This window comes from Dendrobates tinctorius, unplaced genomic scaffold, assembly GCF_039654945.1.
Source record: "Dendrobates tinctorius isolate UK_male_01 unplaced genomic scaffold, ASM3965494v1 ptg000084l, whole genome shotgun sequence".
Taxonomy (NCBI): domain Eukaryota; kingdom Metazoa; phylum Chordata; class Amphibia; order Anura; family Dendrobatidae; genus Dendrobates; species Dendrobates tinctorius.
In genome coordinates, this window is record NW_027361752.1 from 15,417,368 (window position 1) to 15,994,083 (window position 576,716).

The window sequence follows — 576,716 nt, forward strand, 5'->3', positions numbered from 1 at the left end:
AGACCCCTCGATCACAGCCGGAGAGATACATAGGCCTAAAGAAGGAAAGGGGAAATCTAACTGCCCCAGAGCAGACCCCAAAACAATAGGCAGCCCCCCACATATAATGACGGTGAAGCAAGATGAAAACACTTACACAGACAGAAAGACAGGCTGAGCAAAGACGGGGCCCAAAAACTACCTAGATAGGAACAGATAGGAAGGCTGCTGTCTGCAATCTGCCAAAACCCTATCAGAGACAAAAGCCAACAAGCTGATAAAAAAATGGCCCTGAAGCAACTAAGCTTCAAAAACTAAATCAGCACTCAGGTACTTTCAGAAGACAGAGCTCACGGAACACTGCACACTCCAGCAGGGAGTGGCAGAATCCAAAAAGCAAGAAAAACAAAAACAAAATCTTAGATGCAAAAAGGCAAAACAGAAAACTTAGCTTTAGGAGAGCAGGAATCAGACTGGAGTCCAAGAGTCCACAGAGAAATCACCCGCAGGGCAGAAAGGGCGTAGGCTGCCTTAAATCCAGTCAGTGACTCCACTCAGCCAATCGTCCTCATCAGTCCCAGGTGTCTGATAATCAGGCTCACTACCTTCCTTCACTAGAATAGGGAGTTCACCAGGCCTCAGTGACGGAGGGGAAAATGAACTCACAACAAGTGACGTTTTGGAATGCAGACTTTGATGGATTGGTCTGCGGGTGTCATGTGCGTTTGGAGAGCCCCTGATGTACCTAAACTATTGAAACTCCTCACAAGTGACCCCATTTTGGAAACAAGACCCCCCACGGAACTTATCTAGATGTGTGGTGAGCACTTTGAACCCCCAAGTGCTTCACAGAAGTTTATAACGCCTGGGCTTGAAAATAAAAAAATCATTTTTTTCCACAAAAATGATATTTTTGCCCCCAATTTTTTATTTTCCTAAGGGTTACAGGAGAAATTGGACCCCAAAAGTTGTTTTGCACTTTGTCCTGAGTATGCTGATACCCTATATGTGGGGGTAAAACACTGTTTGGGCACATGGCAGAGCTTGGAAGGGAATGAGCACCATTTGACTTTTTCAATGCAGAATTGGCTGGAATTGAGATCAGACGCCATGTTGCATTTGGAGAGCCCCTGATGTGCCCAAACAGTGGAAACCCCCCAATTCTAACTCCAACCCTAACCCCAACACACCCCTAACCCTAATCTCAGCCCTAACCCTAGCCCTAACCCTAACCCTAATGGGAAAATGGAAATAAATACATTTTTTTTATTTTATTATTTTTCCCAAACTAAGGGGGTGATAACGGGGGATTTGATTTACTATTTATGGCGGTTTTTATGTTTGGCAGCTGTCGCACGCTAAAAGACGCTTTTTATTGTAAAAATAGTTTTTGCATCACCACATATTGAGAGCTATAATTTTTCCGTATTTTGACCCAATGAGTCATGTGAGGTCTTATTTTTTGCGGGACGAGTTGACGTTTGTATTGGTACCATTTTCGGGCACATGACATGTTTTGATCGCTTTTTATTCCGATTTTTGGGACGCAGAATGAACTAAAACCAGCGTTTCATGAATTTCTTTTTGGGGGTGCATTTACACCGTTCCGCGTGCGGTTAAATTGATAAAGCGGTTTTATTCTTCGGGTCAGTACGGTTACAGCGATACCTCACTTAGGTCTTTTTTTATGTTTTGTCAGTTTTATGCAATGAAAACTATTGTATATAAAAAATAATTATTTTTGCATCGCTTTATTCTGCGAGCTATAACTTTTTTATTTTTTTGCGGATGACGCTGTATGGTGGCTCGTTTTTTGCGGGACAAGCTGACATTTTCAGCAGTACCATGGATATTTATATTTATCTTTATGTTATTAAAGTTCTTTGTCTGCTTAAATGGCTCTCTTTTGTCTTTTACTTATGTTGTCTGCAATTCATCTTTTTTCAATGATCATTAGGGTCTCTTCTATAACCATTGCTGTGGGACTATCTTCTGCTTCTTGCTTATTGTTTTACTGGCTTTTTCAGTAATAATAGTCTTCATACAGTTGTGGCCAAAAGTATTGACACCCTTGAAATTCTGTCAGATAATACTCAGTTTCTTCCTGAAAATGATTGCAAACACAAATTCTTTGGTATTATTATCTTCATTTAATTTGTCTCAAATGAAAAAACACAAAAAGAATTGTCCTAAAGCCAAATTGGATATAATTCCACACCGAACATAAAAAAGAGGGTGGACAAAAGTATTGGCACTGTTCGAAAAATCATGTGATGCTTCTCTAATTTGTGTAATTAACAGCACCTGTAACTTACCTGTGGCACCTAACAGGTGTTGGCAATAAGTAAATCACACTTGCAGCCAGTTGACATGGATTAAAGTTGACTCAACCTCTGTCCTGTGTCCTTGTGTGTACCACATTGAGCAAGGAGAAAAGAAAGAAGACCAAAGAACTGTCTGAGGACTTGAGAAACCAAATTGTGAGGAAGCATGAGCAATCTCAAGGCTACAAGTCCATCTCCAAAGACCTGAATGTTCCTGTGTCTACCGTGCGCAGTGCCATCAAGAAGTTTAAAGCCCATGGCACTGTGGCTAACCTCCCTAGATGTGGACGGAAAAGAAAAATTGACAAGAGATTTCAACGCAAGATTGTGCGGATGTTGAATAAAGAACCTCGACTAACATCCAAACAAGTTCAAGCTGCCCTGCAGTCCGAGGGTACAACAGTGTCAACCCGTACTATCCGTCGGCGTCTGAATGAAAAGGGACTGTATGGCAGGAGACCCAGGAAGACCCCTCTTCTTACCCCGAGACATAAAAAAGCCAGGCTGGAGTTTGCCAAAACTTACCTGAAAAAGCCTAAAACGTTTTGGAAGAATGTTCTCTGGTCAGATGAGACAAAAGTAGAGCTTTTTGGGCAAAGGCATCAACATAGAGTTTACAGGAGAAAAAAAGAGGCATTCAAAGAAAAAAACACGGTCCCTACAGTCAAACATGGCAGAGGTTCCCTGATGTTTTGGGGTTGCTTTGCTGCCTCTGGCACTGGACTGTTTGACCGTGTGCATGGCATTATGAAGTTTGAAGACTACCAACAAATTTTGCAGTATAATGTAGGGCCCAGTGTGAGAAAGCTGGGTCTCCCTCAGAGGTCATGGGTCTTCCAGCAGGACAATGACCCAAAACACACTTCAAAAAGCACTAGAAAATGGTTTGAGAGAAAGCACTGCAGACATCTAAGGTGGCCAGCAATGAGTTCAGACCTGAATCCCATAGAACACCTGTGGAGAGATCTAAAAATGGCAGTTTGGAGAAGGCACCCTTCAAATATCAGGGACCTGGAGCAGTTTGCCAAAGAAGAATGGTCTAAAATTCCAGCAGAGCATTGTAAGAAACTCATTGATGGTTACCGGAAGCGGTTGGTCGCAGTTATTTTGGCTAAAGGTTGTGCAACCAAGTATTAGGCTGAGGGTGCCAATACTTTTGTCTGGCCCATTTTTGGAGTTTTGTGTGAAATGATCAATGTTTTGCTTTTTCCTTCATTCTCTTTTGTGTTTTTTCATTTAAGACAAATTAAATGAAGATAATAATACCAAAGAATTTGTGTTTGCAATCATTTTCAGGAAGAAACTGAGTATTATCTGACAGAATTGCATGGGTGTCAATACTTTTGGCCACAACTGTATGTCTCCATATAATTCCTCAGGCTTTTTTTCATCCAGGGCCAGTGATGTAAATCAGCTGTGCAGACCATTACAAAAAACTTTAGATATGTTGATCATGTGAGTAATCAGTAATCAGTGAGTAATCAGTAATCCCCCGTCCTAGTAAGGAACTAGTCATTTCCCCCTCCATCCTTCCCAGCCATCTCTCCTCTTCGTCAGAACTGTTCCTCCACATACAATCCATTTTCTCCAGACACACCTGGTCACATCATGCCCTATGTGACGGACTCAGCTTCTGCTGAGCCCATTTTCCTTTTTAGAGTGGACCCTCTGGGCCGTGGCACCCACCCACCTAGGGCGAGCTGACCTAGTGAGAACCCACCCCCTGTACAGGGAATGTCAGGGGCAAGACCAAGGGGGTGAGCCACCACGACTGCTGGGACCAGACGGCCGGCTCAGGGGGACACTATGGAAGTATCTGACGACCAGGAACAAGCAGGAAACAAGACAAGACAAGAGGTAAGTGCAAGGTATCTTCATTAAGAACTTCAGGATCACATTCAGTGCAAACATGAAAACAAGCAAAACGTGCAAGGTGCGTGCGTGGGCACGCCAAGGTCCATAGCATAGTATGTGCCAGGTGGCACACCTAGGTACAGGTAAAGGCACAATGGCATCAGACTCCAGACCGCTGGCAACGATCGACATGATCAAGGCATCAGGCTGCGGACATCAGCTCCGGATATCAGGCCGCAGTCATCCAGCTTACGATCTCTGGCAGCGATCGGCTGGTTCCGGGCATCAGGCAGGCAAACCAGGGTTCAGGCAAGCAGGCACGTCAGATATCCAGGCATGGTGCGTGTTAGGGAACACGCCAAGGTCCAAGGGTAGGTGCAAGGCTAGGTGCGTGTGTAGGGGACACGCCAGGGTTCACAAAACGAGACAGGGTGCGTGTGTAGAGACACGCCAAAGCACAAGGTAAGACAGAGTGTGTGTGTGTGTAGAGACACGCCAAGGCACAAGGTAACAAAGCAGAGTCCTGCGCGTGTAGAGAGGCACGCCAGGGTCAGGCGAGGCAGAGTCCTGCGCGTGCAGAGAGGCCCGCTAGGGTCAGGCGAGGCAGAGTCCTGCGCGTGCAGAGAGGCACGCCAGGGTCAGGCGAGGCAGAGTTCTGTGCGTGCAGAGAGGCACGCCAGGGTCAGGGTTCCAGGACAGGGTTAGGGCCTGTGCGTGCAAGAGGGCACGACAGGGGACATGGCAAAGCCTGCGCGCACTTTTAAAGAAGCACGGGGAGGTATGCCATGGGCAGGCGAGGCCTGCGTGTGCTATAGAGAGCACGTAGAGCACAGTGCAGAAACAGCGTGAGGTGCAAGGGAGCACAGAGAGCATGGCTGGGGCACTGGCTAGCTGATCGGGCTGCGGCACTGACAGAAGGCAAGACTCCAGCAAACCCGACTGAGGCATGGCAGGCGACACAGCTGTCACTGACTGACGAGCACGGCTGAGGCACAAACAGGCGGGCACGGCTGAGGCACAAACAGGAGGCTAGGAAGGCCAGGCGCATGCAAAGAGCACACGAAGCAGAAAGGGAACACAAGACAAGAAACCAGGCAGAGCTTAGGCAGAGTACGGAACCAGGAACGGAAGCATAGGCAGAAACACTGAACAAGAACAGAGCAAGAACAGAGCTAGCAGTGGAGCGTAGGCCGGAGCCCAGAGCCGGGCAAAGGCAGAGCCTTGGGACTAGCCTGGAAATGTGCAAGAGAGCACAATAGGAATGAGTCTAGCAGCGGAGCGTAGGCCGAAGCCCAGAGCCGGGCCAAGGAGAGCCTTGGGACTAGACATGGAAAAGAGCACAAAAGGAAAGAGAGGAGGAATGGTGCGTGTGCCAGGGAGCACTACAGAGCACCATAGGAGAGAGCGAGGCAGAGCAAGCAAAGACTGAGACCATAGGGAGGAACAAGGCAAGGCATCTTGCAGCTCAGCAGACATGAGGTGAGTGTGCACACTGCTCTAGGGAACAAGCAGGATAGCAGACACGAGATGCGTATGCACACCGCTCCAGGGTCATGAGGCAAAACAGACATGGCGGACATAACAGACATGGCGAGCATGACACCCTATCCTGCTCCCACCTTCTAATTCTCTGTCTACTACTCCTCATTGCTGGCCACGTATCCCCAAATCCTGGCCTTCCTCAACACATCCCTACACTCACTTTCAACACCCTGCCACGATCCTCTACATTTCTTCGCAACCATGATAACCTCATACCCATTCATCCAGCCCCCACTCCCCCAACCCCTTTACCTGGAGCTCTATGGAATGCACGTGTTACACCGCTCCGACATACTCACCCGGTCTCCACTCCCACGCCGTCTTTGCATACTCACCCGGCCTCCGCTCTCACGCCGCAGCCTCTCGCCACCTGACGGCCACGGCGGTCACCTCTGACAGGCTTGCGGCCGACGCCATCTCTGCATGCAATGCGCATGCGCCATAGGCCGAGGCCGCGCCTCCCTTCTGCTTCTTGTGCTCTGGCTGTGCCCTGACCCGGAAGCACCTTCGGACCAATGGCAGACCAGACGGGGCCATATCAGGCCGCTTCCCCCTGAGGGAGGCGCCTGATCGTTGTGTTACCTTGCACTCTGGGCCCTGCTTCCTCCTGTGCTCTCTGCAGCCTCTCGGTTCCGTCCGCGGTGTTTCTTGCAGAAACCTCGCAGCCCTGTCTCCCGTGTTCCCTGCAGTATTCTCTGTCCCACTCCAGTCCTGCTCCAGTGTTCCTGTTCCTTCCTACTCCAGTCCTGTTCCTGTGTTCCAGTTCCATCCTACTCCAGTCCTGCTCCTGTGTTCCTGTTCCATCCTACTCCAGTCCTGTTCCTGTGTTCCTGTTCCATCCTACTCCAGTCCTGTTCCTGTGTTCCAGTTCCATCCTACTCCAGTCCTGTTCCTGTGTTCCTGTTCCTGTGTCCCAGTTCCGTTCTACTCCAGTTCTGCTCCAGCGTTCCTGTTCCATCCTACTCCAGTCCTGCCTTTGGTGTTCCTGCTCCATCCAGCTATCCACACTCCTACAGTCCTACTCCTGTCCTGTCTCCTGTGTTCCGCTCCAGCTGGGTCGCCCTCCCAGGGCTGTGGGGTACTCGGTACCGGGCCGGTCTCTCAGAGGGGATTGTCACAGCAGTGGTGACCCGGTCCGTGGCCCTGGGTGCCCAAGTAAAAGGGAGATTGAATGTTGTTTTGTAATGGAAATGAATAGTTCGTGACGCCACCTGTGGTGTTCGGCAAGGGAGGTGTTAAGCCGACGCTGCATACAGATCCTCTGGGACTGATGGTGTGGTGCAGCAGTGATGTTGTAGCCCTCCACAGGCAGGGCTGTAGTCCCAGGGCAGAGTAAGTGAGGTGACACGTAGTTGGTGTGGTGTCAGGCACAAGGGATGCAGCAGTGCTGGACAGGTTGGCGCAGGAATAAGTGGAGGACACCAGGGCATGTAGTTCCAAAGCTTTACTCACAGTCTGTTGTACAAACAGGTGCCTGACTCCGTGCCGTGTCCTCCGGGTCAGGGACTCGGTCAACCCCCAGGCCAGATGGAATACTCCTTTCCAACACTCTGCCAACATGTGACTTTCTGAACGACTCCTCTTATAGCGCCTTTAGATTAAGTACTACTAGTACTGGGTTACACTGGAGTTCCTCTTGTCTGATGTTCCTATGAACTCTACTTGTATGGCAGACAGCTGTAGCCTGCTTCGGGGACTCCTTGCTACTAAGTCCCGGCTCACTATCCAGTTGCTGTTGTGCCCCCAAGTCTTGTGTGGGAATAGAGTGGTCACTACTTCGGCCCGGCCTTGCGCTTAGAACTTCTAGGAAGGGTTCTCTTCTCACCCACGTCCTCTGTTCTCTTTTACTCCTCACGTTCCGTACTAATCCTTCCTTTCTATGGAGAATCATGCTTTCAGTCTATGTTGCTTTCTCTCTCTCTTTCCCATGCCAGCAGACCCAGGTCACTGGGATCTGCTGCAGCACTTCCATCCATCTATCCCTCTCTCTGGGGATCTTCTTCTCTCTAGCTCTCCAACCAACTGACCTGTCATCCTAAACTCCTCCCGCTCCTTGTAATGTAATCTAACTCCACCCACCTCCCAGCACGTTTCGTGTTCCAAGCAGGGAGCCACCAATGGGTGCTTTGCTATACTCCAAGCAGGGAGCCGCCGAAGGTGCTTTGCTACACTACTTTGTGGTGTGGGGTGCAGGTGTTGGAGTGTGGTCAGGAGTCTCCACCTTACCTGGATGGTGGGATACCACACCTCAGGAGGAGGTGCAGTACCTCTGTGGTGACTGAGCCTCAGGGGCACCACATACCCACCCCGTTAAACACAGCACGTCCGCGGGCTGCGAGGCAACCAAAGTTGACAATATAGGAACATACAAAATTTTTATATTGCATAATAAACATGTCTTATACTAAACTTCCCAATGTGGGAGGCACCGTTTCTTGAACGTTACAAACAAGTTAACTGTCAATCTATATTTAAAGTTATGCTACCTAATTCAAAGGGCTATAGGAACAGATTCACGATCACTCGAGCAACACATTTGCTAGTGACACTTTTCTTCTCCATTTATCCTTCACATTTTTATTTAACTCTCACATTTTGATTCAAACTCTGTAACACAGTCACTGTATTTCTTTCTCAATTATACCCTATAAAATCTGTCATTAATACTTTCACTACACACAATCATTGTCTAGCTTCTTATTCCAAAAATATTAAGCATTATCAATAAGTGCAAAGAGTGGACACTGGTCCAGCCGTTATGTCTTGAAATGTTCTTATAACGAGGTAGTCCTTGTTCAAGGGAAGGTTCCTATGTAAAAACCAAGAGAGAGCACCTAAAGAGGTGCAAACTATTTACATTTACAGTTCAGGATCACTCAGCGTCCATGATCTCCACAGTTCAAGTGCAAAGGCTGCCAATGGAACTAGGCAACAACTGGATCAACAAATAACATAATCAAAAATAGAAAGATATTAGGAAAAACTGAAAAAACAGGCACAATGGTGCAAATACCCTCCTGGGCAACAGTTAGTTTACTGTACATTACTGGTGGTGATCCCCTCCTGGGGTTCTGGAAGCTGATTGCTTGGGCTGCTTCCAGGGGAGATGCTTTGGGTGTCCTGATGGGTTGAGGAATTGCTGATTCTCATCTGGCATGGCTGCTGCCTGAGGTACAGCAGGGGTGGTGATATCAACGGTGGCTAATGATGCCTCTGCCACCGGGAGTTCAGTAGAAGTAGCAGCTGGTACTAATGGATATGGCTCCTCCCGTGCGGGCGGTACTGCTGCTCTGGGGGGAGACCTGACATCTTGGGACGCCCGGCCTGTTGGCGTTGGTAGGCAGCCACATGGGGGCTTTGTGGCCAATCTATTTCGATATCCCCAAGCAGCCTGGATTCCTCTCAGCCCCGAAGGAGTCGAATCGTGCGCGCCTGCTCCAGCCGGACCCTTCTCAGTAGGGACATCTTCCACCTCCCCATTTCCGACAGCCTGCTGCCCCTGGATGGCTCGTCCAACATCCCCATTTCAAGCTCCCGCAGGTCAGCCTCTGACAATGTATATTCAGGGGGTAACCCGTTAGGAGGGCCCGGATTTATACCTGGTGCCTCCCGGCGGCGTTGTCTCGGGTCCGGTACAGGTGCGATGGGGTTCCCGGTGGCAGTGGCGATGGTCATGGCGGCCCGGAAAAATATTGGAGGCGGCGATGGGACAACTGGCGGCTCCCGGTCTATGGGGGTCTCCGGTGGGCTCTGCGCAGCCGCGTCAGGTCCATTTCGCTTCCTGCCTCAGTCACAGCTGGCACGTCAGCTGAGTTATCTCATCCTCCAGCTGTTGGCGGTTCATCCTGGAGACGGGGTTGAGGCCGTCAGCCATGGCGCCGGGGAGATCCAACTCAACCTCCGCGTGCTCCACAGGCCTCCTCCCTTCTCCTTCCAAGATGGCGTTCTGGCATTCTTCTTCCTGCCTGAGCCCTTTTCCCGCCACTGGCCCTCGCCCCTCCTTCTGAGGGCGGCGTCTTCTTCCAACTCCTCCATACCAAGCCAGTATACGAACCCCTCGGGGGGTGGGCCATATTGCTGTCGCATAGAAGTTCAGACAGGGGAGGCCCAGGACAGTCCGCGGTCTTTTCTTAGGACCACCCATGTTGTCACGCCCTTCTTCACCGCGCCAGCGGCCATTTTTAGCGCTCATTTTACAGTCTATTAAATTCCATCCATCCATCTATCCCTCTCTCCGGGGATCTTCTTCTCTCTAACTCTCCAACCAACTGACCTGTCATCCTAAACTCTTCCCGCTCCTTGTAATGTAATCTAACTCCACCCACCTCCCAGCACGTTTCATGTTCCAAGCAGGGAGCCACCAATGGGTGTTTTGCTATACTCCAAGCAGGGAGCCGCCGAAGGTGCTTTACTACACTACTTTGTGGTGTGGGGTGCAGGTGTTGGAGTGTGGTCAGGAGTCTCCACCTTACCTGGTGGTGGGATACCACACCTCAGGAGGAGGTGCAGTACCTCTGTGGCGACTGAGCCTCAGGGGCACCACACAGCCATCGCTCCATATTCCAGCCTTACAGTCTACGCTTCAGTCCCGCACTCCTACTCCAGTCCATTCTGAGCCGCCCCTCTCGGTACCGGCTACCGTGGTACTTGAACCCCTAGGCCTGCTCCTAATAGTCCCTGTATAGGGGTCGGTTCCACCTGGCAGCTCGCCCGGGGCCCCTTGGTGCCACGGTCCAGAGGGTCCACTCCTGGAGATTCCTGACCACCCACGCTAACAGCACGCTCTGTCTGCAACAAGCTGTCGTTTATCCATGACCTCTTTTTCACCAACAAACTCTCCTTCCTTGCCATCACTGAAACCTGGCTCACTCCCTGTGACACAGCCTTTCCAGCTGCGCTTTCCTATGGCGGATTCCATCTCTCTCACACCCCTCGCCCCAGCAACAAACATGGTGGAGGAGTTGGCTTGCTCCTGTCTGATACCTGCTCTTTTACCCCAATTCCTCTGCCACACTCTGCTACTCTTCCCTCCTTCGAGATGCACTCCGTCCGCATCAATTCCCCCTCCAACCTCCAACTGGCTGTCATCTACCACCCCCCAGAACTAGCCATCTCCACCTTTCTCGACCACTTCACCACCTGGCTACTCCATTTCCTTTCTGCTGACATCCCCACCATCATCATGGGCGATTTCAACATCCCCGTTGACACTTCCACCTCAGCTGCCTCTAAACTTCTGTCGCTCACGGCTTCCCTCGGCCTCACTCTATGGTCCTCTGCGGCCACTCACAAAGATGGTCACACACTGGACCTTATCTTCACCCATCTCTGCTCCCTCACTAATCTCAATAACTCACCCCTCCCCCTGTCTGACCACAACCTACTGACATTCTCTTCCCTCTCCTCTCCTACTGCGCAAACCCTGCTCCACAAACTCGCTCACCCTCACAGGAATCTCAAACACCTCAATTTGCAATCACTCTCTGAGTCCCTTCTCCCTCTTACAGACATAGCTTCCCTTCATGACACAGATGCTGCTGCCACTTTTTATAACACCACAATAACAGCAACACTTGATTCGGCTGCCCCCCTCACGCAGAGCCAAACTCGAACAATCAACAGGCAGCCCTGGCTGACCAGCCTGATCAAAGAACTGCGACGGGTTTCCAGGGCTGCTGAGTGGAGATGGAAGAGAACCCACTCTACTGAGCACTTCAACGGATACAAGCAGTCCCTTGCCAGCTTTAAGTCCACGCTCTCTACCGCAAAACAAACTTATTTCTCATCTCTCATATCCTCCCTGTCTCACAACCCTAAACAGCTCTTCAATGCATTCAATTCTCTACTCTGTCCCACAGCACCTCCTCCCTCTCCTCTCATTTCTGCTGAAGACTTTGCCTCCATCTTTAAGCAGAAGATCGATATGATCAGACAAAGCTTTGGCCCGCAGGCCCCATTGCCCCTTTAAGCCGCTCAGCCTTGTCCTGCAAAAGCCAGCTTCTCCACCATGACAGAAGATCAGCTCTCCACCCTTCTGTCAAGATCACACCTCACCACTTGTGCCCTCGACCCGCTCTCGTCCCACCTCATCCCTAACTTGGCCACAGTCTTCATCCCATCTCTAACACACCTCTTCAACCTTTCACTTACAAATGGTGTCTTGACCCATCAACTGTGTCTAACTATCGCCCGATATCTCTTCTCCCTTACGCCTCAAAACTACTGGAACAGCATGTATATCCTGAACTGTCCTCCCACCTCTCCTCCTGTTCCCTCTTTGACCGGTTACAATCTGGCTTCCGACCGCATCACTCAACTGAAACTGCCCTAACTAAAGTCACTAACGACTTACTAACCGCCAAGAGCAAGAGACACTACTCTGTACTCCTTCTCCTGGACCTGTCCTCTGCCTTCGACACCGTGGACTATTCCCTCCTGCCACAGATTCTCTCATCTCTTGGCATCACAGACTTGGCCCTATCTTGGATCTCATCATACCTAACAGACCAAACATTTAGTGTCTCCCTCTCACACCCCACCTCCTCACCTCGCCCCCTGTCTGTCGGTGTTCCTCAAGGTTCAGTCCTAGGACCCCTACTATTCTCAATCTACACCTTCGGCTTGGGACAGCTCATAAAATCCCACGGTTGGAAGTATCACCTCTACGCCGATGACACGCAGATCTACCTATCTGGGCCCGACCTCACCTCCTTACTGACCAAATCCCACAATGTCTGTCTGCTATCTCGGCCTTTTTCTCTGCTCACTTTCTCAAACTGAACATGGACAAAACAGAATTCATCATCTTTCCCTCATCTCACTCTTCCCCTCCACCAGATCTATCCATCAATGTCAATGGCTGCTCGCTTTCTCCACTCCCGCACTCTCGGTGCCTTGGGGTGATCCTCGACTCTGCGCTCTCTTTCAAACCACATATCCAAGCCCTCACCTCCTCCTGCCACCTCAAACTCAAAAATATTTCCCGGATCCGCTCATTCCTCAACCACGTAACCACAAAAACACTAGTGCATGCTCTTATCTCCCATCTCGACTACTGCAAGCTCCTTCTCTCTGGCCTCCCCTCTAGCACTCTGGCACCACTCCAGTCCACCCTACACTCTGCTGCCTGACTAATCCACCTGTCTCCCCGCTATTCCCCAGCCTCCCCCCTATGCCAGGCCCTTCACTGGCTTCCTATTGCCCAGAGGCTCCAATTCATAAACCTAACCATGACATACAAAGCCATCCACAACCTGTCTCCTCCATACATCTGTGATATGGTCTCCAGGTACCTACCCGCACACAACCTTCGATCCTCTCAAGATCTCCTTCTTTACTCTCCCCTTATCTCTTCTTCCCACAACCGGATACAAGACTTCTCCCGTGCTTCCCCCATACTCTGGAACTCTCTGCCGCAACACATCAGACTCTCACCATCAACGGAAACCTTCAAGAAGAACCTGAAGACCCACCTGTTCAGACAAGCCTACAGCCTGCAATGACCCTCGGTCTACTGAACCACCGCCCGACCTGCTCTACCCTATCCTACTGTATCCCCACCCATCCCTGTAGACTGTGATCCCTCGCAGGCAGGGTCCCCTCTCCTAATGTACTTGTGTGTCCCTTGTCTTACACATGTTTATTATACTTGTCTATATTTCCCCTTTTCACATGTAAAGCGCCATGGAATAAATGGCGCTATATAAATGAATAATAATAATAATTATAATAAAATCAAAGTTGGGAACAAAGCTTGACTCTAATCTTTGCTGCCAAAAGGTCAGGATCAGTTTCAGAGTCAGTTCCTGGCCTTGTATTCAAAGTAATGATCGATGACCTCCATCTTTGGCAAACACATATGTAGTTAATCTGATTCTTAGAGGCCCAGATCTGTGTTGTCCATGTGTAGAATTTCTGTCTGTGATTTTGGAACAAGGTGTTCATGGTGGACAGTTGATTTATTTTTACAAAGGTCAATTTATCTTCCTCCAGGCTCGTTTTGCTCACCAAGTCCACAGTTTTCAATAACGGTTCCATGTTTGCTGTGGCCTACTTTCGTATTCAAGTCTCCCATGATGAGAGAGTCTTATTTTGGCGTCTTATTAATTTCCTCATGAACTTAATCATAGAAAAGTTCACCGTCCTCCTCCTCCTTGGCACAATAACCCCTTCAAACCTGGGTCATTCTACATTTTTTGTTTTTGCTTTTTCCTCCCCTTCTTCCAAGAGCCATAACTTTTTCAAAAATTCCATCAATACAGCCATATGAGTGTTTCTTTTTTGTCGGACCACTTGTATTTTTGAATGGCTCTATTGATTTTACCATAAAATGTACTGGAAAATGGGAAAAAATTCCAAGTGCTGTAATTACAAAAAAAAGTGTAATTCCACAATGTTGTTTGGGGTTTTTATTTACTATATGGTAAAACTGACTTGGTAACATGATTCTCCAGGTCAGTATAAGTACAAAGATACCAAACATAAAAAAAAAACTAAGTGGTGAAAAAAATTCCGATTTTCCGAGACCCTTAGCATTTTTCATGTTTCTGAATCTGGGTGTGTTTTTGAGCCCAAAGCGGATGTTTTTACTGATACCATTTTAGGTTAGATTATTAGATACAATGTTGGGGCGTGGCCTGCTAGCAAGTGTTGCAGCTGCATACATACAGAGCTCCTGCAGCCCAGGACTTTTAGCAGCTCATCCCGGCTCAACTCAGCAGCCAGCTTCCTCCAACTACTTGCCTGCAGCTAGTGCAAACACCCAGGCACATGATGACACGCGGCAGATCACAGAAGACGGGATCCCCGCCGAGATTGCCCGACTTCTTTGCAAGGGGGAAGTCCACCAAAGCAACAGGTAAAATGGTGCCTGCATCCCCTTCAGGCTCCCCATGCTCCTCTGGGGGCCCTGGAAGAGGTGCAGGCACAGAGGGGATTCATCAACAACACTCTGCTCCGCTCACTAGGAAGGATATGCAAGATTTTCTTTCCTTTCCTCTTTGAGGGCTTCTTTAAAAGAGAACATGCATGATAACTATGTTACTACTATGTTATATGCTTAGAGAGCTGAAAGGAGAAATCTCAGCTCTGGGAGAGCGCACCTCTCATTTAGAGAATAAAATGGCTGAATATGCCACTTCTTTCAATGCACTAGTTGATGAAAATGAATGAAGCCTTAAAGGAAGAATTGGCTCGTGTCAGTGATAAAACATACGACTTGGAGGATAGATCGCGCAAGAATAACGTTCGGGTGAGAGGGATCCCTGAGGAGGTCTTGGATAAGGATTTGCCTGCTTTCCTGCATAACTTTTTAAAGGCTGTTCTCCCTGAAATGTCCAATAAAGACTTAATGGTTGATAGGGGCCATAGAACCACCCAAACCAAAACACATGGATCAAGATCTGTCTAGAGACACGCTGGCAAGAATACACTTTTTTACCACCAAGGATGTATTCATGCAAAGAATGAGGAAAAATCTAACTCTGCCCCGAGATGCAATCACTACAAGTTTTCCCGGACTTATCTGCAGTGACTCTGGCCAAGAGGCGTGAATACGCACATGTATGTAAAGCTCTGCGTGATGTGGGCACCAAATATAGATGGGGCTTTAACCCAGTGAAACTGTTGATTATGCATGAGGGGAGAATAATTGCTTGTCATACCCCTAAACAAGCTGAAGACAAACTTAAGTATTGGAATATTCCTTTTGCACAGCAACAAGCGCCTAGGGGGAAAAAGTTAAACCCAAAATGGTCTCAAATATAAGGTGGAAGCCTGCAAAGGTCCATCTGCTGGAGCTGGTGGAAGATTGCTCAGACTTTTATTCTGTTCTCACTGTTCCTAGCAACCTGTGACTGTGGGCAACTCTGCTGAGGATCTCTGTAGAGTTAGAAGAGCTCACCAACCCCATTGCAGTCATTTTTCTGCATTCTTTGGATGGTACTTGAGGATGTGCATATATCTTTTTGTGCATCGAGTTGTTTGGATTATGTTTTGAGTACTGCTGTTTTTTCTATCCTTTCCTTTTTTATGACTCTTTTTTTTGACTATTGTGCATTCTAATGTGATAATTGACACTTGCATCTCTGTTCAGTTCATAAGGATATATAACTTATGGTTTTATATTTATGCTGGGGACCTAATTAGCTGTCATGGTGGGGGGGCTTGGTGTGTTGGGGCCTGCTGCATCCATAGGAAGTTTGTTATTTAGACACGAGTATACAGTTTATGTCCTTGAATGTTCGAGGCCTCAATTCATCTATGAAACGTTCCATATTATGGAGGGAAGTTAAAATATCACGTGCTGACGTCATATGTTTGCAAGAAACACATTTATTGGAAGCTGATAATAGTAGACTGTACGCAGATCCTATGGGCAGATTTTTAATCCTAGTCTGCTCCTTCAATGGTGAACTACATACGCTGGTGGTGGTGTATGCCCCTAATGAATTCCAATGCACGTTTGCTCGCAAGGTGTTTCAGAAAATGACTGAATTGTCTAAAGGAGAAAAGATTATATGTGGAGACTTCAATGCCCCTATAGATAGAGAGATGGACTGCTCTAGTAAATTAACCCATTCTAGGAGGGACCTGAAAGTAGTAGTGAAGGAATATCGTCTCCATGATTATTGGAGATATTCCCATGCTACGGAACGTGACTATGCATTTTACTCCTCCCGTCACCGGACATATAGTAGAATAGATTATTTCTTGGTTGACAATACGACTCTAAATAGATGCAGATCAGCGGATATTGGATTGATTACGTGGTCAGACCACGCCCCAATATTCCTGAGACTAAAGCCTCCGTTACACATAACGATGTCCCAGCGATCCCACCAACGATCCGACATGATGGGATCGCTGGGACATCGTTAGGCTGATCGCCGGTGACCTGTCACATAGACAGCCCCAGCGATTGGGACCAATGATGCTGGACGCTGGTTTCTAATGTAAACGTTGGGTATCCAGGAGCCGCGTCTCCTGGATACCCGCTGTTTACCTTGGAAACCTGTGTACACGCTGGTTTCCAAGGTAAACATCGGGTGTCTAAGAGCCGCGCGACTCCTGGATACCCGCTGTTTACCTTGGAAACCAGCATGTACGCCGGTTTCCAAGGTAAACAGTGGGTATCCAGGAGCCGCGGCTCCTGGATACCCGATGTTTACATTAGAAACCAGCGTCCAGCGTCGCTGATCGCTGGTCTCCCGCCTGCCACATGCAGCGATACGCGCTGGCCAGCGGGAGACCAGCGATCGAAAAACGGCCCTGGCCAATGCTGCATGATAAGCGATAACCGGCAGGGGGGCCGGTCGCTGATCCCCGTCACACACAGCGATCTCGCTGGTGAGATCGCTGATGTGTCACAAAATCAGCGATCTCGCTAGTAATATCGCTGTGTGTGATGGGGCCTTAACTCTACATCATCAGTCTAATCCTTCTGCTAGGTGGCAGTTAAACACATCCTTATTGCTACAAAGCAAGGTGGTAGAGAAAGTACAGACTGAGCTCCAACATTACTTCCAGTCGAACGACAATGGAGAAGTCACAGACGAGTCCTTGTGGTCGGCTCATAAAGCCGTAATTAGAGGCATCTTTCTGCAACAAGCTTCCTATCTGAAGCGTAAAATGGAATCCAGCAGGGTTACTTTGTTAGCCCGGCTTCAACAATTAGAGTCTTTAAACAAAACAGCGATCACACCAGCTCTGTCTGATAAAATCTATAATATCCGATTCAAACTACGAGAAAACCTATTGTCGCTATATGAATATAATCTTAAGAAACTTAAAAGTAATTATTATGCAACAGGAGATAGAGCTGGGGCGCTGTTAGCCCATAGAGTTAAAAAAGAGAGGGATGAGCTATAAATTACCATTTGGTAGATCAACAAGGGAAATGTATCAGAAATCCATTAGAAATAGTAAAGGTTTTTGCTAATTACTATAAACATCTCTATAATCTAGTGACTGATCCCACCACTCCGCAGCCCTCCCAAACTAATATTGATAGGTATCTACAATCTATAAACTTACCCCAAAATTTATCACAGGAACAACTGAACATACTAAATGCCCCATTTACAGAGCAGGAAATTCGGAACACCATCAAACTTACATAATGTCATAAAGCCCCTGGCCCAGATGGGTTATCAAATGAGTACTATCGCCAAATTCATCAATATTTGACTCCCTACCTCCTTCGTATATTTAATTCATGGCAAAATTCAGAATCTGTATCTGTCACAAATCTAGAGGCCACTATTACTCCTCTGCCTAAACCGGGGAAACCTTCAATATGGTCCAGTAGTTTTATGCCCATTGCACTCTTAAACTGCGATGTTAAAATTTTTTCTAAAATGCTTGCAATTAGATTATATCATGTGATGCCCTCCTTGGTTTCGACTGATCAAGTAGGATTTGTAGCAGGTCGGGAAGCGAAGGACGGAACACGCAGGATGATAAATTTAATCCGGATAGCGGAATTGAGTGGGGTCCCAAGTGCATTCCTGTCCCTAGATGCTGAAAAAGTGTTTGACAGGGTGCACTGGGGGTATATCAAAAGTGTTCTATGAAAATTTGGTCTGACGGGCCCCATTTACTCGGTGATATGTGCTATGTACTCGAATCCCTCTGCCAAAGTTTTATCATCAGGGTTCCTTTCAGAGTCGTTTTGTATATCGAATGGTACACGTCAAGGCTGCCTATTGTCTCCTGTTATTTTTGTCTGGTGCATGGAACCTTTGGCGGAAAAAATAAGGAGTGCCCAGGATATAGCATGTATTAGAGTTGGACAGGTGTCTCACAAAATTGGATTATATGCAGATGATGTGATTATCTCTTGTACTAATGTAGAGTCCTCCTTCCGTGCTATTATCCTTGCTTTGGAGGAGTTTGCTAATGTCTCATACTATAAACTAAATGCTGCAAAGTCTTTGGTCTTTCCTGTATTGGTTCCACCCACTATTCAGGAATGTTTTTAGCGGGAGTATCCCTTTAAGTGGGTGAGTGATGAACTCCCATATTTAGGCATAGTCCTCACTAATTCTACACAATTGGTGGAAAGGAATTTCTCAAAATTGATATAAGAATCTAGGAGGAGTCTGGACGAATTACGTACAGCTACTATGTCATGGATAGCAAGGATTAACATTTAAAAGATGTTGGTACTTCCCAAGGTTTTATATTATTTTCGTTGCATCCCTGTCCAGATTCCTCTTAGGATACTTAAATCCCTTCAAAAAATATCTAATGACTTCATTTGGGCATATGAAAAACCAAGAGTGGCTGGCAGGTTACTATATTATCCTTATGAATTTGGAGGGATGGGTGCCCCTAACTTACATGCTTATCATAAAGCGGTGGTATTAACGGATATTAGAGACTGGTGGTTATTGGATAAGACACATAAGTGGCTTCAGATTGAGTCATTTTATTCTAAATTGAACTCGACGCGGCTTACGTTGGAAATGGAAGCTATTAAATTTAGCAACTACACTCCGTGTCTACCTACCGCATCAACAGCAATACCTTATTGGAGGAAATTTGCTTCAAGCCTTCTAAATATTCCTTTAACAAATATTTCCTTAAAAGCTTTGGAAATGCATATCCCCTTTATTAACTTACAACGCTGGTCCACTGCAGGAGTTGAATCTCTCCAGGACCTGATAGATGGCTCTCTTGTCAACCCATTCGATCAACTCTGTTCCAAATTCCCTAGTATTTTTTACCAATACCTACAGATCAGACATCTGCTCCAAACTATGCCAGACTCCCTCTTCCTTAAACCCCCTGTGAATCACAAAGCCATGGGATTCCTCCTAGGACCTGAATCAGGCCCCAAAAGTGTTTTAATCCTCTATAGTGTATTAAATGATCCAGAGGTGGATGCTAAATTATCATATATGCTAAAATGGGAGGAGGAATTGGGAACAACGTGGGATCCAGAGGAATGGAGGTATAGTTAAAGAGAAATAAGTAGAGTGTCATCTTGTATTAGTCACCTAGAACAGTTAAAGAAGATGCATCTTAGGTGGTATAGGTGTCCAAGACAACTGGTACATTATGGGCCAAACCAGACTTCGGCTTGCTGGAGAGGTTGCGGTGGTTTGGGATCGTTGAGCCACATGTGGTGGTCCTGTCCGGTGGCAATCGGTTTTTGGAATACTATAAATACGTTGTTAAAGGAGGTGACAGGGATTCAGGTTAACTTGACACCATCAATGGGACTGTTGCATACAGGCACAACTGATTTTCCTTTAAATATCAGGGGTATAGTGTCACATATTCTGATTGCGGCTAGGTTCACCTTTGCTGCTAAATGGAAGGGGATGTCTCTTCCCACCATGAGAAAAGTGGTGGACAAAATTAATATACATTGTCAATATGAACAAACTCTGGCGCACTCGTCAGTTACCAAGAAAAAGGTTGATCGAACATGGGAACCGTGGTTACTTAGTCAGAGGTCTGCCCCATTGCATTGAAGATATATATCTTTTCATATGATTTTTTTTATGCAAGTGTCGATATGTTTTCTGTTTTATACATTATGTCAATCTATGAGTATGCATATTTATGCTTATGTTTCCCTTGTTTAAACCCCTACGTTGGGGGTGTTGTTACTTATATGTTTTCTTTTTCGAAAATATGCAATAAAAATTTATTGAAGTAATTAGATACAATGTTTGTATAACATTTCAGTGCAATGTTGCACTGGCCCCCAAAAAATTATTTTAGCATTTTTGTTTTTTTCTCGCTACGCAGCTTACCAATTCAATTAATTAATTTTATACTTTGATAATCAAACATTTTTTAATGCAGCAATACCAAATTTGAGTATTTTGTTGAATTGTTTTATTTTCAATGGCCAAAAGAGAGATGATTTGAACTTGTTTTTTATTTTTTTTTTCATATTTTTTTTAAAAAAATTTTAAATTTTGACTTTTATTTAATAGTCTTCTTAGGAGATGTGAAGCTGTGATCGTCCAATCTCTTGTGCTCTACATAGCAGGGCTTCACCACTGCTATGTAAAGTATAGAAGATATCACAATCCTCTATGAACGCCGGCCATGAGCCGGCGTTCACAGGAGGATCCTAATGACAGGCATGGGGGTCATTAGCAGATCTCTAGATGACTTGGCAACCCACTGATGTCCAGCGTTCATGTCATAGGGCCCCATCACACATAGCAACTCACCAGCGATCCCGACAACGATATCAACGTGTCAGGATCGCTGGTGAGTCGCTACATGATTGCTGGTGAGCTGTCAAACAGACAGCTTCACCAGCAATCAGGACCAGCGACGCCCAGCGTGCGGCGTTGCTGTGTACTTAGTTACCAGCGCGCTGATGCAGGGAGCTGGTAACTAAGGTACACATCGGGTATCTAAGGGACATGCATCCCTTAGATACCCGATGTGTACCTTTGTTATCAGCTCCCGAGCGTCAGCGCGCTGGTAACTAAGGTACACATCGGGTTTCTAAGAGACGCACGTCCCTTAGACACCCGATGTGTACCTTAGTTACAAGCTGATCGCTGGTCTCCCGCCTGTCACACGCAGCGATGCGTGCTGGCCAGCAGGAGACCAGCGATCAAAGAAATGTCCAGGGCTTTCCTACAGCGATCAGCGATACCGGCAGGGGGGCGGTCACTGATCACTGTCACACACAGCGATCTCGCTGGTGAGATCGCTGTTGTGTCACAAAACTTGTGACTCAGCAGCAATCTCGCTAGCGATATCGCTATGTGTGATGGGGCCCATAGGCTCACTGATGGGAGTGTGTAATGACGTTGCCCATGTCAGAGCTTGTTAAATCCTGCTGTCAGTAATTGACAGAGGGATTTAACAAGTTAACAGCCGTGGCAGGAGGGGATAAAGATTTATTTCCATAATCATAGTGTGGTCTTAGAATAATGTGTGCATACAATATTTATTCATTTTTGCCAATATGATTATTTTTTTAAATCTGCCCCATTTTTCATATATCACCCTCAAAGGATAAGAATGACCATCCAGGCTCTATTTACCCTACAGTTACCATTGTAACCACTCTGCTGTTGTTCTAGTGCTCTTGGTCAATCATGCACAGTACAGTCTCTCATAGCTGGTGGGGTGCAGCACTAAGCGGTCACAACTGTTCTCCAATCTTTTCCAATGTTCAGCTGATTGACATCCCTCTATGGACATTCACAGGCTAAAGAGATATCAATCAATTGAACACTGGGAATGTTTGGAGAAAAACCATGACTTCTCAGTGCTTTGTCCTGCCCCAATGACTGGAAAGGAACAGTGTGCAGAGACGTCATAACAATGTTTTCATGTTTCATCGTTGATGGCTGCCTGTGACAAACACATGCTCTGGATGCTAATTATGACCTACAACATGCTCTGCTTTTAATTACATATGGAATTGAGACCGGACAGGTTCCCTTTAAGGCTGCCTTCCATTTGCATTTTCTATACATATTTCTAGCACTGAAGGAGCACACTTAATGGAAATTCTATACTGTACAAAGTTCTTAGAACTTGCTGCTGTTAAAACTTTTTTATTATGTGATTTATGTCAGCAAAATGAGGGAAAAAAAATAAAAATCATTTGCAAATCACATTCAACCACCGCAGATCAGAAGTAACTGGTAAAACTGGCACAGCTGTTTAAAACGTATAAATGTTACTTGTCATTTTCGCTAATTCATCTATATGTCAGGATGTCAGTTGAAATGCTGCTTATGTGATATATTACAAGCGACCTCGTTCTCTGCTGAAGCCTGCCATTATCAAACTTCTAGATTCTACTCAGACTGCTTTCGGATTGTGCAAATTTCATCCAGTTTTTCAGGGATATTTTTATCGCCAGTACTGGTCAGAAGACAGTTGTGTTTTAATTGGGTATCTACTTTCTATTCTTTGAAATCCTCCATGGCCAGCTTTCTCTTTGTAGATAAGTACACTGACATTTCTGATCAAGATGTCTGACCTGTAAAGAAATTGTACCTTATGTTAATCTGCATCAATCAGCAAGTCTTGCAGTACTAGAGTTGGATGTACAAACATGGAATGCTAATCGTTCTCCTTCCAGATCTGCCGCTTCCAATCATCCTGTTGTGTCAGGCGGTAATTGTATGGTGCCAACAAATGAGGAATTCACATCACTTCATCTGATGAGCTGGAATTACATCTCTGATGATAAATGTGCATAGTAGATGTTCAACATTAGTATCTGGATTGTTTTATGCCTTACCATCATTGTTTTGCTTAAGCATTTGCTTTGTCATCTTGTTAACCCATCGGTTGTTTTGTGACATCTACAAGGTTTATGTTACTCTGTATATGCTGGTGGAATTGTAGATGCTTGTGGCGATTATCAATAGTGTGATACAACCTATAGCATACTTGAGCCAATGAGTAGAAAACGGGATCCTCGGAAACACAAAGTTCGCTTACTCAAAAAAGAACAAAGAAAGAACAAAACACTCCAACAGTACTATATAAAAAAAATAGTATATACCTATATATATTTGTGCACCACGGCATTTACTATGTATGTCCTTGGTGCTTATTAATATTAATATCTTTTATTTTAGCTATATTTCACCTACTGTATATCGTGCTGAAAATATTAGGCTCTACATAAAATTATATACACCAAAGTAACCAGATACATTTATTCTATTTATTCATGTAATCACAATCTTTTTTGATAATTGCCCTCTTTTAGTTGAAGTATAGCAACTATACCACTGCATCATATCGGGCTACCATATACTGCACCTATACAGGTAGTTATCAGCTCACATTTATCATTTTAACTTTTGCGCTATTGCTCACTAGTATTAACTTCTACCACAGCCATTGGTGTACATATACGATAACTCTGGACCAAGATAAATTTACTTCGTGGTCCTACAGGTAGCTATTATTCACCCATAACTCTCTATTTTAGCACCTCATATTACAAATAGGGGTAATTTAAACTTCTTTTCATTTAGGAACCTATTCCTATCTTGCATAAATCCTCCGATTTTCCTCTGTCTCAAGCAGTCGGGTAGGTATCCTATTCCTCCACCCTTCCACCACTCCCTCACTTTAGTGGTGTTTACCGAATTATTATGTATTATTTATGATACTGTTGTATATTGTTATTATTCCTTGATTATATGAGGGTCTATATGAGACCGAAACGTTTTGGTAAACTGCTACAATAAAAAGGATAATCATAAGTTGAGTGCCAAGTCTTCTATTTTTGCTCAATTGGTTTGGGTGACCTACTTGAGCACCTTACGGTGGTGCCACGCTATATTACACCTTTCATATTCAGACTGGAACAGGGTCGGCAGAGGCCAACTACCTTGCATTTGTGCAGGCCTAGATAAGTAATGATAATGACACAATAGACACAGATAACGTTCTCTATGAAGTTTTTTGGAGATCCACTATCCTAAAGCACTATGATGTCAATTTACTTGAGCAACCAGTTTACATTGATGTAATGATGTGTCAACGGGTTGGCATGTCAGCCAGTCCTCTGCTCTGTCCAGCTCTTTTTCCAGCGTGTGATGTCATCTTTGGGCTCCTTCAGTCTGAGTAGGCCTCAGATGGCCCAACTCTCATCGTGTTGACACAGCATTTATCACCAATGACCTACTCATCCCCTGATGAATCGCAACATCAAAGGCCTACTTGGGGGCAAAAGCCGCAGCACAGAGTGAAGTTGGCAAAAGAGGATGTTGCGTGTTGTAGGAATGAAGAGGTTGGATAGAGAAAACGACAAAGAGCTGCACAGGCGGTGGGAAAAGTGAGTGGCAAGGAAACAATTCATTTTTTGTATTTTTTTTTACTTGTTTAACCACTGCATTTATTTCCTTTCCAAATTTGAGATATTTGCTCAATTGAAATTTCATCGAATTCATTCATCACTACATGCAAAAAATGCTACAATATTCCTGAAAGAATTCACTTGGCCAATATCACTAGTGATCCATATAGCAGAGAAATTACAATGTAAGAAATATTTCAGCCCAACTTTTTACCTCCTCCTCATCAGATACCATGTCTAAAATTCAAGCATGTGAATTTATACTCGCATTATGGAGTCAAGACTTGAACTAGGCTTTTGCACCAAATGACTGACAAGTGAAACCAACTTTTATCTTGCTTTATTTGCCATCACACTGGTCTGTGGAGGTTTGGTATAAATCTCAGATATGTTTTATGAAGCCTATAATATTAAGTCAAGATGTTAACCTTTACCTTTACCTTGAATTATTGTTCCCTTAATAATGTATAAAGTGAAAGATCCTTAAGCTGTCTTGGCAAAAGTGCTTATGTTTTCAGTGCAATTGCACAGAATAAAATGACATTCCACATAAAGATTACATTCATTTTACCTTTCAAGAAGCTTCTTGAACTTTAGAAATGCCCTTAGTTTTATGCCATCGATGATTGCTGTCACTCAGTCTATAGCTTTCATTTTGGAGGCTGCAATAAAATACCAAAGTAATGGGTAAACAATAAGGAGACCTGGATGTACTTTGGTGAGATGTATAGTGTGCTTACTCACTACACGTAAAAGGGTTTGTCAACACTATTATACTGATAGGAAAGATCATCAATATCAGATCAGTAAAGGTCTGACACCTGGCACACCTGACACCTTTCTACCATAGCTTTTAGCAATTTGTGCTAAATTAGCCTTTCTGTGGGTTCATACTAAAACGGTTAAGTCCCCCCAACATTTATTAAAACTTGGCTAAACCACCGCTTTCTTAAGGATCAGCTGACCATCTCATGCATATATATAACAACAATAGTCCAATTAAGATAAATAGGGCACTTCAACCAATGATACACAACAAACCCCACATATCACATAGTAGGGAAAAGAAGAGATCCCACAGTATAATGTAATAAACAAGGTATATACTTTATTGAAAAAATCACTAAAACCAGCGTGAAATAGCAGCAAGATTGCCATGAAGAGGACACATCGCAAGGGCCTTTATCAGGACTATATATGCATGCGGCATGGCATATAAACATGTAATAAACATGTGGTTACATGAAAAGAGATATACATATACAAAATATGCAGTGCTATGTTATAGTAAATGCCTAAATATGAGCTCTACAATAGAGTAATCCCCTGACACAATGGCTATAGCAAACACCATAAACAGCCCATACTGCAAAGAGAGATATACCATACCAAATGAAGTCCTAATGATGCCCAGGAAATCAGCTCCATAATAGCCACCTAACAAAACCGGTATATAATAAACCGGGTAAAGGAGCAGAGAAAATAAATATATCTACCTGTGGCAGAGCGGTGTCCCCACACCCCGACGCGTGTTTCGCCGCCTGCTTCTTCCGGGGGCGAAATGCGCGTTTCGCCGCCCCCGGAAGAAGCAGGCGGCGAAACGCGCGTCGGGGTGTGGGGACACCGCTCTGCCACAGGTAGATATATTTATTTTCTCTGCTCCTTTACCCTTTACCCGGTTTATTATATACCGGTTTTGTTAGGTGGCTATTATGGAGCTGATTTCCTGGGCATCATTAGGACTTCATTTGGTATGGTATATCTCTCTTTGCAGTATGGGCTGTTTATGGTGTTTGCTATAGCCATTGTGTCAGGGGATTACTATACTGTAGAGCTCATATTTAGGCATTTATTATAACATAGCACTGCATATTTTGTATATGTATATCTCTTTTCATGTAACCACATGTTTATTACATGTTTATATGCCATGCCGCATGCATATATAGTCCTGATAAAGGCCCTTGCGATGTGTCCTCTTCATGGCAATCTTGCTGCTATTTCACGCTGGTTTTAGTGATTTTTTCAATAAAGTATATACCTTGTTTATTACATTATACTGTGGGATCTCTTCTTTTCCCTACTATGTGATATGTGGGGTTTGTTGTGTATCATCTCATGCATATGTATAGCTTATGTTGCGGGACATAAGAATCAGGAAGTTGGATTGTGGCTCTATCATTGAGAACAAAGCTTGAGATGAGCGTGGCTGTGTTTTGGGGGGAGCTCTTTGCTGACAGACCGCTATTGTGATTTTTAGCATTTTCTTCTCACACAAATCAGTAAACATTGACTCAAGCTGCTTGCAGCTGCCAGGGATAGCGTATCTGCTCTGTTTCAGCGCTGGCTTGGACTAGCTGTTGGCTCGTCCAAGATGAGCATGACAGCATATATTTTTATGCAGCTGTCAGGAGAACCGATGGCCAGTCTGAACACTGCGCTGTGATCTTTGATTGAGTTATATGGCCATCTAACTCTCCCCTTTTCCTGATTCTAGCCCGGTACACCAAACATTCACCATCGACCAGTAGAGGACTTCATGACCACAGCCCAAGGGCTCCTGTGTAAGTCCAGATCTCTGTACACGGTGTGGAGACACGCGTAGTCAACGGGTGTCCAAGGTCCTCTATCCAGAACCACATGGACCAGGGATCATCTCGCTGAGCTCCTGCTCTCCCTTTAATGTGGGCGTAATGCTACTCAGACAGCACAGGGTGAGGGTAAAACAATGTGGCAATGCTTTATTAAACCACAAAAGAGACAGCTAACACATAGAACAGTCATAGAACAGTACCCAAGATGGTGCACATTACAGAGTCTCACCAAAGACATTCTGATGGTGAATTTAGATTGTGAGACCCATCGGGGACAGTGCCAATATAATGTCTGTAAAGCACTGTGGAATTAATGGCACTATATAAATGAGTAAAATAAATAAATTCTGTATTCTTCCAACCAGGGCCGAAAACCCCTAGGTTGTTTCCTGTAGAATGATAGATCCGTGTCCCTTCTGATGGAGCCATGATGAATTGGCTGCTGTCCTGTCTCTAGTCCTTTGGATGTATGGATGTCTTGGCAGAATCTCTGGCTGTGTCTCTCTCTGAGTCTCTTTATACAGAGGCATGTAACCTATTTTTAGATGTAATGTGTCCTTCAGTCCAGCATCACAGATAAGCGGAAGAATAGTGATGAGATCAAGTAGCATTCATTGATTATTTAATCTATTTGCATAGTTTTTCCCTCTCTGCTTTCAAAGTCAACAAACTGGCTCCATAAAACAATGCATAATTAGCATATCAGCAAACATCACTAGTGATCAAGGATAAGCGCACAATACAAGTCAATATTACAGGCTTACACAAACAAAAGTCTGTTTTCTTGACCAACCAGTAATCAACACTTAAATTCGAGAAGCCAACATTCGAAAAGCCATGGGCAGCACGGTGGCTCAGTGGATGCAGCCTTGCAGCGCTGGGGTCCTGGGTTCGAATCCCACCAAGGACAACATCTGCAAGGAGTTTGTATGTTCTCCCTGTGTTTGCGTGGGTTTCCTCCCACATTCCAAAAGACATACATTTAGGGAATTTAGATTGTGAGCCCCATCGGGGACAGTGATGATATTGTGTGCAAACAGTAAAGCGCTGCGGAATATGTTAGCGCTATATAAAAATAAAGATTATTGTTATACAGATAACATTCTATTATTCTTGGTTTGCTAAAAACAGTTGTCTGGTTAATTAAGATACAATGCTGTGTTTTCACACAAGGGTTAAAGGGTGAAGGCCAGGACAACCTCAGGATCTAGTAATTGGAGTTGCTTGCATTAACACTGTAGCCATTTAATAGTATTTACAAGTTACGTTCACTTAAGCTTTGAATGGGTGCTTTCTTGGTTACTATTTTTTTTTTGCAGTCAATATTTTGACTGTTATCCTTTCAATCTCATAGAAACAGCTCTGTTCTGTTTTTTCTAAGCCTGCATGACCTGTTTCAATAACATATCATCCTAGTAACCAACCGCAGGATATGTTTGTCAGCAAGACATCCCATTCCATCTGTTATCAACTAACATATTTCAAAGTGAATAGATGGTGGATCGACAAGTACAGCTGTGTCATCTCCACAACCGTATGCGGAGTAGTGGAATAGAGATGAGATGCTCTGCCTGTCCTCATATCAAAATATATTATGTAACTATGTATTTTCTATTTACAAATATAATATTGAGTGCCAAGACCAAGTTCTAATAAAACATTGTGCTTGTTATTTTGTATTTTCTATTCTCATGTCATCTTTGTTTATTCAAGGTGTAGCATTACAGGAGAAATAGATTTTGTCATTAGACAAAGGGTTAAGATCTGAAAATTCCCAACCAGAGACAGTATTGCAATGTTATAATCATATAAAATTCTCCAAACCACATAAACAAAGTTCGGCACAGGCTAGACTAAGGTACAGACTAAAGCTGCATTCACAGAATCCTGACTTCTTGTGTTTTTTTTCTTCATTGAAATGTTTTCAGCAGTTGCAGCAAAAACTGCAATGTGGATGTAAAGTATAAACACAGTCTTAAAGGGAGTTCTTTAGTTTAAAAATTACACCCTATCTATGGAACATGGGATAACTTTTTGATCTCTGGGGCTCTGACTGCTGTGGCCTCCACTGATCCTGAGGGCTCGGCTGAATGGAGCTAAGGTAGAACATGTGCACTACCGCTCCATTCACTTTTAATGGAGATTGCCAAGAACATAGCACTCAGCTGATCTTCAGTACTCCCATTAAGTATCATATTTTATGTGATGATCTCCTCCTGCTATGCACAAGGATATACATCACCCTGTACTGTAAGGTGTGCACATAGAATACCACTCCATTCACAATGTAAAAGACAGGATCCGCCACTCATACCGTATGATGCATGAAAAACATGTAGTTAATTTTGGGAATCATAATCTAATATAGTAATGTTTCGGTCTGTAACTCAGACCTTCATCAGACGGATTACTTTAGGTAGGAAGATATGTATAGGTGGCACTATATAGAGAAGGGTAGCAGCCAAATACGTTTGTGCACCTAACCCTAACCCGACTTCATACACATCCATGTTTTTAACATGTATGCATTTTAAGGAATTACAGTTAAGATTGCTACTTCCAGTAGGTGGCACTAGATTTCTCGTCCTCTTCCTCTTTGAAGGGGCAAGTTGCATATTTAATTTCCCAGAGGAGCATTGCATGGTGTATAAGTCTCCTCACTCTGAAATGCCAGATCTGACTTGTCACACTCCACAAGGAGAAATGTTACCTCTTAGATCCCAGTCTTAACCCCTTCCCGACCTTTGACGTACCCCGTACATCATAATAGGGAATGACTTTGCGACCTTGGACGTACGGGTATGTCATGGCAATTTTGCGCACATAGGAGTTCTGCGTGTGCGATCGCAACTGGATTTTCAGCTAACATGATAGCTGACCCTTGGCTTTCACTGAGAGAGGAGAGGTGCCTGCACTGCTCCAGGCAATTTAACCCTCATTTAGAACTTAGGGAGAAGGAGGGTGCTCCCCCTCCAACCGGCGCTCTGCGATGTCATCGCAAGGGCTCGGTCGTTGCCATGGTGACCCGAGGTCATTATGATGACCCCCGGGTCACAAGACTAGCAAGCTTGTTAGACCATGCTCAGAGCATGGTCTAACAAGCATGTGTGTCACTGCAGAACTGATTGTTATAAAGCATTGCAACCCTGGTGCATTGCAATGCTTATGACAGCGATCAGAGTAATAAAAGTGAAAGTCCCATAGACCGACCAAGTAAAAAAACAAAGTTATGACAATTTTTTCAAAAAACTAAAAACACAATAAAAAAACAATATATTATACCCATAAATGTGTATTTTCATGTAAAAAAATAAATATAAGCCACCAAATATAACAGAAACCACTGAAAATGTATTATTGAAACAAATAGACAAAGCAGCAAATCACAATCAGGTGATTATTATTGGGGACTTCAACTACCCTGATATAGACTGGGAACCTGCAACCTGCGTATCTCAGAAAGGAAACCAATTTCTGTCCGTAACCAAGGATAATTATCTGTCACAACTTGTGCAGGGCCCAACAAGAGGGACAGCCCTGCTGGACTTAATTTTAAGCAACAGGCCAGATAGAATAACAGAAGTCCGAGTCGATGGGCACCTAGGGAATAGTGACCACAATATTATATAATTCCACTTGTCCTTCAGTAAGGTGCCCTGGAAGGGGGTTAGAAAAACGCTGAATTTCAGGAAAGCAAAGTTTGATCAGCTTAGAGAGGACCTTTGCCGAATTGATTGGGACAATGTCCTCAAAAATAGGAGCACAGAAAATAAATGGGAAATATTTAAATCAGTTTTACACTCCCACTGCGAGCTAGCCATACTGTACAGAAATAAAAGGGCTAGGAACAGGAGAACACCAATGTGGCTAAATAAGGATGTACAGTTGTGGCCAAAAGTATTGACACCCCTGCAATTCTGTCAGATAATACTCAGTTTCTTCCTGAAAATGATTGCAAACACAAATTCTTTGGTATTATTATCTTCATTTAATTTATCTTAAATGAAAAAACACAAAAGAGAATGAAGCAAAAAGCAGAACATTGATCATTTCACACAAAACTCCAAAAATGGGCCAGACAAAAGTATTGGCACCTTCAGCCTAATACTTGGTTGCACAACCTTTAGCCAAAATAACTGCGACCGCTTCCGGTAACCATCAATGAGTTTCTTTCAATGCTCTGCTGGAATTTTAGACCATTCTTCTTTGGCAAACTGCTCCAGGTCCCTGATATTTGAAGGGTGCCTTCTCCAAACTGCCACTTTTAGATCTCTCCACAGGTGTTCTATTGGATTCAGGTCTGGAATCATTGCTGGCCACCTTAGAAGTCTCCAGTGCTTTCTCTCAAACCATATTCTAGTGCTTTTTGAAGTGTGTTTTGGGTCATTGTCCTGCTGGAAGACCCATGACCTCTGAGGGAGACCCAGCTTTCTCATACTGGGCCCTACATTATGCTGCAAAATTTGTTGGTAGTCTTCAGACTTCATAATGCCATGCACACGGTCAAGCAGTCCAGTGCCAGAGGCAGCAAAGTAACCCCAAAACATCAGGGAACCTCCGCCATGTTTGACTGTAGGGACCATGTTCTTTTCTTTGAATGCATCTTTTTTTCTCCTGTAAACTCTATGTTGATGCCTTTGCCCAAAAAGCTCTACTTTTGTCTCATCTGACCAGAGAACATTCTTCCAAAATGTTTTAGGCTTTTTCAGGTAAGTTTTGGCAAACTCCAGCCTGGCTTTTTTATGTCTCGGGGTAAGAAGTGGGGTCTTCCTGGGTCTCCTACCATACAGTCCCTTTTCATTCAGATGCCGATGGATAGTACGGGTTGACACTGTTGTACCCTCGGACTGCAGGGCAGCTTGAACTTGTTTGGATGTTAGTCGAGGTTCTTTATCCAACATCCGCACAATCTTGCATTGAAATCTCTTGTCAATTTTTCTTTTCCGTCCACATCTAGGGAGGTTAGCCACAGTGCCATGGGCTTTAAACGTCTTGATGACACTGTGCACGGTAGACACAGGAACATTCAGGTCTTTGGAGATGGACTTGTAGCCTTGAGAATGCTCATGTTTCCTCACAATTTGGTTTCTCAAGTCCTCAGACAGTTCTTTGGTCTTCTTTCTTTTCTCCATGCTCAATGTGGTACACACAAGGACACAGGACAGAGGTTGAGTCAACTTTAATCCATGTCAACTGGCTGCAAAAGTGATTTAGTTATTGCCAACACCTGTTAGGTGCCACAGGTAAGTTACAGGTGCTGTTAATTACACAAATTAGAGAAGCATCACATGATTTTTCGAACAGTGTCAATACTTTTGTCCACCCTCTTTGTTATGTTTGGTGTGGAATTATATCCAATTTGGCTTTAGGACAATTCTTTTTGTGTTTTTTCATTTAAGACAAATTAAATGAAGATAATAATACCAAAGAATTTGTGTTTGCAATCATTTTCAGGAAGAAACTGAGTATTATCTTACAGAATTTCAGAGGTGTTAATACTTTTGGCCACAACTGTAAAAAGGGCAAAAAATAACAAGAACAAGGCATTTAAGAAGCTAAAACAAGAAAGCAATGAAGAAGCATTAAAAAGTTATAGAGAAAAAAATAAAATGTATAAAAAACAAATACATTTAGCAAAAGTGGAAACTGAGAGACTCATTGCTGAGGAAAGTAAAACAAACCCCAAACTATTCTTTAATTATATAAACAGTAAAAAGATTCAAATTGATGGTGTCGGCCCTTTAAAGAACAATGAGGGTGAAATCATAGAGAGCGATGTGGGAAAAGCAAATGTTTTAAATACTTTTTTCTCAACAGTGTTCACACAGGAAAAGGATTTGCCATGGGGAAATGCAGAGTGATAATGTAAACTCCCCATTAAGTATTACCTGCCTAACCCAGGAAGAAGTGCAGAACCGCCTTAGTAAGATTAAAACTGACAAATCACCAGGCCCTGATGGCATTCACTCTCGAGTATTAAGGGAGTTAAGTAATGTGATAGACAGGCCTCTATTCCTTATATTTAAAGACTCTATAGAAACAGGGTCTGTTCCTTTTGATTGGCGGCAAGCAAATGTGGTACCAATATTCAAAAAGGGGTGTAAAAGGAAACCTGGAAACTATAGGCCGGTAAGCTTAATATCTGTTGTGGGTAAAATTTTTGAAGGGTTTCTAAAGGATACCATTATGGAATATCTCAATGTTAATAAATGTTTAACTCCATATCAACATGGATTTATGAAGGATCGCTCCTGTCAAACTAACCTGATCAGTTTCTATGAGGATGTAAGCTCTCAAATGGACCAAGGAGAATCATTGCATGTCATTTATCTCGACTTCTCTAAAGCATTTGACACTGTCCCACATAAAAGATTGGTAAGTAAGATGAGAAAGCTTGGGCTAGGGGAAAATGTGTGTAGATGGGTAGGTAGCTGGCTTAGTGATAGAAAACAAAGAGTGGTTATTAATGGTGCATACTCAGATTGGGCCAGGGTTACTAGTGGGGGACCACAGGGATCTGTATTGGGCCCCCTACTATTTAATGTATTTATTAATGATCTAGTGGATGGCTTACACAGTAAAATATCAGTATTTGCAGATGATACAAAACTATGTAAGGTAGTTAACACAAAGGAGGATAGTTTGCAACTACAGACAGATTTGAGTAAATTGGAGAATTGGGCTGAAAAATGGCAAATGAGGTTTAACACAGATAAGTGTAAGGTTATGCACATGGGAAGGAGAAACAGATGCTATAATTACTTACTAAATGGGAAACTGCTGGGGAAATCAGACATGGAAAAAGACTTAGGCATCTTAGTCAATAAGAAGATAAATTGGAGTGCCCAGAGTCAGGCAGCTGCCACCAAAGCAAATAGGGTCAGGGGATGCATTAGAAGAGGTCTGGGGACACGAGATGAAAACATAATTCTGCTTCTGTACAAATCACTCGTCAGACCACACTTGGAGTATTGTGTGCAATTTTGGACGCCGGTGCTCAAGAAAGACATTACTGAACTTGAAAGGGTTCAAAGGCGGGCTACTAAAATGATAAATGGAGTTGGTTCACTACAATACCCAGAAAGGTTATCAAAATTAGGTCTATTTACTCTAGAAAAGAGAAGACTTAGGGGAGACCTAATATATATGTACAAGTATATCAGAGGGCAATACAGAGATCTCTCCAATGAACTGTTTGTACCAAGGACTGTGACAAGAACAAGGGGGCATTCTCTTCGTTTGGAGGAAAGACAATTTCTGCACCAGCATAGAAGAGGGTTCTTCATGGTAAGAGCAGTGAGGCTCTGGAATTCTCTTCCTGAGGAAGTGGTGATGGCCAACTCACTGAAAGAATTTAAGAAAGGAATGGATGCTTTTCTTGTGAGTAACAGTATAGAAGGTTACGAATAACATAATATTATAGGTAGATGGTTGACCCAGCTTAGGGGAAGGAATTTTTTTCCCTATGGAGAAAATTGGCTTCTACTCTGTGGGTTTTTTGCCTTCCCCAGGATCAACAATGCAGAACAGCTGCACTAAAAATAGGCTGAACTAGATGGACATAAGGTCTTCATTCAGCCTTCAAAACTATGTTACTATAAAAGTACAGGTGCATCTCACTAAATTAAAATATCATCAAAAAGTCAATTTATTTCAGTTCTTCAATACAAAAAGTGAAACTCGTATATAGAGTCACTACACACGGTGATCTGTTTCATGTGTTTATTTCTGTTAATGTTGATGATTATGGCTTACAGCCAATGAAAACCCAAAAGTCATTATCTCAGTAAATTAGAATACTTTATAACACCATCTTGAAAAATGATTTTAAAATCCGAAATGTTGGCCTACTGAAATGCATATTCAGTAAATCCACTCAATACTTGGTCGGGGCTCCTTTGATATCAATTACTGCATCAATGGGGCGTGGAATGGAAACGATCATTCTGTGGCACTGCTGAGGTGTTATGGAAGCCCAGGTTGCTTTGATAGCAGCCTTCAGGTTGTCTGCATTGTTGGGTCTGAGGTCTCTCATCTCCTCTTTACATTACCTCATAGATTCTCTATGGGGTTAAGGTCAGGCGAGATTGCTGGCCAATCAAGCAGAGTGATACTGTTGTTTTTAAACCAGGTATTGGTACTTTTCGCAGTGTGGACAGGTGCCAAGTCCTGCTGGAGAATGAAATGTCCATCTCCATAAAGCTTGTCGGCAGAGGGAAGCATGAAGTGCCCTAAAATTTCCTGGTAGACGGCAGCGTTGACTTTGGTCTTGTTAAAAAATAGTGGACCTTCACCAGCTGATGACATGGCTCCTGAAACAATCATTGATTGTGGAAATTTAACACTAGACCTTGGAAATCATGGTCCCAGAGTCAGGAGCAAGAGTGAAGAGTCCACAATCCAAGCTGCTGGAGGTCTAGTGTGAAGTTTCCACAATTAGTGATGGTTTGGGGAGCCATTTCATCTGCTGGTATAGGTCCACTGTGTTTTACCAAGAACAAAGTCAGCACAGCCGTCTACCAGGAAATTTTAGAGCACTTCATGCTTCCCTCTGCCAACAAGATTTTTGGAGATGGATATTTCATTCTCTAGTAGGATTGGGCACCTGACAGTATAGCTTAGAACCTGGTCTGCAAGGTCCACACCTCCATGTATTTGTTGAAATCAACATGTTACATAGATTTTTGCTTTGGAGTAGTGGATCACAGTTCTGCAGTGGCTGTTATGGCATCTGTGTGGATTGAGCTGAGGAAAAATGATGTAGTTACTTACCTGTAAAGGGATTTCTCAGAGTCCATGACAGCACCATGGAGAGAAGGTATCCGCCTTTCAAGGACAGGAAATCTACAGAACCTACAGAACATGAGAGGACCTCCAGGTTAATAACATAATATTCAACATTACTATTAAGCTTAACAGGAACACCACATATAACTACCAACTACCGTATATATTCGCGTATAAGCCGAGATTTTCAGCCCATTTTTTTTGGCTGAAAGTCCCCCCTCTCAGCTTATACGCGAGTCATATACCGGGGGTTAGCGGGGGAGGGGGAGCGGGGGTGTCAGAGACCATACTCACCCCTTCCTGGCACGTCTCTGCAGCCCCCCCTCTTCTCCGTAGGTCTCCTGCACCTGTGTTCAGCGGTCACGTGGTACCGCTCATTAAACTCATGAATATGCGCATATTCATGAGTTTAATGAGCGGTACCACGTGACCGCTGAAAGCAGGAAGACGACGACTGAGGGAGAAGCAGGGACTGCAGAGGAGACCGTGCGCCAGGAGGGGGTGAATATGACAGGGGGCAGAGCAATATTCACCTGTCCCCGTTCCATCGCCGTGCACCGCTGTGTCTCCGGGTACTCCTGCTGTGACGTTCAGCAGAGGGCGCGATGACATAGTCAGTGCGCACCCTCTGCTGAACGTCACTACAAAGACCCGGGAGACAGAGCGGTGGACGGCTAAGGAACGGGGACCGGTAAATATCGCCAGTGCCAGGGGCCTGAGCCAGCGGTGACATCAGAACCTGTCACTGCCTGCTCAGAACACCGGCACCTGGCCCCCAGTGACAGAGAGGTTAGCCTATGCCTTGATGAATCTGGACATCCCTCGATTCCCAGCCAGGTCGCAATTGTATAGGGCCTCTAATGCTGCGATTTGAACCTTCAAAGCGCTTGTAGCTAGGCCCTGTTCCAACTCGTTCTGCAGAAATTCTAAGATGGCTGTTAGTGGAACCCCTAACCTGGAACCTGAAAGGAACTTTCTCCATGTTTTCACATAAAGTTTGGTGGTTACAGGTTTCCTACTTTGTAACAACGTGGAGAATAAATTCAGTAAAAACCCTTTACCCCTCAGGAGAACCCTCTCAAATTCCAGGCTGTCAAGTTCTAATTTGTTACCTGAGGATGAAGAACTGGTCCCTTGGGAAATAAGGTCCGGAAGCTCTGGAAGAACCCAGGCATCGGGGATGGACATCATCCTCAGTCAAGAAAACCACGTCCTCTTTGACCAGAAGGGGGCTATTAAGATCACTTTTGCCCTGATATCCAGGATATTCCTCAGAACCACCAGAATAAGGACAATTGGAGGAAAAGCATAGGCTAGGTGGTGGTCCCATGGATTCATGAAGGCATATAACGCTATGAGCAGAATGTGTCTACTTTCCTGTTTTGACTCTTGGCGAATAGATCTATGGAAGGATGTCCCCACATTTCTGTGATCTGATCGAATACTGACTGATTTAGTTCCCATTCGCCCTGTCTCAGCTGGGTGTATCAAGGAAAAGGAACAGAAGCGCAAAAACCAGTGCACACACAGCGCAAATGTACAATACAAAAAAGCTTTTATTGAACATATATGCCCAACAGACAGAAAGACATACACTATAAAAGCAAAGTTAAAATCACAACATGCATAGGCAGATCAGACCTGACATGATGAGTAGATATTAAACTATATAGGCATTTTTTTATATTTATTATTTAAGGTACAGTCACACTAAGGCCTCTTTCACACATCAGGTTTTCGCCGTCAGGCGCGATCTGGCGCTTTTGACAGAAACCGGATCCGGCGAAATGCAATGCCGGATCCGGTTTCCCCCCCATTGACTTGCATTTGCGCCGGATCGCGCCGGATGGCCATGCGTTTCATCCGGTTTTCGCCGGATCCGGCAATGTGTCGCGATCCGGCGTCTGGAAAAAACGTCTACTGTAACGTTTTTTGTCTCCGGCGAAAAAGCCGGACACGCTGGATCCGGCGCATCCGGCTTTTTCACACAATGAAAGCCTATGAGCGCCGCAATGCGCCGGATCCGGCGAAAGCCGGATCCGGTGGCCGGATCCGTTTTTTTTGGTCTGAGCATGCTCAGTAGCTCTGCCCACAAGACATATATAAAAGCAAGACAGTGGGACCCACAGCCACACCCAACATGCCACCCAAGCCAAGAACCAGGAGAAGGCAGCAGACATCTGCAGCACCATCAGCACCACCACCACCCCAAATGGAGCAGCAAATGGAACATGCTGAGGAGGGGAGTCCAGAAGCAGATGAGAGACGGTAATTATCAAATCCCCCATTCCTCCAAACTAGGGCCATGGAATATCAAGATATTCATTGGCCCTTTGTTTCTCTTTATTCAACAGCCGCCAAAGAGATGCAGCAGCAGCAGCAGAAATGGCATCACTGGCAGCAGCAACAGCAGCAGCAATACCCACAGCCATGGAGTCTGGCCATCAACAGGACAGCACATCTTCTTCTGGGAGCCCTCCCTCGCATCGTCAGCGTTTGACGGTAAGTTTTTATTTCCAAAATCCATCATCTCTGTAATATATGTCTATTCATTGACTTTTATTTCAAAACAGGAATCACAAGATGAAGAGGAGCTCCCAGAAGAAGAAGGAAGGGGTGGACAGACACCTGGAGTGGGCTCACAATTGGTAAGTTTTTTGCATCAAACGCAGAAACACAACATCATAGAAAACAATGTTCTGCAGACCACACACAGCAAACAAATGCCTACATCCAAAGACATAACATTTTTTGTTTTCTTCTCTAGTCTTCCCAATCTGGTGCTCGGCCAAGAGGTCCTCGCAGTGCCTCCCAGGGTCGTCGGCGACAGCAACGCGGCGGTCACCAGCGTGTAAGTATAAATATTTTTGCTTTGTTTTTTTGCACTTTTCATTTCATTTCTTTTGTGGAGGCTAATTATGTTATTTTTGTCTTTTTCTTTAACAGCCTTCACAGCGTGCTCCCGACTCTGACGGTGAGGATGGAGGGATTGATGTGGACCGCCTCATCGATCTCGTCAGAGAAAGGGAGCCGCTCTGGAATATGGCTGACCGCCGCCACGCTGACCTGATCGTTACCCGACGACTCTGGGAGGAAATCTGTTCTCTCCTTGTGGGCCGCTGGGAGGACCTCGAAGCTCGGGCCCAGATTAAAGAGCGTAAGTATATACAGTACCGGTTGCTTGATGTAAACCAGTGTTTCCCGAACTCCAGTCCTCGTGGTCCCCACGGATCATGTGTTCAGGATTTCTATTTACTATGGAAATCCTGAAAACATGACCCCTGGGGACCATGAGGACTGGAGTTTGTGAAACACTGATGTTGTATACTAACCACTCCTTTCTCGTTTCAGGGAACAGAATTGTGAATCGGTGGCGGTCTGTGAGGGATCGTTTCAAGAAGGAGTTCAATAAAGAGATGCGGGCCCCGAGTGGATCTGGAGGACGCAGGAGCAAGTACAAGTACGCACAAGCCCTGTCATTCCTCCGGGAAACAATGCTCACCAGAAGGTAAATATTACACACCACATGTGAAAAAAATGTTAGATGTAACTTTTTTTTTTCAGCCAGGGCCATACCATGTCAGTATTTTAATTGTTTTTTTTTCTCTTTATTACACAGCATGGTGAGCAGCACTCGGGAGCCTGCACGATTGGACCCTTCTGAGGCGATCCCTGAGGAGACCGGCATCGAGGGACACTTCGACCGCCCCGGTACATCTGCACCTTCCCAGCCTTCCCACACATTTGACCCATCTGTCCCATCCACCAGCACAGGAGCATCGTGGCCGCCTACATTACATGAAGCTGCTGGTGAGGAGATCGCTTTCCCTTTACCCCACCCTTCTGCCCCTGCCACCTCTAGTACACCTGCGGGTACTGGGCGGCAGCGGCAGAGGGGTCAGGAAAAGAGTTATGCGCAAGAGTTCTTGCATCTGAATGCATCTTTCCAGAACTGTCTCAAAGTCTTGTCAGAGCAAATCTCCGCAGGCTTTCAGCAGATCAACTCCAGCATTCTGGAGGTGAAGACACTTCTGCAAACCATGCATTCAGAAGCAAGATCTTTGCCAAACCACACCTTTTTCAGGTCTGTTGTGGAGCGCATGGAAACGCTATCTCCTACCCAGCAGATGCATGTAATGCATTCGTGCCACGGTGCTCTACAGCAGGTTACCTCCCAACCTCCACCTCCCACCACTGTAGTTCCTCCACCTGCACCCCCTCCAGCCACTTTCCATCCTCCCCCTCCTATTACATCTGCACCCCCTCCAGCCACTTTCCATCCTCCCCCTCCTATTACATCTGCACCCCCTCCAGCCACTTTCCATCCTCCCCCTCCTATTACATACCAGCAACCTCACCAGTACAAGCAACCTCCCCAATACCAGACATCTCCCCACTTCCAGCAACCTGCCCCGTACCAAACTCCTTCCCCGTACCAAACTCCTTCCCCATACAACTTTCCATCAACATCATCTGCTCCTACAGTCCCTGCCCAACCCTCCACTCCACCGCCCACCACCTCTTCTGCCTCCCACATGTCCACCCATTCTGTATCTTTTTCCACACCTTCACCTCTAACTGTTCCTTCCCCACCACGATCCCAGTCCTCTCTCCACGCACCCAGTGTCGAAGTGTCCCGCAGCCCCTCCAGCAGTATTTCCACCCCACAGTACACAGATTTGTAATGTGTGTTTTTTGTAATAAAAATGCCCATTGGGTTTAAAACCTTTATTAAAAAAGTTTTTTGCACTTTAAATACATTTTACAAAAAAAAAAAAAAATGTAAATAAAAGTTAAATTATCGTTTCACAATGGTTGTCTGTCATTTCTTTCTGAGGCGAACTATGTTTTAAAAAAAGGTTAAATACAGGGTATTTCAAAGGTAAAAAGGTATTCAAAACCAGGTATATAACTGTGGGTAAATTTTAGCTTTTTGCCACAGTTGTGTTCCTGGTTGTATTTGAAGCAAAGTATTTCACCTAAAAAGTTGTGTTTATTGTTGGTGATTTCCTACCAATGTGCACAACTTTTGTTAAAAGGTGAAATACTTTGCATAAAACACAACCAGGTACACACCTGTGGCCTAAAGGTAAAAATAGTAAGACCATGACAAGATAGCCAACTTTGGTTGGCAAAGGTATATACTGTTGGTCCAGAAGGTACACAAGTTTGGTTAGGGCACAAATCTTTCACACTCTGTCATCCTGCCAGTGTACTCTGCCTTGAGGTGACATAAAGTATAGTGCAAAATTGTCCCTCATTACTGAAACCGTCACAGAACTTCTAGTGGTAATATTTCCAATGACAACATCCATCTTCGCCAGTAACTTGCTCTTCTCTCCAACCTGCACTTTCTTCTCTACAACCTGTCAAAGAAGGGCTGTAGGAACATGCTATATCTAGTTTTCCAGTAGCCAATCCCGTTCGGAAGGCCACAAGGGTCAATTTTAAAAACCGGATCCGGCGTAATCCGTCGAAAAACGGATAGAAAAACGGATAGAAAAACGGATGAACCGGATGAGACGGATCCGGTTTTGTCTGTCAAGAACAAGACGGATCCGGCAGAAAACCAGCGATCTTGACCGCGTCATATATTAATGTCTTAAAAATAGTCCTCACAATTGGGTGGGCTGGTGTTATTAAATCTAATCTATGGTCTAATGCCCAGTATCATTATCTAAAAGATAGGACTAATGAGCCATGGCTACTATACAGTTAAATAAAATGCAAAATACCTAATGACATGCCTTCTAGTTAAGTGCACGTATCCACTCTATAATAGGCCAAATAAATCACATGCAATTTCCCACTATATGAGCCCATAGAATCAGTACTACATGAACACATAGGGAAAAAAAATGTGCACCATACACGCTATCACATGAGCCCCATCAGTATATCATACCCTCAGGTCCGTCTGGTCAGCTAGCCAGGTGATGGACTATATTTCCAGAACCATATGTGATGATGGGGAGGAGGCATGTTGCCGTAGTTTAGCCCAACATCTTTGGCAAATCCCCTCGGAACTAAGGCTAAACACAAAAACAGCCATATTACACCTCATTCATGCTACATCCCTTCAAATAACCCCCAACATATTTACACATATATAGAAAAAAGCCACCGAACACAGATTCAGTGTCACCAATGTGAGGTAGTGACTGGTGTCACATGTGAGGGTCGCTATGTGTCCCCCAGGATGTGCTCTGAAATGTATTAGAGTGCCTTGTGATCACAGAAATGTGCCTGTGATTCGCAGGGCAGAATAAAAGTAAATTCGAACCTGGTCAAGCTATTTGGACCAAGGAGTTTGTTTAGGAAAACCCAGTATGGGCTTTTATTTTTGAAACGGACTGCAGGAAGGTAGTGGGGATCCGGTCCGTTTCCTCCAGCCGAGGTCTTATGAGTGGCCTATGGCCACATGTTGGGAAAAAGGAAAAAAAAAACCCTAGTGAGTTTTGTTGGACATTAAAAACCTTTCTGTTTTGAACTTTCTGGGTCACTGCCTCATAACTGCACAGCGTGGACACCGTTGCTTTACATATGGTTGGAGAATGCGGGCAGTGTGAATTGAGGCATACCCAAAGCATGCTGCATGTTGTATATTAGGCCTGCAAAGCTGCAGCTTTAGCCAACTGATAAGATGGAGGAAATACTGAGACAGTTTGCCGCCTCGCAGGTGCGACTGCAGAAGCTGCAAGAGGAACAGCAGCAGCAGCTACAGGAGCAGCGGCAAATCAACAATTTAATTCTGCAGCAATTTGCAGCTCTGCAAGAGGCAGGATCCCCAGCCACCACATACCGATTGGAAACCCGGTACAAGGTCCCTTTAGCGCTGAGGAAAATGGCACCTGAGTACGACATGGAGGCTTTTCTCACCGTCTTTGAACGCACTGCAGAGCGGGAGAACTTGCCGGTGGCTCACAAAAGGCCTACCTGGACCTCATTCGGGACAATGCCCTGGACTATGGGAAGCTGAAAGGTGAGATCTTTGCTCGATCGGGGGTTAATACATATGTGTGGGCCCAACGGGTGTTCCAATGGTCCTTTTCTGAGACTCACCCAGCCCGGTCTCAAGCTTATGACTTACTGCAACTGGTAAAAAAATGGCTAAAGCCTGAGACTTTAACCCTGATCCAGATGGTAGAGAGGGTGGTGGTTGACCGACTGGTAAGGGCCCTGCCAGCCACCATACAGCGATGGGTGGGGCAAGGGGATCCGGGCACTCTGGACCAGGTGGTAGGACTGGTTGAGTGGTATACAGCCACTCAAGACTTTATACGGGACACTGCCCCACTTCGGCTGTCACGTAAGGCCCCGTCAGCTCAGGAGCATGGGAAAAATCCACAACCCTCCACCAAGGCCCATACGGATCGTGCCCGAACTGAAGGGATATCTTGGAAGGAGAGTGTCAACCGCCCTGTGCCCCCTAACGTGGCCCCCACGGTTCCTTCATGCCCCAGTTCTTAAGTGTTGGCGATGCTAAGAGCCTGGACATGTGGTTGCTAACTGCCCCCTAACGACTGAACCCATGGACTGCGGGTATACCCGCCGGGTATCTGTGTATGCCCAGCCAGTCTGCACTGCCTCTACAAACCCTGCTGGTACTGAACGTCATCTGTACTAGGTACTCGTTAATGGGTACCAGACGGACGCGCTCTTGGACTCGGAGAGTTTGGTAACTATGGTGCATGGGTCCCTGGTTGCTGGGGACAGTCCTGATGGGCGTAAGGTGGGGGTGGTGTGCATACATGGGGACCATCGAGAGTACTCGACCACGGGTCCCCATGTGGGGAAGTAAAACATGTGGTGGGAGTAGTAAAGACTCTTCCATATGGGACTGCATTGGGAAGAGACTTGCCCCTGTTCTGGTCCCTGTGGGAGACCAGAGTTAACCCTCTCAGGGACAATGGTATTCTGTGCGCTGAACCTGAAGACGCCAAGTCAGGGATACCTGCCATAGGGGTCACCAACCTAGGGACAGGATGTAACCCTGATAGGTTTCCCTTAGAGGTATTGGCAGGAGAGGTCGAGGAGACCCCACCGATCACTGAACTAGAGTTGTCCTCTGGTAGGTTCAAGACAACTCAGCTCCAGGATCCCACTTTGGCACAGGCACGGGAGAGAGTAATTGAGATAAATGGGGTGGCTCAGCAACCGGGTGCGGAGATGGAGTTCCCATGGATGGTAATCAACCAGGAGCTACTATAGAGGGTGGATAAAATCAGGGGTGAGGTGGTAGAACAGCTGGTAGTGCCCCAGCCCTACCGCAGAGTGGTGCTCGACATGGCTCACACTCACATGCTGGGAGGGCATTTGGGAGCCAAAAAGACTCAGGAGCACATACTGCAGCGGTTCTGGCCAGGTGTCTACGCTGAGGACCAAAGGTATTGTGAGACGTGTCCGGAGTGCCAGCTGACCTCACCCACCACGAACTACAGGAGCCCATTGGTGCCTCTGCCCATTATAGAGGTACCTTTTGAGCGGATTGCGATGGATCAGGTAGGGCCAGTAGTAAAATTCGCCCGGGGTCACCAACACATATTGGTAGTCGTAGACTACGCTACCCGGTATCCAGAGGCGATACCGCTCCGCCACACCTCAGCTAAATTAATAGCCAGGGAACTGTTTGCCTTGTTTTGTCACCTTGGGCTACCCAAGGAGATCTTGACAGATCAGGGAACCTCTTTTATGTCTAAGATGACCAAGGAGCTGTGCAAGTTACTCCAAATTAAACAGCTACGTACATCGGTGTATCATCCACAAACCGACGGGTTGGTGGAGAGGTTTAATAAGACCCTCAAAGCCATGCTAAAAAAGGTGGACGCCAAGGATGGAAGGGATTGGGACATGTTACTGCCCTATCTCATGTTCGCCATCCGCGAGGTACCACACGCATCCACGGGGTTCTCCCCATTTGAGCTACTGTATGGCAGGCACCCAAATGGACTGCGGGATGTAGCCAAAGAGACGTGGGAACAGGAGCCCACTCCCCATAAGAGTGTCATCGAATATGTGGCAAAAATGCAGGATCGGATTGCGGTTATGCGGCCCATAGTAAAGGAGCATCTGCTGGATGCGAAGGCCGCTCAGAGCCGTATGTATAATAAAAGGGCCACGGTCAGGACCTTTAAAGAAGGGGACCGGGTGTTGGTACTAGTACCCACCCCAGAGAGTAAACTCATGGCCAAGTGGCAAGGGCCTTATGAGATACGGGGGAAAGTGAACTATAAAGTTTACCAACCCGGAAAAAGGAAACCCAAGCAGCTGTACCATGTAAACCTGCTAAAGGCCTGGTGTGACGGACTCAGCTTCTGCTGAGCCGATTTTTTGAGTGGACTCTCTGGGTCGTGGCACCCACCCACCGAGGGCGAGCTGACCTTGTGAGAAACCACCCCCTGTCGGGGTCGTAAACGACAATGAATCCTCATTCACCAGTCATTCCAAATCATTGTGCGAGCGCAAAACATCTGGTACCGATTAAGAATGACTCAGACACGCAGCTGATTCAGTCTTAGCTAATGTCCTGCATCCACACCTGTCAGGAGCAGTACAACAACTGGCTTTTATTTACAAATACACAATACTATATTGAGTGTTAGGGGAAGGCGTGCATTAGGCGGGGTTTATGCAGTATACATCTAGTGTCCAGTCTCTCTCTGATTCGTCAAAACGTCTCCCGATGGTTACTCCTTCTTCACATTCCTGAGTTATCTTTTTTAGGAGAAATGAAACTTAACTTAACTCTTTAGACACTGAATTTAAGTGAAAGTGAACACTGGCAGCCATCTTTAATACAGTTACATTTGCATTAGCAAGCAATTAGGAAAAACTTATTGTTTCACAGTATAAAAATATAAAAGTTATATAAGAAAATATATTTTCACCTTGACAATCCCCCCTAAACACTAAGTTTTTCCCTTAATGAAAGATCCTTCGAGACTGTCCATGTGATGGGAAAAGGGGAGGTGGATTTCTTCATCCAGACACCTCAGAAGCTCTCCCCTAGCGAGAGGCCTCCAGGCAGCTGAACCCTTCACTAACCTCACATGGAGTTCTCCCGCTGTCCCTAAACTAAGTCTCTTAACATCATCTGAGAATGGGGGTTTTGTCTACTCTCTTGAGGGGAATATACTTAGGGATCTTCCCTAGATCAGTACCATCGTACTCTGGTGGGTCTACTTCTTGATTGAGGAAGGTGCCAGTCGGAGTTGCTTTGGCAATAACCTTTTTATACAAGGGAATAACACAACAAAGAGTTATTGATCCAATTACAAGGAGGGCAATCAGTACTATACAAGCTTGTTGAAGGAATCCCTTGAGTCCACCCAACCAGCCGGAAAAGAAAGATGTGTCTACTCCAGCATTAGTTTTCAATTCTGCTGCTAACCCAGTTATCTTTTTAAGGGCTATCATGGTTTTTCCATTCACTCCAGAGTTCTGAGGGATATAGGTACAACACTCCTCTCCCACCATCCCACAAACTCCTCCTTTCTCAGCTAATATCATATCAAGGGCTAGTCAATTTTGGAGTGTCATTCTAGTGTTAGGGCCCAATTCTTCAACTATACCTTGGAAGGCATCTTGGCTGAAATTGACAAACCTTTGTTCACTGTAATATATGTAATTGATCCATTCAACATTTTTATTAATCTGCACCTGTGGGATTATAGAAGCAAAGCCAGCATAGATCTGGTTCTGGGCTTTAAATTGGTCAGGCACCCCCCTTGGCACTCCAATAGCATCAATATATACTAGTGGATCTTCTTCATAACTCATATGGAGCTGATCGAGGCTTCTCCTTTTCCTGGTAGGTTCATCAGGTATCTTTGGATCCCAGGGTAGAATCTTGAACTGCATAGCTAGTTTAACAAGGGTGCATTGGCCTGTCCAGGCATTTGGCAACCTAGGACGGAGCTTACCATCTCCACATAACCAATAAATGTCATACATATATTGTGTATGTTTGATTAACAAGTCAGTATCTAGAGAACTATTCTCTTTGCAGAAACCTGTCTCGAAGATCCCTACTGGTGTACCTGTGGTGTCGTGGGAATTATAGCAGGTGTAATTGTCAGCTAATACAGTTACTTCTCCTGGGACCTTTAGTTTGGGTTCCTTATGAATTAGTGGGACGTAATCTGGGCAATCAGTGGGCTTCAAACCTTTCAACAAATTCATGACACAGGCAGTGGTGTTTAGGTATGCTCTGAGTATTCAACTGGTCATTCGGAATAACAAAGGTAGCTGGAGTCAAACGACCCAGAGTACAAGCACCTTTTACCCCTACTGGCAACCATTTATATGCATTGTCTCCACATACCCAGAACATGTCACTAGGTAGGTCCCATAGGGCTGAATGTTGTAATACCAGTCTATGAACTAAATCTATGAACGCAGATACATTCTGAAGCATACACCAATTTGGAAGTTGTCCTAAAGGGCTACAATACCCTACATCGGGATTTCTACAGGTGGGAGTTCCTTTCTCATATCCAGATGACTCGTTGCAAGGTATATTACCTGAAATATTAAAACAAGTTTCATTATTGCCCTGGGGAAATAAATTGGAATACTTCCAGGACGTGTTATGCAACCTTCTTTCTAGCAGTATTGGTTTGAAGGCATCAGTAGAGTGGGAAGTTACATTAAAACTAACTTGTAGGCCATACATTGGAATTTGCCCCAGGTAGGTTAATCGAGTTCTATTCCTGGGTACCCAAGCCCCCCCTTTATATGCCAGATATTGAAGGTATGTATTACTTCCTGAAAGATTACCCTGCCACCAAGGGTATCCTACCCATCCCACAATAGGTATACCAACAGTTGTGTTCCATAACTTCACATTATTTGTGGCATTATTAGCAAGTGTATCAGAACAACTGGTCCAGGCAAATAATTCCTCGGGTGGCACAGGAATAACAAGGAACGGAATACTAGTGGCCGATATTGGTGAATGTGTGCAGATCCAGCAATCTGCTGGAGACTGAGTGTCTTTTGACCAATCATTTAGTAATTTTTCATGATGTTGTATAAACTTATTATTCAAGGACATTGGAGAATTTAGATTGTCCCACGCAGCTACCATTATTACAGATAATGCAACAAAACCAAACCAAAACATTATGCACTCTTATGCTTTGTTAACTCCTGTGGCTAGTTTGCAATGCGATGCGTGGATCCAGGTTGGTCGTCCTTCCAACTTAACAGAAGTAGGCGTTGTTAGGAGTACTTGGTAAGGTCCTTGATATCAGGGTTCAAGGGTCTTTCTGGAGTGTTTCTTGACATATACGCAATCACCAGGTTGTAGACAGTGAGTTCCTTCCACACTATCTGGATCTGGAATGGAAGAGAAAACTAGAGAATGCATTTGAGTTAAATGCTTTTGCAACTGGATTACATAACTTGTCAAATTATCCACATTGAGTGTTAAGACCTGTGGGTAGTACAACCCTGTGTTCGGTGGTCTTCCAAACAGTATCTCGAAGGGTGACAGTTTAGTTTTCCCCGTGGGTGTGTACCTTACTGAGAATAATGCTAATGGGAGACACTCTGGCCATGGTTTATGGGTTTGCTCCATGGTTTTCTGTATTTTCAATTTTAGTGTCCCGTTCATTCTCTCTACCTTCCCTGAACTCTGTGGGTGGTAGGGTGTATGAAATGCTTGTTCTACACCTATCATTTGCATTACATTTTGCATTACCTCAGCAGTAAAGTGTGTACCTCTGTCTGATTCAATTGTTTCAGGGACACCGAATCGTGGTACTAGTTCCATCACCAGTTTCTTTGCAGTAGCTCGAGCTGTAGCCGTTTTCACCGGGTAGGCCTCTGGCCATCCAGAGAAGAGATCTACACATACTAGGATATTTGCATACACTCCTACCTTGGTAGCTGTATGTCGTCAATCTGCCGTCTCTGAAACGGGTAGAGAGGCCTAGGTGTCGCTTTCTTAGGGACTTTTACTGTTTTACCTGGGTTGTGCTGTGCACAGATGAGGCATGATTGTACAAGTTTCGCGGCTGCGCAACTGAAGCCAGGAGCGATCCAGAAGGCATCTACCATGGCACACATGTGACTTTTTGAGGTGTGATTGGGGCCATGTGCTGCTTGCGCCATGATTGGGAACAGGGACTTTGGTGGGCACATTTTATCCTTATTCTCCCATACTCCATTTGAGTTCAGCTCAGCTCCCAGTCTCCCCCGGTGTACCTTCTCTGTTTGGGCAGCCTTTTGCTGGAGGGATTTCAGGACATCTAGACCCAATGTGGCTGGAATACGCTGACTCCCCGCCACCGTCCACTGCTCTCTCTAGGCCGCCTTGTGCTATTTTAGCAGCCTCGTTCGCCCTTCTATTGCCCTCTACCTCCACGGAGTCACCTTTGTGTGTGCTTTTACCTTGACAATGCCAACCTGGACTGGTAACATCAATGCCTCCATCAATTGTTTCACCAGCTCTGCATTTTTAATGGGCTTCGAATCTGTGAAAATATTAGCGACTTTACCTGCAGCGGCTCTACACGCCTCAGTGAGTGCCTTCAACTCTGCCTCCTGCGCCGACATGTGAGGAGAGAGTGGTTCCGCTCGGATTACCTCATGTGAGGATACTACTGCATATCCAGTGTAGAATCGTCCATCCTGGTGGTATCTGGGGCCATCTACAAAAAAGAAACTCAAAGTCTGCATTAGGAACAGGTTTTTCATGAATGTGTGCAAACCCAACTGTCTCCTGACTCATCAGTTCTATGCAGACATGTTCATGCGTCATGTCAAAGTATCCTTCCTCACTCGCTAATACGGTCACCAATTCCCCCTTTTCTGAATCCACAGGCAGGAGGGTGGCTGGATTCAGAACGTTACATCTTTTGAGGAGTGACATACTCAGGAATTAGTAGAGCACACTCAAGTCGGAGCTGTCTGGCCATAGACAGATGTTTTGGTTGAACTTGTAGGAGTATGGCATGGATGTCATGTGGGGAATAGATTGTCAAAAGAAATGTCAGTGTCATCTCACATGCCTTCCCTATTACGTCTCCACTTTTTTCCTTGTGCTCCAGCATACATGACAGGTCGTTTTATTGTCCTTGTTTGCTCAATTTCTTTAGCTACCTTAAGGAGGTCTTTTGGATCTACATGTCTCCATTCAGGTCTGGCTGTCTGTACTGCGTCTCGTAAGTCTTTGTTCATACCGTCAATGAATGCATCCACCAGTATTCTAACATCAAGTGGATTTATGCAAATGTACCCCATGTCTGCCCATTTCAGCTGTAACCGTCCAAGGTATATCTCTACTCTCTCTCCTCTTTGCTGTGTCACATTAGTCAGGAGTACAGACTGCTCTGATTGTTCCACTGCAGCCCATTGTCTTAGTGACTCACAGTACGTCTCCCCAGATCGTGCAGATTTATCATCCATGCCCCAAGCCTGATTCTTTGTCACATCTGTGTGTCTGTAAAACGGGAATGGTTGGTCTTCAGGGGCAGGCAGCTGCTTCAGCAAAGCTAGCTGGTCAGAGGGGCTCCAGGGATAATACACCTGTATCTTTCTTATTCTAGTCACACTTCTAGGTCCTGATGGGGTTGGCCGTCTGATGTCTACTGTCAGCTTACTCCTCAAGGGCCAATGTCCCCACTACCCACTATCCACACTATTATGTCAGCTTCTTATGATCTTGTCTGGATAGGATTTAGTGCAATTCTCTTAGGTCAGTAGCACAGGTCACACAAGTAGCTATTCAGTCTGGATTTGTCTGAGTCTGACCACAGTGTTTACAAGTCCATCTGTTTTGTCTGGGTCTCTGGTTACACTTTGTCAATCAAACATTCATAATACACCTTCCACACTGCTGCACATTCTCAAGCATCATTTATTCACTTGCTATTTTCTTCCCTTGTCTGTGCCTTTTTGTACATCCAAACATTCACACTCTGGTATTTTTGCCTTTTTCAATGTTTGTCCCACTTGTTTTACTGCTTCCTTCCTTCTCTGTCTCTTGTAATTTGACACAATTTGCTATACAAATCAATCACACAACTAGAAGCAGGTTCAAACACATTAATGACCAAGCAATCACTTACAATTCCCTTCTAAATTAGGCACCATATCTTACTTTTAACTTCCAATCTTCAATTAAGTACTGTTGCTTTAAAATGCACAAATCTTTCAGCGTGTACCTTACGGATAGAATTACAGAGAATTTTGAGCACAGCTCACACTCAGCAGAGATAAGAGCGAAGGGAGAAGAAAAACTACGCAGCGCCATCCTTCACCCCTCCCGTCAGAATGCAGCGTCGTCCTTCACAGAATTCTGTAGTTCTTTAGGCTTATCAAAATCAATTTCTACAAAGAAACTCAAAATCACGGGATTTCACTGTAAGGGCAGATAACTGTATAATGAGATTAACCATGCCTTGCCCTTTTTCTGGCCAAATGCATTCAGGAAACTTTACAATGTAATGCCACATATAACACGAACTATATCATTACTCAATTCATTCAGTCTCAGATGTAGATTTGAAATATCTATAACGCATCTGTCCGGGATTCCACCACAACTAGAAAGGTCACAAATCTCTTGACACAAAAATGATGTGTGATGATTCATTCATACGTGCTCATTCACTGATTTTTTTTTTTTTTTACTCATCTCTCATCTTATTCAGAGGTTCTCATAGACATATATACAAGGATTCACACAGCCTGCCTATCTTGCACTTTGGATTTGATTAATACTTTTTCCAGGTTCTTTGCTGCACTACTTCCATATCTATCCTCAATTATATCACATAACCGGTCTCCTTCTTCAGGTATCTTTCCCTGACTGTTCCCCATCAATCTCTTTCCATCCTTCATTCTTCAAGCCTCGCGCAACTCGCAGATGAGCTTGTGCTTGTTCTAACAATCCTTTATCTTTCAACATGCCTCGTTTGTTCTCTATGAGATTATGCCACATAGCCGGCTGTAATCTCCCTGACGAGGGCAATCCTACATGCTTATACAATCTCTCAACATTCTTGACTGCCTTCTTGCCTTCCCGTGATGCTACTATTGCCTTGACCTCCACAGCATCCTCATCTAACTTGTGGGGCACAGACTTCTTCTGCTTTAAGATACGCAGCATGACTCTTACAGAATACTATGGTTCTCTGCAGAAAAACCACTGGTAGCGATATCAACACTGATGTTCCACAGTACGGAGCCTCACGTTCGACGTACTAGGAAAAGAGCCTCGCGCTCAATATTTCCTTTCCCTAACCTTGAACAGCAGTGATTAACAGATTATCCTGCCACGATATTCCAACAGGGAGTGTCAGGGGCAATACCAAGGGGGTGAGCCACCACGACTAGAGTTGAGCGAAACGGGTCGAAAAATTTCAAAAGTCGCCGACTTTTGGGAAAGTCGGGTTTCATGAAAAGAAACCCGACCCTAGGATGAGGTCGGCCACGCCAAAGTCGCGTTTCAAAAGTTTGTTTTGCGCTCTTTTTCAGCCAATCAGGATCCACGGACACTGTGGGCAACGTGATGACATAGGCACGGGTCACCACCATCTTTCAGAAGGGCATGCAAGTGATTGGCTTGCTTTGGTGGGCGTCACAGGGGGTATAAAAGGGCGTGCACGCCGACCGCCATCTTACTTCTGCCGATCTTAGCATAGGGAGAGGTTGCTGCTGATTCTGTAGGGAGAGTGTTAGGCAGGGAAGAAGAAAAAAAAACTGCTTCTGCTGCTAGCGATTGTGCCTGTACAACACACCAGTCACTGTGTGTGCAGTGCAAGGGGAGGCTATATTGTGGTGTATCAGTGGTGTTGGTTGTTGGGCTGCCTTCTAAGGCTTCCTGACAGCTGCATTGCTGTTTACCCACTGCTCTGCAAACTGCTTTTTTAAAAGCAATCCCAATTTTTTTTTTTGTCCTGCTGAGGTACTGAGCTGCAAACTGCTTTTTTAAAAGCAATCCCAATTTTTTTTTTTGTCCTGCTGAGGTACTGAGCGTGCATGTTTTCACACCATACAGCGGTGTACGCTCCTCACACAGTACCGTGTAACGGCTGTTATCACAGCCACAGTGAAGCTATCTGTGTCACTCTGTGAGAATAAGTCGAGGACATGTTCCGTTCTTACAGACCTGCACTCTAGGGAGATTCCTACTCTGCCCAATTCTACATAAACCTTGTAGTTTGTGATACACTAGCCAATTTCTGCCTGTGACATAGCGCTGTGATATTCAGTGGGCCTCACACAATCCAAAAGTGTCCAGTGTCCACAAGTGTCTGCAGAAATTCAAAATCTCCCTTATCCTCTAGTCACTTTGGTCACAGCTGTGCCATCGAGCCTGTGACATAGCGCTCAGATATTCAGTGGGCCTCACACAATCCAAAAGTGTCCAGTGTCCACAAGTGTCTGCAGAAATTCAAAATCTCACTTATCCTCTAGTCACTTTGGTCACAGCTGTGCCATCGAGCCTGTGACATAGCGCTCAGATATTCAGTGGGCCTCACACAATCCAAAAGTGTCCAGTGTCCACTAGTGTGAGCAGAAATTCAAAATCTCACTTATCCTCTAGTCACTTTGGTCACAGCTGTGCCATCGAGCCTGTGACATAGCGCTCAGATAATCAGTGGGCCTCACACAATCCAAAAGTGTCCAGTGTCCACAAGTGTCTGCTGAAATTCAAAATCTCACTTATCCTCTAGTCACTTTGGTCACAGCTGTGCCATCGAGCCTGTGACATAGCGCTCAGATATTCAGTGGGCTTCACACAATCCAAAAGTGTCCAGTGTCCACAAGTGTCTGCAGAAATTCAAAATCTCACTTATCCTCTAGTCACTTTGGTCACAGCTGTGCCATCGAGCCTGTGACATAGCGCTCAGATATTCATTGGGCCTCACACAATCCAAAAGTGTCCAGTGTCCACTAGTGTGAGCAGAAATTCAAAATCTCACTTATCCTCTAGTCACTTTGGTCACAGCTGTGCCATCGAGCCTGTGACATAGCGCTCAGATATTCAGTGGGCCTCACACAATCCAAAAGTGTCCAGTGTCCACAAGTGTCTGCAGAAATTCAAAATCTCACTTATCCTCTAGTCACTTTGGTCACAGCTGTGCCATCGAGCCTGTGACATAGTGCTCAGATATTCAGTGGGCCTCACACAATCCAAAAGTGTCCAGTGTCCACTAGTGTGAGCAGAAATTCAAAATCTCACTTATCCTCTAGTCACTTTGGTCACAGCTGCGCCATCGAGCCTGTGACATAGCGCTCAGATATTCAGTGGGCCTCACACAATCCAAAAGTGTCCAGTGTCCACTAGTGTGAGCAGAAATTCAAAATCTCCCGTCCTATAGACACCTTGTACCTTGTTTTACATTACTATATAGTTTGTTGGATTTTGTCTACATTTCTACCAAAAATGAGGAAGGCTGGTGGAAGAGGCCGTGGAATTGGGCGGGGGTTGGCAGCTGGTAATGATGGTGTTGGTGGTGGATCTGATGGTAGTGGCAAGAGCAAAATAGGACCGAATGCAGGAGGTGTTGAGCCTGCGTCATCGTCTGGCTCCATAAGGCTTCGAAGGCTTAGTTCTCTAGGAGTTGGCAAACCGCTTTTAAAGCCAGAGCATCAGGAAAAAGTTTTGTCTTACATTGCTGACTCAGCCTCCAGCTCTGTCGCCTCCTCTTCTTCAGTTGTAAAAAGTAAAAGCACTGAGTCGTCATTGGAGGCTCATGTTCATGAACCACACCTTTCCTTGTGTCCTTCACCCCAACCAAGATTGAAGGATGACGCAGGCCATACTACTGATTACTCCATGGAGCTGTTTTCACATACCATGCCTGGATTATCAAGTCAAATGGTGAATTACCCAGGCCAAGATGAATCTGACATGGAGTGCACTGATGCACAGCCGCTGATGGATGATTCTGCTGGTACATTCACTCAGAGCACTACATTGTCCTCGCAGTGTACAGAGCCAGATTCTGACCCTGATGAGACTCAGGTGCCCCTTCCCGCACACTATACCACCATACACGGTGACACAGAGGAAGGTGCACATGACATTGAAGAGGAGGTGATGGATGACCTAGTTGTTGACCCAGATTGGCATCCATTGGGGGAAGAGGGTGCTGCTTCCAATAGCTCAGATGAGGAGCATCCACAGCAGACATCGACATCGCAACAGCTGTTATCTGGCAGGCCCGGAGCACTCCAAAGACAGGTTCCAAACATCAAAAGAGTTGCTGGACAGCTTGTCCAGAGGGTCAAAAGATCACAGCGCGCTAGGCTGCAAAATGTCTGCCAAAGTAGGAAGAGTGCAGTGTGGCACTTTTTTGAACAAAATCCTCATGATCAGGCCAAGGTTATCTGTAAGAAGTGCGCAAAGACCTTTAGCCGAGGGAAAAATCTGAAAAATTTGAATACCAGTTGCATGCTTAGACATTTAAACACCCTGCACTTGCAAGCGTGGACACAACACCAAACCTCAAGTGCCACATGTGCAACTGATCACAACGAAGGTAGTCAGCAACGCTACATTGTTTCCCCCACTGTAAGCCCACCGGTTAGCACAGCAGCAAATGTTGAGGTGTCATTGCAAGGCCACAGCAGTCAGGGAATCCCACTGTTATATCAACGAAAGACTGATTCTAGGCCATCAGAAAGAACACCAACTCCATCACCATCATCAACCCTCTCTCAGTCCACCCTGTCCACCGCTACTTCCACCATATGCAGCTCTCAAGTCCAGCTCACCCTCCCAGACACTATGAGTAGGTCAAGAAAGTACTCAGTCTCTCATCCGCGTACACTGGGTTTGAACGCCCACATTGCCAAACTAATCTCGTTTGAGATGATGCCCTTTCGGTTGGTGGAAAGCGCAGCGTTCCGCGAACTCATGGCCTATGCAGTACCACGCTATGACCTACCCAGTCGCCACTTCTTCTCTCGCAAAGCCATCCCAGCCCTCCACCATCATGTGAAAGACCGCATTGTCCATGCACTCAAGCAGTCAGTGAGCGGAAAGGTGCACCTCACAACTGATGCATGGTCCAGTCGGCATGGCCAGGGCCGTTACGTGTCCATCACTGCGCACTGGGTTAATGTGGTGGATGCAGGGTCCACAGGGGACAGCGGTGGTGGGACAGTGCTGCCTAGCCCACGGTATAGGAAACAGTTGGCTGTAGGCGTTCGACCCTCCTCCTCCTCCTCCTCCAGAAGCGAAAGCTCGTCCACAGAGCGCAGTCGTACGAGCACTCCATCTGCAGCTGCCACTGTTGCACACGAGGTGTCCCCCTATCGAGCAGCTAGTGGAAAGCGTCAGCAGGCTGTGTTGCAGATGATGTGTTTGGGCGACAGACACACCGCCGAGGTGCTGGACGAGTACTTGAAGCGACAAACTGAGTCATGGCTGGGCAGTGTACATCTTGAGGCAGGCAAGGTAGTTAGTGATAACGGCTGTAATTTTGTGGCAGCCATAGCCCTTTCAAAACTCAGCCACATACCTTGCTTGGCTCACACCTTGAACCTGGTGGTGCAGTGCTTCCTCAAAAATTATCCGGAGTTAACAGCCCTGCTCCAGAAGGTGCGAAGACTGTGCGCGCACATCCGCCGGTCGCCTGTACACTCCGTTCGTATGCAGAAGCTGCAGCGATTGCTCCACCTTCCCAACCACCGCCTCATTATCGACATTGCAACAAGGTGGAACTCCACCCTGCACATGGTGGAGCGGCTGTGCGAGCAGAGGCAGGCCATAATGCATTTGTGGGAGGATACACGGCCAGGCACTTTGAGAGCAGACATGGAGTTGACAGGTGTGCAGTGGTCGAAGCTGAAAGACCTCTGTAAAGTCCTTCAGTGTTTTGAGGAATGCACACGGCTGGTAAGCGCAGACGACGCCATCCTAAGCATGAGCATCCCACTTATGCGTCTGCTCATGCAAACTTTGACGCACCTTAAGGAGCAGGCTTCTGCAGCCAATGTTGATGAGGAGGAAGAGGAGGAGGGAATCCTTGATGACATTCAGCCATTGTCTGCTCAGGGACCTCTCCTGGACGAGGTGGAGGAAGAAGAGGAGGAGGAGGAGGAGGAGGATGATGGGGATGATTACTTAGGGGGGCAAGTGAAAATGTTGGCGTGGCAAGGTCTGGTACAGGGTTTGTGCGTGACTGGAGGGATGTGGATTTGCCAGAAAGTGCTCCTCCAACCAGCACTCGCAGTGCATCATTGACACCGGGAACATTGGCCCACATGTCAGATTATGCCTTGCAGATCCTAAAAAGGGACCCCCGCATTGCCAAAATGATGAACAATGACGACTACTGGTTGGCCAGCATCCTGGATCCACGCTATAAAGGCAAATTACAAAACATCATGCCACAGGAGAACCTTGACCTAATATTGGCTAATAAACAAGCAACTCTGGTAAATCGGTTGCTTGAGGCATTCCCAGCACATAGCAGCAGTGATGGTTCTCACACGAGCCGTACGGGCCGGGGTCAGCTTGGCAGAGGTGTTCGTGGTGCACACAGCAGAAGTGGCGTTGGAGACAGGGGTTTCATGACAATGTTGTGGACTGATTTTTCAAGTACCGCTCACACAACTGGTAATACTGCATCGATGGAAAGTGACAGGAGACAGCAGTTGTCAACTATGGTTACAAACTACTTTTCCTCCCATATCGATGTTCTCCCACACAGGTCATTCCCCTTTGACTATTGGGCTGCTAAACTGGACACCTGGCCTGAATTGGCCCAATATGCCTTACAGGAGCTCGCTTGCCCAGCTGCAAGTGTGCTATCGGAAAGAGTCTTCAGTGCAGCTGGATCAATCCTGACAGAAAAAAGGACCCGTCTGTCAACCCAAAATGTGGATGATCTAACCTTCATTAAAATGAACCACGCATGGGTTTCCAAGGATTTTGTCCCACCTTCCCCTGATGACACATAGGGTGACAGAAAAATGGCTTGCTTTGGTCCACCTCTTCCTGGGACTTGACCTATTTCACCTTTTGCATCAGCTGAATGTCCAACATCAACATATGCCACTTTCTAAAACTCCCTAATTGTGCTGCCTCCCCCCCCATGGCCGGGGTCACCACCTAGCGCACGACACCGTGCGAGTGCCGTTGCCCTGGACAGGTGGGTAGGCCGACTCTTGGGCGCGGGCACTGGCACAGGGTCCCTCATAGTGCAATCAAGTGTCTCTGACGGTGGTGGTGCACACCCGCCGTCAGACACACCGCCGTACTATGAGGGGCCCAGTGCCAGTACCGACGCCCACGAGTGGGCCCCCCTTGCTTGGGCAGGGCCCCAGCATTTGCAATCTTTACCTCTCCCTGCTCCTCCGCTGTGTAGTCTGGGCCGTCAAATCCATACTGTGCCTGACACCGTTTGAGCCTGCCTCCTGATGTATAGACATATATTTTGAATGTGTACGCTATCCATACATGTTATCTGGGGATACGTTACCCTTTCTCACCTTTGTGCAATCACGTGCAATCCATACTGGGCCTAACACCGTCTGAGCCTGCCTCCTGATGTATAGACATATATTTTGAATGTGTACGCTATCCATACATGTTATCTGGGGATACGGTACCCTTTCTAACCTTTGTGCAATCACGTGCAATCCATACTGGGCCTAACACCGTCTGAGCCTGCCTCCTGATGTATAGACATATATTTTGAATGTGTACGCTATCCATACATGTTATCTGGGGATACGGTACCCTTTCTAACCTTTGTGCAATCACGTGCAATCCATACTGGGCCTAACACTGTCTGAGCCTGCCTCCTGATGTATAGACATATATTTTTAATGTGTACGCTATCCATACATGTTATCTGGGGATACGGTACCCTTTCTCACCTTTGTGCAATCACGTGTAATCCATACTGGGCGTGAGAACGGCTGGCGAGCTGTTAAGCAAGCTACAGCACCTGTGGTTTGCATACGTAACTTTTTCATTTTTTCAGGAATGACGGTTAGGCCTAATTCCGGAACTGCGGTTGACCTGCACTTACTGGGAAATCATTGTTCGCGGGTAATAATTGTAATCAGTGATCCCCATCACTAACGTTGTTCAGCGGGTTATCTGCACCTGTAAGCGACAAATGCTGGCCTTTTCAGTGTAGCGCACATGCAGCCACGGACATGTAAGGGCATGACACACCAGTTATTGGCCAATCTCATGTGCCAGAGCCTCACGTGTCCCTCTAGTAAGCCGGACTCGGACCGCGGGGCATGACGGAGTCTCGTTCGTTAACGGAATTAAGCTTGCAATGTGTGCATCTGTTCTGTAGCTGGCATGGTTGAGGTTTCCCAGGTGGAGTCGAATTTAACCATAGGCTCCACTCCTGGTGGTGCCCTTCTGGACATTCCTTTAAGGTTCAGCTTTGCAACCATACTGCCCACGTAAAACAAACAGTTTGCCTTCATGAACGCTGTTTGGAGGGTCATGACTCGTGGGAATAACGCCGCCCAATCAGTTAACCTGCTAGAGAGATCGTTCATTGCTCCCAAGCATGACATCACACTCCCTAGGAAGAAGGTAATGCCACTGTGTCGACCGTACTCCTGGGGCGACACAAGTGCACTGATGCCCAGCCACTGCTCGATGAATCTGCTGGTACATTGACCCAGACCACTACATTCCCCTCGCACGCTACACGGCCTGAATCTGACCCTGATGAAACTCAGGTTACCCTTCCCATATACAGTTCCATCTTACACGGTGACAAAGAGGAAGCTGCAGATGAAAGTGCAGGTTCGGCCCACCTGCCATCAGACACACCACCGTACTATCAGGGGCCCTGTGCCAGTGCCGTCGCCAACGAGTGGTCCCCCCCTGCTTGCTCAGGATCACAGCACTTGCAAAGTTGAAATACTGTGCAGTGAGATGGAAGATGGGGACGACGAGGAGTCCAGACTAGTACAGGGATTCCCTAGCGAGGAGACTTATTTGATTGTTTTCAATGTTGGGACAGCAATTTTTGGGGAGCACTATACTCTGGAGAATGATAGATGGGGCCCACCATACACTGGAACATTCCAAAGGTGGACATCAGACACTAGAGCAGCATTTACAGGGCCCATTATACACTAGAGCATTAGAAATGGGGCCCATTATGTTTGGAGCATTATTTGGGCCCATAAGACAGTGGAGCTTCATCCATGGGGAACAACATATACTGTAGCATTATGTGGAGCTCATCATATACTGTTTCAAACATTATATGGGACCAATGATTCTGTATGGTGAAATAGATGGGCCTCGTCATGAGATGTAAAAAGTGAAGTATTTTTCATTGTACTATACCGCTATTTCTCTGCCGTATCGGAGCATGATGAGTTGTGGTATGTGTTAAAGGGGCGCTCTTTCGCCCAGGGCACATGAAAACCTGGAACCAGCCCTCCCCCCCCACAACTGTAGCCAAATAACCCCCATTTTTCAGTGCGTAACTTGTATTATGAAGTTAATTAAGGTTGACAAGCTTAAGTAAGAAGAATTGATGCTTTTGGCATTCAAATGGGCACTGTTGGTGTGTTTCCTGTCCTCCTCTCACTCCCAACTTTTATTCCCCATTGACTTACATTGGGTTTCGTGTTTCGGTACGACCCCGACTTTTCCCTATAATCGGACGATCTTGCTCGACCCGACTTTTGGAAAAGTCGGGTTTCACGAAACGAAACGCGACCCTAAAAAACCAAAAGTCGCTCAACTCTAACCAAGACTGCTGGGACCAGATGGCCAGCTCAGGGGGACACTAGTGAGTGTGTCAGTATCTAGTCCTGGAATCTGTTTCTCTTGCCCTTAGACTTGCCCTTAGTTAACATGGATCTTGATGTTTCCACGTCGGCCATCTTGCTTCCTGCCAAAGCTGTATATAAAGCCAGCACCTGCTCTGATTCATTGCTTGTGTATTATGTATTGGACTTTGTGTCTCTGCAGTCCCAAGCCTGGACCTACTATCCCTGTTGGTCCTCTCTTAACGGCGGAGTCCTCTGCCAACCTGCACGTCTGGATCCCTGCCTGCTGACCGAGTGATTGCTGAACACTTGACTTCAGGAACCTCTGCCTGACTACACCTGCGGTGAAGTAAGAACTCCAGCCAGCTAGTGTGTTCCTCCGCTCTGCAAGAGTCTGTGTCTTGTGCCCGCATTGCTCAGTGACTTTGCATGCTGTGTCGCAGAGTATCAGCTCTGCTAGTACCTTTTATCATATTGACTGAACATTTATCTGGACTTATATGCTATATTGCATTTAGATCATTAATACAATATTGCTTGCACAACCCACTGTGTCTGTAGTCTCTTTGACCTAGCCACTGGTGTCCAGTTGTATCCACTAGTATCGTGACAGGATACACAAGCCTTAAAAATGGATGCCGCTGGGTCAGAGACTTTAGAAGTGCGTGTTAAGAAGCTAAATAATATCACTGCCACTGTACACGCTGAAGTGCAGACATGGAAGAGCAGAATAGAAGGCCTAGAGGGGCAGACTAAATATGATATGCAAGTGCTCAGTCAGACCCTTCAGGAATTGCGTGGCCGAGTTGCGGCTCTGGAGGCACAATCTCAGGCTTCTGTTCCTACCATCCCCAAACTACCACCATTTAGGTTTGGTGGCGACCGAGACAAGTACCGTGGGTTTCTGAACCAGTGTCGTTTATACTTTGCTGCACATGTCACACAGTTTCCTACAGACCGATCCAAAGTATTGACTATCATCATGTTGCTGACTAATAAGGCCCTTGCCTGGGCAAACCCTCTGATAGAATCACAGGATGCATGTCTGAATGACTTCAATATGTTTATCGCTGCCATGGGGCAGATGTTTGACGATCCGAACCGTGGCCTTACAGCTGAGACGGCCCTGCTGAATTTGCGTCAAGGTAAACGCCCAGTGACTGAGTATGCTATGGATTTTAGAAGGTGGGCTCAGGACACCACCTGGAATAGTGCAGCGAAGTACTCTATATTTAAGAAGGGGTTGTCCAGTTCTATCAAGGACGAGCTTGCACGTGCGGAGGCTCCCACTGCTCTAGGTGATTTCATCAATCACTGTATTCGCCTATACGCTCGCATCTCTGAACGAAAACTAGAAAGGTGGTCTGAGATGAACCGCAGCAATAAATCGCTTCTTCCTTTCCTTCCTAAGGAGATTCCGGACCCAAGTCCTCAGGAGTCCACACCTGAGCCGATGCAGGTAAATTCCCTGCGAAGTCGAGTAAGTGACGAACGGAAGGAATTTCGCTTCAAGGAGAATTTATGTTTTTACTGTGGGAAGTCAGGACATTTTATTATCAACTGCCCCAATCGTTCTCGCAGAACAACCGCAGCCGTGGTAGAACGCGACTTCTCTGAATCATACTCCATGACTTCCGAATCAGGGCCACCCGAAATTGCAGCAACCACTCCTGATTATGACTTTTCAGATATGAACTCTGTTACATCCGAAACGATACTACCCATTAATGCTGTTATTCTATCTTCTGCAGTTTCATACCCTTGCAATAAGAAAAAAGATTCACATTGTTACCTTCCTATTAAGATCTGGATTGTCTCCTGTTGGGTGAACAGTTCCGCCATGATAGACTCTGGGGCTAGCGGTAACTTCATGGACACTTCTTTTGCTAAGGAATATGGAATCCGATCACAGAGAAGAGTGTCTTCAATTCTGATGGAGACTGTGGATGGGTCCCCTTTGACCTCGGGGCCCGTAGACCAGCAGACTGAACCACTGAAGGTCCTCATGGGAGATGATCACCAGGAGAAATTGCCCTTCCTTCTGATTTCCTCTCCACATTTCCCTATTATCTTGGGTTTACCCTGGTTGCAGGCTCAAAATCCCATCATTGACTGGGAGACTAAGAGATTGCACTTCCCAGCTATAGAGGTAACTTCTGAGAAATCGACTGATCCATCTGCGGCCAACCCATCATCGGACCTAGAGTTACCGGCAGTTTATAAAGAATTTTTGGACGTGTGCGATAAAAAGAATGCAGATAAATTACCACCACACCGCTCTTATGACTGCCCAATCGAGCTTCTGCCTGCTGCTACCATTCCTTTTGGTAATATTTATCCATTGTCCGGTCCTGAGCTCAAGACTCTCAAAGAATATATCGACGAGAACCTGTCTAAGGGGTTTATACGCCCCTCATCCTCTCCAGCCGGTGCACCCATCTTTTTCGTTAAAAAGAAGGATGGATCCCTCAGACCCTGTGTTGATTACCGGGAAATTAACAAGGTAACCATCAAGAACCGCTACCCCCTGCCATTAATTCCGGAGCTTCTCGAGAGAGTTCGTCAGGCCAAGGTCTTTTCAAAATTGGACCTACGCGGGGCATACAATCTAGTCCGTATAAGACCTGGAGACGAATGGAAAACAGCATTTATGTCTCGATATGGACACTTTGAGTATTTGGTCATGCCATTTGGACTTTGCAATGCCCCAGCAACGTTCCAACATCTCGTAAATGATATTTTCAGAGACATTCTTGATATTTTTGTCGTAATCTATTTGGATGACATTCTGATTTTTTTCTAGCTCCATGGAGGAACATCAGCAACATGTCAAGACTGTCTTACAGCGGTTGAGGGAACACCAGCTGTACATCAAGCTGGGGAAATGCGAATTTCACCAGTCAGAGATTCAATTCTTAGGTTATGTAATTTCTCCACAGGGTCTGAGTATGGATAACAGCAAGATCAAGGCGATTCAGGAGTGGCCAATCCCCAAGAACGTCAAGGAGGTCCAACGTTTCATCGGGTTTGCTAACTAGAGTTGAGCGACTTTTGTTTTTTTAGGGTCGCGTTTCGTTTCGTGAAACCCGACTTTTCCAAAAGTCGGGTCGAGCAAGATCGTCCGATTATAGGGAAAAGTCGGGGTCGTCCCGAAACACGAAACCCAATGTAAGTCAATGGGGAATAAAAGTCGGCAGTGAGAGGAGGACAGGAAACAAACCTACAGTGCCCATTTGAATGCCAAAAGCATCAATTCTTCTTACTTAAGCTTGTCAACCTTAATTAACTTCATAATACAAGTTAAGCACTGAAAAATGGGGGTTATTTGGCTAAAGTTGTGGGGGGGGGAGGGCTGGCTGCAGGTTTTCATGTGCCCTGGGCGAAAGAGCGCCCCTTTAACACATACCACAACTCATCATGCTCCGATACGGCAGATAAATAGCGGTATAGTACAATGAAAAATACCTCACTTTTTACATCTCATGACGAGGCCCATCTATTTCTCCATACAGAATCATTGGTCCCATATAATGTTTGAAACAGTATATGATGAGCTCCACATAATGCTACAGTATATGTTGGTCCCCATGGATGAAGCTCCACTGTCTTATGGGCCCAAATAATGCTCCAAACATAATGGGCCCCATTTCTAATGCTCTAGTGTATAATGGGCCCTGTAAATGCTGCTCCAGTGTCTGATGTCCACCTTTGGAATGTTCCAGTGTATGGTGGGCCCCATCTATCATTCTCCAGAGTATAGTGCTCCCCAAAAATTGCTGTCCCAACATTGAAAACAATCAAATAAGTCTCCTCGCTAGGGAATCCCTGTACTTGTCTGGACAGGTGCTGTAGCTTGCTTAACAGCTCGCCAGCCGTTCTCACGCCCAGTATGGATTGCACGTGATTGCACAAAGGTTAGAAAGGGTAGCGTATCCCTGGATAACATGTATGGATAGCGTACACATTCAAAATATATGTCTCAGGAGGCAGGCTCAGACGGTGTCAGGCCCAGTATGGATTGCACGTGATTGCACAAAGGTTAGAAAGGGTACCGTATCCCTGGATAACATGTATGGATAGCGTACACATTCAAAATATATGTCTCAGGAGGCAGGCTCAGACGGTGTCAGGCACAGTATGGATTGCACATGATTGCACAAAGGTTAGAAAGGGTACCGTATCCCCGGATAACATGTATGGATAGCGTACACATTCAAAATATATGTCTCAGGAGGCAGGCTCAGACGGTGTTAGGCCCAGTATGGATTGCACGTGATTGCACAAAGGTTAGAAAGGGTACCGTATCCCCGGATAACATGTATGGATAGCGTACACATTCAAAATATATGTCTCAGGAGGCAGGCTCAGACGGTGTTAGGCCCAGTATGGATTGCACGTGATTGCACAAAGGTTAGAAAGGGTACCGTATCCCTGGATAACATGTATGGATAGCATACACATTCAAAATATATGTCTCAGGAGGCAGGCTCAGACGGTGTCAGGCACAGTATGGATTGCACGTGATTGCACAAAGGTTAGAAAGGGTACCGTATCCCCGGATAACATGTATGGATAGCGTACACATTCAAAATATATGTATCAGGAGGCAGGCTCAGACGGTGTTAGGCCCAGTATGGATTGCACGTGATTGCACAAAGGTTAGAAAGGGTACCATATCCCCGGATAACATGTATGGATAGCGTACACATTCAAAATATATGTCTCAGGAGGCAGGCTCAGACGGTGTTAGGCCCAGTATGGATTGCACGTGATTGCACAAAGGTTAGAAAGGGTACCGTATCCCTGGATAACATGAATGGATAGCGTACACATTCAAAATATATGTCTCAGGAGGCAGGCTCAGACGGTGTCAGGCCCAGTATGGATTGCACGTGATTGCACAAAGGTTAGAAAGGGTACCGTATCCCTGGATAACATGTATGGATAGCGTACACATTCAAAATATATGTCTCAGGAGGCAGGCTCAGACGGTGTCAGGCCCAGTATGGATTGCACGTGATTGCACAAAGGTTAGAAAGGGTACCGTATCCCTGGATAACATGTATGGATAGCGTACACATTCAAAATACATGTCTCAGGAGGCAGGCTCAGACGGTGTCAGGCACAGTATGGATTGCACGTGATTGCACAAAGGTTAGAAAGGGTACCGTATCCCCGGATAACATGTATGGATAGCGTACACATTCAAAATATATGTCTCAGGAGGCAGGCTCAGACGGTGTTAGGCCCAGTATGGATTGCACGTGATTGCACAAAGGTTAGAAAGGGTACCATATCCCCGGATAACATGTATGGATAGCGTACACATTCAAAATATATGTCTCAGGAGGCAGGCTCAGACGGTGTCAGGCCCAGTATGGATTGCACGTGATTGCACAAAGGTTAGAAAGGGTACCGTATCCCTGGATAACATGTATGGATAGCGTACACATTCAAAATATATGTCTCAGGAGGCAGGCTCAGACGGTGTCAGGCACAGTATGGATTGCACGTGATTGCACAAAGGTTAGAAAGGGTACCGTATCCCCGGATAACATGTATGGATAGCGTACACATTCAAAATATATGTCTCAGGAGGCAGGCTCAGACGGTGTTAGGCCCAGTATGGATTGCACGTGATTGCACAAAGGTTAGAAAGGGTACCGTATCCCCGGATAACATGTATGGATAGCGTACACATTCAAAATATATGTCTCAGGAGGCAGGCTCAGACGGTGTTAGGCCCAGTATGGATTGCACGTGATTGCACAAAGGTTAGAAAGGGTACCGCATCACTGGATAACATGTATGGATAGCGTACACATTCAAAATATATGTCTCAGGAGGCAGGCTCAGACGGTGTCAGGCACAGTATGGATTGCACAAAGGTTAGAAAGGGTACCGTATCCCCGGATAACATGTATGGATAGCGTACACATTCAAAATATATGTCTCAGGAGGCAGGCTCAGACGGTGTCAGGCACAGTATGGATTTGACGGCCCAGATTACACAGCGGAGGAGCAGGGAGAGGTAAAGATTGCAAATGCTGGGGCCCTGCCCAAGCAAGGGGGGCCCACTCGTGGGCGTCGGTACTGGCACTGGGCCCCTCATAGTACAGCGGGGTGTCTGACGGCGGGTGTGCACCACCACCATCAGAGACACTTGATTCCACTATGAGGGACCCTGTGCCAGTGCCCGCGCCCAAGAGTCGGCCTACCCACCTGTCCAGGGCAACGGCACTCGCACGGTGTCGTGCGGTAGGTGGTGACCCCGGCCATGGGGGGGGAGGCAGCACAGTTAATAGGTGAAGTACCAGGAAGAGGTGGACCAAAGCAAGCCATTTTTCTGTCACCCTATGTGTCATCAGGGGAAGGTGGGACAAAATCCTTGGAAACCCATGCGTGGTTCATTTTAATGAAGGTTAGATCATCCACATTTTGGGTTGACAGACGGGTCCTTTTTTCTGTCAGGATTGATCCAGCTGCACTGAAGACTCTTTCCGATAGCACACTTGCAGCTGGGCAAGCGAGCTCCTGTAAGGCATATTGGGCCAATTCAGGCCAGGTGTCCAGTTTAGCGGCCCAATAGTCAAAGGGGAATGACCTGTGTGGGAGAACATCGATATGGGAGGAAAAGTAGTTTGTAACCATAGTTGACAACTGCTGTCTCCTGTCACTTTCCATCGATGCAGTATTACCAGTTGTGTGAGCGGTATTTGAAAAATCAGTCCACAACATTGTCATGAAACCCCTGTCTCCAACGCCACTTCTGCTGTGTGCACCACGAACACCTCTGCCAAGCTGCCCCCGGCCCGTACGGCTCGTGTGAGAACCATCACCGCTGCTGTGTGCTGGGAATGCCTCAAGCAACCGATTTATGAAAGTTGCTTGTTTATTAGCCAATATTAGGTCAAGGTTCTCCTGTGGCATGATGTTTTGTAATTTGCCTTTATAGCGTGGATCCAGGATGCTGGCCAACCAGTAGTCGTCATCGTTCATCATTTTGGCAATGCGGGGGTCCCTTTTTAGGATCCGCAAGGCATAATCTGACATGTGGGCCAATGTTCCCGGTGTCAATGATGCACTGCGAGTGCTGGGTGGAGGAGCACTTTCTGGCAAATCCACATCCCTCCAGTCACGCACAAACCCTGTACCAGACCTTGCCACGCCAACATTTTCACTTGCCCCACGAGATGCATCCTCCTCCCCTAAGTAATCATCCCCATCATCCTCCTCCTCCTCCTCTTCTTCCTCCACCTCGTCCAGGAGAGGTCCCTGAGCAGACAATGGCTGAATGTCATCAAGTATTCCCTCCTCCTCTTCCTCCTCATCAACATTGGCTGCAGACGCCTGCTCCTTAAGGTGCGTCAAAGTTTGCATGAGCAGACGCATAAGTGGGATGCTCATGCTTAGGATGGCGTCGTCTGCGCTTACCAGCCATGTGCATTCCTCAAAACACTGAAGGACTTTACAAAGGTCTTTCAGCTTCGACCACTGCACGCCTGTCAACTCCATGTCTGCTCTCAAAGTGCCTGGCCGTGTATCCTCCCACAAATGCATTATGGCCTGCCTGTGCTCGCACAGCCGCTCCACCATGTGCAGGGTGGAGTTCCACCTTGTTGCAATGTCGATAATGAGGCGGTGGTTGGGAAGGTGGAGCAATCGCTGCAGCTTCTGCATACGAACGGAGTGTACAGGCGACCGGCGGATGTGCGCGCACAGTCTTCGCACCTTCTGGAGCAGGGCTGTTAACTCCGGATAATTTTTGAGGAAGCACTGCACCACCAGGTTCAAGGTGTGAGCCAAGCAAGGTATGTGGCTGAGTTTTGAAAGGGCTATGGCTGCCACAAAATTACGGCCGTTATCACTAACTACCTTGCCTGCCTCAAGATGTACACTGCCCAGCCATGACTCAGTTTGTCGCTTCAAGTACTCGTCCAGCACCTCGGCGTTGTGTCTGTCGCCCAAACACATCATCTGCAACACAGCCTGCTGACGCTTTCCACTAGCTGCTCGATAGGGGGACACATCGTGTGCAACAGTGGCAGCTGCAGATGGAGTGCTCGTACGACTGCGCTCTGTGGACGAGCTTTCGCTTCTGGAGGAGGAGTAGGAGGAGGAGGAGGAGGAGGGTCGAACGCCTACAGCCAACTGTTTCCTATACCGTGGGCTAGGCAGCACTGTCCCACCACTGCTGTCCCCTGTGGACCCTGCATCCACCACATTAACCCAGTGCGCAGTGATGGACACGTAACGGCCCTGGCCATGCCGACTGGACCATGCATCAGTTGTGAGGTGCACCTTTCCGCTCACTGACTGCTTGAGTGCATGGACAATGCGGTCTTTCACATGATGGTGGAGGGCTGGGATGGCTTTGCGAGAGAAGAAGTGGTGACTGGGTAGGTCATAGCGTGGTACTGCATAGGCCATGAGTTCGCGGAAAGCTGTGCTTTCCACCAACCGAAAGGGCATCATCTCAAACGAGATTAGTTTGGCAATGTGGGCGTTCAAACCCAGTGTACGCGGATGAGAGACTGAGTACTTTCTTGACCTACTCATAGTGTCTGGGAGGGTGAGCTGGACTTGAGAGCTGCATATGGTGGAAGTAGCGGTGGACAGGGCGGACTGAGAGAGGGTTGATGATGGTGATGGAGTTGGTGTTCTTTCTGATGGCCTAGAATCAGTCTTTCGTTGATATAACAGTGGGATTCCCTGACTGCTGTGGTCTTGCAACGACACCTCAACATTTGCTGCTGTGCTAACCGGTGGGCTTACAGTGGGGGAAACAATGTAGCGTTGCTGACTACCTTCGTTGTGATCAGTTGCACATGTGGCACTTGAGGTTTGGTGTTGTGTCCACGCTTGCAAGTGCATGTTGGTTAAATGTCTAAGCATGCAACTGGTATTCAAATTTTTCAGATTTTTCCCTCGGCTAAAGGTCTTTTCGCACTTCTTACAGATAACCTTGGCCTGATCATGAGGATTTTGTTCAAAAAAGTGCCACACTGCACTCTTCCTACTTTGGCAGACATTTTGCGGCCTAGCACGCTGTGATCTTTTGACCCTCTGGACAAGCTGTCCAGCAACTCTTTTGATGTTTGGAACCTGTCTTTGGAGTGCTCCGGGCCTGCCAGATAACAGCTGTTGCGATGTCGGTCTGCTGTGGATACTCCTCATCTGAGCTATTGGAAGCAGCACCCTCTTCCCCCAATGGATGCCAATCTGGGTCAACAACTGGGTCATCCATCACCTCCTCTTCTATGTCATGTGCACCTTTCTCTGTGTCACCGTGTATGGTGGTATAGTGTGCGGGAAGGGGCACCTGAGTCTCATCAGGGTCAAAATCTGGCTCTTTACACTGCGAGGACAATGTAGTGCTCTGAGTGAATGTACCAGCAGAATCATCCATCAGCGGCTGTGCATCAGTGCACTCCATGTCAGATTCATCTTGGCCTGGGTAATTCACCATTTCACTTGATAATCCAGGCATGGTATGTGAAAACAGCTCCATGGAGTAATCAGTAGTATGGCCTGCGTCATCCTTCAATCTTGGTTGGGGTGAAGGACACAAGGAAAGGTGTGGTTCATGAACATGAGCCTCCAATGACGACTCAGTGCTTTTACTTTTTACAACTGAAGAAGAGGAGGCGATAGAGCTGGAGGCTGAGTCAGCAATGTAAGACAAAACTTTTTCCTGATGCTCTGCCTTTAAAAGCGGTTTGCCAACTCCTAGAAAACTAAGCGTTCGAGGCCTTATGTAGCCAGACGATGACGCAGGGTCAGCACCTCCTGCATTCGGTCCTATTTTGCTCTTGCCACTACCATCAGATCCACCACCAACACCATCATTACCAGCTGCCAACCCCCACGCAATTCCACGGCCTCTTCCACCAGCCTTCCTCATTTTTGGTAGAAATGTAGACAAAATCCAACAAACTATATAGTAATGTAAAACAAGGTGCAAGGTGTCTATAGGACAGGGGAGATTTAGAATTTCTGCACACACTTGTGGACAGTGGACACTTTTGGATTGTGTGAGGCCCACTGATATCTGAGCGTTATGTGACAGGCTCGATGGCACAGCTGCCTGTGACCAAAGTGACGAGAGGATAATGAAGATTTTGAACCTCTGCGCACACTTTTGGACACTTGTGGATTGTGTGAGGCCCACTGATATCTGAGCGCTATGTGACACGCTCGATGGCACAGCTGCCTGTGACCAAAGTGACGAGAGGATAATGGAGATTTTGAATCTCTGCGCACACTTTTGGACACTGGACACTTGTGGATTGTGTGAGGCCCACTGATATCTGAGCGCTATGTGACACGCTCGATGGCACAGCTGCCTGTGACCAAAGTGACGAGAGGATAATGGAGATTTTGAATCTCTGCGCACACTTTTGGACACTGGACACTTGTGGATTGTGTGAGGCCCACTTATATCTGAGCGCTATGTGACACGCTCGATGGCACAGCTGCCTGTGACCAAAGTGATGAGAGGATAATGAAGATTTTGAATCTCTGCGCACACTTTTGGACACTGGACACTTGTGGATTGTGTGAGGCCCACTGATATCTGAGCGCTATGTGACACGCTCGATGGCACAGCTGCCTGTGACCAAAGTGACGAGAGGATAATGGAGATTTTGAATCTCTGCGCACACTTTTGGACACTGGACACTTGTGGATTGTGTGAGGCCCACTGATATCTGAGCGCTATGTGACAGGCTCGATGGCACAGCTGTGACCAAAGTGACGAGAGGATAATGGAGATTTTGAATCTCTGTGCACACTTTTGGACACTGGACACTTGTGGATTGTGTGAGGCCCACTGATATCTGAGCGCTATGTGACACGCTCGATGGCACAGCTGCCTGTGACCAAAGTGACAAGAGGATAATGGAGATTTTGAATCTCTGCGCACACTTTTGGACACTGGACACTTGTGGATTGTGAGGCCCACTGATATCTGAGCGCTATGTGACACGCTCGATGGCACAGCTGCCTGTGACCAAAGTGACGAGAGGATAATGGAGATTTTGAATCTCTGCGCACACTTTTGGACACTGGACACTTGTGGATTGTGTGAGGCCCACTGATATCTGAGCGCTATGTGACAGGCTCGATGGCACAGCTGTGACCAAAGTGACGAGAGGATAATGGAGATTTTGAATCTCTGCGCACACTTTTGGACACTGGACACTTGTGGATTGTGTGAGGCCCACTGATATCTGAGCGCTATGTGACACGCTCGATGGCACAGCTGCCTGTGACCAAAGTGACGAGAGGATAATGGAGATTTTGAATCTCTGCGCACACTTTTGGACACTGGACACTTGTGGATTGTGTGAGGCCCACTGATATCTGAGCGCTATGTGACACGCTCGATGGCACAGCTGCCTGTGACCAAAGTGACGAGAGGATAATGGAGATTTTGAATCTCTGCACACACTTTTGGACACTGGACACTTGTGGATTGTGTGAGGCCCACTGATATCTGAGCGCTATGTGACACGCTCGATGGCACAGCTGCCTGTGACCAAAGTGACGAGAGGATAATGGAGATTTTGAATCTCTGCGCACACTTTTGGACACTGGACACTTGTGGATTGTGTGAGGCCCACTGATATCTGAGCGCTATGTGACACGCTCGATGGCACAGCTGCCTGTGACCAAAGTGACGAGAGGATAATGGAGATTTTGAATCTCTGCGCACACTTTTGGACACTGGACACTTGTGGATTGTGTGAGGCCCACTGATATCTGAGCACTATGTGACAGGCTCGATGGCACAGCTGTGACCAAAGTGACGAGAGGATAATGGAGATTTTGAATCTCTGCGCACACTTTTGGACACTGGACACTTGTGGATTGTGTGAGGCCCACTGATATCTGAGCGCTATGTGACACGCTCGATGGCACAGCTGCCTGTGACCAAAGTGACGAGAGGATAATGGAGATTTTGAATCTCTGCGCACACTTTTGGACACTGGACACTTGTGGATTGTGTGAGGCCCACTGATATCTGAGCGCTATGTGACACGCTCGATGGCACAGCTGCCTGTGACCAAAGTGACGAGAGGATAATGGAGATTTTGAATCTCTGCGCACACTTTTGGACACTGGACACTTGTGGATTGTGTGAGGCCCACTGATATCTGAGCGCTATGTGACAGGCTCGATGGCACTGCTGTGACCAAAGTGACGAGAGGATAATGGAGATTTTGAATCTCTGCGCACACTTTTGGACACTGGACACTTGTGGATTGTGTGAGGCCCACTGATATCTGAGCGCTATGTGACAGGCTCGATGGCACAGCTGCCTGTGACAAAAGTGACGAGAGGATAATGGAGATTTTGAATCTCTGCGCACACTTTTGGACACTGGACACTTGTGGATTGTGTGAGGCCCACTGATATCTGAGCGCTATGTGACACGTTCGATGGCACAGCTGCCTGTGACCAAAGTGACGAGAGGATAATGGAGATTTTGAATCTCTGCGCACACTTTTGGACACTGGACACTTGTGGATTGTGTGAGGCCCACTGATATCTGAGTGCTATGTGACACGCTCGATGGCACAGCTGCCTGTGACCAAAGTGACGAGAGGATAATGGAGATTTTGAATCTCTGCGCACACTTTTGGACACTGGACACTTGTGGATTGTGTGAGGCCCACTGATATCTGAGCGCTATGTGACAGGCTCGATGGCCCAGCTGCCTGTGACCAAAGTGACGAGAGGATAATGGAGATTTTGAATCTCTGCGCACACTTTTGGACACTGGACACTTGTGGATTGTGTGAGGCCCACTGATATCTGAGCGCTATGTGACACGCTCGATGGCACAGCTGCCTGTGACCAAAGTGACGAGAGGATAATGGAGATTTTGAATCTCTGCGCACACTTTTGGACACTGGACACTTGTGGATTGTGTGAGGCCCACTGATATCTGAGCGCTATGTGACAGGCTCGATGGCACAGCTGTGACCAAAGTGACGAGAGGATAATGGAGATTTTGAATCTCTGCGCACACTTTTGGACACTGGACACTTGTGGATTGTGTGAGGCCCACTGATATCTGAGCGCTATGTGACAGGCTCGATGGCACAGCTGCCTGTCACCAAAGTGACGAGAGGATAATGGAGATTTTGAATCTCTGCGCACACTTTTGGACACTGGACACTTGTGGATTGTGTGAGGCCCACTGATATCTGAGCGCTATGTGGCACGCTCGATGGCACAGCTGCCTGTGACCAAAGTGACGAGAGGATAATGGAGATTTTGAATCTCTGCGCACACTTTTGGACACTGGACACTTGTGGATTGTGTGAGGCCCACTGATATCTGAGCGCTATGTGACACGCTCGATGGCACAGCTGCCTGTGACCAAAGTGACGAGAGGATAATGGAGATTTTGAATCTCTGCGCACACTTTTGGACACTGGACACTTGTGGATTGTGTGAGGCCCACTGATATCTGAGCGCTATGTGACACGCTCGATGGCACAGCTGCCTGTGACCAAAGTGACGAGAGGATAATGGAGATTTTGAATCTCTGCGCACACTTTTGGACACTGGACACTTGTGGATTGTGTGAGGCCCACTGATATCTGAGCGCTATGTGACACGCTCGATGGCACAGCTGCCTGTGACCAAAGTGACGAGAGGATAATGGAGATTTTGAATCTCTGCGCACACTTTTGGACACTGGACACTTGTGGATTGTGTGAGGCCCACTGATATCTGAGCGCTATGTGACAGGCTTGATGGCACAGCTGTGACCAAAGTGACGAGAGGATAATGGAGATTTTGAATCTCTGTGCACACTTTTGGACACTGGACACTTGTGGTTTGTGTGAGGCCCACTGATATCTGAGCGCTATGTGACAGGCTCGATGGCACAGCTGCCTGTGACAAAAGTGACGAGAGGATAATGGAGATTTTGAATCTCTGCGCACACTTTTGGACACTGGACACTTGTGGATTGTGTGAGGCCCACTGATATCTGAGCGCTATGTGACACGCTCGATGGCACAGCTGCCTGTGACCAAAGTGACGAGAGGATAATGGAGATTTTGAATCTCTGCGCACACTTTTGGACACTGGACACTTGTGGATTGTGTGAGGCCCACTGATATCTGAGCGCTATGTGACACGCTCGATGGCACAGCTGCCTGTGACCAAAGTGACGAGAGGATAATGGAGATTTTGAATCTCTGCGCACACTTTTGGACACTGGACACTTGTGGATTGTGTGAGGCCCACTGATATCTGAGCGCTATGTGACAGGCTCGATGGCACTGCTGTGACCAAAGTGACGAGAGGATAATGGAGATTTTGAATCTCTGCGCTCACTTTTGGACACTGGACACTTGTGGATTGTGTGAGGCCCACTGATATCTGAGCGCTATGTGACAGGCTCGATGGCACAGCTGCCTGTGACAAAAGTGACGAGAGGATAATGGAGATTTTGAATCTCTGCGCACACTTTTGGACACTGGACACTTGTGGATTGTGTGAGGCCCACTGATATCTGAGCGCTATGTGACACGTTCGATGGCACAGCTGCCTGTGACCAAAGTGACGAGAGGATAATGGAGATTTTGAATCTCTGCGCACACTTTTGGACACTGGACACTTGTGGATTGTGTGAGGCCCACTGATATCTGAGCGCTATGTGACACGCTCGATGGCACAGCTGCCTGTGACCAAAGTGACGAGAGGATAATGGAGATTTTGAATCTCTGTGCACACTTTTGGACACTGGACACTTGTGGATTGTGTGAGGCCCACTGATATCTGAGCGCTATGTGACACGCTCGATGGCACAGCTGCCTGTGACCAAAGTGACGAGAGCATAATGGAGATTTTGAATCTCTGTGCACACTTTTGGACACTGGACACTTGTGGATTGTGTGAGGCCCACTGATATCTGAGCGCTATGTGACACGCTCGATGGCACAGCTGCCTGTGACCAAAGTGACGAGAGGATAATGGAGATTTTGAATCTCTGCGCACACTTTTGGACACTGGACACTTGTGGATTGTGTGAGGCCCACTGATATCTGAGCGCTATGTGACAGGCTCGATGGCACAGCTGTGACCAAAGTGACGAGAGGATAATGGAGATTTTGAATCTCTGCGCACACTTTTGGACACTGGACACTTGTGGATTGTGTGAGGCCCACTGATATCTGAGCGCTATGTGACAGGCTCGATGGCACAGCTGCCTGTCACCAAAGTGACGAGAGGATAATGGAGATTTTGAATCTCTGCGCACACTTTTGGACACTGGACACTTGTGGATTGTGTGAGGCCCACTGATATCTGAGCGCTATGTGGCACGCTCGATGGCACAGCTGCCTGTGACCAAAGTGACGAGAGGATAATGGAGATTTTGAATCTCTGCGCACACTTTTGGACACTGGACACTTGTGGATTGTGTGAGGCCCACTGATATCTGAGCGCTATGTGACACGCTCGATGGCACAGCTGCCTGTGACCAAAGTGACGAGAGGATAATGGAGATTTTGAATCTCTGCGCACACTTTTGGACACTGGACACTTGTGGATTGTGTGAGGCCCACTGATATCTGAGCGCTATGTGACACGCTCGATGGCACAGCTGCCTGTGACCAAAGTGACGAGAGGATAATGGAGATTTTGAATCTCTGCGCACACTTTTGGACACTGGACACTTGTGGATTGTGTGAGGCCCACTGATATCTGAGCGCTATGTGACACGCTCGATGGCACAGCTGCCTGTGACCAAAGTGACGAGAGGATAATGGAGATTTTGAATCTCTGCGCACACTTTTGGACACTGGACACTTGTGGATTGTGTGAGGCCCACTGATATCTGAGCGCTATGTGACAGGCTCGATGGCACAGCTGTGACCAAAGTGACGAGAGGATAATGGAGATTTTGAATCTCTGTGCACACTTTTGGACACTGGACACTTGTGGATTGTGTGAGGCCCACTGATATCTGAGCGCTATGTGACAGGCTCGATGGCACAGCTGCCTGTGACAAAAGTGACGAGAGGATAATGGAGATTTTGAATCTCTGCGCACAGTTTTGGACACTGGACACTTGTGGATTGTGTGTTGCCCACTGATATCTGAGCGCTATGTGACAGGCTCGATGGCACAGCTGTGACCAAAGTGACGAGAGGATAATGGAGATTTTGAATCTCTGCGCACACTTTTGGACACTGGCCACTTGTGGATTGTGTGAGGCCTACTGATATCTGAGCGCTATGTGACACGCTCGATGGCACAGCTGCCTGTGACCAAAGTGACGAGAGGATAATGGAGATTTTGAATCTCTGCGCACACTTTTGGACACTGGACACTTGTGGATTGTGTGAGGCCCACTGATATCTGAGCGCTATGTGACACGCTCGATGGCACAGCTGCCTGTGACAAAAGTGACGAGAGGATAATGGAGATTTTGAATCTCTGCGCACACTTTTGGACACTGGACACTTGTGGATTGTGTGAGGCCCACTGATATCTGAGCGCTATGTGACAGGCTCGATGGCCCAGCTGCCTGTGACCAAAGTGACGAGAGGATAATGGAGATTTTGAATCTCTGCGCACACTTTTGGACACTGGACACTTGTGGATTGTGTGAGGCCCACTGATATCTGAGCGCTATGTGACACGCTCGATGGCACAGCTGCCTGTGACCAAAGTGACGAGAGGATAATGGAGATTTTGAATCTCTGCGCACACTTTTGGACACTGGACACTTGTGGATTGTGTGAGGCCCACTGATATCTGAGCGCTATGTGACAGGCTCGATGGCACAGCTGTGACAAAAGTGACTAGAGGATAAGGGAGATTGGATTGCTTTTAAAAAAGCAGTTTGCGGAGCAGTGGGTAAACAGCAATGCCAGCGTGTCAGGAAGCCTTAAAAGGCAGCCCAACAACCAACACCACTGATAGACCACAATATAGCCTCCCCTTGCACTGCACACACAGTGACTTGTGTGTTGTGCAGGCCAAATCGCTAGCAGCAGAAGCAGTTTTTTTGTCTTCTTCCCTGCCTAACGCTCTCCCTACAGAATCAGCAGCAACCTCTCCCTATACTAAGATCGGCAGAAGTAAGATGGCGGTCGGCGTGCACGCCCTTTTATACCCCCTGTGACGCCCACCAAAGCAAGCCAATCACTTGCATGCCCTTCTGAAAGATGGTGGTGACCCGTGCCTAGGTCATCACGTTGCCCACAGTGTCCGTGGATCTTGATTGGCTGAAAAAGAGCGCAAAACAAACTTTTGAAACGCGACTTTGGCGCGTAAGTCGCCGACCTCGTGGCCGACCTCATCCTAGGGTCGGGTTTCGTTTCATGAAACCCGACTTTGCCAAAAGTCGGCGACTTTTGAATTTTTTCGACCCGTTTCGCTCAACTCTATTGCTAACTTCTACAGACGTTTCATCAAGAACTTCTCTGACATCGTCTCGCCCATCACCCGGTTGACACAGAAGAAGACAGCATTTATTTGGTCCCTTCAAGCCCAAGAAGCATTCTCTCGGCTCAAGACCAAGTTCACGTCAGCACCAGTACTGATCCACCCTGACCCGGAACTCGCCTTCATTATTGAAGTGGATGCCTCAAACTGTGCCACCGGGGCTATACTGTCCCAAAGAACAGGTGAGAAGAATTTACTTCATCCTTGTGCTTTTCTTTCCAAGCGACTGTCTCCTGCCGAAAAGAACTACGATGTAGGAAATAAAGAATTACTGGCTATCATCGCCACCTTCAAGGAGTGGAGACATCTTCTGCAAGGAGCCTCACAGCCGATCGTGGTCCTCACGGCTCACCGCAACCTTGAGTTCATCAGGTCAGCAAGTTGCCTGACCCCACGGCAGGCCCGCTGGAGTCTTTTCCTTAATCAATTCAATTTTACAATCTCTTATAGACCAGGTTCTCGCAATGGAAAAGCAGATGCTCTATCCCGGATGTTCTCCACTGACGCTGTTCCAGATGCTCCACCTAAGACCATACTTTCTGATTGCAATTTTGTAGGAGTCATTCAGAATCAAGATTTGCTGCAGGTCATCAAAGAAGCTTACAACTCTGATCTTTTCCTGTCTCAGCCATCTGATGAGGTAAGCCTTCTTTTTAGGAATGGAGTTTGGACCCGGGAACGGTGCCTCTACATTCCTGAAGCCGTGAGGTTAAGAGTGTTGAGATTGGTTCATGATTCCAAGGTTGCAGGGCACAGAGAAATTCAGAAGACTCAAGAATTCTTATCTCGCTTCTTCTGGTGGCCAGGTTTTCGGAAGGATGTCCAGAAGTACGTTTCATCTTGTGAGGTATGTGCCAAATTCAAGGTTCCACGTGCCTCCCCTACTGGTCTGTTACAGCCTTTGCCGGTGCCGTCTCGCCCGTGGGGATCCATTTCTATGGACTTTATTGTAGAACTGCCCCTTTCTGAGGGAAAGAGTACGATTTTGGTGGTGGTCGATCGCCTGACCAAGGCGGCCCATTTCATCCATTGTTCCGGTTTACCCTCTGCGAAGGACACTGCTGACCTAATTATCCAGAACATCTTTCGCCTGCACGGGGTTCCGGATGAAGTTGTTTCTGACCGTGGAGTTCAATTTACTTCAAAGTTTTGGCGAAGCTTTAGTTCAGCATTAGGCATAGAAGTTAACTTATCTTCTGCTTTCCACCCACAGTCCAACGGGCAGACAGAACGTACCAACCAAACACTAGAGCAATACCTTCGCTGCTATGTTTGCCATTTGCAAGATGATTGGGTTAGGTTACTCCCCTTGGCCGAATTCTCTTATAACAACTCCCAGAGTGCCTCCACCAAACAGTCTCCATTCTACGCTAACCTGGGATATCACCCTAGCATTCTTCCCAGATTACCGGTAGATACATCTTTACCAGCAGTTGCCGACAGGATCTCTTCACTTCAACAGAACCTTGAACTTCTGAAAGAGACTTTGGGTTCCGCACAAGAGAGGTACAAGAATGCAGCTGACAGATTTCGCAAACCAACACCAACATTTAAGGTAGATTTAGTCTGGTTATCTACGAAGAATTTAAAGATGAAGATCCCTTCCCCTAAGTTGGGACAGAAGTACATTGGTCCTTATAGGATCAGTGGTCTGGTAGGTGCTGTTGCATGTCGCTTAAAACTCCCAAGAACACTGAAGATACATCCTGTCTTTCATACTTCCCTACTAAAGACTGTAGTACCAAATCCTTTTCCAGGACGTTCATCTCCTCCTCCCGATCCCGTTCTTGTGGATGGTCAAGAGCAGTTCATCGTTGAGAGGATTCTGGATTCAAGAATCTACAGAAATCGACTGCAGTATTTGATTAAATGGCAAGGCTATTCCTCAGAGGAGAATTCCTGGGAACCCGTGGATAATATTAACGCCTCCCGACTGATTGAGCAGTTCCATCAAAGGTACCCTGGCAAGCCTGGTTTAGGGTCGTCCGGAGGCCGTTCTTGAGGTGGGAGTAATGTCAGTATCTAGTCCTGGAATCTGTTTCTCTTGCCCTTAGACTTGCCCTTAGTTAACATGGATCTTGATGTTTCCACGTCGGCCATCTTGCTTCCTGCCAAAGCTGTATATAAAGCCAGCACCTGCTCTGATTCATTGCTTGTGTATTATGTATTGGACTTTGTGCCTCTGCAGTCCCAAGCCTGGACCTACTATCCCTGTTGGTCCTCTCTTAACAGCGGAGTCCTCTGCCAACCTGCACGTCTGGATCCCTGCCTGCTGACCGAGTGATTGCTGAACACTTGACTTCAGGAACCTCTGCCTGACTACACCTGCGGTGAAGTAAGAACTCCAGCCAGCTAGTGTGTTCCTCCGCTCTGCAAGAGTCTGTGTCTTGTGCCCGCATTGCTCAGTGACTTTGCATGCTGTGTCGCAGAGCATCAGCTCTGCTATTACCTTTTATCATATTGACTGAACATTTATCTGGACTTATATGCTATATTGCATTCAGATCATTAATACAATATTGCTTGCACAACCCACTGTGTCTGTAGTCTCTTTGACCTAGCCACTGGTGTCCAGTTGTATCCACTAGTATCGTGACAGGGTGTCTAACAACAGGAACGAGCAGAATGCAAAACAAAAAGCGAGGTCACTGGGTTTCTTCAATAAACGTGGTTTCAAGCTTTAATCAGGTGCAAGACATAAACAGTGAAACACAGCAAAGTGCGTGCAGGGGCACGCCAAATGTTCAAGGCATAACACGTGCTAGAAAACATACCGGGGTCCAAGGCAGGGTACGTGCTAGGAGACACACCAGGGTTTCAAGGCAGGAGGCCTGCTAGGAGACACGCCAGAGTTCAAGAGAGGATGCGTGCTAGGAGACACGCCAGAGTTCAAGAGAAGATGCGTCCTAGGGGACACGCCAGATTTCAAGAGAGGATGCATGTTAGGAGACATGCCAGAGTCCAAGACAGGGTGCGTGCTAGGAGACACGCCAGGGTCCAAGGCAGGGTGCGTGCTAGAAGACACGCCAGGGTCCAAGGCAGAGTGCGATGGCATCGGACTCCGGACTACTGGCAACAACCGACAGAATCCAGGCATCAGGCTGCGGAAATCAGCTCTGGACATCAGGCCACAGTCATCTGGTTCCGGACCTCTGGCAGCGGTCGGCAGGTTTCGGGAATCCGGCAGGCAAGCCAGGGTTCAAGGCAGGGTGCGTGCCAGGAGCCACGCCAGGGTTCGATGCAGGGTGCGTGCTAGGAGCCACGCCAGGTTTCAAGGCAGGGTGCGTGCTAGGAGCCACGCCAGGGTTCGAGGCAGAGTGCGTGCTAGGAGCCACACCAGGGTTCAAGGCAGGGTGCGTGCTAGGAGCCACGCCAGGGTTCAAGGCAGGGTGTGTGCTAGGAGCCACACCAGGGTTCAAGGCAGGAGAAACGCTTCACTGGCCAGTGCACACGGCTGACACACAAGCAAGCGGCAAGACTAAGGCACAGGAGGCGGGCAAGGGGCAATCTGTCATGTATGCCTGTCCTGTGTGACACGACCCAAAGGCCGGTAACTAAAACAACAAGACTGACACGTGACACTGTCCTGTATGACGCAACCAACAGGTCGGTACTGAAACAACAAGACAAGGGGAAGGGAAAACCAGACAGGGCAAGGAAAAGACAAAGTAAGGAGCAGAACCTAGGCAGAAGCACAGAGCTGGGTCAGAGAGAGTACAGGAAAAGAGAGTGGGCCAGGAGGCACCACAAAGCAAGGCAGAATACAGAGCTAGCAGCGGATCGTAGGCTGAAGCCCAGAGCCGGGTTAAGGAAGAACCTTGAGACAAGCCTGGAAATGTGCTGGAGAAGCACCATAGCTCAGAGAGTAGAAATGGTGCATGTGCCAGGAGGCACAACAGAGCACCAGGCAGAGAACAGGGCTAGCAGCGGAGCGTAGGCCGAAGCCCAGAACCGGGTCAAGGAAGAACCTTGAGACTAGACTGGAAATGTGCTTGAGAAGCACCATAGGTCAGAGAGCAGAAATGGTGCGTGTGCCAGGAGGCACAACAGAGCACCAGGCAGAGAACAGGGCTAGCAGTGGAGCATAGGCCGAAGCCCAGAGCCGAGTCAAGGAAGAACCTTGAGACTAGACTGGAAATCTGCTTGAGAAGCACCATAGGTCAGAGAGCAGAAATGGTGCGGGTGCCAGGAGGCACAACAGAGCACCAGGCAGAGAACAGGGCTAGCAGCGGAGCGTAGGCCGAAGCCCAGAGCCGGGTCAAGGAAGAACCTTGGGACTAGCCTGGAAATGTGCTTGAGAGGCACCATAGGTCAGAGAGTAGAAATGATGCGTGTGCCAGGAGGCACCACAGAGCACCAAGCAGAGCAAAGGCAAGACATGGCAAAGCAGGCAAAGGAAGAGAACACAGGAAGGACTATAAGTTAAAACATAGCAAAGGCAAGACAGGGCAAAGCAGGCAAAGGCAGAGAACACAGGAAGGACTACAAGTCAAAGCATGGCAGAGACAAAACATGGCACAAAGGACAAACACAAGAGATGGCACAGGACAAGAGGCAGAATACAAGCACAGAGCGTGTGTAGAGACGCACAACAGGGCAGAGTGCAGGGGCACAGAATAGAGGGAGCAACCGAGCAGACCAAGAAGCCATGCAGGGAAGCAACACAATACTCAGGCGCCGACCATAGGAAGGGGTGGTCTGATATAGGGCATTAGCACCTGCACTTCCAGGTCAGGACCAGGAGGGGACTTCCGGTTCAGATCCTCCAGGATCATAGAGAGCATTGCTAGATCAGACTGGGCTGGACCATAGAGGTCACATGATCAGGGGCTCCAGAAACACTGAGGTTAGCTGGGTCAGACAGTGCTGGAACATAGCAAAGGTCACATGATCAGGGGCTCCAGAAACACAGAGAGGATTGCTGCATCAGACAGTGCTGGAAAGGTCACATGATCAGCCACGGCATGCAGCCACGAGGTGAGGTACGCATGCACACTGCTCCAGGCATCTTGCAGCACAACAGTCATGAGGTGCATGTGCACACTGCTCCAGGGATCTTGTAGCATAAGACATGAGAGACCTCCGGGGCGCCCGCAGGGACCCGGCACTGGGGACAAAGCGGCATGACAGGCATGGCAGGCGTGACACCTGGAATGACCGGGAATGTTTGGTCATGGAGGAGACTCTGGTCGTACCATCAGAGGGCCTTCTGGCACTAGCCAAGTACACAGCCGAGGGACAGGTTAAAATAAATGACTCTCTCACCAAACAGCAGCGGCGGGAGGCTCGGCCCCTCGTGCAGAGGAATACGGACGTATTCTCAGAGCTGCCAGGCCGGACCTCGGTGATACAACATGACATTATCACTGAGTACCAGAAGCCTGAAGGCAAGCAATCGCAGCTGAGGTGAAGCAAATGCTCCAGTTGGGAGTCAATGAGGAGTCCCAGAGTGAGTGGGCCAGCCCCATTGTCCTGATACCGAAACCCGATGGGTCTTTATGCTTCTGTAATGATTTCAGGAGGTTAAATGAAGTGTCAAAATTTGACCTCTATCCCATGCCACGGGTGGAATAGCTAATTGAGAGATTAGGGAAGGCCCAGTACTTCACCACGCTGGATCTCAAAAAAGGCTACTGGCAGGTCCCCTTAACTGAGTCTGCGAAAGAAAAGACCGCTTTTATAACACCAGAGGGCCTCTATCAATATGTTGTCTTGCCTTTTGTATTACATGAGGATCCGGCCACATTCCAGAGGCTGAAGGACATTGTGTTGGCGCCTCACCGGGGTTTCACGTCAGCCTATTTGGACGACATAGTCATTTTTAGTACCAACTTGGATACTCATCTGTCCCAGGTACAAGCAGTGCTGGAGTGTCTTAGAATCGCGGGGTTAACAGCCAACCCAAAAAAAGTGTGCGATAGGTCTCACCGAGGCCCGGTACTTAGGATACGTGATTGGCCGAGCGGTTATCAAACCCTAAGTTAACAAAATTGAGGCCGTTCAAAACTGGCTCAAGCTCTTAAGTACCAAACAAGTGAGGGCATTCCTTGGGATCATTGGGTATTACCGCCGGTTTATACCCAATTTTGCTGGAAATCAGCACCCCTAACAGATCTGCTGAAGGTGAAGAAGACAGTGATGGTCCGGTGGAATCCTCAAGCGGAGGAAGTGTTCCACTCGCTGAAGTCGGCATTGTGTGGACAGCCAGTCCTTGTCAGCCCCGACTTCAAGAAATCCTTTATTGTCCAAACTGATGCCTCAGAGGTAGGCGTGGGAGCGGTGCTGTCGCAACAGGTGAACGAGGATGAGCATCCAGTCACCTACTTGAGCAGGAAGCTGACCCCGGCAGAGAAAAATTATAGCGTAGTGGAGGAGTGCCTGGCGATTAAATGGGACTTGGAGTCCCTGCGCTACTATTTGCTAGGGCATCAGTTTCAGTTGGTAACGGACCATTCACCCCTCGTCTGGATGAGAAATGCAAAAGAGAGGAATGCCCGAGTCACCAGATGGTTCCTGTCCTTAGAAAAGTTCAGCTTCTCAGTGGAACATCGGGCGGGTAAAGAAAAGGGAAATGTGGGCCCCCTGTATGGTGAGAAATGTTCAACCCCACAAGTTTGAACAGGAAGGGGGGTTAGTGACAGGTGTCATATGTGAGGGTCGCTATGTGTCCCCCAGGATGTGCTCTGAAATGTATTAGATCCGCTGGAGTACCTTGTGATCACAGAAAAGTGCCTGTGACTCGCAGGGCAGAATAAAAGTAAGTTCGAACCTGGTCAAGCTATTTGGACCAAGGAGTTTGTTTAGGAAAATCCGGTATGGGCTTTTACTTTTGAAACGGACTGCAGGAAGGTAGTGGGGTCCGGTCCGTATCCTCCAGCCCAGGTCTTATGAGTGGCCTATGGCCACAGGTTGGGAAAAAGGAAAAAAAAACCCTACATTGAGGGTTGATTTGTTCAGTGTTGCTCTGGTGAGGAAACAGAACAGGTGATCTGCAGAGCACACCCTGTGTGAGTTAACACAGGGCCAGCAGAGTCAAAGGTACTGGCCACCCTCCTTGCATACCTGGCAGTACGTAGCTCACGACAACTGCCCTGGACTGGCGTTTTGTTTACCAGGCTGTGATCCGGAAGATACAGCGTGCTGTGCACTGAGTAAGTTTTGTTGGACATTAAATACCTTTCTGTTTTGAACTTGCTGGGTCACTGCCTCATAACTGCACAGCGTGGACATCACTGCTTTACACCAAGCATCCAACAATGTGTCTGCTCAGGGTTCATCCACTTCTGACACAGGCCATCCTCCTTCCACAGCCCCTCTTACTGACTCAAGACACTCTCCTTCCACTGTTCCTCCTAGTGGCTAAGGGCATCCTCATACGTGTGTACCAGCATCATACATACGACAACATACTACCACTGGTTTTCCGCCATCAACAAGACCTCCGTTAGTAGTCACCAAACCTCCTCCAGACCACACCCATACACAGCAACCCAGCCAGCATCTGGTCCAGCTCAAATACATTATGGGCAGCATTACTACTATATGCCACATTCCAACCAACTACAGTTTGCTCGCCAAGGTGAAGGCTGGCAACATGGCCCTCACAAGCAACCCTACAATATTGGCCATCGCATTCAAATATCCTCCTGCCAACTCCACAGGATTCTAGTTGGTATTATTCTGCTCCAGTTGATTATGTCCCCAGTCATCAACCACAATACCCACCCCCTGGCAAACATTGTGCCATATCAACCAAGCCATCTGAAAACCAACCAATCACAAGCATTCTCCAGTCCATCCTCCCCATCCTCATCACATCATTCCTTTTTCCAGTTGTAATGTTTTGTGTGGGTTACTGTTAAATCATTGTCCAAATTAAAAAATTGACATATGTGCCTAAATTAAGACTATTTTTATTTTCATTTTGTGAAATAATAAAAAAAGGTTTTGAGAATCAGCAAAATAAGTGTCACGTTTCATAATAAGTGCTGTTTGCATTTTGCACACAAAAGTGAAAATAATGCTTACATATAGGCAACACAAGACAGAATTTAAACATCATAGCCCCACATTTTCTTGCCAGGGTATGGATCCCTCAGGCATCAGAAAATAATCCACAAATACTTTGGGGACTCTGAAACCTGAATGATCCCTGCATCTGGGCAAAACCTGTGCAATTCGACCACAATTATTAGCCAATCCTCCCTCCGCATCCACAGACACAGGCGAATCGTGGATATACAGTGGGTATGGAGAGTATTCAGACCCCTTTAAATTTTTCACTCTTTGTTTCATTGCATCCATTTGGTAAGTTCAAAAAAGTTCATTTTTTTTCATTAATGTACACTCTGCACCCCATCTTGACTGAAAATAACAGAAATGTCAAAATTTTTGCAAATTTATTAAAAAAGAAAAACTGAAATATCACATAAGTTTTCAGACCCTTTAAGTCACATGCTGTCCATTACCTTGTGATCCTCCTTGAGATGGTTCTACTCCTTCAATGGAGTACAGCAGTGTTTAATTAAACTGATAGGACCTGATTTGTAAAGGCACACACCTGTCTATATAAGACCTCACAGCTCACAGTGCATATCAGACCAAATGAGAATCATGAGGTCAAAGGAACTGACCAAGGAGCTCAGAGACAGAATTGTGGCAAGGCACAGATCTGGCCAAGGTTACAAAAGAATTTCTGCAGTACTCAAGGTTCCTAAGAACACAGTGGCCTCCATAATCCTTAAATGGAAGAAGTTTGGGACTTCCTAGACCTGGCCGTCCAGCCAAACTGTCGTCCAGCCAAACTGAGCAATCGTGGGAGAAGAGCTTTGGTGAGAGAGGTAAAGAAGAACCTCAAGATCACTGTGGCTGAGCTCCACAGATGCAGTAGGGAGATGGGAGAAAGTTCCACAAAGTCAACTATCACTGCAGCCCTCCACCAATCGGGCCTTTATGGCAGAGTGGCCCGACGGAAGCCTCTCTTCAGGGCTAGACATACGACAGCCCGCATAGAGTTTGCTAAAAACACATGAAGGATTCCCAGACTATGAGAAATAAAATTCTCTGATCTGATGAGACTAAGATAGAACTTTTTGGTGATAATTCTAAGCGGTATGTATGGAGAAAACAGGCACTGTCCATCACCTGCCCAATACAATCCCAACAGTGAAACATGGTGGTGGCAGCTTCATGCTATGGGGGTGTTATTCAGCTGCAGGGACAGGATGACTGGTTGCAATTGAAGGAAACATGAATGCGGCCAAGTACAGAGATATCCTGGATGAAAACCTCTTCCAGAATGCTCTGGACCTCAAACTTGGCCAAAGGTTAACCTTCCAACAAGACAATGACCCTAAAGCACATAGCTAAAATAACAAAGGAGTGGCTTCAAAACAACTCTGTGACCATTCTTTACTGGCCCAGCCAGAGCCCTGACCTAAACCCAATTGAGCATCTATGGAGAGACCTGAAAATGGCTGTCCACCAATGTTCACCATCCAACCTGATGGAATTGGAGAGGATCTGCAAGGAAAAATGGCAGAGGATCCCCAAATCCAGGTGTGAAAAACTTGTTGCAAAACTTGTTCCGAAGAAGACTCAAGGCTGTACTAGCTCAAAAGGGTGCTTCTACTCAATACTGAGCAAAGGGTCTGAATACTTATGAGCATGTGATATTTCAGTTTTTGTTTTTTAATAAATTTGCAAAAATTTCGACATTTCTGGTTATTTTTCAGTCAAAATGGGGTACAGAGTGTACATCAATGAGAAAAAGATGAACTTTTTTGAATTTACCAAATGGCTGCAATGAAACAAAGAGTGAAAAATTGAAAGGGGTCTGAATACTTTCCGTACCCACTGTAGGTAAAATTGTGCAGTATTGCACAGGCCTTAATGACACCATTGACATTTTGCTCACTTAATTGGAGGACAGTAAGCAAAACCCTCCATTTAGCAGTCAAAATGCCAAAGGCACAAACAACCAGACAGGGTCGGACTGGGGTGTCTAGGGCCCATACAGGGGAATGGACTCTCGGGGCCCACCCTAGTTAAATGCAAATATCTGTCAGTTGTTATCCCCATTATAGTGGAGCATTGGCTGTAAAACACAGGCGGCTCCTGCACATCTACTGTGCGCCCCCATAACTGGGATGTATAATTACAATAGCTTACATTAATGGGGTTCTTTGGTTAAAACAAGTTATCACCGATTCATGGGCTCCACAGAATAGGTGATTACTTAGGTCCGACCATTAGAAACTGCACCGATTGGAAGAATGAGGAAGTTTTATCCCTGATAGGACACTTATCCCCATTTTAAAATGGAGCGGCAGGAGGGATATCTGACCAAAGCTCCATTCATTCTCTTTGGGGCTTCTATAAAAAAACAAGTGCAGCCACTGAGGGAATGAATGGATCAGTGATCAAGTCAGACATGCCACTCCAGTCTAATGGGGATAAAAGCTCCACATTCTGCCGATTGGGTCAACATAGTCCGCCATACAATATTATGGGCAACCACATAGTCCACCATACAATATTATGGGCACCACATAGTCCGCCATACAGTATTATGGGCAACCACATAGTCCTCCATACAGTATTATGGGAAACCACATAGTCCGCCATACAGTATTATGAGCACCCACATAATCCACCATACAGTATTATAGGCACCTCATAGTCCACCATACAGTATTATGGGCAACCACATAGTCCACAATACAGTATTATGAGCACCCACATAGTCCACCATACAGTACTATGGGCAACCACATAGTTTGCCATACAATATTATGGGCAACCACATTGTCCGCCATCGAGTATTATGTGCAACCACATAGTCCGCCATACAGTATTATGGGCACCATATAATGCTCCTCCATACAGTATTATGGGCCCCCTGCTCCTCCATGCAGCACATTATGGCCCCCCCTGCTCCTCCATGCAGCACATTATGGCCTCCCCTGCTCCTCCATGCAGCACATTATGGCTCCGCTGCTCCTCCATTCAGTATATTATGGGCCCCATGCATCTCCATACAGTATATTATGGCCCCCATGCACCTCCATACAGTATATTATGGGCCCCCTCCTCCTCCATACAGTATATTTTGGCCCCCATGCATCTCCATACAGTATATTATGGCCCCCATGTACCTCCATACAGTATATTATGGGCCCCCTGCTCCTCCATACAGTATATTATGGCCCCCATGCACCTCCATACAGTATATTATGGGCCCCCATGCACCTCCATACAGTATATTATGGGCCCCCATGCACCTCCATACAGTATATTATGGGCCCCTGCTCCTCCATACAGTATATTATGGGCCCCCATGCACCTCCATACAGTATATTATGGCCCCCATGCACCTCCATCTAATATATAAAGCTCAAGTGTGTGTATGTATGTATGTATGTCCGGGATTGGCATCCGCACCGTCGCAGCTACAGCCACAAAATTTGGCAAAGTCAAATGTCTGGACCCCAAGAGTGTCCTAGGCTATGTTGTGAGGCGAAATTTTAACCCCGCGCATTCCAATTCACCAAACAATTTTGCCCCTATCTACATTATGGGGAAAAAGTGTGTGTGTATCAAGCCCAACCCCTCATTATGTCATAATGGTTGCCATGGCGACGCTGATGTCATCATAGGTTGCAAGCCCCGCCGCTCATTATGATGTCATAATGGTTGACTATGGGATGGAGGATATATGATGGGTATATTGGCACGGGACTATGGGATGGAGGATATGTATGATGGGTATATGGGCATGGGGCTATGAGATGAAGGATGTGTGATGGGTATATGGGCACTCGACTATGGTATGGCGAATATGTATGATGGGTATATGGACATGGAACTATGGGATGGAGGATGTGTGATGGGTATATGGGCATGGGACTATGGGATGGAAGATGTGTGATGGGTATATGGGCACTCGACTATGGGATGGAGGATATGTATGATGGGTATATGGGCACGGGTGTTATGATTGAGTCACCGAGGAGGAAAAAACAAAAATGCAAGCTCAGCCCAGAAAATCAGAGAGGTTGGAAACTAGCGGATTGCAGACCCCTAATCCTATCACACAACTAGCAGTAGCCGTGGAGTGTTCCTACGGTGATCCTAGACACCTCGTCATAGCCGGAGATCTAAATAAGCCTAAAGAGAGAAAAGGGAAAAACTGACTGTCCCAGAGCAGACCCCAAAGCAATAGGCAGCCCCCAACATATAATGACGGTGAAGCAAGATGAAAACACTAACACAGATAGAAAGATAGGATGAGCAAACGATGGGGCCCAAGCTAACTAAAAAGGACAGGACAGGAAAGCTGCTGTCTGCAATCCGAGAAAACTTTGCTAAAAATATTACCAACACAACTGATAAACAAAAAGGACCCTGAAGTCACTAGACTTCAAACCCTATATCAGCACTCAGAATATTCTGAAAGCAGAGCAAAAGAGAACACTGATCAAGGATTAAGAATCCAGCACACCCCCAGCCGGGGATGGCTGAACTCCAAAACAAGGTAAACAAAACCAAAACTAATAAGTTCAATAGCAGAGCAAAAACGTATCTTTGGGAAGCAGGAATCAGACTGGTCTCCAAGAATCCAGCAGAGAAATCACCAGCCACTCAGAAGGGCGTCGGCTGCCTTAAATCCAGTCTGAAGTTCCTGTTACCCAGTCACAATCCACCTGATCAGGTGTTTGGTTTCTTTCATCCAAATCAGCCTCACTACCTTCCTTCACCAGAAGAGGGAGATCCTCGGACACAAAAGGTGAATGAACAGATGAGCTCACAACACACGGGCCTATGGGATCGTGGATATGTATGTTGGGTAAATGGGCTCGGGACTATGGGATGGAGGATATTTATAATTTGCTATAACTAACCAGTTAGTTACTATGCCCGGGCAGCGCCGGGCTCTTCAGCTAGTCTATTATATAAAGCTCAAGTGTGTGTATGTATGTATGTATGTCCGGGATTGGCATCCGCACCATCGCAGCTACAGCAACAAAATTTGGCACAGTCACACGTCTGGACCCCGAAAGTGTCCTAGGCTATGTTGTGAGGCAAAATTTTAACCCTGCGCATTCCAATTCACCAAACAATTTTGCCTCTATCTACATAATGGGGAAAAAATGTGTGTGCATCAAGCCCCGCCCTTCATTATGTCACAATGGTTGCCATGGCGACGCTGATTCATTATAGGTTGCAATGGTGACGGTTATGTCATAACAGTTGCCATGGTGATGATGATGTCATAATAGGTATATGGGCACGGGACTATGGGATGGAGGATGTGTGAGGAGTATATGGGCACTAGACTATGGGATGGGGATATGTATGATGGGTATATGGGCACAGGACTATGGGATGAAGGATATGTATGATGGGTATATGGGCACGGGACTATGGGATGGAGGATATGTATGATGGGTATATGGGCATGGGACTGTGAGATGAAGGATGTGTGATGGGTATATGGGCACTCGACTATGGGATGGCGAATGTATGATGGGTATATGGGCATGGGACTATGAGATGGAGGATGTGATGGGTATATGGGCACTCGACTATGGGATGGAGGATATGTATGATGGGTATATGGGCACGGGCCTATGGGATCGTGGATATGTATGATGGGTATGTGGGCACTGGACTATGGGATGGAGGATAATTATAATTTGCTATAACTAACCAGTTAGTTACTATGCCCGGGCAGCGCCGGGCTCTTCAGCTAGTACAGTATATTATGGGCCCCATGTGCCTCCATACAGTATAATATGGCCCCCATGTGCCTTCATACAGTATATTATGGCCCCCATGCACCTCCATACAGTATATTATGGGCCCCCTGCTCCTCCATACAGTATATTATGGGCCCCTGCTCCTCCATACAGTATATTATGGGCCCCCTGCTCCTCCATACAGTATATTATGGCCCACCTGCTCCTCCATACAGTACATTATGGGCCCCACTACAACTACACAGCCGAGGACACTGGATGCGGCACAGACCCTGACTCTCCCCTTCCCCTACTATTTTCTACTCACCGGACCGGAGGGCTGTGTACACACTGAGGCGCAGAGGGAGCGGGAGCAGTAGGGTGAGCACTGCAGAACACGGCGTGCCGGCGGCATCCTCTTGTCTGTGTGCTGGTGCTGCTTTTAGCCAGGCAGCAGCCAGCTACAGAAGAGGAAATAAGAGCGTGGGGCGGTTGTCACCGCCTATCAAGAACAGGCCACGCCGCTTTTGTGAACCAACTGTCTGCAGCAAGGTCACGCGGCGGCCAGGGTGAGAGGAGTGGTGAGTGACTCATCATCAGTCTCATCACAGACACAGACTGTCAGGAGCCAGAGCCAGCCAGGGGGTCGCCGCCCGACCGTGCGTGGCGGCCGCGCTAAGGTATGTGCACGCGTGTGGCGCATCCCTGCAGCTCTTAAAGGGCCAAAACATTTAAAGGCGCAGCAAATTTAAAGGGCCCCCCACGACCCTTGGGGCCCACTGGGCATTTACCCGGTATCCTGCCAGGCCAGACCAAGGCTGCAACTAGAGTCTGTGCCCGAGTAAGCCTGTAATTAAAAATCCGGCAATGACGGTCAAGACTACCCGAGGATAAGGCCTCACAAACGGCGTGTGACCTGAAAAGCCTCATATAATAAATAGAACTGGTTCCCCACTTGGGCCTGAGAGTATCCTTGGGGGTGACACACCCATCTGATTGGCTTCAAGCTGCCGACCCATTAAGGAGTAATTGAAAATTATAGAATCTCCAGTTCTCCCATAGGCCCCAATATCCACTATTACAAATTGGGAGTTGCTGTCAACTAATGCCAACGGAATCACCGAAAAATATTGCTTCTAATTGTAGAATTGGGACCCTGAGTTCGTCAACTTCTTGACCCAGATGTGTTTGCCATCTAAAGCACCCAAGCAAATAGGAAACTGACACCTAATATACATCCCTCTTGAGATGAGCTCCCAGTCTTCAGTGGTTGACTCTGGCATCACTTTCTCATTTAGAGGATCCCATATTTGTGAACAGATGTGCTTCACTATATTGGAGATCGTTGTTCTTCCAAGTAGGAATTCTAAATGGAGGGCAGCATATCACTCTCATGTGGCAAGGAGAATAAAAAGTAAACAAAGTGGAAATTAAGGCAAAGTGAAGATTGTTTTAAATTGGCCAACATTACATGAAGCCAGTAGATTCTGTCTTTTGAGGTCAAAATTAGTGATCAAAAACAGACATATGCTATTTGTATCATTTTAGAAAATAAATGTTAAGTATATTTTAATAAAACAAACAAAAAATGCTAAAAAAAGGTTACCTCAGGGTAAGCAGCAGGCGTTCTTCAGCAGAAATGCATTGGCGAAAGCTGGTATTTTGAAAAGTCAATCCTGGCCAAATCTCCAGTAGGTCAAAGGTAGGCAGCGACAATCGCGATTAGGCCATAAATTTGTCTGGATGCCTCCGTAGGTGACCATACAGTCGAGCAAAATCATCTCTCTTGTAGGATGTTGGGTGAAGACTGGATGCACCCAATATCTGCAACACCTCCTTGGAGCAACAATGGGGGAATAGCCAACCTCATACTCATGGGATAACATCCAGCGAAAAATGAGCTGCTCCGTAGGATAAAAAGATAAATTTCTACCTGTCATAGCTACAAGTTGCTGTTGGCAACACCAAAACTATACGATTCTGTGGAGTATACTCTCAAGAATATATGGATGTGCTCAGCATTACACATTATGCAAAAGGAGATTATATAGGGCTAGCAACGTAAAATGCCCTACAACAATAGAATGATATTGAATTTAAAACTTATGAGAAAAATGCATTGAATACACATGTAATATGGATGTCATACGGATGCTCTGTGGAAAAAAAAAAAAATCGCATTGTACTGGCATGAAAAATTGCATGACACTCGTCCCACTTTTCTGGACTGATACCAGATCATTTTTTTTTTCGGGCATGGGTATGAGCCCTTATCGTTATTCTTGAGAGCAAGCAGGTCTCCATTGCGTACAGCCTCTGACTGCCCTTTTTGGAACTTTTCATTGACCAATAATTGTGGAAACCCCTGACTGTTTTTATGAATGTTCACACGAGTGTTCAGCCGGACTTTTAAATAGGAGTATACTGGTGTAGTAATTGTCTACATACAGGTTATAGCCTTTTTGTAAAAACTGACTTATCAGCTACCAAATGATCTTTACAAAAAATCAGGGCTTTTTGATGGGTTTAGTTGGCTCTGTTTCCTCACATAAATGCGAAAAGCTGATGTACTGTATATCCTGATGAACTCTCGCACATTTTATTGAGTTTTATTCCGAACCTTGCACTCTTAGAGGGAATAAATTGCTTGAGGTCCAGTCAGTTTTCCTTTGCATTTTACAAAGGACTCAGCAATAGAAATGTTTTGTGTTGTGGTGTAGAACCTTAAAAACATTTATTGGCAGTCTTCGATGATGGGTATGATTTTATATAGTCTGTCATATTTTGGGCAGACATTGACTACTGTAGTTCAAATGCCCAAATCTCATGAACATTTCATAGGGTATCGTAGGAAAACGACATAAAACATACTGGTGGCTTGAACAGGGTGGTTGGACCAGTAAGACCTAATGCTTTTTTTTAACACGCACCATGGCAAATGTAAGTCCTAAAAAAGTTTATAATTTCAGGAATATTGGCTCGCATTTATAGATTTGACCTAGCATTTTACGATAGTGGATTCTGACTGATAAATTGGGAAATGTATATATTTGTTTGCAGGACAATCTTCTCTACAAGCTGTCTGTCATAAACAAATTAAAAAAAAATAATTGGTCCAAAATCTTTCAACTCCACATTTCTACCAGGAACGGCATTAAAATCAGGGGCAAAATGGAGTAGCCGAATCCAAAGCCTCCCATCTGGGAGATGCTGCATCAAGTGGCAAAGCCCTTAGGACATTGGTATGCGCCAATTCACCAGCACTAGGGACAGCGCTTGTACTAGGTATTAGTCTCTGATTTTGGAGACATTTGACAGGTTATGAATGAGTCACCGTAGGAGGCAAAAGCAGAAATACAAGCTAAGTCCAGAAAACCAGAGAAGTTGGCAATTATCAGATTGCAGACCCCTGAACCTATCAACACAACTAGCAGTAGCCGTGGGGGGTTCCTACGATGCCCTAGACCCCTCGATCACAGCCGGAGAAATACATAGGCCTAAAGAAAGAAAGGGGAAATCTAAACTGCCCCAGAGCAGACCCCAAAGCAATAGGCAGCCCCCAACATATAATGACGGTGAAGCAAGATGAAAATACTAACACAGACAGAAAGATATACTGAGCAAAGACGGGTCCCCAAAACTACCTGGATACGAAAGGAAAGGAAGGCTGCTGTCTGCAATCTGCCAAAACCCTATCAAAGACATAAGCCAACCAGCTGATATGAAAAAGGCCCTGAAGCAGCTAGGCTTCAAAAACTGAATCAGCACTCAGGTATTTTCAGAAGACAGAGCTAAATGAATTCAGCACACCCAGCAGGGAATGGCAGAAATCCAGAAAAACAAAGCAAAAACAAAGTCAAAGCACAAAAGCAAAAGGCCGAGTAGCAAACTTAGCTTTGGAGGAGCAGGAATTCAGACTGGTCTCCAAGGATCCCACAGAGAAATCACCCGCAGGGCAGAAGGGCGTCGGCAGCATTATATCCAGTCCGTAACTCCACTCAGCCAGTCACAATCATCAGCCTCAGGTGTTTGACAATCAGGCTCACTACCTTTCTTTACCAGAAGAGGGAGTTCCTCGGGCCTCAGTAATGAAGGGGAAAATGAACTCACAACATTTGACCCTCTTGTACTGGTCCTTGTGTTTGAGGATGGACCAGAATTACTGCTCATTTCTTAGCTATAACTGTCGCTGTAACTAAAGCCCTTGAAATCTTCATCGGCATCTAACATTAGACTTTCTTCTATGTCGGAACATAAAATGGCATACGCCTCCTCTGCAGTATAAGTCTGGTGTGCCTTTATATATTTCTTATCAATGTGTATAAACCTATATAACGTCTGAAGTAAAATGGAATACTCAACATTAAAGTTGAGCGAAACAGGTCGGTCAGATTCAAAAATCGCCGACTTTCACCAAAGTCTGGTTTCGCATAGCGAAACTCGACCATAGCGTGAAGTCGGCCATGTGGTCGTCGACCCGAGCGTCAAAGTCGCATTTCCCATAATGCTTGCAGGTGCCTTTTCTCAGCCAATGAGCAACGACGCACACTGTGGGCAACGTGATGACATGGGCAGCGGCCACCAACATCTTAGAGAAGGGCATTGCAGTGATTGGCTTGCTTTGTGTGGCGTCACAGTGGCTATAAAAGCCCTGACCACCGACCGCCATTTTACTTCTGCCGATCTTAGTGTAGGGAGAGGTTGCTGCCGCTATATCTCAGTAGGGAGAGTGTTAGGCAGGAAAGAAAAGTGATTCTATGCTTGTGCTGATAGCAATTGTGCTGTACAGTTAGTGTACAGTGACAGGGGAAGATTTTCTTGTGTGCAGCAGCGCTGGATATTAGGCTGCCTGATAGCTGCCTTGCTGTGTGTACACTGCTGTGCAGACTGCTTTTTACATATCACTAATACTTTTATTCTTTTTTTCTGCACAGTTACCGGCCGCTTATTTTTTCCCACACCGTGTAGAACTGTACGCTCCTCACACACTATCGTGTACCGGCTGGAATCACGGGCAAATACATGCTGACTATCTGTGTGTGACTCCGGAAATAAATATGGAGATTTAAATTTTTCCCTACAGCGTATACAGCTATACGTTTCTGATGCAGTAATGTATATCTGCTGTTTGTATGCGGTCAAATCCATACTGGGAGAGCATCTGTGTGTGACTAAGGAAATATATACCGAGATTTAAATTTTTCTCTACACCTTATACAGCTGTACGCTCCTCATACAGTATATATATACACCATTTATCTGCTGGTAATTTTGGTACATTTTCTCAAACATGAGGAAGTATGAAGAGGCTGCGGACGTGGGCGGAGGGGGCAGCTGTTACTGATGGTGGAGGTGCATCTGCTGGTTATGCCAAAAGCGCAATAGCAGCTAAGGCAAGAGGTGTTGAGCCTGTGTCATCATCTGGCTCAACAAGGCTTGGAAGGTTCCCTTTTCTGGGAGTAGGTAAACCGCTTTTAAAGCCGGAACATCAGGAACAGGTTTTGGCTTACAATGCCGAAACAGCCTCCAGCTCTATCGCCTCCTCTTCTGAAGTTTCAAAACTGCAAGCACTGAGTCATCAGTGCAGGCTTCTGGTCAGGAACAACATCTTTCCTTGTGTCCTTCACCCCACCAAAAGTGAAGGATGCGGAAGGCCACACTTCAGATTACTCCATGGAGCTCTTTTCACATACCATGCCTGGGTTATCAAGTCAAATCCTGAATTCCCCAGTCCAAGATTAATCTGACATGTAGTGCACTGATGCACAGCCATTGCTAGATGATTCTGCTGGTACATTGACCCAGAGCACTACATTGCCCTCGCAGTCTCTTGAGCCAGAATCTGACCCTGATGTAACTCAGGTGCCCCTTCCCGCATACTATTCCACCTTACACGGTGACAGAGGAAGGTGCAGATGAAAGTGAGGAGGAGGTGATGGATAACCCAGTTGTTGACCCAGATTGGCATCCATTGGGAGAAGAGGGGGCCGCTAGCAATAGCTCAGAAGAGAAGGATCCGCAGCAGGCATTGACATCGCAGCAGCGGTTATCTGGCAGGCCCGTAGCTGTCCATAAACGTGGTAAAAAAACAAAAAGATGCAGGACACCTTGGCCAGATGGTCAAATTAGCACAGCGTGCAAGCCCTGAAAATTTATACCATAGTAGGAAGAGTGCAGTGTGGCACTTTTTTGACCAAAATCCTATTGATGAGGCCAAGGTAATCTGAAGTGAGGAAGGACCATTAACCGAGGGAACAATCTCCGAAATTTGAATACCAGTTGCATGCTTAGACATTTAATCACCATGCACTTGCAAGCGTGGACGGACTACAAAACCTCAGGTAGCACATGTGCACCTGCTCCGACTGAAGGTAGCCACCATCACTTCCCCCACTGTCAGCCCACCGGTAAGCACACCACCAGCAAGAAATGTTGAGGTGTTGTCACAAGGCCAAAGCAGTCAGGGAATCACAATGTTTTTGCAACGAAAGACTGAATCTAGGCCATCACCACCACCACCAACCTCCTCTCAGTCCGTCAGGTCCACCTCTAGTTCCCCCATATGCAGCTCTCAAATCCAGCTCACCCTACCAGACACTCTGAGTAGGACATGAAAGTACTCATCCTCTCATCCGCGTACACTGGCTTTGAACGCCTACATTGCCAAACTGATCTCATTAGAGATGATGCCCTTCCGTTTGGTTGAAAAGCGTTCCGAGAGCTCATGGCCTACGCTGTCCCACACTATGACCTACCCAGTCGGCACTTCTTTTCTAGAAAAGCCATCCCTGCCCTCCACCTGCATGTGAAAGACTGCATTGTCCATGCAGTCAAACAATCAGTGAACGGAAAGTTGCACCTCACAACAGATGCATGGGCCAGTAGGCATGCGCCAGGGCCGTTACGTGTCCATCACTGGGTTAATGTGGTGGATGCAGGCTCCACAGGAGACAGCAGCGGTCGAACAGTGCTGCCTAGCCCACGCTATAGGAAACAGTTGGCTGTAGGCGTTCGACCCTCCTCCAGAACTGAAAGCTCGTCGACAGAGCGCAGTCGCATTAGCACTCCATCTGCAGCTGCCAGTGTTGCACACGAGGTGTCCTACTATTGAACAGCTAGTGATAAGCATCAATAGGCTGTTTTAAAGATGATGTCTTTATGCGACAAGACACACCGCGGAGGTACTGGCCGAGTACTTGCAGCGAGAAATTGAGTCATGGCTGGGCAGTCTACATCTTGAGCCAGCAAGGTAGTCAGTGATAATGGCTGTAATTTTGTGGCGGCCATAGCCCTTGCAAAACTCAGACACATACCTTGCCTGGCTCACACCTTTAACCTGGTGGTGCAGTGCTTCCTAAATAATTATCCGGAGTTAACAGCCCTGCTCCATAAGGTGCGAAGACTGTGCTCGCACATCCGTCACTCGCCCGTAGACTCCAGTTGTATGCAGAGGCTGCAGCGATCGCTCCACCTCCCCAAGCACCGCCTAATTATAGACGTTGCAACAAGGTGGAACTCCACCATGCACATGGTTCAGAGGCTGTGCGAACAGAGGCAGGCTGTAATGCATTTGTGGGAAGATAAACGGGCAGGCAGTTTGCAGGCAGACATGGAGTTGTCGGGTATGCAGTTGTCAAAGACCTCTGTAAAGTCCTTCAGTGTTTTGAGGAATGCACACGGCTGGTAAGCGCAGACGACGCCATCATAAGCATGAGCATCCCACTTATGCATCTGCTTATGCAAACTTTGACGCACATTAAGGCGCAGGCGTCTGCAGCAGAGGAGGAAGAGGGAAGCCTTGATGACAGTCAGCCATTGTCTGCTCAAGGAACTGTCCTGGATGAGGTGGAGGAAGAAGAGGATGATTATTTTGGGGGAGGAGGATGCTTCTTCGGGGGCAAGAGAAAATGTTGGCTTGCCAAGGTCAGGTACAGGGTTTGTGCGTGACTGGAGGGATGTGGATTTGGCAGAAAGTGCTCCTCCACCCACCACTGTCAATGCATCATTGACACCTGGAACATTGGCCCACATGTGTGATTATCTGTTGTGGATCCTAAATAGGGACCCCCGCATTGTCAAAATTATGAAGGATGACGACTACTGGTTGGCCAGCATCCTCGATCCATGCTATAAAGGCAAATTACAGAACATCATGCCACAGCAGAACCTAGAGCTAATATTGGTGAACAAACAAGCAACTCTGGTAAACCGTTTGTTAGATGCATTCCCAGCACACAGCAGCGGTGCAGGTTCTACCATGAGCCGTACTGGGCCAAATGGAATAGGTGTTTGCGGTGCACACAGCCGAACTGGCGTTGGAGACAGGGGTTTCATGACCATGTTGTGGACTAATTTCTGGAGGACCGCTCACACGACTGTTAATACTGAATCGATTGCAACAGACAGGAGACAGCAGTTGTCAACTATGGTTCAAAATTACCTCTCCTCCCCTATCGATGTTCTCCCTCACAGTTCATTCCCCTTTGACTACTGGGCCTCTAAACTGGACACCTGGCCTGAATTGGCACAATATGCCTTACAGGAGCTCGCTTGCCCTCCTGGTAGTGTGCTATCACAAAGTCTTCAGTGCTGCTAGATTAATCCTGACAGAAAGAAGGACCCGGCTGTCAACCCAAAATGTTGGTGATCTCACCTTCATTAAAATGAGCCATGCCTGGGTTTCAAAGGATTTTGTACCACCTTCCCCTGATGACACATAGGTTGCCAGCAAAATGGCTCGCATTGTCCTCCTCTTCCTCCGACTTCTGCAATTCCTCCATTTGCAGCTGCTGAACGTCCAGCCTACACCTCAACATATGCCAGTTTTTCCACCTCCCTAACTGGGCTGTACCCCCCCAGGGCTGGCGTCAGCACCTGGCGCAAGTGCCAGGGCCCTGAGCAGGTGGGCGGGCCCACACGTGGGCGATGGCACTGGCACAGTGCCCCTCACAGTACGACAGGGTCTCTGACGGTGTGGGGGCCCACTCGCCATCAGAGACACCGTCGTACTATGAGGGGCCCTGTGCCAGGGCCGTCTCCCACGAGTGGGTCCCCCCTGCTTGCTCAGGGCACCATCACTTGCAATACTTACCTGTCCCTGCTCCACCGCTTCCGCATTTCCTGACAGTGACATTCAGGTCAGAGAGCGCTATGACGTCATGTCTATATGCCCTCTGCCTGAACAGTCCAAGTGCAGAGAGCTGGAAGATGGCGACACTGAGGAGTCTAGAGTAGAGCAGTGCCCAGCGAGGAGAGGTATTTCATTTTTTTAATGTTTGGAGCAATATATGGGGAGCATTATACACTGGAGCATCATATGGGGCCTATTATATATGGAGCATCATATGGGCCCATCATACACTGGAGCATTATAAATGGGGTCCATCATACACTGGAGCATCATCCACCTGCGCATTATAAATGGGGCCCATCATACACTGGAGCATTATAAATTGGGCCCATCATACACTGGAGCATCATATATGGGGCCCATTATACACTGGAGCATTATAAATATGACCCATTATATATGGAGCATTATACACTGTTTGCATAATTATTATTAGGCAAGTTGTATTTCAGAGAATTCTTTTTATTATTGAACAACTATGTTCTCAATCAACCGAAGACTCATAAATATCAAAGCTTAATATTTTTGGAAGTTGGAGTGGGTTTTTTTAGATTTGGCTATCTTAGGAGGATATCTGTTTGTGCAGGTAACTATTACTGTGCAGAATTATTAGGCAACTTAATATAAACCAAATATATACCCATCTTGTTTATTTTCACCACGTAAACCAATATAACACAAAATTTAGAAATAAACATTTCTGACATTCAAAACCAAAAAAAAAAGGGACCAACATAGCCACCTTTCTTTACGATGACACTCAAATGTCTTCCATCCATAGATTCTGTCAGTTGCTTGATCGGTTTACGATCAACATTGCGTGCAGCAGCCACCACAGCCTCCCTGACACTGTTCCAGGAGGTGTAATGTTTTCACTCCCTGTAGATCTCACATTTTATGAGGGCCAACGGGTTCTCTATGGGGTTCAGATCAGGTGAACAAGGAGCCATGTCATTAATTTTTTCTTCTTTTAGACGTTTACTGGGCAGCCACGCTGTGGAGTATTTGCATGTAATGGAGCATTGTCCTGCATGAAAATCATGTTTTTCTTGAACGATACCGACTTTGTCCTGTACCACTGCTTGAAGGTGTCTTCCAGAAACTGGCAGTAGGTCTGGGAGTTGAGCTTCACTCCATCCTCAACCCGAAAAGGTCCCACAAGTTCATCTTTGATGATACCAGCCTATACCAGTACCCCACCTCCACCTTGCTGGCATCTGAGTCAGAGTGGAGCTCTCTGGTCTTTACTGATCCAGCCTCGGGCCCATCCATCTTGCCCATCAAGAGTCACTCTCATTTCATCAGTCCATAAAACCTTACAAAAATCTGCCTTAACATATTTCTTGTTATTTCTTGACATTTTATGTTGTTTCTTGTCCAAAGGTGGTCGTTTTCCAGCGTTCCTTACCTTGGCCATGTCCCTGAGTATGGCACACCTTGTGCTTTTTGATACTCCAGTAACGTTGCAGTTCTGAAATATGGCAAAACTGGTGTCAAATGGCATCTTCAAGTTTGATTTTCCTCAATTCATGGGCAGTTATTTTGAGCCTTTTTTATCAACACACTTCTTGCGACCCTGTTGGCTATTTGCCATGAAACACTTGATTGTTCAGTGATCACGCTTTAAAAGTTTGGCAATTTCAAGGCTGCTCCATCTCTCTGCAAGACATCTCACAATTTTTGACTTTTCAGAGTCTGTCAAATCTCTCTTCTGACCCATTTTGCCAAAGGAAAGGAAGTTACCTAATAATTAAGCACACCTTATATAGGGTGTTGATATCATTAGACCACACCCCTCCTCATTACAGAGATGCAAATCACCTGATTTACATAACTGGCAGTTGGCTTTCAAGCCTATACAGCTTGAAGTAGGACAACATGTATAAAAAGGATGATGTGATCAAAATACTCATTTGCCTTATAATTCTGCACACGGTGTACAGGCCCATCATACACTGGAGCATCATCCATGGGGCCCATCTTATACTGAAGAATCATATGGGGCCCATTATATATGAAGCATAATATAGGCCCATCATACAATGGAGCATTATCCATGGGGCCCATCATATACTGGAGCATCATATGGGGCCCATCAGATACTAGAGCATCATATGGGGCCCATTATATATGGAGCATTATATAGGCCCATCATACAATGGAGCATCATCCATGGGGCCCATCATATACTGGGGCATCATACGGGGCCCATTATATATGGAGCATTATATAGGACCATCATCCATGGGGCCCATCATATACTGGAGCATCATATGGGGCCCATCATATACTGGAGCATCATATAGGCCCATCATACAATGGAGCATCATCCATGGGGCCAATCATATACTGGAGCATCATATGGGGCCCATCAGATACTAGACCCTCATATGGGGCCCATTATATATGGAGCATTATATAGGCCCATCATACAATGGAGCATCATCCATGGGGCCCATCATGTACTGGAGCATCATATGGGGTTCATTATTATGGGGCATCATATAGGGTATGGAGCATTATATGGAGCACATGTGAGGCCTATTCTGTATGGAGCATTATATGGAGCCCATTCTGTACGGAGCATTATATGGGGCCCATCATGTACTGTATGGAGATTTATATGCGACTCATTATACTGTATGGAACAATATGTGGGGCTCATTCTACTCTATGGGGACAGTCCTATACTGTATGGCACATTATATGGGGACCATCATATACTGTAGCATTATGTGGAGCTCATCATATACTGTATGGAACAATATATGGGACCAATTACTCTGTATGGAGCAATATATGGGGCTCATTATTCTGTATGGCGCACTATGTGGTGGCCATAATACTGTATGGAGGAATATACTGTCCGGTTTTTGAGCTATTGTAGAATTTAAAATAGATATCAGTCATGTAATGTAAGAAGTGAAGTATTTGTCACTGCACTATACCAATATTTCTCTGCCGTATCGGAGCATCATGAATTATGGTATGTGTTAAAGGGGCCCACTGACCCTCTTTCGCCCGGGGCACACGAAAACCTGGAGCCAGCCCTCCCCCCTCCCCACAACTTTAGCCAAATAACCCCCAGTTTTCAATGCGTAACTATTATTATAAAGTATATTAAGGTTGACAAGCTTAAGTAATAAGAATTGATGTTGTTGGCATTGAAATGGGCACTATAGGTGTGTTTACTGTCCTCCACTCACTGCCGACCTTGGTTCCCCATTGACTTGCATTGGGTTTCGTGTTTCAGTCGGACCTCCGACTTTTCCCGATAGTCGTCCGATTTCGTTCGACTCGACTTTTGAGAAAGTCGGGTTTCATGAAACCCGACTTGACCCTAAAAAAGGCAAAGTTGCTCATCTCTACTCAACATTATTAGTTATATTTTAGTAAAAACTAAATATAAATTAGGCATATAGTATATACACTCAATATAATAAACTATACCATACATGCAAAATTAACAAAATAATTGACATGACTAATAAATTATTTGTAAAACAATAGCTATCAAGCCTAACCCTATCTTTAAGCCCAACCCTAATTTTAAGCCTAACCCTAACATTAAGGCTGTGGGCACACGTAGCGTTTTAAAACGCTCACTAAAAACCGGACTCCTTCCCAGAAATCGCACGGTTTTTTCCGCGCGATTTCACCGCGATTTTGATCGCGATTTTCGCGTGCGATATTCAAGCACTTTCCAAGCGATTTGAAGCATTGCTTGGAAAGTGATTGACAGGTTGACAAGTGTGACCAGGTTTTTACTATTGAGGCCGCCTATGCGGCATCAATAGTAAAAGATAGGATGTTAAAATGCTAAAAAAAAAATCAAAAAAATCGGGGTATATTTACCTTCCGGCGTCCCGCGATGCATTCCCGAGCCTCAGCGTTCCCAGTAATGCCTTGCGAGACCTGTGATGACGTAGTCTCGCGTTGCTATAGCGATCTCGCGAGACCGCTAGAGTCACGCGAGACTACGTCATTACAGGGCCTTGCCGCAAGGCATTACTGGGAACGCTAGGCCGGGAATGCAGCGTGGGACATCGGAAGGTAAATATACCCCGATTTTTTATTCTTTTTTTTACAGGGGTATGGTACCCAGGGCCTGGAGGACAGTCTCCTCTCCTCCACACCGTGGGTACCAACCGCACATGAGACGCTTAACTTCCCGCATGGTGGGCATAGCCACATGCGGGAAGTAAGCGATTCTCATGCATTCCTATGGGTGCGGAATCGCGGTAATTCTTTGCGATTCCGCACAAAAGAATGATCATGCTGCGATTTTTTCCGCGATGCGATTCCGCTGCGGAAAAAGCGCAGCATGTGCGGAATGCCATAGGAATGCATGGGGTGCGTTCTGTACACGATTTTTAAGCGTTTTCGCGCCGAAAATCGCGGCAAAAATGCTTAAAAATCGCTATGTGTGCACATAGCCTAAACCTAACTCTAAGATATTGCTTTGTCTGTTGTTTTACTGTATAACAAGATTGCTGCCTGACACAGTTGTTGCCAGCAGTACTTGTCACACTGTTTCTTGTCTGCAACAAACCTTCCCAGTGATTGCTCTAATTGGCTGACATGATGCTGACATCATCAGGACCTGAACCAATGAGGTCTCAATGAGGTCAGGGGTCACAGTCAGCGATCGGCACTGAAATCCACACGTTTAAAGGTACATGGGGGTCCTGATCAGAACAAAGCCGCCGACCGTATATAAACGTCGCGCTGCAGATGCCCTACAAGCGCCAACATTTATCTATTGTCAGTGGTCACAAAGCAGTTAATGATCCAGGTGGGAATCATAAGGACAATACCAACAGTCCTATTTAAATCTGCAGGTATCAGATATCCATGGAGAAACCATATTTCTATGTTCAAGCTTTTAGTGTTTTGACAGGATATCAATCATTTGATCGTACTAATATTTTTCGCTTCCTATGATGTATAGTTCTGCTTTGCACTGACAATAGCTTAAAATGCCAATCACAGCGGCTTTTCTTATTACTACATATTGACATTTTAGGTATTGGTATCTTTCCATTTCTTAAAATTTGTCACCGGTGTTGACGTGAATTTATTGAATTTCTGTCACTTAAAGAAACAGAAAAGGAGAAGAAAAGTAATTGTAAACTAACAATGATAGCGAGGCTTTAGGAAGTTTTGCTAATATAAAACACAAAAAGTTAGTAATGATTAATGGAAGTTTGGTAGAGTGACATTCCTTCAATCTAGAGCTTCTGATTGTGCTTGGCTTCTTTCCTGAAATACAATTTAACAAGAAAGACCAGAAACAGAAAACTGACCATGGAGAACCAGATAGATGACTGCTTAGAAGGAACCCATAAGCAGGTTTTTGTACCATAAATCAAACACATCTGTTAGGTCACTATTTCTGATTTAATATTTACGTTCTTTTTTATAATCTTTGCTTCTCTTCCAAAGTAATCCCTTATGCAATTGTTTTGCAAATGGAGTTCAAGTGTAGAGGGTTGTAATGATGGTGGTTGTGGACCCACTGTGCCATGGGCCAGGCTAACCTTGGAGGGACGTATCTAATTGACTACCAGGTAGTCTCTACAACCTCTCATGATGAAGATAGGTTTGGCCACCAGTAGTCACCAGATGCTACTGTAAGACAATCCATGGGTCTGCAGCGGCTGACAGGAAGGTCAGAGGCTCACATACAAGGTACAGAGGGGCAAAACAGAGGCTCAGTCAGACGGTTCAAGGTTGGTGCAGGCAGCACAAGATCAGTAAACGTAGCCAAGGTCAGGAACAGAGAGGTCAAGCAGGACAGGTAAACAAGCCGGGTTATCAATGGGAAGTGGAAAAAGATGGAATGCATAAACTTCGTCGATCCCACAGATGCTAGTGCGCAGGCGCTGCCGGTTCCACCTCGGTGTAAACAATTTTTTTTTCCTCTAGCAAGATGGCGTCGGCGCAGTACCATCTATCGGATCGCTGATAGATGCCACTGCGCAGGCGTGGCTAGCGCCATTTTGAGAAAGATTATTTTTTCAGAATAAATGTATATATGACTAAATAAAACAATTTAATGCACATTATAGATGCAATCATTCTGCAGAGCAGTCGCTGCCAGCTCCTGCCTGCTGAATGTGATTTTTTTTTCAATACATATTATATTCAGTATGTAAAATAGGGGGCAGGTCACTGATACCCGTGATAAGCCACACAGATGCATATGCAACCCCTTCACCCCCAAGGGTGATTTGCATGTTAAAGACCAGGCCAATTTTTACAATTCTGACCACTGTCCCTTTATGAGGTAATAACTCTGGAACGCTTCCATGGATCCTGGCGATTCTGACACTGTTTTCTCCTGACATATTGTACTTCATGATAGTAATAAAATTTCTTTGATATGACTTGTGTTTATTTGTGAAAATAATGGAAATTGTGAAAATTTTTGCAATTTTCCAACTTTGAATTTTCATGACCTTAAAACAGAGAAATATGTCACACAAAATAGTTAATAAGTAACATTTCCCACATGTTTACTTTACATCAGCACAATTTTGGAACCCACATTTTTTTTTGTTAGGAAGTTATAAGGGTTAAAAGTTGACCAGCGATTTCTAATTTTTACAATGCCATTTTTTTTTTTTTTAGGGACCATATCACATTTGAAGACACTTTGAGGGGTCTATATGATAGAAAATACCCAAAAGTGACACCATTCTAAAAACTGCACCCCTCAAGGTGCTCAAAACCACATTCAAGAAGTTTATTAACCCTTCAGGTACTTCACAGGAATTTTTGGAATGTTTAAAAAAAATGAACATTTAACTTTTTTTCACAAAAAATTTTACTTCAGATCCAATTTACCAAGGGTAACAGGAGAAATTGGACCCCAAAAGTTGTTGTACAGTTCGTCCTGAGTACGCTGATGTCCCATATAGGAAGGTAAACCACTGTTTGGGCGCATGGCAGAGCTCGAAAGGGAAGGAGCGCCGTTTGACTTTTCAATGCATAATTGGCTGGAATTGAGATTGGACGCCATGTCACGTTTGGAGAGCCCCTGATGTGCCTAAACAGTGGAAACCCCTAAATGACACCATTTTGGAAAGTAGAGCCTCTAAGGAACTTATGTAGATGTGTGGTGAGCACTTTGAACCCCCAAGTGCTTCACAGAAGTTTATAATGTAGAGCCGTAAAAATAAATCTTTTTTTTTCCACAAAAATAGAATCATAGAGTTGGAAGGGACCTCCTGGGCCATCTGGTCCAACCCCCTGCTCAAAGCAGGATTCGCTAAATCATCCCAGTCAGATGTCTGTCCAGCCTCTGTCTGAAGATTTCCATTGAAGGAGAACTCACCACTTCTCGTGGCAGCCTTTGATGATCTTTTCTCCCCCAATTTTTTATTTTCCCAATGGTAACAGGAGAGATTGGCCCCCCAAATGTTGTTGTGCAATTTGTCCTGAGTATGCTGATACATGACATGGCTCTCAGCCATGAAACCCACGGCTTTTTTTGCCCAATCAGGCTATTAAGATGACTCTCACTCCTTATTACCTTACCATCCTGGTAACAGTCGGTGACAGTAACATCGGAGAGTCTGGTGAACCGTCCAAGGGGTTCGAAGGGCGTCGAGTACATCCGAACTGTCTGTTCTATACAGTGGAGTGAACCTTTTGACCTGCCTATTGGCCCTTGTAGCGAACAGATCTATCTCCGGCATGCCCCACATAGTCGCTATCATCCTGAAGAAGCGCCGGCTGAGCAACCATTCCCCTTGATGCAGGGTACGGTGGCTGAGGTGTGTTCTGGAGTGTCCACTCCTCTGACATGGAGAGCAGACAGGGACAGGTTCTGAAGTTCTTTATTACCCTGACCAGGAGGGCCAATAGGGACAACAGGTGTGTCTTGGCTCTCTGCAGGATTCTCTCTGCGGTAGATATCAGCGTTCCTGACCGTGTTCCTCCTCATACTATGAAGGTACTATACCGTACCATGAAGCATCATGAAGTAATATGAGGCCATATGAAGTACCATGAAGTACTCTGAGGCAATGTGAAGTTCCATGAAGCACTATGAAGTACCATGATGCGATATGAAGTACTGTGAAGGTACTATAAAGTACCATGAAGAAGCTGAAGTACTATGATGCAATATGAAGTACTATGATGCAATACTAAGTATGATGTAGTACTATGAAGTACCCTGAAGCAATATGAAGTATTATGAAGATGATGCACTATGAAGTACCATGACATACAATGATGTACTATGACATATCATGAAGTACCATGAAGCAATAGGATGCACTATGGTATACTATGATGCGCTATGATGCAATAAGAAGTACTATGACATACAATGACGTACTATGACATATCGTGAAGTACCATGACGTACCATGAAGCAATATGATGTACAATGAATTATATCATTGGCTGTGTGTGCATCACTATTTGCTCTTTTTTTTTTTTAGATTCATCTTTGGCGCATGTTTGCACCGGCCGTAGTATTTGGTAATTTATACAATGGTGTCCACGTTTCAGTGCATATCTTTTGTATTATGAAGTACCATGAATTACTATGACGTACTATGATGCAGCATGATTCATAGAGGCGCTATGGTGTAATACGATGTATCCAGACTCTATTATACCATATGATAGACATAGGCCCCATGGGGTACAGATAGACTTACGGCCCCGCTTGAAGGTGCCAAACGAGACCAGGCCCCCAGGTGAGTGTAATAAAACTTCTTTTATCTTTCAGGTCGGATCGGGGGCTTATCTACAGCATTATAGAATGCTGTAGATAAGCCATGAAAGGCAGTGGCCGCATCTTATATCAACCAAACCTGGAGACAAGTTCGCATTAGGCCTCTTTCACACGTCAGTGGCTCCGTTACGTGTAGTGACAGTTTTCTCACGTCCCGGAGACACCGACACACAGACAAATTCTAATGAATGGGTCTGTGCACATGTCAGAGTGTTTTCATGGACCGTGTGTCTGTGTGCAAAATACGCTGACATTATCCGTTTTAACATGGACATACAGCCCGCAACACGTGCTGCACACGGAGAACTATTCACACTGCCCTCCGTGCTCACGGACGGCCACCGGGAAGAAGCAGCTACTGTAAACGCTGTCCCCGGCGGCTGGTGCTGACCGCAGCTGTGATTTTTCTCTCCTGCTCTGCTGGGTGCCTCAGGCGCTGGGTGACAGATTCCCTTTAAATGCTGCTGTTAATCTCTGAAAGCGACATTTAACATGCTCTCACTGGAAGCAGGTCACAAACCCCAATGACAGGAGACACCTGTTTGTCATTGGCGATCTGCTTTGAGCGCCGGCCTGTGGCTGGTGCTCATAACAGATGATCATCTTCGCTACAGCTAGCAGGGCTTTAGCGCAGGGCAGCATGGCTGATCGCAGCTACTAGTCTTCCATTGAGGCTACTGAAGACTCTGCCTTCTATTCTTCATGATGGCCTTCTCTGGTGTCCCAGTATACACCATACAACGCGTCACTTCTCTGGTGTCCCAGTATACACCACACAACGCGGCACTTCTCTGGTGTCCCAGTATACACCACACAATGCGGCACTTCTCTGGTGTCCCAGTATACACCACACAACGCGGCACTTCTCTGGTGTCCCAGTATACACCACACAACGCGGCACTTCTCTGGTGTCCCAGTATACACCACACAACGCGGCACTTCTCTGGTGTCCCAGTATACACCACACAACGCGGCACTTCTCTGGTGTCCCAGTATACACCACACAACGCGGCACTTCTCTGGTGTCCCAGTATACACCACACAACGCGGCACTTCTCTGGTGTCCCAGTATACACCACACAACGCGGCACTTCTCTGGTGTCCCAGTATACACCACACAACGCGGCACTTCTCTGGTGTCCCAGTATACACCACACAACGCGGCACTTCTCTGGTGTCCCAGTATACACCACACAACGCGGCACTTCTCTGGTGTCCCAGTATACACCATACAACGCGGCACTTCTCTGGTGTCCCAGTATACACCACACAACGCGGCACTTCTCTGGTGTCCCAGTATACACCATACAAAGCGGCACTTCTCTGGTGTCCCAGTATACACCATACAAAGCGGCACTTCTCTAGTGTCCCAGTATACACCACACAACGTGGCACTTCTCTGGTGTCCCAGTATACACCATACAACGCGGCACTTCTCTGGTGTCCCAGTATACACCACACAATGCGGCACTTCTCTGGTGTCCCAGTATACACCATACAAAGCGGCACTTCTCTAGTGTCCCAGTATACACCACACAACGCGGCACTTCTCTGGTGTCCCAGTATACACCATACAAAGCGGCACTTCTCTGGTGTCCCAGTATACACCACACAACGCGGCACTTCTCTGGTGTCCCAGTATACACCATACAAAGCGGCACTTCTCTAGTGTCCCAGTATACACCACACAACGTGGCACTTCTCTGGTGTCCCAGTATACACCATACAACGCGGCACTTCTCTGGTGTCCCAGTATACACCACACAATGCGGCACTTCTCTGGTGTCCCAGTATACACCATACAAAGCGGCACTTCTCTAGTGTCCCAGTATACACCACACAACGCGGCACTTCTCTGGTGTCCCAGTATACACCATACAAAGCGGCACTTCTCTGGTGTCCCAGTATACACCACTAGAGTTGAGCGATACCGTCCGATACTTCAAAGTATCGTATCGGATGGTATCGGCCGATCTTTAAAAAAAGTATCGGTAACGCCGATTCCGATACCGGAAGTCCCATTCAAGTCTATGGGACTTCCGGTATCGGAATAAGAAAAACCCTTTCCTGCCCTTGTACAGCCTCTCTGGGGTCTGTACGGGCCTTTCGGGGGGCTGTGCCGGCCTGCCAGGGGGTCTGTGCAGGCTCCGGTGGTCTGTGCCGGCCTGCCGGTGGTCTGTGCAGGCTCCGGGGGGCTGTGCCGGCCTGCCGGGGGGCTGTGCAGGCTCCGGGGGGCTGTGCAGGCATCGTCCGATGGGACTACAAGTCCCATCGGGCGATGCCTGCTACCATGACAGTGATTGACACATTAGCCAATGATGGGACAGTAGTAGTCCCATCATCCGGCTAATGTGTTAAATGTAAAAAAAATTACATGCTACATACATACAACATGCATACTACATACATGCTACATTCATACTACATACTACATACATGCTACATTCATACTACATAAATACTACATGCAACATACATACTACATATATACTACATGCATGCTACATACATACTGCATGCTACATACATACCACATATATACTACATACATACTACATGCATGCTACATACATGCTACATACATAACACATATATACTACATGCATGCTACATACATACTACATGCTACATACTACATATATACTACATGCATGCTACATACTACATACATACTACATATATACTACATGCATGCTACATACATACTGCATGCTACATGCATGCTACATACATACATACATACTACATGCTACATACATACTACATATATACTACATACATACTACATGCATGCTACATGCATGCTACATACATACCACATACATAACACATATATACTACATGCATGCTACATACATACTGCATGCTACATACATACCATATACATACTACATGCATGCTACATACATACTACATGCATGCTACATACATACTACATGCATGCTACATACATACTACATGCATGCTACATACATACTACATGCATGCTACATACATACTACATATATACTACATGCATGCTACATACATACTACATGCTACATACATACTACATATATACTACATACTACATGCTACATACATACTACATATATACTACATGCATGCTACATACATACTACATGCTACATACATACCACATACATACTACATATATACTACATGCATGCTACATACATACTGCATGCTACATGCTACATACATACCACATATATACTACATACATACAATACATTCATACAATACATACATAGACATACAGTACATATAACATAGAGTAACATACTTACCAATACTTGTCACATTGTTCCCCGAAGCCATTGTCTTTTCCGGAATAAATATTAACATAACAAACCACAAAAATACTCACCCACGATCCGAAGCAGTCCACGAGTGTGTCCCACGACGATCTTGGGTAGAGAACTGCAGCATCAGCTGTTGCTGCCGTTCTCTACGGGCTGCAGGAATCCAATGACGGAAGGTAGGTATCCTTCCGCACTGTATTCCTCCGCCACTTAAAAAAAAAAAAAGTCCCTAGTCTCACTTTATGCCATTGCTGTGTGGGAATTTCCCACACAGCAATGGCATAAAGTGAGACTAGGGACTTTTTTTTTTTTAAGTGGCGGAGGAATACAGTGCGGAAGGATACCTACCTTCCGTCATTGGATTCCTGCAGCCCGTAGAGAACGGCAGCATCATCTGATGCTGCAGTTCTCTACCCAAGATCGTCGTGGGACACACTCGTGGACTGCTTCGGATCGTGGGTGAGTATTTTTGTGGTTTGTTATGTTAATATTTATTCCGGAAAAGACAATGGCTTCGGGGAACAATGTGACAAGTATTGGTAAGTATGTTACTCTATGTTATATGTACTGTATGTCTATGTATGTATTGTATGAATGTATTGTATGTATGTAGTATATATGTAGTATGTATGTAGTATGTATGTAGCATGCATGTAGCATGTAGTATGTATGTAGCATGCATGTAGTATATATGTAGTATGTACTGTATGTAGCATGCATGTTGTATATATGTAGCATGTATGTAGTATGTATGTGGTATGTATGTAGCATGTAGTATGTATGTAGCATGCATGTAGTATATATGTAGTATGTATGTAGCATGTAGTATGTATGTAGTATGTATGTGGTATGTATGTAGCATGTAGTATGTATGTAGCATGCATGTAGTATATATGTAGTATGTATGTAGCATGTAGTATGTATGTAGTATGTATGTAGCATGCAGTATGTATGTAGCATGTATGTAGTATACACTCACTGGCCACTTTATTAGGTACACCTGTCCAACTGTGTGTTAAGACTTAATTTCTAATCAGCCAATCACATGGCGGCAACTCAGTGCATTTAGGCATGTAGACATGGTCAAGACAATCTCCTGCAGTTCAAACCGAGCATCAGTATGGGGAAGAAAGGTGATTTGAGTGCCTTTGAACGTGGCATGATTGTTGGTGCCAGAAGGGCTGGTCTGAGAATTTCAGAAACTGCTGATCTACTGGGATTTTCACGCACAACCATCTCTAGGGTTTACAGAGAATGGTCCGAAAAAGAAAAAAAATCCAGTGAGCGGCAGTTCTGTGGCCGGAAATGCCATGTTGATGCCAGAGGTCAGAGGAGAATGGGCAGACTGGTTCGAGCTGATAGAAAGGCAACAGTGACTCAAATTGCCACCCGTTACAACCAAGGTAGGCAGAAGAGCATCTCTGAACGCACAGTGCGTCGAACTTTGAGGCAGATGGGCTACAGCAGCAGAAGACCACACTGGGTACCACTCCTCTCAGCTAAGAACAGGAAACTGAGGCTACAATTTGCACAAGCTCATCGAAATTGGACAGTAGAAGATTGGAAAAACGTTGCCTGGTCTGATGAGTCTCGATTTCTGCTGCGACATTCGGATGGTAGGGTCAGAATTTGGCGTAAACAACATGAAAGCATGGATCCATCCTGCCTTGTATCAACGGTTCAGGCTGGTGGTGGTGGTGTCATGGTGTGGGGAATTTTTTCTGGGCACTCTTTGGGCCCCTTGGTACCAATTGAGCATCGTTGCAACGCCACAGCCTACCTGAGTATTGTTGCTGACCATGTCCATCCCTTTATGACCACAATGTACCCAACATCTGATGGCTACTTTCAGCAGGATAATGCGCCATGTCATAAAGCTCGAATCATCTCAGATTGGTTTCTTGAACATGACAATGAGTTTACTGTACTCAAATGGCCTCCTCAGTCACCAGATCTCAATCCAATAGAGCATCTTTGGGATGTGGTGGAACGGGAGATTCGCATCAGGGATGTGCAGCCGACAAATCTGCACCAACTGTGTGATGCCATCATGTCAATATGGTCCAAAATCTCTGAGGAATGCTTCCAGCACCTTGTTGAATCTCTGCCACGAAGAATTGAGGCAGTTCTGAAGGCAAAAGGGGGTCCAACCCCTTACTAGCATGGTGTACCTAATAAAGTGGCCAGTGAGTGTATATGTAGTATGTATGTAGCATGTAGTATGTATGTAGCATGCATGTAGTATATATGTAGTATGTATGTAGCATGCATGTAGTATGTATGTAGTATGTATGTAGTATGTATGTAGCATGTAGTATGTATGTAGCATGCATGTAGTATATATGTAGTATGTATGTAGCATGTAGTATGTATGTAGTATGTATGTAGTATGTATGTAGCATGTAGTATGTATGTAGCATGCATGTAGCATATATGTAGTATGTATGTAGCATGTAGTATGTATGTAGTATGTATGTAGCATGCAGTATGTATGTAGCATGTATGTAGTATGTATGTAGTATATATGTAGTATGTATGTAGCATGCAGTATGTATGTAGCATGCATGTAGTATATATGTAGTATGTATGTAGCATGCATGTAGTATGTATGTAGCATGCATGTAGTATGTATGTAGCATGCAGTATGTATGTAGCATGTATGTAGTATGTATGTAGTATATATGTAGCATGCATGTAGCATGCATGTAGCATGTAGTATGTATGTAGCATGCATGTAGTATGTATGTAGCATGCATGTAGTATGTATGTAGCATGTAGTATGTATGTAGCATGTAGTATGTATGTAGCATGTAGTATGTATGTAGCATGCATGTAGTATGTATGTAGCATGCATGTAGTATGTATGTAGTATGTATGTAGTATGTATGTAGCATGCAGTATGTATGTAGCATGTATGTAGTATGTATGTAGTATATATGTAGTATGTATGTAGCATGTAGTATGTATGTAGCATGCATGTAGTATGTATGTAGCATGTATGTAGTATGTATGTAGCATGTATGTAGTATGTATGTAGCATGTAGTATGTATGTAGCATGTAGTATGTATGTAGCATGCATGTAGTATGTATGTAGTATTTTTTTTTTTTTTTTTTAACATTTAACACATTAGCCGGATGATGGGACTACTACTGTCCCATCATTGGCTAATGTGTCAATCACTGTCATGGTAGCAGGCATCGCCCGATGGGACTTGTAGTCCCATCGGACGATGCTTGCACAGACCCCTGGACATCAGCACAGCCCCCCGGCAGGCCGGCACAGCCCCCCGGCAGGCCGGTACAGACCCCCACAGGGTGCACAGACCACCGGCAGGCCGGCACAGCCCCCCGGCAGGCCGGTACAGACCTCGGGCAGTCCACACAGCCCCCCGGCAGGCCGGCACAGCCCCCCGGCAGGCCGGCAGAGACCCCCGGAAGGCCCGAAATGACGGCGCATCATGATGCGCACACACCGCGCATCATGATGACGTCAGGCCGTCAATCAACTGAACTTCCGATGCCGAATTCCGATATTGAAAAAATATCGGAAGTCGGTATCGGAATTCCGATACAGCAAGTATCGGCCGATACCCGATACTTGCGGTATCGGAATGCTCAACACTATACACCACACAACGCGGCACTTCTCTGGTGTCCCAGTATACACCATACAAAGCAGCACTTCTCTGGTGTCCCAGTATACACCATACAACGCGGCACTTCTCTGGTATCCCAGTATACACCATACAACGCGGCACTTCTCTGGTGTCCCAGTATACACCATACAACGCGGCACTTCTCTGGTATCCCAGTATACACCATACAACGCGGCACTTCTCTGGTGTCCCAGTATACACCATACAAAGCGGCACTTCTCTGGTGTCCCAGTATACACCATACAACGCGGCACTTCTCTGGTATCCCAGTATACACCATACAACGCGGCACTTCTCTGGTGTCCCAGTATACACCATACAAAGCGGCACTTCTCTGGTATCCCAGTATACACCATACAACGCGGCACTTCTCTGGTATCCCAGTATGCACCATACAACGCGTCACTTCTCTGGTGTCCCAGTATACACCATACAACGCGGCACTTCTCTGGTGTCCCAGTATACACCATACAACGCGGCACTTCTCTGGTGTCCCAGTATACACCATACAACGCGGCACTTCTCTGGTATCCCAGTATACACCATACAACGCGGCACTTCTCTGGTATCCCAGTATACACCATACAAAGCGGCACTTCTCTGGTGTCCCAGTATACACCATACAACGCGGCACTTCTCTGGTGTCCCAGTATACACCATACAACGCGGCACTTCTCTGGTATCCCAGTATACACCATACAACGCGGCACTTCTCTGGTATCCCAGTATACACCATACAACGCGGCACTTCTCTGGTGTCCCAGTATACACCATACAACGCGGCACTTCTCTGGTATCCCAGTATACACCACACAACGCGGCACTTCTCTGGTATCCCAGTATACACCATACAACACGGCACTTCTCTGGTGTCCCAGTATACACCATACAAAGCGGCACTTCTCTGGTGTCCCAGTATACACCATACAACGCGGCACTTCTCTGGTGTCCCAGTATACACCATACAACGCGGCACTTCTCTGGTGTCCCAGTATACACCATACAACGCGGCACTTCTCTGGTATCCCAGTATACACCATACAACGCGGCACTTCTCTGGTATCCCAGTATACACCATACAACGCGTCACTTCTCTGGTGTCCCAGTATACACCATACAACGCGGCACTTCTCTGGTGTCCCAGTATACACCATACAACGCGGCACTTCTCTGGTGTCCCAGTATACACCATACAACGCGTCACTTCTCTGGTGTCCCAGTATACACCATACAACGTGGCACTTCTCTGGTGTCCCAGTATACACCATACAACGCGGCACTTCTCTGGTGTCCCAGTATACACCATACAACGCGTCACTTCTCTGGTGTCCCAGTATACACCATACAACGCGGCACTTCTCTGGTGTCCCAGTATACACCACACAACGCGGCACTTCTCCGGTGGCGCAGCTGGGGGGCTGAACACTGGCTCCATGGTCAGGTTTTTTTCGGGGACCCTTCTAGAGAAAATTAAGATTGTAAAATGAGATGCAAACAAATTTCATCTATTCCTAGTGAGCAACGTGCCCCATGATTAGCAGCGCCCCTGACCCCATCCTAAGCTCTGGAGGGGCTTCATTACGGGCAGGTTCGTCCGTCTTCAGCGCTGTAAATTGTCGCAGACTTTCCATTTGTCGTCTGTGCCTCAGACACGTGAAATAATCCCTCTCTGTAGCGTTCATTGCGCTTTATTACCTGTGACAGACAGATATTACCGGCGCCAGTCACAGCCGCCGCAGGAGGAGGGAGCTCTGCGCTTTGCGGCCACTCGGGCACCGGCCGGGCTTGTCTGCAACGCTGCACGCTGATTGGACGAGAAGTGATCACGCGGTCCCAGAACCAGGAAGTGAATGGTGCAGACAGAGGGAAACAATTGGGAGGGAAGGAAGGAGCAGCGCGTGAGACGGCAGCCTGGAGGCCAGTGACAGCCGGCAGCGGAGCACAAGATGGACCCCGGGTGAGGAGGGCGCAGCGGGTCACCTCTGGGCAACCGCTACCTACAAACGTGTGCGTGTGTATAATGTAGCGCATTACTCGCCATTCATTCTGTGGCTTCAAGATGGCTCAGTATCTGCATAGCCCCCCGCACAGCCTCCCTCCAGCCATCACATGGGAGTTGTTTGCCCTGTGACCTTGCAGGAGATATTTTTTTTCAAGCATTTCCAAAATGCCGGCGTATTGAGCGGAGGCTTTCTGTTACAAAAGCGCAGGAAAAAAAAATCATCTGTCTGAGCGACTCTTCTAGGACCCCACATGTCGGCCCCTCCATGTGTCCCATAGAGATCCTCTGCTGTTAGTGTGAGACCTATCTATATAGATAGAAAATAATGGGAACAGCACCAAAATCTGAGCTCAAGTGATGTGCAGTCAGTGGTTGCCAACAATAGAAAGGGGGGAAAAAAAGGAAAACAGCACAAAAAAGGTAATAATCTTTATTTTTATATAGCGCTAACATATTCCGCAGCGCTTTGCACACATTATCATCGCTGTCCCCGATGGGGCTCACAATCTAAATTCCCTATCAGTATGTCTTTGGAAAAGGTGGACTTTATTGCCCAATGGCGTGGCAACGTTTTGGATATAGTATCCTTCCTTAGTATCCTTGAGAAATGTTGCCACGCCATTGGGCAATAAAGTCCACTTATTTCATTTTTTTTTTGTGCCATTTTCCTTATTTCATTATATATATATATATATATATATATATATATATATATATATATATAAAATTTTCTTTTTTTTTCAATTATTTTATTTATTTTTAACGATGAGATATTTGTTACTGGTGTAGTCCCTGGTGAGGTGTTACCTGATGCCTGTTTGGAGAATTGGATGATCGGGTAATACCCACCCTTGAGTTTAATAATGTCATCCTCTTCCCACTGGGCGCTGAGATAGGTTATGGCTACTAACCTATGTTATACTCCTTTGTAGCGACATTCAGACCACTGTGTTTCCAGTCTAAGTGATTTCCATCGAAAAAACTGACCCGACACTGAGTGATGTTATACAGAAGTGCTGTGAGACGACTGTGCTTCTTTGCTTTTTTTTTTTTTTTTCCCTCTCGACACGAATATTCAAGGGAAAAAAATAGAATCCAGTACCCGTGTCTCCTGTATTTTAGGAGGAGAGTCGCCTATCCAAGTCTGTGAGTGACAGGTCCAATGTAGATCAAATGCATGGCATCGGATTTTTACAGATACATTGCGATTCTCATCATGGGCAACTTTTTAAAGTTTTGTTCACTGTTGATATATCCACAGCAGTGCCATGTAGATTACAATACAGAGGAAAAATCGGCTTAACTTTTTTTTTTCTTTTATATATGCGCTCGTCTGACCTTTGCCCTAGCTGCCTAATATATTCTTCTAAAGGGATCTTGCACAAATTTATATACATTTTAATTTATTTTTTTTTTAAATAAATGTTAGTTTATTTTTGGTGTGGGTGACCACAAAAAATCGATGTCGGAATTTTGTCCGTCTGGACCCCACAAAACGATTCCCCTTTCCAGATATTGAGAGAGCCAAAATTTGAGCTCGATCAAACGACGTTAACCCGTGCCGCTCGTCGCTCAAAGTTTGAAAAAATCCAAATTGAGGTATTTTAAGATTTAGGTATTTTGCATAGTCTGTTAGACTATAAAGAATGTGACAACAACATTGCAGAAATAGCCCTGACCAAATTTTCGAACCATTTGTGGTATTTGAATGCAGAGTTGGTGGGATTATCGTTTTTTGATCCCACCATTACAGACAATGAAAAGTTGTTAATGGCTAATAAATTGCTCAGTAGCACAGATGAACCATCAGAGCACGCTAGGGTTGTAAATCCAAAAGTTAGGAAAGAAAAATTAAAAGAGGTAGGAAGTAACCGACTTTAACGACCTTCTGACAAACGATGAAGAACAAAAGCAATATGTCCTGCAAGTTGTAAGCAAATGCCGAGCATTATATTCTGACGTTTCAAAAACTACTTTAACAAAAGCTCTAGAATAGATAAGTATGTAAAATTATCAACTCATGTAGGTTAGCGTGCTCTGATGGTTCATCTGTGCTACTGAGCAATTTATTAGCCATTAACAACTTTTCATTGTCTGTAATGGTGGGATCAAAAAACGATAATCCCACCAACTCTGCATTCAAATACCACAAATGGTTCGAAAATTTGGTCAGGGCTATTTCTGCAATGTTGTTGTCACATTCTTTATAGTCTAACAGACGATGCAAAATACCTAAATCTTAAAATACCTCAATTTGGATTTTTTCAAACTTTGAGCAACGAGCGGCACGGGTTAACGTCGTTTGATGGAGCTGAAATTTTGGCTATCTCAATATCTGGAAAGGGGAATCGTTTTGTGGGGTCCAGATGAACAAGATTCCGACATTTTTCCCCCCATATGAGATCCGGTCACCCTAGTACACTTATTATTGTCAGAATAGGCATGACCTGAAAAATGTAGGCTCCAGTTTCTTGCTCGCGTTAGTAATTGCACTTCTGTTATAACACGCGGCTCAGTCATTCGATGCCCTTACGGTATTTGTCCCCAAATGCGCCCTCTTAATATCAACGATTCTAAAAGTCTCAGAAACTGCCCCCAGTACAATTTAGAAGGTAAATCCAGCCCAAATAATTTCTGTGATGCCTGAGACAATAGATATTACGAAATTATTATTATAAATAAAAATAACATTTAATGTCATCCTTGGCGTATAGAAATGCACCTGAGCAGTCCGGAGGGTGCGGTCCTTCACCGAAAGCCGTCTGTCTTTACATGGTGTGATCGCAACCCCTGCTTCTCTTCTTGCTTTGATATCTTGTGCGTGTGTCCGGCATCGCTCCTTCCTAGGCACAGAGGAGAAGACACAGCCGGTCACGGGATGTCGTTCACGCCCTGGGGGTTCTGATTACACCACGTATAGCCAGACTGCTCTCCGTGAAGATCCTCATCGCCCTCGGACTATTACAGATCATTTGCATTTGCCATGGACAGCATTTAAACACTTTTTTTCTGTAATAACATGTATTGATTCAAGCATCGGAAACATTTGTTTTGATGTTGAATTTAATATTCTAAATCAGGGGTGGGGAATCTTTTTTTTCTGCCAAGGGCCATTTGGATATTTATACCATCCTTTGGGGGCCGTACAAACTCCGCCCACAAAGAACATACTGACTCTGGTACTGGTTTCAGGACTTAATCTTTCATTGCATGCCCTTCAATGTTCAGTAGTGAACACTGCGTGTGTGTGCTAACAGAGCAAGAAGAAATTGAGATTGTGGCAATCAAAATACAGCTCCCTGCCCAAGAACGCGGTCCCTGAGAATCTGCTCGAGGGCCTGATAAAAGGTCATTGAGGGCCGTAAATGGCCCTGGGGCCTGAGGTTCCCCACCCCTGTTCTAAATGTTCTGAGGCTTCAGGAACCTGACAGGTTTCCTCTAACTCTGATTTGTTTTCCATCATGGTGTCATTTTGCTTGGTAACTCATCCAGTTGCACTTTTATTATTTATTTTTTTAATTTTTCTGGTAAAACTGATTACGTTTCTTATGGACTTATACACCAAATATAACTAAACATTTGGCCTATGAGCGTGTGGCTATTCTGGATCACTGAATCTTCTTAAAGGGGCACCTGTCATCTGATTCATGCTGCTCAATCTGCGGACAGCATGAATCATATCGTGGATGCCTGATTGCAGCAAGGTGTAGTATTCTCTAAAACACTACAGTTTCAGAAAAAGTAGACATTAAAAAGCTGTCCAGAGACCAAACTAGCCTGGCTCTATACTTGGCCAGGTCTTCCTTCTAGAGGAGCCGGACTAGTTTGGTCTCTGGCTAAGGTGTCCAGCCGGATCTTTAAAGTATGTTTTCACCAAAATGCAATAGTGTTTCAGAGAACAATAAACCAGTCAGCAATTGTGCAGCCAGGCACAGATTCATACTAAGTCCTGCAGCCATGTACCAGGTACCCTTTAGTGATGAGCGAGCGTGGGTCTGATAAGGTGTTATCTGAGCATGCTCGTGCGGTAAGCGTGTCGATTACTATGTTCAAGTCGCCGCGGCTGCATGTCTCATGACTGTTAGACAGCAAACAAACAGTCGTGGCAGTCTAACAAACAGTCAATCCCTGCCTGTGTTGTTGCTGTCGAACAGCCACGAGAACTGGAACATAGTAATCGAGCACGCCGAGGATACTCTCTTAGCACACGAGCATGCTCAGATAACACCTTATCCGACCTACGCTCGCTCATCACTAGTAACCTTTATTCCAACAAGTTTAAAAAGTAACAAACCCACGTATGAAAACGAGTGCACACAAAGGTCTCGTAAAAGCTAACAATTTATTAAATATATTTAAAAAAAACATTTTTTTTTAAATGCAAAGGACCTCACCAATGTAATAATCAAAGTCAAATAAGTGTCATGACTGGTACTAAATAATTTAGTGAAAAAATGTGTAACATATCTCCTGACGAAGCCTGTGGGTGAAACATGCGTTGGGGCAGGTGAACCAGGACGGATGTACTAGAATCTCTGATGCCCCTCCACTGACATACCATCTTTGTGTAAGTACTTACCTTATGCTTTTTTTCACTAATTTTTTTAGTATCAGTCATGACATTTGTTATTTGACCTGGATTATTACATTGATGGGTCCTTTGCCCTGTTTGGAATCTGTCGTGTTACTTTACTGTATGTCATTTGTATTTAAAAAATCTTTAAGTATATATAATTGTTAGCTTTTATCAGACCTTTTGTGTGCACTCGTTTTCATACATGGGTTTGTGGATTAGTTTGAGTGTCTCTCTCATATTTCCTCCTTGTTTTCTCGGTCTTTAGTGTTGGTATTCATTGAGTTTAAAAAGTAGACAACCTCAAGCATGTCCTGCGGGTTTCAGACTGCAGCTCAGTCCATATTCATGGCTAAATGTTGTTCACGGATTGGTTATCCATGAATGAGGACAGAACTACGTTCTGAAACGCGTAGGAGAAGAATCTGAGACTTCGGACATGCTTGAGGTTGTCTACTTTCTAAATTTGTTGGAACCTTGTCTAAATTTTCTTTCTTCGTAAATCTGTCAAGTTTGGAAATGTTAATTGTATGAATAGAGATTTCATTTTATTTATGAACAGCGACGTCACCATTTTACTATAGGAAATTTGTTCAAATTATTAGTCATTTATAAAGAAGTTGGATTGTGGGGAGGAGAGATGAGGCTGATCATTAGATGAGGCTCCACGGCTGTGATGCTGAACGTATAATCCCTATGCAAAAAGAAACGGCCATGTGTAAATGACTTGGCTGTGTACAGTTGTGGCCAAAAGTATTGACACCCCTGCAATTCTGTCAAATAATACTCAGTTTCTTCCTGAAAATGATTGCAAACACAAATTCTTTGGTATTATTATCTTCATTTAATTTGTCTTAAATGAAAAAACACAAAAAGAATTGTCCTAAAGCCAAATTGGATATAACTCCACACCAAACATAAAAAAGAGGGTGGACAAAAGTATTGGCACTGTTCGAAAAATCATGTGATGCTTCTCTAATTTGTGTAATTAACAGCACCTGTAACTTACCTGTGGCACCTAACAGGTGTTGGCAATAACTAAATCACACTTGCAGCCAGTTGACATGGATTAAAGTTGACAACCTCTGTCCTGTGTCCTTGTGTGTACCACATTGAGCACGGAGAAAAGAAAGAAGACCAAAGAACTGTCTGAGGACTTGAGAAACCAAATTGTGAGGAAGCATGAGCATTCTCAAGGCTACAAGTCCATCTCCAAAGACCTGAATGTTCCTGTGTCTACCGTGCACAGTGTCATCAAGAAGTTTAAAGCCCATGGCACTGTGGCTAACCTCCCTAGATGTGGACGGAAAAGAAAAATTGACAAGAGATTTCAACGCAAGATTGTGCGGATGTTGGATAAAGAACATCGACTAACATCCAAACAAGTTCAAGCTGCCCTGCAGTCCGAGGGTACAACAGTGTCAACCCGTACTATCCGTCGGCGTCTGAATAAAAAGGGACTGTATGGTAGGAGACCCAGGAAGACCCCACTTCTTACCCTGAGACATAAAAAATCCAGGCTGGAGTTTGCCAAAACTTACCTGAAAAAGCCTAAAATGTTTTGGAAGAATGTTCTCTGGTCAGATGAGACAAAAGTAGAGCTTTTTGGGCAAAGGCATGAACATAGAGTTTACAGGAGAAAAAAAGAGGCATTCAAAGAAAAGAAGACGGTCCCTACAGTCAAACATGGCGGAGGTTCCCTGATGTTTTGGGGTTACTTTGCTGCCTCTGGCACTGGACTGCTTAACCGTGTGCATGGTATTATGAAGTCTGAAGACTACCAACAAGTTTTGCAGCATAGTGTAGGGCCCAGTGTGAGAAAGCTGGGTCTCCCTCAGAGGTCATGAGTCTTCCAGCAGGACAATGACCCAAAACACACTTCAAAAAGCACTAGAAAATGGTTTGAGAGAAAGCACTGGAGACTTCTAAGGTGGCCAGCAATGAGTCCAGACCTGAATCCCATAGAACACCTGTGGAGAGATCTAAAAATGGCAGTTTGGAGAAGGCACCCTGCAAATATCAGGGACCTGGAGTAGTTTGCCAAAGAAGAATGGTCTAAAATTCCAGCAGAGCATTGTAAGAAACTCATTGATAGTTACCGGAAGCGGTTGGTCGCAGTTATTTTGGCTAAAGATTGTGCAACCAAGTATTGCTGAGGGTGCCAATACTTTTGTCTGGCCCATTTTTTGGAGTTTTGTGTGAAATGATCAATGTTTTTTGCTTTTTGCTTCATTCTGTTTTGTGTTTTTTCATTTAAGACAAATTAAATGAAGATAATAATACCAAAGAATTTGTGTTTGCAATCATTTTCAGGAAGAAACTGAGTATTATCTGACAGAATTGCAGGGGTGTCAATACTTTTGACCACAACTGTATATAGATGTACTGGTGGAGGAAGAGCTTGGGGGATGAGTGACTGCTGTAAAGTTATTGTTCCACCGTCTTCTCTGGTATGTGTGTGACGCGCTGTTCTGGCAGGGAACATTCAGGTCACCGGCTGGACTTAGTAACCGGCTGTGACAGGAGGGTGAGGGGTCATTGACATCACAGGGTGTTGGGCGTCTGCTCTGTTCAGTAATTCCTGTTGAAGTCTCCTAAAATAGTCTTCCTTGTCTCTGACTGTTCCAGCATTAATAGCACGGAGATGGAGGACAATGTGAATAACGCTGAGGTTGTGATGGTTCCAGAGCTGCACAAGCTTCTAGATCAGGACCCTTATCTCAGGCCGTACAAGAAGGACTTCCAGAGGAGGTAAGATAAGCACCGTCCCTGCCATCTCTTCTCTCACACCAGCTGATGTATAGAAATAATATAAACTGACTGGTCCCCAGCGCGGATCTCCAGAAAGTGGATCTCTGGACAACAGTCCTGCCGGGTGACATAGTTACTATGAATGGAGACGTTGTCCATTTGTGTAAACGGAGAGATGTCCACATACACAACAGCTGTGAAAAATATGCAAAAATTGCAGCCATGTAGGGTTTTTGTCAGACACCCGCACTTCCCCTCTCTATGCATGCTTTTAACCCCTTCCCGACCTGTGACAGCGTATGCGTCATGAAAGTCGGTGCCAATCCGACACATACGCTGTGTCATGAGTTTAAAGCCCTCCTGCGGGTCGGGTGACCGGGGTCACGGAAAGGTCACCCGACCCGCAGTGACATGACCCTTTGTGCTTCACCACAGGGGGGGTGGCTTAGCCTCCATTCCGAGCCCCGACGTGTGCCCAAACAGTGGTTTACCCCCACATATGGGGTATCAGTGTACTCAGGAAAAATTGCACAACAACTTTGGGGGTCTAATTTCTCCTGTTTCCCTTGGGAAAATTAAAAATTGGGGGCTAAAAAAATTTTTGTGGAGAAAAAAACTATTTTTTATTTTCACGGCTCTGCGTTATAAACTTCTGTGAAGCACTTGTGGGTTCAGCGTGCTCACCACACATCTAGATTAGTTCCTTGGGTGGTCTAGTTTCCAAAATGGGGTCACTTGTGGGGGGTTTCCACTGTTTAGGTACATCAGGGGCTCTGCAAACGTAACATGACGCCCGCAGACCATTCCATTAAGTCGACATTTCAAAACGTCACCACTTCCCTTCCGAGCCCCAACGTGTGCCCAAATAGTGGTCGCCCCCCCCCCCCCCCATATGGGGTACCAGCGTACTCAGGACAAACTGGACAACAACTTTTGGGGTCCAATTTATCTTATTACCCTTGTGAAAATAAAAAATAGTGGGCTAAAAATCATTTTTTGAGGGGAAATTTTTTTATTTTTTATTTTCATGGTTCTGCGTTATAAACTTCTGTGAAGCACTTGGTTCAGAGTGCTCACCACACATCTAGATAAGCTCCTTAGGGGGGGTCTAGTTTCCAAAATGGGGTCACTTGTGAGCAGGGCTGTGGAGTTGGTAAGCCAAACCTGCGACTCCGACTCCTCAATTTCCCTTCCTCTGACTCCAACATATATTGTTTATATTTACTGTAAGTGAAAAATTTATTGTAGTACAATGTGAACATCAGACATTTAATCGTTTTTAAGATACAATAATCAAGATATTTAAATAGAACATAATATATATTTATTGGAATACAACTTTAGAACACAAACTGTAATAAATTTTAAATATGTAATATCGATTACATATATACAGTATATATAACACTATGTAAGTGGCAAAAAACAATTTTCAACAAAAACATACTAAATAACATTTATCGTCTATGAATTTGTTCTAAGAAATAGAATTGCCTCCATCAGATCCTCCTTCATAGATGACCTAAAATCTGACCTAATAATTTTAAGGCCAGAGAACAACCTCTCTACACTAACTTGGGTTGGAGGCAAAGCCGTAACCACATGGGAACATCTCTAACAATTTCCGGGTATAAAGGAATTGCCTCATGCACAGTCAGTTTTGATGAACGGTTGAATTTTTCTTTTTCTTTGAGAGCAAGTGAAACATTTTGCTGAAATATGGTCAATCTGCTTGCTATAGGAGACGGAGTGAAATCTTTTTCCTTGCAGCAACGCTTTGCCTGCTCCATATCATCCAAATACTTGTCAAAGTCAAACTCCTCATCTGATGAGGATGAAGGTATGGCAGCAGTAGCACTGTCAGGACCCAAGTCCTCTTGCACCTTGCAGTCCTCCTGTAGGCCACTCATCCTAACTGCTACCTCAGTCAGAGCTTCTTTTCCTTTAGTAAGCTGTTGATCATCAAGCAATATACGATGACTTGAGTCCACATAAACAGCTGCCAGAAAATTTTTATTTTCCAATAGCTGTGTCTCTCCGTTTCATTGAAGCAGAAATGCCATCTGCGATTAAATCTCCTCTTTGGGACAGGCAAAATAGCAATTTCTTCCACTCCCTTATGAAAATGCCAGGAGTTAAATCCTCAGCTTGTAATTTTTTAGTCACGGTAAATAGGTGATTAAGCAATTCCTTCAATTCAGCCACCTGTGCCCATTGACCTTCATTTAGGGTTACCTGAGGGTTTGCCATATCTATAGGAAGCGGTTTTAGCCAGGATCAAAACTAGGGGGGGCAGAACCTCATACTGTTCCGCAGAATCTCATACTGCACACCTCAGCTGCTGCAGAACCTTATACTTCACACCCCTACACTCGAAAATAAAGCCTGCACCTTAAGATGTGGTGAATGCAGTCTATTTATTCCAACTATCAGTTGATGTTGATGTGTTACTGAAGACGAGCAATGCTTGTCCTGGGTGTCCTTTTGGGCAGCTATGAGGTGTACCTGACTGGTGCTAAAAAAAAAAAAAAAAAAAAAAGGAATGTTAGGCTAGTTTCACACTAGCGTTTTGGAGCGCAGCGACGGCCTGCGCACGGCCGCCGCTAAGCCCCGCCCCCGCCGATAGCTCCGCCCACCGGCGCATGACGCTGCATGCGCCCTGCGTCCCCTATCTTTATCACTGGGGGCGCAGGCTGTGCGCAGTATGCGTTTGGCGGCGCATGCGCCTTTTTGACGGTGCGCCGACGCAACCAAACTGCAGCAGGTTGTGTTTGGCGCAGGTTGGCGCACCGTCAAAAGGACGCATGCGCCGCCAAACGCATACTGCGCACAGCCTGCGCCCCTTGTGATAAAGATAGGGGACGCAGGGCGCATGCAGCGTCATGCGCCGGTGGGCGGAGCTACCGGCGGGGGCGCAGCGGGGGGCGGGGCTTAGCGGCGGCCGTGCGCAGGCCGTCGCTGCGCTCCAAAACGCTAGTGTGAAACTAGCCTTAGTCTGTGTGCTACCCGGCTTACATTCTTTTTGGTACAGATAAGATATGGATAAATGGATAGAGCAGATTTCTAATCTGCTTTTGCTATTGAAAACATCTATGAGCTCAAAAACCTTTCAGGTGATGCGGTTTTTTAAAAAGCTGATCTGCTTTTGCAGCTGAAAAACGTATCCTCAAAAAACGCAGCAAAAGCGCTGTGTGTGAATGTAGCCTTAGTTCAGGAATAGAACAGCCATTTATAGGACATTTCATAACTTTCCCAAATTCCTATGAAAAAATATTCAGCACATTATGCATTGAACTACTGTACCCAATTTATTATATATTTTAGGTGTTGGACCATTTTATACCAGCTCCGACTCCGACTCCACAGCCCTGCTTGTGGGGAGCTCCAATGTTTAGGCACACAGGGTCTCTCCAAACACGACATGGTGTCCGCTAACGATTGGAGCTAATTTTCCATTCAAAAAGTCAAATGGCGCTCCTTCCCTTCCGGGCCCTGCCGTGCGCCCAAACAGTGGTTTATGACCACATATGAGGTATCAGTGTACTCAGGAGAAATTGCCCAACAAATTTTAGGATCCATTTTATCCTGTTGCCCATGTGAAAATGAAAAGACTGAGGCTAAAATAACATTTTTGTGAAAAAAAAGTTTTTTTGGTTTTTTTTTTTACGGATCAATTTGTGAAGTACCTGGGGGTTCAAATTTCTCATTATGCATCTAGATAAGTTCCTTGGAGGGTCTAGTATCCAAAATGGGGTCATTTGTGGGGGAGATCCAATGTTTAGGCACACGGGCTCTCCAAAACCGACATGGCAACCGCTAAATATTCCAGCATATTTTCCATTCAAAAAGTCAAATGGCGCTTCTTCCCTTCTGAGCCCTGCCGTGTGCCCAAACAGTGGTTTATGACCACATATGAGGTATCGATGTACTCAGGAGAAATTGCGAAACAAATTTTATGATCCATTTTATCCTGTTACCCAGGTGAAAATGATAAAATTGATGCTAAAAGAAAATTTTTGTTGGAAATATTAAAATGTCCATTTTTTTCCTTCCACGTTGCTTTAGTTCCTGTGAAGCACCTGAAGGGTTAATAATCTTCTTGAATGTAGTTTTGAGTAGCTTGAGGGGTGCAGTTTTTAGAATGGTGTCACTGTTGGGTATTTTCTGCCATATAGACCCCTCAAAGTGACTTCAAATGTGATGTGGTCCCTAAAAAAAAAATGGTTTTGTAAATTTTGTTGTAAAAATGAGAAATCGCTGGTCAGCTTTTAACCCTTATAACTTCCTAACAAAAAAAAAATTTGTTTCCAAAATTGTGCTGGTGTAAAGTAGACATGTGGGAAATTTTATTTAGTAACTATTTTGTGTCATATACTTCTCTGGTTTAACAGAATAAAAATTCAAAATTTGAAAACTGTGAAATTTTCACCAAATTTCCGTTTTTTTCACAAACGCAAAAATTATCGACCTAAATTTACCACTAACATGAAGCCCAATATGTCACCTAAAAAACAGTCTCATAATCGCTAGGATGCGTTGAAGCGTTCCTGAGTTATTACCTCATAAAGGGACAGTGGTCAGAATTGCAAAAAATGGCCTGGTCATTAAGGTCAAAATAGGCTGGGTCATGAAGGGGTTAAAGGGAATCCTTCATCAATAACATTAATTAGGAAAATTCCTTTTTATGACTGCCTGGTAATCCAGCAAAGAACTGTAAAATAATAAAGGATCTCACAAGACCAAGAACAGAGTTAAAAAAACCAAAAAAAAACAGAGCTAATCTGATAGCAGGCTTTATATGACTGTCCAATAATCCAAAATTCATGTATGAATTTGTCAGCAAATTTTCGAAATGCAATCAAAATCGATGTCTCAGACGTGATGATGTTGAGTGTGCTTGCTTTAAATATCCAGCTCAGAATGGCTGTATAATTGTCATAATAAAAATTAATATTATACATATACACTCACTGGCCACTTTATTAGGTACACCTGTCCAACTGTGTGTTAAGACTTAATTTCTAATCAGCCAATCACATGGCGGCAACTCAGTGCATTTAGGCATGTAGACATGGTCAAGACAATCTCCTGCAGTTCAAACCGAGCATCAGTATGGGGAAGAAAGGTGATTTGAGTGCCTTTGAACGTGGCATGATTGTTGGTGCCAGAAGGGCTGGTCTGAGTATTTCAGAAACTGCTGATCTACTGGGATTTTCACGCACAACCATCTCTAGGGTTTACAGAGAATGGTCCGAAAAAGAAAAAAAATCCAGTGAGCGGCAGTTCTGTGGCCGGAAATGCCTTGTTGATGCCAGAGGTCAGAGGAGAATGGGCATACTGGTTCGAGCTGATAGAAAGGCAACAGTGACTCAAATTGCCACCCGTTACAACCAAGGTAGGCAGAAGAGCATCTCTGAACGCACAGTGCGTCGAACTTTGAGGCAGATGGGCTACAGCAGCAGAAGACCACACTGGGTACCACTCCTCTCAGCTAAGAACAGGCATCAGATGGCTACTTTCAGCAGGATAATGCGCCATGTCATAAAGCTCGAATCATCTCAGATTGGTTTCTTGAACATGACAATGAGTTCACTGTACTCAAATGGCCTCCTCAGTCACCAGATCTCAATCCAATAGAGCATCTTTGGGATGTGGTGGAACGGGAGATTCGCATCAGGGATGTGCAGCCGACAAATCTGCGCCAACTGTGTGATGCCATCATGTCAATATGGTCCAAAATCTCTGAGGAATGCTTCCAGCACCTTGTGGAATCTCTGCCACGAAGAATTGAGGCAGTTCTGAAGGCAAAAGGGGGTCCAACCCGTTACTAGCATGGTGTACCTAATAAAGTGGCCAGTGAGTGTATATTTAATATTACGTTGTTTTACCGACTTCTGAAACAGGAGCATTTTAGGAGGCTACGACCGTTCTGATACTGAGCTTTCCTAGTAAGTATTCGAGACTCTTCAGGCCTTTGAGGGTATTTTAACAATGTGTGCAGTCTGTGTTGTGAAATCTGGGTAAGGGCCTGTCTCAGCTACTTAAATGGGTAATGTTACAAAGAGCTTCCAAAAAGAAGCCGCTTTGCAATTTATCTCTTATTAAAAATCTGTTCTGTTTTCAAAAACAGTCTTTTAATTCTGTTGTGTAGGACTAGTTTTCTTGGTTGCTGGCCACCTCTTCCATCTAAGGCTAGTTTCACACTAGCGTATGGCCGAGCTGCGGAGGGCTGCGGACTTCCTCCATGAAGCTCTGCCCACGGCCGCACCTCCTCCGGTCAGCTCCGCCTACATCGGCATGCATACCCTATCTTTAGCATTGGGTACACAGGCCGTGCCGATTTATGCAGAGGCCTCCACATGCGCGTTTTTGACGGTGCGGCGACCTGCGCCGAACGCAACGAGTTGTATTTTGGTGCATTCACCACACCGTCAAAAAGACGCATGTGGAGGCATCCGCATACTTCGGCACGGCCTGCGTACCCAATGCTTAAGATAGGGTATGCATGCCGATGTAGGCGGAGCTGACCGGAGGAGGTGCGGCCGTGGGCAGAGCTTCATGGAGGAAGTCCGCAGCTCTCTGCACCTAGGCCATACGCTAGTGTGAAACTAGCCTAAGGCAAGGAGTGCAGCTCTTATAAGCTATTTGCTATAGAGCTTGTAAGCGCTGCTCTGAAGTACAGGCAACTTTGATACCCCTGTGCTTTTCCGATCTTACAGAGGCAAAGCCCCCTCTGCTTAAAAAATAGGGGACGTAGTTTGGGCCAATGACACTGGTCCAAACCAATCATTTCTTAGGCGCACGCTGCCCCCCAGCAAGCAGGAATACCGGAGACTGGGGATCACTGTGCTACTGAATGTAGAAAATTCAACCAACCCCTTTTTGTGGACTTTTATCCAAACAAATATTGAAAGTGACATCCAACCTGAAGATTATATGTTTCACACTGCCAGGTGCAATTGTGTCTTTCACTAGACGGCACACTGCAGTGTTCTCCAGATGTCTCTCTTCATGCCACATCTCCAGACATAGGACTATGTGTCTTATCCTTCACTACAGCTTCATGTAAAAGTAGTGCATCGGCCACAGCTGCAACCACTGAGCCGCATGCCATTGGGTTGTGGCGCTGTAGAGAATTGGTATGTAAGTGACGTTTTTTAATTTTTATAGCTTACTCAGACTATGCATCGAATACCGAAAGTGGTTAAGTGTACCGCTGCTGGGTCTTCTGACCTGAGATACAGGAGCTTCTCACTAAATTAGAATATCATCAAAAAGTTAATTTATTTCAGTTCTTCAATGCAAAAAGTGAAACTCATATATTATATAGAGTCATTAGAGTGATCTATTTCACATGTTTATTTCTGTTAATGTTGATGATTATAGCTTACAGCCAATGAAGACCCAAAAGTCGTTATATCAGTAAATTAGGATATTTTATAACAGCTTGAAAAATGATTTTAAAATCTGAAATGTTGGCCTACTGAATTGTATGTTCAGTAAATGCACTCAGTACTTAGTTTGGTCTCCTCTTGCATCAATTACTGCATCAATGCGGTGTGGCATGGAGGCGACCAGTCTGTGGCACTGCTGAGGGGTTATGGAAGCCCAGGTTGCTTTGATAGCAGCCTTCAGCTCATCTGCATTGTTGGGGCTGGTGTCTCTCATCTTCCTCTTGACAATACCCCATAGATTCTCTAAGGGGTTAAGGTCAGGCGAGTTTGCTGCCAATCAAGCACAGTGATACTGTTGCTTGTAAAACAGGTATTGGTACTTTTGGCAGTGTGGACAGGCACAAAGTCCTGCTGGAGAATGAAATTTCCATCTCCAATAAGCTTGTCTGCAGAGGGAAGCATGAAGTGCTCTAAAATTTCCTGGTAGACGGCTGCTCTGACGTTGGTATTGATAAAACACAGTGGACCTACACCAGCCGATGACATGGCTGCCCAAACCATCACTGATTGTGGAAACTTCACACCAGACCTCAAGCAGCTTGGATTGTGGCCTCTCCACTCTTCCTCCAGACTCTGGGACATTGATTTCCAAATGAAATGCAAAATTTACTTTCATGTGAAAACAACACCTTGGGCCACTGAGCCAACAGTCCAGTTCTTTTTCTCCTTGGCCCAGGTAAGACGCTTCTGGTGTTGTCTATTGTTCACGAGTGACTAGACACAAGGAATGCGACACTTGTAGCCCCTGTCCTGGATACATCTGTGTGTGGTGGTTCTTGAAGCAATGACTCCAGCAGCAGTCGACTCCTTGTGAATCTCCCCCAAATTTTTTGAATGGCTTTTTCGTAACAATCCTTCTAAGTCTGCGGTTAACCCTGTTGCTTGTGCACCTTTTTCTTCCATTCAACTTTCCATTAATATTCTTGGATACAGCACTCTGTGAACAGCCAGCTTCTTTAGCAATGACCTTTTGTGGCTTACCGTCCTTGTGGAGTGTGTCAATGACTGCCTTCTGGACATCTGTCAAGTCAGCAGTCTTCCCCATGATTTTGGAGCCAACTTAAACAGACTAAGGAACCTTTATAAATGCTTAGGAAACCTTTGCAGGTGGCTTTTGCTAATTATTCTAATTTACTGAGATAATGACTTTTTTTGTTTTTCATTGGCTGTAAGCCATAATCATTAACACAATTAAACACTTGAAATAGATCACTGTGTTTGTAATGACTCTATATAATACGAGGTTCACTTCTTGTATTGTGGAACTGAAATAAATTAACTTTTTGTTGCTCTGATTTTGTGAGAAGCACCTGTATATGATGTAATTAGCTCAGGTTGTGATATCCAGTGGTCGGACCTCATTTTCTGATCTGAGCATAGTCCTTGTTTAGTGGACATGTAAAACCGGCCTTGGCCTCACTGGGCACTTAGCCTAGTCTATAAACCAGTTAAAGCTCCAGGAACAAGCGCTAATGTTGCAATAGACCCCCATTCACCAGGCTGTTGACCTCTGTCCAACATGTATGTGCCTTCATACCGTTGAGGAACGTGTAGCAGAGTATACTTTTCTATACCGAGGGCTACTGCAAAAAAAATATACTGAGCAGAATATCTTTATTTTATTCATGGGTCTCAGTTGTGAACCGATGCCACTGTCTGGTGTGTACCGCATGAGTATATAACACCAATAATGGCTGCAAACTTGTGCAAGAGAAGTTTTTTTTGTCATTCTGGATATTGAAACTACTAATATGGATTCTCAGTTATGTCAATTCTTCTAAGCTGCGATGCTCAATTGGGAGCTCAGAGACCATAGGTGGCCATCATGATCCAGGGGAAGGCAAGCTAGCATGGTGCAGGATATGATCAGATAAGTGTACGTTGACTGCAAGGACCGCATACGGTCTGCTATGCCTGAACTGACCACAGGTCTCCCACCCAATCTTACAGGTTTTAGATGCGTATGAGGCCGCAAGTTTGGGTTGCGATTCCCACTGTTAGTTCAGGCATTGCAGTCCATTTACGGAATGTGAAATGTGTCTTGGGACCACCTGTATATTTTTTAAAAATTTTTCTCCTAAATACAATCTATGGAGCAAATGCCGCTGTGTAGCAAAACATTTTTTACTTTTGTATATGATGTGCAGGCCTTTGATGGGACAGGGGCCACATTAGCCCACAATATGTCAGGATGACCAGCAATGCTTTTCGGCATCATTGGAAGGTATGGCTTCATTGTGTAGGTTTTGGAGACCACCGACAAGCACCACATTACTTTTCTTAGACCATTTTCTTTGTAGGTACCATATCTGTGTATCTGTTTCTCACAGTGCGGATTTCCTAAAAAATGATGCTGTGAATCTATTCTCATTTTCCATTTTTTTTTTTTCCTTTATATGCAAGGAACTTGCTGTTTTGTCCTAGAGTGATCATGCAATATATACTTGGTGGCACGTCTACTTCACCTGAAGCAATGTCAAGCTTTACCGCATGCGACTACGCTCAGCGGAAAGTGTGTTCTAGGCTGGAAAACTATATTTTGTGATTGACTCTGTAAGTGCTGTTGTTCAGGAATGGTAAACTGAAGTGACGTAACGCTGTTATTTTATCTTAGCTGATTTCTGTAGGTAGAGAAGTGTTGCACCCAGAGCCGATGCTTCGAGCTATTGGGAATCCTACAGAACTTGACTGCGGCATGTAAATATATACATTTAACTTTTGGTAAATCCAAGTGGGTGTTACAATTTAGCAACTCATACCTGGAGAAGCAGTACACGCCTCCAGTGATGGCAACTAATACAGGGGAAGAAGCACACACCCCCAGTGATAGTAACTCGCACAGGGGAAGGAGGACGCGCCCCCAGTGATGGCGGCGCGCGCGCGCCCCCAGTGATGGCGGCGCGCGCGCGCCCCCAGTGACGGCGGCGCGCGCGCGCCCCCAGTGACGGCGGCGCGCGCGCGCCCCCAGTGACGGCGGCGCGCGCGCGCCCCCAGTGATGGCAGCTCCTAAAGGAAGCAGTAGCACACACCCTCACTGAGAAGTATCTGATAACATCCTCTCTGACTTAACTTTAGTTAACCCTTTAGTGCCAGATACTTTTATTGCTAATCTCTCTGCAAAGCAGGTGCAGAATAAAAATAAACAAGTTTCTTTCCGCTCTGCAGCCACTGCTCAAAATGAACAATTTGGTCCTCTTTAAAGAAAACAAGATATCAAGTACTCCTACCAAATCCCCACTACTTCTCTCGTAGTGCTGTTTGGGCAAGTGATGACTTTGATTACTGGTGGTAGTGGATAACTCCTTCAATCTTTGTGTTTTGTACTCCAAAAATGGTGGAATTACGGTACGCATTACAATTTTTTTTCCAAAAAAAAAAAACATAACTGTAGCAACTGGTGTTTAAAGGGCTGGTACGAAAGACAAAACAAGTGATGTCTCTTTTGGGGTCAGCGCTGGTCTCTGCACACCAGGTATATGAACAGCGCGCACTGACAGTGCGCTCTCCTGCCGGCTCATTACTTCTGATCAGAGCTGACGACGCACGTGGCAGTGACAAGAATCTACTTAATGTACTTCGAAATTGACAACTGGCGCATGCTTAGTAGAGCAGGGATTATCCCAACCCCTAAGACAGGCGTCACCGATGGCTCTTCGTTTCCGGGAGAGGGCAGCCGCTCTGACAATGACTCCAGCCACTGACGGCTTCAAAGAGGAAGCCGTCAAAATAAAAATAATAAAGCAGTTAGACTGGGAATGGTAGAGAATTTTTAATTAAGTGTATTAGGAAAATGACTAATTGCGACATCAAATAGGCATTTAGGATTGAAATTAATGTGTTTTAGACCACCTTTTAATGCCCGGTACAGCTAATTATCACTTTGCTATATAAAATATCCTCTGAGCAGGAAGGATTGTTGTCCTAATCGTCATTTTGTTTCTCCTAATTGTAAAAGGCCGACTGTTGAGACGAACGATAGAAAATGAACATTATTAGAAAATACAGTAAAATGTGTAGAATGCAGATTTTTAGTTTTTTACTTGAGTACACCTGATAGTTTTGAAGAAATTTTCAATATTGAGGAATGACTTGATTGGACATGAACAAGTGTTGTAATATTTTATCTGTTTATAGAGGTTGCTTCATTCTCTTTTCAACGTCTGATTAGGAAATGAAGTGTCACCGACCTCAGGATATCTTGCAATGATGTGTAATGTGGTATTTTTATTTTTCTGGTATCTGCACGTTCAGAAAACTTGACACATCAGACGTTTTATTAATGAAGGGTTTTGATGCTGAAATACAGAGAAGCATTTAGCCAAAGCTGTCCTTTAACATTGGAGACTGGTTTATAGGCTTTCTACCGAACTTTGTTTTTCTTTTGAGCTACGATGTAAAATTGTACTTGTGAGGACTTGGCATTCTTCTAAAGACCATTGGGTCAATGCACATAGAGCGGAGTCTGCGGCTGTAAGGGATGCAAACCTCTTCCAGCATGGAGCACCAGTTACGTCGATCTTATTGTTTTATTTGACAGTTGTTTGCTCGTCAGTTCAGCCTCAGGAATCAATGTTTCCATTCAGTGACCGTAAGATGATGTGTAGGCTAGATCTTCTGCATACATTAAAGGTGTTGTCCGGGCTTTTCACATAATCTCAGTACATATCTGGGCCGCAGAATTATGACAATAAGTAATTTACTTTCTGTCAATAGTTTGCACGGTTTTCTAGATATTCTGATCAGAATGTCCAAGGGGGGGGTGTGTTATGGCATTGAAATGAGAACTAGTCGTAACCTCCTACTCTACTCCAAACATGCCCTCTATAGCAACAACCCCACCCTCCATAGCTACAGGCCCTCCCCGTCCACATGAAGCAGCCCTCATCACACAGTAACAAATCCTCCCCCTCCAGCAGCCTCAGTGCAGAGAGCTGCTCCTCCCCCAGACACACGCTGAACAGTTATCTATGGAAAGTGAAACTCTAGTGAGGAGGGAAAATCGTCCTGTATTCTGGGCCACTCCATGATTACAATACACAACTCATCAGTAATTCCTTCCCTCACTGTTCCAGGCTGCTGGCAGCAGTGAGAACAGACTGTGTGATGGCCAGTGATGGGGGTCTGCAGCTTCTAATCTGCACAGGGGATGTTAGTCACTGATGTAATCTGTTGTGTGACAAAGCCTCTGCTGTGTGAATGAGACAGTTCTGTGTCACTGATGTCTTCACACAGCAGCAGATTTGATGCAGTGTATGTGCGAAGCTCCACCAAACTCCCAGCAAGCTCTAGTGACCAGCACCACCCACTGCCCACTCATTGGCTGTCAGTAAACTGCACCAGCACTCATCTTTATCATTTTTCCAGCATTGGAAAGAACACAGCAGTGATCCTGTATATGTGGAAAGCAGCACAATACATACATACACCCCTCCAACACTTCACACTGTTACAGCTGCTGATTGGACAGGCTGCTCCCATCAGTATTTGTGTCATTAGAGACACGGTGCTCACACATACACTGCACCAAATCTGCTGCTGTGTGAAGACATCAGTGACACAGAGCTGTCTCATTCACACAGCAGAGGCTTTGTCACAGAACAGATTACATCAGTGACTGCCATCCCCTGTGCAGATTAGAAGCTGCAGACCCCCATCACTGTCCATCACACAGTCTGTTCTCACTGCTGCCAGCAGCCTGGGACAAGGAGGGAAGGAATTACTGATAATGAGTTATGTATTGTAATCATGGAGTGGCCCAGAATACAGGACGATTTTCCCTCCTCACTAGAGTTTCACTTTCCATAGATAACTGTTCAGCGTGTGCCTGGGGGAGGAGCAGCTGGGTGGTCTGCTCTCTGCACTGAGGCTGCTAGAGGGGGAGGATTTGTTACTGTGTGATGAGGGCTGCTTCATGTGGATGGGGAGGGCCTGTTGCTATGGAGGGTGGGGTTGTTACTATAGAGGGCATGTTTGGAGCAGAGTAGGATGTTACGACTAGTTCTCATTTCAATGCCATAACACACACCCCCCTTGGACGTTCTGTTCAGAATATCTAGAAAACCGTGTAAACTATTGACAAAGTAAATAACTTATTGTCATAATTCTGCAGCACAGATATGTTCTGAGATTATGTGTAAAGCCTGGACAACCCCTTTAAGGCCAGACCCAAGACTGGTAATCAAGCAAAGCAAACATTTGATTATTCTCATTAGTGTCTTACGGGCCTCAAGTCATTGTTCTCGCAGTCGCTAGTCCCACTGCGCGGATGGGGATAGTAGAACCAGGGGAGACGTCACCACAGGCGTTCTTACCTGCAGGCTCAGGTGATCGGTTTGGCCAGAGGAAAATACCTCCAGAAATACACAGTTAGCTGGGGGGGGGGGGAGGATGTGAACACATCTGCCCATCCAGGGGCTGATCCTAGGAGAGGGAGAAGAATAAGTTGCATGTTTAGTGGGAGTTTGTGCAGTGACGCCGAGGAACGAAGCTCTATTGCTGAGGTCCTGCTGCTCGAGGAAGCAAACTTGAAACGCGCGTTGGGACTGCTACCTATGGCACTTCCACCTATGGGTTACTATGGGTGAGATGTCCCTTTGCCCATTTATTTATGTCTGCCATGATCATGTTTTACCTGTAAGGCTGAGTGCAGACGTACTTTTTGGCCCTGCGGATTTTTCCGCGCAGAATGGAAGAAATCCGCAGGTCAAATGACCTGCATTTTTCCTGCGGATTTCTTCCATTTTTCATGCGGTTTTCTTGCGGTTTTCCATCGCGGTTTTCCCCCTGCGGATTTGGTGACAGGGGAGATGGAAAACCGCACAAAAGAAGTAACATGCTGCAGATTTTGTACCGCGGAAAAATCTGCAGCGTCTGCACAGCGTTTTTTTTTTCCATTCATTTTAAGGCTACTGTACATCACAATGCGGATATGCAACGTTTCTGCGCGGTAAAATCCGCTGCGGAACCGCTGCAGATCTGCATCGTGTGCACACAGCCTTATAGGGTGTTATTATTTATTTACCCTATAATATCTATTTCTAGTCCAGTTGTTCCTCTAGACTGTATTATTACAAGGACTTTTTTGTCAGCTGTACATCTTGTATCTCATGCCCCACATGTTTTGTGGATTTGTGCAATAGGTAATTTTGACACTGTGTGCCATTTCCTTTCTCTCGCCTTTCTTTTACTATTTTTACTATCTGATTTACTGTCATCATGTCTTTCTCTCTCTCTCTCTATATATATATATATATATATATATATATATATATATATATATACATACATACATACATACATACATACATACATACATACATCTCCCTCACCAACCATTCACGAAGCATTTTTCATTTCACCAGAGCTGTTCAAAGGAAGGTGAGCTGTGATTGGTTGCTATGAGCAAGTTTTCCCACTTGACAACACCTCAGCAAACGCTGACATGGTGGGAGAAATGTAGCATCCCTGGGAACATAAGCTCCAGCCATCGTCTCTGTCCCCCAGAAAGGAGCAGTGAGTACATGACAGAAATGAATTCCCCCCCCCCCCCATGCCTATATCCCCATCACACATCCTCCATCTCATAGTCACATCTTCCCTCTTAAAGGGATCATTGGTATGGAAGTCAGAGCAAATCCATACAGCGCTTTGATTTTGTCCCCAGGCCTCTCTTAAAGGTATCCCTGGTATTGAAGTTAGGACCGTTCCACTCAGCGCTGTGGTTCTGACCCCAGGGTCTCTTAAAGGGATCATTGGTATGGAAGTTAGAGCAAATCCACTCTGTGCTTTGGTACTGACCCCCATGCCTTTTTTAAAGGGATCTCCGGTATGGAAGTCAGGGCAAATCCATCCAGTGCTTTGGTTCTGACCCCATGCCTCTCTTAAAAGGATCTCCTGTATGGAAGTTAGGGCAAATCCCTTAGCGCTCTGATTCTGACCCCAGGGTTCTATTAAAGGGATCATTGGTATGCAAGTCAGGGCAAATTCACTCAGCGCACTGGTTCTGACCCAAGGCCCCTTTTAAAGGCATCCCCGGTATGGAAGTCAGGGCAAATCCATTCTGCGCTTTGGTACTGACCCCAGGCCTCTCTTAAAGGGAGCCCCGGTATGGAAGTTAGGACCGTTCCACTCAGTGCTCTGGTTCTGACCCCAGGCTGACAGGATGATGTGGGATATTAGGGAGAGTAGTCCGGTAGCTCTGGCTGACGGGATGATGTGGGATATTATAGTGAATGTGGCTATGTGGAGTAGGCGGGGGCTCTACACATCTTTATGTATATATCTATAGAGATATAGAGATAAGATAGATATAATCATTATAGTTTGTTATAGCTAACCGTAGTTAGTTACTATGCCCGGGCAGCGCCGGGCTCTTCAGCTAGTCTTGTAATAAAGTTGTTAGTTTTTTTACATTTCGTACTTCGTTCTCCATGTCTCTTGTAGGTATATAAAGATAGTAGCTGGAGAGCCCGGCGCTGCCCGGGCATAGTAACTAACTGTGGTTAGTCATAGCAAATTATAATTATCCTCCATCCCATGCCCATATACCCATCATACATATCCTCCATCCCATAGTCGAGTGCCCATATACCCATCACACATCCTTCATCTCATAGTTCCATGCCCATATACCCATCATACATATCCTCCATCCCATAGTCCCGTGCCCATATACCCATCATACATATCCTCCATCCCATAGTCCAGTGCCCATATACCCATCACACATCCTCCATCCCATAGTCAACCATTATGACATCATAATGAGCGGTGAGGCTTGCAACCTATGATGAAATCAGCGTCGCCATGGCAACCATTATGACATCATAATGAGGGGCTTGATACACACACTTTTCCCCCAGTATGTAGATAGGGGCAAAATTGTTTGGTGAATTGGAATGCGTGGGGTTAAAATTTCACCTCACAACATAGCCTAGGACACTCTCAGGGTCCAGACGTGTGACTGTGCCAAATTTTGTGGCTGTAGCTGCGACGGTGCGGATGCCAATCCCGGACATATACATACATACATACATACATACATACATACATACACACCCACATTGAGCTATATATATGATAGGAGACCCTGATTCCAACGATGTCACTTACTGGGCTCCTTGCTGCAGTTTTGATACTGTTTTCTGTGCTGCAGATCTCGCAGTTCTCCTAATGCTAAGCTCTGTATAACCCCATCCACAAATGCCACTGATTGGCAGCTTTCTGCGAATGCACAGTCCACACAGAAAGCTGGCAATAGGTGATGGCGACGGGTTATATAGCGCTTCTAAATATTAAGGACTACTTGGCAGCAAGTTGATTGATCCTCTAGTAATATTCTCCTGCTGATAAAACGGTGATCTTATTAACACTACAGCAAGCAGCCCAGTATGTGGCACATCATTGGAATCTGAGTCTTTTTCCTACACTATGCTGCTCTTGTATTTAGGTGGCAGAAAGCTGCTGACAGATTCCCTTTAACATGTCAGTGACAAGTTTTCGAAAGTAAATGTTAAGAATTTTTCAATGCCTTGTGGAAGAGCTGTAAAGGTCATTAGTTGTGACTGTGGTTCTTAGTCCATGCCTGTCTGTGTCCTACATCCCATTAATGCTTCATATACTGCTATGTAATGCTATTTATCATTGGCACACTCACGCTTGTGTTACGCTGTTCCATAAGTGATCGTAAAGGCTTGTTAATATTAAAGGGCGGCACGGTGGCTCAGTGGTTAGTGCTGCAGCCCTGGGTTTGAATCCCACCAAGGACAACATCTGCAAGGAGTTTGTATGTTCTCCCCGTGTTTGCGTGGGTTTCCTCCGGGTTCCCCGGTTTCCTCCCACACTCCAAAGACATACTGATAGGGAATTTAGATTGTGAGCCCCATCACGGACAGTGATGAAAATATCTGCAAAACTGTAAAGCGCTGCGGAATATGTTAGCGCTATATAAAAATAAAGATTATTATTATTATTAAAGGTTGCAGCTGGTTCATTTCCAAGTCTATCACATAGCCCAAAGTGTCAGACAAAGGTCAGGATCCTGGCTACTCCATGGCTTTCTCCTTGTAAGACTCTCGATGACAGAGCAGGTCTGCACGCAGTCTAAAAATATATTGTCTTGCCTGCTTGTCCACCCCTCGTAATTGCTGCTGTCCTTCGTCAGAATGAACGACCAGACACAGTCCATTTATAAGTGACCTTGCTGTCTGCTGTAGTAAATAGATTGATGCTGGTGGCTTTTAAAATTGGATTAGAAACAAAATCCAAAAAAAGAAAAACATTTGACTCTTAAAATTTAGCTAATTGCTGTAGTCCATAACGGGCCCTGACATAAGGGGGTCACTGAGACGTGAGCTGGGTTTCAGCCTATTACTACTTTAGCCAAAGCCAATTTTCAGTATGTGGCTTTCCCAGCTTTGGACTCGTGGATTTGTTGTGATCCTATACCTGTGTGTCTTCGTGTTAAATCTAAGCAAAAGCTTCATAGGTTGATGCTTCAGATAGAAAATATTCTAGCGCTGTTACTGGGTTCTGAGGAAAGGGTATTATATATATTGTTAATAAAGGGTTAAGACAGGGCAGAAGTAAATAATAATCCTGAACTAGCCTATTACTAAGAGGACTATTGCTGTAGGGAGGGGAAGGGGGCGCTGTTGCTGTGGGGAGGCACGAGAGGGGTGGTGGGCGCCGTTGCTGTTGGGAGGAACGAAAAGGGTGGTGGGCGCCGTTGCTGTTGGGAGGAACGAAAAGGGTGGTGGGCGCCGTTGCTGTGGGGAGGAATGAGAGGGGTGGTGGGCGCCGTTGCTGTGGGGAGGAACGAGAGGGGTGGTGGGTGCCGTTGCTGTGGGGGGGCACGAGAGGGGTGGTGGGTGCCGTTGCTGTGGGGGGGCACGAGAGGGGTGGTGGGCGTCGTTGCTGTGGGGGGGCACGAGAGGGGTGGTGGGCGCCGTTGCTGTGGGGGGGCACGAGAGGGGTGGTGGGCGCCGTTGCTGTGGGGAGGCACGAGAGAGGTGGTGGGCGCCGTTGCTGTGGGGGGAACGAGAGGGGTGGTGGGCGCCGTTGCTGTGGGGAGGCACGAGAGAGGTGGTGGGCGCCGTTGCTGTGGGGGGAACGAGAGGGGTGGTGGGCGCTGTTGCTGTGGGGAGGGGGCGTAAGTTATGTATGCATTATACATACTCTCCGGCCAGTGGGCGCTGCCTCGTGTCCATACACTTGTTTGTCCCTCTATAGACGGCTGATTTACGTGTTCAAAATTGTTTTGAGAAGTAATGTTACTTTTCTTGTATGTATGACCTCTGGCTGCCCTCTTCCACCTCTACCTTTACATTGTGCAGAAAGAGCCACGTATAGCTTCACTGTCCCCCGACAGATAGGTGCCAGGGAGCTTGTGCTTTTAGTTGAAGGGTAGCAATGCATTTGGACAGCTTCAAGGGCTTCACTAGCCCAATTTTCATATGGCTACTATGCCAGATTTCTCATGATTGGATCTCTACAAAAAAATATAATTTGTATTTGTATTGTATTTGTCAAGCGCCTCTCCTGATCCAGCCAAACCACTACCTCCACATGTGAAAGATGTGCTGACAGGTTGCCTTTAACTTCTCTCTAAGGGTACATGCCCACGATCAGGAATGGCAGCTTTTTGGAGCTCGCTTTGATCGCTGTTGTTTAACCATTTAAACAGCAATTGCAATTTACCGATGAGCTCTCATATGAGCCAGGAATCCTACAGAAGGCCCCCCCCCATGGCTGCCATATTGATTTTCCTAAATCCAAGCTCATCAGTATTACATTATATAGAACAAACGACAAGATGGAGGTTCAATTCCCCTTTGGGAACTATAAATTAAGTGAGAAATGTAAACCAATGCAATGATTTTACCGGAGCTGGACATAAACGGTGTAGCAATGTCAGTGACAATATTTGGTGTTTTTTTTTTTTTTTTTCTTTTTATCCATAGCTTTTTACACCAAAATTCTAGTGGAAAAGCTTTGATGAATCGGGCTTAACGTGTTCAGAATAGTATAACTTGTGCACGAACCAATAGGTTGGAATGGGAAATAGAAATGGTCTCCTATTGCCTATTTTTACATTTCATTTTAAGAAACGTGACCAGACCTGTCCATGAGCCTCCCCCCAATAGAAAGGCAGTGTTCTCACATGACATTTTGTACTGGAGACTGATGGACACGTCTGCTCGCATGCTCCTTCACCAGTAGCCGTTGTATGGACAGAAGTGCTAATTACGGTAATTTATGAGGGAACCTGCACTAACCAAAGAACTCGCCTGTAAATAGACTTGCAGTAATTGCCGTAAATCGACAAAAAACCCTACATAACAGAATTATTATTGGCCAGCTTCAAAACCTCCCTAAAAATGCTACACAAAAATGACCCAGCTCCATCGATGTAACAATAATGTTTTGAGCCTTCGAAAATGGCGGAGACTCCCGAACACCCTAACTACACAATGAACCACAATAATACAACAGCGGAATTTTTTTTCTTTTTAAAATATAATTTTGCAGTGCTTAAATACTTCCTCCTCTTCCTCCATTTTTCCATAGAATTTCCAGAACGGTGCCATTCAAAACTGCTACTCGTTCTGCCAAAAAAAAAAAAATAAGACTTCATAAGGCCATGTCAGCAGAAATGTAAAAATGTTATGGCTCTTGAGAGAAGGAAAGAAAACATGAGAACAGAAAAAAGAAATTGCCTGGTCTCCTGGTATTTACCTACATGCAACCTTAGATCCTCTCAAGATCTCCTTCTCTACTCCCCTCTTATCTCTTCTTCTCACAACCACACACAAGACTTCTCCCATGCTTCCCCCATACTCTGGAACTCTCTACCCCAGCACATCAGACTTTCGCCTACGGAGACCTTCGAAAGGAACCTCAAGACCTACCTTTTCCGACAAGCCTACAACCTGCAGTGATCCTCAGTCTGCTGAACCGCCGCACGCCCAACTCTACCCTCTCCTAGTGTATCCTCACCCATCCACTGTAGACTGTGAGCCTTCAAGGGCAGGGGCCTCTCTCCTTCTGTACTTGTGTGTGCCTTGTATTGCTCATGTTTATTGTACTTGTCTAAGTATGCCCTTTTTTCACATGTAAAGCGCCATGGAATAAATGGCGCTATAAAAATGAATAATAATCCGTTATGGGTTAAAGGCGTAGTGTACTACACTTTTTGCCAATTTGCTTCTTGACTCGATTCCACTTTGTCATGGGTGTGTCAGATGCTATAGACAGTTGCTCTGCATCTGGCTGCAGAAGGTCTCTGCGTTTGACATTGCAGACGTTCTCTTAATCCTTCTGACTTTTGGACCCAGTGGCAATCTCCCTAAGGCTCTACTTGACACACCTGGACCTGGGTGTTTATAGACTCCCAGTCTGCTTCAGGGGGTCGCCAGTGATATTCACATTTTCCCTTGTGAAGGCTTGGTGCTATAGCAGTCAGGTTACTTACTGGTAATGTGGGCATTTGCAGTAAGTTGCAAAAGTTTTTATTTTATTTTTTGAAGAATAAGTCCTTTTTTTTTTTTTTTTCTTTTTTTGCCTAGATGGCAAACCCGTGCGTTATGCCCGTGGCCCCTGTCTGCTGTTTCGTCCTTCCCAATAATGCTGCGCTTTATTAACTTTCTTTCCAGTCACGTTCCCATTCACGTCTGTGCTACATGCTCTGCTGATTATCTTGGAAAAGGGCAACGCTGTAACTGTTCAACTGACCTTTCAGTTTATTTTCTCTTGTGTAATATGAAGTGCGGGCTAACAGCCCTCGTCGTCTGACTTCCTCACTTAATATTCCTCTTTTTTTTCCCTCACTCAAATTAAGATCTGTTTTACAATATATGTGATAGAAGCTGTTTGTAATTCCTCGGTGTCGGACACACCATTCAATAACTATTATTCCAGACGAGAATACACTGCCCGATTTATTCCGTGTTCCTTTCCTTATTCATCCTAAACCATTTTTTATTATTGCAGGTTACTTTCCATTTTCTGTCTTTGACCCCCATTAGCATTTTTATCTGTATTTTTTAATGCGCTTGTTGGATAAAAAAAATACCGTACTTGTATAATAAATCAGGGGTCATGAGAAAATGTGCAGAAATGTAAAATAATCTTAGACAATGAATGTGTGCGTATTCAATCTATCGCAATAATAGAAAAAGATCCCCTTATTATGCTAAGGCTTTTTCTAGCGCTATCAGTGAATTTTGACAGCCTTTTCAGGGTGGTATGTAAAGTTTTCTTTTTTTTTTTTTTTTTTTTTTCTGGTTGTCCAGGACTTAGAAAAATATGGTTGCTCGGGAAATTTAAAAAAAAACGGCCCCACTTCTCCACGGGTTGTGTCCAAATTGGCCCAGTTGAAGTAAATCAAACGCTGCTTCAATACCACATACTGGCAGTAGCCGTGTGTTTTATAAATCCCTTTAATAAATGTATGTGTTATTATTTGGAAAGATACTATAGTCAAGAAATAGAATGCTAGACCTCGTGTACCATGAAGCTGCTTAGATATAATTTGGATTTGCAGGCTGGTCCAGCAGCCATTGTCCCGCCGTCTTTCTGGGACAATGACTCGTGAATAAGCCCGAGGGGGGGGGGAAATGTGCTGAAAGACTTGGCGCATTCTCTGGTCATCATTACATTATTTTTGCCATGGACTAAAAGAGGCAGAAGAAAATAAAGTATGCAAAATATGTGATTAGCCCTTGTTGAGCATTAAAGGAAATCTATCACCAGGTTTTTATTATTCCATCTGAGAGCAGCAAGACATAGGGGCAGAGACCTTGATTCTATTGATATATCACTTGCTGGGCTGCTTCCTGCAGTTTCAATAAAATCTCTTGTTTTATCTGCTGCAGAACTAGCCCTACTCTGAATGCTGAGCTCTGTATAACCCCGCCCACACCACTATTTGGCCTGCTTTCTGTGTACATATGCAGAAAGCAGCCAATCAGTGACACAACCGTGCAGGAGACTTGGCATTTGTCACAGAACACCAGGATTGGCAGATTCGCCACTGGCGCCCTGTGCTCTTCACAGATGAAAGCAGGTTCACACTGAGCACGTGACCGAGTCTGGAGACGACGTGGAGAGCGATCTACTGCCTGCAACATCCTTCAGCGTGACCGATTTGGCAGTGGGTCAGTAATGGTGTGGGGTGGCATTTCTTTGGATGGCTGCACAGTGCTGGGCTGTGGGCACAATACCCACCTGTGGACGTCGAGCACTCAGACCATTGTCATGGAGTCGGTTTCTAACCGTTTGTGCAGACACATGCACATTTGTGGCCTGCTAGAGGTCATTTTGCAGGGCTCTGGCACTGCTCCTCCTGTTCCTCCTTGCACAAAGGCGGAGGTAGCGGTCCTGCTGCTGGGTTGTTGCCCACGGCCCACTCCATGTCTCCTGGTGTACTGGCCTGTCTCCTGTTAGTGCCTCCTGCCTCTGGACACTACGTTGACAGACACAGCAAACCTTCTTGCCACAACTCGCATTGATGTGCCATCCTGGATGAGCTGCACTACCTGAGCCACTTGTGTGGGTTGTTGAGTCCGTCTCATGCTACCACGAGTGTGAAAGCACAACCAACATTCAAAAGTGACCAAAACATCACCCAGAAAGCATCGGTACTGAGATGTGGCCTGTGGTCCCCACCTGCAGAACCACTCCTTTTTTGTCTTGATAATTGCCAATAACTTCCATCTGTTGTCTATTCCATTTGCACAGCAGCATGTGAAATTGATTGTCAATCAGTGTTGCTTCCTAAGTGGACAGTTTGATTTCACAGAAGTTTGATTTACTTGGAGTTATATTCTGTTGTTTAAGTGTTGCCTTTATTTTTTTTTGAGCAGTGTATATTCAACGTAGTTGCTCAGTTTATGGTCCTAGGTCTTTTTCCAACCTATATAGCTGTCGTCAGCATTATACATTTTTCTATTGCTTGATTATTTTATAACTCACTGTCATATTTTGTTAAAGGTCCTGGAAAGTGATAAGTCATGTGCCAGTAGTATGCATTGACCACACATGTACTTATACATATAAATAAGATTTTATAATGTAGTAATCTAGTTTCCGCCTTTTGTACTGACTCTTAATTTTCAAATATCTTTTTAAAAATGTGGAGCCCAAAACTGGATTCCATATTCTAGATGTGACTTCACCAGTGATTTATAAAGGGGTAACAATACATGGGGATCGCAGGATTTTGTCTCTTTTTATACATCCTAATATCTTGTTTGCTTTTGCAGCTGCTTCCTGACATTGAGTATTGCTCCTCAGCTTTCTTGTAGCCACAATACCCAATTCCTTCTGTTCTGTAATCTCTAATGTACTTACATTTAATCTACATGCAGCAGTTCGACTACTCGTGTTGCGGTGCATTACTCTACATCTATTAACATTAAACTTCTTTTCCAGATCCTTTTGTAATATATCAGAGGTTAATAATTAACATGTGCATTTTGGACTATGCCTTGATCCACTGGAAAAGGTATGGATATCCAGCCGTTTGAGAGTAAAATGAAGGAAAAGACCCTGATCCAACAATGTATCACTTTGCTTCTGAACAGTTGCACCCAGTAAACTATCAGTGGTTAGCTTTAGCAGGAAGCAGAGCTGAGAAAGCTAACTCCGCCCCAACCACAGCTAACCCCGCCCACCCCAGGCGCTCCTGCACATAGCTATAGACAGTGAAGTGCTTATCACAGAAGGGGGTGAAGTCGGACCAGGGCAATGTGTCTCTTGGCAGGAAAAACACTTAGCAGGAAAATCGTTGATATTGCTGCATTTCCCCCTCCCCATTCTTGAGAATGAATGGAAAATGCTTAAAGAATAGATACTGAAGATATGAAACTACTTCAAATCTGCAAGGAAAAAATAAGTGAAGGAGATGTCTGAAATCTCATGGAAAAGTAGCTTTTCTGGTACGAACAAACAGTGTTGTTGGGGTCATGGAGCTCTTTATTACAAATATGTCCGTTGCTCCAGTTGAAAAAAGTTATTAACAGACAAAACTGGATTGACACAATGTCAAATACAAATCTCCCTCCAGTAAAATGGTAAAGTGCAGTTTACAACAGTTTTTATTTAAAAAATGTGACATATATCCAAATCAGCCATAACCCACAAATGCACGAAAATATTCCACATTCACCCTGCGTCGGGTGGGCCTGTGCGCTCTCAAATGCCAGGGCTGAACTTCAGTTCCAGTTCAGCCCTGGGGGGATGTGATCACTGGTAAAGGGGAATCTTCAGTAGATCACATTTAAAGGGGAACTTGTCAGCTGGACTGTGCACAGTAACCTACAGTGTCAGGTTGGTGCTGTTATACTGATTACAATGATACATTGGTTGATGAAATCTGCTTTGCGATTGTTGTTGAATCTTTATTTTCAGATTTGCGTTAGTTATGCTCGTGTTCTGGGGCTGACAGTAATTTAATACACATTATAGATGCGATCATGCTGCAGCGGTGGTGGCGCCGCCTGCCTGCAGAAGGTGTATTTTTTTTTTTCTTTAAATATTCATTATGTAAAATAGGCGGCAGGTCACTGATGGATCAGTGGCCTGTCAGAAACCATACACATAATACCTAATCAGAGCACCACATGAAGAACCCCCCCCCCCCCCCCACAGGCCACCCTGGAGCACAAGCATATCATTAACGCAAAACTGAAAAAATAAAGATTACACAACAACCACAAGATGCATTTCATCAACCAAGGTATCATTTTAATCAGTATAACTGACACTGTGGGTTACTCAGCACAATCCTGCTGGCAGGCTCCCTTTAAGGCGCAGTCAGACAGCCAATTAAGGCCGGTTTCACATTCGCGCTTTTGAGCGCAGCGACGGCCGCCGCTAAGCCCCTGCCCCGCCTCCACCGGTATCTCCGCCTCCGGGCGCATGACGTTGCATGCGTCGTGCGTCCCCTATCTTCATCGCAGAGGGCGCAGGCCGTGCGCAGTCTGCGTTTGGCGGCGCATGCGTCCTTTTGACGGTGCGCCGAGCACAACCAAAATGCAACAGGTTGCGTTTGGCGCTGCTCGGCACACCGTCAAAAGGACGCATGCGCCGCCAAACGCAGACTGTGCGCAGACTGCGCACGGCCTGCGCCCTCTGTGATGAAGATAGGGGACGCATGCAACGTCATGCGCCCGGAGGCGGAGATACCGGTGGAGGCGGGGCTTAGCGGCGGCCGTGCGCAGGCCGTCGCTGCGCTCAAAAGCGCGAATGTGAAAACGGCCTAACATGGACGATGATCACATCGCAATGCTCGGTCTGGCCAGCAGCTATCCAGAGCCGAACAAGACAGCAGGTATTTTTATGCATCTGTCTCACTCTGGTCAGGAGAGCCGCCGGAGGCCTCTTTCTGGCCTCTTTCTGGCCTCTTTCTGGCCTCTTTCTGGCCTCTTTCTGGCCTCTTTCTGGCCTCTTTCTGGCCTCTTTCTGGCCTCTTTCTCATGCTACATCTAAAAACTGATTGTGTCACAACTGCTGCACCCAGTAAACTAAGGCCTCTTTCACACATCCGGTTTTTGTCATCCGGCACGATGCGGCGACATTTTTCATAACCGGATCCAGCACCGGATCCGGTTTTGTCCCATAAGCTTTCATGGTCGCCGAATGGTTTTTCTTAAATTGTTATCTGAATAAGTCTTTTATTAGACTCAAGAATATACTAGAAAGACAAGGTGAAATGTCGACTTGTGAAGAAGATGAATAAGGCAAGTTTCAAAGTAATCATTGTGATTGGAGATAATAAAGTGAAGGCATTGTAGGGAGCAGGTGCTTTTAGAAAAAAGGGAATGTTTACGGCATTTTATGAAGTGTTAAAAAAAATATTAATATATAATAGAATAATACAATATGTAGCATGGATTAATAAAGCAGTCTGGCATTCAGTTTGAGTTTATATACATGTGCATATCTACGTGTGTGTGTGTAATATAAATATCTTTCGTTAGATGATGTCACTGACAGTGACATTGAATATAGCATGTCAATTGCACATGTTGAGGAAGGAAATATACGTGGCAGCAATTAACGATCAGTTCTTGACGTTCATGTGTTGGAGCAGGAGGAATGGACAAGTTTAATCGTCAAAATTCGAACTTTTCTTTATGTTCGATGCTGTAAAATTTCTTAATGTCACTTTGATTAGTTCTCTTCTTGTCTTTTGCAACTCTCTACTGATCGGTCTTCCTCCCCCTTCTCCAGTATATTCTGAACACAGCTGCTGGGCTCATATCTGTCCAGCACCTACACTAGTGACTCCACCCTGTGCCAGTCATTGCAATGGTTACCCATCTGCTACAGACTATAAGATACAATTATTGCACTCTGCTATATAGCTTTCCACTGTGCTGACTGCCAACTTTCCCACACTCTATTCCCATAATCTGTAACTTCCAACTCCCGTCTCAAACTTTTCTCATGCTTCATCAGTTCTATGGAAACGTCTGCCCATGACAATTGGGTTCATTCGTATTGTCCACAGTTCTAAGATGCTGTACAAATTCAACTTTTTATTTTTTTTTATTCACGACTAACTATCACATCAACCTCATTAATCTTAACTTTTTAGTTCGCCCTTTTCTTACATTCCTTGTTACAAATTGATTCTCTTTCATCAGTTTCCCACAATATCAATGTACTCAGTAGTACTTTGTATCTGAACATATACAGACACTGGTTATCAGTTCTTACATTATTTTTTATTTATTTTTAAGTAGAATATTCTTACTTATAGATGGCTGGACGATGCATTACAAGTTCTTTTTATGTTTTGTGTCAACGCTATTTATACATTTTAGGCCCTCATGCCTCTGGTTTTTAGCTGTCAAATTACAGATGCAGCCTTTCTTAAAATGATAAAACTTTCTAGTGCAGGAAAGTGTAACCCCTTTTAACCCCTTCACCCCCAAGGGTGGTTTGCACGTTAATGACCGGGCCAATTTTTACAATTCTGACCACTGTACCTTTATGAGGTCATAACTCGAACACTTCCATGGATCCCGGTGATTCTGACAATGTTTTCTCGTGACCTATTGTACTTCATGATAGTGGTAAAATTTCATTCAAATAACTTGCGTTTATTTGTGAGAAAAACGGAAATTCGGCGAAAATTTCGCAATTTTCCAACTTTGAATTTTTATGCCCTTAAATCACAGAGATACGGCACACAAAAAACTTGATAACTAGCATTTTCCACATGTTTACTTTACATCAGCACAATTTTGGAACCAAAATTTTTTTTTTTGTTAGGAAGTTATAAGGGTTAAAAGTTGACCAGCGATTTCTCATTTTTACAACACCATTTTATTTTTTACTCTTCGCCACGACAGCACCCACTGGAGGTATCGGATCCGCCCATTTGGAACAGGAAACCCTACAGGAAAGATAAAAGGGGCGGTCCGCCTTTCCTCCTCAGTATTGGTTTCCTGTTCCAAATGGAGCAGGATCTTGCAGGATCTTACCTGGGCCATGCATCCGCCTGTGCGGTCTCCTCGGGAACGGCAGGGGCTGCGGTCCGGAAGCAGCATCGGGGGAGATTCCGTTTGACGGCTCCCCCCTCGTCTGGTGGCATAGTGGTAATGACCGGGTCCGGGGAGGGCCGCCCGGTCTTACCAGGGAGCGGGCCGGTCCGGCATCCGGGGGATCCCCCCCCCATCGGTGGGGATATAGCGTGGAGGTGAGGCCATGAGCGCGCGAGCGAGTAGCGGTGGCCGGCCGGCGCCCGACGCTCCTATACCCCGGAAGTAATGGTTGAACTTCCGGGGTAGGATGGCGATGACGCGGCGCATGCGCCCTGTGACAGGGCGACTTCCTGGGGCACGACAAGAATAAAGATAAAACAGCGCTGCAGCGCTACATCGTTGGAACCATGTCGTCCCCCGCAGAGTCGCAAACCCCAGCAGGGGATTCAGCTGGGGGCAACTCCACCAGGGACCGCAGCGCCAGGACAGAGACTGCCCGCAGGAGCGAGGCAGCAGAAACCCGATCCAGACCGTCTCAGCCATCCGACCCGGTATTAAGCTTCACTGGGTGAGTGTGCAAAGTATATACTCTACCTATTAAGCTAACCTCCTCCCTCCCCCCCCTCTCTTTACCTTTGACCTCTCACTTCAGTCAAAGAAAAAAGAAAAAACTAAACATAAAGAATGCGCATTATGTTCAGATCCTCTCCCTGACTCTTACCCCAAAAAACTCTGCAAACAATGCATGAAAGAGACCAGGCAGGGGTCGACGATTTCTTCCAAAGATATCTGAGCCATAATTAGGGAGGAAATACAAGCCATCAACCGCGCCAGCACTCCCGCAGAGTCCAGTCATAAGAAACAGGTCATTGTTAGTTCAGAGTCAGGGGAAGAACAGGAGTTAAACTCAGGCTCCGCATCCACGTCCTCATCGTCATCCTCGGAGATGGAAGGACGCGCATGTTTTCCACTGGACAGCGTAGATAACCTTGTAAAAGCGGTTAGAAATACTATGGGGTGTGAAGAGGAGAGGGGAGCCCAAACCGCGCAGGACATTATGTTTGCGGGATTGGCAGAGAAAAAGAGGAGATCATTTCCGGTGATACCGGCAATTAAGGACCTCATCAAAAGAGAGTGGGGAAAAACACGACCAGAGGGGTTTTCTCCCATCAGCTTCAAAACGGAAATACCCGTTCACTGATGAAGATCTATTAAAATGGACTAAAGTACCAAAGGTGGATGCCGTCATATCCTCCACTTCCAAACAGACCTCGATCCCGGTCGAGGACGCAGGATTGTTAGCAGACCCATTAGACCGAAAGGCTGAATCTTCGCTCAAAAGGTCCTGGGAATCCACCACCGGGGTATTCAAACCCGCAATAGCCAGCACATGTACTGCTAGATCAATGCTGGTATGGCTAGATCAATTAGACCAGCAGATTGAGCAAAGAGTGTCAAGGGAGAAACTGCGTGCAGCCATCCCGTTGATAAGAGGTGCAGCTGCCTTTATGGCAGACGCTTCAGCGGACACCCTAAGACTGGCAGCGAGGTCGGCAGCCCTGGTGAATAACGCCAGACGCGCGCTGTGGATAAAGAGCTGCAAAGGGGATGCACAATCAAAATCCAAAATTAGTGCAACCCCATGCGAGGGTGAGTTCCTCTTTGGAAAAGCCTTAGACGAAATTCTCGCCAAGGCAAAAGAAAGGAAAAAGGCCTTCAGTGATTCTCCCATTCCGTTTTATAGGAAAACCTTTAAGAGACGGCCATTCGGGAGAAGAAGACAATCGGACAGAACGAATAGATGGGCCACGAAAGACGAAAAGCAGAAGGGTACCATCTACAGAGGGCCAACATATAGGAGAGATAAAAATTAAGAGTTTAGACCCACCAGTTGGGGGTAGATTAAAATTTTTTTTTACCAAGTGGGAACAAATTACGTTAAACCCATGGATTTTGAACATAATCAAGGAAGGAATAAAGATTGAATTCCTTCGGATCCCCTATGAGTTCTTTGTTATAACTCGCCTTAATTCCTCACTTCAGCAAAAGGCTCTCGAAGACGAGATTCGAGTCCTACTAGCTAAAAAAGTTTTAGTTGACGTCCCTGAGGAACAACAGGGTAGAGGCTTTTACTCTCCCCTGTTTTTGGTGTCTAAACCAGACGGTACGTTTAGAACCATTATTAATTTAAAGAAGCTAAATTCATTTATAAAAAATTATAATTTCAAAATGGAATCAATTAGATCCACTATAAAGCTTCTTTTCCCAAATTGCGAAATGGCAGGGATTGATTTAAAAGATGCTTATTATCATCTCCCTATACACAACAGATTCCAGAAATACCTAAGAGTCGCAGTGGAAGTCGAGGGAAGGATTCGTCATTTCCAATACGCGGCAATGCCCTTCGGGCTTTCCACGGCACCAAGAATATTTACCAAGGTGATGGCAGAAGTGATGGCCTACCTTTGCCAAAAGGACACACTAATTGTGCCATATCTAGACGACTTCCTAATAATTGGGAATTCAGTCAAACAATGTACTGAACGCGTGACTGACGCAATCTCCTCTTTTCAGAGCCTTGGCTGGATCATCAATATCCAAAAGTCCAGACTCGATCCGCAATCTCTCCAGACATTTCTAGGATTTCAACTAGATTCCTTGACCCAGAGATGTCTACTACCTCAGGTAAAAATCACCCTCACAAAACAAAAAATACAAGCAGCTATAGATAAACCACGTGTAGCCTTGAGAGGAGCAATGTCACTATCAGGATCACTAAATTCTTGCACCCCGGCAGTCCGGTGGGCCCAGTACCATGTCAGTACGCTACAACACCAGATCCTCCAAGAGGATAAGCGACATAGTGGTCATTTGCAGAGCAAAATAACCCTGTCACAAGAAGTCTTGACTTCCCTAGAGTGGTGGTTAGACGATGACCATTTATGTTCAGGAGTTCCATGGGTTATAGTTCCATCCTGTATCGTAACCACCGATGCCAGTCCCCAGGGCTGGGGAGCCCACATGGAGAATGGGTTTCATCAGGGAAGGTGGAGTAAAGAGGAATGCGATTACTCATCTAATTTAAAAGAACTGACTGCAGTGTTCTATGCTCTATACAACTTCCTTCCGCAGCTCCAACAGAAGCATGTAAGGATCCTATCGGACAACACCACCACAGTGGCATATATAAACAGACAAGGAGGAACTCGATCAGAGACTCTGATGTCTTCAGCGGCAAGAATTTTAAACTTAGCAGAAAACTATTTTTTGTCCCTCTCGGCCCTTCATATCAGAGGCGAGAGCAATCAAAAGGCAGACTTCCTAAGCCGACACACTCTACGACAAGGAGAGTGGTGCCTCAATCGGAAGGTCTTCAGGGACATAGTAGCCTCATGGGGACAACCCGAGGTGGACCTTTTCGCCACAAAGGAGAACAGGCAGATAAAAACATTTGCCTCCCTATCTCCGTCAGATCACCCAGACATACTGGACGCCTTTCTAGCTCCATGGAATTTCAACCTGGCGTATGCGTTCCCTCCATTGATCCTCCTACCTCAAGTAATTCGGAAGATCAGAGAAGACAAAGCAAGAATAATCTTAATAGCACCGTTCTGGCCAAAAAGACCGTGGTTTTCGTGGCTGCAGATTGTCAATAACAGATCCTTGGATCCTTCCGACTGCCAATCTACTCTCCCAAGGCCCCTTTTTCCACCCTCAAGTGCTCAGCTTGCACTTGACGGCGTGGAATTTGAGAGGCAGTTATTGAGGACAAGAGGATTCTCGGAGTCCTTAATTACTACACTACTACAAAGTAGAAAACAGTCCACAACCCAAATTTACACTAGAATATGGAAAAAATTTCTTCAATTCCATACAGTACCTCATACAGCAGAAGTTCCGATAATCCCAATCTTGGAATTTCTGCAGAAGGGGAAAGACTTAGGCTTAGCAGTAAATACACTGAGAGTACAAATATCGGCATTAGGAGCACTATATGGCCATAATATAGCAGGCAACAAGTGGATAACTCGTTTCATTACAGCATGTGAACGAATAGCTCCAATCCACATACCCTCCGTCCCTACATGGGATCTAAATCTGGTCTTAGACGCCCTAACGGTAGACCCCTTTGAGCCGATCGACACAATACCCTTCAAATACTTAGCACTTAAAATGGCCCTCTTAGTATCACTGACCTCAGCTAGAAGAGTGGGTGATATCCAGGCCTTGTCAATAGATCCACCTTTTTTCCAAGAATACCAAGACAGATTAGTATTAAAACCAGACCCTGCCTACCTGCCAAAAGTGGCAACAAAATACCATTGATCTCAGGAGATACTCCTCCCAACCTTCTATAAAAATCCCTCTACTCCGGAAGAGCAGAAGTTCCATACTCTGGACGTCAAAAGAACTGTCCTAAAATGTATTGAGAGGTCCAACAGTTGGAGGCAGAGTAGGGCCCTATTTGTTTCATTTCAGGGCTGTAAGAAGGGGTATGGAGTCACGAAGAGCACCATTTCCCGGTGGATCAGAGAGGCCATTCGTTTAGCCTACTCCGCAAAAAACGAAGATCCTCCAGGGAACATCAGGGCGCATTCCACCAGGGCAATGGCAACCTCTTGGGCGGAAAAGGGAGATGTTCCGATTGAAACTATATGTAAGGCGGCAGTTTGGTCATCCCCTTCTACCTTCTATAACCACTACAGACTTGATCTTTCATCAACCTCTGACTTAAGCTTTGGCAGGACTATCCTTGGCACGGTGGTCCCACCCAGGTGATGGTCTCTGGAATCTCTCCAGTGGGTGCTGTCGTGGCGAAGAGTAAAAAGCCGGATTACTTACCGGTAATGCTCTTTTAATGAGTCCACGACAGCACCCGCTCACTTCCCCCCCCAAGGATATCAATAGTTAAAGTATATTAACCAAATAATGGATAAGAAAGATGTTAAAATAAGAGAACATTGCCTAATCCTTGGCGGTCCTTCTGGTACTCTGAAACGTAAAACTGAGGAGGAAAGGCGGACCGCCCCTTTTATCTTTCCTGTAGGGTTTCCTGTTCCAAATGGGCGGATCTGATACCTCCAGTGGGTGCTGTCGTGGACTCATTAAAAGAGCATTACCGGTAAGTAATCCGGCTTTTACGGACCGCATCACATTTGAAGCCACTTTGAGGGGTCTATATGATAGAAAATACTCAAGTGACACCATTCTAAAAACTGCACCCCTTAAGGTGCTCAAAACCACATTCAAGAAGTTTATTAACCCTTTAGGTGCGTCACAGGAATTTTTTTGAATATTTAAAAAGAAATGAACATCTAACTTTTTTTTCACAAAAAAAATACTTCAGGTTCAATTTTTTTTATTTTACCAAGGGTAACAGGAGAAATTGAACTGCAAAAGTTATTGTGCAATTTGTCCTGAGTACGCCGATACCTGATATGTGGGGGGAACCACTGTTTCGGCGCATGGCAGAGGAGCGCCGTTTGACTGTTTCAATGCAAAATTGGCTGGAATTCAGATCGGACGCCATGTCACGTTTGGAGAGTCCCTGATGTACCTAAACAGTGGAAACCCCCTACAAGTGACCCCATTTTGGAAACTAGACCCCCCCAAGGAACTTATCTAGATATGTGGTGAGAACTTTGAACCCACAAGGGCTTTCCAGAAGTTTATAACGTACAGCGGTACAATTAAAAAATCATATTTTTTCCACAAACATGATCTTTTAGTCACCATTTTTTTTTATTTTCCTAAGGGTACCAGGAGAAAGTGGACCCCAAAAGTTGTTGTCCAATTTGTCCTGAGTATGCTGATACCCCATATGTGGGAGAAAACTACTGTATGGGCACACGTCGGGGCTCGGAAGGGAAGTAGTGACGTTTTGGAATGCAGACTTTGATGGAATGGTCTGCGGGTGTCATGTTGCCTTTGGAGAGCCCCTGATGTACCTAAACAGTGGAAACCCCCCACAAATGACCCCATTTTGGAAACGAGACCACCTAAGGAACTTCTCTAGATGTGTGGTGAGCACTTTGAACCCCCAAGTACTTCACAGAAGTTTATAACGCTCGGACGTGAAAATAAAAAAAATCATTTTTTTCCACAAAAATGATATTTTTGCCCCCAATTTTTTTTTTTCGTAAGGGTAACAGGAGAAATTGAACCCCAAAAATTGTTTTGCAATTTGTCCTGAGTAGGCTGATACCCTACATGTGGGGGTAAAACACTGTTTGGGCGCATGGCAGAGCTTGGAAGGGAAGGAGCACCATTTGACTTTTTCAACTCAGAATTGGCTGGAATTGAGATCAGACACCGTGTTGCATTTGGAGAACACCTGATGTGCCCAAACAGTGGAAACCCCCCAATTCTAACTCCAACCCGAACCCCAACACACCCCTAACCCTAATCTCAGCCTTAACCCTAGCCCTAACCCTAGCCCTAACCCTAATGGGAAAATGGAAATAAATACATTTTTTTTATTATATTATTTTTCCCTAACTAAGGGGGTGATAACGGGGGGTTTGATTTACTATTTATGGCGTTTTTTATGTTTGGCAGCTGTCGCACGCTAAAAGACGTTTTTTTATTGTAAAAATAGTTTTTGCATCACCACATATTGAGAGCTATAATTTTTCCGTATTTTCACCCGCCGAGTCATGTGAGGTCTTATTTTTTGCGGGACGAGTTGACGTTTTTATTGGTACCATTTTCGGGCACGTGACATTTTTTGATCGCTTTTTATTCCGATTTTTGGGACGCAGAATTAACAAAAACCAGCGTTTCATGAATTTCTTTTGTGGGGGTGCGTTTACACCGTTCTGCGTGCGGTAAAATTGATAAAGCGGTTTTATTCGTCGGGTCAGTACGGTTACAGCGATACCTCATTTTGGTCGTTTTTTTATGTTTTGTCGGTTTTATGCAATGAAAACTATTTTATATAAAAAATTATTTTTGCAACGCTTTATTCTGCGAGCTATAACTTTTTTATTTTTTCGCTGATGATGCTATATGGCGGCTCGTTTGTTGCGGGACAAGATGACGTTTTCAGCGGTACCATGGATATTTATATGCGTCTTTTTGATCGCGCGTTATTACACTTTTTGTTTGGCGGTATGATAATAAATCATTATTTTTTGCTTCGTTTTTTATTTTAAGGGGTTTGCTAAAGGGGTTCGCTAAAGGGGTTAACTAATGGGACAGTTTTATAGGGCGGGTCGTTACGGACGCGGCAATACCTAATATGTGTACTTTTATTATTTTATTTTTTTTTTTATTTCCAAAAAATGGATTTATTGGGGGAATATTTTTTTTCTAATTTATTTGGCGATTTTTTTTTTTTTTTAAAAAATTTTTAACACTTTTTTTTTTTTTTTTTTTTTTAACTTTATTACATAGTCCCAGGTGGGACATCACTGTCCTGTGACAGATCGCTGATCTGTCACATCACAGATCACTGTGACAGATCAGCGATCTGTCACAGGCAGTGCAGAAGGCTTCCTGCAGGCCCCCGTCGCCATCTTGGATTCCGGGGCCTGCAGGAAAGGAGCCCCCTGCAGCAGCGCTGCACATTGCGCTGCCGTGGGGGGCTCAGGGAAGCACGGAGGGAGCCCCCTCCCTGCCGATGCTTAGCTTTAACCCCCGGTACACCGCGATCATGTTTGATCACGGTGTGCAAGGGGTTAACGTGTCGGGGGCAGTCCGTGACCGCCCCTGACACATTGTGCCGGGTGTCAGCTGTGATAATCAGCTGACACCCGGCCGCGATCAGCGGCGCTCACCACGTGGGCGCCGCTTATCGCGGTAGACGTACTATCCCGTCCATAGGCATAGGGGCCCGGGTCCCATGGACGGGATAGTATGTCGGATGTCAGGAAGGGGTTAATGAAGCCAAATCCAAAGGAAAAGAGGGGATCTCCAGCACCAAAAATCATATTAATAAGCCACCATGACAGGCAAGGCTACCTAGGTAGCCTTGCCTGTTATGGTGGCTTATTAATATGATTTTAAAACCTTCATAATAAATGTGATTTTTTTTTTTTTTTTTCACTTAATTTTGGTGCTGGAGACCCCCTCTTTTTTTTCATTTGGATTTATAGCGCCAGTTGAACTGCACTGGACATCTGGCATCAGACCGCTTATGGACTATATGGACACTGATGTACGATAGGCTGAATATTTTTTCCTCTTTTTTTGCCTTTTTAATGAAGGTCTGAAAGGGCTACAGTAACAATTTGGAGAATTTGTCATCAGATTTATGCCACCCGAACCACAGGTAGAATGAATCGGACACTGGCTGTGTGATTGCAGCCAGGTATGTTAAACCATGCAAGTCTTTTAAATATATAACTAGGGAGAGATCTGGCACTCAACTTAAAGGAGCCAGAGAGAAACCAGCAGAGGGGATCTGTCTCGATCTTATCAGCGAAGTCATAGCCCCTGGCCCTCCTTTTAAAGTATGTTATGATAAATCATAGAGATTCATACTAAAATGTACAGTCAGTGTCTGATTCATATTGCCCATTGTTTGGGCATCATGAATCTGATGACTGACTGGTTCTCTTTTGAGACCCTTCCAAGAGGACTGGTTTTCATGTTGAACTGGATACATCATGTAATTGTCAATTATTTGGCACTTTTATCAATATTAATGAAATTATTAATATCACTACCCCTGACGAAGCTTTGTTGCGGTAGGGATACGCATGGGGCTTAAAGGGAATCTGTCATCAATTTTATTTTTGGCTATTGGCTGTGGCCACAGGCATCAGGGGCTTATCTACAGCATTCTGTAATGCTGTAGATAAGCCCCCAATGTAACCTGAAAGGTAGGAAAAAAGCATTAGATTATACTCACCAGGGGGCGGTCCGGTCTCGGTCCGATGGGTGTTGCGGTCCGGCGCCTCCCATCTTCATGCAATGACGTCCTCTTCTTCTCTTCCTGTCGTGGCGCAGGCGCAGTGTTCTGCCTTGTTGAGGGCAGAGCAGAATACTGCAGTGTGCAGGCGCCGGACCTCTCAATAGTCTCATTATTAGATCTGAAGCTGCAATCTTCTGATCGCTTTTGGGATTTTACAGAGCCCATGGCAGCACCTTTATATTCCCTCCCTGGTTGGTGTGCACTAAGTAGCGGTGTATAGTTAAGAATGTTGTTTGGTGATGGTTATGTATATATATATTTGAATTATATAATTGCATTTGATTGCATTTGATCTTTTATTTATTGTCCATTCAGGGGGACATTAGTGGCTTTTATTTTTGTTGCCTTTTTCTGGGGCAAATTTTGGATTATTATATATACCCCTTTGTTTTTGTACATTTTTAATAGTTTGCCAGTGTTGATTTTGTCTCAAATATTTCATAATATTACGCGGTTGTCCACAATATTTTTTTTTTTTGTTGTTTAGACAGAGTCTCTCCCTCAGGCCCCATTCGGACGTCCAATTTTTTGGCATTGAATGCATCTGTGGTTTTCATGGATAGCACTCGTACCGTGGCTCCATTCACATGTCCTTAAGTTTTCACAACTTTTAACACAGATTTTTCACAACTTTTTCACAGCTTTTCTGTGGATAATTGGGAATACAAGTCAAGATTTCCGTGGGTTAAATCAAAATTGGCAATGGATGTGTAGTGACCCAGTCCAGAGTGTGTCTGACCCTTTAAGTAATACTGAATTATGAGTAGCTTCTGTACACTACAGCTCACTCTCTAACTGGCTCTCTACATTATTTGTGAGCTGTAATTCTCCATTTCTAGTCACTTTCATTTTAGATGCAATGCATCTGTTTGCTGTGTTCTGTCACCATCTAATGGTGAAAGTGTACAATGACTGAATTATTGTTTTGTAAGGCTGGGTTCACACGTAGCGGAACTCTTGCGGAATTTACAGCGAGAATTCCGGAATTCCATTCCGCGGGAAAATCGCATTTTAAATTCAAACTAGCATTTTGCAAGCATAATTAGCTTGCAGAATTGCTAGCGTTTTCCAAGCGATCTGTAGCATCGCTTGGAGAACTGATTGACAGGTTGGTCACACTCGTCATACATAGTGTTTGACGAGTGTGACCAACTTTTTACTATTGAGGCTGCCTATGCGGCATCAATAGTAAAAGATAGAATGTAAAAAATAATAAAAGATATTGTTGTTCTCACCTTCCGACGTCCCGCGCAGCCTTCCCGCCTTTCTCCACGCTCCCGGTCCCAGTAATCCTTTGCGACAATTACCGCGATGACGTTGCGCGAATGACCGCGAGACTTCGCGATCCCGCGAGAACGGACGTCATTGCTCGCAAAGGCTTACTGGGACCGGGAGCGTAGAGAGAGGCGGGAAGGCTGCGCGGGACGTCGGAAGGTGAGAAGAACAATATTTTTTATTTTAAATTCTATTTTTTACAGGGATATGGTACCCAAAGCCCAGAGGACAGTCTCTCCTCTCCTCTGGACCGTGGGTACCATCCGCAAATGTTCTGCTTACTTTTCGCATGATGTGCACAGCCACATGCGGAAAGTAAGCAGAACAATGCAATCTTATGGGTGCGGGATCGCCGAGATTCCGCGAAATTAATGAGCATGCTGCGTCTTTTACCGCGAAGCGATTCCGCCGCGGTAAAAACTGCAGCTTTAGCACAGCATTGCGGAATTCCATAGGAATGCATGGGATGCTTATTTTTTGCAGCAAAATCGCGCGGTTAAAACCGCCGCGGAAACGCGAAAAAACCGCCACGTGTGAACTCAGCCTAAGGATCTGAGATGTGAATTCGGTCTCCTATTGGCCAGCTCCTAGTCACATGGTCAATAGGAGGAGTTGTTTTCCAGGCAAGTCTAGAATGTTCTTTAGTCTGAGAGATGCCTTCAGAGAGAGCAGAACACACATGGAGGAGGTTTTTACCTCAAGATCTCCTGCAGGCGTAAAAGCCTGATATCCCTCTAACCTGTACAGAAATCATTCTATTGCTAACAGGATTCACCACATCTAAAGTCTTTATGACCGGATTCACCACAGTTACTACATTCACCTATAAGTACTTGTGCACGTGCCGTGACACACTGTGGAGATAACCCCGAGTACAGGTCTGTAACCTCTAATTGCTGCATCTCCCTCCCTCTGTAAAATACCAAGACATTGTCCAGTGCTCTTAAAGCTCCAGACCCCAATCCCATCTCAGCATCTAAGTGTGAGCTGTAATTGCCGCGGACTACCCATGAGAGACTGTTCCTTATTTGTTCCAAGTTATAATTCCCGTTCCTGCTGAAGTAAAAGCAACTGTTATCCCCGAGACCGGTGTGGGTCATAATTCCTTCAGCTGCGGACACCGTGTGGGGGTGGATAGCAGGGAACGTTCGGCCTGGTCATTACAGATGTCTTTGGGTCCATGAAAAAATTAGACCACAATTGCATGACATCCAAGTGCGGTCTGATTTTTCACAGTGAGTCACTTATGAAAAGGTGGAAACTTTTTTTTTTTTTTTTTTTTTTCCCCCCTCTGTGTGCGAGAAAAACAGTCAGACGACCACACTCTGAACAAAGTCTGATCAAAGTAATCTTTTCGTTTTTCGATCGACTTTTTATTTATTTTTTTAATTTTTTTTTTTTCCCTTTGCCTGTACACTTCAATGGTTTAAGTTTGGCATTAAAAGTGTTCTTAGGTCTAAATTGATAAGTATACAGTCACTCTGACTGCAGACTTACGAATTCCCCAGTGCACGCATTGTGCGCTGTTAGGATTTGCTCGTTTTTGAGCCAGGATCGGCGGGGTATGTACAAGTTTATGGCGCGAGACCGGGCCCACCAAACTGGCTCTGGCAGGTTTGTGCATAACTTGTATATCACCGCCAGTCCTGACTCTGAAACCGTTTGTGCGCTGGGGGGTTTGATACGTCTTCAGTCACACAGTGTGATTGCAGACTTAGAATTTAGACCGGACAACGCCTGATTTGATCATCGGTCATGTGCCCCTAGACCTGCTATGTGTAACAAAAGCGAACAGAAGAGTGCAGCTTCAAGTCTCCTAATGAGACTATTGAAGCAAGTTAAAAAGTGTACAAAAAATGGTTTTAAAAATATTACAAAAAATTGTAAAAATATAAAACTTCAAATAGTTTTGCCCAATTCAAAATAAAACAGTAAAAAAAAAAATCAAAGATGCATATATTTAGTATCGTTCAGAAACGCCTGATGTATCAAAAGCTGAAAAGAATTAATCCGATCTGTAAACTGTGTAACGAGGAAAAAAAATTCAAAAACCCCAGAAATACGTTTTTGTGGTCCCTGCAACAGTGCAATAACAGGTGATCAAAACATCCTATCTACCCCAAATGGTATAGATAAAAATGTAAGCTTGGCGTGCAAAAAATAAGCCCTCACCAGCCTCAGATCCTGAAAAATGGAGACCCTATGGTTCTCTGAAATTAGCATCACTTTTTATTTTATTTTGTTTTTAACAAACTTTACATTTTTTTTCACCATTCAAATAATAAAAAAAAAAAAAACCTATACATGGTCGGTCAATTTTATCATTCATTGAACAAGGAAAGAAAAAAAATAATTGTGGAAGTGCATTTTTTTTTTTTTTACAATTTCACCGCTGTTGGAATTTTTTTTTTTTTTTTTTACTGTTTACCAGTATATTATATAGTAAAATCAGTGGTATTTTTTTTAATGTAGAGCTCGTCCTCCATGAAAAATAAGCCATCGCACGGCCATAGTGATGGAAAAACAAAAAAATTATGGCTCTGGGAAGAAGGGGAGCGAAAAATGAGAATGAAAAAATGGAAAATGGCCCGGGGGTGAAGAGGTTGATCTGTGACATTTGACAAATTGGTCTCCAGCTCTTCTTTTTAAATTGCACTTCCAAATGTTGGTTAAGAGGCTCTGGTATAATTTTCACTAAATCTGCCTTTAAAGCGCAACATTTGATAAATATGGCACGGCGAAGTTGCCATAAGCAAATGAAAGATTGTGTACGCCTTAGAGTAAGTTCACACTAGGTGGTTTTTTTTTTTCTGCAGAAAAATCTGATCTCTTGGAAGGAAAGAAGCTGCAGGAAAAAATGCATGTTTTGTTTTTTTTCATGCTTTTTTTTGTGCATTTTTGTTTTGCTGCTGTTCTGGCATGTTAGATGTCTCTTGTGCATTCTGAGTTTATTGTTGAAGGAAAAAAAAATCCGATTCTATAGAATTAGTTTCTGGCACAAAAAAAACCCGCTGCAAAACCTGATACCTCCGTTTTTGGTGCATCCCCTTTTTTTTTTTTTTTTTTTTTTTTTCACCAACCATTCATTTCAGTGGGTGAAAACTGCTGAAAAGACGTTGAAAGAAGCGACCTGCTTCATTGTGCAAAAAAAAATTCAAAGCACAGAAAACTGATGACAAACCATGCTGTGTGCATGAGATTTCTGAAATCTCACTTTGCTGGTACTGTAAAAGGCAGCTGAAAATCTGCATTAAAAAAAGCTGCGAAAGCACCTAGTGTGAACTTAGCCTTATGCTGTGTTTTTTTTGCTAATTATAGGCCTATATATTTGTTCTATCAGCCCCATAACTCGCTGCCCTTTTTCACACTCGAGAAGGCAAATGCCAACAAGTTCCTGTTATGTGGCAGCAAAACCTTCTGGTTTACAGTAAAATACCTGAAAGCCCAGGCTTCCCATAAAGACCATTTTCTGGCTGTGCAGATTTCATGGTTATAGAGGATGCGAGTGTATTACCTCCTTGTAAGCGGCGCTGCTTGTAAATCGATTGTGCTGATTGCAAAACTCTTATTGCTAAAATTGCAAAACCAAATTAGAATCCATGAGAACAAGTAATTTTGTGCAGATTGATTTCCACCCACATGAATGTCCTGGCTGATTCTGTGCCAGGTTACCTAAAAGGAATAAATTAAATAATTGAAATTCTCTGCTGAAGTTCTTGGCTGTGAGCAAGGAGGGCTATTTTTTTTATATTTTTTTAATTTTTAAGCTAAATTTTATTTTTAGAAAAATCTGATTAATAATGCAGACTGCTGTGCCTATGGCTGCTGTCAATCCCCTTTACCTATTGTCTTCAGTTTTGACAGACTTGTTGCTAGGGATACACTGCCTGACAGCTAGAGTTATTTATATGGGATTGTCAGGCATTGTGTCCTTAACGACCAGCGATCACCCAATGCTCTACTTTAGAAGTGCGATTCAGCAGTGCAAAGTGCAATGACAGAAGTCTGTAAACTTACCACGCGTTTCGCAGATTTCTAAATTGATCAAAATTTTGGGATGAAAACTTTTTGCTTAGCAAACTTTTAAGCGTTTTTCCACCCCGAGAAATTTTTTGGCAATCCGCGCTCAGTTTGTAATTTACACACGGCTAGGTTTCGGCTTTGTTAGCCGGGACGAGCGGTTGTCACTGCACGTATGCGATTTGGAGACGTGCAGTCAAATGCCGACTAGATTCTTATCCGCTTCTCTCGATATTTTCTCAAGAGCGTGTAAGAATCTGGTCGGCATGGGACCACAAGCTTAAAAACTAACAATTTTGTAAATTATTTGCTAAAAATTTTGCCATGGGGTGGGTTTTAAGGGTTGCTTTTTCTCCTTGTGGAGAGTGACATGTCAAGCTTGGCATTTCAAAGTGAGGAGACTTAAAAGCCATGCATGCTCCTCTGGGAAATTAAAGGGAATCTGTCACCCCTTTTTAGAGATATCATATAATGATATCATTCAATTGTGTGTCACATAACGATTCTCTTAGTACTTTTGCTCCCCCCTGACCCCGCACCTTTCATGCATAAATACCTTGTTTATATCGGTTCAGATGTAGGTAAACTGCCACGGTCCGGTCTGGTCCGATGGGCGGGGCTTATTACACTGCTCCCCCCCTCCCTGTCTTGCTCTACACAAGAAGAAATGCGTAGAGCAAGACAGGAAGGGGGGAGCAGGTGAATAAGCCCCGCCCAGTGGACCGGACAGCGGCAGTTTACATACATCTGAACCGATATAAAAAAGGTATTTATGCATGAAAGGTGCGGGGTCAGGGGGAAGCAAAAGTACTAAGAGAATCCTTATGTGACACACAATTGAATGATATCATTATATGATATCTCAAAAAAGGGTGACAGATTCCCTTTAAATATGCAAATTCTCCAGAGAAGGAGAACTCTAGTGCCACCTATTGGAAGCAGGGCAGAAAAATTCCCTTCAATTTGTTTCGTTGCTTGTACTTAATTTTAGAATTAGACCCTGTAAACAGTTACCTTCCTGTTAAGTCCAGTTTGACCACGTATTCCTACTGTCAGACCTATAGTTACAGTGGACGGCTGTAATACTTACCAGCCTTCGATCCACAGGATTCAGATTGGCACTGATCCTAACATTTTAAGAGTGCCAATTTCTTTCTTATTTTTTTTTTTTTTTAATTGATGGCCTATCGTTGGGATAGGTCAGCAATATCTGATCGTAGGGCTGCGACACTTGACAGTCCCGCCAATAAGTTGTTACTGGCCGTGGCAGCATGTTTTCAGATGCTGTCGAAACCAGTCTTGTGCCTTTTAGGTCTTTTCAAAGACCTGGTGTGATAGATTGGCCGACAATCTGTTATTGACTGGTATAATTGCTTCGGCTGACGGAGTCGATGCTGAATTGATCTGCATTTGAGAAGTCTACTGTTGGGACTAAAGAAATAAAATATTTTATAGGGGGGGAAAAGTGATGATTTGGAATGTAAACTTGTTTTCTCTTAGTCCAGTCATCAGCACAACAGATGGGGATGTTCTCTGTCTTACGAGCTAGTAAACCGGATGAAAATGTCAATTGACATCTGAACACTATATAAAGTGCCGCTATATAAAGTGCCGCTATCTTTTCCCACCTTTTTTGTATTAGAAATTTTTATTAGCAGACTGATTAAGAACATTATACGGTGGGAGCCATGTGTCGAAGAAAAGACTGAGAGAAGACCGAAATAGTCTAAATCCTCTCTTCCCCCTTGTTCCCTACTGCAACACAACACATGGGAATGTAGCAAGGAAATCCATTGGGAGGGACCTGCCGCACACATCCCAAATTGGCTGTCAGAGGCAAGCTTTTCTGTAGACCAGAGAATTATAGATTGTTAGAGTTGGAAGGGACCACCAGGGTCATCATGTCCTACCTGCTCAATGCAAGATTCACTAAACCATCTGAGATATCTGTTCAGCCTCTGTTTGAAGACTTCCATTGAAGGAGAACTCATCACCTCGCTATATCTAGTCTGGAGCTGTTCACATGTCTGTCTTTTTTTTTTTTTGTGTTTGCGAATAAAAAAAAATAAATAAAATAATCATGACCGCTTTTCCATTTTTGATCTTGAGTCACAGATCTAAAATATCCATACGAGATTATGGGTCTGTGAAAATGCAGCACACAGATGAAAGAAAAGTGTTACGAGGAGCCATAACTAGAAAAAAGGACATGGGGACCACACATCCAAAAATCAGACATCGATCTAATGCCTCAAGGCCCAGTGTCCAAGAGTGAACATGAGGTCTTTAGTTTAACATTGTGATCAGACTGTATGAAGCCCACTGCCCAGTCATGGCGAGACTCTCAGTGGGTCCCAACCTAAAAGGTGTGATGTCATGCGTCAACCACCGCCTAGGTGACATCACACCAGTAGGGGGAACGACCTAGTTCCCCACAGCACCCATGCTGTAGTGCAGAGCCCCCATGACTCCAGGCCGCACCACTCCACCCCACAGACACTCCCGCTCATCAAGTGAATAGATCTATAAAAAAAACACTTGTCACTTGTGTTGACATAATCACAAAAGCCATCATACAGCTATGTTGAAAGAAGGTTTTTTTTTGTTTTTTTTTTAAATGTGTAATCGCATTGTCTCTCATGCATCTACACACTTCATATCACAGCATAATGGAAATCCTACCTCAATGCAAATTTTCAGAATAGAGCGAGTAGCTGTAAATCCTAGGGGCGTTGGCATTAGAAAGCGTCTGTTGGATAGGGAAGCGCTTTGGGGGCTTAACCTGGACGCCTGTTGTCCTAATGGTTTAAGTCTAAAGCGGGAATTGATGCTTCATTATTACATATTCTGCTTTGTTCACATGAACTTTTCTTGTTTTCATGTTTATATACTCTTGTAATGTTTTTATTACTCACTTACGTCCTTATGGAACTAATTTATGGACTTCATTGCGCTGCTTGACAAAATACAGGATTCCAATTATGGTGGAAGATTAATCATTTATCCCCAACGCGTTTTGAAGAACTACTTCTTCCTCAGGAGAAGACAAACAACCCCTGAGGAAGAAGTAGTTCTTCGAAACGCGTTGGGCATAAATGATCTTCCACCATAATTGGAATCCTGTGTTTTGTCAAGCAGCGCAATGAAGTCCATAAATTAGTTCCATAAGAATTGTTATATCTGCGGTCGCTTGTTTGACCTTTGGACGTGCAGCAGCTGACTACTAATTGTACATGCCTGATCTCTCCTGCAATAGGTGAGTGAATTTCTTTTATATTTTTTAATATTAACCCGGATAAGACCCTATTTTTTTGTTCCTATAGTGTACTATATTGTTACTTATGTCCTGCACATTTGTATTTCCATGTGGTGTTTTTACTCGATCATGCCACTTTACCATGTGACTGACCATTTGTGTTCCATTTGGTTGAAGGTTGATTCAATCACTCTGCAATCAGCACATGTATAGCTTTGCTAAAGAACACAATGGATGTTCGAAACACACAGCCGTGTCTACACTCATGATGGAATCTATTTTTTCACCTAATACATTTTTGCAAACTTGGAAGCCAGATCTTCGCCTCCTCATTTTGATACAATCCCTGTTTTCTCTACTACAGAACTAGCAGTGCTCAGAATGCTGAGCCTTTTATAACGTCGCCCACACAAGTGATTGGCAGCTTTCTGTGTACACTGTGCGTTTACGAAAAGTTGTTAATCAGTGGTGGGGGTGGGATTGGACCATGAGGCAACAGGCACCTGCTAATTTAGTCATCTCCTGTGGATTAAACACCTGATTTTTATTGAAACAGCACCACATATCTCAGTAAGTGACACATCACTGGAATCGGGGTCCCTGCACCGAATTCACGCTGCTCTCGGATTCCATAAGAATAGTCTGCTGACAGATTCCCTTTACCTGTTTTCTTTTTAGTGTGTAGGGGGGAAATAAAAAACCTGGTAGAATTATTTGACTTTTCACCAGACTTTTTTGTTTAAAGAGAATCTGTCACCAGTAAGCAAAGACTTTTCTTACCCGATATGAAGCCGAGATATCACTCTGGCCACTAAGGCTCATAATAAACTTACATTTCCTGCTTAGAGATCATTCTGTAGTAGTCCTTATTATAGGCATCTCCATATCATGAAAAGTATTGGGCTACTCTCCTACAATTAGTTGTTGGCATATTTTTTTTTTTTTTTTTTTTTTTTACGCTTGGTCAACAATGTAAAGAACATGGAACAAGGAATGAAAAAAAAAAAAAAACATCCAGCCATAAAATAAAAACCTGTTATAAAGTAATTATTGGTGAAAAACATTGTGCATTTAGTTTCACTAATTTCTTTGCAGGTATGGTTTATTTGTAGATCTTTTGAAGAAACTTGAAGGATGTGAAGGCGGCCTGGAAAAGTTCTCAAGAAGTTATCAGTCGTTTGGTATCCATACCCAGCCCGATGGTGGGATTTATTGCAAAGAGTGGGCCCCGGGGGCTGAAGCTGTTTTCCTTACTGGGGATTTCAGTAAGTATATAAGGTTGAAGCATGAGGTTTCATGGCTGCATTATTTCTCACCTTTCCAATCTAGATCATTACTTAAAGAAAAATCTTCCAGATGTATTTAATTATCTTTCAATCTGCAGCTGCATATGTTGCTCTTTCTTTAGAGCTGTGATATCAGTTTAGTTTTATTTTTAATGTGCTGGGTTCAGTAATTGTCCTTTTCCTGCTTTCTATTAAAAAATAAATAGCAAAAAAAATAAAACAAATCTCACACTTTAATCATGAACCCTTCATAAAGTAGATGCCGTTTCCCAAATGCTGCTGCCCATGTCTACATCATTCAGAATGTAGGCATCGCAACCACTCCAAAAACAATTCTCCTCCCCCCTATTGTTTGGGGTAATTCCGTAATGTCCCTTTCTGCTCTTACTCTTGGAGGACCTGCCTGCCGCCACTTCTGACATGACTTTTTTCTTTTTCTTTACCACAATTCTGAAGTGTCCTTTTCTTAGAATTCTTGAGTTTTCCTTTTTTTCTGCCGTTCTTTCTGAATATATTGATAGCCAATTCTCACCATTGCCCTCGTCAGAGAGGCGTGTCCGTACCCAGCCTGGCTCTGTCAACACTGATTGGATAGTGTGAGTGTATGAAGGGACACGCCCTCAGCTGGTAACACCCAGGTGTCAATCTAATCCTACATTTCTATGAGGTGTAATAGAGGAATGGCACAAGATGGAGAACTAAAAATACAAATACCAAAGAATTATTATCCAGTGGGTATGGAAAATATTCAGACCCCTTTTAAATTTTTCACTCTTTCATTGCAGCCATTTGTTAAATTCAAGAGTTTTTTTTTTCTCATTAATGTACACTCTGCACCCCATCTTGACTGAAAAACCCCCCCAAAATTTAGAACATTTCTGCAAATTTATTAAAGAAATGCTGAAACATCACACGGTCATAAGCATTCAGACCCTTTGCTCAGACACTCATATTTAAGTCACATGCTGTCCATTTCCTTGTGATTCTCCTTGAGATGGTTCTACTCCTTCAATGGAGTCCAGCTGTGTTTCATTAAACTGATAGGACTTGATTTGTAAAGGCACACACCTGTCTATGTAAGACCTCACAGCTCACAGTGCATGTCATACCAAATGAGAATCATGATGTCAAAGGAACTGGCCAAGGAGCACAGAGACAGAATTGTGGCAAGGCACAGATCTGGCCAAGGTTACATAAGAATTTCTGCAGGGCTCAAGGTTCCTAAGAGTACAGTGGCCTCCATAATCCTTAAATGGAAGAAGTTTGGGACCACCAGAAGTCTTCCTAGACCTGGCCGTCCAGCCAAACTGAGCAATCGTGGGTGAAGAGCCTTTGTTAGAGAGGTAAAGAAGAACCCCAAGATCACTGTGACTGAGCTCCACAGATGCAGTAGGGAGATGGGAGAAAGTTCCACGAAGTCAGTTATCACTGCAGCCCTCCACCAGTTAGGCCTTTTTCGTAGAGTGGCCCGACGGAAACCTCTCCTCAGTGCAAGACATATGAAAGCCCACAGAGTTTGCTAAAAAACACAAGAAGGACTCCCAGACTATGAGAAATAAAATTCTCTGGTCTCATGAGACGAAGATAAAACTTCTTGGTGATAATTCTAAGAGGTATGTATGGAGAAAACCAGGCACTGCTCATCACCTGCCCAATACAATCCCAACAGTGAAACATGGTGGTGGCAGCATCATGCTATGGGGGTGTTTTTTCAGCTGCAGGGACAGGATGACTGGTTGCAATTGAATGAAACATGAATGCGGCCAAGTACAGAGATATCCTGGATGAAAACCTCTTCCAGAGTGCTCTGGACCTCAGACTTGGCCGAAGGTTAACCTTCCAACAAGACAATGACCCTAAGCACACAGCTAAAATAACAAAGGAGTGGCTTGAGAACAACTCTGTCACCATTCTTGACTGGCCCAGCCAGAGCCCTGACCTAAACCCAATTGAGCATCTCTGGAGAGACCTGAAAATGGCTGTCCACCAACATTCACTATCCAACCTGACGGAAGTGGAGAGAATCTGCAATCCGGGTGTGAAAAACTTGTTGCATCATTCCCAAGAAGACCCATGGCTGTACTAGCTCAAAAGGGTGCTTCTACTCAATACTGAGCAAAGGGTCTGAATACTTATCACCATGTGATACTTCAGTTTTTCTTTTTAAATTAATTTGCAAAAATTTCTACCTTTCTTTTTTTTCCCCATCAAGATGGGATGCAAAGTGTACATTAATGAGGAAAAAAATGAACTTTTTTGAATTTACCAAATGGCTGCAATGAAACAGTGAAAAATGTAAAGGGGTCTGAATGCTTTCCGTACCGACTGTATTATGGGAAATACTGTTACGGTACATTAAAATAGATACCGTATTTTGCGGATTAAAAGATGCACCACAAATTTTGAGGAGAAAAATAGGAAATTAAACTTTTTTTTTAATAAAATAGTGGTGCCTCTTATAATCCATGCGTTTAATTGCTTACTGGGGGTGGTAGTTGCGGTGAAGCGGGTCCCAGGGTCGCTCCTGGAGGAGGCAAGAGGGCGCGTTGCTGCAGGATGGGATGAGGGGATGTTCCGATGTGCGTTGCTGCGTTTGAATGTCTGTGTTGCAGGGGGCTCCGCCAGAATTTTTTTTGAAAGCCCGGAGACCCCCCCGCACATTACTGTGATGCAGTGGCCTCCGGGGGCGGCGCATGCTCAGCTTGAGATCTCGGGAACGAGATCATAGTAATTGATATGCGGTGGGCTCCGGACTTTCACAAAATACCGGCTGAGCCACCCCCCCCCCCCCCGCATCACAGAGCACCGCAGCCATTTTCACCCACAGCGGCGCACAACGGAACATCCCCCTCCCCATCCCGGCCTGCAGCAACGTGCCACTCTTTCCTCCTCGAGCAGTGACCCCGGGACTCTGCTCCACCGTGGACGATAAGGTATATCTGCATTATAAGATGCACCCCCACCCCCAAATTTAGGGGGAGCAAAGTGCTTCTTATAATCCACAGAAAACGGTATATCAGGCCGACAGGTCCCTTCTAACTAAAGAACATTTGTACATGTGTAACACATAGGTACTGTCACACTAAGCTATAACTTGTGACGTTGTAGCGATATTGCTAGCGATATCGCTATGTCTGATACTTACCTACGACCCACTTCCCCGCTGGTTATCGCTGATCGCGCAAGAACGTTCAGGACCGCTTCTCGTCGTCAGTTTCCTGCGGCGCTTCCTGTGGAGAGACGAGCGACGAGCGTGGAGCCGGGCGGGAGGACGCAGGATCGCCTAGTGTGACAGGTAAGTAGCGACCCCCGTCCCCAGCGATGTCGCTGGTGAGATCTGCCTGTGTGGCAGCTCACTAGCGACCACTTGGCGATGTACCAGTGATCCTGACTGCGTCATATCTCTGGTCGGGATCGCTGGTACATCGCTAAGTGTGACAGTACCTTAAGCAGACTAGAAAGTGACACATCGTTGGAATCGGGGTCTTTGTCCCTACTTTATGCGGCTCTCAGATTAGGTGTCAAAAACCTGGTAACAGATTACTGTGGTTTTGGTGTAATCACCGATTTTATCAGCAGCAGATTATCACAAGATGGACTAGTTCCTCCTCATGATCTCTGTATAACCCCACCCCCACCACTGAGTGGCTGCTTTGTGTATATTGTACATGGGCAGAAAGCAGACAATCAGTGGTGTGAGTGGGGTAAAGGTACTGTCACACTAAGAGATATCGCTAGCAGTATCGCTATAACTTGTGACGTTATAGCGATATTGCTAGCGATATCGCTGTGTCTGATACCTACAACCCGCTCCCCCGCTGCTTATCGCTGATCGTGCGAGAACGTCCAGGACTATTTCTCGTCATCAGCTTCCTGCTGGGCTTCCTGTGGAGAGACGAGCGACGCGTGGAGCCGGGCGGGAGGACGCAGGATCGCCTGGTGTGACAGGTAAGTAGCGACCCCCGTCCCCAGCGATGTCGCTAGTGAGATCTGCCTGTGTGGCAGCTCACTAGCGACCACTTAGCGATGCACCAGCGATCCTGACCGGGTCATATCGCTGATCGGGATCGCTGGTGCATCGCTAAGGCCTCTTTCACACTTCAGTTTTTTGTGTCAGTTAAAATCCGCCAAAAAGGCGGAAAAGCTGATCCGTTCCTAACTAATGTGAACGGATGCCACAGGATCCGTTTTTTGACGGATCCTCAGAATGAAGAATTTTAAAGGAACGAGAGAGAGAGAGAGAGAGAGAGAGAGAGAGAGAGAGAGAGAGAATTATTTTTTCCTCCGCCAGAAAGGATTTCAGGGTGAATTTTCTCCCTGAGTTCCTTTCTCCGGGCATGCGCAATGGATAATGCGGATCCAACAACAAAAAAAACGTTGCAAGGTCCGTCCAGGCATGCCGGCGGACGAAAAATATTTGGCGGATCCTCACAAAAACGGATCCAACGGATGGCCATCCGTCAAGATCCGCCAGTAATGCAACTCATTGGGGAAAAAAACTGATCCACAAAAAAAAAATGGCGGATCCATTTTTTTCACAACCTGGCGGATTTTGACTGATGGTCAAAAACGGAAGTGTGAAAGAGGCCTAAGTGTGACAGTACCTTTATACACACCTCAGCATTCAGAGAACTAGTAAATCTGCAGCAGATAAAACAAGGATTGTATCAAAGTGACAACAAGCGGCTCAGTAAGTGACACATCGCTGGAATCAGGGTTTCTACCATTGCATTATGCTGCCCTCACATGGGGTAACAAAACCTGCTGACAGATTAACTTTACTGGGGACCTTTATATTTTGTCTAGAATATGACTGTGACGGGACAAGTACTCTATGCATATATGGTATCATTCTACTCAGGAAAATTCAAGGAAATCATTGTGTAAAATTTCCTAGATATATAAAATGAAGTGGAAACTGTGAAGAAAATGTTTGTTGTTTTTTTTTTTTTTTAAATATTTTAGCAAGTCAAAGGACATTAGTTGCATAAAAATCTTTATTATTTTATGCCATAGTCCAAAATTTTTTATTTGTTTTGGTTTTGAAATGGTTAAAACAGGAAATGGAACCAAAAATAATCCGCATTATTTCATGTTTGCTTCAATGTTTTGTATCCTAATTGGTGGCTTTATTCAAGATGCTATATGAAAAATATATGGGATAAAGCAACAAAAGCTCCCAGGAAAATAAAATTATGATTCTAAAAACCTGAGGCTGAATAATACATTCAAGTATATGAAATTCAGATATACAAATTTCTTTATTAGTCAAAGAGTTCTCAACGTTTCGACTAATCAAGCCTTTGTCAAGGGTTTTTATCTAAATAAAATACAACCATAATGCAAGATTGAGGCTAGTTTCACACTAGCGTTTTGGAGCGCAGCAACGGCCTGCGCACGGCCGCCACTAAGCCCCGCCCCCTGCCGCGCCCACCGGTAGCTCCGCCCACCGGCGCATGACGCTGCATTCGCCCTGCGTCCCCTATCTTTATCACAGGGGGCGCAGGTCGTGCGCAGTATGCGTTTGGCGGCGCATGCGTCCTTTTGACGGTGTGCCAAACGCAACCTGCTGCATTTTGGTTGCGTCGGCGCACCGTCAAAAAGGCGCATGCGCCGCCAAACGCATACTGCGCACGGCCTGCGCCCCCTCTGATAAAGATAGGGGGCGCATGCAGCGTCATGCGCCGGTGGGCGGAGCTACCGGCGGGGCGCGGCAGGGGCGGGGCTTAGCGGCGGCCGTGCGCAGGCCGTCGCTGCGCTCCAAAACGCTAGTGTGAAACTAGCCTAAGACATCTTGTCTACCAAAAATATACAAAAATAAACAACAAATCAATCTAGTATCACTGACATATGTATCAAATATCCAAAACATAAAAGGAGAAAAAAGACATATCATATGTTGAAAAAAAGAAAGAAAGATTGCTTTTTTTTGTAATTTTTTCTTTTTTTTTTTTTTTTCTATTTCTGCCCTTTTGTTCCAGTTTTACTTTTTTTTTTTTTTGTTGAATGTACAAATCTATTCATGAGGAACAAAATTAGGGGGGGAAAAAAAGCCCAGTGATCCTGTCTGACATTGGGTTCGTTCCTTAATAATCCAATGAACCATATTTCATCTATTTTTGTTTGCGTTCGTACAGTAATGTGGATTTCGGTTCAACGGAGACTGAATCTGATTTATGATGAAAGTGAAACGCGCAGCACAATTATTGTTTTAAACTAATCTGTTAGACAATGCGGTCTAGAAAATTAGAATTGAGAGAACTCGTTCTGAATCACAACCGTGTTTGGTAGACTGGAATAAATCGAGTCTCTGAGACATTAGACACGTTCTCCTTGCAGTTGGCATCTGAAGGACCCTCCTGGGTGCCATTGTCTTTAATTTCCAACTTTGGTCTTAGTTAAATTGTAATACTCATTATAATTCGAGATATGTGTTGCAGAATGTTATACCGAAGGGATAAACGGTGAAGTGAGTGACAGATTATCAGAACGGAGAGCTTTATCACCAGGGCAGTGAGAGCTTTAGATTGTAACTTTTAAATTAGTATGTGTGTCTGTGTGTGTAATTATATACAGTCCTCAATATTAAAATTGCACCACTAAGATGGAAAAGTCACAGTTATGGAAATCACAGGATGAATAGACAAGCCCCCGATGTAACCTGAAAGAGAAGAAAAAGGAGTTATATTAAACTCACCCAGGGACGGTCCTGGTCCGGTCCGGAGGGTGTCGCCATCCGGTCCGGCGCCTCCCATCTTGTAGCGATGACCTGCTCTTCTTTGCTTCCCGTCACGATAGAGGTCCAGCGCCTGCGCACTGCAGTACTCTGCTCTGCCCTCAACAGGGCAGAGCAGTATGCCTGCGCCAGAGCCGCGACAGGAAGCAAAGAAGAGGACATCCCTGCATAAAGATGGGAGGCAACGGACCGGACTGTGACACCCTCCGGACCTGACCAGGACCGCCCCCGGTGAGTATAATCTAACTTGTTTTTCTTCTCTTTCAGGTTATATCGGGGGCTTATCTACATCATTCTGTAATGCTGTAGAAAAGCCCCTGATGGCGGTGCCTGCAGCTTATAGACAAAAAAATAAAAATAGGTGACAGATTCCATTTAAGGGTCTTACAGGGGCTTTTAATTTGGTTGTCCCACAAACCAAATACATTTTTATCAAAAGATCTCAAAAATAACAAAGTTCACAATTGGATGTATAAAAACAAATAAGAAACAAACAATATTCCTTCTTTGCTGAGGTAATCTTATAAACCAGCTGGGTACTGTGTAATGTCTGTGTCTGACCATACAGGAACATGGTCTGATCATACCACAGCTAGGGGCTGGGGAGGATGGAAAAGAGAGGATACAGACTGGAGAGCATGGGATCGCAGATGCTGCTTTCTGAAAGAACACCTTTCCCTGCCTGTTCTATCACTAGAGTGAGTCTCTGCCACTTTTTCAACCGTCTGAGGTCATCATAAATCAAGCCAGTGAGTAGAAACTCCAGCGGCCGCTGAGCTTATATGTCACTGACCTCTCCACAGATCCCTGCTGGTCAGATGTTTTTTTTCACGTGACTGTTGTCAACAGTGGTTAGTTAATGAATGGACAGAACCTCATCACTACCGGACTGCAGTTAGACTACTCTATTATTTAACCCGGGGTCACACTTGCGAGTCTGATGCAAGAAACTCGCACATCAATACCCGGTAGCACTCGGGACCGGAGTATGAGGCTGCATGTATTTCTGTGCAGCCGCCCACTCCGGTCCCGAGTGCCGGCGGCAGTGCCGGGTAGTTTCTTGCATCCCACTTGCAAGTGTGACCCCGGCCTAATAGCAATTTTTCGTGTTGGACAATATAAACACGCTTCAGACTATGTTCACACAAAAATTTTTTTATTAGGTTTTAGAGTAGAAACACTCAAATCAAAACCCATTATTTTTTAACTCCTCATGGTTTTTGGCTGTTTTTGTTCCAGAAACCCTTGAGCATCAACAACACTTACCGCAAGTGTGGTCATACTCTAAAATTTTCAATCCAATTGTAGGTCCTACTTCCTTCCCCTTTGCATTCTACATATGCTTTGTCTTGCGTTTTAGCGTTTTCCAGCAGTTTTAATATGGTTATATTTCTTGTATAAAGTACAGTCTTATGAAGAATACTTTTTTTGGAAATTATTTTCCTCATTTCATTTAGAAAAAAAAAAAAACCCCAAACCTGAACTGTCAGCCCTTTATCTCTGCGTTGTGGGGCAGCCGAGATGTTTCCTGCAGGGAACCTATCACATTTACTCTGAAGCCTGCTGGGGCAGCGGTACAATTGATGCTGCTTGTACATTTTCTACCTATTGCATATAGATTATTGTTCCCTGTACCGTTCCCCTAGTCGCTGTGGGTAGCTTTCTATTTGTCTGGAACAGAGGAATTTAAATCTCGGAGCCCGTACGCTTGTCTCTTGCCTCAAGCTAAAATATGGATGGCAATCTTTCAACATAAATATGGTGGAATAGAAAACAATAAGCAGAAAGGTGTCGTTTTATAATACGAAGTATCACTTGTGTGGACGTGCGCTTATACCCGTGTGTATATACAAATGCACAGCGAGCGATGGCAGATGAGGGCTACGGATCACGCCTGTGTGCATCGCTGCCGTCTATCGGATCGATGACTATATTTTTACACACAGCGACATTTAATTTACCGTATGGCTATGCAGTACCTTTTGGGAGATACTACTTTTAAGGGGGTTTTAAAAAAAATTTTTCTCAGTCCACCAAAGCTAATTTAAAATAAAAAATACTTATGACTTCATTGAAATAGTAGATAATAATTCTGGCACGTTTCGTGTAGCTGCCTCTTGGGCTATGTTCACACGTTGCGTTTTTGCTGCGTATTTTTTTTTTTTTTTGCTTTAATGCAAACTTTAAGCTGTGTTTTACAATACCAGCAACAGCTGAGATTTCACAAATCTTATACACACGTGTTTTTATTATATATTTTTGTTTCCTGCCTGATTTTGAAAACTTTGCACTTTTTTTTAAAAACTGCAGCATGTCACTTCCTTCAGCGTTTCTTCAGCTTTTTTTTTCACCCATGGAAAGCAATGAGTAATTGCGAAAACACATCAAAGAAGTCAGGTATCAGGTTTCGATGCGTCTTTTGTGCAAAAATCTTAAAGTTGTCTCTTGTGCATTATGTTAAAGTTTGCTGTCCCCCGCAACAAAAAATCATGGTACAACAAAAACGCAGCAAAACCTGTTCTTTGTCAGAAACTTTTTTTTTTTTTTTTTTACTGTCGAGAGCAGATTCTGCAAGCAGGAAAAAAAACGCCGCAAAAAAGCAACTTGAAAACATGCTGATAGTCTAGTGCCCCCCCTAAAAAAACAAAAAAATGTAATGCAACTTCCTTTTAAGATTTTTTTGTACCAAAAATGCAGCAAAACCCCATACCTGCATTTTTTTTTTTTTCCCTTCCCCATGACCGCACCGCACATGAGAGAAGGCATCCGCCCCCAGGAACAGGAAACCTGTAGCAGAGATAAAAGAAGGGGGTGACACCTCTCTCCTCAGTTTTGGTTTCCTGTTCCTGCAGGTGGATGCCTGTGGCAGGCCTACATACCTCCAGGGGGGGATTCCCCTCTAATGTAATCCGGTCAGGAGGCCGAGGTCCGTATGAGGGGAAAGGCAGTATTAGGCTGGGGTCACACTGGCGAGGAATACGGTCGAGTGAGAGGCGCTAAAAGCACGCATTACACACAGACCAATGATTCTCTATGGGGTCACTCGCACCAGCCGTATATTTCTCATCCGTATTCTACGGTCCGTGCCAATCGCAGCATGCTGCGATTGTCAGCGTACTACGGCCGTAATACGCCAATGCAAGTCTATGGGTGCGCAAAAAATACGGATTACACACCGACCACACGTGTGACTTGCGAGAAATATGCACCTGGTGTCTTTTAGCAAAGCCGGCAATTCAGTGCACGATACAGTAAACTCACACTGACAGGTTTTATAAAGAAACGAAAGAATAGATATAGACACATAGAATACCTGTGTGTATATATATATATATATATATATATATGTGTATATATATATATATATATATATACTGTGTATGTATGTGTGTGTGTGTGTGTGTGTATATATATATATATATATATATATATATATATATATGCATTCTATGTGTCTATATCTATTATTTCGTTTCTGTTAGAAACCCTGTCATAGGGCTCCATTATATGTCCATTTTGCAAGCCTGCAAGAAAATCTCGCCATACGTTTGCCATACGGATGCTTACATGCGCAAAATACGCGATCACACCTTGATTATGGATGACATACGGAGCACTGTTTAGGGGTCATTCATCCGTATTACGCCTGTAAAATACTTACCGTATTTTGCGTCGGTTAGTGTGACCTCCGGCCTCAGAGATACTAACCAGATTAGGCTGGATGATAAACTTAAAAAAATCAAGGATAGTTCCGGGCCAGAGACAAGAATTCCTCGGAATTCAATTAGATTCAGTCAAACAACAATGTGTCCTCCTAGTAAGGAAGATTCCGACCATTCATCAAAAAATACAACAAATACAACCTGGTCAGGCCATATCGGTAAGAGGGGCGATGTCACTTCTAGGTACCTTAACAGCGACCATCCCGGCGGTCCAGTGGGCACAAAGCCACAAAAGAGAATTACAGTGGCAGATCTTGGCCGATCAGAAAAAAGACCCTTGCAACTTAAATCAGAAGGTAATTTTGTCACCACAAGTTCAGGACTTGTTAAAATGGTGGTTAAGCAACAAAAACTTAAGCAGGGCAGTACCCTGGTCTGTAAAGAACCCGATGGTGCTAACCACGGACGCAAGTCCGTTAGGTTGGGTGGCACACCTAGTGGACCGGATTCTACAGGGCCAATGGGAACCCTCAATGAGTACAGCATCCTCCAATTTAAAAGAATTGGCAGCTGTAACGCAAGCATTTCTTCAGGTAAAAAAAGAAATCCAAGGCAAACATGTTGCAGTTTTATCCGACAACAGTACGGCCATAGCCTACATAAACCGACAAGGGGGTTCACGGTCAACATTTCTGATGGCAGAAGCCAAAAAATTATTCATGTGGGCAGAAAACAATCTTTTGTCCCTGACTGGGACACATTTGAAAGGGACAGACAATCTTCTGGCTGACTTCTTAAGCCGGCATGTATTACACCAGGGGGAATGGTCCCTAAATCTAGAGATATTTGGGAAGGTCTGTGCCATCTGGGGCACACCAGAAGTGGACCTGTTTGCCACAAGAAAGAATCGGAAAGTAAACAGGTTCTACTCTCTAAACCCAAGAGAACACCCAGAAGGGGTGAATGCACTGCTACACCGCTGGGAATTTCGCCTAGCTTATACATTTCCATTAATCCCAGAAGTCCTGAAAAAGACTCGGGAAGACAAGGCACGAGTAGTCCTTATCGTGCCCTTCTGGCCAAAAAGGGCATGGTTCACATGGCTCAGACGCATGTCTATCTCGGACCCATGGATCTTCCCGGATATCCCGAATCTACTTCACCAGGGCCCAGTACTACATCCTCAAGTGCACAGACATGGAACGAAGGATTCTCAGGCCCCTTGGTGACCACCCTGCTCGCTAGCAGAAAAAAGGTAACCTCAGTCAAGTACCGTTCCTGGAGTTCTCAGGCTGACAGTTATCCGAAACGAGCCAGGAAGTTCCAATAAAGGAGATCCTGGAATTTCTCCAAAAAGGGCTAGAAAGAGGGTTGTCCACGAGCACCCTAAAGGTGCAAGTATCTGCCCTGGGTGCGTTGTTTGACCAAAAACTTGCCGATCACCCTTGGGTCTACAGGTTCATTCGAGCCTCCTTCACAACCAGACCCTCGAAATTACTGACTAAGGTAGCTCCCTGGGATCTAAATTTAGTATTAAATGCCCTAACATCTCCTTTCGAGCCTATTACTTCCTTTTCGGTAAAGGCATTAACATTGAAAACAGTACTCCTGGTTGCCCTGACTTCAGCTCAACATGTCTGCGAGCTGCACGCTATCTCTGTAAATCCCCCATACACTACCTTTCTGGATGACAGAGTAATCATAAAAACTGACCTTCCTCCCAAAGGTCAATTCCAAATGTCACAGGGACCAGGAAATAATTTTGCCCTTGTTTTGTGCCAACCCAAAATCCCAGGGAGAGCAAACCTTTCATGCTTGGCTGTCAGACGTTGCCTACTCCAATATATAGAGGTCTCAAAATCATGGCGACAGTCTTCAGCCCTTTTTGTCTCCTTCCAGGGGATAAACAGGGGAATAAAGGCTTCAAAATCAACCATTGCACGATGGCTACGTATGGCTATTTCACTGGCTTACTCTTCCTCAGGTCAGACTCCCCCACTGGGTGTAACGGCTCGCTCTACAAGGGCCAGAGCCACATCCTGGGCTGAAAGGGCAAATGCATCTGTGGAACAGATTTGCAGAGCAGCAGTATGGTCTTTACCATCTACTTTTTTCCGTCACTATAGGTTAGATCTAGGGATCTCGAATCTTGCCTTTGGGAGAAAGGTGTTATCTGCTGTTGTCCCACCCTAAGAGTCCCTTCTATTTCTTCCTCTCATGCTCGGTGCTGTCATGGAGAAAGGAAAAAATGATGATTACTTACTGGTAATTTGACTTTCCAGGGCCATGACAGCACCGCATGGATTCCTGCCCTATCTTGGGGATGGTTGTGTGATGCACAAATATATGTATATATGAGAAAAATATGTATAGAAATATATAATATATTAAAAGAAGGTGGATATGAGTGACTTAATCAAATACATGTCAACTAATAAGGCGGTTACCTTGCATACTCTGAAACAAACTGAGGAGAGAGGTGCCGCTCTCTTCTTTTATCTCTTTCCTGTTCCTGGGGGCGGATGCCTTTTCTCATGTGCGGTGCTGTCATGGCTCTGGAAAATCAAATTACCGGTAAGTAATTATCATTTTTTTTTTGCACTTACTCATTGCTTTCTGGGAGTGAAAGAAAGCTGAAAGAAGTGGTTGTGCTGCAGTTTGCAAAAAAGCAGCAGTTTTCCAAATCTGTCATAAAAAAAAAAAAGTGGTTGCCTGAGATTTTTGAAAACTCATAGCTTTTGCATAAAAAAAAGCAGCAAAAAAACCGCAACGCGTTTAACATACAGTAGCCTTAATTGTAGATATAGTTTAAAAAAAGAACAAAACTACTTGTATAAAAATGCATAAAGCCCACCAATTAGCTGACCTCACACCTTGGCAGGGGCGTTCCACTAGTACGGTATTAATGACCTCTTAGGTCATCAACAACATATCTAAGCATAACCCTATCACTAGGATAGCGCCTCAATATCGGACCACGGGGGGATCCCACATCTGAGACCCCCCATGATCAGCTGTCATCACCTCCAACAGTGGCTGGATATAAACTGTGTAAGGCGCAGAACGCCATGGCTTTGCCAGTGGCAGATCAGCTCCTATTCAGATGGGAGTCCAGGTGTGGGACCCCCCAGGATCTGATACAATCTTCCCTAACATTGGCTCTGCAATATTACAGAAGTGGAAGACCCTTTTAACACACAAAATCAAGAAAGAAAAATAATCCACTGGCCGCCAACGTCTCGTGCTGGTTGTCTAGTTTCCTACATTTGCGGAAGACTGAGGCTTTTGGTGTCATTCTGCTTAAGCAGACGGCTCCTAACTTTCCATACTCCTAGGGATGTTACGTTGTTGTAAGTTTTATAAAATCACAGTTTTAGCTGTGGGAGATTATCACTAGAGGACTAGTAAACCTGCTGCCATATTGTCTCAATGTTCATGAGCCCTTTATAATCCCACCCCAATACTCACTGGTAACTTTCTGCCTATGCACAGTGTACACGGAAAACTGCTAATCAGTGGTCAGGGTTACAGAGCTCAGCACTCAAAGAACTGGTAGCTATAAAAATGTAATCCAAAGCAGCAACCAGTAATGGAAGTGACACATTGCTGGAATAAGGGTCTCTGTCTCTATAGCATTTTGTTCTCCGGTGGGGTAGTATTAAAAAAAAATCCTTTTTAATATACTTGCACTTTTCTTTGAGTCTTTAAAGATGACCTATCAGCATTACTTATGTTGCTCATCTTAGTAAATAATGAAAAGTCCTTTTCTGTATAGCCATAATTTTTTTTAACATCATATAAAGATGAAATTTGGAACAAAAAAAGTTGTGGTGTTTTTTGTTTTTGTTTTTTTTTTTTTTTTACTTGTTTATCCCCAGTGTTCTAATGACACATGACAGTTTCAAAGTTGGATGAAACCCCGTCAGCAGGAGCGCGCACACAGGGGCTAAATTAATAATCAATATTCTTTTAGCCCCTGTTTTTTGTGCTCCTGCTGAAGGGGGTTCATCCAACTTTGCACCTCCTTTCCTCGTCTGAGGCACCCGGCTGGAGCTGCATTACATCACCCAAAACTGAGCTTGGCTGGCGCTCCCAAGTGACAGTCCTAGCTTGTTTGAACAGGATGGTTTCAGGCCTTGCCCTGGGCGGAGGACTCAACCACCTTCTGCTCATGCACAGGTCGGGCTACGTTCACACTTCTATTTTGACTTTCTTTTTTGTCCTGTTTAGAGGAACCCACAAAGGAATATTATTAAAAAATGGATTGGTTGTGTAACTGATGCAAACAAAAGCGGTGGTAAGCCATATCTATCTATCTATCTATCTATCTATCTATCTATTTTTGTCAATTTTCATAACATAAGAAAAGGTGCATCATGCAGAACTTTCTCTTCCGTTCTGTAGACTGACAGGTATCTGAACTCGTATAGAACCCATAATAATCACTGGGATCCATTTTCTGCTGTTTGCACCAGTTATGTAACCAACCAGTTTTAATACATTTGTCTGTTTGTCAAAACAAAAATGTACAACCAGCGTGTGGTGAACATGGGGGATATAATTTGTCTGTGCAGACAAGAGTCCGACTTACTGCCGCCACAACAGGCAGCTTGCATTGGCCATATAATTGTGAGCTGATATGATAGTTGATGGAAAGTGTGGTGGGAACAGTTTTATATGGGTGAATTCTTGTGACTGGAGTTGGATGTGCAGTACTCGACCGCGGCCACTATACAGTCAATGGAGCTGTGCTGCGCAGCTCCGTAACTGAGCAATTCCGAGAAGCCGCCAACAGCAGGAACAGCTGAACTTCAGAGGTGCCTGGTGTTGTACCCCACTGATCAGACATTACTGTCTGATCTTAGGGATAGGCCATCAATGTTTAAGTCCCGTACAAGCCTTTTAAGCACCCAAATATTTTGGCTAGCTACCCTTCAAACAACTAGCTAATTGTTAGGAGTACCCATTCTGATGAACACTTTTGTGTTCTCGGAGATGTGCTGCCAGATATCTCGGTGGCTTCTTTCTAGAGAACTAAAAGATCGACAGTCCAAAATTGAACATGCCAGATCCTTATTTCATCCAACATAATCTTCCTGGTGGCCGTCATAAACGATACTGTTATTAAACCCATCAATAATATCTGTGTATGGAGGCCTTGTATCTCCACTCTATTAGATCCTAACTTATAAAAGAAACAATCTCTTGACTAAAGCTCCTGGCAATAAAGGTTAGTTCATAGTATGGTAATAGAGCAATGGTGTAATGGTTTTATTACAGTTGTGTAGATTTGTGTTCTACATAACCAAGCTTGGATCTCTGGTGGCCCAGGTTCAGTTGAGTATAGCCAAAGTGGACCTGAAGGACACCTGCACATGGTCGTATTTGTGATCCACATTCCAGCCACAGATTGGTACCACTCCAGAAATAATTTTGTCTTTTGTTAAAGAGGTTGTCCACTACTTTATCGTTGATGACCTATCCTAAAGCTGGAGTCACACATAGCAACTTACCAGCGATCCCGACAACGATATCAACGTGTCAGGATCGCTGGTAAGTCGCTATGTGATCGCTGGTAAGCTGTCAAACAGACAGCTTCACCAGCAATCAGCACCAGCAACGCCGAGCGCGCGGCATTGCTGTGTTCGTTAGCGCTGATGCCATATACATGTCAAAAATAGAATTAAAATAAAAAATATTGTTATTCTCACCTTCCGACGTCCCACGCAACATTCCCGCCTCTCTCCACGCTCCGGTCCCAGTAATCCTTTGCGAGAATGACCGCGATGACGTCCGTTCTCGCGGGATCGCGAAGTCTCGCTGTCATTCTTGCAAAGGATTACTGGGACTGGAGCGTGGAGAGAGGCGGGAAGACTGTGCGGAACGTCGGAAGGTGAGAATAACAATATTTTTTTTATTTTTTACATCCTAGTACAGCTGATCGCTGGTCTCCCGCCTGTCACACGCAGCGATGCGTGCTGGCCAGCGGGAGATCAGCGACAAAAAAAATGTCCAGAGGTTTCTTGCAGCGATACCGGCAGGGGGGCCGATTGCTGATCTCTGTCACACACAGCGATCTCGCTGGTGAGATCGCTATTGTGTCACAAAAGTTGTGACTCAGCAGCGAACTTGCTAGCGAGATTGCTATGTGTGACGGGGCCTTAAGGATAGGTCATGAATGTTTGAATGGTTGGGGTCCAACACCTGGCACCCCCGTCGATCAGCTGTTCTTATTGTTGTCAGCCGGAGATGCTCCGCTGCCTAGCTGCTCCATCTTCCAATAGTGTCCGCGGATAGGTACGGCACAACCATCGCCTATTGAGGAGCCATGGCAAGTATCAGAAGCAGGAGCAGCTCGACAATTGAGGATTTCCGGCCGGCAGCCGCCACTGCTGACACCAAGAATAGCTGATTGGCAGAGAATGCCATGTGTCAGACCCCGACCGACCAGACATTGATGACCTGTCCGACGGACAACCTCTTTAAGATTAACAAAGAATTTTGAGGGACTGCCAAAACATTAAATATATGAATATATACCTCCAAAATCAGGAACTATTCTTTAATTTTAGATGACTGGAATCCCTTTTCACATCCATATAAGAAGTTGGATTTTGGGAAATGGGAATTGTACATTGCACCGAAGGAAGACAAGTCGCCCGTCGTACATCATGGTTCCAAAATAAAGGTACATTCATTTTTCTGTTTTACATATTTTTATTTTGTCGCCTTGTTACTTCCACAGGTCATTTTGGCAGGTAGACCATTTGATTTTTATAGTTATTTTTGTGTCTGATGTCTATCAACTATTGATTGGTAACAGCTTATTTTTCCAGAGAGAACAGTTTGTTTTTTTTAACTTGGTCTTACGATTGTGGAGCTTTTGGTAATTGTTTGAATCTCTTTTTGAAGATCATTTTATGCGCCAACCAATTATAGGCTCTACACAGTTTGCAACCTTGATTAGTTGAACTCTTTCAAAAAGTATGTAGGTAGCTTATGTATGACTGCTGGAATTGCATTTTATCATAATGACTTGCCTGCCCTGTAGGTAGAAAATTTAGTAATCTTTACTATTTTAGGTTTCCTTTAGAAATCAATGTGCAAATACAGTCTCTGTAAATTGCTGCGTTCTAACCGGGAGTTGTATTCGGCATAATTACGGACACATTTTTTGTGGAGAATGAATGTAATTCCAGATATTAATAATGATAACACAACACATTTTCTATTTTTTTAAAACTGAAGAATTATTAAGCTGAAGTAATTTCCAATAAGTTTGCAAATACTTACGGTACTTGTATTATATGATAGAAAAAAATAAACCTTCCAGAAAGCATAACCCCTCCCCCCCCAAAAAAAAACCCCTAACGACCGACACAAATGCACAGTGCGTAAAACCAGTCAATGTGAACAACCACAATAATATAAATTAGGTAATTGAGGATCTGAGTACTTTTTAACATTATCAGATATTCTGCAGTAATCAGAAGGCACACAATGGCCCAATGTTCTCTGGTGTTCACCTACTAAATTACAGGAACTTGCCCAGAGTAAGGAGATAAAACATTTCCTAGTCAGATGCCTTATTTCATAAGGACACTAGACATTTAAATAGTAATTGTTGTTTTTTAATTCTTGTTTCCTAAAATCAATTATGCACATTAATATAAGCAGCTTTGTAATATATCTTAGCGGACAAGTCTGCTTCTTTCTCCTCCTGGACTAATTGTTTTTCTAAATGTTCAATTCTCAGGTAAAATCTATATTCAGTGAAGATGGAAGTTCCCAGTACTGAGATAAAAGATGGCAGTTGTTGCTGATAAGATTCTATGTACTGTAGAGGAAGGAGGAGCTCTGCTTCTAGCGCCTCCTCTCCTCTCTATAGAACTTTATCAGCTCTAACTGCAATCTCCAATCTCTGTAATGGGAACATTTGTCTCCACTGATTACAGATTTTACCCATGACTAGAGAATATGGAGAATGAATAATTAGCTTAGGAGAAGAAAGAAGCAGATATATCCAATATCTAAAGTTGCTTATTTTCAAGTCCACTTTTGATTTATGAAAAAAAGAATTAAAAAGATAATGTAATAGTTTTATTTTTTTAATATTGCACAGATGGTTTTCCATATAGTCTCCGAGTTGCACTGGCTATTACAGGCGGCAGAATGAGTGCTCAGGATCTGTCAGTGAGCTTGCTTTGATGGGAGAGTTTACAAGGGTTCAATCAGAAGAGAGATGATGATTCCTGGGCCAGGAAAGGCCGGGGTTTGGCAGATCTGGGGCTGCTGTGGCCGCCGCCCGGTGCTGGTAGCGCCTCGTTGGACACAATGGTGTGCCCTCCCTGAGCGGAGTGTGGGGAGGCCTCCCTTTTTTCTTTGCCAGCCAAGCTTCCCAGGAAGCACAACGGTGCTAGGGTAAAAATAAAAAAAAAAATGCCTGGGGGCGACAGGGTCTTGGCAGATTTGGCTCTGCTGCGGTTGCCACCCAGGTATCAGTAGCGCCACGGAGGCCAGGATTGCCTGCCCTCCCTGTGCGTACAAAGGCTAAACTCCGTAGAAACTGGGGTGTTCAGGCCTGGTTCCCCCAGCAAGATGTCTCCTCTGATACCTCCCCCTCCTTGCCTGGGACCCGATGTAACAGCCCGTTAGTATAGCGCCCCGGGCGGGAGATGGGGAGCTCACCGTTCGGCAGGCTCCTCCAGCGGTTCAGGTTAGGTGTGTGCGAGCTCAGAACTTCTGGCGGGCATAGTGAGGAGCACTTTTCTGAAGTCAAGGCCTGATAGCGCGCATCCCGGAAGTCATGCGAGATTCAAACACAAGTCCGGATGCAAGGTCTCACTGCTGCCAATGGAAAGGGGAATAGGGGCGGATATTGCACACTGGTGGGCGATCCTAGTACGTATGTAAAGGGATCGACAACAGTCAGCAGGCGGCAACATGGAAGCTCACAAGCTGGAGCAGCCAGTGCAGGAGTTGTCCCAGAAAGAAGACCACAAGTGTCCTCATGACAGGAGGAAGCAGGGGTCTCAGCAGCCACGCCGCAACAGTGGAGGCCACACGGGCGGACCATCATGGCACCAGGAAGGAGTCGTCGATAGTCTCCAGGGGAGACCTTACAGACATCATCCAACCTCCTAATCCATTACCCGTTGTGAGGCAGTGACCGGTGTCATCAGTGACCGGTGTCATATGTGAGGGTCGCTATGTGTCCCCCAGGATGTGCTCTGAAATGTATTAGATCCGCTGGAGTGCCTTGTGATCACAACAATGTGCCTGTGACTCGCAGGGCAGAATAAAAGTAAGTTCAAACCTGGTCAAGCTATATAGACCAAGGAGTTTGTTTAGGAAAACCTGGTATGAGCTTTTATTTTTTAAACGGACTGCAAGAAGGTAGTGGGGTCCTGTCCATTACCTCCAGCCCAGGTCTTATGAGTGACCTATGGCCACAGGTTGGAAAAGGAAAAAAAGCCTTACAGGGAGGAGTGAGTTAGTGTTGCTCTGGTGAGGAAACAGAGCAGGTGATCTGCAGAGCACACCCTGTGAGTGTTAACACAGGGTCAGCGGAGTCAAAGGTACTGGCAACCCTAGCTGCATACCCGGCAGTATGTCACTCACGGTAACTGCCCTGGACTGGCGTTTTGTTTACCCGGCTGCGATCCGGAAGATGCAGCGTGCTGTGCACTGAGTGCGTTTTGTTGGACATTAAACCCCTTTTTGTTTTGAACTTGCTTGGGTCACTGCCTCATAACTGCACAGCGTGGACACCACTGCTTTACACCGTATAGACCGTCTGAGTGGTGAGTGAACTATGAGAAAGTACAGTACGCTAATGTCTGTTTTTTCTTTCTCTGTCTTGTCTGACTGTCTCTCCTCGCTCTTTCTGATATTGTGGTGGGATGGAAAGTAGGGGTCCCTAGGAAATGCAGGACTAAGTTGAAGAACAGGTAATGCCCCCTTTGTGGATATCAATTTAAGAAAGACTGGACAGAGAGGCTTTGTCAGGACTGCATAGAGCAAGCTATTTCGTAAGAATCCCCTAGTATTTCACCCAATCTAAAGTCCCTAATTCAGCCTGAGGTGCGAAGGACAGTTGGCACACTTGGGGTCCCAACGGATGCAGTATGGGGAAAGAAAGTGTCAGTCCATCTCTTTCTACACCAGAAGAACATACAGAATCAGAGATGGTAGACTCAGACCAATCATAGTCGTCAAGCAGTAGTTTAGAGGAAAGATGCTGTTTTCTGGTTGAAGAGACAGATTGATTAAAGCTGTACGATCCAAGGTGGGCCCGGTGGAAGAAAAAGCTAAGAGGTCAGCGCAGGATCTGATGTTTGGGGGGCCTGGGGAGAAAGGAGTGTAGAACCTTCCCAGTAAGTGAACAGATTCAGAGCCTCATAAAGAGGGAATATGTGAAGCTGGAAAGGAAATAACGTGGCCTAATGGGCCTTAAGAAGAAATATCCATTTGAGGAAGAAGCTTGCTCCTCTTGGGATAAGGCTCTGACATTGGATGTGGCGGTTTCCATGGTCTCAAGGAAGTTTTCTCTCCCGATTGAGGACCTGGGACCGTTGAAAGAGCCTCTCGACAAGAAGACGGATAGCTTCCTTAAAGCAGCATAGGAATCACCGGCAGGGTCCTTAAGGCCGGCTATTGCAGCCACATGTGCGGCTAGGTCCTTAAGGGTTTGGCTAGATAACCCTGAGGAACAGCTAGAACGAGTGCCGAGAGATGCCATTCTAGCCGCCGTTCCCACCATTAAGGCCGCAACAGCATTCCTGGTGGATGCCTCGGCTGACTCGGCAAAATTGACTGCCAGATCAGCGGCATTGACCAATGCGGGGATTCGGGCAGTTTGACTGAAGAGCTGGCCAGGAGATTTGCAGGCCAAGATTAAACTCTGTTCCCTCCCCTGTGAAGGAAGATTCCTGTTCGGGCCGGCTCTTGATGAAATCCTGGAGAAAGCAGGGGATAAGAAGGGGTTTCCTAAGGCTCCCTTTCCATCTTTTCCGTGGTCCTTTCAGAGGGGGCGCAGATCCAGCAGACAGTCATACAGAGACTGGGACAAGCCAGAAAAGCAGTCTAGAAGTGGAAGAGGTTTCTATTTTGGGAAACCTGCCCGAGATACCAAAAAAACCCTCAATGACTTTTCTTTTCAGGTGGGAGGGAGGCTCTCGGGCTTCCTCCCAGCTTAGGAAAGGATTTCTTCCAGTACCTGGATCCTCCCAGATTGTGAGACCAGGTTTAGAACTAAATTTCCACACTACTCGTCCTCAGAGATACATGGAGACCCCGGTGCAACCTTCCCAACAAAAGTAACTGGCCCTGGAGAGCAAGGTTCGATTCCTAAAAGAAAAATATGTGCTGGAAGAACTTCCCTTAGGGGAAAGGGGTTCTATTCCCCACTATTTCTGATTAAAAAAACAAACAAACAGATGTGTCATGGAGGACTATTATAAACCTGAAAGCCCTAAACCGATTCTTGGTGATGCCGTCTTTCAAGATGGAATCATAAGAACGGCGATTTAAGGTTCTTTTTCCACATTGCTACATGGTGGTCCTGAATCTCAAGGATGCATATTATCATGTTCCCATCCGCAAACAAGATCGAAGATTCCTCAAGGTGGCAGTGCAGATACAATCGCAAATAAAACACTTCCAGTACAGAGCTCTCCCATTTGGTCTAGCAATAGCCCCCCGAATGTTTACGAAGCTGGTTTCAGAAGTGACTGCACATCTCTGAGAGAAGGATGTTTTGGTGGTTCCTTATTTACACTATTTTCTGATCGTAGTTAATTCTCTCCTACAGTGCCAGAGACAAGTCAGAATTGTCAGAGACACTTTAGAAACTCCCAGGTGGCCTCTGAACCTGAAGAAATCCAAATTAGAGCCAGTGACAATGCAGATCTTTAGGGTTAGTACTGGACTTTGTAAGACAGGAGTGTCACCTTCCAGAGGAGGAGAGAAGTATCAGAAATCTAATCCTGACATCCAAGGATGACCCTGAGGAAGGTGATGTCGCTGTTAGGGTCTCTAACTGCCTAAGCGGTAAAATGGGCCCAGTTGCATACACAAGAGCTTCAGTGGTGTGTGCTGGAAAGCGAACTAGCTTTGCAAGGTCACTTGGAAAGAAAGTTATTGCTCCCACAGACGTTCATCCAGTCCCTCAGATGGTGGTTACAGATCGATTTGGCTTCCAGGGGAATACCCTTGACGATTCTGGTATCCAGAGAAGTAACAACAGATGCCAGCCCCTGGGGGTGGGGAGCCCACCTAGACACCCTCTGACTACAAGGCACCTGGTCAAGGGAAGAGCGATTGCTCTCATCAAACAGTTGGGAGCTTCTGTCAGTAGAAAGAGCATTGAAGGGATTGTTGCCTCATCTGCAGGGTCATCATGTGAAGGTAATGTCTGACAATTGGACTACAGTGGCATATATAAACCTTCAAGGGAACAATCTCTACTGTTCTCTAATGGCAGTGACAGGATATTTCTTCTGGCTGAGAGGCTTCTCCTCATTATCGGCCCTGCATTTGAAAGGAGTGAAAAACAAAAGGGCACACTTTTTCTAAGCCATAATCAGCTAAAGCAGGGGGAGTGGTTCCTGGAGGAGTTGGTGTTCAAGCAGACTGTAGCCATGTGGGGTTGTCCCCAGATACTGTATATACTCGTGTATAAGCCGACCCGTGTATAAGCCAACCCCCGCCTAATTTTGCCACAAAAAACTGTGAAAACTTATTGACTCGTGTATAAGCCAAGGGTGGAATCCATAGACTATGCACCCATATGCTGCTCCATAGTTTATGCCTCCCTATGCTGCTCCATAGTTTATGCCTCCCTATGCTGCTCCATAGAATGCCTCCCTATGCTGCTCCATAGAATATGCCCCCCTATGCTGCTCCATAGAATATGCCCCCCTATGCTGCTCCATGGAATATGCCCCCCTATGCTGCTCCATGGAATATGCCCCCCTATGCTGCTCCATGGAATATGCCCCCCTATGCTGCTCCATGGAATATGCCCCCCTATGCTGCTCCATGGAATATGCCCCCCTATGCTGCTCCATGGAATATGCCCCCCTATGCTGCTCCATGGAATATGCCCCCCTATGCTGCTCCATGGAATATGCCCCCCCATATGCTGAAAAAAAAAAAAGGCACTCTCACCTCTCCTGGGTCCATCGCCGCTGTCTACCGCTTCTTGTGTCAGTGACTGTTCAGCCAGCAGAGGGGCGGCGCGCACTAATCACGTCATCGTGCCCCCTGCTGCCTAAACGTCACTGACACAGGATGCAGCAGAGACAGTGGTGAGCAGCGATAAACCGGGGGGACAGGTGAATATCGCTTTACTCACCCATCCTGCCGTGGTCTCTGCAGCCTCGCTCGCTTCTCCACGGTCTCCCTTCCCTTCCTGTCTTCAGCGGTCACCTGGTACCGCTCATTACCACTCATGAATATGCGCATATTCATGAGTGGTAATGAGCGGCACCACGTGACGGCTGAAGACAGGAAGGGAGACAGTGGACAAGCAAGCGAGGCTGCAGAGACCACGGCAGGACAGGTAAGCATGATCTCTGACACCCCCGCCGACCCCCAGGTATTTGACCCGTGTATTAGCCGAGAGGGGGGGGACTTCCAGCCAAAAAAAATGGGCTGAAAATCTCGGCTTATACACGAGTATATACGGTAAATCTCTTTGCCTCAAGAAGCAACAGAAAGATCCGAAGGTTCTGTTCCTTGAACCTAGCAGACAAACCTCACAGGGTAGACTCTTTCCAGATGGAATGGGCACCAGGCCTGCTCTATGCCTTTCCACCAATATGTCACAACCCTTCGGTTTTAATGAAGATCAGGGAAGACAGAGCCACAGTAATCTTGAACGCTCTTTTGGCCAAAAAAAGGGGTTTTCTGCTCTGTTAATTTCCACCCTGCTTAGTAGTAGAAAACCAGAATCTATGGGAGGACCTGGGCAAAATTCCTATCCTTCGTGGGGGCAGTATGTGAAGAGTAGGTCCTGTTAGTGGCTATACTTGACTTCCTTCAGAAGGAGTTGGACCTTGGCCTGGCGGTTAGCACCCTTAAAGTACATATTTCATCCTTAGGGGCCTTATATAACTGTGACTTTGCAAATAATAGGTGGGTGTCCAGTTTCATTAGAGCCTGTAGTAGGTCTAACTTGGTTCCATCACCTAGCCCCCATCCTTGGGATCTAAATTTGGTTAATGGAAAGTTCATTTGAACCGTTAGCGTCAGCCTCGGAGAAGGTGGTCTCATTTAATACAGCCCTACTGGTAGCTGTCACTTCAGCCCGTAGGATAGGTGATTTGCAGGCTTTGTCAACAGACCCTCCTTATACGCAGGTCATGGAGGATAGGATAATCTTGAAGTTAGATCCAGCTTACCTCCCTAAGGTGGTTACAAAATTTCACAGGGCTCTGGAGATAGGGTTACTATCCTTTTGTCCTAATCCTAGCAACCTGAAGGAGGAAAATCTACATACCTTGGAAGTTAGGAGGTGCCTTCTTCCTTATCTAGAAATAACAGAGCCCTGGGGGAAGCAGAGGGCCCTGATTTTGTCATTTTCAGGGGTCGAGGGAGGGCCTTAAGGTCCAGTTACATTTAGCGATGCACAAGCGATCCCGACAACAATATGACCCAGTCAGGATCGCTGGTGCATCGTTACTTACCTGTCAGACGGCAGCGATAATGACGTCTTCCGCCTGCGTCGCTCGTCTGCGCCAGCAGGACTCCAGCGAGAAGAAAACGGCCCAGGACGTTCTCGCGCGATCAGCGATATCCAGCGGGGGGGCCGGTCGGAGGTGAGTGTCACATGTAGCGAGATCGCTAGTGATATCGCTGTTGCGTCACAAAATCGGTGACGCTTTAGCGATATCGCTATGTGTAAAAGGCCCTTTAGAGTATCTAAGCAGACTATAGCAAGTTGTGTGAGAGACTCTATAAAGCTAACCTATGTAAGTGCAGGTAGAGCAATTCCTGCAGGTCTGAAGGCTCATTCCACAAGAGCTATGGTGACATCCTGGGCAGAAAGAGCGGATACCTCTATCAACCAGACGGCCACATGGTCCTCTCTGTCAACTTTCTTCAGACACTATAGGTTAGACCTGTCTGCCTCCTCTGACCTCACATTCGTGAGAAGGGTGCTGCAGGCTGTAATCCCTCTCTAAAGGCTAAAAGTCTCTGAAAGTCTCTCGTGGTGCTGTCATGGGTGACTGAAAGACACGGGTATTCCTTACCTGGTAATGTGTCTTTTTGTAACCCACCCATGACGGCAACCTTATATTCCCTCCCTGCTTAAATCACTCCTTTTTAGTTCGGTGAATCTTAGTAGTTAGGCTACTTTCACATTAGCGTTTTTTAGAGCTGTGTTTCGTGTGCAATAGACGCATGCAAAAAACGCATCATGCGTTTTGCATGCGTTTGCGTTTTTTAGACACATGCGTTTTAACCAGTTTCGAGCCATGTTAACTCTTTAAACGCAGTCGTGCACATGTCCATGTGCACGCCTGCATTCCCATAGACTGTAATGCGTCATTTTGTCGCATTCCGTGCGCATGCATTTTTTTAATGCCGTTTGATGGACCAAAAAATGCAACAGGCTGCGTCGGGCGCGCCTAGGCGCACACTACAAAAAAAACTCAAGCGCATGAAAACGAATACAAGCGCGTGCAAACGCTAGACCATGCGCCCACCGTGTTCAACATAGGGGCGCATGCGCATGGACACGCATGATGCGCTGCGCTAAAAAACGCTAATGTGAAACCAGCCTTAGACACTCCCTTGGTATGGGTAGTTAAAATTTAAATATAGAGATGGATAAATTTTTGAGTGTACACTAACCTACGGAGTTCCCCTTGTGTTCTGTAAAACAACTGATGCTGAGAAAGGAGCCGCCCTTTTTATCTTGAAGGTTTCCTGTTCTTGAAGGGGCGGTTCCTCTCTCTCGTGGTGCCGTCATGGCTTACGAAAAAACACATTAACAGGTAAGTAATACCCGTGTTTTTCATAGAACTCTAAGCTATTACAGCCTATCAGACTGCTGGTAATGGGTCATGGACATTGGCCACCCCAGCCTAAAAATAGCAGCCCACAGCTGCCCAGATGCTATTAGATGCTCCTGATGCTATTAGATGCACTTTGCCTGTTTCTTCCCACTTGCCCTGTAGCGGTGGAAAGTGAGGTCTATGTCACCTTTTGTATTGACCGATAACATCAAGCCCATGGCTTAGTAATGGATGTGATGTGTCCAGATAGAGAGGCAAAGAGATGTTTTGCCTCTCTTTGGACACATCACATCCATGAATTGGCTGGTTCCTTATTGTGCCTCCTGATGAACCGTGTGGACGGGGAAACGTGTCGAGGCTGGAAGCTAAGTGTGAGTTAACCCCCAGCTGTTTCTATAATTTTTTTTTTTTTGGCAATAGGTATCATCCATTCCCTTCTATGGGAACCAATATGGATATAATTCTGACGTTCCTTTATTGAACCACGCTATTTTTTTACCCTGTTGTCTGTGCTTGTCTGATTTTACTGCAGAGCGTTTTTTTTGGCTTTATTTGATAATGCATATGGAATCTGTTTTCTGTAGTTTATTAATACCCAAAAAGACAAGACTGCCATTATCTACTGGTAGCTTATGGAATCTATTTTCTGTGGTCTATTAATACCCAAAAAGACAAGACTTGCTCCTATCTATTGGTTATACAAGAGGTTTCTCTATGTTTACATGTAATAGCCTCTCTTTTATATATTGTTCATTAATAGCCTGTGTATTATATTAAGCGCTATCTTTCATCTCTCATTTGCTTATTGTTTTCCCACCTGTAGTTTATAAGGGTCATTTAGGGCGAGTCTGGGACAACCGCCGCGGAGTGGGGGCGCCAAATCGTATCTTTTAGGGTGCCAACCTCCACTGTCAGGAAGGGATAGCAGGCTAGTGTAGGGCTATCGTAGGTTATTATTGTATAGTTTAATTGTGTTATTGCACTAGGGGGGTATGTTTTACCTCAATTTATTAAAGTTTCATATTTTTAAAGGGATTATATGATTGCACTTTTGATATTTCTTCCCTGGTCGTGTGGACATTTTTTTTTTGAATACTCCCATCAGCCTCCGCCTGCTCTCACTTATTGGCGGCAGCAGGTGTAGGCTGATGAGAACCCTAGTCCCATCAGCCTAACTCCAGTGACCGGAGGTAAATTGCGGGCTCACGCTGTTTGACAGGGTGGGAACTGCGGCTGTCTGACTGGCATTAATGATTTTACTGCCGATCAGAAGCAGCGTTTGCTGCGCCGTCATACACAAGCACCTGATGTTTTGGAGGCCAAATCCAACTAGTAACACGGACTTTTTGGTGATGTATGTGTTCGGTGTCCGTTCCCAAACAGTAGTTGTAAAGTATTGACCCCAAACTTTAATGTTCGGGTGCAGTGATCATATTGACACCACATGTGCCTCACAGAATTTTATACCATTGAGCGGTGAAGAAAGAATAAATTACATTTTTACCTCTAAAACTAAAACTATGTTTTAGCCCCAAGTTTTTAACTTTACTCATGGCTAATAGGAATTTTTTTTTTACAGCAAAATTGAAGTCCATGTTTTCCTGAGTGCGCCAATACCCTACCATGTATTCGAGAAATATTTTTCAGGCACAGTGCAAAGCTCAGAAGGCAAGGAGCGCCAGAGTTTACTGGTATGGTTTTCTGATGCCATGACCCACTGGGAGAGCCCCCTGAGTTGCCAGAACAGCAGAACTCCCCATAAGTAACCCGATTTTACAAACTACACCTCTCAATGAATTCATCTAGGGATGCAGTAATCATATTGACAACACGGGTGTATCAGAGAATTTGATACCATTTGAGCAGTGAAGAAAAAATAACTACATTTTTACCACCAAAATTTTTGTTTAGCCACAGATTTTACATTTTCACATAAGTGTGTAAAAATGGCACCATAATTTGTTCCACAATTTCTACTGAACGTGGCATAGCAACATAGTTAGCAAGGCAGAAAAAATACATTAGTCCATCCAGTTCAGCCTATATTCCGTCAGAATAAATCCCCAGATCTACGTCCTTCTAAAGAACCTTACAACAGTAAGATACAATATTGTTACGCTCCAGGAAGACATCCAGGCCTCTCTTGAACCCCTCAACTGAGTTCGCCATCACCACCTCCTCAGGCAGGGAATTCCAGATTCTCACTGCCCTAATAGTAAAGAATCCTCTTCTATGTTGGTGGAAAAACATTTTCTCCTCCAGACGCAGAGAATGCCCCCTTGTGACCGTCACCTTCCTTGGTATAAACAGATCCTCGGAGAGATATTTGTATTGTCCCCTTATATACTTATACATGGTTATTAGATAGATCGCCCCTCAGTCATCTTTTTTTCTAGATTAAATAATCCTAATTTTGCTAATCTCTCTGGGTATTGTAGTTCCCCCCATCCCCAGAGGTCACGCTACATATTTTTCAGAAGAGTAAAAATACTCCTTCCAATATTTTTGAGGAGTATTTTTCACCACGGAGGAGTACACACACACACACACCATTGCACAGACCACCCCCCACGCACACACACCATTGCACAGACCACCCCACACACACACACCATTGCACAGACCACCACACACACACACCATTGCACAGACCACCACACACACACACACACACACACACCATTGCACAGACCACCACACACACACACACACACACACCATTGCACAGACCACCCCATACACACACACCATTGCACAGACCACCCCACACACACACACACCATTGCACAGACCACCCCACACACACACACACACCATTGCACAGACCACCCCACACACACACACACACACCATTGCACAGACCACACACACACACACACACACACACACACACACCATTGCACAGACCACCCCACACGCACGCACGCACACACACACACACACACACACACACACACACACCATTGCACAGACCACCCCACACGCACACACCATTGCACAGACCACCCCACACGCACACACCATTGCACAGACCACCCCACACGCACACACCATTGCACAGACCACCCCACACGCACACACCATTGCACAGACCACCCCACACGCACACACCATTGCACAGACCACCCCACACGCACACACCATTGCACAGACCACCCCACACGCACACACCATTGCACAGACCACCCCACACACACACACCATTGCACAGACCACCCCACACACACACACACACACACACACACACACACACACACACACACACACCATTGCACAGACCACCCCACACACACACACACACACACACACACACACACACCATTGCACAGACCACCACACACACACACACACACACACACACACACACACAGACCATTGCACAGCCCCCTCAGTGACATAATCCATTTGTTACACATATGATTGCTGACGCTCAGGAGCCAATTGTACACATCGTCCATGATAACAATGGAAACAAATCAGTGCCCCCAGACACCGGTGGTCGGCTCTGTCTATAGCAGTCTGGCAGATGACAGCATGCACATACAGAATCATAGAATCATAGAATCGTAGAGTTGGAAGGGACCTCCTGGGCCATCTGGTCCAACCCCCTGCTCAAAGCAGGATTCGCTAAATCATCCCAGTCAGATGTCTGTCCAGCCTCTGTTTGAAGACTTCCATTGAAGGAGAACTCACCACTTCTCGTGGCAGCCTGTTCCACTCATTGATCACTCTAACTGTCAAAAAGTTTTTTCTAATATCTAATCTGTGTCTCCTCCCATTCAGTTTCATCCCATTGCTTCTAGTCTTTCCTTGTGCAAATGAGAATAAAGTTGATCCTTCTACAATGTGACAGCCCTTTAGATATTTGTAGACAGCTATTAAGTCTCCTCTCAGTCTTCTCTTTTGCAAACTAAATATTCCCAAATCCTGCAACCTTTCCTCATAAGACAGGGTTTGCAGACCGGTCACCATTCTGGTCGCTCTTTTCTGAACTTGCTCCAGTTTGTTGATGTCTTTTTTAAAATGTGGTGCCCAAAACTGGACACAATATTCCAGATGAGGTCTGACCAAAGAGGAGTAGAGGGAAATAATGACTTCACGTGATCTAGACTGTATGCTTCTGTTAATACATCCTAGAATTGCATTTGCCTTTTTTGCTGCTGCATCACACTGTTGACTCATATTCAGTCTGTGATCTATTAGTATACCCAAGTCTTTTTCACATGTGCTGTCACTTAGCCCTATTCCTCCCATTCTATATATGCTTTTTCCATTTTTATTGCCCAGATGTAGTACTTTGCATTTCTCCCTGTTAAAAACCATTCTGTTTGTTGCTGCCCACTTCTCCAGTTTATTGAAATCTTTTTGAATCCTCTCTCTCTCAGGTCACTGGCCACAGGCCTCAGCACAGCGGCAATAACAGCCCCTCCCCCTGCGAGTCCCCGGGGATTAGTACCGACCGTACAGGCGACCTTGCTATGGATGGAGGGCGCCCTGCGCGACCACTTTCCCAATGTTCCCATGCAGTACACTTACCACGCATCGTGCACGCAGCCGCGGTCCCCGGCCGCGCTCTCCCGCCTCACAGAAGGATAACGGTGCAGCCGGTCAGCGTCCTCCCCCCGGTAATCTCCATCACTGTCCTCACTCCTCAGCTCTGGCCGCACACACAACGCTGTGTGGGAGGGGCTAACACAGCACCCATGACGTAATCTGCGAGACTCCACCAATCCGAAAACGAGGCGGGGAATCACTATACAAACCCCGCCTACTGACGTGAGTCGCTCCGCAACATCTGATACTGCCCTTTCCCCAGCTCCGTCCAACTCGCTGCCACTGCAGCTTAGAACGATGCGTCCCGTGGACGTATCGTACTAATCTGAAGGCGTTTTTTCGCCTGCCTGTGCGTCATAGACTCCCAGACAGGCGTTAATGCGACCTCTGCCCATCCCCTTTATTAAATTTGTTGCCCTCCTTTGTACTCACTCTAGTTCCGTTATAGCCTTCCTGAGCACCAGTGCCCAAAACTGTACACAGTACTCCATGTACGGTCTAACCAGGGATTTGTACAGAGGCAGTATAATGCTCTCATCATGTGTATCCAGACCTCTTTTCATGCACCCCATGATCCTGTTTGCCTTGGCAGCCACTGACTGCTCCAGGTAAGTTTATCATGAACTAGGATCCCCAAGTACTGTACCACCACATTTGTGGCAATACCCCAAATGTGGGAGTGGTACAGTACTCCTTAGTTATATAGAGAGACTCGGGAGGAATGGAGCGCTATTTGCCTCCTGGAGCACAGATTTTCCAATAACAGTTTATGGACTCCATATACAGAGCTCTTAATTGCTGGAAGAGCAGGATCCCCTCTCAAGTGACCCCATTTTGGAAATTATACCCTTTCAGAAATTTATCTACAAGTGTAGTGACGAGTTTGACTCCATGAGTATTTTCCAGAAATAAACAGCAATGAATGTTGCCAAGTGAAAACTGCAAACTACCATTGTAGTTATCAGTACGTTATGCCCAGCCTGTGCTTCTGAAGACATGCACCTGCAAATAAAGTGGCCTCTCATTGCTTGGGAGAGGAGAATTTGCTGAATTTCATGTAGATGGTGAGGAGCCATTTCGCTTTTCCAGAGTCTTGGTACTACCAGTAACGTGGAAGCCCCCTATATTTTCCTTAATAGATGACAGATCCATTCACTATAAGGCCTTATTCACGTTTCCGTTTTCCTACATCCGTTGAATTCCGCCAAAGATGTAAAAAATGGATCCGTTTCCGTTAGACAACGGATGCACCGGATCCGTGTTTTGGACGGATCCGCTTCAGCTGCCAAGTTGGGAAATTTAAAGGAACCGCGGTGGACAAAGAGAACGCATGCGAGGAAGGAAACTTCCGGGTATGTGCATTTTAAAATAGCGGTCCACCGCTAAAAAAAAACGTTAGAGTCCGTCTACTCTGCCGGGCGGACAATAAAATTCTAACGGATCCGTCAACAAACGGATGCGACGGACGACCATCAGTCAAAATCCGCCACGAATGAAAGTCTATGGGGAAAAAAAAACGGATCCGCCAAAAAAATGGCGGATCCGTTTTTTTTTTTTTTTTAAAAAAAGGTGGATTTTGACTGACGTAAAAAAACGGAAATGTGAAACAGGCCTTATGAGGCAGCAGAGTTACTGTCTACTCCATCTGGCCTCTGTTCAGCGTTGTCCACTTCAGAAGTGCAAAAAACTGTGGCCGCCGGCACTTTTATGCAATCCCAAAAAGATGGACCCCACCAGATCACAGGTCAGACGGCGTCTCCACAGTGCCTCCATCTACCTCATTATAGGGAATCTTCCGTCAAGGGTTCTTTTTGAATCATGTATTTCAGAGATTTACATGGAAACTCCGGTGTAAGCACTCAGCACAGGATAAATGTGCGAGGAGCCTTACTGTGATCTTTAAAGGTAGAATGGAAAAAATCAACAGCAGGTGAAGAATTGGCCATATTTATTTTTTACGCCATTCCTCGTGCGGTATAAATGATTAGGCGACCTTACTCTTCTTGTCGATGATGTTACAGCAATTGAAAAAATGTAAAGAATTAATGTTTACATTTTCTTAAATATTATCATTTGTTTTTAATTTTGTAAAATATGAAAAATAATTTTAAAAAGTTTGGCATTTCCACTTGTTAACACTTGGGGAGCAGCTACTGAAATTTGGCACAAAAACCTAGTGTACAACTAGCTCACATTACTGCCCTGCAGTAATTATGGGCGGAATCTGCTGACATGGGTGTGATGTCACTCCTCTCCACCCCTTCTGGGTGAAAAGAGAGGATGACATCTAGGAACACAGTGAGCAGCCATTTTGATGGGGCCTGCAAAGTTAGACTGCCTTTGCATGCAAAGTCTGGATCAGAACAGGTCATCAATCAGCAGAAATGTTTCCGGGATTTCTGTGGAGCAGACAAGAAGACGGTCCATCCATGTGTATAAAACACAGCGCTCTATGTACAATCCCTGGCACCAAACAGGGTGCCCCCCACAGACCAGCACACTGCTCTCCTGAAATACTCTGTGCTACTGTCACACTACTCCTTCCCCCATACATCTCCCTCTGTGACCCCCCCATAGACCAGCACACTGCTCTCCTGAAATACTCTGTGCTGCTGTCACCCTGCTCCTTCCACCATATATCAGGCCCCTGTCGTCTCGCTTTCACACATCGCCAGGACAGGATCTGAGGAGAGGAATGGGGTCTTCGGTCACCGAGGATGGCAGGCAGCAAGGATTCTGGGAGCAGGGTGACAGCAGCACAGAGTATTTCAGGAGAGCAGTGTACTGGTCTATGGGGGGCACAGAGGGAGATATATGGGGGAGGAGCAGGGTGACAGCACCACAGAAATCCAGGAAACATTTCTGCTGATTGATGGCCTGTTCTGATCCAGACTTTGCATGCAAAGACCCCATTCCCCTCCTCAGATCCTGTCCTGGCGATGTGTGAAAGCGAGGCGACAGGCGCAGTCCGGGGTGACGCTGGGAAGCAGGCTGGGGGAAATGTAGCCATACAGTAACTATAAAAATGAGACCCCTCTCTTCAACTGCCTCACCAGCCCTCCCCTGACTGCACCTAACTATTACCCCTGACCCGTGTGCAGGTGCTCAGCCAGAACCACCCTAGAATGGGTCCCCTTTTAGCAGATAATACTGCCATAGGGTTCTCACATAATACCGCCATATAGTTCACACATAATGCCGCCATATAGATCATACACAATACCACCATGTAGATCACACATAAAACCAGCAGGGTGACAGCAGCACAGAGTATTTCAGGAGAGCAGTATCACACAAAATAGTATTAGATACACGGCTCAGCAGTCAGTATCACACAGGAGAGGATTAGATGCATGACTCGGCAGTCAATATCACACAGGAGAGCATTAGATACACGGCTCCGCAGTCAGTATCACACAGGATAGGATTAGAGGTCCAGCAGATTGCCAAGTGTTTTGAAAGAGCAGGGAGCAGCTCCCCCTATGTTTTGCAAGAGCAGGGGCAGCAGCTGGTCGGGTGTTTTGGAAAGAGCAGCTTGGTCTCCAGGAGCTCGTCCTGTATCCTCTCCTGCAGCTGGTATGTGCAGAGTGAACATCCAAGCCCTGTTATCCTGGAACAGTACAGCATCCAGGGCTTGCAGTAGAGTGTAAATGGAGCTAAAAGGAAAGCACTGGGCTCTAATAAGATGGCGCCTGGCCACACCTACAGCTGTGAATTGAGCTGCCCACAGGGGCGTGCCCAGTTCACAGCTGATGCTGCTGCAATGGTAGAAATAGGGATCGGGAGTCGACTGTTATGTCTTATGCCCAGGGACTGCCGTAAATGAGCATGGAAAGTGTCCTTCAGCAGCCAGAAAGGTAAGATGGCAGCCCCCAGTGGCTGCATTAATATAGTAAAAAAAAAAGCTTTGGGGACAATAACTTTTTATACTTTTTTTTTTTTTTTTTTTTTTTTTTTTTTTTTACATTAAATTATGAAAAAACACGGCACCTTCCCTTTAACATCAATGTTAATTAAGGATATTGGCCTGAAAATTTAGCATAATGCTTGGTCTTTCCCAGGTTTCGGTATTGCGGAAATATGGGCTTCCAGAGTTTGCCTGGGAAAGGGGTTTGAATTCGAAACTGAATTAAATACTTTGGTTAAGAATGGTGTTAATTGCGTAGAAAATGTTATAAAATTTGGCAGAGTAACCATCTGGACCTGGGCATTTATTAGATGGGGAGTTGTTGATCACCTGAAGTACCTCCTCCTCTTCAAGTGATTGCTCTAGGGATGCCTTTTTGTCATCAGGTATTGAGGGCAGAGCAATGTCTTTCATGTATTGATCAATTTTCAAATGCAGTTGGGTTGGTGACATATCTACATTGTGAATGCCTTACCAATTTGTTTAGATTCAATGATTACGGATCTTGTATAATCCTGTATCGATTGGATAAAGGTCATTGGGGCTTTAGGATGGATGTTTCTAGCTAGGGTGCCACCACATTTGTCTGCAAAGTCCTAAAATAACTGCTGTAACCTTTCCCTGTATTTTGAGTAGCTTTGGTCTAGAAGTCCCTTCAGGTCATCTTTTTGCTTGTTCAATTAAGATATCAGCAGGTGGATTTTTTGAGATTGTTCAAGGGAATGTATTTGCTTCAAGGGATTTTCTACTTTTTTTACGGATCAATTTGTGAAGCACCTGGGGGTTCAAAGTGATCATTATGCATCTAGAGAAGTTCCTTGGGAGGTCTAGTTTCCAAAATGGGGTCACTTGTGGGGGAGCTCCAATGTTTAGGCACACGGGGCTCTCCAAACGTGACATGGCAACCGCTAAATATTCCAGCATATTTTCCATTCAAAGTCAAATGGCCCTCCTTCCCTTCTGAGCCCTGCTGTGCACCCAAACAGTGGTTTATGACCACATCTGAGATATCGGCGTACTCAGGAGAAATTACCCAACAAATTGTAGGATCCATTTTATCCTGTTGCCCATGTGAAAATGAAAAATTTTTGTTGGAAAAATTAAAATGTCCATTTTTTTCTTTCCACGTTGCTTTAGTTCCTGTGAAACACCTGAAGGGTTAATCTTCTTGAATGTAGTTTTGAGTAGCTTGAGGGGTGCAATTTTTAGAATGGTGTCACTTTTGGATATTTTCTGCCATGTAGACACCTCAAAGTGACTTCTAATGTGAGGTGGTCCCTAAAAAAAAAGTTTTGTAAATTTTGTTGTAAAAATGAGAAATCACTGGTCAACTTTTAACCCATTTAACTTCCTAACAAAAAAAAAAAATTGTTTCCAAAATTCTGCTGATGTAAAGTAGACGTCGGAAATGTTATTTAGTAACTATTTTGTGTCACATAACTCTCTGGTTTAACAGAATAAAAATTCAAAATTTGAAAATTGCAAAATTTTCAACATTTTTGCCAAATTTCTGATTTTTTTCACAAACGCAAAAATTATCAACCTAAATTTACCGCTAACATGAATCACAATATGTTACAAAAAACAATCTCGGAATCGCTAGGATGCGTTGAAGCGTTCCTGAGTTATTACCTCATAAAGGGACACTGGTCAGAATTGCAAAAAATGGCCTGGTCATTAAGGTTAAAATAGGCTTGGTCATGAAGGGGTTAAATGCCAGTGCCATTGGCATGGTACAGAGGTGGATGGCTGGAAAGTAAAGAAGATGGGAGCATGGTCTGACCAATTCATAGTGCCCACGGAAGCGGCGGGACCCCAGCTAAGCAAATGATGACTAACCAAAAAGTAGTCAATTCTACTATACGAGTTGTGAACTGATGAGTAGTGGGTATAATCTCTATCTTTAGGATGTAAGACATGCCACATATCCACCGCCTGCAATTTGAAGAGATTATTTTTCTAGGAGGATAATTGAGTGGGGGAATTGTAGACTTGCCCACTGAGGAGTTCCACATCTTATCCATCGTCTCGATGAAGCCCCCCCCCCCTTTACAAAATCAAAAGGCCTTCCATAAAACCCTCGATTTGCCGCAGGTATCTCAGCCCGATCCTCACCTGCTCTATGTTTGGAAGATAAGTTTGCTAGTGTGTAGATCTGATGAAAAAAAGAGATCTTCAATAATACAAAACATCCATTATCATCAGTTTTGAGCCCTAGTAGGGTGAAGGGGAATTTTTTGTGAATAGCAATGCTGACCCCTTTAGATTTAGCAATTGGATTTGAACTATACCAGATTGTGTAGCACCGGTTCTTAATTTCTGGGACGTGATTACTTTTAAAATGAGTCTCCTGTAAGAAAAGAATTTGCACTCCCATTTTATGCATCCTGAATAGAATTTGAGAACGTTTTTTGCGGGACATTAAACCCTCTAGCATTTAGAGAAGCTACCTTACTTGATGCCATGTCTGATATTACCAATTTCAACTTAGTCCGGGTGGATGGACAGGAAAAAGGCGGAGAGAGAGAAGATATAGGTAAAGAATAAAGATAGAAGAGGTTGAAATAAGCTTATATAGAGAATAGGATAAATCTTCGATCCTAGGCTGAGGATGTAAAGAAATTAAAAGGAAAACCTGCTGTAGCGGAGTCCTTCCCTAGTAACTTGTGTAAAACAAGTTGCCTTGATTGGGGAGTGTCTTTCAAGGCAACATTGAATAACTCCCGAGGATCTTGGCCCGGACAAAATAAAGATTGTGAGAAGCATATAAAAATGCTAACAAAAGCAAGAACCCTGGGTTCCAACTATCACAAGTATCCTGCTCATTTAAGGATGCATAACACTAGGCAACCTGTAAGGAAAAGAAAATGCAGTATCTAACCCTATTAGAACATATCCCAGTGTTTCTGAAAGTTGTGGTAGTCCATCATACTAACTACAGGTATCTACTTTTATGTTCATAAATCTTCTCACATTCATACGATGTAGATCATATATTTGTGTCTAAGTTATTAGCCTAAGGACTCGGTAGAATATCCTTCAAAGGCAAGATACATAGAATGACATTATCCTCAGATAGACACAGTACAGATCACATTATATAACATTTAGTGTTTTATGGTTCTAACAGGTCCATAATATAAACACACAAAAAAGGAACTTGGTGAGTGATACATAACATTCAATAGACATGCTTTGATTGAATCTCCTAGAATGAAACAGAAACAACCATGGATATTCTCATTGTTCAATTGGATGAGAATGAGAGGATGGTCGTCTTCTGGGTCTTTGGAATTGTTGTACTTGTCGATGATTCATGTAAGAGTCCGAAGAAGTGAATAGGTTGGTGAGCCAATCGGAGATAATTTATTCATTTCTGGCAGATCCAGGTCCTCTAGGAATGACCGCAATCCATGTGGGTTCCTCAGAAAGAAAGTTCCATGCTGGTTGCGCACTTGTAATTGAATGGGAAAACCCCACGAGTAGGGGCCATTTTTTTTCTCTAAGAGCTTCCAACAATGGACGCAGAGCCCTATGTTTTGGTAAGGTTGACCTAGATAAGTCCACCATAAAATGTAAATGGGCACCATCAAAATCCATAGGTCCTTTGGACTGAGCCTGTCTCATAATTTCTTCTTTGGTCTTGAAATAATGAATTCGGCAAATTACATCTCTCAGGATGTCGGAATCATTGTTTTGGAGTCTTAAAGCTCGGTGTACTCTTTCAGTAAGTATTTCTTCGGTAGGTGGCCTTTCCAGCAGTATATTGACGCAAAGGGTGGGAATAAGATCAGCTGTGTCGGTAAACCCCGTATGCGACTATTATTGTGGCAGTTTCAATTCTTGAGGTCCTCTATCATACCAATCTGTGTAGAATGGCATTCTTTTATTTGACTATGCACCTTTTGTTCTGCGGCAGCTGTGGCAGAGGAAGATTCAAATTGGGTCACTCTATTGGTGACTTGTGAGATTGACGCATTCAGGGCTTGTAGCTCAGACTTATATAGATTTTCCAAGCAGGTAATATACCGTAACCTTCCATATCTGTTTTGGTATGAATATCCCCCATTTGAGAACAGAGATCTTTGATTTTCGTCCATGATCTATGCCAGATTCTGAGATGGTGTCACCGCAGGGGCATTAGCAGAGCTTGGTGAAGGTATAGTAGAGGTGTTGGAGTGGGTGTCTCTCCTTCCTGCGTCTAATGCATATTTTCTCTGGAGATATCCTCTTGTGAGGAAGGGGAGGCAGTGTGAGAGGGAGCATCAGATGCCGTTTTTGAATCTTGATCTGCGGCTGAGCCGGGTCTGTCAAAGTATCTTTGGATGTTCCCTGATCTGGATGAAGCTGGGGTTAATGATATTCACGGTGAGGGCTTCCTGCATTCCTGCCCATATCCCACACACACACTGGACTCCTAGACTGAGGAGCCTAATATTGTATTTAGTCTGTTTGCGTGCATGATCGCCTGGACGTAATTATCCGTCCAGTCTCATTAAGGCCCAGGGCGCTTGGGCGTATTATTACTGTGAAGGTGAGAGAGGTAAATGTTCTAACTCTGTAATGGGAAAATCTCTTTGCAAAGTTAAAAGGAATCTGTCACCTTATTTTTGGCCTATAAGATGCGGCCACAGCCTTCAGGGGCTTATCTACAGCATTCTGAAATGCTGTAGATAAGAACCCGATTTAACCTGAAAGATAAGAAAATCGAGTTAGATTATACTCATGCGGGGATCCGGTCCGATGGGTGTCGCGGTCCGGTGCCACCCATCTTCTAGAGATGACGTCCTCCTCTTTACTTCTGCCGCGGCTCCTGCACAGACGTACTTTATCTGCCCTGTTGAGGCAGAGTAAAGTACTGCAGTGCGCAGACGCCGGACCTCTCTGACCTTTCCCGATGCCTACGCACTGCAGTACTTTACTCTGCCCTCAACAGGACAGAGAAAGTACGTCTGCGCAGGAGCTGCGGCAGAAGTAAAGAGGAGGACGTCGTCTCTAGAAGATGGGAGGCGCCGGACTGGACCGCGACACCCACCTCACCTGACCCCACCCCCCGGTGAGTATAATCTAACTTGTTTTTCTTATCTTTCAGGTTACATCGGGGGCTTATCTACAACATTATAGAATGCTGCAGATAAGCCCCTGACGGCGGTGGCCTCAGCTTATAGGCCGAAAATGGGGTGACAGAATGCCTTTAATGGGAATCTATCACCAAATTTTTGCTGCTTCATCTGAGAGCTGCATGGTGTGGGCAAAGAGAAGCTAAATCCAACCAGGGTGGATTTGATTTAAATCTAACTGATTTTAAATCACGATTTAAATCACTATTTAAATCACTAGTCAGTAAGGCTTGATTTAAATCAGTGATTTAAATCAAAGTTTCTACCTAAACTAGTTCTTGCTACTTTAACATGCAAGTAGATGAAGATTTTTAGAATCACTTTTTATATTACTTTTTTCTCCCCAGTTTAATGGGTTAATCATTCATATTTGGACACCACTGTTCTGTTGTACTTAGGAAGGAGAAAAATAATCCTGACCTTAATAGCAATTTAAATAGATTTATTCAACTGAAACAATAACAACATTACAGCATAAGTTATTTGCTTAAACAAACATCAATGTTTGTTAACTAATTTGGCTAAACAAAATATATATATATATTTTAAGAAGCTTAGACTGTCAGCCCAGCCGACACATGAAAAACTTAAATACTACTGTCCCTGCTGTCCTCTGTAGCTCACTTGTCGTCATCTTCATCATCATCTTCTTCTTTGTTCCTATTCATAATCTGGAAAAGAAAAACAAGCTTTCCTGCTTTATTGGGTCCCAACCGATTTCTCAATTTAGAATGAATGAGTCCAAAGGAAGAGAATATTCTTTCAACGCCTGCAGAAGAAGCTACTGCTGTTAAAAGTGAAATCATTACTTGAACAGTCTCTAAATCCAAGCACTTAAGTGACTTCCACCAGTTTACTGGTGTGACCTTCCTTAAAATATCTTCAGCAAACATATATTTCTTGAATGGTTCCCCCTTAGCTCTGAAGTTAATTATAGTTGGCATTAAAGATGGATGATTGCTGGATACCCATGTCATAGCTAACTCCTCTTCCTCAGCACTTAGGTTTTGACCCTGATATTGGATATTGACAATATTTGCCAAAAAATGAGCTGGAGTCAGTGCTTGTCCCATTCGTTTGTTTACTGCTTGTAATTTAATTCTGTCCATGTGTAGTTCTGTTTTTAAGTGTTCACTCAGTTCCTTCCAAATTTCAACAGCATCCGCAATAAAACAGCTATTTTTCTGTATTTTGTTTAAAGCTTGAGAGATGGGTTTCAGGAAGCTCAGCATATGTTCAACATTTCTCTTAAGCCCAATGTTGAGGATTTTGGCCGTGACAGTGCCATCTATTTTATCTCGATTTTCTTCACAAAGTGTCATCAGAATAGGCCAGTTTTTGATATACTGCTCAAAACAGTCCACCACAGAGTTCCATCTAACATCTTGTGGGAGCGTTAGCTTGGTTCCACCCATCCTTTTCAGAGCTGCTGCAGCAAAATGATTATTACGGAAGTATTTAGCAATTTCAACAACATTAGCCTTTATTTCTGGAACACTTAAGTCTTTGGCTAAGAGGTGCAGCAAATGAGCACTGCAACCATATGTTATTAGCAGCTTTGTATTCCCTCCCTGCTCTTCTAAATCTCTTCTCATCTTAGATACGTTTGCAGCATTGTCAGGGACCAAACTGCGTACTAGACATTTTAATTTTTGTTCACATGTCGTTATAGCTTTTACTGCCACTTCTTGTAAGTATTCTGCTGTGTGTGCATTTCCTGACTTATCAGTTGTTTGTGCAAGGAAGACTTTACCTTCTTCTGTTGTTATACAAGCACATACAATAGGATCATTGTGGACATTACTCCACCCATCAATACTTAGGTTAACAATTTTACCCTCCAGAGCTGTTGCACATTGCTCCATTTCTCTGTCATACACTTGATCCAGCAGTTTCCCTGCAACATCAGCTCTGCTGGGTGGACTGTATCCTGGTCTCAGTGACTGAACCATATTAATGAAATGTGGGTTCTCAGTCAGACGGAAAGAAGAGTTCGTTGCATAAATAAACTGGGCAATTTTTTCATCAATCAACTCTTTTTCTAATCTGCTAGTTATTATCACAAACCTATCTATGGTGGTTCCAGGAGGTAAAGGTTTTTTCTTCCTTTTGGGTGATGGTGATATGTGGGGATGATGATGATGATGATGATGATGATGATGATGATGATGATGATGATGATGATGATGATGATGATGATGATGATGATGATGATGATGATGATGATGATGATGATGATGATGATGATGATGATGATGATGATGATGATGATGATCTATCCTGGATGGATAACTCTGAAACTGTAGAACAGGATGATGGTGATCTTGGAGGTGGATAGTTTCCAGAATCCATGAATTCCCCTAAACAAAAAAAGTCAATGCTGTTATTTTAATGTTTATACAATTTCTGCTTATTGTACACAACACATCACTGCCCCTGCCCCAAAAGGAATATTTTTGTTTTTTTCATAACTGTACCAAATGACAGTAACATGCAGTAATAATAAGAAATATAATTTTTCTCACACATGACCGTTCAGCCTTTAGAAATAGGATTCAATAAAAATGTTTACCAACCTGAAGATCCTGCCTGTTCAGAAGTGTTTCTTTGGTCATCTTCATCACCGCACTTCTCATGATGTTGCCTCATTCGCGCCACCAGGCCTTGCATCTCTTTGTTGCATCGTTTGCATTTTGCACGCATGCCTGCCTTACCGATAGGCGAAGGAGCTTCATTAAAATATTCCCAAACTGGGTCTCTTTTACGGCCTGCTGCCATTATAAGGAAAGAATGTAATAAACCTCAGATCGTACACACAAACAGATCCAGACTTGTCTGTCTGTGGCTATGCTGCAGTATTGTGCTCAAAGTTTCACTTTCATTTTCTTGTCTGCTTGCCCTTCCTCCTCCTCACACTTAGATTCACATTCTTCTTGTGTTGTGCAGATCTATTCCACTCCAAACAATCAAACATATTGTCTAACTTCTTGGACTTGGCATTGAAGGGGTTGATTCTGTATTCATAGGTTTGTAGAACAATAGGATTAAGGTCTTTTTCTCAACTCTGTTCATGTTGTAACATTTTTGCCGTGAAGAAGAGGCTGGGACCTCTGCGGAGTCAAATTCAGTTTTGAGAACTGCGTAAGTAAAGCGAGCGTCTGTGATAATATAGGAGAGAAACTGCCCACTAATCCTACAGAAACCTCTGGAAGAGCATGGCATTGTGAATGTTACACATATACAGCCTTTATTCTACTGAGTTAAACAACTCAGCTTTATCTCATGATGGAAGAACCTTTGGATGGAAAAAAATATTTTCCTCAAAAAGCAGTTTATTGAAAAAAATCCGATTTAAATGAAAAAAATCCGATTTAAATGAAAAAAATCCGATTTAAATAAAAAAAATCCGTTTTTTTTTTTTTTTTTTTTTTTTTTTTAATTTTATTTTTTTTTAAAAAATTGATTTTTATCCACCCTGAATCCAACTAGATATCACTAGATTACTTGGTGCAGCCGTTCTCAGATATAGCAATACAGCAGAGCTGAAGAATCTAATCCCGCCCACATCAGGCTCTCTATATGCAATGTCCATAGACTGTAAGCTGTTTGTCACCGTAGGAGGGAGTGTAACATGCATACTCTGCTGTGTCTGAGCATTGATAATCTCCTAGTGTAAAAACAATTATTGCAAGAAAACAAAAGCACTGAACTTGATAAGAGAAAGCATCCTAAAATCTGTGTTTTAGCCCCTACAGCATGTGGTCTTCAGATTACATGGCAAAAACCTGCTGACAGATTCCCTTTAAAGATCAGTCCAGGAGAAGATGATACAGTGGGTACGGAAAGTATTCTGACCCCTTTACATTTTTCACTTTGTTTTATTGCAGGCATTTAGTAAATTCAAAAGTTCATTTTTATTTCTCATTAATGTACACTCTGCATCCCAGCTTGACTGAAAATAAAACAGAAATGTAGTAATTTTTGCAAATTTATTAAAAAAAGAAAAACTGAAATATCACATGGTCATATATATTCAGACCCTTTGCTCAGTATTAAGTAGAAGCACCCTTTTGAGCGAGTACAGCCATGAGTCGTCTTGGGAATGATGCAACAAGTTTTTCACACCTGGATTTGGGGATCCTCTGCCATTTTTCCTTGCAGATCCTCTCCAGTTTTGTTAGGTTGGATGGTGAATGTTGGTGGACAGTCATTTTCAGGTCTCTCCAGAGATGCTCAATTGGGTTTAGGTCAGGGCTCTGGCTGGGCCAGTCAAGACTGGTCACAGAGTTGTTCAGAAGCCACTCCTTTGTTGTTTTAGCTGTGTGCTTAGGGTCATTGTCTTGTTGGAAGGTGAACCTTCGGCCAAGTCTGAGGTCCAGAGCACTCTGGAAGAGGTTTTCATCTAGGATGTCTCTGTACTTTTGCATTCATGTTTCCTTGAATTGCAGCCAGTCATCCCATTGCTGCAGCTGAAAAACACCCCCATAGCATGATTATACTGCCACCATGTTTCACTGTTGAGATTGTATTGGGCAGGTGATAAGCAGTGACTGGTTTTCTCCACACATATCGCTTAGAATTATCACCAAAAAGTTCTATCTTTGTCTCCTCAGACCAGAGAATCTTATTTCTCATAGTCTGAGAGTCCATCATTTGTTTTTTTGTCAAACTATGTGGGCTTTCATATGTCTGGCACTGAGGAGAGGCTTCCGTCAGGCCACTCTGCCATAAAGGCCTGACTGGTGGAGGGTTGCAGTGATTGTTGACTTTGTGGAACTTTCTCCCATCTCCCTACTGTATTTGTTGAGCTCAGCCACAGTGATCTTTTGGTTCTTCACCTCTCTCACCAAGGCTCTTCTCCCACGATTGCTCAGTTTGGCTGGACAGCAAGGTCTAGGAAGACTTCCGGTGGTCCCAAACGTCTTCCATTTAAGGATTATGGCGGCCACTGTGCTCTTAGGAAGCTTGAGTACAGCAGAAATTCTTTTGTAACCTTGGCCAGATCTGTGCCTTGCCACAATTCTGTCTCTGAGCTCCTTGGCCAGTTCCTTTGACCTCATGATTCTCATTTGGTCTGACATGCACTGTGAGCTGTGAGGTCTTACGGTGTGTGCCTTTACAAATCAAGTCCTATCAGTTTAATTAAACACAGCTGGACTCTAATGAAGGAGTAGAACCATCTCAAGGAGGATCACAAGGAAATGGACAGCATGTGTCTGAGCCAAGGGTCTGAATACTTATGACCATGTGATATTTTAGTTTTTCTTTTTTAATTTTCCAAAATTTCTGCTTTTTTCTTTCAGCCAAGATGGGATGCAGAGTGTACATTAATGAGAGAAAAAAACCTTTTTTGAATTTACCAAATGGCTGCAATGAAACAAAGAGTGAAACATTTAAAGGGATCTGAATGCTTTCCGTACCCACTGTATATTGCAAAGTTTTATTTTCATGTGTACTATTGCTTAATGAAATGAATATGACAGTTACTCTTTAAGTAACACAACTAATGACAGGGCTTCAACCAACATTAGCATTCTTGGTCTAATTTTTTTTTAAAATGGACGACGTCTTTAATAGCTGTGTACATTAATAGCTTGATTCTGTAGTCGATCTTATGCGCCTATTTGCAGAACAGGAGTCCTTTCCTTATTAGGTGACATGGGAAATAGTATGGAAAATAAATATGTATAATGGTTAATGTATTTTTTTCTTCGAAGAATTGCTTTTCGCCTGTCCAGTATACGTTAAATGCTAGGGCAGACTGATCAGTTCTCCCTTTATGATTGTCTCCTGCCTCCATGTTGTTTATGTGCACACCATATGCGAATATTTGTTAGTTACTTTGTCATAACACACGATTAATAGATTACATGAGTGGGATGCTTATAGAATTGAGCACCAGGAAGACATAGGCTTGTAAGAAACGTGATAATCCCAGGTAAATGTCCCCTTATTATATACTTAGCCATAGAATCTGTGCTAGAGCATCAGCTGCACGAAGGACAGAATGGCTTATTGGCTTGCTATGTATTATTTGTCATCTTGTGTCAGCGTGTTATTTCTATAGTGTTAATGTCTTTCTTGCCTTTCTTACTACTTTGCGCTACAGAGAGAGGAAAAGAAGATGATAAAACTTTTGTTCAAAACACCTTTGTTTTTCTGTTGTATCAGATTCTTCAGTGATTCAAGGATTGTGCTTGAATCGCCACTTTTTTTCTTTCTTTTTTTTTTTTTGTATTCTAAAATGCTTTTATTCCCTGAAATTGTTTTTGAGGCTGAGGGCTAAGAGCTATAAATCTCTACTGACCAGTACATTTATCTTGAGTTCTGAAGTGATAGACTGATAAAAGTGGCTGCTCCAGGCACCGGATAGACTGGTGCACTTTAAATCTAAAGCAACTTTTTTACATACTCTATCCTGCAATGCTAAAAGAAAAAAAAAAAATCCCTAAATCTGGAGACTTGATTGTAGGGAGCTTGAGGCTACGAGTCTCCTTGAACCGTCACGGTTTGTCACTAAATTCCACAAATCTATGACGACCTTCGCTGGCAGACACTACCATCTGCATAATGAAACAATATACGTGCTTTGTCTGAATAACTTTTCACAGTACTTTAAAAAAAGTAATAAATATATATAATTACACATTACTAAAACATGCCACCTCTGAAATGTGTTTTTTTCCTCTTCGCCACGACAGCACCCACTGAGAGAGGGGATCCGCCCCAGGAACAGGAAACCTACAGAGAGATAAATGGGGCGGTCCCCCTCGCTCCCTCAGTTTGGTTTCCTGTTCCTAGGAAGGAACCCGCAGAAGAGAATACCTGGTCTGGTAGCCGCCTGCCTGCATAATATGAGCAGCAGGGGCCCCAGGACCGGAGGCAGTGTCGGGCGGAGAGGTGTATTCCCCCCCCCCCAGAGCTGGCGTAATGCAGGTGAGGCTGGAGGTGAAAGTGGTGCCAAAGCTCACTGGGGTGATGGCTATACCCCCCCTCCCCCCCCCCCCCGAGGGGGTGGACGCATTACAAACGCCATCGGGCGTACGGAGACCGGCGCCCCCCCCCTCCCAGTGTGGCAGAAGGGCTTGTGCGGTGTGTGCTGAGCGGCGCTGCTGGGAGTCATACCTGGCAGGAGAAGGACCCCGTGCGTGGAGGGGGGCGCAGACGCGCGGTGTCGCTGGCCGCATCACTATTTGCGGTGACCCAGCGCTCCAGGAGAGGCAACCCGGAAGTGGAGGAGGACTTCCGGGTTCAGGCTGAAGGCAGAGACCGCGGGACAACGCCCGCGCATGCGCAGTAGGGGCTGAAAAAAAAAAAAAAATGGTGGACAAAAAAAAAAAAAAAAGAGGAGCAGCTATAGCAAAGGCTTTAAAAGGAAGCCACAGACACAGCGCTAGTGCGCAGTCATGTCGTCCTTAGATGACTCAGCTTCGTTCCCATTAGGTCAGCTAGTGGTATCCCCACTTGGCAGTAGACAGAGCAGTGCTACGAGGAGATCCAATAGCACCAGAAGAAGTGGCAGCTCTAGGAAGGAATCCATTGGGCCTTCCAGACAAGATGAGCCGTTAGAGAAGAAACGTAAGGAAAAGAAGTCGTCCCATGCCTCGCCTCAGCCTGGGTCCCGGACACCGCAGCCGGTAGTTGCTGACGAAATTCACGGGTGAGTGTTTTTTGGTCAGGTTAGATAATTGATAGCCTTCTCCTTCTGGTCCATACCCCTTTTAGGCTAAAAGAACAGAGAAGGCGAAACATAGTGAGTGTGCCTTATGTTCGCAGCCCCTCCCGGATGGCCACCCAAAGAGATTATGCCAATCATGTCTTGAGGAGGCCTTGCAGGAGGAATCCGCACAGAAGAAGGAGGATATCCGGGCACTGATAAGAGAGGAACTACGGGCCTTAGGCGGTTCCAGTAGTCTAGGGGGTCACTCCTCCATGAGAGAAATATGTTCACCTAAAGGAGGAGTCTCGCTGGCGTCCAGGTCGCCGTCAGATACCGGAGAACTAGATTCCGATAAGTCCCAGGAATACCTTTCCACAGAGGACGAGGATCAGACGTGTTTCCCCACGGACAGTGTCAGTAATCTTGTGAAGTCTGTCCGAAATACCATGGGGTTGCCGGAGAGTAAGGACCCCAAAACCCCTCAGGACATAATGTTTGCGGGTATCTCCCGTAAAAAGGTCCGAGCATTCCCAGTGGTCCCAGCTGTTAAAGACCTAGTTAAGAGGGAATGGGAGAAACAAGGTCAGAGGACCTTCCTCCCCTTAACGTCAAAGCGTAAGTATCCCTTTGACGATGAGGAGTTAACGGCTTGGTCGAGAGCCCCCAAGGTGGATGCGGCAGTGGCCTCTACCTCTCGTAGATCCTCCTTGCCGGTGGAGGATTCGGGAACTTTGGCTGATTCTTCGTATCGTAAGACCGATACATTCCTCAAAAGATCTTGGGAAGCTTGTACGGCAGCCTTTAAGCCCGCAATAGCAGCCACATGTACGGCAAGATCTATGTTGGTGTGGCTGAACGACTTGGAGGACAATATTAAAAGTAGAGTAGCCAGGAGTAGGCTTCTTTCCTCTATGCCCCTCATTAAGGGAGCAGCGGCCTTCCTCTCCGACTCCTCTGCGGATTCTCTCCGGTTGTCGGCTAGAGCCGCGGGACTGACCAATGCAGGCAGGCGGGCCTTATGGTTGAAGGGGTGGAAAGGAGACACACAAACAAAAACTAGATTGTGTGCTATACCCTGCCAGGGTAAGTACCTGTTTGGTACAGAACTGGATGAAATTTTGACAAAAGCGGGGGAGAGGAAAAAGGGGTTCCCTAACCCGTATGTTCCGTTCAACAGGAGGGCCTACAGGAAGCCGCCGTTCGGAAAAAAGAAAGACTTTAGACCCCAGGATCGCTGGGGAAATAAGGACCCCAAGCAAAGAGGCAACCTATTCGGGAAACGTTCCTTCAGAGGAGACAGATCCCGATAAAACCGTTATACCGGTAGGTGGCAGGCTATTAAGATTCAGCCGCCAATGGATGAAGGTGACATCAAACCCGTGGGCCCTAAGTATTGTATCATCAGGCCTAAAATTAGAATTCGTTCGGTATCCACCGAACTCCTTCTTATTGACTTCTATGAAGTCCCGATCTCAGCAGGAAGCACTGGAGATGGAGATTGCGGTACTGCTAACTAAACAGGTTCTAGTGGAGGTCCCAGACGACGAAACAGGGATGGGCTTTTATTCTCCTCTATTCTTAGTCCCAAAACCAGATGGCTCTTACAGGACTATAATAAATCTAAAGAAACTTAATACCTTCCTAAGACTGAGGTCGTTTAAAATGGAGTTGATTAAGTCTGCAATAAAGCTTTTGTTTCCCAGGTGTTACATGGCGGTCTTGGACCTAAAGGACGCCTACTACCATCTCCCCATATATCGAGGGCACCAAAGGTTCCTGCGGGTAGCAGTCTGGTTCAGAGGTCGGATTCAGCATTTCCAGTTTGCGGCAATGCCATTCGGGCTATCCATGGCTCCTCGGGTATTTACCAAATTAATGCTGGAAGTAATGTCATATGTAAGGCTGAATGACACCCTAGTTGTCCCTTACTTAGACGACCTACTCATAGTGGGGAATTCTGTTTCACAGTGTGAAGCAAGAATAGCTAGGATTATCTCATCCCTACAAACACTGGGTTGGCTAATTAACTGGGAGAAATCCAGACTAGAGCCAGTGACTTGTCAAAGGTTTTTGGGCCTGCAAGTAGACTCCGTAACTGAGGAGTGCTTTCTGCCAAACGCCAAAGTAATGGCCATAATCGACAAGGTACAGAATGCTACAGGAAGACCCGTAATATCATTGAGACAGGGCATGTCCTTGCTGGGGTCACTGATATCATGCATTCCAGCGGTGCAATGGGCTCAGTTCCACTCTAGAGAACTACAGTGGGCTATTCTGCAGGAGATAGACTGCAGGGGTGGCTGGAAGGGAAGATATCCCTATCGCCCGAGGTGGTTGAATCCCTAAAATGGTGGTTAATTCCTTCCAATCTATCGAAGGGAGTACAGTGGTGGGTGACTCCCTCCAAGATACTCACCACGGATGCCAGCCCCTTAGGTTGGGGAGCCCACCTAGAGGAGCACATGGTACAAGGCTGGTGGCGGGAGAATGAAATAGAGGCCTCCTCTAATGTAAAGGAGCTAACAGCGATTTTTTTATGCGATATCTCGCTTCCTCCCGCAGTTAAGAGGCGCCCACGTAAGGATCCAGACAGACAATACCACCGCAGTGGCCTATATAAACCGGCAAGGAGGCACGCGGTCAATGCCACTGATGTCTATCGCAGGACGGTTTCTGGAGATGGCCGAGGTCCATCTTCTCTCCTTGTCAGCGCTCCATATAAGAGGAGTGGACAACTCCCGAGCAGACTATCTCAGTCGCCAGGCCCTATACCAGGGAGAGTGGGTCCTCAGCAGAGACGTCTTCGAAATGATAGCGTCAGAATGGGGCAGACCGGAGATAGACCTTTTCGCAACCAGAGCCAACAGGCGTGTAAAAAGGTTTGCTTCTCTCTACAGGTCGGACAACCCAGATATTCTAGATGCCCTCCAAGCACCCTGGGCATTCCAACTAGCCTATGCCTTTCCTCCGATGGTGCTACTACCAACAGTAGTCAGGAAAATAAGACAGGAGAGGGCGAGGGTCATCTTGATAGCCCCGTTTTGGCCAAAAAGACCGTGGTTTTCATGGCTGAGAGCCATGTCGGTAACCGACCCGTGGATCCTGCCGCTGCACCAGAATCTTTTCTCGCAGGGACCCTGCTACCATCCACAGGCCAAAGCCCTGCACCTAGCGGCCTGGAATTTGAAAGGGAGCTACTGAGGCAGAAGGGTTTCTCAAGGAACCTAATCAATACCCTGCTACAAAGCAGGAAGGAGTCCACGACAAAGATATATGCTAAGGTGTGGAGGAAGTTCCTGGCCTTTCACCCAACAAAACTAGCTGCTGAAGTACCCATTACGGCCATTCTAGAGTTTCTACAAAGAGGCCGAGAACTTAGACTCTCAGTAAGCACTCTTAAGGTCCACGTGTCAGCCCTAGGAGCCCTGTTTAACTATAACGTGGCAGCAAATAGATGGGTGACTCGGTTTATCTCGGCCTGTCAACGAGCAGAACCGGTGCATGTGCCTCGACTTCCAGCGTGGAACCTTACTCTGGTTTTGGATGCCTTCACTCAGGCACCATTTGAGCCCATAATCTCAGCATCAGTAAAGTGCCTCTCATTGAAAACGGCTATGCTGGTGGCCTTAGTATCGGCCAGGAGAGTGAGTGATCTTCATGCTCTGTCAGTAGACCCACCGTTCCTGTTAACAACACGAGACAGTCTCATTTTAAAGACGGACCCGTCCTACCTGCCCAAACGGGCAACTAAATTTCATAGGTCTCAAGAGATATGCCTACCTTCATTCTATGAGAACCCGTCAACACAGGACGAGGAGAAATATCACACCTTAGATGTGAAAAGAGCTGTGCTAGCCTACCTTGATAGGACCAGTCCCTGGAGGCAGAGTAGGTCTCTGTTTGTCTCATTCCAGGGCAGCAGGAAGGGGTCTTCAGTTACATCAGGCACGATATCCAGATGGATTAGAGATGCGATCACAATGGCGTATCTGACAAAAGGAGAAGACCCTCCACTGGGGATTAAGGCGCACTCTACTAGAGCCATATCATCCTCCTGGGCCGAGAGGGCGAACGTCCCAATTGAACAAATATGTAAGGCTGCAACCTGGTCTTCTCCATCTACCTTTTATAGTCACTATAGACTAGATTTGTCCTCTACCGAGGATCTAACTTTTGGTAGATCAGTCCTTACACGGTGTGCCCGCCCTAGTGATTATCTCTGAAAATCTCTCAGTGGGTGCTGTCGTGGCGAAGAGGAAAAACCGGATTACTTACCGGTAATACTCTTTTGTAGAGTCCACGACAGCACCCGCTCACTTCCCTCCCGTAAGAATTTTTTCACACATGGGTCTCCTTGGTGGTGGAGATTATAATTTAAGTTGGATATGTGATTAAACTTAGCTTAAAACTGCATAGGGGTAAGATATATGAATCGCCCAAGCAAAATGACTAAAACATGTATGGCGGTTCCTCCGTTGTTCTCGGTAATACAAACTGAGGGAGCGAGGGGGACCGCCCCATTTATCTCTCTGTAGGTTTCCTGTTCCTGGGGCGGATCCCCTCTCTCAGTGGGTGCTGTCGTGGACTCTACAAAAGAGTATTACCGGTAAGTAATCCGTTTTTTTTTTTTTTTTTTTAAAAGACCACTTTGTGCACTCTTGAATAACTGCTTCCTATGTACGTCCCTTAAAGGGAACGTGATGGTAGATTTATGCTGCTTGAACACATGCCGAATGAATCAGACAATTGCTGCATTATTATAGTTGATTGTTTTACTCTGATGCCAAGGCATTGTGGAGAAAACAAAAATATGTTAAAAGCCGGCCTTGGCACAGGGAATATTTCATGGGTAAAGGTACTGTCACACTTAGCAATGCACCAGCGATCCCGACCAGCGATATGACGCGGTCAGGATCGCTGGTACATCGCTAAGTGGTCGCTAGTGAGCTGCCACACAGGCAGATCTCACTAGCGACATCGCTGGGGACGGGGGTCGCTACTTACCTGTCACACCAGGCGATCCTGACGTCCTCCCGCCCGGCTCCACTCTCGTCGCTCGTCTCTCCACAGGAAGCTGATGACGAGAAACGGTCCAGCCTGTTCTCGCGCGATCAGCGATAACCAGTGGGGGAGCGGGTTGTAGGTAAGTATCAGACACAGCAATATCGCTAGCAATATCGCTATAACGTCACTTAGTGTGACAGGCCCTTTAAGGATAAAGTGGATTCAATAAAATTTCAACAAATTAGGCTAGTTTCACACTAGCGTTTATTCGACGCAGCGCAAGGCGCCGCTAAGCCCCGCCCCCTGCTGGCTCCCTGCCTGCCCCATCAGGTCATTGCCGCCTACTATCGCACATGGACGCTTGCGATCTGCGCACCCTATCTTTAGCATAGGGTGCGCTGGCCGTGCGCTAGTAGGATTTTGGCGTGCGCTGCGCACTTTTGAAGGTGCGCCCGTGCGCGCCGAACGCAGCATGTTGCTTTTCGGCGCGCACCTTCAAAAGTGCTAAAGATAGGGTGCGCAGATCGCAAGCGTCCATGTGCGATAGTAGGTGGCGATGACCGCAGGGGGCGGGGCTTAGGCTGGTTTCACATTCGCGTTAAAACAACGCTGCGCCCTGCGTCGTTAAGCCCCGATCCGGCTCCCTGCCCGCCCCATCCGGGATCACCGCCTACTTTCGCATTTGCACGCATGCGATCGGCGCACCCTATCTTTAGCATAGGGTGCGCAGATCATGCGCTGCCAGTGTGAAAGTAGCGTGCTGCGCACTTTTGACGGTGCGCCGTGCGCGCTGAAATGCAACATGCTGCATTTCGGCGCGCACGGCGCACCGTCAAAAATGCGCAGCACGCTACTTTCACACTGGCAGCGCATGATCTGCGCACCCTATGCTAAAGATAGGGTGCGCAGATCGCATGCGTGCAAATGCAAAAGTAGGCGGTGATCCCGGATGGGGCGGGCAGGGAGCCGAATCGGGGCTTAACGACGCAGGGCGCAGCGTTGTTTTAACGCGAATGTGAAACCAGCCTTAGCGGCGCCGTACGCTGCGTCAAATAAACGCTAGTATGAAACTAGCCTTACACTGGTCAGCGCAATTTTTCTGGCAAAAGGTTTTAAAACATATTTTAAGTCAATTTTGGCTGCAGATTGCGTATATGTACTCCGTTTTTGGCTATCACATCAGAATTTCGAGATATTTCAATTTTTGATGACAATTACTACTATCGAACGTTTTCTGGAAGCTCAGTAAATTTTGGAACAGGTATGTCTTCACTATGGGCAACTGGTCGAATAGCTGAAGGGATACTCGGGTATTGCAAATATTGCTTGTTTTTCTTATTGAAACCTTTTACATCGACAAGGCAGAAATAGCAGTCTTCTAAATGATTGCTTGGTTCTCTCCAAACCATAGGAACTCCAAACTGAAATTTAGCATTCTTTCCTTGAGACCATGATCTCAAGCTCTCAATACAGGTTTTGCACACTTTGAGAGGAGTCCAATGCTTGTCTTGGTCTCCAAGTTTTACTTTGAAGTACACAAAATACACCCTCTTAACAAAGTCAGTAATGGTGTGCCTCTGAGTCTTCACAGTAAAGTTTCCACAGATGTAACAAAAAATATTTGGATCATTTGAGCACTTCTGCGAGATGTAGAGGCCGTTGTTAGATCAGCAAAACATCCTGCGGAGAAATACAAGATAAAAGTTGTTAGCTACCAGAGTTGTTCATTGAATTTCTGTACCCCCCCCCCCCCCCACACACACACCTTAGATATTGATTCACAAACAAAAAACAGAAAAACAGCAGCATAAAAACAATATCAAAATTCATTGAAAATTTCAATAAATAAAACAGTACCTGCACACGACTGTTGTGTACGTTGAAAACTGTTTGTTTAGTTATAACAAATGGGAATTATGCATGTTCAAAGAAAGCAAAGATATTCTCACATTTATTGGGAGACTAAATGAAAACTAAATTTCCCTTAGTGAACCGTATAAACCGGCACTTTTCGTACACTACTTAATTTTTCATGGAATCCATGAAAATGGGCTATATACCTATAGCGCAAAAACATGATGTGATAGAGAAATTATAAGATCAGATTTGAATTCAGCACCCTCAAATTAGTATAAAACTGTTCTTAAAGTCCATGCCAGAAAATGTTTTTTTTTTTTTTTGTTTTTTTTTTTTTGTAGACCAGTGTTATTGTTGCAAACATAACCAGTATCTGTAAAAAAGCTGAAGTTGAAAAGAGGAGGGCTTCTCCAAATGGATAATCTTCATAAATACACATCAAAATTCACAATAGACTACGGGTCCCATTACACGCACCGATATTGTGAACTATATCGTTGCAACGTCAATTTGGTGACGTTACAGCGATGTCAAAACGACATTGTTGCGTGTGACATGTAGCAACGATCAGTTGGCTGATCGTTAATCGTTACCTAATGGCCATAAATCTATTGTTGGTCTCCCACTGGGCAGCACACATCGCTGCGTTTGACAGTGAGAGACCAACAATCAGCGAGCTCCCAGCGCCATACAGCAGACGCTGGGAGCTGGTATCCAGGGTAAACAGCGGGTATCTAACAGGGCTGTGGAGTCGGAGTCGGTGCTCATTTTGGTGGAGTTGGAGTCTGTATAAAATGGACCGACTCCGACTCCTAAAATATATAATAAATTGGGTACAGTAGTTCAAAGCAGAATGTGCTGAATATTTTTTCATAGGAATTTGGGAAAGTTATGAAATGTCCTATAAATGACTGTTCTATTCCTGATCTAAGGCTGCATTCACACACAGCGTTTTTCCTGCGTTTTTTGAGGATACGTTTTTCAATTGCAAAAGCAGATCAGCTTTTGAAAAAACCGCATCACCTGAAAGGTTTTTGAGCTCATAGATAATGTTTTCAATAGCAAAAGCAGATTAGAAATCTGCTCTATCTACTGTATGTATATATCCATTTATCCATATCTGTCTATCCATATCATATCTGTACCAAAAAGAATGAAAGCGGGGTAGTACACAGACTAACACTCCCTTTTTTAGCACCAGTCAGGTACACCTCATAGCTGCCCAAAAGGACGCCCAGGACAGGCATTGCTCGTCTTCAGTAACAAATCAATATCAATTGATAGTTGGAATAAATAGACTGCATTCACCACATCTTCTTAAGGTGCTGGCTTTATTTTCAAGTGTAGGGGTGTGCAGTATGAGGTTCTGCAGCAGCTGAGGTGTGCAGTATGAAATTCTGCGGAACAGTATGAGGTTCTCCCCCCCCCCCCCCCCCCCCCCCTAGGTTTGATTCTGGCTACGCCCATAGTGTGAATGTAGCCTGAGGATCTAGGCTTTATCTTGCTATAAGTCATAGTGTGTGTGTGTGTGTGTGTGTGTATATATGTGTGTATATATATATATATATATATATATATATATATATATATATATATATATATATATATATAATATATATATATGGACACCTTCTCAATCAAAGCGTTTTCTTTATTTTCATGACTATGAAAATTGTAGATTCACTCTGAAGGCATCAAAACTATGAAATTAACACATGTGGAATTATATAATTAACAAAAAAGTGTGAAACACCTGAAAATACTGTGTCTCTTATATTCTAGATTCTTCAAAGTAGCCACCTTTTGCTTTGATTTCTGCTTTGCTCACTCTTGGCAGTCTCTTGATGAGCTTCAAGAGGTAGTCACCGGAAATGGTTTTCACTTCACAGGTGTGCCCTGTCATGTTTAACAAGTGGAATTTCTTGCCTTATAAATGAGGTTGGGACCATCAGTTGTGTTGTGCAGAAGTCTGGTGGATACACAGCTGATAGTCCTACTGAATAGACTGTTAGAATTTGTATTATGGCAAGAAAAAAGCTAAGTAAAGAAAAATGAGTGGCCATCATTACTTTAAGAAATGAAGGTCAGTCAGTCCGAAAAATTGGGAAAACTTTGAAAGTGTCCCCAAGTGCATTGGCAAAAACCATCAAGCGCTACAAAGAAACTGGCTCACATGAGACCGCCCCAGGAAAGGAAGACCAAGAGACACCTCTGCTGCAGAGGATAAGTTCATTCGAGTCACCAGCCTCAGAAATCGCAGGTTAACAGCAGCTCAGATTAGAGACCAGGTCAATGCCTCAGAGTTCTAGCAGCAGACACATCTCTACAACAACTGTTAAGAGGAGACTTTGTGCAGCAGGCCTTCATGGTAAAATAGCTGCTAGGAAACCACTGCTAAGGACAGGCAACAAGCAGAAGAGACTTGTTTGGGTTAAAGAACACAAGGAATGGACATTAGACCAGTGGAAATCTGTGCTTTGGTCTGATGAGTCCAAATTTGAGATCTTTGGTTCCAACCACCGTGTCTTTGTGCGACGCAGAAAAGGTGAACGGATGGACTCTACATGCCTGGTTCCCACCGTGAAGCATGGAGGAGGTGTGATGGTGTGGGGGTGCTTTGCTGGTGACACTGTTGGGGATTTATTCAAAATTGAAGGCATACTGAACCAGCATGGCTACCACAGCATCTTGCAGCGGCACGCTATTCCATCCAGTTTGCGTTTAGGTGGACCATCATTTATTTTCTAGCAGGACAATGACCCCAAACACACCTCCTGGCTGTGTAAGGGCTATTTGACCAAGAAGGAGAGTGATGGGGTGCTACGCCAGATGACCTGGCCTACACAGTCACCAGACCTGAACCCAATCGAGATGGTTTGGGGTGAGCTGGACTGCAGAGTGAAGGCAAAAGGGCCAACAAGTGCTAAGCATCTCTGGGAACTCCTTCAAGACTGTTGGAAGATCATTTCCAGTGACTACCTCTTGAAGCTCATCAAGAGAATGCCAAGTGTGTGCAAAGCAGTAATCAAAGCAAAAGGTGGCTACTTTGAAGAACCTACAATATAAGACACAGTATTTTCAGTTGTTTCACACTTTTTGTTAATTATATATTTCCACATGTGTTAATTCATAGTTTTGATGCCTTCAGAGTGAATCTACAATTTTCATAGTCATGAAAATAAAGAAAACTTTGAATGAGAAGGTGTGTCCAAACTTTGGTCTGTACCGTATGTATGTAATCGATATTATACAGCGTATTACATATTTACAATTTATTAGTTTTTTGTGTTCTAAAGCTGTATTCCAATAAATAGATATTATGTTCTATCTAAATATCTTGATTATTGTATCATAGAAATTATTAAATGTCTGATGTTCACATTGTACTACAATAAATTTTTCACTTAAATATAAGCAATATATGTGGGAGTCGGTGTAAGGGAAATTGAGGACTCGGAGTCACAGGTTTGGCTTACCGACTCCACAGCCCTGGTATCTAAGAGCCATGCGGCTCTTAGTTACCGGCTGTTTACCTTGGATACCAGTGTGCTCGCTGGTCCTGGTCGCTGGTGAGTCTGTCTATGTGACAGCTCACCAGCAATCAGCTAACTATGTCCCAGCGATCCCATCCACGTCGGATTGTTGGTGGGATCATTGGTGGGACATTGAAGCGTGTAGTGGGGCCTTACCTCAAAAGGCGCAAGCTGAAGGTTTCATAGAGGCCCTCACAGTCTCTTGATCTGAAAATCTGTGGCTAGACCTCAAAATAGCAGTGCATGCAAGGCAATCCAGGAATCTCACAGAACTAAAAGAATTTTCCAAGGAAGAATGGATGAAAATTCCTTCATCAAGAATTGAAAGACGCTTGTCTGGCTGTAAAAAGCGTTTACAAGCTTTGATACTTTCAATAGGGGTGTTGCTAGGTACTAACCATGCAGAGTGCCCAAACTCATTTTTAACGTTGGGCCTTTAGAGATCATTTCATGTTAAACTTGATTAATTGCTCATAAAAACAGTAATTTAGACCAGGGTTGCCCAAGCTTTTTACATGTCACTGTAGCTTCATTTTCTCCCCTTTAAGCCATGCTTCCAGTGAGCTGGCTACACAGTATTCAGATGGTATATTCTTACAGATAAATGCAGGTGAATGGCATACCTGACGTCTGTAGTATTTCCTCAATATGACATGCTGTAAATGTTTAGTAGATGCTGGTATTTTTCTCTTTATCATCAATGGGACTCACAATTGCTCACGTGAATTCACATTTCTCAGATAAGTTAATTGAGAGTTGTACATCTGTTATCACCTCTTCACCTGGCAAGACTGGGGTCAAACTCCTGTTTGGATATACCATAAACTAACATGAAAATGCCCCTCATCGCTGCACCTTTCTAAGCCCAGATCAGAAGACGGGTTGTTGGGTTGGGCAGTACAGTAAAATATTTCTCGAGTTGGTGGGGTTGTTTCACAAATGGTAAGCTGAGAGTTCAACTGCTACAACCCCCAGCAAAACAGAGACTGGGCCTCTGAAAATCTTGAGACTGCTTCTATGGAGTCCCATGTTGAATGGAACGAAAAGGCGCATGCGCATGCTCATTCACTGTTCACTATCTGCAGGAAATAACCGAGCTCTGCTTTTGGCATTCTCTTTTCCAAACAATTTTATTAACATTTTATAACAGAGCATACATAAATGCAATATCATGAGGCATTCATGACACATGAAAGAAAAAATAAAAAAAACACAACCAGACTATAAATAATAATAAGAACTACTCATGGAAACATTTCCAGCCAGCGAGACCATTTCTTTATAAAGGAAGGAAGACAGCCATTCAGCAACACCAATTTTTGCTCAAATGGTTTATGTAAAGTCAGCTTTGCAATGATATCGAGTGAAGAGGGCACTTGAGTGGATTTCCAATAGAACGCAACTTCATTTTTAGAAACCAAAAGTAAATGAATAACCCATTTCCTAACAGAAGGATTCAAACGACTTGCATCCAACGAGAGCAGGGCGAACTGAGGAGTCAGTGAAAAATCTGATTGATTTAAAATATGAGAAATAAGAGAGGAGATGTCATCCCAAAAATGCCGAAGACGTGGACATAACCAAAATAAATGGGAAAGGCTACCATGATGCCCGCAATCCCTCCAACAGAGAGGGGAGGTGGAAGGGTTGATAAAAGCTAGACGAGATGGCGAATAGTACCATCTCGATATGATTTTAAAGTAAGACTCATGGAGAGCCATAGACATGGTAGCAGAATAGGTTAGAGACATGGTCAGTTCCCAAACATCTGGGGTAACAGAAAAATTCAAAACCGATTCCCATTTTTTCATATATGGGGATTTTATATATGCAGAATCGTTGTTGAACCACTGGTAGATATAACGAGTGGACCAAAAAAATATTATGGCCTGAGTTGCATAAAATATTGATCTCTGGCTCCGATAGCGGAGGGCAGCGAGTCACCAGTGGAGTCAAAAATTCTTTCAACATAGTAAAGTGTAGAAAAGCAGAGGAGGGAACCCCAAACCTACTCTTAAGATGAGAAAAAGATACAAATTTATGACCATCAAAGATGTCATTTAATTTAGAAATACCCCAGTCAGCCCAAGTAGAATGGAAATAAAATGAATAAACAGAGGCCAGAAAAGAGAGAGGACGCCTCAACAGGAGTTGAATCCTAGAAAAACCACTCTTAAATTTAAAAAAAACTTCTTCCAAGCCACAATAGCAGCCATAAAAATTGGATGATTAGACTGAGATAAATGCTTAGATGTCAGTAGATTCAAAATAAGAGAACAGGGAGGGGAATTTGCATTAAAATAAAATTCCAAGTCCGCCCATGAAGGTATATGGCCAGTTGACCACCAACATAGACATTTCTTAATAAGATTAGAGTAATAATAAGCTGAGATGTTAGGCAGTCCCATACCTCCACGTAACTTATGTTTGTATAACTGATTCGAAGCACTACAGGCCTTTTTATTTCCCCAAATAAATTAAGGCGTGTCTGCAGACTAGTTAAATAAGAAGTGGAAATAAGCAGGGGAAGGGATCTGAAAACATAAAGAAAACATAAAGGATTTTGGGAAGGAATTTTGATTTGGCTACTAGACATTTTCCCCACCAGGATATTTCTTTGTCCGTGTAAAAATTAAGGCTTTTAGAAATGGAGGCAATTAGGTAATCTAGGTTAGTGGAAATCAGAGATCCAAGGTTTCTAGAAAACCGCAGACCTAAATAAACAATTTCCCTCTCTGCCCAACCCCAAGAAAAGAGAGCCTTTATACTCCAGATTTGAGAATTGGTGAGATTAAATTGGAAAATTTTGGATTTGGACTCATTTAGCTTAAAATAGGAAAGGGAGGAAAATGTTTGAAGGGATTGTAAATGTGAAATAGAGGAGCAGGGATTAGTGAGAGACAGGAGGACATCATCAGCATATAGACTGATCTTAAACTCCAGACGATCTGTTCGAACACCCTCTATGGAGGAATGATCTCTGATTAATTGGGCTAGCGGTTCTATTGCAAGGGCAAAAAGCAATGGAGAGAGGGGACAACCCTGCCGGGTACCATTGGAAATTGGGAGGAAAAGTGATTATTAATGTAAATTTTGCTTGAGGGTCAGAATATAAGGCCATAATTTTGGTGATCAAGTCTAAATTAAATCCAAATTTTAGTAGGGCGTATCGGAGAAAGGTCCAATTCAAGCGATCAAACGCTTTTTCTGCATCTAATGAAATTGGAGCAGAAGTAAGTTTTTGGGAATTGATTAACTTTATAATAATCAGCCGTCTGGTCCCTTCAATGGATTGGCGATGTTTGATAAAGCCAATTTGGTCCGTGGAAATTAATTTAGGCAGTATAATAAGACGATTAGCTAAAACTTTAGAATAAATTTTGAGGTCAGTATTAATTAATGAAATGGGACGATAATTAAGAATTTGATCAGGATTAGTATTGGGTTTGGGAATTAGTACGATTATAGCATCTAAATTTTCTCTAGGGAAGGAACCAACGGATGCAGCGGCATTAAAAAGTTTAGTTAAATGGGGGACAAGAATGTCACGGAAAGACTTAAAATAATTGTTACTATAACCATCGCGACCAGGGGCTTTATATGACTTTAATTGACTAATGGTGTCACCAATCTCTTCAGCAGTAAAAGGAGCAGATAAAAAATCTGCGTCCACAGAGTTGAGATTTGGAAGGTTAACCGAAGATAAAAAATTATTAATAGAGTCCGCATCTGGAGCGGGAAGAGAGGGATCAGACCTCAAATTATACAGTTGATTGAAATATTTTGCAAATTCATTTGCAATGTCTTGTGGGTGGGTGAGGGATAATCCCTTAGGAGAAGTAATTTTGTCAATGCGGTTATGTACTCTAAGCTTCTTTATTTGATTAAACATAAAATGGGTGGGTTTATTAAGGGACATGTAATGATGAAATTTTGATTGCTTTACTGCTGAATCATAGAACGAAAAAATCGTGGCCCTTAATTCATTTCGAAGACGGGATAAATTAGCTAGAGATGTGGAGCTAGATGGAGGATTCTTAGATAAGGACAAGTCCAACTCCTTCTCCTTAATCAAATCCTGCAAATTTTTAATTTTTTGGCAGTTAAAATTTTTTTATACTGGAGGAAATACGAATAAGAGTGCCTCGTATAACCGCCTTGTGAGCATTCCACTGGAGGAATGGTTTGGAAGGATCAAATATATTTTCTGAAAAATAAAAATTGAGAGATTTAAATATTTCCTCATGGTAAGTAGGATTTCTAAAAATAGTAGCATTACACTTCCACAACTGCTGATTATTAACAGAGTGCCCCTCAACCAACTTGGCAATAACAGGAGCATGAACTGAAATAGATTTATTTCCAATTGAAACTGAGGAAAATCTAGGGAGAGAAAATACGTCTGACAAAATGCGGTCAATACGAGAGGCAGATAAATGAGAGTCAGAAAAAAATGTATATTCCTTTGAGGTGGAATTGAGACAGCGAAAAACGTCAAAAAATTCATTAGTGAAAAGCCAATTATTTAAAGAAGAGAAATTAAGTCTACTGGAAGAAGAGGCATCAAGCGTATTATCGGGTACCAAGTTAAAATCACCTAAGAGTAAAAGAATGCCTCTCTTTAACGGTTCAAGTTTTTTTTTAGTAAATTGTTCAAAAACCTAATTTGACCTTTAGTAGGAGCATAGATATTGACAATGGTATAAATTTGGGAGTCCATAGAACAGACAAGGACATGAAAATAACCGTTCACTTCAACCAATTCCTCCAGCAGTTTGAACGACAAGGAGTCCCTGCCTAGGGTCATGACACCTGCCTTATTTTAGAGGGACCTGAGGCCTCAAAAACATGAGGGTAAATTTTTAGGGAAAACGTGGGATGATTATTCATTTTAAATTTAGTCTCCTGGAGGCACACTACATCTGCTGCAGATTTATTAATTTCTCTGAAAGGAAAAACGCCTATTTGAGCTAGTAAGCCCCTTAACGTTATAAGTAATTAATGTAAGTACCATAAAAAAAGAGAAAAATTGGCATGTTAAAAAACAATCACCAGCTGGAAAGTGTCAAAAAAAGAAAACACTACAAAACTAAATAACCAAAGAATAAGTACAAACTTAAAATTGTACGGTGTTAGAACCCTAAGAGGGAAACCACAGAAAATGGTTCTCCTACTTGCATCGGGGGAAAAGTCCGTGCAGCGCAAGGCTAAGGAAACCCTCATTAACACCTATATCAAATAGACAAATATACAAGCTAAGCACAATATTAAATCATATAATATCAGACAACCCATAGACGCACATCACAATAGGCTCTGGTGACATGTCCTGGACCAGCAGAAGAAACTGTAGGAACAGAGGACAAGACACCCTGAGATTTCAGAAATTGGAACCCCTCTTCAGGTGAAAGAAAAGTTGCATTCTTCCCTTTGTAATTAAAGAGGCGTAGAGGAAAGCCCCACTTATAAGGAAGGCCTCGCTCCCTCAACACGGAGGTCAGTGATCGAAAGTGTTTCCGACCTTCTATAGTTGCTTTAGATAGATCAGAAAACTTTAGATGGTGATATAGTTCTGGGAAGCCTCCCTTAATTCTGACCAAATTCTGAATTTTCTCTTTTATGTGGTAGAAATGAATTTTCATAATTACATCCCTGGGTAGATCTTTAGGGATGGAAGGAGGCTTAGGAAGACGATAGATACGATCAATGATAAGATCCGTATCCGAAAGATTGGGAATCGTCCTCCTAAAAACTCCCTTAACATAGTCAGAAAGCTTGACGGGTGAAATATCTTCCGATATACCCCTGATTTTAATATTGTTGCTGCGGGAGCGGTCCTCCAGATCCGCCAATTTAAGTCGCAACTGATGTATCTTAGACTTGGACTCCGAATGGTGTTTTAGAGATAACGTTTGTGATTTTTCCAATTCCCCCAATCTAGACTCGTGGTTATCCAACCGAGCAGTAAAGTGTTCAAGAGTGTCTTGAAAAAGCTTTGTTTGGTTAGCCATGTCGATACACATTCTGGCACTATGTTTTTCAACTGTGTTCATATATGCCTCAAGGGTTGTAGCACCAGGGAAGGCCCCGGACAACTCCTCAGGTTTCGGCCTGGATTTTTTTGGAGTAGGGTTGGGGGAAGAAGAACTACAATCCTCTCCCGAGGAATTGGCACTGGAAGACCGTGTACTCCCCCCACCCGATGGACCCTTCCTCTTTGAAGAGGAAGAAAGATCCATTGTCTCAGTATGAGAATTTGAGGAAGGAAGATCTCAACTTAACATTGTCAAACAAGCACCATGTGTGGACAACGAGAGAGACACATTGTCGGTAGAAAGCTGGGAACAGTCTCTCTCAATGGGAGAACGGGACTTAAGCGGACTCAATAAATTAACCGTGTTCCTGGAAGAACTACGAGGAGACTTGGGTTCTTTATTTTGATTTTGTCCTCTAGAGACACCTGTAGTTTTAGCCATAGGTAATTTTGAGTTGAAATGACTCATTTTGCCAAGTGATATAACCAAGAACTGAGAGAGTAGAATAGTAACTTTATATTAAATAAATTAACCCGGGAGATAATGTCACAGAAGTGTAAAGGGTGTGTTATTTTGAGGTGGCCGGCTAGGGACCACCGCTACCCAAAGTCAATTTTTACTAAAAAAAAATTTTTTGTTTTATTTATTTTTTTGTTTTTTTGTATTTTGTTATGTTTTATTTATTTCTAATATTATTGTTTCTTCTGTTTCCTCTCTCCCCTCTCCCTTCAATTTATATATTAAATGTTATAATTATACTTTATAAATTTATTTAGTTTTAAATAATATTAATTAGTATATTATTTATATATTAAATGAGCAACAATCCCCTATACCAATCAGTATGATGAAGTATGTGTATACACTTTTCAATGCAAGAACAGCAAACCCACCAAGAAAATGGCCGCCCCCAGCAGCTGCGACGCTAGACCCACCAATAAAATGGCCGCTACCATAGGCGGCGACTGCAGTCCCCCACAGCTTCCAGACAGACTGCAATCAACGGCGATGTCACAGGCAGAGGTGAGGAAGCCTGTTGAGCAGGAGTATACAGCGGTCCCTGCCTGTCACAGCCAGACACGTCAGGACATTGCAGCTGGGGATCTCCACTTCATTCAGAAGAAGGCCCTGGTCCAGCGATGATGTGACAGGAGGAGGCGCAGCCGGAGTATAGAGGAACAGGGCAAGCTGACAAAGGAACTTCTCTGGCAATGTGCCCTGGTAAATCAAATTCAAAAAAGATTCGAAGCCCCCCGGTCCATCAGGGGCAACCCCATAAATGGGGATAGATACATTTTTATTCAATTTTGAGCCCATAAAAACCGCATATAGCGGTGACGCCACTGTGAGGGAGGGAGGTGGCACCTGCAGCAGTCCCAATCCAAATCATCACCTGCGATGTGCCCAGGCAAAATAAAGTTAAAAGGGGGCGCAAACCCCCTGGTTAGACAGGGGCAGACCTATAGAAGGTCCCAGGGGGGGTTTCAATGTATTTTGTGACGCCACCCAAATTGTGACGTCACTGGCAGAGGAGGAGGATCCGCAGCGCAGCAGAGCCCAGCGGTCTGTGGGGGGATCCTCCTGTGTCCAATGAAAACACACAAAAGAGATCCCCGACCCCCGGTCCACAAGGGGCAGCCCCAAAATAAGAGTTAAAACCAGTCTAGATCAAATTTGATCACAGGAAAAAAAACGCTTATAGTGGTGACGTCACTGAGAGGGCGGGAGATGGCGCCTGCAGCGGTCTCAGTCAAAGTCTTCACCTGAGATGTGCCCAGGCTAAACAAAATTAAAAGGGGGCAAAAACCCCCCAGTTGGGTAGGGGCACACACAGAAGCTCCCAGAAGGTGTTTTGATATGTTTTATGATACCCACCGATTAGCGGTGACGTCACTGGAAGGCAGAAGATGGCGCCAAGAGAAATTTCTGACAGGATCTTCACCCCTGCTGTGCCAGGGTATAACACAGTCAAAAGGGGGCTAAAACCACCTGGTTGAACAGGGGTACATCCAGAGAGGGTCCAAGAGGAAATCTTCCAATAAATTGCCGGATTATCAAAATAACAAAAATGTCACTGAAAATTGATAAAAGCTCCAAAAGTCAAAAAAATTTGTGGGAAAATGAATATAAATCCACACCAATGTGATGAAAGGTGGAAAATAAAATATTTATAAAGAAAAAAGAGGCAGTCTTTGAGTCTTTTTTTACCTCAGACAGGATCTCTCACAGTGACACGGCATCAGCCGACGCCATTTTAGCAGGCCGCAGTCTTCGCCACAGGATAAAATGTCCTAGGTATATCCAATTTTGACAGGAAACGTCTTAAAACGTGCCAAACAACTTGCTGAATAAAAGTAAGTATGAATGAGAGCGAAAATTTAGAAATATAGTTGCGTAGTCAGTAGCTGTAGAGGGTTACCTCAGGAGCACGCAACGCAGTGCGACTTACATCACCTGCGCCTAGGCCACGCCCCCTGCTTTTGGCATTCTCAGGCAGTTGTATGTGTAGTGCTTGGACAGGTGTGTACACCGCCCCTATTCTCGGGCTCCGGAGTTACGATACTCTATGGTTGGGGGTCCCGTTGCAATTAATAAGTTACTCCTTTGCTAAGCTTAGGGGTAACTTGAGAATAACCTTTTTTAAGGATTGCGTTATCACTTATACACCAGACATGTATGTGCTGCCCCTCTGTTGAATAATGTATTCATTGGCAATCCAATGTGGGGAGTAGGAGACAGGACAGCAGGCAGAGTTCAACTAATTCCAGCAAACTATATCATCTTTTTACATCTTTGGAGTCAAAATTGTACGCTGTCCTTATATTGCTAGATATGCTTTAAAGAAACACTTTCTGTAACCCGATTGGGCACCATGGCCTCTAGGCAATGTTGTTAATGATGAGTGCAAGTACTCGTTACTCGAGTTTGCCTAGGGTGCCCGGGTAGGCACCGAGTATCGTGGGTGCTCGACTGACATGTTTGAGTCACCGCAGCTCCATGTTTTGCGGCTGTTGAACAGCCATTAAACATGCGGGGATTGCCCATGTATGTTAGACAGTCCCCATATATTTTGTGGCTGCCTAACAGCTGTGTAACACGCGAACATGTCACTTGAGCACCCGTATGTACTCTGTGCATACCTGAGCACCATGGGCAAACTCGAGTAATGAGCCTTGTGCTCATCGCTAAGGCTAGTTGCACACTAGCGTATGGAGGAGCTGCAGACGGCCGCGGGCTTCCTCCGTGAAGCTCCGTCCCTGGCCGAACCTCCTTCGGTCAGCAGCTCCTCTGTCGGCATGCGGCCTGCGTACCCTATCTTTAGCATTAGGTACACAGGCCGTGCCGATGAATGCAGATTCCTCTGCATGCGTCTTTTTGACGTTGCGGGCGGCGAGCGCACCCAAATGCAACATGCTGCGTTTGGCACAGGTCGCCGCATTGTCAAAAAGACACATGCGGAGGCATCTGCAGTCATCGGCATGGCCTGCGTACCTAATGCTAAAGATAAGGGACAGAGGCGGAGCTGACCGGAGGAGGTGCGGCCAGGGGTGGAGCTTCACGGAGGAAGCCCGCAGCCATCTGCAGCTCATCCATACGCTAGTGTGCCCACTGCCGCACTTCCGGTCAGCTCTGCCTACGTCCGGATACTTCTGCATGCGGCCTGCGTACCCTATCTTTTAGCAAAAATGCTAAAGAAAAAGTTGTTTTTTTTTGTTTTTTCTTTAGCATTTTTGTATTCAGTACAAATAGGGTGTGGCCTTCTTTCTACTGAGCTGTGTAGTTCACTTACAGTCCCTCTGAAGCTGGGTGTCCGTTTGGGACCCAGAGACTCTGCCACAATTCACACTAGGTAGGTTTTAACCGTTAGTGTAGTTACTGTCTCAAATGGGTACACCTTGCCGTGGTGGGACAGCTTTAGGCTATGTGCACACGCTGCGGTTTTTGCTGCGGTTTTGGCCCTGCAGAACCGCAGCATTTCCGCAGACATGGTACAGTACCATGTAACCCTATGGGTTTTCAAAACCGCAGTGCTCACGCTGCGGATTCCGCTGCGGTTTCACACCTTTAGGCTATGTGCACACGTAGCGTTTTAAAACGCTTACTAAAAACCGGACTCCTTCCCAGAAATCGCGCAGTTTTTTCCACGCGATTTTACCGCGATTATGATCGCGATTTTGCCGCGATTTTCGCGTGCGATATTCAAGCACTTTCCAAGCGATTTGAAGCATCGCTTGGAAAGTGATTGACAGGTTGGTCACACTCGTCAAACATAGTGTTTGACAAGTGTGACCAGGTTTTTACTATTGAGGCCGCCTATGCGGCATCAATAGTAAAAGATAGAATGTTAAAATGCTAAAAAAAAAAATAAAAAATCGGTGTATATTTACCTTCCGGCGTCCCGCACTGCATTCCCGGGCCTCAGCATTCCCAGTAATGCCTTGCGAGACCTGTGATGACGTAGTCTCGCGTTGCTATAGCGATCTCGCGAGACCACGTCATCACAGGACCTTGTCACAAGGCATTACTGGGAACGCTGAGGCCGGGAATGCATCGCGGGACGCCGGAAGGTAAATATACCCCGATTTTTTTTATTTTTTATTCTTTTTTTACAGGGGTATGGTACCCAGGGCCTGGAGGACAGTCTCCTCTCCTCCACACCGTGGGTACCAACCGCACATGAGACACTTAACTTCCCGCATGGTGGGCATAGCCACATGCGGGAAGTAAGTGATTCTCATGCATTCCTATGGGTGCGGAATCGCGGCTATTCTTTGCGATTCCGCACAAAGAATGAGCATGCTGCGATTTTTTCCGCAATGCGATTCCGCCGCGGAAAAAAGCGCAGCATTAGCACAGCATGTGCGGAATGCCATAGGAATGCATGGGGGGCGTTCTGTACACGATTTTTAAGCGTTTTCGCGGCAAAAACGCTTAAAAATCGCTACGTGTGCACACAGCCTTAACATAGTAGAGGTGTGAAACCGCAGGGCAAAACTGCAGGTCACTTTACCTGCGGTTTTACCTGCGGTTCTACCTGCGGTTCTGCGGGGGAAAACCCGCAGGTGATTCCGCAGTGTGTGCACATAGCCTTATACTTTTTTGATCAAAACAGTGTTTACCAAGTACCCTATGTTATTTAATGCACTTGCTTTTTTACTTATTTATTTTCATTAGGGTATATACACACATTGTTTTTTACTTTTGGTTTTGCTTGCTTTTATGGCCAGTGTGAACATGCTTTTACATCATGCGTGTCATTCAATTCTACTCCAGTTCAGTTTTTTTGTTTTGACTTTTAATAGTGTTATCAACTTTGGAGGAAGTTTTCTGTGGTCATCCACTTCTAGGTTTGTCAGCGGTTTGATAACCTTCTTTTTCTTTCTTTATCACACTTGACTCTGATAACAGTTGAATTCCATAAATGCCTCTTTTTGGCTTTTGCCTGACTTCACTCTCAGAATAATAAGCTTCCTGACAGCTGATGAGAAATTTGGATTTGTCTTTGCCGTGTTTTATCCGAAAACATGAACAAAAAAATAAGTAAAAATTTTAGGCAAAATTCTACTTGCCATGGCAAAGTATGTAATCTTTATAGCTGACAACCATTTGCCTCAGATTTACTAAAATCTCCAGGAAAATAGAATCACAACAACCAGCCAGAAGTAATCACACTTTAAAAAAACAAACACAAAAGAAAACTTTTGGTCGCCAGTGTAGATACAGCCGCCTGCCTTTGTCAGTTTTACTTGTGAGTCGAATTATCCATAACAAATACTAAAGTCACTGATTTGAAACTGAAGTCTACAAATATTTTCTTTTTTTTTTCTTTTAAAGGTAGTAATTAAAACCAAGTCAGGAGAAGTGATCTATCGGATCTCACCATGGGCAAAGTATGTTTTTCAAGAGGAGAAAAAGGTGGTGTATGACTGGGTTCATTGGCAAGCAGCTGACTCTTATACGGTAAGGTGATTACTGCTGTTATTGCTTCTAAACGTTGCATTTAGCATCTCTAAAATTCCTGACGCTTCTGGTGAAACATTGCCTAAATGTGCTCCAAGTATTAAAAATGTTAAAGTAACAGATATGGTCAGGTCGTCACTTATCCTCTGTGACATGATGTGGGGTGGGGGTGACTATAAAGGGTCCACGTCACTCTACAGCTCTATCTCATACTATCTCAAAATCGCCCCTCACTCAGACTGCAGATTGAACACAGAACGTCCCCCAAGCCTGTCCACATTCCCAACACTTAGGCCCCTGTCACACATAGCGACGCACCAGCGATCCCCACAACGAAATGACCTTGTCAGGATCGCTGGTGTGTTGCTACATGATCGTTGGTGAGCTGCCAAACAGGCAGATGTCACCAGCGATGAGGACCAGCGACGACGCGGGTAACAAGCGAGGGCGTCGCTTAGTTACCCGCTGTGTACCTTAGATACCAGCGCGCTGGTGCAGGGAGCTGGTAACCAAGGTAAACAGCGGGTTCCTTAGCGCCGCGCGGCGCTTAGAAACCCGCTGTTTACCTTGGTTACCAGCTCCCTGCACCAGCGCGCTGGTATCTAAGGTACACAGCAGGTAACTGAGTGACGCGCACGCTTAGTAACCCGCGGTTTACCTTGGATACCAGGCTCCAGCTTGCTGATCTCCAGCCTGCCACATACAGTGATGCGTGCTGGCCAGCGGGAGACCAACAATCAAAAAAATGTCCAGGGCTTTTGAGCACGATCAGCGATACCCGGCGGGGGGGGGGGGCGGTCGCTGATAGGTGTTACACACAGCAATATCGCTGGTGAGATCGCTGTTGCGTCATAAAACTTGTGACTCAGCAGCGATCTCTCTAGCGATCTCGCTGTGTGTGACGGGGGCTTTACTCTGTCACCACTTACCAAGATAGTGATAAGTCTCAATGTCGAGCACAGTGTACCTACTGCCCGCAGGCCATACATAGGCGACATGCATAAACTAGCATATTTTTCAGACTCAAGACTCACGAAGGTTTTAGAGGAGGAAATTAGAAAAATAATTGAAGCAAAAAATGTGGTCAATTCTGTACTTATTAGCCTACCATCCTGGTGTGCATGGCCCCCTTATTCCCTATCCTGGTGTGCATGGCCCCCTTCATCCCCTATCCTGGTGTGCAAGGACCCGACCCCCTTTCCGTCCAGGTATGCATGGCTTCATCATTATGCTGATATGATTGGCCCCCATCAGAAAAAACATTAAAAAAAAAAAAAAAAATTACTTGCCTCCCTCAGTGCCCTCACAGCGTCCTGTTCCGATCTAACAGCTGCTTTATGCTTGTAAGCGGCGCATGGGAGGGAAGTCTTGCGCTGCTTAGAAGCCGAGGACAGCTTCAGAAACACTCGCTAATCCTCACGCCGGGACTATGTGCATGGAGAGCAGTGAGTATTCATTGTTCTTTAATAGAAAGCACAGCTGCCGGGCTTTCACGTATGCCGCCACTGAAGGGAATGAATATTCACTGCATTCCACGTGTATGTGAGTGGAGAGCAGTGACTATTCATTGCCTTAAGTAGAGGGCACATGCGAATGCTGGGCAGCTGCAGGAAGCCGACTGCTGAGGCTAACAGCGTGTCCACTACTATTAAGACAGAAATGAAAATTCACTGCCCTCCACGCCCATAGGCATGGAATACAGTGAATATTAGTTTCTTTTTAGCAGTGGGCACAGAAGTTTGCCACAGCCGCCAGCTCCTGCCTCCTGTGACCCGCTGCTCCCCACCACAGGTGGAGCAGGTACATCCGGACTATAAAACACACCCTCCGTTTTCCTCCACATTTTTTTGAGCAACGAAATGCATCTTTATAGTCTGAAAACTAAGGTACTACTTAATCTTTATTTATCTTTATGGAGACACTTAGGTTCTTTAGTGCAACATGGCAAATCCATTAAACTTTAACCCCTTCACTACCAGAGGTATTTTCTTTTTTGTGTTTTCATTTTTTGCTCCTTTTCTTCCCAGAGTCATAACTTTTTTTATTTTTCGGTCAGTGTGGCCAAGTAATGGCTTGATTTTTGCGGGACAAGTTGCACTTTTGAACGTCACCACTGGTTTTAACATTTCGTGTACTGGAAAGTGGGGAAAAAAATTCCAAACACTCTGAAATTGTAAAAAAAAAAAAAAAAAAGTGCAATTCCACAGTTATGTTTTTTGCTTTTTTTTTCTACCATGTTCACTAAATGCCATTATGATTCTGCAAGTCATTACAAGTTCATAGACACTAAACATGTCTAGGTTCTTTTTTATATAAGTGGTGAAAAAAAATCCTAAGTTTGGTTAAAAAAAAGAAGCAATATTTTCTGAGACATGTGTCGTCTCATTGAGTTGACGTTTTTATTGATGCCATTTTGGTGTAGATATGATCTTTTGATTACCCATTTTTGCTTTTTATTGCATTGTAGCGGCGAGCAAAAAAGGGAATTTACATTTTTATTTTCTTTTTCGTCATGCCATTTAGCTATCGGGTAATTTTTTTTTTTTTCTTTTTTAATGATTTCGCACAATCATTAGATATATTAGAGGCTCGCCACCTTCAGAATCGCACTTCTGAAGGTGGCGAGCCTCTAATATGTGTATTTTTCTTATTGTATTATTTTGAATGGGAGAAAGGGGGGCGATTTGAGCTTTGTTTTTAAAAACATTAAAAATTATTTTTTTTTCTTTTTGCATGCTTCAATAGTCTCCATGGGAGACTAGAAGCTGCAGTACTTTGATCGCTTCTGCAACACACAGATGATCAGATTGCCTGTTTGTAGCAAAAAATGCTCACTTGCTATGAGCACCAATCACGGGGCGGCGCTCATAGCAATCCAGCAATGGATCATGTGACACGATTTATGACTAGTTAACAGCCGTGGGTGGATCGCGATTCCACCCGTGGCTGTTGCCGGCACATGTCAGCTGTATAGATCAGCTGTCATGTGCCCTTGAAAGGTGCGGACTCCACGCCGGAGCCTACACCAAACAGGTGGAGTCTGACATTGGTGTACTGTTATGCCCAATATCAGAAAGGGATTATTAATGGCTTTATTACACAAAAAGTACAGTGCTTGGTATGTATTAAAATAGGGAAATAACAGATCTGCATAAAAGGTGTAAAACAAGCGGTTAAAAAACAGTAAAGTTCCATTTTTGGAAGTCCTCTGTAAGCAAGTCCTTTTCTGCTCCCAGGAAAATGGGATAGTATGAGTCTAATTTGCTGGGTCCCCAACTTGCATCACAATGTGAAAATAATCCATTCATTATATACGGTCTATCACTACACATTTGGGAGTCAGTGGAAGATATGGGGGCCTATTTTATACAAGACGATACATATAGCGGAATATGTTAGCGCTATATAAAAATAAAGATTATTAGTATTATTATATAGCTTACAGTGGCCAATCTTTAGAAACATATGCGTTTTTCACTTGGATGTGTGGTCCATCAAGACATCTCATTTATGTATCTTTAGAGGTCATCATAGAACGGACCTTTCAGGACTTCTCAGCATCAGCCATAGTGACTCGCTGTATTACATGGATCACCATTCTGTGGAGTGACAGTAGTCAATTCTAATGTTTATGGAAATTTTTAGCTGTCGTGGCTCTCGCGGTCATCGGATCTCTCGCTCCCATTTATCTGGAGTCTATGATGAGACAGCTTCACTATACCTAGCAATAAGGATAAAGCTGTTATCTAACAAAATATGAATAATCTCAATTTAACATGTATGTGTTATTATGTAATGTCCTTTTACATTATGGTAGAGATAACATAACTTTTTCTTATAGCGCAAGTATGAGCGCCCAAGGAAGCCAAACAGTGTCCGCATTTATGAAGCTCACGTCGGAATTGCATCACCGGAAGGAAAAATTGCATCTTATAAAAATTTCACACACAATGTGCTACCAAAGATAAAGGATCTTGGTAAGTTGGAGGAAGACTACGTTGCGTCTGCTGCTTCCTTACATTGTTCTTTGATCGATATGTTACATTTTCAAAGCAATAATCACTCACCTTGTGAAATTTCCTCCAGAAAGTCATTTTATAGACTGTAATGCTCCTTATAGGCTCATGTTGAGTGATACATTGTCTAAAGCTGCTATTCTTGTTCCCGTCAACTTTGGGCAATTCAGACATTTTATTTTTCAGAGACAAAGTCAACCTTTTTTTTTCTGTCTTAGCCATAAGTTTGATTAAATGTTTTGTGGTTTTATTTTTTTCTTAAATATAGGCTAGATTTCCACAACGTTTAAGGATTACTTTTGGTAGGAGCATTTGAAGTGTACCGCTAAGAGCATGGCCACTCCAGTCATATACCACTACACATGCAAAACTCCATTGACGCCTAATGCAATATATGTAGATATATACAGGCATGGCTGAAAGTGTTTGCATCCTTGAAATTGTTCCAGAAAATGAAATTTTCCCTTCACCCATGACAGCACCACCTGAGAGAGGGATCCGCCCCGCCAGGACAGGAACCTACTGAGACATAAGGGGCGGCACCTCTCCCCCGCTTCAGTTGGGTTCCTGTCCTGGAAGGAATCCCACTGTGGCGGTGCCTGTCATGGGCGAAGAGAAAAGATAAAGACCCAGGCCCGTCCCGGCGCGGGAAGAACAGGTAGCTTACCTGTAGCGCCGGCCGTCGGGTCCTGGAAGCGCAGTCCCCGGGGTCCCTGGGGCTCCGGGTTCGTGCGGGCGTGGATGGGATCCCGGTGGCTCCGGGAAGCCCCCACCGCGCCGCCCTCCCCTCGCGCACGCCGCATCTCGATCCCCGTGGTAGGGGAGAGACGCTGGCGTCTTCCGGCCGCTGACGTCAGCGGCGCTTGGAATGCTGGGTGCGCCGGCTGACGTCAGCAGAGGGCGACGGTGTAATGGCGCCGGGTGCGACGCCGGCCGGCTTTCTGAAGCGCTGGGCCGGCGGTCGCAGGGGGGAGGGGAGGAAGACGCTCACCAGGCGGAGGCATGCAAATTAAAAGAGGAAAGACAGCTGTAGATCGGCGGTGCAAGATGGAGTCCGAGCAGGAACGTTCAGCGTCCCTGCCTCCCTCACAGCCCTCTGGCAGAAAGCATGGAAGCCATTCAAGCAGCAGTCGCCTCAGCCGCAGGTCGGGGCACTCCTCAAGGTCCAAAGAGCGCGGGTCAGGTGCTCCGACGCAGCCTCCAAATCCGGTACCCTTGATTACGGGTGGTGAGTGATCTTCGTGAATGTCAGCAGTATATTAATAGGGGGTTTTTCTATTGTATGCTTCACCCTGTAGGAAAGGCCCAGAAAAGCAGGAAGCAAGAAGAACAATAGGGATTGTGCTATATGTAAATCTCCCCTAGCAAGAGACTGGCAAAAAGATCTCTGTGCTTCGTGCATTCAGCGGACTATGGCGGAGGAAGCGCCTAGTTTCGCAGCCAATCTAATATCTGCCCTCAGGTCAGAAATGGAAGGCTCAATTAAGTCCTTATTGAAAAAAGGGAAAAAAAGCAGGAAGGATTTCCCTAGTTCCCCCTCAGATTCCGCATCAGTATCATCTCAGGCGGAAAAATCATCCTCCTCAGACTCCTCAGATAGTGACACAGGGGGAAAGCCATGTTTCCCTGTAGAAGATACAGATGCCCTCCTAAAGGCCATTAGAACCACAATGGGCCTACAGGAAGAAAGGGCGGCTAAAACCCTAGAGGACGTCATGTTTGGGGGGCTTCAGGAGAGGAAAAAACGAACCTTTCCAGTAAACGCGAAAATCCAGGCGCTTATTGAGAAGGAGTGGAAAAAGCCTGAAAAATCGGGGGCCCTTCCATCCGCCTCTAAGAGACGATACCCCTTTGAATACAAGGATACGGAAATATGGGACAAAGTCCCAAAAATAGATGCAGCGGTGTCCAGGTCTTCCAAAAGGTCGGCCCTGCCCTTGGAAGACGCAGGGGTTCTTAGAGACCCGCTAGACAAAAAAGCGGACTCATATTTGAGGCACGCATGGGAAGCGACAGCAGGAGGTCTTAAGCCGGCGATAGCGGGCACCTGCACGGCACGCTCCCTCATGATCTGGCTGCAGCAGTTAGAAGAGAAGCTGGCGTCAAGGGTCCCAAGAGAGAAGATCTTATCAGACATGTATCTCTTGCACGGGGCAGCGGCTTTTCTGGCAGATACCTCGGCGGACTCTATGCGATTGACAGCCAGAGCAGCGTCACTATCAAATGCTGCTAGACGCGCGTTATGGCTTAAGGGCTGTCCGGGTGACCTTCAGTCCAAGGCCAAATTGTGCTCTCTCCCCTGCGATGGCCGATTCCTGTTCGGCAAGAACTTGGACGATATTCTGGAGAAAGCAGGCGATAAGAAAAAAGGCTTCCCCAGATTCCCTATGGATCAGAGGAGACAGCCCTTTCGGAGGGGGAGATTCAATAGGGGGCGTCCTCCCGCTGACAGAAGAAGATGGGAGGATAAAAAGAAAAAAGAATCAGGGTTTATGTTTGGTGGAGGCACCTCCACCTCCAAAAAGTCACCACAGTGACGCCAGTATTCCAGTAGGAGCGAGATTGGCACTCTTTTTCCAGGCCTGGGAAAAGATCTCCTCCAACACCTGGATTCTGAGCATCCTAAAAGAAGGCCTGAAAATCCCCTTTATTCGTCAGCCAAAATCCGTGGTCGTCATCACACCTATCAGGAAGATGACCGAAGAACAACTGGCCTTAGAAACAGAAATCCTGAGCCTGATAGACAAGCGGGTACTGTCCGAGGTGCCACGCTTACAGGAAGGAAAGGGGTTTTATTCACCCCTTTTCCTAATAAAAAAACCGGATCAGTCGTTCAGGACAATCATAAATCTCAGACGCCTCAATCTACGAATAAAGAACCCGACCTTCAAGATGGAATCAGTAACTACGGCAGTGAAGCTGCTACATCAAGATTGCTTCATGGCCGTAGTCGATTTAAAGGATGCGTATTACCACATCCCTATCCATCCAGATTACCAGAAATACCTGAGGGTAGCGCTTTATATTCAGGGCACACTAAGGCACTTTCAGTTCAGGGCTCTTCCGTTTGGCATATCCATAGCCCCGAGGGTCTTCACCAAGGTCATAGCGGAAGTGACAGACTTTCTCCGGATTCACGATACGGTCATAATACCATACCTGGACGATTTTCTTATAGTGGGCAGTTCAGAGGACCACTGTACAGCACAGCTGACTCAGGTGATCAACACCTTGCAAGAGTTAGGGTGGATAGTCAATTTCAAAAAATCAAAATTACAACCCCTAAAGAAACAGACCTTCCTGGGATTTATACTGGACTCAGAAAGGCAAGAGTGTCTGCTCCCAGAGTCCAAGATAGAGAAGGTGCAAAATCTGGCCTTGGCGGGCCGAAACCAACCATGTATGACATTAAGAAAAGCAATGTCCCTGCTAGGTACCCTAACATCCTGTATTCCGGCGGTCAGGTGGGCTCAGTTTCACACCCGGCAACTCCAGGGGGAGATACTAAGAGCACAAAGATCGCTAAGAGGGCGTTTGGAAGGAAAGCTGGAGCTTTCCTTAAAAACCAGAGACTCTCTCAACTGGTGGTTGAACGAGACAAATCTGACCTTAGGAATACCATGGGACAGACAGGCGACAGATATAATTTTAACAGATGCAAGCTCCTCGGGGTGGGGGGCACACCTAAGGGGCCTCATAGGTCAAGGTTCCTGGACACCTCAAGAAAGGAAGGCATCCTCCAACCTGAGAGAACTGTGGGCAGTGGGCAAGGCCCTAAACCACTTCATTCCGCTACTCCAGGGTCGAGATGTACGCATCATGTCAGACAACAAGGTAGCAGTGGCATACATCAACCACCAAGGAGGGACAAGATCACACTCCTTAATGGAAGCAGCAACAGACATTCTGAGCAGTGCAGAGGATCACCTACACTCCGTGACAGCCCTACACATAAAAGGGGCAGAAAACATAGAGGCAGATTTCCTGAGTCGCAATACCCTGAGGCAAGGAGAATGGGCGCTAAACCGATCCATTTTTCAAAAGTTAATTCAGCTTTGGGGGGAACCGGTGATAGACCTCTTTGCAAACAAGCACAACAGGCAAACAGAAAGGTTCTGCTCTCTAAACCCAAGAGAAAACCCATGGGCAGTGGACTCATTGCACATCCAGTGGAGCTTCAGACTGGCTTACGCGTTCCCCCCAGTAGCTCTGATCCCGACTGTGGTAAGAAAAATCAGAAACGATCAAGCCAGGGTGATTCTAATAGCTCCATTTTGGCCAAAAAGGCCCTGGTTCGCTCTGCTATGGAAGATGTCCCTCTCCGATCCTTGGGTTCTGCCAGAAATCCCGGACCTACTAGTTCAGGGTCCAATATTGCACGCTCAGGTCAAAGGATTCCATCTGACGGCGTGGAATTTGAAAGGTCGCTTTTAATAGATAGGGGGTTCTCCCCTGGGCTGGTGGCCACTCTGCTAAAAAGCAGGAAACCGGTGACTACTAACATCTACGGCAGAACATGGGATAAGTTCCTACAGTTCTTGGGTAAGCCGTTAGGGAAAGAACCCCCGATTAGTGACATCCTAGAGTTCTTACAATCTGGGTTGCAGATGGGGTTCGCAGTAAACACACTTAAGGTTCAGGTGTCGGCACTAGGGGCGCTCTACAATTGCAAACTGGCATCAGATAGATGGATAGCCAGATTTATTAAATCCTGCCATAGAGCTAGGCCTATTCCAATACCTAGAATAGCCCCCTGGGATTTAAACCTGGTGTTAGAAGCCCTTACAAAAGAACCGTATGAGCCATTACATCAGCTACCCCTAAAGTTTTTGACCCTAAAAACGATCCTGTTAGTAGCCCTCACATCAGCCCGCAGGATAAGCGACTTACAGGCTCTCTCAGTAAATCCTCCTTATACGCAAGTCTTTCAGGATAGGGTAGTGTTAAGAACAGACCCCAGTTATCTGCCCAAGGTAGTGTCAGATTTCCATCGGGGTCAGGAAATTGTTCTTCCATCCTTTTGCGAAAATCCAAAAAATCTGGGGGAGGAAAAATTCCATAGTCTGGATGTTAAAAGAGCTCTTGTAGAATATATATCTGCCACTAGCCAGTGGAGGAGGTCACAGTCCCTATTCGTAGCTTTTCAGGGTGCCAGGAAAGGCTATGGGGTTTCAAAAGGGACTATTGCTAGATGGATCAGGGAAGCCATTAGTGTAGCCTATTCAGCTAGTGGTATCCCGATTCCTGACGGCATCAAGGCTCATTCCACCAGAGCCGTGGCGACCTCCTGGGCTGAAAAGGCAGAGGTATCAATCGAACAAATTTGTAAGGCCGCTACCTGGGCCTCACCTTCAACCTTCTTTAAGCACTATAGATTAAATCTATCCTCCTCTGCTGACTTAACCTTTGGTAGAAGGGTGCTGCAAGCGGTGGTCCCTCCCTAAGGTGTTTCGAAGTCTCCAAAAATCTCTCAGGTGGTGCTGTCATGGGTGAAGGGAAAACCACCATGGTTACTTACCGGTAGCCGGTTTTTCCGGAACCCATGACAGCACCCGTACATTCCCCCCCTTTTTCACTGTACGGTGTGCACAATTAGTAGGGTCTTTTGAGTTTTGTGGTGTTGGATTAAACATGTAACTAACCGGGAAGTCCTCTCAATGCTCTGTAACCCAACTGAAGCGGGGGAGAGGTGCCGCCCCTTATGTCTCAGTAGGTTCCTGTCCTGGCGGGGCGGATCCCTCTCTCAGGTGGTGCTGTCATGGGTTCCGGAAAAACCGGCTACCGGTAAGTAACCATGGTGGTATTTCTCCCAGAAAATTATTGCAATTACCGTGTTTTTCGGACTTTAAGACTCACCGGACTATAAGACGCTCCCCAAATTTTCAGAAGGAAAATGGGGGGAAAAAAATGAATGCGTCAAATGGGAGTCCATCTTACAGTCCTGAATTCAGCTTACCCAGGGGAAATCCGCAGCGCTGGTGACAGCAGGAGTCGGGCGATTCTTCCGGTAGTCCCAACGCTGTAGGGCAATTAACTCTCTCCCAGCCTAGTTTGGCGGTAGTGTGGGGAGCCCCCGCACTTCTATTGTGTCGATGTTGTGACTTCCAGAAAATTGGCTTCTGGAGGCAGCGCATGCGCAGATCGAGATCTCTGCTATAAACATCGGGCCCTAGCTGTCGCCTTTCCCTCTGCTGGTTACGAAAAACTGTACTTATTGTATTTGTCACTGGCATCTTTAAATATACCTATTCTATTTGTATTTACTGTTTGTATTCCATCTGTTCTATCCTGTCGGCTCCTGCAGTGATTTTACAGATGAATTGTCTGCTTTTCTTCTATCTATGTAATATAAATGTTTATATGTGTCTGTCACTGACATCTATACCTGTCAATGTGATTTTACTGTACGCGGCACATGAATTGCCGGCTGTTCAAAGGACATCGGTGCGTAAAAATCGGACAGCACTTGCATGGTCCGCATGGCCACCCAGAGGCTTGCATTTGCGAGTCTTGGACAATATACGCGTACAATCACAGCATGCTGCGATTTTACATGCACACTGAATACGACTGAGAAAATAAATGGTGATGTGAGTGGCCCCATAGATTAACACTGCGCCCATATTCTACGGTAGTGTGACGCCGGCCATAGTGTGAAGAAAGCTTCAATCAATTTTCTTGGGGTGTAAAAGACTCTTAGGTGTCCTGGGCAAACTGAGTAGATAAAGCAATGGAGTGGGGAGCACCAAAGGCAATTTACCTCGGGGTAAAATTTAGCCTAAAGCTGGCCCTGCTGGGAGCATCCAGCAAAGCGGCCAGCATCAGAGCAGTGCTTTTCAGCTGGGGTTGGCTGGTAACCTGAGCAATGAGCTGTAAACGTTAGAATTAATTATCCCTTCATTCTAGAGAACGCAGAGGATTTTTCATATGAATTAACATGAGATATTCCATTTGAATCATTTTTTTTTTTTTTGAGATTTTACTCACCGCTTAAAGGGAAATTAATACTATTTGACCAGAACTTACCCCCCAAAAAAATGTATGTACCATATTTTTCGGACTGTATAAGACGCACCTTTTTCCCCCCTAAATTTGGGGGTACGTCTTATAATGCGGATATAGATTACCGGCCGCAGTGGAGCAGGGTCCTGTGGTTGCTGGGATGAGGGGGTGTTCCGATGTACGCTGCTGCAGATGAAAATGGCTGCAGTGCGGGGGAGCTCCGTCGGCATTTTGTGAAAGCCCGGAACTTCCCCGCACATCCATTACTGCGATGCGGTGGCCTCAGGGAAAATGGCCGCCAGGGGGGCAGCGCATGCTCAGAACACGGCAATCTGAGCATGCGCCACCCCCGGTGGCCATTTTTCAGGAGGCCACCTCATCGCAGTAATGGATGTGCGGGGGAGTTCCAGGCTTTCACAAAATGCTCACAGAGAGAACAAACGCACACACACCTCAAGGAGCACCACAACCATTTTCACCCGCAGCGGCGCACATCGGAAACATTTCCTCATCGCAGCCTGCGGCCTGCAGCAACGTGCCACTCTTGCCTCCTCTAGCAGTCACCCTGGAACCCTGCTTCACCGAGCCACCACGCCCGGTAATCAATAAGACGCATGGATTATAAGAGTCACCACCATTTTATTAAAAAAAAAAAAAGCTTTTTCCTATTTCTCTCCTCAAAATTTTGGGTGCGTCTTATAATCTGGTGTGTCTTATTTGCAAAATACGATATTTTTTTGCAGACCACATCTTACATAAGAGAAGATGTAAGTTGCATATGTAATATACGCCTGTACACATTTACACAGTACGGTGCGCTCTGAAGAATCCTTTTTATTTTTTTATTTATTTTTTTAAGATAAAATGAATACTTTTTAATTAAAACAAGGCGAAATAAACACCTCGAGAATAATTAGAATCCGTTCACACTCGAGCAGGAACATTATGACAGTACGTTCAGAACTCAAAAGTGTGAGAGAAGAAAAAATGAAACTTTCTTCCTTTTTGCTCTTATTAACCTGAAGGTTATTCCGTTTACTGATATTAATCATCTCCCAACTGTTTGAAGGAGGATCTCTTTACTGACATTAAAGTTTTTACTTAAGAAGGATTTGTTCTAACTTCTGTGGATTTATCACTTAACTGTTCTCCCTTCAGGTTTCCTTCATTTCGTATCACAGAAAAGCAGTTTAAGTGACAAACGTGGCAAAAGAGGAAAAAAAAAATGAAGTGGGGAGGAAACTTTTTCTTGTCTTTTCTTTAGGTGTTTCTTGTACAGAGAGCTGCAAAAGGGAAAAAAAAAACCCCTCCTTTTATGTCTGTTCTTTTCAAGAGCTTCCTTTGGGGAATTGAATGTGATAAGCAATGTGTAATGATTAAAGATATAAGTACGGGGTCTTTGAAATGTATTTACCCGAAAAGAAAGCCTCGGTTAAGCGTAAAGGATAGTACAAAACAATCAATTACTTCTGCCGCCTTTCATGATTTACCTTGTAAATATCAAAAGTGCACGTGAAGTTCAGGACATGCAGATGGCATAGTTTAATATTCACAAGTCAAATTGGATTCGTATTTGCATCTTCCTCGTTTTTTTTTTTTTTTGTCTTATTAAAACAGAAAAATGCTACAGTTTTGGCTTTCTCCGGACATCGCCAAGCGACCTTTTGAATCATTTACGTAAAGGCCATTAACATTAAAATATTAAGCCGGCTTTAATTTCAGACAGCCCGTTGCCACGCTATTTACATTCTAATGAAAAATACCAGGTTTTTAATTTAAGTTGGATTATACGCATTATTTTTTTTTTCCGCACAAAATTTTCTCGCCTGTATCTACTGTAGGGAGCTATGCTTATTAACTCTAGAATACTTTGTTTTGCGTCATGTTGTTTTATTTTTTTTACTTTAGTTTTATCCTATTTTGAAACCTGTAAATATTCATCAGTAAATCGTAATTTAAGTGAAAAGATCGCAGCATGGAATATTAAGCAGGGTGCGAAAGTGTTTAGGTGTCTCAAGGTTAGAACTGCAGAAAATGTCAAAAAAGAAAAAGGGCTTTCGGTCCAAAAATATATATATTTTTTTTCGGAAATGGTTAAGAATAATCTTTTCTAAGTTCTTAAAGGGTAACGAACACGTAGCAATGTTATTGTGGGCACTTTACATGATTACAGGGGTAGTGAAAGCAGAGAACAACCTTTCTGGATGCAAAGCATTATTTTTTTTTTTTTTTTTTTGGACAGTAATTTTTTTATCCTCTGTAATATTTTGCAAGTGTAGTGTGTGTGCAAACTTTTAGCAAGAGTTTTGTTTCCGAAAATATGGTTCTAATTAAAGGGAATCTGTCACCTATTTCTTGGCATATGAGATGCGGCCACCACCATCAGGGGCTTATCTACAGCATTCTGTAATGCTGTAGATAAGCCCCCGATGGAACCTGAAAGATAAGAAAAGCGAGTTAGATTATACTCACCCAGGGGTCCGAGTCCGATGGGTGTCCCGGTCCGGGTTTGGCACCTCCCATCTTCTAGCGATGACATCCTCCTCTTTGCTTCCTGTCGCGGCTCCGGCGCTGGCGTACTGCTCTGCCCTGTTGAGAGTAGAGCAGAGTACTGCAGTGCGCAGGCGCCAGACCAGGTCAAAAGATAAATGACAGATTATCTTTGAATCAATTGATTTAACTCTGAAATGCTGCCGCATTTCAGAGAAAAACATAGTTTAAAAGCCACCGGGGACCGAGCCGCGCTGAAGAGTAGTCAGACAGGCGGGTCCCCATTGGCTCCTCCTCACCCGCTACCCTGGAGTGACTGGTCTCCTCCTTACATGCGTGTATGGGGAGATCCTCTTCAACTGGTCTATTTGTGCTTGTTTTTATCCCAGCAGCTATTAAACTATGCTTTTCTATGAAACTTTGTCGCTTTTCAGATTTAAACATACAGCTCTGGCAAAAGTTAAGAGAACACCACATCAAAACCCTGTCATGGGCAGCCCATTCTCCAGACCTGAAACCCATAAAAAAAACCTCCAGAATGTAATCAAGAGGATGATGGATAGTCACAAGCCATCAAACAAAGACAAACTTCTTAAATATTTGCACCAGAAGCGGTGTGAAAGACTGGTGGCAAGCATGCCAAGACGCATGAAAGCTGTTTTTCAAAATCATGGTTATTCCACAAATTATTGCTTTCAGAACTCTTTCGGAGTTAAAACATTAGTATTGTTGTTTCTAAATTATTATGAACTTGGTTTTTTTGCATTATTTGAGGTCTGAAAGCACTGGGGTTTTTGTTTTTTAAAAAAATACAAACTTTATTGCTTGGAAATTCGGAGACATGTCAGATATTTGTAGACTAGGTTGTTTACTACTTTTGATTCACCAATAACCTTCTCATGTGTCAACGTTGACGTCTGTGTGAATAAGGGCAGACAAGGATCGGGTCCCAACCACTGGACACCAGTCAAGGGAAGCCTTTAAATACAATTTCCAGCTCAGGAGAGGGAGGCCACACCCCAGGTTGCACAGAATGCACAAATACAAAGAAAAAGCACAAAAATTTGAGCTTGGTTTGAGTTGGTGTCCAGTGGTTGGGACGGGTCTGCCCTTATTCACACAGACGTCAATTTTGACACATGATAAGGTTATTAATATTAGACAGTGTAGGACCACCCCGACCACAGAGTCACCTTGTCGATGATGGGACGGCTGTATGATTTAAATGCACTTTTGCTTTTTACTTATTTAATTATAGCAGGGTTTTTTTCATTTTGTCTTTTGTAGGTTTTGCATGCTTTTTGGCCATGTGAACATGCATTTATATGCTGCATGTGTACCAACTCAAACCAAGCTCAAATTTTTGTGTTTAGACTTTTTAAAATGTCTGATTGTCCCACAAATTCCTATGTATTTGCTTTGCACAAAGAAAATGCTGCGCGGCACTCCTCTAGGGATGGATGCACGAATAGGGTTCCACGCCACAATAATACAAAATTAGATTCGGCACTCCAAAATTGATGCTAGAAAAACGTGAACACTTTATTTGTACAGGTACATCCACTGTATAAAGGGTTTGATGTTTTGAACAAAGACACGGCCAAAACTGAATTTGCATTGTGCCAAGATCAACCTCATTTATATAGCTTTGGAAAAAGATTCTGCCAATTTGGGGGGGCGGGGGAAGTAGTATTCCATTAATATGTACGGTATACCTTCTAGGGCTCTACTGCAGGTGTCTTGTCCAGAATTGCAGCGCCGTTTGTATCTCCTGCTATTAGTGACCATTTATGTAAGATTCTGTACTAGGTTTTCTATTTTTTTTTTGCATTGAAACACTACATTGTTGTCATTTTATTTCCGTTTTCCAGGATACAACTGTATTCAGATGATGGCTGTTATGGAACATGCTTATTATGCAAGTTTTGGGTACCAAATCACCAGTTTCTTTGCTGCATCAAGGTATTATTAAAAAATAAAATTGGAAATTAGCTGTGTTCACCATAAATATACCTTAATACTTAATTTTGGAGTTAAATTGGCAAAAGCTATTCTTAATAAATATCAGTGGGGCTGCTGTTGGTGCCATAGAGTAGCATGGCTTTTGTAGGAATAACGTGCGCTACACAAATGTAACAAACATTCGGAGCTCTCTGTGCTACTTGTGCCACACTTGATTTATTTTTTTTTAAGGAGTTATTTATGCCATATGTGTCCAGCCAGTAAGTAGTTGTGATGTCAGTTGCAACCTTTTCAAAGGATTTTGCTTAACACATGACAAAAATGTATTATATGTGTATCTTGACAAGTTTGAGTCCTTAAAGGGAATTTGTCAGCAGGCTTTTGCTATGTAATCTGAGAGCAGCATAATGTAGGGGCAGAGACTCCGATTCTAGCAATGTGATTTGCTGCCCTGTTTGCTGTCATTTTGATAGAATCACTGTTTTCTCTGCTGCAGATTTATCAGAATGCTGAGCGCTGTGTATAACCCGGCCCACACCACTGATTGGTTACTTTGTGTACACTTACATTGACAGCTAGCTGCTAATCAGTGCTGGGGGCGTGGTTAGACCAGGAGGCACGTGACCCCTAGTCCTGTAGTGATAATCTCCTGCTGATAAAACACTGATCTTACTGAAAGTGCAGAACACAGCCCTTTAATTGACACATCACTGGAATTGGGGTCTGTGTCGCTACTTTATGCTGCACTGATTACATAGTAAAAAAAAAATCAGTTCTCTTTAGTAAAGGTTGCAGAATTGTAAAGCTGAGGATATCTGTGCTTACACTGCCTTCCAGATACATGGAGCAGAATACCAGATTTTACAGTATCCACTTGTTTCAGCAGACTCTGAGCCATTGAGTTTACTGTAGGAGGGAGTCACTTTGTGCTCTGTCTGACCTCTTTTTCGACAGTGTACTCCTTCTTGAGGTGGGAACGAAATACAAGACCTACAACACACTGCTGAAAATTGTGTCAGACCGAGCACAAAGTAAGTGACTGCTAAATTAAAGTCAATGGCACCTTTGGTGAATCTTTTTTTCTGGCCTTTCGATAGATAGGAGCCACTGACGGGTGGAAAAAAAAACGTGATATGAACCTGGCTTTAACAGGCAGGAGAAAGCACCCTTCAAGGACTAATAATTGAAAAGGCTATTGCAAGCAGAGATCCGTGTAATTGTGGGCAAGCACTACTATAGTTGTAAAATATGCAAAAAAATTTTTCTAGTTCTTGAAACAGTTTATTGGTGGCCATGTAAGCTAGCTATGAAGTCACATAAGGGAGATGAATCTAACATACCAAATAAGTCCCCTGTTAGGTATCAGGTCATACTGCCAGAGAACATTATGGGCAGTAACCTGTCCAAAAGCTTGTATTCCATGAACATCTTGCCACATTTGTTAGATGTTATAAGGGTGGTCCGTTCTGGAGTCACTCTGTGCCTGCAGACTTGTGACTCCTCACATCGCATATGCGATAGGCATACTTCCAGCCACGAGATGGACGCGACCTCACACAATGCAAGTGTATTGAGCAAGGCCGGAAACAGTCTAGTTGGAATGTGACTGGAAGTATGCAAATCACATGGCTGCCCGGCTCCGGAGAATCCTCACAGTGCGCACTATGCGAAGATTCACAAGTCTGCAGTCATATACAAACACATGGGCCATGCACACAGTGAACAAGTCTGTAGGACAGTGTTAACACCACCAAAAGACTGAAACAAAAAATCCTCTGTTGTAAAGAAGTAGCAGTAAACAGCAAGTGGTAGTAAAAAGATGATAAAAAGCAGGGTATTTGGTTGATACGTTTTTTTGCAAAAAATGTATACTAAGCCGCTCTACCAAACGTCAAGGTAACCCACATATCGGAGCTGTCCCTAACTGATGTATTTAAAAACCTGGTCATGTGTATAGTACCTATATGAGCAGGATTGAGACAGGTAATGTCCAATGTGGACACGCTGCATAAGATGGCCTTTATGTACATGGCCCACAAGGGAGGGGTGGAAAACCTCCCTAATCTTGCAAAAAAAAGAAGCCAATTAAATACAAATACATGGGCCATGCACAGTGAACAAGTCTGTAGGACAGTGTTCACACCACCAAAAGACTGAAACATAGAAAAGCACAGTAACACAAACGTATAAAAATCCTCTGTTGTAAAGAAGTAGCAGTAAACAGCAAGTGCTAGGAAAAAGATGATAAAATACAGGGTATTTGGTTGATACGTTTTTTTTTGCAAAAAATGTATACTAAGCCGCTGTACCAAACGTCAAGGTCACCGCCATATCAGAGCAGTCCCTAACTGATGTATTTAAAAACCTGGTGATGTGTATAGTATTTGCAAAAAAGTATCAACCAAATACCCTGTTTTTTTATCTTCTTTTTACTAGCCCTTGCTGTTTACTGCTACTTCTTTACAACAGAGTATTTTTATACATTTGTTTTACTGTGCTTTTCTATGTTTCAAGTCTGCAGTCGTGTAAAGTGACTGCATACTTGTATGTTTAGAGCGAACAACCCCAGTAAGCAGGATTCTATTACAAGGGTTTTATTTTAGCCTTTTCTAGAACTGTACTTCTCCTTCATTAGAACTCTTCAGTGTTAGTGAGTCCCATTATCCTGCATATTTCAGTACATCTACTAAATTCTTTGTAGAAAACGCTCTCAGCTCATTGACTAATGTTCCTTCTCCTTTTATAGTCGGTATGGAACCCCAGATGATCTAAAAGAGCTTGTAGACGTTGCCCATTCCATGGGAATCCAGGTTTTACTTGATGTTGTACATAGCCATGCGTCAAAGAACAGCGAAGACGGTCTCAACCAGTTTGACGGCACAAACTCCTGCTTCTTCCATGATGGGCCTAGAGGAAACCATGACCTCTGGGACAGCAGACTTTTTGATTATTCAAAGTAAGTTATTTTGCTGTAAAATGATTCCTCAATCTCCCCCTTGGCCACGTTGGTTTTGTCTTTGTGTGTAGGAAGCCACGTTAACGTAATGTCACCTTTGTGATAATTAATAATTATAATGTACATACCACCAATATATTACCCTGCACTTTGCATTTCAGACAGGACATATGGAAAACTATTGAGAGACCAGGTGCTGAGGATAAATGTAAAATGGGAGGATCTGAGAAAAGTTGCATCAGTGATTTGATGTGATAACCCTTCCTAAAAATGTGTTTTAAGGCGACGATGGACACTGTAAAGGAATTAGGCTGGGGCTACACGACACAACAGAAGTAATGTGTACAAAATTTACTTTGTGTAGCTGCTACGTCACTATGCCCTACAAATATTAGGTGTTCAATTGCATTTTCTAGTGTGCTATGACCCCTCAGCTCCCTATATACACTATTATGACCCTACAGCTCGTCTTCATACAGTATAATGCTCCCAACAGCTCTCTATATACAACATGATGACCCCACAGCTCTCTATATACAGTATGATGGCTGCACAGCTAGTCTTCATACACTATAATGCCCCAAACAGCTCTCTATATACAACGTGATGGCCCCCCAGCTCCCCTACATACAGGGTAACGGCTCCACATTTCCCCTGCTTACAGAATAATGTTCCATAGCTCGCAAACATGTGAAATGATTCTACCCCAATATACAGTATGATGACCTCACACCCACACCGTGTATACAGAAGATGGCCCATCATCCCCCCTACATCTAGCATGATGGCCCCACAGCTCCCTTACATTCAGAATTATGGCTTCACATCACACCTAAATGCATAATAACCTCACAGCCTCCCAATATACAGTACAACGTCCCTCATAGTTCTTAACTCCCGCCATGCAGCTCTTCTCCCATCCTACCTTGTTGCTTGGAGATCCTATCCATTAGGTACAGACGGCATCAGACACACTGTGTGGTGGCATTCAGCAGACGCAGCTGTGACTACAGATGTGCCGGGTACTGTCTCTGCCGTTCCACAGAGTAGCAGAGGTTGATAGCGAGGGCTCAGCTGTCTGCCAGGTTCATAAAGGGCCTATCACACTTAGCAATATCGCTATAACGACCCTGGTTTTTGTGACGTAGCAGCGATATTGCTAGCGATATCGCTATGTCTGATACTTACCTCCGACCGCTCCACCACTGGTTATCGTTGATCGCGCAAGACCGGCCTGGGCCATTTCTCGTCGTCAGCTTCCTGCTGGGCTTCCTGTGGCGCCGACGAGCGACGCGTGGAGCCGAGCGGGAGGACGTCAAGATCGCCTTGTCTGACAGGTAAGTAGCGACCTCCGACCACTGCTAGGTCGCTGGTGAGATCTGCCTGTGTGGCAGCTCATTAGTGACCACTTAGCGATGCACCAGGGATTGCTGGTGCATCGCTAAGTGTGACAGTACCTTTACGGCCGAGAATCTTGGCTTTCCGATATTGGTCCTAGGCTCTTGGAAGAGATCTACAGTGGTTTGAGGCGCTCTATGGAGCTGTTTAAGAGTGGTGCAGTCTCTTGGTTTTCTTGGCCCTCATGGGATGTCATGTGAAGAACCATCCATAGAGCTGCCGTTCAAATGCCAAAGTGTTCAGAGCTCAGCAACAGAACTGCGTGATGGTGACAAAGGACGTGCACTGGGCTATTTTCAAAAATCCCATAAGTCAGTGAATGGGACCAAGAAACTGCCGATATCAGTAGTGAAGCTAATCCCTTTTCCCCTAATGTTTTTATATCCATTTTTACTGATATTAAGAGGGAAAAATTATTTGAGTAAGCAAGCTAAAAAAAAAAGAAGTTATAGTTAAAATTGCATGCATGAAAAAAAAAACCTGTAAATGTGCGTGGTTAGTAACGGATTGGTTCTGAATAATAACTAATAATTACTTTCAACTAGTTCACTCTTTGAAAATGGAGATTTTTTTTTTTTAAGCATGGACCTTGACCAGTGGAAAGTCACACTAATTGCCATGTCCCTACCAGTGGTACCCTAATTATTTTTATTATTATTATTATTATTATTATTATTACTCTTATTTTTCTTTTTAAAGCGGTATTCTTGAGCACCCAGGCATTTCTCTGTTTATTAAGAGGAAAGCTGGTGACAGGTTCTCTTTAAGCATAAATCAAGCTACTGCAAAGTTCACTTTTCTGAAAGTTCAAATACATATCTGACAGCATCCTTTGAAATTGGGCATGACTGATCGCAATCTTTTAATTCCATTTTTCCATATCTGTCATGAGTAATGAGCTCAGTGTAGAGTTTAAGTTGTCAACAGTTTGTTTTGTTTTGTTCAACTGAACACAGTAATGTATTTTTTAGTAATTGCATCCGAGTCAAGCCGAGCACAGGTAATGAGATTACATGTTAAATGTGTTAAGGGTAAGGAGATCATCTCTTATGGTGCTTGGGTTCTGTCTGGAGAGATTTAAGCATCTAAATCCTTTAAGACTTTCATTGTTAAATGACTGTGAGACAGTACATAATCTGTGTATGTGTGTGTGTGTATATATGTTTGTTTGTGCATATCTATCTTGCCTTGTTTCACTTACCACCTGCACACACTTGGATACTGATGTTAAAACTGAAAATTAAGGTAATCTCTTTGTTACATTTAACAGGGATCGCAAAATGACACAGGGGCGGACATACCGCAGGTGCTGCATCAGGGTCCGGAGGTGAAAGGGGCGCTTTCAGGCACCATATTGTTTGACACTTAGCCCCTACTAGTCTCACCCATAATCATTCTGGTACTCAGAGCCGGGGCGAGGGCTCAGCACTGAGCCAAGTGCAGGAACTGAAAAGGGGGGAAATATCATGCAGGGAGAGAGGCTGATGAACTTTCTCATCAGACTGATGAGAGCACTCACTGGCTGCTGTCTGTCCTCCTGCATGGCGCGCATTCATCAGGGAGACGAGCCGCACAGTACACGGGACAATAATGGGGAAAGAGCAGAAGGATGTACAGTGGGTCTTCTGCCTCCTTCCCTGCAGGTTCTCCTCAGAGTAGAGTTTGGGGGAGGATAGCTAACTGCACGGGACAGCACTCTGCGAGTCGGAAGCGGACATTGGTCCTTTCTGCTGTGCCTGTGTCCCCATATTCCATAGTGGGTTCTGCGGCTTTTTCCAGTAGATCTATGAGCTATATGTCCGACCTCCTGCACGGCTGAACACCTGATCTAGAAGATTAGTGTGTATATATGATCTTGTGGTATGTCAACTCACTTGGTGGTACACGGAGGTAGGAAAAACAGGAACACTGTCACAGTCTTCAGTTGGTTTATTATAAGGCAGCATAAACCAACTAGAAGTGGAAAGTAAACCCAGCCCTTCGTGCAAAAACGGGATAACAACAAGGAAAACAAAAATGCTGTAACAAAATCCATGCGTTGCGGTTACATCCTGCTCTGGGGCAACAGGGATTCAGTCTTTTCGCCACAAACCACTGGAGAATCCTCTCTCCAATATTGCTGACCAAAGACTTCATCTAGAGCCCAGTTATTTAAACCCAAGACCATGTGACTCTTTCCATCATGTGACTGACCACATGATTATGACATCACACCGGTCCGGTCTGCTCTGCAGGTGGAGATGAGGTGAACATTCTCCCACCCGCTCTATAAAATGTCCACATAAAACCAGCCCATTATGCAACTTTGACTATACCCTCACAACACTTAATGTGATGGAGGAAAAATACTCTGGTTTCATATCGCTGTTGCCATTAAGCGCAGGGACACACATCTCCCCTATAGGATCGGGGGTGATAGCTTACTGATCACTGGGGATCTGACTTCGGAGCCCCCCCCCCCCCCCCGAGAGATTGAGAATGGGGCTCTGCAGTCCTGTCCTGAATAGAGTTGTGCATGCCTGTCTTGTACACTCTCCATTATCTATAGAGCTGCTGAGCGCTGTGCTCGGCGCTTTCCATCAGTTGCATAGACAATGAACAGAGCAGCAGTCTCCTGAGCTTCAGAGTTCTGTTTGCAGGATTTCTGGGGGGTCCAGGTGGTCAGTTCCTCATCAATCAGTAAGTTATCCCTTGGGATAACTTGATTTGTTAGGGATTTGTTTGGGAAATAACCAATTAGGATCAAATGGCCTCTGTTCAGTGTATACACCATGGTGCATATGTTAAACAGGTGCCTCCTGTGGATGCCATACAATGGTTTCAACATCCACTGAATAAAAGAAAAATCTGAATATTTTTATTATGTCTTGTACAGAATACAGTTGTATGGAATAGATCAGTGTACTTCACTATTCTATGCTTTTATTTGTAGTATACTACCAGATATATACAGGAGCTTCTCACAAAATTAGAATATCAAAAAGTTAATTTATTTCAGTTTTTCAATACAAAGCGTGAAACTCATATATAGTCATTACAAACAGAGTGATCTATGTCACGTGTTTATTTCTGTTAATGTTGATGATTATGGCTTACAGCCAATGAAAACCCAAAAGTCATTATCTCAGTAAATTAGAATACTTTATAACACCAGCTTGAAAAATTATTTTAAATTCCGAAATGTTGGCCTACTGAAATGTATATTCAGTAAATGCACTCAGTACTTGGTCGGGGCTCATTATGCATCAATTACTGCATCAATGCGGCGTGGCATGGAGGCGATTCGCCTGTGGCACTGCTGAGGTGGCGGGATGGCTCGTACATTCTTTTGATCAAAATTATGTTTACTAAATACCCTTATTATTATTACTACCTTCATGCAATTTATTTTTTACTTTTTTATTTTAGGATATTTGTTTTTGGTTTTCTTTGAGGTGTTATGGAAGCCCAGGTTGCTTTGATAGCAGCCTTCAGCTCGTCTGCATCGTTGGGTCTGGTGTCTCTCATCTTCCTCTTGACAATACCCCATAGATTCTCTATGGGGTTAATGTTAGGCGAGTTTGCTGCCAATCAAGCACAGTGATACTGTTGTTTGTATACTTTTGGCAGTGTGGACAGGTGCCAAGTCCTGCTGGAGAATGAAAGCTTGTCGGCAGAGGGAAGCATGAAGTGCACTAAAATGTCCTGATTGTCGGCTGTGCTGACTTTGGTCTTGATAAAATAGTGTCACCAGCAGATGACATGGCTCCCCAAACCATCACTGATTGTGGAAACTTAACTGGTCTGTAGGAGCCAGAACTCTTAATGGTTTGTAGGGGATCAAATACTTATTAATCACAGCAAAATTCAAATAAATTTATATAATGTATACAATGTGACTTTCTGGATTTTGTTTTTGATATTCTATCTCTCGATGTTAAAATTAACCTACCCTTAAAATTATAGACTGTTCATGTCTTTGTCAGTGAGCTAACTTCCAAAATCAGCAAGTGATCAAATACTTATTTCCCCCACTGTATCTTCAAAACGTCTGGTCTGTATTACACAAAAAAAACAACAACAAAACAAACCAGCACTTTTTGACAATTCAGCAGTGAAGTTCCATATCCACTCCAGAAAACTCCCCCAGATCCTGAGGCTGCTGACTCCATTGGGTATAATTTGTCAGCCCCCTCCTCATGACTGTTTCAGAAAATCCTTGCATTCCGATGATATAGCAATTCTTGAGGGGGGATTTTCTTTAGTTCTATTTTATGTTGTTCTTCTGTTGATTTTGTTAATTGTATGATTGTATTGCTATCTAAATGTTACCAGTTGGTGTCCGTGTACATTGTAACCCTGTCCAATCATTGCTGCCATCGTCAAACTATTCGCAGATATGCCCCTCTGATATCCAGAGATACATTTATTCATAAATTTCCAGTAGGAATAACACAAGAGTTCTAAAAAAGAAAAAAAAAAAAAATCTAGGTCATTCTTTTTTTGTGTGGAGAACAAGTATTTCTGAAAACAGACCTGTCTTTAGGTTCTCTTTAAGGGCGGTAAACCTGGTTATCAACAACTGCACTTGTGACATCTCCAGCGGGCGAAACGATTATTGCCCAATTCTTTATATTTTTGTTTAAATATTTATTAAATATTAGAATATTAAAGCTAATAACTCCTTAACCCCCAACTAGATGTGCTCAGTTTAAGCGACGTGATATGCATTTGTTACAGCACTGATCTATTAGAAGTCACTCCGTTTTGTAGACTTTCCATTGGATCTTCCGTTCTTTCCACCCTTTTTATCTCTTTCAGCTAATTCCGTATTGGCAAATCAGATGAATGTAGAAATTGCTTATGGATTTTTAGCATAGCTACATAATGTCTTCAGTGGCTTTGTTAATATGTTCCAGAGAATCAAAGTTGTCGACTTATTAATACACAGTAAATCAGAGGACTAATAAGTGATGGCTTTATAGCTGATAGCCGGCTGATTCATCATCTAAATTCTATGGCACAAAGATAATTTATAATGTGCTAAAATATTGATTGCTCCTTTTTTTTTTTTTTTCTCCCTCCCTTATGCTTTGTGTCTGTGGACAGCTCATTATAATTCCACAAAGCTGTGTGTTTTTCGCGAAGCAAAACAGTGTCTGCATCCCACCAGGCCTGTAGTCTAATTCCGCTTCTTGGCACTGAAACAATATATGTACATAATCACACATTGCAAAGCGGCATGTTTAATATATTCTAGGTACAAGTCCTATCTGCACCACACCACCACACGTGTACGGGTTGTCCGGCATTAGGGCTCAAGTCTGCCGTTTCTCTGTACTTTGTGACTGCAGACTTGTGAAACCTCACATTGCACACACTGCACGCTGTAAGGATCCTCTGGTGTCTTCTCCGGGAGCTGCGAGCACATGATCGCAAGTATGCAATTTGCCTACATGAGATCAAGTGCCAGCTAGACTAACACGGCCTCGCTCAATATGAGTTTGAGCGAGGCTGGACACGTCTAGTTTGATTTGTGTTCGGAAGTGTACAAACCACCCCCCCGAGATGGCCACTATTTCAAAAGTCCCTTTTATTTGAACTACTGGCCATAGATAACTACCAAATACCTTGCATTTGCAAATCCTGCTATAACCTGAGCTGCTCTTATGGTCACCTGATAACTGGCTGAGAATCTCCTGACTTCCTGTGATGTCACGTCAGACTCTTTCTAAAATCTCGGCTCTGGACACTGCTGGATGGGCTCCATTCCGTAGTGCGCATGCCATTTCTTTGTCTCTCACACTCCCTTTATCTCTTTCCCTATCCATCACTCTATCCCACCAACAGAGATCTCACATCTCACGCTCTCCCTCCCACATAGATCTCACGCTCTCCCTCCTACATAGATCTCACGCTCTCCCTCCCACATAGATCTCACGCTCTCCCTCCCACATAGATCTCACGCTCTCCCTCCCACATAGATCTCACGCTCTCCCTCCCACATAGATCTCACGCTCTCCCTCCCACATAGATCTCACGCTCTCCCTCCCACATAGATCTCACGCTCTCCCTCCCACATAGATCTCACGCTCTCCCTCCCACATAGATCTCACGCTCTCCCTCCCACATAGATCTCACGCTCTCCCTCCCACATAGATCTCACGCTCTCCCTCCCACATAGATCTCACGCACTCCCTCCCACATACTGTACATCTCACTCTCCCTCTCCGTGCGCCTCTCTCCCAATGCCTCTCTCCCATATATGCCTACAGCTGTCTGCTCTACCTTTGCTGGTTATCAAAAATAGGGAGGACCCTACATCATTTTATGTCTCGTCCGATATATACAGTCAATCGCAGCATGCTGCGATTACTTTGTTCGATTAGAACCGAGCTGTGAAAAAAAATTGTAGATAAGCACTGACTCATTTTAATAACATTGGTCAGAGTGCATTGCGATGTTTAATCACATTGGACTCCTCCGTATTTAACACCAGTGTGAGTGAGGCCTTAGAGGTTTATTCTATTGGATCCAGGATACCTTATTACAGTCTGTATTTGTATTTTTCCATTCAGTAAAGTGAACTGTCTGTTTTGTGGTTTTTCTTTTTCTTAGTAAACCTTCTCTTTTATAAATTTAATCAGGATTACACATCATTCACTTATATTTGGCCATTGGCAATCAGACTGACAATGAGAATTCACTCAAATGATAATCCCGTTTGAATTTAAAAGTAATCTACTCAACAGAGCAGGAGAGCCCTCCATGCTGGGTTTCTGTTTATTAAAATACCTGCAATTCACACCATCGACAATAGCCTCCTGCAATTTTACTTTAGAAAATCCATAGGATCTTTATCAATTAAATTTGAAAGTGTGCTGTTGTAGTAATGGAACGTAACAAAGTATGGCTATAAAATTAACAGCAGGATGAAAAATACATTTTCCGGGCTTTTTGTATAATTTGTGTATGTATCTAGGCTGCCTGCAAAATGCTGACGGTTTATAACATACTCCCTGTCCACATTCTGCATGGTGTCCTACATAGCACACCTGGTCAACTGAGCAGCTCTCTCCTGTTTCTGGAGAACAGACGCCACCTCTAGTCTTTGCCGGAACCTGTCTCCTGCCCCAACCTCCCCATACAGCACTCAGTGCTAAGCAGCAGGGGAACGACTCAGCTGATTGGACGAACCAGGAGTGAAAAGGCTTCTACATAGGTGAGTATGATGTGCTATGTGCATCTATCCATCCCTCATCCCTCCATCATCCAACAAACCTGCCTCTCTCATCCATCCATCCCTGCCTTCCTCCCTGCCACCCTCTCTCATCCAAATTTCCATTTTTTTTCAAGTTATATTGAATACATTTTTACCACCATCAGTATCTCACGAAAAATAGTCTTGAATTGTAAAATTTGGCCTTGTCATGAAGCTGAAAACAGGCTTGGGGGGATGTTAAAGGGATTAATTTCTCCAGGGGGGTGTCAGTCCTAATACACAAAAACACACATTATGAAGAGCTGGAAGTGCATGTAGACAGTGAAGGGCAGTATGTATGGATTGCTTGCAGATTGTTCGGACACAAAATGATTTTAGTGGCTTTATATATCCCTCCACCTTACTCTAAAAAGAAACTACAAGCAGTACTGGAGCTGACGGGCAGATGGGGGGAGACTCCGTTGTTGATTATGGGAGATGTTAACAACACTATGAATGATTATTGGGATAAAGTAAGACCGGCAGGTACGGAAGCTGGACAGGACAGGATGACTGCCTTTGGCAAGTATGTAGGGGAACTTGGGCTGGTAGATCTGTGGAGAGTGCGAAATGAGGATAAGAGGACTTTTTCATGTCATTCGGCAACACATGGAACACTGTCGAGGATAGACCTGGCTTTGGGGGATACCGCTATGGAGGGGATGGTGGGGGAGGTGGAATACCTACAGAGGACTCTCTCGGATCATGGTCCTATGGTGGTCACGCTTCTGGTGAGATCTGCTCAGGGTCAGAGGGGAGGTTGGCGTCTTCACCCGACGTGGCTTAAAGTGGTGGACATGGGTGGCATAACCAAAGAGCTAGAGCACTTCTTCCAAATGAACGAAGGGAGTACTGAGGCCACAACGGTATGGGATGCCATGAAGGCGTTTACGAGGGGACTTTTTATAAGTGAGATTGCGAGGTGTAAGACCAAAACTAAATTGGCAGATCAACAAATAAAGGATGCCCTGACAAGAGCGGAGGCAGACATGATTTTGGCGCCAACGAGTGAAGCTCACAATAGACTAAAATTGGCTCAGGAGGCAGTTGATAAACTGCACATGATGCAAGCTGAGAGGAAAAGGGCATTTCAGCAAGCCCAATTCTTTGAAGAAGGAGAGAGAGTGGGTCACTTGTTGGCGGTGATATCTGCGGCACAAAGGGAGTCTTCCAGGGTGTATAAACTGAGAGATCAAACAGGGGCGACTCTGACAGACACAAAGGACATACTGGAGGTCTTCAAGGCATATTACATGGCACTGTACACTTCGAGAGCACGGGACACGAAGGGGGATGTGGAGAAATTTTTGGAAGGCATTTCACTACCTAAATTGTCTGAGGAAGATAGGTTGAGGTTGGAAGAACCTGTGAATGTGGAGGAGGTGGAATGTGCAATACTGTCTATGCCCAATAACAAATCACCGGGAGCTGATGGTCTACCTGGGGAGGTGTACAGGGAGTTAGTGGAACTGCTGGCTCCGAAATTGAAATCTGTGTTTGATGAGGCTTTAGTGACTGGGGCACTGCCGAGATCAATGGAGGAAGCGGTGATAGTAGTTCTGCCGAAGGAGGGAAAAGATCCCATGGATGCAGAGTCGTACAGGCCCATTTCGTTGTTGACAACGGATGTCAAAATACTCGCTAAGATCCTGGCCACCCGGCTCACTGGGGTTGCGCATACCATTATACACGAGGACCAGTCGGGCTTTATGCCTAACCGCTGCTGTTAACTTAAGAAGATTATTTCTTAATATGCAACTGCCTGCTGATAATGGTGGCAGAATAGTGATGTCATTGGACGCTAGGAAAGCATTTGATAGCGTGGAATGGCAATACTTATGGAAAATCATGGAACTGATGGGATTCGGCCCCGCGTTCATGGCCTGGGTGAAGTTATTGTACTCATCCCCAAAGGCGGTAGTTAAGGTGAATGGAGAACAGTCCGAGATGTTTGACTTGCATAGGGGCACAAGGCAGGGGTGTCCGCTGTCCCCGCTATTGTTCGCGGTGGCAGTGGAGCCCCTGGCGGCCAAGATCAGAGCTGAGAGGGGAGTGGTCGGATTTAAATTTGGGAAGCTGGAAGAAAAAATATCATTGTATGCCGACGACATCCTGTTGTTTTTGGAAAGTGCAGGAGAGACACTGGGGTGCGCGATGGATGTAATTAAACAATTTGGGAGCATTTCGGGACTGGAGATAAATTGACAAAAGTCTTATGTCATGGCTGTGGATAGAGCAATAGAAGCGGAGGAGATAGATGAGAGGGGGAAACAACTCCAGCTAGTTTCATAGTTTAAATACCTAGTGATATGGGTAGCTCTTCCACTGTCCCGATTCACGGGTCTGAGTTTGGTTCCTCTGCTAGAGAAATTTAAAGGGAAAATAGGTGCATGGTGCAAATTGGCTTTAATGGTAACGGGTAGAACTAACCTGATTAAGATGGTTCTTATGCCACAACTAATGTACGTTTTGCACAATTCGCCGATATGGCTACCAAAAAACCGGTTTCGGGGCATTGATTCTATCTTCAGATCCTTGATATGGGGCAAGAAGCAGGCACGGATTAAATTTGGAACTCTGCAAAAAGGAAAGGAAGAGGGAGGACTGGCCGCACCAAATCCATGGGTCTATTTCTTGGCAGTACAGGGCCAGCATGTCAGGGGATGGAGAGAGCTCGATTGTGGAGGAGCAGCTCACCGGGTGCTGGTATATGTGACGAGGAGACGCCCACTTATCCAGGGTCTAGAGGATGGTACCTTTAAGAAACTGGGAGCACCATATCCTACCATAGGCATGATTCAGAAGGTATGGGACACCACTAAAAGGATCAGAGTGGTGGATGAGCTGACTAGGTACTCACCGGTGTGGGACAATGAGCATCTGCCGGAACTTAATAAACTGTGTCAAATGGGCAATTGGAAGGCGAAAGGAGTGAGATATGTGTGCCAGCTGCAGAGTGGAACGGACCTGAAGACCTTTGAGACATTGAGAGAGGAATTTGATTTGCCTCCGGTATGGGGGTTTCAATACTATATGCTTCGACATGCTTGGAGGGCACAGTGTAGATTGGGAGCCATGACGGTTCAGGGCGACATTGTACTAGACTTTGTGTATGAAGGGAGGGACGAGGGGAGTTATATCGAGCATATATGATGATCTACTACACTCCTATCTGGGGGACAATCACCCACTGCAAAGAGTAAATGGGAGAGGGAGGTGGGTACCCTCACAACAGAACAATGGGAGGCTATTCTTGAATATGTCCCGAAGATCTCTAAGCGAGCAGGCACGGCTCTCCCAATTATATGTAATACATAGAACATACAAAACACCGCTGGTCCTATTCAAGGCGGGCTTGAGGGGAGACTCTAGCTTCCCTAGATGTGGCACAGACCAGGCCGGACTGTTACATATGTTATGGTCGTGTCCGCGGCTGGTGGCATACTGGCTGGTCGTTATCAACAAAATTGAGAGAGCTTATGCATGTACGCTCGACAGGAATCCAGTGCTGTGTGTTTTGGGGGAGGTGGATGGGATACCTGTCTCAGAACATTACAAAGTGGCAATAGCGAGGTTGCTGTATGTGGCACACAAACTAATAGCACGAAAATGTAAGGATTCGGAACCCCCCACTAGGAGGGAATTTATTGCTCAGACACGTACGGTAATGCATTTAGAGGAAAGCATTTACAGGTGAAGGCATGGTGAAAGAACTTTCGAAAAAATATGGTCCGCCTGGATGGCGGTGATATGATTGCTAAGACTCTCAAGTATACCCGGCATAAGGAGTATTGGGGGAGGGGGGGATAGCTTTGATTGTATTATTACAAGATATGTGAATTTTTACATGTATATTGATATCCACTGTTTATTATTTAAAATCTTTTGAAACCTAAATAAAAATAACTGGTTTAAAAAAAAAAAAAAATTGCTCTGTTCACAGAATGATTACCAGTTTTGGGCTAGGCTGACACCGCAATTTCATAGTTGTGCTAGATTTAATGGGTGCGCTCATCCTCCTTAGCACACTGCTCCTCTGCTTCCCAGCTTCCTGCTTTCCAAAGGAAGGGACACTATGGAAGATTGATGGGTCAGACCGGTGACTGTCTGCAGCATGGCAGTAGTGGTTGGACACTGAAGCTGTCCAAGTCTAACGACCTGGACGGCTTCAGGGCTTGTTCACATGACCATATTTTTGGCTTGAGTGCTGTCTGTTTTTAATAAAAAAAAAAAAAAAACACACTCAGACCAGTGATATTCAGTAAGCCAGTGCTGATGAGTGTTTTGTTTTTTTTTTTTTTCCATTGACCAAATATGAGTGAAAAAAAATTGCCGCAAGCACTAGTTTCTTCCACAAATTGGATGAATCACGCATTGAAGTCTATGGATGTGCAAAAAAAAATCGGGGGCCATGTGCATTACGTTTATTTTCTGTGGATACACTACAATTCTTTAACATGGGAAACTGTAATTGGTCTTGTAAATGATTAAAAGCTGCTGAAAAAAAAGATTCTATATGGATGGCAAGTGATAAAAAAAAGTAAGGTTTCTGGTTAAAACACCCAATTATTATTATTATTTTTTTTTTTTTAAATATGGTCCTGTGAACCTATCCTCAGAGCGGAGCTTGCTCTCCGACACTAAGAATGAATATTGTGAGGTGGCAGGAAACTATAGATAAAGAACGAGGAGGAATGCGGCACTGTCATCCAGTGATTAAACAAAAATTCAGACTTTATTGAAAATACATAAACCCTTGGAATCCAATTTGCATGTTAAAATCTGACCCGTTTCTGGCACACCCTGGCACCTTTAATCATAGGATGTAAAACAGAATCTTGAGTAAACTATTTAAAGAAGTCCAAACCAATCGGGACATAGGACCGAATCGCTGTTTTCTCTGCTGCAGATCGAACAGTTTTTTGAATGATGAGCTCTATATAACACCACCCACACCTGATTCATTTCTGCCTATGCACAGTAGAAGTATATTTAATGCCAACTTTTGGACTGGCACATCTCTTAGCTAATAATTGTAGCTGTTTCTGGACCACCATAGTGCCTTGCGATGCGTTGTGGCTTTTCTCAGATGTTGCATTTTACGTCACATTTTACTTCAGTAGAAGTTGAGCTGCAGTCCCCAACAATGGCCACTACGTAGCTAATGGAGCTGTGCTATTTTCACTTTATCCTACATACTGTCAACTTCCATCTTCCACATTTTCCTATTGATCTGATATCTATGTCCTATCCTAAGGTAGATCTTCAGTGTCTTAGGGTACCGTTACACCTAGCGATGGACCAGCGATCCCGACCAGAGATATGACGCAGTCAGGATCGCTGGTGCATCGCTAGGTGGTCGCTAGTGAGCTGCTACACAGGCAGATCTCACCAGCGACATCGCTGGGGACGGGGATCGCTACTCACCTGTCAGACGCGGCGATCCTGCGTCCTCCCGCCCGGCTCCACGCGTCGCTCGTCGGCGCCACAGGAAGCGCCGCAGGAAGTGGACGACGAGGAATGATCCAGGATGTTCCCAGACAACCGTACTTACACTTGTCATCCACCCGCATCTTCCTCTGTTGCTCAATTCTTTTGAACCCAACTTATTTTCTCCAGTTTTTAGTGAGAGTGAATGACTTGAGCACATCCATCTTTTGTTTTCCATATTGGTCACTTTTTCTGCAACACTTTATCTATTTGCAAACTTTATTTTCTTACTATCTACAAACTAGGTTGGTAAATTCATAATGTGACTGTAAACCGTGTGGAATTTTCATCTATGTACTAATAATGTACCAGATTTCTGTTGTAGAAATGCTAAATATTCCGATTTGTAGACAGCGAGGAATCTGTCAGCCGGGAATTATATTACCCACTATGAGCACAAACTATTGCATTGTCACGTTATAGCTACGGCACTTCTATTAGACTGAATGTCACCTTGCCTTTTAGCGTCTTATTAATTAATATTCTAGGAAAGAGAAGCTAATCGCTGGTGGGGAACAGATTTTGCAAACAGATTATCACTGTATAAAACATAATATTCCTTTCTCTTTTTTTTTGCAATGCACAGCCTGTTCAAGATTTACCTTTTAACTTCCCCACTTTAAATGGTTATCTCCAGTATTAAGCCCATGGCAATATGGTGCTACGTGTCGATTGGCGAAACACTTAAATTATAAAAAAAAAAAAAAAAAAGTAATTGTTTTATAAGAAGCATCTTTCAAGCAACAATATGCCCACACGTTTCACAGAGCACCTCACAAAGTACTATGACATTTGGGAAATGAAAGTGAAAACCTCAGAGAATCTGTCAAGGTTGGAAATGCCAGAATGAACATTAATTAAACTCCGGTTAGGAGAAAAATGGAGAAGTTAAGTTAGTCAAGGATAGCAAACAATTGCTGTCTAAAGGGGGGAGGGGGAACATCCATAAAAACTAAACACATAGTTGTACTGATGGTGGTTCTTGTGATGTATTCTTGTCAGTACTCCTTTAGAAAAAACATTCACGGCCCTTGGGATTGGTTCAGTATGGCAATATGGCCTTTGGGCCCAAAACTGTTGTGCACATTGACGGTGCTTTCCTACAGAATTTTGCCGGTCAAAGGTTGACTATTTTGTCATGGGCTACAGGGCAATTACCTCTGCCATGGAGGGTTAATACCCCCAAACACCTTAGACTAAAGTCAGGAGAGAGTGACTGTATGAAGGCCTTCTGACTTTCTCTTGATGTTGGAGGAGAAAGTTGGATGCTGCCTGTTGGATTTCCATCGGTTGAGCCATTCGTTCTGTTGGCATTTAAGCTGTAGCTGGAAGAGTCGTGCTGCCATTCTCTCATAGACTAGATATCGCTTGGCCGAGCGGCGCCTTCCTGTATCTGAAGTGAGATGGCCAAGTAAGTGACTTCAGCATCCTATAGTGATCAACTATATCATGCTTTGCTTATTTGGCACAATAATATTTTGCATTGCTTTACATACATTATCATCACTTCCCCCGATGAGTCTGTCTAAATTCCTTCGGCTTCACGATCATCTATATTTAGTAAATTGGCAAATGAGACCAAGTTGTCTGAAGGTACAGGTATATTTGTCAAATTTGTTATTTTCTGTTTGCATTCATGGCTGCAAATTCTCCCATCGCACATACTGACATGGCCCTAAACATTAATGGGCATACATTTTCCAAATAGCTGTCCTGTTATCATATGTTTGAAAGATACATTAGGAGCTCATTTATCTTGAAAACAAATCTACAATTTTCGGTCCAGGTGTATGAAAAATATACTTACCGTATATAGTTATTTGGCATTCTCCTATCCCACAGCGCTTTACATACATTATCGCAGTTCACATTAGGGCTCACAATCTGAATTCCCTATGAGTAGGTCTATGGAGTGTGGTAGGAAACCGGAGAACCCAAAGGAAGCCCACTCAAGCACTTGGTGGGATTTGAACCCAGGACCACAGCACTACAAGGGTAACCACTGAGCCGCGTTATTTAAAATGGCATCCGTGAATCTAGAAACTGCAGCCATGTTTTGACCTTTTAGTATAGATCTGGTTCTCTGTCTGCTTGACTACTGTTTCTGTATTTGTGATGCCATGATAAAGAAAGTTGATCATAATAGGATGATAAAATCACTTGTTTTTTTCTTGGATTTTGCTTGGTCCTCTCATTTACCGTTTATGTATCTTTATGGTATTTGAAGCATGGTGCTTTCTGAACACCACTATTCAAGTAAGAAATCTGCCAAACGATTATTTGGCTATCCGCTATCTAAGTTGTACTAGGTTACACCTTTTGACTGTAGGAAAAAGAATATGTATACTGGAAGATGAGGGTGGTCACCTTGGATGAGTTTGTTGATCAGCCCTTTCCTCTTCAGCCATGTACCTAACTGAACAGACCCATATACGAGCGAAGCAGAGTCTCCATTGTTTTCAGTGGGTAAAGCGGCCATTCTGAATTAATGATCATGTGTCCCAAAACCCTCTCCTGCTAAATAGTGAGGGTCCAAGAAGTGTTAAACACTCCAGGGCACATCCTGTTGATATGCTATTATAAGGAATCTGTCAGTATGATTTCACACACCAAACTATTTATATGCAAATGTAGCTCATTCAATGAGAAATCCAGCAATACCTTTACAGGAGCAGTCTGTTCTTCTATTGTTGAGAAATTGGAATTTGAATTGATGTGCAAATGAGGCAGAAGGGCTATAGTAGATCTGTAGCCTCTGCCAGTCCAGCTCTATTTCCTGAACAGCACCGCCTCCTCTTTGCTAGACTTTTTTTTTTTTTGTGTGTGTGTGTGTGTGTGAAGTCTCACAACATAGAGACAGTCAGTCAAGTAGGAGGATGCGGTGCCGAGCAGAGAACAGAGCTGGAGTGATGCAGGCTTCAGATCTACCAGTAGCTCTTTAGCCTCATTCGCATATCAATTCAAATGCCGTTTTCTCAGTAATGTCAGTAATGGAGGAGGTGGAATGAACTGGCCATGTCTATGAAAAGAGTTCCATGCACGTAATAAATAGATTTGGAGAGGGGGGAAATCATGCTGACAGGTTCCTTTTTAATGTATAAAATTGTAATATTCATTTTATGCACATTTTTCTGAGTTTATTTCTACACTTATGCCTATAAAATACATTTTGTTGGCATCGCATCCATTGTTTTAACAACTTTTAGATGTTCGCAGTGATTGCTGTTCTGAATTTTAAGCTGGCCATATATGTTAGGCAAGAGTTGGCAGAAACTGAGGTTCCATATAATGTGTATACGGTACATTTATTATTTTCTATTGTAAAAATATTCTGGAAGAAATAACACCTTTGTATGGCAAATATTTTTCTTTTGGGTACAGTTTAAAAACTAATCTAAAACTTCCTTATTGTGCAACCAAACAAATTCTAAAATATATGTACATTTTTTCTTAAAGCTGGGAGGTGTTAAGATTCTTGCTCTCCAATTTGCGATGGTGGATTGATGAATATGGTTTTGACGGTTTTCGTTTTGATGGTGTCACATCGATGCTTTACCATCACCACGGAATAGGTAAGTAGATTTCTTGGACTTCTTTTTTTGCTCATTTTGTAAGTTAAAAGGAAATTTAAAAGGTGTATACTGCCCAAACCAAAGCAATGTATACTTCACAGTGAAATACAGCGGGCAGGCGTTAAGGATTTCTCCGCCCCCACTTCAGTATCAGGAGTTCTTTGGGACTTGCTCTTCGTTGTGATGTCCAAACAGACTCGTCTGTAAACTAAAATATCTAATACGTTGAGATATTGTAATCCCGCTCCATGTTACGTATTCTGGATGTGTTGCTGCTTGGTAAAGCTCATGACTGAATTGTGCAGCATTAGCGATGTCTCAATATTAAAATGCCCATAGCCACTTATGACTAACATGTCTGGTTGCTACTTGAAAATTTCCATTAAATGGTACTGTATCGCCACATAGCCAAGAATATTACAGCACTGCCTGAGCAGAAATTTGCTAATATAGTAAATTCTTATTTTCCCTTCAGGCCACATAACATTGAGCTCTCTTCATGGGTAATTTATTTTCTACAACTTGTATGGCCGCCTACAGTCTAAATTATAGAAAGGTCCTTACCTAGTAGTAGAGGAAGAAATCGGTTCAGGGATACATTATGTATTTTGGTAAATATTTTGGCTGGTACCTTGTCTGGGCATTCTGGCTGCCACTGTTTTTTTGGGACTGTTATTTAGGACACTCTTCTGAGGAATAAACGGGTTAAATCCTGCGCTGCCAGATGGAGAGTCGTAGATGGATGGAGCCACAAACTTGATGGCGTACGAATGTAGTTATAAACATTCAAACTCGATCAAGTTTCTGTCTCCACCCAACAACAACTCTTCATCTGTCAGAGTATGATTAAACCCATTTTTTTCCTCCGCGTTTATCCTCTTGTGGGTCTGCGGCAGCCTTTTTCAAGCATTATCTGGGGTTGTGGATGCACAACCTAAACCATGTGAGCAATTTCCTCATCCCTTCCATAGCATTTCTTCCCAGATGAAACGCTATTTTGCGCTATTGTCTTTGCAGACTATTTACACTACAGAATTTGGGACATTCTGGTAGTTATTATTGGTTTTGTTTAAACATTTTTCCTTGGTGGTCTCATTACAGCCTCCATTGTATGAGAGCTAGTAATATACAATCACAAGACACCCAGTAAACAGCTGATTTCACCATTGTAGGTCACAGTCAGTCATTTCCTCTTCAATAGCCGTCCACAAAATATATAGACAACTCAAGTTCCCCATAGAGAATAGCCAGCGCTCATTGCTAGTTTTCCACTTTTTTACATTGAGAGGATTCCTTAGCTGTACAATAGAGATGATCAAAAAAGATTTGTTGGATCCAGTAGTCCGTGGCCATCAGACCAAAGCCGTTTCAAACCACCTCCTATCTACTGGCATCCCTGGTACCACTTTTGATTACTAGACCTTGTGCCACATCTTCTTGGCTTCGTGCCACAGTGATGACGCTAGGCTTACGAATCAGAAAAGTTACTGCAGATGTTGGCAAATAGAGTTTTGGAGGACTCTGGTCCTGGTCTAGCCATGGACTATCAACGCTGCTGGACTAGGGTCTTGCAATATTTTTTTGCTCATTTCTACTGTATACTGAATTTTTTGAATGACTATATGTCTTAAACTTAAGGCTTTCATACCCATTAAACTGCTGTCCGCTTAATCCGCTGATATCTGCAGGATTGATCAGCAGTCTAATGTGTATTGTGGTTTTCTCCATCTTCCCTGATATCCAGGAAAAGAAGGATCTGACACTTTGGATTACCAAAGACAGATCCCTATGTTCTTTTCCAGATGAGTGAGGCAGCTGCTCTCTCACAAAGGCCACCAGAACTCTTTGGTAGAGTCTGGAGAAAAGATGGAGTAGGCCAAGTTATTGTTTGACTGACGGCCAAAGTCTAGGGGGAGCTTTATTCATAGCAGCTAATTTGAACAGACACTTGGGAACATAACATTTTTACTTTTGACCCCTCCTTTTTTTTTTTTTTTTTTTTTTAGGAAGCGGATTCTCTGGTGATTACAATGAATATTTCGGCTTACAAGTGGATGAAGACTCCCTTGTCTACCTCATGCTAGCAAATCATATGATCCATTCCCTGTACCCAGACTGCATTACAATTGCCGAGGTAGTTAACATTTCTGTTTCCACTTGATTTTATTGAATGAGAGTTTTGGAAATGAGTGTGGAGACAAATATTGATTCTGTGCCAAGTAACGAATGTGTTTGTGTGCTCGTGTAATCCTGTACAGATGCCAACCCTTTTAAACAAATTTCAATACAGAACTCTGTAATACAGTTTTAATGGTTTGATTTTGCTGTAAAAGAACATGTTTAATGCCATCACAAAACTGGCGGATAGGGTTCGATTTCTTCACACAAATCTGACATTTTACATTGTTTAACATATAATTGAGCGTGAGCAGAATTGTGACATTTTAAGACCTTGATGTATTGTACCTGGAACTCCAAAGGCTTTGTATTTGCTAACTGAATTTAATTAAAACCGGAGTGACTTCAGCTATACAGGTACATAGAGAAAACACTCTAAGGCTGCTGATGAACGCATACAGTCAACGATTTTTATTATACATTGCCAACATATTTTTCCGAGCAGTACAGATGACATTATCACTCATTGTCCCCATTGAGGCTCAGTCTAAATTTCTTACTAGTATGTATTTTGGAATGTGGGAGGAAACAAGAATTCCCAGAGGAAAGATAAGGAGAACATACAAAACCCATGCTGATATAGTCCTTGATCAAAGTTAGGGTACCGTTACACTTAACAATGCACCAGCGATCCCGACAACGATATGGATCGCTGGTGCATCGCTAAGTGGTCGCTAGTGAGCTGCCACACAGGCAGATCTCCCCAGCGACATAGCAGGGGTCGGGGGTCGCTACTTACCTGTCAGACGCGGCGATCCTGACGTCCTCCCGCCCGCGTCCACGCGTCGCTCGTCGGCGCCACAGGAAGCGCCCGACGAGAAATGATCCAGGACGTTCTCGCGCGACCAGCAATGAGCAGCGGGGGAGCCGGTCGGAGGTAAGTATCAGACACAGCTATATCGCTAGCAATATCGCTATAATGTCACAAAACCAGTGACGTTACAGCGATATTGCTAGCGATATCGCTATGTGTAACGGGGTTGTTAAACTCCAGACCCCTGACAGGGTACAAGTGCTGACCACAGAGCCTCTTTGTTCTGTCCGTTTCTATCTTGGCAAGTTATCACCTATCCAATGCTGAGCCCCTTGCTCATCTTTAGAACTGGACTCTCAAATTTCTAGTTGGATTCTTGTGTTGACTGCTCATGTTCTCCACTGCTCCTTTTTATGGTCTACTGGATTGGTGGAGATAGCAAAGGGCTGCACTTGGCTATCTTCGGCAGTCTTTTAGATAATCAATGGAATGATTATCGAATGCCTATCCACATTTGGTAGAAAACTTATTGGCCAAAGCTCCAATATAAAGGTAAGCTGAACAGAGCCATGTGAAGAAGAGATGCTGTCATGAAAAAAAAAAGGAGCATACCAGGAATTCAGTTTCCAATCTGTAATTTTTTGGTAAACTTCTTCATAAATGATATGTCTATAGAGTTGAGCGACTTTGGTCGGATCAGGTTTCATGAAGCAAAATTTGAGTTGGATTAAACTGGTCCGACTAGGGCAAAAAAAAGTCGGAGTTTCATCCGAAACCCGACCCCAATGCAATTCAATGGGGAATAAAAGTCGGCATTGAGTGGATGAATGTCATCCGCTCAATGCCGACTTTTATTTCCCATTGACTTGCATTGGGGTCGGATTTCGGATGAAACTCCGACTTTTTTTGCCCTAATCGGACCAGTTTCATCCGACTCAAATTTTGTTTCATGAAACCTGATCCGACCAAAGTCGCTCAACTCTATATGTCTACCATGTCAAATTGGCCATATAGAAATGAAGGAATCTACTCGAGAATTTAATTTTTTGGCGAATCTGTTCTGGAAAATCCAGCAAAATGTGGGCTCTTAAAGATGACATTTTGCTTTATTATTTGGGGCCAATAAAGGATTGAAAAATAATTCCTGTGCTCTACATTACTTCTCCACATACTACAGGTCCACCGGTCGACGCTATCTTCTTTTTTGGTACGTCTTTAATTCATTTTGCCCAATGACATTGTACCCCATGTGACCTCATACAATGCACATGAAAGATGTGCATCACACCGTATGTGAAGCACTGTGGACCAGTGAATAGACAACCTGGCCGAAAGGAAGATAGTGGAGTCAATAGGAGGACCATCATGGTGTTACAGTTAGGAAGGGCCAATGAGAGGTGAGTATAAGATTTCTATTGATTATTTTAATTTTAAACCCTTTTACAAGTCAATTCACATCATGATGATGATAAAAATGTTTCCTGAATTAAGCAAATCTGCTCAAATAGAATTTTTGGAGATGTGCTCAACTCCATGTCCACTTTCTGTATTGACACCAGCATCATAGAGTCCCATCATAAAGAGGACATTAGGGCTATGCTGGATATGTTTTGGACAATCATATTAATTTACAATATGGCCAGCCTGGTTTCCAGTATTTCTAATGCCAATATTAGCGCTGCTTTTGGAAATATTGTGTTCAAAATGTGGGAATCCCTGATGGCAACCAAAACAAGTGGTAATTTGAACAGAAGCTAAATTTGTGGGGTAAGTAGTGAAGTCCTTGCCCAGTGTGAGTCCGACAATTGATACAGACGTAAACTGTATACAGAGCTACACGGCTCGGTACACTGTTAGTTGACTGCTCTTGGAGGTGAGAACAGCTTATTGTTCGGTGTTGTTTTAACATATGGAGTGTCCATATTCCTATTTTCACTTGGACTACTGTACAGTTCCGGGCGCCTGTGTGATGCAATTGTCAACTCCTGGAACACTATTGTCTGTAATATTATTCACTGCAAGAGAATGTCAGGATATCCAAAACTAAGTGAAGTATGAGGGAGAAACAGGATGTGCAGCAATTTATCCTTGCTTGAGACTGTGTAGAAGTCTCAGGATGGTGCTTTGTAGGAGGAGTGGCAGGCATTGAGGATGGTATTGAGTGAGTTCTGGGAGAGGGAGAACTGGTATGAGGTTCAGGTTGCAACCATAACAAGCCACAAGGATGGCTGCAGGGGGCTGACTGGGCGATATAAAAGCAAAAAGGTAAGCGCTAGGTGCTCGCTTTGCTTTGTACTCACCCTGCAGTATATGTGTGAAGTTTTTCTTAATGTATACTGTAGAGCAGAGGCCACCATTCATCAGATGAAGGCAAAAAGTGTGTCCATCATATGGCCTAAAGAACTCAGTTTTGCATACTGTATTCTTATATAGAGGACTACTGTATGGAAATCTACAGTGGGTTCTTGGGTGGATGGATGCATTGCCATCAGTTCTGACAGTGACTATTGGGAGCAGGCATCCTGAGCTAATGCGCCTGACGGGGTGCCCAGACGTAATGTGTACCAAGTGCAACACTGGTGTTTGGGGGCTTATTACAGGGGCAGCCAGATCAATTTTTTTTTGTACATATCAAACCTCTTTAAACTGAATTGTGGAAAGAAGCAGCTTTTCCTAGAATAACACAGTACATATAATCTTTTCCAGTAGTTACATTGGAAACATCCAGCCCCCTCCCCCTCTGGATTTGTCCTTGATAAATAGCCAATGTAGAAAGACAATAAGCACAGATTTGAAAATATTGCTCAGCCTGCTTGTGACTCTAACATTTTAATTTTAGCATGCTGCGTAAGATAGTCTAATGTCTGAAATCAATGGTCATTGAAATAACCTTGTTTCCTACTGCTACGGATTTGCAAAAGAGAAACAAAAAATTGGAAAGTGTTTCCTTGCTCTTGCTGTGCAGGCAGGCATTATTACTTTTCTGCAAACTAGTCTTTTGGGGGAAATTACGTATCTGTACATGCCTCCTATTGAATTCATATGCCTAGCTACAAGCTGAATGCAATCAAAGAATTGCTGAATGATGGCTACTTTATGGGATTAATGTAGAACACACAGAGCTGTGTGATTTGTTTTCGATGTCTATGTTAAGTATCAGACCAGTATCGTGAATATCGTACATCACAGTGGAACATAGGCACACGATTAACTTTTACTGCAGGTTAGACATGCTTTGTTTGTCAATATGGCCTGTGCTTTAGCTTCTACTACTTCTACTTTTAGCTTGTGTACCCTGCGCCTTTGCTAGAACACCCTATTTCACGCTCTTCTTTATATTGGTTTCTAGAGAGTATAACCATTATGGTACTTAAACCTTTCTTGTGTAACTATGTAGGTAACAAACTCAGACTCCAAACTCCTGTTTCCATTCTTCTTGAACTTTGGTCAGCCTTTTTGGGCGATTACAAAGGACAACCTAGTGTTATCTTTCTCCACTACTTCCTAGATATTCCTTTAAAGGGAATCTGTTACCCCATTTTATCCCTATCAGCTGCTGGCACCGCCATCAGGGGCTTATCTACAGCATTCTGTAATGCTCTAGGTAAGCCCCCGATGTAACCTGAAAGAGAAGAAAAACGAGTTAGATTATACTCACCCCAGCGTCCGGTCGGATGGGTGTCGCGGTCCGATCCTGCGCCTCCCATCTTCTAGCGATGACCTCCTCCTTCTTTCTTCTGCGGCTCCTGCGTATGCGTACTTTCTCTGCCCTGTTGAGGGCAGAGTAAAGTACTGCAGTACACAGGCGCTGGACCTATCTGACCTTTCCCGGTGCCTGTGCACTGCACTACTTTACTCTGCCCTCAACAGGGCAGAGAAAGTACGCATGCGCAGGAGCCGAGGGAGAAGCAATAAGGGGGACGACATCGTATGAAGATGGGAAGCACCGGACCGACACCCACCGCATCCGACAACGCCCCCCAGTGAGTATAATCTAACTTGTTTTTCTTATCTTTCAGGTTTCATTATCTACAGCATTACAGAATGCTGTAGATAAGTCCCTGATGGCAATTCCGGCAGCTCATAGGGCTAAAAATAGGTGACAGATTCCCTTTAAGCCAGACATGGGAGTTTCATACAATTAAAGTAACCTGCAGTAGACGACTTAAACTTAAAGTGACCCTGTCATCAGGATTTTGCTAAGTAAACTACAGACACTGTCAGGTTGGCGGTGTTACACTGATTAAAATAATACCTTGGTTGAAGAAATCCGTCTCGTGGTTCTTGTTTAATCTGTGTTTGCAGTTTTGAGTTAATGAAATGCTCGTGTTCCAGGGCGGGCCTGTGGGTGGGTCTTTTTTTTTTTTTTTTTTGTCCTCTGGCCTCATCACCATCATCATCATTCTGGGCTTAAATGACAGGTCACTGTCCCTTTAGTGAACTGCCTCCAATTTTAAATACTGTACATTTAATATTCTGTTCTTCAAAAAAAAAAAATTTTGCTTCAACAAAATGGCGGCGACCCATGCGCAGTAGCATCTATCGGCAAGCGATTCTCTCAATCTGCTCGTCTGCCGCCCACTGTGTTCCAAGGACCAGTGCGGTAGTGTGCGCAAGAGGAAATCATCGCTGCTAAACATAGCAACGCTTCCGCACTTGTCCCTGGAACACATTAGGCGGCGGATGCGCAGATTGAGCGCATCGCTTGTCGATAGATGCTACTGCTCTTGCACCGGCGCCATTTTGCTAAAGCTAAATTTTTTTTTCTTTAAGACCTGAATATTAAATGCGTAGGCACAGTATTTAAAATAGGAGGCAGGTCTCTGAAGGTTAAGTGACCTGTCATTTAAGCTCAGAATGATGATGATGAGGCCAGAGCAGCAAAAAAAAAACCTATCCACAGTCCTGACCCGGAAGCACGAGCATCTCATTAATCTGTATTTGCAGTTTTGAGTTGAATAAGAAACACAAGACTGCTTTCTTAAACCCAGCTATCCTTTTAATCAGTGTAAGAACGCCAACCTGACACTGTCTGTAGTTTACTTGGCAAAATCCAGGTCACAGGTTTGCTTTAAATTGTTTTAATGTAGCCATACTCTTATACAAATATTGACCAAATTTGTAAATTTTAGCAGGATTTTTGATGTTTTAATGTTTTTCCTCCCTGACATCTGCCTCTGACGAAATGAGAAATTAAAATTGGGCATTTGATTTTTAATGTGTCAATCGCACTGTTGTTGAGGGAGATAATTCATTGGTGAAGGTGTCTTTAGAGTGGTTCATGCTACTATCCTTATTAGAAACTACATGCATTTTTATAGTTGGGTTTGGAGAAATAGCGGTCTCTGATGACGATCTGATGAGTAAGGCCAGCCTTTCCGTAGAGTAATAACAAGGTAAGGTCCATACAAGCGTATTTTAGGGTCTGTATACAGAACACAATGCCATAGGTGAAGGTAAAATTGCAGCCACATTAGCAATATGTAAGGCTGTAATGTTTGGTTACGAGACCCGCTGTCAGAAGGCATCGTGGCCCATAAAGAAATCGCAATATACACTCATGCTTCTGGTCTTGCTGAATGTCACCATGCCAAGTCCCCATCTAACTTTTTGCTAAGGTGCCTTCACCAAACCCTCCCATCCTGCTTTAAAGGGGTTGTCTACTGCTTTTAAAAGCCTTCTCAATAGGGTCAAGTGGTACTTCAAAATTTGAGAAAACAAGCTCGTCTCCTTCGGTCTGCCATTAGTGTTCCCCCACCGATCTCCTGCCTCCCTCTTCTAGGGAAACCTCATCGGGTGACTTGTTTCATTTTATTTATTTTTTTTTAAAGGGGTATGCCCATCTCCAAGATTCTATACCAATAAGTAGTAGGTGTAATAATAACAATGTTAGGAAATACCTCCAATTAGAAATGTGTACTTTTTATGATTCGTCATGTCTCTTTCCTCGTGTGGAGGCATTTGCAGGACCTTAGGTATCCATGATTGGGAATACCCCTTTTAAGTATCTTCGGCCCATTGAGAAAGCTCTTAAAAGCAGTGGAGCATTGATCGTCCTCTAGTTTTAGAAGAAATGGTTCAGTTTTTAATTAGCTACTTACCAAAAAAATACCCATATAAATGGAAATACTTTGATCCTTGTAGTTGTCAATTGGAAAACTTGTTTTATTGTAACCACATGTAATGTTCACCCCTCCTCTCAAAATCCTAGTTTAAGTACCGTAAAATTAAATTTTTTGAATGATTGTGATTGCTGTGATTTTGACATCATGTTTGCTGTCTGCTCTTTATAGTACAACAGAGACAGGTGCTACTGCTGCAGTTCACCGAAAACGGGATTACAACCAATACCATCTGAGTAACACAAGTGTACAAATTACTAAATGCTTCGTAATCCCTAAAATAAAATCTATATATATTGGAAATGGGAAGAAATACTAAGAAATATCATTTGTTCAGATTTTTTTTTTTCTGGCTGAAATATTTTTGTGAAAAATGGTACATTTAAAAAGAAAAAAAAAAAAAGTTTGTTTTAAGTTCACTAATGGTTAAAAATGTTTATTGCTTGTAAAAGGTGACGCTATAGAGTTGAAGTGCTCTTTCTCTCTGAAGAGGCAATTTGCATTGTAAAAGCAAGCAACTTGGCGATTAACTTACTCAGTTTTCTTGTTCATCGGATTGCTGAAGCTCATCATGCGGCCAGCTTTAGTGCCTCCGATCTCTCGATGCTGCAGAGATAAATTAGCCTCTGCTCGTAGCGTTGTATCTTGCACAGTTTGGGCGAGCGGCGCAGTTATGCTGCTGGTCAGAATTTGCTATCGGGAACGCGCTGCCCCCCGGCAAACAGGAAGCCAGGAGGTTTGGGAGCAAGTGTGCTCCTGAAATTGAAATGTGAGAAAATCGGTACTTTTCAAAGTAGATGTAATGTATTTGGGATGTATAAAAAGTTTAAAAATGATATTTCTCAATCTTTTTTTTCCTTTTTTTTTTTTTTTATGACATTGAATGAGTTTGTTCTCGTCTCCTTTCTAGGACGTGTCTGGGATGCCAGCTCTCTGCTGTCCTGTTACACAAGGTGGCGGGGGATTTGACTACCGACTAGCCATGGCTGTGCCCGATAAGTGGATTCAGGTATATATAAAAGTTCTTTTCTCCAGGACCATCCAGCTAAACGTTATACAATGGACATGCCTTCAGAAATCGAGCAGTAATGTGATGGGAATGCTTTCTCCTCCAAAAGACGTGTGTTCACTTAATTTTTATTGCAGATCCTGAAAGAATTCAAGGATGAAGATTGGAACATGGGGAACATCGTTCACACCCTGACCAACAGAAGATATAATGAAAAGTGCATTGCGTATGCTGAAAGCCATGACCAAGTAATGTATCAGCGACTCAATATAGGAACGTCTCTCAAATGTAATGTTTTTTAATGAAAAATTACTCTTTGGTAAAGGCTGCGTTCACATGAGGGTCAGTAGGCTTTCTACATTCCTCTAATTCAGAACCGACTATCTGCAACTCTGCGTCATTAGGACCAGGAAATGTAAAACTTCTAACAGTGTGTCTGATGCTGGGACCCCCATAGATGTGATTTAGCTCTCGCCTTGATGGCAAGTATTACATTTCTCTGCTGCCGTCAAAGGGAAATTAAGCATTGCACCTTACGGTATTACACGCATGCTCACAATGAATCATAATGCATTAAACAAACCCTCTGCAATACCAGAAGGAAAAGGAATGTCTAAAAGTAATCAATATTTTATTTATACTTCCAAATCGTACAATAAATCAACAATAATAAAAGGATGCCTCATGTCAGAGAACAAGCCAAATTTCGCTAGCCACCCATAGGTTTATTATAAAATAGTCACAATCTAAATGGTTCGATAAACTTGCTGGACTTACTGGGTCATAGCAGCTATTCAATTTTATGTTTCTCGATCGCCTTATTGGGGGACACAGAAACCATGGGTGTATGCTGCTGCCACTAGGAGGCTGACACTATGCAGAAAAAAGTTAGCTCCTCCTCCGCAGTGTACACCCCACCGACAGGAAGTAGGATGATCAGTTTAGCTTAGTGTCAGTAGGAGGTGGACACGGGTCTTTCATTAGACCCTTATCTACCTCAATGTGCGTCGTTCCTTTTCAGGTGCCAGGAGGGATACAGTGTGAAAGGTCACAACTGTACTCCCACAAAGAGACTATGAGTACGGCGTGTACTGCCACCCCGTATCCTCCTATGTCTAGGCGGCAGGACCCAAACCCCTAGCACAGAAGCGTGCTTAGGTGATCCAGACCTGGTCCTGGCCCTTCGTCTCCCACCTACTTGCCCACCAGAGCCTGTTAGTTGGATGAGACGTGACGTCCTGCAACAGGTTTCCGGACGTCTGACACCACAGGGAAAGAGGTAAACGTAAGAAGATAGGTAAAGAAGAGGAAAGCCTATCCCGGGCTGCTCTCCGGCCGCTCATGTGGGAGCTTATTCCCTGCCGAGGTTGGCAACTCCCTCACCTTTCCTCGCCGAGTGCTGTGTGCTCCAGGCTTCCCTCAGCTGGTTCCCTATTCAGCAGTATAGGCGACGGTGGGCAGCAGCCTGCTCTCCTCGGCACGGGGCTTCCCCCCGCACCCGACTACCTTTCTGGGAGGATCCAGGGGATAGTTCCAGATTTTTTCGGGCCGCCCCCGCCCCCCCCCCCCCCCCCCCCCCTTCGGCGGTCTCCTGGGTCTAATCTAGGCCCCGGCTTCAATTGTGGCCTAGTCCGCGGTAGCTCTGCCCCCCGTCCTCTCGTTTTGGGCGGGCTTTTTCCCGCCGTCGCCCCTCAGCCGCTCCCTGCTCCTGGCGCAAGCTCCGCCCTCCGGCCGGCTTCCCTTGTATTTCCTCGCCGCCATCTTACTGCTCCCAGAGCGGACGGTTAGCTCCGCCCCCGTTTACGCTGTGCAGAGTGGAGTTTTGCACAGTGCGACCTTTCTGATGCGGGCAGGTGGGGGCTCTGAGCGGCCATATGGATGTGAGTACTGGGGATGACTATATCCAGCCTGCGGGCAACGCGGTCCTCGTCACCGCACAGTTTTGCTCTCACTTGCAAAATGTGATATGTCCTGAAGCCGTTATTCTGCTCGGCATCCTCCCTGTGTCGGCATCCACCACAGCGGTCGTATTTTCCCAGCGTGGGTCACGGTTAGTATCTTCACCGGACAGGACCAACTGTTTCCTACCTAGCTCCCTTCAGCCGAATCAGGGACATTGCGGAGTATAAGCCCCTCATAGAATAATTAAGCAGGGCCACACTTTCCGTAGGTTCGGTGTTGGAGCAGAGAATCCATCTTGGCAATTGCGTCTCACGTGATAGTCGTACAGTCTCTAGAGCAGTACAGCCACTAACGTAATGGTTTTCTGGAGCCGTACAGTCTCTGAAGTAATTGTACGCTAGAACTGTACAGTCACTGCCGTAATAGTACTCTGGAGTCGTGTAATCTTCTGCCGCACAGCCTCTAGTACATCAGTATGTGTGTTGTCATGGCACACAGAGCCTTGTAGAGCCACGCTGCTGTCTTCTGTGTTTGACGCATGGCGTTGATCTGGTAGAAGGTTTCACGCACACGTTTTCCTCTGATTCTGTCTCGGCTGTTGGGTTTTTCGGCCATTGCACATATGTACCTTGATTTCAGCAGAGCACCACTCAGCCATTGCTTCACACATAAAGGTGCTGGAGCCCTGGCATAGCATCTGCTCCCACATCTACTGCCCACAGGCACTCGCCCTTCCCTTTTTCTGCAGCCCCCTCCGGACGCTGGCTTCATACGGCTCTAAGCAGAACAATGTGCGGCTTCTATCTATTCACGTCTACAGTGTTTAGGCCGGCCTTCCAGCTGGATAGAAGTCCGTGTTACCCGGCAATTGTCCGCTATGGTTCAGTGGATAAAGAAACTGACCACAGCTCGCAGGTCTAGAAGTTGGAACCATAGCACACACAAGAGAGTAGAGTTAGTCTCTTTCTGATCCCAGGCCTTCGGTTCTACCGTCAGAAGAATTGTCTGGTCAGACTCTACTTTTACTACAGACTTCGTGGTACGGCTTACTACACGTGAAGTCGTTATTCTATCTGAGGTAGTCGGGTATCCAGACCTAGACCGCAACACAGATGCCGTTCTTCTGCCTAATGCCGTCAGGTATTCAGACCTAGACAGCTACACAGAAACCGTTATTCTGTCTAATGCCGTCAGGTATCCAGACCTAGACCGCAACACAGAAGCCGTTATTCTGCCTAATGCCGTCAGGTATTCAGACCTAGACCGCAACACAGAAGCCGTTATTCTGCCTAATGCCGTCATTTATCCAGGCCTAGACCGCACCGCAGCACAGAAAGGGCTGTCTCCTATACCCTTCTCCGGGTTCTCTCCACGCTGATTTGTTCACAGGATACTTAGAGCCGATTGCAGCTGTGCTATATCCGCTATACAGGCTTCAAAAGCACCAACTACCAGGTACAGTAGTTCGAACAGCCGTATTACGGTGGAGACGTGCCCGAAGTTCACTGCTTCAGTGGTACTGGTGTTCAGTACCGTATTCAGGTGAGTTAGACGCTCTAGCCTTCAAGTTTCTCTCGTTCTATTGCAGTAGTATTCTATCCCTTATTGAGTACTTGGATGGACCTCTACCAGACATGTTTGTCAATAGATGCCGTCTTTCTGGTAACCCAAACGTACCCGAGGTCCATCTACTACACCGGTCCGGCTCCACTGTCTCATTTTCAGGTGAGTCAGGAGCGTCCTCTCTCGCGTTCCTCGGTGTCTTTTGCAGCCTTTGCCTAAGCTCCCGTCTAATCACCACTCGGGGTGAGGTGTCGGCATTTATTGCGCCTGAACGGCTGCAGCTGCGGTTACAGGTCGCTTCCAGGTGAGTCAAACACACCTTTCAGATGCATATTTCATTTTTAATAACATCTGTGGTTTGTTAACAGTTGAACGTAAGCATTACCATGTTCAGACGGCGCAGGTCTCTATACCACAGAGCGGATCTCGGTAGCAACATAACTGGATACTCCACCTTCAGGTGGGTCACACACTCTCGTGTCAGGTACGGTTGATCATGATTTGTCTGCGGCATGCTCTGGACCCCAAGTGTTACGCCTATCTTTATGTTTGGCCAGTAGTAGTTTACAGGTCCTAGTCTGTCCTAAGGGCCTTCAAGCTACCACAGTGCCTAAGCTACTTATCTGTCGGAACTTACCTATTCTTTCTTACAGACGCCAGGTAAAGCCTCCTGCAGCGCATACATGGGACTTCTGACTGTGACGGGAAAGAGTATCCCACCTCAGACAGGAGTGGGATCTGACTCTGCGCAAGCATCAACCAGGGTAAAAGCTGCTCCAGTCTTGGATCCAAGGATAAGTCTGGTGATCAGGGCTGTGGAGTCGGAGTCGGTGCTCATTTTGGTGGAGTCGGAGTCGGTATAAAATGGACCGACTCCGACTCCTAAAATATATAATAAATTGGGTACAGTAATTCAATGCAGGATGTGCTGAATATTTTTTCATAGGAGTTTGGGAAAGTTATGAAATGTCCTATAAATGGCTGTTCTATTCCTGATCTAAGGCTACATTCACACACAGCGTTTTTCCTGTGTTTTTTGAGGATACGTTTTTCAGCTGCAAAAGCTGATCATCTTTTTAAAAAACTGCATCACCTGAAAGGTTTTTGAGCTCATAGATAATGTTTTCAATAGCAAAAGCAGATTAGAAATCTGCTCTATCTATCCATTTATCCATATCTGTCTATCCATATCGTATCTGTACCAAAAAGAATGAAAACCGGGTAGTACACCAATATATATTCTGTTCTATCTAAATATCTTGATTATTGGATCATAAAAATGATTAAATGTCTGAGGTTCACATTGTACTACAATAAATTTTTCACTTAAATATAAGCAATATGTGTGGGAGTCGGAGTCGTGGAGTCGGAGTTGGAGTCGGAGTCGGTGTAAGGGAAATTGAGGAGTCGGAGTCGCAGGTTTGGCTTACCGACTCCACAGCCCTGCTGGTGATAACGCGTTTCTTTCTTCAGCTACAATTGTATCTTTTCCATGTTATCCTCGAGCGCTTCTTGTCTTAGACTTAGGCAAGCGGGTCTACACACCGCAATTCCCTCCCTGCTCCAGAGGATCCAGTATGGATTCGGTCGTTTACTTCGTCATACAGATTGACCTGCCTTTCGTCAGCCTAGTTGTCTTTGGGTGTCAATTTAATCTACCTAGAGCCAACCTTCCTTACACATGGACGTTCCTTGCTCGACTAATCTCTTTTCTAAGTCCAGCTGGACTAGTTTTCCATATCCATCCTCATCCCTGTAGGCTGGGTTATCTTTCTTTGATCTCAGTCTGCAAGGTCATCCAGTAGTCTTCGTTCTACCGGCTTAGTTGAGCAATCAGTTGTCTCTCCATAGCCATCCTAAGCCATCATCGTGGCGATGGGATCCAGGGTATCCCCAGGTTCCATTCAGTACGTTTTCAGTGTTCGACTCTTTAGCAGGTTCTCAGTGCCCTGCTCTCAAGTCTTGCCATTTTCTCAAAGAACGGATTTCAGCCGTTTCCAAACAAGGGGACGCCTCAGTATATCGCTTTTCTCACGAGCGTTTTGCAAACTAGACTACTTCTGCGACTATTAACCCTCCGGTTCCAAGTCTTCTTCTACGGTCTTTCCTCTCTCAGAAGTGCATCCCTCAGGGATACCAATGGCGAATTCACACAGTAGTTGCCAAGGTCAACCTTCAAACCACCCGCCGCTATATCGTGACCTGCCTTAGTCTCAACCTGTGTTGCAAGGTTCTATAGACAAGTGGCCTAGCTTGCTCATCAGAGCATTCTTCCTGGAGGCCGATCGGAAGATATGACCGGCTTCACTGTCCAAAAGATTTTTCTTGCATAGGGACCTTGGTTTTCGCCTAATCGTTCCCATCTAGGGGTCCATTTGGCTTTCAGTTTCACACCAACTTCTGTTCCTTCCGGGTGGCTCCAACAGGCCATTATTGACAGGGTCACCGGAAGGACAAGCGCTCTCCTTCCTCAGGCTGCACCCTGTCGTTCTTCAGCGCAATTTCCTCAGCGTGCCTTTTCCGGATCTAGGATTGAGTTCATCCTTGTTTTTCTCAGGAAGAAAATTTTTCTTCGTTCAGCATTTGCCTCCTGTGAATCGTATGTTTTTTTCCATGAAGCTCTTATCCAGGTTCTGATTTCTTCAGGGCTTTGGCGATTTCTGCTTTGCAACGGACGGGTTCATTTTCCTTTCAGTTGGTAGCCTTCCCTTTTCAGGCTCTCCACCACTCCTAGGGTCTCACAGACTCTGTACCAGCTGTGGTGCTCTTCCTGTGGATCAGTGGTCCACTCTCCATCATTCTGGATTCCATTTCTTTCGTCCGCATCAGATTTTCCTTTGTGGCGCTCTCTCATCAGGCTACTTGGCCACAGCAACGGTACTTATCAAGTTCAGGCTTGAAGTATAGAGGTCCTCTGGCCTCCAGGTCAGCATTGGATCGCGGAATCTTCTGGTCGACATTAGTAGGGTTGCTGTCTCAGGAAGGACTGCGTTCTTTTCAGTACGACGCACCCTGCCCAGGCAGTGGGTGTCCTCCCAGCGGTACTCTTTGGGCCTTCGTCTGACACCTCTGCAGTGCGATATGTCCTCCACAGGTCCATAAGCTTTTTCACAACCCATGCCTAGCTTCGGCAAGTGCCGGTCGGGGTAAAGAAGACCTTGCAGGTGATGAGGGTGACTCCCTCGTCCTGATGGAGTTATTTGCTGTTCCCTCCCCTTGAGGACTGCTTTGGGACGTCACATGGTTTCTGTGTCCCCCAATAAGGCGATAGAGAAAACAGGATTTTTAGTTGCTTACCGTAAAATCTGTTTCTCTGAGCCTTCATTGGGGGACACAGCACCCTCCCAAGTTGAACAGCTCGGTTTACTGTATAATATTGTTAGTGTGGATTTCTGTTTTCTGTGGTTTTTATCTCATTTACAGATTGCTTCTCCTACTGCTTTCTCACTAACTGATCATCCTACTTCCTGTCGGTGGGGTGTACACTGCGGAGGAGGAGCTAACTTTTTTCTGCATAGTGTCAGCCTCCTAGTGGCAGCAGCATACACCCATGGTTTCTTTGTCCCCCAATGAAGTCTCAGAGAAACAGATTTTACGGTAAGCAACTAAAAATCCTGTTTTTGCAACACCACCTTTGTAAACTGCATATATTATTGGTTAGATCTTAGACCTCATGAGGCTGGTGTACTTATCGAGTTAAATTTTCATAAAAGATAACTCATTTTGTCTACCCACATACCCTGATTGACAGCTCCTCAGTGTTGCTTTTCACTGCTGATAGGATCTCAAAAAGCTAAGAACAACCTGGAGCCATCAGTCACGCTCTCGTGATCTATCCTAAGGATAGGTTTTCAATAGAGATGGGCGGACTCCTGGATGTTCGGGTCTCACAGTGCAGAGGCGAGTTCACCGCAGTTCTCCGGGAGAATTTCACTGCTGTGAATTTGAACTGTGGTGAACTCGCTTTTGCATTGAGACTTTCTCACAGTGCTAGCGGGGATTTCACCTAGGTCACCGTAGTTCAGCCTGGCTGAGAACGCAGCTGCTATTTTCAGGCTGAGGGGGTCAATATCCTTGGCCCCTTACCAGCCTGAGAATACCAGCCCCTAGTAGCCTGCTTTAGCTTGGCTGGTTGTCTGGGGGGACCCAATGCCGTTTTTTGTAATTATTTAAATAATTAGCACATATGGCGTGGGGACCCCTCTGTTCTTTATTACCTGACTTACTGACAGCTGAGGGTTACAGCCCCCAGCTGTGAGTTTTGCCATGCTAGTTATCAAAAATACAGGGGGGAACCCAAGCTGTTTTTTATTGTTTTTCAATTATTTACAGCACAGGTGCAGGCTGATGAATACTCCCATCAGCTGCTCCTGCTCACTGTTCTTAGCAGCTGCAGGCATTGGCTGATCGGAGCAGTAGTCCCATCAGCCAACACCATTGACCGGAGGTAAACTTCATATCTCCGATAATAGCTGCGGGCTCACGCTTTCATGTGACATCGTAGGAACTGGGGCTGTCTGACCGGCGTTGATGATTTTACTGTCGAATAGAAGCATCGTTTGACAAACACCCGGTGTTCGGGGGGGCCGAATCCAAACAGTAACATGGACTTCCTGGTGAAGTACGTGTTCGACGACAAAACTAAAAAAAGAACAGCTGCGAATTTAAGATTTTTTCCAGATTATTTAAAAAATATTAAATATTTTTTTATTTAATAAAGTTAATAATCAGCTTCCATATAATGTGAATTCCAGGGTACATTATGAATTTTTAAATTGGGAGCATGCTCTTTTTTTATGTACAGGGGGTACTTTTTTGCCTTCTGAAAACCGATATTTGGCCTAGGTGGAATTTTAAGCCAGGTAAAAAGGCGCTCCCTGAGACGAAGCCATGTACCGTAAATGACGGGAGTAATCTGGTTTTGTAGCTCCTCTAATAAGAGACTGTCAGTGTCTGACCCTATAATCAGCCTTGCCACATATCTTACAATTTTTAGTCCAACCGCTGTCATTTAAAAAAAATAAATAAAAGTTCAGATGTTTCCCTTTTCCTGATAGATAACTCAGATGTACACAAAGGTCTCATAAAAGCTAACAATTTATGAAATATACTTACAAAAGATTTTTTTTTTAAATACAAAAGACATATATAAATATGAAAGCATAATGTTCCTAAAAGTGGCACCAGTATCATGTCCAAAGTAAGAGATGTAAAGTAACACTACAGATTCCAAATAGGGCAAAGGACCCATCAATGTAATAATTCAAGCCAAACAAGTGTCATGACTGGTACTAAATAATTTATTGAAAAAATGCATGAGGTAAGTACTTACACAAAAGTTGGTATGTCAGTGAAAGGGGGTCTAGTACATGCGTCCTGGTCCACCTGCCCCAACGCACGTTTCACCCAGATGCTTCGTAATGTGTGAAATCAATGCCTATATTGCCCTTTATATATATCTTTAAACCGTGACCACATTTTTAATTTGCTGCATTATAAAATCCCCTATTATTCTTTCTTAGTTTAGACCTAATCGAAATGTCTGTTGTTTTGCTTTAATCCCAGGGATGTTTCGTTTAATGGGAGTCTGAAACACAGCATATTCAGGTGCTGGCTCTGCATCTTCAATAGCCACCGCCAAATTTCATCTGTGCCCACTTCTTCAACAGCCACCGCCATAGTCCCTCTGCTTATATCACCAGCGTGTTCCCCCAAGCAAGTTGACATCAGGGGTATTGATAGAAGCAGAGTGAGAGACAGCAGTGCTGATGACAATTCATTTGATGGCAGTGATAGAAACCATGTGGCAGTGCTGGTGTCACTTACCTTGCTTCTGTCACTGCACCCTGATCATGGGTTGTTTGAGGATAGTATTAGCAGCGCCGCCTATCATTTTCTGCGGGGCTGGTAATCTCGGGCATGCGCAGTAGTTATCTGCGGCTCTCATGCCCAAGATTCCCACCCCCGCAGTGTGAATAAATCATAAGCGACTGCGGGGCGGGATCTGTGACCGCGCGATATGAAGGCCAGGATGTGATCTGAGAGCACGGGCACGTCGGGCAGCGCTAATTGCGCATGCCGACGAAACTATAGTACAGCGCAGGCGCCAGCATTTCAAAAGAACACTGAGGAGGCGGCGCCAAATATGAAATGACTGATGGATGCAAGGCGTCTGTCAGAGGGTGAAAGACCTGCCCCCTCGATTATGTCCGCAGTGGAAGGGACGCTAAGTAAAAGAGCCAACTTGACAGAATGCAGCATTAGTGCTGCACAAGGTGGCTCTCTTAAAAACGCCTGGAGGAGGTGACAGGTTCCCTTTAAGCATTTTTTTAATTTCTGTGTTCTTGGCGATCTAAATGCTCAAATGGGGTATGTATTTGTAAAGCAAGTGTATATTATGTTCCCAGTCATCCCCATATGTAACCGTCCTTGGCTGTACTTCAGGTATCCAAGTCCTTGAATGAAGTTTTTGAATTAAATGCATTTTCTATCTGGAAATTTTTGGATATTGTCCAATTATTAATATCGTACATTGTTCCCTTCTATCTGCCAGCTAATATTTGGCGCTGTGCTAATTACAGGAGCTTGTGGCTTTGCGACAATGACAATGTGCAGAGTGTAGAAGTAAAACTTTTATAATTATCAAACTGCATAATGAGCCATGTAAGCTGCGTTCTCGCCTCCCCTAATGAATGAACAATTACTAACAGAAAGTTATGTACAACTTTGTTTATTACTACACCACATGCATATTTAATAAGGGATGAACTTGCATAAAGGCTAAAACAGGCCCAAATGAAAAGTAAACTTCCCTGAAATAAAATTATGATGCAATTTTAGGTTCTCTATCTAATGTCACAAGGTTCTTTGGGTTAAATTATTTGACAATAATGAATATTTCCATAGCACTAATGATGGTAAAGACTCCAATGAGGCCACATCATGGTGTATATTATAGGTTAAAGGGAATCTGTCAGTAGGATCCACCATCCTAAGCCGTCTATATGGACATGCTGGCCATAGAAAGGTGAATAAAATGATAACGATATCTGTGCCCCGATGTTTTCTTCCAGAGAAATCCACATTTTTAATTTTATTATGTTAATGAGCTGTGTTAGATCTCATGGAGGATGTACCTCCAGAGATCATTATAAACGAAAGGGGGTTTTACCAGTGTGAGAGATGTAATGATTGACAGTTGGCTTTCTTTATCTACATGTCTCACACTGGTAACACCCCCCTTCATTTAAAATAAGCTCTTGAGGCAGATTCTCAGGGAGATCCATGTCCGGCCAATAGATCTTAACAGCCTATTTACATATTAAGAAAAATGTGGATTTCTCTGGAATAAAGCGGCAGAATGCAGATATCAAGGTATCATTTTATTCAGCTTTCTATGACCTGCATGTCCATATAGACTGCTTAGGATGGTTGATCCCACTGACAGATTCTCTTTAAATGCACAGAGACTTGATTAGTCAGACAAGAGCTCACACTTAGGCTAGGTTCACATTAACGTTTGAGTGCGCAGCGTATCATCCGCAAACGCATGCAAAATGCATGTTTATGCAGCGTTTTTTATGCGCATCATCTTGCACATGACGGGGGAAAAAAATGCGTATGCATGCGTTTGTATGAACCTTTGCATGCCTTTGCGTTGTTTATGCGCATGCGCTCGATGGGACACCAGACAAAAATGGGCGTATTTCATGGATTTCTATATGTATTTTGAATAACACATGCGTACGCATGTCCTTGCGTACCAATGCGTTCCCATAGACAGCAATGCGTTTTTTAACGCACCCAATCGCATATGCCTGCCTGCGCATATTTGACGGATTTTTGATGCCTCAAAAAATGCAACGTGATCCGTTCTCCACGCCTCGCCGCACACCGCGAAATGACGCATGCGTACGCAAAAGCATGCAAACACATGTCCCTGCGTATACCATGTTAAATATATGTTCGCATGACTTATGTGGATCTATGTGGATAAAACGCTGCGCGCACAGATGCAAATGGGAAACCAGCCTTGGTTGGACAACCCTTTTTAAAGGATGTTTCAACACTTTCAGGAAAGTGTGCCCCAAATTGTGTAAAATGCCTAAAATGGTTAGCACAGCAGGTCCTCACCCTCCCGGACAGTGGCTCATGCACTGAGCAGCTGAGCCCAGCCATTGGCTAGACCAGTGATGCCTGCTTTTGATGCGACGTCACGGCTGCAGCCAAAACACTGACGCCAGGGCAGCACTGGACCCAGGCAGGGTGAGTACCTGTTCTAAGTACATTTAAATACACCTTCCCACCTGCTTGTTTCCCTTCTATCTCCATCCCCCTCTTCTTTGACCACTTTGGCGGGTGGGAAGCTGCAGTTTAAATGTTTGGCCAGCTGTACCTGGTTTGAACAGTCATTCTAGGCTGACAGAGCCCCTTTAAAATCATGTATACACGTGACTATGTTGCAAGAAGAATAAGTCATGAGTCTTAAATGAAATGGAGAAAAAAATTAAAAATACAATTAAAATTCCTCCCGCAGGAAGACATTTAATCCCTGTTTATTATGGGTTTAGTGTGCAGTTCTCATTAGTGATTGAGCCTTCCTTGTATAAGTGTGTGTACAGTTAGCCACTGATTTGGACTCTGCCCCCTTGACTGCTAAGCCCAAAGTGATCGATCATTTCAAAAAAATACAAGTTACGGTATCCTGACTTTTTTCTAATTTTTCAATCTTCTCACCTCCTTCTCTATAACATGTTGATGACAGGTCAGACTCCATGTTACTATTTCCCATTTTCTTTAGATAATTGGTCAGGTTGTAAAAAATTCTTCTTTAACCCCGTCCTTACCGATGGCGGTGAGCCCACCTCAAAACAGCTGACATGTGCCCACAATAGGCATGAGGGGAATCGCCGTCCGCCTGCACCTATTAACTAGTTAAATTCCACTGTCAAAGCTGACAGCGGGCATTTAAATAGCATTTCCGGCTGCCGGGCTGGAAATGAGCTCATTGTCGACCCCGTCACGTGATCGGGGGTCGGCGTCACGTTGCCTGGACAACCACAGGTCTCATAGAGACCTCTATGGTTGTTCCAGGCAGATGGCTTTCAGCGCCGCCTGGTGGTCGGCGCTCAAAGCACAGCAGTAAATCTGCTACATATGGGCGATCTGCTCATCGCCCATATGTAGCAGAGCCAATTGGGTTGTGCAGGCTATTGAAGCATGCCAAAAGTAAAAAAAAAAAAAAAATTTAAAAATAAAAAAAAAATAGAAAAAACCTAAAAGTTCATATCACCCCGCTTTCGCCCCAATCAAAATAAAACAATAAAAAATCCCACATACACATTAGGTATCGCCACGTTCAGAATCACCCGATCTATCAATAAAATAAAAGCACTTACCCGATAGCTAAACGGCGTAGTGAGAAAAAAATTCAAAACGCCAGAATTACGTTTTTTGGTCTCCGCGACATTGCATTAAAATGCAATAACGGGTGATCAAAAGAACGTATTGCACAAAAGTGGTATCATTAAAAACGTCAGCCCGGCACGGAAAAAATAAGCCCTCACCCGACCCCAGATCACGAAAAATGGAGACGCTACGGATCTCAGAAAATTGCGCAATTTTTTTTTTTTTTTTTTTTTTTTTTTTTTAAGCAAACTTTGGAATTTTTTTTCACCACTTAGATAAAAGAGAACATAGACATTTTTGGTGCCTATGGACTCGTAATGACCTGGAGAATCATAATGGCAGGTCAGATTTAGCATCTAGTGAACCGAGCAAAAAAGCCAAACAATAAACAAGTGTGGGATTGCACTTTTTTTTGCAATTTCACCACACTTGGAATTTTTTTCCTGTTTTCGAGTACACGACATGGTAAAACCAATGGTGTCGCTTAGGCTGGTTTCACATTAGCGCTTTTTAAGCGCACGCACGGCCGGGGGTAGCTCCGCCCCCGAGCCGGCTCTCTACCCGGCGTGCCCGCCCCTTGCTTGTAGCGCCGCCTACTAGCGGACAGCGGCGCCTGCGATCGGCGCACCCTATCTTTAGCATAGGGTGCGCAGATCGTGCGCAGGCCGTGCGCTAATTGCGCTTTGACCTGCGCTGCGCACTTTTGACGGTGCGCCATGCGCGCCAAAATCCGAAAAGTTCGATTTTGGCGCGCACCGTCAAAAGTGCGCAGCGCAGGTCAAAGCGCAACTAGCGCACGGCCTGCGCACGATCTGTGCACCCTATGCTAAAGATAGGGTGCGCCGATCGCAGGCGCCGCTGTCCGCTAGTAGGCGGCGCTACAAGCAAGGGGCGGGCATGCCGGGCAGAGAGCCGGCTCGGGGGTGGAGCTCCCCCCGGCCGTGCGTGCGCTTAAAAAGCGCTAATGTGAAACCAGCCTTAAAAGTACAACTCGTCCTGCAAAAAATAAGCCCTCACATGGCCATATAGACGGAAAAATAAAGTTATGGCTCTGGAAAAAAGGGAAGTGAAAAACGAAAACTCTAAAAAAAAAAAAAAAAAAAAATCCGGGAGTGAAGGGGTTAAAGAGGATCTTTAATGATCCAGCTGGCGAAACCCACAATCATGTTTTTATAACCCATTAAGCATTGGGTAACTCCTGCAGGAAAATGCAGTATTTCTGTGCCCATTGAAGTTATTAAATGACTTAATGGCCCAAAACTGCTTTCTTCATCAGTCTTGGTGAGTTTTCGCTTGTATGAAGTCCACATACCCTACAAAGGCATGTAGACAAGGGTTGTCCAGTATGGACATAAATTTATTTCATATGAGATCGATAATTAGCGACACTGTTTAGGTGAAATGCAGCACCCAAAATAAATCTTAATCTTTTAGATGTTCAGATATCTTTGTTTTTTGTGCCCATGTATTAATACATTTTTCTACGTTGAATTCCTAGGCACTAGTTGGAGATAAAACTTTGGCCTTCTGGTTAATGGATGCCGAGATGTACTCAAACATGAGTGTGATGTCTCCGTTAACGCCAGTTATTGACCGTGGCATTCAGCTTCATAAAATGATCCGCCTGATAACACATGCCCTTGGAGGAGAAGGATACCTCAATTTTATCGGTAGGTGAAGAAGGTACAGTGGGTACGGAGAAGTTTTCAGACCCATTTAAATTTTTCACTCTTTGTTTCATTGCAGCCATTTGGTAAATTCAAAAAAGTTCTTTTTTTTTCTCATTAATGTACACTCTGCTCCCCATCTTGACTGAAAAAAAACAAATGTAGAAATTTTTGCACATTTATTAAAAAAGAAAAACTGAACTATCACATGGTCATAAGTATTCAGACCCTCAGTATTGAGTAGAAGCACCCTTTTGAGCTAGTACAGCCATGAGTCTTCTTTGGAAGATTCCCAAGTGAAAAATGTAGAGGGGTCTGAATACTTTCCGTACCCACTGTATGTGGAGGGATTTAAGTTATTGCTGTTAATTCCAAAGTACTAAGGACTAGGCTGAACACTACTCCTAAAAATTCTGTCTTTAGACCGATTTATTGAAGACCCGGAGATAGGAACAAATAGATCTATCATGTTGCACCCAAAATCAAGATAATCACCCCAAGGCTAATGTGGTTCCTGTCAATTTAACTCTTTAGGCTTTTACAGGTGTCGTATAGTTAAGGCCTACTTAGTCAAGCTGATAATTGGCCCATGCAAACAAACATGGATGCAATCACTTGACGAATGAGCCAAATGCTTGTTCGCTGGTTCACTTGGATCACTTATTCCAAGATAGAAATTGTTAATGGCATATCACTCTGTTAACAGGGAATATGTTAATATCGGGACATAGCGATTGTATTAATATTCTGTTCCCATTAGTAGAGTTGAGCGACTTTGGTCGGATCGGGTTTCGTGAAACCCGAATGAAACAAAATAAGTTTCAGATGAAACTTGTCCGACTAGAGCAAAACAAAGTCGGAGTTTCGTCCGAAACCCGACCCCAATGCAAGTCAATGGGAAATAAAAGTCGGACGAAACTCCGACTTTTTTTGCTCTAGTCGGACGAGTTTCATCTGAAACTTATTTTGTTTCATTCGGGTTTCACGAAACCCGATCCGACCAAAGTCGCTCAACTCTACCCATTAGTTTTTGACCATCAGTGTAGGCAGGCCAGGAAACAAGCATCTGTCGAATTTTATAAATGGGACTTTATGCTTTTTCTGAATCTCTCACAAGGAGATACTATACTATAGAGATACTATAGAGGCAGCACCAGCAGGCCGGTCCATCCTTTAGTGTGGAGAGAACCAGCCAATAACTGGCCTCAACAGAAGGACGAAGTGTGACATTTGAGCAATAGAAAGGGTGTGGTGGACAAATACTAACAAACTTCTGTCATAGGTCGAAGATAAAAAAAAAAAAAAAAAACCCATGATGGGGGACCCAGTTTTTTTTTTTTTGCCATGGACTCCCTTTTCTTGCACGTGCATCACCGGTCTGTGGAGTGTAACATGTAGGCTACTTCATCGATGGCATTGACCAGTCACATTCTTGGAGGGGTACCATTAATTGTGAGACTCTTGTGAAGTGCAGAATGTGTATTTTAAGAGGGTCGGTCATGGTGTAACCTAAGGAGTGTTCGTAACGATCTGTTGAAATTCCCACGATCAGTAGCAATTAAAACATTTGCATAGCAAATAAGTAATATAATACATTCAATTTTTCTTTCTTTCTTAAATACTATTAGATGTTGTTGGTATTTTGCCAGCACAAGGAACATGACAAATCCATTTTGACACTAGAACACTAAGGCCGAGCTAGAAAATACAAAGCATGCTGTATTTAAAATAGCAGAGCAAGGCTTTCCACATTTGTAAAATGAAACCATACAGAATTTCCATTTTGTCATTATTTATATGGAAAGACTGACCTTGAGATGTAGGACACAAGTACCTAATGTTATTGAAGTTGTTTTATTGCTGATGCTGAGCCCATAGCCACATGCATTTATTTTTAGGCTGTTACGACTGCTAATTTCTCAACATTTTTTTTTCCATTTTCATATGCATTGTCCCTTGTCGTTGTCAAACAATTTGAATGTTAACTTTTTGTTTTGAAAAAAGGTACATTGTACACAAGTGGAAATTCTTATAAAGCTGACTGTACTAAGGAGTGGAACCCCTTATAGCTTACCAGCTCATGCACCCAGACGCACTGCTGAATGTGTGCTGCCTCAGGCCTGTGTCCGGCATGGCATCCGGTTGCAATGGTGATCACGCGGATGACATCAGGTCCTCCCTTTGATCAGGTGCAGCGCCGTCCGCCTGTGTCGGCCTTGGGGGCGCAACATCACATCTGAAGTGTGCCGATTGGTGTTTCCTACCCTGATCTTACACGCCTACCTGATTCTGTGAACAATTTCTTGCTCTCCCATTGGCTGACAGCCTGTGAAGGTTCTTTTAGTTTATGCCATGAGAAATAATGTCTGATTTCCCCCTGTTGGTTTAGAGCTTGGGAAGGTCCTTCTCCAGTATATGTGGCTGGGATTACCACTTCATGAGCGAAGGGCTTTGCACACCACCTATCTATTTTTCATTGATTGTACGCACTATATATGGAGCTTAATTTTTAAATTAGCCATGCCTCCTGACAAAGCCTAGTGGCGAAACGCGCATCGAGGTGCAGAGCAGTCCGGTGGAGTTCCGGATATCTGTCCTTTTATATAGGAACCATGGCCTCATATATTATTTAAGGCTATTTAGCCACTCAATAGCTCCTGCTCAACCTACCTCTATGAACTGTCTACTTATACTGATAATGCTATTTCTCTATATACTGATGGGGGGTTTTCTCGGTTGGTAGATTTGGCCTACCTATAATTTATTGAGTTTTAATGAAAGTCTATGATTTAATTATTTATCTAGGTTAACTCTAAAATGGATAGAGGTTACCACATTTTAACCATCAAATGTGTACCTTCCATTTTTTTTTTATCTCACTTGGTCTTTGGGTGCCCCTATGACATCTTACAAAGCTGTGCTTGTTTCTATCTAGGTTCCTTATAATAGACCCACTATTTAGGATTTTTAAAGAGACAGAAATTCTTGCCGAGCACGACTATTTTTCCATTTTTTTTGTCTTGGTCTCCTTTTGGCTCTCACACCTTTTTGTGATATTTATAATTCTAATTATCACTTTCAATATAAGATAAAGCTTGATAATTTTTATTATATTTGCTTCTTCTGATGCTTTTCATAGTATTTATGGGTTTTATGATTATATGTAAGCACACAAATGCTATACATTATCTGATTCAATAAGACTGTTCTTTTAGGTTATATACCCATGTGTTATGAATGGGTCACCGAGGAGGATAGCAGGCCCAGGCTAAGCCACAAAAAACCAGAGAGGTTGGTAACTAAGCAGATGCAGACCCCTGATCCTGTCCACACAACTAGCAGTAGCCGTGGAGCGTACCTACGATTATCCTAGACGCCTCGGCACAGCCGGAGAGCTAACTAAGCCTAAAGCAAGAAAGGGGAAATCTAAACTGCCCCGGAGCAGACCCCAAAGGAATAGATAGCCCCCAAACACATATTGTCGGTGAGACAAGATGAAAACACAAACGCAGGCAGAAAAATAGAGTGAGCAAATGATGGGGCCCACACTGACTAGACAGGAAAGGAAAGAGACTGTCTGCAATCACGCAAAAAGTCCAACACGTCTGATGCACAAAAACACTGAAGTCGCACGACTTCGCCCCCACTATATCAGCACTCTGGTATATTCTGAAAGCAAAGCAAAAATAGACCAACATAACAGGGGACAAAATAAACTGGCACAAGCAGTAACATATAGGCGGTGATTCAGCACAGCCCCAGCCGGAGCTGGCTGACCCGCACAAAGCAGAGATAGACAAAACCAGATCAAATGCAAACAGAATAGCAAATGAATCACTTAGCTGAACCATGCAGGGAAAGAGCAGGAGACATCAGACCTCAGTAGGCACAGGAAGAAAATCACCAGCAGGGATAGAGGGAGTCGGCTGTCTGAAATCCAAATCAGAAACCCCAGATCTCCAGTAGTCTTCCTCATTATCAGGTGGAAAGCCTCTGTCAATCAGATCAGCTCCCCTACCTCCAGTAACCACCAGAGGGAAGCCAGAGAGAGAATTCACAACACCCATGCATCCTATGTCTCTGCTGTCTAGGCCGCAATTTGTCAAGGGAAATACACCAGTTTGGCTTTCCACTTCATTAGCTAACTGCATTGAACTTTTATTCAACTCTTTTCAATAGAAAATGCTCCTGTTTAGGTGGTAACTTCCATGGTCGGACTGGATGTCTCTGAGAATTGATTGCAGTTCCATTCTTGTTAAAAATGTGTATCGCTTTTGCTACAATTTGGCCCCATTACACATAGCGACGCACCAGTGATCCCGACAATGATATGACCTTGTCAGGATCGCTGGTGTGTCGCTACATGATCGCTGGTGAGCTGCCAAACAGAACTCAGCAGCGATCAGGACCAGCAACGACGCGGTTAACAAGTGTGCACATCGCTTAGTTACCCGCTGTTTACCTTAGATACCAGCGTGCTGGTGCAGGGAGCTGGTAACTAAGGTAAACAGCGGGTATCTAAGCGCCGCTCTTGTGACTCAGCAGCGATCTCGCTGTGTGTGACGGGGGCTTAATCTGACTGATAAGTAAAGCTTTGCTAATTATCTTGCAGCTTTCATCTTTCTTGAGCAAAGAATATATTTAGTTTCTCGTGTTTTTTGACGTTTCTTTTCCATGTGGTGCCGCTGGTGATCGTGTGAAATGGAAAGACACTTTATTTGCTATAGAACGTCATTTTATAGTCAACTGTCTGCTGGACACCTTTTTTAATGAATAAGTAAACATACTTGAGGTTGAATTCCTGTTAATTAGAATTTTGTAGTTGACAGACTTTCATTGGGGTGTACTCATTTTTGCAACATGGTCTAGAATGAAATTGTTAGGAAAGTTAGTTTTTTGGGTGTGCAAAATTAACAACTCTTGTTTGTGAGAATATATTGTAGTATGGTGCATACCAGAGAAAATGTGTTTTCTGAAATTTCTGTTGGTATGTGCTGAGAACTGTATATAGATGTCACATCATCCTCTATTTATAAAAGGTAATGAAATTTAACATTTTATTTTTAAATTGTAAAAATATAAAAAAAATCAATATTTATTCAATCATTACATAAATATTTAAATTTAAAAAAAATCTAAGCAATAAAAGTACACATATTTAGTATCGCCGCGTCCGTAACAACCCGACCTATAAGACTGTCCCACTAGTTAACCCCTTTAGCGAATACTATTAAAAAAAGGCAAAAAAAACCAAGTGCTTTATCATCATACCGCCAAACAAAAAGTGGAATAACACGCGGTCAAAAAGACGGATATAAATAAACATGGTACTGCTGAAAACATCTTGTCCCGCAAAAAACAAACCCCCATACAGCTCCATCACAGGAAAAATAAAAGTTATAGCTCTCAGAATAGAGCGATGCAAAAATAATTATTTTTTCAATAAAATAGTTTTTGTTGTATAAAAGCGCCAAAACATAAAAAAAATAAATGAGGTATTGCTGTAATCGCACTGACCCGAAGAATATAACCACTTTATCAATTTTACCACACGCAGAACTGTATAAATACCCCCCCAAAAGAAATTCATGAATTGCTGATTTTTGTTCATTCTGCGTCCCAAAAATCGGCTTAAAAAGCGATCAAAAAATGTCATGTGCCCGAAAATGGTACCAATAAAAACGTCAACTCGTCCCGCAAAAAACAAGCCCTCAGTGGCTGTCATACCGTGGGCGTTGCATATTCTAATCAGTGACAAACAGCTCAGTGCGGCTGTGCCTACTGGTTATCTTTATAGCGTGCATTATTCCCTAAAGATGTTTTTGTGATCTATTTTGCCTATTATCCACCTATTATACTGTACCATGGATGATCCTGATTGCCTGCTAGTATGTTGGTGTATTCCCCTTTTGATTTTCTTGAACTGTGGATGTTTTCTTCTATGTGTATAATTCTGGTCATTTATGTTCATTACTGTGTGTCGGCCCCTTTTGTATACGCACAGCGGCATTGAGCTGTTTGTCTCCGATTAGCATATGCTCCGCCCACTGTACGTCAGCCCGTGTTCCCACTAATGATCTTAAGCTGCAGAAGCCTGTGTTGTCTGGAGAGACGTGGTGTCCAATGACGTCCAGACGCCGGAGCATGCTCAGATGGAAGGAGACTGGATTGGTCCAGAGCCATTTGGAGGAGTGCCTTTGCCCACGTCAGAATGTGCATGCCATGACAGCGGAGGAGCTGCGTGCTGATTGGTGCTGCTTTTGCTTACAAACGTTCTTCATGGCGATATATATCTGCAGTTATGTCTGTTTGTATATTCGCAATCAGGGTTGATGTATTTTCTGGTGATTTGTTAGCAGGCAGCCAGGAGAAATGTGGGGCTATTTTTAACTGTTGAATGTCTGTATATGTATGGAGGCTTATGTCTATTTTTCATTGGTGCATGTTAAAGTGAGGGGAGGGGTTTGCACTATATAGTTTGGGTTGAAACACTCCTGTACTGTGATTGAGAAAGATCTTTGGATGGAAACATTGCCACAGGAGGCAGAATAAAATGTGAATTCGTTTTCACCAACGTTTGAGGCGCTGTCTTTTCTACTATTTGGTATGAAGTACGATATGTCACGAGAAAACAATGTCAGAATCACCGGAATCCATGGAAGGCGTTCCAGAGTTCTTACCTCATAAAGGGACAGTGGTCAGAATTGTAAAAATTCCCCCGGTCATGACCGTGCAAACCACCCTTGGGGGTAAAGGGGTTAATGAACCCTACACATGCACAGAACAAGTCATGCAGGGACCACCAATGCTGAGCTTCACACTTGTGGATGTAGACCACTTAGAACAATATCGACACCTGGAGGTCATTTGAACTTAAATGCATGTTTTTTGGTTCTAAAAAGCATTTTTCAAATTATTTCATTAAAATATTTCACAATTGTATCCCACATTCTCTTTGCATCATAGTATATAGCAGAGGGTGGAGTTAGTTAAAAAGGATATTTTACCAAATGGTTTCATGTTGAACTGGATACACCATATAATGGCTGCAGAGCTGATTACATTTTTTGTTCTTTTATTTTGCCAGTCCATTGCAGTGATATAATGCAACGTGACATGGCAGGAAGTGTATTTTTACCACCTAAATGTCGCTAACTTCTGAGAAGGCCACTTTAGCCGGCAGACTCAAAGGCCGCTGTTTGGTCATGAATTGCCATGGCTAACATCAGGACCTCACAAGCAATAATCTCAGGTTGCCGATGGGGATAAAGAGGAAGCCCCCACAATCTGTTAACCATTTATATGATGTAGTCACTATTGACAGCAGCATCTAAGGGGTTAAAGGGAATCTGTCACCTATTTTTTTGCACATAAGATGCGGCCACCGCCATCAGGGGCTTATTTGCAGCATCCTGTAATGCTGTGGATAAGCCCCCGATTTAACCTGAAAGAGAAGAAAAACTAGTTAGATTATACTCACCCGGGGGTCCGATGGGTGTCGCGGTCCAGATCCGGCGCCTCCCATTTTCTAGCGATGACGTCCTATTTGCTTCCCGTCGTGGCTCCGGCGCAGGCATACTGCTGCCCTGTTGAGGGGGCACTGGACCTCTCTGACCTTTCCCGGCGCCTGCGCACTGCAGTACTCTGCTCTGCCCTCAACAGGGCAGAGCAGTACGCCTGCGCCGGAGCCACGACAGGAAGCAAGCAAAAAAGAGGACGGCATCGCTTGAAGATGGGGGGGCGCCGGACCGCCCCCTGGGTGAGTATAATCTAACTCGTTTTTCTTATCTTTCAGGTTACATCGGGGGCTTATCTACAGGATTACAGAATGCTGTAAATAAGCTCCTGATGGCGGTGGCCGCATCTTACATGCGAAAAAATAGGTGACAGATTTCCTTTAAACAGATATGGACTGTGCAAACACTGATCGTGACTGATGCAGCAGGTTGTCAGCTATAATGTACAGCCACAGCTGCTGGATTGTCCCCTGTGTGAGGATGCTATTCTCTTATATCTCTTATATCTCAGGTCAGTAAAAAGACATATTGGCGGTCATTAAGGGGTTAAGAAACCCATCGATTACCGTTAACGTCCTTGTTGGTGAAGCTCTGTCCATGTTTAAAGTCTTATCACGTCAGCATTGTTCTCAAGTTCTAATGTTAGACTTTTTTTTTTTAATCTTTTTTTCATAAAAGGCTAATATTGAAAAACTCAATGGTAATTGCTACGGTCGGCTAAAGATCATCCTCTACAAGAATAAAGAAAATGTTCCTTAGCAGATATTTTTTGTTCATTAGCACCCTATTGTTTTAAATCCCATTAATTGTTATCCCTGTCTTTGTCATTTTATAGTTTTAGAAGAAACAACTTAAAATTAATTACAGGAACACAAATCTCAGTGGTATGTCCTCGTCCGTACCTCCACATTATCCATGCTTCACATGCTGCTGTTTACAGAGGAAATGTGAGGATAAAAGCTTTCGTGTTTCTCTGTGGAGTTACTTAATTATCTTTTGCATTGTTTTTAATCTATTGATATAATGCTTTTTGCTTGGTGTATGATTATAGTTGAAATGTCAGAATCTGAGTAACTGCAATATAAAAAAAAAGTTTTGATTTTCTTTAAGCAACCGTTGATGTAACCTAAGAGGAAGGGTAGGGTGATCGGGAATTTAGATTTTTTTTTTTTCCCCCATACTATAGTTTGTGCACAGTCATGTAGCTACCTGGGAGACATAAGGTGCAATGGCAAACAAGTAATAAGGCATTATACAATGTGGGGACTTCTGTGGGGACCATCATACATACAAGTGTGGAGACTATTGTAGGGCTGCTGTGGAGGCAATTAGAGTTTGGGGGCTACTGTGGGGGCCATCATACAGTGTGGAGAATACTGAACACAGAAGAAACGGAGCAGAGAACAATATCCAATAAAAAAACAATAATTTATTAATTCAAGTAATTGACAATACAAAAATATACATGTCGGTAATAACTTATATAGTAAAAAGGAAAAGGAGGAATACAAAGGCCAGAAAAAGGGGTACACGTGGTGATCCTGTGATCAAGGGTAATAAGGTATGTGCAGCGACAATATGATAACATAATAAATCCCGGGCAAAAATACCCATACAGGGTGTGATTAATATTGTCTAGAGCATTTAAACAAGTCAAATGCCCTTCGTTATATAAATAGTATCACTTACCCATGATCAACAGTGTACCAAGGTGCACCTCTATGACCCCCTGACGCGCGTTTCGCGTTGGATGCTTTCTCAAAAGGGGTACATGTGAATGCCATATCCTTAATACTTATATAGTGTCATCAATCAATGCCGGAGTATCGGGCGCGCGCGCCAATGACATCACCCACCAAAAACGTTACCTCCCACCCCCGTGGCCGTCAGCAGACGGCACGCATGTAGGTGGAAATCCACCTGCTGACGTCATACACATGCGCGCCAAACCAATGCAGATAGCCACGGGGGAGGGTGGGAGGGGCGTGAGACAAAGCGCGCGTGCGCACCACAACCGCCATTTTACTGAGGACCAAGGCGGCAGCCATATTGCGGAGGATAAAAATCAGCCCAAATATACAAGAAAAAAAGAAAAATAAGGTGATCAAATGCTGGGGTGAGACACACTGAGATCATGCACATAATAGCGCAACATTAGTGATATCTAGAAGAATGATATAAAGTGCAAATGTGCATCATTAAGGTGACAAAGTGCGAACCTATATTCGCATTATGGAATATCATAATATATACAAAAATCAATAACAAATATGATGAAAATAATACAGACAAAGAGAAATATGAAAATGTGACTATAATATATAAATACAAAAAAGCATAATAGTGAAGAAAATAAATGGAAGTAAATATATGTATATAAGGGCAGAAAGAATAATAATACTAAAAAGGAAAAAAACACAAATACTAAAAATAATAAATCTTCAAAAAAATCCTCTCATCCAATTGAGTGGAATCCCTTGGTTTCATTCAATGTTCAATGATGTACCACATCCAGGGATTGTCCCGACATAGGATCAAGGGGCATCGTAACCAACATAGGTTCCACAAAATCAAAATCCGGCAGAGCATAAACTATAAGGGGAAAACTAAAAGACATGACAAAATTAAAATTAAAATACAATATAAAAAAACGTGGGACAATGATGCAGATTCATTAGAAACATATTATGTACATACAAGTACAAATACATATATATATATATATATATATATATATATATATACGGACGCTGCCACAAAGACTAGGACAGAGACAAGTAGGCAGAACAAGGAGGGGAAGAAAACTTATAATATTAAACTTATATTATTAAAGGAAAGGGACAAAGGTGACTTTTTCATTAAGTCCCTTGGGTGTAACGGTGTCAAGGGTGACAATCCACCTACACTCGCGTTGTGCCAGGAGGCGGACCAAATTGCCACCCCTGACACCGCCATGGACCCTATCAATACCCCTCACCCTAAGGCCACTGGGATCAGAACCATGACATAACAGAAAATGTCTTGGTAGAGTCTTGAGCAAAGTAAGGTCCACAGCGTCCTTCGCGGCAGCAATATCTCGGACATGTTCGCGCGTCTGTATCTTTAATTCTCTCGAAGTGAGACCTACATATATCAGGGAGCAGGGACATGTTGCATAATATATTACATGAGTTGTATTACATGAAATTAATCACGTATTTTATACTCCCTGCTCCCATCAGATGTACTAAAGGTCCCACTCCTGAGGATATTAGGACACGCGACACATGCACCGCAGGGAAAACACCCGACCCTAGGGTTACTCATGTTAAAAATAAACTGTGACTTAGTTGTGTAATGACTTTTGACCAAATGGTCTTTCAGATTCCTCCCCCTACGCTGTACCATCGAAGGACGCTGCGGTAAGTTTCCAGCCAAGAATTTGTCCGTATGTAGGACTGGCCAGTGTTTAATTAGTACATCACGGATCTGCTCCCAACGACAATTGGAAGTTGAAATGAATCTCACCTCTTTGGAATCAGTCACAACCTTCCTACGTGAAGATACGAGTTCTTCCCTTTTTGTACGCTTGGCACGTCTATACCCCTCTCGAATACAGCGATTACTATAACCTCTATCACGAAACCGTTCCATGAGGCAGGCAGATTGCTGTTCAAAGCGGGCCATGGTCGAGCAGGTCCGCCTGTTTCTTAGGAATTGTCCAACTGGGATGGCTTTAATCACAGAAAAATTGTGTGCCGAAGAGGCATGTAAAAGAGAATTTGTTGCTGTTTCTTTACGATGTAGATCGGTCTCAATAGACCCATTTTCTGCCACACACAATTTAATGTCCAAAAAATCAATACATTTCGCATGATGATTAAATGTAAATCTGAGATTAAATGAATTCATACTAAGGGACTGCATGAACTTGGATAGGCTGGTCTCGTCACCCCTCCATATCATTAATACATCATCGATGTAACGAAACCAGCCCACCACCTGGTCCGCGGCGTGCGCCCCATCCCCACAAAAGACCTGCCTCTCCCAAAAACCAAGGAACAGGTTTGCATAGGCCGGGGCACACGCCGCGCCCATTGCAGTCCCCTGTAACTGTAAATAAAATCTGTCTTTGAAAACAAAAAAATTTTTTGTCAAAGCAAACTCCAATAGATCTAAAATAAAATCAGAAAAGTGGCCATCCCAGTTGGCAGTCTCAAGAAAGAAGCGGACCGCCCGAAGGCCATCGCTGTGCCTAATAGAGGTATAGAGTGACTCTATATCGATAGTTACCAAGAGCATGTCTGCCTCTAAAAACAACCCATCGACTGGTTAGAACATCAGTGGTGTCCCTGACATAGGAGGGGAGCGTCTCCACTAAAGGTTTCAAATGATGATCAATAAATTTGCAAATATTTTCGCTCAACCCCCCTATGCCAGAGACAATGGGTCTTGAATTAATAAATTATTGTTTTTTATTGGATATTGTTCTCTGCTCCGTTTCTTCTGTGTTCATTTGTAATGGGAGCATTTCCTTCTTTGACTGTTGTTAGGCCTTGGCCTTAATTTGGGGATTGAAGTCATTTTCTTCAATAATTATTATAGATTATATGCTTGTCTTTGACTACTTTTTGTTCTCAAGTGTGGAGAATACTGTTCGGCTCCCTCATACAGTGTTGGGGGGGGGGGGCATTAGGCCTCTTTCACACTTCAGTTTTTTTGCATCAGTTATAATCTGCCAAAAAGGCAGACAAGCGGATCCGTTCTAAACTGATGTGAACGGATGGCACAGGATCCGTTTTTAGACGGATCCTGAAAATGAGGAAATTAAAAGGAACCGCTGGCTGAGAGAGAGAATTTGAAGAGTGTGTGAAAGAATGAGCCAAAATCACACCTGAGCAATGCCTATGACTAGTTTCTCCATACAAGAAGCGTCTTGAAGAGGTCCTCACTAACAAAGGCTTTTGTACAAAGTATTACATATATTTCAGTAAGCATGTTCAATACTTTTTCCCTGTATCATTTCTCATTATTACAGGTAAATCAAACCATAGAAGTCTATAAATTATTTGGCTGTGTTCATTGGAGGGGTTGTTATTGACACCTAGTGAGATTTTCATGTCAATAGCACTTTTAGAAATGTTTGCGTAGAAAATTGATGACCTGCTCTATACTGATTTGACCCACTGTGGTTATGTGTTTGGGTGTGTGTATAATAAATATCGATCTATTTTATTTAGACAGATATATAATATATTATTTCAAACTATAATGAGCAGTCCTCTTCTCTTCTACTTTTATTTAATCGCTTCTCTGTACCCTGAAGCCTTTAAAGGGAATCTGTCACCGGAAGTTGCAGGCCTAAGTAAATGGCCTGGGTCCGGTCCGATGGGCGGGGTTTCTTCTTTTTTTTTCCACCCCATCAATGGCCACCGTCCGCGCTCTTCTCCTATATTCTTCTCCATCCTTCGCGCGTGTGCAAAGCAATCTTGCTTCGCGCACGCGCAGTATGCTTTGCCCAACTGCGGGCAAAGTCGAAAATCATTGCTGCGCATGCGCCGGTACACTTTGTCCTGGAGGTATTTCACTGTGTTCTGGGACATAGTGTACCGGCGCATGCGCAGTAATGATTTTTGGTTTTGCCCACAGTTGGGCAAAGCATACTGCGTGTGCGCGAAGCAAGACTGCTTTGCGCACGCGCGAACGATGGAGAAGACTACCGGAGAAGAGCGCGGATGAGGGCCACGGATGGGGTGGAGAAAAAAAACCCCGCCCATCGGACCGGACCCAGGCAATTTACATAGACCTGCAACTTTCGGTGACAGATTCCCTTTAAGAGAAATAACAAAAGACTGAATGTGTGCACAGTAATGTCGTTTTTGTATTCTGTGCATTTTGTGAATTTCTTGCAGCGCTTTTTCAGGCAGAATCCGACTGAATAACATGGCGTATTCAAATACCCTTAGTTTACCATTTACTTTCCTGAATTTAAGGCTTATGTGCTTTTTGAACATGGCTCGAAGGTGTTACAAGCAGAGTTGGTGTTGATTAGGAGAAATTCCTTAACCCCTTTCCGACATCAGGCGTATATTTACGCCGATGTCAGACTCCCTCCCTTTGATATGGGCTCCGGCGGTGATCCCACATCTTTCCCGGGACATGTCAGCTGTTTTGAATAGCTGACATGTGCACGCAATAGCCGCAGGTGGAATCTCGATCCACCCACGGCTATTAACTAGTTAAATGCCACTGTCAAACGCTGACAGCAGCATTTAAATGGCGCTTCCGGTAATCTCGCTAGAAATACGCACACCGGTGAACCGCGTCACGTCATCGCGGGTCACCGGTGTGCCGACATGACAACCCGAGGTCTCCTGGAGACCTCTGATTGTCAGTGCCGGATTGCTGTGAGTGCCACCCAGTGGTCGGCGCTCATAGCAAGTCAGCAATTCTACTACATAGAGGCGATCGGACCATCGCCTCTATGTAGCAGAGTCAACTATTGAAGCATGCCTAAAGTAAAAAAAAAAAAAAATATAAGTTCAAATCACCCCCCCTTTCGCCCCATTCAAAATAAAACAATAAAATAAAATCAAACATACACATTTGGTATCGGCGCGTTCAGAATCGCCCAATCTATCAATAAAAAAAGATTAACCTGATCACTGAACGGCGTGGTGAGAAAAGAAGTCAAAACACCAGAATTACGTTTTTTTTGTTCGCCGCGACATTGCATTAAAATGCAATAACGGGCGATTAAAAGATTGTATCTGCACCAAAATGGTATCATTAAAATCGTCAGCTCCAGCTTAGCACGTAAAAAATAAACCCTCACCCAACCCAAGATTACGAAAAATGGAAATGTTACTGGTCTCGGTCTTTAGCAAAGTTTGGATTTTTTTTCCACCACATAGATAAAAAAGAACCTAGACATGTTTGGTGTCTATGAACTTGTATTCACCTGGAGAATCATGATGGCAGGTCAGTTTCAGCATTTAGTGAACCTAGTAAAAAAAAAAGCCAAACAAAGAAGTGTGGGATTGTACTTTTTTTTGCAGTTTAACAGTACTTGGAATTTTTTTCCCGGTTTCCTAGTACACAACATGGTAAAACCAATCGTTTCACTCAAAAAAGTACAACTCTTCCCTCAAAAAAAAGCTCTCACACGGCCATATTGACGGAAAAATAAAAAGTTATGGCATTGGGAAGGAGGGGAACGAAAAACAAAAATGCAAAACCGAAAAAAGCTTTGGGGGTTAAGGGGGGTAATGGCTAATTCAATCTTCCATACAAAGATTGAAATTTTAGCAAATTGCTTATTTAAAAAAGTAGAAATGAATATATGATCGGACCAGTGGATAATCTGAATCTTAGCTCTAATCTATCAATGAATCTAACAATAGTCTGACCGATACATGTCAATCCTGGCGTATGTCTTGTGTCAAGTACAGAATAATGCGTAATCTCCTTCTTCTACATTTTTCATACAAGCATCCTATTGAGTTTTTCCTCATTGATTATTACAGAAGAGAAGGAGTCTAACTTCAATAATGATGGAATTAATACTCCAAATAATCAAGAGTCTTATTTGGTCTTTTGGATCAGCCTTCAGACCTTCTTGAGGGATCTTCACTTTCCAATGTTCTGTTGGGAACATAGATGCTCACTAATAATGTGTAATACAGATTATTAATGGTGCCAGTTATTACAATGTAGTTACTAATACAAAATGACTTTGCTGAATTTGGACCTAGGACTGCTAAGGTAACACTGTGTCAAATCAATCTCAAAATCTTGGGTGTCCCTGTGGTCACACCACTGTTTGTTAGATCTTGGTGGCATATTGCCAGGATATGCCATCTTTTGTGACTTCAAAAACTCTTAAACTCTAAAATAATTATTTCTTTATTTCTTTGAGTAATGTGTTTGTTTGTTTTTTGTAGGTAATGAATTTGGTCACCCAGAGTGGTTGGATTTCCCAAGAAAAGGAAATAATGAAAGTTACCATTATGCCAGGAGACAATTTCATTTGACTGATGATAACCTTTTGCGCTACCGATTTCTTTATGCCTTTGACCGAGACATGAATAGATTAGAGGAAAAGTTTGGTTGGTTGTCGTCACCTCCGGTAAGAGCTGGCAAAAAATGGGATTTGACGTTTGTTTCCTTTTTATGTTTGTTCTCTACGCTGATTTACTGGGAGGTATGGCTATCAAGTAGATGATGCCCTGGGTCTTCTCTCTCGTGTTTTCTAGGATCTTTGTTATCTTAACAAATTCCAGTGTAAATACTAATATATTTGGAGAGAGCAATGGTAACAGCACCTCCTTTAAAAGCGGGACCAGCGACAGACACATTACATGGGTAGTCTGTCTATATGAATAACTCAACAGTGTTGCGAAATTCTGAGTTTATAGCACAGTTTAGGTGTTTTGAGCCTGCGGTGCCAAATCACCACCAACATTGCACATTCAATAGATACATTATTTAAATATGGTTGAGTATGCCCAGTTTTTTATCAGTGAAGTTCAGTGTGCTGTTTCACTACTGTATTCTTGAGTTTTCCATGCGCATAAAGTGTTCACCATAAAGCCCCCATTCACATTAGGTAGTTGTCATCCGAATTATTGATTAGCCGACAGCTACATCCCCGGACTTGCACATGCAGGGGGACACTCGGCAAGCCTGGTCTTCATATGTTTTATTTTATTTATTTTACTCATTTTTATAGCGCCATTAATTCCACAGCCCTTTACAGACCTTATCGGCACTGTCCCCGATGGGGCTCACAATCTAGAATCCCTATAAGTATGCCTTTGGATTGTGGGAGGAAACCTGAGAACCCGGAGGAAACCCACGCAAACACGGGGGGAACATACAAACTCCTTGCAGTTGTTGTCATTGGTGGGATTTGAGCCCACGACCCCAGCGCTGCAAGGCTACATGTTCTCTACGCAAAGAACAAAAGTATTAGAAAACAGATGACATTGGCATGAGATCCAACAAAAAGTATCCAAAGCACCTGGTATATTCCTCAAAAAACGTCTTTATTGCTAACATATAACGTTAAAAAGGCATCACTTTTCCGATCTATTGATTGACAAAAGCCAGTGGTTGCCAAAAGGTCATAGTTTTAACTTTTATATGTAGTGATCAATGAAGAGGTTTTTTGAGGCTTATACCAGTTGCCTTAGATACTTTCTGTTGGATCTGCCTACAATATGGCAGAGAGTTGCCCAAAGTGAGCATGACTTTATATGGCTTTTCCCACAAAGTACATTTTAATCAATAGATCTTGGAATAACAATAATTTCCTCAATTTAATGTGTTAATAGTATTCCTGTGCTGAGACAATCTCTTGTTTGTTCATCCCAGAAAATATGTATTTATATTTTTTGGGGGGAATGCAGTGAAATTTCCACACATTGGAATAACTGCAATGTGTAGGTGCCCATTCACACCTAGGTCATTATTAACAAACCTAACCTAGGATAAAAACTGAACAAATACCGTGCAGTAAGTGAATAAGTATATAGTACAGGTAAATAACATAGGGTACTTAATTGACACTGTTTTGATCCAAAAAGGGTAATAGCCATTTCACCGTGACAAGGTGCACCCAATTAGGATGGTCTGTTTTTTTCTGTGGAAAGCTATATAGATTAAATGCACAAAGGGGGAGAGCCTTGCACTTACATCTCCAAAAAACTAAAGCAAAACCAAATAAATGAGCTAGAGCACATGTTGATATAAGTGCATTGTGTAGGTGCAAATTCACAATGTGGCCATTAACAAGCTCCCTCTTTTTGAGCTCTGCATTTAATTTATATAGCTTTCCACCTGCAAATGTTTAAACAGTCAGGCCTGGGTCCTGCTTTGCCCCCCCGTCTATTGAGGCCTGCTGGCACATAAAGAGGATTTACATTAGCGATAAGACCATCCTGATAAGGGTACACCTTGTCACGGTGGGTGGCTTTTACTTTTTGTATTTTTTCTTTTAATTAAAAGTGTTAACTTAGTCAGCTATCACCAGGTCATTAAAAAATATAATGAAAAATTACTTTTCATCAGGCGTCGGCTTATGAGAGAGTACTACTCATCAGCCTACTCTTGCTGTTGCTGATGGGAGTATTCATCAGTTGGCACCTTCACTATAAATAAATAAAGGACTTTGGGTCTCTTCTATTTTGGATAACCAGTGCATGCAAAACTGACATAGCTGATTACTAAGAATAGAAGGGTCCCACGCCATATTTTTTTTTAAATTAAGTAAATAATTAAAAGCAAAATGGCGTTGGGTCCCCCTCATTTTTGACATCCAATTAGGCTAAAGCAAATGTCTGTGGGCTGGTATTCTCAGACTAGTAAGGGGCCATGGATATTGCCCCTCAGCCTAAAAATAGCAGCCCACAACCACCCCACTAAAGGCGCATCTATTAGATAAGCCAATTCTGGTGCTTTGCCTGACTTTTCCCACTTGCCTTGGTGGCTGTTGGCTGTTTTATGGCTGCTGACATCAAACCCACATGTTAATAATGGAGAGGCTTATAAACGCCCCCATTACTACTCCCATAGTTGGATTGTTAAAAAAAAAATAGCCCAAATAAAATCCTTTAACTGAACTAATGACACAGGCTCAGAGAACTTTCTCATGCAGCGATCGGTGCCGTAAGTGAGGTCACCGGGGTTCATCAGCTATGAGCTCATGGCAGCTCAGCACTAGACACTTCAGTGTTAGCCGGCTGGCATGGATACTAGTCATATCACTGATGTGACTGCTATCCTCACACCTCAGCCGTCAGCTTTCCCTCTGTTGCGTATGAAGGTTACGGGGGACACCCATGCGCTTTTTTTTTTTTTTTTTTTTTTTAATAAGAACAGTATGTGTTTTTATTTTTTTCAATCTAACTTTGGGGTTACTAAAGGGGGCGTCTTATAGATGCCCTCTTCCTTACTAATCTGTGAGCTTGATTTTGGCAGCAATAAAACAGCTCACTCTAACCTTACCGTACTTGCCACCACACTAGAGCAAGTAGGAAGACCCGGGCAAAGTTCCAGAATTGGTGCATCTAATAGATGCGCCTTTTCAGGGATGGCTGCAGGCTGCTATATTTTGGGTTGGGGGCAGTATCCATGGCCACTTACCAGTGTGAGAATACGGGCCCCCTGCTGTTTGCTTTAGCTTAGCTGGTTGTGAAAAATGTGGGGACCCCATGCCATTTTTTAAAATTTTTTTATTTAAATAATGATTAAAAAAAAAAAATACCATGTGGGACCTCTCCATTCTTGATAGCAAGCCATGATAAGGCTGACAACTGAGGGTTGCAGCCCACAGCTGTCAGTTTTGCTTGCGCTGATTATCAAAAATAGAGGAGACCCCCCACTTTTTACATTTTTAAATGTATTTATTTATACCACAGGTGCCAGCTGTTTGTTATCAGTTAAGTGTTATCAGTGCCAGCTGTTATCGACAGCAGGCATAGGGTGATAAGAGAGTACTCTTTCATCAGCCGACGACTGTGACTGACCGTAACCTTTATACCATTCACAGCTGCTGGCTAACGCTGTCATCTGACAGCGTGGGAACCACAGCTCTCTGACAGGCGGTAATGATCTTACCGCCGTTCTGATCCGGTGTTTGCTTCTCTGTCATGCTGATCACAATGTGGCAAACAACGGATGTTCGGTCCTCCCATTTAGAGATGGCCGAACCCAAACAATAAAGTTCTGCGTCTCTACCGAACACCTACTGTTCAGGCATGGACACCGAACATTGACTTCACCAGGATGTCTGTGTTACTGTTCAGGTTTGGCCCCCCAAGTCCCCCATATGCATGACGGCATGTCAAACACTTCCTTTTGTTCAGTAGTAAAATCATCACCCCCGGTCAGAGAGCCGCTGCTCCCACGCTTTCAAAAGACAGTATGAGCGCCCAGATTTGATCACAGATATGAAGTTTACCTCCGGTCACTGGTGTCAGCTGATGGGACTACTGCTCCCATCAGACAACGTCCGCTGCCGCTAAGAACAGTGAGAGCAGGAGCGTCTGATGGGCATATTGATCAGTCGGCTTCTGCGCTGTAAATTAATAATTTAAAAAAAAATGGCACGGGTTCACCTGTATTTTTTATATCCAGCCAAAATGATAGACAAATCTCAGCTGTCAGCTTCAGCAAGGCTGGTTAGCAAGAATAGAGTGGTCCCCACGCTGTGTTTTAATTATTTAAATAAATAATTTTTTAAAAAATGGCGTGGGGTCCCCCCCATTGTTGACAACTGGGAGCTGGTATTTTCAAGCTCCTAAGCCATAGATCTTGCCCACCAGCAGACAAGACAAGGCGTACCTATTAGATGCATCAATTCTGGTGCCTTGCCAGGCTCTTCCAACTTGCCCTGTAGCTGTGGCAAAGATTAGTAATGGATAGGTAAGAGACGCCTCTCCATTAGTAATCTGTGGGCTTGATGTCACCTGACAATACAAAGGTGACATCAACCCCACAAATATGAGCCCTACTTGTCACCGCTACAGGGCAAGTGGGAAGAGCCTGGCAAAACACCACAATTGGCGCATCTAATAGGTGCGCCTATCCATGGCCCCTTACCAGACTGACAATACCAGCCCCTAGCTGTGTTTTAGCATGGCTGGTTGTCAAAAATGGGGGGGGGACTCCACTCCATTTTTTATTTTTTAAATAATTAAAAAAGCAGCATGGCGTCCCCACTATTCTTAATAGCCAGCCTTGCTGAAGCTGACAGCTGAGGGTTGCAGCACCCAGCTGTGAATTTTGCCTGGCTAGTTATCAAAAATACAGGGGAGCCCACGCCTTTTTTTTTTTTTTAGTTAGTTACAGCGCAGGAGCCGGCTGATAAATACTCCCATGAGCCGCTCCTCTCCCTGTTATTAGCACAGCAGGCGTTGGCTGATGAGAGCAGTAGTCCCATCTGCTGGCCCCAGTGGCTGGAGGTAAACTTTATACGCTTGCATACTCTGTCTTTTGTCAGCATGGAAACCGCGGCTGTATGACCGGCGGTGATGATTTTACCGCCGATCAGAAGCGATGTTTGCCACGCTGTCATGCACATGACAGCATGGCAAACACTGGATGTTCAGGTCCCCTTTCGAGTGAATGGCGTCCGGGTACTGTTTTGGTATCTGAACACGAACTTTTTGTAACTATTCGGCCTAACCCGAACATCCAAGTGTCCGCCCATCTCTACTCCCATTCATCCAAATGGATACGGGTTCGGGTACCAGTCTAGTACACTAGCGAAACTTTATTTTAGGCTAGTTTCACATTTGCGTGTCAGGGCGCAGCGACGGCCTGCGCACGGCCGCCGCTAAGCCCCGCCCTCTGCCGCGCCTCCGCTGGTAGCGCCGCCTCCGGGCGAATGACGCTGCATGCGTCCCCTATCTTTATCACTGAGGACTCAGGCCGTGCGCAGTATGCGTTTTAGCGGCGCCTGCGTCCTTTTGACGGTGCGCCGACCAGCGCCAAACGCAACCAGTTGCAATTTGGTTGCGCTCGGCGCACCATCAAAAGGACGCAGGTGCCGCCAAACGCATACTGCGCACGGTCTGCGTCCTCAGTGATAAAGATAGGGGATGCATGTAGCGTCATGCACTTGGAGGCGGAGCTACCGGCGGAGGCATTGCAGGGGGCCGGGCTTAACGGCGGCCGTGCGCAGGCAGTCGCTGCGCCCTGACATGCAAATGTGAAACTAGCCTTAGATGTTCGGCCGAACCCCCTCGGACTTGAACATCCACAGGTTCGCCCTTAACTAATCATGGTCATAAAATAGAATTAAAAAAATCTATATTTAGACAAAAGAAAGGAATGCAAAAAAGATTATGTATTAATAACTGGTTTTAATTATTACAACTAGACTAAAAAATTGCATAATATTCATCTTCAGAATGCAGCTTAACAAAATGTGAATCTTTTGCTTTGCCATGAAAATCCAATTGCTCCACCACGCCAGTCATGAAAGCTTTATAATTATACAGTTTTCCCTTCACAAATGACAGCACACCTGAGAGAGGGATCCGCCCCGACAGGACAGGAGCCTACTGAGATATAAGGGGTGGCACCTCTCCCCCGCTTCAGTTGGGTTCCTGCCCTGGAAGGAATCCCACTGTCATACGGTGCCTGTCGTGGGCGAAGAAAAAAGAAAAAAAAAAAGGACCCAGCCCCGTCCCGGCGTGGGAAGAACAGGTATCTTACCTGTAGCGCCGGCCGCCGGGTGCTGGAGGCACAGTCCCCAAGCCCTCCGGGTTTGTGTGGGCGCAGGTGGGATCCCCAGTAGCTCCTGGAAGCCCCCAACGCGCTGCCCTCGCATCGCGCACGCCCGCATCTCAATCCCCGAAGCGTCTGGCAGGGGAGAGACACAGGCGCCTTCCGGCCTCTGACGTTGGCGGCGCAAAGGATTGTGGACGCGCCGGCTGACGTCAGCACTAGACGACGGTAACATGGCGCCGGGTGTGACACCGGACGGCTTTCTGAAGCGGTTGGCCGGCGGTCGCAGGGGGGAGGGGAGCCAGCTGAACGGAGGCACTCCCCAGGACAGAGGCATATTTAAATGAGGAGCAGCGGCAGGGCAAACGGCGCAAGTATGGAGTCAGAGCAGGAGAGGTCCTTGTCTCTGCCACCCTCACAGCCCTCCGGCCGCAAACATGGAAGCCGCTCAGGCAGCAGCCGCCCCAGCCGCAGGTCGGGAGAATTCTCAAGATCAAGAGAGCACAGTTCGCGTGCTCTGACGCAGCCTCCTAGTCTGGTACCCTTCATTACGGGTGGTGAGTGATCTTCGTGAATGCTAGCATTTATGTTAATACGGTTTCTCTGTGTATGTTTGACCCCATAGGGAAGGCCCAAAAAAGCAAGAAGAATAATAGGGACTGTGCTATATGTAAAACAGCCCTAGCGAGAGACTGGCCGAAAGACCTCTCCGCCAGTTGTATTCAGCGAACTATGGCGGAAGAAGCGCCTAGTTTCGTGGCTAATCTGATATCGGCCCTTAGATCGTAAATGGAGGGTTCAATTAAGACCCTATTGAAAAAAGGGAGGGAGGAAGGGTAGGAAGAATCCCCCTAGCTCTCTCTCAGATTCCTCTTCGGCCTCGTCTCAATCAGAACAGTCGCCCTCCTCAGACTCCTCAGACAGCGACACAGGGGGTAAGCCATGTTTTCCGGTGGAAGACACAGATGCTCTCCTAAAGGCCATTAGAACAGCGATGGGCCTACAGGAAGAGAAAACGGCAAAAACCCTAGAAGACGTTGTGTTTGGGGAGCTCCAAGAGAGGAAAAAACGGACCTTTCCAGTGAACGAGAAGACCCAGGCGCTTATTGAGAGAGTGAGTGGAGGAAACCTGAAAAATCAGGGGCTCTTCCCTCCACCTCTAAGAGGCGATACCCCTTTGAGCACAAAGATGCGGAAGTATGGGACAAGGTCCCAAAAATAGGCGCAGCGGTATCCAGGTCTTCTAAGAAATCGGCCCTGCCCCTGGAAGGTTCAGGGGTTCTTAGGGACCCGCTAGACAAGAAAGCAGACTCATATCTGAGGCATGCATGGGAAGCAACAGTGGGAGGTTTAAAACCAGCAATAGCAGGCACCTGCATGGCATGCTCCCTGATGATCTGGCTGCAGCAGTTGGAAGAAAAGCTAGCATCAAGGGTTCCAAGAGGCAAGATATTGGTGGATATGTATCTCTTGCATGGAGCAGCAGCTTTTTTAGCAGACACCTCGGCGGATTCCATGAGGTTGTCGGCTAGGGCGGCAGGATTATCAAATGCTGCTTGACGAGCACTTTGGCTTAAAGGCTGTCCGGGAGACCTGCAGTCTAAAGGTACTATCACACTTACCGATGTACCAGCGATCCCGACCAGCGATATGACGCGGTCAGGATCGCTGGTACATCGCTAAGTGGTCGCTAGTGAGCTGCCACACAGGCTGATCTCACCAGCGACATAGCAGCGGTCGGGGGTCGTTACTTACCTGTCAGACGAGGCGATCCTGACGTCCTCCTGCCCGCATCCACGCGTCGCTCGTCATCACAGCAGGAAGCTGACGACGAGAAACGGTCCAGGACGTTCTCACCAGCGGGGGAGCCGTCGGTGGTAAGTATCAGACATAGCGATATTGCTAGCGATATCACTTAGTGTGACAGGCCCTTAAAGCTAAACTGTGCTCCCTCCCCTGTGATGGTCGGTTCTTTTTCGGGAAAAACCTAGATGATATTCTGGAAAAGGCAAACGACAGGAAAAAAGGCTTCCCTAGGTTCCCGACAGAGCAGAGAAGACAGCCCTTTCGGAGGGGAAGATTCAATATAGGGCGTCCTCCGGCCGACAGAAGGGGATGGGAGGACAAAGAGTCGGGATTTGTTTGGTGGGGGTACCTCCACCTCAAAAAAAAAATCACCACAATGACGCCAGTATTCCAGTAGGGGGGAGATTGGCACTCTTTTCCCAGGCCTGGGAAAAGATCTCCTCCAGTACCTGGATCCTAAGCGTCTTAAGAGAAGGCCTGAAAATCCCCTTTGTTCACCAGCCGAAAGCCATGTTCATGGTTACCTCTATCAGGAAAGCGGCCGAACAACAGTTGGCCTTGGAAGCGGAGATTCTGAGCCTAATAGACAAACAGGTCCTTTACGAAGTCCCAGACACACAGAAAGGGAAAGGCTTCTATTCACCACTTTTTTTGATAAAGAAACCGGACCAATCGTTCAGGACAATTATAAACCTCAGAGGACTCAATCGGTGGATAGGGAGTCAGACCTTCAAAATGGAGTCAGTGACTACGGCCATAAAGCTACTACATCAAGACATCAAGATTGCTTTATGGCTGTAGTCGATCTGAAGGATGCATATTATCATATCCCTATCCATCCAGATAACCAAAAATACTTGAGGGTAGCACTTTATATCCAAGGCGTAATGAGACATTTCCAATTCAGGGCCCTTCTGTTTGGCATATCCATAGCCCCGAGAATTTTCACCAAGGTCATAGCGGAAGTAACAGCCTTCCTCTGGATTCACGATACAATCATAATACCCTACCTGGACGATTTTCTCATAGTGGGCGACTCATAGAACCAATGTACTACACAGTTAAGCCAGGTGACTGACACCTTACAAGAATTAGGGTGGATAATAAATTTCAAAAAAATCAAAATTACAACCCCTAAAGCAACAGACCTTCCTAGGATTTATCCTGGACTCAGAACAGCAGGCGTGTCTGCTTCCGGAGGCCAAAATAGAGAAGGTACGGAACATGGCCTTGTCTGCCCGAAACCAACCTCAATGACATTGAGGAAAGCGATGTCTCTCCTGGGCACCCTGACGTCCTGTATTCTAGCGGTCAGATGGGCTCAATTTCACACCCGTCAACTCCAGTGGGAGATACTATCAGCACAGAGATCGCTAAAAGGGCGTTTAGAAGGAGGTCTGGAGCTTTCATTAGAGACCAAAGACTCTCTCAACTGGTGGCTGGACAGTACAAACCTGACCACAGGAGTACCATGGGACAATCAGGTGACAGATGTGATTCTAACCGATGCAAGCTCCTTGGGGTGGGGGGCACACCTAAGGGGTCGTGTAGGCCAGGGGTCCTGGACACCTCAAGAAAGGAGGGCATCCTCCAATCTGAGAGAATTGTGGGCAGTGAACAAAGCCCTATCCCACTTTTTTCCCCTACTCAGGGGCCGCAATGTCCGAATCATGTCGGACAGCAAAGTGGCGGTGGCATACATCAACCACCAGGGGGGTGACAAGATCACACTCCCTAATGAAAGCAGCAGACGACATCTTGAGCAAGACGGAGCAACACTTACACTCCTTAACAGCTTTACACATAAAAGGGGCAGAAAACATAGAGGCTGATTTCCTGAGCCGCAATACTCTGAGGCAAGGAGAATGGGTTCTGAATCGGTCCGTTTTTCAAAAAATAGCGTAGCTTTGGGGGGAACCAGTAATAGACCTCTTTGCCAACAAGCACAACAGGCAAGCACAAAAGTTTTGCTCTCTAAACCCGAGGGAAAATCCATGGGCAGTGGACTCTATGCAAATTCAGTGGGACTTCAAGCTGGCCTATGCGTCCCCCCCCCCCCCCCCCAGTCGCTCTGATCCCAACAGTGGTCAAGAAGATCAGGAGCGATCGAGCCAGAGTAATTCTGATAGCCCCATTTTGGCTAAAAAGGCCCTGGTTTGCTCTACTGCGAAAGATGTCCCTTTCCGATCCATGGGTTCTGCCATAAATCCCGGACCTTCTAGCTCAGGGGCCGATAGTTCACGCACAAGTCAAAGGATTCCATCTGACGGCGTGGAATTTGAAAGGTCGCTTTTAAGGGGTAGAGGGTTCTCTCCTGGGTTGGTGGCCACCCTGCTAAAGAGTAGGAAACCGGTGACAACCAATATCTACGGCAGAACATGGAATAGATTCCTGCAGTTCTTAGGTAAGCCGTTAGACCAAGAACCCCCGATTAGTGCCAGAAAATATGAAAAATGAGCAGCATCCATTCCAGGTTAAGAAAAAACTTTAACCTTTATTCTGCCATCAATAGATACGATGTTTGGACCATAGCATGGTCTTTGATAAAGACCATGTTATGGTCGAAACGTCGTATCTATTGATGGCAGAATAAAGGCTAAAGTTTTTTCTTCACCTGGAATGGATGCTGCTCCTTTTTCATATTTTCTGTGAGTTACTGATCCTATTGGGCCCTGGGATCTTTGGAGCGTGCATGAGATGTAAGCTCTCAAATGGACCAAGGAGAATCATTGGATGTCATTTATCTCGACTTCTCTAAAGCATTTGACACTGTCCCACATAAAAGATTGGTAAGTAAGATGAGAAAGCTTGGGCTAGGGGAAAATGTGTGTAGATGGGTAGGTAGCTGGCTTAGTGATAGAAAACAAAGAGTGGTAATTAATGGTGCAACTCAGATTGGGCCAGGGTTACGAGTGGGGTACCACAGGGTTCTGTATTGGGCCCCCTACTATTTAATATATTTGTTACTGATCTAGTGGATGGCTTACACAGTAAAATATCAGTATTTGCAGATGATACAAAACTATGTAAGGTAGTTAACACAAAGGAGGACAGTTTGCAACTACAGACAGATTTGAGTAAATTGAAGAATTGGGCTGAAAAATGGCAAATGAGGTTTAACACAGATAATTGTAAGGTTATGCAGGAGATGAATTTATACCTGGTAATATGTAGTGGTGGCGTCTCACTACCCCGACGCGCGTTTCGCGGTTTGCTTCTTTCCTTTAGGAAACATTTAATATGCATTTTGTATCACTTGATACGTATAATTTATCTTATTGGGAATAAATATATGATTATGGGGTTAATATAGCTGGGCTCCGTTCTATATAAGGATTGTTTTCCTGGTATATATACTCTTTTTAAATACAAATTTATTGTTTGGCATAACAATATGTTGTGTACTCTGAAATTGATGGTTATAATTTATGTACTTTTGTTTGCCAAAATTTATATTGACGGTGGTTTAATCAATTTGTGGTGACGTCTCATTTTTGGAGACCTCTTGTTTCATTTTATTATGTATGTCTTTTTTAAAATTTATTGAAATAAATCTAATTTTAATGGAACGCTTCTATCTGAAGTCTATTTACTCTGGTTTGTGATACATTAGTAGATGGATAATTACATGATGGGGCTTAGATAAGGCCCAATAAGGCTCACCTATGAGAATATTGATTAAAACACACCATAAGTATGGGATACTCATCTATTATATCATTGTTTGGTTGAGAAGTTACAATTATTTTTTGGGCCATTAAAAAATATATTTAAAATATCTTTCAATCGTTCAGGAAACTTCTTTTTTGTTTTTTTGTTTTTTCTTTTCCTGAAGAGTTTCCTTAATTGGTTTTTAGAGAGTTTAAAGTGTTTTGTTTTTTTCAGTCTTTTGATTTGACGTCACTTAGTTTCTATCAAGAAGTGCCATGCTTTTTTTTCCCACCAGGCATTTTAAGACTTTTTCAGGAGAAAAACAAAAGCTAAAAAAAAAGCTCATACAAACAGAACAGTGGATTTCCAGTAGTTTGAGAAGAATTTTTGAGAGGCTCTGCTTAAAAAAAAAACAAAAAAACTGTGCGAACATAGCCTCACAATGAAAAGTGACTTTGTTCTGGCTTTGATGTTATTATAATTCTTTTTTTTTTCCACTTAGGCCTATGTCAGTACAAAGCATGAAGGTGACAAAATTATTGCATTCGAGCGGGCAAATCTTCTTTTCATCTTTAATTTCCATCCTTTCAAAAGCTTCACTGGATACAGAGTAGCAGTAAATACACCTGGAAAATATCCTTTTTAAAATTCTAGTTTTTATTACCTGAACTTCACAGGATATAAAGCATATTAACAAGTAAAAATTCACAGTACAATCATGAGAAAAATACAGGTCGCTTTCATAATGATAACATTAGGGCAGTGTTGGAAATGAAGCAGTTGGACTAAGGGTCCCATCAGACCAAACGATGCACCAGCGTTCCTGACAACGATACGACCTGGTCAGGATCGCTGGTGCATCGCTACATGATCGCTGGTGAGCTGCCAAACAGGCAGACACCAGCGATCAGGACCAGCGAGGACACTGGTATCCAAGATCTGTCAGTTTAAATGCACAAAGTAACGTTTTTTTTTCCCTTTGGCTTTGTGCCAAAGGTGGTTTTGCCCCCGGTGGCAATTAGGGTCATTGCACTGTGGTGATTTCAGTTGTAGTTTTCCCCCCAGTGGCCATTAGGGTCATTGCACTTTGATTACCTTAGTTTGTGCACGAAATTATGTAACAGGTGTGATAACTCTATAAGAGAGTATCCGGTGTGTTAATCATGGTTGGTGATAAAGTATTCATTTGCAAGCAAGCCTGGGTGAAGAATGAAGCTAAAGGAGAGTCACGGGCAGTTCAGTGAGATCCCTGGAGTGTCAGCTATGGTGTCTGCAAGGAGTGCTGGCATGGCGTGGTGGAGTCGCAGCTATGGTGTCAGCAAGGAGTTTGTGCATGGATTGGTGGAGTGGCAGCTATGGTGTACAGCTGCACTCAAAATGCTGGATGTTGTTGCTGAGAGCTGGACTCAAGCTTGCTGGACTTTTTGGCAGAAAAGCTGGACTCATTTGCCGGACTTTGTTTCTGGACTCTGTTTGCTCCAAGGCTACACTATGATGCTGAGAAGGTCCGTTTCTGGACAGTGCACCCAGATGTCGGACACAGTGGAGGAAAAGATGCACACAGGTGGTGGGCTGTGTTGCTGGGAGCGTAAGCAACAGAGCAAAGCTAAGTGATGTTCACTGTTTTGTCACTTTTCCTTATGTGTGTTTAGTGCAGTGGTGGGATTAGTTTCCGCACCGACCAATTCCCTAGTGTGGGTTTAGATGCAGGGCAAGTCAGGGTTTTGAGGTTCCTGATCGGCGCCCGGTGCGGAATCCGCCTAGGGAACGTTAGGAGTGTAGAGACACTGACTCAGGGGAGTGCAGGAGGTCTCCACTTCCCCGTTTCCCTATCGCAGGGCCACCATTGTTATTGTTACCCAGGTTTTCCCTTTCCCTTTGTCTTATTGTATTAGTTACTGGCCTGACGCCGCGTCACATAGGACAATTACACGTGCCGCGTCCTGTTGTATCAGTTACCGGCCTGCTGGCCGTGTCACTCAGGACGGGACATGTGACAGTATATAAGTGGGTTGCAGCAACTTTTGTAGAGTTCTCAAGGGCTGATTGGTTGGGTTCAAAGTTTCTGCTTTATCCATAAGCTTGGGCAGTGATGTACTCCTGTCATTGCTTCTCAATATTGGTAACCATGATGGCAATAGTATGGCATGTGACCACTGATGTTTCTGGCTACAACAGTCTCATGCCAGACATTTGTAACCAAGAACCAGGAGGACCATTGGAGCACCTGTGCTGGTGCCACTCTGAAAAGGTGGGTAAGATATAGTATTGTTTGTAGTTTTATGCCATTTATATGCTATAACTGCAACTTATTAATGGATTGAAACTATTTTAAGGCTAGCAACAAGGTGCAGTCATTAGTTAGGATGAAAACATTTAAAAATGGTTCTCCAACATCAAACCTAATTAAAAAATGCTATTAAACTAACCCTATATTTTTCCCCAATCACTGTATTTTTTTTTCCTGGTCGCTTACTCACTGTACCCAGTGGCACTGCCCAATTGTTTACATGCAGCCCTTTTGGCAGCAGAGATGTTTCATGGCTCCTGGACTACTTGTATGACAGTGTTTCACACCCAGCGATAGCTCCTTCTTGCACAAGTCGCTCACCCTTCAGAGCGCCCACTCTCATCCCCCTTTCTTTGTATCAGCGATGAACACGATCGTTTGAGCCTGGGTTCCTTGATATGTTCAGGTCCTGATTATTTTGTTCTCTCCTCCCAGACAACTCCTCATTGCTCTCTAAAGCTGGCCATCTCTCCTTCATGAATGTGACCTCACCGAATCCTCCCACTCACTCTGTCGTCACCTTCTGCACTTTGAGCATCTGACAATTGCATCTAGCCCAGCATGTCCAGAAGAGAGATGCACTGCATAGCTGTGAGGGAGCACTACATAGGTGTGGGGGTGCACTGCGCCTGTCATGATGGGCATTACATATTGGTAAGGAGTGAATATTGGGTTAAGCAGGGGGTTGGACCCTGGAGATCCCTTCCAACTTTTAACATTCTATGAATGAGCAAGAGAACACTGAGCATGTGCTGGAAATAATGAATCGGCACATGCTCAGTAGAGCTGATAGCACAACCTTTCCCTGGAGCAGCTGATGTTCAGATGGGCAGAGAAGGAGGGATAGCAAGACCTTCCCATGGAGCAAAGGTCAGTGATGGTGTTCTGTTTGAGACTCACGAATGCAAGATGGTTCAAGTTGAAAGTCTTTAGAAGTTGGGGAAAAAAAGTGCAGGAAGTGCTGCTAACGGGGAAATGGCAGAAAGCGTTTACTAAGCATACGTTTGGCATACAATTTTAGGTAGCGGACAACCACTTTTGCAGTAGGTACTCCACATTGTGGGTACATGCTACAGTTCTTGGGAATGCAAATTGAGTGCTCATAGCCCTGGTGGGTTTAGATGCCTCTGAAAACACTGATTAAAACAAAGCCTATGTTGTATCATTAGAGGTTGATAAATAATGGAGAAAAATACGAGCATTTGTGTTACAATGTGATTTCTACGTCATAAAGCCAATAACCCCATATGATGAAACTTTTGATCTTAAAACGCTCGATTGTACTGAATTAAAAACAAAAGCATTATCCTGCCTAATTATGTTCATATCTAAGCTAAATTTACTTCTGATACTGCATTTTGAGTTGTGAAATATAGGTTATTCACTCTACCCCCAAGGCCATTCTTATTCTCATTTATTTTCAATTTGTGAAAGTACGCACTGGTTCAAATCCAGTCAATTAGCCAGGAGACGTAAATTTATACAGTACTTTGATGCAAATGAAAGCTGTTTGCGTGAACTAAATGAATGCTAACGTACAGCGTATGAAAGATTAAGTATGCATACTTATTATCCGCAACTTTAGATATGTTGTTCAGATAACGCTGGCGGCTGTACATTAAAATGTAAATTTTGTTCTTGACATTTCTCAACCCAAGACCTGGATCTTCTAATTAGCGCGAGGGGTCATTGTGAGGGAGTCATTTATATGAGATCATTGAGGCTGTAGCCATTACGTTATATTTGGTCAACCATAGACTGCAATGAAGCATATTGATATCGTGGTTAATGACCATAATTGCAAGGACCATGGATTAACATCGGTGTTAGAACGCATTTCTTTTTAAGTAACGTTTGGCTGTTGCATTGTAGCATACAGTATGTTACAATGTACATGCTGTATATAATTCAGAAAATGGCTTACACCTACTGTAATAAATTAATAATTTGTGATCCAGAAGTTAATCTATCAATTTATATTTATAGATTAGTGTCATTATGTCTTTTTTTGCAGCAGAAGTTTTTTTGTAGGATTTTTCACTGATTTGGATAAGGAAGACTCAAAGGGGTGTTCCCATCCCCATGATCCTATCACAATATATAGCAGGTGTAATAATAATATTAGCAAATACCTTCTATTACAAATGTATAGTTTTTCTGATTTGCTATGACTCTCTCCTCATGTGCGGGCATTGCAGGACCTTGGGCATTCATTGTTACAACCACTGATACCGTTTTGCGGGGGGTTCGGACGTAAACCCTGACTGAGCCACTAAATGGGTGCCTAAATGCAATGTGAAAGAACCCTAAGAAGTCTCTGCATCAATGTTTAGCAGCGGTTTGTTAATAGCGGTATTCCCTTCTCCGTTTTACTACCCTGGTGACTACATATTGTCCAGAGTATCAGTTCAGCACAACAGTGCTGTAATCAGGGCTGTGGAGTCGGTAAGCCAAACCTCCGACTCCGACTCCTCAATTTCCCTTACACCGACTCCACGACTCCGACTCCCACACATATTGCTTATATTTAAGTGAAAAATGTATTGTAGTACAATGTGAACCTCAGACATTTAATCATTTTTATGATCCAATAATCAAGATATTTAGATAGAACAGAATATATATTGGTGTACTACCCGGTTTTCATTCTTTTTGGTACAGATACGATATGGATAGACAGATATGGATAAATGGATATATAGATAGAGCAGATTTCTAATCTGCTTTTGCTATTGAAAACATTATCTATGAGCTCAAAAACCTTTCAGGTGATGCAGTTTTTTAAAAAGCTGATCTGCTTTTGCAGCTGAAAAACGTATCCTCAAAAAACACAGGAAAAACGCTGTGCGTGAATGTAGCCTTAGATCATGAATAGAACAGCCATTTATAGGACATTTCATAACTTTCCCAAACTCCTATAAAAAAAATATTCAGCACATCCTGCATTGAATTACTGTACCCAATTTATTATATATTTTAGGAGTCGGAGTCGGTCCATTTTATACCGACTCCAACTCCGACTCCACCAAAATGAGCACCGACTCCGACTCCACGACTCCGACTCCAACTCCACAGCCCTGGCTGTAATAGCTTAATTGCAGAGCTTGCCTGAACGAGTATTCTACCGGTACGGCTATGTGTGCCGTCTGTAGTGCTATACAATATTTACATGCCATGGGGCAGTCATATAGACCTCAGTAGAGCAGCAGAAAGTAGGGCCACAATCCCTGGCATTCTCAGCAGTGCTCTATGAATGATGCTCGCATATTCAGTGATGGCGATAAGCTGTAAATAGCCAAGGCTAAGATACTGAATTGCAACAAAATGCAGCAAAATTACAAAATGTTTAGTATATATTTTCATTGCCTTTTTGGTGAAATTAGATTGAACAAATGGGAATACCCTTCTAAATAAGCATTCTCTTTAAATGCTTTACTGCCTAAACTTGTGTAAATGTACTGGGGTCTTTCTCAGTTTCTATTGTCGCACCGGTCCTCTTCTGGGTCACGTGATGATTCTTTTGACTCGCCGGCTCTACGCGTGAAACACAAGTTGTTTTACAGATGACTTCCATCTCTCACACACAACCCAGTGCAAGCCAGCAAGTCAGAATAATCCGTCATGTGAGTTAGGAGTCGTTCTGGATATTTGGAAAGATGGAGATTGATGAGTACAGTTAGGTCCATATATATTTGCACAGAGACAACATTTTTCTAATTTTGGTTCCAGACATTACCACAATGAATTTTAAACAAAACAACTCAGATGCAGTTGAAGTTCAGACTTTCAGCTTTCATGTGATGGTATCCACATTAAAATTGGATGAAGGGTTTAGGAGTTTCAGCTCCTTAACATGTGCCACCCTGTTTTTAAAGGGACCAAAAGTAACTGGACAGATTAAATAATTGTAAATAAAATGTTCATTTCTAGTACTTGGCTGAAAACCCTTTGTTGGCAATGACTGACTGAAGTCTTGAACTCATGGACATCACCAGACGCTGTGTTTCCTCCTTTTTGATGCTCTGCCAGGCCTTCACTGCGGTGGCTTTCAGTTGCTGTTTGTTTGTGGGCCTTTCTGTCTGAAATTTAGGCTTTAACAAGTGAAATGCATGCTCAATTGGGTTGAGATCAGGTGACTGACTTGGCCATTCAAGAATATTCCACTTCTTTGCTTTAATAAACTCCTGGGGTGCTTTGGTCGTCGTTTCATACTACAGATGGACAATGACCCAAAACATAAAGCCAATCAGTTTGGCTGCATTTGGGTGGATCTGAGCACACAGTATGGCTCTGAATACCTCAGAATTCATTCGGCTGCTTCTGTCCTGTGTCACACCATCAATAACACTAGTGACCCAGTGCCACTGGCAGCCATGCATGCCCAAGCCATCACACTGCCTCCCCCGTGTTTTACAGTTGATGTGGTATGCTTTGGATCATGAGCTGTACCACGCCTTCGCCATACTTTTTTCTTTCCATCTTTCTGGTAGAGGTTGATCTTGGCTTCATCTGTCCAAAGAATGTTCTTCCAGAACTGTGCTGGCTTTTTTAAATGTTTTTTAGCAAAGTCCAGTCTAGCCTTTTGATTCTTGATGCTTATGAGTGGCTTGCACCATGCAGTGAACCCTCTGTATTTACTTTCATGCAGTCTTCTCTTTATGGTAGATTTGGATATTGATACGCCTACCTCCTGGAGAGTACTGTTCACTTGGTTGGCTGTTGTGAAGGGGTTTCTCTTCACCCTGGAGATTATTCTGCGATCATCCACCACTGTTGTCTTCCGTGGGCGCCCAGGTCTTTTTGCATTGATGAATTCACCAGTGCTTTCTTTCTTTCTCAGGATGTACCATAGTGTAGATTTTGCCATAGTGTAGAATTTCTCGGATGGGTTTTTTTTTGTTTTTGCAGCTTATGGATGGCTTGTTTCACCTGCATGGAGAGCTCCTTTGACCGCATGTTTCATTCACAGCAAAAACTTCCAAATGCAAGCACCACACCTCAAAACAACTCCAGACCTTTTATCTGCTTAATTGAGAATGACAACGAAGGGATTTCCCACACCTGTCCATTAAATAGCCTTGGAGTCAATTGTCCAATTAATTTTGTTCCCTTTAAAAACAGGGTGGCACATGTTAAGGAGCTGAAACTCCTAAACCCTTCATCCAATTTTAATGTGGATACCCTCAAATGAAAGCTGAAAGTCTGAACTTCAACTGCATCTGAATTGTTTTCTTGAAAATTCATTGTGGTAATGTCTAGAACCAAAATTAGAAAAATGTCTGTCCAAATATATATGGACCTAACTGTATATTAATACACTTACACTAGACTAGATACATAATTACACAGGTTTAGCCAATGAAATAGGAGCAGTTCTTTAAGCAAAAATAAAAAAAACATGCCTGATACTCTTTAACCCCTTCCTGACATGCACTAATTATTTATTTATAAAGCATCATTAATGCCATGGTACTGTACATGAGAAGGGGTTACATACAAATTACAGATATCACTTACAGTAAACAAACTAACAATCAGACTGATATAGAGGGGCGAGGAGCCTGCACCTTCTGGCTTGCATTCTACAGAATGGTGGGGAAGGAGACAGTAGGTTGGGGGGTTGCAGCAGCTCCAGTGATGGTGAGGCGGTAGCTCCAGTAGTGGTGAGGCGGCAGCGGGGATCATTGCAGGCTGTAAGCTTTCCTGAAGAGATGGGTTTTCAGGTTCCGTCTGAAGGATCCGAGTGTGATTGATAGTCGGACGTGTTGGGGCAAAGAATTTCAGAGGATGGGGGATATTCGGGAGATGTCTTGGAGGCGGTTGGGTGAGGAGCGAATAAGTGTTGAAGAGAGGTGGTCTTGGGAGGACCAGAGATTGTGAGGGAAGATATCGGGAGATTAGTTCAGGTTATAGATGGCCTAGTAGGTCAGTATTAGTAGTTTGTATTAGATACCCTGAGGGAATGGGAGCCAGTGAAGTGATTTGCACTAATATATATGTATAGACAGCAATGATAATAGATGTGGCAGTGCCAAGTGACCGCAACATCAGAAAGAAGGAATATGAGAAGCTGGAGAAATACCAGGGCCTCAAAGGAGAACTGGAGAAGATGGGGAAGGTGAATGCAACAGTGATTCCAGTGGTGATAGGAGCACTTGGAGCAGTGACCCATAAGTTGAAAGAATGGTTACAACCGATCCCAGGAGCAACATCTGCGCTCTCTGTCCAGAAAAGTGCAATGCTGGGGAACGAAGATCCTGCGCAGAACCCTCAAACTCCCACAGATTTCCACAATCAGTGATATGGTTTGGAGAGCCATGTCATCTGCTGGTGTAGGTCCACTGTGTTTTATCAAGACCAAAGTCAACGCAGCCGTCTACCAGGAAATTTTAGAGCACTTCATGCTTCCCTCTGCCGACAAGCTTTTTGGAGAAGGAAATTTAATTCTGCAGCAGGACTTGGCACCTGTCCACACTGCCAAAAGTACCAATACCTGGTTTCAAAACAGTATCACTGCGCTTTATTGGCCAGCAAACTCGCCTGACCTTATTGTATTGTTAAGAGGAAGATGGGAAACACTAGACCCAACGATGCAGATGAGCTGAAGACTGCTATCAAAGTAACCTGGGCTTCCATAACACCCCAGCAGTGCCACAGACTGATCACCTCCATGCCACACCACCTTGATGCAGTAATTGATGCCAAAGGAGCCCCAACCAAGTATTGAGTGCATTTACTGAACACACATTTCAGTAGGTCAGCATTTTGGATTTTAAATTTTTCTCAAGCTGGTGTTATAAAGTACTCTAATTTACGGAGATATTGATTTTTGGGTTTTCATTGGCTGTAAGCCATAATCAACATTAACAAAAATACACCCTTGAAATAGATCACTCTGTGTGTAATGACTCTATATAATGAGTTTCACTTTTTGTATTGAAGAACTGAAATAAACCTTTTGCTCTAATTTTGTGAGATGCACCTGTACTTTACAAAGCCGCCAGGGTCGGACTGCACCATAGACTAGTCTGAAAGGCAGGTCCTAGGCGGCTTCTCCACCCTCTTCCCTGGATTGACAGGTCTCTGCCTCTACATACCTGGCTGAGTTCATACATGATGCCCAATTCGTGGGCACTGGTTATACCACCTGGCAGGTTCACTTTAAACACAGATAAAATTGCTAATATCATTTTTGTATTTACTAAAGGGTAGTACTGTGTCTACAATAATACATTGTAAGGCTGTGTGCCCACGATGCGATTTCGAAGCGTTTTTGGCGCGAAAACACTGCGAAAACGTTTAAAAATCTTGTACAGAACCACACCCCATGCATTGCTATGGCATTCCGCACATGCTGTGCTAATGCTGCGCTTTTTTCCGCGGCGGAATTGCATCGCGGAAAAAATTGCAGCATGCTCATTCTTTTGTGCGGAATCGCAAAGAATTGCCGTGATTCCGCACCCATAGGAATGCATGAGAATCAATTACTTCCCGCATGTGGCTATGCCCACCATGCGCGAAGTTAAGCGTCTACTGTGCGGTTGGTACCCACTGTGTGGAGGAGAGGAGACTGTCCTCCAGGCCCTGGGTACCATACCCCTGTAAAAAAAGAATTAAAATATTTACCTTCCGACGTCCCGCGCTGCATTCCCGGGCCTCAGCGTTCCCAGTAATGCCTTGCGGCAAGGTCCTGTGATGACGTAGTCTCGCGTGACTCTAGCGGTCTCGTGAGATTGCTATAGCAACGCGAGACTAACGTCATCACAGGTCTCGCAAGGCATTACTGGGAACGCTGAGGCCCGGGAATGCAACGCGGGACGTCGGAAGGTTAAATATACCCCAATTTTTATTTTTTTATTATTTTTTACATTCTATCTTTTACTATTGATGCCGCATAGGCAGCCTCAATAGTAAAAACCTGGTCACACTTGTCAAGCACTATGTTTGACGAGTGTGACCAACCTGTCACTCACTTTCCAAGCGATTGCTTCAAATCGCTTGGAAAGTGCTTGAATATCGCACGCAAAAATCGCGGCAAAATCGCGAACATAATCGCGATGAAATCGCGGTAATTTCTGGGAAGGAGTCCGGTTTTCAGTGTCCGGATTAAACCGCTACGTGTGCACATAGCCTAAAGTATACATTTGTATCCGACACACACATATTTTCCTCTTCAACAAAGCTGAGTTACTAGTGCTAACAAGTATCTATAAATTCTGCACCACAAAGGTCTACCAGGTAAGATTTTTTTTATTTCATGAAGTCAATTTATAATTTCATCTCCTAAACATAGAAGACTTGTGGTAAGAAATGATGAAGGCATAGAGAATTCTAGCCTTTTATAGAATGTAACAGAATGTACTTTTACTACTGTCTGGTATGCCAGTAGCCAACCAAGGTCATCCTATTACTGTGGAATAGAGCATTGATGCATTTCTCTGCTTATATTGCAAACTTATTTTTTTCATCTCAAAGAGGCAAATTGCATTTTAACTAGGCCAGTTAATAACATACATAAACTTTAAACTATTCTGGATATTCCACGGTTCTCATTTAATTGAGTTAAAAAGCAAATTGATCAGTTTAATATTACTTTACTGTGCGGCTTTATGTTTCATTATTCATTCACAGCGTATTATGCATCACTTTGTTTTTGTATTTATACATTAAATCTCTATATAGGCAAAGTAATTAAATAAGTAATTAACCTTATAGATAAAGCCTCACTCACAGCTTTACTATTGTGTAGGAAGAGTCATTTTATTTCTGTCGCGCGCTACAATCGACAGACATCGAAGATGGAATAAAAGTAACTGTAAGTCTAATGAAGCTATGGAATTTGATTTTTCCTTTTATGATAGGCAATGCCATTCCATAGCCTTCAGCAAATATTTGTTGCCTAATTAAGGCTCATTCTTGGTGATTGTCTTTGCTTCAGAATAGCGGTGCAAGACCGACAAGTGACCCGGTGAATAGCAGCACGAGTACTTTTAATGTGTGTATATGCAATATATTCGGTCAACAAGCAATTTGCTAGATTTCGAGGCAGATCTCTGCAGACATTCACTTTTGGTAATTCGAGCAATGCTATTTATCAAGCTTTTCTAAAACTTTAGTTTTCTTTTCTAGAAGACCGGTTGGCTTTCAGGATATGACGAAAGCAGATCATTCACCTTAACGGAAGTCTGTCAGCACAAAAGCTCTGTTCAAGCAAAGCACAGGCACTTGGTGCACTCTTAGGGTCCCGTTTCACATAGCGACGCACCAGCGATCCCGACAACGATACGACCTGGTAAGGATCGCTGGTGCGTCGCTAAATGGTAGCTAGTAAGCCGTCAAACAGGCAGATCTCTTCAACGACGCAGCAATGATATGGCGATCCTCGGCGGTTGTTGGTACCTTGTCACACAGCAGCTATTCTGAACTATTCCTGTCTGCGTCCCTGAGTTCTGCGTCGCCAACGAGTTCGCTCGTTGGCATCAAACACAGCAATGCGCGTTGGCCAGCGGGACTCCAACGATCAAAAAATGGCCCAGAACATTCGCGCACGATCAGCGATATCCAGTGGGGGGGCCGGTCGCCACTGCGTGTCACATGTAGCGAGATCGCTGGCGCGTCACAAAAATGGTGACGTTTCAGCGATCTCATTATGTGAAACTGGGCCTTTAGCATGATAAAACAGTTCCCCATTGTTTTCCATTATCACTTATCTGGCTCTTGTCAATCAAGGAAGAAGAGGGCAGAGATAGATTAAAAAAAAAATGAGAAGGTGCACAGAACAGTATTGATGCACAGAGTGCCTGAGCTTCAAGGGAATCCATCAGCAGATATTTGCTATGTAATCTGAGGACAGCATGAGGTAGGGGCTGAGGCACATGTTATAGGGCTGTGTCACATATTAGGCTGTGTGCTGTTGTTTCAATACAATGAGCGATTGTTCGACCACTGCTCCTCTTATAAGCAGCTAACAGTTAATAGACAATGTACACAGAAAACTGTAGTATGGGTAGCGCCAACTTGTTGAGCTTTGTTGCATGTAATAGAGATAAAAATAAAGCATTTAGAGAATTGAAGCAAGTAGGTAGTGATGAGGCATTAACTAAATACAGAAGATTAAATAAATTCTGTAAAAAGCAAATCAAGACAGCAAAGATTGAGACAGAGAGACTCATTGCCAGAGAAAGTAAAAATAATCCCAAAATATTCTTTAAATACATAAATAGTAAGAAGCTAAAAAATGATAGTTTTGGCCCCCTTAAAAATAGTCTGGGTGAAATGGAGGAAAAAGCCAATATGCTAAATGACTTTTTCTCAACAGTATTTACACAAGAAAATCCCATGACGGATAACATGATCAGGGATTAAAATTCTCCATTAAATTTCACCTGCTTAACCCAGCAGGAAGTACGGCGGCGTCAAAAAATCACTAAAATTGACAAATCCCCGGGCCCGGATGGGATACACCCCTGAGTACTGCAGGAATTAAGCACAGTCATAGACCATTATTTTTAATCTTTAGAGATTCCATAATAACAGGGTCTGTTCCACAGGACTGGCGTATAGCAAATGTGGTGCCAATATTCAAAAAGGGGACAAAAACTGAACTTGGAAATTATAGGCCAGTAAGTATAACCTCAACTGTGGGTAAAATCCTGGAGAGTTTTCTAAGAGATACTATACTGGAGCATCTGGAGAAGAATAACCTCATGACCCAATATCAACATGGGTTTACGAGGGACCGTTCCTGTCAGACTAATCTGATAAGCTTTTATGAAGAGGTAAGTTCAGGACTGGACCAAGGGAATGCAGTGGACGTGGTGTACATGGACTTTTCAAAAGCTTTTGATACGGTGCCACACAAAAGGTTGATACATAAAATAACAATGGGGATAGGGGGAAAATGTGTGTGGGTTAAGAGCTGGCTCAGGGATGGGAAACAAAGGGTGGTTATTAATAAAGCACATTCGGACTGGGTTACGGTTAGCAGTGGAGTACCACAGGGGTCAGTTTTGGGCCCGCTTCTTTTTAACATATTAATGACCTTGTAGGGGGCATAGAGAGTAGAATTTCAATATTTGCAGATGACACTAAACTCTGCAGGGTAATCAATACAGAGGAGGACAATTTTATATTACGGGAGGATTTATGTAAACTAGAAGCTTGGGCTGATAAATGGCAAATGAGCTTTAATGGGGATAAATGTAAGGTCATGCACTTGGGTAGAACGAACAAGATGTATAATTATGTGCTTAATTGTAAAACACTGTGCAAAACTGTCCCTGAAAAAGACCTGGGTGTATGGGTGGACGACAAACTCACATTTAGTGGCCAGTGTCAGGCAGCTGCTGCAAAGGCAAATAAAATAATGGGATGCATTAAAAGAGGCATAGATGCTCATGAGGAGAACATAATTTTACCTCTATATAAGTCACTAGTGCGACTACACTTAGTATACTGTGTACAGTTCTGGTCTCTGGTGTATAAGAAAGACATAGCTGAACTGGAGCGGGTGCACAGAAGAGCGACCAAGGTTATCAGGGAACTAGGGGGTCTGCAATACCAAGACAGGTTATTACACTTGGGGTTATTTAGTTTGGAAAATCGAAGGCTTAGGGGTGATCTTATTACAATGTATAAATATATGCGGGGACAGTACAAAGACCTTTCTAATGATCTTTTTACTCTTAGACCTGTGACAGGGACAAGGGGGCATCCTCTACGTCTGGGGGAAAGATGGTTTAAGCATATTCACAGACGCGGATTCTTTACTGTAAGAGCAGTGAGACTATGGAACTCTCTGCCATATGATGTAATGAGTGATTCCCTAATAAAATTTAAGAAGGGACTGGATGCTGTTCTTGAAAAGCATAATATTACAGGGTATATACACTAGTTTCCTTAATATTGCGTTGATCCAGGGAGCTAGTCTGATTGCCGTATGTGGAGTCGGGAAGGAATTTTATTTCCCAATGTGAAGCTTACTGTTTGCCACATGGGTTTTTTTGCCTTCCTCTGGATCAACATGTTAGGGCAAGTGAGGACAGGATATGGGTTGAACTAGATGGACTTAAAGTCTTCTTTCAACCTTAATAACTGTTACGATCTAAAAACTCTGTTTACTGAATACAGCAGTTGATATAAAGTGATACATCATTGGAATTAAGTAACAAAATCAGAAATGGACACCTGCTTTAAATAGATCAACAAAAAATTATACTATATTTTTTATGAACATGAAGCCAAACAGATTTAAAAACATTTAAGAATTCTAAAAGACAATAAGCTAAAGAACCCCGCACCTTGCAGCTAACCTTATAAATAACTGGGTAAATTCAATAACAGTATGGCAAGAAATTGTAAGGATATTTGCATATGTTAACAACAAGTGCCTAGATGAAAAGTACTGAATGAAGGCACCAAGCAAATGCTGGTAAAGGGCAATTATCAACAATCCATACTTCTAACCAAGTATCTACATATAAAGTCAAAAGCACCTGTACTCTATATCAGCCCGTCTGAAATCAAGTAGAATATACACTCACTGGCCACTTTATTAGGTACACCATGCTAGTAAGGGGTTGGACCCCCTTTTGCCTTCAGAACTGCCTCAATTCTTCGTGGCAGAGATTCAACAAGGTGCTGGAAGCATTCCTCAGAGATTTTGGACCATATTGACATGATGGCATCACACAGTTGGCGCAGATTTGTCGGCTGCACATCCCTGATGCGAATCTCCCGTTCCACCACATCCCAAAGATGCTCTATTGGATTGAGATCTGGTGACTGAGGAGGCCATTTGAGTACAGTAAACTCATTGTCATGTTCAAGAAACCAATCTGAGATGATTCGAGCTTTATGACATGGCGCATTATCCTGCTGAAAGAAGCCATCAGATGTTGGGTACATTGTGGTCATAAAGGGATGGACATGGTCAGCAACAATACTCAGGTAGGCTGTGGCGTTGCAACGATGCTCAATTGGTACCAAGGGGCCCAAAGAGTGCCCAGAAAAAATTCCCCACACCATGACACCACCACCACCAGCCTGAACCGTTGATACAAGGCAGGATGGATCCATGCTTTCATGTTTACGCCAAATTCTGACCCTACCATCCGAATGTCGCAGCAGAAATCGAGACTCATCAGACCAGGCAACGTTTTTCCAATCTTCTACTGTCCAATTTCGATGAGCTTGTGCAAATTGTAGCCTCAGTTTCCTGTTCTTAGCTGAGAGGAGTGGTACCCAGTGTGGTCTTCTGCTGCTGTAGCCCATCTGCCTCAAAGTTCGACGCACTGTGCGTTCAGAGATGCTCTTCTGCCTACCTTGGTTGTAACGGGTGGCAATTTGAGTCACTGTTGCCTTTCTATCAGCTCGAACCAGTCTGCCCATTCTCCTCTGACCTCTGGCATCAACATGGCATTTCCGGCCACAGAACTGCCGCTCACTGGATTTTTTTTCTTTTTCGGACCATTCTCTGTAAACCCTAGAGATGGTTGTGCGTGAAAATCCCAGTAGATCAGCAGTTTCTGAAATTCTCAGACCAGCCCTTCTGGCACCAACAATCATGCCACGTTCAAAGGCACTCAAATCACCTTTCTTCCCCATACTGATGCTCCGTTTGAACTGCAGGAGATTGTCTTGACCATGTCTACATGCCTAAATGCACTGAGTTGCCGCCATGTGATTGGCTGATTAGAAATTAAGTCTTAACACACAGTTGGACAGGTGTACCTAATAAAGTGGCCAGTGAGTGTATAAGCCGAATAGTTTTCGCACTAATACACAGTGAATATACTCTGCTTACAAAATGAAATGACAAAAAAATGTTATACATCATAGGCACAAAATATGTGGCACAAGATAAATGGAGAAATGGAGAAGACTGGTGGATATGGCTGCAAGACTTTTAAGTGTCAGCAACAAACAACACAAACCTTAAGATGCCATAGTCAAGCAGGAGCCATAATTTGTAGAGGATAAAAAAAATCTGAGGCATACAAGTCTAGATTTTGACTAGAATTTTTATGTTCATATGATCAGTCACACCGTTCCGACGTTTTGGCCATCAAAGGCCTTTATCAAGGTATTTATCTGTGTGGCTTAGGTGCACAGAGACAGTCTTCATGTAAGTGGAAAGAGGATTCCGAGACTAGCCACTGAGATGAGCAAGACAGATTCTGTTCTGAAATTCTCCTGCTCTCAGGTGACATTCCGTCTGTTCCCCATGGTCACATCCATCTCTTTCACTTTACAGATAATCACAGCTGACGTCAATTACAAGGATTGCCAGAAATACACTCACTGGCCACTTTATTAGGTACACCATGCTAGTAAGGGGTTGGACCCCCTTTTGCCTTCAGAACTGCCTCAATTCTTCGTGGCAGAGATTCAACAAGGTGCTGGAAGCATTCCTCAGAGATTTTGGACCATATTGACATGATGGCATCACACAGTTGGCGCAGATTTGTCGGCTGCACATCCCTGATGCGAATCTCCCGTTCCACCACATCCCAAAGATGCTCTATTGGATTGAGATCTGGTGACTGAGGAGGCCATTTGAGTACAGTAAACTCATTGTCATGTTCAAGAAACCAATCTGAGATGATTCGAGCTTTATGACATGGCGCATTATCCTGCTGAAAGTAGCCATCAGATGTTGGGTACATTGTGGTCATAAAGGGATGGACATGGTCAGCAACAATACTCAGGTAGGCTGTGGCGTTGCAACGATGCTCAATTGGTACCAAGGGGCCCAAAGAGTGCCAAGAAAAAATTCCCCACACCATGACACCACCACCACCAGCCTGAACCGTTGATACAAGGCAGGATGGATCCATGCTTTCATGTTGTTTACGCCAAATTCTGACCCTACCATCCGAATGTCGCAGCAGAAATCGAGACTCATCAGACCAGGCAACGTTTTTCCAATCTTCTACTGTCCAATTTCGATGAGCTTGTGCAAATTGTAGCCTCAGTTTCCTGTTCTTAGCTGAGAGGAGTGGTACCCAGTGTGGTCTTCTGCTGCTGTAGCCCATCTGCCTCAAAGTTCGACGCACTGTGCGTTCAGAGATGCTCTTCTGCCTACCTTGGTTGTAACGGGTGGCAATTTGAGTCACTGTTGCCTTTCTATCAGCTCGAACCAGTCTGCCCATTCTCCTCTGACCTCTGGCATCAACATGGCATTTCCGGCCACAGAACTGCCGCTCACTGGATTTTTTTTCTTTTTCGGACCATTCTCTGTAAACCCTAGAGATGGTTGTGCGTGAAAATCCCAGTAGATCAGCAGTTTCTGAAATTCTCAGACCAGCCCTTCTGGCACCAACAATCATGCCACGTTCAAAGGCACTCAAATCACCTTTCTTCCCCATACTGATGCTCGGTTTGAACTGCAGGAGATTGTCTTGACCATGTCTACATGCCTAAATGCACTGAGTTGCCGCCATGTGATTGGCTGATTAGAAATTAAGTCTTAACACACAGTTGGACAGGTGTACCTAATAAAGTGGCCAGTGAGTGTATACCTTCTACAAGCACTGGCATGACGGTGGAATGGGTGTGCTTAAAACTTATATGGGGATGTAGTGGACATAGCTGGAGCTGGTTAACGTGACATCGAAAAGCAGTTGAGAAGAGTAGGAAGAGAAGTACTAGCCACCTGGCCTGTGGAGTCAGAGTTGAAGCTAATATTAGGTGTCAAGGCAAAGTTGGTAAAAATGTACCCACCCCTGTTTAAAAATGTTGAGTCATTTAATATTGATTAATCCATTAACTTTAGTAGGAGTTTAGAGATTTTAATAAAACAAATTGACCATTCAATTTCACTACAGTAATTTTGTGATTTGTAATTATTGAACCGTTATGAAAATCCTGAGCTGGAGTCAAGGTGTGGAGAGAGAGAGCTTGTCATAGTCATAACCTTGGCTTACTGACTTCACAGCTTTGGTAGCAATGGACATGAAGTGAAGTAGCAAGTAGTCGTGAATCTGGGGATGTCTTGCAAAAAAGTGCATGTAATAGTTGCCAAGTACCTAAGTATAATGAGTGCAGGAGCTGCGGGGGCTTCTAGGCAATGGAGCCTATTAGAGGGGGATTAAAATTTCACCTTTTGGTCCATCTGAAAAGTAGATGTGGCTTCTGTAGGAGATTTTGCATTAGCGCTTCAATTTATGGCACTGGTGATTTATAGTGTTTATAGCAAAATTTGTAAAATCTTTCTAACCCCTTTCTGACATCGGGCATACATTTACGCCGATGTCGGACTCCCTCCCTTTGATGTGGGCTCCGGCGGTGAGCCCACATCTTTCCCAGAACATGTCAGCTGTTATGAACAGCCGACGTGTGCCCAGAGAAGCTGTGGGTGGACAGCGGCATTTAGCACATGCTTCTGGCCATCGGGCTGCAAATCCGCCCTTTGGTGACCCCCGTCACGTGATCACGAGTCACTGATAGATTGGCATGACAACCAGAGGTCTCCTGGAAACCCGGTGGTCGGCGCTCATAGCAAGCGAGCAAATCTGCTTCGTACAGGTGATCTGATCATTGCCTTTATGTAGCAGAGATGATCAGGTTATGGCAGCTTCTAATTTCCCATGGGTAGACTATTCAAGCATGCCAAAAAAACAAAGTTTTTAAAAATATAAAATTTAAAAAATATACGTTCTAATCACCCCCTTTTGCCCCATTCAAAATAAAACAATAAAAAAATTTGGTATTGTCGTGTTCAGAATCGCCCAATCTTTGAACAAAAAAGAGTTAACCTGATCGCTAAACGGCGTAGTGAGAAAAAACGTAAAAACACCAGAATTACAGGGTTTTTTTGTCGCCATGACATTGCATTAAAATGCAATAACGGGCGTTCAAAAGATCGTATCTGCACTAAAATGGTATCATTAAAAACATCAGCTCAGCATGCAAAAAATGAGCCCTCACCCAACCGGAGATCACGAAAAGTGGAGATTCTATGGTTATTAGAAAATGGTGCAATTTTTTTTTTTATCAAAGTTCGGAATTTTTTTCACCACTTAGAGAACACAGAACCTAGACATGTTTGTCGTTTATTAGCTTGTAATGACCTGGAGAATCATAATGGCAGGTCAGCTTTAGCATTTAGTGGACTTGGTGAAAAAAAGCCAAAAAACGTGTGGGATCTAACTTTTTTTGCAATTTTACCGCACTTGGAATTTTTTCCTTTTTTCGAGTACACGACACGATAAAACCAATGGTGTCGTTCAAAAGTACAACTTGTCGTGCAAAAAACAAGCCTTCGCATGGCCGTATTGACAGAAAAATAAAAAAGATATGGCTCTAGGAAGAAGGGGAGCAATGCCTCTGGTTGTTAAGATCTTAGTTTATAGTTTTATAGCACCTTTTCTTAGTTATTTGTAGACATTATCAAATTTGATCCTTTGTTGATTATCAAATATGATGTAAAATATATTGACCAGGAGATCTAGATGTAGTTTGATTGTTTGGTCATCAAGATTATTAGTCCTTTAGCGTTACCCAGGGTGCACCATGTGGAGACGGACTAACGTTGCAATGCAAAGTTTCTTCAGCCGTTTTGTGACTTTGGTCATTTTTATACTAGACAACACCCCCCGCACTGTTTGGAAAGGGTGCAGAGATCTGTCAGCAGGTGTCCAGGCGCGACTAACAAATTCATCTTTATTTACACCAGAAAAGTGGTGAAAACTATGATTCAAGTTTTCCCCAGTCTGACTACAATACATTTCTTATGATGGCGCTACGCCAGCTAAAAATTTCACAAAATTCATTAAGATGTACACACCCTTTAATGGATTTGGCACATCGAATGTCGGCGCACAGTGCGTCATGACTGGCATGTAAAATCCAGATGTATTACACCCCAGAGTACTGAAGGAGATAGCAGAAGTTTTTTAACGACTCTACATAATCTTTGAAATTTCTTGGAGAACAGAAGTCCCAGAAGACTGGAGAAGAGCAAATGTTGGTCCTATCTTCAAAAAGGGAAAGAAGGTGGTCCCAGGGAACTATAGCCCTGTGAGTCTGACTTCTATAACAGGAAAGATCTTTGAACAATTATTAAACATGTATGTAAGTACCTGGATAAAAATGAAGTGATTAACAAGAGTCAGCATGGGTTTGTAACTAAGTCATGTCAGACTAACTTAATTTCCTTCTATGATGGAATCGCTGACTGGGTGGATCAGGGAAATGCTGTAGATGTAATATATATTGACTTTAGCAAAGCATTTGACATCGTATCTCACACAGACCTTATTGAAAAAATGACTAAGGATGGAATGGACAAGGCAACTGTTAGGTGGATTCATAACTGGCTTAGTGATCAGACCCAAAAGAGTGGGCATAAATGGCTGCATGTCCAGTTGGAAGAATGTCTCAAGTGGGGTACCACAGGGCTCTCTCCTCGGCCCTGTAATTTTCAACATCTATCAGTGATTGGATTGAAAGAATTGAGTGTAAACTGATTAAATTTGTTGATGACACAAAGCTAGGAGGGATAGCTAATACTAGAGAAGAGAGAGCGAGGATTCAAAAAGATATAAATAAATTGCACCAGGTAGCAGCAACTAACAGAATGGTTTTTAACAGGGAAAAAAGTAAAGTACTACATCTGGGCAGTAAAAATGGAAAAAAGCATATACAGAATGGGAGGAATAGGGCTAAGCAACAGCACATGTGAAAAAGACTTGGGTATACTAATAGATCGTAAACTGAACATGAGTCAACAGTGTGATGCAGCAGGAAAAGAGGCAAATGTAATTCTGAAATGTACTAACAGAAGCATACAGTCTAGATCACGTGAAGTCATTATTCCCCTCTACTCCTCTTTGGTCAGACCTCATCTGGAATACTGTGTCCAGTTTTGGCACCACATTTTAAAAAAAGACCAGCAAAATGGAGCAAGTTCAGAGAAGAGCGACCACAATGGTGACCGGTCTGCTAACTCTGTCCTATGAGGAACAGTTACAGGATTTGGGAATGTTTAGCTTGCTAAAAAGACTGAGAGGAGACAATAGCTCTCTACAAATGTCTCAAGGGCTGTCACATTGTAGAAGGATCATCTTATTCTCGTTTTCACAAGGAAAGACTAGAAGCAATGAGATGAAACTGAATGGGAGGAGGCACTGATTAGATATTAGAAAAAACTTTTTGACAGGGTGACTAATGAGTGGAACACGCTGCCACGAGATGTGGTGAGTTCTCCTTCAATGGAAGTCTTCAAACAGAGGCTGGACAGACATCTGTCTGGGATGATTTTGTGAATCCTGCTTTGAGCAAGGGGTTGGACCAGATGACCAAGGGGGGTCCCTTCCAACTCTACCATTCTATGATTTTATGAAAATACAAGTCGTGATTGTTACATTATAACTTTTGAAACTTTTTGAGTTGTTGACATAAACAGTGTCTCTTTATATTATTATTTCAACAAATATTTTCCTTAATGCCTTCATTCCAAGTATATGATCGCACTGGACACGGATTCTGGAGAGTATGGAGGACATGAAAGAATTAATCACCGGACAGAATTCTTCACCGAAAACCAACCTTATAATAATAGACAGTATTCAATTTTGGTAAGTGTGACCAGAGTAAAGCTTTAATTTTAAGCAATTTTTTAAAATTTTCACATAGATATGGGCTGTAATTTAAATCGGCATGTGTACACTAGGGCTAGCAGAACGGGGTGAGGTAATACTGTGTTTGCCAAACTGGAAGAGTTGTGCCAGCTGTATTACGTCGTCAAAACTCTGTTCTAGCACAAATTAGCCAGAATCCGAGTTATCACTTAAAAAGACTTGGTTAGCACAGAATGACTTCAAACCAAGCAAGTTCAGGCGCTTGGTGCACACTTGGTGTGGCGAATCAGTAAAGTCCACTTTACCACCTGCTTGTTTTCTCCTCCCCTCTTTTTTTGACAGCGGGTGCAGATAGATTGAAATTACAAATACGTGGAAAGGTGCACCTAAATGTTTCTGGCAACACCAAGAATGCACCGAGCGCCTGTGCTTGCTTTGAACAGTCATTCTGTGCTGTCTGATATTAGAAAAAAATAGCATGTATTGCCAGAAAATAATAAAAAAAAAAAAAAAATTATAGCTTTCAAAATGCAGTGATGAAAAAGAACAAAAAATGTCTATAAATTCAAAATGCTTTTTGGAAAAACAACCTATAGATAAATGGAACAGATTTTCAGCCAAAGAAATTATATCTGCACGTTTCTAAATGTGACCTTTTTTTTTTTTTTTTCTTTTTGCACATTTTTATCCATTTTATTTGAAGCAATTGTTTTTTCTTTATTTCCACAACTGAAAGGACCTTTCAGAAAATGTTGCTATACTCCACTCACGAGGTTGTTCTGAAACTGTTCAGCATATAAAGAATTCCAATAGATGTGAACGTACTGCACCTTCAAGGGTTATTGAGGAGATCGCGCTTTTGGTGATTTTACTGGTTGCAATTGACTTGCTGCACTCTAGTGGTTAACATTTACCACTTCACTCGGCATTCTCCGAGCTGCGCGCTTCTTGTTTTGCCGTGGCAGCTACATAAAGCTGATTTCCTAGTATTTGTAAAGGCTGTCTCTTTTGACAATACATTTGATTTGTCCTTGTGTTATTATTTTAATATCTCTCCTGAATTGTTTTATATTTCAGGTTTACATTCCATGCAGAGTGGCGCTTGTTCTTCGTAATGTTGACAACTACTAAGGACTGAAGATTCATCTTTCTCTCTTCGATGCGAGCTCGGGTAGTCTTGAAATAGAACGATTCGCACCATGTGTAGCGTTGTAGAATGTGCTCAAGGTTATCCGCAATAGTCTAATGGGTAAATACCATGAACATGGCATTCTCTTACCTTGTGTACACGTAGGTAGAGCCAGACGGCTTGGCGCACTATACTATGTGCCGTTTTTAATTCATGTTACTGTGAAATGCGTTACCTGTACGGTGTGACTTTTCTTTAGAACGTAGAGAGACCTGTGTTTCTTTATAGCAATAGATCACCCAGGGTAAATACATAGGGGCATATTTGTCAATATGTGCCGCAAATTTATACTAGACCTTGTTAAAATTCGTCAGATTTTATCTCAGTGGTTAACTCTGATAAATTTTGCGTATTTTAAGATTTTCTAGTCTTAAGTTTTCACTACATTTTATTTGGCTTACTTTCCACCGAAATGTTGGTGCATTTTTTTGGCCCAGAGTTTTGCACGTCAGTCCCATGCCCTTCTCAGGCAAGCCACTCTTTTAAGCAAGGCTACGGCGCCTTGCTGTTGTAAGGTGCTGAAAGTATCTAAAACACATCAATATGGCGAAAGTCATACAAGTCTGTTTTGAGAGCAAATTAAGTCAAAATTCTAGGGCATTCAGCTTGATAAATATGTCCCGCTGTATCTGTTTATATTGGTTACATTTCTACTTAATTGCACTATAAACGAAAAATAACTTATTGAGAAGAAATAATTTATTTTTCTGATAGACGTGCTACACTAAAGCACAGGGCGTGTTGTATAAATCTGACTTTTCAACTAGAAGAAGCTGCACCTATTTTTCTGCCTGTCTGTATTGCCTGAAAACACATTAGCTGCGATTTTCCCTATTATAAAGGAAACAAAGCAGAGAAAGTCCATTGTTTGTAGCATTCAGTCTGTTGGCTTGTTTTTTTTTCTCATATACTAGATCTGAAATGTATTTGGTTTCTGTAAGCAACTTGTTCCTAATTTTTTGTTAACTTTTCATCGTGTGTATAAGACATTAAAGGAATTGTCCAAGGTTAGAAAAACATAGCGGCGTCACCCTGATCTAATGGTTACGTCTGTGTTTGGTATCGTAGCCCACTTTCATTGAGGCAGAGCTACAATGCCACACAAAACCACTAGAATTGTGCCGTTTTGGAAGAAAGGCAATTTTTTTTTTTTGCTAGTTCTGGGAAACTCATTTTTAGGGAGCTTGTAATGCTATAGCGTCTGGTTTGTTTTTGATATTTTAATTAGCACATTGAATAAAACTATACTTTAATTTTTCCAATAAGGTACCATAAAAGTGCAAAAGTATGCTGTAATTCAGAATGCTGCTTTCATTGACCGTGGTTCAGAATATCTTGCCAATTTTGTAACGTTTGACATGTTTTCCAATTGCAAAAGCAGTATGAATGTTTCCTTGGAGGTAATCTATGGACCTGCAATAAAACTGCCCACTTGGCTGTAGTCATTAGTGATGAGCAAACATGCTCGGATAAGGTGTTATCGAAGCGTGCTCGGGTGCGAACTGAGTGACTTCATTGTGCTCGAATATTATGGTGGCGTCCCCGCACCTGCTTGTCTCGCTGTTGCTCGAAAGCCGCAACATATGCAGGGATTGCCTAAATAACAGGCACCTTATCCGAGCATGTTCCCTCATCAGTTGTAGCTATCCATAATAGTGAAGAACAAAAATTGGACATGTATAGTGGTTGCACTGGACCATATTTTTGATAAGGGGGCTATCACTGAACCGAAAATGAGATGTTGACATGCGAACCCTCACCAGGCCGATCAGCAGAACATGGAAACCTATATTTTGTGACATATTCACAGTTCTTAGGATATGAGGTTGTTATGGTTGTCACGTCATCACTCCAATTATCTCCCTCCATTGTGAGCGACTGATGCACTGGATACACATTACAGCTACATAATATGCCGAAAACATTCACCAGGTACAGTCTGTAAAGTTCAGGTTCTAAGAGTAGCAGAGATCTATATTTTATTTACTTTCTGACTCAACACAACATTTTTTGCCTTTTGAAATGCCTATCTTTTTACAGACACTTGTAGTGTTGTCTTTCACTGGACAGTATGAACAATATAATAGTTTTTGGTCCTTTTAATACGATACAGTCATGAATGATATTCTTGAAATCAATGGAACAATTAACGCCCTGTTCTGTGTCTGTGTGTTTGTATAATACTATGTAATATTTATACGATGCAATAAATGACCTGGTTATTACATTTTCGCCAAAATAAATACCGTAATAAAATTTAAAATGTTTGTGTTTTATATTTTGTGAACAATTTTAGTATATTTAGCTTTTCATAATTTTTAACGGATAGAAGTGTTTCCTTGATGAGCTGAAATGTCGCACAAAGATAAAGTACCATTTTTTTATTTTTTTTTAATTTTAATGATGTCTTACTTTGCTGTTTTAGAATTAGAGGTTCTATGATTAGAGATAATGGATTTTTAAAAGTGCTGACGGTGATTGACTACCATTGTAATGCCCATTGGAATGTCACCCAGCTTCTCATTGATCTCTAATGTCATATAGATGGTGGGACTAATTCCCACAGAAGAGCAAGGAGCAGGTGACTACATCGTACCACAACCAGCAGTAGTCAGAATGTGCGGTACTGTTGTCTGGTTCAGTACGGTCTTGTGGGTTATTCTCCAGTAGAATAGCTCTTTAATGTGTTTTTCGATGGCTCATAGCACAATATTTTGTATTAATGAATTTCAACATATATTAAACCTAACATATGTATTCAAGAGTAAATGGAGACATAATAGCAGTCTATAGACTAAAGTGTTGTATAGAACTTGTAATACCGCTGTGGCTTTTAGGCCATTATGATTTATTTCTCACCCACCACACCTTCTTCTCTTCTTCTGTTCTCTTTTATTAAGCTTGGCTTTAAATTCATCTAGACTTTAAAAAAGAATTTAGATTCTCTTGAATTCAAATTTTTAGTGATTCAAGTGTGACGGAACCAAAATGGCAGCAGGTGTGCTGCCTTCTAATCTATGCAGGACGGAAAGGAGGAGAAAAATAAAAAAAAAATTATAAATGTAACACCTTGCCACTCGCGTTCCACTGTCGCAGCCACTCGCGTCCCACTTTTTGTCTACTGCATGCGACATCCTCTTTCTGCATCTTCGCGAGGTTCCAGAGCTTCCATCACCAGGTAGACCTTGGACATCAAAATGCACCTAATGACGCGTGTCGCCACTGGAGATATGAGGCCTTGGGTAACACACGTAATATCAGAGCCATAATTTGCACTGTATAGTCCGGTGCAGAGTAAAGATGAAGGCAGAGGACTTACTATGCGGTGGACAAGAAGTATGGCTGCAAGTAGAAAACCTGGAGCGTAATAAGGAACATAAGATTAACATTGAAAAAATATGATGCCAATAGAATTTCTCGGCCCCATTCCAACGAACTTTCACATATCAACGGATTTGCTCCTCTAACAATGCAGAAATGTCAATAATACATTAGATCTTTGTGGTAATTCAGAATCATTAAAGTAAACAAACCTGAGCAAAGGAGATTCTCCTAATTAGCATATTTTCCTCTTTTTTTTTTTTTTTTTTTTGGTCTATTTTATCTTGGGCTATCGCCTTACAAAATCTCTACCTATACCAAGCAACTTTATATATACTCTTCAATAAGCCAGAAAATTTGATAATCCTGCACCATTTATAGTTTTTTCATGCCAGATGATAGACGTTCTTTATTTTTATAGCAAACAGTAAGATTCTGCATTTTGAGCTGAACCTTTTGGCAGAATTTTCTTTCCTTTTTTTAAATTTATACTTCCTTTGACAAATTAGACAAGCCTCATGCTGTTTGTACACATCGGGATCATGTGTCCTATATAACAGAAATGTAATCCCATTTATTATTCTATATAAAATATAAAACATATTTTCATTTACATGGTCACAGTGCAATTTACATGATGGTTTACATCTCTTCTCCAGCTGTGATATCAAAAGCTATGCAAGATATTTTAGAATACATTAATATAATTAACATGCAATTTGATATCAACAAATTAAGATTCCAGTCATCAGACTCTGAAAGCTTATATAAACTGGAAATGGCAAGAAGAGAGGAACATATGTTCAGAAATTTCATTCTGCAAAACGAGTAGAGGGAAACTAAATGGTTACCATAAAAGTTGCATACTTGACTCTGCACTCTTGACATTAAGCTTTAATGCGCAATGAACAAACATATGCCACTAAGGCTGGTTTCACATTTGCGTTTTTTAGCGCTGGAAAAAAACGCTAACCTGCGCATGCGTTTTTTCCCCTATATTTAACATGGGTGCGCATACCTGCGCGCTTGTAAGCGCATGTATGCGATTTTCATGCGCTGCGTTTTTTTGGGGTGTGCGATTGGATTTTCCAGACGCATCATGTTGCATTTTTTGGCCCTGCAAAAAAGTGCATGCGCACATATGCGCACGTTTTGCGCTAAAAATGGCCATTATAGCCTATGGATGCGCATATGTGCGCACTGGCATGCTCATGTAAGCGTTTTTTTGCATATGCGTTTTTTTTTTTAACCATGGAATTTAGGGGTTTGAGTTAGAGTTAGGGTTAGTTAAGGGGGTTTAGGGTTAGGGTCAGGGTCAGGGTTAGGGTTGGGTTTTGGGTCAGGGTTAGGGTTTAGTATGGTTTGGTTAAGGGTTAGGGTCAGGGTTAGGGTCAGGATTAGGGTTAAGTATGGTTTTGTTAAGGGTTAGGGTCAGGGTTAGGGTCAGGGTTAGGGTTAAGTATGGTTTTGTTAAGGATTAGGGTCAGGGTTAGGGTCAGGATTAGGGTTAAGTATGGTTTGGTTAAGGGTTAGGGTCAGGGTTAGGGTCAGGATTAGGGTTAAGTATGGTTTTGTTAAGGGTTAGGGTCAGGGTCAGGGTTAGGGTTAAGTATGGTTTTGTTAAGGATTAGGGTCAGGGTTAGGGTCAGGATTAGGGTTAAGTATGGTTTGGTTAAGGGTTAGGGTCAGGGTTAGGGTCAGGGTTAGGGTCAGGGTTAGGGTCAGGGTTAGGGTTAAGTATGGTTTTGTTAAGGATTAGGGTCAGGGTTAGGGTCAGGATTAGGGTTAAGTATGGTTTGGTTAAGGGTTAGGGTCAGGGTTAGGGTCAGGGTTAGGGTTAGGGTTAAGTATGGTTTTGTTAAGGGTTAGGGTTAGGGTCAGGGTTAGGGTTAAGTATGGTTTTGTTAAGGGTTAGGGTCAGGGTCAGGGTTAGGGTCAGGGTTAGGGTTAGGGTCAGGGTTAGGGTTAGTTAGGGTTTGGGTTAGGGTTAAGTATGATTTGGTTAAGGGTTAGGGTTAGGGTTAGGGTCAGGGTTAGGGTTAGTAAAGTCATGGTTTGGGTAGTGTGAGGGGCCACCTAAAAATGTTGGAAAAAAACGCAAACGCGGTAAAAACGCGCTAAAAACGCATACAAACGCATAAAAACGCTGCGTTTTTTTCATGCATGCTCATAAAAATGCTTGAAAAAAACGCAGCAGTTGTATGCTTATGTATGCGTTTTTTCAATGCGTTTTTTTGCGGGAAAAACGCGCTGCAAAAAAAAGCAAGTGTGAAACTAGCCTAAGAAAGGTATTGAGTGGCTTAAATTGCCCATGTGCCCCATGTTGATAACTAGGGATGAATGAATAGCCTGTAGACCCCCCCATTGGTCCTTTTGGCCTCCAGTCGTCTTTGTGCGTGGGGTCTTCAGCGCTAACTATGCCTCATGACTTCATGATGTTGCAGATTGACTTGCGTCATGACAACACTTGAGGCGTAGAGTGACCATGCCTTTAAATGACATCACATGTGTCGTCTCACATTATGTTGCGAGGCCTAGTTGGCGCCAGTGGAGGCCAAGACCTAAAGTTACCTGTGGAAGAAGACTGAACAAGAACAACAAAGTAGTTGGCTGCAATGGCAAGGTAAGAACCGGGAAGAGGGGAGCATAATTTTTTTTCCACCCTGTTTTTATGTTCTGTGGTGTAGAAATAAGACACCTTTAATTTACATAAATTCTTGTTTTTCACATAAAGTTTCCAACTATCCTTGTTTAATGGAAGTTGAAGGTACTCTAAAGACAAGAGCATGCTTGACCCCTTTGTGCCGAAGCCCATTTTCGGTTTTTGTGTTTGTTTTTCGCTCCCCTTCTTCCCAGAGCCATAACTTTTTTCAGTCAATATGGCCATGTGAGGGCCTATTTTTTGCGGGACGAGTTGTACTTTTGACCGACAACATTGGCTTTTCCATGTCATGTACTCAAAAAAATTCCAAGTGCAATCCCACACTTGTTTTTTTTTATCATGATCACTAAATGCTAAAACTTACCTGCCATTATGATTCTGCAGGTCATTACGAGTTCATGGACACCAAACATGTCTAGGTTCATTTTTATCTAAGAGGTGAAAAAAATTCTGACGATTTTAATGATACCACTTTGGTGCAGATGCATTCTTTTGATTGCCCGTTATTGCATTTTAACGCAATGTCGAGGCGACCAAAAAAAATATAATTTTGGTGCTTTGAATTTTTTTTCTCGCTACGCCGTTTAGTGTTCAGGTTAATCCATTTTTTTATTTTTAGATCGGGCAATTCTGAACGTGGAGATACCAAATATGTATATGTTTGAATTTTTTTATGGTTTTATTTTGAATGGGCAGAAGGGAGGAGATTAGAACTTTTTTATTTTTTCATTAATATTTTTAAAAACTTTTTTTTTTACTTTTGGCATGCTTCAATAGTCTCCATGGGAGATTAGAAGTTGCCACAACCCGATCAGCCCTGCTACATACAGGCGATGATCAGATCACTTCTATGTAGCAGAATGAGAGCACTGCTATGACCACAGGGTGTCGCTCATAGCAATCCAGCATCAACAACCAGCGCGGTCTCAAGGAGACCTCTGGTTGTTAGGCCAAAGCAACGATGACCCCTGATCATGTGACGGGGTCAGCGGTGCGCATATTACTGGCCCAACGTCCTGAAGCGCTTGTTAAATGCCACTGTCAGAGTTTGACAGCGTCATTTAACTAGTTAATAGCCACGGGCGGATCGCAATTCCGCCTGTAGCTATTGCGGGCACATGTCAGCTGTTGAAAACATGTCGCTAAGGGGTTATGTTCTTGTCTAATAGAAATTGTGATCCCCTCTTTTATAACACAACGGAGAAAGATGCACAGCCATATCAAGTTAGCGTACTACACAAGTATTGAAAATCAATAGGAAAAATTTAAGAAGACAATACATTAGGCAGTGTGCACAACTATATGGAATAACTCGTATATAAAACTGATAATGTGATGTCCAATCAGTTGGGAGAGAATTAGAAAAGGGGCATCAAGAGCATTGTTATGTCATGGGTATGGGGCATTTTTTTATACTTTTCTATAACATACATAAGTCATTCTATAAGTAGGGGTTTATAAATATTAGATCTTAAACATTGTTTAGCTGTCAAAAACAAGTGCTTACATTTATAAACTGTTTTATGGCATAGCTTGGAATAAATGGAGCAAAAAAAAGTTGTGTGCTCAAACCTTTCAGCCTTTTCTTGACAATTGCTTGTTTGGAATAGTGCCAAAAACGTCATGGTTTACCATCAGTAGTTATATGTCATGAGGATACCGTAACAGAGAGGAGCAAGATCACCGTGATGTTTGGTTTCATGCACTCTTGCACTGGTTAGAAGGTCTTCACTATCATATTAAACTGTGCAGGTTTTTTTCTTGCTAGTAGTGCAAGGGTTAAACTGTTCAGTTGTAGCTTCTGGAGCTTTCCTACCTGGATTGTCTTGGCTGTGCAGTGTTGGACACAACCTCCTTCTGCTATGTATGCTTGCCTCTAGCATCTTGGGATTACCCAGTGTTAGTTCTTACTGCCTGGTTCTGGAGTTGAAGGTGGTGTTCGTGGCTGGAGGTGGCGTTTGGAGATTGTTCAGGAGACTGTTGCTTGGAGTTTTGTCTGTGTGCACGTCCTCATCCTTCTCCTTCCTTAACTCCCCTATGTCCCACTCTGGAATGAGTATTTTGTATGGTTGGTATTTTCACTTATCCCTGTCAGTCTTCCCTGCTTTGTCTCGTTTGTGTGTTCCTGGGTGGGTTCCACTACTCGGCACGAGAAACAGACATCTCCATCATGGTTTCACTACTCGGCACGAGAAACAGACATCTCCATCATAAGGAGACATCCGGGGGACAGGGATAGATTAGGATGCCCCTAGTTTTAGGGACCTGGTTAGCACCCATAGTCCCAACACCATTATGATGGTATGGATTAAAACCTTTAGAAAGAATCACTAATGCTTAAGGCAGAAAAGTCCAACATTTTACCACCTGCTCAAAGGAGACATTGCTTCATTTTGTGACTTTTGGGGTTACCCAGAATTTAACAAGCGTATTCCCCTTTCAATAGCTTCCGTTATGAACGATTGACAAAGTGTAATTTTGATATGAACACAAGGATATGCGCAAAAATGTTAATACCAGCTGTGAAAATCTTTTCTTGTGATTGTGTTGGCCCAATTCTTAGCGTGTACATATTGTACACATGAGGTTTTGTTGTTTGTGCCTAATTTTTTCAAATTAATTATTACTTTTTTTTTCTATACATTTCTGACAAGTTTTATCACATCCTCTGTGTCTTGTAAAAATTTTGCTGAAATATACAATAGGATATGAACGCCAATTTGTAGGTTTGTTTGTAATAAACTCAAACTTCTAAAGTTAAGGAGAAAAAAACAATGTTTTACATTTATTTTAGCTTAAAATGAAAAGCATTAGAGCAAAACTATTAAATATTGATAATTAGAAAAACATTTTTGGTCCTTACTCTATATTACTTTTGGTGTACAAGAGGTAGTTAGGTGCTCAAGGCAAATACTGAAGGTGAAATAGACTAGAACATCTCATATTGAATTTTAGGAAGTTATGTGCCACAGAAAAGCAAACAAAAAGAGATCATAGAGTTAGGTCCCTTGTGTGGAAGAACAAAAGTGATCTTTATTTTCCAGCTTTCTATTTTATTAATCTGTCTGACCAAATATTTTTCTTTTAACCCCTTGAGGATGGGTATAGTGTGTAATATATATTAAAATTGCAACCATCATTTTTTGCTTTCTTTTTCTGTAGTATAGAACATTTTACATTACAATTTCATTTAAAAAATATATGTATTTATAATTTTCACTGCATTTCCCTTAGAAAGGATAGAAACCTATTAAATTTACTGCATACTGTTTTTTTGGTGACTTTTTTCAGAATTTGCATTTCAGGATCATTGGATTTTTTGGGTGGTGTTTTTGATATGTTTTTCCATAGGTTTCTGTATGAAAATTTAAAGAAAACCACACAATTACATTTTTTAAAGCCTAAAAAAGAACGCTATAAACATCTAAGGGTTGGGATGTGCCTTCTTGAGAGCCTTATTTTTTCCATCCATGCCATTTCCAAAAATTCCAGTCACTGTAATGTATACCTAATTTCATGCTGTACATATTTTTAGCAATGTGCAGATCCAAAAATAGTCCTAGTTTGGTGGTCGGACCTCTACCAGGCCTTCGTCCGTAACAATTATTTGGTGGAGGTGTCCTAAAATTTAGAAGCAACATTTGTTCCACCTGTATCCACAGAAAATGTTTCCTGTATAAATACCAACTGTTCTTGTTACCTGGTGGTTAAGACATTTCAGTTAATACATAGCAACAATCAAACTTTAAAAGGGAGTCTGTTCATACCAATTCAGGTACTCGGTGCACCCTTCAAAACCAAAGGAAAAAACAATGTGTGTATATACCCTAATGAAAATAAGTAAAAAAGCAAGTGCATTAAATAACATAGGGTACTTGGTAAACACTATTTTGATCAAAAAAGTGTAAAGCTGTCCCACCACAGCAAGGTGTACCCATTTGAGACAGTAACTACACTAACGGTTAAAAAATACCTAGTGTGAATAGTGGCAGAGTCTCTGGGTCCCAAACGGACACCCAGCTTTAGAGGGACTAAGTGAACTACACAGCTCAGTAGAAAGGAGGCCACACCCTATTTGTACTGAATACAAAAATGCTGAAGAAAAGCCAAAAAAACTGAACTGGAGTAGACTTGAATGACATGCATGATGTAAAAGCATGTTCACACTGGCCATAACAGCAAGCAAAACCAAAGGTGCACCCTTGATGTGGCCAATCATTTAAGTGCACCTTCCCTTCTATTTTTTTTTATCTAACTCTGCTCTTCTCTTGCTCTATAAAGCCAAAGCTGTCAATCAAAGAAGATGGGAGGTGAAGATAGAGAAAACAAGTAGGTGGAAGGTGGACTTAAATCCGGTGCCACGCCAAGGGTGTTACCGTGCTCATGTACTTAATTTGAACAGTGATTCTGTGCTGGCAGATTCCTTTTTAAAAAGACTAGAAAACTCCTAGGTTATACTTTAGATAAACCGTATTAAGAGTACATGCTTTTGAATACTGCACTTTCCCCACAATCAGCATTCATAATGGTCTATCAAATCTGTTTGGTATATCATAAATTACCAATGAAACAAAAGCCAAATCAGATAACCTGCAGATATAGGGTTAATCTGTGGATTGATAGCATTAAAGGAGCTGGCCACGGTACTGAAGTGCACTAAGGACAAAATGAACATTATTCCACTTGGCAGCCACCGGCTTTCAGCCATATAGGCGTGCTAATGCAGCTACAGTCATGGCTCATAGCATTGTGAGTGGCGGCTACAAGCACAGCCCGGCACTTTGACAGCATCTGCACTACTATCTAAAACAGGATGTCAATAAAAGTACCGGGGCATGCTTACAGCTGTTGATCAAAGTGCATTTAGCAATGACCATGGCTGCTTTGACAAGCCTGCATGACTATAAGCCGGCGTCTCCTGGGAGGAATAAAGTCAGTTTTCTACCAAGTGCCACATATACAGTAGAGCAGTCAGGCATTTTGTAACATTATTAACCTGTTGATTTACCCTATATTTGCAGGTCAATGCATTATCTGATGTGTCATGTTCCCTTTAAATCAGAAATATAATTTTTCTTTGACTTTAAGGGTACGTGCACACGCTGCGGAATCCGCTGCGGATTAATCCGCACGGATTTTGCAAAAACTGCAGATAATCCGCAGGTCCAAAGACCTGCGGATTATCTGCGGTTTTGCCTGCGGTTTGGTCCTGCGGATTCACTATCTCCACAATGGTGGAGATAGGAACCCGCAGCGGTTTCCGCAGAAAGAATTGACATGCAATTCTTTCTGCGGATTCAAAACCGCAGCAAATCCGCGCGGTTTTTTCCGCAGCGTCGGCACAGCGTTTTTTTTTTCCCATTCAAATGAATGGTACTGTAGACCGCAGCTAAAACTGCTGCGTGTCCGCAGCGGCCAAAACCGCAGCGGAATCCGCAGCGTGTGCACACAGCCTAATATTTTACACCGGAATACATCATTTTGCTTTCTGACGTACAAAATCTATGGTAACAAACCACCACGTAGAGCTTAGAAACAAACATGACAGATTTTGGTAATTCAAATGAATTTTAAAATCTAAAGATATTGAAAAAATAATATAACTTTAAGTAAATAACATTGTACATTTAATTTAAATTGTTTACACTTCCAAAATGTAATCTTACTAACAGTTATACCTTAATTCCATATAGTTTTAGCACAAGCTGTGAAAAGAAATCCTCTACAATGACACATACCTTCTTTGAATTTATTGATTGAGACAAGCGCAGCATCCATCTAAATCCTAGACAAAATCATTAATTTCTCCTAAAGGTCAGTGAGCACTTTAATAAAACGTACTAGCCAGATATCCGTTATCTCTAAACTGGTAGTTAAATATATGTCCTATCACAATATCACAGAAATATTGTTTAAAGTTTGACAGACCAAATCTAAAATAGAAAAATTGTCCTCAAAGTTTTTGTCTTTACTCAGTTGAGCAGTTTCTTACTTTGACTTCTGCCTTGAATTCTCTGTACTGTATATGATTAGGAACTGTCAAAGATTTTTCACTGTTATAAATGAAGGAACTTATTAGACATCTTTCACATGTCCTTTAAATGCAATGATAATAACAATAGTTTAAGATTAAATTAAATGTGGATGTACACAGGTTCTCTGTAGACAGAGTTGACTCTTAGGAAATAGTTTCTTCAATGAGCCCAAGAGATCTTGGTCTGACACAGGCAAAATTTGCTATTAAAATAAGTAACCTCAACCTCTTACGGAATTTTTTGCCAACAAACAATTTCAGTATCCTTAAAACAGCACTATAGAAACATACTTTTCAGGATGTTCTCATCACATGTAACTGAGTATTCTGTGTTTATTGAAGCTCTTCCAAAAATTGTATCAATGCCTATACAGTTGTGGCCAAAAGTATTGACACCCCTGCAATTCTGTCAGATAATACTCAGTTTCTTCCTGAAAATGATTGCAAACACAAATTCTTTGGTATTATTATCTTCATTTAATTTGTCTTAAATGAAAAAGCACAAAAAGAATTGTCCTAAAGCCAAATTGGATATAATTCCACACCAAACATAGAGGGTGGACAAAAGTATTGGCACTGTTCGAAAAATCATGTGATGCTTCTCTAATTTGTGTAATTAACAGCACCTGTAACTTACCTGTGGCACCTAACAGGTGTTGGCAATAACTAAATCACTCTTACAGCCAGTTGACATGGATTAAAGTTGACTCAACCTCTGTCCTGTGTCCTTGTGTGTACCACATTGAGCATGGAGAAAAGAAAGACCAAAGAACTGAGGACTTGAGAAACCAAATTGTGAGGAAGCATGAGCAATCTCAAGGCTACAAGTTCATCTCCAAAGACCTGAATGTTCCTGTGTCTACTGTGCGCAGTGTCATCAAGAAGTTTAAAGCCCATGGCACTGTGGCTAACCTCCCTAGATGTGGACGGAAAAGAAAAATTGAAGAGAGATTTCAACGCAAGATTGTGCGGATGTTGGATAAAGAACCTCGACTAACATCCAAACAAGTTCAAGCTGCCCTGCAGTCCGAGGGTACAACAGTGTCAACCCGTACTATCCGTCGGCGTCTGAATGAAAAGGGACTGTATGGTAGGAGACCCAGGAAGACCCCATTTCTTACCCCGAGACATAAAAAAGCCAGGCTGGAGCTTGAAAAAGCCTAAAACATTTTGCAAGAATGTTCTCTGGTCAGGTGAGACAAAAGTAGAGCATTTTGGGCAAAGGCATCAACATAGAGTTTACAGGAGAAAAAAAGGCATTCAAAGAAAAGAGCACTGTCCCTACAGTCAAACATGGCGGAGGTTCCCTGATGTTTTGCGGTTGCTTTGCTGCCTCTGACACTGGACTGCTTGACCGTGTGCATGGCATTATGAAGTCTGAAGACTACCAAGAAATTTTGCAGCATAATGTAGGGCCCAGTGTGAGAAAGCTGGGTCTCCCTCAGAGGTCATGGGTCTTACAGCAGGACAATGACCCAAAACACACTTCAAAAAGCACTAGAAAATGATTTGAGAGAAAGCACTGGAGACTTCTAAGGTGGCCAGCAATGAGTCCAGACCTGAATCCCATAGAAACAAAAACCGTCTAGCACAGCTATAAAGTGGAGGTGCAGCAAGTAGGATCCTAGTCCATACTCGTATGAATATAGAAAACTTGGCACACACAAAATGATTTCCAATGAATGATTAATTTTTAATGTACAGTACATACAGTATAGACGTTTCGGTCACATTGACCTTCATCACAGTACTGTAAAAAATAATAGAAATAATCAAAAGAAACAAGTATATACATGACAATCAGAATTTCTGGAATACAGTCAAAACTAAACATGATGTCTATGACATGTCAGACATTAATAGCACATGTATGGGTATATTTGACATCTGTAACTAAAAGACCATGGCAAATTCATAGTAACCATAAAACCAAGATAGAATAATAATGGGATGAATCATTCATTAAATGCAGGATAACATACCTATGTATTGTACTGCTGACATTTACATACTGCTCAAAAGAAGGAGAGCCAAATGATAAGTGATCCTGTAAAGTGAGAGAGAAAAAATCTCCTATTAAATGCCTTGGATTGCAATTCATTGTGATAGGTGACAGGAGGAGTTAATGAGTACATACTCCCCGGGTTTAGGGACAAAGAGCACTGCTGTGCAAAGTCTGTGGAGAAATAAGTGTTCCTAGTTATCAAACGGAACGACAGGGCGGAGTGTCCTAAAAGGATGGTTGGGGAGCAAGGTGCTTACCGGTCCGGTCAGTGTGCAGCACATAGGGCAATGACACTGCATCCACCGTGGGTCAGAGGCGCCGTTTGCTGCATCTGCTGCTTTTATAAATAGGGGCCAAGATGGCGGCTGGAGAGGAAGTGAAAGCCCGGAAGTGACGGTACTGTGCACTCCAATACAGCGTGATGCGATCCACAGGCAAGGGAGGAGTGTGGGAGGTCTCAAGAGTGACGTCACTGTGCATTCCAGCGGCGCCATGAGCGTGTCACCAGCAGGAAGTGTCTTATGTATCACAGAAAAGTTTCCCCGCAGTTGCGTTCTTGAGAGGAGAAAAATACACTTAAAATACTGGTAGAAGCTGTGCATTTAGGAACAATAGTGAACAATCCAGATGGCTCTATATTATTCTTTAGGGATGTGGTGATTCAGTGAAGGGCAAGTAATGAGAACTCTCCGTGAGGTAAACATATGCTTAGTGCTGTAGGTTCTGGAAAAAGAAAATAAAAGTTAGAGAACGGGAAGAAAATGCAGCATCACATCATATATTTCTAGATGAATCAGGACAAAAAGGATTGGATGTCATAATCTCTATTTCACTCTTTGGGGGTCAATGTCTGGAGCTCATGAATCCAAAAAGCCTCACGTTTTTTTAAAAAATTGATGCGATTCCCACCTCTGCGGGGCATATTATCCTGCTCAATTACTTGATATCTTAATTGGGCTATAGTGTGGCCCACTGTGACAAAATGGTGAGCCACTGGCAGTAATAGGTTCTTACATCTAATCGTGGACTTTTGTTTTGATATACGGTCCTTGATCGGTTGGGTTGTTTCACCCACATACATCAAACCACAAGGGCACTTGATCAAATATCATGTATGAAGTGTTACTTGTGAAATATCCCTTTATATCATTTTTTGCCGGTTTGTGGGTGAAAGAAGGAACTGCCTTTCAATATATTATTGCACTGTGTGCATTGCAAGCATGGGAATGTGCCGTATTTTGAATTCTGCAAAAAACGTTGATTTAGTGCTGGATGAGATGGTCCGACGTCAGCCTTAACGAGAAGGTCCCTAAAGTTACGTGGTCTTCTAAAACAAGGAAGGAAAGGTTCTTTAAACTCTGACATTAGGATGAGCTGTATTGAGGAGATGCCATGGCGGCATATACTCCTATGGATCCGGTATGCTAAAAGGTGATATTCATGAACAAATGGGATACGGTCCCTAGTTCTGGTGTTGGAAGTATTTGATGTGCTAGGGACGTCTAAAATATTTTTGTGATAACCCCTCTCTATGAATTTAGCTTGCATTTCTTTCATGCGTTTCTCTTTTGTGATCTGATTGGACACAATCCTATTAACTCTCATGAATTGTGTTTTAGGTATGCATTGTTTCATTTTTGTTGGTTGAAAACTAGTGTAATGTAGGAGGCTGTCCCTGTCGGTAGGTTTCACGTATAGGTCTGTGGATAAATTGCCCATATCGTCCTTGATCACAAGGGTGTCCAAAAAGTTCATTTTGTCAATGCTATGTGACATTGTGAAGTCTAGACCAGGCCAGGATGTTTTAAGATGATGGTAGAATGTATTAAGTGTGGTCAGAGAGCCATTCCAAATACAGAAAATATCATCGATGTTCCTCTTCCACATCACACAAACTTAGTGGAAGAGGTCATCCGGGTACAGTATACTATCCTCGTAGTGGGCCATATAGCAATTAGCATATGGCGGGGCTGCGTTTGTGCCCATTTCTGTGCCCTTCATTTGCAGATAGTATCTGTCCTCAAAAAGAAAGAAATTCTCTGTTAAGAGAATTGAAAATAAATCACAAATGAGATTGATTTGATCAGTATTGAAATTGGACATATCCAATATCCTCCGAACTGATTCAATGCCATTTTGATGAGGGATGGTCATATATAGGTCCTTTACGTCAAATGTGACCAATAGGGCCTCTTTTGGAATTGAACCATGGTTGTGTATAAGGTCCAGAAATTCACCGGTATCCAATAGGAATGATGATGTTTGTCTGACTAATGGAGTCAAGATTTTTTCAAGAAATTGTGAGATAGGGGACAGAATGGATTCTGTAGAGGCTACAATCGGTCGCCCTGGCGGGTTATTGAGGTTCTTGTGGATATTTGGGAGTATATAGAAAACCAGTGTTATAGGAAATTGTTTGGTCAAAAACTCTTTAGTCTTGTTTCAATGACACCCAAGGTTTTATATTTGAGTGTGGTTTGAATGAGTTGGTGGATCCCCTGAGTGGAATCACTCTGAAGTGGCTCATATATTGTTGTCGCTAAGTTGACGGTGGACTTCTGTAAAATACATAGCTCTATCCATAACCACTATAGCCCCTCCCTTATCCGCGGGTTTAATGATAAGGTCTTTGTCATCTTGCAGATTTTTAAGGGCTAATCGGTCAAGAGATGTAAGATTGGATGGGAAATGAACTTCCTTTTTCTCTATATCATGTCTCAGTCTAAGGAAGGTGTAATTAACAAAGGAAATAAAAGTTTCTAATGCATGTGATCCTGTGGGTGGTTTGTAGCTACTCTTATTCCTCAAGCCAAAGTTATCTGCAACTAGTTGTGACGTGGGGGGAGTAGATATTACTTTAGGTATATGGCTTTGATCTGAGAAATGTAATTTTAGTCTTAGTGACCTGTAAAACCGTTGAAGGTCCATGTCAAGTTTAAAAGTATTATACTGATAGCTCGGACAGAATGATAACCCTTCTGTAGGAGATGGCATTCTGCTATGCCCAGGTATTTAGAGGAAATATTTACAAGTGGATTGGTACCTGTGATCGGGTTATCCGATTTGAAGTCCATATTGCGCCGAGTGTCTCTTTCCCGCCTAGTCTTCTTCCTCTGGTGTATCGACGTCTTTGGCCTAAAAAATGGCTCATAGAAGGCTGTTGTTCGTAATCTGATCCCGAGGTAGAGACTTTTGTTGATGATCTGTAGTTTGGACGTGAAGTGAAGTTGCCTGAGGTAGTTGACTCCCGCCATTTATAGACTCTATTATGTTCATAGTCCTCCGTATCTAGAGCAAACTTGTTTCTCTTCCTTGTTTCGGTATCTCGACGATGTTGTTCGATGGCTGTATTAATCTTGGTCTAGAGGGTATTGAATTCTTCAGTGGTTGTAGAGGATACCAGCTGGCTTTCAATGTTCTTGATTTGGTCCCTGGATTTTGTGATCCCCAGATGCAGATGTTCTAGCGTGAGGGTTATAAGGTCAAAAGAACACTTATTAAAGATTTGTTCAAATCGCGAACAGAAGTCAGAGGATTCACTAAAAAGAGTGGGACAGAGGGGCACACGTAGACCACGAGGGATTCGTTGCACTTTTTTAGATATTCTGTGAGTGTGGCACAATGTAATTCCAAATTAGTGCAACGTCTGAGTTCCCTTTCCAGGTCACGGCCTCTAGTCTCCTTAGGGGGGGACTCTGAGAAAGTCGCTGGGAATAGTGGATTGTGCTATTATGCTGGATGTCTGTTCCGCATCATATGAGAAAGTGAGTGAAGTCATTGCCCAGAAAAGCGTGCCTAAACGTATAGGGTAACCAATAGATAAAAAAAACCCATCTAGCACAGCTATAAAGAGTGGTCGTAAATGGCTGCACATCCAGTTGGAAGAATGTCTCAAGTGGGGTACCACAGGGCTCTGTCCTGGGCCCTGTATTGTTTAACATCTTTGTCAAAGATTTAGATGAAGAAATTGAGGGTAAACTGATTAAATTTGCTGATGACACAAAGCTAGGAGGGATAGCTAATACTAGAGACGAGAGAGCATTCAAAAAGATATAAACTGGAGCAGTGGGCAGCAACTAACAGAATGGTTTTTAACAGGGAAAAATGCAAAGTACTATATCTGGGCAATAAAAATGAAAAAAAGCATATACAGAATGGGAGGAATAGGGCTAAATAACAGCACATGTGAAAAAGACTTGGGTATACTAATAGGTCACAGACTGAATGAGTCAACAGTGTGATGCAGCAGCAAAAAAGGCAAATGCAATTCTAGGATGTATTAACAGAAGCATACAGTCTAGATCACGTGAAGTCATTATTGCCCTTTACTCTTTGGTCAGACCTCATCTGGAATATTGTGTCCAGTTTTGGGCACCACATTTTAAAAAAGACATCAACAAACTGAAGCAAGTTCAGAAAAGAGTGACCAGAATGGTGACCGGTCTGCAAACCCTGTCTTATGAGGAAAGGTTGCAGGATTTGGGAATGTTTAGTTTGCAAAAGAGAAGACTGAGAGGAGACTTAATAGCTGTCTACAAATATCTAAAGGGCTGTCACATTGTAGAGGGGATCATCTTTATTCTCATTTGCACAAGGAAAGACTAGAAGCAATGGGTTGAAACTAAATGGGAGGAGGCAGAGATTAGATATTAGAAAAAACTTTTTGACAGACTGATCAATGAGTGGAACAGGCTGCCACGAGAAGTGGTGAGTTCTCCTTCAATGGTAGTCTTCAAACAGGCTGGACAGACATCTGACTGGGATGATTTAGCGAATCCTGCTTTGAGCAGGGGGTTGGACCAGATGGCCCAGGAGGTCCCTTCCAACTCTTTAAAAAAAAAAAAAAAGTGGTTCAGCAAAGTAGGATCCTAGTCCATACGCGTAAAAATATAGAAAACTTGGCACACACAAAATATGATTTCCAGTGATTAATTTTTAATGTACAGTACATACAGTATAGACGTTTCGGTCACAGTACTGTAAAAAATAATAGAAATAATCAAAAGAAACAGAAGTATATACATGACAATCAGAATTTCTGGAATACAGACAAAATTAAACATGTCTATGACATGTCAGACATTAATAGCACATGTATGGGTATATTTGACATCTGTAACTAAAAGACCATGGCAAATTCATAGTAGCCAAAAAACCAAGATAGAATAATAATGGGATGAATCATTCATTAAATGCAGAATAACATACCTATGTATTGTACTGCTGAAATTTACATACTGCTCAAAAGGAGAGCCAAAAGATAAGTGATCCTGTGAAGTGAGAGAGAAAAAATCTCCTATTAAATTCCTTGGATTGCAATTCATTGTGATAGGTGACAGGAGGAGTTAACGAGTACATATTCCCCGGGTTTAGGGACAAAGAGCACTGCTGTGCAAAGTCTGTGGAGAGATAATAGTGTTCCTAGGTATCAAACGGAACGACAGGGCGGAGTGTCCTAAAATGATGGTGGGGGAGCGAGGTGCTGTCCGGTCAGTGTGCAGCACATAGGGCGATGACACGGCTTCCACCGCGGGTCAGAGGCTCTGTTTGCAGCGTCTGCTGCTTCTATAAATAGGGGCCAAGATGGCGGCCGGAGAGGAAGTGAAAGCCCGGAAGTGACGGTACTGTGCGCTCCAATACAGCCTGATGCGATCCACAGGCAAGGAAGGAGTGTGAGAGGTCTCAAGAGTGACGTCACTGTGCATTCCAGCGGCGCCATGAGCGTGTCACCAGCAGGAAGTGTGTTATGTATCACAGAAAAGTTTTCCCGCAGTTGCGTTCTTGAGAGGAGAAAAATAAACTTAAAATACTGGTAGAAGCTGTGCATTTAGGAACAATAGTGAACAATCCAGATGGCTCTATATTATTCTTTAGGGATGTGGTGGTTCAGTGAAGGGCAAGTAATGAGAACTCTCCGTGAGGTAAGCATATGCTTAGTGCTGTAGGTTCTGGAAAAAGAAAATAAGAGTTAGAGAACAGGAAGAAAATGCAGCATCACATCATATATTTCTAGATGAATCAGGACAAAAAGGATTGGATATCATAATCTCTATTTAACCCTTTGGGGGTCAATGTCTGGAGCTCATGAATTCAAAAAGCCTCATGTTTTTTTTAAAAATTGATGCGAATCCCACCTCTGCGGGGCACATTATCCTGCTCATTTACTTGATATCTTAATTGGGCTATAGTGTGGCCCACTGTGACAAAATGGTGAGGAACTGGCAGTAATAGGTACTTACATCTAATTGTGTACTTATGTTTTGATTTACGGTCCTTGATCGGTTGGGTTGTTTCACCCACGTACATCAAACCACAAGGGCACTTGATCAAATATATCACGTACGAAGTGTTACTTGTGAAATATCCCTTTATCATATTTTTTGCCAGTTTGTGGGTGAAAGAAGGAACTGCCTTTCAATACATTATTGCACTGAGTGCATTGCAAGCATGGGAATGTGCCGTATTTTGGCTTCTGCAAAAACCGTTGATTTAGTGCTGGGCGAGATGGTCAGACGTCAGCCTTAACGAGAAGGTCCCTAAAGTTACGTGGTCTTCTGAAACAAGGAAGGAAAGGTTCTTTAAACTCTTTGACATTAGGATGAGCTGTATTGAGGAGATGCCAGTGGTGGCGTATACTCCTATGGATCCGGTATGCTAACATCCAAACAAGTTCAAGCTGCCCTGCAGTCCGAGGGTACAACAGTGTCAACCCGTACTATCCGTCGGCGTCTGAATGAAAAGGGACTTCTTACCCCGAGACAAAAAAAGCCAGGCTGGAGTTTGCCAAAACTTACCTGAAAAAGCCTAAAACGTTTTGGAAGAATGTTCTCTGGTCAGATGTGACAAAAGTAGAGCTTTTTGGGCAAAGGCATCAACATAGAGTTTACAGGAGAAAAAAAGAGGCATTTAAAGAAAAGAACACGGTCCCTACAGTCAAACATGGCGTAGGTTCCCTGATGTTTTGGGGTTGCTTTGCTGCCTCTGGCACTGGACTGCTTGACCGTGTGCATGGCATTATGAAGTCTGAAGACTACCAACAAATTTTGCAGCATAATGTAGGGCCCAGTGTGAGAAAGCTAGGTCTCCCTCAGAGGTCATGGGTCTTCCAGCAGGACAATGACCCAAAACACACTTCAAAAAGCACTAGAAAATGGTTTGAGAGAAAGCACTGGAGACTTCTAAGGTGGCCAGCAATGAGTCCAGACCTGAATCCCATAGAACACCTGTGGAGAGATCTAAAATTGGCAGTTTGGAGAAGGCACCCTTCAAATATCTGGGACCTGGAGCAGTTTGCCAAAGAAGAATGGTCTAAAATTCCAGCAGAGCATTGTAAGAAACTCATTGATGGTTACTGAAAGCGGTTGGTCGCAGTTATTTTGGCTAAAGGTTGTGCAACCAAGTATTAAGCTGAGGGTGCCAATACTTTTGTCTGGCCCATTTTTGGAGTTTTGTGTGAAATGATCAATGTTTTGCTTTTTGCTTCATTCTTTTTTGTGTTTTTTCATTTAAGACAAATTAAATGAAGATAATACCAAAGAATTTGTGTTTGCAATCATTTTCAGGAAGAAGCTGAGTATTATCTGACAGAATTGCAGGGGTGTCAATACTTTTGGCCACAACTGTACATAAACCCCCCAATTACTTATTCCAAAATGTATAGCAATTTCCCATCCTCATTTTCAGATTTGAAAAACTCTATTTAAGTAAAGCCCATCGACCAAAAATTGTTCTCTGAAGTATTGCACTTGTATGTTTCTTTGAAATAATTAAATCAAAGTATTTCTTCAGGTTCTGAACTCTCTCTAGGGCTTGTATAATGATAATGTTGCCGTAACCTCTCTTCAAACTCCGTCGCTAATGTATCCGGTTTCTTTACTAATTGATTGCAGTTTCGTGAAATGTCTTAAAAGTGACCAGCCGGCTTCAACTCAGTCAAGTATTAAAAAATAAGCTCCTGAAGCTGAAGAGTTTATAGAATAACTTTTTATGAACTTCGATAATTGCCTTTGGTGCTAATGCACGTTTGTCGTACTGAGAGAACAGTGCAATGTTCAGAGAAAGTCTTCTACAAAGAATTCAGTTAAGCAGTTTAAAGTTAGGACTGGACTAATTTGCCCACTCGTAACTTTTCCGTTGGCCATATGCTCATTAACCCCTTGCTACTGTAGACAGATTGTCTATTTGTGACGTCTGATGTGTCACTTTAAGTGAGAATAACTTTTTAATGCTTTTACTCATACAAATGATTCCAAGATTGCTCTCTTTTTTCTAGTCACACAGTGCACATTTTTGAGGCACCAATTGAGTCCTACAGTGGCTTTGTGGGGTCTAAATATTAGCACGCCATCATAAATCGCCCCATTTAAAATATTTTACTGCTTAATATATTTAAATGTATTTTTTGTCAATGTATTATCTTTTTAGGCATTGCAAGTAGAAGTAATATTTCACCATTTTGCTGATATTTCAATTTCCCACATGCCAAATGTGGCCCATCTGTGTCTCCCGTTAATTAATTTATTTAGGGATTCAGTGAGTATTTAAAGGGAATCTGTCACCCCATTTTCGGCCTATAAGATGTGGCCACCGCCATCAGGGGCTTATCTACAGCATTCTGTAATGCTGTAGATAAGCCCCCGATGGAATGTTAACGATAAGATAAACAAGTTAGATTATAATCACCGGGGGACAGGGTCGGTTGCGGTGGGTGTTGCAGTCCGGACCGAGTCCTCCCATCTTCATGCGATGACGTCCCCCTTCTGCTGCGGCTCCTGCGCAGGCGTACTTTCTCGGCCCTGTTGAGGGCAGAGTAAAGTACTGCAGTGCGCAGGCGCCAGGAAAGGTCAGAGAGGTCCGGCGCCTGTGCACTGCAGTACTTTACTCTGCCCTCAACAGGGCCGAGAAAGTACGCCTGCGCAGGAGCCGCAGCAGAAGTAAGAAGGAGGACATCATCCCTAGAAATGGGAGGCGCCAGACTGCAACACCCATCGGACCGAGTCCCTTTTCTTAAATTTCAGGTTACATCGGGGCTTATCTACGGCATTACAGAATGCTGTAGATAAACCCCTCATGGCGGTGGCTGCAAGCTTATAGGCCAAAAATGAGGTGACAGATTCCCTTTAAACCCCATAGATGTTTAATTACATTTTAATATTTGCCTGCACAAATAAAAATACTTTTTTACATTATTGTATAGTTTTAGTTGGAATCTTTTTCATGTTCACATGATGTTATGGGGAAAAAAGCCCCCAAAATGTATTATGAAACATATTTTGTGTACAGAAATACCCCATATATAGTCATAGCTTGCTGTTTGGGCACATGACAGGGCTCTTGCAGCCTCCTGTTTAAACCTGTTTGTTTTTTTCATTTTTTATGTTGACATATTTTTTGAACCATAGCTTTATTTTTCAGTATCAGTGGCTTTTAGTGGGATTAACTGTAGTTTTTGTACCTTTTTTTTTTATCACTTTTTTATTGCAATTTATTTATCCTACTGTAAGTAGCTAATAAACAGTCATGCTTTCATAAAGTCATAAAGTGATTCAAATTTTTTTTGCTTCTGACCAATAGTAAAAGAAAAAATGTTTAAATTTTTTTTTTTTTCTTTTACAGGGATAGTTGAACATACAACTCTGGCAAAAAATTACTTCAAAATGTTCAGATTGTCTGATTTTTCTCTTTTTTGGTATATTTATGAGTAAATTGTTCTTTTAGTCTATAAACTTCTGACATGTCTCCGAATTTCCAAGCAATACATTTTGTATTTTTCTTCTGACAAAGAAAAATTGTCAATATTTTAAAAAAGCCAGTGCTTTCAGACCTCAAATAATGCAAAGAAACTAAGTTCATTATTATTTAGAAGCACCAATGCTAATGTTTTAACTCAGGAAGAGTTCTGAAATCAATATTTTGTGGAATAACCATGATTTTTAAAAGCCGCTTTCATGCGTCTTGGCATGCTTGCCACCAGGCTTTCACACTGCTTTTGGCGCAAAAATGTAACCTGTTCTTCTTTGATTATCCATCATCCTCTTGGTTACATTCCAGAGGTTTTCAATGGGATTCAGGTCTGGTGAATGTGCTGCCCATGACAGGGTTTTCATGTGGTGGTCTCTTAATTTTTGCCCGAGCTGTATGTTCTCTTTTTGCTTGTATAATACACTCCAGTATTTCCATATGATGAGGTTTTTGGTCTACCAGATTATCTCAACAAGCTAACAAAATGCTGCAGCTCACATCATATCTATTGAGTATAAAAAGGCACACCAATTATGCATTTTTAAGAAGAGTTTAGGTTTATTGAAACCACAATCCAAATAGTTAGATTGTGCTTCCAATAAAGCTAAGTTCTTTTTCATTGCATAATTGGTATACCAGATTCCTTTTTGTGCTTGATGTCCTATCCAAGCACCTAACACATGGTGGTGTAATATTTTGAGAAGCTGTCATTTCCTCAACTTTCAATCTACTAAAATAGTAGTGCATACTCTTATTATCTGCTGTGATATCCTCTTAATTCTGCTGCCTAACTAATCTAGTTCAGTCCTCGCTACTCCACTGCTTCTCCCCTCTACAAATCCCTTTATTGGCTCCCAATTCCCCAACATATTCACTTCAAGCTACTACTCTGAACCATTCTCCCGATATCTCCCACCAAGTAATGTCCGGTCCTCCCAAGTACTCCTTCTCTCCTCCACACTCATACATTCCTCACCCAATCACCTGCAAGACTTCTGAGTATTCCCCATCCTGGGCATTGCTGTGCCCCGACGCTTTCGATTATCCTCTACCTTCGGAACTTTCAAGCGTAACTTGAAAATTCATCTCTTCAGAAAAGCTTACAGCCCGCAATGACCCGACTGATACCTCATCAAAACAGGAGCTGCTGAAACCCCCAAACCTACGGTCTCCTTTCCCTTTATCCTGTAGAATGTAAGCCCGCAAGGGTATAGTCCTCTCCCCTCTGTAACTGTCTGTCACTGTTAGTTTGTTCATTGTAATTTCTGATTGTATTTTGTATATAACCCCTCCTCTTGTATAGCACCATGGAACCAATGGTGTTCTAAAAAAAACTATTATCAATATCCCCCTTCTCGTATATCACGTCTCTACCTTTTATTTTTATTTTTAGCCAACCAGCCATACTGCTAATTGGTTAACTCATTGACTTCCGTGAAATTTGGCACTCCTTTGTGTCAAAGTTAGAAAAATTGCTTCGCACTAATTAAGAAATATGAATAAATATTTTGATTAACTCCAGCATTGTGTTCTTGTGTGCTCGCTTTCTTTGCACGTACCATAAGTCTCTGTAGGTCGGTTTACCATGATGTATTGTGTAGGCTATTTTTACATACATTTTCAGACAGTTACTCTGAATAGCGTAGGCCATATACCTTGTTACTTTACATTGTTAGCCTACTTACATCTCATACATAGTAAAACTGTTGCATGATGTGAGTTAGCCTAATTTCATTTTCCCGACGGAAGGAATTACATGTTCGTGTTATGCCTCCATTTAATAAAGATATGATTATTTATTTTGATTGCTAAGTTTTGCATACTCATGAGATGTCCTAATTGGATGGTTGTTTATACCGAAAACTGACGATAAAGCTTCATGTAGTCCCACAATGCTGGAAATATAAGTAATTCTCCTCTACTGAAGAAATATTTCAATGACACTAAATTCTCCATAGAACTCTTCAGGAAAAAAAACAAGTATGAAATCAATGCTGAAAATATCACCCTCTACAAGTGTACTAGGTAAAAGGGGATAAAGGTTATTTTTCTTCATTCCATAACATCTAAATGGAGCTTTACTGCTTAAAAGGAACCTGTCACCAGGTTTGGCCAATATAAGATGTGGTCACCGCCTTTCAGGGCTTATCTACAGCATTCTATAATGCTGTAGATAAGCCCCTGATCCCACCTGAAAGATAAGAAAAATAACTTTTATTATACGACTCACCTGGGGTGGTTCGGTCCGATGGGTGTCGCAAGTCCGGGTTTGGCGCCTCCCATTTTCTTGAGATGCTGCCCTCCTGATTGCTTCACAGGCTCCCCGGCATGATGCTCCTGCGCAGGCGTTCTTATCTGCCCTGTTGATGGCAGGGCAGAGTACTGTAGTGTTCAGGTGCTGGGCCTCTCTGACCTTTCCTGGTGCCTGCGCACTGCAGTACTTTGCTCTGCCTTCAACAGGGCAGATAAGTACGCCTGTGCAAGAGCACCATGCCGGGGAGCCATAAAGCCAGCAGGAGGGTGGCGATCATAAAAAGATGGGATTCGCCAGACCTGTGACACCCATTGGACCGGACTGCCCCCCGGGTGAGTAATAAAACTTATTTTTCTTATCTTACAGGTCAGATTGGGGGCTTAAGCCCCCGTTACAGCGATATTGCTAGCAATATCGCTATGTGTAACGACACCGATTTTGTGACGCTGCAGCGATATCACTAGCGATATCTCATGGGGCGCTTCCTGTGGCGCCGACGAGCGACGCGTGGACGCGGGTGGGAGGACGTCAGGATCGCCTCGTCTGACAGGTAAGTAGCGACCCCCGACTCCTGCTGTCGCTGGTGAGATCTGCCTGTGTGGCAGCTCACTAGCGACCATTTAGCGATGCTCCAGCGATCCATATCGTTGTCGGGATCGCTGGTGCATCGCTAAATGTAACGGTATCCTTAGTTACAGCATTACAGAATGCTGAAGATAAGCCGGGGCATAGTTACAGCATTACAGAATGCTGACAAGCCCTGAAAGGTGGTGGCCGTATCTTATATCGGCAAAAACTGCTGATAGGTTCCCTTTAAATATTTTACAATCCCTTAAAGCCACATTTTGAATTTTGGATCCAGTTTTCAACTCCGTGTTCTAAAAAGGTATGGAAAGTTTAGAGTCTGTTAAAAGATGGGCAACTAGATTATTACGCAAAATGGAAGGTCTCTCTTACATTGAAAGGTTAGAAAAGTTGGGCTTATTTAGCTTAAAAAAAAATGTTTCAGAAGTGATTTCATATACCTGTGTGGTCAATACAAAAAAGGCACATGATTTGTTCTTCGGCAAACCTTATAGAGGACTAGGGGACGTTTATAATGTGGAGAAAAAGTGAATCAGGCTTCTAGGTAGGAAAGGGTCCTTTACAGTTAAAACAGTCAGACTGGGGAATGCACTACTACATGGTATAGTAATGGCAGACACTAAATCAGCATTTAAGATAGTGCTGGATGCTTTATTAATCAGTGGCATTGTGGGTTATAAATATCTAACAGTATAACAGTATAATATCTAACAGTAGATAATGTACATTTGGTCAAGAGAGGCTAAACTTTATTGTCCCTTTTCTTCTTTTTTAGCCTATGTTACTATGTACAGTATCCATCACTTATGAATGACTACAGAAGGAGAATCAAACTATGGGACACCAGAAGCTCTCTACGACACTCTATCGGCATCAGATAACATTATACTCCTCAGACTTGAAAATGCAACATCAATAGGGAAAGGTCTTGAAACTATGAAATCACAGGATTGATAGACAAATGAATTATATGAAAATGATAAAAATGATAAAAAATGGAAACATTTCTATTCATTCAATATTGAGTATGAGTGCCACGTGAAGAAATACATGCACTTACACACCTTGACATGCTAGTAATGAAGATATTAATGGTTGTCTATTGTTTGACAGAATGTGCTGAATGCACTTGGGTACATTAATCATCAAGATCAATGACATTCCATATGTGCCCAATGGGAGACAAGTCCGAAAACGCTGCAGGCCATAATAGAATGTTTAGGCTACACAGTAGCACAGTCAACATGCAACTTGGCATTGTGGTGTTTAACAATGGTTTCTAGGACATTTTGAAGAAATACCACTGGTTCCACAATCAATTCAATGTAACACCAACCTGTTAATGTACTTGGAATGAAAACTAAATGGTACCGGCCATGGAACATTATACCAGCCCACACCATAATCCCAGGAGTACAACCAGTGTGATCTTCTCTCATGAAGACCTTTTCATTGCATTGGCCTTTGGTCCTGGTACCCATCTCTGGCTAGAAGAAAAGCATGGCTCATTGCTGGATATACCTCTATTCCAGCCCTCATTGCTGTTTTCCAGTAAACATCTGGAGGCCATGTGGACAACACCATGAAAAAAATATACATATTATAATATATTTATATCATATACACTACCGTTCAAAAGTTTGGGATCACCCAGACAATTTTGTGTTTTCCATGACAACTTATACTTTTATTAATCAAATGAGTTGCCAAATGAAGTTAAAATCTAGTCCAGACATTGACAAGGTTCGAAAAAAAGATTTTTATTTGAAATAATTTTCTCCTTCAAACTTTGCTTTCGTCAAAGAATGCTCCCTTTGCAGCAATTACAGCATTGCAGATCTTTGTCATTCTAGCAGTTAATTTGCTGAGGTAATCTGGAGAAATTTCACCCCATGCTTTCAGAAGGCCCTCCCATAAGTTGGTTTGGCTTGATGGGCACTTTTTGCGTACCATACGGTCAAGTTGCTCCCACAACAGCTCAATGGGGTTGAGATCTGGTGACTGCGCTGGCAACTCCATTACAGATAGAATACCAGCTGCCTGCTTCTTCCCTAAATAGTTCTTGCATAATTTGGAGGTGTGCATTGGGTCATTGTCCTGTTGTAGGATGAAATTGGCTCCAATCAACCTCTGTCCACAGTGTATGGCATGGCGTTACAAAATGGAGTGATAGCGTTCTTTATTCAAAATCCATTTTACCTTGTACAAATCTCCCACTTTACCAGCACCAAAGCAACCCCAGACCATCACATTACCTCCACCATGCTTGACAGATGGCGTTAGGCACTCTTCCAGCATCTTTTCAGTTGTTCTGTGTGATCCAAACACCACAAACTTAGATTTGTCTGTCCATAACATATTTCCAATCTTCCTCTGTCCAATGTCTGTGTTCTTTTGCCCATATTAATCTTTTCCTTTTATTAGCTAGTCTCAGATATGGCTTTTTCTTTGCCACTCTGCCCTGAAGGCCAGCATCCTGGAGTCGCCTCTTCACTGTAGATGTTGACACTCATTTTGCGTGTACTATTTAATGAAGCTGCCAGTTGAGGACCTGTGAGGTGTCGATTTCTCAAACTACAGACTCTAATGTACTTGTCTTGTTGCTCAATTGTGCAGCAGGGCCTCCCACTTCTCTTTCTACTCTGGTTAGAGCCTGTTTGTCCTCTCCTCAGAAGGGAGTGGTACACACCATTGTAGGAAATGTTCAGTTTCTTGGCAATTTCTCACATGTTATAGCCTTCATTTCTAAGTACAAGAATAGACTGTCGAGTTTCACATGAATTTCTTTTTTTCTGGCCATTTTGAGAGTTTAATGGAACCAACAAATGTAATGCTCCAGATTCTCAACTAGCTCAAAAGGACAGGTTTATAGCTTCTCAAATCAGCCAAACTGTTTTCAGCTGTGCTAACATACTTGCACAAGGGTTTTCAAGGGTATTTTAACCATCCATTAGCCTTCCTACATAGCAAACACAAAGTACCATAAGAACACTGGGATGATGGTTGGTGGAAATGGACCTCTATACACCTATGAAGATATTGCATTACAAACCAGACGTTTGCAGCTAGAATAGTCATTTACCACATTAACAATGCATAGAGTGTATTTCTGAATCATTTAATGCTAGCTTCATTGGAAAAAACTGTGCTTTTCTTTCAAAAATAAGGAAATTTCTAAGTGACCCTAAACTTTTGAACGGTAGAGTGTGTGTGTGTGTGTGTATATATGTATATATATATATATAACAGAAAGCTAGTAACAGGCCAGATCTCTAAGGTTCTGACTTGCCTCCACAGTACTACTATAAAATATATATATATATTATAGTAGTACTGTGGAGGCAAGTCAGAACCTTAGAGATCTGGCCTGTTACTAGCTTTCTGTTATCCACTACTTCAATGGATAGTTTCGTTTTTGGACTGCTATTTATGTGCTAAGATGTTTTGGTTTTTTTTAATGAATTGAGGCAGAAATCGGTAGTCGCAAGTCATTAAGGTGTTAAAATACAACTTGCAATACATTTTTAAAAGGTGGAAGCCCGATAATGTATTTCTTTGCAAAAATAGTTTAAGGTATTAAAGAAATTTACCAATCAAAAAATAATTAAGTGAATAGAATTTCAGGCACTTTTCTGACCATCTTATATGATTCCTTTTGTTGGCTCATTTTATTTTTAAGACTGAGCAAAATCAATAATATCTTTTTCACAAAGTACAGTAATTGTCATTCACAATACACAATAGGATGCCGTGATTCACTAGGTTCAATAAAACTTGCAGCTTTATAATATCTAAAACAAGCCATTGTATTATTTGACAGCAGGTACAATAACTATATAGCATTAAGAGATCAAAAATTATGAGAACTAATATACTTCATGTTCCCAAAAGCAAAAATATCTTACAATTGCTACTTTCGTGCAAAGAAATATAGATACAATAGAGGGGTTTGATTGCTACTAGCAAATTAATAAGGCGGATTTAAAATCTAAAATTATAGCATGCTACTGAGTGCGTTTACTATTGTTCATTTTTCAAGTGCCAAAAGTTTCATTTTCTTAAGTTACTTAAATTCACCAATATATCAATCTTTTATATGCATCCGTATTAATAAGTTTGCTGAAAGCTGTCTCCACACACAAATAGGGTCACAGTTTTATAAAAACCATAGTAACTTTAACATTTTCTCCATAACAAACAATAAGATTGCAGGTTTTATTTTCTTGTACCTCTGCACCTAGTTTCCCAACCCGTAGTAGGTTTCACAGTTGGGGTGAAACGCCCACAACAAATCTAGGACATTATGTTCACTATTTCCTTAAATGATAAACTACTAACTGCTTTCTTATGTTAAGACACAAAAAAATAAAAAATTGCTTCAGGAATGATTACATTTTAACACCTTTACGACCTCCGCTGTACTAGTATGGCGAAGGTCGTTTCCCTCCTTTTGATGTGGCTCCAGCGCTGAGCCCACATCTTTCCTGGGACATGTCAGCTATTTTGAACAGCTGACATGTGTCCTCAATATCCGCGGGTAGAATCTCGATTCACCCGCTGCTATTAACCCATTAAATGCCGCTGTCAAACTCTGACAGCGGCATTTAATGTGCACTTCTGGATATTGGGCCGGAAATCCACGCACTGGTGACCACCGTCACGTGATCGTGGGTCACAGGTTCATTGGCATGACAAACAGAGGTCTACTGGAGACCTCTATGGTTGTCAGTGCCGGATTGCTATGAGCGCCTCCCAGTGGTCGGCGCTCATAGCAAGTGAGTAATTCTACATAAACTGTGTTCCAAATTATTATGCAAAGAGAGTTTAAGAGTGATAAGGTTAGAATTTTTTTGTTTGTCATTTAAACTCATTGATGGTGATGTGTGTCAGGGCTCTTTATATCACTGAAAGCAATTGCAGATACCTGTGCAAATTAGTTTGGCAGGTGTGTCCAAATAAAGGCAAGACTACTTAAGAAGGCTGTTCCACATTATGAAGCAGCTTACATTTTTTGCTAAAATGGGAAAGAAAAAGGATGTGTCGGCTGCTGCGAAGCAACAAATTGTGGAGTATTTAGGTCAAGGCATGACTACAATCAACATTGCCAAGACACTTCATCGTGATCATCCTACAATCAAGAAGTATGTAGCTGATTCCCAGCACACACGTGTGCGTGCTGATAAGGAAAAATTGAGGACTCTTTCCAACAGGCAATTGCATCAGGTTAAAAGAGCAGCTGGCAAAATGCCTTGTCATAGCAGCAGACAAGTTTTTGAAGCTGCTGGTGCCTCCAACGTCCCCCAAACAACAAGATGCAGGGTCCTTCAGAGGTTTGCAGCTGTGCGTAAGCCATCCTGTCGACCACCTCTATCCACTGCATACAAGCAGAAACAGCTCCAGTGGGCCAAACGATACATGAAGACTGACTTCCAAACTGTTGTGTTCACCGATGAGTGCCGTGCAATGCTCGATGGTCCAGATGGAGGATGGCTGGTTGATGGACACCCCATGAAAACACGGCTAAGGCGCCAACAAGGAGGAGGTGGAGTAATGTTTTGGGCTGGAATCATGGGGAGAGAGATTGTCGGCCCCTTTAGGATCCCTGAAGGGGTAAAGATGAACTCCATAATCTATGTAGAGTTTCTAAAACAGCACTTCCTGCCATGGTTCAAGAGGAAGAACCGTGCTTTCCGCAGCAAGATCATTTTCATGCATGATAATGCACCGTCTCATGCTGCAAATAACATATCTGCATCTCTGGCTGCTATGGACATAAAAGAGGACAAACTTATGGTGTGGCCACCATCTTCCCCTGACCTCAACCCCATTGAGAACCTCTGGAGCATCATCAAAAGAAGTGTCTATGATGGCGGGAGGCAGTTCACATCTAAGCAACAGCTCTGGGAGGGTATTCTGTCCACATGCAAAACAATTGAAGCACAAACCATCCAAAAACTGACAAATTCAATGGACGAGAGAGTTCAGAAGCTTCTTTCGAACAAGGGGTCCTATGTGCAAATGTAACATCACCTAGAATAAAGTTTTGACTTGAAAACTGTTTGATTTCATTTTGTAATAAGCTGATAATGCTTATAATTTCACAATTGACCATTTTTTTGTTCAAAATAAAAAAAAAGTTAAACTGCTGTGCATAATAATTTGGAACATGCATTTTGAGTGTTTCTTATTTTTAAAAATATACTGTTTTCATAGGCAGTTTGTTGAAAAACATTGCAATTATACTAGAATATTAGATGACTGGAAAATAACAATGACTGCAATTCATATAGGTAATTTAGAGAAAATATGAGGAAATATTTTTTGCATAATAATTTTGAACACAGTGTAGAGGCGATGTGATCATCCCCTGTATGTAGCAGAACCGATCAAGCTATGGCAGCTTCTAGTCACCCATGGAGACATGTAAAGCATGCCAAATGTAAAAGAAAATGTTTTTAATACTATTAAAAAAAATAAATGTACAAATCACCCCCCTTTCTCACCATTCAAAATAAAACAATAAAATAATCAAACATGCACATATTTGGTTTTGCTGCGTTCAACATCGCCCGATGTATCAAAGCAAGGATTAACCTGATCGCTAAACGGTGTAGCGACAAAAAAAGTCCAAGTGCCAGAATTACATTTTTTTTGGTCGCCGTGACATTGCATTAAAATAATAACTGGTGATCAAAAGATCATAACTGCACTAAAATGGTATCAATAAAAACGACAGCCTAGCACGCAAAAAATAGGCCCTCACCCAACCCAAGATCACGAAAAATGGAGAAGCTGCAGGTCTCGGAAAATGGCAATAAAGACGTTAAGTAGTAATATAGTTCAAATGTTACAGGAGGAGTGAAGACCCTACTTGCAAGCTACAATCTAAAGAAATAGGGGGCACAATCGGTAGAAAGTGTTTGTCACGTATGGTCCAGCCATTATTATAATAGGGCTTTTCAAATAAGCTGCATGATTGGATCATCAGCCTGTATCTGTCTAAGTTCTGTTTCTGACACAGATGAATTAGAGGGACCATTTTCCGAGCAAAATTTAGGAAGCGTGCATAGGGAGAGTTAGGTTTGTGAATTTAGGTGAAAGGCCTGTTTAAATAGATGTTTTAAATACATTTTCTATTGGATTCGGGTCTGAAGACTGGCTAGGCCACTCCAGGACCTTGAAATGCTTTTTATGGAGCCACTCCTTAGTAGAGTTGAGCGAATTTGCTCAGGTCCCTGCTTATTCAGCAAGTTATAGCAATTATTGAATAAGCTGCAGGGGGAACCCGGCTTTCTGGATTGGACCGGCTGATCAGCTGTTCGGTGCCACGGCTGCATGGGTGGGGCCTGTGTGACAGGCATGACACATGCATGGAAAGCCCAACAAACAGGCTCTCCATGCATGTGTCATGCCTGTTACACTGCCGCAACACATGCAGCTGCGGTGCCGAATATCTGATAAGCAGGAGCGCTCCAGGAAGCCGGGTTCCCACTGTAGCTTATTCAGTAAACACAATAGCTTGCCAAATAACCAGGCACCCGAGCAAATTTGCTCAACTCTACTCCTTAGTTGCCCTAGCTATGCGTTTCGGGTCATTGTCCTGCTGGAAGACCCAGCCATGACTGTTATGAATGGGTCACCGAGGAGGAAAAAACCTAAACATGCTAAGCCCAGAAAAACCAGAGAGGTTGGTAACTATGCAGATTGCAGATCCCTGATCCTACCACACAACTAGCAGCAGCCGTGGAGCGTGCCTACGATGAACCTAGACGCCTCGTCATGGCCGGAGGACTAAATAAGCCTAAAGCAAGAAAAGGGAAAACTAACTGCCCCAGAGCAGACCCCCAAAGGAATAGACCGCCCCCACACATGTATTGACGGTGAAACCAGATGAAAACACAAACAGGTAGGAAAAATAGGCTGAGCATGTGATGGGGCCCAAACTAACTAGAAAGGAGAGGAAAGGAAAGACACTGTCTGCAATCTGCCCAAAACCCTACAAAATAATGTCCAACACTTCTGATAACAAAATTAACCCTGAAGTCACTAGACTTCTCCCACTATATCAGCACTCTGAAATATTCTGAGACATAGCAAAAAGAGGCCAATCTAATAAGGGACAAAAAGCAAATTGGCAAATACAGATAAATAAGAGTGGAAATTCAGCACAGCCCAAGCCGGGGCTGGCTGACCACACAAAAAAACTGAATAGAACAACAAAATCAAGTGTGAACATTAGCAGAGAAACTTAGCTTAAGCTGACTGGAACAGAGCTGAGAACCAGGACCTGACAAGCAGAAGGAATCACCAGCACCAGAGTAGGGCGTCGGCTGTCTTAAATCCAATCTGAGATTCCTGAGGTCCAATCGTCATCCTCATTATCAGGTGGCAGATCTCTACTGATTAAATCAGCCTCACTACCTCCTGTTACCACCAGAGGGAGCCTGACTGGTAGACCAGAAAATGAACTCACAACACATGACCCATCTTCAAAGCTCTTAATCAGGGAAAGAGGTTGTTGGCCAAAATCTCTCAATGCATGACCCCATCCATCCGCCCTTCAATATGATAGTCGTCCTGTCCCCTTTAAGCAGACCCCCCCCGAAAGTATGTTTACCCCACCATACTTAACAGTTGGAATTCTTCTTCCTCCAAACATGACGAGTGGAGTTGATACTAAAAATTTCGATTTTGGTTTCATCTGACCACATGACCTCCTATTCCTCCTCTGAATCATCCAGATGGTCATTTGCAAACTTTAAACAGGCTTGGACATCTTTTGGCTTGAACCCTGCAGAATTTTAATCCACAATGGTGTAGTGTGTTACTGTTATATTTGAGAATGTGGTCCCAGCTCTCTTAAGGTCATTGATAGACAGTCATCTTGTGCTGCTTCCATTTTCTAATACACCAACAGTTGTTGCCTTCTCACCAAGCTGCTTGCCTATTGTGCTGTAGTTCGTCCTAGCCTTGAGCAATTCTACAGTGTTCTCCTTGGTGTCCTTAGACAGCTCTTTGGTCTGGTGGAGTGGTTGAAGTGTGACTGAGTGTGTGGACAGGTGTCTTTTATACAGGTAACAAGTTCATACAGGTGCAATTAATACAGGCAATGAGTGCAGATTAGGAGGCTTCTTAAACAAAATCTAATAGGTCTGTGAGAGCTAGAATTCTTGCTGGTTGGTAGGTGATTATATACTTATTTCATGCAATAAAATGCAATTTAATTAAGAATCGTACAATGTGATTTTCTGTTTATTTTTAAATTCTGTCTCCCACAGTTGAAATGTACGTATGATAAAAATTACAGATCTCTTCATTCTTTGTAGGTGGGAAAACTTGAAAAATCGGCAGCATAGCAAATACTTATTTTCCCCACTGTATAAGAAATGTTCCCTCTTCCCCATATGTTTCTTGTGAAGGCCAACTTCAAAAGGATTTTGAATTGTCATCTCTTCTTCCTTCTCTGGAGATGTCTTTTGGATTTTAATTTTTCTCTGACAACCTCATTATATAATCTCATGTAATCAACCAATAAGTAAGAGACCAGAGCAGGCATTACTATCCAAGATAAGCACCCAACTGGACAGAAAAGTTGGAATATGTTTGGTGCAACAACTCCATTCCTGAGTGTTTAGTTGCTAGATTTGTATGCTGTTCATAAAGTTAGAACAAAAAACACTCCCAGAGGCCCACATAGGGATGGAATGTGACTGTATTTCCTGTTTTTTTTCTTGTGTCTGTGTATGAGGATAGCAACCTGCTGCACAGATGCACACAAATGATTTATTCCTGATCTGTTAAGCTTATCTTATATTGTTCCTTTTAGTTCCTGAATAAAAAAGCTCTGTTGGAGAGTATCCTGAATAATACGCTGCCAACAGGTTATGGGCCCAGAGTGACAACCCCAGAGTAACACAGCAACAGAAGCCAAAAGCAAAAGCAGCACAGAGCAACAGAGATGTCCACTAGCAGCAATAATGTCAAGTTCTCAGTGCTAAGCCTCACTAAGCAGAGCTACCAGTCCTGGAAATTCATGGTGAAGATGCTCATAAGAGAAGGTACGTGGAAATATACTCAGGAACAAGTGCCTCATCCATTACCAGATGATTGGCTAGAGAAGGATCAGAAAGCACAAAGCATGATCTCCTTCAGTGTAGATGATAATCAAATTATGCATATATGTAAGTGTGCAACTGCAAAAGAGATGTGGGATGAGTTACAGAAAGTGGATGAAAGATCAAATCTCAGCAATAAGCTTTATCTCATGAGAAAGCTATATCAGTCTAAGCTAAGTGATGGACAGAATATGCAGAATATAAGAAGCACCCTAGATACTGTGGAGTGTCTCAGGGGTATTGGAGAAGAAATTAACCCCTTCATTACCCAGGCTATTTTGACCTTAATGATCTGGCCATTTTTTGCAATTCTGACCACTGTCCCTTTATGAGGTAATAACTCAGGAACGCATCGTAGCGATTCTGAGTTTGTTTTTTCGTGACATATTGGGCTTCCTGTTGGTGGTAAATTTAGGTTGATCATTTTTGCGTTTATTTGTGAAAAAAAATGGAAATTTGGTGAAAATTTTGAAAATTTCGCAATTTCCAAATTTTGAATTTTTATTCTGTTAAACCAGAGAAGTATGTGACACAAAATAGTTACTAAATAACATTTCCCACAAGTCTACTTTACATCAGCACAATTTTGGAAACAAAATTTTTTTTTATTAGGAAGTTACTGCATCCCTCAAGCTACTCAAAACTACATTCAAGAAGATTAACCCTTCAGGTGCTTCACAGGAACTAAAGCAACGTGGAAGGAAAAAATGGAAATTTTAATTTTTCCAACAAAAATTTTCTTTTAGCATCAAATTTTTCATTTTCACGTGGATAACAGGATAAAATGGATTGTAAACTTTTGTTGGGCAATTTCTCCTGAGTACAACGATACCTCATATGTGGTCATAAACCACTGTTTGTGCGCACGGCAGAGCTCAGAAGGGAAGGAGCGCCATTTGACTTTTTGAATGGAAAATATGCTGGAATATTTAGCGGTTGCCATGTCGTTTTTAGAGAGTCCCTGTGTGCCTAAACATTGGAGCTCCCCCACAAATGACCCCATTTTGGAAACTAGACCCTCCAAGGAACTTATCTAGATGCATAATGAGCAATTTGAACCCCCAGGTGCTTCACAAATTGATCCGTAAAAAAAAGGACTTTTTTTCACAAAAATGTTCATTTAGCCTCAGTTTTTTCATTTACACATGGGCAACAGGATAAACTGGATCCTAAAATTTGTTGGGCAATTTCTCCTGAGTACACCGATACCTCATATGTGGTCATAAACCACTGTTTGGGCGCACGGCAGGGCCCGGAATGGAAGGAGTGCCATTTGACTTTTTGAATGGAAAATTCACTCCAATCGTTAGTGGACACCATGTCGTGTTTGGAGAGCCCCTGTGTGCCTAAACTTTGGAGCTCCCCCACAAATGACCCCATTTTGGAAACTAGACCCCCTAAGGAGCTTATCTAGATGTGTGGTGAGCACTTCGAACCCCCAAGTGCTTCACATACATTTATAACGCAGAACCGTGAAAATAAAAAATATTATTTTTCCCTCAAAAAATGATATTTAGCCCACTATTTTTTATTTTCACAAGGGTAATAAGATAAATTGGACCACAAAAGTTGTTTTCCAGTTTGTCCTGAGTACGCTGGTACCCCATAAGTGGGGGGAGACTACTGTTTGGGCACACGTTGGGGCTCGGAAGGGAAGTAGTGACGTTTTGAAATGTCGACTTGATGGAATGGTCTGCGGGCATCATGTTACGTTTGCAGAGCCCCTAATGTACCTAACAGTGGAAACTCCCCACTATTGACCCAATTTTGGAAACTAGACCCCCTTAGGAGCTTACCCAGATGTGTGTTGAGCATGTTGAAACCCCAAGTGCTTCACAGAAGTGCATAACGCAGAACCGTGAAAATAAAAAATATTTTTCCCTCAAAAAATGATTTTTAGTCCACTATTTATTTTCACAAGAGTAACAGAATAAATTGGACTCCAAAAGTTGTTGTCCAGTTTGTCCTGAGTATGCTGGTACCCCATATGTGGGGGGACCACTGTTTGGGCACACGTAGGGGCTCGGAAGGGAAGTAGTGACGTTTTGAAATGTCGACTTGATGGAATGGTCTGCGGGTGTCATGTTACGTTTGCAGAGCCCCTGATTGTACCTAAACGGTGGAAACCCCCCCACAAGTGACCCCATTTTGGAAATTAGACCACCTAAGGAACTAATCTAGATGTGTGGTGAGCACGTTGAACCCTCAAGTGCTTCACAGAAGTTTATAATGTAGAGCCGTGAAAATAAAAAAAATTTTCTCCACAAAAATTTTTTTTTAGCCCCCAATTTTTAATTTTCCCAAGGGTAACAGGAGAAATTAGACCCCCAAAGTTGTTGTGCAATTTTTCCTGAGTACACTGATACCCCATATGTGGGGGTAAACCACTGTTTAGGCACACGTTGGGGCTCGGAATGGAGGCAGCACTGTTCGACTTTTTGAATGCAAAATTGGCTGGAATAAATGGTGGCACCATGTCGTGTTTGGAGACCCTCTGATATGCCTAAACAGTTGAAACCCCTCAATTCTAACTCCAATCCTAACCCTAACACACCCCTAACCCTAATTGCAACCTTAATCATAACCCCAACACACCCCTAACCCTAATCCCAACTCTAACCCTAATAACAAACCTAACCCTAATCCCAACCCACCCCTAACCCTAATCTTAACCCTAACCCTAGCCCTAATTCTAACCCTAACCCTATTTCTAACCCTAATTGAAAAATAAAAATATTTTATTATTTGTCCCTATGGGGGGTGATAAGGGGGGTGGTGATTTACTTTTTTTCTTATTTTGATCACTGTAAGAGTTTATCACAGTGATCAAAATAAAAAAATGAATCTGCCGCTGGGAAATGCCGGTGGGCGCACTGCGCATGCGCCCGCCATTTTCCAAGATGGCTGCGCCCATGGACCGGGACGGCGGGACACCGAGACGACCATGGGGGGGTTAGTGAGTATTGTGGGTGGGAGTGGAGGGAAGGGGGAGGGGAGCAGATTGTGGCGGCGGCCGATCGGCGCAGTCAGTCGGCGGGGGGGTTAACTTAGTGTCTCCAGCCATGTCCGATGCTATTTCAGCATCGGCCATGGCTGGATTGTAATAGTGCATCAAATTTCATTGATGAACTATTACTATCACTCTGATTGGCTGTTTCACTTTCAACAGCCAATCAGAGCGATCGTAGCCACGGGGGGCTAAGCCACCCCCCCGTGGTGAAGCACAAAGGGTCCTGTCACTGCAGGTCGGGTGACCTTTCCATGACCCCGGTCACCCGATCCGCAGGGGGGCTTTGAAGGCATGACACAGGGTATGCGTCATGGGTCGGATTGGCACCGACTTTCATGACGCATACGCTGTGTCAGTTCGGGAAGGGGTTAAAGATTTTCATGTCGCTGCACTTCTATTAAGTGGTCTTCCAGAGAGTTATAACACTCGTGACTGCACTAGATGCACGGCCAGATGATGAGCTGACCCTAGGGTATGTTAAAGGCAAACTTGTGGATGAATTCAAGAGAAAAATGCAGCATGTATGCAGCATTAATGAATCCAGAGCAGAAACCGCATTAAAGACACAGGATTTCTCTAAATGTAAGAGCAATCTAAGAGAAACTTGTGAATGTTTTGTCTGTAAAAAGCCTGGCCACCTTAAAGCAGACTGCAGAATTTGGAAAGCAAGAATGAGTCGGCTTAAAAAGCAGAGCAGTCATCAAAGGGTTAAAACAGCTGTAAAGGAAGATTCAGCGTGTGTTGAAACTGCATTTAATACCAGTACAGGCCCATTTGAAAAGCATATACAGTATGGTGTATAGATTCTGGTGCAAGCAGCCATATCACAAATAACAAGGATTTCTTCACTGACCTTAATGAAAGCAAATCAGAAAAGGTCATCTTAGCTAATGGTCACTCACTATATGACTTCAGAAGGAGTAGGAGACTGCTACCTCCACTGTCCAGTTTCCTCAGCAGAAAGCAGAAGCTCACGCAAAAGGGGAATGTAGTTACTTTTAAAGATAACAGCTGCATCATCTTGCAGAAGGAAAAAATCCAAGATGAGCTTTATCAGCTAAAATGCAAAGAGTGTACAGTCATGGCCAAAAGTTTTGAGAATGACACAAATATTATATTTTCACATGATCTGCTGCCCTCTGGTTTTTATGTGTTTGTCAGATGTTTTTATCACATACAGAAATATAATTGCAATCATATTATGAGTAACAAAAGGTTATATTGACAGAATGAGTTAATGGAGCAAGTCAATATTTGCAGTGTTGACCCTTCTTCAGGACCTCAGCAATTCTCCCTGGCATGCTCTCAATCAACTTCTTTATCAAATCCTTACTGATAGCAGTCCATTCTTGCAAAATCAATGCTTTTATTTTGTCTGAATTTGAAGGTTTTTGTTTGTCCACCCGTCTCTTGATGATTGACCACAAGTTCTCAATGGGATTAAGATCTGGGGAGTTTCCAGGCCATGGTCCCAAAATCTCTATGTTTTGTTCCCTGAGCCATTTAGTTATCACCTTTGCTTTATGGCAAGGTGCTCCATCATGTTGAAAAAGGCATTGTTGATCGCCAAACTGCTCTTGGTTGGTTGGGAGAAGTTTCTCTTGGAGGACATTCTGGTACCATTCTTTATTCATGGCTGTGTTTTTAGGCAAGACTGAGAGAGAGCCCATTCCCTTGGCTGAGAAGCCACCCCACACATGAATGGTTTCAGGATGCTTGACAGTTGGCATGAGACAAGACTGGTGGTAGCGCTCACCTGGTCTTCTCCGAATAAGCCGTTTTCCAGACGTCCCAAACAATCGAAAAGGGGATTCATCAGAGAAAATGACTTTACCCCAGTCCTCAGCAGTCCACTCCCTGTACCTCTTGCAGAATATCAGTCTGTCCATGATGTTTTTTCTGGAGAGAAGTGGCTTCTTTGCTGCCCTCCTTGAGACCAGGCCTTGCTCCAAGAGTCTCCACCTCACAGTGCGTGCAGATGCACTCACACCTGCCTGCTGCCATTCCTGAGCAAGCTCTGCACTGCTGGTAGCCCGATCCCGCAGCTGAAACACTTTTAAGAGACGGTCCTGGTGCTTGCTGGTCTTTCTTGGGTGCCCTGGAGCCTTTTTGGCAACAAGGAAACCTCTCTCCTTGAAGTTCTTGATGATGCGATAGATTGTTGACTGAGGTGCAATCTTTCTAGCTGCGATACTCTTCCCTGTTAGGCCATTTTTGTGCAGTGCAATGATGACTGCATGTGTTTCTTTAGAGATAACCATGGTTAACAGAAGAGAAACAATGATGCCAAGCAAGAGCCTCCTTTTAAAGTGTCCAGTGGTGTCATTCTTACTTAATCATGACAGATTGATCTCCAGCCCTGTCCTCATCAACACCCACACCTGTGTTAATGGAGCAATCACTGAAACGATGTTAGCTGGTCCTTTTAAGGCAGGGCTGCAATGATGTTAAAATGTGTTTTGGGGATAAAGTTAATTTTCTAGGCAAATATTGACTTTGCAAGTAATTGCTGTTAAGCTGATCACTCTTTATAACATTCTGGAGTATATGCAAATTGCCATTAGAAAAAATGAAGCAGTAGACTTTGTAAAAATTAATATTTGTGTCATTCTCAAAACTTTTGGCCATGACTGTACAGTGCTAGGCAAGATCTGCATAAGAACTTTATCCATGTATGGCACAGACTTCTTGGGCACAGAGACCCAGAAGCAGTATGGAAGCTAGCTCAACTTGCAAATGGTATTGAAATCAACCAGTTTAATCAAATGATGAAGTGCACTAGCTGTCTTAAATAGAAAATGTCCAGAAAATCCTTTCCTAAAATAAGCACCACTAGATCTGCACAGCCACTAGATCTGATACATATAGATGTATGTGGTCCAATTTTCAAATTCCTAGCAAGAGAGATTTTCTTACATTTATTGATGACTACTCCAGATATACAGTCGCCTACCTGCTTCACAGTAAGGATGAAGTTCCACAGAAACTTGAAGAATATCTTGCTGCAACTTCATCCTTACTGTGAAGCAGGTAGGCAATGCCATTTTGTTCCAGGGTGTATGGAATGGTAGTCTGGAACACGATTCCATCCTTTTTCAAAGTGGTTTGCACCTTACCACTTGTATATTGTGTTCCATTATTTCCAAAAAATTTGGAAGAATGTCAAAAGCCCTGCGTGCAAATAATGAACACAATAAACAAGTTGTAAGGTGGAAACCATTTTGAAAAAGGATGGAATCATGTTCCAGACTACCATTTCATACAACCCGGAACAAAATGGCATTGCAGAGAGAAAGAACCGTACTCTGTGAAAGTGTAAGTAGTATGTTGTTTGATGCAAATCTACCTACAACGTATTGGGGAGACGTCATCATGACAGCTTGCTATCTTCAAAACAGAGTGCCAGGTAAAGCCATAAATAAAACTCCATATGAGCTATGTAACTGCGAGAAGCCTAACCTGAAGCACCTCTGGATATTTGGAAGCAAAGCGTTTGTGTATGTTCTCAAAGAAAAACATTCCAAGTGGGAATTGCACAAAAAGCAAGGAGTCCTGGTGGGCTATAGCAAAACTCAAAAGGGATGCAGAATCCTGCACCCAGAGACCAACACAGTAACAGTCAGCAGAGATGTAGTGATTGATGAAAACTCTGTATTGCTCAAATTCCATGAAGTTACACCAGTTAGTCAACCTAAGGAGCAAGAACAAGAATCTCAATCACCAAACCAGATGCAGAAAAGGAAAACACTGAAGTGTGGATAAGCTCTGAAGCCACCAAGGAAAACACCAAAGAACCAAGTCAACCTCCAGTCAGGAGATCAGAAAGGCCAAACAAAGGTATCCCAGCTAAACACCTTTCTTATATGGTCTGAACACTTCCTGAACCAGAGCCAGGGTACTCTGTCAGTCCCAGGCTGAATATTTGCTTGCGCTTTTTTTGCGCCATGAATTTGTAACTTTCGGACAGGTTTTTGCTTGCAGTCCAGTCCCCACTTGAGCAACTATTCAGAGACCTATTTCCACATGGAGGATTTTTGGCTTTGCAATACAACCTCAAATTGTTTCAATTATGGGAACTCCATGTCTGGGTGAAGTATTAGCTCATATGGGTTCATAGTATTTTTTGGCTGTTACCCTTACAGCTCACAAATAGTTTTTGAGTTTGTATAATTGTCACATGTTTTCAAAATCTTGACTGTGTTCTTAGTGTGGGAGTTTTCCATTTTTAGTGAACTTAACACATGTTTTCCATGTCCGTTATTTCATTGATGGTATGCTGCTTATTTGTGTTTTGATAAAGGTGCTTGCATTTATGTCTCCTGGCTCACAGGCTTTATTACATGCCTGTGTATAGTCAATATATGTCATAATAGTGACTATTTTAATGTTTTTAAAAAGAAGTTTGTGTGTTTTTTGGCATTTTAATAAAAATAAAATATTTTCTATGCGATTTCCATGTTGTGTGATCACCCTTTTTTTGGCCTATATCTATCTTCTTGAAATATGGTAGTCGTTATTTTTATAGGTCTGTGTTGGATTCCATGGTTATTCGCTTGTGGTGCCCCCGCAATTCTTTATTATTACTTCCTGAACCAGAGCCAAAGTCATCGCAAGACATGCAAAAACTGCCTGTCCATGAGAAGCAGAAGTGGATAAATGCTGCTAATGAAGAGAGAGAGTCCCTTCACCAACTCCAGACATGGGAGCTTCCTGAGCTACCACAATAAATGGAGAAATTGCAAATTTCTCAACCAGCATTTTGAGACTAAGAACCTTGGAAATATGACATATTATTTGGGAATCCAAATCCAACGAGAGGCAGATGGGAGTTTTCTTCTCAACCAAAGTTCTAAAATTTCAGCAATCTTAAACCCATTTGGAATGTCAGAAGCCAAAGATGGGCCTACTCAACACCAATGAATCCGTGCTACTTAAAGTTGGAAGGAGAAGATCTGCTACCCAGCAATGAGAGTTAAGGGGGTTTTATACATAGCGATATCGCTAGCAATATCGCTAAAACATCACCGATTTGGTGACGCAGCAGCGATATCGCTAGTGATATCGCTATGTGTGATACTTACCTCCGACCGACTCCCCCGCTGTCTGTCATTGATCGCGCAGCTCCATTTCTCGTTGGGCGCTGTCTGCTGGGCTTCCTGCTGGCGCCAGCGAGCAACGCGTGGATGCGGACGGGAGGACGTCAGGATCGCTGCGTCTGAAAGGTAAGTAACGACCGCTGTATCGCTGCTGCATCGCTGTGAGATCTGCCTGTGTGGCAGCTCACTAGTGACCATTTAGCGATGCACCAGCGATCCTGACCGGGTCATATCGTTGTCGGGATTGCTGGTGCATCGCTAAATGTAAAGGGGCCTTTAGACAAGCAGTGGGGGCGCTTCTGTACATAGCAACCACAACTCGTTCGGATTTCACAGTCACAGTGGGAATTCTCTGCCGATGTGTAAGCAAGTCATGCCAAGGAGACTGGAATGCAATAAGAGAATTCTTCAATATCGTAAAGAAACTTAAAGGCTAAATCTTAAGATATCTGCATCAGGAGATCTCACTCTGAGTTTATGTGGATGCAGATTGGGCTGGAGATTCAAGTGATCGGAAATCAACAAGTGGTTACTTGCTCAAGTTAGGAGAAAATTCAGTTTCTTGATCCAACAGAAAAAAAGTCAGTTGCATTATCTTCTACAGAAGCATATGTCTGCTGCTTATGCAAGTCAAGAAGTAATTTGGTTGAAACACCTTTTGGAAGATTTTGGCAAGCCATTAGCTCAACCAACAGCTATCTATGAGGACAACCAAGGATGCATTAAACTTGTCAGCAGTGAGATTAGTGCAAGGACTAAGCACATTGATGTAAAATATCAACACTTACGTGACGTAGTGGAACGTGGTGTACTCGAGTTTGTTGTGAGTCTGACAAGATGATAGCTGATGGTATGACAAAGCCATTATCAAGAGCCAAGTTTGTGTACTTCAGAACCGCAATGAGACTAACAGAATAAGTAGTTGCTGAGTGGGGGTGTTGGAATATGTTTGGTGCAACAACTCCATTCCTGTCTATGATTGTTTAGTTGCTAGATTTGTATGCTGTTCATAAAGTTAGAACAAAAAAAACTCCCAGAGGCCCACACAGGGATAGCATGTGTCAAAGATGCTATAGGATTTTTACAGGATGAAAATGATGAAATGGTAAGACAGGATGTTGAGAAGGCCGAACTTTTAAATTCCTATTTTGCATCTCTTTTCTCCCAGAAAGGAAATATAACATCAACGGTTCTTCACTGTCCTATTAATGGAATAGAAGAATCCAGGATATCTATAAACAGAAAGTTAGTGAGGAAACACTTAATTAACCTAAATGAATTCAAGTCTCCAGGTCCAGATGAATTACACCCCAGAGTTCTGAAGGAGATAGCATAAGAAATTTTTGAACACCTCTCCATAATCTTTGAAAATTCTTGGAGAACAGGAGAAGTCCTAGAAGACAGGAGAAGAGCAAATGTTGTTCCTATCTTCAAAAAGGGGAAGGAGGTGGACACAGGAACCTATAGGCCGGTGAGTTTGACTTCTATACCAGGAAAGATCTTTGAACAAATTATTAAACAACATGTATGTAAGTACCTGGACAAGAATGAAGTGATTAAACCGAGTCAGCATGGGTTTGTAACTAATAAGTCATGTCAGACTAACTTAATTTCCTTCTATGACAGAATCACTGATTGGGTGGATCAGGGAAATGTTGTAGATATAGTATATCTTGACTTCAGCAAGGCATTTGACAAAGTATCTCACATAATCCTTATTGAAAAAATGACTAAGTATGGAATGGACAAGGCAACTGTTAGGTGGATTCATAACTGGCTTAGTGATCGGACCCAAAGAGTGGTCATAAATGGCTGCACATCCAGTTGGAAGAATGTCTCAAGTGGGGTAGCACAGGGCTCTGTCCTGGGCCCTTTATTGTTCAACATCTTTATCAATGATTTAGATGAAGGAATTGAGGGTAAACTGATTAAATTTGCTGATGACACAAAGCTAGGAGGGATAGCTAATACTAGAGAAGAGAGAGAGAGAGGATTCAAAAAGATATAAATAAATTGGAGCAGTGGGCAGCAACTAACAGAATGGTTTTTAACAGGGAAAAATGCAAAGTACTACATCTTGGCAATAAAAATGAAAAAAGCATATACAAAATGGGAGGAATAGGGCTAAGCAAAAGCACATGTGAAAAAGACTTGGGTATACTAATTGATCACAGACTGAATATGAGTCAACAGTGTGATGCAGCAGCAAAAAAGAATATAAACAGAAGAATACAGTCTAGATCACATGAAGTCATTATTGCCCTCTACTCCTCTTTGGTCAGACCTCATCTGGAATACTGTGTCCAGTTTTGGGCACCACATTTTAAAAAAGACATCAACAAACTGGAGCAAGTTCAGAAAAGAGCGACCAGAATGGTGACCGGTCTGCAACCCTGTCTTATGAGGAAAGGTTGCAGGATTTGGGAATGTTTAGCTTGCAGAAGAGAAGACTGAGAGGAGTCTTAATAGCTGTCTATAAATATCTCAAGGGCTGTCACATTGTAGAAGGATTATCTTTATTCTCATTTGCACATGGAAAGACTAGAAGCAATGGGATGAAACTGAATGGGAGGAGACACAGATTAGATATTAGAAAAAAATGTTGACAGTGTGATCAATGAGTGGAACAGGCTGCCACGAGAGGTGGTGAGTTCTCCTTCAATAGAAGTCTTCAAACAGAGGCTGGACAGACATCTGTCTGGGATGATTTGGTGAATCCTGCTTTGAGCAGGGGGTTGGACCAGATGGCCCAGGAGGTCCCTTCCAACTCTACGATTCTATGATTCTCTATTTCCTGTTTTTTATTCCTATGTCTGTGTATTAGAGAAGTAGCCTGCTGTAGATGCTGCGCAGATAGACACACAAATGATGTATTCCTGATCTATTAAGCTTATCATATATTGTTCCTGTTTGTTCTTGAATAAAGAAGCTCTGTTGTCACACGCTTGGAGAGTATCCTGAAAAATCCGCTGCCAACAAAAGAAAACTTTGAACATTTTGCAACAGACACAAGACCAATTTGTATATACCAAACATGAGATCTGGCAATAGCAAGGGAGATGTTCACACTTGACAGATGTTGCACACACAAATCACAACCTATGTGTGTCCCAATAACTATCTATGAGTTTGGCAATGTTTTCTGCCTTTGACCATTTCCAAGTGAAATGCTTCAGAGATGTAACATTGTTAAGCTTGATATTTTACAATTTTCACTTATAGCTAGGTTGTTCTTAATTATGGAATTACAAGTAAGGTGTTTTAAAGACTTTGGCTATTTTCTCCTCAAATTCGACAATGCGATAAATCGTTCTGCAGTAACCAAAGCAATTTTAAACGCTTCCATTATTCATGTACTCTGTATTAAAATCAATGGGTTGCCGAAAAATGAGGGCATTCCCTCCATCTACAGAAAAAAAGGTTTGATTGCAAAGGAGACAAGCCTACTTTACCATAAGAACTATTACTCCGTAGAATAGCATAACCCTGAAGCTAGCCTTTTAAGTTTAAAAAAGGCTAGGCTGGCTTAGGTGCTTTTTTTTTTTTTTTTTTTAGTAAAGTAGCAAAGTTACTTAAGAAAATGTGTAAAATTCTTGTTTTAATGTTAATCGAGTCAATCAACACTTGTAATCAGGATGGAAAAATTTGCAATTTTAACCCCTTAATGACCAGAGGTATTTTTGGTTTTGCTTTTTCATTTTTTGCGCCTCTTCTTCTCAGAGCCATAACTTTTTTATTTTTTGGTCAAAATAGCCATGTGAAGGCTTGTTTTTTGCAGGACGAGTTATACTTTTGAAACACATGATTGGTTTTACCATGTCTTGTACTCTAAAATGGGAAATAAAATCTAAGTGAGGTGAAATTGCAAAAAAAAGTGCAATTCCACACTTGTTTTTTGTTTTGCTTTTTTACTAGGTTCACTAAATGCTAAAACTGACCACATCAAACATCTAGGTTCTTTTTTTATCTAAGTGGTGAAAAAAAATGCCAAACTTTTTGCTTAAAAAATTGCGCCATTTTCCAATATCCGTAGCATCTCCATTTTTCGTGAACTCGGGTTGGGTGAAGGCTTGTTTTTTGCGCGCCAAGTATTTCTGGCCATTTTGACTTTTTTTCTCACTATGCCATTTAACAATCAGGTTAATTTTTTTTATTGATTGGATGATTCTGAATGTGGTGATACCAAATGTGTATGTTTGATTTTTTTTTATTGTTTTATTTTGAATGGGGCGAAAGGGGAGTGTGTTATGATTGAGTCACCGTAGGAGGCAAAAATAGAAATGCTAGCTAAGTCCAGAAAACCAGAGAAGTTGGCAGCTATCGGATTGCAGACCCCTGAACCTATCAACACAACTAGCAGTAGCCGTGGGGGGCTCCTACGATGCCCTCGGCCCCTCGATCACAACCGGAGGACTACATAGCCTAAAGACAGAAAGGGAAATCTAAACTGCCCCAGAGCAGACCCCAAAGTAAAAGGCAGCCCCCCACAAATAATGACGGTGAAGAAAGAACAAAACACAGACAGAAAGACTGAGCAAAGATGGGGCCCATGCTAGCTTAGATAGGAAAGGACAGGAAGGCTGCTGTCTGCAATCCGTGAAAAACCCTATGAAAATAAGAGCCAACAAACTGACAGTAAAAAAGGCCCTGAAGACGCTAGGCTTTAAAAAAGCTATGTCAGTACTCAGGAATATTCTGAAGACAGAGCAACAGGCAAAAGGAGATTCAGCTAACCCCAGCAGGGAATGGCAGAATCCAGAAAAGCAAGGAAAACAAAACACTAATGCAAAAAGGCAAAGCAGGAATCAGACTGGTTTCCTAGAAGTCCACAGAGAAATCACCCGCAGGCCAGAAGGGCGTGGGCAGCCTTATATCCAGTCATTAACTCCACTCAGCCAGTCATCATCATCAGCCCCAGGTGTTTGACAATCAGGCTCACTACCTTTCTTCACCAGAAGAGGTAGTTCCTCGGGCCTCAGTAGTGAAGGGGAAAATGAACTCACAACAGGAGTGATTTGAACTTTTATTTTTTTTTATATTTTTAAACTTTTTTTTTTTACTTTTGGCATGCTTCAATGGTCTTCATGATCAGATCACCTGTATGTAGCAGAATTACTCATATGCTATGAGCGCAGACCACTGCGCGGCGCTTATAGCAATTCTGCACTGACAACCATAGAGGTCTCCAGGAGACCTCTGGTTGTCATGCCGACCTATTGGTGACCCGCGATCACGTGACGGGTCACAGTTGGGTGGGATTTCCGGCACAATTGCTGGAAGCGCATATTAAATGATGCTGTGTCGGGCACATGTCAGCTGACGTGCCGGGAAAGATTTGGGCTCACTGCCAGAGTCAACATCAAAGGGAGGGTGTCCGACATCAGCATACTATTACACCTGATGTCAGAAAAGGGTTTAGGCAGGCTAGATCATGCATTATGGGTTAAGAAGTACCCCTTTTACCTTTTCCCATCCTTTAGTTGACATTGTAGACACGTTTTTTTTCAACTGCACTAACTATTTAACTAGACAGCAGTGCCAATAATTGTTCAGTTCAGTACAGAACAGTTATTATAAACTATTTATTTGTGAAGCACCATTGATTACATCTATATGTGAAAAGGGTTTACATATAAAATACAAATTTTAAATTATAATGAGCTAACAGAGTAACAAAATGCAACAAATCCTACAAAAAATACTCCCATAAATAAGAGTCCAGTACAAAACACAATTTTTACTGAAATAATCAACAGATACTTAAAAACAAAACTGAGAAGTCATGCTATTTTGCTGCAGGAGGGACTGGTGCACTTCACAAAATAGATGGTGGTATGAGAAAAGAAGATTATGTGGCCATACTGATGCATCATCTCAAGACATCAGCCAGGAAGTTGAAGCTTTGGCGGAAATGAGTCTTCCAAATGGACAATACTGCCAAAATGGTAACAAAGTGGCTTAAGGATAACAAAGTCAATGTTTTGGAGTGGCCATCACAAAGCCCTGATCTCAATCCTATTGAAAAATGAATATGCAAAGCTGAGAAGCATATGAAGGTCCTGGAGTGGCCTATCCAGTCAACCCCATAGAAAACCTTTGGAGGGATTTGAAAGTCCGTGTTGCCCAGTGACAGACCTAAAACCTCACCGCTCTAGAGGAGATCTGCATGGAGGAATGGGCCAACATACCACCAACAGTGTGTTTCAACCTTGTAAAGACTTACAGAAAATGTTTGACCTTTGTCATTGCCAACAAAGGTTATATAACACAATATTGAGATGATGTCAACTATGATGTCAGTTACAGGCCTCTGTCATTTTTTTAAGTGGGAGAATTTGCAAAATTGGTGGCTGACTAAATACTTTTTTCCCCACTGTATGAGCAGTAGAGGGCAGTAGTTTAATACCCGCTGCACCATACCGTCAGTATTCCCATTAGCCTACGCACATAAGAGCTGATCGATGGGCATGGATGTCTCACATCTGTGCAGTTCTCCAAAACTTTAAGGTCTTGACCAAGCTGGTGAGTGGCAATAATGCCTTAATAAGCGTCACCATCCTGATTCTCTGCCTACTGAAACGCTTGCTGCTTACAATTAAAGAGGAGATGGAGCAAATTGAGATGGAGCAAGAAACTATACTTGGTGATACTACACAGTCCAGCCTCATCTCATCTTGTCAATGTGGATTGGGTGATGAGGAGGAGAAACATAAGTTGGGTTCCCTGCATTACAGACAGTAGTACCCACACCACCTTCATCCCATCTGATCAGTGTGGATCACTTGAAGAGGAGGAAAAGGTTGACAACATGGACAGTCATCCTCTTGTTGGAGACAGGGAAGTCTTGGCTGTTGGTGGTCTGGAACACATGACTGATTTTATTTTCTGCTGTCTTTCCTGTCACCCTCACATTGTATGCATTTTGGTCAATACTAATTACTGGTTGGTCACCCTTCTACAAGGAGAACTTTACATCTCTCCTTCCCTTGGCTGAGAGGTCTAATAAAATGTTGCAGTACCAGAAGGCCTTAATTAAAGAATTATTAAAAAAGTTCTCGCAGTTCCTTGGACAACCAAGGAGTGGAGACTAGGGAGACACACAACAGACGCAGCAGAGGCAGGAGAACACTCTCAATGGTCTGGGACAGTTTTCTCAAACCCTCCCATCACCCAGGCCCTGATGTGCATGGTACTCTGACAAGGTTAAAAAAGTTTTGGAAGATGCTGGAGGAATACCTTGCCGACCGTACCAGCATCATTCCTCTGTTCCTTGAAACTATTGGGTATCCAAGCTGTACATGTGACATGAATTTTTGTCGCTACGCCTTGGAGGTTTTAGCCTTCTCTGTTGCTAGCATTTTTAGAGCTGGTTTTTAGTATTATAACCGATAGGCGCATCCGCCTGTCTGAAAATGCAGAGAGGCTGACTCTTATCAAACTGAAGAAGGGCTGGATTGGGACAGACTTCTGTACACCACCGGCCACCGGATGAAGATTTTTTTTTTTTTTTTTTTTTGGTGTATTCACATGCACCCCTTCCCACCCAAATACGGGTATATTCTTCAGTATTTTATCTTTTTGGAGTCGTCGTCCTCCTCTGCCACCATATTAACAGGATGATCAGGCCACTCTTGCGGTAAATTTCTTAAGGCTGTTAATGATGCCCACATTAACAATTTTTAGAGGCCTCACCTCCAACACTCATATACTGCGTATATATATATATATATATATATATATATATATATGCCGTATATACTCGTGAATAAGCCGACCCATGTATACGCCGACCCCCCTAATTTTGCCACAAAAAAATGGGAAAACTTATTGACTCGCGTATAAGCCAAGGGTGGAAAATGCAGCAGCTACTGGTAAATTTCAAAAATAAAAAAGAGATACCAATAAAAGTAAAATTAATTGAGACATCTGTAGGTTAAATGTTTTTGAATATCCATATTGAATCAGGAGCCCCATATAATGCTCCATACAGTTCATGATGGGCCCCATAAGATGCTCCATACAAAATATACCCCATATAATGCTGCACAAAGGTTAATAATATGCCCCATATGCTGCCCCATAAAGGTTATGGCCCCATAAGATGCTCCATAGATTGTGCCCCATAAGATGCTCCATAGATTGTGCCCCCATAAGATGCTCCATAGATTATGCCCCCATAAGATGCTCCAAATATTATGCCCCCATAAAATGCTCCATAGATTATGCCCCAATAAGATGCTCCATAGATTATGCCCCAATAAGATGCTCCATAGATTATTCCCCCATAAGGTGCTCCATAGATTATGCCCCCATAAGATGCTCCATAGATTATGCCCCTTATGATGCTGCATAGATTATGCCTTCATATACTGCTCCATAGAATATGCCCCATACGCTGCTTCATAGACTATGCCCCCATATGCTGCCCATAGAATATTGTTCTGTTATTTGTTGCTACAAATATGCCCCCATATGCTGCCCCCATATGCTGCTCCATAGAATATGCCCCATATGCTGCCCCATAGAATATGCCCCCATATGCTGCTCCATAGATGCTGCCCCATAGAATATGTCCCCATATGCTGCCCCATAAAATATGCCCCCATATGCTGCCCCCATAAGATGCTCCATATATTATGCCCCCATATGCTGCTGCTGATGCAAAAAAAATGCCATACCTCTCCTGCTCAGGACCCGACACCTGAGATATTCACCTGTCCCGTGTCCATGGCTGATCACCGCTGTCTGCCCTTCCTGTGTCAGTGACTGTTCAGCCAGCTGAGGCCGCAGAGCGCACTAACCACGTCACCGCGCCCCCTGCTGCCTAAACGCCACTAACACAGGATGCAGCAAGACAGCGGTGAGCAGAGATGGACCCAGGACAGGTGAATATCGCTATACTTACCCCCTCCTGGCGCGGTCTCTGCAGCCCCGCTTCTCCACGTTCTCCTTTCCTGCCTTCAGTAGTCACGTGATACCGCTCATTACACTCATGAATATGCGCATAGTCATGAGTTTAATGAGCGGTACCACGTGACCGGTGAAGGCAAGAAGGGAGACTGTGGGAGAACGGGGCTGCAGAGACCGCTCCAGGATGGGGTAAGTATGATCTCTGACACCCCCGCTGACCCTCAGGTGTATGACTCATGTATAAGCCAAGGGGGGGACTTTCACCCCCCAAAAATGGGCTGAAAATCTTGTCATATACACGAGTATATACGGTGTGTGTGTGTATATATATATATGTTCTGCCAAGGATATTAGTTCGCAGCATTGCATTTTTTGGGGCAGAGGGTTCAAATGTTGGTCTTGGGATCTGTTGTAGCCATTCTTCCAACTTAGTGGACACTGTTCAAAGTGCTCCTATCACCACTGGAATCACTGTTGCCTTCACTTTCAACATATTTTCCAGTTCTGCTTTGAGGCCCTGGTATTTCTCCAGCTTCTCATATTCCTTCTTTCTGATGTTGCTGTCACTTGGCATTGCCAATTATCATTGCTGCCTTCTGATCCTTGTCTACTGTCACAATGTCTGGTTGGTTAGCCAACACCTGCTTATCCGTCTGGATCTTGAAGTCCCACAGGGTTTTAGCCCTTTCATTCTCCACCACTTTATTGGGGGTCTCCCACCTGGGCTTAGTGGGACTTAACCCATATGCTGGCAGATATTACTGTATACATTTCCCACTAGTTGATTGTGGCGTTCGGTATACACTGTTTATGCTTGCATTTTGCATCCCGCTACTATGTGTTGGATGGTTTCTGAGGTTTCTTTGCATAGTCTGCACCTTGGGTCTTGTCTTGTGTGGTAGATTCCGGCTTCTATGGATCTGGTACTTAGTGCTTGCTCTTGTGCCGCTATGATTAGTGCCTCTATGCTGTCTGAGTCCAGCTTTCTCCAGCCATTGGTAGGATTTCTCCATGTCCGCCACCTCCATTAATATGTTGATAGTACATCCCATGCAGCGGCATATCTTGCTATGGCGCTTCTTGTTCCTGTTCTTCCTTCCAGAGCTGTTGTTGCTGCCTTAGGCTTTCTCTCAGCATCTCATCTTTTGGTGCCATTTTCCTGATGTATTACTGGATACTCCTTGTTTCATCCATGATGGTGGCTTGCATGCTTTCAAGCCTTGCCCACCCTCCTTTCTGTTGGTATACAACCTTTGGGTGCAAGACTTAGGGTTGAGACCTCCATGCATTGTGAGGAGCTTTCATGTCTTCACATCTGCAGCTTCCATCTCTTCAGCAGGGTATCTGATAACTGGCAGGGCATATGTATTGATGGCACGGGTTTTTTTTCTTCCCATTGAGCTGGGTCTTCAGGACCTGTCTTACCCTTTAATGGTATTTAGATCCCTGTGGGATGCCGAGATGTCTGTACATCTACTGTGTACCCTGCTGGTAATTCCACTCCATCAGTCTTGACTACCTTGCCTCTCCATTACCAACCAGCCGCACTTCTCCAGTCCGAAGGAAAGACCTATTGTCTTTACTGCAGATCCTTATCAAGTGGATCAGTGAGTTGATTGAATTGTCTGTGTTTCGCATACAGCTTGATGTCATCCATGTAAAAGGAGGAGGTTGATAGTGCTTCCACTTTTGAAATTGTGTCCATAGCCAGACTCTGCAATTATCTGACTGAGGGGGTTCAAGCCTATACAGAACAGCAATGGGGACAGTGCATCACCTTGGTATATGCTGCATTTGTTGGTCACTTGTGTAATGGTTAAGTGCACAGTCTATGAAATGGGAGACTGGGGTTCAAATCCCAGCTCTGCCCTGTGGAAAAATAAATTAAAATAAATTATATACCAAGGCTCCTAACACAATAATTCACTAGAATACCTTCTCTAGGTGGCTGTTATAGCATAGTGGTTAAAATGCTCAACCACCAATGTGGGAGACTGGGGTCATCTTCTGTGCATGTTATCAGGCCAAAATCGCTAGGTTTTGTAAACTTTTGATCAGAGTCATTTGGATGTTTCAGGTTATCATTATGATTTAAAAAGAGAAAACACAGTAGTTTGACAATAAATGGCTTCACCTAACCACTAACCATGAGTGGAGAAAAAGTTTTGGTGTTACCTTTCATATTCTCTGAAAAAAGGCCAAGAAAACAAAAATCCTGCCGGGGTTGAGCACAACTGTATAAGTATACCCCCAAGAGGTATATATTTTTCAGCCTGTGCACTTAGCGCATATAGCATATGCTTTACCAGTCTAGGAGACCCTTAGTAATGAGACAAAATACTTTTCCTAGGATCAACCTTCCAGTTGGGTGGGTTCTATTACTATATGATCCAATGCCTTCTTGTGGGTTGTCAGGTGGTCATCACATAGGGAGTTCTGACACTTGCATACTGTATTTTATAGCCAGGAAATGAGAGTTTTTACAGTAAGTACCAAAGATCCTGGTCTCCATATCAAGCACAGTGAATGCAAAATGCTCCTCCATATTCCCCAGCAAAGTTGATAAAATAACAGTCCTTGATGCTGCTACACTAAACTAATCACTTTTTTCAGGGATAATTCAAATAGATTCTTTTCTAATAATACCACTTTTATCTGCACTTTGTATACAGTGAGGTGTGGCAGTAAGGATAGTGTATGACAGGCATCTACTTAGGAAATAATGCCTTGCAAATTCTAAGCCTTGCTGCTTTTTTCCATGGACTCATTGATAGATTCATGCTTTTTTACGGTGATCTGTACTCAGAAATTCATAAAAGCTGGCAGCATTACTAGTGTTCCTCCACAATTTGTTGCTGCCACGTACAAGAAAATATCTTTTCAGGGTCAGTTAAAATCCCTTCTATATTCTACAATAATACTGCTCTTATCTGCAATTCATCTATGGTGAGGTGTGGCAGTAGGTAATAGCATATGACAGGGATCTAGTCAGGTATTATTGTCTTATAAATTCTAAGCCTTGCTGTTGCTTTTTTCATTGACCAATTAATGTTTTTTATAATGATCTGTACTCAAAAATTCATCAAAGCTGTTAGTGTTATTTGTGCTCCTCCAGAGTTTGTTGCTGCCACGTACAATTAAATGTTTTCATGGCCATTTAAAATCCCTTCTTTATTGAGCAATAATTCTGCTCTTATCTGCAATTCATGTTGGGTGAGGTTTGGCAGTAGGTGTGTTTGTGTATGTATGTATGTGTGTGTGTATGTATATATATATGTGTGTGTATATATATATATATATATATATATATATATATATATATAATTATTGCCTTATAAATTCTAAGCCTTTCTGATGCTTTTTTCCATGGACTCATTGACTGATTCATGTTTTTTATGGTGTCCTGTACTAAGAAATTTTCAAAGCAGGCAAAATTAATTGATTTAATGTGTCCATTCATAGTTTCTCTCTAGCATCTGTATATAACAGGTAGTGGTGGGACACTATACGCTACTGGAGCTGAAATTACCATTTCTGAACTATCAAGAGCTCTTTTTCAATCTATTTCTTGGTGCTTCTATGTCTATTTGGGGTAATTGTCCTGCTGGAAGACCTAGGATGCAAACCCAGCTTGCACACCCCAGGCACTACATTGCAACCCAAAATCCTTTGTTAATCTTCACATTTCATGATACATTGAACACAGTCAAAGCAATCATGGCCAGAGGCAGCAAAATAACCCCAAAATATATTTGAACCTCCACCATATTTGACTGTAACTGCTGTGTTCTTTTATTTGTAGGCCTAATTCCATTTACAATAAACAGAATAATGTGCTTTACCAAAAAAGTCTAGCTTGGTCTCATCTGTCCACAATATATCTGCTGGTGCTTTAAAAATAGTGGGGGTCACCTGTTGACCCTCCATAAATTGTAAGGGTCGCCTGCTGGCCCTCCAGGTTTCAAACCTTACAGTTTTAATACAAAAAAGAAAATTTGCCCACGTCAGATGGATAAATTATATTGCAGTAGCAATATACGGCTATATTGTAACTTTCAGAGCCCCTCCTTCATAAATTAAACAGGATATGCCGGATCATGTCTCACACACCACATGGACAGATAAGGTGATAAAATAAAATTTTCTGTAGAATGTTTTTTTCACTATTGAAAGCAACGCAAATGTGCAAAAACACTACCTGTGAACATAGCCCAAGATGTGGAGGAGCATTTTTTCTAATTATTCTTGAAAGAATGTTTTGCACCATTTTTTCCAGTCAAATCTGTTTTAACTGAGGTTTCGTATGTTTTATTGTCAGTTCTTATAAGTGACATAATCTGGCAACTTTGTTCCCAATAGAAACCTGGGATTCAGAGATGCTTTCAGGAGTCTTCCCCATTCCTGTTCCCATGCTATTTCAGCTCTATTTCCATAGTTTTAAGCAATTTTTAGACCCCCTGCAGACCTTTTGGGGGGTAACTGTCAGGAAAATGCTTGAGTTTCCTATGGACTTCCATTATACTTTTTACTCGGGTCGAGCACCTGAGCATTGCGTTTTGCTTGACTCAACAAGTAACATGTACCCGAGAATTTTAGCGCTCACTAATGGTTGCCATTATCCCAATATGTGAATCGATTACAGACAACAGAACTACCAAAAATCTATATGATAATCTGAATTTTCCCTTAATTTTGCAATATAACACCCCAAATTACATCTTGAAAAATATTGTTAAAAAATACTGGAACCTATTAAAGAGGTTGAAACAAAGTTATTACTGCTGAAACTGCCCTGTTTTATATTTAGAAGGGCATGGAACATTGGAAACCCTACTGTACAAAAAATGGCACTAGACAATAGACTCATAACACCATATATTAATAAGAATGGTTTCTTTCCTTATAATGGGTGTTGTAGCTGCTTTTTGTTCTGACCAAGTGTCAGCTATGCCAGATCACCAGTGAGTCCGGGTTGTGAGGTTTTTCGCCCTTCTGATGACAAGCGCTTGGAGACAAAGAGACTCAACACACACGAGCCGTGGTCAAATCACTTTATCTGACGTAATGAAATATAAGGCAATATTTTATACCATTTACAACAAATGTAATTCTATGGCGCTCATGTAGCCCCCCATCACCATCAGAATTGTATCATGTTTACAATGTGTCCAGAACATGTTGTAATTGACTATGTAGAACAAAAATGATAACAAGTATAGTTTCCTTGAGAACAGAGACTAAAGGTCCCGTCACACCTAGCGACGCTATAACGATCCCGACAGCGATACGACACGACAGGGATCGTTGTCACATCGCTCTATGGTCGCTATTGAGATGTCAGACAGTCCAATCTACCCAACAACGGAGCAACGATCTAGCGTGTCATAGCGACCTTTGTAACGATGTCGGGAACGCTAATGCCCACCTTGTCTTGCTTCTGAGTCGCTAACGAGGTCGTTAGGCTAGGTGTCAAACGTGACAATACAAGCGACTCAGCGGGACATGAGCGACCAAAGAAATGTCCAGACATTTCGGGCACGATCAGCGATACCCGGCAGGGGGGCTGGTCGCTGGTCACTGTCACACACAGCGATCTCGCTGGTAAGATTGCTATAACGTCACAGTTCTAGTGACTCAGCAGCGATCTCGCTAGCGATCTCGCTTAGTGTGACAGGGCCTTAATAGTCTACATGAGAATAGTTCTAGCAATAATAAGGCAGAAGGCATTAGAAGTCTTAAAGGCAATTAAAGGGATATAAAAGCAAACCATTAACTCTTCTATATCATGGGTGTAAAGTATGGAGTACACTATTTCCCAAGAAAAGGAAACAATTTTATAACGGAAAGGAACAATACACTCTTAATGACTTTATTATCTGCCAGACAAAATGGGTGATATATTGCATTGAATGCCTCTAAAAAAATTTTAAAAAAAGTATGTGGGACCTACAAAAAGACCTTTGACTAAACGGATAGGGGAGCATATCCACAACATTACAAAACAATTTGATGGATACCCCCCATCCAAACACTGTGCGGAGAAACATAGGGGTATTATTTCAGATACCAAACTTTGGGGCATTCAAACAGTAAAAGAGGATTGGAGGGGGAGGTGAGTTTAGAAAAAAAAAACTCTCAAAGAAAGCCAATGGATTTTTGCCTTAGTACCCTAAAACCTATTAATATGGGCATACAGGTAATAGAAATGTTAAGCTAGTCCTACCTGTATGCCTCATATTAATGGTCTTGATGCTGAGAAATTTTATATTCTTTCTTTATGTTAATTATTTCTTCCAGGTTCTGGGGCATGTGGTGCCCGAAAGAAATCCCTGCCTCCTCTCCTCATTGTAATACCCCCTCCCATCAGCATCAGTTACAGCCCCAGAACCCTGCACCTGTCCCCTGATCTCCCTCAGAAATACATGACTCATCCTCCCTTCTGTGGGCACTACATTCAGGGATCTTCTGCTCAGGCGCTGTCAACTTCCGCTCCAGTGACCTCCGGTGTGCACTTCTATAAAGTGCTCTACCCACTTCATCCATGAATAGTCTTCGCCATGTACACATGGTTCCTGGTGATGACTGTGCAGGGAGGAAGTGGGGAGAGCACCTTATCGCCGCAGACACCGGAGGTCACAGTGACTTGTCGGCGCCTGTGCAGAAGATCCCTAAATGCAGTGCCCATATTATTAGGTCATATACATCCCAGGGGATGAAAGATTTCCTTTAACTTCTATGAACAGCTCTCGCTTCTGCCTTATACAGTACATCGTGCTGTTACAGTCCCGACATCCAGACAATCTATATCTGATGTCTGCTGTGTTATTTGACAATTTTTCTTTTACATCTGGACCAGCCCATTCTATCTGCAGTTGCAGTATATAACTTGCCACACCACGCAATACAGATCCCGCAATATCTATTAAACCTGTAGCGGGACTGGCAGCTTCCTTGTGGTTGTCCACAGGAGTCACTTGTGGTACATCAGTGCATACTGTTAGTAAGGCACACAAGATATATGCTGTACCTACTTATAATATCTATATACACTATCTACTGTGGCAGAGGTATCTGTACTGTAATTTCTCCTATTGATTCAATTTTCTAGTATGTGTATACTCCATATCCCTCCCGTAGCTCCATTTTTAAATCTAGTTATATACATATTACTGCTTTATCCTCTGGCAAGCTGGGTGGGCACGGAAGTTCTAGCTGTCATTTTAAAACTTTGCAAGTTGGTGTTAGTAGTTTAAACGGAATTTGTTGGGGAAATGGAAGCCAAAGAAGGAATTTTCAGAATGAGGAAGGCAGAGGAATAGTGAGGGGAGAGGTGAATTAATTGGGCAGCAGAGTTAAGGGTGGACTGGAGAGGTGATAGTGTTAGTTGGAAGGCCACGGAGAAGGATAATATTTTGGACATTTTAAAAATTGTGGCCAACACTTTTAAGATGGCTAGTCACAAGGTCAAGAGGTCGAGAATTGGCCTATATTAAAAGTGAGTTCTACAATCAAAAACAAGAATAAAATGAACTCATGAGTGAAATACCATTCCTCCACCTATCTTAAGAATAGGCCATCGCAGAAAACTTCTTTAATACTTTTTGGGCAGTTTTACACAACAGATTTATCATGGCTGTCACTAAATGTTCTATGATAGTTCTAACTGTTGATACTTTAATATACCATAATATTGTAACCATACCGCATATAGGAGCAAATTGTCATTCAGTTCATTCAATTAAAATATAAAAGTAGATATGTAATTAATGTATGTTTAAAAAAAAGCTATCCACTTTAACTTCACCAGATGAAAATGAGATGAAAAGAGCAAGAAAATCCCCAGAGCTGATGTTAGAAGGCAGTAATTTCTCTTAATATATTCCCACTAGTACATATCTTGATGGACTATATCGACCACTAGATGCATTCTTGATTCATTTTTTAATTATGTTCTTGAGGAGTCTTTTGTATGTTGGATTATTTCGTTTTCTGATGTGTTCAGTTCCAAAATATTAAAATATAAATGCCAGAACCTTTCTACTTGGGAAGATGGTTTCCAGGGTTAGATAGTAAATGTGCAACATGTCTTACAATATTCCAAAATATGCTAGTCTTGAAATGAAATAATATATTAATTCAGACAATCATTTTACATCAATATATTTATGGAACGGTGCTGCCATACAGTATATATTACTAGATTATGTGCCAAAATATGGCTATTCTTGCCTACAACTGTCTTTACTGTACTTAAAGGTCTTTGGTAGCAGTTAATAAGTGCTTAAGTGTGCCATACTGAAATGTCACGTAAAGTATAGCGTGGCACTATTACAGGGTGCACAAGTAGGTTACCCAGACCCAAGTATATATACTGAAATGTCACAGCCTACAATCACATGGGACATAACCACAAACCATGGGACTTAAAGCCTGTTGTATCAAATCTCATAATAACATTACATATGCAAAAATAATAACCTACTGTATATGTCAAAAATTACCAAATACAATAGTATATAAATCAATAGAAGGGGAAGATTTCAGGTGGTATACCAACAGGTAAAATTTCAGAAAGCAATCTCTGGCACAGGGTTTCTTAGCAATAAATCTAATGAAGTATTACCTTTCTGTACTCCAGCACTGTTTTCTTATGATCTTGCCACAGTGGCACTGTGTTACTAAGCATTTGGTGCTACTAGTGATGTCATTGACAGATATGGTCCTGGAGGTATCATGAGAGAAAGTGTTATGCTCTTTTCTGCTCCTGCTCTAATTTATTATTAACTTCTACAGTACTATGCTCGTTGGCTTGCAGCAATAACTTCCATTGGTTGTATTTATGATGAAGCTATTAAAGGTTGATACATAGCCCAGATATTTTAATCATGAGGTATCTGTCAATTTATATTTGGGTGTTCCTCTTGCCAGTTACTTATCTATGCTGATTAACTGTGCATGACTGTGACTTGTTCTACCCCTAGATTCTGACCTTAAGGGCTCATTCACATATGCGTATATAAAATCTGAGATTCGCAGCCAAAAAAGTTGGGTAGTGTCAGGCGAGTGTCATGCGTTTTTTTTCTCACATAGCATTCATATGACATACGGATGCTATACCAGTGTGCGTTTTTTCCTCACCTAGCATTCATTTGACATCCATATGCAATCTGCATGCATTGCATTTTTAACATCAGCTTTCACATACAGTAATTTTATTTAATTTGCATGTGTAGCTTTCTGTACTTGTTTTTAGCTAATAAATGCAAGAAATGGTGTGGGTCAACCCGTGCATTTGTAATTTACTGTACATGTATTTAGCTAATAAATATAAACGTAAATAAAAAAAATGGCACAGGGTCCGCCTTATTTTTAATAACCAGCTGAGGGAAAGCAGACAGCTGTGGGCTGGTGTTATTATTTGGGAAGGGGACAGTCACCATGCAGCATCCCAGCCTCTTAATATTTGCTCGCAGCTGTTTGCGTAGCCTTTACTGGTTATTAAAAAAGGGGACCCCCCAAAAAAGAACTGACATCGAGTCCCAAATAACCAGCAAAGGATAACCAGCCCACAGCTGTCTGCTTTCCCTCAGCTGGTTATTAAAAATAAGGCAGACCCTGTGCCATTTTTTTATTTACTTTTATATTTATTAGCTAAATACATGTACAGTAAATTACAAGCGCACTGCACTAATTATGTATCTCTCTGACATCTTTCCATCTATCCTATCTATTCTGACTGTTCTCGCTGTGAATTTACTGTACTTGGCTGATGAAATGTCAGGTTTCTTATGAGATGTGTGCTTAAAAATTGGACAGTATATGCATTGTCTGTATGCTGAGCGATTTTTTTTTTTTTTCTCGTACCCATTGACTTGTATTGGTGAGTCTCGACAGTTGTACGCAGACATATGCAGCATGCTGCAATTTATTCCTCACCTCAATTCCAAGTGAGGAAAAACTTGCAGAGAAACTGCCTGATTTAATTAAATTGGTGTGAATGCGATGCAATTTTTTCTCACATTGCTCTCGCTGATTTTATACACAGATGTAAGGCCGGTTTCACACTAGCGCATTTTCAACGCGCGCACGGCCGGGGGTAGCTCCGCCCCCGATCCGGCTCTCTGCCCGGCGTGCCCGCCCCTTCCTTGTAGCGCCGCCTCCTAGCGGACAGCGGCGCCTGCGATCGGCGCACCCTATCTTTAGCATAGGGTGCGCCGATCGTGCGCAGGCCGTGCGCTAGTTGCGCTTTGACCTGCGCTGCGCACTTTTGACGGTGCGCCGTGCGCGCCAAAATCAAACTTTTCGGATTTTGGCGCGCACGGCGCACCGTCAAAAGTGCGCAGCGCAGGTCAAAGCGCAACTAGCGCACGGCCTGCGCACGATCGCGCACCCTATGCTAAAGATAGGGTGCGCCGATCGCAGGCGCCGCTGTCCGCTAGGAGGCGGCGCTACAAGGAAGGGGCGGGCACGCCGGGCAGAGAGCCGGATCGGGGGCGGAGCTACCCCCGGCCGTGCGCGCGCTGAAAATGCGCTAGTGTGAAACCGGCCTACGCGAAACCTAACCTTCTGACTATTGTCTTTCCTTTTTCATCGCATACTATCAATGAAACCTATAGTTCTCAGTATGGCTACATATTTGTCCTGCACTGTACAGTGGTTTGTAATTAGTTATATATATTGTCATCTTTAACACTTTAAAAATTACAAAAAGAAAAATTTGCACATACAAAAGATTGGTCATCCTGCATGGTAAGTACCTAGAAGCACCCCCTTTTGAAAGTATCACAACTTATAAACACTTTGTTTAGCCAGCCATGAGTCTTTTAATTCTTGTTTGAAGGATTTCCATCTAGTCTTTCTTTCAATTCTTCCAGTTCTGAGAGATTCCTGGGTCATCTTGCAGGCATTGCTATTATGAGTTCTAGCCACAGATTTTCATTGATGTTGAGATCAGGGGACTGTGAGGAGCATTGTAAAAAAAACCTTCCGCCTTTTGAGGTAGCTTATTGTGGATTTTGACAAGTATTTAAGATCATTATCCATTTGTATAAGCCATCCTCTTTTCAACTTTAGCTTTTTTACAAAAGGTTTTATGTTTGCATTCAGAATTTGCTGAAATTTAATTGAATCCATTCTTCCCTTTACCAGTGAAATGTTCCCGGTGCCATTGTCTGCAACAACACCCCAAAGCATTTTTAATCCACTACCATGCTAAATGGTTGGCGAGATACATTGATACATTTGATACATTGCTGATTTCGCCACATACAAAGAATGAAGAGGTCTGTAATTTTTATTGCAGGTACACTTCAACTGTTGGAGACACAAACCTAAAAAAATCCAGAAAATCACATTGTATGATTTTTACATAATTAAGTTCCATGTTATTGAATGAAAGTAGTATTTTGTACAATAGAAAAACAGAACTTAATATTTGGAAACCTTTGTAATTACAGAGATCAGATGTTTACTGTAGTTCTTGGCCAAGTTTGCACACACTACTGCAGCAGGGATTTTGGCCTACTCCATCATACAGATCTCCTCCAGATCTTTCAGGTTTCAGGGCTGTCGATGGACAACATTGAGTTTCAATTCCCTCTAAAGATTTTCTATAGGTTTCGGGTCTGGAGACTGGCTAGGCCACTCCAGGACCTTGAAATGCTTCATACAGAGCCACACCTCAGTTGCCCTGGCTGTGTGTTTCTTGTCATTGGCATGCTGGAAGACCGTGCCATGACCCATCTTCAATGCTCTTACTAATGGAAGGAGGTGGTTGACCAAAATCTCATGATGTTTCACCCCATTCATTCTTCCTTCAATACAGTGCAGTTATCCTGTCTCCTTTGCACAAAATCACCCCCAAAGTATAATGTTTCCTTTACCATGCTTCACTGTTGGGACAGTGTTCTTTAGGTTGTGCTACTTCTTCTTCCTCCAAATACGACGAGGGGAGTTGATACCAAAAGTTTTTTTTTAGTCTCATCTGACCACAGGACCTTCTCTTTTGCCTCCTCTGGATCACTGAAATGACCATGAGCAAACTTCAAATGGGCTTGGACATGTGCTGACATGGGCAGGGTGAACTTGGTGCAATGCAGGATTTTAATCCATGATTGTGTAGTGTGTTGCTAACTGAAATATTTGAGACTGTGGTCCCAGCTCTCTTCATGTCATTTATCAGATCCCCCATATAGTTCTGGGCTTATTTCTGACTTTTCTCAGAATCATCCTTAACCTACGCGGTGAAATTTTGCATTGAGCACCAGACTGAGGAATACTGACAGTCATCTTGTGTTTCTTGTATTTTCTAATAATTGTGCCAGCAGTTATTGCTTTCTCACCAAGCTGCATGTTTATTGTCCTGTAGCAAATCCCAGCCTTGTGCAGGTCTACAATGTTGTCTCTGGTGTCCTTAGACAGCTACTTGGTCTTGGCTATGGTCGAGAGGTCGGAGTGTGATTAATTGAGTGTGTTGACAGATGTCTTTCATACAGGCAACAAGTTCAAACAGGTGCAATTAGTAGAGATAATGAGTAGGAGAGCTTCTTACAGAAAAACTAACAGACCTGTGATGGCCAGAATTCTTGCTGGTTGGTAGGTGATCATACACTTATTTCATACAATTTAATTATTTTTAAAATCACATGTGATTCTTTTTTATTTTTTACTAGCTGAAGAGCCTGGCACTGCCCGGGCATAGTAACTAACTACGGTTAGTTATAACAAATTATATATATATATATATATATATATATAATCTCTAACATCTAAAGCTCAAGTGTATGTATGTATGTATGTGTGTATGTCCGGGATTGGCATCCGCACCGTCGCAGCTACAGCCACAAAATTTGGCACAGTCACACATCTGGACCCCGAGAGTGTCCTAAGCTATGTTGTGAGGCAAAATTTTTAACCCCTACATAATGGGGGGAAAAGTGTGTATCAAGCCCCGCCCCTCATTATGATGTCATAATGGTTGCCATGGCGACGCTGATGTGATCATAGGTTGCAAGCCCCGCCGCTCATTATGATGTCATAATGGTTGACTATGGGATGGAGGATGTATGATGGGTATATGGGCACTGGACTATGGGATGGAGGATATGTATGATACGTATATGGGCATGGGACTATGGGATGGAGGATGTGTGATGGGTATATGGGCACTGGACTATGGGATGGAGGATATGTATGAGGGGTATAGGGGCACGGGACTATGGGATGGAGGATGTGTGATGGGTATATGTGCACTGGACTATGGGATGGAGGATATGTATGATGGGTATATGGGCACGGGACTATGGGATGGCGGATATGTATTATGGGTATATGGGCATGGGACTATGGGATGGAGGATAATTATAATTTGTTATAACTAACCACAGTTAGTTACTATGCCTGGGCAGCGCCAGGCTCTTCAGCTAGTATATATATAAAGATGAGTGTGTAGCCCGCCCACTCCGCATAGCCACATTCACTATAATATCCCACATCATCCCGTTAGCCATTGCTACCGGACTACTACCCCTAATATCCCACATCGTCTCATAAGCCAGAGCCACCGGACTTCTAATATCCCACATCATCCCGTTAAAGCCACCGGACTACTACCCCTAATATCTCACATCATCCCATCAGCCAGAGCCACTGGACAACTACTACTAATATCCCACATCATCCCGTCACATCCGCCAGATTACTACCCCTAATATCCCACATCATCCTGTCAGCCAGAGCCACCGGACAACTACCACTAATATCCCTCATTCCGTCACAGCCGACGGACTACTACTACTAATATCCCACATCATCCCGTCACATCCACCGGACTACTACCCCTAATATCCCATATCATCCCGTCAGCCAGAGCCACCGACTACCCCTAATATCCCACATCATCCCGTCAGCCTGGGGTCAGAACCAGAGCGCTGAGTGGAGCGGTCCTAACTTCCATACCGAGAAAAGACACACGAACACTGGATATTTATGATATATCTACACAAATTATTTAAATAGTAGTCATAGTGATAAGTGTTATATTGTTTATATATACTACCACCAGTGTTCAGTGAAAGTAAGTGGTAAACCCACTAGTTGCCAAAGACCAAACAAAAGAATACCGAAGAGGACCCATAGACAAGAGAAAACCAGACAAGATATAATCTTCAATAGATACCTTTTCTTTTTCTTTTTTTATTTATAAATTATTTTATTTTATTTTTTTATTTATTATTATTATGTGTATTATTATGTTCTATATTCTTTCATGTATGTATATGTTATTGATATGTTTCATATGTATATACTGATTTATATAATTTTTATATATATATTATAATTGACTATATATTTATTCATTTTTTGTCATTTATTACTATTATCACAGATTGATGAATTTTTCAATGAATATATGTATATATGAATATAATTTTTATTATTTTTTATTATCATCAATATCATATAATGGGTGTGTACCTGAATGATTTAATGTATGTTATATAATTTGTTATTGCTATGATGGTTATGAATTATGATGTTGTTTATTTATTATTGCTAAGAAATTTTGGATAATTTAGTAATTGATATATTGTATCATACAATTATGATTATATTGTACTGAAATATATTTTATTATATTTATTCCTTATATTATTCACTATATGTGTTTTTTTATTTATTATTTATTATTTATAATTTTTTATTTTTATTTATTTATTATTTTTATTTTATTTATTATTTATTATTATTTTATTTTATTTATTTATTTTTGTATATTTTTAATCATTTATATTTATTATTATATTATTTATTTATTATTTATTATTATTTTTTTCTTTTTGTATTTTTCATTTATTTATTTATATTTTTTATTTATTATTTATTATTTATTATTTTTTATTTATTTATTATTACTTATTTATTTATAACCCTTTGTCCCTATTTAAATGAGTAAATACTACATGGTTCTTATTAGCCTTTTTAAAAGTACATATTATACTGCGTTAGTATTAGTATATTTAATGCCGCTCTGCTGGTATATCATGCATTCCGGTGCCGCGCGTGCGCACTCTGTGTCCTGGGGTCCGGGCTGCTGCGTCCTCGTGGCCTTGGTTACGTCGGGCTGTATGCCCGTGCGTTCCAGTCACGTGGTCTGGCGCTCGGGCTTCTGGTCCTCCTGACTGCGCATGCGCCGCAACCACACCGGAATTGCTGATATCGGCGCCATTATTTTGAATATAAACCTTCATACTTGTAATATAGCCAACCCCGATGAAGGATTAATTCCGAAACGTGCGTCGGGGAGCACAATTGTGGGACGTGCTGGACCTTAAAGGTATATTAATTTTTGGCATTCTTATCCAAGCATTCATTTATTCCTAGCGGTTTATTTGCACAGCAATGTAGTGAAGTCTTTTTTGCACACTGCACTTCAGCAAGCAGTGGTCTTATCTAAACTCCATATTGGTGCATGGCACTTCACATATTATACCACGTTAAGTTTTGAACAGCAATTTGTTGCAAACATCCCCCCTTTTTTTTTTGCACAGGCACACTGCACTTTAGTAAGCAGTGTTTCTAGAAGCTGATTCACGTTGCACTATTTCACTGTTTATGAGATTATTATTTGTTACAAATTTCCACTGTATTATTTTATTTTTAAACACAAAACTCTTTCACAGTATTATACATTTTTTATTAAAAGGAATTTATATTATTTTTTTATTTTATTTATTATAAAAAAATTTTTTTAGGAATATTAAAATATATATTTTTGTATGAATGCATATGTAAATACCATATAATTGGTCCAAGCAATATAATAATTTTTTACTATTGTGTAAAATTGTCCCACTTGTGCTTAGTGTTTTTTATATTAATTTTATGGTATTTTATACCACCACTGATTTTTTATTAATAAAGGTATCTATTGAAGATTATATCTTGTCTGGTTTTCTCTTGTCTATGGGTCCTCTTCGGTATTCTTTTGTTTGGTCTCTAACTTCCATACCGGGGATCCCTTTAAAAAAGCCTGGGATCAGAACCAGAGCGCTAAGTTGATTTGCCTTGACCTGCATACCAATGATCCCTTTAATAGAACCCTGGGGTCAGAATCAGAGCGCTGAGGGATTTGCCCTAACTTCTGTTGATAAATTATAACAGCAATGATACAGAGCTGCATCCTGAATGTATTATATATCTCTCCATATAGGTGTTGCTCTGAGTGGACAAACTAGGATCAATCGCTGGTATATACAACGAGGATGTGGAAACCACAAAGATGCGACCATAGATCCATATTGATAAGATTGCAAATTCTCTTTATTAAATTATGGACAAGATAAGACAAAAATGGGGAACATATGCGAAGAACAATCACAAAGTGCAATAGTGTAAATGCTGACATGAGAAAAAACCTGCCCCAGTCAACCTGAGCTAGCATATTAACGGGTTAATGTATATATTTGACTACTCCATACAAAGAGCAACATGTATTGGATCTAATTAGATCAAACACCAAATATGTCATACATAAAAAAGGGGAAACAATGCCCATTATCTGTCGTAAATAATATATACATATATTGTCCCAAGGAGGTAGAAAAGAGGGTTAACAAAAAGTTAATGCTGCTGCCCTCAGGCCATGTAAAACACGGCTTACATGTGTGAAAAAGAGAGAGGGGGAAGATGGTACAGCAGATAATGTCTATACTGCACCAACGGGCAAATAACCCGCCCTCAAGGGGTTAAAGAACCTCAAACACATTACCTCAATGGAGCCTCAGGATGACCAGGCGGTACGCTCGTCTCCCCGACGCGCGTTTCAGAGCGATAAGCTCCTTCCTCAATGCCCACGTTCCGGTTTCCAAATTCTACCCCAGACAATATCATTCCAATATTAGCCTATGCTAAATTCTCTCTAGCCCCTTTTATGTAACTGTAATGTTCTACCCTCTCTGTTGGACCCACTGAGAACCAAAAATAGTTGCATGAACTGCAGTGCCTGATCTGTCCTGTAAATCAGACCAGACTAGTGCATGCTGTGGTACTTTTTCCCATAAACCATCATTTTTTATCATAACAAATGTTTCCATGCTAAGCATGCTGGAAACACATGAAGCCGTTTCGCCGCTCCACATGCTCCCCAGCTTGATGATTTTTTTTTTGGAATCACTCCTAAATGTTTATAATTAATTCTTTCAACTAGAAAAAAAATTAGCGTAGATAGCTCTGAGATCATGAGAGGTACGTCTTAAGGGCCTGTCACACTAAGCGATATCGCCAGCAATATCGCTATAACGTCACTGGTTTTTGTGACATTATAGCGACATCGCTAGAGATATCGCTATGTGTGATACTTACCTCCGACCGCTCCCCCGCTGGTTATCGCTGATCGCGCGAGAACGTCCTGAGCTGCTTCTCGTCGTCAGCTTCCTGCTGTGACGACAAGCGAAGCGTGGATGCGGGCGGGAGGACGTCTTCATCGCCTCGTCTGACAGGTAACTAGCGACCCCCGACCCCTGCGATGTCGCTGGTGAGATCTGCCTGTGTGGCAGCTCACTAGCGACCACTTAGCGATGCACCAGCGATCCTGACCGCGTCATATCGCTGGTCGGGATCGCTGGTGCATCGCTAAGTGTGACAGTACCTTTACTGTGGATAGATTAAGATGTATGAGATAAAGCTAATCCAAGATTTATTTGCACAAGGTGAAAAGTTAAAATAATAATCATGTCTTTTACATTGATGACTTTTATATAATGTCTTATAACATCCCGGTAAACTACTAATGTAGGAGGCTTGCTTACACTACACTAATGATCTAGAACCTGTGGCTCTTCGGTAACTGACAAATGTAAGTACTGCAATTCTTCCCAGGATGCTGAGAGTTGTAGTTTTGAATTGGGCATAACTGTACAACATCCTCCCATATAACAAATCTAGGAACAAACTACTGTATGTTTTTCCACATTCACAATTATTATGCAACTTGCACTGGCCATGAATATTTAGGATGTTCCTACATCTCATTTATTGTTATTCACCTCTGATACTGAATGTTCCACCTCTAATTTTTTATAAATCTCTCGGAATAATTTAGCATGTGAGGAACGAAATAATTTAATGCATATTGAATGATTTGGGCTTCATAAAAATTTTCAAAGAAATTAATTTGACATAAAGCAAAAGTCGTGTACTCATCTATGCCTACAAAGTACAGTCAACTCTGTCTATAGTTTTACTATCTCTATAATCCTATAATCATAGCTAGGTTAAAAGGTTTTTCCCATTAAAAGCATGCATCACTTATCCCAAGTTAGGTGATAAATGATCCTCAGAGGTCTGAGTGCTGGGCCCACTACTGATTACAAGAACATCAGTCAAAAATAGAAACCAGCAAATCAATTTGCAATTTAGTATGCTTTGGTTGCTGAATCTGCAAACTTCCTCCTACCTGCTGGGGTTCTCTACTCCTCTCTTGGCTGGCCTGGGGTGACATCATCATTGTGGCATGATGCACACGTAAATGACATGGTGCAAGGTCGATTGCATGGCTCCAGTACAGTGGCTATTGAATACTGACTTGGCCGCTAGACAAAGGTTGTGAAAAACATATTTGCTCATCTATAGTCTTAGTCTCCTGTATGAGGACCTTTGTTCCAATTACTATGTTTAGACTGAAAGTGATGGCCAGCATGTGAATGCAGTGAATGGAGCAGTGAACACATATTAATACTTCTCCTTCATTCACATAGGGGTCTTTAAAACCCGCATTTTTATGAATAGTAAATTTTCCCAGTGGTCAGAGCTTCAGTGATCACACATTTATTAACTTTTCAACGTTAAAGGGGTACTCCATGGAGATGAAAAAAAAAATTGTACTGCTCCTACACTGTAAACATAAAATGCCCACTGTGTTTTAATTATCGTTATAACCCTGTAATGCTTTGTGCCAGGAGCTGCTCCTCACTGCTTCCCCTTCCACTCTGGGTCATTACATTACACACCTGTGTGCAGATCCCCTATGTGAGTAACAGCCAACTAACAGATAATAGCAGGGGACCTGGCCTGCTCCAGGCTATTCCTAGCTGTCCCCCCATATATGACTCAATTTAGTCCAAGAACAGGGGGCTCCCTTATAGTAGCATTCATGTCAACAAGAACATGCAAATGCACATTGTGATTCTTTGCTGTTCAACCCGTGACAGTGCATAATGTCTCCTGCCATGTGTTATATAGGGATCAAAGGCAGAGCACTGCATTGGTTTATTCAGTACTGCTATGGGCAATCGCCCCTCCCCCATATCAACTTGGTAGTGTCATGACACCTGCAACTTTATCACTCTGGATTGTCAAGGGTCTCCTCAGCCTGAGAATGCATCCAGCTGTCTGCTGCAGCATCTGTCAGACATGGTATAAACCCCCAAAGTTCCATAGCTCTGTTTTTTATACTTTGCAACAAGCAAACATGGGCTTATAAAATATCTATCCCATATGTCTCTATCTACTGTGTATCTCTCTACTGTGTAGAATATAGTAGAGCTGAGTGTGATTACAAAAATCTCCAGGTCTCATCTCATTGCAGTCAGTGTGGGGTAGGAGGAATACAGCAGAGCTGAGTGATTACAAACACCTCCAGATCTTCTCTCACAGCAGTCAGTGTGGGGAAGGAGGAATACAGCAGAGCCAAGTATGATTACAAACACTTCCATCTTTCATCTCACATTAGTCATTGTGTGAGGAAGGTAAGTATTGACTGGCACTACCAATGAGAACCTTTTCAGTAAAATAAAATACTATGTAAAATAAATATCTCAATATGTAAAATAATGGACGAGCCAGAAGCTGGAGCAACGTGTACTATGCTACATTAAGTTTCTGTTTTAGCGAGGGGCTGTCAGTTGTTAACATCACAACATTGTAGAACCAACTAATTTAATGAATAAGGTTTTTTATATACAAGCAATACAGGATGCAATTTTGTAATCTGACCATGAGACGGATACTGTGTCTTTTCACATAATATTGAAGCTAAAGCTGATACATATTTTTGCTACTGCTTATGTTTTTTTTTGTTGCCTGATGCAAAACAAGCATGAATATGATTACCTCCTTGAATAAATTGCTTGATAAAGCTCACTTTGTGTTAAAGAACATGCTGACTGTCAGTATATCACTTCCCTGTCTGCTAACCTTTCCTGAAACTTTACCTCTTTCCAAGCAGGAGTCAAACACTTGATCCAAAGTACAAGAAACCTGGTGATAATGTCACATTCACAGTTTTTCATTATTCCTCTGAAAGTAACGCATGAGGGTAGATGCTGTTTTCTGTTACTAAGCTCAATGCAGTCATATCCCAAAATACGATTTTCTTCATGAGCAATGCATTTTGCCAGAAAATTGGTATTCAAATGTAGAAAAGTGTCTAAAACGTATTTATGGGATCACAAAGTAGGCATTTGTAAGGCGAAATAGTTTACTTGCAGATGTTATTTAAAGATGGAATCTTACTTTAATGGCACACAATCTAAATGGGACATTATAAAGATTCATGTGTCTTTTCAGAAATAATGGTTCTAATTATTAGCAGAATCCAATTATATTTGCTAAAATAGATGCAATTTTAGGAGTTGTGTAAAAATATGCTAATACATTAGGAAATGCATTTTAGTAGTGGCAGTCATTTTTATGCCAAAAAGATTTTGCTCCGGTAGCTAATGCCATATATTTAAGCTCTCCATTTAGCTTATGGAATATACTGCAAATTTATATTTTTGTGCAATTATCTGGAGGCCGTAAACATGATTCACTTGTATAATTTTCAAATATGTGCTTAATAAAACAAGAGACATTACAAGTAGGTTTGGAAAATGTTCTATTTTGTTATTAGTAAAGCTCTTGTTACACAAACCATTAGTGATCCTGGGAGAAGTCATGAATAATGGAATCTATATCCAGAGGCTTTTTGCATGATGCTGCTTAATTATGTAAAGATTCTTTATTTCTTAGCTTGGCAAATGTTTCCTTCTATTTTCTATGTACAAATTTGCTTTTCTGGAGGACTGAGTCTGGCAAGGTGGGACATACAGTGCATATAAAAAGCTTATACACCCCTGTTGAAATGCCAGTTTTTTGTAATGTACAGTTGTGCTCAAAAGTTTACGTACCCCGGCAGAATTTTTGCTTTCTTGGCTTTATTTCAGAGAATATGAATGATAACACCAAAACTTTTTCTCCATTCATGGTTAGTGGTTGGGTGAAGTAATTTATTGTCAAACTGCTGTGTTTTCTCTTTTTAAATCATAATGACAGCCCAAAACATCCAAATGACCCTGATCAAAAGTTTACACGCCCTGGTGATTTTGGCCTGGTAACATGCACACAATTTGACAGAAATAGATTTAAATGGCTACTAAATGTAACATCCTCACCTTTAACCTGTGACAAATGCCAGGAAAATTATTTGGGATGCCACAAAGTGTCTCGCCTACAATGAGTGAAACAACAGAGACAAGCCTCAAAACTTCTGGAACAAGATAATTTGGAGTAATGAGACCAAAATTGAAATTTTTGTCCACAATCAAACGTTACATTTTGAAAGAGGTCAGCAAGGCCTATGATGAATGGAACACCATTCCTACTGTGAAGCACGGAGGTGGATCCCCTGATGTTTTGGAGTTGTGTGAGCTACAAAGGCACAGGAAACTTGGTCAAAATTGAAGGAAAGATGAATGCATGGGACGTACTTGAACATTCCAAAGTGACAACGATTCAAAACACAAGGCCAAGTCGACCTATTATTAGCTACAGCAGAACAAAGTGAAGGTTCTGAAGTGGCCATCTCAGTCTTCTGACCTCAATGTCATTGAGCCACTCTGGAGAGATCTCAAGTGTGCAGTGCATGCTTGACAGCCCTGGAATTTGCAGGAACTGGAGGCTTTTTGCCAAGAAGAGTTGGCAGCTTTACCATCTGAGAAAATAAAGAACCTCATGCACAACTACCACAAAAGACTTCATTGTCATTGATGTTAGAGGGGGCAATACACAGTACAAAGAAATGGGGCATGTAAACTTTTGATCTGAGTCATTTGGCTTTCTTCTGGTGACTCAACCATGCAGCCCATTTTTCGTCAGGTTCCTCCTTATTGTGCATCTTGAAACAGTCACACCACTAGTTTTCAGAGAGTCCAATATTTCAGCTGATGTTATTTGTGGGTTTTTCTTTACTTCCTGAACAATTTTCTGGCATTTGTCACAGGTCACAGGTGAGAATGTTTCCTTTAGTAGCCATTGAAACCAATTTGTGTCTTCTGTGCATGTTATCAAGCCAAAATCACCAGGGTATGTAAACTTTTGATCAGGGTCCTTTCTATGTTTTGGGTTGTCATTATGATTTAAAAAGAGAAAACACAGTAGTTTGACAATAAATGGCTTCACCCAACCACTAACCATGAGTGGAGAAAAAGTTTTAGTGTCATCATTCATATTCTCTGAAAAAAGGCCAAGAAAGCAAAAATTCTGCCGGGGTATGTATACTTTTGAGCACATCTGTAAAAAAATCATTTCAGATCTTTTTCCACCTTTAGTGTCATCCAAAATACATACAAGTCCATTGAAAAACGAATTTAAATCATGTTGAGAAAGAATATTAAAATAACAAAACTTAAAGGATGTGGTTGCGTAAGTATGAACATGCTTTTATAATTGAGGATGTAATTGCATTCAGAATTAGCCAATCACATTTAAGCTCAAGTTAAATGGTCATCAGTATACAGCTGTCATCATTCTGATTAACCTTGTATAAAGTTTAGCTCTTCTAGTAGCTCTTCTAGTACAATTTTCCTCACATTTTCTTAGATGCATTTTACAGCAAAACCCATGGTTCGTAAACAGCTTGCAACAATGCAAAGGGATCTCATTCTTGAAAATTATTGGTCAGAAGAAGAGTGCAAAATATCCCATCAAATACTGTGAAAATAATCATCAACAAGTAGCTTAAATTTGCACAACAGTGACATTACCTAGAACTGGATATACCTCAAAAATTGATTGAAAGGCCAGAAGAAAATAGGCCCGGTGGGCTGCCAAGAGGTCTACAGCATCATTAAGTAACTTCAGGAATTTCTGGCAAGAAATGTCTGTATATTACATGTTACAACAATCTACTGTATTTTTTTCATGTATTCTGTGATTTCTATATATGGCCTGTGGATATGATGGCAAGACAGATTTTTCTTAAGTAGAAAAACATCCAAGTCCAATTATATTTTGAATAAATCTACATCAAATCTACTGAAAGCATTTGGTGTTTTATGAAAAAAAACAAAAAACTCATACAGTCATATGTTAAAGTTTGGGCACCCCTATTAATGTTAACCTTTTTTCTTTATAACAGTTTTGGTTTTTGCAACAGCTATTTCAGTTTCATATATCTAATAACTGATGGACTCAGTTATATTTCTGGATTCAAATGAGGTTTATTGTACTAACAGAAAATGTGCAATCTGCATTTTAACAAAATTTGACTGGTGCAAAAGTATGGGCACCTCAACATAAAAGTGACATTAATGTTTCGTAGATCCTCCTTTTGCAAAAATAACAGCCTCTAGTCACTTCTTGTAGCTATTAATGAGTTCCTAGATGAAGGTATTTGTGACCATTCATGTTTACAAAACAATTCCAGTTCAGTTAAGTTTGATGGTCGCCGAGCATGGACAGCCCGCTTCAAATCATCCCACAGATGTTCAATGATATTCAGGTCTGGCGACTGGGATGGCCATTCCAGAACATTGTAATTGTTCCTCTGCATGAATGCCTGAGTAGATTTGGAGCGGTGTTTTGGATCATTGTCTTGCTGAAATATCCATCCCCTGCGCAACTTCAACTTCGTCACTGATTCTTGCACATTATTGTCAAGAATCTGCTGATACTGAGTTGAATCCATGCGACCCTCTACTTTAACAAGATTCCCGGTGCCGGCATTGGCCACACAGCCCCACCAAACCTCCACCAAATTTTACTGTGGGTAGCAAGTGTTTTTCTTGGAATGCTGTATGGAACCTCCACCAAATTTTACTGTGGGTAGCAAGTGTTTTTCTTGGAATGCTGTGTTTTTTAGCCTCCATGCATAACTCCTTTTTGTATGACCAAACAACTCAATCTTTGTTTCATCAGTCCACAGGACCTTCTTCCAAAATGTAACTGGCTTGTCCAAATGTGCTTTTGCATACCTCAGGCAACTCTGTTTGTGGCGTGCTTGCAGAAACGGCTTCTTTCACATCACTCTCCCATACAGCTTCTCCTTGTGCAAAGTGCACTGTATTGTTGACCGATGCACAGTGACTCCATCTGCAGCAAGATGATGCTGCAGGTCTTTGGAGGTGGTCTGTGATTTGTCCTTGACTGTTCTCACCATTCTTCTTCTCTGCCTTTCTGATATTTTTCTTGGCCTGCCACTTCTGGGCTTAACAAGAACTGTACCTGTGTTCTTCCATTTCCTTACTATGTTCCTCACAGTGGAAACTGACAGGTTAAATCTCTGAGACAACTTTTTGTATCCTTCCCCTGAAAAGCTATGTTGAATAATCTTTGTTTTCAGATCATTTGAGAGTTGTTTTGAGGAGCCCATGATGCCACTCTTCATAGGAGAATCAAATAGGAGAACTACTTGCAAGTGGCCACCTTAAATACCTTTTCTCATGATTTGATACACCTGGCTATGAAGTTCAAAGCTCATTGAGGTTACAAAACCAATTTAGTGCTTCAGGAAGTCAGTAAAAAGTAGATAGGAGTGTTCAAATCAAGAAAATGATAAGGGTGCCCATACTTGTGCACAGGTCAAATTTTGTTTAAATGCAGATTGCACATTTTTTGTTAGTACAATAAACCTCATTTGAATCCAGAAATATAACTGAGTTATTAGATATATGAAAATGAAATAGCTGTTGCAAAAACGAAAATTGTTATAAATAAAAAAGGTTAACATTAATAGGGGTGCCCGAACTTTAACATATGACTGTACCACAAGATATGACCTTCCCAAAACCCTGTGTGATGACAAATGCACATATAGCAGGCCTCCACTAATACAGGCAAGTAGCAGCTCAGGTGCAAACTACTGATAAAAACAACCACCCCACACCTATCAAACCATGGAGGGGTTGGCTGCCTAGTAGAAAAAATGCACATACATAAGGCTTGCATAGGACGCCAGTCACACATGTAGGTGTGATGCAAAGTGTCTGGCTTGCAAACTATTAATGACGCCCATAGTATTCTCAGGCGGGCTGCTCCAGCACTATAATATGCAACACACAGTGACAGATGCCCCAATAGACCAAGCCAACAAGAAGAGGTCCGGCTGCATCCTGCAAAAAATGATATGATAAGTGCAAAAAATTAATGCACACAATAAGTACATTAAATGAGGCATTGGTTAATATTTTGGCCAAAAAAGATAGAGCCTGTAAGCCACTTCAAGGCTCCTCATTATTTGCAGGTCCCTAACACTAATATCAACATGTTTTATGGTCTGATGAGACCAAGGTTGAACATTTTGTCCATATTTTCAATACGTATGTTTGGCAAAAAGTTAACACTGCTCATCATCAAAAATACACCATAACCACAGTGAAGCATGATAGAGGCAGCATTATGCTTTGTGGCTTTTTTTTTGTCAGCTGAAGCTGGGCTTTAGTGAAGATGGATAGAATTATGATCATTTCCTAATATCAGTAAATTTTGCATCAAAACCTTGAGGCCTTTGCTGAAAAGCTGATGAGGAAAAGGAATTTTGCCTTTCAAAAGTCACCATGCTTTCAAAACTCGGCAGAATACGTAAAATTTAGTTTAATCTGTAGAAATTGTCATTCAAGTTTACCAGTGTAATCAGAAAGGTAAAGGAATCCATTAAGTCTCAAAAAATAATTCATTCATTCATTAGTCACAGTTTTCTTCCATTATAGACTAGAGATGTATTCCTCTCGATATCATAGTTTCAAAATAAAAAATTCAGCAGAAAATGATGAGAGTGTAAGGCATGTACTCTATGAACTCATGAACTTGCATGTACTGAATTAACTAATCTCTCTCATCCACAAAGCTCTCCACAGTTCTGCACCACCCTATATCTCATCCTTCATTTTTGTCTATCACACTACTGGTGCCCTCCGTTCTTCAAATAATCTAAGACTAACAGCCTCCATAATCTGAAAATCGCACCTATGTCTCCAAGACTTTTCTATTGCTGCACAAGTTTTCTGGAATGCATTACCCCAAACTATCCGACTATCATCAAGCCCATGTGTTTTTTAAAGTTCTTTAAAAACACTTCTGTTCAGACAAGCCTACCACCTCATCTCACTAACCTAATTCTCTTCTGTTCCCTCCTAAATGTTAATCATATTCTGATCCTGCCTATTCATCTGTCTCTACATGCTCCTGGCACCCAATAGCACATGGTAACTGCACTCAGACAGATCATGCAACTTAACATGAAAACTCTTATTATAATAATTATGGCTGCATTGTACATAACAGCACGTTCTACCTAGTCTGTCCCTCGTCTCCTTATAGATTCTAAGCTTGCGAGGAGGACCCTCACTTCTTCACTTCTTCTGTAACTGTCGAAATGTGTTAGATTGTATTGTTTTTCGTGTCTGTACATTTCCCTGCTTAATTGTAAAGAGCTGCGGGATATGTTGGGGCTATATAAATAAGAAATATTATTATTACTGTAGATATTGTAATTATCATTATCAACAAATTCTCAGCAACTCAAAATCTCATATCGTCTATAAAGCAGAACCAATTGTGTTTTAGATTTTTCCAGTTTGTGTGTTCGCTTCCGCCATCACCAACAAGATCGACACATTGAGTTATTTTTGTTTATAGTTTTGCCCCCTGCTTTAATGTTCAGGAGCGTCTTGCTATTTTATCCTTTACTCATGGCTCTACTCATGCATTAATTGTAGTTTTTCCTAAACTTAGAAGTGTTTATGAAGGGATGGGGTTAATTTCATTTTTAATTGATTTTAATGTGTATTACTGTACACTTACACCTACTAAAAAAATGTAATTACCTGTGTGTGATTTTAAGGTGCTTTCCATTTTTATCAGACTTTCTCCCGCACTTTTAAGTATAAAAATAAATTGTGCAGGGACTCTGCTGCTGTCCTGGTCACTGTTGTTGGCTGCAGTGGTGATGTCACATCATCAGCACTGCAGCCAATCACTGAACAGAGCAGCAATGATTTGAAAATCTTATAGCCAATTGGTATTCATTTAAAAGTTGATGTCAGCAACACATCTTAGAAAATTTGAGCCCGGCTTAACACAAGGCTGGAAAAGTAAATGGTACTAAAGAAAAACAGCTGGAGGGTCAACTAAGAACTCAGCCACAAAACTGTGCATAAAAAAGCTTGTTAGAAATACAGAATCTCAGAAGCAAAGAAGATCATAGAATTATCAATCTGTGAACATCCACATCTAAAAATTGTGGAACATATCACATACAGTACAAATAAAAAAAAGACTTGTAGACATCCATATGCACAAGGGATAAGTTTGATGGTCAATATTGGATGCTATTGATCTGCAGGCCCTCAGGTGGCACTACCTTAAAAACAAGTCTCTTTACACTGGCATGTCAGGCATGTTACTCTCCATAAGAGAGACATTACCTCTTAGACCACAGTCAGAGGCCTCTCATACAGCCAAATCAAATATCTTGCTTTGCACTGAGGAGAGGGAACACCCCAAAAAATGTGTCTGCAAATAGAGCTTCTCGTTTGATTTTCATCCTAACTCATGTGCCAAGACTTGTTAAAGGGTCGATATTGACTTAAGATTGCTACTTCCAATAAGTGGTCCTAGAGTTCAAAACTTGTTCCTCACTAAAGAGGCAATTAGCATATTTAATTTCCTGGAGCAGCATTGCATGGCCTAAAAGTCCCCTTAAGGCCCCTTTACACATAGCGACGCACCAGCGATAGCGATAACGATCCGACCTGGCAAAGATCGCTGGTGCGTCATTACATGATCGCTAGATAGCTTTCAAACAGTCCAATCTCCTCAACGATGCAAGACAGATCAGCGATCTGCATAACAACCTCATTGGTCGTTGAGTTCCTTTCACACAACTTAATTGTAACCGATTCCAACCTTGGTGGGCGTGCTTCAGCGTTTCCTTTTCAACGCCCCCAGCACTGATTGGTGGTCACTGCTGCGCTCTCATTGGCCGGCGGCATCATTAAAGAGAACGTATTAGCGCTTCAGTTTATATCTCTGGAGCGCTGTGGTTTACTTCAAAACCAGCATTGTTTTCGTTTGAGACACAAGTTCTTTTTTTGTTGAATTTGCAATTCGTCCTTCTTCAGCGACCCTGTTGAAGACACATCAGCGATATTTTCCAAGACCAGTATTTTTGGCTCCATCTGAAGACACAACAGTGCTATTTAACAAGACCATCTTCTTTTTTTTTTTTTACGCCATACCTTTTGAATTTTTGCAACCGTCAAAGGTAGGTTTTGTTTGGTGTCTAAAGTTATAATGTTTGTATACGCAATTTTCTTTTTTTTTGCCGGGCTCCCCCCATTGCTTTCTTTTTTAAAGCATAAACTTTTCTAGGTACATTGTGTCCATACGCACTGGCCTGGGCAGCCATTTTAGGTTTCAGACCGCACCCGCCCCCATTCTTGCTATTTTTGAGCTTGATACTTTTATAGCCCAGTGACCATGTATCTGCGATTCAAACTCTTTTTTTACCTTTGGTATGTCCATTGTGTCCATACGCACTGGCCTGGGCAGCCATTTTAGTTTTCAGACCGCACCCACCACCCTTCTTGCAATTTTTAAGCGTTTTACTTTTGTGGCACTGGCCTGTAATGAAATGTTCCCACCATTTCCTTTTTTTTTTGTTTTCCAGATGTCAGCTAGTAGCCAAGATTTCATTCGCCAATTTATTGACTTGTATCGGTCCATGCCCTGCCTATGGAAGGTAAAGTCGGTGGACTACAGCAACAAGTACAAAAAGAAAGTGGCGTATGAGAAACTTGTACAACTATATCAAGAACATCATCCCAGCGAAACGGTTGGTGAAGCTGTTATAAAAAAAAATGCAGGCACTATGAACTGTGTACAAGAAGGAATTAAACAAGGTTGAAAAGTCAACCAGGTCAGGGGTGGGTACAGAAGAGGTCTATGTTCCAAAGTTGTGGTACTACCACTTAATGGAGTTTACACGAGACCAAGAAATACCCCGACCTATGCATTGTTCATTAACGCTGCCTGAAGAATCCCCTGTTGGCGATGTAAGTATATTTTGGGTTTCCCTCAAAATTGCAATTAAACATTTGTATGTACATGGCACGGTTGAATTTAAATGAATGAGTCCATGATTCTTTTTCAAGGGTCCAAACTTTTTCCCTTCCACCGCTGATAAGTATAAAAGTTTTATAGTTTTATCTCAACATTTTTTCTACCAAAGGTGAATGGCATTTCATATCCTGTACCGCTTTCCCCCCCTCATAATATTTTCTGTTATCTATTTATATAACACTATTTTATTTTTCTGTGTTTTAACCTGGTTTTTCTGTTTTTGCAGGATCGTACAGAAGATCTGTCTCCTACACCATGTGTCAGTCAGGACACCCCAACGACGCAAATTGCTACCGACGACAGAATGGCAATCTATGCAGAGGAGGCAAGTGAGCCAGCGGGACCTTACACACTACAAAGGCATCTCACAGTGAGTCGCTAAAGAAAGGCCACCGCTCCGCCATTTCCAGAGTTTGTCGATTTTGCAAAAAAAAATTTGGGATAGCAGGACAAACAACCCATTGGTGGCTTTGCACACATGGTAGACGACAGACTTCGGGCACTTGATGAAACGCAAAGGCTACAGGCCGAGAGGCTTATTTTTGAAACATTAAATAAAGCAGCTGTCGGCAGTATGTACCGTGCGTGGCTGGCCTGTATGTACCGTGCGTGGCTGGCCTGTGTGTACCATGCGTGGCTGGCCTGTGTGTACCATGCGTGGCTGGCCTGTATGTACCGTGCGTGGCTGGCCTGTATGTACCGTGTGTGGCTGGCCTGTATATACTGTGTGGGGCTGGGCTGAATGTTCCGTGCGTGGCTAGCCTGTATATACTGTGTGGGGCTGGGCTGTATGTACCGTGCGTGGCTAGCCTGTATATACTGTGTGGGGCTGGGCTGTATGTTCCGTGCGGGGCTGGCCTGTATATACTGTGTGGGGCTGGGCTGTATGTTCCGTGCGGGGCAGCCCTTTATATGCTGTGCGGGGCTGGGCTGTATGTACCATGTGGGGTTGGCCTTTATATACCGTGCATGGCTGGCCTGTATATATACCTTGCGTGGCTGGCCTGTATATATACCGTGCGTGGCTGGCCTGTAAATACCGTGCGTAGCTGGCCTGTAAATACCGTGCCTGGCTGGCCTGTATGTACCGTGCGTGGCTGGCCTGTATGTACCGTGTGTGGCTGGCCTGTATTTTCCGTGCGTGGCTAGCCTGTATATACTGTGTGGGGCTGGGCTGTATGTACCGTGCGTGGCTGGCCTGTATATACTGTGTGGTGCTGGGATGTATGTTCCGTGCGTGGCTAGCCTGTATATACTGTGTGAGGCTGGGCTGTATGTTCCGTGCGGGGCTGGCCTGTTTATACTGTGTGGGGCTGGGCTGTATGTTCCGTGCGGGACAGCCCTTTATATACCGTGCGTAGCTGGCCTGTATGTACCGTGCGTGGCTGGCCTGTATGTACCGTGCGTGGCTGGCCTGTATGTACCGTGCGTGGCTGGCCTGTATGTACCGTGCGTGGCTGGCCTGTATGTACTGTGCGTGGCTGGCCTGTATGTTCCGTGCGTGGCTGGCCTGTATGTACCGTGCATAGATGGCCTGTATGTACCGTGCGTGGCTGGTCTGTATGTACCGTGCGTGGCTGACATCTATGTACCGTGCGTGGCTGGCGTGTATGTACCGTGCGTGGCTGGCCTGTATGTACCGTGCGTGGCTGGCCTGTATGTACCGTGCGTGGCTGGCCTGTATGTACTGTGTGGGGCTGGGCTGTATGTTCCGTGCGTGGCTAGCCTGTATATACTGTGTGGGGCTGGGCTGTATGTACCGTGCGTGGCTGGCCTGTATATACTGTGTGGGGCTGGGCTGTATGTTCAGTGCGTGGATAGCCTGTATATACTGTGTGGGGCTGGGCTGTATGTTCAGTGCGTGGATAGCCTGTATATACTGTGTGGGGCTGGGCTGTATGTTCCGTGCGGGGCTGGCCTGTATATACTGTGTGGGGCTGGGCTGTATGTACCGTGCGGGGCTGGCCTTTATATACCGGGCCTGGCTGACCTGTATAAACTGTGTGGGGCTGGGCTGTATGTTCCGTGAGGGGCTGGCCTGTATATACTGCGTGGGGCTGGCCTGTATGTTCCATGCGGGGCTGCCCTTTATATGCCGTGCGGGGCGGGGCTGGCCTGTATATATCGTGCGGGGCTGGGCTGTATTTTCCGTGTGGGGCTGTCCTGTATATATCGTGTGGGGCTGGGGCCTTTTTTTTTTTTAAAAAAAAACCCACAAACACTTTGTTAAGTAATAAAATTATGAATTTATTGTAGTAGTTATAACAAATGAAGAAAAGAAACATGTTTAATATACACATTTTCAGATTAGATTTGATGCTGCCAAGTAACAGCACCAGGCCCATTAAAATATTCGCAGTATTTCTCCCTGCAGGCCTTCGCATCATCCCTGTTTCTTCCTTTTGTCAGCGCTTGAAGTCCTGGTATTGCGGGATCATTATCACGCCACCCACCTAGAAGTACTTGACCATTTGTCTGGTCAACACTGACCACATAGCCAGGCGGACTGTAATCGATAGCATCGCACCGCCGCAGGAAATTGTGCAGCACACAACAGGCCATAACGACCGAGTCTATGGATTCCAACTTTAGGTTGATGGGTGTGTGGAAAATCCGAAAGCGGCTGGCCATGATGCCAAACGCATTCTCCACAGCCCTTCGTGCCCTCAACAAACGGTAATTAAATATCCATGTTTGCTCCGTAACACATTTTGGGGGAACAGTTTGAGCAGGTTGGCATGAAGCGGGAAGGCTTCATCACCGACAAAAACAAAGTTAAGGTTGCTGGTTGTCTCTGAGTTGGGAGGCAAGTTCAGGTTACTGTTGTTCAATCGCTCTCCAAAAAGTGTGTGTTCCAACACTCCCCCATCTGAAACCCTGCTGTTCATGCCAACATCAACATTTATGAGCTCGTAGTTGGCATTAACAAGGGCCATCAGGATTACACTGAAATAGCCGTTATAATAGAAATAATAGGATCCGCTTTTCGGCGGTTGGGTGATCCTCACATGTTTACCATCCAAAGCCCCACCACAGTTTGGGAATTGCCAAAGCCGCTCAAAATCAGAGGCAATACTTTTCCAGTCCGCCTCCATTTTTGGAAACTGAATGTAGCTCCGTAGACTTTGGACCATGGCATTGCATGTTTCTGGAATCAAAGTGCTGAGCAGTGACAAAGAAACGGCAGAAGAAAATTGCAAATCTTGGAGTGATCGGCCGGTGGCCAGGAATCTCAGCATCACAGCCAATCTCTCATCTACCGGCACAGCAGCTCGCAGTGCTGTATTTTTCCTTTCAATTAATGGCATCACCCTGGCAAGTAAAAATTTCCCCAGACATCCGCAGATAGTTCCTGAAATCCTGAGGATTCTTCTCCTGCAGTTCTCTTACGAGCTGCATGTGTGAGAATTTGGACCTCTTTGCCAACCATTCTCTGGTCCACATGTGACGCTTTCTTATGGACCGCCTCTCTTGCATCTGTGCCTCTTCATATAGCCGAGCACCCTCCAACAGCAAAGCAGCAGCCACTACAGCACGCTCCGTGTCGTTCATGATATTAAAACTGCAAAATAAAATTAAAAGATGAGACAATCTAGAAAAAAGAGCTTAAAATGTATAAAGCCACAAAATATCAACAATGGGGGCGGGAGCGGTCTGACACCTTAAATGGCTGCCCAGGCCAGTGCGTATGGACACAATGCACATACAATAGGTTAAAAAGAGTTTGAATTGCAGATACATGGTCGCTGAGCTCTAAAAGTATCACGCTCAAAAATTGCAGGAATGGGGGCGGGCACGGTCTGAAAACTAAAATGGCTGCCCAGGCCTGTGTGTATAGACACAATGGACATACAATAGGTAAAAAAGAGTTTGAATCACAGATACATGGTCGCAGGGCTCTAAAAGTATCGCAATCAAAAATAGTTGGAATGGGGGCGGGCGCGGTATGAAACCTAAAATGGCTGCCCAGGCCAGTGCGTATGAACACAATGGACATACAATAGGGAAAAAAGAGTTTGAATTGCAGATACATGGTTGCAGAGCTGTAAAAGTATCACGCTCAAAAATAGCAAGAATAGGGGCGGGCGCGGTCTGAAAACTAAAATGGCTGTCCAGACCACTGCGTATGGACACATACAAAAGGTGAAATTGCAGATCTTGGATCGCAGAGCTAGAAAAGTTAACGCTTATCAATAGAGACAATGGACGAGAATGGTGGACGAGTCAAGAACAAAATAAGGGGAAAACTTTAAAAAAGGGAATGCCACTTTTGGTACAATTGAAAAACATACCTGGCAGACAGAGCAGTCCTTTGCTGAATTAAATGAATCCACGAATAACTGCGCACTTGCGATTCACACAGGGACGCTGTCGCTACCGCGGTGTGAAAGCCGTTAAAATATGAACGCTGTAGCGACTCACACGGGAACGCTGAAGGCAAACTGGTTAATACCATCCACTGTGCGTGGGAACAAAGTGTGGAAGGAGTCGCTACAGCGTTGTCTTTTATAACTACATCGACCAATTTCACACATTGGGAGCGCTGTAAAGACCAATAGGGGCAGAGGAGGCGTGGCCGGTGACATAGCTAAGTCATGCATACGTCGCTGAGCTCTGCGTCGCTAATGAGGTCGCTCGTCATTTTTAAGCTTCAAACACTGCGATAAGTGCTAGCCAGCGGGACGCCAATGATGGAAAAATGGACCAGCACTTTCGAGCACGATCAGCGATAGCCAGCGGGGGGGCCGGTCACTGCTACTTATCACACGTAGCGAGATCGGTGACGCTCGAGCGATATCGCTAGCGATCTCGCTATGTGTGAAGGCCCCTTTACACTGATATATCACTCTCCATAAGAAGAGATGTTACTCCTTAAACTCTTGTTTTGACAGATGAATCAAAATTTGAAGCACTTTAAGGAAAGCACAAACGTGTTGTACAGACTCGGGAGGAAAGAGACCATCCACAGTATTATCAGTGCACAGTTCAAAAGTCTGCATCTTTGAGGGTATAGGGTTGCATTAGTGATTATGATAGGGACAGTTTACACATCTTGAAAGGCACTATCAGTGCTAAGCATAATATGGAGGTTGTAGAACAACATATGCTCCCATCAAGACAAATATTTAAGAATAGGCCTTGTATATTTCAGCAAGACAATGGTAAACTACATTACATACTGCATTCATCACAACAAGATGGCTTCAGATAAGAAGAGGTCTGGTGATGAACTGGCCACATGCTGTCCAGACCTTTCACCAATAGAAATCATTTGTTGAATAATGAAACAAGAAATCTGGTGAAAAAGCTACAGTGGAGCTAGAATGTTACGTTCCTCTTCCAAAACTGCAAATATTGGTCTCTTCACTTCTCAAACATTTGCAGACTGTTGTAAAAAGAGGGGACGTGATACAATGGTAGACACGGCAGAACTCAAGAAAAACAAAATAAGCATATACCCTGTATTAAGAAATTAAGTAAATAGTAATAGTACATGTAAATAACATAGGGTACTTAGTTTACACTATTCTGATACAAAAAGCGTAAAAGCCATCGGTTTTTGTTTTCCTGGGTTTTGGCTGTGAAATAGGCACACAGCCGCATTTCATCTATATAGCTTCCCATGGACAGGTGTCTGAACGGTCGGACCTGGGTCCTGCTGTGCCCTTATCTATAATGAGGTCGGCTGACACAATGTGAGGTTTTAATACTAAAGATAGGATTGTCCCGATTGGGTACACCTGGTCGCGTTGGGATGGCTTTTACGCTTTCTTGAACAAAATATTATTAACCCTCCGTCAGGCGCAATATAGATTCTCCTCAGTTCATGCGCAATGTGCCTGACAAGCACAGGTCAGAAAACCACCTATAGTAGCTACATATTTCAATTTCAGGACTATAGAAGTAGTCAGTGACCTTCATAGGAATGTATTAAAAGAGATTACACCAAATCAGATGCAAAAAAAAACATTTATTAACCATAAACTTATTAAAACTAAAAGTACCACTTTTCGGTAGTACCGCCAAATAGGCTCCAGTTATCTTTACTTAACTATTGCTTAAATATAAAATTATGGAAAAAAACTTAAAGGATATTGCACTTAGATGTTACTTAATTATTTTCTACTCATCTTCAGTGGTTTCAATTGCAGCAGAAGATCATCGAAACGGAGGCAACGGATCAGGACTTTGAATCGTTTCAGATTCATCACAAGGCTGAATTTTTCGATGCCATCACCGTCTGTCCCCCACAGCTCCTCCAAACTTTGCCTATTTGCTCTGAAAGCACCAGCTAGGTATAACAAGCCAATAAATGCCTTGAGTTCAATCACATCAGTGTTTGTGATGTCCCTCTCTCTGGAGAATTGCTCTTTGATTGTGTCAATATACTGGTTAGTGAACCGAACAATAGTTTCCAACATGCTATCTGTAATTAGATTACTCCAACATTCCACTGCAGTTTTAGCTTTTCTAGCACTTCCAATAACTCCAGGAAGGTGTGTAATAATATTGTGGGATTCTCTGCGCTGTTTGTTCTTGGGTGCCTTTTTGTTCCACTTTGTATTTTTATCTTTGCCCAAATAATAAGCTAGATCTGTGTCTGTTTCCTCTGTATCCGTGTCATCACCATCCTGCTCTGTTCCAGAATCAGTGTTACATTCTGCTACCTCATCTTCAGATGAAATGTCACTAGATTCCTCTAAATCCTCAGTTACTGCTGGTTCTTCCTCATCATCTTCTAACAAAAAAATCTTCATTTCTTCTAAATGAAGGGGTTTAGATGAATCATACTGTTTTCTGGCCATTGCAGCAGAAAATCTGAAGCAAGAGAGAAAGAGTATGTGTTAGGGCGCAATGTGCCTTAGAAGCCACCCTCCTTTTGTCTAAGAAAACAGTACTTATGTACACTAACTTAGCATTAATCCTTCATAAAACAAGCTAAATACACAATCGTGATGAATAAAAAAAGAAAATACTAACCTTTCAATTTGTGTTGAAATCAGGCGCAATGTGCCTGAGAAGCCAAAGTGTTGATATCTGCTCACTAGAAGGTCTGCTGAGTCACTGTGATATCAGGTTTCACAGAGCCTGTAGAGTCAGGAGATAACTAGGAGGGGTGGGCTTTTCTGATAAGTGGGCAAGGAGAGAGAAGTGAAACTAATTACTGTGTGCCTGTCAGATCTATTGCGCCTGACGGAGGGTTAACAATGTACCCTATGTTATTTACATGTGCTATTACTATTTCCTTATTTATTTATTACAGGGTATATGCTCATTTTGGGGTTTTTGGGTGTTGTCTGCGTTGAGGTCGGCTGACACAACATGAGGTTTAGGGTGAGTGCACACGCTGCGGATTCACCTGCAGCTTTTTCCACACGGATTTGTAAGTAAAACCGCAGGTAAAGTGACCTGCGGTTTTCCTGCGGATCTGCCAGCGGTTTTCCCCTGCGGTTCGACACTTGGACAATGGAACAGGTGGCAAACCACTGCAGAATCCGCAGAAAGAATTGACATGCTGCGGATTTAAAACCGCAGCAAATCCGCACAGAAAAATCTGCAGCGTGTGCACTGCTGCTTTTAAATCCCATTGGCAAACATGGTACTGTACAATGTCTGCGAAACTGCTGCGGATCCGCCGGGCCAAATCCGCTGTGGATCCGCAGCAGAATCTGCAGCGTGTGCACATATCCTAAAATACTAGGGTTAGGATACCTTGTCACTATTACACGTACATTTCCTATTTACTTACTAGAGAATATATGCTCATTTTGTTTTTCTCTTTAGTTTCGTCCCAGCGGGAACATGCTCCTACACATTGCACGTGTACCAAATTATGTTCCTGCTCATTTCTTTGGTTCTAATGGTAGACATGGCTCCTCCACAATGTTTTAGAGATGTGTTGCTGCCATCAATTTCTAAACAAGTTATTTTTTTCAAGTGAAATGGAATAATATCTATTGTTCACCTTCTGACATGTGCTCTATATTCTGCTTTGAACAAAAATAAGTACTATGGCTCTAAGAGCTTTCCAAATGTCGGCCTTTTTGTGTTCATTACATTTTACACAACGTACTAACGTTTTTTTGCAATTGGGGTTGTACATTCAGCTTGTTCAGATTCTCTCAGATTACATCATACATTGCAATTTTATTAAGATATTGCACAAAATACATAAAGACAATTGAAATCATTTTTTCCCTTATTCCTTCGTATTTCAATTACATTACTTCCATTGGCTCATACATGCAATCTTCAGGATTATATTTGGAAGCATGAGACAATTGTGAAGAAAATGATTTTTTCTGATTGCCTGGGATACCGTAATGAAGATGTCTCATATAAAGGACCCTAACTCAAGTTATGATGTAGAAGACGAGGCAAAGGTCAGCCCCATTCAGTGTGTATACGTATGAAGTTTTAATACAGACAATCACATTTTAACACTTGCATTATTCATCATGTCTGTCAGTGTGTTAGGGCGATGGAACAACAAAAGGAATGCATTTTAAATAACCTGCTGAATGATTATCATTGATTTCTAAGTTCGCACTAACATCGATCCTCTACCATATGGAGATAAATGTATTAACAAAGAGGTTCATTGCCTGTGACTTAAGAAAATGAAGCAATTTTAGGAAACAGGATTCAGATATGAATATAATTTATCAAGGTCTTGGATGTAATTTCTGAAATGCTCTGTTGGCATGCCTATATTTGTAATTATAAATTATTATTCATAAAGGAAATAACTATTCTAAAAAATATAGCTGCAGTGCATATTTTCCTCCAGTTAGCTTTTTTTTTCTTTTAAAGAGCAGTATAATTCTTTTGGAATATATGTCAATTTCATTACAAATCATAGAGATTTCCTGAAAAATATAGTGGTGCTAAACATTGATAAATGTGTGAAGCTACTCTGATTTATTCAGAATATATCAAAGAAAGTACATCAAAGAATCTGACCTGGTCCAGATATCTACATTCCATCCTATAAGGCTATGTGCACACGTGCAGAATTTCCATGGCAATTTTGCAACTCCCCGCCGCGGGAAATTTGCATGCGGAATTCCTGTGAAAAACTAGCGTTTTGCAAGCGTAATTAGCTTGCAGAATGCTAGCGTTTTCCAAGCGATCTGTAGCATCACTTGGAAAACTGATTGACAGTGCTTAACAAGTGTGATCAACTTTTTACTATTGATGCTGCCTCTGCAGCATCAGTAGTAAAAGACAGAATGTAAAAAATAATTTAAAAAAAATGTTATTCTCACCTTCCGATGGCCCCCGATCTGCTCTGTGGCGCTCCCAGCATCTTCCGGTCCCAGTAATGCGTTGCACGAAGGACCTGCAATGACGTCACGCTCGCAAGAGCACGACGTCAACAGCGGTCATTCGCGCAAAGCATTACTGGGACCGGAAGATGTCGGGAGCGTGGTGAGAAGCAGGAAGTACTCCGGTGGCCATCAGAAGGTGAGACAATATTTTTTATTTTTATTCTATTTTTTACAGAATTATAGAATTATAGTACCCAGGGCCTGGAGGACAGTCTCCTCTCCTCCAGACCCTGGGTATCATCCGCACATGAAGCGCTCACTTCATGCATGGTGGGCATGCGAAAAATGAGCGTTTCAATGCAATCCTATGGGTGCGGAATCCCGGCGATTCTGCAAAAAGAATGAGCATGCTGCGGATTTTTCATTGCGTTTTAATGCAATGTTGCAGTGACCAAAAAAAACGTAATTCTGGCGTTTTGACATTTTTTTGCTATGCCATTTATCGATCCTATTAATTTTTTTATATCTTGATTGGGCGATTCTGAATGCGGTGATACCAAATATGTGTTTTTTAATTTTTTTTAAATTGCTTTATTTTGAATGGAGCGATAGGGGGATGATTTGAACTTTTATATATTTTTAATTTTTTAAAAAACATTTTCTTTTTACTTTTCACTTGCTTCAGTAGTCTCCATGGGAGACCAGAAACTGCGATCTTCTGATCACATCTGCTAGACACAAGCGATGATCAGTGTAGCAGAAATGCTGACTTGCTATAAGCGCCGACCGCTGGGCGGTGTTCATAGCAATACAGTAATGATAACCACAGGGGTCTCCTGCAGACCCTGGGCTGTCATGCAAACCCATCGGCGACCTGATGCCCCAGCGCCGATGGACGGGATTGGTGACGAGCTTACGGCGCAATCACATTAAATGACACTGTCACAGATTGACAGCGGCATTTAACAGGTTAACAGCCACAGGTGGATTGAGATTCCAACTGCCGCTGTTAGGGCTACATGTCAGCTGTTCAAAACAGCACAACACCGGAGCACACATCAAAGGGAGATACACTGTACTGTGCTGTACATGTACAGTGCATGTCGTAAAGCAGATAAAGTGCAGTTGCTGCAGTACAACTCAGATCAATCAATTGACAGCACTATAACTATGCAAATACAGCACTTCCCTATCACTTGAATCTTTGAAGTATTTTTTAGTGTCAGGGGTAGCACTGGAGAGGTCATGCAGATCCCACCGATGCCACCAATTTGTCAAGGGGAGCAATCAGGGAATCATGCAGATCCCACATCTGCCACAAATTTGTCAAGGGAACCAACTGGGAGATCATACAGATCTTACCGCTGCCACCAATTTCTCAAGGAACACAGCCGAGAGAGAGCATGCAGATCCAGCTCGTCTGCTACCAATTTGTCAAATAGAACACAAATGTCAGGGAACAACACTCTACTGCCTCCAATCATCAGGACAATTATGCAATTGATGAACAAGGGATGGATGAGGCCACGGCTGTTTCCACTATTAGGCCAATTATTGGGGAACTCACAGTAAGCATCTAGTATATACACATCCGATTCCAGCACGTGGAATATATAAAGACCCAAGTACGGTCACTGCCAACTCCACAGTAATAAAATGAGCAAGCTGCCACCATCAATTGTTTATACAGGCCGATTGGACACCTGTCACAGATAGCATATTGCTTCATGGGTGCGATTTATAGAGAAAGGGGAGCAAAGCTATTAAATGTTATATATTTTATCCAAAAAGTAGGCAGTTTATAAAAAATATAAAAAGATGTTGCAAAATGGACAAAACAATACAATATAAACAATTACATAAAAAAAGATAAACAGAAAAAATTTACTAAACTTGATGTCGCAGGATTGGCTCTGGCTTTTCTGAAGGGAAGCTCTTCTTTTTATGGGAACGGACAGAACTACAGCAAACTATAGCTCCCTGGACTGACAAAGATTACAGTTTGGAATTTGCTTTTATTAACACAAGTTACACCCATATACCTCCCCTCTGGTGACCTATAAGTGGGCTGGCCCTTAGAAAATTACAGGATCCCCATATTTCATGATATCATTGGCCCTGGAAGTCCTGTCATGTTTCCTATCACAATTTTACCTTTCTATAGAAAGGAAACATGGAATGAATAGCATCATTCATTTGAACTATATTAATTTGAAAGTGTTACCGCCACAACCCAGTGACGTAAAGCAATGATTTACATTCCTTAAATATTGTCAGAGTGCAGATAACTGGAAAATGGCATTGCTGAGGAGTCTGGAGCAGAGCAGCAGCCAGCGGGGAGAGGTGAATATTTAATTTTTTTTATGTTTGAAGCATTATATGGGGCCCATCATATACTGGAACATCATATGGGGCCCATTATATATGGAGCAATATATGGGACTCACCATAGACTGAAGCATCATATGGGACTCATCATATACTGGAGCATCATATGGGGGCCATGCTGTATGGAGCATTATATGGGTCCCATTATATATGGAGTAATATATGGAGCCAATCATACACTGTATGGAGCATTATATGGGGCCCATTATGTATGGAGCAATACATGGGGCTCATCATATACTGTATGGAGTATTATATGGGGAACATTATGTATGGAGCAATATATGGGGCTCATTGTGTATGCAGCAATAAATGGGTCTCATTGTGTATGGCGCAATATATGGGGCTCATTGTGTATGGAGCAATATATGGGGCTCATTATGTATGGAGCATTACATGGAGCTCATTATGTATGGAGCATTATATGGGGGTCCATTATACTGTTTGAAGGTCATTATATGGGGGATATTATGTATGGAGCAATATAAGGGGATCATTGTGCATGGAGCGATATATAGGGTTCATTTTGCATGAAGCATTATATGAGACCCATTATGTATGGAGCATTATATGGGGCTCATGTATGGAGCAATGTATGTGGTCCATTATTATGTAAGGTCAATTATACTGTATGGAGCTCATTATTTTGTATGGAGCACTGTGTGGTGCCCATAATACTGTATGAAGGACTATACTGACCGGTTTCTGAGCTATCGCTATCACTCATGATGTCGCAAGGTTCAGTCCTAGGGCCCCTGCTCTTCTCCATTTACACCTTCGGCCTCGGATAGCTCATAGAATCTCACGGCTTTCAGCATCACCTCTATGCTGATTACACAAAGATCTACCTCTCTGAACGAGATATCACCTCCCTACTTACCAGAATCCCACAATGTCTGTTGCTATTTCATCCTTCTTCTCTGCTAGATTTCTAAAACTTAATACAGACAAAACAGAATTCATCATCTTTCCCCCATCTCACTTGACTCCCCCAATGAACCTATCCATTAAAATAAATGGCTGTTCACTCTCTCCAGTCACACAATCTCGATGCCTCGGGGTAATCCTTGACACTGATTTCTCCTTCAGACCACATATCCAAGCCCTTTCCACTTCCTGATGACTTTAACTCAAAACTATTTCCCGGATCTGTACATTCCTCTACCAAGACTCTGCAAAAACCCTAGTCCATGCCCTCATCATCTCCCGCCTTGCCTACTGCAACCTCCTGCTCTGTGGCCTCCCCACTAACACTCTCGCTCCCCTCCAATCTATTCTAAACTCTGCTACAAGTCTAATCCACCTGTCCCCCCAGCTAATTTGCCAGCGTCTCCCCTCTGTCAATCCTTGCACTGGCTTCCCATTACCCAAAGACTACAGTTCAAAACCCTAACCATGGCATGCAAAACCATCCACAACATGAGGCCTCTATACGTTTGTGACCTCGTCTCCTGATAATTACTTGCATGCAACCTCCAATCCTCACAAGATCTCCTTCTCTAGTCACCTCTTATCTCCTCTTCCCACAATCGCATACAAGATTTCCCCTGTGCATACCCCCTACTCTGGAACTCTCAACCACAACATATCAGACTCTCGCCTACCATGGAAACCTTCAAAAATGCCCGAAGACCTACCTCTTCTGACAAGCCTACAACCTGCACTAACCACCGATCCACCAAACCACTGCATGACCAGCTCTACCCTCGCCTACTGTATCCTCGCCCATCCCTTATAGATTGTGAGCGCTCGCGGGCAGGGTCCTCTCTCCTCCTGTACTAGTCGTGACTTGTATTATTTAAGATTACTGTACTTGTTTTTATTATGTATGCCCATCTTTGCATGTAAAGTGCCATGGAATAAAATGTGCTATAATTAATAATATCAATAATAATGTACAAAATAAGTGAAATCTATTGCATTGCACTACACTTATATTTCTCTGTCCTATCTGTGCATCATGAATTGTGGTATGTGTTAAAAGGGGCCCACGAAAACCTGGAGCTGGACCTGAGAATAGCAAATCAGCAAGGAGACAAAACACTTTTTCACACAAATGTAATTGCAATAACTACCCCTTTATGTAATATAGGAATCATTTCACAATTATCCTCACCCCAAGGAAAAAAAACAGATAAGGCACAAAAAGTTGGATCTGGTGAGGAGCAATGACCATCTTGCCTGTTTAAGTTTCAGATGCTTAGCAGATTCCACATGTAAAAGATTTTCATGATTGTGATTACCATGAACAGATGTACAGCCCCATCCAACAATTGTCTCCAATCTTCAAAAACCAACTTTATTGCCAAGAGTCCCCTATGACCAATATCATAGTTTTTATCACCAGGCAAAAGTTTTTTTTTTAAAGCATGCACACATACGCCATTTACTTGGAGATGCACCCTGTGACAATACATCCCCCATCCCCATTACAGGCACATCAACCTCTATAATGAACAGCTCAGTGATGACAGGTTGTATAAGAATTGGTGCAGAAGCAAAACATTTCTTTAAGGTATCAAATTCCTCACTGGCCAGACTGGACCATTTGGAAAAGTATGGTCCTTTCCTGGACATATCCTTCATAAGTTTGGCCAGTACCGAAAAGTTTTTGATGAACTTACAGTAGTAGATGGTGAAATCTAAAAACCTTTGTAAAGTCTTTAAATCCTCGGGACAATTCCAATCCAGTACCACCTGGACTTTTGCTGGATCCATGCAAAAACCAGTGGACAATAAGTAATAACTCAGAAAAGGAGTCTCCTGAACTGAGAACATACATTTCTCTGGTCTGACAAATAATACATTGTCTCTGAGTATCAGGAAGACCTCTTGACATGTACCTGATGTGACTCGAGGTCAGCCGAATAAATCAATATGTCATCAAGATAGATGACCACAAATCTACCTGCCAGGTGACTAAAAATGGGTGCTAACCAGGTTCCTAGAACTAGTGGCTACCTGGTCTATCCCTGTCCCCCAGATTACTCCTAAAGGTGGAGACAACAGGTTCTTGTGCCTTGCAATGCTGCTATATCTACCCTGATCTGTCCCCTCCCCTACCCAGGGTATTGGGAAGCTGGAGTGTATAGGAACACAATAAGCAGACAAAGACGGGAAAATGGGCAGGAATAAATGAAAATACCAAACATACAAAATGCACACACCAAACAACAAAGTTGGACACAGGAGTTAAAGGAAGAAGAAACCAAATAGGAGAGGATGAGGATATACACACAGGGAAAACTGCAAGCAACAATATCCTGAACAATCTCCAAATGTAAACTCCAAACACTAACCTCCAGCTCCAGAACGAACACTGACAATAACTAACAGTAAGAAGTAAAACAGTCAATCCCTAAGTGCCATAGGTGAGCATATACAGCAGAGGTGAGTCACCAACACTGAACAGCTGAGATAATCCAAGTAGGAAAGCTCCAGGAGCCTCAACTGAACAGAATAACACTTGCACTGCTAGCAGGGGAAAACCCTGCACTACTTAATATGATGATAAAGTACTTCTAACCAGTGCATAGTGCATGAAACCAGACACCACGGTGTTCTGGCCCCTCCCGATCATGGTATCTCTGTGACAGTATATAGGAAAACATGTAATGCTCTGATGAGCCTAAGGTTGAACTATTTGGCTATAATTCCAAAAGGTATGTTTGGTACAAAGTTAAAATTGTGCATCAACAAAAGAATGCCTTACTCACAGTGAAGCATGTTGGAGGCAGTGTTATGCTTTGGGGATGTTTTTCAGCTGCTAGAATTGGGAATATAGTCCAGGTGGAGGGAATTATGAATCGTTCGAATATCAGTCAATTTTGCATCAAGACCTCTGAAAAAAGCTCAAAATCAAGAGGAATTTCCCCTTTCAGCATGACAATGACCCTAAACATACCTCTAAACCAATGAAAGAATGGCTTTACCAGAAGATCAACATTTTTGGAATGGCCCAGCCTGAACCCACAGTTAAATCCAATTTAGCATCCATGGGTGACCTAAAGAGGGCGCTGTAAACAGAGGATGCCCTTGCAATCTGATGGATTTAAAGTGAGATTGCAAGAAAGAGTGGGAAAAGATTGTGAATTTTAGTCGTCTCATGCTGATAGACTCCTACTCAAAATGACTGAATGTTTTTATAAATTGAAAGGGTAAAGTTATTAGTTTAAAGATGTGTATATTTATGCAAACACATTATTATTGTTCTTTATTTCTCTTTTTCCGAAAAGATTTCAATGTATTTTTCATTTGACTTGCACAGATTACGGGTGACATTAACAAGCTAAACATTTCTGAAAATATTCTTCTTAGTATGATATTTTTACCTAACAAAAAATTATAATGTATTAAAAGAATATTCTTCTGTTCATGTTTCTCAAGTTATTTAAATATTTATTTTATTTCAAAATAATCAGTTAACTTGGAGCATGATTGAATATCTGGTGCTCTATATACTGTACAGAAATTCCAGGAGTAAAATACATGTTAATCTGTTAGGAAACTGCTCTTTATTAGGCATCTGGTGATTGCATTTGTAAGGAAATAGTGCCATCTCTCAGGCATCCTCAAACCTGTTCTACAGCAGCAAAAGAGAAGCTTTGAAAATGATTAAATTATAATAAATCTCATAGACATATTTGACATTTTAGTTTAGAAATGAATACTTGGATGGTCGTGTTCAAATTTCATACATGAATGTTATAGTAAAGTAAAAACAGGATAAAAGAAACAAAAAGAATAATATTCTTACATTTTTAATAAAAAGTAGTACATCTGTGGTAGCTATACTTACCTGATCATGCTGTTTGGAAGATCGATGGAGGTCTTCATATAGAATCTTTACCATGTCTGGAAGTTCAACTCCTGAGCAGTGGTTGTTATGACCTACACTAAAAAATTACTCTGTGCATGCAACATTCTGTGCTGGCATGTTTCCCAATATATTGGAATTTTACCGATACATACTTCCAAATCACTTTGTAGACATAGGAGTAAATTGGGAAGTTTTGGCTTCTTGCATTCCGCAACACAACATAAATATATACATATTGTGAATAATGTAAAACATTAATGGTAATAATACTGTCATGAGTCCATCACTCATGGTATCCTAGTGATACAGTTAGGGGCAGCTCACCCATTCAGTTTCAGTTCTGTGCTTACTAGTGACCTATTACATGTACCATACTGCTGACATGCTGTCTGATCATGTTTACATACTATATGTAGCTTAGCTGATTCCCCCCCCCCCCCTGCACATTATCACATGTGAATCTTTGGAAAGTGATATAGCTTAGTTACCCTCATGATGTGAGGGAGGAAGGAGCAGAAGGTTGATTGCTCGGAGTTCATAGGTCTGAAATTCCATTATGAAGAGCCTGCCCACTCAGCAAGCACTGAAAGAAAAGCAAGAAAGAAAACATCAATTTTTAGAAAGATGAAGAATGAGAGAAAAAGATTGAAGATATGAGAGTTAGACATTTCTCTAGCCTTACTATACTTAATATATAGGGAGAGAGGCTTTGACTTATATAAATACATATGCAAGGACACACACACATACGGACAGATACACACATGTAGAACTTGAAACATTACATACAAATCACTGTATCTCATACATAGTTTTGCTATATCACACACAGTGCCAGAATCTGAGATACATGACACATATACAGTACATACACATTATGTACACATATACAGTGGGGAAAAAAAGTATTTAGTCAGTCAGCAATAGTGCAAGTTCCACCACTTAAAAAGATGAGAGACATCTGTAATTTACATCATAGGTAGACCTCAACTATGGGAGACAAACAGAAAAAAAATCCAGAAAATCACATTGTCTGTTTTTTTTTCATTTTATTTGCATATTATGGTGGAAAATAAGTATTTGGTCAGAAACAAGCAATCAAGATTTCTGGCTCTCACAGACCTGTAACTTCTTCTTTAAGAGTCTCCTCTTTCCTCCACTCATTACCTGTAGTAATGGCACCTGTTTAAACTTGTTATCAGTATAAAAAGACACCTGTGCACACCCTCAAACAGTCTGACTCCAAACTCCACTATGGTGAAGACCAAAGAGCTGTCAAAGGACACCAGAAACAAAATTGTAGCCCTGCACCAGGCTGGGAAGACTGAATCTGCAATAGCCAACCAGCTTGGAGTGAAGAAATCAACTGTGGGAGCAATAATTAGAAAATGGAAGACATACAAGACCACTGATAATCTCCCTCGATCTGGTGCTCCACGCAAAATCCCACCCCGTGGGGTCAGAATTATCACAAGAACGGTGAGCAAAAATCCCAGAACCACGCGGGGGGACCTAGTGAATGAACTGCAGAGAGCTGGGACCAATGTAACAAGGCCTACCATAAGTAACACACTACGCCACCATGGACTCAGATCCTGCAGTGCCAGACGTGTCCCACTGCTTAAGCCTGTACATGTCCAGTCCCGTCTGAAGTTTGCTAGAGAGCATTTGGATGATCCAGAGGAGTTTTGGGAGAATGTCCTATGGTCTGATGAAACCAAACTGGAACTGTTTGGTAGAAACACAACTTGTCGTGTTTGGAGGAAAGAGAATACTGAGTTGCATCCATCAAACACCATACCTACTGTAAAGCATGGTGGTGGAAACATCATGCTTTGGGGCTGTTTCTCTGCAAAGGGGCCAGGACGACTGATCCGGGTACATGAAAGAATGAATGGGGCCATGTATCGTGAGATTTTGAGTGCAAACTTCCTTCCATCAGCAAGGGCATTGAAGATGAAACGTGGCTGGGTCTTTCAACATGACAATGATCCAAAGCACACTGCAAGGGCAACGAAGGAGTGGCTTCGTAAGAAGCATTTCAAGGTCCTGGAGTGGCCTAGCCAGTCTCCAGATCTCAACCCTATAGAAAACCTTTGGAGGGAGTTGAAAGTCCGTGTTGCCAAGCGAAAAGCCAAAAACATCACTGCTCTAGAGGAGATCTGCATGGAGGAATGGGCCAACATACCAACAACAGTGTGTGGCAACCTTGTGAAGACTTACAGAAAACGTTTGACCTCTGTCATTGCCAACAATGGATATATCACAAAGTATTGAGATGAAATTTTGTTTCTGACCAAATACTTATTTTCCACCATAATATGCAAATAAAATGAAAAAAAAAAAACAGACAATGTGATTTTCTGGATTTTTTTTTCTCAGTTTGTCTCCCATAGTTGAGGTCTACCTATGATGTAAATTACAGACGCCTCTCATCTTTTTAAGTGGTGGAACTTGCACTATTGCTGACTGACTAAATACTTTTTTTCCCCCACTGTATATACATTACAAGCACATATATACAAATCACACACATATTTCACTGATATATGCATATAGCATATACAGAAATAGTCATGCCAACACGTACAGAAACTTTAAACCAACATACTGTATTTACACATTACACAAATACAATTGTGTTCAAAAGTTTACATACCCCGGCAGAATTTGTGCTTTCTTGGCCTTTTTTCAGAGAACATGAATGATAACACCAAAACTTGCTTTCCACTCAAGGATAGTGGTTAGGTGAAGCCATTTATTGTCAAACTACTGTGTTTTCTCTTTTAAAATCATAATGACAACCCAAAACATTCAAATGACCCTGATAAAAAGTTTACATACCCTGGTGATTTTGGCCTAATAACATGCACAGAAGTTGACACAAATGGGTTTGAATGCCTACTAAAGGTATCATCCTCACCTGTGACCTGTTTGCTTGTAATCAGTGTGTGTACATAAAAGCTGAGTGAGTTTCTGCGATCCAGACAGACTCTTGCGTCTTTCATCCAGCCACTGATGTCTCTGGATTATGTGTCATGGGGAAAGCAAAAGAATTGTCAGCGGATCTACAGGAAAATGTAGTTGAACTTTATAAAACGGGAAAGGGGGGATACAAAAATATATCCAAGGAATTGATAATGCCAATCAGAAGTGTTCAAAATGTGAATAACAAATGGAATATCAGGGGCTCTGTAAAAACAAAACCACAGTCAGGTAGACCAACAGAAATTTTGTCCACAACTGTCAGGAAAATTGTTCAGGATGCAAAGAAAAACCCAAAAATTACATCAGCTGAAATGCTGGACTCTCTGAAAACTAGCAGTGTGGCTGTTTCAACATGCACAATAAGGAGGCCCTTGAAGAAAAATGGGCTGCATGGTCGAGTCACCAGAAATAAGCCATTACCGCTCAAATGCCACAAAGTATCTCTCCTACAATACGCAAAACAGCACAGAGACAAGCCTCAAAACTTCTGGAACAAGGTAATTTGGAGTGATGAGACCAAAATTGAACTTTTTGTCCACAACCATAAACGTTACATTTGGAGAGGGTCTATGATGAAGGGAACACCATTCCTATTGTAAAGCATGGAGTCGGATCGCTAACGTTTTGGGGATGTGTTACAAAGGCACAGGAAACTTGGTCAAACTTGAATGCAGCAGGGTATCAGCAAAAACTGGAGGCAAATTTGCAATCATCAACACGGAAGCTGCTCATGGGACATACTTGGACATTCCAATATGACAATGATCCAAAACACAAGGTCAAGCCAACCTGTCATTGGCTACAGCAGAACCAAGTGAAGGCTCTGGAGTGGCCATCTCAGTCTCCTAAGATCAATATCATTGAGCCACTCTGGGGAGATCTCAAGGCCCACTTCCTAATAATGGGAACATTTTTTCATGAGGCCCTCCCCTACATCTCTTCAAAGGTGGATTAAAAACACACATGTGACATGCACAATGTGAACAAGTCTGTTGGACCATGTTCACTCCACCCTGACTGAAACACAAACAAAAAGCACAGAATGACAAATGTGCAAAAATACCTTGCAATAAGACATATAACAGTAGTCAGCAAGTGCTGATAAAAGGTAATAACAAACACAGGGTATTTAGTCTATACTTTTTTTGCAAAAAAATGTATACCAAGCTGCCTCACCAACGTCAAGGTAACCCGTATTGAAGCAGTCCCTATCTAATGTATTTAATACCTGAACATATGAACTGTGTCTAAATGAGCAGGATTAAGACAGGCGCTTTCTGGTATGGGCACGTGATGCAAGACAGCTCCTTATGTGCATGTCACAAGAGAGGGGTGGGGTCTCTCAAATCATGCATAAGCATGAAAAAAACTGGATTAAAAACACACATGTGACATGCACAATGTGAAAAAGTCTGTTGGACCATGTTTACTCCACCCTGACTGAAACACAAACAAAAAGCACAGAATGACAAATGTGCAAAAATACCTTGCAATAAGACATATAACAGTAGTCAGCAAGTGCTGATAAAAGGTAATAACAAACACAGGGTATTTAGTCTATACGTTTTTTTGCAAAAAAATGTATACCAAGCTGCCTCACCAATGTCAAGGTAACCCGTATTGAAGCAGTCCCTATCTAATGTATTTAATACCTGAACATATGAACTGTGTCTAAATGAGCAGGATTAAGACAGGCGCTTTCTGGTATGGGCATGTGATGCAAGACAGCTCCTCATGTGCATGTCACACAAGAGAGGGTGGGGTCTCTCAAATCATGCATAAGCATGAAAAAAACTGGATTAAAAACACACATGTGACATGCACAATGTGAACAAGTCTGTTGGACCATGTTCACTCCACCCTGACTGAAACACAAACAAAAAGCACAGAATGACAAATGTGCAAAAATACCTTGCAATAAGACATATAACAGTAGTCAGCAAGTGCTGATAAAAGGTAATAACAAACACAGGGTATTTAGTCTATACTTTTTTTGCAAAAAAATGTATACCAAGCTGCCTCACCAACGTCAAGGTAACCCGTATTGAAGCAGTCCCTATCTAATGTATTTAATACCTGAACATATGAACTGTGTCTAAATGAGCAGGATTAAGACAGGCGCTTTCTGGTATGGGCACGTGATGCAAGACAGCTCCTTATGTGCATGTCACACAAGAGAGGGGTGGGGTCTCTCAAATCATGCATAAGCATGAAAAAAACTGGATTAAAAACACACATGTGACATGCACAATGTGAACAAGTCTGTTGGACCATGTTCACTCCACCCTGACTGAAACACAAACAAAAAGCACAGAATGACAAATGTGCAAAAATACCTTGCAATAAGACATATAACAGTAGTCAGCAAGTGCTGATAAAAGGTAATAACAAACACAGGGTATTTAGTCTATACGTTTTTTTGCAAAAAAATGTATACCAAGCTGCCTCACCAACGTCAAGGTAACCCGTATTGAAGCAGTCCCTATCTAATGTATTTAATACCTGAACATATGAACTGTGTCTAAATGAGCAGGATTAAGACAGGCGCTTTCTGGTATGGGCACGTGATGCAAGACAGCTCCTTATGTGCATGTCACACAAGAGAGGGGTGGGGTCTCTCAAATCATGCATAAGCATGAAAAAAACTGGATTAAAAACACACATGTGACATGCACAATGTGAACAAGTCTGTTGGACCATGTTCACTCCACCCTGACTGAAACACAAACAAAAAGCACAGAATGACAAATGTGCAAAAATACCTTGCAATAAGACATATAACAGTAGTCAGCAAGTGCTGATAAAAGGTAATAACAAACACAGGGTATTTAGCCTATACGTTTTTTTGCAAAAAAATGTATACCAAGCTGCCTCACCAACGTCAAGGTAACCCGTATTGAAGCAGTCCCTATCTAATGACCCCCTGCTCATTTAGACACAGTTCATATGTTCAGGTATTAAATACATTAGATAGGGACTGCTTCAATACGGGTTACCTTGACGTTGGTGAGGCAGCTTGGTATACATTTTTTTGCAAAAAAACGTATAGACTAAATACCCTGTGTTTGTTATTACCTTTTATCAGCACTTGCTGACTACTGTTATATGTCTTATTGCAAGGTATTTTTGCACATTTGTCATTCTGTGCTTTTTGTTTGTGTTTCAGTCAGGGTGGAGTGAACATGGTCCAACAGACTTGTTCACATTGTGCATGTCACATGTGTGTTTTTAATCCAGTTTTTTTCATGCTTATGCATGATTTGAGAGACCCCACCCCTCTCTTGTGTGACATGCACATAAGGAGCTGTCTTGCATCACGTGCCCATACCAGAAAGCGCCTGTCTTAATCCTGCTCATTTAGACACAGTTCATATGTTCAGGTATTAAATACATTAGATAGGGACTGCTTCAATACGGGTTAACCAATACGGCTCTCTGCCCGGCGTGCCCGCCCCTTGCTTGTAGCGCCGCCTCCTAGCGCACAGCGGAGCCTGCGATCGGCGCACCCTATCTTTAGCATAGGTTGCGCAGGCCGTGCGCTAGTTGCGCTTTGACCTGCGCTGCGCACTTTTGACGGTGCGCCGTGCGCGCCAAAATCCGAAAAGTTTGATTTTGGCGCACACGGCACACCGTCAAAAGTGCGCAGCGCAGGTCAAAGCGCAACTAGCGCACAGCCTGCGCACGATCTGCGCACCCTATGCTAAAGATAGGGTGCGCCGATCGCAGGTGCCGCTGTGCGCTAGGAGGCGGCGCTACAAGCAAGGGGAGGGCACGCCGGGCAGAGAGCCGGCTCGGGGGCGGAGCTACCCCCGGCCGTGCGTGCGCTTAAAAAGCGCTAATGTGAAACCACCCTAAGAACAGTGAGGGCCGACTGCTGGCCCTTTAAGTATAGTAAAGGCTGCATGATGAACCTATAAAAATAGGCTTTGTTACTTTCAAAATCTCTCCTTCATGAATGAAACAGGATGTGTCTGATGATGTGTCACACACCACATGGCCAGATAAGGATGTAAAATGTTAAAATGACATTTCCCAATGAATGCATTTGTCTTGGTTGAAAGCAATGCTAAAGTTCAAAAAAGGTATCTAAAATGCTACAAGTGAACATAGCCCAAGGTGTGGAGGAGCATTTTTGCTTTTGGTTATTTTTTTTGCCTTTTATACAAGTCATTATCCTGGAAAGGATGTTCCTTATCATATTTCCCAGGAAAATTAATTTTGGTTTTGTTTTGTAAGTCTGTAAAGTGGCATAAACAACATTGTGCACAACAGTGACCTGGGAGTCATAGATGCTTCAAGAGGTCTTCCCCATGCTATTCCCATGTCATTTGAGCACTGTTCCCATCAATTTCTGCAATTTATAGTCCCTCTGCAGACCGCCGGGGGGGCCCTGGAAAAATGCTCGAGTTTCCCATAGACTTACATTGGGCTTGTTGCTCGGGTCGAACACCCTGGCATTCCAATTTGCTCGACCTGAGCAATGAACACCCGAGCATTTTAGTGCTCTCCCATCACTAGTCATTATGAAAGAAGAGGGAGCTGGGTCAGCTGAGACATCATCTATTCTAGTTGTTGGATCCTGTGTTATCAGCTGTGTATAAAGATGTTATCAGTCAATGTAATCTTGCCTCTGCTAATAATGAGACTTCTGAAAGCGCTTCCTGAAAAGACAGGAAGTATGAGTCTAAATAAACACCAGTGACCAGTGTGAAAATTTCAATATCACAATTTTTTTTATAATAAAGTTCATGAAAGAAAAAAAAACCTGCCAAATTAAATAAATGTATAAGTAAATACATAAATAAATGTATGACAAAAGCCTGATTTAAACAATGATTTCTTTTCTAATGATAGCTTCACTTTAAATATCAAATCAAGCTCTCATTTGTTAGCTCATCCGCTCTTCATCCATAAGTATAGTGCTGCTCCTGAAAGCACAGCAGGGGAATATGTGCCAGTGTCTAACATCTGGCAAGTGTATACAAGCTAAATAGTTACATAGTTACATACAGTGCTGTGCAAATTAATTGGAACAAAGCATTTTTTTAAGTAAAATCGTAAGTGGTTACCAGTCAGTGATTCAAACCAGTTTTAACTGCTTTGAACAGCTGTGAGTGCCTGTTCAAAGCAGTTAAAACTGGTTTGAATCACTGACTGGTAACCAACTTACGATTTTACTTAAAAAAATGCTTTGTCCCAATTAATTTGCATAGCACTGTAGATTGAAAAGGAGACCTAGGTCCATCACAGTGTGCATGCTGTACTTAAGCAGACACCTTCACCAGCATGAGCGCTTTCATACATTAACTATTCATAAGCTGACAGACAAAAAACACAATATCTTGGAGAAAAATCAAAAGCATTTAACTAGTATACACATTTGTATACTGTACACAGATGACACAAAGATCTACATTTCCAGACTGGATATCAGCTTCCTACTAACCAGAATCCCACAATGTCTGTCCACTATTTTATCTTTCTTCTCTGCTAGGTTTCTAAAACTTAACATGGACAAAACAGAATTCATCATCTTTCCACCATCTCATTCGAGTCTCTCAACAGACCCATCCATCAAAGTCAATGGCTGCGCATTCTCCCCAGCCTTGCAAGCTCCATACCTCGGGGTAACTCTTGCCTCCGATCTTTCCTTCAAACCAAACATTCAAGCCCTTTCCACTTCCTGTCAACTCCAACTCAAAAATATCTCCTGGATCTGCATATTATACAACCATGATTCTGCAAAAACACTAGTGCATGCCCTAATCATCGTTTGCCTCTACTATTGCAGCCTCCTGCTTTGTGTCCTCCCCTCTAACACTCTTGCATCTATCCTAAACTTTGCTGCTCGACTAACCCACCTACCCCAGCTATTCTCCAGCCACTCCTCTTTGTCAATCCCTTGACTGGCTCCCCATTGTTCAGAGACTCCAGTTCAAAACCCTAACTTTGGCATACAAAGCCATTCATAACATATCTCCTCCATGCATCTGTGACCTAGTCTCCTGATACTTACCTGCACGCAACCTCTGATCCTCTTCTCAATTCCTATCTTATCTCCTCTTCCCACAATCTCATACAAGACTTTTTCCATGCATTCTCCCTACTTTGGAACTCTCTACCCCAACATATAAGACTCTCACCTACTGTGGAAACCTTCAAACGTAACCTGAAACTCTTCCTCTCCCAACAAACTTACAACCTGAAGAAACACTCATTCCACCATACTCCTGCATGACAAGCTCTACCCTCACCTACTGTATCCTCACCCATCTCTTGTGGACTGTGAGTCTTCGTGGGCAGGGTCCTCTCTCCTCCTGTACCAGTCGGTTACTCGATTTGTTCAGGATTATGGTACTTGCTATTTTTATTATATATAGCCCTTTTTACATGTAAAGCGCCATGGAACAAATGGCGCTATAATAATAATGATATACACAGTGCTGCTCCCACTTGATCAACAATGTCTATGGTCCATACTTGTTATTCTAACCAGGACCTCATGCATAGTCCATCAGCATTCATGATAGTAGGCAGAGAGAGTTAGGTCCTTCTGAACTGAAATACAAACAAGGTATTTGCCCACTGATTAGCATGCTAGAAATAAGCATGTAGCCCTGAAATAAGCCCTATTAAATCTTTTTCTGAAATAGTGGAATTAGCTTCTAGGTACTCTATGGTGTCCACAAGTTGGTCTTTTACCTCCTCAAGTGTGGTTTTCTCAAAATCGTAAAAAAATGATGATCGTACTGAGACGTGCTAGTTTGAGTAGTAAGAGCTACTCCACTTGTCTAAGACAATGACGTGGAAGTCAGGCTTGTTATGTGCTTTCACTACTTTTTTCATGTAAAATTGCTTAAATTATTATGAAGTGGCTGAAGAACTGATTAAAACATTTGTTTTCCTTTTTCTATAGTCTGTTGTGGATATACAGAAGTGTTCAAAATAATAGCAGTCCAATATGACTAACCAGATGAATCACTGTTTCCATCCAAAACACATAAAGAACTCTATTATCTATAGCCAAGCCATCAGATACAATCGTATATGTTCCAACCCCATGGATAGAGATGAACACCTTGGTCGCCTCAGAAAGACCTCTTTGAATCAGGGCTACCATCCAAGAACAATTGAAAACCAAATTAGAAGAGCCACCAGAATATCAAGGAATCATCAGCTACATTAAAAAGCTAAAGATGAAAATAACTGGGTGCCTCTAGTGGTCACCTACAATCCAAACCTGGAAGTGCTAAGGGGAGCTGCACGGAAATTACAACCTTTACTACAAAAGATGCCCGATTACAATCCATTTTTCCTGACTCCCCCACTATTGTGTTTTAAGCAGCCCCCAAATCTAAGAAGCATCATTGTCAGAAGCTCCCTGTCCTCTCTAACAGCTTCAGGAACCTTTCCTTGCAACCAGAAAAAATATAAAACCTGTCCATTTATAATGACCACGGACAAGATAAAGATCCCCAATTCACATCAGGACTACAAGATCCCAGGTACTTTCAGCTGCATCACATCTAATGTGGTATACTTAATTATTTGTACTAAATGTCCAACTGTTGGTCTGTATGTGGGGGAGACAGGGCAAAAGCTTAGAACAAGGATGAATTCTCATCGCCACACAATAAGAGAAAAAAGAATGGATCTACCTGTGGCAAAACATTTTTGTATGCCTGATCACAGCACCATGGACATGAAATTACTGGTATTGAAAGGTAACGTCACATCTCAGAGAGACAGAAGAATCTGTGAGTACAAACTCATGATGACCTTGCTTTGACACAATGCAGGAATGAATGTGTTGCATGGATTTATGTCTTTTTACATCAATTAAGGAATTTGCTTCTAAGACCTTGTAGGGGTATCACACAACACAGAACCAGACCCCAATCAGAGGACAATAAAACTTTCACTCCTTATCTATGAACTGGTCCAATATTTATGGCCATAACTGTCTATCACTCCCCCATAATGATAGTTCTGCTTCACGTCACTTGTCTTATCTATTGCATTTTTTCTGTGCTGTGTTGTGCATAAATATGTGACTCTTCAGATATTGTATTAGTCAATGCCTGATGAAGAGACCTGAGTAGTCTCAAAAGCTTGCAATTTGTTACCATCTTTTCAGCTAGCCATTAAAATGTATCAACCACTGAGGACTCTCAATTCTGAATATTTTTCTATCTACTGGTTAGAATCATAGAATCATAGATAACACGGTACAAAGATATACATCTTTCCTGTATCAAGATTTTGTGATGAGCTCATGTTTTTGAACACTCTGCTATTATTTTGAACACTTCTGTATGGGTTTCAGAATTTTAGTGCACCCAATATGCAAATGCGCCTTTCAACCAACTGTCGTTATCAGAGATTCATCTATGGGGGTGTTTACTTTTTACCCGTTTAAAACATTGTCCAATTATAAGAAGGCAGTATCATGAAACGAGGAAAAATAGCAAAAGCACAGAAAATATTAAAACTTGCATTTTCTGCAGCATCTGGTGAGAGTTGATTTGGATTACTTGGACACGCTGAGAACTACTCCGTCCTGCCATTTCAAGACAGCAGTGGCAGAAGAGAATTGCAGCGTGGTGTGACTGAAGAAATAAATATTATCAGAGTGCTGTGGAGCCATAAGAATCATCTTGGTAGCTGTATTTTTCATGTACAACATTTTGCTGCGGTAGTTGTGACCGAACCGCTGTCCGGCTTTGCTCTGGCACTTCACAGACAAGGTGTGTCCCAGTCCTAGTGTGCTGTAAGGTGTGTGGTGCATCACACTCACTTGTAGGCCGCAGGCCTCTGCTGTCACAAGGTTTCCATCCACAGGTGCCACTGCAAACAATGCATGGGATAATTCTTTGTAACAGTCACATTGACAAGGCCGCTTCTTTCCCGAGAACAGGATCGTGGACCGACCATGAAACCTCAACCTTCAGATCTGTTTCTTAATAGGCTCAGCCTGATCCATCAGTGGCTGCAGTCCTCCCGCCCGAACATCCTCTTTACTCCACTTTACCCACACTCCTCGCTCTGACAACAGACACGGCGGAAGAGTGGGCTTCCTCTTTTCAAAAAACTTCTCCTTTAACCCTTCCCAACCCCCACCCTCCCTTATCCTCCCTTCCTTCGAGGTTCACTCTGTCCGTTTCTACTCTTCCTCTAATCTCCAAATGACTGTCATATATGGACCACTGGGCTCAGCCACTGCCTTCATTGACCAATTCTCCACCTGGCTCCTCCACTTTCTCTCTGCTGACATCCAAACCATTATCATGGTCGACTTCAACATCCCTATCGACACCCACCAGCCAGCAGCCTCCAAACTCCAGTCACTTAACTCATCCTTTGACTTACTCAGTTGTCCTCCACAGCTACCCACACAGATGGACGAACATTAGACCTCATCCTCACCCGCCTGTGTTCCCTACCTAATCTCACAACCTCTCCCTTCCCCCTATCTGACCACCATCTACTCATCTTTTCTTCCTTGTCCTTCTCAACTGCCCACCATGTCCAGCCACTAGTACATCCTAGCAGAAACCTTGCACACCTAGACACTCACAGACTCTCAGACTCTCTTCGACCTCTGTCCTCCATATCATCACTCCACGACATAGACAGTGCCACCACTTTCTACAACGCCACCCTCACATCAGCCATAGACTCAGTTGCCCCTCTCATGCATGGCAAAGTGCGACAAATCAATAGACAACCTTGGCACAACAACCTCACCAAAAAACTTCGACAAACATCCAGGGTTGTGGAGGGACGTTGGAAGAAAACACACCTGCCAGACGACTTCACTGCTTTCAAGCAAGCTACACATGCCTTCAAATTAGCCCTCACCTCTGTTAAACAGACCTATTTCACAAACTTTGTATCTTCATTATCTCACAACCCAAAACAACTGTTCAGTACATTTAGCTCTCTCCTCCACCCACCACTGCCACCTCCAGCCCCCCTCATCTCTGCCAAGGACTTTGCCACCTACTTCAAAAATAAGATCGACCAAACAAGTCAAACCTTTACTGTTCCACCACCCCAACCACTCCACATACCAGACCTCTGCCCTTCCCTAATAACCTCTCCAACATAACTGAAGGAGAGCCTACTCATCTCCTTTCCAAATCACACCTCACCACCTGTGTACTTGACCCCATCCCTTCCCATCTGCTCCCTAACCTCACTAACACACTCATTCCAGCCCTAACCCATCTCTTCAACCTATTGCTATCTTCTGGTACCTTCCCCTCTGTCTTCAAACATGCCACCATCACACCCATCCTCAAAAAAACAAACCTTGACCCAACTACTGCCCCATATCACTGCTCCTGCTTGCTTTCAACCTCCTTGAGCAGAATTTCCATGCTCAACTTTCCTCCCACCTCTCATCTAACTCTCCTTGATGACCTTCAATCTGGCTTCTGCCCCCACCACTCCACCGAAACTGCCCTGACCAAAATTACTAATGACCTACAGCCAAAGCTAACAGACAGTTCTCCATCCTCCTCCTTCTTGACCTGTCCTCTGCTTTTGACACAGTCTACCACTGCCTACTGCTACAGATTCTTTCTTCCTTTGGCATCAAAGACCTTGCCCTTTCCTGGATTGCCAAATACCTTTCCGACCACACATTTAGTGTTTCCCACTCGCACACTACCTCCTCATCCCCTCTCTCTCTGTTGGATTTCCGCAAGACTGTGTCCTGGGGCCCCTACTTTTTTCCATCTATACCCTTGGCCTAGGACAACTCATGACATCCCATGGCTTCCAGTACCACCTGTATGCAGATCTACCTGTCTGGCCCAGATGTCAACTCTCTGCTCTCCAGAATCCCAGAGTGTCTGTCAGCCATATACTCCTTCACCTCTCGCTTCCTAAAACTCACTGTAGACAAAACCAAACTCATCATCTTTCCTCCATCTCACATATCTTCCCTACCTGATCTATCTATTATGGTTAACAGCATCATGCTCTCTCCCGCACCAGAAATCCACTGACTCGGAGTAACTCTCGACTCTGCCCTGTCCTTCAAACCGCACGTCCAAACCCTTGCCACCTCCTGTCGCCTTCAAGTCAAAAATATTTTCAGACTCCGTCCCTTCCTCAGCCCTCAATCTGCTAAAACTCTTGTACACGCCCTCATCATCTCCCGCCTTGACTGCTGCAACACTCTCCTCTTTGACCTCCCTGCTAACTTTCTTGCACCTTTCCAGTCTGTCCTCAACTCTGCTGCCTGACTAATCCACCTCTCTCCTCGCTACTCTCCTGTTTCTCCCCTCTGCAAATCCCTCCACTGGCTTCCAATTTCCCCAACAAATCCAGTTCAAACTACTAACGCTGACCTACAAAACCATACACAACCTGTCCCCTCCCTATATCTGTGAACTAATCTCCCAATATCTTCCCTCTTACTCTCCTCCACACTTATTCATTCCTCACACAACCGCCTCCAAGATATCTCCTGAATATCCCCAATCCTTTGGAATTCCATGCCTCAACACGTCCAATTATCCACCACCCTCGGATCCTTCAAACGGAACCTGAAAACCCATCTCATCAGGAAAGCTTACAGCCTGCAATAACCATTCTGCCACCTCACCACCACCTGGGCTGCCTCCTCACAACCACCAGATCTGCTGAACCCCTGTGTCAGGAACACCGCACTGTACTTGCTCACTGAGCCAGTGTGCATGTCCTGAGTGTCAGGATCCTGTCAGCGCCGGCGTGCAGCCTCAACTGAGCAGGGACTCACCCGCACTGTAGGGGTACCGGGGTCAGGTACAGCCAGAAAGTACCGATGCACAGGACCTGTGGATGCTGAAGTTTAGCAAGCAGACACAGGACCTACGGTCATGTGACTGCAAGGGGGCGGGGCCTAGCGTCCTGCTTAGTGAGATGGAAAGACACTATACAGAATTACTCAGAGTCAGGCAAAACGGGGTTCATACACAGAGATAGCCGTAACATACCAAGGATGAGACTGAGCGGATAGTCAGGGCCAAGCAGCAGTCAAAACCAAACAGACATAGAAGGTACCAAGCAGAATCCAAAGCAATATCCAGCGAACAGAGACCAAGTCATACACAGATTATCAAGCAACCAGAACACAGCAAAAACACACTCAGGGGTCACCACACTATGCCAAGGGCAAGAGTATAACTGACAGGGATGGGAGCATCCTGAGGCTATAAGAAGCCTCTCCCAGAACCAGGGAGAGGCCACAATCATAGCCCCAGGTGTGCAGGTAAGCCTGCACCGGGATCACAACTTTTAACCCCAGAAATGCCAGTCATCAGCACTGGTTCCAGACATTAACTGCACGTGTGCGAGTCAAACCCACACTGAGATCATGACAGTACCCCCCTCTCAACGGGGGCCTCTGGACCCCCAGGCTTGCCCAGGTACTTAGCATGGAAAGCCCGCACCAGGCGATCAGCATGCATCAACCATGCCGGTACCCAGGACCTGTTTTCCGGTCCATACCCCTTCCACTGAACCAGGTACTGTACCGATCGCCATACCAACCTGGAATCTACGATATGACCAACCTCATACTCCACCTGCCCCTCAACCAAAACAGGAGAAGCAGCAGACTCGGAGTCTCCCCGGACTGCTTTAAAAGGTTTCAGTAGAGATTTGTGGAAGATGTTAGGGATCTTGAAAGAGGGTGGAAGGCACAGCCTATACGCCACTGGATTGATTTTTTTCCACAATCTTGTATGGGCCAATGAATTTGGGCCCCAACTTGGCTGTAGGAACCTTCAACTTAATGTTTTGAGTGGAGAGCCAAACCTTGTCTCCAACCTGAAACGTGGGCCCTAGTGTTCGTTTCCTGTCCGCAAAAAACTTATACCTGCCCTGAGACCTAGATATGCTCCGCTGAACTTCTGCCCACGTATTCTGTAATCGCTGAACAGAGCCCTCAGCCCTGGGACACCCCGAGTCCAGACGAGAAAACTCGCCAAAATGAGGACTGAACCCATAATTGATCAAAAAAGGAGTCATAACCGTGGATTGACTCACCCGACTATTGAAGGCAAATTCAGCCAACGGCAGTGCATCGCACCAGTCATTCTGTCTAGCAGAGGTTAGACACCTGAGGATCTGGCTAGTGCGCTCCGTCTGACCATTGCTCTCAGGATGGTATGCAGACGAAAAGGACAGAGACATCCCTAATTTTTTGCAGAAAGCACGCCAAAACTTAGCCACAAACTGCACACCACGATCAGACACCACATTCAGGGGTACCCCATGCAACCGGATCACATGCTGCACAAACAACCAGGACAGCGTCTCAGCTGACAGTAGTGCGGACAGGGGTACAAAATGAGCCTGTTTAGAAAACCTGTCCACCACTACCCATACCACTGTATTACCCTTAGATGGAGGGTGATTGGTAACAAAATCCATGGATAAGTGAGTCCATGGTCTTTCGGGCACTGCCAAGGGCATCAGCTCCCCTGCCGGCCGACTATGAGAGCTTTTAGAACGAGCGCAGACCCCACAACCAGCAATGAATTTTTTTATGTCCGAACCAAGGGTAGGCCACCAAAAGATCCTAGCCACCGCCAGACGTGTGGCTGAAATACCAAGGTGAGCACTCAGCTTGGATTCATGGAACTCCTGCAAGAGTTTCAGGCGAAGTTGCTCTGGGACAAACAACTTCCCCTCCGGCTTGGCTGCCGGGGACCACGACTGGGCCCCCTGAATCTCCCATTCCAATTCAGATGAGACCTCTGCTATCACAACCCCAGGGTGAAGAATGGAGGATGGTGGCTTAGGGGGCGACACGGCTGAAAACTGCACGATAAGGCGTCAGCCTTGACATTCTTAGACCCTGGACGAAATGTACCGTATTTTTCGGACCATAAGACGCACTTTTTTCCCCAAAAATTTTGGGGGAAAGTGGGGGGTGCGTCTTATGGTCGCAATGCATGGTACCTGGTGCACTGGTGGCAGCGGGCGAGGCTCTGCGGTGCGGTGGTGGCAGCGGGCGGCGCTCTGCGGTGCGGTGGTGGCAGCGGGCTGTGCTCCGGTGCAGGGGCGGCGGCTCCGCCGGAGTTTCTTCGCAGCCCGGAGGCCCCCGCGCACCCCTTGCTGGGCGCTGCCATGTTGCGGTTGCCTCCGGGAGCATGGACGCCGGCAAGATGGCCGCCGGTCCGGGGACGGCACATGCGCGGCTTCAGATCTCGTGCCGAGATCTCGGGGGACGAGATCTCGTTGTCGAGATTTGAATCTCACCCCCCGACATCTTGGCACGAGATCTGAAGCCGCGCATGCGCCGTCCCCAGACCGGCGGCCATCTTGCCGGCGTCCATGCTCCCGGAGGCCACCGCAACATGGCAGCGCCCAGCAAGGGGTGCGCGGGGGCCTCCGGGCTGCGAAGAAACGCCGGTGGAGCCACCGCCCCTGCACCGGAGCACAGCCCGCTGCCACCACCGCACCGCAGAGTGCCGCCTGCTGCCACCACCGCACCGCAGAGCCCACCTGTCCCTGCCACAGCTGCCCCTGCCCACCTGCCTTTGCCACAGCTGCCCCTGCCCACCTGCCTCTGCCACAGCTGCCCCTGCCTCTGCCACAGCTGCCCCTGCCTCTGCCACAGCTGCCCCTGCCCCAGCACAGCTGCCCCTGCCGCAGCTGCCCCTGCCACAGCTGCCCCTGCCACAGCACAGCTGCCCCTGCCCACCTGCCCCAGCACAGCTGCCCCTGCCACACCTGCCCCTGCCCCAGCAAGCAGCCCCTGCCACAGCTGCCCCTGCACAGCCCACCCGCCCCAGCCCCAGTGCAGCTGCCCCAGCACAGAGCCGCCGCCACCGCACGAGCCTGGACCACTGAATGACCCCTGTGACTACTCCACCTGTGCCGGATCCCTTCCCAGGTAAGCTGAATTCGGACTGTAAGACGGACCCCCATTTGACACATTATTATTTTTTTCCCTATTTTCCTTCTGAAAATAGGGGTGCATCTTATGGTCCGGTGCGTCTTATAGTCCGAAAAATACGGTAATCGTAAACAGAAAACGGGGGAAAAAAAGTGACCAACGGGCCTGTCTGGGCATTAGTCTTTTAGCAGACTCAATGTATGACAAATTTTTGTGATCCGTGATCACTGTAACCGGGTGACTGGCCCCTTCCAGAAAGTGCCTCCATTCTTCAAATGCCAATTTGACCGCAAGAAGCTCTCTATTGCCTATGTCGTAGTTTCTTTCCGCAGCAGAGAACTTCTTGGAAAAGAAAGCACATGGCCTGAGGTTGGTTAGAGTGGCAGGCCCTTGGGACAACACCGCCCCCACCCCCACCTCAGAGGCGTCCACTTCCACAACGAATAGTTTGGACGGATCAGGCTGTACTAACACAGGAGCAGACATAAAGCTTCTTTTCAGGGTCGCAAAGGCCTCTTTTGCGAGCAAGGACCAGTTTCTCACATCCGCACCTTTACAAGTAAGATCTGTAAGTGGCTTGACCACCTGTGAAAACCCCTGAATAAATTTGCGGTAATAATTGGCGAACCCCAAGAAGCGCTGAAGACCCTTAAGGTCTCGGGGTTGCACCCAATCCGCAATGGCCTGCACCTTCTTGGGGTCTATGCAAAAACCCTCACAGGACACAATTAATCCCAAAAAAGACAATTCTTGAACAAAAAACACATTTCTCCAATTTGGCATACAGATGATTTTCCCTCAGTCTTTGGAGAACGGTTCATACATGATTCAGATGAGATTGACTGTCGTGTGAGTATATGAGAATATTGTCTAAGTAAATGACAACAAAACGACCAATGAGATCTGAAAATACCACATTGATGAAATTCTGAAATATGGCTGGGGCATTGGTAAGACCAAATGGCATGACTACATTTTCAAACAGTCCCTCGGTCATGAGGAACGTGGTTTTCCATTCATCCCCCTCCCGGACCCTTATCAAATTATATGCCCCCCGAAGATCCATTCTGGAGAACCATTTTCCCCTGAAAGTTGGTTACACAAATCGGGAATCAATGGAAGGGGGTACGTATTTCGTACAGTAGTCTTGTTCGGCTCACGAAAATCGAGGCAGGGACGTAAACCACCATCTTTTTTCTTAACAAAAAAAACCCCTGCCGCCACAGGTGAGACTGAGGGAGGTATGTGTCTTTTGCGAAGACTCTCAGCAATGTAATCTTTCATGGCCAAGCACTCAGGGCCAGATAAATTAAACAGACGGGCTTTAGGCAATTTAGCCCCCGGGACTAACTCGATAGCGCAGTCAAAGGGTCTATGTGGCGGCAACGTCTCGGCCTCGCTTTCAGAGAACACATCTTCAAATTCTTTCAGGTACTCCGGAATACCTTCCAGCTCGACAGATGACACAGATACAGATTTAACGGGTTCAACCAATAGTGCAGACTTATCACATAACATCGAATCATTAAACCCCCACTGAACAATCTCCCCCGTTTTCCAGTTAATGACTGGGTTATGGCGTTGTAACCAGGGCATGCCCAACACCAATCCTGCTGGTAGATTGTCCAGAACCAAAAAACTTAATTTTTCCACATGGGTAGCGCCCACTTTGAGTGAAAACAAGTCAGACATAAACAGAATTCCCTCTTTAGTGAGGGGGAGGAGTCAATGGCCACCACTTTGATCGGAACCTTAAGTCTAACTGTCCTTATCTTACAGCGTGTGACCAATTGGGAGTCAATGAGATTGAAGGATGATCCGCAGTCCACGAAAGCTGTAGAGGGAAAACAACAATCGTCCACTAACAGTTCCACATGAAGCAACACCTTAGAAAATGAGGAAAGGGGTACCTGAGGGTCTGAGTAGTCTCCCCGCTGACTACCCAGACCTAGTCGTTTCCTGTCGACCGGGTTGAGGATGGACAATCAGGACACTCCCTTTTCCAATGTCCCGTTTTACCACAGTAGAAGCATAACTGCTTTTCTCTCTGGCGTTGTCTCTCCTTTTCCTTCAGGGAGAGAGCCCCTATGTCCATGGGTACAGAAACAGTCTCTTTTCCACTAGGGAACAAATGGAGTCTCCGCCTGCATCACCCCCCTGGCCCGCAGCCTGCGGTCCATCCGGACGGCCTGGGTCATAGCGTCCTCGAGAGAGATAGGTGGGGGATGTAATGCCAAGGCATCCTGTAACCGCTCGGACAAGCCTCTGCGAAAGAGTCCTCGGAGTGGGGCGTCGTCCCAAGAGACCTCTGCGGCCCAGCGGCGGAATTCTGTGCAAAACCACTCAGCCGAGTGTTTCCCCTGACAGACACTCATCACCATGTCCTCTGCCAATCGCACTCGGTCCGGCTCATCATATATGTGCCCGAGGGCCTCAAAAAACGCATTCACAGACACTCTCTCAGGGGCAGTGGGAGGAAGGGAGAAAGCCCAAGCTTGTGGGAACCCTCTTAACAGAGACATAATGACCCCTACCTTCTGACTTTCGTCCCAAGAGGAACGTGGCCTCAAACTAAAGAAGAGTTTGCACCCCTCCATGAAGACCCTGAACTCCTTTTTGTTCCCACAAAAAAAATCAGGCAGTTTAACAGGTGGTTCTGGGGACAGCAAAACAACAATCACTCGCCCCAGCCCCCAGAGACCCAGCAGCTAAAGCCCCCCGCACTGTCTCAGAAACCTGCTGCTGAGAACGAGCCAGAGCTTGCTGCTCCAGAGATAAACCCTGAAACATCTGACTCAGATTTTTCATTTGCTCAGCAAGAGATTGTATGGGATCCATATTTCTCAGCAGAGAAAAAAAAAAAAACCCCAAAAGCTTAATGGTCAGTTATAATGTCAGGAAAACCACACTGTACTTGCTCACTGAGCCAGTGTGCGTGTCCTGAGTATCAGGATCCTGTCAGTGCCGGCGTGCAGCCTCCTCTGAGCAGGGACTCACCCGCACTGTAGGGGTACCGGGGTCAGGTACAGCCAGAAAGTACTGATGCACAGGACCTGTGGATGCTGAAGTTTAGCAAGCAGACACGGGACCTACGGTCATGTGACTGCAAGGGGGCGGGGCCTAGCATCCTACTTAGTGAGATGGAAAGACACCATACAGGATTACTCAGAGTCAGGCAAAACGGGGTTCATACACAGAGATAGCCGTAACGTACCAAGGATGAGACAGAGCGGATAGTCAGGGCCAAGCAGCAGTCAAAAGCAAACAGACATAGAAGGTACCAAGCAGAATCCAAAGCAATATCCAGCGAACAGACCGAGCCATACACAGATTATCAAGCAACCAGAACACAGCAAAAACACACTCAGGGGTCACCACACTATGCCAAGGGCAAGAGTATAACTGACAGGGATGGGAGCGTCCTGAGGCTATAAGAAGCCTCTCCCAGAACCAGGGAGAGGCCACAATCATAGCCCCAGGTGTGCAGGTAAGCCTGCACCGGGATCACAACCTTTAACCCCAGAAATGCCAGTCATCAGCACTGGTTCCAGACATTAACCCCATGTGTGCGAGTCAAACCCACACTGAGATCATGACACCCTGACCTTCTGTCTCTTCCCCATTATCCCGCAGAATGTAAGTCTGCAAGGACAGGGTCCTCTCCCCTCTGTACCAGTCTGTCAGTGTAAATTTGTTTACTGTAAACGATATCTATAACTTTGTATGTAACCCCTTCTCATGTACAGCACCATGGAATTAATGGTGCTATATAAATAAACAATAATTATAATAATATCCTACTCCCACATCTTTTGTTGTCATTCGGCCCCTCTGTGCCCACCACAAGTCGCAGCATTATAGAATCTCTCCATATCACCTGACTCTTCTCCTCTCTCCCTCTCACCAACAATGGTGGTGTTCCAATCTCCTCAGGTTTTCCCCTCTCCAAGATCTTGCCCTTCTTTAGGTGGGGCACTTCTGTCTTTTCTGCCCATTTCCTGGCAGTCTGTGCCCATTATCCATTTACTTGATGGCTTGGTTTCTTTTTCATTCATCACCCTCATTGAGGGCGGGGACTGTTCACCACGGGCTGGAATCTCTAGACATGCCATTTATGAGATTGAATGGATTTTCATGCGATTTCTCTTCTTGGACGTGGTGGGTCCATCTAGCCACTCACCACCATCTGTCATCAATGTTCAGCGCCATCTTTGTTTTTAGTGGATATTTCCCCACTTCTGTGAAGTTTTCCTTATGCATGGATTTATCTTGCCAGCTATGCCAAATGTAAAGTAGGGCAAAGTGGTAGTCATGGCTGAACCACTGTCCGGCTTCACTCTGGAACTTTACATACAAGAGGTGTCCCAGTGTGTGATAGGGTGTGGGGTGCATCACACTCACTTTTAGGCCATAGGCCTCCCCTGTCTCCAGGCTTCCATCCTAGAGAGCTGCTACACACAGTGCATGGGACACCAAGTTCCTTGTAACTGTCAAACGTTTACTGAACAGTCCAAGTTCATCAGGTGGTGACAGGTGGGATAGTGCACAGCAATTCTCATTGTGTTCTTTCTTAGCACAACTCCTCTTCAGTCCTGTGGCTAGCTTGTCCTGGACAACAACCAACCCCACTAATTCTGTCAAACAGGGATTTCTCATCCACCTAGGTAGTGCACCCAGGATTGGTCATCACCTTCTGTCTATGCAGGTCCCAGTTCAACTTACACTGTGCTTCAGAGGACATGATGTGTTTGGCAGCCTCTATGCCAAACCTTGGGCTTCAGACCTGACAAGAGTGACTGTTCGACATCTCAGTAACGCCTCTCACTGCCTGAAACAAGCGACACATGCTGCTCCTAGCAATTCACCACACTTTAACTCAACCTTCACTGGGCAGTTTACTAACTGACACTGAACTCCCTCTAACCAGGAAGTTCCTCCCCCTTTTATCAGCACTAATGTCCACCCACTGGTCTAGTCCTATCCTTAACCATTTCCTATCTCAAATGCTAAACCTATTATCCTTATTCTATATCTTATGCTGTCCTAAGCTTATCCTATGCTATACTCAAATTATGCATTATCACTTTACATACTATACATCACCATAATACATTACATTGGACACATATTACTTTCACATATAAAACCGTACAAAAGTATTAACATGACATGCTTGTTGTCTTCAGGGGCAGGGACAGGGTAAGACAGTCCACATCCCTACACATGTATCGAGAAATAAAGAAATTGATGTTATGCCCACTTCCTTCTGGATTTCGTTGGGAGGAGGAGAATAAAACAAGCTCTAATTAGCCTTAGGGAATGTAAGGCGTAACAATATCCTGTGATCCCCAGGAGAGCCAGTGCTGACATCCCTGGAATGGTGCCGGCATTGGAGTTGAGTATAAGGCGATGTTCACAAATTCAGTATTTGGTCAGTGAGCTGAAACCAGAAGTGGAACAATCAGAGGAAAAGTATAATAGAAACAAGTTCACCACTTCTACATTTTTCACCCACTCCTGATTTTGGCTTGCAAATACTGATGCAAAATACTGACCAAATACTGAACATGTGAATGTGTTATTATTTTAAAGGGAGAAACATAGGGATTGAAAAGGGGTTTTCAGACTAGTGGACAACACCTATAACGATGACAACCTTGTCTTACCACATTGAGCTCTGGGAAGGGATAATTCTTTCTGCCAGTCAGCAACACCTTACAGAAAATATTACGGTTGTAAGGTAACATATGATCAGAACCTCCAACCCAAGCCTTTGCCTCACCCTGCCTATGAACACATGCAAATCATGTTCCAATGCCTATTCTAAATCATATTGTTCGCAGTTGGGGTACAGTGCTGCATAATACACACTAAAGTTGCTTATGAGCCCCTTTTTAAAGCTAGAGGAGTGTTACATACTGTAGCTGTCATACCAGTGGATGACAGGAGAAAAAATAATCAATGACGGATTGCTACTTACATGGAGAGATAAGAGGCGACTCACTCATTTCTGTATAATTGTCAGCTTTTGACATTAGATTGTGATTTTTACAAATCTGACAGTGAAAAAATTCTCTTAATGTCTATTATAGTTTTCATTTAGGAACAAGCCCAGGCTGGTGATATATTGGGTAGGTTGAAGCAAATGCTGCCATTTATATATCAAATTTTATAATTTCTCTTTCTAAACCTCTACTAAAACATCAGAACCCACTTTTCTTAAAAATCATTCCCATCATTACATAAATTTCCAACTCAGGTGAAATGTTCTCATTTTCTAAAAAGCATTATAGCACCACAGTGATGAGCGTGTATGACTTCTGATAGCCATGAGAGTTTTGACAAATGAAACTAATTCTCTATTAATGTAGCATAGTAACAAAAGCTATAGAAACTTAAGGTAAGTAACAATGACTTAAAAATACAGTCTTGAAAATCCATAGGGAGATCCAGCTACCGAGTCTTACTTTAAAGATGAAGCAGTGAGAACGTCTCCTCCCATTATTCATGAGCAGATAGACATTTTCGACTTCTCAAGTAAAGTGCATCTGACATTATAGACTATAAAATATACCATAAAATAAATTGAATGCAAGAAAACTCTTAGCTGAATCTGATCCTGATCTTTGGGCGAGATTGCTAGACAACATAAATAATGTGATGCATGCAGGTTATAGAAAGTATTAAAACCAACCTGCAGTAAAAATTCTCCAGACTCAAAAACCTGTCTCTGGAATTAATTTTCTTTGAAGAACAATTGTTATTTAAATTAAAGCTGCCTCGAATAGAATATGACACAGCAGTTTTGCTCGCATATAAATTTTTGAATGTTACCTAATTGAAACTCATTTGAGTTATAAAACCCAGATACATTAGAATTATCAGTCAAGATGGCACACAAAAAATAATACACTTGATTATTATTCTCGCACATATTAGAGGGCCATCATGTGATGTTGATGCAATACAGAACGCTAAAGCAGGAGTAAAGTAAGTATATGGGAAAAGGAAGCACAATGGTGGGAACAGAGATAGCAGTTATCCCTAGCTCTGGAGCCTGAGAGAAACCTGTTACATAAAATGCTAATTCATCAGCTTCATCAAATTTTCCAGGAAATTAAATTTGCAATCCTTCAATTCACCACTTATCAGAACAACTCTAGACAGGATATTCCCATCTTCATGATTCTATCCCATGTGAGCCCAAAAGCCAGCGACAAGTCGTACCCCTTTGTTGGGACCCTAAGCCTAACATGAAGCCTACAATTATATCGGCAGCTAGGATCAAGCTCTATTTAAAAACACTTTAAGCTGATAGAAGGAGATGTGCTCAGTCAGAAGGACCCAGAAGAGGCATCATTTTAAGTTTAGTGTCCCAACAAGGGGGTACATCTTGTCGCTGCTGTTAGGCTCACATGAATTGACCAAGTTGTGCACTAAGTACCTTTATATTTTAACATATTTTCTACAGCAGTAATCCAGTTCCTATTTCATATATTCAAACTTTACATATTATAGCATTTCAGGGTGCAGCTTTATTCTGTTAGTCATATAGAGGGGCTCCCTAAGCTTGCATCTGTTCTCACTTGTCTTTTGCTGTTTGGAAGTGTCAGTCAGTTTTTTGATATTCATTATTCTATCCCATTATATTATAGGTGTAATATTTGCCATTTAGAAATGTAGTATAGTTTTTCTGATTCACAATCTTGCCTCCCTCATGTGCAAGGCATTGCAGGAGTTTAGGTATTCATGGTGATGATCACTAACAGCAAACTAGCTACCGTATATACTCAAGTATAAACCGAGGCACCTAATTTTGCCACGGAAAACTGGGTAAGCTTGTTGACTCAAGTATAAGCTGGGTATGCATTGTCCCCTTATACTTGTCCTGCTATGCGTGGCTCCCCCCGTCCTGTCCTGGTATGTGGCTCCCCCATTTTGTCCTGCTATGTGTGGCTCCCCCCATCGTGTCCTGCTACAGTGGGGAAAAAAAGTATTTAGTCAGTCAGCAATAGTGCAAGTTCCACCACTTAAAAAGATGAGAGGCGTCTGTAATTTACATCATAGGTAGACCTCAACTATGGGAGACAAACTGAGAAAAAAAAATCCAGAAAATCACATTGTCTGTTTTTTTTTCATTTTATTTGCATATTATGGTGGAAAATAAGTATTTGGTCAGAAACAAGCAATCAAGATTTCTGGCTCTCACAGACCTGTAACTTCTTCTTTAAGAGTCTCCTCTTTCCTCCACTCATTACCTGTAGTAATGGCACCTGTTTAAACTTGTTATCAGTATAAAAAGACACCTGTGCACACCCTCAAACAGTCTGACTCCAAACTCCACTATGGTGAAGACCAAAGAGCTGTCAAAGGACACCAGAAACAAAATTGTAGCCCTGCACCAGGCTGGGAAGACTGAATCTGCAATAGCCAACCAGCTTGGAGTGAAGAAATCAACTGTGGGAGCAATAATTAGAAAATGGAAGACATACAAGACCACTGATAATCTCCCTCGATCTGGTGCTCCACGCAAAATCCCACCCCGTGGGGTCAGAATGATCACAAGAACGGTGAGCAAAAATCCCAAAACCACGCGGGGGGGACCTAGTGAATGAACTGCAGAGAGCTGGGACCAATGTAACAAGGCCTACCATAAGTAACACACTACGCCACCATGGACTCAGATCCTGCAGTGCCAGACGTGTCCCACTGCTTAAGCCTGTACATGTCCGGGCCCGTCTGAAGTTTGCTAGAGAGCATTTGGATGATCCAGAGGAGTTTTGGGAGAATATCCTATGGTCTGATGAAACCAAACTGGAACTGTTTGGTAGAAACACAACTTGTCGTGTTTGGAGGAAAGAGAATACTGAGTTGCATCCATCAAACACCATACCTACTGTAAAGCATGGTGGTGGAAACATCATGCTTTGGGGCTGTTTCTCTGCAAAGGGGCCAGGACGACTGATCCGGGTACATGAAAGAATGAATGGGGCCATGTATCGTGAGATTTTGAGTGCAAACTTCCTTCCATCAGCAAGGGCATTGAAGATGAAACGTGGCTGGGTCTTTCAACATGACAATGATCCAAAGCACACCACCTGGGCAACGAAGGAGTGGCTTCGTAAGAAGCATTTCAAGGTCCTGGAGTGGCCTAGCCAGTCTCCAGATCTCAACCCTATAGAAAACCTTTGGAGGGAGTTGAAAGTCCGTGTTGCCAAGCGAAAAGCCAAAAACATCACTGCTCTAGAGGAGATCTGCATGGAGGAATGGGCCAACATACCAACAACAGTGTGTGGCAACCTTGTGAAGACTTACAGAAAACGTTTGACCTCTGTCATTGCCAACAAAGGATATATCACAAAGTATTGAGATGAAATTTTGTTTCTGACCAAATACTTATTTTCCACCATAATATGCAAATAAAATGAAAAAAAAACAGACAATGTGATTTTCTGGATTTTTTTTTCTCAGTTTGTCTCCCATAGTTGAGGTCTACCTATGATGTAAATTACAGACGCCTCTCATCTTTTTAAGTGGTGGAACTTGCACTATTGCTGACTGACTAAATACTTTTTTTCCCCACTGTATGTGTGGATCCCTCTATTGTATGAATGGCTCCCCGGTGCCGCATGGCTCCCCCGGTCCCTCATGGCTCAGCTCCCCCAGTCCCGCATGGCTCGGCTCCCCCGGTCTCACATGGCTCGGCTCCCCCGGTCCCGCATGGCTCACACCCCCCTGTCCTACTCGCACTCCTTGCACCATTGCTGCATCTCCATTGTCCCGGCGCCGGCAGCTCTTCCTGTGCTCAGCGGTCACATGGTACTGCTCATTAAGGTAATGAATATGCGCTCCATGCCTATGGGAGTGGAGACGCGTACATATTCATTACTTTAATGAGTGGTACCATGTGACCGCTCAGCACAGGGGAAGAGCTGCCAGCGCCGGGACAGAGATGCAGGGACGGAGATGCAGGGATGGAGATGCAGTGACAGCGTGAGGAGGGTGAGTATGATTTCTTCTTGAAGCCAGCAGCTGCAGCTGCAGCAGTCACTGTGCCAAAGCAGCTGAGTCCTGCCGCTGCTCCGCCACTCCCCCGCCAGGTTTCTGGACAATGACTCGTGTATAAGCTGAGGGGGGCGTTATCAGCACAAAAAAAGTGCTGAAAATCTTGGCTTATACATGAGTATATACGGTAACCAACTCTGAGTGGTTATAACTGTGGACATCGAAGCTACTACAATGCCCTGCATATGGTGTAAGCAACATAACTAATCAGAAGGACTATACTACATTGCTACTTAGAGGTATTTGCTAATACTACAGTATTATTATTACTCCTACTAAATATTACGATAGAATCTTGGAGATAGGAATATCCCTTGAAGGCTCCAATTGCCCTGAAAGGTGGATTGTATTCAACCTATTTCAAGTTCTTTAACACAAACACAGCCTTATTAAAGTCAAAGTAACCTCAGAATATATTGGTTAAATGAATGATAACCGTTCTTCATTGTTGTGCTGTCACACACTATCTGTATTGTTTCTTCAGAATTTTATGGCTTTCACGCCCTTTCTCTATGGCTAAGCTGTGAGCTGTGGTGTCCTCTCACTATCCAGATTCACTGCAAAGTGTATTCTGCATTCTTGTTTCTGCTTTTACACAAGGTTTTATAGCCCCTACTAATTTGCTTTGCTATGCAATGTACCATGCTTTACCATTTGCTATATCTGATTTGATAGCTGCAATGCCTTATAGGGAGAAGCTTGGCCACTCATAAGTCATGTGAAATTTTCAATGTGCAAAATAGCAACACCCATTTTAGCCAATTCACCCCAAACAAACTGCATATTGTGTGAATTTGGTTTATTCAGCAAATTCCTAAAATTCAGTACAATTTTGATTTGCAGCAAATCAGCATTTTACAGCATTTAGAAGAGTAAATTCCTGTTTTACATTTTGATTCAGTGACTCTGACTAAAATTGTTGCTGCAAAACTCAAAAAAACAAAGTGAGCATATACCCTATAGTAAGCAATTAAATAAATAGTAATAGTACATGTAATTAGCATAGCGTCCTTTGTTGACAGTATTTTGATCAAAAAGCGTAAAAGCCTTCCTACCTCGACAAGGCATACCCAGTCAGGGTGGTTCCATCCTGTCTCAGGTATTAAAGCCCTATCTTGGCCTCCCTTTCTTAGCTTGGCATATAGTGATGGGAGAGCATGCTCATCACTGCTCGATACTCGATTGATCATTTGAGTGCTCAATCAAGTACCGAGCAGTGCTGAATATTGCATGGTGAATTAAGCTTGGTAATCAAGTTGAGCACCCGAACAGTGCAACGTGCTCGATTTGAGTACCATGACCCTTGTTCTGCTCTGCCCTTATTCTCATTGAGTTCAGCTGACAAAAGGTAAGATTTTATTATAAAGACAAGATAGCACCTTCTGAGAAATGGTCACTGTTATGCACGTGGTTGTGGAACCACTGTACCACAGTCTGGGGAGAGCCTGGAGGGGCATCATTAAGCATACACATGGTTCTTCACTAGAGCCCCTTTTTGTATGGTTATACTTGAGCCCAGGTGGACATCAAGTGATACTACAGGGCAGACCATGGAGCCATGGCATTTGACCTCCAAAGGGACAGGGAAGCAGGACCAGCCAGGAACTGGATCACAGGAGAACATGTGGCTGGCAGACAGAACTGGTACTGGATCAGGAATGGATAGAATTAGTTAAGGAACACAGGATGACCTCAGGTACAGGATCACAAGTGCAGGTTCAAACTGGACTGGAGAGGATAGCAGTATAGGTGCAGACAAGTGGGATAAGGCTCAGGATTTGGAAGACGCAGGACAGGCTCAGAAACAGGATACAGCAGGGTGGACAGGAACAAGTTCAGACAGGGCAGGCAAGATTGGGTGCAGGCACGACGGACAGGCTCAGGTTTAGACTGAGCGGGTAGGATGGACAGGGTCATTTTCCTATCGCCTCAACACATTAACCTAATCTATCTCTGTGTGGCACAGCCAAAAGTTTTACCATAACCAGGTTCCCTGTATCATGTTCCCACATGCTTTATGCCTCCATTAGCCCTCTGTGTCTGTATTGTTACACACTTAACATTATGACTGGTCCATACAATCAGGGCAACTGTTACCACCCACCTTTCGTGTCTACCTCTTTCCTCATAGATTGTAAGCTTGCGAGCAGGGCCCTCATTCCTCTTGGTATCTGTTATGATCTATGTGATTATTGTTATGCTGTAATGTCTATTGTCTGTACAAATCCCCTCTGAAATGTAAAGTACTGCGGAATATGTCGGCGCTATAGAAATAAAATTTATTATTATTATTATTATTTTCAGATATGGCAGGCAGGACGGATTGGGTCAAGTTCAGACAGGTCGCAGGAAGATGGACCTTACAACTTGGTAGCAGAAAACAAACTGAATATTGAAGTTGCTAAGGCACCTCTAAATAAAGGAAGGGGCATTATATATCTGACGTCTCCCAGCTATTGGCTGGAGAAGTTTTCAGAAGTTTTCACAAGGTCCCCAGCCAATAGCTTGGAGATATCTGTTATTCAAGGCACCCTAAGCACACTTGCAGAAGACCTGCATGTTGTGCGCAGGTCATGGGAGTAAACAGATGCCGAGGGAGCATGGACAGGTAAGTAAATACGCCGCAATCCCTGCAGGAAGGGGAAACGGGATTTGTGCAGGTGTGTCGGCACTGTTCTAACAGCCACTGTGTAAACATGCTCATAAGCATTGCACATATAACAACTTATAATCTGGATCATTTCTTTGGTTTTGCCAATTGTTGCAAGAAATTTCAGAAAGTATTCACCCCCTTAGCAATTTCCTATTTTGCTAGAGTGGCATGTAAACATTTGAACACCTATGGTCACAATTACTGTTATTGCGAACAGTTGAGCGAGTTGAAGATAAAATGATCTCTAAAAGGCCTAAAGTTAAAGATGACACATTTCCTTTGTATTTTAGGAAGAAAAAAGCCAAATATATTTTCTTCTTTTAATAACATTTAAATTTACAAAAAGGAAAATGCTTCTATGCAAAAGTTTGGGCACCCTGCATGGTTATTACATAGTAGCACTCCCTTTTGCAGGTATCACAGCTTGTAAACGCTTTGTGTAGTCAGACAAGAGTATTTCAATAATTGTTTGAGGGATTTTCATCCATTCTTCTTTGGAAAATTCTTCCAGTTCGGTGAGATACCTGGGTCATCTCACGTGCACTGCTATTTTGAGGTCTAGCCGAATATTTTCAATGATGTTCAGATCAGGAAACTGTGAGGGCCATTGTAAAACCTTCATCCTGCACCGTTTGACGTAGTGTATTGTGGATTTCGACGTGTGTTTAGGATCTTTATCCATTTATAGAAGCCATCCTCTTTTTAACTTCATCTTTTTTACAGATGGTGTTATGTTTGCATCAAGAATCTGTTAAAATTTCATTGAATACATTCTTCCCTCTACCCGAGAAATGTTTCCTGTGCCATTGGCTGCAACACAACTTCAAAGAATAACTGATAAACCCCAATGTTTAATGGTTGGCAAGATGATCTTTTCCTGAAATTCAGTGCCCTTTTTTCTCCATACATACCTTTGATCACTGTGGCCAATGAGTTCTATTTTAACAACTTTGAGACCTTGCCATTTTTCATTTTTGCGTTACCATTTTTCATTTTTGCGTTTGTCTTTTGCTCTCCTTTTTCCAAGAGCCATAACTTTTTATTTTTCCATCAATATGGGCATGTTAGGGCTTGTTTTTTGCTAAACAAGTTTTACTTTTGAATGACACCATTAGTTTTACCATATTGTGTGCTCAAAAATGTGAAAAAAAAATCCAAGTGTGATGAAATTGCAAAAAAAGTACAATTTACAACTTTTTTTTAGGATTTTTTTGACCATGTTCACCAAATGCTGAAACTGACCTGCCATTATGATTCTCCAGGTCATTAAGTGTTCATAGACACCAAACATGTCTAGGTTATATTTTAGTTAAGTGGTGAAAATAATTCCAAAGTTTGTTAAAAAAAAATTGAGCCATTTTCTGATACCCATAGGGTCTCCATTTTTCGTGATCTCATGTTGAGTGAGGGCTTATTTTTTGCGTGCTGAGCTGACAATTTTATTGATACCATTTTGGTGCAGATACGATCTTTTAATCGCCCGTTATTGCATTTTAATTCAATGTCACGACGACCAAAAAAATTTAATTCTGGCATTTTGACTTTTTTCCCTCTATGCCGTTAGCGATCAGGTTAATCCTTTTTTAATTGATAGATTGTGCGATACCAAATATGTGTATGGTTGATTTTTTTATTGTATTATTTTTAATGAGGCAAAAAATTGATTAAAACTGTAATTTTTTTTATTTCTTTAATATTTTTAAAAACTTTTTTTTTACTTTTGGCATGCTTCAATAGTTTCCATGGGAGACGAGATGGTGCCATAACCCGATTGGCTCTGCTACATACAGGCGATGATCAGGTCACCTGTATGTAGCAGTATTGCTGACTTGCTATGAGCTCCGACCACCAGACGGTGCTCATAGCAATCTGGCAGTGACAACCATAGAGGTCTCCAGGAGACCTCTGGTTGTCATACCTACCAACCGGTGACCCGCGATCAGTCACCATCGGGACCGGAAGCACGCTTTAAATGCCGCTGTCAGTTTGATAGTGGAATTTACCGGGTTAATAGCCATGGGTCGATCGCTATTTCACCCGCAGCTATTTCATCCGGGCACATGACAGCTGTTCAAAACAGCTGAGATGTTTTGGATGTTTTGGTTCACCACCAGAGCCCACATCAAAGGGAGAGAAGTGGTCTGCGCTGTACTAGTACAGTGCAGGTCACAAAGGGGTTAACCTCATCCGTCCACAAGACTTGTTTCTTGTGATGGGTGAATCCGAACAGTAAAGTTCGAGGTCGGTATTGAACACTTAGTGTCCACGCACGGACTCCAAAAATAGACTTCTCCAGGAGGCCCGTGTTACTGTTCGGGTTCAGCAGCCCAAAAATTGTCTGTCATACTGTCATCTGTGTGACAGTGTGAAAAATACCGGCAGCTCTGATTGGCGGTAAGTTTGTTACCACTGGTCAGAGCGTTGCGGTTTCCACACTGCCAGATGACAGCGTGTGAGCCAGCAGCTGTGACCAGCAGTAAAAAGATTACTGACTGCCAGTCACAACTGTCGGCTGATGAGAGTACTACTCTCATCATACTAAACCTGCTATCGCTGATAGCAGTGAGAACAGGTGAGACTGGTGAGAATATTTATTAGGGATGAGCGAGCACTAAAATGCTTGGTTGTTCGAACTGAGCAATTCCTAAAACTCGCATGCTCTTTTCTAGTAACAATTATAATCGGAGTCAATGGGAAAGCCAAGCTTTTTTCCAGTAGACCCTACAAAGAGTTCTGGGAAGCAGTGAAAATGTTCAAATGGGTGGGAAAAGTGCTGAATGGAAGGAGAACAGCATGGGGAAGTCCCCTGAAAGCATCTCAGACTCCCAGATCGCTGCTGTGAACAATAGTGTCACATTTTTACTCCACTTTAATGAGTGACAATATAACATTACAAACCAATGAGAAATTACATTTTACAGTAAAAAAAGGTTAAGAAACAGTTTTTACTGTATAATGACTTGTACATAAGGCAAAATTTAAAAAAGATGTAAAAAATATATAATTTCAGTAATTTAAGTAAACCAAAATTGTTTTTTTCTATTAAAAATAAGACATTTCAGTTTCTTTTATGAAGGACGCAAGAATTGCCAGAAAAAAACATGAAAATAAGGCACCAAATCTGCAATGTGTGCATACTGCCTAAATTTTTGAACAGGTTTCATGTGTCTCATTTTTGGCCCCATATTTCTCATTCCTGGACCCATGTGCCTCATTCCTGGCCCCATGTGTCTCTTTCCTGGCTCCATATTTTCTCCTATCATGCTCCATGTGACTCCTTCCTGCCCTATATATCTCCATTCTGCTCCCATGTCTCTCCATTCTGCTCCTATGTGCAGTGGCGTAACTACAAAGTTATGGGCCCCGGTGCGAACTTTCAAATGGGGCCCCCCATGCCAAAATACACGCACATCTCTGCTCCATACACCTCGTGCACACGCGACTCTTCTCCATCCACCTCGTACACACGCGGCTTCGCTCCATACACCTCGTACACACGGCTCCGCTCTGCACACCCCATACACACACGGCTCCGCTCCGTACACACAGAGCTCCGCTCTGCACACACACAGCTCCGCTCTGCACACCCCATACACACACGGCTCCGCTCCGCACACCTCGTACACACACGGCTCCGCTCCGTACACCTCGTACACACACGGCTCCGCTCCGTAAACCTCGTACACACACGGCTCCACTCTGCACACCCCATACACACACGGCACCGCTCCATACACACACAGCTCTGCTCTGCACACCCCATACACACACATCTTCGCTCCGTACACCTCGTACACATACAGCTCCGCTCTGCACACCCCATACACACACGGCTCCGCTCCGTACACACACAGCTCCACTCTGCACACCCTAAACACACACGGCTCCGCTCCGTACACACACAGCTCCGCTCTGCACACCCTAAACACACACGGCTCTGCTCCATACACAGACAGCTCCGCTCTGCACACCCCATACACACACATCTTCTCTCCGTACACCAAGTACACACACAGCTCTGCTCCATACACCTCGTACCCACACGGCTCCACACACCTCGTACCCACACAGCTCCACATACCTCATACACACACAGCTCCGCTCCGTACACCTCATACACACACAGCTCCGCTCTGCACACCCCATACACACATGGCTCCGCACATCTCATACACACACATCTTCGCTCCGTACACCTCGTACACACACAGCTCTGCTACATCCACCCTGTAAACCCCCCCTGACCCCACACAGAAACTTTACCTCATCCAGCATCATGACAACCAGCACAGCAGAGTCCTGCAGACGAGGCTCCTGATCATGTGACCCCTGACTCCTCCCCTCCTGTGACCTCATCACAGGTCCTGTGCGCACAGAAAAGGACTTCATTACAGGCAGGAGGGCAAGGATGGGGTGCATGGGGGGTGGCGGCTCAGTGTGGGAGGGTCAAAAACAGGACAATCCCGCGAGAATCAGCACGGTTGGGAGATATCACGGTCTGACCTGCCGGGCCCCTCACTCCCCCCGGGCCCAGTCGCAGTGGCGACCGCTGTGACCCTGGTAGTTATGCTCCTGCCTATGTGTCTCCATTCTGCTCTCATGTCTCTCCATACAGCCCCCATGTCTCTCCATACTGCCCCATGTCTCTCCATACTGTCCCCATGTCTCCTTACTGCTCCCATGTCACTCCATACTGCCCCATGTCACTCCATACTGCCTCCATATTTCTCCATACTGCACCCATGTCTCTCCATTCTTGCCCATATCTGTCCATTCGGACCCATATTTCCATTCTGCCCCAATGTCTCTCCATTCTGCCCTCATGTTTCTCCATACTACCTCCATGTCTCTCCATTCTGCCCCATGTCTTTCCATATTGCCAAGTCTTTCCGTAATGCCCCCATGTTTTTCAATTCTGCCCCCATGTCTCTGATTTCTGACCCAATAGTGTGGCTTTACAAAAGAAAAAGAAAAATTAAAACGTTTCTCCTTACCTGAGGTCCAGCGTTGTCTTCTCCCCGATTGATCTGAGATGCTGATGCGCCAGCGTATGGCAGTGACATAATACGCCGGCGACATGCGCGCTGATGTTAGCTGCTGGCCTGTGATTGGTTGGCGGCTGTTAACTGTTGCCATGATTGAAGCCTTCCTGCATGACAATATAGATTTTAACTGAATGTGCCCCCTGATGTTAGCGCTGTCTGATGGGAATTTTTTCAACATATTTTCCACAATGGCCTTCTGGTATAGCACATATTAGAAGACCACTTCACCTCAGGAAGAAAAGATGCAAATTTCTGCTTGAGTCTAGAAGAATGAACAACAAGTACTCTTCTTTGGCCAAGATAAATGTAATGTAAGGGAAAGGCAGCGGTACATAAAGTCGGCCACATCTGCCAAGCTTCATACATCCAACATTTCCCTGTCTCCACCATGATGATGACTCTCCATATCATTCCCCTTCTCCCTCTCTTCCTCCTCATCCCATCCTCAGCTCATCAATGTAGGAGAGACAGGATGAAGGCTGTGTGGCTGCTAGCCTCTGTTGCACTAGTCAACAGCTCCTGTTCCTCCTCTTCCTCCTCTTTAGTATCCACCTCTTCATTGTAACCCAATCCGCGCTGAGCAGATGAGATGAGGCTGAGCTGACTACACATTCTGAGTTATGTCTTCCTCCATTCCCTCCTGGTCTGCATGCAAAGCTTCATGTTTAATTGCGAGCAGCAACTTTAAGTGGCAACAGAAGCGAGATAGTTACGCTGACTTTGGCATCATTGCCACTCATCATCTTTGTGGAGTCCTCATAGACTTGGAGAACCAAAGAAATGTTGGACATCCATGCTCACTCTTCAGATGCTATGTGCAGAAGCTGACAAGAATAATGACTGGTGTGTTAGAGCTTGTACTCAAACACTGGCATCTTGTGCTCACAAAGCCTTGCCAGCATGTGTGTGGAGTTCTAGCTCATTGTGATGCCGCACACCAGTTGGTGAGATGGCACATGCATGCGCTTCTGCAGCACTGCCAGAACAGTAGCAGCTGTAGCAGTCTTGCAAAAATGGGCACTGAGATGGCAAACCTTGACCAGAAGCTCGGGCAAATCTGAGTATGTTTTCAGAAACCTCTGAACCACCAAGTTGAGCACATGTGCCAAGCATGGTATGTGTGTGAGCTTGCCAAGTTTCACAGCTGCCACCAGATTACGGCCATTAACACACATGACCATGCCTGGTTGGAGGTTCAGCAGCAAAAAACACAGACCTTTATGTAACGCCACTGCTTTGTGCGGTTTGTCTCCTAGACAAGTTAGCTTCAGCAGAGCCTGTTGCCCCTTCGCTGAGCAGTGCTGCAGAGCTTCTATCTTCCGGCTGTTGTGGATGACATGCACTGAGATACCACATCAGAGATAGAGTATGAGGAGCAGTAGGGGGTGCAAAAACTGATAGAAGTAGGGCCAGCAATCCTCAGTGTTGAGAGCACATGCGCCATGCCAGAGTGTGACTCGGCCCCAACCTCCACTATGTTTACCTGTTTACCTAGGGTACTGTCAGGGAAATGTAGCATCCCTGGCCGCAAGCGCTTGTCCACGTGATGGTCATTAAGTGCACAATGCCACTAAGTGCGTTCATAAGGGCACGGATGATGTTTCTGGACACGTGCTGGTAGAAGGCGGGGACGCCACACTGGGAGAAAAAGTGGTGGCTGGTGACCAAGTAATGAGAGATGGCTGCCGCCATAAGTTGGCGTAAATCCTCCCTGTCTACGAGCCTAAGTGGTAACATTTTCACGGAAAGCAGCCTGGAAATGTTCCCGTTTAGCAATTGGGCCTATGAGTGGGTTAGAGACAGCTGAACGCTGGGCTGAGACAAATATTTGGAAGTGCCTGATGATGGTAAGTCAAAATGTGCAAGGATAGATGTAGCGCAGGAGGCACCTGCACCAGTGTTTTGGATAGTTGATTGGGAAGCACCTAGCATATGAGAAGAGGCAGTGGTGTTACCCAATGGCACCAATTGTGGACCCAGCCATTCAGTTCACCGAGTCAGGTGCTTAGATGACATGTGCCTGATCATGCTGGTTGTGGTTAGATTCTTGATGATCAGTAACCTCAGTGACATCACCACTGGTCAAAAGCAGGCAGGGCTTCTCACGCTCTGCTCAGTGTGTTTCGGCTGGCGTGGAGAGTAGATTTGGGCGAACCCGAATAGTATAGTTCGTTATCTATACCAAACAAGTTTGTCGTCCGTACCGAACACCTACTGTTCGGGCACAAAAACAGAACACAGCCCCCCGAACACCGGGTGTTTCATGTGCATGACAATGCAGCAAACACTGCTTATGTTAGGCAGTAAAATCATTACCCCAGGTCAGAGAGCCTTGTTTCCCATGCTGTCAAATGACAATGTAAGCCCGCAGCTGTCATCAGACAGGTGAGTATAACTTTGTTTATTTTTAATTTTTAAAAATAAATGGATAAAAGATAGTGGGGAGTTTTATTTTAAATAAAATACTTTATTGTTGCTCTGTTTTTATTACAGTCTGTCTATGGGGTTAGTAATAAGGTCTTCCTTTCAGCCTGTGGGCTTGATATCAGCTGACATTGCAAAGTGACATCAACCCTACAACTATTACCCACTTGAGACCCCACCTTGGTGAAAGTTATCTGAGTACACAAATCTCCAAGGGTGCCCAAAATTTTGCATCAGCCCATTTCTTTTGTAAGTTTAAAATGTAAAAAATGGCAATATATATTTTTTGCCTAAAATACAAATGAAATGTGTCATCTTTAACTTTAGGCCATGTAGAAATCAGTTCATCTTCAACTTACTTAACTGCTCACATTAACAGTATATTTGACCAATGGGTGCCCAAACATTTACATGACACTGTATGACACAACCTGGAATTTCACAGTTTTTTCGAGGGTTTGCTTCAGCTCATGTAACGAACATGCCTACAAGTGTGCAAATTTCTTTATTTTTTTAATTTGTGAAGCAAAGAACTAATAGGACAAAATAACTGACAACTTCAGTGTGCATAACTATTTAACACTCTAAAGAAAGTGTTTCGTAGAGTTTTCTTTTGTGGCTATTCTAAAAATAAACCTTACAGTTTTCGTGTGAAAGTAAAGATTTTTTTGTGCCCACTCTTCCATAAAGGTCACCTCTATGGAGTATACGGCTTATTGTGGTAATATGGAGAGATACTTCAGTTTCTGCTTGGGAACTCTGCAACTCATTAACGATTACCTTTGGTCTCTGGGTTGCCTCTCTGATTAATTCCCATCTTGCCCGGACTGAGAGTTTTGGTTGGCAGCCCTCTCGTCAGTTTTGTTGTGGTATCATGTTGTTTCCATTTGGTGATAATGGATTTGATCGTGCTTTGGGGAATCATCAGAGATTGGGATATTTTATTTTACAACCCAAACCTGACTTGTACTTTTCAACAACTTTGTCCCTGATTTGTTTGGAGATCTATTTGGTCTTCATGGTATTGTTTGTTAGTGGTGCCTCTTGCTTATTGGTGTTACAGCCTCTTTGGCCTTTCAGAAAAAGTGTGTGTATACGGCCTTAGATTATACACAGGTGGACTTCCTTTCACTAAACATGTGATTTATGAGGGTAATTGCTTGAGAAAATTTTAGGGGTTTCATCGCAAAAGGGGAGAACATATAAGCACATGCCAATTGATAGTTATTTGATCCCATAAATTTAATTTATGCCTATATTTTTCACTTCACCAAATTGGACTAATTAGTGCCACTGTATGTCCTTTGTGTACCAGTCTGTTGCCAGATCCACCACTAGGATACTGGTATCATAGCCCTATTTATATCTACAATGTGCATTTTTCTCCTCTATAGATCCAGATAGCATTAAACACGTCAGGACTCGGAGGCACATAGGGCAGGTATAGGGTATTTTACATGTAGGACCAGATGTGAACTGCTGGATATTGTTTTTTTTTGCCTGTTATTTATGAGCATTCATATTAAGTGTGTGTCTGTGATTTTTATATAATTCTTATAAAAAATTATGCTTTAGAATTTGCTTAAATTTTGCTTACATGTCATTTTTGTGAGCCCCTAGTTAGGATGTTCAGTTCTGTGCCAAAAATATTTATTTCCTCCTTTGTCTTTTCTAAAGTGTCTAAATAGTCTAATGCACTTTAATAGCACCTTCTTCATACCCTCCTAGAATGCTTCTTACGAAATCTGGTTTCCACGATGAGTACCGAGATATGATGATGCCAGTGAAACTTCTGCATGAGGCAGCTGATTTCAAGTGTGTGATTTCAACGTCTTGTAGCCAGAAGTACTAAAGTGTCTTGCAGCATACAAAAACAAATGGCAAAGTGAGTGCCAATAGCTCCCTGTTGCATCATGATTTTCAGTATTCATTTCCAAAGAAAATCGTGAGAAATTTAAATTCTTAATAATGAACTTCCATGGGAACAAACAAGATTCAGAAAAGGCAGAGGAACAAGTGATGTGACTCATTACATTGGATGGATAGTGGAAAAGTCCAAAGAATACAACAAGGAGATCTATTGTTGCTTCATCAACTACAGCACAGCCTTTGACTGTGTTGATCAACAGAAACTTTGATACCCTGAAGGATACGGGTGTGCTGAACTATCTGATCAGCCTCATAAGGAACCTTCACATCGACCAAAAAGCAAAAGCCCAAAGAGAACACTGCGACATGTTATGGTTCAAAGTAGACCAACACATTAGTCAAGGCTGCATCCTGTCACCATTTCTCTTCAGTTTATATGCAGAAGTAATTTTCATGAAGTCTGGACTTGCCAAAAAGGAGAAGGAATTAAAACTACTGGGTGAATAATCAACAATCTTAAATTTGCAGATGCTACAACTTTAATAGCAATAAGCATAGATGGAATTAAGGACTTATTACAGAGTGTCAAGATGGAAAGCTCAAACATGTGAATGCTACTCAGTACAAAGAAGACAAAGATATTGACTATTGCCAGCTACAACAAGGACACATTTAAAATAGATGGCGATGAAGTGGAAGTTGTAAACGATCACTCAAGATACAGCGGCGACACTGGAAGCCAATTGGAGAATAGCTATAGGCAAATCAACAATGAAGTCACTGGAGAAGGTCTTCAAATCCAGTAACATTTAACTTGCAATGAAGACACTCACATACAGTTTTGTCTTCTCTGTAATAACATAAGGATGCAAAACCTGGACGATAAAGAAACGAAACGGAAGAAGAATTGACAATGTGGTGCTGGACAAGAATGTTATCAATACCATTGATGGCAAAAAGAAGAAACAAAAGCAATTTTAGAAAAAAAATCAAGCCAGACATGTCACTTGAAGCAAATACAACCAAGCTATGACTTGCCTAATTGAGACACATCATACGAAGAGAGCAGTAACTGGAGAAGGACATTATATGGTCAGAAGAAAAGAAGGAACCATTCAAAGAAGACCAGCTACCCAATTTCTTGATACTATCCTAATAACACCAGAGAAGATCTGGTGGACCAAATCTAGGCTTGCACAAGTTTGATCTTCTTACAGCTCATTCATCCATCAATTTGTTATGGTTCAAGATCGAGTGGCTAATTTGCACTTTGTTTATTAGCCTTTCTGCTGTATTGGTAGAGTGTTTTGAACTTTTGCCCGGCACATGAGGAAGGTTGGATGGCCCGTTCTACTTTGAAGTCCTGCATTGTAGCTTCATGTGATGTCTCTGTCATGGACATGGTTTGTGGAAGCACTGTGCCACGGACCGTGGAGAGCCTGGAGGGGCTTGACTAAGCGAACACCTGACTGTTCACTAGAGCCTCTGATGGTGAGGTTAGATTGGCTCCCGATGAATGCCAGGTGCCATTCCAGGACAGACCAATGGATGCACAGCAGGTGGACCCAGAGGCTAGACTGGAGGGAGCGGCTGGCAGGGTTTGCATTAGAATGCAGCACACAGTTCGCATCAGATTGCAACAGACAGAGTTCACATCAGAGTGCAGCAGACGTAGTTCGCACCTGAGTGCAGTGGACAGGGTTTGTATCAGAGCACAGCAGGAAGTGTTTATATCAGAGTGCAGCAGGCAGTGTTTGTATCAGAGTGCAGCATGCAGGATCTGCATCAGAGTGCAGCAGGCAGGAACTACAGTTGAGTGCAGTGGGCAGGGTCTGCAGTAGAGTGCAGCCGGAAGGGTCTGCTGCATTAGAGTGTGGCAGGCAGGGTCTGCAGTAGAGTGCAGCGGGGACTGGTATGCAACCTTAAAAAACAGGAAGGTTGCTCAGGCACCTCCCCAGTGGGGAGGCAGCACTATATATATAATGTCCCAAACCTGTTGGCTGGGGAGGAAAGAGCAAGTGCACGCGCTGACCCTTTAAGAGGGCAGAAGTGCACACACGCATGCCCTAAGGACATGGCTAGAGGACCGGCTGGAATCATGCAGAGCATGGGGAAGGGAAGAACTGACCGCAGCACAGGTGAGTGAAGAGACACGCCTGCACCCTGCCTATCAGAGCCTGACTTCGGTGTGGAGCTAACATTCTCTATGGTTTGAATACCTCTTCAACTAAAAGATATTTGGTGACTTTAAAGAAGTTTTACTTCTTAGAGTACCAACTTTGTGTAATAAAACAAGACTAAAAATGCTATGAAAGTGGAAGTTAAAAAGAAAGTTTAGACTGAATTAATCAATTACAAAGAAATTTTATGTCACTGAAATGCATGATGGGGAAACGTTCAGCTTGTCATCGAAATTAGTGTTAAAGCTCCTTAAGTTTTATTGTCTGCGTTAAATTACGTGTCACCGGCCAAGTCTCCAGTGTTCAGGCTAAAAGCATTTTGCTCTTCTATCATGATTATATAATCTGACATTTCTTTATACAGAAGCAACATTTAAGTGAAGGCATGGATAGTATGCAGGACTAGAATACTGAAAGGTATTTTAGATTAATTGGAGATTAACCAGCAGAGTGCATTTTATCAAATCGTCTCTTTAGAGAGGAAGTAGCAATCCTAAAAGTCAATGTCGACCTCTCACATGACTTAGGATAAAATCCAAAACCAGAATCTCATTTTATCAGTGGAAGTAGATTTTACTTGGAAAATGCCATGCAGAAAACTTTCAAATATGGGATGTTCTTGTGCACAGGTCAATGTCATAAATTAAAATTCAGCTAGTTGGGTCAAATTAGCAAATATATTTGCACTTTCAGGTGACTGTTTAGAGTAACCTGTCATGTGTATGTACATAAGGAATAAGACTCTTTTTGTCCATTATACAATCGGCATCCTGCTTTTTTTAGTTTTTACCTCTGCAAGCTTTAGTTGCTAGAAATGTCAATAGTAGAGTTGAGCGAAACGGGTCTGTCAATTTCAAAAGTCGCCGACTTTCGCAAAAGTCGGGTTTCATGACACGAAACCCGACCATAGCGTGAGGTCGGCCATGAGGTCGGCGACAAGAGCGCCAAAGCTGCGTTTCAAAAGATGCTTCCAGCGCCCTTTTTCAGCCAATGATGGAGGACGCACACTGTGGGCAACGCAATGACATAGGCAGCGGTCACCACCATCTTTGAGAAGGGCATGCAAGTGATTGGCTTGCTTTGTGTGGCATCACAGGGGCTATAAAAGGGCGTGCACGCCGACCGCCATCTTACTTCTGCTGATCTCAGAATAGGGAGAGCTGCTGATGCTGCTGATTCTGTAGGGAGAGCGTTAGGCAGGGAAGAAGAACCAAAAAACTGCTTCTGCTGCTAGCGATTTTGCCTGTACAACACACCAGTTATAGTGTGCAGTGCAAGCGGAGGCTATATTTTGGTGCATCAGCTCTGTTGGTTATTAGGCTGCCTTATAAGGCTCCCTGATAGCTGCATTGCTGTTTTCACACTGCTGTGCAAACTGCGTTTTTAAAAGCAAAAATACTTTTCATCCTCTTTTTTGCCCAGTTACCAAGCGTTCATTTTTCCACACTTTTGTGTGCAGCAGTCCTGCTTATTAGGCTGCCTGCTGCCATACTTGGGACTGAGAGCATCATCGTCAGCTTGCTAAAATCTCTAGGGAGATTCAAATTCTCCCTAGTCCTATATAGACATTTTATACACCATCCAATTTCAGCCTGTTATATTGAGGTGTAATCTACACTGGGCCTGAGATATTAGTTCAGTGTCCTCAAGTCTGTAGGGAGATTCAAAATCTCCCCAGTCCTATGTAGACATTTTATACACCATCCAATTTCAGCCTGTTATATTGAGGTGTAATCGACACTGGGCCTGAGATAATAGTTCAGTGTCCTCAAGTCTGTAGGGAGATTCAACATCTCCCCAGTCCTATATAGACATTTTATAAGAATCCATGCAAAGAGAAGAGGTCGCACTCATCGAGTTTGAAGTTTCACTGATTTATTGACATATCAAAAACATGTCAAGTCGGGGGAGTGACATAAGGAGTGCAAAGAAGGCTGACCCGTTGAAGCGCGCGAGCAGCGCGAAACGGCCGTTGTCAGCCTTCTTTGCACTCCTTATGTCACTCCCCCGACTTGACATGTTTTTGATATGTCAATAAATCAGTGAAACTTCAATCTCGATGAGTGCGACCTCTTCTCTTTGCATGGATTCCCAGGATTGACTGTTTCCAGGTCTGGCACCCGAGATTCCCAGCTGCTTGGCTTCTGCATGCCGCACATCATTTGAAGTCACACGGTAACAGCGGTGCCGTCCGCTTTTTATCTTGAGTTTTATAGACATTTTATACACCATCCAATTTCAGCCTGTTATATTGAGGTGTAATCTACACTGGGCCTGAGATATTAGTTCAGTGTCCTCAAGTCTGTAGGGAGATTCAAATTCTCCCCAGTCCTATATAGACATTTTATACACCATCCAATTTCAGCCTGTTGTATTGAGGTGTAATCTACACTGGGCCTGAGATAATAGTTCAGTGTCCTCAAGTCTGTAGGGAGATTCAAATTCTCCCCAGTCCTAAATATAGACATTTTATACACCATCCAATTTCACCCTGTTATATTGAGGTATAATCTACACTGGGCCTGAGATATTAGTTCAGTGTCCTCAAGTCTGTAGTGAGATTCAAATTCTCCCCAGTCCTATATAGACATTTTTTACACCATCCAATTTCAGCCTGTTATATTGAGGTGTAAGCTACACTGGGCCTGAGATAATAGTTCAGTGTCCTCAAGTCTGTAGGGAGATTCAAATTCTCCCCAGTCCTATATAGACATTTTATACACCATCCAATTTCAGCCTGCTATACTGAGGTGTAATCTACACTGGGCCTGAGATATTAGTCCAGTGTCCTCAAGTCTGTAGGGAGATTCAAATTCTCCCCAGTCCTATATAGACATTTTATACACCATCCAATTTTAGCATGTTATATTGAGGTGTAATCTACACTGGGCCTGAGATAATAGTTCAGTGTCCTCAAGTCTGTAGGGAGATTCAAATTCTCCCCAGTCCTATATAGACAATTTATACACCATCCAATTTCAGCCTGTTATATTGAGGTGTAATCTACACTGGGCCTGAGATAATAGTTCAGTGTTTTCAAGTATGTAGGGAGATTTAAATTCTACCCAATACAATATACACCTTGTACCTTGTTTTACAATACCAAATTGCTGGTGGTATTTTGTTTACATTTTGCCAAAAATGAGGAAGTGTGTTGGAAGAGGCCGTGGAAGTGGGCGGGGGTTGCCAGTTGGTAATGATGGTGTTAGTGGTGGTGGTGGATCTGCTGGTAGTGGCAAAAGTACAATAGCACCTAATGCAGGAGGTGTTGAGCCTGCGTCATCATCTGGCTCCACAAGGCCTCGAAGGCTCCCTTTTTTGGGAGTAGGTAAAAGCCAGAGCTTCAGGAACAAGTTTTGGCTTACATTGCTGACACAGCCTCCAGCTCTATCGCCTCCTCTTCTGAACTTTCAAAAAATAAAAGCACTGAGTCGTCATTGGAGGCTCATGGTCAGGAACCACACCTTTCCTTGTGTCCTTCACCCCTACCAAAAGTAAAGGATGCGGCAGGCCACACTACAGATTTCTCCATGGAGCTCTTTTCACATACCATGCCTGGGTTATCAAGTCAAATTGTGAATTACTCAGTCCAAGAAGAATCTGACATGGAGTGCACTGATGCACAGCCACTGCTAGATTTATCTGCTGGAACATTCACTCAGAGCACTACATTGTCCTCGCAGTGTACTGAGCCAGAATCTGACCCTGATGAAACTCAGGTCCCCCCTTCCCGCATACTATACCACCTTACATGGTGACATAGAGGAAGGTGCACATGACATTGAAGAGGAGGTGATGGATGACCCAGATGTTGACCCAGATTGGCATCCATTGGGGGAAGAGGGTGCCGCTGCCAATAGCTCAGAAGAGGAGGAGGAGCATCCGCAGCAGGCATCAACATCACAACAGCTGTTATCTGGCAGGCCCAGAGCAGTCCAAAAACGGGTTACAAAAACCAAAAGAGTTGCAGGACAGCTAGGCCAGATGGTCAAATTAGCACAGCGTGCAAGGCCTCAAAATGTCTTCCATAGTAGGAAGAGTGCAGTGTGGCACTTTTTTGAACAAAATCCTAATGAACAGGCAAAGATTATCTGTAAGAAGTGCGCAAAGACCTTTAGCCGAGGGAAAAATCTGAGAAATTTGAATACCAGTTGCATGCTTAAACATTTAACCAACATGCACTTGCAAGCATGGACGGACTACCAAACCTCACGTACCACATGTGCAACTGCTCCGAATGAAGGTAGTCAGCAACACTACATTGTTTCCCCCTACTGTAAGCCCACCAGTTAGCACACCACCAGCAGCAAATGTTGAGGTGTCGTCGCAAGGCCAAAGCAGTCAGGGAATCACAATGTTATTGCTTCGAAAGACTGAATCTAGGCCATCAGAAAGAACACCAACTCCATCACCATCATCAACCCTCTCTCAGTCCGCCATGTCCACCGCTAGTTCCACCATATGCAGCTCTCAAGTCCAGCTCACCCTACCAAAGACTATGAGTAGGACAAGAAAGTACTCATCCTCTCATCCGCGTACACTGGGTTTGAACAACCACATTGCCAAACTAATCTCGTTAGAGATGATGCCCTACCGGTTGGTGGAAAGCAAAGCTTTCCGCGAACTCATAGCCTACGCAGTACCACACTATGACCTGCCCAGTCAGAACTTCTTTTCTTGCAAAGCCATCCCAGCCCTCCACATTCATATGAAAGACCGCATTGTCCATGCTCTCAAGCAATCAGTGAGTGGAAAGGTGCACCTCACAACAGATGCATGGTCCAGTAGGCATAGCCAGGGCCGTTACATGTCCATCACTGCGCACTGGGTTAATATGGTGCATGCAGGGTCCACAGGGGACAGCGGCGGTGGGACAGTGCTGCCTAGCCCACGGTATAGGAAACAGTTGGCTGTAGGCATTTGACCCTCCTCCTCCAGAAGCGAAAGCTAGTCCACAGAGCGCAGTCGCACGAGCACTCCACCCCCAGCTGCCAGTGTTGCACACTCGGTGTCCCACTATCGAACAGCTAGTGGTAAGCGTCAGCAGGCTGTGTTGAAGATGATGTGTTTGGGCGACAGACACACTGCGGAGGTACTGGCCGACTACTTGCAGCGACAAACTGAGTCACGGCTGGGCAGTCTACATCTTGAGGCAGGCAAGGTAGTTAGTTATAACGGCCGGAATTTTGTTGTAGCCATAGCCCTTTCAAAACTCCAACACATACCTTGCTTGGCTCACACCTTGAACCTGGTGGTGCAGTGCTTCCTCAATAATTATCCGGAGTTAACAGGCCTGCTCCAGAAGGTCCAAAGACTGTGCTCACACATCCGCCGGTCACCCGTACACTCCAGTCGTATGCAGAAGCTGCAGCGATTGCTCCAACTTCCCAAGCACCGTCTAATTATTGACGTTGCAACAAGGTGGAACTCCACCCTGCACATGGTTGAGAGGCTGTGCGAACAGAGGCAGGCTGTAATGCATTTGTGGGAGGTTACACGGCCAGGCACTTTGAGGGCAGACATGGAGTTGACAGGTGTGCAGTGGTCGAAGCTGAAAGACCTCTGTAAAGTCCTTCAGTGTTTTGAGGAATGCACACGGCTGGTAAGCGCAGACGACGCCATCATAAGCATGAGCATCCCACTTATGCATCTGCTCATGCAAACTTTGACGCACCTTAAGGAGCAGGCGTCTGAAGCCGAGGAGGATGAGAAAGAGGAGGAGGGAAGCTTTGATGACAGTCAGCCATTGTCTGCTCCGGGACCTCTCCTGGACGAGGTGGAGGAAGAATAGGAAGAGGAGGAGGATGATGATGGGGATGATTATTTAGGGGAGGAGGATGCTTCTTGTGGGGCAAGAGAAAATGTTGGCATGGCAAGGTCTGGTACAGGGTTTGTGTGTGACTGGAGGGATGTGGATTTGCCAGAAAGTGCTCCTCCACCCAGCACTCGCAGTGCATCATTCACACCTGGAACATTGCCCACATGTCTGATTATGCCTTGCAGATCCTAAAAAAGGAACCCCGCATTGCCAAAATGATCAACGATGATGACTACTGGTTGGCCAGCATCCTGGATCCAAGCTATAAAGGCAAATTCCAAAACATAATGCCACAGGAGAACCTTGACCTAATATTGGCTAACAAACAAGCAACTCTGGTAAACCGTTTGTTTGAGGCATTCCCAACACACAGCAGCGGTGATGGTTCTCCAACGAGCCGTAGGGGGCAACATGGAATAGGTGTTCGTGGTGCACACATCAGAAGTGTCGTTGGAGACAGGGGTTTCATGACCATGTTGTGGACTCATTTTTCAAGTCCCGCTTACATGACTGGTAATACTGCATCGATTGAAAGTGACAGGAGACAGCAGTTGTCAACTATGGTTACAAACTACTTCTTGTCCCATATCGATGTTCTCCCTCACAGGTCATTCCCCTTTTACTATTGGGCCTCTAAACTGGATGCCAGGCCTGAATTTGCACAATATGACTTACAGGAGCTCGCTTGCCCTGCTGCTAGTGTGTTATCGGAAAGAGTCTTCAGTGCTGCTGGCTCAATCCTGACAGAAAAAAGGACCCATCTGTCGACCCAAAATGTTGATGATCTAACCTTCATTAAAATGAACCATGCATGGATTTCAAAGGATTTTGTCCCACCTTCCCCTGATGACACAAAGGTTGCCAGAAAAATGGCTCTCTTTTGTCCTCCTCTTCTTCAGACTTCTCCAATTCCTCCATTTGCAGCTGCTGAATGTCCAACATCAATATATGCCATTTTTTAAACCTCCCTAACTGGGCTGCCTCCCCCCATGGCCAGGGTCACCACCTAGCGCACGCAACCGTGCAAGTGCCATTGCCCTGGGCAGGTGGGTGGGCCGACTCTTGGGCGCCGGCACTGGCACAGGGTCCCTCATAGTGCAATCAAGTGTCTCTGATGGTGGGGTCCACACCCGCTGTCACACACACTGGCATACTATGAGGGGTCCAATGCCAGTACCGACGCCCACGAGTGGGCCCCCTTGCTTGGGCAGGGCCCCAGCATTTGCAATATTTACCTCTCCCTGCTCCTCCGCTGTGTAGTCTGGGCTGTGAAATCCTTCCCTGGGTAGCTATGCCCTTTCCTGCTGGCCGGGCTCTAGCTTCGGATGATCAATGGCTTCCATTTCTTATGGACGTCGACTCACAATGAGATGCAGTGGTGGTTTATCATCAGCTTTCACAGTTTTCCTACTCACAGACGTGTAACATTCCTGCCCACATTTTTTAATGTGCCCTCTCATGCCAATCCAATAGAATCGCCTACAGCCTGTGGCTTCTGTCTTTTGCACTCCAAAGTTACCTGACAGATCATGATAGGCAGTGAGGACCATGTCTACATCTCTCTCAAAATTTGATGGAGATGAGTAACGGTGATGGGATCAACGGTACTGCGATACAGCAACCCTTTCTTCACAAAGAACTGTTTTCGCTTTCTCCACACACAAAGTAATTGAGGGTGAGCATCGCCTCTGAGAATTCTCCTGGGAGTTTTTCCCCTGATTAGTAATTCCTAAATTTCTGCAATCACTCGACTTTATGTCTGTACTTTTATCCATCTCGTTTCCTCTTGCGGAGAGTCTGGACTGTCTTACTGAGACAGAAATATATGTGAAGATTTAAAAATACCCCAACAATGTATACTGGTGTACGCTTCAAAAACATTTCCCTTTTTCTACTTTTTAGATTGTTGTCTAATCCATACTGAGGCTGTGAGTGTCTTTGTCGGACTCTGGAAATAAACACGGAGATTTTAAATGTTTAAACTATGCTATATATACCTGTTATCCGGTGATACTGAACCCTTTCTCAACTTTCTGCAATCTTGTCGAATCCATACTGTGCCTGAGACCGTCTGAGTCTGCCTCCTAATTACAGATGAGTGGTGTTTGAGTGGAACTGTTGGCCAAGTTCAAATTCTAGCTGTTTTGGGCAGTGTTTGATCCGTTCGTCGAACTACAACACTTTAATTAAAATTCGGCTGTTCGAGTTTCCGTTCGAGAACGTTTCGGTAAACAAAAGCGTATCTTTTTCACATTAATAATGGTTTTCAATGATAATAGACAGTTTTAGGGCATAGTAGCGGTGTCTGGTAGCCAGCGGTGTAGTACACCTGTGAAGGAGCTACACCGTGTGTGTTTCTAATAATTTTTTACCACATATTGTCCTGAAAATCGTTTTGGGCCTAGTAACTGTGTCTGCTACTCAGAAGAGGAGCCCACCCGTGAGCCGAGCTATGCCGCCTGTTTATGAAAGAATCAGTTTTTGACTGCATTTACACCACTTAATACTTTGGGCCTAGTAACTGTGTATGCTACTCAGCAGAGTTGGTCACCCATGAACCAAGCTATGCCGCCTGTTTAGGTAAGAACTGTGTGCTACTCAGCAGAGGAGCCCAGCTGTTAAGCAAGCTACAGCACCTGTGGTTTGGACAATTTAATTTTTTCACATTCTTTCTGGAATGCCATTTAGGCCTAATTCCGGAATTACAGTTGACCTGCACTTACTGGGAAATGCTTGTTCACGGGGAAGAATTGTAACCCCAGATCCCTATCACTAACGGGGTTCAGCGTGTTATCCGCACCTGTAAGCGATACACGCTCGTGTTTTCATTGTAGCACGCATGCAGCCCCGGACATGTAAGGGCATGACTTGATGGACATAAGGTCTTCCTTCAGCCTTCAAAACTATGTTACTATGTTACCTGTTATTGGCCGATCTCGCGTGCCAGAGCCTCGCGTGTCCCTTTAGTAAGCTGGACGCGGACCGCGGGGGCATGCCTGAGTCTCGTTCGTTAACGGAATTAAGTTTGCAATCTGTGCAGCTTTTTTGTGGATGGCATGGTTGAGGTTGCCCGTTTTGAGTCCAATTAAGCCGCAGGCTCCATTCCTGGTGGTGCCCTTCTGGACATTCCTTTAAGGTTCAGCTTTGCAACCATACTGCCCCCGGAAACCAAACACTTTTCCTGACAGTAACATTCTGGTCAAAGAGCGCGATGACATCACGTCTGTACGCCCTCTGTCTAAACAGTCCAAGTGCAGAGAGATGGAAGATGGGGACGACGAAGAGTCCAGACTAGTACAGGGATTCCCTAGCGAGGAGACTTATTTAATTGTTTTAAAGATTGGGAGCAATTTTTGGGGAGCACGATACTCTGGAGAATGATATCTGGGGCCGACCATACACTGGAGCATTCCAAAGGTGGACATCAGTCACTGGAGCAGCATTTACAGGGCCCATTATACACTGGAGCATTAGAAATGGGGCCCATTATATATGGAGCATTATTTGGGCCCATAAGACAATGGAGCTTCATCCATGGGGATCAACATATACTGTAGCATTATGTGGAGCTCATCATATACTGTTTCAAACATTATATGGGACCAATGATTCTGTATGGAGAAATATATGGGCCTCATTACTCTGTATGGCGCACTATGCGGTGGCCATAATACTGTATGGAGGAATATACTGTCTGTTTTTGGAGCTATTGGAGAATTTAAAATGGATATCAGTCATGTGATGTAAGAATTGAAGTATTTTTCATTGTACTGTACCGCTATTTCTCTGCCGTATCAAAGGATCATGTGTCATGTGTTAAAGGAGCCCAGTGACACTCTTTGGCCCTCGGCCCACGAAAATCTGGAGCCAGCCCTACCCCACCCACAACTTTAGCCAAATAACCCCCAGTTTTTAATGCCTATCTATTATTATAAAGTAAATTAAGGTTGACAAGCTTAAGTAATAAGAATTGATGTTTTTGGCATTAAAATGGGCACTGTAGGTGTGTTTCCTGTCCTCCACTCACTGCCGACTTTTCTTCCCCTTTGACTTACATTGGGTTTCGTGTTTCAGTCGGCCTTCGACTTTTCACGATAATCGGCCGATTTCGTTCGACCCGACTTTTGCAAAAGTCGGATTTTGTGAAACCCGACTCGACCCGAAAAAAGGCAAAGTCACTCATCTCTAGTCAATAGTTTATTTTTGTATCTCTACTTTTATCTCCATCACCTTCCAATATATTTTACAGGCTGTAGGTGAAATCGACCCCTCAGTGAAGACAGATTTGCATACATCTTTGAGCAGTATTTGAGAGTGAATGATCATTTCGGGAAGCAGAAAGGAGGAAAGTGACTGATGAATCGGGAACAACGTATTTTACTCAAACTACTGTAGATATATTGCAATGTTTCTTATCTACAATTGTACAGTTAATCTATGAGAAAAAAAAGTTCTCTTTAAGATCATGTACTTATTTTGAGCATTTAACAATTGATCATTTGCTTTATTTATAGTTTGCTTATAAAGCCTCTGTAGGAAGGAAGATTTTGTGGCATCATCTGTTCCAAAATAATTTAGATCTATCTACTGTACAGTGTAGTTGCAAAAAATACCCACACTTCCTGAATACTTCATTAGTTTTGTATCATAGATGTCACATTTTCGCTGATTAATAATTGATATGTTTACAAAAAAAATCAAAAGATAGACTATTTATGGAATTTATAAGGTACGGAAATGGAATTCTACATAGCCAGGGACATTATTATTATTTATTATTATAGCGCCATTTACTCCATGGTGCTTTACTTGTGAGGAGGGGTATACATAATAAGAACATTAAAGGGATTATCCACTAAGTAAGCTGGATCTCATTTGATAATTAATATGAGTGATGATAGAATCTTTTGAAGTTCATATTCGTCAGATTAACCAAATTCTTCCCTAAAAATAAATAAATAATAAAAAAATTCACTGTGAACCACAGGTAGTTTAATTGTGTTCAAGTAATGTTGCAAACAGTGTGAAGTTCTAGTTTTAAATGTGTCAGGGGCCTTAGTAAGTTGGAAGGGAGATGCGAGAGACCGTCTGACTTTAGTTGTAAGAGAATCTGATGTTAGGGTACTGTCACACATAGCGATGTACCAGCGATCCCGACCAGTGATATGACGCAGTCAGGATCGCTGGTGCATCGCTAAGTGGTCGCTAGTGAGCTGCCACACAGGCAGATCTCACCAGCGACATTGCTGGGGACGGGGGTCGCTACTTACCTGTCACACTAGGCGATCCTGCGTCCTGCCGCCCGGCTCCACGCTCGTCGCTCGTCTCTCCACAGGAAGCGCCGCAGGAAGCTGACGACGAGAAACGGTCCAGGACGTTCTCGCGCGATCAGCGATAGCCAGCGGGGGAGCGGGTCATAGGTAAGTATCAGACACAGCGATATCGCTAGCAATATCGCTATAACGTCACAAGTTATAGCGATATTGCTAGCGATAACGGTTAGTGTGACAGTACCTTTAGTCACAATGTTTTATGCACATGAGAATTGCTTATCTGTTTACCGTGCTCACGTAAAATGGTAGACTTTTTTTTACAATGTAAAAGTAGCTGTGAGAAGATGTGTCAATAAATTAGGTGAAGTTGACATTGATAGATCTGGAGTGTAGAGTCAAAGTGAGAAGCTATTTACAGGAAGCAAGGATGCATGGATTTGCATGGTTAGAGGGGAAGTGGCAAGAGAGAGAAAAAGAAAAACTGCCCTACAGCTGCAAGGTATGTTGGAGAAGCCCATGCACCAGTTTGTGATAGATACAATGTGTACAATGTGCAAAATCCCCGTGGGGGCACAGCTCATGGTCTTGCATTTCCATACAGCCTCAGCTTCTCACGCTCCACCTCCAACAGCCGGTAGCCGCCCTCACATGTGCAACTACTTTCGTCCAGGACCAGCATACACAGCTCTCTCTGGCTGGAAAGCTAGGACAGCCAGGGTGCGTGGCGTCCTTATGCAAATCCAGCCAGAGAGTTCAGCTGGGAGCAGTGCATGACTAGAAAGGAGGAGGTAGGAGGAGCTAGGTACAGAGTGATGGTGGTGTGCACATTTAATTAAAGGCGCATGACACACACATACATGTACATACATGTACATATATTACATAGTCTCCTTTATTATGTATATTACTGTCCCTTATGCAGTGCCTTCTCTTGCTATGTACAGCACCATCACTTACATTTTGGATTATATACTGTAGAGCCCTGTTTTTTATTACATATCGTCCTCTTGTTAGATATATAATGCAATGATGGCTGATGGAGCATGGGAAAGCTTCTTTTCTAATGGAGGAGATGATGGACTGGTAGTCTGGTCACTGGCTCCTTCATCAGCAGTCATTTTATATTTAACAAGAGAGTGGACTATGTAATTAAAGAGGATGCTGTGAATAACAAAAATAACAAGAATACACTATGTAAGAGATAGCACTGTACATAACAGCAGAGGAAGCTATATAATAAGGGCCGGCACCATATATAACTAGAGAGGACGGTATTTTACACTATATAGTAAGGGACTGTGTTAAACATAAAAAGCGATAATAACGTCTTCCTCCATCTCCCCCTGTTCCTAAATCATTAAAAATCCCCCTTCCTCCCTTCCCAATCCCCCACACCCCTCCTTGTCCTCCTTCCCCCAAATCCCATTATTGTCCTCTCCCCCACCCCATCATTGCCTCCTCCCCCAGCACCCCATCATTGCCCTTTCCACCACCTCTATCATTGCTTTCTCCCCACACTCCATCATTGCCCATTCCACCACCTCCATCATTTCCTCCTCCCGAGCTCCCATATTATTGCCCTTTCCACCACTATCATCATTCTCCTTTCCACCACCAACATCATTGCCTTTTCACCACCACCCCATCATTGCCCATTCCACCACCTCCATCATTGCTTTCTCTCCCACCACCCCATCATTGCCCTTTCCACCACCTCCATCATTGCTTTCTCCCCACCACCCCATCATTGCCCTCTCCCCCAGCACCCCATCATTGCCTTCTTCACCACATCCTCCATCATTGCCTCTTTCCCCACCACCCCCATTATTGCCCTTTCCACCACCAACATCATTGCCTTTTCACCACCACCCCCATCATTGCCCATTCCTCCACCTCCATCATTGCTTTCTCCCCCACCACCCCATCATTGACCTTTCTACCACCTCCATCATTGCTTTCTCCCCGCCACCCCCATCATTGCCCTCTACCCCACCACCCCATCATTGCATTCTTTGCCACATCCTCCATCACTGCCTCTTTCCCCACCACCCCCATCATTGTCCTTTCCACTGCTACCATCATTGCCTTCTCCCCTACCACCACCATCATTGCCCATTCCACCACCTCCATCATTTCCTCCTCCCCACCATCATTGCCTTTCCCCCACCACCCCATTATTTCTATTCCATCACCTCCATCATTTCCTCCTCCCACCACCCCATTATTGCTCTTTTGACCACAACATCATTGTCCTTTTCACTACCTCCATCATTGCCTTCTCCCCCACACCACTATCATTGCCCATTCCACCACCTCCATCATTTCCTTCTCCCCCACCCCCCAAAATTATTGCCCTTTCCACCACCCCATTATTGCTTTCTCCCCCACTACCCCATCATTGCCCTCTCCATCATCCCCATCATTGCCTTATCCCCATTATGCCTTCTCCCCATCACTCCATCATTGCCCTCTCCACCTACACACACAGCTCCATTCACCTCTCTGCACGTTGCCACACAGTGCGAAGCACGCACGTACGCAAACACACACCACAACTCATCTCTACACACTCACGTATGTACACACACACACAGCAGACAGCACCTCTCACCTCTCCGCATGCTCTCCCACAGCCACAGCATCACAGTGGCCAGCAGCTTCCTCTCATTGGCACAGCAGCTGCGGTGCTGAATGATAATGTCATCCAGCCATACCACTGACTGCTGTGTGAGACAAAAAGCACGGGCAGGAAGCAGGATGGATCGCTGCAGCTCCGCTGCCATTTTCTCTTGTAGGCAGCGGAGCTGCAGGGATCTCTCCCTTCCCACCGCAAATGAGGGAAGTCAATAAATAGGCAAGATTGCCCTCATTATTAGCTGCCCTGCAGGGGCCCCCCAGAGCCTCTGGGCCCTGGTGCAGCATCTCCGGCTACGCATGCGGTATGTCCGCCCCTGACACAGCCACAACATCCGTTGTTTGCCATGCTGTCATCTGTGTAACAGCTCTGAAAACACAGGTGCTGATTGGTGAGAAGATTACCTCCGGTCACAGGTCACAGTGTATGCCTGCTATCACTATTAGCAGTGAGAGTAGACAAAGGTGATAAATAAAAAAAGCCTAAAAATAGCAGCCTGCATCCGCCCCAGTAGAAGACGCATCTATTAAATGTGCTATTTCTGGCATATTTGTCCAGCTCTTCCCACTTGCTTTGGTATGCTGGCAAATGTGGTAATAGGTTTGGGGTTGATATGAGCTGTTTTTTGGCTGCTGACATCAAACCCAGGGGTTAGTAAGGGAGAGGCATATATAAGACCCCTCCATTACTAACCCCAAAGTTAGGTTGTAAAAAAACAGTCCTTTATTTGAAAGAAAAACACTGACACTTTTATTTGAAATAAAAATTAAAAAAAATAAATATGCTCAATTTTACTCCTAATTCAATGAAGCCCATGTCAATTGTAAAACACAAAAAATAATAAATAAACATATGCTTAGCCTTTGCTGGTTAGTGAATTTAGGGAGGACCCCACATCATTTTTTGGGGGGAGGGACTCCCCTATAATAACCAATAAAAGTTAAGCAAGCAGCTGTGAGCTGATATTAATAGCCTTGGAACATTTAGCGCTATTGGCCTGTTCCCAGGATATTAACATTAGCTACCAGCTGTTGGCTTTACCTCAGCTGGATATGAAAATTAAGGGGGACCTCACACCATTTTTTTCATTATTTTTATTTATTAACAGGTACAGTAAAATACACACCCAAGGTAACCTTAGTTTACAGCCTGCAATTATTCAAGCAGCTGAAAACTCCAGTACCATTAACTTCTTTCCTACATTAGATGTACTATTCCATCCATGTGACCAGGGGACCTAAGTCCCAAGGATGGAATAGTACGTCTAGCGCGATCAGTGGTGTTCACGGGGGGAGTGCCACTGATCGCGGCCGGGTGTCAGCTGATTATCACAGACAGCCCCCGACACATTAACCCCCGGCACACTGCGATCAAACATGATCGCAGTGTACCGGCAGCATAGGAGAGAAGCGCGCAGGGAGGGGGCTCCATCCGTGCTTCCCTGAGACTCCTTCCCTGCAGGTCCCCAGATCCAATATGGCAGCGGGGAACTTCGGGGGCCTGCAGGGAGCTGGCTTCCTCATGCCTGCAAAGTGCCGGCATGAGGAAGCCTCCAGCACTGCATGTGACAGATCGCTAATCTGTCACAGCGATCTGTGATGTGACAGATCAGCAATCTGTCACATAACAGTGATGTCCCCCTGGGACAATGTAATAAAGTTAAAAAAAGTGTAAAAATAATTTATAAAAAAATCGCTAAATAAACAAAAAAAAAATATTCCCTAATAAATTCATTTTTTGAAAATATAAAAAAAATAAAAGTACACATATTTGATATTGCCGCGTCCGTAACGACCCACCCTATAAAACTGTCCCACTAGTTCACCCCTTTATTGAACCCCTTAAAAAATAAAAATAAACGAAGCAAAAAATAATGCTTTATCATCATACCGCTGAACAAAAAGTGCAATAACGCGCGATCAAAAAGACGGATATAAATAACCATGGTACCGCTGAAAATGTCATTTTGTCCCGCAAAAAATGAGCCACCACACAGTGTCATCAGCGAAAAAATAAAAGAGTTATAGCTCGCAGAATAAAGCGATGGAAAAATAATTATTTTTTATATAAAATTGTTTTAATTGCATAAAAGCGCCAAAACATAAAAAACGACATAAATCAGGTATCGCTGTAATCGTACCCAAAGAATAAAACTGCTTTATCAATCTTATCGCATGCGGAACGGTGTATACGCACCCCACCAAAAGAAATTCATGAAACGCTGGTTTTTGTTCATTCTGCTTCCCAAAAATTGGAATAAAAAGCGATCAAAAAAGTCACATTCCCAAAAATAGTACCAATGAAAACGACAACTCGTCCCACAAAAATTAAGACCTCACATGACTCGGTGGGTCAAAATATGGAAAAATTATAGCTCTCAAAATGTGGTGATGCATAAACTATTTTTACAATAAAAAGCATCTTTTAGCGTGCGACAGCTGCCAAATATAAAAACCCGCTATAAATAGTAAATCAAACCCCCCGTTATCACCCCCTTAGTTAGTGAAAAATAATAAAATAAAAAAGAATGTATTTATTTCCATTTTCCCATTAGGGCTAGGGTTAAGGTTAAGGCTAGGGTTAGGGTTAGGGCTAGGGTTAGGGGTGTGTTGGGGTTAGGGTTGGAGTTAGAATTGGGAGGTTCCACTCTTTTGGCACATCAGGGGCATTCCAAACGCGACATGGCGTCCGTTCTCAATTCCAGCCAAAAAAGTCAAATGGCGCTGCTTCCCTTGTGAGCTCTGCCATGCGCTCAAATAGTGGTTTACCCCCACATGTGGGGTATCAGCACACTCAGGACAAATTGTACAATAACTTTTGGGGTCCTGTTACTCTTGGAAAAATAAAAATTGGGGGTGAAAAGATCATTTTTGTGGAAAAAATATGAATTTTTAATTGTACGGCTGAACATTATTAACTTCTGTGAAGCCCTTGGGGGTTCAAAGTGCTCACCAAATATCTAGATAAGTTCCTTGGGGGGTCTAGTTCCAAAATGCGGTCACTTGTGGGGGGGTTTCCACTGTTTAGGCACATCAGGAGCTCTCCAAACTTGACATGGCATCTGATCTGAATTCCTACTAATTTTGCAGTGAAAAAGTCAAACAGTGCTCCTTCCCTTCTGAGCTCCGTCATGCACCCAAACAGTGGTTCCCCCCCACATATCAAGTATCGGCATACTCAGGACAAATTGTACAATAACTTTTCCAGTCCAATTTCTCCTGTTACCCTTGGTAAAATAAGAAAATTGAACCTGAAGTAATAATTTTTGTGAAAAAAAGTTAAATGTTCATTTTTTTTAAACATTCCAAAAATACCTGTGAAGCACCTTAAGGGTTAATAAACTTCTTGAATCTGGTTTTGAGCACCTTGAGGGGTGCAGTTTTTAGAATGGTGTCACTTTTGGGTATTTTCTATCGTATAGACCCCTCAAAGTGACTTCAAATGTGATGTGGTCCCTAAAAATAAAATAGTGTTGTAAAAATGAGATATCGCTGGTCAAATTTTAACCCTTATAACTGCCTAACAAAAAAAAATTTTGGTTCCTAAATTGTGCTGATGTAAAGTAAACATGTGGGAAATGTTACTTATTAAGTTTTTTGAGTGCCATATCTCTGTGATTTAAGAGCATAAAAATTCAACGTTGGAAAATTGCAACATTTTCAAAATTTTTGCCAAATTTCCATTTTTTTCACAAATAAACGCAAGTTATATGAATGAAATTTTACCACTACCATGAAGTACAATATGTCACGAGAAAATATTGTCAGAATCACCAGGATCCATGGAAGCGTTCCAGAGTTATTGCCTCATAAATGGACAGTGGTCAGAATTGTAAAAATTGGCCCAGGCATTAACATGCAAACCACCCTTGGGAGTAAAGGGGTTAAATATAGTGGAAACACCATGTATTTTTTCCATTTATTTATTTGGTTGGTTATCAAAAATGGGTCCATCCATTCTGCCCTCCCTCATCCATCCATTCATCCATTTCTCATCCATCTATGCATTCATCCCTCACTCATCCAGCCATCCTTCATCCATTCCACACTTTTATTTTAGATAAATGTCTTTAAAATAACAGAGTCAAAAAACAAAATAATAAAAATACAACCATAAAGTGGAGTAGGGGATGGAGATGGATGTGGTGGTGTGCGTGAAAGAATGGTAGGGGGGCAAAATTTATTTTTACATTTTTTTTATTTTTGTTTAAGCAAATAAATTAAAAAGAAATAACATATCCAACCAAAACATTTCCAAAAATAAAACAAATTGAACCATGGCGCAGAGATCCAAGTGAAAGAGGGGGTGGAGGTGGATTTGGTGGTGAAAGTGGAATAAGTGGAAGAAGCTGAGGGGGCCATCACATTTTTTTTAAAACAAATTACTTACAGTAAAATAACAGAGAAAAAGAACAACAAAATGAAACATGCAAAACACCGTATAATCATGGCTGGGTTCGGCTGGTATAATAGTCTTGACAGCAAAAGGTGCGGCACTAAGCACTCATCTGTCTGCTCTTTGATCCCTCCCGCTCTGCAGCTGCTGTCCGGTGTGCAGTCTGTCCCCCAAACAGATCAGTTTTAGATCTGCCTGCTGTTGTTTCCCTTTGGCTGCGCTCAAGTTAGTGGTGCATGTGTTACTGTGAGCGGATGATGAGTAGAGATGAGCGAATTTGTTCAGATTTGAATATTGTTTTTGCTATATTGTTGAACACAGCAGAACGTCATTAGAGACACTGTGCTCGCTATTAAAAAGTAATGAATACTCACTGCTCTCCACTTCCACAGTTCCGGAAGCTGCCCTTTGGTTTGCAAAAAAACAGACAAAGAAACAAGAAATGAAGTATAAATAATTATACAGCCAAATGAATTAATGAATTAATAATTGACCAATATGTTTCTTCCAACAATTGGATGGCAGACCATCCGGTATAAATGAGAAAAGCCAACTACTGATGTATCAAAGAGAACCAGAATAATGGGAATGTATATATAAATACTAAAATAGAGGCAAAATATGTATAAAATAAGCCTTTATTAAAATTATGGCCAAACAACAACAACATGAATATATGAAAAAATATATAAAAAATGGCAAAGAAAACCGCACAATACATAAATAATTAAATGTCTGTACTTATAATAATATCACCACTTATAGAATGGAGAAAAGGGGACATATATAATAATCCCTATATATAGCGACCAAAGAACATGGTAGGCACAATGAAACCAAAAAAAAGATAAGAAATAATAAAATGAAAACACAATAAAAAGGTGATGTAAATATACCCAAGATTAGTGAGAGACTAATATACATATACATATATACACACAAAAGAATGATTAATATGCACCCAAAAATAAATTAATTTATATGTGCATATTTTAATATACCCAAAATTAGTGAGAGACTAATATATACATACATATATACATATAAAAGAGTGATTAATATACACCCAAAAATAAATTTACTTTTATGTGCATAAACAAATAATAATGAAAAAGAAAAAGTAAAAAATATATATAATTGATTAATGTGCACCAAAGGTAGCTATATAAAAAACCTTATCCTGAAAGGCGCTATATGGCAGGAATAAACCAGGAACAGCCAAAACCATAAAGCAGACAGCCCATGCGCTAAACAGTACCGCATAAGTAGAATGGGCCACAATAAACCAGACCTAATACACCTGGCAGCGACTAATAGAGCACTTGCACAGAGGTTTGTGTGCCCAAACTATGCGGCACATCAGTACATCAGTAGTTGGCTTTTCTCCTTTGGTTTGCAAGCAGTGCATGACATCTCTGCCATGTGCTGCTTACAAGCATAAAGCAGTTGCTTGCATCAGAACAAGATGCTGCAAGGCAGCGCTGGGAAGGTAAGTGTAATGGTTTGTTTTTTAATGTTTTCTTACGTGGCCATGCATACCAATATGGAGGTGGGGGTCAATCATATCAAGATAAGGATGGGGTCATGCATACCAGGACAGGGATGTGGGCCAATCATACCAGTTTAAGGATGGGGTCCTGCATACCAGAATAGGGATGGGGCCATGAATACTAGGATAAGAAGGGAGCGCTGCATACCAGGAAAGGGATGAGGATGACCATTTCTGCCAGGATAGGGATAAGGGGGACCATTCCTACCAGGCTAGAGATAAGGGGGACATGCATACCAATATTTTATTCTTGCTGTGTGTTTATTTTAAAACTTACTGTGGAGTTAGTAATGGCTGCGTCTTATAGGCACCTCTCTGTTACTAACCCTTGGGCTTGATGTCAGATGGCAATACAAAGTTGACATCAACTTCAATCACATTAGCTCACTTTCCACCACAGCAGGGTTAGTGGTAAGAGCGAGGCTAAGAGCCAGATTTGGCGCATCTTATGGATGCGCCATTTCTGGAGTGCCTGAGGACTGATGTTGGTAGCCTTCGAGGGAGGACAATATCTCTGGCCCCTTATCATGCTGTTAATATCAACCCACAGCTATCAGTTTAGCCTTTGCTGGTTTGAATTTATAGGACCTCAAGTCATTTTTTTCCTGGGGTCCTCCGTAAACTGACCAGTAAAGGCTAAACAAACAGCTGTGAGCTGTTATTAATAACCTGGGAACCTTATGGGATCTTTTCCCAGATTAATAACATAAGACTCAGCCATGGGCTTTCACTATGCTAGTTATGAAAATTAGGCTGGAGCCCACACCATTTTTTCTATTTAAGTCTTAATTTTACACAAGTGGTAAACAGCAGGTGCTTCATACAACTCCCATTATTGTTGCCTGGTCATGCTAATCTCAGGAAGATTAGGCAACATTGATGAGAGCTGCCTTCAACAGCCGGTGCCAGGGATTAGCATGAACTGCAACGCCTTTTCCCACCCGTTGGTACATGTAGTGTGCAGGTGTGCGGTACGCATTTTGTCCCCCAAAAAACCTGACATGTCTGCTGATTTTCACATGCACACAAGGTCCATGTGAAAAACATGACATACTTACCACTATTAAATACAATGGGTGGGCGTATGCCCATATTTGCGGTCCTCAAATAACAGATCACATATGAACATAAAAAACAGGTGTGTGAAGGGGGCATAAGAGAGTGGTGTGACCTTTTGATAGTTTGAAAGTTACATATTTTGGAGACTCATCACCCCATGTGTTTGATGAGTGGTAGAAGCGCGTTAAGAAATCAAGGTGTGTGGACAGTGTTGGGGTGTGATTTATACACACTTCATAGCCTATAACAGAGGGTAAGTGTTGGATTGAGTGAAAGGAGATAAATTGACCCTTGCAGGTGCATCCCATGTCACATGCTGAGAAATGTGTACTTGACAGTACCTGTGTTTCCTCATCATCTGAGATGTCCTGCAGTGGTCAGTTGACCTTGTGCACTTGTCCTCCCACGTACTCATCCTCAGACATAAGTTTTTGGCCATCAGTACACTCCTTCTCTTCCACTTGTGTGGCAGGGCCAGGTGGATGAGTCATGGAACCACTGCCCGGGGAGTCCCCAAACAGCAGAAGAGACTGCTGCATGACTTGTGGCTCAGACAGCTTGGCTGTTTTGCAAGGGGGTGAGGTGGAAGAATAAGAGATGCACCTTTTCTGTCGTGGCTGTGGGCTATATCCTTGGCCCCTTCCCAGTCTGAGAATACCAGTCCCCAGCTGTCTGGTTTAGCTTGGCTGGTGTTCAAAAATGGGAGGACCAATTAAAAAAATGGTGTGGGACACCCCTAATCTTGATAACCAGCCATGATAAAGCTGACAACTGAGGGTTGCCTCCGGCAACTGTCGGTTTTTGCCTGCATTGGTTATCAAAAAAAAAGTATTTATTTTTGCACAGGCACTGGCTGATGAATACTCTAGTCATCCTCTCCTGTTCTCGCTGGTCTTAGTGACAGCAGGCATATGCTGATGAGAGAAGTACCCTCATGAGCTGATGTTTGAAGTTCATGATTGGTGTTAACCTTTTTAATGCCAATGACTGCTGCTGGTTCACACACTGTCATCTCTGAGCATGGGATCTGCAGCTGTCTGACCGGCAGTAACTATCTTACCGCCGATCAGAGCCACCGGTGATTACATCATGGGAAACTGCCAAGGTTTGGGGTGCCTAATCTGAAAAGTAACATGGACTTTCTGGAAAAATCAATGTTCTAGGTCCTTGCACAGACACTAGGTGTTCAGTATGGACCGCAAAATTTACTGTTCGGGTTTGCCTATCACTAGTCAGTGTCTCTGTTACTGGCTGAAAAGAGAAAAGTGCTGGGTGCACCACAATGAGACTAATCCAGATCGCTTGAATTGCAAGGTGCTACTAGATGCATGGAAAAAGCTACAAATCACATGCAAGGAAAAGGCCACGACATATAACTAGTGCACACTTGTATATCCATAATCATAATACTTTATTAACATCACAAAAACACACACAGAAAATTAAAAACAATTAAAACCAACTATCCATGCCCATGTCCAGAAGGGGACAACTTAAAGCTGTTAAGTTATGTGCACCAACAGGAATGCAAATCTGCAAACATCGGGTGAGTACAGTGATGTAATGTAGTCAATGACGATGTCCTGATAGAATAATACCTACAAAAGTTAAAATGTCAATCAAGAGAATACATCAAACACGAGTCCAGCACCCAAAGCATTATATATGTATAACCCTCTTAGTCATTCAAAGAACATATCTATATATATGTGTGGCTGTCAAGGGCATCCCAAAAGACAGCAGTCAACCTACTTAAGAGGAAACTAACTAACTCTCACTGAACAATGAAAAGATGATAGAAAGAGGGCTGTTATGAATGGGTCACCGAGGAGGAAAACAAGACCAAGCCAAGTCACAGAAAACCAGAGAGGTTGGTAGCTACATGGATTGCAGACCCCTGATCCTAACCACACAACTAACAGCAGCCATGGAGCGTACCTACGATGATTCTAGATGCCTCGTCACAGCTGGAGGACTAAATAAGCCTAAAGCAAGAAAAGGGGAAATCTGAAACTGCCCCAGAGCAGACCCCAAAGGAATAGACAGCCCCCACACATGTATTGATGGTGAGACAAGATGAAAACATGAACACAGGCAGGAAAATAGGCTGAGCAAACGATGGGGCCCACACTAACTAGAAAAGAAAGGAAAGGAAAGATACAGTCTGCAATCATGCCAAAAAACCCTGCAAAAATGTCAAACACTTTTGATAGCAAAAAAACCCTGAAGTCACTAGATTTCTCCCACTATATCAGCACTCTGGCATATTCTGAGAACAGAGCAAAAAGAGGCCAATCTAATAAGGGACAAAAAACAAACTGGCACATACAGTGACATAAGAGTGGAAATTCAGCACAGCCCCAGCCGGGGCTGGCTGACCACACAAAAAAATGAATAGACCAAACCAAATCAAATGTGAACATTAGCAAAGACAACTTAGCTTGAGAAGGCAGGAACTGAGCTGGAAAATAAAACCTTAGGAGGCAGGAAAAAATCACCAGCATGGGAATAGGGAGTCGGCTGTCTTAAATCTAGTCTGAGACTCCAGATGTCCAGTCCTCTTCCTCATTACCAGGTGACAGGTCTCTGTTAATTAGATCAGCTTCATTACCTCCTGCCACCACCAGAGGGAGCCCGGAAAGAGAACTCACAACTCCTCTGTCAGCACAACCAGCTCCCTCACCAGAAACCAGAGGCAGACCAGAAAATGAGTTCACAACAGAGGGCTGTAATGATCAAGGATAATAATGTAATGTGCGGGAAATCCTGAGCCGGCAAAGGGACAGGGTAAATGCAGCAAGGTATAATCAATCAGCCCAAACCATGCTCAATGGGTAACAAAGATAATCACTTCATGTAGATGAAGTACCCTTTCCGAGACTTCCAAAAAGAAATACCGCTGAGAGATCACCCATGATACAGGGACGAGAGGCTAAGGAACAGGGCGCAGGAGATCCCTACGCGTATCGCTGCCGTTCTGCAGCTTTGTCAGGGGAAGTAAGGATGTGTGCTGAACGTGACCCTATATTAATAGGTTGATTAGACCAAAAGTAACTCACCGGTATGTGAGTCCTGACACAGGCTGAAAGCTCATTAATAAGAACCATTCACTTGAATAGAACACTGAATTGGGGCAGTTCCTGGATATATTAGACACCTATGTGCATCAAATTCAGATTTAACTTCGTATTGAAGTTGGGGGCTTTTAGACCATGCTTTTTTCCACGTTTTGCGGGAAGAAATTACAATATAAAATAATGCTGCTAATCACTCTTGGGAAGTTGTTTTTATGCTGTTTTCATCTGATTGAAATTATTTTGTTCACATATAAAACGCAGGGGGGAATTAATTTGGACTGGTGTTTTGTATAGCATTCTTAATCCAGGGTCCTTTGAAGTAAAATGCATGAAATTCATTAAGAAGCATGTTCTTTTTAATTAATTTGGCTTGTTTTTGTTTGCTTTTGCAATGCTGATTGACAAACCTTTATTGATCAGTGTTACCATATATGGTGGCTGCAAGTTTTTACGAAAGCACTTTTTTAATCACTGTTTCTGAATATGACTAATAAATATCTGCAACTCCAATGAGCAAAGAGGAGGCTTTGCACTGTGTTTTTCCATCAATTATACTGCTCATCAGACCCAAAGTCATATGTCAGGAGACCTGAAGATATCTTCAGGGATACCTACCACTGGTATGGTAGCCACATAGAACAATCTTCCAGCGTTTCCACTTTGAGTTCTTTTCCCCAGAACTTTAAAGAGGTTGTCCTGGTTTGGTGCTCACATAGAGTTACTATGGATTTGTGAATCATCACAGCGCACACTGTGATTCTCCAGTGCCGGTCCCGGGTGCGGGCTGTCGTGTGAACGCAAGTATATAATTTGCATAGTATGTATATGCAAATAGTATACTTACGGTTGAGTGCCCATTTTGGAGAATCCTGAAAGCACACACACTGTTCTTTTTTAACCTGCTGTTGCTTCCTCATAACTTTGATATGGATTGCTGCAGAAACACAGCCAACATAGCATAATACTACTTTTACTTTCTATAGTGCACATCGGGGCAATAGCACAACACATTTTGTTTCATAAAAAACATATATCAATGTCAATCATTGGATGTTCTGCTGGCATTTAAAAATGTAAAATTAAAATATAAAGTCTACTGAGCAATTGCCAAAATAATATCTAGGGCATTAAGGTCTTGTTCTGCACGTCATCCCTATTTGTAATGCCTCCTTATTATTGTCATGTAAGTACATTTTCTCATTTCTCACTTGTTATGTTATTTTGCGAAGCAATTTGAAGGTTATTCTACACAAGCAGGCATCCAAAAACAATTTCATGCCTTTGTGAAAAACTATTTATTTTCATTATTCTCGGGAACTAAAGTGGACACATTTACATAGATAATTTGCATTTTAATCCTTGAATCTTTTCTTGCTCTACAATAGGTTGTGAGTTTTTGATAGCCTGTTATAACCATCATCACAATCATTTAACTTAATCATTTTTATGGTGCAGTTGGCCCCATCAGTGTTTGGGGTTACATGTTTAGATTTCAATCAAATTAAATGCACAAAATGACATAATATATAAAATTAGATCCACTACTGAAATAAAAATCATTTGCAAAACTTACTGTAAACTTCCCTTAGATATATATACATTATCTCAACCTACAGATTCATTGAATAAATAATGCATTCTTTAATTAGGCACAACATACTGTACATACTGTACATAGTATCAGTAAGCTGTAGTAGTGTATGTATATATATACAGTATATATATATATATATATATATATACACAGGGAGGGCCATTTATAAAAATACACCTAAATAAAATGGGAATGGTTGGTGATATCAATTTCCTGTTTGTGGCATATTAGTATATGGGAAGGAGGAAACTTTTCAAGATGGGTGGTGACCATGGCGGCTATTTGAAGTCATCAATTTTGAATCCAACTTTACTTTTTTCAGTGGGAAGAGGGTCATGTGACACATCAAACTTATTGAGAATTTCACAAGAAAAACAATTGTGTGTTTGGTTTTAACGTAACTTTATTCTTTCATGAGTTATTTACAAGTTCATGACCACTTATAAAATGTGTTCAAAGTGCTGTCCATTGTGTTGGATTGTCAATGCAACCCTCTTCAGTATAAACTTATTTCCCTCACTCACAAAGCCCTCCATGGCTCAGCACCACCCTACATCTCCTCCCTTGTTTCAGTATACCACCCTACCCGTGCCCTCCGTTCTGCTGATGACCTGAGGTTAGCATCCTCAATAGTCAGAACCTCCCACTCCCGTCTCCAAGACTTTACACGTGCCGCGCCAATTCTTTGGAATGCACTTCCCAGGTCAATACGATTAGTCCCCAATCCCTACAATTTTAAGTGTGTCCTGAAAACGCATTTATTCAGACTGGCCTACCACCTCAACACATTAACCTAATCTATCCCTGTGTGGCACAGCCAAAAGTTTTACCATAACCAGATTCCCCGCATCATTCTCCCACATGCTTTATGCATCCATTAGCCCTCTGTGTCCGTACTGTCACACACCTAACATTATGGCTGGTCCATACAATCAGGGCAACTGTTACCACCCACCTTTCGTGTCTACCTCTTTCCTCATAGACTGTAAGCTTGCGAGCAGGGCCCTCATTCCTCTTGGTATTTGTTATAATCTACTGTATGTGATTATTGTTATGCTGCAATGTCTATTGTCTGTACAAATCCCCTCTGAAATGTAAAGTGCTGCGGAATATGTCGGCGCTATAAAAATAAAATTTATTATTATTTATTATTATCTTCTCCCACTCTCGACACACTGATAGCAACACCGCAGAAGAAATGCTAGTCGAAGGGGGTCATATTCCTTGTAGGAATGCTCGGACCTGACACCCATAATGTGGTGGTGCACCATCTTGCTGGAAAAACTCAGGGAACGAGGCATCTTCAGGGCATAAAGATCAAAATAAAAAATATACCCATATGTATGCAAAAAAGTTCCGGTATCAGGACCAAAAAAACAGATGAGTGTCATGCGAGTGTTATGCGAGTACAATCTGATTTTCACACCTAGCATCCGATTTACATCCAAATGCAGTGCGATTGCTATCTGACTCCAATGCGATTTTAACATGAGCTTTTAACATAGAGAAATTTTCTATGCTATTTACCCATCATTTTCAAAGGAAATATTCTTTAAAACACACACATATAGTTGTGTTCAAAAGTTTACATAACCCAGCAGAATTTTTGGTTTCTTGAACTTTTTTCAGAGAATATGAATGATAACACCAAAACTTTTTCTCGACTCATGGTTGAGTGAAGCCATTTATTGTCAAACTACTGTGTTTTCTCTTTTTAAATCATGACAACCCAAAACATCCAAATGACCTTGATCAAATGTTCAGGACCTCCAGGGTCATCATCTCTAATCCCTTGCTCAATGCAGGATTCAGTAAACCATCTCAGACAGATGTCTGTCCAGCCTCTATTTGAAGACTTCCATTGAAGGAGAACTCACCATCTCTCATAAGGTCTCTTCTTTTATCAGGGTGCAGTGACAGCAGCACAGGTGCAGCAATTGATGTTTAGTGATAGGACTCACAAGCATGGGGACCCTTGACGTGGGTTACGAGCTTCTATATTTTGGCCATAGTATCAACTAATACCTCACATATATTGATAGGTGATTTTTGCAATTTATTTATTTTTCAGTGTGCAGTTAGGCCCAGATGGCTCTGTAAACTGTGGCCTCTGTTCACACAGGATGCATTTTGGTTAGCACTGGGCAGCCCACCTGATCTAAGAGTATGGGCGTCAAGCAAAGCTGAATCCTCCCCATTTCCAAGCAAAGCTGCATCCTCCCCATTGAGGTGCAGCCCATCCCTACCATAGAGCCTGTAGCCAATAGAGAAGTCTGCAAAGTTCTCCATGAACCCAAACCCTTCCTTCCTGCACCAATTTCTTAGCCACTTGTTTATCTCCCTAAACTCTTGCTGTCTTTCTAGTGACACTCGTGGCACCTTGGAGATCCTGGACTTGAGCTTCTCTCCTAGTGTCCTGTAATAATTTTTAAGGACCTTCCACCTTTCTCTAACTTTGTCATCGGTACCAATGTTTACCATGAACGCTGTTTTTTTCCCAGCCCCACCCAGCAATCTGGAGTGGTTTAAATATGTAAAGTTCAATAATCTTTGATTTAACATAAAACTGATATTTGCAGAATTGGTGGTGGCCCCAAACTATTTTCTCATTTTATGAGATGGAAATACATCTTTTAGCAAACTTCCGAGCTCTACTACAGGTTTGATCCACTACTTTGCAAGTGCTTTATGCTTTAGATTACTTTGAAAGGATAGCTGCAAAATGGTTTTGTTTTTCTCTTTTAGTGATAGTTGTAATATAAAAGTAGTAGGTTCTTCTCAAATCACATGTGTTCTTGTTATCGGGGCCTCTATATTGTTACTCCTGTCTCAAAAAGACGTAAGATTTCTGGCGATAGGCACAGTGTTTCGCACAACTTGTAAAATACACTAGACACACTAAGTATTGTGTATAAAGTACATGTACTTGTGTTACTTTGCCATGTCTCTTCATTGTGACTAAAATGTATGAATAGGGCCCTTAGGTTTTTTTACATATATATTATATAATTGTATGTTTTCTGCCTTTTTTCAAATAAATTAGTCTTAATATCTGTAGCAGTTCCAGACTGATGATACTGATGACAAGTTTAGTTCTGCAGTGCTAGCAAAAACCTACCTGGGGATCACACAGACTGTAGACTGCTTAACATGTTCATGCCTTGCATGTAAAGAAGCTGGAGAATTAGGAGAGATGCATTTGAAGTAGAAAAGATAAACCCATATAAAAATGTAGCACAATGCTTAAATGTAATGAAGCCGGAGTCTTGGGGGATTGTGTTTCTTTCATTGCCATGTTTCCCTAATGAACTCATTTAGATTAGAAAATGGATTTAATATTTTATTGAAATTAACCTAAGCCAGAAAAGAGGATTACAAAGTCTATCCTTAAATATGGCCATATTACAGTGTTGTAACATAATACATGAATATTAGGCAAGGGAGTACATTGTTACTGCGCCAAGGAGAGCAAACTCATTTTATTTTCATTTAGCATGACTGCTTTTGGTGTAATTCAATTCCAAAATGGCGTAGATAAAACTACAGATCCTAAATTTACAAAGTTAAATTATTTCTTATTATTTATCATGATTACTTCTAGTAGATACATTGGGGCAGATTCTGGAGTATTCTGGAGTAAAACACCTTATCATGTCCCAATATTTTGCGCTACTCAGCAGTTGAGCAAAAATATTGTTCATTCTGGCTTTTCTACACCACTCCCGGCCAGATAAGCAATACTAGCATAGCATGGGTTGGATGGGCATATCTAACCCCAAAATGATCTCCAGTCTGTGACTGGAGCATATTTTTGTTGGAGGCGCATTCAAGGTAAAAGATGCACCTAATTCATCAAGTGGAGTGCAACTCTTAATGAAGTAGACACATTGTACTCCACTGAGCCCATTCATTAAGACTCAGTAGAAAATAATAACGGTCCTAGGAGCGCTGGAGATGAGACCAAGACAAGGATATTGGTGTTGAACCACAATGCGTTTCAATGATTAAATCATCTTCATCAGGTGGATGAAGGGACAACAGGAAGGGGTATTTAAACAAATGGCAACCAATGAAATTCACAATCAGCAGGTCATATGATGATAAGTACAAGATGCATGATAAAACAATAAGGTCACATGATAAAAGCATAATAAGAACAAGACTATGTATATAAAAAAGGATAAACTAAAGCCCCTAAACCCCTTTAAAATATAAAACATGATAAAACAAGATAAAATAATAAAATACAACATAAAACAGACAGATCACCTGTTAACCCTTTCAATGGTAAGATTTAACCCCTCAGGCGCCAGAGTCACCAACTTAAAAATCAGGTGGTTTATTAAGGGACAACAGGAAGGGGTATTTAAACAAATGGCAACCAATGAAATTCACAATCAGCAGGTCATATGATAAGTACAAGACGCATGATAAAACAATAAGGTCACATGATAAAAGCATAATAAGAACAAGACTATGTATATAAAAAAGGATAAACTAAAGCCCCTAAACCCCTTTAAAATATAAAACATGATAAAACAAGATAAAATAACAATAAAATACAACATAAAACATACAGATCACCTGTTAACCCTTTCAATGGTAAGATTTAACCCCTCAGGCGCCAGAGTCGCCAACTTAAAAATCAAACCATTCCTAATATTTTGGCGATGCTTGTTCATTCTTACATGCATGGTCTGTATAGTGCGTCCAATGTATTGGAGCCCATATCCACATGCTGTTAGATATACTACAAATGAGGATTGACAGTTAACATGAAAATTGATTTTGTAACTAACATTAGTAGTATTGGATGTAAAATCTTTAGCACCATTTCTGATGGAATTGCAACACAGACATTTTGCAGATCTGCAAACAAAACAGCTGGGATTTTTTGTTACTTGGGTCGCAGACAGGGAGCTGTGGCTAATAACCGTATTTCTGGGTGCAACTAGGTTGTGGAGTGTACGACTTCGTCTATAAATTATTCTGGGGTGGGCAGGGATGTGACCTGAGAATATAGGGTCACCATACAATATGAACCAATATTTTTTCAAAAGTCTTTGGATAATAGCATGAGATGATTAAAGGTTGTAACGAAGCTCCACTTGGCAAATTCAGAGGTCAAGGATTTAGCACCCCTGTTCGTTTTAATTTTGATCTTTTGTACACATTCATATTGGGACAATGTTCCTGTTTTAGAAAGGGCATCTTGAACCAGTTTTTTAGGGTAGCCTTTTTGTAAAAAACATTGCTCTAAGACCTTGGCCTCATCAAAAAAATCTTTGTCCCTTGTGCAGTTTTTTCTTATGCGCCAATACTGCCCATAAGGAATGTTACAGATCCATTTGGGAAGGTGTCCACCATTAAGATTCAAGTAAATATTCACATCCACAATTTTGAAAGGTGTAGTGGTGGAGAAACAACCCTCAGTGTCAACATGCACCATTAGATCTAAAAATTAAATTGAGAAGCGCGAGTGTTGTGAGTTCATTTTCCCCTTCACTACTGAGGCCCGATGAATTCCCTCTTCTGGTAAAGAAAGGTAGTGAGCCTGATTATCAAACACCTGAGCCTAATGATGATGACTGGCTGAGTGGAGTTACTGACTGGATATAAGGCCGCCGACGCCCTTCTGCCCTGCAGGTGATTTCTCTGTGGGATCCTTGGAGACCAGTCTGAATTCCTGCTCTTCTAAAGCTAAGTTTTCTGCTCGGCTTTTTGCATTTGTGCTTTGACTTTGTTTTGCTTTGTTTTTCTGGAATTCTGCCATTCCCTGCTGGGGTGAGCTGAATTCCTTTAGCTCTGTCTTCTGAAAATACCTGAGTGCTGATTTAGTTTTTGAAGCCTAGCTGCTTCAGGGTCTTTTTCCATATCAGCTTGTTGGCTTATGTTTTTGATATGGTTTTGGCAGATTGCAGACAGCAACCTTCCTTTCCTGTTTAGTTAGCTTGGGCCCCATCATTTGCTCACCCTATCTTTCTATCTGTGTGAGTGTTTTTTCATCTTGCTTCACTGTCATTATATGTTGGGGGCTGTCTTTTATTTTGGGGTCTGCTCTGGGGCAGTTTAGATTTCCTTTTCTGTCTTTAGGCTATTTAGCTCTCCGGCTGTGATCGAGGGGTCTAGGGCACCGTAGGAACCCCCCACGGCTACTGCTAGTTGTGTTGATAGGTTCAGGGGTCTGCAATCTGATAGTTGCCAACTTCTCTGGTTTTCTGGACGTAGCTTCTATTTTTGTGCCTGCCTCCTACGGTGACTCAATCATAACAGAATCACCCGCCATACCGCAGATCCTAGAGTACTCAATAGCAGGAAAGAATTGTAAAAAAAAAAAAAAAAAAAAAAGAGTGTGTATATTTTTTCCTCTATATCTCTGAGGTCGTAGGGGGAATTTTTTTTTTCTCTCTCAATGGAGATAAAGCAATTGTCTGATCGTGTGGAGCAGCTCGATGCGGAAGTGCGGGGAATTTCCGCCTACCTTGCTCATTCACATGCTGCTGAACCAAAGATTCCTACACCTGATGTATTTTTTGGGGATCGGTCTAAATTTTTGAATTTCAAAAATAATTGTAAATTATTTTTTGCCTTGAAGCCTAACTCGTCAGGGAGCTCCACGCAGCAGGTTAAAATTGTCATCTCTCTGCTGCGTGGCGATCCCCAGGATTGGGCGTTTTCTTTGAAACCAGATGATCCTATTCTGACTAATGTGAACGCATTTTTTCAAGCCTTGGGGTTGTTGCATGACGAACCTAATGCCATTGATCAGGCTGAAAAGACCCTGCTGGCATTGAACCAGGGTCGAGATTCTGCAGAATTGTACTGTCAAAAATTCCGAAAATGGGCAGTACTTACTACCTGGAATGATAATGCCTTGGCTGCTCTCTTTCGGAAGGGGTTGTCAGAAGCCGTAAAAGATACTATGGTGGGATTTCCTGTTCCCTCTGGTCTTGACGATTCTATGTCATTAGCTATTCAGGTTGATCGGCGTTTGCGCGAACGCAAAACTGAACGAGAGGTGTTGCCACCTGTTGAACAAATGTCTGAACCTAGGCAATGTTTTTTCTGTGGAGATGCCTTGCATATTATTTCTGTCTGTCCTAAACGAGAGAAACGCTTTGCACACGTTTTCTGTTGGTGGTGTTCAACCTAAGTTTCTTCTGGCTATTACTCTGATCTGCTCCCTGTCCACATTTTCCGCCAAGGCTTTTGTGGATTCGGGAGCAGCCCTAAACCTAATGGACTTGGATTTTGCTAAACGTTGTGGATTTCCGATGACACCTCTGCAGACGCCTATCCCTTTGAGGGGGACTGATGCTACTCCTTTGGCTAAAAATAAACCTCAGTTTTGGACCCAGGTGGTAATGCGGGTCGCCCCAGACCATCAAGAAAATTGCAGATTTTTGGTGTTGCATAATCTGCATGATACCATTGTTCTGGGGTTTCCCTGGTTACAAATTCATAATCCAGTTTTGGATTGGAAATCTGTGTCTGTGGTGAGTTGGGGTTGTCGGTGTGCCTTTAGTGAGGCTCCGGTGTTTTCCACCTCTCCTCAGTCGCATGATGTTCCTGATTATTTGGCAGACTTTTATGATGTATTTAGTGAGAATGAGTCTGCGTCTCTGCCTCCTCATAGGAGTTATGACTGTGCTATTGAACTGAGCCCGGGGTGTAAATTTCCCAAGGGTCGGCTCTTCAATTTATCTGTACCCGAGCACGAGGCTATGCGATCCTATATTAAGGAGGCATTGGAGAAGGGTCATATTAGACCATCCTCGTCACCCTTAGGTGCCGGGTTTTTTTTGTAGCCAAAAAGGATGGATCATTAAGACCTTGTATTGATTATCGTGCCCTCAACAAAATTACTGTTAAATATCAGTATCCGTTACCCCTGATTTCTGATCTATTCTCCAGAGTTAAAGGTGCTTGCTGGTTTACCAAGCTTGACCTCAGGGGGGCGTATAATCTTATTCGCATTAAGCAAGGGGATGAATGGAAGACGGCGTTTAATACTCCGGAGGGACATTTTGAGTACCTGGTGATGCCTTTTGGGCTCACTAATGCCCCTTCTGTCTTCCAGTGCTTCATGAACGATATTTTCCGAGATTTTGTCGATAAATTTTTAATTATCTATCTGGATGATATTTTGATCTTCTCCAAGGATTGGGATTCTCATGTGGAACATATTCGGACTGTGTTCCGGATCTTGAGGGAGAATTCCCTGTATGTCAAAGGATCTAAATGCCTTTTTGGAGTACAGAGGATTTCTTTTTTGGGATTGATTTTGTCCCCGTCAACTATTGAAATGGACCCGGCCAAGGTATAGGCCATTTACGATTGGGTTCAGCCCACTTCTTTGAAGGCCCTCCAGAAGTTTTTGGGTTTTGCTAATTTTTATCGGAAATTTATAGCAAAATTTTCTAGTATTGCCAAGCCTTTGACTGATTTGACTAAGAAGGGTGCTGATGTGTTAAATTGGTCTCTGGAGGCTGTTTCTTCCTTTCAGGAGCTGAAGCGAAGATTCACCTCCGCCCCGGTTTTGCGGCAACCTGATGTCTCACTTCCGTTCCAGGTAGAGGTGGATGCTTCTGAGATTGGTGCAGGAGCTGTTTTGTCCCAAAAGGATCCTGTAACATCTAAAATGAATCCCTGTGCTTTCTTTTCCCAAAAGTTCTCTCCATCTGAACGTAACTATGATGTGGGGAATCGGGAACTGTTGGCCATGAAGTGGGCATTTGAGGAGTGGAGACATTGGTTGGAGGGAGCTAAGCATCAAGTCGTGGTCCTCACTGACCACAAGAATTTGATTTACCTAGAGTCGGCTAAGCGCTTGAACCCTAGACAGGCTAGGTGGGCCTTGTTTTTTACACGTTTTGATTTTGTGGTTTCTTTTCTTCCTGGAACTAAGAATGTCAAGGCAGACGCCCTCTCTAGGAGCTTATTTGCTGATTCTCCTGTGGCGACCAAGCCTGCTACCATTTTAGGTGAAGGGGTAGTTCTTTCTGCCATCTCACCGGATTTGAGACGTGCTCTGGAAGAGTTCCAGGAGGACAAACCTGAGCGTTGTCCCAGTGGAAAGTTGTATGTTCTGACCAGTGGAAGAAGAGAGTGATGTCTGAAGTTCATTGCTCTGCTTTGGCTGGTCATCCAGGTATTTCTGGTACTAGAGATCTGGTGAGTCGGTCTTTTTGGTGGCCCTCCTTGTCTCGTGATGTCAGGAATTTTGTGCAGTCCTGTGGGACGTGCTCCCCGTCTAAATCGTGTTCTCGCTCTAGTGGGTTGTTGATGCCTTTGCCTGTCCCCAAGAGGCCATGGACCCATATTTCAATGGATTTCATCTCTGATATGCCTGTCTCTCAAAGGATGACTGTTATTTGGGTGATTTGTGATAGGTTCTCTAAGATGGTTCATCTTGTACCACTCCCTAAGTTGCCGTCTTCCTCTGAGTTGGTGCCCCTGTTTTTGCAACAGGTGGTTCGCTTGCACGGGATTCCTGAGAACATTGTATATGACAGAGGAGTTCAGTTTGTGTCTAGATTTTGGAGGACTTTCTGTTCCAAGCTGGGAATTCAGTTGTCCTTCTCCTCTGCTTTTCACCCTCAGACCAATGGGCAGACAGAGAGAACAAACCAGACCTTGGAGTCATATTTGAGATGTTTTATTTCTGCTGATCAGGATGATTGGGTTTCATTTTTGCCCTTGGCCGAATTTGCTTTAAATAATAGAGCTAGTTCTGCCACTTTGATGTCACCTTTTTTTTTGTAACTTTGGGTTTCATCCTCGATTTTCTTCAGGGCAGGTGGAGCCCTCTGCCTGCCCAGGTGTTGACACTGTGGTGGAGAGAATGCACCAGATCTGGGACCAAGTGGTGGATAAGTTATCTCTCTCCCAGGAAAAGGCCCAGCGGTTTTCCAACCGACATATGACCATTGGTCCACAGTTTAAGGTTGGTGATATGGTGTGGTTATCATCAAAAAATATTGCTATGAAGGTGGCTTCTCCTAAGTTTAAGCCTAGATTTATTGGACCTTACAATATTTTGGAGATTATTAATCCGGTCTCTTTTTGTTTGGCTCTTCCTGTCACATTTAAAATCCATAATGTGTTCCATAAATCTTTGTTGAAGAGGTTTGTTGAACCTGTTGTTCCGGGGGTGGCGCCTCCAGACCCTGTATTGGTTGAAGGTAACATGGAATATGAGGTAGAGAAAGTACTGGATTCCCGTCTGGCTAGACGGAGACTCCAGTATTTGGTTAAGTGGAAGGGTTATGGTCAGGAGGATAATTCCTGGGTCTCTGCCTCTGATATTCATGTCAAAAGATTGGTGCATGCCTTTCATCGGGCTCACCCGGATCGCCCTGGTGGCATGGATGAGGGTTCGGTGACCCCTCCTCAAGGCGGAGGTACTGTTGTGAGTTCATTTTCTCCTTCACTACTGAGGCCCGATGAACTCCCTCTTCTGGTAAAGAAAGGTAGTGAGCCTGATTATCAAACACCTGAGACTAATGATGATGACTGGCTGAGTGGAGTTACTGACTGAATATAAGGCCGCCGCCGCCCTTCTGCCCTGCGGGTGACTTCTCTGTGGGATCCTTGGAGACCAGTCTGAATTCCTGCTCTTCTAAAGCTAAGTTTTCTGCTCGGCTTTTTGCATTTGTGCTTTGACTTTGTTTTGCTTTGTTTTTCTGGATTTCTGCCATTCCCTGCTGGGGTGAGCTGAATTCCTTTAGCTCTGTCTTCTGAAAATACCTGAGTGCTGATTTAGTTTTTGAAGCCTAGATGCTTCAGGGTCTTTTTCCATATCAGCTTGTTGGCTTATGTTTTTGATAGGGTTTTGGCAGATTGCAGACAGCAACCTTCCTTTCCTGTTCTGTTTAGTTAGCTTGGGCCCCATCGTTTGCTCAGCCTATCTTTCTATCTGTGTGAGTGTTTTTTCATCTTGCTTCACCGTCATTATATGTTGGGGGCTGTCTTTTACTTTGGGGTCTGCTCTGGGGCAGTTTAGATTTCCTTTTCTGTCTTTAGGCTATTTAGCTCTCCGGCTGTGATCGAGGGGTCTAGGGCACCGTAGGAACCCCCCACGGCTACTGCTAGTTGTGTTGATAGGTTCAGGGGTCTGCAATCTTATAGTTGCCAACTTCTCTGGTTTTCTGGACGTAGCTTCAATTTTTGTGTCTGCCTCCTACGGTGACTCAATCATAACACGCGAGAAATTAGCTGTAAAGGTAAGACCCCAAGAATTAGAATTGAGACTATGAACAAATTCAAGGGCTTCCAGTTCTGTACCTGTCCAAATTAAAAAGAGGTCATCTATGAAATGACAGTAAAAAGCAAGCTTGCCATCAGCCAGGCGGGACTGAGCGATGAGGACGGACTCAATAGCCCCCATAAACAGATTTGCGTAACTGGGGGCGAATCTCATCCCCATCGCGCAGCCCTTTACCTGGTGGTAAAAGAAATGCTTGAAAGTAAAAATATTATCTTGAAGAATAAATTTAATAGAATTTAATAAAAAGGTTCTTTGCAGTTCAGGCATTTGATCATCCAAAGACCTAAAATGTTCAACTGGCTCTATACCACGATCATGGGGTATATTGGAGTAGAGGGCTTGAACATCCATTGTTATGAGGAAACAGTTGGGGAAAGCCTGGAGAATATCAATGAGGTCAGATGAATCTTTAAGGTATGACCCAAGACTAACAACATATTTCTGCAGGAATAAATCTATGAAGTGAGATAAGTTGCTGGTGATTGAGTTAATACCGGAGATAATGGGGCGACCTGGGGGATTGGAGGGTAAAAAATAAAAGAATGGAATTCTATAACGAGAGATATTGAGGAATCTGAATTCTTTCTTATTAAAAAGACCTAAGGAATGAGCTCCTTTTATAAAATTATTGTACTCAGAAAAAGTTTTTTCAGAGATTTCTTGGTACAATCTAGCAGAGAATTCACAGTCATTTAGAATTCTAAAACCCTCCTGAATATACCAACTTCTATTCATGACCACCACTCCCCCCTTTGTCAGCATTCTTGTTAATGATGTCCACATTTTCCTTTAGGGATATCACGGCCGCTTTCTCACCCACAGTAAGGATGCAATTTTTTTTTTTCAGATAAAGGTAGAGACCGAATTTCTTTAAAGATGAGCTGCTGGGATGTTTCAATGTGCGACCCCCTGTGATGGAGGGGATAAAAGTGGCTTGAGGTGGCTTTAGCATCAACATGAAGGAAAGGGTCAGCCTCATTAGTTGTCAAATTAGATTCTGAATTAATTGGCTTATTCTTACCCTCAATCAAAAAGTGTCTTTATACCGTGAGTTTTCTAATAAAATCGTTAAAATCCAAGTAAAGATTAAAAGCATTAAGGGGCTCATCTGGAAAGCAGGATAGCCCACGTTCAAGGAGTGACCTTTCATCGTTATTGAGATTATAGTTTGATAAATTAAAGATACTGGAACAGTCGTGATTTAAACCCATATTTGTTAATTGAGTGGTGGATTTAGGGGAAGTCCAAAGGTTTTTTTGGATTTTCCCTTGCCCCTACATCCTCGTGCTCTCGTTTTCTTTTTCTTTTTGACTGGTTAACGGCTGGAGTTGCGGTGGATCTTATTCATTTGTTTCTATCTGCGGCCCTCACAGCGCTCCCCAGTGACTGGTTTCTTTTCCACCGGATTTCATTCATTAAAACTGGCATGCTCAACATGCCTTAACCCCTTCACCCCCAAGGGTGGTTTGCACGTTCATGACCGGGCCAATTTTTACAATTCTGACCACTGTACCTTTATGAGGTCATAACTCTGGAACGCTTCCATGGATCCCAGTGATTCTGACATTGTTTTCTCGTGACATATTGTACTTCATGGTAGTGGTAAAATTTCATTCAAATAACTTGCGTTTATTTGTGAGAAAAACGGAAATTTGGCGAAAATTTTGAAAATTTCGCAATTTTCCAACTTTGAATTTTTTTGCCCTTAAATCACAGAGATACGGCACACAAAAAACTTGATAACTAACATTTCCCACATGTTTACTTTACATCAGCACAATTTTGGAACCAAAATTTTTTTTTGTTAGGAAGTTATAAGGGTTAAAAGTTGACCAGCGATTTCTCATTTTTACAACACCATTTTATTTTTAGGACCACATCACATTTGAAGCCACTTTGAGGGGTATATATGATAGAAAATACCCAAAAGTGACACCATTCTAAAAACTGCACCCCTTAAGGTGCTCAAAACCACATTCAAGAAGTTTATTAACCCTTTAGGTGCGTCACAGGAATTTTTTTGAATATTTAAAAAAAAATGAACATCTAACTTTTTTTCATAAAAAAAATAATTCAGGTTCAATTTTTTTTATTTTACCAAGGGTAACAGGAGAAATTGAACTGCAAAAGTTATTGTGCAATTTGTCCTGAGTACGCAGATACCTGATATGTGGGGGGGAACGACTGTTTCGGCACATGGCAGAGCTCAGAATGGAAGGAGCGCCGTTTGACTTTTTCAATGCAAAATTGGCTGGAATTCAGATTGGACGCCATGTCACGTTTGGAGAGTCCCTGATGTACCTAAACAGTGAAAACCCCCTACAAGTGACCCCATTTTGGAAACTAGACCCCCCAAGGAACTTATCTAGATATGTGGTGAGAACTTTGAACCCACAAGGGCTTTACAGAAGTTTATAACGTACAGCGGTACAATTAAAAAATCATATTTTTTCCACAAAAATGATCTTTTCACCCCAATTTTTATTTTCCCAAGGGTAACAGGACCCTAAAAGTTATTGTGCAATTTGTCCTGAGTACGCTGATACCCCACATGTGGGGGCAAACCACTATTTGGGCGCATGGCAGAGCTCGGAAGGGAAGCAGCGCCATTTGACATTTTTGGCTGGAATTGAGATCGGACACCATGTCGCGTTTGGAAAACCCCTGATGTACCAAAACAGTGGAAACCCCCCACAAATGATACCATTTTGGAAACTAGACCCCCTAAGGAACTTATCTAGATGTGTGGTGAGAACTTTGAACCCCCATGGGCTTCACAGAAGTTTATAACATAAAGCCATACAATTAAAAAATCATATTTTTTCCACAAAAATGATCTTTTCACCCTCAATTCTTATTTTTCCAAGGGTAACAGGACCCTAAAAGTTATTGTGCAATTTGTCCTGAGTACGCTGATACCCCACATGTGGGGGTAAACCACTATTTGGGCGCATGGCAGAGCTCGGAAGGGAAGCAGCGCCATTTGACTTTTTGGCTGGAATTGAGATCGGACACCATGTCGCGTTTGGAAAACTCCTGATGTACCAAAACAGTGGAACCCCCCACAAATGACACCATTTTGGAAACTATACCCCCTAAGGAACTTATCTAGATGTGTGGTGAGCACTTTGACCCCCCCAGTGCTTCACAGAAGTTTACAACGCCCGGGCGTGAAAATAAAAAATTCGTATTTTTTCCACAAACATGATCTTTTAGTCACCATTTTTTTATTTTCCCAAGGGTACCAGGAGAAATTGGACCCCAAAAGTTGTTGTCCAATTTGTCCTGAGTATGCTGATACCCCATACGTGGGAGAAAACTACTGTATGGGCACACGTCGGGGCTCGGAAGGGAAGTAGTGACGTTTTGGAATGCAGACTTTGATGGAATGGTCTGCGGGTGTCATGTTGCCTTTGGAGAGCCCCTAATGTACCTAAACAGTGGAAACCCCCCACAAATGACACCATTTTGTAAACTAGACCCCCCCAAGGAACTTATCTAGATGTGTGGTGAGCACTTTGAACCCCCCAGTGCTTCACAGAAGTTTACAACGCCCGGGCGTGAAAATAAAAAATTCGTATTTTTTCAACAAATATGATCTTTTAGTCACCATTTTTTTATTTTCCCAAGGGTAACAGGAGAAATTGAACCCCAAAAGTTGTTGTCCAGTTTGTCCTGAGTACGCTGACACCCCATATGTGGGATAAAACTACTGTATGGACACACGTCAGGGCTCGGAAGGGAAGTAGTGACGTTTTGGAATGCAGACTTTGATGGAATGGTCTGCGGGTGTCATGTTGCCTTTGGAGAGCCCCTAATGTACCTAAACAGTGGAAACCCCCACAAGTGACCCCATTTTGGAAACGAGACCCCCTAAGGAACTTATCTAGATGTGTGGTGAGCGCTTTGAACCCCCAAGGGCTTCACAGAAGTTTATAATGCCCGGGCATGAAAATAAAAAAAATCGTATTTTTTTCCACAAACATGATCAATTAGTCCCCAATTTTTTCATTTTCCCAAGGGTAACAGGAGAAATTGGACCCCCAAAAGTTGTTGTCCAATTTGTCCTGAGTACGCTGACACCCCATATGTGGGAGAAAACTACTGTATGGACACACGTCGGGGCTCGGAAGGGAAGCAGTGATGTTTTGGAATGCAGACTTTGATGGAATGGTCTGCGGGTGTCATGTGCGTTTGGAGAGCCCCTGATGTACCTAAACTATTGAAACTCCCCACAAGTGACCCCATTTTGGACACTAGACCCCCCACGGAACTTATCTAGATGTGTGGTGAGCACTTTGAACCCCCAAGTGCTTCACAGAAGTTTATAACACTCGGACGTGAAAATAAAAAAATCATTTTTTTCCACAAAAATGATATTTTTGCCCCCAATTTTTTATTTTCCTAAGGGTAACAGGAGAAATTGGACCCCAAAAATTGTTTTGCAATTTGTCCTGAGTAGGCTGATACCCTACATGTGGGGGTAAAACACTGTTTGGGCGCATAGCAGAGCTTGGAAGGGAAGGAGCACCATTTGACTTTTTCAACTCAGAATTGGCTGGAATTGAGATCAGACGCCATGTTGCATTTGGAGAGCCCCTGATGTGCCCAAACAGTGGAAACCCCCAATTCTAACTCCAACCCGAACCCCAACACGCCCCTAACCCTAACCCTAGCCCTAACCCTAGCCCTAACCTTAGCCCTAACCCTAACCCTAGCCCTAGCTCTAACCCTAACCCTACCCTAACCCTACCCCAACACACCCCTAGCCGTAACCCTAACCCTAACCCTAATGGAAAAATGGAAATAAATACATTTTTTTTATTTTAATATTTTTCCCTAACTAAGGGGGTGATAACGGGGGGTTTGATTTACTATTTATGGCGGTTTTTATGTTTGGCGGCTGTCGCACGCTAAAAGACGCTTTTTATTGTAAAAATAGTTTTTGCATCACCACATATTGAGAGCTATAATTTTTCCGTATTTTGACCCACCGAGTCATGTGAGGGCTTATTTTTTGCGGGACGAGTTGACATTTTTATTGGTACCATTTTCGGGCACGTGGAGTTTTTTGATCGCTTTTTATTCCGATTTTTGGGACGCAGAATGAACAAAAACCAGCGTTTCATGAATTTCTTTTGGGGGGGGTGCGTTTACACCGTTCCGCGTGCGGTAAAATTGATAAAGAGGTTTTATTCTTCACATCAGTACGGTTACAGCGATACCTCATTTAGGTCGTTTTTTTATGTTTTTGTCGGTTTTATGCAATGAAAACTATTTTATATAAAAAATAATTATTTTTGCATTGCTTTATTCAGCGAGCTATAACTTTTTTATTTATTCGCTGATGATGCTGTGTGGCAGCTCGTTTTTTGCGGGACAAGATGACGTTTTCAGCGGTACCATGGATATTTATATGCGTCTTTTTGATCGCGCGTTATTACACTTTATGTTTGGCGGTATGATAATAAATCATTATTTTTTGCTTCGTTTTTTATTTTTATTTTTTAAGGGGTTTGCTAAAGGGGTTAACTAATGGGACAGTTTTATAGGGCGGGTCGTTACGGATGCGGCGATACCTAATATGTGTACTTTTATTGTTTTTTTTTATTATTTCCAAAAAATGGATTTATTGGGGGAATATATTTTTTTTTTTTCTAATATATTTGGCAATTTTTTTTAAATTACTTTTACACTTTTTTTATTTTTTTTTTTACTTTATTAAATAGTCCCAGGTGGGACATCACTGTCCTGTGACAGATCGCTGATCTGTCACATCACAGATCACTGTGACAGATCAGCGATCTGACACAGGCACTGCAGAAGGCTTCCTCATGCCTGCGCTTTGCAGGCACTGAGGAAGCCAGCTTCCTCAGGCCCCCGAAGGCCCCCGTCGCCATCTTGGATTCGGGGGCCTGGAGGAAAGGAGCCCCCCACAGCAGCGCTGCACATTGCGCTGCCGTGGGGGGCTCAAGGAAGCACGGAGGGAGCCCCCTCCCTGCCGATGCTTCCCTTTAACCCCCGGTACACCGCGATCGTGTTTGATCGCGGTGTGCAAGGGGTTAACATGTCGGGGGCGGTCCGTGACCGCCCCTGACACATTGTGCCGGGTGTCAGCTGTGATAATCAGCTGACACCCGGCCGCGATCAGCGGCGCTCACCACGTGGGCGCCGCTGATCGCGGTAGACGTACTATCCCGTCCACGGTCATACGGGCCCGGGTACCGTGGACGGGATAGTACGTCGGATGTCAGGAAGGGGTTAATCAATCCATTCCATTATTTTCTATGAAAGAAAAGTAACAATTTAGCATTTAAATGTTGTAAAATGGTGTTAAATTTTCAGTCACACTTCTTACCTCTTCTTTGTTAAGGTAGGCCCTGTAACTGATATAAAGGATGCTTTTGGAAATAAAAGCATATGAAGAATGAAAATGTCTTTTTTTAAATAATTCACAAATATCTTTAATTATAAAATAACATTCTTTTTGTTTTAGGAGGTAATCAATATAACGCATTAAAAAGACAGAAACCTGCATTAGAATTTTGATAGGACCGATACCTGTGAGCATGTGCAGTAGGAAGCTCCGCTACTGTGACCTAGAGATAACCTAAACCACATACTGTCATGCTATCTCCATGTCACCATCAGTCAGGATTCAGAAAGATTATGGGCAGTACTGTAAGAAGCCTCTTCTTACCCTAGCACCTCGGATATCTCCATTGTTAGATCAGAAAGACATAGCGGACAGCATTGTGAGTCGCTTCTTCAAATCCCAGCACACCTGGTGTCTCTGTTATTATATCATAAAGACAGGGTGGACAGCGGTGTGAGCGTCCGCTTCTTACTTCAGCACCTCTGGTATCTCCATTATTAGATCAGAAAGAGAGAGTGAATAGTAGAGTCAGTCGCTTCTTCTTACCTCACCAACTCTGGTATCTCCAGTATTAGATCAGATAGACACTATAGGCAGCAGTGTGAGCAGCCTCTTCTTACTCCAACACACAAAATATCTCCATAATATCTCCATCATTGGATCAAAAACATAGGGTGGACAGCAGTGTGAGCTGGTATCTTCAGTGTTACATAAGAAAGACAGAATGGACAGAAGTATGAGCCAACTCTACTTATATTAGCAATCCTGGAATCTTTAGTATTATATAAGAATAGCAGCGTTAGTGTCACACAGTGACTATGGGACTATGAGTGCCAACTAGATCCTTAGAACTAGGGGTGCCATAGTCTATCCCTTGGGACAATTTCAGAGATGACCCTATATGGGAAGTTTAGCTCTCCAAAACTTTTGATCCAAGTCACCTTGGTTTGGAGAGAGAGATCCCTCTTTGACAGCCCATTTAGACTCCAGATCCGTTGCCAAACTCGTACATCCTGACCTGGTTCATCAGCTTCATCTTCCTATGCAACAGCTAGTTTGTCCCCAGGTTGTTGCCTATATGGATGGACAACCCCTGGAGGAGCCTATTCGTCACGCTGCCTGTCACCCTGCAAATTGGAACCCAGCACTCTGAAAGCTTATGTGCTGCCTTGCTCTGTAAACTCCGTTCTTCTGAGTTTTCCATGATTTCGTCTGCACTGTACCTTTTTGTTTGGCTTTATGTTGCGTGGTCAGTCTCTGCAGAATTTTAATGCTGCTGTGTCCTGCATACATTATGTTCCCCGGCTTATCCCGTACCATCAGGTGCTATATTAGGCATAATAGCAAAGCCACAAAAAGAGGACTAAAACATTCTCCAAAAATTCAAGAATGAATATAGCAGAAAAGCGGCAGCAGTGCTTACCTGCCCAGGTCTCCGAACTAATGCACTCTCAGGATGCAACAAACCCATATAGTAAAGATGGCGGCAACACAGGTGCAAAATTCTGATAAGGCAACGACTCACAGCCTATCAACTCATGGAGGGGGTGATTGCTTAGTATATGCTTGCACAAAAGCGGCTTGTATAGGGTGCTGTTCTCATACAGGTAATGCACAGTATGGTCCTGCAAACTGGGGTGTCTATTCACAAGGGATGCATTTAAATAGTGCTGGGCAGCCTGTCAGACCTAATAGTATGGGTGTCACTAATAGGCTGTAAACCAGATACTGTGCATTACCTTTATAGCTATTAATGTTATATTAGGCAGCTTCTCCCACCACTCCTTGCCTGAACGTTAGTTCCTAGTTACTTTGTTCTGTAGTGTCCTGTTGGTGCTTCTGTGTTTTGTCTCTCCCTTTATTGACCCAGCTCATATACCCGTCCTGTCTGGCATCTACTCTCCTGACATCAGGACAAGCCTGTGCTGTCTGGCCTGACCTCGGACTGCCTAACAACTTCTTTGCCCTCCTACACCTTGTAACCGTGAGTCTAACCCGTCGGTCAGCTGCTGCAGTCCTGGAGGCTGCCCTGGAGTGGCAACTGGTGTTTACCAGCAGCCCAGCCTGTCCTCAGAGGCTCTAGTGAAGACCCGATGGACACTTAGTCATGTCCCTCCAGGATAACACAGGCCGTGGTGCAGTGCGTCCACACCCACTAGCGTTACACCTTGCTACCACTGTAAACAAAACCTATGTGTCTCTTACATGGACCTTCTGTCTATTAACCATACACCCATACGCTTATTCAGACGAAAGTTATATGATTACATAGTGACACTGAGCTCACTGTCGACTTTTTCCAGTTGTCTGAAGTACACTTATTTTAAGGATTGCTGAGTACTATGAATTACAAAGCCTGTGCTGTTTCTTAGTGACAAAATTATCAGTCAGTCTTAAGATCCATTTACATGAGAAGATAATCATGTAAGTGATTAATGCTACAATGATAATAAATTATTCATATTCAATGACAGACAATCATCTAAATTTAACATTACTTGTGTAAAAAAATATCGCTTATGTTTAATTGTTTCATCTCTCCATCAAACGTTGTTCGCTGTATTCTGGCAGGGAGATAATTGCTAAAAATCCCATGACTGCCATTTACATTGCTCAATTCATAAGTGAACAATAATATTTTGTTTTGCTTGCATAAATAACTCAATAGTCAATACATATTAAATGAGTGTTTTTGGCCATGTACTGTAGTTCAGTTGCATAACCCATTTCCATTATGCAATACAGTGGCATGTAGCCGTGTGTGCTCCCCTGGTAAAATTACTGTTACTGTGAGCAGTTAAGCAAGTTGAAGATAAAACGATCTCTAAAAGGCCTAAAGTTAAAGGCGACACATTTCGTTTGTAATTTAGGCAAAAACATATGACACAAGCAATCTAATCTAAATGATATATGAGAGAGTAAAACAACTCGGCACTCAGATTACAGTTCTTATCGTTTTATTTTGCATCCAGATTATGCGTGTTAAACGTTTTCGATCCAATAATGGATCTTCATCAGAACTTCTCTGAAGGAACGAACAAATATACAAAAATAGAAATAAATCCATATTAGTGAGTATCACAATATAAAGAAAAATACATCAAATCTTACAATGCATGAAGAGAAATATATATTTCAAAGAAAACCAAATTATGTCAAGCAGTATGAGGCTTGTGAAATAATATCTTGAGGATGGGTTTCAAGTGCCAGTGATCCGTGAGGCAAGGTATATAGGTCAATATTAAGGAAATAACCGCCTTAAATTCCTATATAACAATCATGAGAAGTGAATATATGATATAAGGATATCGTGGCCTTCCGTTATCAACTGTGCCAACCGTAAAGTGAAGAGTGCTAATTATGCCTGGTGCGTGAATTCTATCTTTCCTATAAGAGAGCAAAGAAACAGACATAAATTGCAGGTCCCCTAGAACAATAACATATGCAGAAAATATTATATTATGCTCATTGACAGTGGTGTGAGGTTGCAGGATCACATTTAAAGAAAATAATAGCCAATACCTGTAAATGGGATATATAAGGGGCACTAATGCGCTTGGAATAGCGACCTGAGTCGCTTATTTTGTGGCGCTGTAAAAAAATGAACAGGATTTGTTTAGGTATTGTAGTAGTATAAATCACCAAATGGTGAAGGAGAAAACCAGTGTATTACCGGCTCCCCCTGGCCCATATTTGTATATTTGTTCGTTCCTTCAGAGAAGTTCTGATGAAGATCCATTATTGGATCGAAAACGTTTAACACGCATAATCTGGATGCAAAATAAAACGATAAGATCTGTAATCTGAGTGCCGAGTTGTTTTACTCTATTACGTGGGCTGGAAACTCTACTTGTGCACCTGCTACTGCCTATTTGAGAGCGTGCCTTGGTGTTTCTACTACTAGATGATATATGGTTCTTCTAAATGGTCCTTTAATCCTTAGTTTCATTCCCTCATTCATTTCTGGACTCCCAATATGTGGTTTGAAACATGAGTCAAGGTTCAGATTTTTGTGGAGATGTTTTTCTAGTAATATATACAGTTCTTTATGTATCCTCTATACTGATCTCTTTATTAGCTGATATGTCAGCCCAGCTTCTATCTTCTACTTTTCATTTCCTTTTCATGTAATTTCCTCCTTTTCTATAGATTGTTTTCACTGCACTCCCTGCTTTCTGCTTTTTCCCCTCTCCACTGGTTATTTGAGTACATCCTGCTCAAAAAAGCAGAGGCATAGCAGAAAGACCCAACAAAGTGGAGCTTTAAGGCTATGTGCACATGGTGCGGATTCTGCTGCGGATCCGCGGAGTTTCAGGCTCTGCGGGTCCGCAGCAGATTTAGGTGCATTGTACAGTACCATTGTTTTCAATGGTAAACTGGAAAACGCTGTGCACATGCTGCGGATTTTTCCGCACGGATTTGCTGCGGGTTCAAATCCGCAACATGTCAATTATTTGTGCAGATTCCGCTGCGGTTTCTCACCTTCTCCATTATAGAGGTTTAAAACCGCAGGACTAAACCGCAGGCTAATCCGCTGGTAAACCGCAGGTCTTTTGACCTGAGAATTCACCTGCGGATTTTTCCAAATCCATGCGGAAATATCTGCAGGACCAAAATCTACACATAGCCTAATAGCTTTGTAAATTTTTTCCAAAGCACTAAACCACAGTAGATAATGTGAATTTACAAAAACTCTATAGTGTTAAAGTCTAAAAAAGTTTAATCAAGACTGTTTAATAATTTATTAAACCTTGCAATTATAAAAACAAATAAATAATAATAAATAATAATACTAATCCATGGCATTTGAAGAGCAACCATTGTTTTAATTTTGTTTTAATTTTGATTTTATAAATCTATAGTAAATGTAAAAATAGGTAACTTTGTGTTATATCAGAGAAATCTGCTTCTTTCTCCACCTCACAGGAAAAAAAAAATTGTATTTAGTGAAAAGAAATTGTTACTTTATTGAAATAAAGATGACAATTGGTGCTTATAAAATTCTACATACAGGGGAGAGAGGAAGAGGGAGGAGCTTGAGATAGGGCTCCTCCTTCCTCTTCCCCCTCAGATCTACATGGAATCTTATGAGAAAGGGTATGAAGGGAAACAACACGTCTATAGATAGGTCGTAAATCAGTTATCATCATAAAGAATCAGTAATATCAATTATTTGACAAAGCAGACCAGACCAGAAACGCGCATCGGGGTGGACGCAACTTGAACTCAGGAGCACGCTTACTATGTATTTATATTCTATATTTATTTCACCGCTACCACTTTGGAATAAGCACTATTAGTGTTATGTACATATACTGCCTTCCATGAATTGCTTGTGATACCTGTTGGTACACAAATAATGGTGATTCCTCCTTTTTAGCCATTAGACTGCACTTTAATAGTGAATCACGCTATTGCGATAGTATGACATCAAGCACTCTGCACTTTACATTATTATTTACACTATTGTGTTAATATAGCAGCACCATAGTATATATAATTAATTGATTATATCGTTGCACATTTTATTATTATTTACACTATTGTGTTTTATATGGCAGTATTATTATCATGTATAATTATTTTTTGCGCACTGCACTTTATCTTATTGTTTACATTATTAGGCTTCTATGGCAATATTTTACTTATGTAACATTGTATTTATCTTTATATGGCTTTCTTTTTATTACCCTACTAGCTGAAGAGCCCGGCGTTGCCTGGGCATAGTAACCAACTGTGGTTAGTTATAACAAATTATAATGATTACATTGCACATAAAAACCGTGCATCTAATCCTATCCTGTGTGATACTGACTGCTGAGCCATGTATCTAATCCTATTCTGTGTGATACTGTCTGCTGAGCCGTGTATCTAATACTATTCTGTGTGATACTGTGTGCTGAGCTGCATATCTAATCCTATCCTGTGTGATACTGACTGCTGAGCCGTGTATCTAATCCTATCCTGTGCGATACTGGGCTCCCCCTGCAGTCTGTGTCAGAGGGTGGTCTGTGTTGGCATGGTAATAAATTGTGTTATTTCCAGCTTTACAGAAGGACGATAACACCATAGAAATGATAAGAATAATAGGCCTCAGTTACCACAACTGTCTGCAAAGAAAACTGTTGCTGACAGCAACCAATCACAGCTCATTTTTCATCTTTTAAACAGCTCTTGGACAGCGTGGCGAGTTTTGAGTGGCGACTTTTGTGTTTCGACTTTTATGTGGCGAGGTTGGTGTATGTGTGGTGAAATGTGTGCTGAGGGTGGTATATGTGTTGAAGCTTGTGGTAGTGTGTGGCGCATTTTGTGTGTGTGTGTTCATATCCTCGTGTGTGGTGAGTATCCCATGTCAGGGCCCCACCTTAGCAACTGTACGGTATATACTGTTTGGCACCATCGCTCTCATTCTTTAAGTCCCCCTTGTTCACATCTGGCAGCTGTCAATTTGCCTCCAACACTTTTCCTTTCACTTTTTCCCCATTATGTAGATAGGGGCAAAATTGTTTGGTGAATTGGAACACGCAGGGTTAAAATTTTGCCTCACAACATAGCCTATGACGCTCTCGGGGTCCAGACGTGTGACTGTGCCAAATTTTGTGGCTGTAGCTACGACGGTGCGGATGTCAATCCCGGACATACATACATACATTCAAACCCACATTGAGCTTCATATATTAGATATCCTAGTGTGCATCCTTGCCTATGTTTTTATTATAATACTTTTTTACATTGTTGTCTATACATTGGGATGTTTTATTGGTCGGTCCCCCCCTCTTTTTTTATGGAATCTTATGAGCAGCAACTGTCATCTCCTATCTCAATATGCAAAACTTTGTCTTCACTGAAAACAGATATTACCCATGAATTTAGAATTTTGAAAATGAATGATTTGTCCAGGAGGAGGAAAAATTTCTCTGATAAGAAATATTAGAAAGTCGCTCATTAAATAAAAATTGAAATGACGGTAACATTTTAAGCTTTTCTCAGCATGTGCTGCTACTGGTGAAACGTGAAAATATTACAGGTGCACAAACTGTGAATTTTTTTAAAAAAAAAGAGAAGAAAAAAATTTAGTAAATGATCATGCAACCACACCCAGATGTGCTCCATGGTTTATGGTTGTCCGTCCTACAGAACCTCTCAAAAATGATCCTATACAGCACCAATCACAACTCAGTGCCAAGATTTATGGTAGATTGTGGCAGGTAGTGGGTATCATTACTCATGAACATTTGGACTCGGTATTATAGTTGATGTGTAGTTGAACTATAAATCGCATGTACTTCTACATGTGCCCATCTGCATCAGCATTAATATTCATTTTTCCCACCGTAGTAAAAAAAAAATCATATTGAGGTGAAAATTTATGCTATTTTCAAAGTCTTTTGTGTTAACTAGATTAAAGCAATCATTCTGCATTATGGGTCATTTAACACAGCAGGGCTGGCAGCCAGTAATAAAGAGTTAATAAGGTTTATTAATAAACTTCATGACATTTGTTAATCTAAATCAACAATAAATATCCAGCGCGGCATTGGACTCAGGTACTGTAATTGATTTCCTCCTGGAGTCTTAGCAAGCATAAAAGCCAAACAGTAAATTTTTCATTTGTTCATCTCGGCAGAGCAACTGTTTAGAGTAGATATGTTTGATTAATGGATTTAATTTGTCCTTTTATCCTTCAGACAGTTTTAGTAATATATTGGTTATCACAGGATGGGAAGTAGCCATTTGGTGGGACTACTTATTGTAGTGTATTTTATCAGTGTCAAACATGTATTCCAACTTTCACTTTGCATCTTTAACCTTTGTGGTCTACAAGGATCTTTAATCAATCAGTGTTAAATATTTCCTTAAAAAGAAAATGGAAAGTCCCGGTCAGCACTTACAGAATGGCGATGTTACTGCAAAATTAGCTGTAACTTTTTTTTGCAGAGGCAGATGCCAGAATTCACCATTTTAATTTTATTGTAATTAGTTTTATCCAATCTCCATCTGATCATAGTTTTTCTTAATTAACATAAAGACAACATGAAATGGGAAAAATCAATGTAACCAGAATTGTAAATTCTAATTTCTAGACCCTATTGTCACAAAGGAGGAAGAAAAAGACCGGGTTTTTCAACGTATCCGTGCTGACCACACAAGGACAGGATTATTCTTCAAAGCTTTATTGCCCTATGTGCGCTCTCTTTCCTTAATTTTAGACCCTATTGCAGAATTTATAAAGGGGCTGCACACGCCAAATGCAATTTATAGTACTGAGTTTCTTGTTTTAATGTTGCCATTGAAATCCCACAAGATATTGGTCCCAAATAGTGTATGAACAAACTTGCATGGATTTTTTAAATTTTTGTTTTAACATTCCCATGGTCTTAACCATATCAGGATCACTTATATAATTTTCCTGCCCCTTGTAATATATTTATTAGCCACTGTCTTCTGTCTCTGTGCTAAGCCAGTCCTTTTCTACTATTTGTGACCTGTCAGATGACTTCAGGGTGAGCAGGAAGGTCACTTCTCAATGTAAGTCTATAAGAGCATGAATGAGGCCAGAACATAGACTTACAATGAAAGCTTGTGACCGTTACTTCTGACTTCCGGGCAGTTTGAAGTTGTGGTCACAAGATAGCGGAGTGGGACTGGAGTGGCTCCAGGAAGAGCTTAAGATGGTGGCTGCTATGTATATTGCTAGGGGCAGGGAACTTTCCTTACTGGTATCACTCCAGTGGTTTTATGAGAAAAGAACTTTGGAGTGGTGCATTAAGTACATAAGACCATTAAAAAGGCACAGGCAAATGTCAGATAGCTTCTCCCCTCAAATTATTCAAAACTTAATTTTCGATCTTGGATGTATCCATACATCCAGGTTGCTAAGTACTTACTGACCTTGGATGTATGGATATGTCATGGCAATTTTTCACGCATGACACCTGACACTGCCAGGAATGGCTTTTGCACATAGAGCCACTAAATACTGCGATCGCTAGCAATTGCAGCATTTAGCAGGCATGCAGAGGGAGGAAGCCCCCTCTACACTCTGATCAGCACCTCCTGATGATGTCATCCAGGTCACCAGGCACTAGCAAGTTAGTTAGATCATGTGTAGTGCATGATCTAACTAACTTGTGTCTGCAGGGCTGACAGTTCTAATGCATAGCAATGCTGGTGCATTGTAATGCATTAGAACTGCGATCAGATTGCAGAAAGTCTCACATTTTTGTTTTTGGAACGACCCGACCTATGAAACTGTTCGATGATAATAAGGTTCACATTACTCCGTGGTGGATGGTGCACAGAAAAGGATACCACTCCTTGTATCACAATATATTCAAAAATCTGGCACTCAAAAATCATGCAAACTGATTTATTAAATAGTGCAAATTCCCAGACTCTTGTAACGTTTTGGTCTACAACTAAGACCTTCCTCAGACTAGAGGTATGGGAAAATAGAGGAACATGATACGTCCAAACTGGATATCAGTCCTGTCCGTTGGCAATAGTCCTGTGGCCATAAAGAAAGCACCTTTAGTGTTAAGCAGGGAGTGTTCCCATATTCCAGTAATATAGCGTGCATTGCATCTGGAAATGGTCATAAAAAAACCAAACCACATAAAAAACCAGACCACAAAAATCTAAATAAATGTGGTATCGCTGTAATGGTACTGACCCAAAGAATAAAGCTGCCTTATCAATTTTACCAATTTTACCACAAGCAGAATGGCATGAAACACCCCAAAAACAAATCCTGAATTGCTTGTGTTTGTTCAAAAATTGGAATAGAAAGCCATCAAAAAATGTCATATGCCCAAAAATGGCACCAATGAAAACATCCACTCATCCCTCAAAAAACAAGCCCTGACATGACTCTGTTCACAGAAATCTGTAAAAATTATAGGTCTCAAAATATGGTGGTGCAATATTCCCCAAAAAGTGTGTTTTAGTGTGTGACAGCAGCCAAACATAAAAAAAGATATAAATCTGGTATCGCTGTAATCACATTGACTCAAAGAATAAAGTCATCTAATCACTTATACCGCATGAGGAACTGCGTGAAAAATAAGTAAAACCAGTTCTTCACCTACTGATGATATATTCATTCTGCCTCACAAAGATAGCAGTAAGGCTTGGCTCACATTTATCCTGCACTCTACGCTGAGCCCTTACACATCTCTGAAATACGTGATTCAGATGGAATCCCCAGCGGAAGTTTCCCTATAATGAGGCAGATGTAAACACTGTGGATGGTGTCTGGCCTATGATCTGACAGTGTCTGTCTTTTTAGGCGTGAATAAATGTGCCATCAGCCACAGTTTTGTGCACCTCTGAGAAGAAAAACACAGCTGAACAGAGGTCAGACAGAGTCCAGAGTAACTCTGATGCTTCATTATAGTGGATGGATCCCATGGGGGTTTCTTCAGAATCACGTCAGTCTGAGATTTAGAGGGAAACCTCGATGTACAGTAAGTGCTCAGTGTAGAGAGCTGGATAACTGTGATCCCAAAGGTTATGTAAAATGCTCCTAGCAAAAGCTTCAAATCAATCCACAAAAAAAGCAATTTCCCACTCAGATCCATCATCTGTTAACTTAAACATAGGGGGTTTCCATGTTACTGGTAGTACAAAGGCTCTGGAAAAGCAGAATGGCTCATCGCCCCCATAAGAAATCGAGTAACTTCTGTGCTCCCAAAAAATATTGTGGTACCGTGTTAGCCAGAAAAATAGATGTAAATACTTATATCCCCCCCAAAAATTGAGAAAAGTATTCAAGGAGTGACCTTGGTGAGGCAAACACACACCTACATCCAGGACACCACATACATTCTCTGCAAATTGTCAGCCCTGGGTCCATTTCCAGAGGATACAATATTGGCCACCATGGATGTAGAGTCCCTATACTCCAACATTCCTCACAAAGATGGGATTTCTGCATGCAAATATTTCCTCCAAAAAGCAATCTGGCCACGGAACGAGCCTTGCAATTCATCAGGTTTGTGCTCCACCATAACTATTTTTCCTTTGGAAACAATATATACCAACAGTGTATGGGCAGCGCCATGGAATCAAAATGTCACCACATTATGCTAACCTGTTTATGGCTAAACTAGAGCAAGACTTTTTGGCATCCTGCACTATCAAACCTCTAGCATACTTCCGCTACATTGATGACCTACTTATAATCTGGAAAGGCTCAAATGAGGACCTGCTTACCTTCCACAAAAACTTCAACAAGTTCCACCCAACCATCAAGCTCTCCCTCAACTTTTCAAAATCCCAAATCCATTTTCTAGACACGACCATATACATCAAAGATAATACTGTAGAAATGACTCTTTACCATAAACCCACAGGACATCTGGCATACCTGAGATGGAACAGCTTTCATCCAAGACACACAAAAAAATCAATAATCTACAGTCAAGCTAAGGTACATCACTCCTTAATAGTTTTCTCAATTTTTGAATGGACATAAGTATTTACATCGAGTTCCCAAAATCAAATTCCCCCTCCCTTCTGAGCCCCACAGTGTTCCTAAACTACATTTAGCATCCACATGTTTTACATTTCTGTAGTGATGAAAGCCTGCCTAATTTATGGATGCATGTCTCCAGAAGCATGAGCTCGGCACAATGTGCTGGTCACTATAACATACTGATCACTGCAACATACTGGTGACTACAACGGCAGTTTGCAATTTTCACTCAGCAATATACATTGCTGCTTGTCTTTGGAAAACACCCATGAAGTTAAAATCATCACTACACATGTAGATAAATTCCCAAAGAGGCATAATTTCCAAAATGGGGTCACTTAAAGGGGGATTCTGCTCTTAGGGGCTCTGTATATGGAGTCCAAAATCTATTCTAGGAAAATCTGCCCTCCAGAAAGCAAATAGCAGTGCTCTGCCCCCCCAGTTTCACAGCATGGATAAACAGTACAGCCACATGTGGGGTACTTCTATATTGTGGAGAAATTGTGGGCGAAATTCTGATGCCATTTTTACCCATTTGCCCATGTGAAAATGTAAAATATGGGCCTAAAACACAATTTTGGTGATAAAAATGTAATTCACTGCCCAATGATATAAAATTATGTGACCCACCTGTGTTATCAATATGATCACTGCACCCCTAGATGAATTAATTGAGAGGTTTAGTTTGTAAAATGGGGTCTCTTATGTGGGGGTTCTGCTGTTCTGGCACTTTTGCCAATGTGATATGGCACCCTCAAACCATTCCAGCAAAATCTGAACTCTAATATGGCACTTCTTCCCTTCTGAGCTTTTAACTGTGCCTCAAAAGTAGTTTTCGACCATATGTGGGGTATTGGGGTACTAAGAATAACTTGGACTACAAATTTTGGGGTCCATTTTTTCTGCTATCCTTGTGAAAATGAAAAAAATTGAGGCAAAAACAACTTTTTTTGTGGGAATATTTTCACACATCAACATCGTAAAATTATGTATGGCACCTGTGGTTCAAGGTGGCCACCACAAATCTAGTTAAACTCTTTAAGGTCTCTAGTTTCCAAAATGGTGTCATTTGTGGGGGTTTTCCACTGTTTAGGCACATCAGGGGCTCTCCTAATGCCTCATACCAGCAGACAATTTCATCAAAGTCTGCTTTCCAAAATGTCACTTATTCTTTTTTGAGCCCTGCCATGCGCCCAAACAGTAGTTTGCCAGAAAATATAAAGTGCTGCGGAATAGAAAATGTAATGTGCTGCGGAATATGTTGGCACTATAGAAATAAAATTATTATTATTATTACCCCCACATGTGGGATATCTGCATACTAATTTTGAGTTCCATTTTCTCATTTTACCCTTTTAACAATGCAATATTTGGGTCTAAAAGAACATTTTGGTGAGAAAAATTAGATTTTATTATTTTCACGGCGTAATGTTATAAAATTCTGTGAAGCACCTGGTGGTTCAAGGTGCTCACCGCAAATATTAATAAGTTCCCTGAGGAGTCTAGTTTCCAATGTGGGGTCACTTGTGGGCAGTTTCCACTGTTTAGACACATCAGGGGAACAGGACATGGTATCCGCTAATTATTCCAGCAAATTTTACATTCAGAAAGTCAAATGGCGCTCCTTTCCTTCCAAGCTCTACCGTGCGCCCCAACAATTTTTTACTGATACCCTTGCAAAAATAAAAAAGTTGGGTCTAAAGTTAAATTCTTGTGAAGCACCTGAAGGGTTAATAAACTTCTTGAATGTGGTTTTGAACACCTTGAGGGGTGCAGTTTTTAGAATGGTGTCACTTTTAGGCATTTTCTGTCATGTAGGTCACTTTAAAAATGGATTTGTAAATTTTTATGAAAAATGAGACCGCTGGTTAACTTGTTATGCTTTTCTTATATGGCGCTATCTTATTCCACAGCACTTTGCACACATTATCTACACTGTCCCCAATGGAGCTCACAATCTAAATTTTCTATCTGTATATCATTGGAGTGTGGGAGGAAATTGGTGTAAACCCACAGAAACACAGGGAGAACAAACAATCACTTGCAGATGTTGTCTTTATTGGGATTTGAACCAAGGACCCCAGCACTGCAAGGCTGCAGCGCTAACTACTGAGCCACAGTCAACTTTTAACCATTATAACAAAAAAGAAATGATGTTTCCAAAATTGTGCAGATGTAAAGTAGACATGTGGGAAATGTTATTTATGAACTATTTTGTGTGACATAACTTTCTTACTTAAGGGTATAAAAATACATTTTGGAACTTTTCCAAATTTTAGCCACATTTCCGTTTTTTTTCACAAATAAATGCCATATAGAACAAATTTTCTGAATATCAGGAGTAGAATATGGGTCGCCCTCCCAGGGCTGCGGGGTACTCGGTACCGGGCCAGTATCAGTGTCAAGGTGGCGGTGACCCGGACCGTGGCCCTGGGCGCCCAAGTGAAAGGAAGATGTGAATGGTGGAATGTAGTTAGATGAATAGTTCATGACGCCACCTGTTTTGCTCGGCAAGAGAGGTGTTGAGCCGACGCTGCAGACAGATCCTCTGGGACAGATGGTGTGGTGCAGCAAGGATGGTATAGCCCTCCACAGGCAGGGCTGTTGTCCCAGGGCAGTGTAGATGTGGAGACACTTAGATGTGGTAGTGTTTGGCGCAAGGGATGTAGCAGTGCCAGGCGGACAGACGCAGGAAGGAATGGAGGACACCAGGGCATGTAGTTCCAAAGCTTTACTCACAGTCTGTAGTGCCCTCTTCTGTGCCGTGTCCTCCGGGTCAGGGACTCAGTCAACCTCCAGGCAAGATGGAATGCTCCCTTCCACACTCTGCCAACTTATGTGCCTTTTCTGAACGTCTCCTCTATAGCGCCTTTAAGTGTGAAGATCTCCTAGTACTGAGTACACTGGAGTTCCTCCTGACAGATGTTCCCAAGAACTCTACTTGCACAGCAGACAGCTGTAGTCTGCTTCAGGGATTCTCTAATCCTAAGTCCCGGCTCTCTATCCGTATTGCTGTTGTGCCCTCAAGTCTTAGATGGGAGTAGTACATTTACAGCCCACTACAGTGCATTTACAATCCACCGGTGTCTGCTGCAGAACCATTAGTGTCCATACAACCTCGGGGACCGGGCCCCGGCCTTGCGCTTAGAACTTCTAGGCAGGATTCTTCCTCTAACCCACGTCCTCTGTGTTCCCTTTTACTCCTATGTTCCGTACTTGTCCTTTCTCTCCTATGGAAGCTCAGGCTTCAGTTCAATGTCTTTCTCCTTCTTTCCTTTCCCGTGCCAGCTGGCTCAGATCACTGAGGCAGCTGCAGCACTCCTTCCTCCATCCCTCTTCCAGGGATCCCCACTCCTCCCGAGTGGCTTCCTCTCTCACTGACCTCCTGTCAGACTGACCTGTAATCCTAAACCATCCCGCTCATATATATATTCTGAACTCCACCCACCTCCCAGCACGTCTAGTGTTCCAAGCAGGGAACCACCAAAGGTGCTCTGCCTCTCTCTAAGCAAGGAGCCGCAATGTGGTTTTGCTGAACTACTCTATTGTGTGGGGTGCGAGTGTTGGAGCGTGGTCAGGAGCCTCCAACTTACCTGGATGGTGGGGCACCACACCTTAGGAGAAGGTGCAGTACCTCTGTGGCGACTGAGCCTCAGGGGTGCCACAAATATGTCATGAAAAAACATTTTTAGAAACAGTGGGATCAGTTGAAGCGTACCAGATTTATTACCACATAAAGTGACACTGGTCAGAATTGTAAAATTTGTCCTGGTCATGAAGGTGAAAACAGGCTTGGGGGCTGAAGGGGTTAAGGATGAATCTATTAGTGGCAGAAGGTGGAAGCACATATCAAAATTCCACATCATTTTATGAAAGCTTGCAATGTGTTACCATCTTTTCAGTTAGCCATTAAAAGGTATCAACCACTGAGGACTCTCAATTCTGAATATGATTTTATTAATAAATCCATATATAAAAAGTGTGAAATAAATGAGGCTTAGTGGATTTCACAGCATATACAAAAATACAAGGATGCAACTCTTGATAATATTCGACATATAAATGGTGAGAATCTTAAAAAAACTAAATCATAAGTACAAATATAAAAGAAAATTGCAAAGTTTGGAAATGGAAAAGTAATGATTAATATAATCAACATCCTTTGAAAATAATGCTGCCTTGTTATCAGCTTTAAGGCCACGTGCACATGTTGAGTATTTGGTCACTTCTTTACATCAGTATTTGTAAACCAAAATCAGGAGTGGAACAATCAGAGGAAAAGTATAATAAAAGCACATGTCTGCATTTTTCGGTTTTAGGAAGTTTCGCCCCCAGCAGTTCGCCCCCAGGTACACTTCGCCCCCGAACATTTCGCCTCCAGCATTTTGCCCCCAGGTTGTTTCGCCCCGCACATTTCGCCCCCGCACATTTCGCCCCCAGCAGTTCGCCCCCGGATGTTTTGCCCCCAGCAGTTCGCCCCCGGATGTTTCGCCCCCAGCAGTTCGCCCCCGGATGTTTCGCCCCCAGCAGTTCGCCCCCCGGATGTTTCGCCCCCAGCAGTTCGCCCCCAGCAGTTCGCCCCCGGATGTTTCGCCCCCAGCAGTTTGCCCCCGGATGTTTCGCCCCCAGCAGTTTGCCCCCGCACATTTCGCCCCCAGCAGTTCGCCCCCGGATGTTTTGCCCCCAGCAGTTCGCCCCCGGATGTTTCGCCCCCAGCAGTTCGCCCCCGGATGTTTCGCCCCCAGCAGTTCGCCCCCAGTAGTTCGCCCCCGGATGTTTCGCCCCCAGAAGTTCGCCCCCGGATGTTTCGCCCCCAGCAGTTCGCCCCCGCATGTTTTGCCCCCAGCAGTTCACCCCCAGCAGTTCGCCCCCGGATGTTTCGTCCCCCCGGATGTTTCGCCCTCAGCAGTTCGCCCCCGGATGTTTCGATCCCAGATGTTTCGCCCCCAGATGTTTCGCCCCCCGCAGTTTTCCCCCGGATGTTTCGCCCCCAGCAGTTCGCACCCAGCAGTTCGCCCCCGGATGTTTCGCCCCCAGCAGTTCGCCCCCGGATGTTCACCCCCAGCAGTTCGCCCCCGGATGTTTCGCCCCCAGCAGTTCGCCCCCGGATGTTTCGCCCCCAGCAGTTCGCCCCCGGATGTTTCGCCCCCAGCAGTTCGCCCCCGGATGTTTCACCCCCAGCAGTTCGCCCCCAGCAGTTCGCCCCTGGATGTTTCGCCCCCAGCAGTTCGCCCCCAGCAGTTCGCCCCCGGATGTTTCGCCCCCAGCAGTTCGCCCCCGCATGTTTTGCCCCCAGCAGTTCACCCCCAGCAGTTCGCCCCCGGATGTTTCGTCCCCCGGATGTTTCGCCCCCAGCAGTTCGCCCCCGGATGTTTCGATCCCAGATGTTTCGCCCCCGATGTTTCGCCCCCAGCAGTTGGCCCCCGGATGTTTCGCCCCCAGCAGTTCGCGCCCAGCAGTTCGCCCCTGGATGTTTTGCCCCCCAGCAGTTCGCCCCCCAGATGTTTTGCCCCAGCAGTTCGCCCCCGGATGTTTCGCCCACAACAGTTCGCCCCCAGCAGTTGGCCCCCGGATGTTTCGCCCCCGGATGTTTCACCCGCAGCAGTTCGCCCCCAGATGTTCGCCCCCGGATGTTTCGCCCCCCAGCAGTTCGCCCCCCGGATGTTTTGCCCCCAGCAGTTCGCCCCCGGATGTTTCGCCCCAACAGTTCACCCCCAGCAGTTCGCCCCCGGATGTTTTGCCCCCGGATGTTTCGCCCCCAGCAGTTCTCCCCCAGCAGTTCGCCCCTGGATGTTTCGCCCCCAGCAGTTCGCCCCCGGATGTTTCGCCCCCGGATGTTTCGCCCCTAGCAGTTCGCCCCCGGATGTTTCGCCCCCGGATGTTTCGCCCCCAGCAGTTCGCCCCCAGATGTTTCGCCCCAGATGTTTCGCCCCCAGCAGTTGGCCCCCGGATGTTTCACCCCCAGCAGTTCGCGCCCAGCTGTTCGCCCCTGGATGTTTCGCCCCCCAGCAGTTCGCCCCCCGGATGTTTTGCCCCCAGCAGTTGGCCCCCAGCAGTTGGCCCCCGGATGTTTCGCCCCCGGATGTTTCACCCCCAGCAGTTCACCCCCAGATGTTCGCCCCCGGATGTTTCACCCCCAGCAGTTCGCCCCCGGATGTTTCGCCCCCGGATGTTTCGCCCCCAGCAGTTCGCCCCCGGATGTTTTGCCCCCAGCAGTTCGCCCCCAGCAGTTCGCCCCCGGATGTTTCGCCCCCGGATGTTTCGCCCCCAGCAGTTCGACCCCGGATGTTTTGCCCCCAGCAGTTCGCCCCCGGATGTTTCGCCCCCGGATATTTCACCCCCAGCAATTCATCCCTGGATGTTTTGCCTCTAGAAATTTGCTCCTGGATCTTTCGCATCCGGGAAAGACCTGCCTGAACTGAACATTGGCAGGTTTGCTTATCACTAATACACCATATGAGTCTAAGATATAGAATTCTGATCAAATTAGTTTTTTTTATTCTCAAACTTTGTTTTCTAGATGAGTAATTTTACAAACAGACAGGAAAATAGTAGGATTTCATTGGTTACTAAGGAGGTCGTGCCCCCTTGGGAGCAGAACGGATCCTGGCTCCCTATGATACATTCAGGGCTGCTTGTTCACAGCCCTCTGCAAAGCTCCCCTCCACCCTCCGCTCATGTGCTCTGTCCTGGACAAGAGGAGGGCTCCCCCCTGCCTGTGTAAAGCCGTTACAGGATGGAACACATAGGGGGGGCTTGGCAGAGGGCTGTAAACCAGCAGCCCTTTATACATCATAGGGAATATATTGTTAGCTGCATGCTCCTGTGCAGCCACGCCCTCTAGAATCCATCCACAAGTACTGCTACTAAGGAGAAACAACCACTGAAATCCTGCAGCACATGGAGCTTTAACTTGGATGAGACTTTTCACACAGAAGTGAAGCTGCTGCAAGGTCTCCATTGAAAATGAATACAGGTAATATAACATAACATGCTTTTTGTAGAGTTATGCTTTAACTGTATATATCAAAACTGTTTTAACAAGAAACATAAAAAGGTATAGAGGGGAAGGATTAGAGAAAAAGAGAAAATACAAATTACAGGTTATAATGCTTGAATTATTTTACAGCTAAAAACACTGCTCTCAAAACACACAATATGTGACCATGAACTAAAATTCAAAGCTGTAGGCAATGCCTCTCAGATAATCCATCAAGCTTCTATTATTGAAATCTTGCACGATACGTTTAACCCTTGCTGAAATTGCAGCATACTTTTTGTTTCTTGCAGCGATGGGATTTCCTGCTATTATCTGAATAATTTCAAAACTATGGAGCTCTTGCTGATGTTTCAGACAGTTAATGAACCGGTATATATTTTGGAAAAGAGTACCACATGTTTCTCGAAAGCTACGGTGCCATCCTTCGACATCATTATTTGTTCGCTGTTGATCATTCAATGTTCGTTCATACACATTCCAGAATCGAACTGGAAACAAAGGTGCTTGACGTCCTCTGCGATTCATTTGACCGATATAGCTGTCTTCAAAATAGTTGGCAATAGGTATTGCTTCTTGTGGAAAGTCAGGATCTTCCACCAATTCTTCAAATGATTGCACAACATTCTGTGGTGGTAGAAAGGCCAGGGCAGGTATCATGCGTATCCAACGGGCAAATTCATGGTCACCTTGGTATTGCATCTTGAGTCCTTCATTTTGAACTTTACGCCAAACCGACTGTGATAGGTGGAAAAAGCAACCAGTCTTCACAAGGTTGGGGAATTCACTTTCAAATGCCTGTATTGCAGATAGTTCAAAATCCAACATCAGGTTGTCTGGCTGCAGTCCAGGCTGCAAGTTCTTCAGCTCTTGCAGCAACCTCTGGTATGTAGAACGGCTCTTGTCTGTCAGCAAGGTGTACACTACAGGAACAACAAGGCCGCTGTGGACTACATGGATTGTGTAAAGTTGCTTAAACAAGGCTGGTGTAGTGAAAAACATGCCATCAGCAAACCACTCTTTATTTTGTGCCAGTAGATGGAGATTGTCTCTTGTTCCAAATATCAACATACGGCTGTGTCCATTTCCTAATTTAAAATGAAAGTATTAGTAGAGGAAATAACAGAAAAAGTGTAACAAGCAGCAGACAGAGTTTTGGGATAAATTCACAAAAAAAATATCCTAATCAGAAGCCTCTGTTCATATCTCACATTAAATACTCACCTGTTTCTCCAGATTTTCTGATTTCATAATAAAAAAACTGAAGCAAAATCTAATGTGAAGGGGCCAACCAATAGTTTTTTACAACATATATTGTCCCAGTGGAAAATTATATATTTTTGTTTAAAATTAAAATTACTTCCAAACTTGAAATAGGTCACATTTTTAGGGTACCTTTAGACCCTTCAACTAGATGGCCGTTCAGCACGGCCGATCGCCGCCATGCTGAACGGCCGTCTAGTTGACAGCCGCATCCAGACGCGGCGTGCGGCTGGACGTCTGAATGAACGACTGGGCGGGCCACCCGCCTGAATGGGGCATTCCATTCAGGCGGATGGGCGCGCTAGTCGTCGGGTGGGCAGCGCGGACTTTCGTGACGTCCGCGCTGCCTATGCTGTCTCATTGAGAGGATTGTGCAGGACGCAAAAAATCACCAGTAAAATCACCAGTGTGCTTTTGGCCTAAGGCATAACTGAATGGTCCATTAGGCTGGGGTCATATGCAGCATTAATGTGTAAATCCCATCCACATGCTGATGAAAAAATTTTGTTTACAAAAAAAAAACATGCAGTGCATGTGCATGTGCATTTATAATGCTGCCATTATACAAACAAAATTCCAGCCATTCAGACCAGGGGCTGAAATCCTGCACTAAAACCTGCACCTAAATCCATAGAGTTAAGTGAAGATTTTGATACAGAATTAGGGTACCACAATAGTGGCCACAATTGCAGGCACAAATAGATTCCTGTGGGATCTGCAATTGCTACTGCAATTACAGCCGCTACGGAGATGCCGCTCCGCAATCCCCTTCCGTCAGTGGGCACGAGGCCTCAGGCTTTATCCAGACAAGCTGGATTTACAGGCGCATTCCGTGCTGTGTTTCCTACCTTAAACCCACCCTTTCATGTCTATGGTGCGGGTTACGGACGGATTCCGGCCAGGGCCAGAAAACACCCCACCGGAAAATAGCTTCAAAGCTATTTTCCGGCGGATCCCGGAAGAAATGGGAATGGGTAAGAGGGAAACCTCCCGAAAAATGCCTGCAAACCACGCCAAATACGCTCGGTTTAGGCCATAGCAGGGCATGGCCACGCCCATAGCAGAGCTTGGCCACGTCCCCTATTTGCAGAAGCGTTTTGCCAAAGCGCTTGCAAAGTGCTTAAAAAGTGCTTGGAAGCAGCAGGCAAAACGCATCTGCAAATCATGGCGTATCTCACCTGAGCTCCGGAGTTCAGCCCGACCTGTCCACGGATCTGCAGGACTGAACTACGAGAGCCGAGGAATCAGCCGGCGATGGCAGTTCAGCCCGTGCATGCCGCAGACAGGCGAGGCTGAACTCCGGGGCAGCATCCAGGACAGGTATGGCCAGTACAATGCTGCATATTTGGAATTAGTGTTGGCCGGTCCGATCACTGAAGATCGTAATTTATTACGATTTTCAGGCTGATCGTTATTTTAAATTACGATCCGATTTGTAGCCAGATCATGATGATGATCTGAATTAGAAATCGGAATCCTCCGTAATCTGAAAACACTGTCCAGGCATACACGCCCGAACAGTGTGCGCATATATATATATATATACACACACACACACACACACTATACAGGTGTACAGCGTGTGTGCATATTTAGCTTTAGTAAATGGCTCCAGGCTGCGCTGTTAAAAAATAAACAAACTCAGTTACTCACCTCTTTCTCCAGTGTCCAGTACTGGCTCCGGCTCCTAGCCCAGAAGTGCAGGGAATCCCGAAATCCAGGCGGCGCATCGCCGCCTCTGTGCCTGCCGTACTATAACTACAGTGGAGAGTGATCCCAGGACCGCTCACTAGCCGGTCCTGGGAAAGCACCACATCATGTCACAGAACAGCCCGGCACATGTGCAGAGGTGGTGATGCACAACCCAGAATGCATAGCGTTGGGATTTCGGAATTCCCTGCACCGCCGGAGACAGCGCTGGACACCGGAGAGAGAGTTGAATAACTGGGTTTGTTTATTTTTTAACAGCGCAGCTTGGGGCCATTATATATATGCAAGAAAGCTGGAAGAAGAGTGGCTCAACTGAGATTGTTGCTGGGGACTCAGTGTGCTGCTAGAGCAGGGGTTGGCTTCCGCCCGTACTTAACATGCATCCATGAAGAAAGACCTCCACGCTCCTGAAGTCCTATACAAATCCTTTATTGTTGCATTTCAAAGTTCCAAAAGTGCCAGACCACCATCACCCACCCACATATATACATATATATATATATATATACACACACACACACACAATGTTCGGGCGTACAGTGTGCATATATATATATATATATATATATATCTACATCTAGCTCTGGAGATTGGATCTGAATTAATTCCAATCTTTCGGTATGATCAGCTCGATCCGATCCTATCTTTCCAGTGATCGGCCAACACTAGTTGGAATCAGTAGGCCTCACTACATTATATTACCCTCAAAGTTTCCCTTGAAGGCAAAAATCACATAGTATTTTATATCAGCACCTTATAGTGTAGCATTTTTCACATTTGTGCAAAATAAACTTTGCAATAATTATGCATAATGGAATTGTTTTAATACAATGCTAAATGGTTAAGTAGCTTACCAGAGTCATGCAGAAGGAACTGCTGCTGGACACCATCAATACTTATCTCCTGGAACTCCAGGGGGATAACAAGTTGATCAAGGGTTTGAGGTAACCTTGGGATATTGCCAAGTTGCCTTGCTAATCGTATTGTCCTCTTCAGTGATGCTTTCCTTGGGAGAAGTGCTGCAACATTAGAATGGGCTCCTGAAATGACGTCTGTGAGAATCTGTTGTGGTGTCTCCTGTGTTGTCCTTGCCCTGGTCACAGCCTCATTAACAAGTCGGATTGCTTCAGGTCTTGCAGCTTGTGATGCGTGATTGTGAAGATTGACTACTTTCACAACTTCGCCAGATTCTTCATTGGTCCAAACACGTCCCTTGCAAGTCGACCGTTTTTCACATACCCAGATGGAATGAACATCGTCAGCGGTTCGTTTGGAAAATAAGTAATTGTGATTCTCATGGACCAACTTCCTCCTTCCACGTTTGGACAGAACTGAATTCATAGTTGTAGAAAGTGAATTGCTGTGGAAGCTGACTGATTTTTTGTGGCAGTACACTTCTCTCTTTGTGGAGATTTCAGACACTGCTATATTCTGATGTACAGATGGAATAAAAGCTAGTCTAATGTAATTTGCAGGACATGTGACCTGCTAGTTGTTACATCTGCAACAAAACTTGCAGCAAAGCAGGTCAGTGCTGGGTCAGGTATAAGTTCAAAATTGTTTAGATTTTAGGCCTCTTGCACACTGTAATTTTAGAGTGGTTTCACACTTGTGTTTGTGGCCGCCAGAGGTCGATCCGCTCTGGATCTGACATCCAGCTGACCCCGGGGCAATGCTGGCTGAATGCTGGCATTCCGCTTGCATTGCCTATAGAAGTGAATGGCTGGGTTCCGCGATCTGCAGCCGCCCATTCGCTTTCGTAATGCCGCATTCCGCTATCAGTGTCAGAACAAAAAGAAGAGCATTTTCTTCTTTTCGTTCCGCTGCAGGTTAGCGGAATGCGGCATTACAGAAGCGAACGGGCGGCCTGTAGTGCATATGTAGCGGAAGTGTGAAATGTTGTGAGTTCATTTTCCCCTTCACCATTGAGGTCTGATGAACTCCCTCTTCTGGTGAAGGAAGGTAGTGAGGCTGATTACCAAGCACCTGGGCAGGATGATGATGACTGGTTGACGGGAATTACTGACTGGATATAAGGCAGCCGACGCCCTTCTGCCTTGCTGGTGATCTCTCTGAGGGATTCTAGGAGACCAGTCTGATTCCTGCTCCTCAAAAGCTAAGTTTTCTGCTCTACTTTCTGCATTTGTGTTTTGGTTTTGTTTTGCATTGTTTTCCTTGATTTCTGCCATTCCCTGCTGGGGTGAGCTGAATTCCTTTTTGCTCTGTCTTCAGAAAATACCTGAGTACTGATATAGTCTTTTTGAAGCCTAGCTTCTTCAGGGCTTTTTTCCCTATCAGCTGGTGGCTCTTGTTTTGATAGGGTTTTGGCGGATTACAGACAGCAGCTTTTCTATCCTGTCCTATCTAGTTAGCCTGGGCCCCATCATTTGCTCAGCCTTTGCCTCATCTTTCTATCTGTGTGAGTGTTTTTTCATCTTGCTTCACCGTCATTATATGTTGGGGGCTGCCTATTGCTTTGGGGTCTGCTCTGGGGCAGTTTAGATTTCCTTTTCTGTCTTTAGGCTATGTAGTTCTCCGGCTGTGATTGAGGGGTCTAGGGCACCGTAGGAACCCCCCACGGCTACTGCTAGTTGTTGTTGATAGGTTCAGGGGTCTGCAATCCGATAGCTGCCAACTTCTCTGGTTTTCTGGACTTAGCTAGTATTTCTGTTTTTGCCTCCTACGGTGACTCATTTCATAACAGTGAAAGCACCCTTATGCTGCCACTGTTTTAGAACTCCAAAGCACGTGTTTTACTGGCATTTTTCAGACCGCTTTTGTGAGCGCTCTCGGTAATGACCCATAAGATGCAGGCTAGAACGCTAAGTGCTCAAAAATAGCTCCTGTAATAAAATAAAAAGAGCTGGCCGAAACAACACCTCGCTTTTCTAGCCATTGACTTATCTACTATATAATTGTCTAAGGGTCGCTTTCGTCTTTCTGTCTGTAACGTTTTATTCGTATATTCATTGGTCGCGGCGTCTGTCTGTCATGTAAATCCAAGTCGCTGATTGGTCGTGGCAAAACGCCCACGACCAATCAGCGATGGTCACAGTCTGCCATAAAAATGGCCGCTGCTTCACTGCCCTGCACTCACCGCTGACCGCTCACACAGGGTTAATGCCAGCGTTAACGGATCGCGGTGTACCGCACTCTGTTAACGCTGCTATTAACCCTGTGTGACCAACTTTTCGCTATTGGTGGTGCCTATGCAGCATCAATAGTGAAAAGATGTAATGTGAAAAATAATAATAATAAAAAAAAAAGTTATTCTCACTCCCTCCAATGTCGCGCTGTCCTCCGCGCCTCTCTCCGATGCACGCCGTGCCTTCCGGTCCAAACGATGCTATGTGTCCAAGACCTGCGATGATGTCATGGTCATGTGACCGCGACGTCATCGCAGGTCCTACGCTCAGACCGGAAGTCACCGCCAGCACTGCAGAGAGGCGCGAGGACTTCAGGGCCCGTGGCTGAGGTGAGTATATCTTTATTATTTTTTTTAAACACGAATATAGTGCCCACATACCTAGACTACGTGGACAGTGCAATATACTACGTGACCAGTGCAATATACTACGTTGGCTGGCCAATATACTATGTGCGCTGTGCAATTTACTATGTGAACTGTGCAATTTACTACGTGCACTGTCCAAAATACTTTGTTGGCTGTCCTATATACTACGTGGCCTGTGCAATGTACTACGTGGACTGTCCAATATACTACATAACCTGTATAACATACCTCGTGGCTGTGCCTTCTAGAATACCCGATACGTTAGAATCGGGCGACCATCTAGTATATTCAAAATTGGCAATCTTCTTAGCGATTTTCCAGTGCTTAGCACTTGGGAAAGTGGCTACTGTGAAAGTGGTCTTAGGGCTAAAACACAAGGCCGAAATTCCCTGCCTAATTTGGGGCCGAAACATCTGGGGGCAAAAAGCAGGGGGCGAACTGCTGGGGGCAAAACATCCGGGGGCGAACTGCTGGGGGCGAAACATCCGGGGGCGAAACATCCAGGGGCGAAACATCTGGGGGCGAAACATCTGGGGGCGAAACATCCGGGGGCAAACTGCGGGGGGCGAAACATCAGGGGGCAAAACATCAGGGGGCAAAACATCCGGGGGCAAAACATCCGGGGGCGATACATCTGGGGGCGAAATGTGCGGGGACGAAGTGTACCTGGGGGCGAACTGCTGGGGGCGAAATGCTGGGGGCGAAACTTTTTCACCCACTGCTGATTTTGGCTTACAAATACTGGTGTAAAGCACTGACCAAATACTGAATATGAGAACATGGCCTTTTGATGCTAGGAGTCCATCTTAAGACATGAAGAAAACACATAAATTAAATTGGTTGAGGCAAATTACATTTTCCTCAATTTTTTTTTTCAAATTTACATTTGTCAGAATGTTTTTTATTTTTTGTGATTTGCTGATTTATAAAGGGCCAGTATAGGTGTGAAAAAAATTAATACTTAAATTGACGCTAAACTGACCTGTTATGGCAGCTCTCTATTCAGTTCTCTGCACAGCTCCCTCTAGTCTCTCCTCTACTGTTTCATTTCATGCGATATTCACTTCCACCAGCTTGACTATTTGATTCTGGCGGCAATTAGTTGTTTGACAGTTTAGGGTTGGTGGGCTGAGCTGGGGGCTGGTCCCTCGATATACCGCGCAGAGACAAAACAGAGACGAGATGGAGGCAGATCCTGGGTGCAACAGGTCCAAGTTTATTTCACTCCCCGTCCGCCTGATGGCCTCAGGAGTACACCTAACTTCACTTCACCTCATGGCCCTCCGTTTCTAGGGCCCGTTATGCACACCGCACTTTCACACCAGGGACGTACATGTACGCACCGTCCCTCCTTCACTGCTTGACGCTCCTGACAGGTCCGTCACTGTGGCCGCCTTAGGCCCGTAAACCAACAGCAATTTTACTGGTCTGGCGTCGTTTCAAATATGGTGTCCCACACCCTGTGTCTCATCTCTTCTGTGGTTCTTCCTGTCAGGACCACCCCCCTGACGTTCTCTCTCCTCAGTCCCCCTGGTTCGGTTCTCCTCAGAGTGCACAAACTGTCGTAGTCCTCCTGTCACCTAAGCTCCCCCTGGGGACTGGAACTTTCTGGAACCCTCCTTCAAATTTATATCTTTCCTGGTTCCCTGTAACTCCACCCCCCATGACCAACGGTTTCCTAAGCCCTAAGCTGATGTCAAGTCCTTTGCTCACACTCCTCCCTGCCCTCTAATGGTCAACCCAAGGTACTGCACGTCCACTACACTTTCCTAGCTGTTTCCCCACTGTAGTAACTGACACCTATCTAAACTGTGCAAACCTTTCTTTCTCTATACTGACAAGTCCGTCCGTCCATCAGGTCACCTTCCCTACACTCTCCCTTCCTTTGTCTATTGTCGTCCTCGACAATCGTAATCCCTGGCTTCGTCGTTCTGAAGCTTCACCTACACTCTGTTGTCGGACCAGTTGTTGGGCCAAACCCACTACCTGCGGGGGCCGAACCATACTGGGAGCAACATGCTCTGAGTAGCCTACTGCTACTCACCAGCACGCATGCCACATGACAACTTTCAAACTGGGCTAGGTACACCCATATTCTCTCTATGGCGTGTACCTTCCCCTACTCTCCCCTTCTGTTACCTTTCACTGTCTGGTACGACATGATTGAGGCCTCACACCTACCAGATCATTGCCAGCATCCACCTTCCTCCTTCAGGGATGTCCGTGGTGTCGGGGACCTGACCTAGGACAGCTGTCTTTTTCACATCTTCCACCTCTTTAACTTTCTTTCAATTACATGTCATGGTCGGCGTCTCAGTCTCCCAGACCCTCTTCACACATTGACCCCTCTTTGGATCTCACACTTCCCGTTGGTCCCTCAGACCTTCCCTTACCCGGACCTGTTGCATTTTACTTTTGCATATTATACATCAAACAACTTTATAATAGCACAAGTACCCCATTTTTATATATTTTTTTCATTTTCTTTTGCTTTCACTACCAACATGTTACAACAAAACATTGCATGTCTTCTTCTTCCCCCCTTCCTTGGACATGGACACTCTAGGGGTGACGCTGGCACACTGACTGCTCTAATTTCTTCTCCCCTGCTGCCGCTCTGTTAAATAGGTATGTTTACTTTACTAACTACCCATGTATTGAGAGAGATTGAGTGCCCACTTACGTTGGTGCTTACATATTACTAATGGGTTATGTTTGTAGAATTTCACCTGATATCATGATCTATGAAAAAAGGGCATAGGGGTATTTATCTAAATGCAATATTATCTTGCTGTAATTTACTTTATATTTGAGATGTCTGCAGCATGTGTCAGCGCCTTGGCTTTTTAGCTATTTTCACATTGTGGTGTTTTGCTTTCCCCATCTGTATGCTTTTTTATAATAAAGAATTTTTTCATGGATTTTTCATAATAACTTTGGACTTGTGATCGCTTTTTTTGTTTCGTGTTTATATATAGTTGCGATTAGTCCTTATTTTGGTCCATTATTTCAGCATCAAGTTTATTTGGCATTAGCCCTATGAATTCATACATTAATTATGATATTGGTGCGTTTGTTGAATTGTTCTCTCATCAAACAACTTTATAATAGCACAAGTACCCCATTTTTATATATTTTTTTCATTTTCTTTTGCTTTCACAACTAACATGTTACAACAAAACATTGCATGTCTTCTTCTTCCCCCCTTCCTTGGACATGGACACTCTTCTTCCGTATCCCCGCTCTGTCAGGTTTCTCAATTAAACACAAACCATCCTGTAAGAGGAATATCATACTACAAAAATACTCAACAACTAAAGCACATTTTTTTTTTTAACTTAAACTGGTCTTCGTAACCTGCACTACGGTGCACCGAACTCCTGACAGTCCTTTCCACTATTTAGTGGTCAGTGGCAAGGGCTACACAGCTGTGGAACCCCTAGGGTACCGGGAGTGTCCACACAAGTCCTCTTTACGGGGGTTCGCATTCTTCGGGCTCCGCCAGTACTGCCGCCGCATAATATCCGCGGGGGCAGTATTCTTTATAATATGATATTAAGTCCCCCTCCTTCAGAGCCCGGCCATGACGTATGGAGGCCACATTAGCATAAACCTTTTGACCAGTCTTATCTCGAATAAAACCGTACCACCAGTCGACGTTGGTATATACCAGCCGTCCCTGAGATCTCTTCACTACCATGCCAGCCTCCCCCTTTGAGTGGAGTAGGCTCCATATCTCCTGCTCCCGGGCCTTCTTTTTCTTCATATAAAGTAGATATGACAGGCTCAAACCCCAACTTAGGTGCTCTGGGAAAAAACAAGACTAAAGTATAGGAGTAACCCCGGCACACTAATAACATGAAAGTAAAGTCTTCTCAACGACAGTCTTTAATTGTTGTGATTTTATTGATTGTGAAAAAAAAGGGTGGTGTTACAATCCAAAAAAGGGTGGTGTTACAATCCAACGTTTCAGCTCTACATCTCGAGCTTTCATCAGGGATATGACTAGATCCTTGGTTTTGAGGTGTGTGTATAAGTGGTATAGGTTTGCCTTTGTAATCCAGCTGCTGGAACGGTACCTATAGTAACCACGATGTGTAGGGTCAGCACGTGACTCCCGTCCTTGTGTCCTAAATCTAGTCAGGTGTGGAGGAGGCCTCGAGATGTAGAGCTGAAACGTTGGATTGTAACACCACCCTTTTTTGGATTGTAACACCACCCTTTTTTTTCACAATCAATAAAATCACAACAATTAAAGACTGTCGTTGAGAAGACTTTACTTTCATGTTATTAGTGTGCCGGGGTTACTCCTGTACTTTTTTCTTTTTCTTGATCACCTCCGCGACCCAAACGGAGGGTACAGCGCAGGGTCTGGAGTCCGGTGGGCGGGGCTCCGCCAAAGAGGTGAGCGTGGCAGAGGCGGCCGATGATTTCTGCGGCCCAGCAGCCTCTGGGGCCGAGTGGCGAATGGGGGCAGCCGAGTTCTCGGTGGGTGGGGGCACAGGGCCTGCCAAATAGGCCACACTCGACGTTTCAGCCGGGGCTGGAGTAGTGACCAATTTTAGAAATGAGGTCGCTGATGGCAGGGGAAGCGCAACAGCGCCCTCTGGGATCAGGCACCGTGCGTGGCGTCTCCGGGTGGGGTGGTTCAGGACTTGGAATGGAGGCCCCGCTCAGTTCAGCATAGAGGGAAGGGCCTCCTGTGACCGGCTTCTTGGGTACACAGGCTGCCGCATGCGGCAGCCGGATGGTGGGGGCCGCTTGCGGAGCCGCTGGTGGGGCCGAAGGAACTCTCACCTTCCCCAGTGCCGCGGCCTCAGTTACGTCACCACGCGGCTCCTCCCGCAGTTTCTGCTCTTCACCCTGCCGTCCGACGGGGCTAGCCTCCAGGCTTAGGGGCTCCGCGGGCAGATTCTCCGCCGGTATTCTGGGTGGCCGCTCCCGCTGATTCCGCACAGGCTCCGTTTCCCAGCTCATCATCCTGCTGCCTGCTCGTGGCTCAGAAGATGTCACTTTCTGGTGGAGCACGATATCCCGCCGCCATTGCCACTCCAGGCGGCCTATGCCTCGACACCCGCAGCAGCTCATACTGTCCAGTGGGCAGCACTCGAATGGCGCCAGACAGCCGCAGCCAAACTTTTGCTCTGTGCCACTCCCTCTGCTGGGTGGGGCATTGGCAGGCCTTTCCACCCACTTGTCAGGGTCCAGTATGGGGGAGCATTGGCCTCCCGGGACACAGCGCTGGTCCCCAGGGTACGTAGGAGGGGGCCCCAGTCCATTGGGAGCAACAGCAAACACCTGGATCTCTCCTCTGCACTGAAGCATCACCACCATCTTGCACCAGTCCTGGTACCTCCCCAGATCTTCTGCTGGTGACGCAGATACTCCACAGCACTCCCAAATTGTAATCCACAGGTGGATAATTTGTAATCCACAAGTACTTGTAATCCAAGCAGCGTTGTCCAAGTCTTTCTCCATCCTTTAGGGCAGGCCTGCTGCAGAAGATGACGTATTAGCAGCATGGATCCTGCCGACTACGCCAAGTGTAGGGTCGGTGGGCCGAGCTGGGGGGTGGTCCCTCGATATACCGCGCAGAGACAAAACAGAGACGAGATGGAGGCAGATCCTGGGTGCAACAGGTCCAAGTTTATTTCACTCGCCGTCCGCCTGACGGCCTCAGGAGTACACCGAACTTCACTTCACCTCACGGCCCTCCGTTTCTAGGGCCCGTTATGCACACCGCACTTTCACACCAGGGATGTACATGTATGTACAGTCCCTCCTTCACTGCTTGACGCTCCTGACAGGTACATCACTGTGGCCGCCTTAGGCCCGTAAACCAACAGCAATTTTACCGGTCAGGCGTCGTGTCAAATACGTTGTCCCACACCCGGTGTCTCGTCTCTTCTGCGGTTCTTCCTGTCAGGACCACCCCCCTGACGTTCTCTCTCCTCAGCCCCCCTGGTTCGGCTCTCCTCAGAGTGCACAAACTGTCGTAGTCCTCCTGTCATCTGAGCTCCCCCTGGGGAATGGAACTTTCTGGAACCCTCCTTCAAATTTATATCTTTCCCGGTTCCCTGTAACTCCGCCCCCCATGACCAACTGTTTCCTAAGCCTTCAGCTGATGTCAAGTCCTTTGCTCACACTCCTCCCTGCCCTCTAATGGTCAACCCAAGGTACTGCACGTCCACTACACTTTCCTAGCTGTTTCCCCACTGTAGTAACTGACGCCTATCTAAATTGTGCAAACCTTTCCTTCTCTATACTGACAAGTCCGTCCGTCCGTCTGGTCACCTTCCCTACAACATGACAACAAGCATTGCCCGAAAATTGCATAATTGGAACGTCGCATGTGTTAAAACGATAACAAAGAGGGAGCTGCATGGAGGACCAGATGGAGGTTTTGACGGCAGGGCAGGTGAGTGTCAAGGAATTCATTTTTTTCAGTCTTCTAATCTCTGGTGGAGTATTGGTTTAAGGGTTATGGGCAACTCACTGACCCTCTTAGTGTAGAAATATTCTGTAACCAGGACCGGTTGAAGACAAAGTGGGACCATGGGCAAAAGTTTAAAGGGGGGAAAAGCTAATATATTGCATCATAACACAGAAACATTTCTGTTGTGTTTATATGTACTGAGTTCAGGTCACTGAATGAGCGTGATCGACAATACTGAAGTCGCTAGATGCTTGTTTCCAGGCCTCTTTGTGCCAACTGAGAGCAATGATGGAGACAGAAGAATCACTAATAGATCAATCTGTCCACAAACAGCATCATGTTATTAGCAGCATATCTGCAGTTTTCATTGGGTGATGTGCTGCTGAGGACAGTGATTTTGATGAGTATAATGCAGCCCCCTCAAAAAGTATAATGTAGCACTCCCATAGAGTATCAGATGGCCCCCATAAAGTATAAAGCAGCCACCTCATAGAGTATAATGCAGCCAACACACAGAGAGAATAATGCAGCCCTCTCATAGAGTGAACAACCCCTTTAGTGTGGAAAAAAGGAGCCAGTACACAGGAAGCAAACCCATATGAACTCCACGTAGATTATGTCTTTGTTTACATTCCAAACAAAGCCAAATGGATTATATTCAGGTATATAATAAAGAAAAAGAGCAATACAGAGACACCTCTGTAAATGACCACCTCTGTGAGAAGAACAACCCACTATATAGACCACATGGTCATGTCCCGTGATACATTTTCAGTTCCACCATATTTTATACATACTAAATAATTGTTTTAGAAAGCCACACCTAGATGCACATTTTTTTCACTGCAAATTTAGCTATAATCATATCAGAAAGGCTTTACTGTATTTTTGACATTTTCTCTTTAGGCAAAAACATTCGATGATATGTTTTCCAGGATGAGCTGGTAGCAAGGTAATAGAATAAGGTTTTGCATAACTCATTGACAGATCCATGTCCTTAATAAAATGGTTCAGAATGCAGTGGTCCCTAAGTATTGTTGTTAGGTGAGAGGACACCTAAGGATAATGTATGAAAATCCTTATTGAGTCTTATTGAGTCTAGTGTAGAAATATATATATTTCCTGTCCATCCATCACTCCCACTTATTCTTATTTTCTTTGCTGGTTGCAGATACAAGGCTCCAGCTGTGTTTTGTGACAACCTTTCTGTAACACAAATGAGGTTTGAAGATCACAGTTTCTTACAATCTGTGTTTAAATTGCAATGTACTATTCATTGTGCTGTAACCCAGTATAAACAAGGACAGTCCTAGGAGCTCGGTATTTTTCTATCATTGTGCTTTACTTGCTTATTCTCTAAACATTTAAAGTACAGCATTTAAACTTACATATTATTAACCCTGTATGTATACATGACGACTTTGATTTGATCGGTGGTACTGGTTACTTGTGATGAGTAGTGTTGAGCTTTCCGATACCGCAAGTATCGGGTATCAGCCGATATTAGCTGTATTGGAATTCCGATACTGACTTCTGATACTTTTTTCGTATCGGATACCGGAATCGGAAGTTCCCATAAAGCTATCAGCCTGCTCGATTTGATTCAGCCAATGGGAATCCTCAGAAGTGTGGGCACATCCTGTTAGGCATGTTAACTATTGGCATGGCTGTGATTGGCTGCTGAAATGACGTCATCATGATGCGCGGTCTGTGCGCATCATGGTGCGCGGTCTGTGCCGACTGCGGGGCGTCTGTGCCAACTGCGGGGGTCTGTGCCGACTGTCGTGGGTCTGTACGGGCCTGCCGGGGGTCTGTGCCGACTGCCGGGTGCCTGTGCCGGCTGCCGGTGGTCTGTGTGGGCCTACCGGGGGTCTTGTGTGTGTGCAGGCATTGTCCGATGGGACTACAAGTCCCATCGGGTGATGCCTGCTACACTGACAGTGACTGACACATTTGCCAATGATGGGACAGTAGTAGCCCCATCATCCAGCTAATGTGTTGAATGTAAAAAAAAACCATACATACTACATACATACATACTACATACATACTACATACATACTACATACATACTACATACTACATACATACTACATACATACATACTGCATACATACTACATACATACTACATACATACTATATACATACTACATTCATACAACATACATATATGCTACATTCATACAACATACATATATACTACATACATGCTACATACATACATACTACATATATACATACTACATTGATACTACATTCATACTACATGCATACTACATACATGCTACATATATACATACTACATACATACTACATACATACTACATATATACAACATACATATATACTACATACATACTACATACATGCTACATACATGCTACATAGATACATACTACATACATACTACATACATACTACATACATACTACATACATATATACTACATACATGCTACATACATGCTACATATATACATACTACATACATACTACATACATACAACATACATATATACTACATACATACTACATACATGCTACATACATACATACTACATACATACTATATACATACTACATATATACTACATACATATATACTACATACTACATACATACTACATACATGCTTCATATATACTACATTCATACAGCATACATACTGCATGCAACATACATACATACTACATACATACTACATACATGCTACATATATACTACATTCATACAACATACATATATACTACATACATGCTACATACATACTACATACATACAACATGCTACAGACATACAGCATACATACATACTACATACTGCATACATACAACATACATACATTCATACAATACATACATACTATGTACAATACATTCATACAATACATACATAAACATACAGTACATATAACACAGAGTACATACTCACCAATACTTGTCACATTGTTCCCTGAAGCCAGTGTCATCTAAGGAAAAATCTGAAAATAACAAACAAGTCATATACTCCCTGATCGGCAGAAATCCATGCGTGTCCCACGCCGATCTCCCTTGGAGAGCAGCAGCATCAGCTGATGCGACCGCTCTCTAGTGGCTCAAGGAATCCAGTGTCGTGAGGTTGGTATCCTTCTGCACTGTATTCCTCCGCCACTGTAAAAAAATAGTCTCTAGTCTCACTTTTGGCATTGCTGTGTGAAAAAGTTCCCACGCAGCATTTGCCATAAAGTGAGACCAGGGACTATTTTTTTACAGTGGCAGAGGAATACAGTGAGGAAGGATACCTACCTCCCGACACTGGATTCCTGAGCCCCGTAGAGAGCGGTTGCATCAGCTGATGCTGATGCTCTCCACGGAAGATCGGCGTGGGACACTCACTCGTGGATTTCTGCGGATCAGGGAGTATTTGGTGGTTTGATATTTTCATATTTTTCCTTAGATGACACTGGCTTTGGGGATCAAAGTGACAAGTAATGGTGAGTATGTACTCTGTGTTATATGTACTGTATGTCTATATGTATGTATTGTATGAATGTATTGTATGTAGTATGTATGTTGTATGTCTGTAGCATGTTGTATGTATGTAGTATATATGTATGTTGTATGAATGTAGTATATATGTAGCATGTATGTAGTATGTATGTATGTACTATGAATGTATGTTGTATGTAGTATGTATGTAGTATATATGTATGTTGTATGAATGTAGTATATATGTAGTATGTATGTAGTATGTATATATGTAGTATGTATGTAGTATGTATATATGTAGTATGTATGTAGTATGTATGTAGTATGTATGTAGTATATATATATGTAGTATGTATGTAGTATGTATATATGTAGTATGTATGTAGTATGTATATATGTAGTATGTATGTAGTATGTATATATGTAGTACTAGCTGACGAGCCCAGCGCTGCCCGGGCATAGTAACTAACTGTGGTTAGTTATAGAAAATTATAATTATCCTCCATCCCATAGTCCCGTGCCCATATACCCATCATACATATCCTCCATCCCATAGTCGAGTGCCCATATACCCATCACACATCCTCCATCCCATAGTCCCATGCCCATATACCCATCATACATATTCTCCGTCCCATGCCCATATACCCATCATACATATTCTCCATCCCATAGTCCCATGCCCATATACCCATCATACATATTCGCCATCCCATAGTTGAGTGCCCATATACCCATCACACATCCTTCATCTCATAGTCCCATGCCCATATACCAATCATACATATCCTCCATCCCATAGTCCCGTGCCAATATACCCATCATACATATCCACCATCTCATAGTCCCGTGCCCATATACCCATCATACATATCCTCCATCCCATAGTCCAGTGCCCATATACCCATCACACATCCTCCATCCCATAGTCCCGTGCCCATATACATATCCGCCATCCCATAGTCCCGTGCCCATATACCCGTCATACATATCCTCCATCCCATAGTCCAGTGCCCATATACCTATCACACATCCTCCTTCCCATAGTCCCGTGCCCATATACATATCCTCCATCCCATAGTCCCGTGCCCATATACATATCCTCCATCCCATAGTCCCATGCCCATATACTTATCACACATCCTCCATTCCATAGTCAACCATTATGACATCATAATGAGCGGCGGCAGGGCTTGCAACCTTTGATGACATCAGCGTCGCCATGGCAACCATTGTGACATCATAATGAGGGGTGGGGCTTGATACGCACACACTGCTTCCTCAGTATGCAAATAGGGGCATTGTGACATCACAATGAGGGGCGGGGCTTGACGCGCACACACTTTTTCCCCCAGTATGTAGATAGGGGCAAAATTGTTTGGTGAATTGGAACGCGCGTGGTTAAAATTTCGCCTCACAACATAGCTTAGGACGCTCTCGGGGTCCAGACGTGTGACTGTGCCAAATTTTGTGGCTGTAGCTGCAACGGTGCGGATGCCTATACCGGACATACAAACATACACACACACACACACACACACATACACACATACATACACACTTTCAGCTTTATATATTAGATGTATGTAGTATGTATGTAGTATGTATGTAGTATGTATATATGTAGTATGTATGTAGTATGTATATATGTTGTATGTATGTAGTATGTATATATGTAGTATGTATGTAGTATGTATGTAGTATGTATATATGTATGTAGTATGTATATATGTAGTATGTATGTAGTATGTATATATGTAGTATGTATGTAGTATGTATGTAGTATGTATGTAGTATGTTTTTTTTACATTAAACACATTAGCCGGATGATGGGACTACTACTGTCCCATCATTGACTAATGTGTCAGACCCCCGGACAGTCGGCACAGCCCCCCGACAGGCCGGTACAGACCCCCGGCAGTCGGCACAGACTCCCGGGCAGTCGGCACAGACCCCCGGCAGCTGGCACAGCCCCCCGGCAGGCCGGTACAGACCCCCGGCAGTCCGCACTGACCCCTGGGCAGTCGGCACAGACCCCCAGCAGGCCGGCACAGACCCCCGGAAGGTCCGTACACACCCCCGAGAGGCTGTACAAGGACAGAAAAGGGTTTTTCTTATTCCGATACCGGAAGTCCCATAGACTTGAATGGGACTTCCGGTATCGGAATCGGCGATACCCGATACTTTTTTTAGATCAGCCGATCCATTCCGATACAATATTTTTCAGTATCGGCTGGTATCGCTCAACACTAGTGATGAGCAAATTTGCAAAAATTTGACTTCAGCATTTTGCTCTTGCCAAAAAATTTGATGTGCCTTACTCTGGTCCTAAAATAATACTCACATCCAAATTATTTGTAACCCACTATGTGCAAATTCAGCAAAATGGCAGCAAGCCGAATGACATTTTGCTGATTTGCAGCCAGTAAAGGGGTGATAAAAAATACTCACCTTGATATTCACTTGCCTCTTTGGTCACCATATAGTCTGCATATCTCCCTTTGGACTCTCTTTACTTCTCTACATTCTCCACATTTCACTCTGTGCCAATTTCTGGTGACAATGAAGCCTCTGACATCACAGCATATGCAACGACATTATGACAAATGTTATGACATGAACACAACCTGCATCTCCTGAGGCATAGTCAAAAGACATTGTTCCTGGAGACATAAGAAGAGGTAATAGAATCATAGAATGTTAAAGTTTGAAGGGACTTCCAGAGTCATCATGTCCAACCCGCTGCTAAATGCAGAATTCATTAAACCGTCTCAGACAGATGTCTGTCCAGCCTTTGTTTGAAGACATCCATTAAAGGAGAACTTATCATCTACAATGGCAGCCTGATCCACTCATTAATCACTGTCAAAAAGTTTTTTCTAATATATAATCTGTATCTTCTCCCTTTCAGTTTTATTCCATTGCTTCTTGGGTTTCCATGTGCCACATCCGGCTCTCTGACTGTTCCCAGTTGGCCTGCGAGACAGTCAAGCGGCTGAAAATAGTGGCTCTGGCCCATGCGCCAGGCCATGTGCTCCCAAACCTGTCACCGCTATTTGTATCCTTGGGATGCAGGCAGTGATGAATGCATTGGTGGAGTAGGAGACACTGGCCCTTTCTTTCACCAATGAGTGTGTGAAACATTAAACTAGTGTGACGCCCCCTGACGAATCTTGGGTAAAGCGTGAGTTGGGGCTGAGGATTGAATACTATACTATCATCTGACTAAAGTACATGCCTTGATGTAAGTACCATGTCTGGTCCTTTAATATATTTTGGCTATTTGCATATACCACTTTACTCACCATAACTGTGTGCTGTAGGCTGACACATTTTGGTCTATGCACTTT

The 576,716-nt window shown here is 43.6% G+C and overlaps 2 protein-coding genes across 3 annotated transcripts; one reads left to right on the forward strand and one right to left on the reverse strand.

Annotated features, from left to right (window-relative positions):
- Nucleotides 1-118,435: 118,435 nt before the first annotated feature.
- GBE1 (1,4-alpha-glucan branching enzyme 1) lies at nt 118,436-356,009 on the forward strand. Of its 2 annotated transcripts, none has more exons than XM_073584450.1 (17): nt 118,436-118,694; nt 125,891-126,013; nt 172,523-172,692; nt 189,684-189,799; nt 242,642-242,767; nt 246,609-246,744; nt 258,147-258,237; nt 260,984-261,193; nt 278,778-278,893; nt 280,900-281,027; nt 288,858-288,956; nt 289,094-289,204; nt 303,328-303,499; nt 318,936-319,120; nt 331,187-331,315; nt 352,435-352,554; nt 353,635-356,009. In XM_073584450.1, exons 2-17 carry the CDS (start codon nt 125,907-125,909, stop codon nt 353,686-353,688), a joined length of 2,070 nt encoding a protein of 689 aa, XP_073440551.1. In that variant the 5' UTR covers nt 118,436-118,694; nt 125,891-125,906; the 3' UTR covers nt 353,689-356,009. The 2 variants fall into 2 exon arrangements, with proteins under 2 accessions (XP_073440551.1, XP_073440550.1); XM_073584449.1 differs by having other exon boundaries at nt 118,507-118,644.
- Nucleotides 356,010-442,644: 86,635 nt separating this feature from the next.
- Nucleotides 442,645-444,057, reverse strand: LOC141097513 (uncharacterized). Its single transcript, XM_073584737.1, has 2 exons — nt 443,837-444,057; nt 442,645-443,674 (listed from the first exon to the last, which is right to left on the reverse strand). Exon 2 carries the CDS (start codon nt 443,659-443,661, stop codon nt 442,972-442,974), a length of 690 nt encoding a protein of 229 aa, XP_073440838.1. The 5' UTR covers nt 443,662-443,674; nt 443,837-444,057; the 3' UTR covers nt 442,645-442,971.
- Nucleotides 444,058-576,716: the final 132,659 nt, after the last annotated feature.

Coding starts and splice junctions, on each gene's coding strand:
- LOC141097513 (XM_073584737.1), bottom strand. CDS start 443,661: ATGGCCAGAAAACAGTATGATTCATCTAAACCCCTTCATTTAGAAGAA.
- GBE1 (XM_073584449.1), top strand. Junction 281,028..288,857: donor ACTGCATTACAATTGCCGAG/GTAGTTAACATT, acceptor TCTCCTTTCTAG/GACGTGTCTGGGATGCCAGC. Junction 319,121..331,186: donor GTTGGTTGTCGTCACCTCCG/GTAAGAGCTGGC, acceptor TTTTCCACTTAG/GCCTATGTCAGTACAAAGCA.